This window comes from Heptranchias perlo, chromosome 16, assembly GCF_035084215.1.
Source record: "Heptranchias perlo isolate sHepPer1 chromosome 16, sHepPer1.hap1, whole genome shotgun sequence".
Classification (NCBI taxonomy): Eukaryota; Metazoa; Chordata; class Chondrichthyes; order Hexanchiformes; family Hexanchidae; genus Heptranchias; species Heptranchias perlo.
Genome location: NC_090340.1, coordinates 16,363,963 through 16,940,678, shown reverse-complemented (window position 1 = coordinate 16,940,678; position 576,716 = coordinate 16,363,963). Strand labels below are relative to the sequence as shown.

The following is a 576,716-nucleotide window of genomic DNA, read 5'->3' as shown; positions in this document are numbered from 1 at the left end:
GTGTGGGCACTGCTCTATCCAGGTGGTGTGAGGACTGGACTCTTCACATTTTCTGATGTTAGGAGAACCGTTCACATATCAGTGACTCCCTGGCCTCATAAGCAGCCAGGTGAGCTGCTGCTCTGCCCATGGGTTGCTCCTGCTCCTCCTCTTCCTCTGCCTCCTCCTCCTCCTCCACGTCCTCCTCCTCCATGTGAGTGGCAGATGTGGATGGGGCCTCCTCAAGCAGCAACCCTCTCTGTTGTTGCCCTCTGTGCTCTTGTGCAGGTGCTTGTGGCGCAGCACTGTGTTGTGGAGCTCCAAGTGGCGGAGGTGGACGCCATGCCTGGCGAGGTTGGTGATGTTGCTCGTCCTCGGATGTAGTGGTGAATGCAGCCATGGCGCCCCCCCATCTTGACAGTGTGAGTTTGAGGGGGTCCGCAAAGTAGTTAAATATGTTTGAACAGAAGAATTTTGAGTGGAAAGTAAGAATTTTCATTGAAAACACAAAGATGTTGCAGCCAAATTTTGTCTGAAAGAACTGAGTGCTCTGCTGCAATAACTGACCTTTTCTCCCCCTCTGTCAAATAAAGATTTGAATCTCCCACTGGCTGCTGGCTGAAACATGTCTGTTGCAACATGGAGTGTTTCCCACAGCACCGGAAACACGCTGAGGGTGCTTCAAAATCTTACCCCGCCAAAATGTGGAGAAAATTAAGTAGTTCAACTACTTAAACGATCTCAACAACTGTGTAAAGTATCATCCTGCCGGCTTTAATTACCGGTGGGACTTCCGCATTCAGGAGGCGCGTATACACCCAGGCGTGTCAATGGGGAACCCGGAAGTCTGCGAGTTGGAGCCGGGCTCTGAACCCAAACAGGATTTCCCCGATTTTCGGAGTCCCCAATGCTACCACAATTTCTCGGGAAAATCGAGCCCATGAGATTTTGGAGCATTACTAGGCTGTCCAATGACTTATCAGCAGGTGTAGCTACGAGAGCAGGTCAGAGGCTGGGTATTCTGCAGCGAGTGACTCACCTCCTGACTCCCCAAAGCCTTTCCACCATCTACAAGGCACAAGTCAGGAGTGTGATGGAATACTCTCTGCTTGCTTGGATGAGCGTAGCTCCAACAACACTCAAGAAGCTCGACACCATCCAAGATAAAGCAGCCCGCTTGATTGGCACTCCATCCACCACCCTAAACATTCACTCCTTTCACCACCGGCGCACAGTGGCTGCAGTGTGTACCATCCACAGGATGCACTGCAGCAACTCGCCAAGGCTTCTTCAACAGCACCTCCCAAACCCGCGACCTCTACCACCTAGAAGGACAAGAGCAGCAGGTACATGGGAACAACACCACCTGCACGTTCCCTCCAAGTCACACACCATCCCGACTTGGAAATATATCGCCGTTCCTTCATTGTCGCTGGGTCAAAATCCTGGAACTCTCTTCCTAACAGCACTGTGGGAGAACCGTCACCACACGGACTGCAGCAGTTCAAGAAGGTGGCTCACCACCACCGCCTCAAGGGCAATTAGGGATGGGCAATAAATGCTGGCCTTGCCAGCGACGCCCACATCCCATGAACGAATAAAAAAAAAGGTGTCAAGGCAAAGTGCCAGACAGGTGCAGTCCCATGTAGGGTCCAGGTAAGTTCCAATATAAACATGTCAATTAGGCATGATCAGAGACCATATAAATCTTGATAGCATTAAGAAGGTACTAAGTATTAGTTCTGCTCAAAAGATTTACTACTTGTATTTTTAAAAAATATATAAACTCATGGTGGAGGGGTGGGGGAGGGGTGAAACTGGGTAGTGCAGTACTTCAGATACTGGGCTTTCACCTCTGAGAGTTGGGTTCAAATCTAATCAAGACTGTAAGGGTCCTAATAGAAATTACTTTGGGCGATTTCAATCCTGTCCCTACTGCCTGTAGCACAACATTGTCCCTCACTCAGACGGGCCTGAGGATGGTTGGCGTGGGAAATGGAAGTAATACCACACTTGTGAGTAGGGGATGCTCTTCTTCGGATGGGGCTGAGGCATATTGTTACGTCCAGGGGTGGATTAATGCATGGGCCTATGGGACCGGTGCCCAGGGGCCCCTGTCAAATATGGGGCCCCCTTTAAAATTTACCATAACACAGTAAAACTGCATAAAACCACTGGATCAGTTGAACATAGTATATTGTAATATGATTTGCTTTATTATTAATGCTATGTAGAAACATTCTATGGACTTATTTCTTCGTGCATTTTACTCCATGTTTGTGTTTTAATGGATTGGGGGAGAGGGGTGGTTGTGCGAGGGCCCCCGAATGTTCTTGGGACAGAGTAGAGGGAGCATTACTTTGCATTCTGTTGGGCTATACCTGATCTGGGAATGCTTGATTGTTGACTCCTGAAATTGAAAGTACTCTACCCCCCCAGCAATAACATTCCTTAATGTGCGTATCATCCTGCGCAAAATTGTAGGAAGAATTCACTCAGTTCTTGGGAGCAGCATCGTGCAGTTTTATTACAAGCATTGACCGTATACTTTTGGCAGAAAGGTCTGTGTCCATTCCATTATGATGTCCATTTTCAGCCGGTTGTAAGGTCTTAATTAAAATATGTATGGGTAGTATCAACCCAATTCTTAGTTCAATGCTGTGGGCCCAGGTTCACTATTAGTACTTCAACATAATTTGGCAATCTCAGTTAAGGGACACCATTTGGGTGTTTGATGGGAAATGGAAGAATTTACATTGGCGCAGTAGCAGGTTGTGCTCAGATGCTGTGGTTAAGGTACATTGTAGGGTATAATAGATGGAATTTGTCTATATCTAACCCATGCTGTGTAGACACTGGATGCCTAAGGCGGAGAAGTCCTCTATTCTCTGACAGTAACAATCCTCATTTTAATAAGCACAGTCCAAAACAAAAAACAGAGTAATTCCGGACTCCTCCTACTCACTTAGTTTTGTTTCTTAAATCAAAGAAAATTTTAGTCATAAGATGATCATATGGTTTGATTTGCATATCCTTCTCAGTTCAACAGCAACCACAGATAAAATTACTCAAGTACCACGCAATAACTCAGTCTTTCCACTCAACCTTTCACCCAGAGGCATGACTCAGTGTATATATCTGTACAGGTGCACATCCACGCTTGTATTGCAGATGCAGCAACCTCTGTACTAAATTTGAAAAAGCCAGATTTTAATAGAAAATATTCAATATCTTCCTTCTTACCTCTATGCCCCTTATCACATTTTCACCTCACCATTTTTCTCCACATAACTTCTTCGTATTTTATTGTGGTGATTTACTAACTTTGTGCTTCTGGTGGAGTGTCTTACCTGCTACCAGCACAAATTGGAAATTTGGGGGCACACCGTGCATGATTTTCTGCCCATTTAAGTACATTTTTAGGAAACTGTGCTTGAATTTCCAATATACACTCTCAGTAGGAAAGTAAAGTTGGAAAATCACTTTCTTTCTGTCTGCCTGTGATTTTTTTTTCCTGTCTTTTCCCACTTTTTCTACCTATCTGATGTAAAATCACAGATGTACCAGAACTTTCTCCGATTCAACATTGGGAAAACCAAAGCCGTCTTAGTCATCTCTTGTCAGAAACTATACCCTTGCATCAAACCCAGCACACACCAGTTCACCCGGATATTTTTAATTTGCAGATATCCCAAGTCCTCCCTCCATCCTGCAGATCTTGGATCATATGTCCATTTCTTCAGAAATAGATTAACAAACATTAACAAAAAGTGAAGAAAGAAAACAACGTTGCTTAAGACCTTGTTAAAATCAGTTATGAGGAACTTGCGCAGCATTTCGTAAGTGCGCAGTCAAATCGAAAAGTACGTAGGAATTTTTTCTCCTATAAGAAAAATGTGGTTGCCACTTGCAGGTGTATTAGAGTAGATCAGGAGCATAGTGTAGCCTGGGAATGCAAAAGGCATAGTCCTAATGATTACCAATTCTCCTTCCTGAAAAACCCAACTATTGATTCTTTGCAAATGGTTGGGGAAGTTCATTCGGCTCATCTTAATCATCCATCCAGAAAGATCCTAAATCCCCCATTTCAACATCTAATTGTTTTCTCAAAAGATTCCAGGGTTTTTGCCACCATTACCCTTCTTGGAAGTCTGCTCCATATTGTTCAAAATTTGGGGTCTGTACAGCATCACCGATTTCCCCCATAAGTGGACCTCACATCCCCTATGATCAGAAGTTTACCTTTATTGCCCAATATCTAGTCACAGCATGACCCGGGGTCGTAATAATGAATTCCCTTGTTATCTGAACTGGATATCGTAATCTTGCACCTGCCACTGTGTGTGTTTCTCCTATGTTCTGAAAGGCAGACTGATTAATACTTCTGAGACAAATATAAATCAACAAACAGATTTACTTTACAAACAATAAGTGGACAAAAAGTGTAACAACTATCAGTGAATTACAATTTACATAGAATTACATAGAATGTACGGCACAAAATAGGCCATTCGTCCCAACAGGTCCATGCCAGTGTTGATGCTCCACACGAGCCTCCTCCCTCCCTGCTTCATCTAACCCTATCATCTAACCCTATCCTTCTTTTATTCCATAACACTCCTTGTAACATACAAAAATAACAAAAGCATGCCATATTGTCCCTGTTTGCAGGCAAAATACCGCCTATCTGACAGTAATTTCTCTGAACCTGATCAGCACTAAGCTTAAGAGCACTCTGACCTCCTGTGTCTGTCTTAGGCTGTGTGTTTCTTTCTTTTATTCCTAGCTGCAGGAGTTCCTCAGGGCAGTGTCCTAGGCCAACCATCTTCAGCTGCTTCATCAATGACCTTCCCTTTATCATAAGGTCAGAAATGGGGATGTTCGCTGATGACTGCACAGTGTTCAGTTCCATTCCCCACCCCTCAGATAATGAAGCAGTCCGTGCCCGCATGCAGCAAGACCTGAATAACATCCAGGCTTGGGCTCATAAGTGGCAAGTAAAATTTGCGCCAGACAAGTGCCAGGCAATGACCATCTCTAACAAGAGAGAGTCTAACCACCTCCCCTTGACATTCAACGTCATTGCCATCGCCGAATCCCCCACCATCAACATCCTGGGGGTCACCATTGACCAGAAACTTAACTGGACCAGCCATATAAATACTGTGGCTACAAGAGCAGGTCAGAGGCTGGGTATTCTGCGGCGAGTGACTCACCTCCTGACTCCCCAAAGCCTTTCCACCATCGACAAGGCACAAGTTAGGAGTGCGATGGAATACTCTCCACTTGCCTGGATGAGTGCAGTTCCAACAACACTCAAGAAGCTCGACACCATCCAGAACAAAGCTGCCTGCTTGACTGGCACCCCCTCCACCACCCTAAATATTCACTCCCTTCACCACCGGCTCACTGTGGCTGCAGTTTGTACCCTCCACAGGATGCACTGCATCAACTCGCCAAGGCTTCTTCGACAGCACCTCCCAAACCCGCGATCTCTACCACCTGGAAGGACAAGGGCAGCAGGCACATGGGAACAACATCACCTGCACATTCCTCTCCAAGTCACACACCATCCCGACTTGGAAATATATGTTAAAAACAGTGGATGTCCAAAAGGACCTAGGGGTTCAGGTACATAGATCATTGAAGTGTCATGAACAGGTGCAGAAAGTAATCAATAAGGCTAATGGAATGCTGGCCTTTATATCTAGAGGACTAGAGTACAAGGGGGCAGAAGTTATGCTGCAGCTATACAAAACCCTGGTTAGACCGCACCTGGAGTACTGTGAGCAGTTCTGGGCACCGCACCTTCGGAAGGACATATTGGCCTTGGAGGGAGTAAAGCGTAGGTTTACTAGAATGATACCCAGACTTCAAGGGTTAAGTTACACAAATTGGGGTTGCATTCTCTGGAGTTTTGAAGGTTAAGGGGTGATCTGATCGAAGTTTATAAGATATTAAGGGGAACGGATAGGGTGGATAGAGAGAAACTATTTCCGCTGGTTGGGGATTCGAGGAGTAGGGGTCACAGTCTAAAAATTAGAGCCAGACCTTTCAGGAGCGAGATTAGAAAACATTTCTACACACAAAGGGTGGTAGAAGTTTGGAACTCTCTTCCACAAATGGCAATTGATACTAGCTCAATTGCTAAATTTAAATCTGAGATAGATAGCTTTTTGGCAATCAAAGTTATTAAGGGATATGGGCCAAAGGCAGGTATATGGAGTTAGATCACAGATCAGCCATGATCTTATTAAATGGCGGAGCAGGCACGAGGGACTGAATGGCCTACTCCTGTACCTATGTTCCTTCATCGTTGTTGGGTCAAAATCCTGGAACTCCCTTCCTAACAGCACTGTAGGAGAACCTTCACCACATGGACTGCAAGAAGGCGGCTCACCACCACCTTCTCAAGGGCAATTAGGGATGGGCAATAAATGCTGGCCTCGCCAGCGACGCCCACATCCCATGAACGAATGAAAAAAAAACACAGGACTGATCTTTGACCCTCTATCAGCTCTCCAGCCCTGGGGATTGGCCAGCTGAGCCAACGGTCAAACCTGCTACTGCCTTCCCAGCTGAACGTTCTTAGAAACCAGCTCCTACTGAGCTCTGGTGAATGGAGTATTCCAAAACCTTGTGTGAATGTTTACTAAGATGTTTTTAATGAATCTCCATTATCTCAAGCACTCTGGATAGATGCAATGTCTGAATTCCAGTCCACATTCCCAGCACGTGGCTGTTATGAACTTAACCTCTTGTATGCTGAATTTAACTTAATATAATTTTAATATAAAACATTTCTGTGGCCAGATAGTCAGAGATCCTGAAACATGACATGTACATTGATTACTCTTTGTGTGGAGAACTTCCTGACGTCAGTCCTAAATATTCCTTTTACTAGTTTGAACTTTTGCTCTACTCAGAATTCAATTAAAAATAATATTCTGTTCCCTTAACTATGTTATATACCTCTGTAAAGATCACCTCTCAGATGTTTTCTTTCCAGGCTGAGAACCCCAAGTTCTCCAGTCTTTCTCATAACTCAGACTTTTCACACTAGGAATCAGCCTTGTGGCTCTTCTCTACACTGTCATTAATGCTTGAATGTTTCCCTTGTGTTTCGGTGACCAGAACTAGACACAGTATTCATGGTTTGGTCTGACCAGAGCACTATACATTTTGGTCACGATTTCTTCTACTGTTTGGGTATCTAGTTCAATATTCTAATTACTCTGTTCATCGGTGCTCTGAATTGGTTGGACATGCTGAGCATTGAGTCAACCAAGACTCCTAGGTCTCTTTCAACCTCATTCATGGGGTACGTGTGTCGCTTATCTTTTCTTCCCATGTGTAGTATTTTATACTTGTCTGCATTAAATTTCATTTGCTATTGCTCTGCACACATATATATTTTATCCTACTTATTCTGTAAATTCTGAGTTGCCTTCTCCAATTGCACTACTCCTCCTAACTTGCTAACATCCGCAAATTTGTCCAATTTGCACTGAGTTTCTGAATCCAAGTCATTTATGTAAAGCAGAAATAGTAGTGATCCCAACTCTGAGCCCTGGGGCACCCAACTCAGTACCTCCGCCACCCCAACATCACTCCTCTAATAAGTACTCATTGTTTTCTACCCTTCAGCCAATGTATTTTCCATTCTCAGGGTTCACCCCGGATCCCTACAGCTTTGAGTATAATTAATAGCTTTTCGTGTGGAACTTTGTCAAAAGTCTTCTGGAAGTCGAGGTACACCACGTCGTAGGGATTTCCACCGTCCATTTGGGTTGTCACTTCCTCAAAGAACAAAGAAGTCAAGGATGTTGGTCAGGCAGGATCTTCCCTTTCTGATTCTGTGTTGACTGTTGTTTATTAGGTTGCTATTGTAGAGATGATATTCAAGGTTACTTTTGATAATCAATTCCATTATTTTACACAGAATGGAAATAAGATTAATGGGTCTGTAGTTGCCTGAGTCTGTTTTGCTCCAGCCACATTAGCCTATTTCTAAACTCTAATATCTCCCATGTGTTCAATGATTCCCTCATAATGATTGTCAGTGATTCACAAATTCCTAATGTTTGACTTTGTAAGAATTAGCCTTGAATTTCTTGCTATCCTGTCCATGTTTTGTTGATCTCATTCTTACAGGGATGTACGTGTGTGTGAGAGTCTTGTGATAAGCTCAACACTGTGTGAAATTATTAGGCTGATGCAAGACTGAGTCAAGGGTGAAGTCCTGGACTTCCCCCTTTCTGCACCACTTCTATATATAGTAATACACCAGCAATAGCACTTTAGCAACAGTTACACTTCCTGCTTACATCATTGTGGATTGGGACAGGGCAGAGTTCTGTTTATGCACAAATACTTGGATTGAGCACAACTTGATGGCTTCAGGGCTCTTTTTCTTTTGAGTCAGAAAATAATGAAAGGTCACATGCTGCATTACAAGAAATTTTTTAAACTTTCAAAAAGGGAAATTAAAAAGTGGCATTTGCACTGGTGGCAATTATGCTGCCACTAATGTAAAAAGAAAGAAAGAAAACACTTGCATTTATATAGCACCGCTCACAACCTCAGGACATCCCAAAGCGCTTTGCAGCCAATGAAGTACTTTTGAAGTGTAGCCACTGTTGCAATGTAGGAAACGCGGCAGCCAATTTGCGCGCAGCAAGCTCCCACAAACAGCAATACGGTAATGACCAGATAATCTGTTTTAATGATGTTGGTTGAGGCATAAACATTGGCCAGTACTCAGGGGAGAGCTCCCCTGCTCTTCGAAATAGTGCCAGGTGATCTTTTACATCCATCTGAGAGGGCAGATGGTTTAATGTTTCATCTGAAGGCAAGAAGCAAAATTGGATCAATATTGGCTCATCCTCACAATTTTATACTGGCCCTTGGCACCACTTTTCCAAAAATGTAGACACGCACCAGTGCTCATGGTGCAACACAAAGACTAGACACACAATTTGGCTTAGTGCCAGGCAAAACAAGTATGTGTTTGTAGCACACCTAAAGTGATTGGCAGCTTTTGTTTTAGAACTGTTTTTAAGAAGTACTTGTTCTCTGTTTCAACTAAGAAATGATCAAAACGACATCAGTCTGTATCAGGCTTACAATCTAGAGGTCTTGTCTGAGGCCATGCAGGTAGTTAGGTGCCATTGATGCAAAACTGTACATAAGTTAGAAATGGGAAATGTTATATATAACAATAATTATAATATATTCAAAATCCACGCTAAGAATTTCCTCTGGGCTTCTCCTGCTCTGCCGCCATAACATCGGCGGAAACCAGAACCATGGGCCGCTGCCGTCCTTCGCTCACCACCTTGACCTCTCTCCCGGTCACCCCTCCCTCCCAATCGTCCCCCATACCTGATCGAATTCTTACCGATCGCCCATACTCCCAGTCATCTTCCCTTCCCCTTTAAACATCTACCCGAGGCCACTGCTGGCAATGCAGCGGTCTGAAATTCCAAACTTCTTCATTGTAGAGCTACTTGTGGATGCTCAACAGGTGTCCGAGGTCCAATATCGGTTGCACCTCGGGCCTCCCTGTTCAAGCACAGGAATCGTTGCCTGCACCCAGTTTGGGCCAGCCTACAAATCAAATTTCTAGGCCATTGTTTTTGTTGACAATTAGAAAAGGTTAATGCCAGTTGTTTACATCTATGAGACAGAGCTTCTAATTCCTAACACCAATAGGACAGAACGAGAGTGATAGAGAAAAAGACACAAATAGAGAGAAAGGCAGACAGGCAGTTTCCTTCCTCATTCTAATTTGATTTCTTCTTAGAAAAAAAGACAGGTACAATTTTGAAAGCAAACAAAGCCAGTCTGAGGGAAACAGATAAGAAGGGAGGGTAGGAGGAGGAAAACTGGTTAAGGCTGTCTAGCGTTTCACCACTGTCTCCACCTCTTGGGAGGTGGGAGTGGGGAAGTGGATGGATAAAGATGACGTGAGTAACAATGGAGTAATGGGCTGGGGCGGACACCCCTGAATGTTTACTTAAAAGTGGAAGAGGTAGGGGTGGTGTTGGCAATTAAGAGGTAGTAGAAAGAGGAATGGGTAGTGAGAAGGTGAAGGGGTAAGGGATGTGACAGGAGAGAGGGATGGATGGAAATGGAGCTGCTAAGGGCTACATTTTCCCTGCAATATTTACCCCAAATACAGCCTGCAGTGATTGGTAGCTCTTTTTCCTGCTACACCGTGCAATACCATCCACTACCACCACCAGAAAGGAAAGAAGAAAAAGACTGAGAAAAATGCAGAAGAGGACAAAGAGAGTGGCCACAAGAAGAGTTATGGAAAAGACACAGGTGAAATAGAGAGAAACAGGAACTAGAAAACATCAGAGACAGGTAAAAGATTGGCTATATTATCTGCCACAGGAGATCAACTAGTATTATTAAACATTTTCCCCATGCAGTTCATTTCCGGTGCCACAATCTTGAATTGCACTTTTTATGGCAACATTTATCATTTAAATGCCTATGTAAACATTTATAATGGGAATCTGTATGTAAAAATAATGAGATTTCCTATGTAACCTTGTCACCATATAGTCTCAGGCTCCGGCCACTAGGCAGCGGTGTTACACAAGTCTCCCACCTGTATCTCCAGCTCTGTCTGTACAGCATTTTCCTTTTCATTCCATGTTCATGGTAAGTTTTGCTTTCAGTTTTATATTTTCATTTTTTATTTTAGAAATCCCAGTCTTGCCTCACCATCCTTGTCTCTATCACTCCCAGTGCCCAACATTCCTCCTCGCTCTTCTTTTGCTAGCTTCTTCTCTCCGCTCCTGTGATTGAAACCCCCTCTTGTCTTTTCTTTGTAGGCCTGCCATTCAGCATTCACCCCACCCCACTCCTCTTGCTGCCAAACTTGCACCCCATCCCACTACTTCCTCATCTCTTTCAAGATCCCTGCCTGACATCACTCTTGCTGCCTGCTTTTTTCTGCTCTACTGACAATTAACATTTTTTTCTTGCCAGCCTCTCTTCAAAGCCCTGCCACTAAACCTACACCCACATCTACACACTGTTGATTCTACCTGTGCAAATTGTGTTCATCAGCCAGACTTCAAGCCTAGGCTAATCCCCCTTCTTAGCTGGCCTTCCAGTCTAGCACCACCGTAAGCTCTGATCCCGGACCCAGCTCCCCAGCTCTTCCCTGCTTCCTAGCACTATGTTAACAGAAGCATTTGTTTTTCAAGGGCTTCTACTACTGTTATTTATTTATAGTGGTATAACTGTAGGGGCTGTATGTTGATGATTCAACAGTATTCCGATCCATTCACAACTCCCCTGATAATGAAACAGCCCATTCCAGCCTACAGCAGGACTTGGACAACATCCAGGCCTGAGCTGACAAGTCGCACCGCTTATGTGTCAGGTAGCGACAATCTTGAACAAAAAAGAAGTCCTGCTTTCTCCCCCTGACCTTCAACAGCACCACCATTACTGAGTCCCCCACCATCAGGATCTTGGGAGTCACTGTTTGACCAGAAAATTAACTGGACCAGCCATTTGAACACCGTGGCTACAAGAGTAGGGCAGAGTCTGGATACTCTGCAACAAGCAAATCACCTCCTGACCCCTCAACGCCTCTCTGCTTTCTACGAGGCTCTCTCAAGTCAGGAGTGTGATGGAGTACACAGCACTCACCTGAATGGGTACAGCCTTAACAACACTCAAGAAGCTCAATACCTTTTAGGACAGAGCAGGTCACTTGATTGGCACCCCTGCCATTGAACTCAATATCCAGCCCCTTCATTACTGCTGCACTGTGACTGCAGTATGTACTATCCACAGGATACACTGCAGCAACTCACCAAGGTAACTTTAGCAGCATCTCCCTCTCCTATGATCTCCAGCACCAAGAAGCCGCATCCATGGGAACACAATCGCATCCAAGTTCCCCTCCAAGTCACACACCACCCTGCCTTGGACATGTATTGCTATTCCTTCATCGTTGCTGGTTCAATATCCTGGAGTTACCGACTGTTGAAAGGATAGAGGAAACAGAATTGTTTTATTTTATCAATGTTAACTGTATTTAATGTTAACCATATTTAAGACTTAACAGACATGTATACTTAGCATCAGTAGCTTACAGAGCTCTATATGCTGTTTCTCATCATGCAAACACTTGGCTGTGCATTGGTCAGTTGTGCTCTCCTTTCTTCAAACCTACTTTTTCTTCTTCTCAGCTGAGGTGTGATGCTTGACTATTCTCTTGTTGCTGGCTATTGTTAAAACCAAATATTAAATTTTAAGATACATGATATTATAAATGAGCAAATCCAGTAAGTTGACAGGGAATGCATGTAAAATCCAAAATATTACAACAGTGGTCTGCGTACTGCAGCTCGATGACAGAAGTTGGGGTGGTCTTGTTTCTGGCCTGGAGGCGTCGAAGGTTGAACGGTTTCCCGCTTGTCCTGTAGGTTAGCTCCACTCCGGCGGGGAGCTGCATGGTGATGGGGTGGAGTGTTGCAGCGAGGAAGATGGAGAAGAGCGTTGATGCGATGACGCAGCCCTGGTTGACCCCAGTTTGCACTCGTATGGGGTCTATGGTGGATCCATTGGTGAGGATCATGGCTTGCATGTCATCGTGGAGCAGGCAGAGAATGGTGACGAATTTCTGCGCGCAGCCGAACTTGAGGAGGATGCTCCACAATCCCTCAGGGTTGACAGAGTCGAAGGCCTTTGTGAGATCGAAGAAGGCCACGTACAGAGGTTGATGCTGCTCCCTGCACTTTTCCGGGACTTGTCGTGCGCTAAAGATCATATCCATTGTGCCTCTTGATTGGCGGAAGCCTCAGGGAGGAGCTCTTCGGCCACTGAAGCGAATGAGAGAATGGGCCTCAGGCTAAACATCCGGAAAACAAAGGTCCTCTACCAGCCCGCTCCTGGCACACAACACTGCCCCCCGACCATCAAGATCCACAGTGAGCCTCTGGACAGCGCGGATCATTTCCCATACCTCGGGAGCCTCCTCTTGGCGCCGCGAGCAGACATCACCTACGAAATTCAACATTGATTCCAATGCGCCAGTGTAGCCTTTGGACGCCTGAGGAACAGTGTGTTCGAAGACCGAGACCTCAAATCCAGCACCAAGCTCATGGTCTACAAAGCAGCTGTGGTCCCCGCCCTCCTGTATGTATCAGAAACATGGACAATGTACAGCAGACACCTCAAATCCCTGGAGAGATATCATCAACGTTGCCTCCGCAAAATCCTGCAAATCCACTGGCAGGATAGGCATACCAACGTGAGCGTTCTCTCTCAGGCTAACATCCCCAGTATTGAGGCACTGGTCACGCTCAACCAGCTGCGATGGGCGGGCCACATTGTCCGCATGCCCGACACAAGATTCCCTAAACAAATGCTCTACTCTGAGCTCCGCAATGGCAGGCGATCACTAGGAGGGCAGAGGAAACACTATAAGGACACACTCAAAACCTCCCTAAAAAAATGCAACATCTCCATCGACTCGTGGGAATCGCTCACCCTAGAACGCCCAAACTGGAGAAGAAGCATCCGCGAAGGCGCCAATCACCTCGAGCGTCACCGAGTGGAGCACGTGGAGGCCAAGCGTAAGCAGCGGAAAGAGCGCGCAGAATCCAGAGCGTCTCACCCGCCCGCCTTATTAAACACTACCTGCCCCACCTGTGGCAGAGTCTCCGGCTCCTGGATTGGACTATTCAGCCACTGCAGAACCCACCCTCCCGGAGTGGAAGCAAGTCATCCTCGACCCTGAGGGACTGCCAACGAAGAAGAAGATTACAACAGTGATACTGCTTTTCTTCCTGTTAGTGACTATCTCAGGTTATATTCCTTTCCACATACTCTCCATTTCTATACATAAAAGCCTGCCTCATACTAACATGGATGTTTTCACTAATATTAGCGAACAGCGAAAAACATACTTCACATCTTTATTCTTTCTTGTATTTGTTACGGAAGTCTCTTTTGCTCAACGCGGCCTTCTGTCCTTTCTATTTTTTCTGCATTTATTCTGCTTTGTAGTGTTGGTGTGATACAGACACCGGGCTTCTAGTTTGTTATATTGTGTGGTCTAGAGGGCTACTTTCTCATTTGTGTTATATTGATGTGGTATAGACACTTGCTTTCCCATTCGTTATTATTCCATGTGGTATAGAAGAATGTCTTCTTTTTTATATCCCATAATACAGGCACATCCCTTGCTATATTTGGCAGTTAGCTTGGCTCAGTTTAGCACTCGCACCTCTGGGTCAGAAAATTCTGGGTTCGAACCCCACTCTTGAAGGGGCAAATTTTCAACTTACTGCCCAGGTGTCAAACTGGCATTGCGGATTGGCTGCCCATCATAAAAGCCACCTGATTTCATTTCCACCGATTTCAATGGAAATTAAAATCGGACACTTTCTATAACAGACGGCCAATCCAAAATGTCAATTATACTCCCGGTTGGCAAGATGAAAATCCACCCCTTGATATATATATTCCATGGGCTCATGACTTGTGGAGCCTTGCTAGATGGGAGCACGGGTCACAAAATTGACACAATAGTATTACAGCCCTATCTCCAAACTGCACTTTTGTCACCGAAGCTTCATGCAAAATTACCCCTATAATCTAAACTGGCAGTCCAATGCAGTACTGCGAGAGTGCTGCGGTGTTAGAGGTGCCATCCTTCAGATGAGATGTTAAACTGAGGAACTTCTACCTGAACTGGTGGACATGAAAGATCCTTTGAAACTATTTGAAGAAGAGCAGGGAATTCTGGTGTCCTGAGCAACATTGCTCCCTCAAACAAGACCACCAAAAGTTGATTGATTAATTAATCCTTTTTCTCATTGCTGTTTGTAAGATCTTGTTGTGTACAAAATGACTGACACATTTACCTATATAACAGTTATTGCAGTGCTGTGGGATCTTTCAGATAGACATGATGGTACTTTGCCCAAGTGGCTTCACGTGTGAACCATGGAAGGCTATTCCACCACAGTGAAACCTTTTCCTTTCTTCACCGTATATCCATAGCTCAGAATCGTAGAAAGTTACGGCACAGAAGGAGGCCATTCGGCCCATCATGTCCATGCCGGCCAAAAAAGAGCTATCCAGCTAAACCCCACTTTTCAGTACTTGGTCTGTAGCCCTGTAGATTACGGCACTTCAAGTGCACATCCAAGTACTTTTTAAATGAGTTGAGGGTTTCTGCCTCTCCCGCCCTTTCAGGCAGTGAGTTCCAGACCCCCACCACCCTCTGGGTGAAAAAAATTCTACTCAGCTCCCGTCTAATCCTTCTACCAATTACTTTAAATCTATGCCCCCGGTCACTGACCCCTCTGCTAAGGGAAATAGGTCCTCCCTATCCACTCTATCTCGTCCCGTCATAATTTTATATACCTCAATTAAATCTCCCCTCATCCTCCTTTGTTCCAAAGAAAACAACCTCAGCCTATCCAATCTTTTCTCATAGCTAAAATTCTCCAGCCCTGGCACCGTCCTCGTAAATCTCCTCTGTACCCTCTCTAGTGCAATCACATCTTTCCTGTAATGTGGTGACCAGAACTGTACACAGTATTCAAACTGTAGCCTAATGTGAAGTTCCAGAAGCGTTGATAGGAACTGGAACCTGGTTAATTTTCTCCTCCTTAACCCAGGAGTTGCTGAGACCAATTGTACTGTCCTTTCTACCACCTTAGCTGAGATGAGTGCAGACTGGAAATTGAAATGGGAACATTCCTAGTTTGTATAGCTCTGCTATTCACTAGCTAAACCTGTTGAGCATCTATGGGAGCAACAGCAGCATTCATAGTTTTAGTAGGGACTATTCACTATTGCTGTAAATAGTTAGATAGCTGTGTCTCAAATATTTTGTACCTGTCTTCACAGTAGAAGACACAAAAAGCATACCAGAAATAGTGAGGAACCAAGGGGCTAATCAGAGTGAAGAACTTAAAGTAATTATTATCAGTAGAGAAAAAGTACTTGAGAAACTAATGGAACTAAAAACCAATAAATCCCCTGGACCTAATGGCCCATATCCGAGGGTTCTAAAAGAGGTGGCTGCAGAGATAGTGGATGTATTGGTTATGATCTTCCAAAATTCCCTAGATTCTAGAATGGTCCCAGCGGATTGGAAGGTAGCAAATGTAACCCTGCTATTCAAGAAAGGAGGGAGAGAGAAAACAGGGAACTATAGGCCAGTTATCCTGATATCAGTCATCGGGAAAATCCTGGAATCCATTATTAAGGACGTGGTAACAGGTCACTTAGAACATCATAATATGATTAGGCAGAGTCAACATGGTTTTATGAAAGTGCGGTGCCCAGAACTGGACACAGTACTCCAGTTGTGGCCGAACCAGTGTTTTATAAAGGTTCATCATGACTTCCATACTTTTGTACTCTAGGCCTCTATTTATAAAGCCCAGGATCCCCTATGCTTTTTTAACCGCTTTCTCAACCTGCCCTGCCACCTTCAACGATCTGTACACATATACCCCCAGATATCTCTGTTCCTGTACCCCTTTTAGAGCTGTGCCCTCTAGTTTATATTGCTGCTCCTCGTTCTTCCTACCGAAATGTATCACTTCGTATTTTTCTGCATTAAATTTCATCTGCCACGTGTCCGCCCATGCCACCAGCCTGTCTATATCCTCTTGAAGTCTATCACTATCTTCCTCACTGTTTACTACCCTTCCAAGTTTTGTGTCATCTGCAAATTTTGAAATTGTGCCCTGTACACCCAAGTCCAAGTCATTAATATATATCAAGAAAAGCAGTGGTCCCAGCACTGACCCCTGAGGAACACCACTGTACACCTCCTTCCAGTCTGAGAAACAACTGTTCACCACTTCTCTCTGATTCCTGTCCCTTAGCCAGTTCTGTATCCATGTTGCTAGTGCCCCTTTTATTCTACGGGACGCAATCTTGATGATAAGCCTCCAATGTGGCACTTTATCAAATGCCTTATGAAAGTCCATATATACCACATCAACTGCATTGCCCTCATCTACCCTCTCTGTTACCTCATCAAAAAACTCTATCAGGTTAGTTAAACACGATTTGCTTTTAACAAATCCATGCTGGCTTTCGCTAATCAATCCACCCTCATCCAAGTGACTGTTAATTCTGTCCCGGATTATCGTTTCTAAAAGTTTCCCCACCACTGAGATTAAACTCACTGGCCTATAGTTGCAGGGTGTATCCTTACACCCTTTTTTGAAGGTGTGTAACATTTGCAATTCTCCAATCCTCTGGCACCACCCCTGTATCTATGGATGTTTGGAAGATTATGGCCAGTACCTCCGCAATTTCCACCCTTACTTCCGTCAGCAACCTGGGATGCATCCCATCCGGACTGGGCGACTTATCTACTTTAAGTACAGCTAGCCTTTCAAGTACCTCTTCTTTATCAATTTTTAGCCCATCCAATCTCTCAACTATACCTTCCTTTACTGAGACTCTGGCAGCATTACAGATCAAGTGAAAGCGAAAAAAACAGCTTTGGAGACATAAGAACATAAGAAATAGGAGCAGGAGTAGGCCATATGGCCCCTCTAGCCTGCTGCGCCTTTCAATCAGATCATGGCTGATCTTCAAACTCAACTCCACTTTCCTGCCCGATTCCCATATCCCTTGATTCCTCTAGAGTCCAAAATCTATCTATCTCAGCCTTGAATTTACTCAATGACTCAGCAGCCCTCGGGGGGAGAGAATTCCAAAGATTCACAACCCTCTGAGTGAAGAAATTCCTCCTCATCTCAGTCTTAAATGGCCGACCCCTTATCCTGCGACTATGCCCTCTAGTTCTAGACTCTCCAGCCGGGGGAAACAACCTCTCAGCATCTACCCTGTCAAGCTCCCTCAGAATCTTATATGTTTCAATGAGATCACCTCTCATTCTTCTAAACTCCAGAGAGTATAGGCCCGTTCTGCTCAACCTCTCCTCATAGGACAACCCTCTCATTCCAGGAATTAATCTAGTGAACCTTCGTTGCACCGCCTCTAAGAGAAGTATATCCATCCTTAGATAAAGAGATCAAAACTGTACGCAGTACTCCAGGTGAGGTCTCACCAAAGCCCTGTCCAACTGTAGTAAGACTTCCTTACTCTTGTACTCCAACCCCCTTCCAATAAAGTCCAACATGTCATTTGCCTTACTAATTGCCTGCTGTACCTGCATGCTAACCTTTTGTGTTTCTTGCACCAAGACACCCAAGTCTCCTTGAACACCAACATTTAATAGTTCCTCACCATTTAAAAAATATTCAGTTTTTCTATTCTTCCTACCAAAGTGAATGACCTCACATTTCCTCACATTATACTCCATCTGCCACCTTCTTACCCACTCACTTAATCTGTCTATATCCCTTTGCAGACTCTTTGTGTTCTCCTTACAGCTTAAAATAGTGCTGGAGAAATTAATGGGACTGAAAGCCGTTAAATCCCCAGGGCCTGATAATCTGCATCCCAAAGTACTAAAAGAGGTAGTCATGGAAATAGTGGATGCATTAGTTGTCATCTTCCAAAATTCTATAGATTATGGAACAGTTCCTGCAGATTGGAGGGTGGCAAATGTAACCCCACTATTTAAAAAAGGAGGGAGAGAGAAAACAGGGAACTACAGACCGGTTCGCCTAACATCAGTAGTAGGGAAAATGCTAGAGTCTATTATGAAGGTTGTGATAACAGGACACTTAGAAAATATCAACGGGATTAGACAAAGTTAACATGGATTTATGAAAGGGAAATCATGTTTGACAAACCTACTGGAGTTTTTTGAGGATGTAACTGGTAGAATAGATAAAGGAGAACCAGTGGATGTGGTTTATTTGGATTTTCAGAAGGTCTTTGATAAAGTCCCACATAAGAGGTTAGTGTGCAAAATTAAAGCACATGGGATTGGGGGTAATATACTGGCATGGATTCAAAATTGGTTAACAGACAGGAAACAGGGAGTAGGAATAAATGGGTCTTTTTCGGGGTGGCAGGCAGTGACTAGTGGGATACTGCAGGGATCAGTGCTTGGGCCCCAGCTAGTCACAATATATATCAACGATTTGGATGAGGGAACCAAATGTAATATTTCCAAGTTTGCCGACCACACAAAACTAGGTGGGATCGTGAGTTGTGAGGAGGGTGCAGAGAGGCTTCAAGGCGATTTGGACAAATTGAGTGAGTGGGCAAATACATGGCAGATGCAGTATAATGTGGATAAATGTTAAATTATCCACTTCGGAAGGAAAAACAGAAAGGCAGAGTATTATTTAAATGGTGATAAATTGGGGAATGTTGATGTACAGAGGGACCTGGGTGTCCTTGTACACCAGTCACTGAAAGCAAACATGCAGGTGCAGCAAGCAGTTAGGAAGGCAGATGGTATGTTGGCCTTCATTGCAAGAGGATTTGAGTACAGGAGCAAGGATGTCTTACTGCAGTTATACAGGGCCTTGGTGAGACCACACCTGGAGTATTGTGTGCAGTTTTGATCTCCTTACCTATGCTCCTTACCTAAGAAAGGATATACTTGCCATAGAGCGAAGGTTCACCAGACTGATCCCTGGGATGGCAGGACTGTCATATGAGGAGAGATTGGGTCGACTTGACCTGTATTCACTCGAGTTTAGAAGAATGAGAGGGGATCTCATTGAAACATATAACATTCTGACAGGGCTAGACAGACTGAATGCAGGGAGGATGTTTCCCCTGGCTGGGGGGGTTCAGAATGAGGGGTCACAGTCTCAGGATACGGGATAGGACATTTAGGACTGAGATGAGGAGAAATTTCTTCACTCAGAGGGTGGTGAACCTGTGGAATTCTCTACCACAGAAGGCTGTGGAGGCCAAGTCACTGAATATATTTGAGAAGGTGCTAGATAGATTTCTAGACACAAAAGGCATCAAGGGGTACGGGGAGAGAGTGGGAACACGGTATTGAGATGGAGGATCAGTCATGATCGTATTGAATGGCAGAGCAAGCTCAAAGGGCCGAATAGCCTACTCCTGCTCCTATTTTCTATGTTTCTATGCTTCTACTTTCCCACCTAGCTTTGTATCGTCAGCAAACTTGGATACATTACATTCGCCCCCTCTGTCCAAGTCACTGATACAGATTGTAAATAGCTGAGGTACAAGCACTGATCATTGCAGTACCCCACTAGTTACAACTGGCCTACCTGAAAACGACCCGTTTATCCCTACTCCCTGCTTTCTGTCCATTAACCAATCCTCTATCCATGCTAATATGTTGCCTCCAACCTGATGAGCTCTTATCATGCATAACAACCTTTATGTGGCCTTTTGAAAATCCAAATATACTACATCCACTGGTTCCCCTTTATCTATCCTGCTAGTTACAGCCTCAAAAAACTCTAATAAATTTGTCAAACTCTTTGCCTCATGGAGTCAGAGGGGATGGCTCAGGTATTAAATGAGTACTTTGCATCTGTCTTTACCAAGGAAGAAGATGCTGCTAGAGCCTCAGTAAAGGAAAATATAGTTGAGATACTGGATGGATTAAAGATTGATAAAGAAGAGGTACCTAAAAGGCTAGCTGTACTTAAAGTAGATGTCATCCAGTTGGGATGGGATGCATCCTAAGTTGCTGAGGGAAGTAAGGATGGAAATTGTGGAGGTGCTGGCCATAATCTTCCAAACATCCTTAGATACGAGGATGGTGCCAGAGGACTGGAGAATTGCAAATGTTACACCCTGGTTCAAAAAAGGATGTAAGGATAAACCCAGCAACTATAGGCCAGTCAGTCTAATCTCAATGGTGGGGAAACTTTTAGAAACGATAATCTGGGACAGAATTGACAGTAACTTGAATGAGGGTGGATTGATTAGGGAAAGCCAGCATGGATTTGTTAAAGGCAAATCATGTTTAACTAACCTGATAGAGTTTTTTGATGAGGTAACAGAGAGGGCAGATGAGGGCAATGCAGTTGATGTGGTGTATATGGACTTTCAAAAGGCGTTTGATAAAGTGCCGCACGGTAGACCTATCATCAAGATTGCGGCCCATAGAATAAAGGGGGCAGTAGCAACATGGATACAGAATTGGCTAAGGGACAGGAAACAGAGAGTAGTGGTTAACAGTTGTTTTTCGGACTGGAAAGAGGTGCACAGTGGTGTTCCCCAGGGGTTGGTGCTGGGACTACTGCTTTTCTTGATATATTTCAAAATTTACAGATGACACAAAACTTGGAAGTGTAGTTAACAGTGAGGAGGATAGTGATAGACTTCAAGAGGATATAGACAGGCTGGTGGCATGGGTGGACACGTGGCAGATGAAATTTAATGCAGAAAAATACGAAGTGATACATTTCGGTAGGAAGAATGAGGCGAGGCAATATAAACTAGAGGGCACAACTCTAAAAGGGGTACAGGAACAGGGAAATCTGGGGGTATATGTGCACAAATCGTTGAAGATGACAGGGCAGGTTGAGAAAGCAGTTAGAAAAGCATAGGGGATCCTGGGCTTTATAAATAGAGGCATAGGGTACAAAAGTAAGGAAGTTATGTTGAACCTTTATAAAACACTGGTTCGGCCACAACTAGAGTATTGTGTCCCGTTCTCGGCACCCCACTTTAGGAAAGATGTGAAGGCATTAGAGAGGGTGCAGAAGAGATTTACTAGAATGATTCCAGGGATGAGGGGCTTTAGTTACGTGGATAGACTGGAGAAGCTGGGGTTGTACTCCTTGGAACAGAGAAGGTTCAGAAGAAATTTGATAGAGATATTCAAAATCATGAAGGGTCTAGACAGAGTAGATAGAGAGAAACTGTTCCCATTGGCAAAGGGTCAAGAAGCAGAGGATATAGATTTGAGGTGATTGGCAAAAGAACCAAAGGTGACATGGCAAAAAATTTTTTACACAGTGAGTAGTTAGGATCTGGAATGCACTGCCCGAGGGGGTGGTGGAGGCAGATTCAATCATGGCCTTGAAAAGGGAACTGGATAAGTACTTGAAAGGAAAAAATTTGCAGGGCAACGGGGAAAGGTCGGGGGAGTGCGACTAGCTGGATTGCTCTTGCATAGAGCTGGTGCGGACTCGATGGGCCGAATGGCCTCCTTCCGTGCTGTAACCTTTCTATGATTCTATGTAATGAGACAAAGCAAGAAAAAACATTACAAACACCACAGTGAGGTGGACTGTAAAAAGAGAAAGAAGGGAGTACTATACATTAGTGTCATTTGGCTGTGTTTGTGGCCTTCGTGAAAGATGCTTTCAACCATATTTATGTTGTAGCATGAGAGGATACCTGAAGTATACGGCTTGCAACTGAAAATCAAACACCTAGGATTTGTGCAATGTTGACTGCTCTGTTTATTGTACGTTCTGTGGATCACAGATACAGTGCAGTTGCTATGTCACTGGTTCTCCTGCAGGTGGCGCTGCAGGATACCCTAATGGGACAGGTGGGAGCAGTTGGAAGCTGAACCCCTGTTTACTCTGCCAAGTTCCCTTCTTATTTATTACCCATTAGTAATATTGAACATCTGCAAGTTCCTGGGAACTTCACACTGCTGGATCCAGCGCGGCAGCTGCACATTCTTTAACATCATCGTTAGTAATTCTGCCCTTATCTGTGTGCTTGCATGTGTTTAATATGCTGAGGCTGACCAACTCTTCCACATTTGGTGGGGCACTTGATGTTGAGATTGTGATCTCTCCCCACTCCCATCTCAGGATTAATAATCTCGCATGTGCATGGACCATGCCAGTAATCCCTGGTACTTCTTATTTCACTAGGAAACAAGAAAAAGTAAGATGCTGCAGTGTGCACCATCTACAGGATGCATTGCAGCAACTCGCCAAGGCTTCTTCGACAGCATCTCCCAAACCCACGACCTCTACCACCTAGAAGGACAAGGGCAGCAGGCGCATGGGAACAACACCACCTGCATGTTCCCCTCCAAGTCACACACCTTCTTGACTTGGAAATATATCGCCGTTCTTTCATCGTCGCTCGGTCAAAATCCTGGAACTCCCTTCCTAACAGCACTGTGGGAGAACCTTCACCACACGGACTGCAGCGGTTCAAGAAGGCGGCTCACCACCACCTTCTCGAGGGCAATTAGGGATAGGCAATAAATGCTGGCCTTGCCAGTGATGTCCACATCCCATGAATGAAAAAAAATGCTATGGATATGGGTCATCCCAGCATTCATAGTTGAAGTGAAAAGACTTCTATTAAAATTTTAGAATTCATCAACGCTGCAAGAGAAAACACTCCAAAAGCCCATAGCCAGGCATGATGAGAAGAGATTAAAAAAAGAGAAAAGAAAGACAGAAAGGAGAATAAGAAAAAGGAGATAACAAGAATACATTGATGCCATTTGGCTGTGCCATGCGGCCCACGTGACAAGTGCAGGTTACCATTTTCACCATGTTTATTTTCTTGATGTGAGGTGATGCCTTCAAATATATGGTTGGTCACACCCAGGATTCTTTCCATGTTGACAGCTGTGTGTACATGTCATCATATGTCTTTGTGACTGTGTTTGTATGTGTGTAGGTATATATATATGTATGTGTATGTATCTGTTCTGTATACGTAATACTATAGTCCTTCCATGCATATTAATACTGTACAAAATACTGCAAAATGTTTATACATGTATGTGTTTGTATATGAATGTGTATAGGTATCAATATGATTTTATTTATGTGTTCTTATCTATATACGAAAACTGTAGCATACAGGGAAACGTTTCGGTAAATTTTTGATCGTGATCTGCGAGTATTCAAGAGACTAAGAAAAAAACAATTAAAGAAAGCAAAAAGGAGACTAGTAGTTGCCCTTTTAAACAGTGTGAGAATGAAGGATACAGGGAGGCGGGTCTGCAGGTGGCGCAGAATATAGACATAGGATAGCGGCCTACTTTAATTGCAGATGGGAGAGGAAGTGGGGTAATGAAGACTGATAATTAGACTTTGGGAAAAAGAGACAACTTTCAGACAGTCCCTCGGCTGTAAGCAATTATGGTCTCGTTGCTGTTAGACTGTAGAGGGCGCTGACTTTCTCGTTCAGTACAGTTTGATCATAGAAGGAGAGAGAGGGAGAGGGAGGGAGGGCAGAAGGGATCACCCGGGCTCGGGGCAGCAGAGCCAAAGCACATCGCTAGGAAATGGCCGGGAAGGTGTGCTGGAGCCGGGGCTGGACAGTGCCCATTCTCACTCTCGGGCTTTGCGCCATGCTTAGCCGGGCTGAGCAGGACAACTTTAGCGCAGAGGTAAAGAAGACATCCAGACTCCGATTGGAGTCAATCTGCAAGTCGCGTCGATGCATGTACAGCTGCTACAGTACTCATACAGACCGATGCACCTTCATATGAGCTGTTACTGATCTCACTGTACGGTGTTAAAACGCACCGGAAAATATAGTATTGATATACACTGACAACATTTCTATACAGTATTAATATGCATGGTTGGACTCATTGGCCAGTATTAAAGCGTGCTAATAAATTGTACAGTATTAATATGCATGATTTAGTGGTTGTTCAGTATTAATATAAATGGTTTGACTAATTGTACAGCATTAATATGCATGCATAGGCTTATTGTCCAGTATTAGTGTGGTAAGTAACTCTGTACAGTATTAATATGCATGGTTTACTCACTGTCCAGTGTTGATATGAATGGTTCGACTCATTGTACAGAATTAATATACGTACCTAGACTCATTGCTGAGTATTAAAATATGCCAATAAACTGTATTGTATTAATGTGCATGGATTTACTCATTCTACAATACTGATATGTATGAATAGTTTAATATGAATGATACTCTCATTGTATTTCATTAATATACATGCATTGTCTCATTGTTCAATATTAAAGTGTGCTAATACATTTACAGTATTAAGTTGCTTGGATATACTGTCCAGTAATAAAGTGTGCAAATAAATTTGTACTCAATGTCCAGTATTAATATGCATGGATAGACCTCATATCAATATGCATGGATAGACCTCATATCAATATGTATGGATTGACCTCATATCAATATGTATGGATAGACCTCATATCAATATGCATGGATAGACCTCATATCAATATGCATGGATAGACCTCATATCAATATGCATGGATAGACCTCATCAATATGCATGGATAGACCTCATATCAATATGCATGGATAGACCTCATATCAATATGTATGGATTGACCTCATATCAATATGCATGGATATACCTCATATCAATATGCATGGATAGACCTCATATCAATATGTATGGATTGACCTCATATCAATATGCATGGATAGACCTCATATCAATATGCATGGATAGACCTCATATCAATATGTATGGATTGACCTCATATCAATATGCATGGATAGACCTCATATCAATATGCATGGATAGACCTCATATCAATATGTATGGATTGACCTCATATCAATATGCATGGATAGACCTCATATCAATATGTATGGATAGACCTCATATCAATATGTATGGATTGACCTCATCAATATGCATGGATAGACCTCATATCAATATGCATGGATAGACCTCATATCAATATGCATGGATAGACTGTATATCAATATGCATGCATTGACCGTATATCAATATGTATGGATTGATCTTGTGTCAATATGCATGTCTTGACCGTATATCAATATGTATGGATAGACCTCATATCAATATGCATGTCTTGACCGTATATCAATATGTATGGATAGACCTCATATCAATATGTATGGATTGACCTCATATCAATATGTATGGATTGATCTTGTGTCAATATGCATGTCTTGACCATATATCAATATGTATGGATAGACCTCATATCAATATGCATGTCTTGACCGTATATCAATATGCATGGATATACCTCATATCAATATGCATGGATTGACCTCATGTCAATATGCATGGATTGACCGTATATCAATATGTATAGATTGACCTCATATCAATATGCACAGATTGACTTGAGCATGAGAATATAAAGCTTTGGAAGGGAAAAGGCTATTTAACTTATTGAGTCCATTCATTTAAGGTCACTAATACTGTACATTGTTAATATGCACAATTAGATCTGTGCATGTGCCTATTTAGTCTGTTCAGTGTTACTAAGCATAATTAGACTGCACCTTATTATGCACTGATGCTCACTGTATGCTAATATACACTGGTTTTAACTGAACAGTATTACCGACATCCATTGACACTCTACTGTTTAATGCACTGAGACTGACTGTAGGGTGTGATTAATGTGCAGTAATAGGCTTTGTAAAGTATTATACTCTATACAATAGTAACATTAACTGATAGACTAGACTGTTGCTATGCAAGGAACCACTATACACTATTAATGAACACTGATAAAGTCCGTACTGTAGTTATATACAGAGAGACTCATTATTCAGTATAAATATTCAGGTAGTAATGTATTCCAAGAATGTATGTACATTAAGTATTTTATAAAAGTAGATTTGGTGCTGCTGAGTGCTATGGTTATAACCTCAGGTAACTCACAATCATTGTCATCAGATTCCTTCCTATGTTTGATATGGTTTAAAGATTTTTGCTGGCAATGGACTTCAATGCTGTGCATGAAGCCTGTGGTATCCATTCAAGCTAACTATGGGGAAGAATTACTTTGCTTGATATATGTAGTGACACCATACTTAAAGTCAAACCGAACATGTTTATAATGTCAGTAAGTCTTCCATCAAGGGGTTTTACCATGCTACTAATGTTCTGTTATGAGGAACTCCCAAGTGGTAAGGAATATGCACAACAAAATACAGCGATGATACAGTACATAAGCACGGAAAGAGATTGAGCTGTGCGTATACACAAATATGTTGTGTAGCATACTGAGGGGTTTGCTGTAGAGTGCTTTTTTAATTAACATTTGTTCTGAACTGAATGACTTCCTATACAACATCATCATACAGTGTGTATATTGTAGTGAATTTTGTAATGGATATTAATGCTGGGACATATTACCTTTCAGGCACCCAGTATTAGGATGAAGCATTTCCATGTCAGGAACAGTTTTGTGCCCCTAACATTTCACATAGGAAACTTACAGCTAGCAGACATAGATGTTCGTCCGATCAGACTGGGCAGCATTTGAACTCAGGTCCCAGAGGCGGAAGGGGAACTTGCCACCCAGTCCCATACGTCTTTGAATTTGTTCTTGCTGTGGAGTTTACCCTCCCCCATCAGAGCAGCGGGAGAGCCAGTAGAAGTGTGAGAAATACAACAGCTTCAAAAGTAAATTTCTTAGTTAATACAGCAATCTCTTGGGGCAGTTGCAACAACATGAGACTTTTGTATCAACTAAGTTTACTGTAAATATTGATTGTATCTCCCCCCCTCTTCTGATCCTGACTCTCACGCCTCTCCAGCTTTCTAATTTTGCTGCTGCTGATCCCACTGATAATTCTGGTTTGGATAATATTCCCACTGCTCCTGCTCCCATAGCCTGGGAGGTCTCAGTCCCTCCTCTTACTGCTGGTGGCTGGATGCTCTAAGTCTCTATTCCCTGTTTTGTTGGTGGTTGACCCAGGTCTCTGCTCCAGCCTCTGGACTGCTGTTCTGATCTACTGTCCTCTCCTTCCCATCATAAATTTATATTTCAACTGCCTCTCTTTAAACTTGTGCTGTTTATCTATAATCTAAAAATTGATGTTGTTACATTTTAGTTAAGGCACAAATATGTGTAGACCAAATAGTAATTGCTACAGAAACTGGATAGACCACCTGCAAAATCTGCATTCTCTTGCAGAATGTTGTTGAGCTTACTTCGGAAATTGAGCTTGAGTGCTGCGTAATTCTAGGGGCCCTGAGTGACTTGAAAAATTGAGGCTGTTTAACATTAGAAAGAAAGAACTTACATTTATATAGTGCATTTCGTGATCTCAGGACTTCCCAAAGTTCTTCACGAACAATGAATGATTTTTGAAGTGTAGTCACTGTTATAATGTGTTGTCCAATTTGTACACAGAAAGGTCCCACAAACAGCAATGAGATAAATGACCAGATAATCTGTTTTAGTGATGTTGGTTGAGAGGTAAATGTTGGCCAGGACACCAGGAGATTTCGGATAATATGTTGTTGTATGAGGAGAGGAGTCTTAAAGCATGTGATAGAGAATTCATTATTCTGTTAAGGCGGAGCTGTGATTCTTTAAGGCCACGAAGTCTAATTGTTGTTTATTAAATGGAACCTAGCGCTATTCAGAGTTTAGTTGTTGTTTAGTCAGGGAACTTTGAATTGAGATCGATGGATATTTGAACACTTAGGGGAATCAAGGGATATGGGGATTGGGCGGGAAAGTGGAGTTGAGGTAGAAGATCAGCCATGATCTTATTGAATGGCGGAGCAGGCTCGAGGGGCCGTATAGCCTACTCCTGCTTCTATTTCTTATGTTCTTATGAAGTTGATTTAGAAGACTATGCATTTAAGGTACTGCGAAAAAATGCCGGCTGAAAGGATTTTGAAATAAGTATTTGAAGTGATTTTCCTTCAGTTTTCTTTTAAGAACTATTATTGGCCTATAGTATGTCGATAAGTGCAATGGGTTGAATGCCTCTGCTGCCGACACACAGTATGATGTAATTATTTTCGGAATCAAATGCCGGGTACGTGCCTGACCCTGGATTTTGTGAAACTGACACAAAGGGCATGATTTTAGCCTGGAAAAATGGGTGGATTGGGGGCGGGGGCGCAGTAAAAATTGCAAAAATCTAAAACCCGCCCCCAACCTGCCCATTTCTGGTTTTCACGGGGGCAGGACGAGAGGTGGGCAACCAGCCTGCCCTCAGGAGGCGGGTTGGGCATTAAAAGCTTTAAAGGAGGCAGCGGGCCTCCATTTTCAAAGCTTTTTTATTTAGCCCCTGAGGGCCAGGATTCCCGGGCCTTCTCCTTCACGCCACCTGAGAGGAGGTGAGAAAGACCGAAACTGCAGGTAAGTGCCTTTATTGCACTGCTTGTGGGCCCGGAGGAGCAGGAGTACTTCCCCCCCGATGACTGACCCACGATCCCCCCAATTCCGCCCCCCACAACCCCCTATCTCCCCCCGACGACTGATCCCTTTCCCCGGTGACCCCCATGCCTGCTGATGCCCCTCCAATGCCCCCCATGTAATATTTTGGAGATGCTACAAATCATGAATGAGGAATTGAATTCTGAGCCCACCAGCAGCATTGTGTAATCCACCAGCGTCATTCTGTAACGGTCTAAGTGGCAGCGGTGATCAAAGTTGCGTTATTTCAGCAAACCCGCGATCGTCATTGATTCTGACGGTGGCAGAGCAATGTTTTAAATGGCTCTCGGCGGAGCGGCGCAAATGTCCCACGAAATTATGATGTGGCGTAAATTCCTGGAATTACTGCACCACAATAATAGCGTACACTGTAGATGGGACATTATTATGGCACAAGACTTCAGCAAATTCAGGTCCTTATTTTATGTTCCTTTTTTCTCGGTACATTGGAAACGATTACCTTTATTCCATTATACTTTTCTAAAAATTTGGATTAGCCAGAGTGCGATATCTGAAGTGTGACAGACAGAAAGTGCGTGCTAGAATTACCATTTTTATAATATAACGGATCTCCTGTGGCATTGCGCACCGTGAGTGAGGCATTACGCTGTTTTATGAGGTATTATCAGAGCCGTTGATTTATGGTGACTGAAGAAATCAAATTATGTTTATATTAGATGCTATTCCAGGAGTTAGAACACTCTTTAAGGGATCGAATTCAGTGATTCTGTGAAAACTGTAAATCAATGGCCTTGATTGTTCCTATATGTTGCTTTAACTATGGATTTAATTTTTTTACCTCCCAGGACAAAGCTCTTCAGGTGTCAGGAAGATGTTAGGAAACATTTAGCATTTTGGAGGTAGGTGTGTGGGGTTTAGGCATAGTGGGGAGGGGTGCTGGGCTTTGTTAGTGTGGGGGCAGCTCTGTGGCGTGGCAGTACTATGGAGGGCGAGCCTGGAGTTTTTTTTTATTCGTTCATGGGACGTGGGGGTCGCTGGCAAGGCCAGCATTTATTGCCCATCCCTAATTGCCCTTGTGAAGGTGGTGGTGAGCCGCCTTCTTGTATTGGAGGTGGAATGTGTGGTTTGGTCTACGAGGTGATTCCTGTGGTTGGCAGCCTATGGGGTTTGGGAACATTGGAGAGATTATGTGCGTAAATACATTCACGTGATTGTAAAATATGTAATATTTGATTTAATTTAGTTTAATTTTATTTTGGACATAAAAATTGCAGAATAAATTGGCGTACTAAAGTACTTGGAATTTTTTGTCGAGTGACTTGTTTGGTTCGCTTAGCTCATCCTCTCCTTTCCAGTTGTGGCAGAGAGGATTTCAACTGAGTATTTATTTTCAATAATACAGCGGGGAAACCTTTTCAACAAATTACATCCCCCGCCCCCCCCAGCTATGAAGGAAGACTGCACCCAAACCCTAACTTTGAGACCCAAGTTTCTGCCCACCCCTCACCCTGTAGTGTCAAAGTAAGGGAGCCTTCCAGACTCGAGGCCAAGCTTGGGATCTAGTTGCAATGGGATCCATCTGTGGTGGTGGGCCAGTTACGGTGGTGAGGAACAGAACTCTGGTCACGACAAAGGTGGGAACATAGGAACAGGAGTAGCACATTCAGCCCTTCGAGCCTGTTCCACCATCCAGTTAGACCATGGTTAATTTGTACTTCAACTCCATCGGGTGATGCCAGCCATGAGAAGGAGTAGTTAGGAAGGAGTAATCAACATGGTGCCACAGGCCTGATTTTAGCTACTCCAAAATGGTCACACCACCACCTATCTTGGGAACACAGCTGTGATGTCTCGAGGTAAGTAAGAAACAGCACCACTTGTCTCAGAGACATTACTTGGAGGGCGCAATTATTAGAGGTAAGTAATAAGAGTAGGTAAGTTTAATTGTGATGGAAATAAACATGACAGGAACATGTGACATTTACAGGAAGTGTACTTGAATATAAGGCTTTTAATACATTACTAACAGAATCCCCATGACGTTGTTCACAGTGATTTGGAGGTCATGTTGTTTTTGCCATCTCTGTGACTACATAAACGGTCTCCCTGTGGTGCACTTCATAGCGCCACATGCAGCAACATGAGAGATAAGGATAAAAAAACTAAAAGCATCTTTCAAATTACTGAGATAAAGAGATAGGCTATTAGATTGCCAAGGCACTTAAGGGGTTAATACTATATATTTGTATGGTGTTATCACTTTAACTGCTAGTAAAAGAGTCAACTGAAAATGGATTCAGTGCTGGGTTAGTCTGGGGGAGGGTGAAGGGGTCAAAATGCAAGCTCATGCCTAACTGAAGGGTTAGGGGTCATGAGTTTACAGGTCATGATGTAGGTGGGCGCAAGGTTCGAGATGGTAGGATGGAGACCCGACCACTACTGCCGAGAATATAAAATGGGGATTGGGGGTGACCCCAATGCCAGTCTGGTGGGAGCAAACAGGTTGGGTGGGTAAATCCAAGTGCAAGGCTAGACTACATGGGGCAGGTGTAAAGCAGGTAGGCTGCCTCCCAAGGCCTGTATTTGAACAGCTACAAATGGATCGGTAAATCTGGTGAAAAACCCGAAAATCCGGTGTAAATTGAGCAGAAAGTTTTAAAACAACCCCAAAACTGGGCAGGCCTGGACAATTCATGTCACAGCGCCGCTTAGTGTCTGAAGGCCTGAAACTAAAGCATCATGGCATAGGTGTAACCTAGTGTCCAAAGGCTGGCAACTGCAGCATGACAGCAAATGTAATCATATAATTTTGCCAGTATAAAATGTTGATATAATGTTTTGCCATTATCAATGTTAACATAGGAAGCACAACTCAAAAATTGTGATAAAGGAAGTAAGCTCAACGTGCACAGGAAGTGTGTGTCATTTGCAAGATGTTTAATATATTACAAATAGATAGATCATAGAAATTACAGCATAGAGGGAGGCTATTCACCCCATTGTGCCTGTGCTGGGTTTGGTCTTCGTCAGGGGCTATCTACTTTAATCTTATTTCCTTACTCTTTGCTCATATCCTTTTATATTGTTTGAAGTGTCCGCCTTGATAGCCACTTGTAGTAAAGTATTCCATGTGTTAATGACCCTGTGTGAAAAAAATTCTTCTAACTTCTGCTTTATTCTTCTAATGATAATCCTGAGTCTGTGACACTTTCTGTCGATTCACAAACCAATGAAAACATCGTTCACTGTTTACTCTCTCAAGACCTTTCATAACTTCGGAAACCTCTATTAGATTCTTTTATATCCCTCTCTGTTCTAATGTGAAAAGTGAATCTTTGCTGTCGCTATGGTTCTGATATCCTCTTTATAATGTGATGCACAGAACTGAATGCAGTACTTCAACTGTTGCCATACAATGTCATGTACAAAATCAACATAATTTCCTTTCTTTAATGCTCCATGCTCTTTCATGTAATACTCAGAAACCCATTTGCCTCTTGGATAGTATTTTCCATCTATACTCCGTCCTTTAAATATTTATGTATCTTCACCTCTCGAATTCTGTTCCTCCCTCTATTAAGAATCTTAACAATTGCACTGTTCTTTTTCTAAAATGTGCTGCTTCATATTTCTCTGCATCTGCCACCAATCTTCCCCCTTAACTAACCTGTCTATGCCCTCCTACAGCCTTCTGCATTCTTCTTCATAGTTTGCCATGTCCCCTAATTCAATAAACTTTGATATCATTCTTCTTGTGCCCATGTTCCAATCATTTGTATATAAGAAAAACAAAAGAGGTCCCAGCACATATCCCTGAAACACATTCCACCAATCCGAAAACATCCCTTTACCAATATTCTTTGCTTTATGACCCTAGCCACCAGAGTCTTTGTCCATATGGTCCATGTGCCTTAGTTTTTATAATAGGCCTCTTCTGTGGCACCTTTTCCAGCACGGATGGACATGGATATATATATTCAGACAACCTGCAGTATTGCTCACAGTGATTTAGAGGTCATGCTGTTGTGGGAGGGGGGAGTAGGTTACTGGGGTGTAGAAGTGGGTGATGCACATCGCCAATGAGAAAATTTGAAAGAAATTTATACGAGGTCTCCCTGGGGAGAGTGAAGTGTTTTTCAACTGTTTCCTGGAAAATAAATAAATAAATAAGCCCCAAATGTACTCGTGAGATCCGTCAGACTCCTCCCATAGTTCCAGCGGAACCCTTTGGAAAAAGACAGGGACCTAGTTATGCCAGGTACCCGCTGACTGAGGGAGTTCCCAGTTGGCCTTGTAAAAGGTAGAACCTCTGCTCACCCCTTACAAGGCAATGATGCCAAGGGGATGGGGATTCCCTACACCGGGAGTTCCCATTTCCTCATCTCAGAAGGAACCCAGCATATTAATTGAGGCCGATGCGCACAGAGGGATGAGGTATACCGGCCTCCAGATGCACGCAGGTGGGCCCCAGCCTAAGGGTTCCAGGTGCAGGGAGTTGCCTCAACCGCCAAAGAAAAATAAACATTTGAAAAGAAATCTATGTTGGTCCCTTTACACAGGGGACCGAAAGGGAGGTGGATGGTGTCTTGGGAGGAGATTGGGAAGTCCTCTCCATGTCAGGCAGCTGCCAGATTTTCTGACCTCATGGGGCAGGTAGATGCCAGAAATGCACATGTAATTGTGCGGGTGCTTATCCTGCAAATACCGGCAGGGTTAGTGCTGGAGAGCACTGGCAGACATGATCCCGATGATTACACCGGGATTGCAGCCCGTGGATTTTTGGGACCATAATGTTTTCCATACCCTTTGCCAGTAGATAAATAAGTACCATAGTTACTGTTTAGCGATTGCCAAGAAATAAACGTGAGTGTAATCTTTTCTTATTTTTACTTCTGCAACAGTTCTTAAGCAGAATATTTTGGTAAAATATTTGAATTTCAGGACCTTTATTGAAAATATCCCTCCAAAATTGACTGATGGAATAGTGCTTTCTGTTTATATGAAAAAGTATTGTTTTTAAGTCCAGCTGCTGTAACCATACATGACTAAATATAAAAATTCCACTTTGAAATTTGGCATTATTTAAAGTTTTATTTGTCACATATGTAACAGGCTGTAGACAATCCTTAAACATCGTAACGTAAATTGTTTTTTCAAGAAAATTAGTTCAGCTGAAGTTGAAAAGTTCATGCTTTACTTTGTCTCTGATGTTTTATACAACAACTTATATTTCCATAGTAACTTTAACGCAGAAAAATATCCCAGGGTGCTTAACAGAGATGTAAGGAAATTAGACACCGAGCAAAGAAGAATAAATTAGAAAGGCTTGGTCAAAGAAGTGAGTTTTAAGAAGGACCTTAAAAGACAAGTAGGAGATGGAGAAGCAGAGGGGCTTGGCGAGGGGATTGTAGAGCATTGGGCCTGGGCAGTAGAAACATGAGGAAAAAAGATGCCGATCCAAAGAAGTGATTAGGAATGGTGACCAATAGCTTGGTCAAAGAAATGGTTTTAAGGAAGGTCTTAAAGCAAGAAAGGGGGTTTAGAGAGGGAATTCCAGAGAGTGAAACCTAGACGGCTGAAAGCATTGTTGCCAATGGTAGGGTGAAGGGATGGGAGATCATTAGAGATCGGATTCAGATGTCCGAGAGTTCGGTGGGGAGGGCAGGTTATAGGACTGGAGAAGGTTACAGAGATAAGGAGGGGCGAGGGAGTTGTTGGGGGAACGGGAGCCAGTTTAGGTCAGTGAGACAAGGTGATGGGCAAGCATGACTTGGTGCGGGAAAAGATACGGGCAGCAGAGTTTTGGGTGAGTTAAAGTTTATGGAGGATGAGAGCAGGTCAGAAGACCATTGGAATAATTGAGTCTGGAAGTGACAAAGGCACATGGATGAGAGTTTCAGTAGCAGATGGGCTGAGGTAAGGGTGGAGGTGGAAATAGGTGTTCTTTGTGATGGATAGGATTTGGGGTTGGAGGCTTAGCTTGAGATCAAACTGGATGACAAGATTGCATGGTCTGGTTCAGTCTGAAACAGTGGCCAAGGGAGAGGATGGAGTCAGTAGTGAAAGTACAGCATTTATAATGCTGGCTGAAGATGATGGCTTTGGTCTTCCCACTGTTTAGCCGGGGTAGGTTACAGCTCATGCGAGGTTTGATGTAGGAGAAGTAGTCTTGATGACCCTTGTATGAAAATGAAATTTGAGCCAGTTTGTTGCTGTGACACAAAATGTGATGTGATGGACAAAACGCATGCTGGATGTATTGTGTTTATACTCTTTTTACAGCGTGTATATGTGCTGAGCATCTCCTACACACACTAAGAGACTTTGCAGAGTGCCAGTGTGGAAGCTGAAAGCCAGGTTTCTCTTTAGGGGTATGAACAGATAAGCAGACTGTTCTCATAAGATCAGAAGTTTAAGAAGGTTTGGACATCCTTGTAGAAAACCAACTCTCATTTTCTCATTACAGCAATTAGGTGTTTGTTAAATAAGTCTAGCATACTGGCCACAACCACTCTTCCTGGCAACCCATTCAATCATCCTCTATATAAAGAAATATTTTGTGCTGTGTGTCCTTAACTTGCTCTCTTGCACTGCTAGCTTGGCACATCTGAAAGTATTGTTCCAGGTTTATCCTTTCTATCTCATTAAGTATCTTATATACCTCTATAAGGGCACTTCTAAGAAGCTGCAGCGCCCTAGCTTTGCAGGTCATTTCTCATGGTTCTTTGCTCTGGCACCAGCGATCAGCTTGTTGCTGTTCTCTGCACTACCTTTAGGCACTGCGTGGATCTTTTATGTTGCGATGACCAGATTTGCACATAGAATCATAGAATTGTTTAGCACAGAACAAGGTCATTCAACATATTTTGCCAGCTCTATGAAAGATCTATTGGCTTAGTCCCATTTTCCTTCCCTTTCCCCATACCCTTTTAAGTAGTTCAGGCGTGGCCTGACCAGTTACTGTACAGCTTTAGTGTGATTTCTGGAGATTTGAACTCAGTCAGTTTGGCAATATAACCCAGCATCCTGTTCACTTTGTTTATTGGTTTCTCACAGTGTTTGGACACAATACAGCTTCCTCTTTGGCAGGTTTTATCCCACGCTTGAAGTAGGTGTGCCCTTGTTTTTACTTCCAGTATGGAGTACCTTGCATTTTTGTAATTGAACTTAATTTGCCACTGATCAGCTAAGGTCCACATCCTGTTGCAGTCTTTTTATAAGATCTTGGCTGCCTCCTTTAAGTCCACACTCCTCTCTGGCTCCAAATCATAGTAAGTACAGCACAGGAGAAGGCCATTCGACCTATTGTGCCCGTGCCAGCTCTTTGAAAGGACTATCAAATTAGTCCCATTCTTCTACTCTTTCCCCATAACCCTGTAAATTTTTTCCCTTCAAATATTTATCCAATTCCCTTTTGAAAGTTACTATTGAATCTGCTTTCACCACCCTTTCAGGCAGTGCATTCCAGATCATTACAACTTGCTGCGTAAAAAAATGTTTCCTCATGTCACCTCTGGCTCTTTTGCTGACCACCTTAAATCTGTGTCCTCTGGTTACTGACCCTTCCGCCACAGGAATCAGTTTCTCCTTATTTACTTTATCAAAAGTGTTCATGATTTTGAACACATCTATCAAATCTCCCTTTAATCTTCTCTGTTCTAAGGAAAACAACTCCAGCTTCTCCAATCTCTCCACATAACTGAAGTCCCTCATCCCTGGTACTATTCTAGTAAATCCTAGACCTTTTCTAAGGCCTTGACATCCTTCCTAAAGTGTGGTACCCAGAATTGAACACAATACTCCAGCTGAGGCCTAACCAGTGTTTTAAAAAGGTTTAGCATAGCTTCTTTGCTTTTGTACTCTATGCCTCTATTAATAAAGCCCAGGATCCCATATGCTTTTTAACAGCCTTTTCAACTTGTCCTGCCATCTTCAAAGATTTGTGTATATGCACCCCCAGGTCTCTCTGTTCCTGCACCCCCTTTAAAATTGTACCATTTAGTTTGTATTGCCTCTCCTCATTCTTCCGATCAAAATGCATCACTTCATACTTCTCTGCATTAAATTTAATCTGCCATGTGTCTGTCCCTTTCACCAGTCTGTCTATGTCCTCCTGAAATCTGTTACTATCCTCCACATTGTTTACTACATTTCCGAGTTTCGTGTCAGCTGCAAACTTTGAAATTGTACCCTGTACACCCAAGAACAGGTCATTAATATATATCAAAAAGAGCAGTTCCCTGGGGAACACCACTGTATACTTCCCTCTAGTCTGAAGAACAACCGTTCACCACTACTCTCTGCTTTCTGTCCCCCAGCCAATTTTGTATCCACATTGCCACTGTCCCTTTAATCCTATGGGCTTTAATTTTGCTAACAAATCTATTATGTGGTACTTTATCAAATGTCTTTTGAAAGTCCATATACACATCATCAACTGCACTACCCTCATCAACCCTCTCCATTACTTTATCAGACAACTCAATCAAGTTAGTCAAACACGATTTTCCTTTAACAAATCCGTGCTGACTTTCATTTATTAGCTCATACTTTTCCAAGTGCCAATTTATTTTGTGTCTGAAAGTTTCCCCACCATCGACGTTAGGCTGACTAGCCTGTAATTGCCAGGCTTATCCCTCCCCTCTTTTTTGAACAGGGGTATGACATTTGCAATCCTCCAGTCCTCTGGCACCATCCCCATAGCTAAGGAGGATTGGAAGATTGTGGCCAGAGCCTCCACAATTTCCACCCTTACTTCCTTTAGGATGCATCCCATCTGGACCGAGTGACTTTTCTACTTTGAGTACTGCCAATCTTTTAAGTACCTCCTCTTTATTTATTTTTATCTTATCCAATATCACTACTACCTCCTCCTTTACTGATACAATGGCAGCATCCTATTTTCTTGTGAAGACGGATGCAAAGTATTCATTTAGTGCCTCAGCCAAGCCCTCTGCCTCCACAAGACAATCTCCTTTTTTGTCCCTAATCGATCCTACGCTTCCTTTGACTACCCTTTTACTATTTACATGTTTATAAAAGACTTTTGGGTTCCCTTTTATGTTAGCTGCTAATCCATTCTCATACTCTCTTTGCCCCTCTTATTCCCTTTCTTAGATCTCCTCTGTACTTTCTGTAAGTGAGTGGGTGAGAAGGTGGCAGATGCAGTATAATGTGGGGAAATGTGAAATTATCCACTTTGGTAGGAAGAGTAGAAAAGTAGAATATTTTTTAAAAGGTGAGAGACTAAGAAATGTTGGTATTCGGAGGGATTTGGGTGTCCTTGTACATGAATCACAGAAAGTTAACATGCAGGTACAGCAAGCAATTAGGAAGGCAAATGATATGTTAGCCTTTATTGCAAGGGGGTTGGAGTATAAGAGCAAGGAGGTCTTGCTGCAAATATATAGGGCTCTGGTGAGACCACTATGGACTACTGTGTATAGTTTTGATCCTTACCTAAGGAAAGTTATACTTGCTTTAGAGGGGGTGCAACAAAGGTTCACTAGATTGATTCCTGGGATGAGAGGGCTGTCCTATGAGGAGAGATTGAATAAAATGGGCCTATATTTTCTGGAGTTTAGAAGAATGAGAGGTTATCTCGTTGAAACATATAAAATTCTTAGAGGGCTTGACAGGGTAGATGCTAAGAGGCTGTTTCCCCTAGCTGAAGAGACTGGAACCAGGGGTCAGAGTCTCAAAATAAGGGGTCGGCCATTTAGAACCAAGTTGAGGAAAAATTTCTTCACTCAGAGAGTATTGAATCTTTGGGATCCTCTACCCCAGAGGGCTGTGGATGCTCAGTCGTTGAGTTTATTCAAGATTGAGATCGATACATTTTTGGACACTAAGGGAATCAAGGGATATGGGGATAGGGTGGGAAAGTGGAGGGGACCAAGTGTAACATATCAAAGTTTGCAGATGATACAAAGATGGGAGGGAAAGTAGAGAGTGAGGAGGACATAAAAAACCTACAAGGGGATATAGACAGGCTGGGTGAGTGGGCCGAGATTTGGCAGATGCAATACAATATTGGAAAATGTGAGGTTATGCACTTTGACAGGAAAAATCGGAGAGCAAGTTATTATCTTAATGGCGAGAAACTGGAAAGTACTGCAGTACAAAGGGATCTGGGGGTCCTAGTGCAAGAAAATCAAAAGGTTAGTATGCAGGTGCAGCAGGTGATCAAGAAGGCCAACGGAATGTTGGCTTTTATTGCTCGGGGGATAGAATATAAAAACAGGGAGGTATTGCTGCAGTTATATAAGGTATTGATGAGACCGCACCTGGAATACTGCATACAGTCTTGGTGTCCATACTTAAGAAAAGACATACTTGCTCTCGAGGCAGTACAAAGAAGGTTCACTCGGTTAATCCCGGGGATGAGGGGGCGGACATATGAGGAGAGGTTGAGTAGATTGGGATTCTACTCATTGGAGTTCAGAAGAATGAGAGGCGATCTTATTGAAACATATAAGATTGTGAAGGGGCTTGATCGGGTGGATGCAGTAAGGATGTTCCCAAGGATGGGTGAAACTAGAACGAGGGGGCATAATCTTAGAATAAGGGGCTGCTCTTTCAAAACTGAGATGAGGAGAAACTTCTTCACTCAGAGGGTAGTAGGTCTGTGGAATTTGCTGCCCCAGGAAGCTGTGGAAGCTACATCATTAAATAAATTTAAAACAGAAATAGACAGTTTCCTAGAAGTAAAGGGAATTAGGGGTTACGGGGAGCGGGCAGGAAATTGGACATGAATTTAGATTTGAGGTTAGGATCAGATCAGCCATGATCTTATTGAATGGCGGAGCAGGCTCGAGGGGCCGATTGGCCTACTCCTGCTCCTATTTCTTATATTCTTATGTTCTTATGTATTTAGCCTGGTTCTCTTCTGTATTATGAACCTTACATCAGCCTCCTTTTTCTATTTCATTTCAATCTCTATATCTTTAGTCATCCAGGGAGCTCTAGCTTTTGATGCTTCTCCTTTCCCCCTCGTAGGGATGTGTCTACTCTGTACCCGATCCAACTCCTCCTTGAAGCCTCCCATTGTTCAATTACTGTTTTGCCTACCAATTTTTGATTCCATTCCACCTGGACAAGATCCCTTTTTAACTCACTGAAATTTGCTTTCCTCCAGTTAAGCATTTTCACATTTGATTTTCCTTGTCCTTTTTCATAGCTAGTCTAAATGTAATGATATTGTAGTCACTGTTCCCCAAATGCTCCACCTGTCCCACTTCATTCCCCAGAACTAGATTCAGGATTGTTTCCTTCTTGGTTGGGCTGGAAACACTGTTCTAGAAAGTTCTCTTGGACACATTTCAGGAATTCCTCCCCACTTTGCCCTTTACACTGTTGCTGTCGCAGTCTGTATTGGGATAATTGAAGTCCCCCATTATCACTGCTCTATCGTTCTTGCATTTTTCTCTAATTTGCCTGCAAATTTGCTCCTCTATCTCCTTCCCACTATTTGGTGGCCTACAGTATACACCCGGTAGTGTACTAGCTCCTCTATTGTTCCTAAATTCTAACCAAATAGATTCTGTCTTTGACCCCAAAACTACATCATCCCTTTCCAGTGCTATAATAGTTTCTTTGATTGATACTGCCACCCCCTCTTCCTTTCCTTCCCTATCTTTCCTGAATACCTTGCAACCAATCCTCCCCTTCTTTGAGCCAGGTCTCTGTTATTGCCACTATATCATAGTCCCATGTGGTGACTTGAGCCTGTAGCTCACCAACCTTATTTACCATACTATGTGCATTTACGTTTATGCACTCCAATCTTACCTTAGACTGGCTTGAATTTGCCCCCTGTCTGATCCCTCCTATTTGAGTCACCCAGTCCTCTATGCACCTTGTTTCTCCTCTCTGATGTTTCCTCCTGGTGCCCATCCCCCTGCCAAATTAGTTTAAACCCTCCCCCACGGCACCAGTTAACCTCCCCGCGAGGACATTGGTCTCAACTCTGTCGAGGTGCAACCCGTCCATTTTGAACAGATCCCTCCTACCCCAGAACTGGTCCCAATGCCCCAGGAATCTGAAGCCATCCCTCCTGCACCATTGCTCCAGCCTCGCATTAACTGTCTTATCCTACCATTCCCATACTCACTAGTGCATGGCACTGGGAGTAACCCAGCGATTACTACTTTTGAGGTCCTGCTTTTTAACCTCCTCCTTAGCTCCTGAAACTCTGACTGCTGGACCTCAAGCCTTTTCCTTCGTATGTCATTGGTTCCCACATGGATCATGATTTCTGGCTTTTCCCCTTCCCCCCTCAAAATGTTCTGCACCCTCTCAGTGATGTCCTTTATCCTGGAACCAGGGAGGCAACATACCTTGCAGGACTCATGTCAGCAGTTGCAGAAATGCTTGTCTATCCCCCTGACTATCGAATCCTCTATAACAACCGCATTTCCTTTGCCCCCTGTGCAGTCGAGTCTCCCACGGTGCTGTGGATTTGCTCCTGACTGCACTCCCCCGAGGTGTCAACGCCCTCATTGGTATTCAACACTGAAAACCGGTTTGTGAGTGCCACACTCCCAGCGGACTCCTGCACACCTGCCTGATCCTGTCTGGCGGTCACCCACTCCCTCTCTGCCTGAACTCTCTGTAGCTGCGGGATGACCACAACCTGAAATGTGCTATCCATGAAACTCCCCGCTTCCCGTATGCACTGTAGTGATGCCAGCCACCCTTCAAGCTCAGAAACTCTGAGCTCGAGCTTGAGCAGTTGGCGGCACTTCCTGCACATGTGGTTTTCCAGGACACACAAAGTGTCCTGGAGTTCCCACATGGCACAGGATGTGCGTGGGACGGGCCCCAGCTGTCTTGTCATGTTAGCAAACAGTTATTTAAACTGTTTGTTTAGCTTTAAGACAATTTACTGTTTATCTGATACTAAAACACTAACAACTAAAAAAACTAAGCAACCTCTAAAAAACACTAGCCAATGAACTAAATACTCACTGACTTACCCTCGGCACTCCTCCTTGCCGTGTTTTGATTCCTTGTGCAGCTCACTTTATGCTCCGCTCAGTCTTAGTCTATAGTTCTTTGGGTTAAATTACTTAGCACATCCTTCATCCTCTGCACCTAATTCTAACACTCACCAAATTCCCAGTTCAAAGTTTTGACGTAAATACCTTTCACTGAGACTATGAATCCAGGTCATTTAAGTATTACCGGGGACTGGAGGTGCCCCAGCATGGAACCCTGAGGCATATCACTTAATGGCTCTCAATCTAGCTTCACTTGTGACTACCCTCTGCTTCTTTCCCTCTAGCTAGTTACTAATTCATGTCTGGGACTTAGCTTGATATATACTGACTTTAGTTTTTAAAATGTCTCTCATGCAGTAGATTATCAAAGGCCTTTTGGTAGTCAAGGTACACAATGTTATTTGGCTTCCCGCAGGCCCGTCACCATCTCAAAAAAGTCTATGATGTTGGGCTGGCAAACCGTATGCTGCAGTGAAGCCTCTCACTCACTTACTAGGCAAGCCTGATGACCTAATATAATCTTTGGTTTCACTCAGTCAGTGAACGTCATGTCCCAGTGGAATCTGTCTGGAGCACATCCAGTGCTGACATGAAAAGCCTTCTAGATGGGAAGAGATAGCAGAAGCAACAATAACACAAGAGTCCCAAATGAGGATGTACACTGCAAGGTGAAATCCTTCTGATTGGGTTGTCCAATGGTCCGGAAACTGATGAAGGGCTCCTGGTACAAGTCTAGTATTTTGATGGGTTTATATATTGCCATGATATATAAGAACTTTATTAAGTCAGTATCCATCTCCCTATTCCATAAGCAATTTCAAACACTTTGGCTGAGAATTTCTTCTTCAGTGGCTGTGCAAGTAGGAGATTATCTTCTGATATTGGGATTCAGGAACAGTGGTGGACTATAACCTGGTGTTGTAAGATTCCTTACATTTGTCCATCCCAGTCCATCACCGGCATCTCCACATCATGGACAGATTAGAGGGAGCTTTACTCAACATCTAACCCATGCTGCACCTGAGCCGGGACAGTTTGATGCTGACACTAGACCAATAAAGTGGAAAAATGTTCCTTTCTCTAAGCCTGATATCCTCATCTTGATGACCATGAAAGTGCACCAAAAGTATCAGCAAGACATCTGGTCACAAATGACAAACTGATCTGGCCTTAAAACTTTTAAGTGCAGAGAGATTAGTCTGGACACTGGCCTAGATTTTGCGATCGGTGTTACTTTAATGCCAACATTTACCCGCTTAAAATAAATGGGTTAACGTTGGTAAGAAAATAACACTGATCAGAAAATCTACGGTTAATAGAGTGCATGTTTAGCAAATTAATGACCTGTATTTGTGTTTATCACTATTTTGTATTGGGGAAGTGTTTCTATCTTAATGGGGGGAGTTTTAACCTCGCAGAGTGGGCGGGAAAGGGGGGTTTAAAAATGCAAAAATGGGAAACCCGACCCCAACATGCCTCCAACTTCCAGTTTTAATGGAGGCGGCTTGGGGGGGCGGGCGACTAATCTGCTCTTTGGAGGTGAGCTGGTCATTTAAATATTTTAATGAAGCCCAGGGCTTGGGAAACCCAGCAGCTGAAGGGATCTGTGAACGGCTGGGTCCAACAGGGAGGTGCCTTCCCAACGCTGCTGGTGGGCCAGGAGGAGCAGGAGTGCTTCCCGCCAGCCCCTCAAGCAAACCTGTTTACCTCCCTGCGATTGGACCCCTGCGATCAGCCAACACCCCCCCCCCCCCCGTGACCGGACCCCCACGGCTCCCCTCGGTGTCTCTGTCCTCATAAATGTCTCCCCCCCACCCATGTCTCCACCCCCCCATCCATGTCTCCACCCCCCACAATGTCTCCCCCCCCGCCCCCGCTGCCTCCGACCGCCCGATGTCTCCGCCCCCCCCCCCCCAACCCCGATGTCACCAGCCCCCCTGATGTCCCCCCAACCCACAATCTCTCCGTCCCTCCCTCCATCCTCTCTGCTCCCTGGCTGTGGCCTGATGTCGTAGGCCTTCCTGCCCGACAGCCAGCCAGCCTCTCAATCTGACTGGCTGCTACCGGGAAACTGAGTCCAAAAATTTAAACCAGGTCCTGCCGTTAAATTTGGCAGGACCTCCGGGAAACCCATACTTCCGGGTTTCCCATCCGCTACATCCCCCCCCCCCCCGCTCCCTCCCTGCCTCCCTGTAAATATCGGGGCCAATGTGTCTGGGCAGTGGTGGCTTCAGTCTAGCTCTGTTCTGTATATTTGCACGAAAAGACGCAAGGAGAATATTACTTTCGAACTATTGAGTAACAAACTATGGTCTCCATTGTTCAGATGAATTTGCAGTGATGCATTGTGAGTGAGAGTTTACTGACAAAGCTCAATGCTTCACTTCCTGTCGAGTGGCTTATCTTTGCTAGTCTTTGCAGCTCTTTGTGAAGGTTCTGGACAGTGAGCATCTTTGAAGTGGAAATCCTATGGCAAGTTGCCACCCAGGAAACTGGCTGCTAATTCCAAGCCCACAGCCAGTTTCTACACAAGAGGTGTCTGTGGAAAGACCTCAGCATTGTGAGTCTTTGCAAAATAATGGAATTCTGGATTTTCCACAACACATTGACATCCGCAATGAGGGGAGAATTCCCAATCTGGGAAAGGTATTCTGGGGTCCGCGCAGCAAAGATGGCAGTACCAGATCCTGGATTAGCAAGTGACTGCAACAATAGTGTAGCTATGAGTAAATGATCAATATGTGCTCGTTGGGTGCACATTTTTTCAGCTGGATTGACTGCTCTGATGCTGGATGTGGGCAGTTATTCCAGGTTTTAGTGAGAATGTGGATGACAAAGAGTTCTACATATTTATAGCTTCAGCGTTATGATTGGGGATGGCGAACACCCTCAGCGCAAAGTGCTGCTGATTAGAAAAGCTGCTGTTGTGTAAAGATTTCTTTATGCTTCCGTGTAACCCTGTCAGGAGCTGAGACACTGCACAGACTCGGTTTTGACAGGAAAAGCAAAAAGTGAGTGAAACAATACAACGGAGGGAATTCAGTCAGAGAGGTTATATTTAATCAGCTATACACAGAGCCACTGTATTAGAAAACCATTAGCTGATTCAAGTTAGCTAATCAGGTTATCTCACGAAGAGAAACAAAAACAGAAAACGCTGGAAACACTCAGCAGGTCAAGCAGCAACTGTGGAGAGAACGGATAAGACATTTTGCATATGTAGAGTCCCATTTTGAGTCCCATGGCTGTTGCATCTGTGATGAAAGAATCCAGCCCAAAATGGTTTGGCATTCAATTGTCTGAATCCCTGTATGTTTGCAGCCAGATGTACCACTGCATGGAATGTCATCACGCAGATGAAATGATGACTGTCATGCAACCTTTCCTTCCTACAATCTACAAGCTTTTAAAACTCAAGCTTGACATCATCTAATCACTACTTCCTGATTTATCTCATCTTTGTTTCTTTTTCAGCCATGGTGGTGTTCTACGTTGGAGGTCTTATTCCTTATCCTAACTTTCTCAATATAAAAATGGCTGGATGGATCACCATTTCACCACAGTCCTTTCAGGTCCACTAAAAAATTAGATTATGGAAATGCAGCTCAAGGCTGAGAGTAATGCATTCTTTTCTTATTTCATGATCAAATAAATGTTACAAAAATAGTAGCAAAGCAACTACATGCGCAATAAGATTTAGAGACAGAATGGCCTTCGCTCCCAGAACCCTCAACCAATCATTGCCTTCAATGCTCCTGGTACCTTTAGGCTGAGCAAAGAAAGATCAGAGCTGATTCTGCAATCCCACACTCCCAGTGAGGAGCTATACACACAAGGATCGTGATTCGGAGAATTGTAGCTACAGTTTTGTAGCACTATCTCTGACCCATGCTTCTGGCTGAGAGTGTGGAATACCCCTTCTCAGGTTTCAGGTCTCAGCCTTGGAAATACCATCAAGGTGGTGCACTGCTCAGGAGATCAGCAAGTGAGTTTTTAATTCCTTTTAATACTTAAAATAGATGCCCTCTGTCTCCTATATTTCCCATGAACATTCAGAAAAGGGTCATTGGAGGGATCTAGAAGTATTCCTCCAAAGTGACAAGAACCTACAATTTTCATTCCCGCACATGAGTTTTGTATGGAATTGAACTGTGTGTTACCAGGTCTTATACCAATTGGGATTATGTCATTTGAATGACTTTTCCTTTGTTCTTGCTTGAAACAGTCTCCTCATACTAAACCCACATCCCATAATCATGCAGTCATCTGTCCATGGTGTACTCGAACTGAACCACAAAGGAATAGAACAAACCATTAAACGCCTCTCTATTACCTCTTTACTTTATTAGTGTTTTAACTTCTGATACAAACAGGATGTTGAATGAAGATTTGTGGGTTATAACTCATATCTCACTTTTAGTGCTCACCGTAACTCATATATGATTTTGTTTGAGTTATCAGATGAACCGACTCACAGGATATAACTCATATCTTATAGCCCCTCTCCTATATCTTTCATTTACTATCACTATAGAACTGGTAAATACTATTCTGGTAAAGTCTGCTTTTAGCTGTTTACTTCAGTCGTAGAATATTATAGAACAGTGTTCTTCAATAGAAATTGCCAACTAGCCATAGGTGGGTCATTGTTTTAGCTACATGCACTAATTTTAGTAGGAAACACCTTACATACACTCACACATACAGTTAACTGCACTTCACGTGTGTATATTTACTTAACAAACATCCACCACCATTCAGTAACCAGGGAAGTAAAGCACTCACAACGATAAAAAATCTCACACACTCTTACCATTTTGCCAACAAACTCACAAAAACGCCATGTGAATATGAGTATTGAAATCACATGCCCAACGGCAGTGTCTATTATTCCTTTTTTACTTGCTAATCAGAAATGCATTTATCCACATCTGGATTCCCAATTAGCCACATGTAACTAATGGCTAACGTATTGGACATGAACTGTTATAGAAGGTATTTCTAGGACTTGAGGCCCATCACATTCAGATTCTAGTCAGCTTGGGCATTCCCAAATTATTTTAGAATGTTTAAAGTTCCTCATAATATGGCCTTCCTGTGTGCACACACTTTGCTTATCTCTTTATAGGCTAACCTGTTTTGACCTATAGTCTATAGAAAATTCCAAAAATCACCTTTGCATCCTTTGCAGTACATACTTCCAGCCAAACTATCCCGCTGGAAAACTTATCCTGTACTTCCTTTACTTTCCAAGTGTGCCTGACATATAGACCTACTCCACCTCCTTTCCGATCTAGTCTGTCCTTCCTGAACACTCTAAAGCCTTGTCTGTTGTACTCTTCTCCATCACTAGGTGTTTAACCCATTTTTCTGAGATTCTTATTACATCATAGTTCCCAATTACCACACCAGCCTCGTGCTCAATCAAATTGTTGCAAATGCTTTTAGCATTCATAAATAGACACTTCAAAAGGCTCTTCTCTGTGCTTCATGTAGTAATTAGCGATCTCTCTTCTCTCCCTTCCTAATAACTGCTGAATGCTTCATTCATGGTGATTGCTGATCCATCTCTGCTCTCCTTGTGATTACTGACCACCCTCCTCTGCTCTGTTCCCCTGATGCTGACTGCTGCAATTTTTTTTTGTTGCAAAATGGGACATGGAAGGAAATAATGGAGAGGTTGGCACCCATGACATCATCTGAGACAAAACATTTGAGAATTCGACATTCTAATCAGTTGGAATAGCTCTAAAATGGCATCAAATAAAAACTATGAGTTTTTCTGATATATATATTTGGCCGATTTTCTACAGAGAAAGATCTCAGTTCAGTTGTTACAAGTTCTCAGATTTGGGAGGAAAAGCAAGCAAATTGACTTTCTTAACTTTTTTTTGATGCAGCTTTCTGGTGCTCCTCAATATTGTGGTTGTAGACAATTATGTGTGGGGTTTATATCCATGCATCATTATTTTGGCACGGAATAATGGCCAAAAGCCAGCCCTTCAATAAGTTAGTGTGAGAAGGATTTGATCTCTTTGATGGGCTGTATTTGGGGTGGGGAGGGCTGTTGAAGGTTGCGAATGATCTCAGAATTTGGCTGAGATGAACTGGGGACTAAAATTTTAATCTGCAACAATAATAAATTCTGAGCTAGTTGGAGACCATAGAACAAAAACAATCCAACAGGCACCAACCCCTCCAAAAGGAGCACAGCTGGCTGTTTCTATTGCCCAGTAATTGTATTAGATGATCTCAGAAATTGTGTGAAAGGAATAAAAATTATTTATGCTAAATACATAAAAAAGAAAACAAATAAATACTTATTCCAAAAAGTCCAGACTTTAGATACGTGTAGATAAATCCTATCTGGGGGCATCCCTGATGTTTGAAAATGTTTCTGTTCTGAAGACCAGAATAGACTTGTTGATGCCCGATATTTTACTTTCCAGATTTAAGTTAATCCAAAAAGCCCCTTGTTTTACATTTACCACTTTTTAAATTAATTTGTTAAAGTATTTTTACCAAGCAGATCTGCTATTTTACTCCCTCAAATTCCAATGAGTTTGATATTTTATTGAAGAAATTTTAGTGACCCAAGGTTTCATGGGGGAGCCATTAGTGATAAAGATGGGGACGTGTGACTTAACACAAAAATCCTAACACCGCACTATAGAAAGTGATGCGGTTCATCCTAATAGAGTGGTGGATAGGGTTGCTGGAAGTTTTGAGGATGTGATTGCCTTGGCCTTCAGTTTGCAGTAGTTTTTAACAGAAGAAGGTAACGTCACGTGTAAGTACTTTCCCCTGTGTTTTCTTGTCACTTAGACTTTTCCCCACACGGAGGTGACCTACAGGAAGGTAGTTCCCATTCATAGCTCTGACCCCAGGATTGCTGTCTCCTTTAAGAGCCACTTGCAACGAAATGTGGGCTCAACCAAAAAAGGAAACAGGCTGTGAAATTTGGGCAAAGGCCCTGTCAGGAGCAGTCGTTGTTTCTCAAGTGCTATAATGGCAGAGAATGAATCCGAGAGTTTTCAGCTCAAAGAGATGGACAGACCTATAGGCCACAGTTGCCACCTTTGGTGGAGGATCTTCTCCCTCTCAAAGTATCTCTGTCAGTAGATAACCACAGCAACCACTGTTGTGCCCAAATGACCCCTTTTTCTCCTTCCTTCCTCTCCCACACACCTGGTAGTTTTCAGTTGAGATCATATTTGTTTTTCCTGCAGTGTTGCTCTAATGTTATCTAGCCCTTTCCAGGATATTATGATTTTACTCTGAAATGTTTTTTTTTGCGGAGATTTGCTGATATCTATGGTCTGTGAATGCACAGTGACTGTGAGAGACACAGGCAGACCTGAGCTATGGCATCAGCAGCTGGACTTATTTTTGTGAGACGTGATTGACACGGATCATGATGGTATCGGTGGAGACACTGCTGCAAGGCTCACAATTGGCACAGCTATTGTGTAGAGATGTTAGTAGGGCTTGTTTGTGATCAGTTCACCAGACTAACTTGGCAAAGTGTTTTTTATTGCTGGTTGTGTTACAAATACATGCATAACTGAATAATTGGATGGCCTCTCTCGGTCTTTGTTTATGTTTCAGTCCTGGCTTCAGTCATATGGATACATCCCTCAAGGTGGCTTACGAATGTCCACGATGAGATCAGCGCAAACACTCTCCAACGCCATCGCTAACATGCAGAGGTTCTATGGAATTCAAGTAACTGGGGAACTTGATGAAAACACAAAAATGTAAGAGCTTGTTTGAAAATGATTCAGTCTCAGAGCAGTTTCCGCACAACACTCATGCACATCAGTCTCAACCAAAACACAACAGCACAAGAGATTTGATCAGTGATAAAGAATTGACAAGTACCTCAGTACAACACCCTCACCATATTATGCTTTCACACACTTAACATTCTCCAGTTCTACAGTACATCAGTAAGGTAAGAACATTTGATCCATCAAGCCAACTCCTTCAACAGGTTATGTACAATTTACCCTAACATTGACCCTCCACCACCCATTCAGGCTCCTCAAGGAAAATTCTGGGTAAATACTTCCTGATTCAAGCAAAATTCCAGGACCCAAAACTCCTGGAGTTGGAGAGGGCATGTCACAGTTACACGGGAGGGGGAAGGAGGGCAGAACGTGGGTTAGATCCCAGATCTGCCAGGGTTCTGCCCCTTTTGGACCGGACCCCTGCCCCCCTACGTCGAGAGGGTGTGTTGTAGGGAGGTCCTGGGTTCCCAGGAAATTCCACCCTTTACGTCCTTGAAATGTCTCAGTGGAATTGCAGCCAGTTGAGACCTTGCATGAGTCCCTTTGAGACTTTCTAAAGGCCCAAAACCTTCACTAGTATAAGGAAGTTGATCCCGGAGATGATCGGTTACCTTCTGTAGTTGGAGTGGCTCCAGTGGGAGCTGAGGAGTTTTTAAAAAACAAAACATTCTTCGGCCCATTTGGGTCTCAGGAGAGCTCTCCTCTGCCTAACAAGGACAGATCAACTTGTGCTGGGGTGGCCGCTGCTGGTGTATCCTTGCGGGCGCTGCTGGTCCATCCCGGCTAAGCACATGACATTGCTTCTGTAATTTGGGACGGGGGCTTTGGGTGGGGTCTTGCTCCACTGCACTTATGCTGAGCAAGCCGAACCTAAGGAATCTTCCAGACCCAAATATTCATCGACTTTCATGTTTCCACTATTCAAACCTGGCCTTCTGTTTTACAGATAACATTGCTTCCCCTTACCCCATGAGCACAGGAACCATTGTGTCCCATGAAGTATTTGATCACCTGTAGCTTTCCCTATAACTTCCAATCCCATTATCAACCTGATAGTTTTCTAGCTTAGTTTTAAATTAATTCATTGTCATAGCCTCAACTTCCTGTTGCACATGTGCACTATTCTGTGGGGCAAGTTTCTTCTAATCTTACTTGAACTTTGTTTATTTTAAACCTGTGTCCTTTAGTTCTGGACTTACAGCCCAAGTCAAATAGCCTGCTTGTACCTACAATGCCTCTCAGCATTTTAAAAACTTAGATTGTATCCCCCTCAATCTTTTCTCCAGTGAATATGTTAAAATTCTTTATGTCACTCCTTATAAGTTACAGCCTTAAGTCCTGGAATCATCCTAGTTACTCTTTGAACCATCTCCAATGCATCATTGCCCTTTTGAAGCAGGATGCACTGCGTGTTGACCATCCTTGCTGTATTCAGCATTTCCTGCCCCTTCTGTACGCTAGTATGACAAAATCAATGTCGTCTGCCCTTGCAACCTTTTTATAGCATATTGTTGGTGTTACTATCTTATTGGGTGTTGTAGCTCACTTACTGAAGATGTTCCCTGATCCAACAGTGACTAAATGAGATGGACTGGGATGGGATGGCTGAATGGCCTTATAGTTATTTTGCTCAGATGGTATGGGCGACATTTACTGATGACAGACTGCAGTGGAGGGTGGCCGAAATGTGCATTGCTGCTCCAGTTGCGGTGATATGATGTGTTGCTGTGGTAACACAGAGCATTTGTGTGAAATGTCATCACAAAGGGCTAATTGCTACACAGGAATAGAAGCACCTGGAGATGCTTCTGGATGTTGTCTTGGTGATTGAAACTCAAACTAACTTTGGTAGAATTCTTGGCATCTTCCAGTAGTCCTGTTCTCCAAGCATGCTCTGAAGTAATTTGGTTGCTAACCTTTACTTGCTGTGCATGGACGTGTCACAAGTGTTTTATCAGAACAATTTATTGTTGAAATGTCTGCTTTGACCGTATATATTTAGCATGAAAGTCTGCAGACAGTGCAATTATTTGCTGCATTATTATGAGTAATGGAGACCCTTGATGATTCTGTTCATATCAGTCTAAAACTAGTTAGTTGCTGAGTTTTTATTTTAAACTTTAAATTTTTAGTTGAATTTTTGAGCTCGTCAACACAAGAAATGTCAACACTGAGGAATAGAACACTTTCCTATTTCACGCACCCAACATTAGCATCAAGCACTCCTAGGTCAAAGCGTAACATGGCTTAGGTGCAGTGTAAAATGTTTTCTGTTTCCAGCCTCAAAAGATCACCACTACTGAACCAGTGTGGATTTTTTCTTTTCCTCTGATAAATGTCATTATGGCCTGTTTGAATGTGATTGTCAATTCATGTTGAATTTAGGGAAGTTTTGTGCTGTGTCAACACATACTCTAGAAACAGCCTGGATTCATTTCACAGAGGACAACTGCCACCAGCAGACAGAGAAAAATTTCATCTCATCAGTCCAGCTATATACAAAATCAGGCACTTAAGGTGCAAGGGTAGTGTGCTAACCACAATATCACCTAGTTCCCTCAGTCAATAATTTAAACATTTCTTTTGAGAGCAGCCGGCCTACTCTGTGCAGGCTGTGGGATAAAGTTTCCAGCAGAATCAGGCACTACCATGGCAAAAAATTAAGGGAAGTTGGGCAGGAAGGCTTATCACTGCATCCCCACCCCTGTCAGCACCGCCATGGATTTTCCTGCACTCCCCCCTCACCGCAGGGATCTTGACTGCCTAATCCTTGCCTGCTTCACCACATTTAAATGACAGCAGGAGGACAGGCCTTGGGGCAGCAGAAGCCAGCCTTCTCAGGAGAATATTGGAAGGGGAGGGCTTAGTATTGCAATTACCTCCCTCTATTTAGGCCCCCTTAACTCTTGTCAGAAGTCCCTTGGCTCTTGGAGAGTCTGTCGTGAATTTGGTGAAAGCTTCCTCGCGGCTTTTCCCCGCTCCCTTTAAGGTCCCTCCTCCCTAGGGCTGCATCAGGTGTCCCGTGCAGCATCACTGACTTTTGCACCCATGCAGTGCGGGCTTTGTGGTAGGGATCCTGCCGGAACACCGCTCTGCATATTTTATGAGGCCCTACCCAGGCAAATGGGTCAGGGCATCGGAGATCCCATCCCGACCCTTCTCCGGCGGTGAATCCAGCCCAGAGAGAAATCCAGCCTGGTGTGTTTAGCCCAGAGAGAAATCCAGTCCATGAGTTTAGCCCAGAGAGAAATCCAGTCCATGTGTTTAGCCCAGAGAGAAATCCAGTCCATGTGTTTAGCCCAGAGAGAAATCCAGTCCATGTGTTTAGCCCAGAGAGAAATCCAGCCTGGTGTGTTTAGCCCAGAGAGAAATCCAGTCCACGAGTTTAGCCCAGAGAGAAATCCAGTCCATGAGTTTAGCCCAGAGAGAAATCCAGTCCATGTGTTTAGCCCAGAGAGAAATCCAGTCCATGTGTTTAGCCCAGAGAGAAATCCAGTCCATGTGTTTAGCCCAGAGAGAAATCCAGTCCATGTGTTTAGCCCAGAGAGAAATCCAGTCCATGTGTTTAGCCCAGAGAGAAATCCAGTCCACGAGTTTAGCCCAGAGAGAAATCCAGTCCATGAGTTTAGCCCAGAGAGAAATCCAGTCCATGTGTTTAGCCCAGAGAGAAATCCAGTCCATGTGTTTAGCCCAGAGAGAAATCCAGTCCATGTATTTAGCCCAGAGAGAAATCCAGTCCATGTGTTTAGCCCAGAGAGAAATCCAGTCCATGTGTTTAGCCCAGAGAGAAATCCAGTCCATGTGTTTAAGCACCAACTGGCAGCAGAGCCAGCTGCTGTCAGCCCTCCTAACAGTGTGAGCAAACCCAGACCAGGCTCTGGAGCAAGGAAAGGAAGAAGTGTTCAGGGTGACCTGAGCAAACAAGCAGCAGTGTGGATAATGAAAGCAGGATGGAGGTTTCACTTCAGCTCTTTGTTTGTTAACCCTTTACCAGGTGGATGAAGAAACCACGCTGCGGTGTTCCTGACAACTTTGGTACAGAATTCAAGACAAACCTGCGCCGTAAGCGATATGCCCTCACAGGACAAAAGTGGAATCGGGAACATATCACATACAGGTGAGGAACTCAGACCAAACCTTCAAACCTCATTCAAATGTTATAATCCTCTGTGTGCTTGTATATTGCTATGTCTGTATGTATGCGTATGTGTATGTGTGTCTGTGTTGTATTTTTGTGTGTATGTGTGTGTGTTTGTATATATGTATATGTGTGTCTGTGTTTATGTGTATGTGTGTGTCTGTATTTTTGTGTGTATGTGTATGTGTGTGTGTGTTTGTATTTTTCTGTGTGTGTCTGTATTTTTGTGTGTATGTGTCTGTGTCTGTATGTGTCTGTGTGTATATGTGTGTGTGTATATGTGTATGTGTGTCTGTATTTTTGTGTGTATGTGTATGTCTGTATGTATGTGTGTGTGCGTCTGTATTTTTGTGTGTGTGTATGTATGTGTGTATGTGTGTATGTGTCTGTATGTGTGTGTGTGTATATGTGTATGTGTGTCTGTATTTTTGTGTGTATGTGTATGTGTGTGTCTGTATGTATGTGTGTGTGTGTATATGCTCATCCTTTCCCTGTCTAAAAACTCATGTGCTTACTCTGAATAGGAAGCACACATTATAAAGTTTGTTTACCCTGAGTACAATAACCTTCTCCAAAATTTATGCTCAGATTTGAGGAGCCTGACTAATGCTGTCACTATTTCTTTTTGCAGCATCCAGAACTATACTCCCAAAGTGGGGGAATATCGATCACTCCAGGCCATTCGTCAGGCTTTTGCAGTCTGGCAGAAAGCTACACCGTTAATCTTTGAGGAGATTCCTTATTATGATATTCGATATGGCCGCAGGAAGAATGCAGACATCATGGTCTTCTTTGCCTCGGGTTTCCATGGAGACAGTTCCCCATTTGATGGAGAGGGTGGCTTCCTGGCTCATGCTTACTTCCCTGGCCCTGGGATGGGCGGAGACACGCATTTTGATTCAGATGAGCCATGGACACTGGAAAACATTGATCTTCAGGGTAAGAAGTGGAAAGTTTTGTTTGTTTCTCTCTGGAGTGCGAAAGGAAAGAGTGAGCAGTACTCCAGCCTGTGTACGGGTTTACGTCGTCCTTTCTTCCCTCAGCCTTTGCACTGAGCGACTCCTCATCCCCGGTGATTTCAATCTCCAGAACAGTTCTCATTGCCCTCCCTCCTCTGAATTAACTGCCCTCTTGTCCTCCCTAAATCTCTCCCTCCGTATAAACTCTCCTACCCTTATTCATGGCCACCCCCTTGACATTGCAATCTCCCGCGTCCTTCCCTGGAAAAAACTCTCCCCCGCGTCATTTACAAATTCACTTTAAAACTTTCAACTACCTGATTGCTCACCCTCCATTCGCCACAATATTTCTGCAACCATTAATTTGCTCAACCACTCCCTCACCTCTACCTTTGATGCACTTGTCCCCAGATTTACTCTGTCCCATCCTGGTCGTTCCCCTTGGTATGCCCCCTATCTTTACTCCCTCAAGTCCAAGGGTTGCAGACTTGAGTATATCTGGCACACAACTGGTTTAGCCATCCATCACCACATCTGGCTGGAGCATATTAAGCACTATCAGGCCTCATTCTCCTCTGCTAGAACTGGCCATTACTCTAGAGTGCAAAGCTGGCTTCTTCTCCCTACTACCAACTGTCTCCTTAAAGCCCCCTCCACCCTCACATAACAAATGCGAGGAGCTCATGGACTTCTTTGTTCTTCACTAAGATTGATATGCTCCATTCAGTTGCCTCTGCTGTTTCCCCCCTTCCACTTACCCAGCAAGCCAAACCGACCTCAGATTCCCCCCTGCCCTAGCCCTGAATGCGCATCTCTCACCACTTTCTCTCCCATCTCTTCTCACACCATCTCCAAACTCACCTCATCCATGAGACCCACCTTTTGCTCCCTTATCCCCATTCCACTAAACTACTGACCACCCAACTTTCCTTCCTAGTCCCCATGCAAGCTGACATTGTAAATGGTTCTCTCTTCTCAGGTACTGTCCCCCTCCCTTTCAAATCTGCCTCTGGGGTCCCCCAGGGACCTATCCTTCGCCCTCTCCTCTTCTTCATCTACTCGTCCCTTGACAACATCATCTGCAGACATGGGGCCAGTTTCCACATGCACGCTGATGACACCCAACTCTACTTCTCTATCACTTCTCTTGACCCCCTCCACTCCCTCTCTGTTGTCAGACTGTTTTTCCGACATTCGGTCTTGGATGAGCTGCAATTTCCTCCTGTTGAACACTGGGAAGGCAAAAGCCATCATCTTTGGCCCCCACCAAAAACTCCATCCCCTTGCCACTGATTCGATTTCCCTCCCCAGCCACTGTCTGAGGTTGAACCAGACTGTTCACAATCTTGGTGTTCTATTTGAGCTTCCAAACCCCGCTGAAATCTTCATCCAGACTCTATATTACAATGTTCTCCTGAATGATCCCCCTGTCTACTACCCTCTGTAAACTTCAGCTAATCTAAAACTCTGCTGCTTGGATCCTATACCACATCGATTCCTCTCACCCATCGCCCACATTGACTTCAGTCCCTCAACGCCTCAAATTTAATATTCTTATCCTGGTGTTTTAATCCTTTTATGGTCTCACCCCTCCCTATCTTTGTAACCTCCTCCAGCCTACAACCACGCTCCCCTGAAGTCTCCATTCTTCTGACTGGTTTCTTGTGCACCCCCAACTCCCTTAGCCCCATCATTGGCAGCCGTGCCTTCACCCACCTAGATCGCATGCTCTGGAACTCTCTCCCTAAATCCCTCTGCCTCTACACCTCCCTCTCTTCCTTTAAGACCCTCATTAAAACCCACTTCTTTGACCAAGCTTTGGTCCACCCCTCCTAATATCTCCTTCTTTGGCTCACTGTCCATTTTTTTGAATAAAGGCTGTGACCGTGCCTTAGGATGTTTTTCTACATTAAATGTGCTGTATAAATGCAAGTTGTTGTTGTTATGTATTCTGTAGGTGTAAGATGGGCAATTGCAGTCCATTCCAATATTGAGCTTTGGTGGTTTTAGTCAATATAAAATTGTAACAAAAAACAATATACTTAATGGATTGTGGGTTGAATGACCTGAGAATGGAAGAGATTTTGAATTTGCTAAGTATCCTAAATTATCTGGAATTAATGCCCAACTCATAAAATCATTCTAAACTTGCAAGATCCTTCTCTTCATATTATCTGATGTGGAGATGCCTGTGATGGACTGGGGTTGACAATTGTAAACAATTTTACAACACCAAGTTATAGTCCAACAATTTTTATTTGAAATCTACAAGCTTTCGGAGGCTTCCTCCTTCCTCAGGTAAATGTCAAGAGCTCCTTGAAGCCTACGCATTTATACATATAGAACAATACATGGTGTTTACAGACTGCCCCTGCAACTGCCCGTTGCCAAGGCAATCACTGTGTTCAGACAGAGAGGTGTCACCTACAGAACCCCCGAATACACATTCAACAAAAAAACAAACAGGAAAAAAAACAGAGAAGCAGAAACATCCGGAAGGCAGAGAAAGCCCGCAAATGACCCATTATATCATTATATTGAAAACAGATAGCTTTTGTTCGCTGGTGGGGTAACGTGTAGCGTGACATGAACCCAAGATCCCGGTTGCGGCCGTCCTCATGGGTGCGGAACTTGGCTATCAATTTCTGCTCGACGATTTTGCGTTGTCGTGTGTCTCGAAGGCCGCCTTGGAGAACGCTTACCCGAAGGTCGGTGGCTGAATGTCCCTGACTGCTGAAGTGTTCCCCGACTGGGAGGGAACCCTCCTGTCTGGTGATTGTTGCGCGGTGTCCGTTCATCCGTTGTCGCAGTGTCTGCATGGTCTCGCCAATGTACCATGCTCCGGGGCATCCTTTTCTGCAGCGTATGAGGTAGACAACGTTGGCCGAGTCACAGGAGTATGAACCATGCACCTGGTGGGTGGTGTCCTCTCGTGTGATGGTGGTATCTGTGTCGATGATCTGGCATGTCTTGCAGCGGTTACCGTGGCAGGGTTGTGTGGTGTCGTGGACGCTGTTCTCCTGAAAGCTGGGTAATTTGCTGCGAACGATAGTCTGTTTGAGGTTGGGTGGCTGTTTAAAGGCGAGTAGTGGAGGTGTGGGGAAGGCCATAGCGAGGTGTTCGTCTTCATTGATGACATGTTGAAGGCTGCGGAGAACATGGCGTAGTTTCTCCGCTCCGGGGAAGTACTGGACGACGAAGGGTACTCTGTTGGTTGCGTCCCGTGTTAGTCTTCTGAGGAGGTCTATGCGATTTTTCGTTGTGGCCCGTCGGAACTGTCGATCGATGAGTCGAGCGTCATATCCCGTTCTTACCAGGGCGTCTTTCAGAGTCTGTAGGTGTCCATCCCGTTCCTCCTCGTCTGAGCAGACCCTGTGTATTCGCAGGGCCTGTCCATAGGGGATGGCCTCTTTGACGTGGTTAGGGTGGAAGCTGGAAAAGTGGAGCATTGTGAGATTGTCCGTGGGCTTGCGGTAGAGTGAGGTGCATATTATCTGTGGTAGATATAACCAAGACTTGAGCCCTGAATTTTCATGGGCCTTCCAGCTGTCTCACATCATGGGGGGAGTTTTAACTCCCAAGAACAGGTCAGTTGGAGTCAGGTGGGAGGTGAAAATAGTAGTTTTTTGGGTCGCGACTGCAACCCAGCTCCAAGGCGCCCACTTCCGGGTTTAATATGGGTGCGTTTGGATGTGTGCACGGACGCACTGGCCAAGGCCACATCCCCAATTAGGGCCGGCATCATTAAGAGATTGAATTTAACTAAGCTTTAAATTTAACGCGTCCTGGATGGCTTTCCTGGGGCTCGTGAATCCCGCCAAGTGAAAGGAGGCGGGAAGGGCCGGATCATGAGGTGAGTGCCTTTATTGCACCGCTTGTGCGCCTGGAGGAACGAGAGTGTTTCCTCCAGGCCCAACGAACGTACCTGCCGCAATCGGACCCCTGCAATCAGCTGACCCCCCCACCGATGGTCATAAGAACATAAGAAATAGGAGCAGGAGTAGGCCAATCGGCCCCTCGAGCCTGCTCCGCCATTTAATAAGATCATGGCTGATCTGATCCTAACCTCAAATCTAAATTCATGTCCAATTTCCTGCCCGCTCCCCGTAACCCCTAATTCCCTTTACTTCTAGGAAACTGTCTATTTCTGTTTTAAATTTATTTAATGATGTAGCTTCCACAGCTTCCTGGGGCAGCAAATTCCACAGACCTACCACCCTCTGAGTGAAGAAGTTTATCCTCATCTCAGTTTTGAAAGAGCAGCCCCTTATTCTAAGATTATGCCCCCTCGTTCTAGTTTCACCCATCCTTGGGAACATCCTTACCGCATCCACCCGATCAAGCCCCTTCACAATCTTATATGTTTCAATAAGATCGCCTCTCATTCTTCTGAACTCCAATGAGTAGAGTCCCAATCTACTCAACCTCTCCTCATATGTCCGCCCCCTCATCCCCGGGATTAACCGAGTGAACCTTCTTTGTACTGCCTTGAGAGCAAGTATGTCTTTTCTTAAGTATGGACACCAAGACTGTATGCAGTATTCCAGGTGCAGTCTCACCAATACCTTATATAACTGCAGCAATACCTCCCTGTTTTTATATTCTATCCCCCGAGCAATAAACGCCAACATTCCGTTGGCCTTCTTGATCACCTGCTGCACCTGCATACTAACTTTTTGATTTTCTTGCACTAGGACCCCCAGATCCCTTTGTACTGCAGTACTTTCCAGTTTCTCGCCATCAAGATAATAACTTGCTCTCTGGTTTTTCCTGCCAAAGTGCATAACCTCACATTTTCCAATATTGTATTGTATCTGCCAAATCTCCGCCCACTCACCCAGCCTGTCTATATCACCCTGCAGATTTTTTATGACCTCCTCACTCTCTACTTCCCCTCCCATCTTTGTATCATCTGCAAACTTTGATATGTTACACTCGGTCCCCTCCTCCAAATGGTCGAGACCATCCCCCCACTCCCGTTGGCCGACCCCCCCCCCACCCCCGCGATGTGTCCGACCCTCCTAATGTTTCCAGCCCTGATCCCTCCAGCCCCCCGATGTCCGACCCCCACCCCCCCTCCCCCAGCGATGTCAGATTTACCTGTCATCCACTCCCCGGCTGCTTTCCCGCCTGACAGGCAGCCAGCCTGTCAATCTGGCTGGCTGTCGCACAGGAAATCCGGAAGTAAAAGTGTAATCTTTCAATTGGGTCGCGAGCGCACATTCCGAGCTGCCAACTTTACTTCCGTGTTTCGCGCCCAAAAACCTTCCCCCCTCTCTCTTCCCGGCTCCAGGTAAAAATCATGCCCCATAATCCGACAGGACTGCAGCAGAAAGCCCAGCACTGAGCCAGGACCTGGATGCTTTGTGTTCCAGGTTTCACTGGGAGTTTCCAGGGGCCTCGTCTGGGACAGAACCTCAAACTGCCACAAACATGGTGCCATCTGCCAGAGGGAGAGGGGGCCAGGGGCAGGGTGTTATTACTTCACCAGCCTCATTGTAACTAGTACCCCCAGTGAGATGAGGCATCCCAGACTTCAAAAAGGTGCCTGGACCCACTTGGGATCCCAAAGAGCTAGTAAATTAATAAAAATGTCAGCCCCCTCTTTGAGAGGGCAGGATCTACTTACCCTAGTAGGATCAGGGCTGCAGAGCATTGGCGGCTGCAATCCAGGTGTAACTGCTGGGATCGCTGCTGGTGCACATTCAGGGCCGAGATATCCGACCCGAAGACACTTTCATTATCCTATTGAATAGCCCATGTCTGACAATGTATAAATCGCACAAGTAGCTAAAGAGCATCTGCTCGGACATGTCCCAGTGCAGCTGAGAATAGGAACTCACCATGTGGAAGATCATGGATGCAAACCCACATCTCATCTCTCCATAGCACAGCATCTTTGACTCCCAAAGTGTGCCATCTCTAGTGCTTGTGACAGGGTTGGGGGCACCGAATTTTGTTAGAGCAAAATCCTGAAGCTCTGGCAGAAAAATGATATTTTATTTCCATATTTTTCAAGCTTGCCATTGGCCACAGTTTGCTAAGGTGGCATAGAATCGTAGGATCTTACAGCATAGAAGGAAACCATTGGGCCCATCTTGGAACGAGCTATCCAATTAGTCCCACTCCCCTGCTCTTTTTCCATATCCGTGCAAATTTTTCCTTTTCAAGTATATATCCAGTTCCTTTTTGAAAGTTACTATTGAATCTGCTTCCACCACACTTTCAGGCAGTGCATTCCCGATCATTACAACTTGCTGTATAAAATTTTTCTCCTCATCTCCCTTTGGTTCTTTTGCCTTTTTCATCCTTGAGAATAAATATAACTCAATTCTAAGTAAATTTGCATGTTCTGCGTCAATTGATGCTCATCAAGAACCTAACAAGCAAAAAAAACATGAAAACCTGTTTTTGTGCTAGAAATATATATCAATATATTTATAGAAGATAAATGACCTTAACGCAAAATTAGCACATGCGCAAGCTCTAACGCACAGAGGAAATTAAATCTTGTGATGCGAGACATTAATTTAAAATAGAACCACTTTCATTCAGATGACAATCACTGTCTGCTTTGTCATTATCCCTTCAAAGGAGAGTGATTTTATCAGAGAGCATTGTAAAGTATGTCCAGCATTGATTAGATTCATTTTAAGAAGTTCTTGAGTGGGAGATAAATGAATTAACTTTGACAAATGGTCTCTTTTTGAGTGTATGTAAAGCTGCCCCAATTCTCCTGCAAACTGGCAATTTTCTGAATTATCAGTCGTATGTTTATTTTGTTACGTATTTAGAAGAGGCCAGTAATATCAGTGCATTGCTCTAACTGCGACTTTGGAGCACAAATTATGCTGATCCCAACGCCCAGAATTGGTACTGTGCCACTTGGTATAACACCATGTTACTTTCTGGTTTCCCCTGAGCCTCCTATTCTTCAACCATGTACCTCTACCTGACATGAAGTGAAAGGTCTATTTTACTTTGGTTTTAGGGATTACTATGGTAGGTTATCATTTAACTAGTTTTAATTCCTCTCTATTGCTTTTGTCCAAAGGGAATGACCTGTTTCTGGTGGCAGTACATGAACTGGGCCACGCTCTGGGCCTGGAACATTCCAACAATCCAAGTGCCATCATGGCACCGTTTTACCAGTGGATGGATACAGAGAAGTTTGAGCTTCCGGAAGATGACTTAAAGGGGATCCAGCAGATTTATGGTGAGCCAGCTTAAGGGATATTACTTTATTTATTCTGCTTTTTATATTTTAAAGTGAGGTCCATTTGTAATTCCAAACTCTGTTCTTGTGCTTCCGAAGGGTTTCCACAGGAGGTACAAGATGTCCCTAACACATAATCTAGGCCCACACTTCAGTTCAGTACTGAGGGAGTGCTGCACTGTCAGAGGTGCCGTCTTTCGGATGAGACGTTAAACCGAGGCCCCGTCTGCCCTCTCAGGTAGACGTAAAAGATCCCATGGCATTATTCAAAGAATAGCAAGGGAGTTCTAACGGAGTCCTGGCCAATATTTATCCTTCAACCAACATTACTAAAACAGGTTATCAAGCCATTATCCAGGTTTGTGTGATCTTGCTGTGCGCAAATCGGCTGCCGCATTTCTTACATTACAACAGTGACTTCAATTCAAAAGCACTTAATTGGCTGTAAATCGCTTTGGGACATCCTGAGGTCGTGAAAGGCGCTATATCAATGCAAGTTCTTTTTTTCTTTCTAATTGTAATGTATTGTGGGTCAGTAGGAGTGTTGACAGCTACACAGGAGTTGCTGCATATATAGGACACATTCCTAATACAGTATAGAGCAAGGACGAATACAGGGCATAAAACTAGAAGTATTTCTAGTTTGTGCTTGGTATATGCTTTCATTAAGTATGACACTGAATGACTTCTGATTCAGACAGAGGTGTCACACACTTCCCTGAAAGCTTAGCTGATGTTGGAGTGTGTTTCCATGGTTGCTGACATCCTCATGGGCTCACCCAAATGATTGCTCTGCACATGTGGTGGACATCATTGCCAACCCTGACCTTCTCCTGACATTTACACCAAGGAATTTTTCCACCAGGAATCTATGGATAGCAATCGGAAGCGGGAACCTTGGTTAATTTTTGTTTTTTCCCTCTTCCAGTTTGGAAGCACAGAGGCCAATTGTAGTGGTCTCACAGCTACTCTAGGTGAGATTAGCTGGCTCAGTACAGAGCAGTGATTGAACCTGGGACTTTGCAGGTCTTAATGACTGAATACCATACCGTAACATCTATTTAACCATTGAGCCATCAAGTGACCCCCATCAGAACTGGTAGAAGAAATAGATTTGTGCCACACCTGCAGTGTGTGAGCTTGAGTGCTTGTATCTTCCCCTCAGGGTAAGTGTCCATCCCTCCCTCCCTTTTTCCCTATGTAATGTGATGACTGCTGCTTTTTTCTGATTGTTCCTGGCTTTGTTTCTAGGTCCACCAGACAGCAAACCTAAACCCACAAATTCACTGCCAACTGTGACACCGCGGAGACCAAAGAAACCAGAACGGGTGCCCCCCAAAACACCTACGGAGAGAAAACCAGCTCCCAGGGACCCTGATCCAGAAAATCCCAGGACTACAGATGGACCAACCCAATACGGTCCTAATATATGTGATGGGAACTTCGATTGTGTGGCTATGTTGCGGGGAGAAATGTTTGTGTTTAAGGTAAGTTGAGTTACTGGGTTCTGTTATTTAATTATCAGTCAAGCATTCCTCAGTAGGTCTGTGTAGCAATATTGTAAAGGACTTGAGATCGAATGTGTGATTGAGAATATCAAGTAACCTGAAGCCGTCTTAACAATGGAGAGTTTGGCACTACCCTTATTGCAGTACACAGTAGATAGCGGCAAAATCATTTAATTTGTGTTCCACAGACTTGGTCTGTCAGTGTTTCCTATAGTGATAGGAAGGCAGAGCGGAACAATTATTTACAAAGCTGTTTTCCTTAGCAATGCGCCAAAGAAGCAGTAACTCCAGCAGCAGGGATGGGATTGCCTTTTACTACACTAACCCACAGCCCCCTGTAATAGCACCAGCAACTGGATCAGCAATAAGGGACTCATAAGCCAGCTCAGTGACAGTAATCCAGCAGCACAGGTGACATCACTAGCTCAATGCGGTACCCAAAGTGTACTGATCTGTAAGACTACGGTAATACTATAAATTTTAGGCTTGTTTGTTCCTTACAACTAGGGATAGTTTTGATAATCAGACCGGGTCAAATAGAGGATCTAAAAATTAAATATTAATGAGGGGTTTTGTCTTTGTGCAGATCCACAATTCTCTGGGGTCAATATTTAACCACTCCCACAATAAAAAATTGGGGAACGAGTCCCCAACCTGCCACTTATGCTCCTGCCAGCATTTTTAAGGTGGCGGTTTCGAGCCGTCCGAGTATCCTGTCTTGGAGAGGCGGGACACTTCATTATAATATTCAAATCAGGCTCCCACCGTACAGTTCCCCTGATCTCGAGTCTCACTATCGGCCAACCACCCCCCCCCACCCACCAACCCCCGATCTCGAGCCTCCTGCCCCACGATCGGCCAACCCCCCCCCTCCCCATCAACCCCCGATCTCGAGCCTCCTGCCCCACGATCGACCAACCCCCCCCACCCACCAACCCCTGATCTCGAGCCTCCTGCCCCACGATCGGCCAACCCCCCCGCCCCCCCCACCAACCCCCGATCTCGAGCCTCCTGCCCCACGATCGACCGACCCCCCCGCCCCCCCCACCAACCCCTGATCTCGAGCCTCCTGCCCCACGATCGACCGACCCCCCCCTCCCACCAACCCCCGATCTCGAGCCTCCTGCCCCACGATCGGCCAACCCCCCCTCCCACCAACCCCCGATCTCGAGCCTCCTTCCCTACGATCGGCCGACCCCCCCCTCCCACCAACCCCCGATCTCGAGCCTCCTGCCCCACGATCGACCAACCCCCCCCCTCCCCACCAACCCCCGATCTCGAGCCTCCTGCCCCACGATCGGCCAACCCCCCCTCCCACCAACCCCCGATCTCGAGCCTCCTGCCCCACGATCGGCCAACCCCCCCCACCCACCAACCCCTGATCTCGAGCCTCCTGCCCCACGATCGACCAACCCCCCCCACCCACCAACCCCTGATCTCGAGCCTCCTGCCCCACGATCGACCGACCCCCCCGCCCCCCCCACCAACCCCCGATCTCGAGCCTCCTGCCCCACGATCGACCAACCCCCCCCTCCCCACCAACCCCTGATCTTGAGCCTCCTGCCCTACGATCGGCCGACCTTGTCCCCGGCTGTGGCTTCCTGCCGCTGGCTTTCCGCCCGGCCAACCTGTCAATCTGGCCAGTCGCGGGGCGGGAAACAGAAGAAAAATATTATAATTAAATTCGGCAGGTCCTCTGCGTCCCCGGAATTTCCGGGTTCCCCCTCCGCTACTGCTCTGCCCCGCTCTCTCCCCACCTCCACGTAAATATCGGGGCCTCTCTGTCTGTGTGATCTGAGCTTGCTCTCCTGCCTATACAGGGACTCTGGTTCTGGAGGGTTCGAAATAACCGAGTACTGGACAATTACCCAATGCCTATCGGTCATTTCTGGAGAGGACTGCCAACCAATATTGATGCAGCCTATGAACGGCATGATGGAAAGTTTGTGTTTTTTAAAGGTAAGGGCAGGGTACATTTATCCATTCAGACTGATTGTTACTGCCAGGGAAGCAGGAATCCTCCGGCTGACGTATTCGGTGTGTAGTTCTACGTGGGACCACCATCGCTTGATGTGCAGACTAATTTCCTATTTATATTAGGAGTTTGCTGCTTCCAGTTGTGCAGCCATCAGTGTAAATACAAGGTGCTGCTATTGTTGGAGGTGGTGCACTCCATTAAAAAAGGCGGTATTTAATGTACCTTCAATGATGGCACTGCCTCAGCCTCCAGCATAAACAACAAGTGATGGACCATCAGTCACAGAAGTGGCCAAAAAACTTTACCAGCAGTGAGCTGAGTAGCTAAAGCACTCTCATACGCTCCATTTTGACAATGAATTTTCTACAATTGTCTATACTAGCTTCCACCTGTCATTGAAGGAAGTACTGGGACTAAGGGGTCGGTACTGGGACCACTGCTTTTCTTGATATATATCTTGGACTTGGACTTGGGTGTACAGGGCACAATTTCCAAATTTGCAGATGACACAAAACTTGTAAGTGTAGTGAACAGTGAGGAGGATAGTGATAGACTTCAAGAGGATATAAACAGGCCGGTGGAATGGGCGGACACCTGGCAGATGAAATTTAATGCAGAAAAATGCGAAATGATACATTTCGGTAGGAAGAACGAGGAGAGGCAATATAAACTAGAGGGCATAATTCTAAAAGGGGTACAGGAACAGAGAGATCAAGGGGTATACGCACACAAATCATTGAAAGTGCAGGGCAGGTTGAGAAAGCGGCTAAAAAAGCATACGGGATCCTCGGCTTTATAAATAGAGGCTTAGAGTACAAAAGCAAGGAAGTCATGATGAACTTTTATAAAACACTGGTTCGGCCACAACTGGAGTATTGTGTCCAGTTCTGGGCACCGCACTTTGGGAAAGATGCCTTCGAGAGGGTGCAGAATAGATTTACTAGAATGATTCCAGGGATGAGGGACTTTAGTTACATGGATAGACTGGAGAAGCTGGGGTTGTTCCCTCTGGAGCAGAGAAGGTTCAGAGGAGATTTGATAGAGGTATTCAAAATTATGAAGGGTCGAGACAGATTAGATAGAGAGAAACTGTTCCCATTGGCGGAAGAGTCAAGAACCAGAGGACATAGATTGAAGGTGATTGGAAAATCTTTTTTACGCAGCGAGTGGTTAGGATCTGGAATGCACTGCCAGCGGGGGTGGTGGAGGCAGATTCAATCATGGCTTTCAAAAGGGAACTGGATAAGTAATTGAAAGCAAAAAATTTGCAGGGGTACAGGGATGGGGTGGGGGAGTGGGACTAGATGGATTGCTCTTGCATAGAGCCGGCACAGACTTGATGGACCGAATGGCCTTCTTCTGTGCTGTAACCTTTCTATTATTCTATGATAAAGCAAATAGCAACCTTAAGATAATTGCACATACAACAAGCTTGTACATGAGTTTAAAGTTGATTTGACTGCAATGAAACTGTTCTACAATATAAATGGGGTGTTTTGGTTTGAGCAGTAGCAGGGCTGAGAATTGATATCACAGGAAATTTGCCCATGTGATATATTTGCATATATTTCCCAGAGTTGGGGCCTTTAGATGGACAGATGGAGTAAGTGCCCGCCTGTTCCATGCGGGAGGCCACTTTAAATATGCAAATAGGGCTGCTATGATATACGATTGAAATTTTGAGTTACAAATGGGTGGAGCGTGGGCAGCGCATGTTACTCCAATTTGTACAGGCGTTGAGCGGCCTAACCAGGGACCCATGGAGGCCACTCAAAGAACAGCCCAAGACCATTTTCATCTTCTATTTTAGTGGTGCCAGGAGGAGCAGGAATGGTGTTCCTGGCCCCACAAAAATACTCCAGCCAATGCGCAGCTCCCCACCCCCTGGTAACGCTCCACCCCCAGGGCGAGGCTGTCACCTGGCTCCGACACAGCTGATTTCCCGCTCTTCCCAAAGAAGCAAGCTCCATCAGAGCACTGGTTTGGCACACGCAGCTCACCGGATCCATGTAAATGAGTCCCAGGCCTCAAAATGACTCAGGCCTCACGACAGCAACAACAGGTGGGTGGGGATCGCCCGCCAACTCCTGGTTTTGCACCAAATGTTAAAATCGGCCCCAGTATGTTTATTACTCTAAGAGGTGTGGCAGGAAGGGTTTATTACTCAGCAGATCTGATAGGCTGGGTTTATTTCTGGTGTGGTAGAATGTGTTTAATACTCCAGAGTTGTGGTCAGTGTGGGTTTATTACTCGGGAGATGCTGTTGGCTTGTATTGATTGCTGTGACGGTTACTGTGGCAGGGTAGGTTTATTGCCTTTGAGGTGTGTCAGGCTGGATTTACTGCTCTGGAGGTGTTGCAAAGTGTATTTTTTACTCTGGAGGTATGGCAGGATGGTTTTGATAATCTGGAGGTGTGACAGTTTTTGTTTATTACTCAAGCTATGGCAGAGTGGTGTTATTTCAAGGTGTGACAAGCTGGTTTGAATTCTGGAAATGTGAAAGAGTGATATTGATACTCAAAAGTGTGGCAGGGTGGGTTAATTACTCTGGAGGTGTGGCAGTGTTGTACTGATGCTCTGGAGGTGTAAAGGGATGTGTTTATATCTGGCAATGTGGCAGGTTGTGTTTCTTAGCTTGGAGGTGTGGTAGAGTTTGTTTATTATTCTGGAGGTGTGCAGTAAGGTGGCTTTATTATTCTGGATTTGTGACTGTGTGTGTGATACCTTGGAAGAATGACATGGTGGTTTTATTATCTGAAGGAGTATCTGGTGATCTCATTACTCAGGAAATGCAGGATTGAAGATTTATTACCCCGGAGGTGTGAAGAGTAGGTTTGTTATGCTGAAGGGTGCAGCAGGGTGATCGCCGATAACTCTATATCCCAACACTTCTTCTATCCCCTCACCACCCACATTCCCTACTCTGCTTGAACCTCACTTACAAATGCACTTTCAAACTCCCAACAGCCTTGCCTTTGGCCCTCCATTTGTCACAATACTTCTGCAGCTGTTAATGTGGTCAACATTCCCTCAGCTCTATTTTCAATGCCCTCATCACCAGAAAAATCTTCACTGTCTCCTATCGACGCCGCTCCCCATGGTACGGTCCACATCTTCGCTCTCTCAAGTCCAAGGGGCACAAAATTTGAATACACTACTGGCTTATTCATCCATCGCCAGATCTGGTTCAACCAAGTCAAGTTCTACTGGGCCTTGGCGGCCTCTGCCAAAATTGCACGCTACTGTGGGATCATTCCGGAAGGCAAAGATAATCCTAGGCTCCTTTTATCTATTACCAACCGCCTGCTTAAACCCCATTCCCCTGCCCTTTCCTCCCTCACTTCCAACGAGTGCAAGGAGTTACTGGATTTCTTTGTCACCAAGATTGAGACCATCCATTTAGATACCTGCCCCTTTCTCTTTATTCCCTAAGCCAACACCCCCCCGCCTCCCCATTCTAGCCCAGAGGCTGCCTGCCAGGCCCAAGGTAAATGCAGGGATGGGGTGGGTGGGAGGAAACCTGGGATCCGGGGTGGTCAGCGGTTTGTGAGGGGCAGGTTGTTCAGGGCAGGAGAGGCCCACCTGGACGTATCTCTATGATCGCCACACCTGGTTGTCACTGTTGGGACAACTGCTGCGTGTACCCCACTCTCTTCCAGGTTAAGATGGTGTTGGGGGTCTGATTACGTCAATAGGACCCTGATTTGCATAAATGTATGAGGCTCCTGTTGGACTCAGGCGGGCGCCTGATACACCTGAAAAATCAGAACAGAGTGAGAACGGAGTGCCTATTTCACCCGCTACATTTGAACTGCCCGGTTTGCACCTGGCGGGGGTGTTAAAATTCACCTCTATTTGTTTGCATTCCCTTGCCTCTTTGCACCCCGCAGGGGCAGCTGAGAGGACAGTGATGGAAGTAACCAATAATACAAACTATAAAAAAACTTTTAAAAAAACCTTAAGGTCACCTTAACCTTTGACCTCCAACCTTTTTCTGTTTTCTGTATTTGTCCATCAACAGATTGTTCCACAGGTGGGGCGTGGAAGGGCTCCTTATCTGGTATTTCAAAAGATTTTGGTGCAAAATGCAGGAAAATACGTGTTTGTTATATAATTTACCATTGTTTCCTGGGCGGGATGAGACGCCATCATTTTGCAAAGAGGCTGAGGATTGAACGTACAGACTTCCCAGACATAAGCACAGAGCAGCTGTGGGTGATGCAGCCTGTGCATCACATGAGCACTCCCAGAAGGCTGCTTACAGATTCCATTTCCTTACAAGCACACACACTGTGTGAGTGAAACTACACAGCATATGGATAGGGCTGTTGCCCTTTGCCAGATCCAAAATTGGACAGAGGCAAGCTGTGGAGAGGGAACAGGGCGTAGCAGTTTGTAAGGTACAGAAGTAATCTCTTAGCCAAGTCTCTATTACCGAAAATGTTCAACAATAAAGGTTTTCATTTAAAGAATAGCCGTGAGATACTATTTTGGGATTGTATATAAACTCAGCAAACAATACTGTGTGTCTTAGCTTGGGAAAGTCTTAAGCAACATACTGACTGGATGGGATTCAGTTTCTTTTCACGCCTTTTAAAGAGTTCACACTGCATGTGTGGAAGACTCTGCCTTTGCAGCAAAACTAAATTTTGCCTGAAAATCTGTCCCCATTCTCCAAAACCAAACTTTTAATATCCAGTTTTAAAATGAACTTTTTGGGCCTGAAATTACTGGTGCCTTGCGCTGGTGACAGAGGTCCAGCAGAGCAGAACTTCCAGCCGGTCTGCTCTGGTCATGACCCCATCTCCAATCATTCAGCCATCTTGTGTCACCTACCTGGCAGGGGACAGGAATTATACTGTTAGCTGCATTTGGTGTTTGTGATCATTCAATCTGTGTGCTAACAACAAAATGGACATTTAGCCATGACAAGTGCACTGCATCGCCAATCCATCTGTCTGATATGGTTTGTCTGGCTACAAAGTGCTTGGAAGGGGACAGGCTCAAATACTCGCAAATGATAGCAACCGCTCTGTGCTTATGTCTGGGAAGTCTGTACGTCCCAATACTCGGAACAGTATTCACTATAGAGACAATCATAGCATTAACTTTTCAGCAGAAAATATAGTTACCTTGTTTGACTTACCTGGCGGACTCATTCCATCTGTGAATTGGTTTACTTAAACAAAGTTTGAGTAGTAGAGTCAACATGAAGGGGTAGATTTTAACGCGGAGCAGGTTTCCAGCAGGAATCCGCTCTGACGAGTTAATTTCCCGCCCACCAGAGGCAGCAAGAGTCCACAGTGATTTTAATCGCGGGCCTCATTTAAATGCTGCCAGTCCACTGCCCGCCTGGAATGGGCGGAAAGAAGGTGCAGAGCGGCTGCCGGCAGGAGAAGCCCTTGGCCGCCTGTCAGCGTTCAGGTAAGTGGCAGGGAGGGGGGATTCGGGAGGGTACGCCTACGCCTCCTGGCCCCACAAAGGACATTTTTTGACTTACCTGGAGGGCCTCTTCGTCCTGCCCACTAGTTGTCGACCTGTTTCAGCCTGGGGGGAAAGCCCTACTCTGGCCCCGGTTAAATTGTCATCAGGTTCCTACTGATGTAATAAGACTCTGATTTGCATAAATTCATGAGGTTTCCGCTTGCTTTAAGTGGATGCCTCGACCACCTCCAAAATCCTGCATGTTAATATCTGGGAGACGGGAAAGAGACGAGTTCCAAGTGAGTAAGTAACCTGCTCGTTTTTAATAGCTCACCTGGCTGGTTTCTGCCGGGCGGGTAGGGTTAAAATTGACCTTGAGGTGTTTGACTGGACAATTACAGATTTGTCTCTGGACACAATGGTGCTTGGCTTTACCTTCACGTTTGTCCTTTGCACAGGAACCACTGGAACCAGTGCTTGTAGCGTGGAGGTATTCAGCACACAGGGCATTACGGACACAAAATCACCCCCAATGCAATTGATTTTCTGAATTTATAAATAGATTATTTTTTGGCGTCAGCAAAAGAAACAAAAAGCAATATCTTTGGGATTTTGATTTGGGTTCAAAGGTGAATAGAATTCTTCCATCTTTTCCAGGTGATAAATTCTGGCTGTTCCAGGAAGCGATGTTGGAGTCAGGGTACCCTCGTCACCTGATGGAGCTTGGTGCTGGAATGCCTCATGACAGGATTGATGCAGCTATCTGGTGGGAAATCACCGGTCAGACCTACTTCTTCAAGGGGGACAGGTCTGCTTTGAGTTATGTTGCCATCTTCACTTTAAGCATTGTGGGACAGCTTCGATTCCTACTGATTTAGAAACAGCGTACCAGAGGAAAAAAACCCGGCTTCCTGATCAGTAAGGCTCAGTCTTACGCATGTCCCTTGAAAAACTGCAGCCAGGGTTAGATGGATCTTTGTATTTGATGGACATTGCTAGATGGAGCTCTCAACAGATGGTACATATTCAAATTAGATACTCCAGCTAGTCAGCCTTTCATGCAGCAAAAATAAAGAGGGAGCCTCCCAGTGCGAGGGTGGAAAATTCCAATCGTCCTGCAGTGGAGATGCCGCTGCAGCACCAGAAGAAGTGGCGAGGGACCATTGTGGGATCTTTACCGCTGCTTCCTGGCACTAAAGCCACCTTCTATGTATCAGCCTGGGAAGGGGGTGATAAGTGGAGTGGATGGGAGGGAAAATCTTCCAGAGACCGGGGACCCGCTCCCTCTTCCTTTCACCGCCGTTTGCATGCGGCGGGCAATGAAGGAGCAGCCGGTGGCCGTCCTGGCGGGGGAAGAAAATCCTGGTAATGGTGGTGAGTGTGGCAGTAGGACTCACCACCTGAATTTTCCCTCATTCTCCGCCGCAATCCCATGATATTTCATGTGGGATCGTGAAGGAGATTCCTGGCCCTTGGGTCAGAAATGCATGACTGCAACAACCTTTAGTTCTCTGTGACTATTCTGGAGGAATCCTTGTTTTTAAGGTACTAGTTAAAACTCTGCTTACAGCTGTAACTGTGAACTGAACTGAGGGCAGCATCACAGAGCACATATAGAGGGTCTGCCCTATGTAGCTTATGAATTGAGAGGCATTCAGTTATCTGCCCCTGCACAGTACATTTCAAATAGTGCTTTGTATAGATTTACCTACTTACGTTTCATTTGGTACTGCTTTGCATTGATTTATCTGACCTGGTTCCATTCCCCTTGTGTGGTTGGATATAGATTTACCTACCCTGACTTGATTCCCCTTATGTAGAGAATAGTGTGAGGTTGGGAGGGCTGGTTTGCAAAGCACTTACTGTGATACTGTAATAACACTGAATACTGAACAGACTTTCTGATGATTTCAGCTACTGGCGCTTCAGTGAAGAGAGGAGAGCAGTAGATAGTGGCTATCCAAAGCCAATCAGCATTTGGAAAGGAATCCCACCTTCACCGAAGGGGGCCTTCCTCACTGATGATGGAGGTAAGCAAGGGTCCATATAGGGAATTATGTCAAAATAGCGAGTCAGGTTTGGTGGTTGGGGAAACTGTTGGGCACTTGCTATTAAACGTGGGAACCTGCTTCTGTTTGTTAAATGACAAGAAACTGAATTTAACTTTGGGTAATGGAGATATCATTGTATGCTGTGAGCATGATGACGTCATATTTTAAAGCCTAGAGTGTGAAGGTGTTGCAGTTCAACAATATCACAACACGCAGTGATGTTACTACAGTAATAATTGGTACCTAGTTACTGCTTTACAGTAACAGTTATGTTTCAGATCCATGACCAAGTACAGACAAATATGGCCTAAATTTTAACCCCACGAACAGGAGGGTTGAGGGCAGGTGGAAAGGTAAAAATTGTAAAAAACTAAAACCTGACCCCAACTCGCCTCCAACCTGCCCACTTCCGGTTTTAACGGAGGCGGGATGAGGAACGGGTGACCAACCTGCTCTTAAGAGGCAGGTTGGTCAGGGAATGCTTTCAAGGAGGCTGCGGGCCTCCATTTTTACAGCTTTTTTATTTTTAACTTCTGGGGGCCGGGATTCCCGGGCCTTCTGCTTCACGCCTCGTGAGAGGAGGCAAGAAGGCCTGAAACTGCAGGTAAGTGCCTTTATTGCACTGCTTGTGGGCTCGGAGAAGCAGGAGTGCTTCCCCCTAGCCCAACAAGCCTACCTGCAGCAACCTCCCTGCAACGATCTCTGACCCTCCTCCTGATCTCCACACCCCCCCCCACGATCTCCAATCCCATAACTCCGACTCCCGCCGATGACCGACCCCCCGATGACTCCCGACCCCCTCCTGATGACTCCCGACCCCCTGCCGATGACCCCCGACCCTGACCCCCCTCCCCCATGACTGACTCCCCCCCTCCCCATCTAAGACTTACCTGCTTGCATCCGTTTCCTGGCTCTTCTACCATCCGACTGACGGCCAGCCTGTCAATCAGGCCGGCCTGTCGGGCGGGAAACCAACAAAAAATAATTAAAAGACATCCTTACGCCAAAATTGTAAGGATGGACGGGAAACCTGTACTTCCGGGTTTCCCATCAGGAATCCCACCCGCCCTCTTCCCTGCTCCGGGTTGAAATTTATCCCCAAGTAACGGTGAGCATAGTATGTTTCAGGGACCAGCTGAACCCCAGTTTCGCATATAGATCAATGTACAAAACAATTCTGTCCAATAAAAGCGCTGAAGGAATTAATTGTGCAGCATTTCTGACGACTGTTGTCTAACATTCAAATCTTTGAGATGCCATCTCTAAACTGATTCTATTTTGATTGGCAGCTTTCACACATTTTTACAAAGGTACCAAATACTGGAAGTTTAACAACCAGTTGCTGAGAACGGAGCCTGGTTATCCAAAATCCATCCTCCGTGACTGGATGGGATGCCGTCTGGAAGTTGAACCTGATTTAGATGAAAAGGAGCCTGATTTGGATGTTGACGATTTTGATGATGCTAATGATATTGATGGTGATAATGATGATGAAGAAGGTGGGACAAAGGAAGAGAGGGAAAAAGAGGTGGACATCCATATTAACATCCCTGTAGATGACTATACCAGAGCCATGAATATAATAATGGTCATAGTCCCACTAATTCTGCTGCTCTGCATTCTGGGACTGATTTATGCCATCCTCCAACTGCAGAAGAAAGGAACACCCAAGCTCCTGCTGTACTGTAAACGCTCCATGCAGGAATGGGTTTGACAATCACGTTGGTGCTATTACTAGGTGGCTCACCATTGGATCACAGACATTGAGTCCAGGTGACACTGCTTCTCAATTTTGTTTGTTTTGCTTTGTACGGTCCTGCTCAACGTGTTAAGTGAGGCATTGACCGTAAGAAACATAGAGAATTTTGGGTATTTTGAGTTGGTCCCAGTGTAATCGGGCTGAACGAATTTGTGATGTGGTTCCAAGGAATGCTTCTGTTCCTCTTTACCTCCCTCCCCTTAACTGTGCTGAATGGGAGTGAAGCCTGGCCTGAGGAATGATTCCTACTGGGCTTCCAAAGGGAGTTTTGTTGGCTAGAGATGATGAACCACGATGTACAAAACACTTGAAATCATTAATGTTGTTTGAGCACATCATTCAATGGGATTAATCCATAAATAATTTCTATCCAACCGCACTGCCTTTAGGTCCACTGAAAGATTTCAACTCCCGAGCTGAAGATTTTCTGAATGTTGGCTAGGACCAGCATGTAATGGAGTTAGAACAACTGCTGACAGCTACACTAAGTCATAGAAGAATTGGACACTCATTGGAGCAGCCACAAAAGATAAACTTGTTTCTTTATACTTTAGAATTATTGCAGTTATACCAATTACACCCAGAGAGCTTTAATAAAATCACTGTATCATTGGGAGATAGCTGCTATTCCGTTGTATCACTGAGAGATAATTACTGTAACTTACTACAAGCACTGGGAGATTGTCATTTGCTCTCCTGTAACTCTGGGAGTTAGCTGACTCTGTGAAATGTCCTTATCAACATTATGATTCTGTTGTGGTTAGACCTGTTCTACTGAAAGGAAATCATTCCATTTCACCAGATTTTAGTGGAGGACCAAAGAACTTTGTTCATTGATTGTTGATTTCTTTCTTAAAGCTTTGCATTCGTGCCTTTCCTACAGATTGGGTTGTTGCTGCCGTAAAGCATCACAACAATAATTTAACAGGAGTCCTGGCTTACCTCCTCAGGCTGAAAGCAGGGACTCCTTGACTGTAGGCCTAACTCTGGGCTGCAAGCTGGAGGCTGATGCCTGCTGATTGCAGACTTGTCTCTCCAGGCTGAAGGCTTACTGCAGGTCTCATCAAGCTAGAGGCAGAGTTCTAACTGAATGGAGGGATTCCCTTTGTGGATAGTTTACATTCTGATTGCTTTGTCTTCAGAAGAATATATTGGATATAAAGAGTGGAGATGTCCTTGTTAGCACTGTGACCCTGTTAACATCATAGGCCTGTCTCCATATTGGAGGCAGAGGTCTAATGATATGGAGATAATCAATTAATAGAGGGATTTCCCATGGGGATATTCTGTAGTTTGGCTGTTTTGACTTCGAAAGAATATTGGATGTAAAAAAAGTGTAAAGGATGCATCAGGAATAGGGTTGTCACTTTTTGCCAAGTTCAAAACTCAACTTTGACAGAATCTGCATTTGCAGCCTCTCTTTTATCACATGCTTCAGCGAGGTCATCCAGGATGCCATAAAATTCAGCAAAGATCAACCTCCACCTTGAATTTTTTATGAACTGTAGAAAGTCTTATGATGTGTTGTACCTTCATCATTTATACACAGTTCCCTCAATGATATTATGCCGAAGCATAGGGGTCAGGTTCCACACATTCACCAACAACACTGAACTCTACCTCTTCATCTCCTCCAAAGGCTAGTGATACACTTTCCAACTGCCTGTCCAACATTAAGACTTGGATGACCCAAAATTTCCTTCACTTTTTTTCAGCAAAACTGAAATCTTCCTCTTCAGCTGTTGTCAGCATCTTCATGCCTCCATCAGCCTCTCTGGTTGAACTTCAGGCTAAGTCGAGCTATGTAGAGCCTTGGCGTATTGCTCAACCTCCAATTAAACAACTTCGCCCACTTCTGTTTCATTCCTAAGATCACCTTCACATCTGCAACATTGCCCACCTCTGTCCCACCTCTCCCGAAACCCTAGTCCATGAATTTATCACCTGTAATGCTCTTTTAGCCAGTCTCCCTGCTTCCATCTTCTACAAAGTACCACTCATTTAGAACTCTACGGTTTGCATTGTCACCCATGCACAAGTTCTGCATTCCCATTACCCCAGTCTTTTCCAAGCTCCACTGGCTCGCCATACCCCAAGGAAATTGACGTCAAGATTCTAATCCTTGTTTTCAAATCCATGGCCTCAACCCACATTTCCTCCATCCATTCATCTCCAAGCACACTCTCCACTCCCCTGGGCTACTCCTTGTTCCCTGTGCCTTCTAGTTCATCATTGGTGGCCGCACTTTCAGCCGCTATGCTCCCTCCCTGCTTTCTTGCCACCTCCCTTCTCTTTGACCGTGCAATTTCCCCCCAATACTTGTGTTTTTCCTTCTTCTCACTATTCATCATTTTTCTTTCCAATGTAAAGTGCTTTGGGACATCTTCCTGTTCATAAGAAGTGTTATGGAAATGGAAATGATTGTTGATGTGTACCTAGATCTAGAAAGCCTTTGGCAAAGTGCTGCACAAAAAATATAAAACCTGGAAATGGATAAGAAATTGGTTGAAGGGTAGGAAGCAATGGGCACTTGTGAGGGGATTGGTATTGGGTGCAGGGTGGGGGAAGAATTACTGTGTGGGATGGCCCAAGGATCAGCATTGGAATCCCTTCTGTTTCTAGTACACCTCAGCCTTTTGGTTCAAAATCTAAATGCTAATTAGTCGAATTGGCAGAAAATGCTGAATCGGGCAGTGCAATCAAGTCTGGTGAGCAGCCAAGGAACTACAAAATGAGCTAGATAAAATCTGTAAGTGACAGTCGTAGATGAAACTCTACGTGGATAAGTGTAAAGTATTGCACATCGGAAGGAAAATGGATGATATACTATGAATAGTGTTGAAATAGCTAGAGGTGAAGTTGGAAGTGATCTAGGGTTGTTAGTAGACTCGGCACGTAACAAGTCCAGTCATTGTAAAGCAAATATAGCTGAATATATAGATATAGCTATATAGCTTGAGCCATATAGCCCAAACAATAGAGTATAAGTCAGAAAAAGTCATCTTAAAACTGTACAGCACTCTGGTCAGACTCCAGTTTCGGCCAAAGAGACATTCAAACCCCGCAGGTGGTGCAGGAAAGAGCCATGAGGCTGATCCCTAATGCCAGAGAACGGCGATATAAGGAAAGCCTCAAGGAACTTGAGTTCTTCAGCCTTGAAAGGAGATGACTGAGAGGTGAGCTTATGGAGAATATAAAATGATTAACTTGGAACCTCACTTCAAGTTAAACTGACAATAGGAAAAGGGAACATGGGTTCAATCTGGTGAAAGGTGAATTTAAGAGTATTGACTGGAAGTTCTTTTTTAGAATAAGCGATACTTGGAATCGACTTCCAGACAAGGTAGGCAAAACTTTGGAATCATTTAGGAGACAGTTGGAAGCTGTGATTGGGGACAGTAGGTTTTTCTAGATGGATGAGCTAGATCGAAGAAACGGCCTTCCTCATCTATAATGCCTTTGTAATCTCAGAAAAGCTCATACATTTCAATTCTAGGGCAGCCAGTCACATGTTTCACCACCATAGGGTGTAGGGAGATCAAAAGGAGCTTCATTATCTCCTGGTGGTGACCAGATGCCATGATAGTCCCAGGATTACAGATACATTACAGAAACATTACAGTTCCACAAAAGAAGATAAAAAGGCAGGCTTAAATTTAAGCAACAGCCTTTTCATGTCCAGTTAACATTTTTGAATTGCCCAGACAGTCCACTCGAAAACTGGACTGTCTGATCCAAAACAGGATGGGTGGCAATTCTGATCAGGAATCTCCACCAGTCACTCAGAGAGGACACTGGGTCCATATCTCACACTGCATGTGCCTTTATATTAAGCATTTATCAAAACTGGGAGCATCTAACAGCCTTTCCTAGTAATGATCTTCATTCTAACCTAACTGTTACAGGGTGCAGATGCTACCCCAATATTATAAGCTTTCAGAATTGCAATTCCAATTGGAATTGATTAGAATTATTTCACTGTAGCATAGCTCTGTCATCAGTCCATGATGATGCGGTGATTTCAAGGTACCTTTTACATTTGGTGCTAACTTGTAGTAAGAGGAAGGTATCGAACAGTGACTTCACCAGGGTATTACAATGTGATCGAGGCAGCTAACAGTCTGTATTATACATTGCACAGCCAGGAGATCACACATAATAGATTTGTGTTGCGGGTATTTACAAAACAAATTCAAATAACTAAGTCTTGGAGCCTCTGAGCTCATCACCTCTGAGCGCTTTTGCTGTCTGATACCGGTTCCTGTGCCAAACGACAGCACCTCATGTCTAAATCACCCACATTAATGATATTCAAACATTGCTAAGCTGTGTTAATCACTGTCACTCAACGTTCCTAGAAATCATGCAATTTGGAAACAAATGTTAGAAGTATGGTTTTGTTTTTAAAATAACTTTTTTTTGTGTATGTAGATTTTCTGATGTTCTTTTTTTAAATTGGTTCATGCTGGGCGTGTGTTACAATTAAATACCACAAATGAAACTCCCTGCTTCTGCAGTGACTGGTCAGTGGCTTCTTTCATGCTATGTGAGGATGCACATAGATGCAACATGTATGTGCACATTTATGACACCAGGATGAGAAATCAGTTTCATAGAATCATAGAAAGGTTACAGCATGGAAGGAGGCCATTCGGCCCATCGAATCTGCGCCGGCTGTATGTACGAGCAATCCAGCCAGTCCCACTCCCCTGCCCTATACCCGTAGCCCTGCAAATTTTTTCCTTTCAAGTACTTATCCAGTTCCCTTTTGAAGGCCATGATTGAATCTGCCTCCACTACCCCATCGGGCAGTGCATTCCAGATCCTAACCACTCGCTGTGTAAAAAAGCTTTTCCTCATGTCACCTTTGGTTCTTTTGCCAATCACCTTAAATCTATGTCCTCTGGTTCTTGACCCTTCCGCCAATGGGAACAGTTTCTCTCTATCTACTCTGTCTAGACCCTTTATGATTTTGAATACTTCTATCAAATCTCCTCGCAAACGTCTCTATTCCAAGGAGAGCAACCCCAGCTTCTCCAATCTATCCACGTAACTAAAGACCCTCATCCCTGGAATCATTCTAGTAAATCACTTCTGCACCCTTTCTAAGGCCTTCACATCTTTCCTGAAGTGCAGTGCCCAGAACTGGACACAATACTCCAATTGTGGCTGAAACAGTGTTTTATAAAGTTTCATCATGAGTTCCAAACTTTTGTACTCAGGATCCCGTATGCTTTTTTAACCACTTTCTCAACCTGCCATGCCACCTTCAACGATTTGTGCACATATACCCCCAGATCTCTCTGTTCTGTACCCCTTTTAGAGTTGTGCCCTCTAGTTTATATTGCCTCTCCTCATTGTTCCTACTGAAATGTATCGCTTCGCATTTTTCTGCGTTAAATTTCATCTGCCACGTGTCCGCCCATGCCACCAGCCTGTCTATATCCTCTTGAAATCTATTACTATCCTCCCCACTGTTTATTACCCTTCCAGGTTTTGTGTCATCTGCAAAATTTGAAATTGTGCCCTGTACACCCAAGTCCAAGTCATTAATATGCATCAAGAAAAGCAGTGGTCCTGGTACTGACCCCTGGGGAACACCACTCCCTCCAGTCCGAAAAGCAACCATTCACCACTACTCTCTCTTTCCTGTCCCTTAACCAATTCTGTATCCATGTTGCTACTGCTCCCTTTATTCCATGGGCCACAATCTTGATGATAAGTCTATGGTGCGGCACTTTATCAAATGCCTTTTGAAAGTCCATATACACCACATCAACTGCATTGCCCTGATCTACCCTCTCTGTTACCTCATCAAAAAATTATCAGGTTAGTTAAACACGATTTGCTTTTAACAAATCCATGCTGGCTTTCCCTAATCAATCCATCCTCGTCCAAGTGACTGTTAATTCTGTCCTGGATTATTGTTTCTAAAAGTTTCCCCAACACTGAGGTTAAACTGACTGGCCTATAGTTGCTGGGTTTATCCTTGCACCCTTTTATGAACAAGGGTGTAACATTTGCAATTCTCCAGTCCTCTGGCACCACCCCCGTATCTATGGATGTTTGGAAGATTATGGCCAGTACCTCCACAATTTCCACCCTTACTTCCCTCAGCAACTTAGGATGCATCCCATCCGGACCGGGTGACTTATCTACTTTAAGTACAGCTAGCCTTTCAAGTACCTCTTCTTTATCAATTTTTAGCCCATCCAGTATCTCAACTATACCTTCCTTTACTGAGACTCTGGCAGCATCTTCTTCCTTGGTAAAGACAGACGCTAAGTACTCATTTAGTACCTCAGCCATCCCCTCTGCCTCCAAGAGTAGATCTCCTTTATGGTCCCTAATCAGCCCCACCCCTCCTCTCTGAAAGGCAGAAAATACCATACTCACACTATATTGTTCAGGCTAAAACTAGTAGAAGAAATATAACAACTCAGAAGCAAAACAATACAGTAAATAAATAGCAATACAATGCTTGACTTGCACAATATGTTAAACTGTCCCAAAAATAATAACTCCAAAATCTCTGTGTTCTCTTCAGAATCTTTTAATTGAGTTTTTGATAAATGTCACATGTGTACTTCATCTCCCACCACTGCAATATGGAAATTAGTAGATGAACAGGCCCCACACCTACCATACCATTCTTCTGGGACACCAGGGCATCACATAAGATCAAAGAGATTCTTTCCCACTAGGCAGGCAATCATGTCAATGAATTTCAGATAGATAGAATGTGGACCGCAGATAACCCAGACAATTAGGTGGGTCTCTATTGCATTTGACACCTGACTAGCATATCAATTATAGCTTGAATCCAAGAGCAACCCTTGGTATCGGAGAAGTGTCTGCAAGTTTTGTTTGCATTTAATATTTCAAAGCCATGAAGGAATTTTTTTATTATTGTTCATTCTTGGGATGTGAGTGTCGCTGCCAAGGCCGGCATTTATTGCCCATCCCGAGTTACCCTGAGATGGTGGTAGTGGGCTTTCTTCTTGAACCGCTGATAGTGGTTTGCTGCAACTGAGTGGCCCTATAGGCCACTTGAGAGATTAGTTACGAGTCAACCACTTTGGTATGGGACTGGAGTCATATATAGGCCAGACCGGGTAAGGATGGGAGGTTTACTTCCCAAAAGGACATTAGTGAACCATTTGGGTTTTTATCACAACCGGACAGTTTTACGGTCACTTTTACTGGTACCAGTCTTTTTGTTTATATTTCCAGATTTTTTTTTAAACTGAATTCAAATTCTCAAACCGCCATGGTGGGATTTGAACTCACGTTCATTGGATCCTTAGTCAAGACCTCTGGATTACTAGTCCAGTAACAATCAATTCTGTTGCAGTTAACTTATAGATAGATACATGTTACGTCTAGTCCCTGGGAAACGGGTTGGTAAAGATAGCCTCTCATAGAAATGTAAGTATCCCTAAGATGTTATTAGTACATTGTCTTTTCCTCACAAATACAAGGAACTCTTGTAGGAATACAGTAATTAAAGCCACTTTTATAATTCACAATATTTCTGTCATTTACACTATTTCTCTGTGGTTTTCATCGGTCTCCCACAGAAGTTATAGTGGGAGATCTCTGGTAGTCCTGCAGAATTTCAGAGCCATATACAAAAACTTGGTGGAGCTCTGTTTCCCCCTCCCCCCAATATGTAACTCACTTAAAAACACTTACATGGTGCTTGCACAAATGAACTGCCGTTGAGAGGCAAACATGGCCATGGTGGAGGGTGGCATAAAAGATTGATGTTGCCAGGCTGGGAGGTTGGTGAGAGAGCGACATGGTCAAAATGGGGAAGAGAGGGGGGGAGTTGACTGGTCTGATTCTACCAGGTGGTGGGCTGATACTGCCAGTCAAGAGTGGGGGGTGGGTGGAGTAAGTGTTCTCTCTCTATCTTATTGTACAATAAAAAAAATCTCACCCCTCACATCAAAGAGTCCACACCCAAAATGTTCATGTTTTTTTTCTTTACATGCAGCTGATGGAGTTGCTGTGTCTTTCCAGCATGTTCTGTTTTTATTTCTTACTCCTTAAATTCTATTTAGACTTTGCTGTAGATCGTATATATGTGTGTGTGTGTGTGCGTAAGGGGGTGATTATGAAGAGCGTAATGGAACTTTATTGAATCAGAGCAATACACAAATCAATGACTTCCTAACACATGATGGGAAAGCAATCAGACTGAACACAGGCTCACTGAGCTGTGGACAAGGAGACTACTTATATGGAGAGGGGCTGGATCAGGAAGTGTCTCGACTTCCTGAACGTATTACCTATCTTTAGCACTTGAAGGGGGAAGGGAGGACTGAACAGCCTGAATGTGGACGTGCTTGTTCACATATATTGCCCGAGGAAGTGCCTGTATTTCCATTCATTTAGAGCAAGGAAAATAGACTGAGTTCCCAGTTACATTTTCAATATTTAAAACAGCGAAGCAAATATAAGAATTATAAATTCAGAGATTTGCCTGCAACACCCTCGGACAGTGAAAACTGATGAAGATAACATACTCTCCAACCCACATAATGGGGTCTAAAGAGAGGGCTGATCAGTGAATTACAGGTGTTGATAAACCCTCCGCTTCACCTACAGGGGTCTTAAGGGGAAGGCAGGTTTTTCAGTTAACCGTTATTAACAGACCCTCCTACTCAGCAACAGGGTCTAAAAAAGAAGGCAAGGAGTGAGTTTCGATCATTGGTTAATGATTACTTTTAAAACATTGATGCTGATTTGATTTTTACAAGATTCAGTACATTTACCGTAACAAGCCGATTTATGACTCACTCTTCATTTGCCTTTCAAATGATTTGTTCTGGAGTCTTACTTTCTTGGTAGAGCTCCAAGATCATTCTCCTTCATCTCAGGGTCTATTTGACTTGGAATTGCACGCACAAAGAAACATTGAGTGGAGCCACACACTTAATTTTATTCTTTTATCTCAGAGTTGTCCTTCATCATAGTGCATATTTAACACAGCAAATAAACACGTTAATGTCAGAAGGTAATGCACCAGAGAAGTTGCATTTACAATCATAGGATGTATTAGCTGCATTTTCCTTAACTCTTGGCCGTCCTTCAGGTTGGGACCTGGATGGATTGGTCTGTGTTGTCATTTACTACTTGAGCATCAGCCTATTGTGGCCCAGAGCCTCTTTTAATTTGTAGTCTCTTCACCTAATCCTTTCTTGGGCTCTCATGATCCTTTACCACATGGGTTACAGCTGTTGCTTTCTACTGCCTTAATCCTGCCTGAATTCTGACTGGTGCTTATCAAACCTTGGCTCCTAGGGTTAACTTGGCTCCATACACCTTGGTGCAATCCTCCTAGTCACCTTCCCTTCCATGCCTAGGACAATTAACTTACCTCAGGGCTTATAATACCCATTTGATCTCCTGTCATGCCTTAGAACATAAGAACGTAAGAAATAGGAGCAGGAGTAGGCCATACACCCCCTCGAGCCTTCAATCAGATCATGGCTGATCTTTGACCTCAACTCCACTTTCCTGCCTGATCCCCATAGCCCTTGATTCCCCTAGAGTCCAAAAATCTATCGATCTCAGCCTTGAATATACTCAATGACTGGGCATCCACAGCCACCCGGGGTAGAGAACTCCAAAGATTCACAACCCTCTGAATGAAGAAATTCCTCCTCATCTCAGTCTTAAATGGCCAACCCTTTATCCTGCGACTATGCCCCCTAGTTCTAGACTCTCCAGCCAGGGGAAACAACCTCTCAGCATCTACCCTGTCAAACCCCCTCAGAAACTTATATGTTTCAATGAGATCACCTCATTCTTCTAAATTCCAGAGAATATAGGCCCGTTCTACTCAACCTCTCCTTATAGGACAACCCTCTCATCCGTTGCACCGCCTCTAAGGTAAGTATATCCTTCCTTAGATAAGGAGACCAAAACTGTACACAGTACTCCAGGTGTGATCTCACCAAAGACCTGTAGAATTGTAGTAAGACTTCCTTACTCTTGTACTCCAACCCCTTTGCAATAAAGGCCAACATGCCATTTGCATTCCTAATTGCTTGCTGTACCCTGCCTTGGTACTTAGCAGTGCTTGATTCAAATGTTTATCCTGGGCTTAACACTCTAGCTTAGTCTGGATAAAATAAATTCTGCAGGGTTTCTCCCAGGCTCCTGCGACAACTGATCGGCAGAAAAACCAGAGAAATGGCATAAATGACTGAAAATGGCCATTTATCTGGGGCTTCTGTTGGAAGGCTGAGAGAAACCCTGGGGAATTTCAGGGCCAATCAGTCTAAAAGCAGCTGTTCATCAAACATGAAGAGTTATGTCCCTCAGTACAAACTTCAATACAATTTTAGAGAATATTTGCTGATGTTAGATTTTCAGGGGTCTCCCTATTAGCATTGGGCTGAGGACAAATTACCTGGTTTCTCTTCCTAAACCCAGTCTTCTATTACCTTGGAATTTACTGGTCTCTATCTTTATCTGGCTGACACACTTTCAGTAAAAAAAATTAATCCGTACAATCTTTTCATAGACTTTAATAAATCACAGTAATTTATTTCCCCTGGGCCACACCACGACCTTCAATAATTACAATGACGAGTTTGCTGCATTGGGCCAGAGGTGATTCAATCAATTTCGTAAATAACTTGTTCAATAAGTCGTGCACAATCTAGTTTCCTTCAGGCCTTCTAACATAATTTGATACACTGATATATTACTTAGTTGTCTTAAATTCTTCCTGAGGCTACACTTGTGCGTCTGTTATACTCTGTACATCTGTTCTGGAGTGTGCCTCACCATTACACCAGACTACTTAAGGACTAATAATCCTCCTATTTTTCATACTTTTATTCAGGCTGTGGAACCTCCTCTTTTTATGATCTGTGCATGGACTGATAGCAATCCCAGATGTTGCACTTTTGGTGGCATTGCCCATTCTGCTATTGGCCTCATAGACACACCTGCTGGCTACCTCCTCCTTCGGGTTTATGTCAGTCTGCACTTGTATGAGACACGTACTTCCCCCATTTCCCACGAGAACTCATCCTGGTCTGTGTTTCTGTCTCATTGCACTGGGTTTGCTTTCAGAATGCCTATCATGGGTAGCTCCAGAACTGAGAGGATATACTCCAGAACTGAGAGAGTATACTCCAAAACTGAGAGGATATACTCCGAAACTGAGAGGATATACTTTTCGGGAAAGACTAAACAGGCTGGGGCTCTTTCATCTAGAAAAGAGAAGGCTGAGAGGTGACCTGATAGAAGTCTTTAAGATAATGAAAGGATTTTTATAGGGTAGACGTAGAGAAAATGGGCTATAAATTGGGCCGCGTAGTGCCCGTTTTGTAGGCGCCACGCGGCCTCCTAAGTACCCAAAATGGCGTCCGGAATGCATGTGCACACTTCTAGCGTGACAGTCACCGGACACCATCTTGGTAAAGGCATTCACGCATGCGCAGATAACGAATGCCAGCAGCATATAAAGTAGGGAGAATATGCGGTAATTTAAAGGGACAGATGCGAGTTTGGAACTCCACCCTCCAGCCAACGCTCTATCTTAACCTCGCACAGATGAACAGGTCTTAAACAGCATGGAGGACCCCCCACACACCTCCACCAGCGCTATTTAAAGGGACCACGCAGGAGTTATAGGTTAGTTGCTGGAATATTGCTTCTGGCTGCTGATTCATTTGTACCTGTTTTTGGAGATCTCCTATACTTGAATACTAGGACACGGGGACATAGCCTAAAAATTAGAGCCAAGACTTGCAGAAGTGAAGTTAGGAAACACTGCTACACGCAAAGGGTGGTAAAAATTTGGAACTCTCTTCTGCAAACGGCAGTTGATGCTAGCTCAATTATTAATTTTTAACCTGAGATTGATAGATTTTTGTTAACCAAAGGTATTAAGGGATATGGAGCTGAGGCGCATATATGGAGTTAGGTCACAGATAAACCATGATCTCATTGAATGGTGGAACAGGCTCGAGGAGCTAAATGGCCTACTCCTGTTCTATCTTCCTATGTTCCTATAATAAAGTTTCAATACTCTACAGGGAGTGGGTTGGCTCGCTGACAGGCAACAGCAAGGGCACAGGCAGAGTGGCAGGGGTGGGACAGGAATGCTGTCATCCTGAGAGAGGACAGCAGGTTCATGTTCCATGGAGCCACTGCCGCTTGCTGCCTCCTGCTCCTTCACCACCTTCTCCTGCAAGAAAGTGGGACATGTGTTGGTGAGTGCCCTGCAGGATGTTAGGATGATGTGCCTGTCATGGTTGAATAACTGCCAGTGTGTGACCTGTGAGTTGTGGGTGTGCGGCTTACAACAGTGGTAATGTGTGAGGGTGAGAGGAAGCATCTGATTGGAAGAGTTGAGTACTGATTGAAAGAGTTTGTTGGTAGGTGGGTGATGGGGGGTGCAATGTGTGGAGCAGTGGATGTGGCTAGTGGTGCAGTTGGTAGGAGATGCCCCTTGACAGCTGACCTCACTCACCTTGATCACTCGTGTCAGAGCATTGAACTTCTTCCTACACTGCATCCATGTTCATGGTGCTATGTGCCTGGCCCTTATTGTCTCCCACTGCCTCTTGAGCATATGTCTGGAGGACCTCTTTCCCCCCTGCGGATATAGGACGCCCCTCCTTCTGTCCACCTCTTGCACCAAGGCCTCTAATGCATCATCAGAGAACCTTGGAGCACGCTCTCTCACAGACCTGGTACAAACTCAGATCGGCAGATTGGTGAGGTCTGGTGTGCAGATTGGAGGATGTGGGATTTAGTAATGTGCAACTTTTATTCAATGTTTTAACATAACGACGGTCTGTAAACATAGGGACGGGACCCGCATCTGTGTTTTAGATGTGCGATGTCTGATCTCCATTCAAACTCCGTACAGACCCGTATCTTATATTTTGCAAGAGGTGCAGGCTGCCTTTAAGTAGTGCCAGCCACTCGCATTATATCTGGGCCCCCTACTGGTGAGCAGCCACTCAACAACGCAGCTCGGCCTGGCTGCTCGCAGAGATCAGATAAATCACCAGGCAGCACGAATGTTACGTGCTGCCTACATCTTAATAACCGGGCGCACCGTGACCCCCGCACCCATTTTCAGGGGTTATCCAATATAACCTAGAGTTTCCACTTATGCAGGAGTCCAAAACTAGAGGTCATCAATATAACATCGTCACTAATAAATCCAATAGGGAATTCAGGAGAAACATCTTTACCGAAAGAGTGGTTAGAATGTGGAACTCACTACCACAAGGAGTAGTTGAGGCAAATAGCACAGATGCATTTAAGGGGTAGCCAGATAAACACACAAGGGAGAAAGGAATAGAAGGATATCCTGATAGGATGAGATGAAGTAAGGAGGGAAGAGGCTTGTGTGGAGCTAAACGCCGGCATGGACCAGTTGGGCCGAATGGCCTTTTCTGTGCTCCATGTAACTCCCTTCTGGAGCTTCAGTTTTAGCACTGTTATAAATTTTTTCCTCTGCTTCTTTGGTTTTATTGAATCTACTCAAGCTGGTATTATTTATATATCATAGAATCGTACAGTGCAGAAGGAGACCATTTAGCTTATCATGCCTGTGCCAGCTCTTTGAAAGAACTATCCAATTCCCCTGCCCTTTCCCCATAGCCCTGCAAATTTTTCCTTTTCAAATATTTATCCAATTTCCTTTTGAAAGTTATTATTGAATCTGCACCACCACCCTTTCAGGCAGTGCATTCCAGATCATAACAACTGGCTGCATAAAAAAAATTCTCCTCATCTCTTCTCTGGCTCTTTTGCCAATTACCTTAAATCTGTGTCCTCTGGATATCAACCCTCCTGCCAGTGGGAACAGTTTCTCCCTATGTACTCTATCAAAACGTAAGAACATAAGTAATAGGAGCAGGAGTAGGCCATACGGCCCCTCGAGCCTGCTCCACCATTTAATAAGATCATGGCTGATCTTCGACCTCAACTCCACTTTCTTGCCCGATCCCCATATCCCTTGATTCCCCTCATAATTTTGAACACCTCTATTATATTTCCCCTTAACCTTCTTTGCTCTAAAGAGAACAACCCCAACTTCTCCAGTCTGTCCACATAACTTAAGTCCCTCATCCGTGGTACCATTCTGGTAAATCTCCTCTGCACCCTCTCTAAGGCTTTGACGTCCTTCCTAAAGTGCGGTGCCCAGAATTGGACACAATATTCTAGCTGAGGCCTAACCAGTGATTTATAAAAGTTCAGCATAACTTCCTTGCTTTTGTACTCTGTGCCTCTATTTATAAAGCCAAGGACCCCGTAAGCTTTTTTAACAGCCTTCTCAACTTATCCTGCCACCTTCAAAAATTTGTGTATGTAAACTTCCTGGTCTCTCTGTTCCTGCACCCGCTATAAAATTGTACCATTTTGTTTATATTGCCTCTCCTCATTCTTCCTACCAAAATCTATCACTTCACACTTCTCTGCGTTAAATGTCATCTGTCATGTGTCTGTCCATTTCACCAGTCTGCCTATGACTAGTGCATTGTGCAAGGTAAGTCAGGCGATGCACTGTTTTATGAAGACGGGTGCATTATACAATGTAAAGCACGATGGATTATTCTGCTGCTAAGATGGACCTGTGTAAACTGGTGCATCCACTGAAATGCATTAGGCCTAATTGGTGTATAGATACACCTTGAAATCAATTCTATGCTAACTCTTCTTAGTCATACTTTCTGTTGCTGGGGAGATTTTGCTGTAGATTGGCAGGTGATTGTAAATCCATGGCTCCTCCCTTAGCTCAGAAGAATCCAGCAGGAAATGACTGGGTATCTTTTTAAAAAAAATGTTTGTAAATGAAATGGTCCATCAATCACTGTGGCACTCATGCTGTCCCTAAAATCTCGCTAGGCTGGCTGACAGACAAATTTAAGAGATTCTGATTCACCTACAATAGGTGGATGCATCTATATTGGGAATTATTGTCAATCTGAGCAATTGTGGTGTTTGATGAACCGAGTCAAAGTTTTAATGAATTCCAAAACCCTCATCTGAAAGGAGTCCAGTTATGGATACATCCAACAGTGTTGCTGTGGCATTCTTGCAATTTAAGGTATTTTAAGAATAAAGCAGCATTCTGGACTCACCCAAGGATCCACCCTGACCTTGTATCTAGTTGCTGTTGTCTCAGGAGCTGGTGTTCCATCTTCCATATACCTTTGGAGGAAGCACCTCTTCTCTTAGTGTACATTTCATCTATTATTATATTAAATATCTTGTATATGTGCGCACTTCCTGTCCACAAACATCGCTTCCTATTGTCATGATTTTTGGTTACGCTTTTTATGTCACCAATTACCATTCAAAATGCCATTGTAATCAGTTATAATGGGAATTCCCTATGTAAACATATTCTGGTGCTAATGTAGTTGCAGGCTGCAGCCTCTGTATCCTCTGACGTACTGTGAGCAATGTCATGGGAGATCAACTAAAACAACAACAACTTGCATTTATATAGCGCCTTTAACGTAGTAAAATGAACTTCATAGGAGTATTATCAAACAAAATATGACACCGAACCACATAAGGAGACATTAGGATAGATCACCCAAAAGCTTGGTCAAAGAGGTAGGTTTTAAGGAGCTTCTTAAAGGAGGAGAGAGAGGTGGAGAGTTTTAGGGAGGGAATTCCAGAGTTTAGGGCCTAGGCAGCTGAAGGCATGGCCGCTAATGGTGGAGCAATTAAAATCAGGGATGCGCAAGAGGCAAGAATTGGAGGCGCACAGAGATCTCGGAGGGTTGTAGGGCTGGAGGAGGTTACAGAGATAGGGAGGGGCGAGGCCATGGAGGGATTTGAAAACAAGGATGAGAATTTTAAAATCGAGGCGTTCCCAGATCGGGAGTCAATGTAGGTCAGCGAGCACAGGGGTGATGGGTGAACGGCACTTGGTGTGAGTTAGGATACAGGCAGCAGAGTTTTAGATGAGCTCAAGTTTATGGAGGGTGGAAGATGGGAAGCCGGCCAAGAAATCATTGGAATAGTCGAGTCTAGAGGTAACAAAAGGAGGTGGGAGAGCACATTAGTCCAGTTCCAGACTGATCTTTGACAATGCCATAGGATGAATGCATTAGCTCTGGCCAATTGAAACCATAAGCTTTCTATTGTTCTGGCTACTGTGTTCTTCATAATTACAAATTGATGAGGCTGGGGAAATGAAAAAGAAAGACTTGCATTTACATAGCACTTTTCATGATCTCAGGATGTCCCGAAGTGCTTTACAGTCAATGAAGTACTTTTTGAAGTGGTCACTGTTGTAATGTAGGAAATGCAGCAGCCAATTTGTGCAGAGCAAGGTCCCACAAATAGCAATGAGACAATGACCAGATAATATGTTTTAGTGATATTGATTGAGGGATAAATGTTGGCCAGGACACCATGGAGAACTCCCCTGCTCCTCTTTGAAATAGTGCCTTGGGATTTTTTACGCCCATCTCAGAGGGTAGACGGGGCCTCGATTTAACGTCTCATCCGAAAGACAGCGCCTCTGACATGCAACACTCCCTCAGTGCTGCACTGAAGTGTCAGCCTAGATTTTGTGCTCAAGTTTCTGGAGTGGGGTTTGAACCTACAACCTTCTAACTCAGAGGCAAGAGATCAACTGAGCCTCGGCTAACACCGTGGAACAATAGGAAGCTTATGGTTTCAATTGGCCAGAGCTAATGCATTCATCCTATGGCATTGTCAAAGATCAGTTATGCATTTAATATTGGTGAATGGCTATGTGTTCCAATGTATTTATGAGAAATGAAGCTGTCTGCTGCCTTTGTGTCAGGACACCTACGGGGACCAACACAAGACACCTGGTCACAGATCAAAGGATAGGCCCCACCTGTATTCAAATCCCTCCATGGCCTTATGCATCCCTATCTCTGCAACCTCCTCCAGCCCGACAACCCTCCGAGATCTCTGCGCTCCTCCAATTCTGGCCTCTTGCGCATCCCTGATTTCCTTCGCTCAACCACTGGCGGCCGTGCCTTCAGCCGTCCAGACTCTAAGCTCCAGAATCCCCTCCCTAAACCTCATTGCCTCTCTACCTCTCTCTTAAGTCGCTTCTTAAAACTTACCTCTCTGACCAAGCTTTTGGTCACCTGTCCTAATAACTCTTTATGTGGCTCGGTGTCAAATTTTGTCCATTAACGCTCCTGTGAAGCGCCTTGGGACGTTTTACTACATTAAAGGCGCTATATAAATGCAAGTTGTTGTTGTAGTGACTTTGATTGACAGCTTCTTCTGAGACCTTTTGAGAAGAGGATGGGTCACTGATTGTCTGGAGTCTCCTGTGATTGACAGCTTGTGGCGAGTGACTTCCTCTTACAGAATTATATTGGCAGTCCATTGCCAGCATCATTCAGCAATCAATGAGTGATTCCTACCAAAGGGTAACTGGACTAGATGTGGCCAGTGCAAGTAAACCTCCGTTTACCATGGCTCCAAAATTCCTGGGGGTCCTCTCCACTGATGCAAGTGTGGTGGAATGGAACCCCCCAGCCTAAAGCTGGATACCCTGTCCCCTGGGTATGGGGTGATTTGCATAACCAGTGCAGCTATATTACGCCTGCAAGGATGCTTGTCCTGTCCTGATATTTGCAACAGAGAATTGTGTGGAGAACTCAGGCTTCTCTGCCTGAGTGCTCCAAGGTTCCTCTGGACTGAAGAAAAAGAATTCTTCACTTCCAGCGGATCCTTTGTGCATCAGAGTAAGGTCAGAGTTGCATCAGAGTTGCGTCATTGCTTTTTTTATTGTGTGCATTGAAGAGCGTAAAAAAAAATATATTTCACTGGTCGATGTTTAATCATCACATTATGTAAGTAAAACCACTTTTTCAAAACTTATGTCTCAATTTGGTAAGACTGTACATTTAGTCCACTTTTCTAGCTCATCCTATAGCTAGCCTAGTGATACTCTTTCAATATCAGGTATAAAATGGATTTGATGCAGGATAAAGCTGCTTTAATTCTGACACAGCAAAGTTAATTAACTCTGCTACTCACCAGTGTGACATTTCATTTCCCACAAAGCCACCTTTATGGCTTCCCTTGCGAAGAGAATGCAAATATAGTTACATCCATCAGAGAGAGACTTTTATCTTCTAATATTTCATCTCGTCACCTCTAACTTGCCCATATTTATTTAATATCTAGAAATGACACTTTATGAAGAGCAAATTTATGATTTTGCTACACCCATCTGCTTCAACTAAATACTAAAACATTAATATCACAAATAAAAGGCATGCAATTATTTTTCAAAAGGCACGTGGTTCCCAAAGGGACCAGAATCTTACCTGAGATTAAAAAGGTTAAAAAAACAAACATGGGAGCTTCCCATCATGCAAAATGTCAGCTCTTGCAACTGTTAGTGCATAAAATTAGCATCAGTGCTGCAGCACAACTAAATCTGTCTGGCAAAACTCCAAATCTACGTGTCTGGTTCAGAATGTTCGTCCAGCCCACTGTCATCTTGCCAGGGTAATGTAAGAAGCCAACCAATACAACAGATGGACAGTTTACATCAGTCCAGCTGGCACTTTCTCACTACCAGATTTAACAACAGTAGAAAGCCTCGGCAGGATATTCCCACTCGCGATCGAGCAAATCTCATGAGAGGTTTCACAGAGGTCGTCAGTGAGTTTGAAAGTGTTAAAAGATCATTGCACCACTAAACAGAGCTGTTTCATTCTGAGAGCAGAGGGAGTCTCGGAGCTGGAATAGTTAATGACATCTGAGATTGTGGCTGCTTCCCAAATCAAGATCTCTTTGTTAAGTTTGTGAATCCACAGAATGAATTGCATCATGGGACACCTATTATCACAAGTGGTTACGGAGCAGGCAGCAGATTGGTTTGTGAGGGTCTGCCAAGAGTTGACCTACTTTGAAAGGCTAACAACAGTCTCCAAACACATGGACACTATATCATTGTTCTCAAGGAGCCACAGTTTAGGACTTTAAATAAGGATCTTTGTGGTTTGCTACACTGAAAGTCTTTGTGCTCACTGTCGTTATTCCAGATGCCCTCAGTAATCATTAACCATTCAGGGCCACAATTGAGCGGCAGTGCTGAACAGTCTCACCACATCACAGCGTCTGTCAAGGAAAGGCTATCAGTACAAATATTACAAGCATTTGTCACTGAAACTTAAGGCTGCATTTGTGTATTGTGTGTGGGAATTTACTAGATTGCAGAACCGAGAATTCTACAGTTACAATTAATAGAGTGGGAGAGTAGCAGCTCAGGGGCACACCACTGTGATTATAGGCAGAGTCTCATCCATTCTCAGCAAGGTTGCTAGGAAGATGATTGCTCGGCAACAAAGGAGCTAAAGGTAGTTTAAAATAAAATTCTCCTTCCAGGTGAAACAGTGATTTACTTGTACTTTATCCAATTTAGTGTATACTGTATTCGCTGCTCACGATGCAGTGTCCTCTACATTGGGGAGGTCAAACGTAGATTGGACATCACTTTGCTGGACAGCTCCGTTCACGTCTGCAAGCCTGACCCTGAGCTTCCGGTTGCTTGCCACTTTAATTGCCCGCCCCACTCTTATACACTGACCTCTCTGTCCTTGGCCTCCTACACCGTTCCTATGAAGCTCAGCGTAAGCTCAAGGAACAGCACCTCATCTTTCTACTAGGCACTTTACAGCCTTCCGGCCTTAACATTGAGTTTAACAATTTAGACCTTAACCACTGCTCCCATTTTCTCGGACAGCAGGTGCTGGTAGCAGAGGACGGCTGCACCAGAGCCACTGGGAGTGGAGCAGGCGTGTGTTGGAGATCCCCGATTGATACATGCTTTCCCATGCTTCTCTCCTCCTCTGCTATCCTGCTGTGACCATTTGCACCTCCTCTGAACCCATCTTTTGTTTTTATACTTGTCTCATTATCACCTCCTTTTGCCTTGCGTCATCATCCTTTTTGTCATTTAATCACTCCCGCCCTATCATCGATCTTCCCGTTTGTTCTTTCCCGCCCCTCTTTCCCCTGGCCCTCTGCTATTGCTTAAAAACTGTTCATCTCGAACATCTTCCAGTTTTGATGAAAGGTCGTCGACCTGAAACGTTAACTCTGTTTCTCTCTCCACGGATGCTGCCTGGCCGTTTTCGAGGATTTTCTTTTTTTTTTATATTTCAGATTTCCAGTATCAGCAGTATTTTGCTTTTGTTTTCAAAATAAAATTAGTCAGCGTGCGACCGGCTGGCTGAGGTTGCATTGGTGGCAGGTGGTCTCGAGAAATCTTGTGGGTATGAAACTGTTGACCTAATCCTGGGCAAGGGTCTGGAAATGAGCCATGGTGCCAGCGGATGCAACAGAAAGAAAAATTGTAGTTGGGTATAAAGGGCTTATTCCACAATAGTGCACTCATGGAGCACGTCCACACATCAATCACAAAGGTGGGTAGCTAGGCCCGAGCACCGACATCTCTGCACTCCCAATTACCAGATCCTGAAATGTTTAAGTTTCTTGGATATTGCACTGAGAGTGTGCGCAGGCCTCGTTACATCCCTGAATTGTATGCAAATGAAGCAAAATTGGTCGCACGATGAATTCCACGTGTTTTCTGGCCTCTTCACCCTTTGAACACCGCTCGTCAATACAAAACGGGTGCTTCTCAGCTTCCAGGATGCTCACCACCGAAGTGGAACAGACTGTTTTTTTGGCATGATGGATTTCACTGCTTTGTGACTTGCATGACCTTTCATGCTGTGTTTTTGCATTATTACCCGTGTATTGTTTCTTCTGCTGTTTGCTGCTCAATTTTGCAATTCAGAACTCCTTTTGCACAGACCTGTATCAATAGCAATGTTGCTGTCAGGAGCTGCACATCCGAGCTCAAAATACATTGCTCAGCATAGGCATTTGATTAGGATTGCCAATGGCTGTAATGGATTTGGAGGAGGACGAGGAGTCCAGGCAGAGGGAAGAAAGGCAGGTGCACTTCCACCTCAGGCATGTGTTAGAGAATCATTCCTGTTCTCTAAGTGGAACTGTAGCCTTTTGATGCTGAACTGATATTTGAACCTGTTAATTGGTATAGTGCCACTATTGGCAATCTGGATCATCAAGCAGGCATATCTAGAGCGATGCACAAGAAAGTGACATCTCCTAAAAGGTGAAGGGGTAGAAATCGGTCGGAGTGGTGAACAAACACTACTCGTCGCTCCGTAGATTTATACCAACCAACAAAATTACCGCGGTCTTTTCTTCCGGCACTTCTTCGAATAGGAAGCGGAGAAGAGCCCAGCGTCAATTTAGGCGAAGCTAGGACCCTGGGAGAAGTGAGAGGATCGATCTCTCCCCTCGACTAAATGGATTGCAGCATTTTCGGCAGCTGCGTTCACTGTCTCTGCAGGCTTGGAGCGTTAAACCAGGAAGTGAAAGGTACAACATTTTACATCAATGTAAAAACAGTTATAGACAGCGAAAAAAAGAGAGGGTACGAAATAATTGAATTACATAAAAGAGACAGAAGGGAAAAGGTAAAAATAAATTACATTTTTAAATTTAAATTTTTTTTTTAAAGACCAAAAACTATTAAAATAAAGAGTAATGAAACGCCACATTTTTAAAACTTAATTTTTAGTTGATTGGCCATCATTAAGACTTACCGTGCTGCTAAAACTTAGTTTAGATCTGTATTTTTAAGCGTACCTGTTGGTTGGTAAAATTAGTTACTTTCTAGCTGGGCAGATAAGCAAGTTGGTGCTTTTCCAATGGTTTTCTCTGATTGCAATGTTTGATGTCCCTTTAATTCGAAGCTGTCATATTGCCAACAAACCACTACGAGCAAGTTCCGGATTTCTACATTTCGCTATGCAAGTGCGAACACTGGAACTTCACCACAATCAACGGAGAGCGCTGTTGAGCTCTCCGTTATTTCGGAAGCGATTTCTGCCCCAGTGTGTTGGTAATTAATAGAAGTCTCAAAGCTTTGGCTTATTGGCTTTTGAACAGAAAGTAACAGCTTTTAGTTTTGATTATCTTTCAGAAAAACATAAGAACATAAGAAATAGGAGCAGGAGTAGGCCATGCAGCCCCTCGAGCCTGCTCCACCATTCAATAAGATCATGGCTGATCTTCAACCTCAACTCCACTTTCCCACCCAATCCCCATATCCCTTGATTCCCCTAGAGTCCAGAAATCTATCTATCTCAGCCTTGAATATACTCAATGACTGAGCATCCACAGCCCTCTGGGGTAGAGAATTCCAAAGATTTACGACTCTGAGTGAAGAAATTCCTCCTCATCTCAGTCTTAAATGGCCGACCCCTTATCCTGAGACTATGCCCCCTAGTTCTAGACTCTGTAGGAGGGTAAATAACCCCTCAGCATCTACCCTGTCAAGCCCCCTCAGAAACTTATATGATTTCAATGAGATCACCTCTCATTCTTCTAAACTCCAGAGAATATAGGCCCATTCTACTCAACCTCCCTTCCCAGGAATTAATCTAGTGAACCTTCGCTGCACCGCCTCTAAGGCAAGTATATCCTTCCTTAGATAAGGAGACCAAAACTATACACAGTACTCCAGGTGTGGTCTCACCAAAGCCCTGTACAATTGTAGTAAGACTTCCTTACTCTTGAACTCAAATCCCGTTGCAATACAGGCCAACATTCCATTTGCCTTCCTAATTGCTTGCTGTACCTGCATGCCAACTTTCTGTGTTTCTTGTACAAGGTCACCCAGATCTCTCTGAACACCAACATTTAATAGTTTCTCACCATTTAAAAAATATTCTGTTTTTCTATTCTTCCTACCAAAGTGAATAACATCACATTTCCCCACATTATACTCCATCTGCTACCTTCTTGCCCACTCACTTAATCTGTCTACATCCCTTTGCAGACTCTTTGGGCTCAATTTTCAAACGGAGCAGGGAAGTGGGCGGGGAGGTCAATTTGAGGTCAGGAAACCCATCAGTACTGGATTCCCAGACGTCTTTATGATTTTGACATAAGGACGACTTTTATTTTTTTTGTTGGTTTCCTGTCCGACTGACTGGCTGATTGACAGGCTGGAGTCAGTCGGACTGGAGACCAGCCAGGGAGAGGATGTCTGCAGGTAAGGCCTTGTTTGCATGGAGTGGGGGATGGTGGGCATGGGTGAGCAAAGGGGCATAGGTGGGCAAGGGGCACAGGTAGGCAAGGGACACAGGTGGGCAAAGAGCACGGGTGGGCAAGGGGCACGGGTGGGCATAGGTAGGCACGGGGGTCACGAGTCATGGGGATGGGATCGGGGGTCAGTCACGGAGGGGCGGGATTGGGGGTCATCACAAGGGTCCATGATTGTTGAGGGGGAAGGTCGGGGGATCGGGGTCGGGGGTCGGGGTTGGGGTCGGGGTCGGAGGATCGGGGGTCAGAGGATCGGGGTCGGGGTTGGAGGGTCGGGGTCGGAGGGGGAGGATCGGGGTCGGATGATCGAGATCGGGGTCAGAGGGGGAGGATCGAGTTTGGATGATCAGGGTCGGGGGGTCAGGGTCGGGGGTCCGCGATCGGGGGGTCCGCGATTGGGGTGGGGGGTTTGCGATCGGTGGAGAGGATCAGTGCAGGTAGGCTTGTTGGGCCTAGGGGAAGCACTTCTGCTCCTCCGAGCCCACAAACTGTGCCTTTCTAGGCACTTACCTGCAGTCTCAGGCCTTCTTGCCTTCTTTCACGAGGCATAAAACAGAAGGCCCGGGAATCCCAGCCCCCTGGGGTTGAAATTGGGAATTAGTTAAAAATGGAGGCCTGACGCCTTCTTGAAAGATTTTAAGGCCTGACACGCCTCCTGGGAGCGGGTTGGCCGCCCGTCCATCATCCCGCCCCTGAGAAAACTGGAAACGGGCGGTTTGGAGGCAGGTTGGGGGCGGGTCTGAAATGGTGGCAATTTTCAAAGCACCTGTTTTTTACTTTTAATATCGAGCCCTTTGTGCCCTCCTCACAGCTTGCTTTCCCACCCACCTTTGTATCGTCAGCAAACTTGGATACATTACACTCGGTCCCTTGATCTAAGTCATTGATATATATTGTAAACTGTTGAGACCCCAGCACTGATCCTCGTGGCGACCCATTAGTTGCAGCCTGCTAGCCTGAAAACGACCCATTTATCCCTTCTCTCTGTTTTCTGCCTATTAACTAATCCTCAATCCATACCAATATATTAACCTAAACCCCATGAGCCCTTATCTTGCATAACCTTTGATGTGGCACCTTATCGAATGCCTTTTGAAAATCCAAATAATCTACATCCACTGGTTCCCCTTTATCTACCCTGCTAGTTACGTCCTCAAAGAACTCTAATAAATTTGTTAAACACGATTTCCCTTTCATAAAACCATGTTGACTCTGCCTAATCATTTTATGATTTTCTAAGTGCCCCGTTAACAATTCCTTAATAATGGATTCCAGCATTTTCCCAATGACTGATGTCAGGCTAACTGGCCTGTAGTTCCCTGTTTTCTCTCTCCCTCCTTTCTTGAATAACAGTGTTATATTTGCTATCTTCCAATCCGTTGGGACCTTTCTAGAATCTAGGGATTTTCAGAAGGTCACAACCAATGCATCCACTATCTCTTCAGCCACCTCTTTTAGAATCCTAGGATGTAGGTCATCTGGTCCAGGGGATTTGTCAGCTTTTAGTCCTGTTAGTCTCTCTAGTACTTTTTCTCTACTCATATTAATTGCTTTAAGTTCATCACTCTCATTAGATCCTTGGTTCCCCATTATTTCTGATATGCTTTTTGTATCTTCTACTGTGAAGACAGATACAAAATATTTGTTTAACATCTCTGCCATTTCCTTATTCCCCATTATAATTTCTCCTGTCTCAGCCTCTAAGGGATCAAAGTTTACTTTTGCTACTCTCTTCCTTTTTACATACCCGTCGAAGCTCTCACAATTTGTTTTTATATTTCTTGCTAGTTTACTTTCATATTCTATTTTCTCCCTTTTTATCAATTTTTTGGTCATCCTTTGCTGGTTTCTAAAACTCTCCCAATCCTCGGGCTTACTACTATTCTTCACAAAATTATAGCCTTTTCTTTTAATCTAATACTATCCTTAACTTCTTTAGTTAGCCACGGATGGATCACTTTTCCCACGGAGTTTTTATTTCTCAATGGAATATATATTTGTTGAGAATTCTGAAATATTTCTTTAAATGTCTGCCACTGTTTATCTACCATCATACCTTTTAATATAATTTCCCAATCTACCATAGACAACTCGCCCCTCATACCTATGCAATTGGCTTTATTTAAGTTTAAGACTCTAGTTTTGGATTTAAGTATGTCACTCAGAGGATCCTTTACTATGAGATGACTAATTAATGCAGTCTCATTACACATTACAAGATCTAAAATAGCCTGTTGCCTGGTTGGTTCCATGATGTATTGTTCCAGGAAACTGTCTCAAATATATTCCATGAACTCATCCTTAAGACTACCTATGTCAATTTAATTTACCCAGTCTATAAGAAGATTAAAGTCCCCCACGATTATTGCATTACCTTTGTTACAAGTTCCTATTATTTCTTGATTAGTACAAACACTACCACATTCAAAATAATGTTTTTCTTCTTTGTCTATGTCCCTCAAGCCACACAACATGTCCTAGGCCTCTGCAATCAGATACTGAAAAATGCATAAGAGTGATATGGAATAATGTATTTTCTGATTCTTCTTTATTTCCCTGTAGGGAAGGACTCCAGGAGACCTCCATCTGTGGGATGAAAGCTGGCACAGGCAGTTGCAACACAGATACTTTTACCATTAGGCTATCATCAGAATTAACTCGCGGGGGAACTCTTATTGATATAAATCTGAAAGCAATGCAAACAATGATTTAATGTAAATTCACTGTGGGTAACATAAAAATGTACTCAAAATTATATTATCTGTGAAAATGGCAATTTCTTCACAATATTCTTTGCAAAGTTCCTGCATTGCTGGTCCAGAGGTGGTGGGGGGCGTGTCAGTTGTGTCGGCTAGTTGACCATGGTTAACAGTGAAGATGGATAGATATTTAGTAGTTTCATTTAATTGCAGTGATTATTAGTACAGTATTTAAGTAGAACATTCCGTTGGCAGATTAAATAAGAGAAGTAGAGTCTCTGATAAGGTAGATTGTCTGTGTAGAAGGAACAGTCTTGCTGGGCTGAATGGCATTCTCTTTTTCATGTCCCTTTATGTTTCTTCTAAGGTAACAGAGAGAATAACATTGGGTATTGAACACTATAACATGAAGCAATGGGTCACTATAACAGGAGGAATGGGACAGTATAAAGTGGGATAGTAAGTCACGATAACATGTGTAAAGAGGACAGTATAATATTGAGTAATGGGATAGTCTAACATTGAGTAATGGGACATTGTGATATGGGGGGGATGGGATTCTATAACATGGCACAATAGGTCACAATAATGAGAAAATGGGACAGTATACGATACAGTAATAGGCCAGTATAATATTGGGTAATGGGACAGTATAACATGAGATAACAGGACTGTATAATATGGGCACTATATTGGGTAATGGGACACTAAGGTGGAGTAGTGGGTCACTATAACATTGGGTAATAGGGCAGTAAAGCATGAGATAATTAAACAGTATAAATGAATGGACTGAAACAGCATAACATGCCAAGAGACATAGGTAACACTCAGCACTGCACAATGATGCCAAAGAGACATGGGTGCCCACTCTGCAATTGCACAGCCTTTCCAACAGTTCGTGATGAACAGCACAGTAGCTTCAGTTTTTTTTTTATTCGTTCATGGAACGTGGGCGTTGCTGGCGAGGCCGGCATTTATTGCCCATCCCTAATTGCCCTTGAGAAGGTGGTGGTGAGCCGCCTTCTTGAACCACTGCAGTCCGTGTGGTGAAGGTTCTCCCACAGTGCTGTTAGGGAGATCCAGGATTTTGACCCAGCGACAATGAAGGAACGGCGATATATTTCCAAGTCGGGATGGTGTGTGACTTGGAGGGGAACGTGCAGGTGGTGTTGTTCCCATGCGCCTGCTGCCCTTGTCCTTCTAGGTGGTAGAGATCGCGGGTTTGGGAGGTGCTGTCGAAGAAGCCTTGGCGAGTTGCTGCAGTGCATCCTGTGGATGGTGCACACTGCAGCCACAGTGTGCCGGTGGTGAAGGGAGTGAATGTTTAGGGTGGTGGATGGGGTGCCAATCAAGCGGGCTGCTTTGTTCTGGATGGTGTCGAGCTTCTTGAGTGTTGTTGGAGCTGCACTCATCCAGGCAAGTGGAGAGTATTCCATCACACTCCTGACTTGTGCCTTGTTGATGGTGGAAAGGCTTTGGGGAGTCAGGTGGTGAGTCACTCGCCACAGAATACCCAGCCTCTGACCTGCTCTCGTAGCCACAGTATTTATATGGCTGGTCCAGTTAAGTTTCTGGTCAATGGTGACCCCCAGGATGTTGATGGTGGGGAATTCGGCGATGTTAATGCCGTTGAATGTCAAGGGGAGGTGGTCAGACTCTCTCTTGTTGGAGATGGTCATTGCCTGGCACTTATCTGACGCGAATGTTACTTGCCAGTTATCAGCCCAAGCCTGGATGTTGTCCAGGTCTTGTTGCATGCGGGCTCGGACTGCTTCATTATCTGAGGGGTTGCGAATGGAACTGAACACTGTGCAATCGTCAGATAACATCCCCATTTCTGACCTTATGATGGAGGGAAGGTCATTGATGAAGATGGTTGGGCCTAGGACTCTGCCCTGAGGAACTCCTGCAGCAATGTCCTGGGGCTGAGGTGATTGGCCTCCAACAACCACTACAATCTTCCTTTGTACTAGGTATGACTCCAGCCACTGGAGAGTTTTCCCCCTCATTCCCATTGACTTCAATTTTACTAGGGCTCCTTGGTGCCACACTCGGTCAAATGCTGCCTTGATGTCAAGGGCAGTCACTCTCACCTCACCTCTGGAATTCAGCTCTTTTGTCCATGTTTGGACCAAGGCTGTAATGAGGTCTGGAGCCGAGTGGTCCTGGCGGAACCCAAACTGAGCATCGGTGAGCAGGTTATTGGTGAGTAAGTGCCGCTTGATAGCACTGTCGACGACACCTTCCATCGCCTTGCTGATGATTGAGAGTAGACTGATGGGGTGGTAATTGGCCGGACTGGATTTGTCTTGCTTTTTGTGGACAGGACATACCTGGGCAATTTTCCACATTGTCGGGATGCCAGTATTAACTGGAACAGTTTGGCTAGAGGCGCGGCTAGTTCTGGAGCACAAGTCTTCAGCACTACAGCTGGGATGTTGTCGGGGCCCATAGCCTTTGCTGTATCCAGTGCACTCAGCCGTTTCTTGATATCACGTGGAGTGAATCGAATTGGTTGCAGACTGGCTTCTGTGATGGTGGGGATATCGGGAGGAGGCCGAGATGGATCATCCACTCGGCATTTCTGGCTGAAGATGGTTGCAAACACTTCAGCCTTGTCTTTTGCACTCACTTGCTGGACTCCGCCATCATCGAGGATGGGGATGTTTACAGAGCCTCCTCCTCCCGTTAGTTGTTTAATTGTCCACCATCATTCACGACAGGATGTGGCAGGACTGCAGAGCTTTGATCTGATCCATTGGTTGTGGAATCACTTAGCTCTGTCTATAACATGTTGCTTCTGCTGTTTAGCATGTATGTAGTCCTGTGTTGTAGCTTCACCAGGTTGGCACCTCATTTATAGGGATACCTGGTGCTGCTCCTGGCATGCTCGTCTACATTTCTCATCGAACCAGGGTTGATCCCCTGGCTTGTTGGTAATGGTAGAGTGAGGAATATGCTGGGCCATGAGGTTACAGATTGTGGTGGAATACAATTCTGCTGCTGCTGATGGCCCACAGTGCCTCATGGATGCCCAGTTTTGAGCTGCTAGATCTGTTCTGAATCTATCCCAGTTAGCACGGTGGTAGTGCCACACAACACGTTGGATGGTTTCCTCAGTGTGAAGACGGGACTTCATCTCCATGAGGACTGTGCGGTGGTCACTCCTACCAATACTGTCATGGACAGATGCATCTGTGACAGGTAGATTGGTGAGGACGAGGTCAAGTAGGTTTTTCCCTCGTGTTGGTTCTCTCACCACCTGCCCCAGGCCCAGTCTGGCAGCTATGTCCTTCAGGACTCGGCCAGCTCGGTCAGTAGTGGTACTACCGAGCCACTCTTGGTGATGGACATTGAAGTCCCCCACCCAGAGTACATTCTTTGTCCTTGCTACCCTCAGTAATTCCTCCAAGTGATGCTCAACGTGGAGGAGGACTGATTCATCAGCTGAGGGAGGACGGTAGGTAGTAATCAGCAGGAGGTTTCCTTGCCCATGTTTGACCTGATGCCATGAGATTTCATGGGGTCCGGAGTCAATGTTGAGGACTCCCAGGGCCACTCCCTGCTGATTGTATATCACTGTACCGCCACCTCTGGTGGGTCTGTCCTGCCAGTGGGACAGGACATACCCAGGGATGGTGATGGAAGAGTCTGGGACATTGGCTGAAAGGTATGATTCTGTGAGTATGGCTATGTCAGGCTGTTGCTTGACTAGTCTGTGGGACAGCTCTCCCAATTTTGGCACAAGTCCCCAGATGTTAGTGAGGAGGACTTTGCAGTTTCCAAACTGGGCACAAGTCCCCAGATGTTAGTGAGGAGGACTTTGCGATTTCCAAACAAACTCTACTGAACTTCTGACTGTTGCTCTCAAAAGTGCCTCTGGATGTTTTTACTGCAGCCATGATGTGGACATACTGCTGCCTCCTGCCAGCACTGAGCTAAGAGCACTTAAAGCTTTCCCTGATGCAAAGGGAAAAACATTTTATTTTATTTGCAACTGTTACCTCTCATGTTGAAGGGGAAACCAATCTTCAGGAAAAATGACAGTGTAAGGGCCAATTAAAGAAGAGTTTATTACAACGCAGAATAAGAACTGCTTCATATAGCACTAGGCCCATACATGCTGTTATTTGAAATAATTCTGCTGTGCTAAGCAAAAGCTGAAATGCTCCTACTCCCGAGGGAAATTTGATGTTGCCATGGAATCCAATCAAAGATATTCTGGAGTGAGGGAGGAAGTGAGGTCAGGGGCCATGTCCTGCCGGTGTCCACATTTTCTGACAAAAACATGCTTGTTTTGGATTGTGTCTCAATTGTGAATTAGAAAATGATGTAAAGTAAATCTTGGCATCCTGATGAAGATATCATTGGCGTTCTTCATCAAGGATAAGTGATGTTATACAAAGTCAATCATTGTTCACAAAGAAACTGTACACCTTTTTAGTGATGCACATAAATGATTATATTTCTGCTGAGTTGGTGTTCTCTTCATTATCGTAAACAAGATTTAAAAGTTACCAGCCTAACTTTAACAACTTCAAAGCTTCTTGTACACCTCACAAAAGTGCATATTTGATGTTGCCCAGTGCTGACAGTGCTGAAGTGTCAGACTCATAACTAGGAGACCAGGGACTGGATTCTTCTCCCATTGGTGGGTTAGCGGTCAGGTGGGACCTCCGCCTGTCTATGTGGCATAACAAATGTCCTCTTTTATACTTCATTCTAAGAGCCTCCAATCCAGCCCTTTCCGATTCCTCCTCCTCCTCCTCTTCAACTTATAGGGATAGAGGAATTCCCATTGGGAAGTCCATTTCCCCAGTCTAAAACTGTACTTGCTGCATAGCTGACTAAACAGGGGAAAAGTCTTGACAGAGCCCCCTGTGTACCAAACAGCTAAGATCGACATACAGGCAAAGTAAGACAAACGTCCTGCAAACGAAATGTCCTCCTCAATGCGGTATTCTCCTCAGAGATGCTTGTATGGCCACTTATATAGGGTGGTAGTAATTTGGGTCTGGTTCTGGGGGAAAGTTGGCGTAAATGGGGTGAGAAGATTAGCCGCGTCCACTTCACCCCATTTAAAAGTGGCAGGCAGGGTCCTGCTGGGAGTTAAAGGGGAATGATATTTTTCTTTCGGAGGACAATTTGGATTCAATTCATTTTAATGGCGGATTTAAGATGGTAGGCCTTACCGCCACATTTTTACAGTTTTGCACCCCAACAATGCCCGGAAACAGGCAGTAAATCAAAGAAAATCAGCTCGAGACATCAAATTCTGATTGATCTCAATTGATACCAGATATTAAATTTCCCTTGTACAGTGTAAGTATGATAAAAAGGAAACAATTTTGCCTATGATGTGTCAATTTATTGGCTTCTTTCTTCCTTTCGTGGTACATATTAAGCAGAAAATTAGAATCATCTCTCAGTTGAGAGGGAAAATCAATCTTCCAGATAACTGACCCTGAACAAGCTAATTTAACAAGAATTTATTACAATGCAGAAAATGGCTCAGAGCAGATGATGGCTACGTTTCTTGCTCCCGATCCATACTGATTTTCTGGCGGATCTAGGGTGGGTGGAGCTGGAAAATTGCTCTGGGGTGAGGCTGCCATGTCTCCACCTCCTCCAGCACATCCCATTTCCTGCTCTATGAATGTATTTCCTGTGAGTCCCCCGGTTTAAACACTGGATGCAAGGGAGTCTTGATAGGCCAGGCGTCCAGCGTTCTCCTGGCAGTGCTGGGGGCTCTGAAATCTTTTGTTCCAGGGCCCGTGCAGGTATACACAGGGTGCGGCCTGGCACTGCCCAAAGAGGAGGGCACAGAAGTACTGCCTGCATCTCTTCTGAGGCGGGCTGCAGCAAAGCTCCACCCCAGTCTGGCACAACTCCCTGACAAAGGCGACAGGTTACTTAGGGAGGGAGCAAGTCATTCAGTGGGGTTTATCTGAATATCTGTTTAATTGATAGCTCTAATGGAGTCTCCCGTCGAGTCGATGGAGGAGTCTCAGTGGTTATGTGTACACTGTTTGGAGAAGAGCCCAATCCTGGACGTACACATACGGCGGCATATATCGCATTGAAAGCCAGATGAGGAGGATGGGTGAGTTGCCAGGTGCTCGTCAGCCTTGGATTTAAGAGACGCATGTTTAAATTTCATTTGTCCTGGGCAACTTTTGAAAATATATGGCAGCTTGTCTTGTTCCAGTTGAGGAGCTTGCCTTAAGCCATCAGAGAGATATTGATAAACCAGAGAGATCCTGTGGAAGGTCAGCAATGAACATTCCAGAAAATGTTAAATCGGAGACCTTGCAATTCACACTAAACATAACACAGCAGATGTGATCGTTTGTTATTTTCCGATCTTCTGAGGAGGGATAGCTAAATCTGTAACCATTGTGAATTTATGATGTGTCGGTACTGATATTTTAGGAATTTTTGACCATTCTTCCATAAAAAAGATTTGGAAAAAGAGTTACTTTTAAATGTTTTTTAAGCAAAGCGTATTCACACAGTTTAAAAAGGCACTGAGATGATAAATGGTTAAAATGCTAATGAGCTAAGTTTTAATGTTATTTCCCCTTTGATTGTAAATTATAAGCAATTTATTAGCCTGTCTTGGCAATCAGTAAACACTTCACACCCATTGTATTGGGAAGTCTCTGGTCTTTTCCAGCTGTGAACAGAGGAAGATAAAAACAAGAACAGGCATAGATACAGGCAGTCAACTAGGTTTTGAAAACCGAAATTTGCATGGGCAAGCTTTGACAACACAAATATTTAGCACGTAGGAGGGTGGTTAGGAATTATTTTGTTTAAGTCAAGTAAGATGACTCACTGATGAGGGGACGAATATGTGTTCATTATTTTGTATTATTACATAATGACAATTATACTGATTAAGCAAAGTGAATCTGCTCATAACTGTCGCTCTGTACGTTTGCTCACTGAATCAGCTTAATGATATGTATTTGGCCTCCTCTCATCAAAGGATTGAAGAAGCATAGGTGTGAAAGACAGAAATATCCAGTTCAGAATACAAGGATTACTATTGTTACACCTGTGGGTTACACTATCATGTAGTTAGATGTTGGGCAGTAAGGCCACACCTTTAAACACAAGATACTCAGAGCATTTACCGAGTGACTAGTGCCCGTGTACTTGAGACAATATCTAAGGCAGGACCCTAAGCAAGTAACACAGCAATTCACCTATCCATTTACTGTTTAATAAATCTGTTTGACACTTTATGTTATTAGTCACAGTCTACAGGATTGTTTATTCCACCACTTTCCCAAGTGTGAAAGATCTCATGAGGCCACGTGATATAACCAGTAAAGTAAGTCAAAATATTGTGACAAGGGTTTTCTCTTCGACCCCATGGCTTGTTAAATTATCTAGATAGTGGGGAGGTTAAGGCACATTGAGTCGTAGGGAGTGAGGGCAAGCCTATGGGAGTGGTCTGAGATACTGAACCTAAGAACGTGGCTTGCAGGAAGACAGAGGGAACATTGAAAAGAACGTACCTTCCCAGAGTGCTTAAGTAAACCTCCTGGTGGGCTAATCAACAAACCAATTGCTGGCATCTGTGGAGATGTTTACGAGCCGGACAGCCCTACCTTCCTTACCAGTCGTGAGCTTCTGGCTTCCTCCAATTTAATCACCTGTTCCCCAGTGTGCAATCACTGTGTCTGTGTAACCTCCATGTCTGCTCTCAGCTTTGTGCCCGTACACAGGCCCTGTGTGTAGGCTGACTGTGCGGAGATTACCAGAGCTTGGAGGTTTCAGGCTGAACGCACAGTGGATTCTGTAGGACTCCCACAGCTGCAGGTTTTCAGGTGATTCCAGCAGTTGGGGATTTTTAAGGCTGATTGTGCCGTGATTCCTGAAGATAATGCGTTCCTGAAGATAGAGCATTCCTGAAGCTGGGAATGGAGTGTGGTAGAACAAAAAAATGCAACTATAATGAGATTAAATGACATTTAATGGCCTGCAGTGGAGCCTTTGGGATCAGGCTGCAGAACCATTGCATCTCTGTCATTATTATGGGTCTTCTATGCATTTTCTAATAACGCTAATTCTATTGCTGGCTGGGTATGGGCGTTGCAAGAGCTGTTGGATTAATCCTGAAGAATTTAGTGACATCTCAGTGACACACATGCTTGAGCTGTGAGAATGCATCTGCCTTCTTTCTCTCTTCTGACAAGAACATGAGGTCTTGGCACTGAAGCAATGTCTGTATTACTGTGCATTTGGTTTCCTTTTTAGGTAACCACTCCAACCCTAATGTAACATGCTGACCATCAGGATATATAACGTGCAGAACAGTACTGTCTCAGATCATGAATTAAAATTGGAATCAGCAATGCTAGCCTAATGGCCAGCAGGTTAAGACAGTGAGTATCTGAACAAGAAAGGCTGGGGTGGGGCGGGGGGGTGGTAATTTTGACTTTGTGCGTTTGAGTAAAATGGGTGATAGTGAATCGGGAGCCTGTTTTATATCTCTCCCCATTTTTATTTCCATTCAACTCAGGTCCATTGAAGAAAATCGGGAGAGATGCAAAACAGGCTATCAATTTGCTATCGCCCGTTTTACACTATCGCACAGAGTGAAAATTTACCCACTACCCCCCCTCCCCCCCCCGAAGGTGTGATCCCAGTCAATGCACAATTAACTGATCTCAGGGTGGGAGCAGCGATCGCTATAATTGGGGAGTTGCCTGAGTTAGGGAAGGTAAAATCGGTGACACTAGTTACCACCATTAATTACTATCCATGACAGACTACCTAATCTCAGTCCTTGTAATACTGCCTGCACGAGTCAGAGGGGTTAATTCCCAGTTTAGCTGCTCAACAGGCCGGTTCTGACCCCATGTTGTAAACCCCATGAGGCTTGAGGCACCAATGAGCTGCAACTACCTGACCAGTACGCTGAGGCGACTCACTGAATGGGCAAAATTGCAAATTGCCGAGCTACACAATCGGAACCTGAGGAAGGAGGAGGGGGTGGAGGAGGGGGTGATCTAGGGGGCCGGGAGAAGGGTGGGGACAGTGACAGCGTGCTGAGGTATTTTTGTTGGCCAGGGAGGAGTTCACCTGCTCCTCCCTGCCCCACAAAAATAAAAATTCAAAATATCTTCGGCTGTTTTTTGTCCTTCAGCGAACCCTTTAGATGCTAATAGTTAGGTCACTGAATCATCCATGTGCAGCACAAAATTGCAATAGGGATCTAGAACATTCTCACTGTCCTCGTCCCAGAGTCTAGAACATTCTCACTGTCCCGGTCCCAGAGTCTAGAACATTCTCACTGTCCCAGTCCCAGAGTCTGTAACATTCTCACTGTCCCAGCCCCAGAGTCTAGAACATTCTCACTGTCCCAGTCCAAGAGTCTAGAACATTCTCACTGTCCCAGTCCCAGAGTCTAGAACATTCTCACTGTCCCAGCCCCAGAGTCTAGAACATTCTCACTGTCCCAGTCCCAGAGTCTAGAACATTCTCACTGTCCCAGTCCCAGAGTCTAGAACATTCTCACTGTCCCAGTCCCAGAGTCTAGAACATTCTCACTGTCCCAGTCCCAGAGTCTAGAACATTCTCACTGTCCCAGTCCCAGAGTCTAGAACATACTCACTGTCCCAGTCCCAGAGTCTAGAACATTCTCACTGTCCCAGTCCCAGAGTCTGTAACATTCTCACTGTCCCAGTCCCAGAGTCTAGAACATTCTCACTGTCCCAGTCCCAGAGTCTGTAACATTCTCACTGTCCCAGTCCCAGAGTCTAGAACATTCTCACTGTCCCAGTCCCTGAGTCTAGAACATTCTCACTGTCCCAGTCCCTGAGTCTAGAACATTCTCACTGTCCCAGTCCCAGAGTCTAGAACATTCTCAATGTCCCAGTCCCAGAGTCTAGAACATTCTCACTGTCCCAGTCCCAGAGTCTAGAACATTCTCACTGTCCCAGTCCCAGAGTCTAGAACATTCTCAATGTCATACTCCAAGGGTCTATAACATTCAGGAAAGATGTGATTGCACTACAGAGGGTACAGAGGAGATTTACGAGGACGTTGCCAGGACTGGAGAATTTTAGCTATCAGGAAAGACTGGATAGGCTGAGGTTGTTTTCATTGGAACAAAGGAGACTGAGGGGAGATTTAATTGAGGTGTATAAAATTATGACGGGACGAGATAGAGTGGATAGGGAGGACCTATTTCCCTCAGCAGAGGGGTCAGTGACCGGGGGCATAGATTTAAAGTAATTGGTCGAAGGATTAGAGCGGAGCTGAGGAGAACTTTTTTCACCCAGAGGGTGGTGGGGTCTGGAACTCACTGTCTGACAGGGTGGTAGAGGCAGAAACCCTCAACTCATTTCAAAAATACTTTGATGTGCACTTGAAGTGCCGTAGCTACGTACGAAGTGCTGAAAAGCGGGATTAAGCTGGATAGCTCTTTTTCGGTCGGCACGGACACGATGGATCGAATGGCCTCCTTCATTGCCATAGCGTTCTACGGTTCGATGATTCTCACTGTCCCAGTCCCAGAGTCTAGAACATTCTCACTGTCCCAGTCCCAGAGTCTAGAACATTCTCACTGTCCCAGTCCCAGAGTCTAGAACATTCTCACTGTCCCAGTCCCAGAGTCTAGAACATTCTCACTGTCCCAGTCCCAGAGTCTAGAACATTCTCACTGTCCCAGTCCCAGAGTCTAGAACATTCTCACTATCCCAGTCCCAGAGTCTGTAACATTCTCACCGTCCCAGTCCCAGAGTCTAGAACATTCTCACTGTCCCAGTCCCAGAGTCTAGAACATTCTCACTGTCCCAGTCCCAGAGTCTAGAACATTCTCACTGTCCCAGCCCCAGAGTCTAGAACATTCTCACTGTCCCAGTCCCAGAGTCTAGAACATTCTCACTGTATCTATCCCAGAATCTAGAACATTCTCACTGTCCCAGTCCCAGAGTCTAGAACATTCTCACTGTCCCAGTCCCAGAGTCTGTAACATTCTCACCGTCCCAGTCCCAGAGTCTAGAACATTCTCACTGTCCCAGTCCCAGAGTCTAGAACATTCTCACTGTCCCAGTCCCAGAGTCTAGAACATTCTCACTGTCCCAGTCCCAGAGTCTAGAACATTCTCACTGTCCCAGTCCCAGAGTCTAGAACATTCTCACTGTCCCAGTCCCAGAGTCTAGAACATTCTCACTGTCCCTATCCCAGAGTCTAGAATATTCTCACTGTCCCTATCCCAGAATCTAGAACATTCTCACTGTCCCAGTCCCAGAGTCTAGAACATTCTCACTGTCCCAGTCCCAGAGTCTAGAACATTCTCACTGTCCCAGTCCCTGAGTCTAGAACATTCTCACTGTCCCAGTCCCAGAGTCTAGAACATTCTCAATGTCATACTCCAAGGGTCTATAACATTCAGGAAAGATGTGATTGCACTACAGAGGGTACAGAGGAGATTTACGAGGACGTTGCCAGGACTGGAGAATTTTAGCTATCAGGAAAGACTGGATAGGCTGAGGTTGTTTTCATTGGAACAAAGGAGACTGAGTGGAGATTTAATTGAGGTGTATAAAATTATGACGGGACGAGATAGAGTGGATAGGGAGGACCTATTTCCCTCAGCAGAGGGGTCAGTGACCGGGGGCATAGATTTAAAGTAATTGGTCGAAGGATTAGAGCGGAGCTGAGGAGAACTTTTTTCACCCAGAGGGTGGTGGGGTCTGGAACTCACTGTCTGACAGGGTGGTAGAGGCAGAAACCCTCAACTCATTTCAAAAATACTTTGATGTGCACTTGAAGTGCCGTAGCTACGGACGAAGTGCTGAAAAGCGGGATTAAGCTGGATAGCTCTTTTTCGGTCGGCACGGACACGATGGATCGAATGGCCTCCTTCATTGCCATAGCGTTCTACGATTCGATGATTCTCACAGCCCCAGTCCCAGAGTCTAGAACATTCTCACTGTCCCAGTCCCAGAGTCTAGAACATTCTCACTGTCCCAGTCCCAGAGTCTAGAACATTCTCACTGTCCCAGTCCCCGAGTCTAGAACATTCTCACTGTCCCAGTCCCCGAGTCTAGAACATTCTCACTATCCCAGTCCCAGAGTCCAGAACATTCTCACTGTCCCAGTCCCAGAGTCTAGAACATTCTCACTGTCCCAGTCCCAGAGTCTAGAACATTCTCACTGTCCCAGTCCCCGAGTCTAGAACATTCTCACTGTCCCAGTCCCCGAGTCTAGAACATTCTCACTATCCCAGTCCCAGAGTCCAGAACATTCTCACTGTCCCAGTCCCAGAGTCTAGAACATTCTCACTGTCCCAGTCCCAGAGTCTAGAACATTCTCACTGTCCCAGTCCCAGAGTCTAGAACATTCTCAGTGTCCCAGTCCCAGAGTCTAGAACATTCTCACTGTCCCAGTCCCAGAGTCTAGAACATTCTCACTGTCCCAGTCCCAGAGTCTAGAACATTCTCACTGTCCCGGTCCCAGAGTCTAGAACATTCTCACTGTCCCGGTCCCAGAGTCTAGAACATTCTCACTGTCCCAGCCCCAGAGTCTAGAACATTCTCACTGTCCCAGTCCCAGAGTCTAGAACATTCTCACTGTCCCAGTCCCAGAGTCTAGAACATTCTCACTGTCCCAGTCCCAGAGTCTAGAACATTCTCACTGTCCCAGTCCCAGAGTCTAGAACATTCTCACTGTCCCGGTCCCAGAGTCTAGAACATTCTCACTGTCCCAGTCCCAGAGTCTAGAACATTCTCACTGTCCCAGTCCCAGAGTCTACGGGCGTGATTTTAACATGACGGCAGGAATTCAGTGAGTGGTTCAGTAGCCGCTCAGAAACCCGGAAAACCTCTCTGTGCATCGGCTCGAGCGATCGCGACTACATTAAGGGCCTTCCCGTTACTTTCGTTTATTGCGTCTCCAGGCTGCGCAGTGGGCCTACTGCGCACCCGAATGATGTGCTGGGAACTGGGATATTTCAAGGGCCAATGCAACCATGGATTTTGAGGGGGAAAGGAGGAAAATTGAAAAATGCAGCATCATTGGTCGAAGGCAGCACCCCGTCTTAGCGACTCTTCTCTTCAGTTGTTACCGGCAGGAGCAGGAGGGATTTACTGTACCTGGCTGATCTGAGGAAACATCCTGAAGGCATGACTGGAGGTGGCAGGTGAGCTGAGCAGCAGGAGCACAGTGACAAGGTCATGGGTGCAGTGCAGAACGCGCTTTAATGGCCTAATCAGGTCAGGAAAAGTGAGTACAGTTACTGATTCACCTACATCCTGTGGTGTTCAACACCCCCTCCACCCCTCACTCTGTCTTGCCAAGCCCACTCCATCACATCACTCCTCACACCCACTTAAGTTTCATCATCAACTTACCTTCACTTTCCGTGCACTTCCTCACCTCCGCTTGTGACCCCACCACTCCCACTCACCCCAATCCTGATGTAATGTGGTGAATCTGTCTGATACTCACCCTCTGATGCATCTGCTTCATTGGCAGCCTCGCCCAAAGCAATGCCTCCATTGGGAGAACACGCCACCCTCACTCGCCCACACGTCTGTTCTTTCTCCCCTTGCAGGGGAAGAGAGCGCAAAATGCACGGGAGAGGAGTAGGACTGGAGGGGGGGTCACCACAAATAGGGCCGCTGAGAGAGGCGAAAGAGGAGGCGTTGGATATCAGTGGCACGGTTGAATGCCTATCCGTCGGAGATGGTGAGACTGGCAACCTGCAAACAGCTGGTGACAGAACTTTAATATCCTTCACAATCATGATGAATTGATGTTATCAATGATTGACCCTGTTGCACATCTCAGTACGTTTGTTGGAAAATAACCTCTGCACTGATTTTTTAACATTGCTTTATGTTCTCTTCCGGGGCCTTCACGGATTGATGAGGAGGCATGCACCATGGAAGAGGGAGATTCCTCAGAGGAGCTTCATTCCTTCGAGGGGCACACGGTCACATCACATCCAGCCATGCTCCAGTGCAGATACTGGCACTTCGTTGGATCCTGTTAGACAGTTAGTTGGGTTGTCACCTGGTGATTCACCACTCACAAGTGAGCACGAGCAGACAGTGGTGGCAGGAGCAGCTGTGGGGAGTCGGTGTCGGTGGGCGCACTCCTCTCCAGCACTGCTCAGCTGAACCCAGATGATGAACCGCGGGGGATATCGTTGAGTGAGAATGATTGAGGTGCAGTTCCACCTTTGCAAGGTTATTGGAAAGGTGTCATGCACACTCTCCTCCGGAACCTTCCAGGGTGCCACCGGTGACATCTCCAGCGTCTCTCAGTCGTCTGCACATACGACAGATGACGGATGGCTTCTTTCTCATTGCATCTGACTACATCAACTTCCCCCGCGGCAACATCAGCCAGACTGAGAGGGCAGTGGGTTTCCGCTCTCTGGCTGGCTTCCCAGGGGTGCAGGGTGCTATTGATTGCACGCACGTTGCAATCCGAGGACCTGCACACGAGCCAGGACTGTTCATCAACCGAAAGGGATATCACTGCATCAAGGTGCAGCCAGTTTGCGACTACCGGAAGAGGTTTCTGCAGGTTTGTGACAAATTCCCTGGCAGCTGCCATGATTCCTTCATTTTGCACAAGTTCAGCATCCGGGCCCTCTTCCACAAAACAGACTTAAGGGCTGGCTCCTTGGAGACGGGATTCCCCCTGCATTCGTGGCTCATGACATCTATGAGAAACCCCATCAACGAGGCACAGCAGTGGTAACAGTCACATCACTACCAGGTCCTGGTGAAGCACCTCTGACTTGTGCAGAACTGCAGGCCGTGCCTGCCGGGGATGGTGACGTGCCTCCTCCTCAGATGTACTGTGGAATAGAACCCTTGTGGCCCCCCCCACCTCCATCCTGATGTTGTCAGTTTGAGGGGGTCCAAAATGTAGGTAAATTTGTCTCGACTCAAGAATTCACAGAGTGAACAAAGAAACCTTAGTCTAAACACTGAGAACTTCCAGCCAGAGGTTTGTCTCAGAGAAACGATTGCCCTGCTGCAAAAACTCGCCTTTTATACACGTGTCAATTACTGGCTTAAAGGTTCAAACGAGGGTCGGCTACAAGTTGCTTCAGTTTTGATGGAATGTTTCAGAGGCCACGGAAGGCACGTTCAGGGAAAGTTAAAATGGTTTGTGTGGCTCAATGCACAATCATTTCATCACTTTAAGTAGTTTAACAATGTTAATTTGCACTTTAAATATCACCCCCTTGGGTTGAAGTGCGGGCGGGAGTTCCAGGTGTCAGTAGTGCGCGCAGCCAAACACATCTGGGTCGTACCCGGAGGGGTGCGTTGGCGCCGGGATTTGGTCCCGCTCCAAACTCTTGTTATTTGCACCACCCCTCGACCCCAAACCAACCATTCTTGGGGGTTAAAATCACCCGCAATAACATTCTCACTGTCCCAGTCCCAGAGTCTAGAACATTCTCACTGTCCCAGTCCCAGAGTCTAGAACATTCTCACTGTCCCAGTCCCAGAGTCTAGAACATTCTCACTGTCCCAGTCCCAGAGTCTAGAACATTCTCACTGTCCCAGTCCCAGAGTCTAGAACATTCTCACTGTCCCAGTCCCAGAGTCTAGAACATTCTCACTGTCCCAGTCCCAGAGTCTGTAACATTCTCACTGTCCCAGTCCCAGAGTCTAGAACATTCTCACTGTCCCAGTCCCAGAGTCTAGAACATTCTCACTGTCCCAGTCCCAGAGTCTAGAACATTCTCACTGTCCCAGTCCCAGAGTCTAGAACATTCTCACTGTCCCAGTCCCAGAATCTAGAACATTCTCACTGTCCCAGTCCCAGAGTCTAGAACATTCTCACTGTATCTATCCCAGAATCTAGAACATTCTCACTGTATCTATCCCAGAGTCTGGAACATTCTCACTGTCCCAGTCCCAATATTTATAACAGTCTCACTGTTCCAGTTTCAGTGCCTGCACTATTGTTCTTTTGAGTCTCTTCTAGCTGCCATGAATCTCTGCCAGCGTTGTGTGCTGTTTGATTGATTATTAAATGCTCCATGAATGGTAAATTAAAGCGGGCACAATTTGATCATTTTGTATTGAGGTGTGGTCTTAGATCTGGCATCGGTTCCCCTCAGGAAGCACAAAGCAAGGTTCCATCGTGAAATGAATAGTTTTATACTGTGGAAAATCTCACTGCTCAACTTGTGAACAGGACTGGGCTGACAGGAAACTCACCAATAAGGGGAGTCTTTTTCAACAGGAAGGTGAAGGTTCATAAAATCATATTCTCTCACAGCAAGCTGATGAGAATCTCATACTCCATTCATATATTCAATTACACTATTATACTCAGCACACACCCAGCTGGAACTCAGCCATTTTGGATGACTATAACCGTGGTTACTATATTTAACATGGCTTTTACGACATTTAAACTTGCGACATTCTTGATTCCCAAATCTAACAGGGAAAAGAAAGACAAAGTGTTATGGAAATCTAATTGAAAGATGCTTCAAATGTAATTGTGCAATTAGCTCATTGAACCCTGACTCTGCCTTGTCTCCTCATCACCTTTAGCTTTGTATCTCACACAAGTCCTCAGGCCGTGTCAGGTATGAATGCATCGTCAAATCGGAAAACATACGCTGCCCAACATTGAGGTGAAATTTGTTATATCGTTTCCTACTATTCACTGGGCAAGCAAGCTTATCTCGAAGGGTATATGTGTATATGTGGGATATCCCCTTACACCAACTCAGTCAACAAATACAAGTTTTCTTAAATGGACAATTACTTAATAATGGCACTTTTCACCATAACGGTCAGTGTGAAGCACTTGGAACACAAGGATCCGATTTTAACCTAATCTGCCCGTCGGGAATGGGACGTGTTCGGGTCGGGCACTCGTTTTACACCCTGTCCAGTTTTACGCTCCATTGAAGTCATTACAGTGGGAGTCCGGTGGAATTGTTGAGTAAATTTGCCACCATGCTGCTTATAATTAGTGACATAGTCGAGGACATACTGCCAGTATTCAATGGGTACAGTCTTTACTGGGTAAGAAAGAAGAAAGAACTTGCATTTATACAGTGCGTTTCACGTCCTAGGGACGTTCCTCTGAGCTAAGAGAGATCGGAGGGGGATAAAGGAGGGCCCGAGAGCGGGAGAGCTGAGCTAAGGGAGATCGGAGGGGGATAAAGGAGGGCCCGAGAGCGGGAGAGCTGAGCTAAGGGAGATCGGAGGGAGGGGGATAAACTGAGACCAGTGACGGTGTTCCAGAGGTGACGTCACCAGTGAAAAAGTGACACGGTGCAGATTGGTGAGTAGGTTCAGGTGAGTATTTTTACTAGTCTACAGTGCAGTAACTAAAGTAAAAAGAAAGGGAAGGTCTGCAGGTCTTAAAGCAAGTAGCATTTTTTAGTGAAGGTCCCTAGTGTAGATAACATTCTCTAATTAAGAGTAATTTAAAGGAGTAAACTCCTTAAGGGAGTAACTAACGAGCTTAATCTGCGGCAAGTTATGACAGCACAGCTCGCACCCGTGATATGCTCCGCCTGCGCAATTTGGGAAGTCATGGACACTACCGGGTGTCCCTGGCGACCATGTGTGCAGGAAGTGTGTCCAGCTGCAGCTACTGGCTAACCGTATTTCGGAGCTGGAGCTGCAGGTGGATTCACTGTGGAGCATCCGCGATGCTGAGATTATCGTGGATAGAACGTTCAGTGAGGTGGTCACACCGCAGGTAAAGATTACGCAGGCAGAAAGGAAATGGGTGACCGCCAGGCAGAGTAAAAGGACTAGGCAGGTAGAGCAGGAGTCCCCTGGGGCCATCTCCCTCTCAAACAGATATTCCGCTTTGGATACTGATGGGGGAGATGGCTTATCAGGGGAATGCAGCAAGAGCCAGGTTCAGGGCACCACGGGTGGCTCTGCTGCACAGGAGGGGAGGAATAAGAGTGGCAGGGCTATAGTGACAGGGGATTCAATTGTAAGGGGAACTGATAGGCGTTTCTGCGGCCGCAAACGTGACTCCAGGATGGTATGTTGCCTCCCTGGTGCTAGGGTCAAGGATGTCATGGAGCGGCTGCAGGACATTCTGAAGGAGGAGGGTGAACAGCTAGAGGTCGTGGTCCATATTGGTACCAACGACATCAGTAAAAAAAAGGATGAGGTCCTGCAAGGTGAATATAGGGAGTTAGGAAATAAATTAAAAAGCAGGACCTCTGAGGTAGTAATCTCAGGATTACTCCCAGTGCCACGTGCTAGAGAGAGCAGAAATAGGAGAATAGACCAGATGAATGCGTGGCTTGAGAGATGGTGTAGGAGGGAGGGGTTTAAATTCCTGAGGCATTGGGACCGATTCTGGGAAAGGCAGGACCTGTACAAGCTGGACGGGTTGCACCCAAGCAGAACCAGGACCAATATCCTCGTGGGGGCATTTGCTCGTTCTGTTGGGGAGGGTTTAAACTAGTATTACAGTGGGATGGGAACCAAAGGGCAGGTACAGATAGGACAAATTCAGACCAGGAAACAGGAAATAGAAAAGCAGTTAGTGACGTCGTTAGCGACTCAGAAAGGCAAAAGAAGCAAAGGTTAAATAGTGTTCAGCACAGGAAGTTGATGGGGTTAAAGGATATATACTTCAATGTAAGGAGTATTACAAACAAAGCAGATGAGCTGAGGGCACAGATAGACACATGGCAGCATGATATCATTGCTATAACGGAAACCTGGCTTAAAGAGGGGGATAATTGGCAGCTCAATATCCCTGGATATAGAGTTTTCAGGCAGGATAGAGTGGGTGATAAAAAATGAGGAGGGGTAGCATTATTGGTTAAAGAATCAATTACAATTGTGAGAAGGGATGATATGCTTAATGGATCATCAATCGAGGCCATATGGGTTGAGCTAAGAAATAAAAAAGGGGCAGTCAGACTACTGGGAGTGTACTATAGACTCCCGATTAGCAAAAGGGAGATAGAAGAACAAATATGTAGACAAATTTCTGAGTGCAAAAATAAGAGGGCAATTATCGTAGGGCACTTCAACTATCCTAACATCAACTGGGATTCAAACAGTGTGAGGGGCACAGAGGGCGCAAAATTCTTCATTGGTGTCCAGGAGAACTTTTTTAGCCAGTACGTGACAAGCCCAACAAGAGGGGATGCAATTCTAGATTTAGTCCTGGGAAATGAAGATGGGCAAGTGGGTGAAGTGACAGTGGGTGACCATATTGGAGATAGTGACCACAATTCGGTTAATTTTAGCATTATTATGGAAAAGGACAGAGTTAAATCAGGAGTAAACGTTTTAAATTGGGGGAAGGCAAATTTTACAGAACTAAGAGGTGATTTGGCAGAAGTGGACTGGACATAACTACTTGAGGAGAAATCAGTGGCAAGCCAGTGGGAGGCACTAAAAAGTGAAAGACACCAAGCTGTGCGACGTCTTCAGCAACCCTGCAGACGGAGCGGTGCGTCAATACACCTGGTCCAGTCCAGACGGGTCCGTCCGTTCCAGGATAGACTTCCTGTTTGTGTCCCTGAAGCTCAAGGTCAGATCCACCAAGGTCACACCGGTGTTCTTCTCTGACCACTGCCTCCTCCTGGCCGACTGTCACCTACAGGACGATCAGAGAATGGGCAGGGGGACATGTAAGCTGAATGTGAAACTGTTGACCTCGGGAAATATTGAGGAACTGAAGAGGGATTACAAAGGTTGGAGAACTGTAAATCTCCTCTTTGATTCCTCAATGCGCTGGTGGGAAGCCATCAAGGCGAACATCAAGAGGTTCTTCATCCTCAAAGGTGTTCAGAAGGTGAGAGAGAGAGGCAGAGGGAAATGTCCCGACTCCAGAAAATCATGCAGAATCTTCTCCTGCTGCAGTCGATGGGGATCGATGTCGGGGAGGAACTCAGAGAGGTGAAGGACCAGCAAGCCTCGCTCTTTGCCTCCGAGGCCTCCAAGATCATCTTCCGGTCCAGAGTCCGCTCCGTGGAGCAGGACGAGACTTGCTCGCGTTTCTTCTTCCAAAAGGTGCACAGAGCGAGCTCTGTGATCAGCAGCCTGAAGGAAGAGGACGGCTCGGTCACGTCCTCGCAGCCCGACATACTGAGGATCTGCAAATCCTTTTATGCCGGACTGTACGACGTGAAGCCCACAGACAGCGCGGCCTCCCAGTCCTTCTTGTCGTCTATCACGGAGGTTCTAGACGACAGCAAGCGGGAGAGTCTGGATCACCCGCTAACTCTGGACGAACTGACACAGGCCGTCCGTTCCTTCGAGAAGAGTAAGACTCCCGGAAGCGACGGCTTACCGGTGGAGTTGTACTCGGCTCTGTGGGACTGGATAGGCCCAGACCTACTGGAAGTGTATGGGAGTATGCTTCTGGCAGGCAGCATGTCAGACTCCATGAGGAAAGGCATCATCACCCTCATCTACAAACGGAAGGGGGAGAGGGAAGAAATCACAAATTGACGACCCATCTCACTACTTAACGTGGACTACAAAATTCTGTCCAAGGTCATCGCCAATCGGGTCAAGTCAGCCCTGGAGGTGGTGATCCACCCCGATCAGACCTGCACCGTACCCGGCAGGAAGATCTCTGATAGCCTGGCGCTACTCAGGGATACGATCGCCTACGTACAGGACAGGGGGGTGAATACCTGCCTGATCAGCCTGGACCAGGAGAAGGCCTTTGACAGAATATCCCACACGTACATGATGGACGTGCTCTCCAAAATGGGGTTAGGGGAGGGAATCCGCAATTGGATCCAACTGCTCTACACAAACATCAGTAGTGCCGTTTCAATCAACAGGTGGGAATCAGAAAGCTTCCCGATCAAATCTGGAGTCAGGCAGGCCTGTCCTCTCTCCTCCATCTAGTTCGTGTGCTGCATCGAACCCTTTGCCGAGTCCATCAGGAGGGATGCGGGCATAAGAGGGGTGACGATCCCAGGCAGCGGAGGCACTCAGGTCAAGGCCTCCCTGTACATGGATGACGTCGCCGTCTTTTGCTCGGATCAGCTGTCGGTCCGCAGATTGATGAGCATCTGCGACCAGTTCGAACTGGCCTCGGGGGCCAGGGTAAATCGTACCAAGAGCGAGGCCATGTTCTTTGGGAACTGGACCGACCGATCCTTTGTCCCCTTTACCGTCAGGTCGGATTACCTGAAGGTGCTGGGGATCTGGTTCGGGGGGGCCGGGACGTATTTCCAAGGTGAAGCAGAAACTGGGACTGTGGGATCGATGATCCCTCTCGATCGTGGGCAAGAACCTGGTCATCAGGTGCGAGGTGCTCTCGGTGTTGCTGTACGTGGCGCAGGTCTGGCCCATACCTCGCTCCTACGCCGTGACAGTCACCCGAGCCATCTTCTGCTTTATCTGGAGATCAAAAATGGACCGTGTCCGCAGGGACACGATGTACAAATCTCTGGAGAAAGGGGGAAAAGGTGTGCCCAACGTGGCTCTCATCCTGATGGCCACTTTCGTGTGCAGCTGCATCAAGCTTTGCGTGGACCCTTGGTACGCAAACACAAAATGTCACTATGTGCTGAGGTTCTACCTGTCCCCGGTGTTGCGAAGGATGGGCCTGGCCACGCTGCCATGGAACACTCCGTCCAGTTGGACCGTTCCGCCCCACCTGTCCTTCGTCGAAAAGTTCATGCAAAAAAACACTTTCGACCACAAGGCGATCAGTAAGTGGTTCGCACATAACGTCCTCGAGACCCTGTGGGAAAAGGAGATGGTGGATCCTGTCGGTTGGTTCCCCGAGCAGACTGTCAATGTCATTTGGCAGAACGCCTCATCGCCAGAACTTTCAAACAAGCACCAAGACATAGCTTGGCTGGTGGTGAGAAGGGCCCTTCCTGTCAGATCCTTCATGCACTCCCGGGCTCTCAGCGCCACCGCGCGCTGTCCCAGAGGAGGCTGCGGTGGAGACGAGACCGTCACCCATCTCCTTCTGGAATGCGCCTTTGCAAGGAAGGTCTGGAGAGAGATGCAGTGGTATCTGTCCAGGTTCGTCCCGAGCAGTTCTGTAACACAGGACTCTGTGCTCTACGGGTTGTTCCCGGGGACGCACACCAAGACGGACATCAACTGCTGCTGGAAGACCATTAACTCGGTGAGAGACGCCCTTTGGTCTGCCCGAAACCTGCTGGTCTTCCAGTGCACGGAGCTGTCCTCGACTGAGTGTTGCAGACTGGCACATTCCAAGGTCCAGGACTACGTGCTCAGGGACGCACTGAAGCTAGGTGCGGCCGCCGCAAGGGCTCTGTGGGGAAAGGCAACCATTTAGAGCCTTCCCACCATTGTATACCGAGGGGCTGCAATCAGGGAAAACCCCCCCCAGGCAGAATGTAAAATTCAAATTGCTGTAATGTACCTGTAATGAATCTGTAATCAATAATCCGTATTGAGTATAATGCAATGAGACACCCCAGAGTGTCATGAACTGTAATTATGTACAATGTGTTCATTGAACTGTACTTGATGTAACCTGCAAATCTGTATTGTGTACGTTTGGAATGTGATGACAACTGTACTGTATGTTTTGCTGCAAATTTTATGAATAAAGTATATTTTTTGATAAAACAAATTCTACGGGTACAATGCAGACACTCCCCTCAAAGAAAAAGGGTGGCACTGCCAAATTTAGAGCCCCCTGGTTGTCTAGAAGTATACGGGGCAAGATAAAGCAGAAAAAGAAAGCTTATGACTGTCACAGAAAACTAAATACTGCAGAAAGCCTAGAGGAGTATAGAAAGTACAGGGATGACGTAAAAAAGGAAATAAGGAAAGCAAAGAGAGGGCATGAAAAAATATTAGCTGGTAAGATTAAAGAAAAGCCAAAGATGTTTTATCAGTACATTAAGAACAAGAGGCTAGCTAAGAAAAAGATGGGACCTATCAGGGATGATAAGGGTAACTTGTGTGTAGAAGCAGAGGATGTGGGTAGGGTTTTAAATGAATATTTTGTCTCCGTATTCACAAAGGAAATGGATGATCCGGACGTAGTAGTTAAAGAGGAGAGGTGTGAAATATTGGAATAAGGTAAATATAACGAGAGAGGAAGTACTATAGGGACTGGAATCCTTGAAAGTTGATAAGTCACCAGGGCCGGGTGGATTGTTTCCTAGGCTATTGAAGGAAGCCAGGGAGGAAATAGCAGATGCTCTAAGGATCATTTTCCAATCCTCACTAGATACAGGGGAGGTACCGGAGAACTGGAAGACTGCAAACGTAGTACCATTGTTTAAAAAGGGTACGAGGGAAAGGCCGAACAATTATAGGCCGGTCAGTCTTACCTCGGTGGTGGGCAAACTATTAGAATAAATACTGAGAGATAGGATAAACTGTCACTTGGAAAGGCATGGTTTAATCAGGGATAGTCAGCATGGATTTGTTCAGGGAAGGTCATGCCTTACAAATCTGATTAAATTCTTTGAGGAAGTGACAAGGAGGATTGATGAGGGTAGTGCAGTGGATGTTGTCTACATGGATTTTAGTAAGGCATTTGACAAGGTCCCACATGGCAGACTGGTTAAAAAGGTAAAAGCCCATGGGATACAGGGAAATGTGGCGAATTGAATCCAAAATTGGCTCAGTAACAGGAAACAAAGGGTAAAAGTTGATGGATGTCTTTGTGAATGGAAATCTGTTTCCAGTGGTGTGCCACAGGGCTCAGTGTTGGGTCCCTTGCTGTTTGTGGTATATATTAATGATTTGGACTTGAATGTAGGGGGCATGATTGGCAAATTTGCAGATGACACAAAAATTGGCCGTGTAGTTGATAGTGAAGAGGATAGCTGTAGACTCCAAGAAGATATCAATGGGTTGGTGGAGTGGGCGGAAAAGTGGCAAATGGAGTTCAACCCGGAGAAGTGTGAGGTAATGCACCTAGGGAGGGCAAACAGTAAAAGGGAATACGCAGTAAACGGGAATATATTGAGAGGGGTAGAGGAAGTGAGAGACCTTGGAGTGCATGTGCACAGGTCCCTGAAGGCGGCAGTACAGGTAGATAAGGTTGTGAAGAAGGCATACGGAATGCTCTCCGTTATTAGCCGAGGCATAGAATACAAAAGCAGGGATGTAATGATGGAACTGTATAAAACACTGGTAAGGCCACAGCCGCAGTATTGTGCGCAGTTCTGGTCACCACATTACAGGAAGGACGTAATTGCTCTGGAGAGAGTGCAGAGAAGATTTACAAGAATGTTGCCAGGGCTTGAAAATTGCAGCTACGAGGAGAGATTGGATAGGCTGGGGTTGTTTTCCTTGGAGCAGAGGAGGCTGAGGGGAGACTTGATTGAGGTGTACAAAATTACGAGGGACCCAGATAGAGTAGACAGGAAGTACCTGTTTCCCCTAGCGGAGAGTTCAAGAACTAGAGGACATAGATATAAGCTGATTGGCGGAAGGATTAGAGGGGACATGAGGAAAAACTTTTTTATCCAGAGGGTGGTGGGTGTATGGAATTTGCTGCCCAAATTGGTGGTAGAGGCAGGGACCCTCAACTCTTTTAAAAAGTACCTGAACCTGCACCTAAAGTGCTGTGAGCTGCAGGACTACGAACCGGGTGCTGGAAGGTGGGATTAGAATGGGCACCTGGTTGTTCTACGAGCCGGCGCGGACATGATGGGCCAAATGGCCCCCTTCTGTGCTGTATCTTTTCTATGGTTCTATGGTTCCAAAGTATTTTACAACCAATGGATCACTTGAAGTGCAGTCACAGTTGTTGTCAAACATGGCAGCTAATTTATGAAACGCCAAGGTCGCACAAAAAAGCAAATGAATGACCAGATAATCATTTTTGGTGGTGTTGGTCAAAGGAGAAACATTGGTCTGGACACTGGGAGAACTCTCTGCTTTTCTTCAAAAATGCTGTCATGAAATTTTTTACATCCACCTGAGCAGAAGGGGCCTTAACATTGTTTCCAAAAGACAGCACTCCCTCAGTTCTGTACTGAATTATGTACTCAAGTCTAAAGTGGTGTTTGAACCCACAACCTCTGACTCAGAGGAAAGAGTGCTGACACTGCCTTTAATATATTCAGTGAGCACAGTTGAACCAGAATTGTCTGAATCATGCCATTAATATTCAATGGGTACATTTTAACGGAATAGTTGGTTACACTTTATTAAAATTTAGTGGCTGTATAGTTTGAATGGAATTGTCTTAGTTGGTTCGAGACACACTCAGTACTGAATATCTGCATACTGAGAGCTATTTAAATTGTCAATTATTTTAGTTTAATTTTTAAATGATTCTATGTAAATCTCACAGCTATTGTATTCATTACTTTGCATCATCAGCCAATCATAGAATCATAGAAAGGTTACAGCACGGAAGGAGGCCATTTGGCCCATTGAGTCCGTGCCGGCTCTGTGCAAGAGCAATCCAGCTAGTTCCACTCCCCCGCCCTATCCCTGTAGCCCCGCAAATGTTTTCCTTCCAAGTACTTATCCAGTTCCCTTTTGAAAGCCACGATTGAATCTGCCTCCACCACCCCCTCGGGCAGTGCATTCCAGATCCTAACCACTCGCTGCGTAAAAAAGTTTTTCCTCATGTCACCTTTGGTTCTTTTGCCAATTACCTTAAATCTATGTCCTCTGGTTCTTGACCCTTCCGCCAATGGGAACAATCAACTTGGCATCATCATCTGCTTATCTTACCTCAGGGGACACTTGTCCTTACACCTCATGAAAGAAAACCAGGGAACGGCATCAATCTCAATCACTAGCTGTGGTATTAACGAGGAGGATGATATGCAGAATACAGTAAATCCTTTCAGAAAACTGCTTAAACTGGCTGCCAGTGTGGCTAACACAGGGCATGCTGTGACTTAGGGGCAGATTCCAATCCAATCGGATCAGGAGACTGAAGGAGCCAGGCCACCCCCGGGCTATCGGAAATCAGACACATTTTTTACCATGAGACAAAGTGAAGACAGACAGATAGCTCTTGTTTATAATTGTCAGCGACATAAAGAATGTACTCAGTGCAGCAACGCACCAAATAGGAAAACATAGGCTCTTACTGCAAGTCACACCTCATTCAATATTCCTCATAGCAAGGAGGAAAAGCAGCCAATGACTATCACTGTGACAAGCAAGTACCATTTCAGTCTTGCAAGGCAATGTTTTTGCTGTTAAAACGTATTTGAAAAATAATTGAGATCTTTATCCTCTCCTTTGATGGCTCAGTAAATCAATACACCACATGGTGTGGCCTGACCCATAACAGACTCTTGGTCTGTGTTGAGTTAGCCACTCTCACTCATTGTGCAGTCCTCTCCTACAAATTGTCTGGTCCTCACACAGTTTGATATTTGTTTCATTTTTGATTCTGTTCTGCATTACCACCCCACAAACTTTCCCCAGGATAGATGGCCTGTCTGTACTTCTGTGGTTCCAGCAATCTAGATGAATTTGACTATTGTATAGTGGGAAGTTTATAATCCATCGTTCCTGATGGAAGCTACTACTACATTGTAAGGCCTCGGAGACCCAACGATCCATGAATCAATTGAAACTGTTTCATTTATTGGTCATGATGTGGAGATGCCGGTGATGGACTGGGGTTGACAAATGTAAGGAATCTTACAACACCAGGTTATAGTCCAACTGTTTTATTTGAAAATCACAAGCTTTCGGAGGCTTTCTCCTTCGTCAGGTGAGCTTGTGATTTTCAAATAAAACAGTTGGACTATAACCTGGTGTTGTAAGATTCCTTACATTTATTGGTGACATGGCAATGGATGGAATGTTAATGCAAGTGATGGGATTGGCAATGCTGAACTATTTAGGAATTACTGGATGGAATAACTGTTCTAAGTTTGTTATAAAATGTAAAGTTTTATAAGTTGTATGAAAGGAATATTGCACTGGTATGGGTTTTTTTTTTGGTTGTAGCCAGATGGTGAGTACATTTAGGGGCTTTATTTAGGAAAACAGTTAGCACTGGCGATGGTGAACCCAGACAGGACTGCTGTGTTATTCATCTATAATGGAGAGCAGGGGAAAGTTTTCTTTATGTAATTGTGATGAAGTAGAATTATGATGATTGATGAGCAAAGTTTTTTTTTTCCCTCTTGGAGACAGTCAAATATTTGCTCTTTTTAACTTTTGAGAAAAAAACCTGAGAATTGAGCTGGGGACACTTGTAATCGCTCAGATGCGAATATAGCCATCAGTTTCTTAGGCTTATCTATTCCGGGTTTTTTGGAGGGCCTGTATGAGGCACAGACGAACCCAAGTGATTCTTATATTAACAGTTCCTGATGGTGTTGTGTTAATTAGTCTAAAAGGCTGGGCAAGAAGCACTTAGGTCAGCAATAAAAACTAATGGGCAGGAAGTCAGTAAGGATGTTAAAATGAAGGAAATAATTGGAAAAAGGAGTGGTTGAACAGATGAAAATTCAATTGGCAGAAGTGAAGTTTAAGTCTAGAGAAACCTTGTAGGGGGGGCTTTCTGATCAGCCAGAAATTAAATCCAGTTGCAACTAAGACTATTGAGCTTTGAATTTCAGGAGAAAGAGTAGCAAAAATTTTGGTACAAACTTTCGTTTGTAGTTTGGAAGTTAAATCTTCTGTCCTCTAGAATATCACTGAAAATGCAGCTGTGAATTCCCCAATAAATCTTCAAACTGCTTTGAACTTTTTAACTGATAAAATTCCACATGTACTGGAGTGTAGTCCCACCACATAACCACCTCGTTCCCAGATTGGGAAACTGCAGGGGACAAGTAATCCCATTTCTGGTACTAAACCAGTGGGTTAGTTAACCCTTTATCCACTAACTGATAATGGCCACACTAAACCATGCAATGTGTAAGAAAGGGAGAGGTGGGATAAAGCTAGTAAATCCATCCATTCTCAGCAGGGCTCAAAGAACAGTTTCGCCAACATTCCCCCCTGAGGGCTATCCTGATGAGTTCTACAAAGGTTAAAGAACTAAAGGCAGCTAGATTTGTGTTTCTAATATATTTTTTAAGTCGATCCAGCAATGCAGAGGTTAAGAGTAAACATGGGCATCTACAGGTTGATTCATTTGTTTAGTGCAACTTTGATTAAATTGGTAACATTGGGTAAGTATTGAGGTGGCTGGTAATGTGGTCCGGGTGCAGAAGGAAGGGAGCCTCTGCTTTTCAGGTGTGCGCCTGCACTCCACCGAGCTGGCATTGCGTCAAGATGTGAGGTCGGCTCATTTAAATAAATTCCTTGGAGGTTCCGCTGGTCTCCTGCCGAGACACTGGTGAGAGACTGGTGGAAAGTCCTCAGAAATGACATAGACCTGTTTGAGTCTCCACATTCGAGTCTATGGCGGGTATCCAGCATGTTATTGTTTAACATTGTTCTATTTTTATTTGTTAAAAGGACTTCCTTTAGCCTAAGAGAAAACTACAAGCATCAGAAAACTATTGCTTAGGCATTTGATTTACATCCTCCACAAGCTTATGGGCCTTGAAATTCTATGGGCAGCGATCCCAAAGGTTATCCCAAGAATTGTGATGGCCAGTGTCCACCAACACTGACCCCCACCGGAGGTACCAAGATTTCTACCAGTATTTCTGGGAGTTTCCTGGTTGCCTCATAAAAGGCACAACTTCTGTCTGCCATTTACAAGGTAAATGATGGGCCAGTTGCGGAGCTAGAGCTGGGGACTCCCTAAGCCAGTGTTCCTGCTCCCGAGTTTCAGTTCGGACCCGATGTAGTCGTGGCGGAAAATACACCGAGAATGAGGAGGCGTATCGCCCTCCTCAGGGGTGCATGTGGGCCCCACCAGTGGTCTCCAGGCTTGACACAGGGGCAGGCGGGCGCCAAAGATGAGCCCAAAGTGGCGCTTGCACCTTCCAAATAAGGTGCCCTCCCATTGACCCTATCGCCTCCGGTGGGGGTCAGTGTTGGTGGACACTGGCCATCACAATTCTTGGGATAACCTTTGGGATCGCTGCCCATAGAATTTCAAGGCCCATAAGCTTGTGAGGATGTAAATCAAATGCCTAAGCAATAGTTTTCTGATGCTTGTAGTTTTCTCTTAGGCTAGAGGAAATACTTTTAACAAATAAAAATAGAACCAAGCTAAACAATAACATGCTGGATACCTGCCATAGACTCGAATGTAGTTGAGAGCATGCTCCTTTCCTGTCATTGGAAAATATTTTATTACCAAATTAGTTCCAAATTGCATCAGGCCTTTTGTAAATTTAAATTTGTCAAATCATAAAATTGAGGAAGTTATCAGATGCTGGTACAGCATCCGTTTTAATGCTCTAGCAACCCAACATTGTTGACCATAATATATTAGGCCCACAATATCTTTGAGACTTTATTTACGAGTGCTCAGATAATGAGCTTCTGGGCCTTTGGAAGACTCTTTAAGAGGCCAATCATGTGGAAAAGCGGTTATAAAAATATTATTCAGACCCAATTTGTTTGTGTTATGTATATTTACTTTGAGTTGGAGGGAGAGAAGGAATCAAGGGTTAAAGTTGGATTCTGGTTTGTCGGGATCACTGGGAGGTATCTTGCTCTGGTTTCAGCTAGCTGTTAGCCACACTTCAGCTAGTATCTTCAGACTTGTGTTGTAAAGGGCTGAGGTACATTTTTTCCAGATCCGTTGCCAGAGCTACTTTGCCATGCAACCCAAATGGATCAAATCTTTCCTGTCAGCATAGTGCGGAGACGGCCAGGGCGATGGGTTGTGACTGCCATTGATGACTATCTTGTAGGAAAACTCTTTCAAGGTGTTATATTGGAGCGCAGTAACAGCAAGCGGTGGACTGTTAGTCGTGTTCTCAAACCGATGTGAACATCCTAATAAGTGTTTCACTAATAAAAAGTATATATAATTAACACTTTTGAGCATAATTATCTTTGGGGTTGAGTTATCTGGGGCAGAAGTAACCTGCTGTTGAATGAAATGTCCCTGACAATATTGAGACTGGAGTTTCCAGATAGCACAGTCATTCTGACCAAAAGCTGTTGTTCCAGTTGTACAGTAATGGTCCATAATCCTGAGATTGAGGCTGTTGTGCTTGTATTGGTATTTGACTGGCCTTCTTGCTATTAAACATCATTCAATGAGTTACCTACTTTGTATTCTGCATAGAATGTCATGACTGGCTCTGCTTTCCTCTTGGTCAGGGCACTAGGAAACACTATTGCTACTCCGACACTTTCTTCACACACTTTGTTTTATTTTTTTCACAAATCAAGGTTGGGATTAGTATGATATCTGCACTGAGAAAGCTCATGCAGCTTGCCCTGTTTAGATCATGTACATATTTTCATCTCCCTCTTAGCTTGGTGCCAAGCCAATATACCTCTGTTACCCTTGGGATCTGCTCACTTATATTTCAACTGCTGCAACCAAGCTTAAACTCAATGTGTTAAAGTATTTATCTTGCAAAGTGATAGCTACCTAAGTATAAAGTAACTATTCCTTAAGTTGCGTTTAACACAAGGTTTCTTATGCTCGGCCATACCATATCCAGCTTGCTGCTTTCCTTTGTGACCATAAAAATCTGTTCTTTCTAAGTTTCCTTCATTTTTTGTTCTGATGCGGACGCATTTATCTCTGTATGCTTCTTAGTTCATTGACTTGAGATCCATTACCATTCTTGCTGTCCTCCTTTCAATCTCTCCAATGTCTGTGTCTGTGATCTTTGGAAGTACAGTGACCAAAACTGGACAAAACACTGTATGGTCTGCCAGTATTCTTAGTAGAGAGTTAAGATTTCTTCATTCATTCTCGGGATATGGAGGTCGTTGGCAAGGCCAACATTTATTGCCCATCCCTGGTTGCCCTTGAGAAGGTGGTGGTGAGCCGCCTTCTTGAACCGCTGCAGTCCGTGTGGTGACGGTTCTCCCACAGTGCTGTTAGGAAGGGAGTTCCAGGATTTTGACCCAACGACGATGATTACCCTGTAAACTTTTGGATTTGGGATTTTGATCACTCCTGTGCTTGCTAATCTTAGATGTGGAGGAGAAGTAGATGACTGAAGAGTAATGGAATGACAGAATAAAGTGTCAGTGTATAACTTTTCCATGCTTATTACTGTTCTGAGCATTCCAACCCCTCCAGAAAACTGCTAGCAAAAAAAAATGAAAAAAACAGCAATTTAGCTTGTTAATTAATGTACTAATGTGATGTTCTGCAGCTGCAATCACAACAAAGAGTGGACATTTTACTCCTGAACACACGTGAGAAAGGGGCAACTTGCAAAGTATCACCACAGTAATGAGAGAAGTGACAATTACAAACGAGTTTTCTGCCCCACAGTATGGGTACATTGTATTACAGTGGAGCAGGAGGACGTTAAGTTAATTGGCTCGTTAGCTGCTTCAGAAATGTTAAAGGATGATTATTACAAGGGGCTTTGCTCCTAAAAGGTGCATTCTCACAAATCCCACGTTCCAGCAGTTACTAACGACTTTGTTTGTATTGCAGAAAAACATGCTTTTCTTCAACTTTAGCAAAAAGGAAAGCTTGGCCCCTCATCTAATAATTTAATCGTTTAGAAATTACCACCGTACAATGTGACATTGAACATTTAGTTTTTCCTGCTAATTTAACAATACACCTCTGTAGTATAATTATATTTGCTTTATTTAAGCAGTGATGTACATTTTTTTTAATTATTCGTTCACGGGATGTGGGCGTCGCTGGCAAGGCCGGCATTTATTGCCCATCCCTAATTGCCCTCGAGAAGGTGGTGGTGAGCCGCCTTCTTGAACCGCTGCAGTCCGTGTGGTGACGGTTCTCCCACAGTGCTGTTAGGAAGGGAGTTCCAGGATTTTGACCCAGCGACAATGAAGGAACGGCGATATATTTCCAAGTCGGGATGGTGTGTGACTTGGAGGGGAACGTGCAGGTGGTGTTGTTCCCATGCGCCTGCTGCCCTTGTCCTTCTAGGTGGTAGAGGTCGCGGGTTTGGGAGGTGCTGTCGAAGAAGCCTTGGCGAGTTGCTGCAGTGCATCCTGTGGATGGTGCACACTGCAGCCACAGTGCGCCGGTGGTGAAGGGAGTGAATGTTTAGGGTGGTGGATGGGGTGCCAATCAAGCGGGCTGCTTTATCTTGGATGGTGTCGAGCTTCTTGAGTGTTGTTGGAGCTGCACTCATCCAGGCAAGTGGAGAGTATTCCATCACACTCCTGACTTGTGCCTTGTAGATGGTGGAAAGGCTTTGGGGAGTCAGGAGGTGAGTCACTCGCCGCAGAATACCCAGCCTCTGACCTGCTCTCGTAGCCACGGTATTTATATGGCTGGTCCAGTTAAGTTTCTGGTCAATGGTGACCCCCAGGATGTTGATGGTGGGGGATTCGGCGATGGTAATGCCGTTGAATGTCAAGGGGAGGTGGTTAGACTCTCTCTTGTTGGAGATGGTCATTGCCTGGCACTTATCTGGCGCGAATGTTACTTGCCACTTATGAGCCCAAGCCTGGATGTTGTCCAGGTCTTGCTGCATGCAGGCTCGGACTGTGTCATTATCTGAGGGGTTGCGAATGGAACTGAACACTGTGCAGTCATCAGCGAACATCCCCATTTCTGACCTTATGATGGAGGGAAGGTCATTGATGAAGCAGCTGAAGATGGTTGGGCCTAGGACACTGCCCTGAGGAACTCCTGCAGCAATGCCCTGGGGCTGAGATGATTGGCCTCCAACAACCACTACCATCTTCCTTTGTGCTAGGTATGACTCCAGCCACTGGAGAGTTTTCCCCCTGATTCCCATTGACTTCAATTTTACAAGGGCTCCTTGGTGCCACACTCGGTCAAATGCTGCCTTGATGTCAAGGGCAGTCACTCTCACCTCACCTCTGGAATTCAGCTCTTTTGTCCATGTTTGGACCAAGGCTGTAATGAGGTCTGGAGCCGAGTGGTCCTGGCGGAACCCAAACTGAGCATCGGTGAGCAGGTTATTGGTGAGTAAGTGCCGCTTGATAGCACTGTCGACGACACCTTCCATCACTTTGCTGATGATTGAGAGTAGACTGATGGGGCGGTAATTGGCCGGATTGGATTTGTCCTGCTTTTTGTGGACAGGACATACCTGGGCAATTTTCCACATTGTCGGGTGGATGCCACTGTTGTAGCTGTACTGGAACAGCTTGGCGAGAGGCGCAGCTAGTTCTGGAGCACAAGTCTTCAGCACTACAGCTGGGATGTTGTCGGGGCCCATAGCCTTTGCTGTATCCAGTGCACTCAGCCGTTTCTTGATATCACGTGGAGTGAATCGAATTGGCCGAAGACTGGCTTCCGTGATGGTGGGGATATCGGGAGGAGGCTGAGATGGATTATCCACTCGGCACTTCTGGCTGAAGATGGTTGCAAATGCTTCAGCCTTGTCTTTTGCACTCACGTGCTGGACTCCGCCATCATTGAGAATGGGGATGTTTGCAGAGCCTCCTCCTCCCGTTAGTTGTTTAATTGTCCACCACCATTCACGACTGGATGTGGCAGGACTGCAGAGCTTTGATCTGATCCGTTGGTTAGCTCTGTCTGTAGCATGTTGCTTCCGCTGTTTAGCATGCATGTCGTCCTGAGTTGTAGCTTCACCAGGTTGGCACCTCATTTTTAGGTACACCTGGTGCTGCTCCTGGCATGCTCTTCTGCACTCCTCATTGAACCAGGGTTGATCCCCTGGCTTGTTGGTAATGGTAGAGTGAGGAATATGCCGGGCCATGAGGTTACAGATTGTGCTGGAATACAATTCTGCTGCTGCTGATGGCCCACAGCGCCTCATGGATGCCCAGTTTTGAGCTGCTAGATCTGTTCTGAATCTATCCCAGTTAGCACGGTGGTAGTGCCACACAACACGTTGGATGGTGTCCTCAGTGCGAAGACGGGATTTCATCTCCACGAGGACTGTGCGGTGGTCACTCCTACCAATACTGTCATGGACAGATGCATTTGCGACAGGTAGATTGGTGAGGACGAGGTCAAGTAAGTTTTTCCCTCGTGTTGGTTCGCTCACCACCTGCCGCAGGCCCAGTCTAGCAGCTATGTCCTTCAGGACTCGGCCAGCAGTGGTGCTACCGAGCCACTCTTGGTGATGGACATTGAAGTCCCCCACCCAGAGTACATTTTGTGCCCTTGCTACCCTCAGTGCTTCCTCTCAAGGAGTGTTCAACATGGAGGAGGACTGATTCATCAGCTGAGGGAGGGCGGTTGATGGTAATCAGCAGGAGGTTTCCTTGCCTATGTTTGACCTGATGCCATGAGATTTCATGGGGTCCAGAGTCAATGTTGAGGACTCCCAGGGCCACTCCCTCCTGACTGTATATCACTGTACCGCCACCTCTGGTGGGTCTGTCCTGCCGGTGGGACAGGACATACCCAGGGATGGTGATGGAAGAGTCTGGGACGTTGGCTGAAAGATATGATTCTGTGAGTATGGCTATGTCAGGCTGTTGCTTGACTGGTCTGTGGGACAGCTCTCCCAATTTTGGCACAAGTCCCCAGATGTTAGTAAGGAGGACCTTGCAGGGTCGACTGCGGCTTGGTGTTTTGCCGTTGTCGTGTCCGGTGCCTAGTGGTCCGATGCCGGGTGGTCCGTCCGGTTTTATTCTTATTATGACTTTTCATAGCGAGATTTTACAACTGAGTGGCTTGCTCGGCCATTTCAGAGGGCAATTAAGAATCAACCACATTGCTGTGGGTCTGGAGTCACATATAGGCCAGACTGGGTAAGGGCGGCAGGCTTCCTTCCCTAAAGGGCATTAGTGAACCAGATGGGTTTTTACGACAATCCGGTAGTTTCACGGCCATCATTACTGATACTAGTATTTTAATTCCAGATTTTTATTTAATTAATTAATTGAATTTAAATTCGCCAGCTGCCGTGACAGGATTTGAACTCATGACTCTGGATTTTAGTCCAGGCCTCTGGATTACTAGCCCAGTAACATAACCACTATGCTACCGTACCCATTGTTTTACATTCACTGGGGGGAAATTTGGATCCACTGACTATTGCTTCCTAAGTAGAGCTATTACCATTGCTAACTACCCTGTTTCCTATTGCGTCCATTAATAGTCTAATGTAGAACTTCATATTGGATCTCATGAACTTTCACTTTAGCTATACCTCCTGTGAGGAACGTTATTAAAATTCTTTTTGAAAATCAAAATATGATATCCAGCAACTCTTACATCCTCAAAGAATTCTGGTAAATTTATCAAGCATGACCTGCCTTTCATATAACCATCTTGGCTGGGATTTATTGCCTCTACTCTCTTGATGCTCTTGAATTACTTCCTCTGTAATAGACTCCACTATTTTTCCCACTGTAAATGTCAGGCCTATAATTCTCAAGTTCATGTTCCTGAGCTTTTATAAAAATGGAAGTCACATCTGGAATGTTACAGTCCACTCGTAGTATCCCTGTCTCTATAAGCAGTCAGGACCTCAATGTGTACTTTGTCTCTATAAGCCGTCAGGACCTCAATGTGCACTATCATTAGCCGACTAATCTGCACCCAGCTAAGTCTCCGAGCTTGCTCTTTTCCAGCACCTCAAAACTATAGCTCCTTATCTTACTCAGTCTTGATTTCTCCTACAATCGGCAGGCTTTTAATCACCGAGCTTAGTATCGCCTAACCATAGAATCATAATTATGGAAAGGTTATAGCATGGAAGGAGGCCATTCGGCCCATCGAGTCCACGCCGGCTCTATGCAAGAGCAATCCAGCTAGTCCCACACCACTGCCTTATTCTTGTAGCCCTGTAAATTTTTTCCTTTCAAGTACTTATCCAGTTCCCTTTTGAAGGTCATGATTGAATCTGCCTCCACCACCCCCTCGGGCAGTGCGTTCCAGATCCTAACCACTCGCTGTGTAAAAAGTTTTTCCTCATCTCACCTTTGGTTCTTTTGCCAATCACCTTAAATCTATGTCCCCTGGTTCTTGACTCTTCCGCCAATGGGAACAGTTTCTCTCTATCTACTCTGTCTAGACCCTTCATGATTTTGAATGCCTCTATCAAATCTCCTCGCAACTGTCTCTGTTCCAAGGAGAACAACCCCAGCTTCTCCAGTCTATCCACGTAACTAAAGTCCCTCATCCCTGGAATCATTCTAGTATATCTCTTCTGCACCCTCTCTAAGGCCTTCACGTCTTTCCTAAAGTGCGGTGCCCAGAACTGGACACAACACTCCAGTTGTGGCCGAACCAGTGTTTTATAAAGGTTCATCATGACTTCCTTACTTTTGAACTCTATGCCTCTATTTATAAAGCCCAGGATCCCGTATGCTTTTTTAACCACTTTCTCAACCTACCCTGCCACCTTCAACAATTTGTGCACATATACCCCCAGATCTCTCTGTTCCTGTCCTCCTTTTAGAATTGTGCCCTCTGGTTTATATTGCCTCTCCTCATTCTTCCTACCGAAATGTATCACTTCGCATTTTTCTGCGTTAAATTTCACCTGCCATGTGTCCGCCCATTCCACCAGCCTGTCTATGTCCTCTTGAAGTCTATCACTATCCTCCTCACTGTTCACTACCCTTCCAAGTTTTGAGTCATCTGCAAATTTGGAAATTGTGCCCTGTACACCCAAGTCCAAGTCATTAATATGTATCAAGAAAGGCAGTGATCCTAGTACTGACCCCTGGGGAACACCACTGTACACCTCCCTCCAGTCCGAAAAACAACCGTCCACCACTACTCTCGTTTCCTGTCCCTTAGCCAATTCTGTATCCATGTTGCTACTGACCCCTTGACCTTTTGATTTACTGTGTCTTCTTTCCTACTTTCTTCAACCTTGGTGGTGTCAGGCATCGTGAGCTCTGGCCCTTCAGCTAGGTTTCCTAGTTTTAAAAAATGACTTCCTGTTGCTGCGTTTCCTGGAAACGGGAGGCTGATGTCATTGGGCTCTTGAGCATCTCATCTCGTGTACACATCATTGATTGTCTAGGGCCCCTCTTATTGAGTGGGACTATTGTGCCAAACTGCTCAGGTAGGGCATGAATCCAAAACCTTCCAGTCAAAGGGGACAGATGTAGCTTGTTTAGCAAATGATTGTCTAGTATAGTTGGTGCAACTATCACTAACGTAAAAAACCAAAGCTTGACTTTATCGGTTTTGAAGCTGGGTGTTCTTCAATGTAAGTCCTCTACATTTCACCCACCAGTTACATGCAGGCGCTGTACTATATGCACTAAGTAAGTTGCAAGTGTACGTGTATTTGACAAGACAACTGGATAGCATTTTGCACAGACTGGAACGCAGATCTACCAGAGAGATGCATCTTAACGTAAACCTGAGTTCAGATGTTTAACTTTGAATTTTCAACCAGTCTTTGCCGTCGCAAGAAGCAAAGCCCATTAAAAATCTCACTGTCCCTCTGCAAGCAGAAGTATCATTTAGCTACAGACAGGAAAAGAGCCCAGTGTGGTGATGTCAGGCAGAACCAGGCAGCTTTTAATCAGGATAATTACAAAAGCAGCTGAGCTGGATGTTAAAAGCTCATGGGCGGCGCTCCCCGTCTCCCGAGGCTTTTTCTGTTTCAATCTCCTGAAAAATCTTTTACATCCCCCTCCCCCTCCCAGTGATGGGTGACCACATTTTCTTTAATGTGGTGAACAGACGTGTACACAGGACTGAGGCACAAACTCAAGGTTCAGTCTGGGCCCAAGCTGTCCTGTGCACATATGTTGAGTGTCTTTGGGTGGTAGCTGTACATAGCCACTGTCAAACCATTAGAATTGCCTGCAGTGTTTTCGGTGTGGTATCTTGCTGCCGATAAAAGGGACTGCCTCAAGAAAACGGCCACTTGAAGGTATAAATATACAACCTCAGCATGGTCAGAGGAACAGGGCTAGTCACACCCTTATAGGTGTGGGGATAATCACTCCGGCCTATCAGGCTCTTGCTCCTCCACCCCCTTATTATTTAACACTTTTTGCGGTGTGGCACATTCCCTTGGACCCTCCGGTCATTGTTCAACATCTCGGTGATCCTGCACATTTCCCATCTCAGCTTCTGATCTGAGTGCTGGCATTTTGCTGACTCTGTTTTATTGCCCTCGTGCTACAGTTTCTATCCTAAAGGAAAAGGACCTGCCTGCTTCCTCAGTGCTTGAGGTGCGGCCCGAGCCCTGGATGTGACCCAGGCCTGGGCCCCACTGGGACAGGAAAGCCCGTATCCATGGCAGCAGCTTGAGATTTTTTTTTTAAAAATGCTGCTGTGTCTTCCAGCTGCACGGTCAGCTCTTCCACTGCAGCTGAATCTCAGCAGTCGTACAGAGCAGACAGGTCAAGGAAATGACTACTGGACAACAGAAGTGATAGTTACACTGAGCGGACGGGCCCGTTCAGAGCCTAACTGAACGTCGGGGCTGATGCACAATACACAATCCTTATGGATACGCAAGAGGTTATCTGTCTTGCAAATTGTTCAATGTTTTGACACACATTTGTCTGATGTTTAAAGCGGGAGCTACCAAGTGAATAAACCTATAAATAAAAGGTGTTCTGCAGGAAGCTCTGGGTGCCTAATCTCTAGTGATCTTGCATTCGTATGGCTTTGGCCTTTACAAAGACAGGGCCTTCAGAAGCTTAGACTAATAGGAAACAAACATTCATCCCACTGGGACTTGTACAGGTGCTGCCTGTCTTCCTTTGTGTTTCTTTCTTTGAGTGAAACGTGTATCTTGGTTCCCTGGGGGAGGGAGGGAGGGAGGGGGGGGAATGAGATTCTAATATTTGATATAAATGACACAATTGTTGTGGAACTCTGTTCACGCTGTTATTTTCCACAGCTCTGCTTTCTTTTCCCACTCACAGCTCAGACTTGCACCTCTCGGAGATTTGTGAGGGTGGGACGGACGGCACAGCATTCCTGTAAGTCATTTGTTCTGGTGGTTTTCATTTCAAGGGATTTCATTTCCCCGAGAGGCTGTTTTTGATCTGGTAAATGCACAGCACATGCGTGGGACGTTGGTGCAGCTGTCCGTCTGTGGGTGTCCTCTGAATGGGCAGTATGTACAGCTCTGCTTCCCCCTACTGGTTGCATCTGGTACATCGCCACATTCAGAAAATGCCACCAATGACCCATGGCCGATGACGCCTGTGATGTGAGAAATACAAAATCTGTTCACAATCTGGGTAATGCAGCTCTTACTTTATTCCCTACCTAATCGAGTGACGGTCAATTGCGAAAATGGCCAACATTGCATAAAACAAACCAATACCCTGGCATCGTATGTTGTGTCACTCATTGATATTCTGGTACTATGGGGATGAAATCGGTCTTCGGTGAGAGCGCGAAACAGGCAATAGCGAATTGACAGCCCATTTTACAGCGCACCTGACTTTCTTGTCCATTTCAAACTCATCTTCGAGTACCGAGACACAGTTCCAGGCTCTATGGGAGAGGCACCTGCTGTCCTCTCTCGGAAGGACAGCACGCCTGCCCCCCTCCTGGCCACCCACTCTGCCCTTGTTAGTGCCACACAGCCAGCTGGGCCAGACTGTCCCGACCCATGCCGAGGTGCTGCAGTCTGCAGCCGGGCCCTCAAGGCCCAGAGCTGCTCCAGGTTGCCCAGCGCGGCCACTTGAAGGTCATGCTGGGAAAGCTCGCTCAGCAGCCTGGCACCTCACAAGCTGCAGCCACTAGCAAAACACTTTGTAGGAGCATTGGATAGGCAAACGAGCACACAAGGCAGGCAGGAGGGATTTCACAAGGGTGATTCTTGATCATTCCTGTTAAATATTATACACAAATGGAATTGAGTTGTTGGCTAATTTTTTGTTCTACATTTGGTGTTGGTGTTAATATTTGTAGTGAAGTGAGGACAAGCCCATGAGACTGGGATAAGGGACTCATTCGGACGGTGGTAGTAAGGATGGTGATGATAAGGATTGCTGGACTGTTGGTGTATTGGGAATGGGAGGGATGGTTCACGTGAAGCACTCTTGGATGAGCTGCATTGAGAGCTCTGGCAGCTGGGGTGGTCCATGCTTCTCATGCTCTTCCTCCTCTTCCTGTTGAACTGCCTTCTCCTCCTCCTGCTGCTCCTCCTCCTGCACTTCTTCCAGGTGAGGGCTGGTCCCTCATGATGGCAACGTCATGCAGCAGACGACCGCAGATCTGGATACCTATTCAGGGCTGTACGGCACAGCTCCTCCCAAATGGTCCAGGCAGTGGAAGCATTGCTTGAGCACGCCGACTGTCTGCTCCATGACGTTTCTGGTGGCAGCATGGCTCTCGTTGTGCGCCAGCTCTGCAGCTGTGCCCGTGTTCCTGACAGGATTCATGAGCCAAGTCGCCCAGTAGCCAGTCGGTGACCTGACCCTGATTGAAATAAAGGCGACACGATGGGCTGGTGCAGGATGAATGAATCATGACTGCTGCCAGGAAACTGGGCACAAACATCGAGTTACATCGAAACTACAGCACAGAAACAGGCCATTCGGCCCAATTGCTCCACATGAGCCTCCTCCCTTCCTACTTCATCTAACCCTATCAGGATGAACGAATCATGACTGCTGCCAGGAAAGTGGGCACAGAACTGAATGATGCACTGTCTGTAGTCGCAAACAAGCTGGACGCTGAGGGAATGATATCCCTTTTGATTGATAAAGATGCCAGGCTGGTGATGGGGAGCATGAGTGACAATGGTGGTGATTTGAAAGCAGAGCCGGGAAGGGGGCGGGGGGGTCAATTTGAGGTCGGGAAACCCATTAGTACGGGTTTCCTGGACGTCCTTACGATTTTGACTTAAGGACGCCTTTTTTTCTGTCAGTTTCCCATCCGACTGACCGGCTGATTGGCAGGCTGGTCTCAGTCGGACGGGAGACCAGCCAGGGAGAGGACTTGTTCAGGTAAGTCTGCAGGTAAGTCTTTGTTTGCATGGATGGGGGTGAGGCACGGTGGGGTATGGGTGGGCAAGGGGCATGGGTGGGCATAGGTGGGCATGGGCCTCGAGTCATGGGGAATGGGAAAGGGGGTCAGTCATGGGGGGGGTGCCAGGATCGGGGGTCATTGCAGGGATCCGCGATCATTGAGGGGGAGGGTTGGGGGTTGGAGAATTGGGGTCGGGGTCAGAGTGGGAGGATCGGGGTCAGAGGATCGGGGTCGGAGTTGGAGGATCGGGGTCAGAGGATTGGCGTCCAGGGACGGAGGGGGAGGATCGGGGGATCGGGGTCGGAGGGGGAGAAATCGGGGTGGGTGTCAGGGGTCCGCGATCGGTGGTCGGCGGTCCGTGATCCAGGGGTTCCGCGATCGGGGCGGGGCGGGGGGGGATCAGTGCAGGTAGCCTTGTTGGGCCTGGGGGAAGCGCTCGTGCTCCTCTGGGCCCACAAGCTGTACCTTTCTAGGCACCTACCTGCAGTCTCAGGCCTTCTCGCCTCCTTTCACAAGGCATAAAACAGAAGGCCCGGGAATCCCGGCCCCCCCCCAGGGTTGAAATCGGGAATTAGTGAAAAATGGAGGCATGAAGCCTCCTCAAAAGGTTTAAAGGCCCGACCCACCTCCTGGGAGCGGGTTGGCTGCCCGCCCCTCGTCCTGCCCCGGTGAAAACCGGAAATGGGCGGGTTGGAGGCGGTTTGGGGGCGGGTCTGAAATGGTGGCAACTTTCAATGCCCCCCCACCCCCAACCCACCCGTTTTTTATTTTTAAAATCGAGTCCAATTGTGTGCATTCTGGGGAAGCCTGCAATGCGGGCAAAGCCCTGAGCTCTCTCTGCTTCGCTCTATCCCTGGGGAAAGAGATGTAGGTGTTGCTCCTGGTGTAGAGAGATTCGGTGTCCTCCCTGAAACTGGGAGACGTCACTGATGTCACCTGCTGTAGCCTGGAAGAAGCCCATTGCATAAAAGCTAAGGGCCGCGGTGACCTCGACAGCCACTGGCAGTGCTGCCCATGCCCTGGTGTGAGGTTCAAGTTGTGGCTACAGCAGGTGACATAGCTGGGTGTTGCCTCCTTGGTGAAGTGAAGGAGTCAGAGACATTGCTGCTCAGTGAAGTTCAGGTAGGAGAAGTGCTCCCTGAAGACCCGCTGGGGGTATGGCCTCCTGCACAGGGCCCTCCTCCTCCCTCTTCTCCCAGCTACACCTACTCTTTCTGTCTTCTTGCTGCTCTCCTTTATCCTTCAGCCCCAAAGGCAGACAAAATCAATCCAGCACCCAGCAATAACTTACTAACATAAGTCAGAAATCAGTTGTAGAAGTCAGAAATAAGCTAATAATGTCCAGAAGTTAACCAGCAACTTAAAAGGACAAACTAGCAATTAACCTGAATGTATTGGATGAGCCCTTTAAGTAGCACAGCCGAAGGGTCCTCGTTGCCTGTTATTGCCACGAGTTGCTGAGCGAGTTTATCACGAGTGAGTCAGACGCTGGGGCAGCCCAATCTCACCAAAGGATCCTACAACAAAGGTAGGATCCATATTTACTTTTTTTCTGAGTGCTTTAAATTCCTGTGGCGTGCACCCTGGGCACCTACGGAAGAGCCCAATCCAATATGGCGGGTGGCGCGCTTCTGGTGCGGAATGAGCGTGTGCTCAGCCTGCCTTATGGGATGCTTAGGCGCCTGTAAAATGGGCCAACAGATTTCTGGGCCATTGAGTGTGACCCTGAAGAATATGAAGAAGTCAAGAGATGGGATCTATCTATTTGTTGTTAAACCAAATGGAACATCTATTCTTTGTGGCACGATGCCGAGAACCTTTTCCATTTGCTATTGGAAGAGTGTTTGCTGGAAGCTCAGTACAACAAAGGATTACTACCGGTGCCATGTGCTAGTGAGTATAGGAACAGGAGAATAGACAGGATGAATGCGTGGCTGCAGGGATGGTGTAGGAGGGAGGGATTTAGATTCCTGGGACATTGGGACCGGTTCTGGGGAAGGTGGGACCTGTACAAGCGTGACGGGTTACACCCGAGCAGGACCGGGACCAATGTCCTCGCGGGGGTGTTTGCTGGTGCTGTTGGGGAAGGTTTAAACTAGAGTGGCAGGGGGATGGGAACCTGAGCGGGAAGTCAGAAGAGAATAAAGTTGAGAGCAGCAAGAGAGGGGAAGGCCCAAGGGAAATCTACAATACAAATAGTACAAACAGTCGTTCAAGAACAAGTGAAAGGGAAAAGCGTAGAGCAGCAGAAAGAAAGTGTACTTTAAGCACGACAGATAAAATAAAAACTAGAAGGCGCAAGGCGATTAACCCAGCATCAAAGCTGTGGCAGGGGGTTGGGAACCTGAGCAGGGAGACAGAGGAAAGCGTATCAGGAAGGGACAGAAGGTATGGAGTAAAAGGTAAAGTGTTAAAAAAGGAAAAAGCAGGAACTAAGTGTCACAAAACATATTTGAAAGTTCTTTATCTGAATGCACGTAGCATTCGTAACAAAATGGACGAGTTAACGGCACAAATAACAACGTATGGGTATGATCTTGTGGCCATTACAGAAACATGGCTGCAGGGTGACAATGACTGGGAATTAAATATGCCAGGGTATTTAACAATCAGGAAGGACAGGAAGGAAGGAAGGGGAGGTGGGGTGGCTATGTTAATAAAGGAAGGAATCACTGTAATACAGAGAAATGATATTGGGACAAAGGATCAGGATAATGAAACAGTTTGGGTAGAGATAAGGAATAATAAGCGGAAAAAAACACCGGTGGGCGTAGTATATAGGCCTCCTAATAGTTGCAACTCTGCTGGAAGAAGTATTAATCAGGAAATAGTCGGGGCATGTAATAAGGGAACAGCTATAATTATGGGGGATTTTAACTATCATATTAACTGGACAAATCAAATTGGGCAGGGCAGCCTTGAGGAAGAGTTTATTGAGTGTATTAGGGATGGATTTCTTGAGCAGTATGTAACTGATCCTACAAGGGGGCAAGCAACCTTGGACCTGGTCCTGTGTAATGAGCCAGTATTAATTAATAATGTCCTAGTTAAGGATCCCCTTGGAATGAGTGACCATAACATGGTTACATTCCATATCCAATTAGAGGGTGAGAAGGTTGGTTCTCAAACATGCGTACTGAGCTTGAATAAAGGAGACTATGATGGTATGAGAGCGGAATTGATCAAAGTGGACTGGGAAAATAGATTAAAGGGTAAGACGGTACATGAGCAGTGGTGTTCATTTAAAGAGTTATTTTACAACTTTCAAAAAAAATATATTCCACTGAGGAAAAAAGGGTGTAAAAGAAATGACAGCCATCCATGGCTAAGTAAAGAAATTAAGGATAGTATCCGACTAAAAACAAGGACATATAAGGTAGCCAAACTTAGTGGGAGGATAGAAGATTGGAAAGTCTTCAAAAGACAGCAAAAAGTAACGAAAGGATTGATTAAGAAAGGGAAGATAGATTATGAAAATAAATTAGCAAAAAATATAAAAACAAATAGCAAGAGTTTCTAGTTATATAAAAAGAAAAAGGGTGGCTAAGGCAAACGTAGGTCCTTTAGAGGATGAGACCGGGAAATGAATGGTGGGAAACATGGAGATGGCAAAAATGCTGAACAAATATTTTGTTTCAGTCTTTACAGTAGAGGGCACTAAGAATATCCCAACACTGGACAAACAGGGGGCTCTGGGGGGGATTAAAATCACTAAGGAATTGGTACTCAGTAAATTAATGGGACTCAAGGCGGATAAATCCCCGGGACCTGATGGCTTACATCCTAGGGTCTTGAGGGAAGTGGCAGTAGGGATTGCGGATGCTTTGGTAATAATTTTCCAAAATTCTCTGGACTCGGCAAAGGTCCCGGCAGATTGGAAAACTGCTAATGTAACACCCTTATTTAAAAAGGGTAGTAGGCAGAAGGCTGGAAATTATAGACCAGTTAGCCTAACATCTGTGGTGGGTAAAATTTTGGAGTCTATTATTAAGGAGACAGTAGTGGAACATTTGGATAAACATAATTTAATAGGACAAAGTCAGCATGGCTTTACGAAGGGGAAGTCATGTTTGACAAATTTGCTGGAGTTCTTTGAGGACATAATGTACAGGGTGGATAAACGGGAACCAGTGGACGTAGTGTATTTAGACTTCCAGAAGGCATTCGACAAGGTGCCACATAAAAGATTATTGCTCAAGATAAAGAATCACTGGATTGGGGGTAATATTCTGGCATGGGTGGAGGATTGGTTATCTAACAGGAAGCAGAGAGTTGGGATAAATGGTTCATTCTCGGACTGGCAACCAGTAGCCAGTGGTGTTCTGCAGGGGTCGGTGCTGGGTCCCCAACTCTTTACAATCTATATTAACGATTTGGAGGAGGGGACCAAGTGTAACATATCAAAGTTTGCAGATGATACAAAGATGGGAGGGAAAGTAGAGAGTGAGGAGGACATAAAAAACCTACAAGGGGATATAGACAGGCTGGGTGAGTGGGCGGAGATTTGGCAGATGCAATACAATATTGGAAAATGTGAGGTTATGCACTTTGGCAGGAAAAATCAGAGAGCAAGTTATTATCTTAAAGGTGAGAAACTGGAAAGTACTGCAGTACAAAGGGATCTGGGGGTCCGAGTGCAAGAAAATCAAAAAGTTAGTATGCAGGTGCAGCAGGTGATCAAGAAGGCCAACAGAATGTTGGCTTTTATTGCTCGGGGGATAGAATATAAAAACAGGGAGGTATTGCTGCAGTTATATAAGGTATTGGTGAGACCGCACCTGGAATACTGCATACAGTTTTGGTCTCCATACTTAAGAAAAGACATACTTGCTCTCGAGGCAGTACAAAGAAGGTTCACTCGGTTAATCCCGGGAAAGAGGGGGCGGACATATGAGGAGAGGTTGAGTAGATTGGGACTCTACTCATTGGAGTTCAGAAGAATGAGAGGCGATCTTATTGAAACATTTCAGATTGTGAAGGGGCTTGATCGGGTGGATGCGGTAAGGATGTTCCCAAGGATGGGTGAAACTAGAACTAGGGGGCATAATCTTAGAATAAGGGGCTCCTCTTTCAAAACTGAGATGAGGAGAAACTTCTTCACTCAGAGGGCAGTAGGTCTGTGGAATTTGCTGCCCCAGGAAGCTGTGGAAGCTACATCATTAAATAAATTTAAAAAAGAAATAGACAGATTCCTTGAAGTGAAGGGAATTAGGGGTTACGGGGAGCGGGCAGGAAATTGGACATGAATTTAGATTTGAGGTTAGGATCAGATCAGCCATGATCTTATTGAATGGCGGAGCAGGCTCGAGGGGCTGATTGGACTACTCCTGCTCCTATTTCTTATGTTCTTATGTTCAAATGTTCTCTTTTGGGGGAACAAGAAAAAGATTGGATGGTCAGCTGAAGGAGATCTGGAAACCACTGCTGTCCGGGTCAATATGATACAATGAGTATAATTAAAGCTCCTTCTTTTCTGATGTTGAGGATCCTTGGGATCAGAGGATAAGACAAAAGCAAAGAGATAATTCGTTCTCCTGGGTGTGGAGCACCTCCCTTCAACTGTATTACTGGAGTGGAACAACACTTTATACTGCTGTTGGAGTCTTCCAGTTAATCGCAATGCTTGTCAGCATTTTCTTCAAAACATGTAATGTTGCTGTTACACACTGTGGAATTGAGAAACGAAACTTTCACCAGAACTGTGGAGGAATAACTGACCTGCACCTCCATGTGCACCCAATTATTGTTAATTGTATCCATATGATTTATATCAATTAGTGTTAATCGTATTCAGATGGTGCGTATCAATTGGGAATGCTCTTGTATCCATTTATGAGAGAGCTGATCTAGGGTGTGGTGGTGTAATGTGGAGCTCTGTGAATAAAGACTCGGAAGCGACTGAAGACCAGGCTCTAGTATTCTATCTTTCACCACCTGGCCATCCAGTTTCTAACAGTTATGAGGGTTCGACCGAGCTTTTGGTCACCTGTCCTAACATCTCCCTATGTGGCTCGCTGTCAATTTTTTGTTTGATAACACTCCTATGATGCACCTTGGGACGTTTTACCATGTTAAAAGCGATGTATAAATGGAAGTTGTTGATGTTGGCTGTCGCCATAGTTTCATGGCATTCTTCTCATTGTTCCTCTTGCTGCAGTACGTCTCATTGACATCCACTTAAATGTGCATGTACTAAATAAAAGATGGGGATGAGATTGGGCTGCGCAGGGCTTAATAGTCTTGCTGATTTTCATTGCTGTGTAACTTTCTGCATGGAAAATCAATGACTTGCTCACTGCTACTCAGTACAATTTCTCCTGCGCTTTACGTGGCGCCAGGAACCTCCAGGGTCAAAGTTGTCAGATATTCAGTCTCAAAACAGTGACCTCTAGCTGTAGGTTTTTTACATCACCTGGGAGAAGATTTCATTTCAAAAGCAAAATACTGCGGATGCTGGAAATCTGAAATAAAAACAGAAAACACTGGAGAAGCTCAGCAAGTCAGGCATATCTGTGGAGAAAGAAACAGAGTTAACGTTTCAGGTCGATGACCTTTCATCAGAACTTTCATCCAGTTCTGACGAGAAGCCTTCGACCTGAAACGAAGGGTCTTCGACCTGAAACGTTAACTCTGTTTCTTTCTCCACAGGTGCTGCCTGACTTGCTGAGCTTCTCCAGCATTTTCTGAATATATTATAGAAGATTTCATTTGTTCACTCTTTGTTGCAAAATTGTTAATATGTTTTGTGTAATCAGAGTCTCTCTACAAATAATGAATCACTGCCTTGTAATATCCCAATGATAAATGAAAATCCTTGCCCTGGCCCAGTTCTTCAAGGTTACCAACTCCTGTTAACAGGATAGGACTGGATCGAGAGCAGTAATCTGTGATAATGAGATGCAATGAGTTCGGTTGCCAGTAAGAGGCTGGATATTATCAGCTGTCCTCGTTGAAAAGAGCAGCCCCTCATCCACTCTCAATGAGTGATAAATAGAACAAACTTCCATTCAGTCCCACCAGCATTAATGGGAAAGATTGACCTTCCATATCATTGGGATAAGGACGGTTGATAAATATCCATTTCGGATTGCATAAATTGGAAGGATTCAAATATATTTGTACTGGGAGAACTATAGATGAAAGAAAACACAATGTCAATATCTTTACAACACGGGCACTGAGTCCTGTCCTCTTTTTTGATAATGTGAGAAATCAGAATGTTTCTCTGCCACAGCATGAATGAAACTCAAATCATTTACTGTGCGAAATAATTGATAATTAGTCACTGATGTATAGTTGGTGAGTAATGAATTAAAATCAATTCTGTAATTACTTCATTCTTTATTAGGTGACTCCGCTAATTGTAACAATGTTATGTGAATATTTTAGTTTGTTGCTATGTTTAAATAAAGATTTTCATTAAAAAAAAATCTTTTCCCCCTCCTCCAATATCTTTTGTCAGATTGCCACAGTTAATTTGTGTCTGAATTATAATCAGCTCGATAATCTACTGGCCTGTCAGCAAAAACCTGGATCATTCTCGTGACATCTCTTCCATTGGCAGGAGATTTGTTTTTTTTGCATTTGTATGTCTGGTTTAAAGCTCACTGTTGTGAATATGTAAAGGAGTGTGTGTCTTTTTACCTGTCTGTAGCCCTCTGAGGATTACTAGTGTCTCATCACTGGCTACATGTTTAATAGAATACATTTATCTGGAATACACTGAGAAAGCCTATCTCTGATCAAACACATGCACAGATGCCAGCGTTTGACCAGGGATACACTTCACTCACTCATGCAATAGCTAGCGTCATGTGCCTTTCCCTTGTGCAGCACACTGCTCTCTGTCTGTCTATGTGACTCTATGAGCAGAGTAGCACAATTTGGTGGTAGTCATTAAAATTGTCCATCACCCTGGATGCCTTCGAGGCTCATAGTTCCAGATGTTTTCATCTGGTTTCTTATCTGTCATATTTTTGCAGTTCCATTTCTGACAGCAGGGCCAGCTATTCCTCAACTACGTTAAGTAGAAGAAATAGACTTGTATAATTAATATAAGTTTCTGAAAACCGTCAAGGATTCAACCCTTTATGTAAACAGGCAGGGAGAGGCTGTGTCTTCTGTAGTAACGTCTCACCAAACCTCTTTCCTTAGTTTCCAACTTTGTCTTTTGTCTTCCCCGCACTCATTTTTTTTCATTATCTGTTTCTCTACACTTTCTGTTTCTGTTTTCCCCTTCCCTCATGCTCTGGTTATTCTTCTTTCCACCTTTTTCTTTTTTACCTTCTTCCTCTCTCACGCCTCTCTCAGTGACTTTGCTGTGGAGAAATGTCCTTTGTAGCTTTAATCTTCTCCCTGCAGGGTGGCTGCTTAATCTCCCCATAGGTCCCAGAGTGCCTGGGGGCAGTAATTCACATGCACAAGCTTATACACATCAGGCTGGGACTTTCAGGAATGGACCCCACTCACTAACCTCTGCAACACCACAGGTAAATCTTCGGTTGTTTAGATTTTGATGCTTGTAGGCACACAATCTGTCTTGTAATCTTCTAGGGGGAAAGAAACAATAAGCACATGGCAAAGCTGAGAACTGTATCTGCATATTTGAAATCTGGCCTTTACTGACCTCTTGTAATTGGATAAGGATTTGTCTGTGCTTTACAAGAACAGCAACAACTTGCATTTATGTAGCGCCTTTAATGTAGTAAAACGTCCCAAAGCGCTTCACAGGAGCGATTTTCAAACAAAATTTGCGCCGAGCCACATAGGGGGATATTAGGACAGTTGACCGAAAGCTTGCTGGGTTTTAAGGAGCATCTTAAAGGGAGAGAGGTAGAGAGGCGGAGGGGCTTAGGGATGGAACTCCAGAGCTTAGGGCCTAGACAGCTGAAGGTACGGCTGCCAATGGTGGAGCGATTAAAATCGGGATGTGCAAGAGGCCAGAATTGGAGGAGCGAGGAGATTTCAGAGGGTTGTCGGGCTGGAGGAGGTTACAGAGATAGGGAGGGGTGAGGACATGGAGGGATTTGAAAACAAGGATGAGAATTTTGAAATCAATGGGTTCCCGGACCGGGCGCCAATGTAGGTCAGCAAGCACAGGGGTGAAGGGTGAACGGGACTTGGTGCAAGTTAGGATACGGGCAGCAGAGTTTTGGATGAGCTCAAGTTTATGGAGGGCAGACGATCGGAGTCTGGCCAGGAGAGCATTGGAATAGTCCAGTCTGGAGGTAACAAAAGCATTGATGAGGGTTTCAGCAGCAGATGAGCTGAGGCAGGGGCGGAGACGTGCGATGTTACAGAGGTGGAAGTAGGCGGTCTTGATGATGGAGCGAATATGTGGTCAGAAGCTCATCTCAGGGTCAAATAGGACACCAAGGTTGTGAACGGTCTGGTTCAGCCTCAGACTGTGGCCAGGGAGAGAGATGGAGTCGGTGGCTAGGGAACGGAGTTTGTGGTGGGGACCAAAGACAATGGTTTTGGTCTTCCCAATATTAAGCTGGAGGAAATTTTTGCTCATTCAGTAATGGATGTCGGACAAACAGTGTGACAAAAGAGAGACAGTGGAGGGGTCGAGAGAGGTGTTGATGAGGTAGAACTGGGTGTCGTCAGTGTACATGTGGAACCCGACGTTGTGTTTTCGGATGATGTCGCTGAGGGGCAGCATGTAGATGAGAAATATGAGGGGTCGAAGGATAGATCCTTGGGGGACTCCAGAAGTAACGGTGTGGGAGTGGGAAGAAAAGCCATTGCAGGAGATTTTCTGGCTATGACTGGATAGATAAGGACAGAACCGGACGAGTGCAGTCCCACCCAGCTGGACAATAGAGGAGAGGCATTGGAGGAGGATGGTGCGGTCAACTGTGTCAAAGGTTGCAGACTGGTTGAGAAGGATGAGGAGGGATAGTTTACCATGGTCACAGTCACACAGGATGCCATTTGTGACTTTGATAAGGGCTGTTTCAGTACTGTGGCAGGAACGGAAACCTGATTGGAGGGATTCAAACATAGAGTTGTGGGGATGATGGGCACGGATTTAGTAGGCGACAAAGCAGTTGACGAGAGGCAAATGAGCTGCAGGCCACCATACTCTGCAAATTACACCAAACATAAGGCAATAAACAATGCCAATGAAGATTCTGTAACTCAGTCATACTAACTTGCTTATAGATCGAGTGGTCCCTGGAGTGATTGCAGTATATCCCAAAGCCATTAATGGCTCTGTATTATAGTCTTAAAGCAGATAATCAGTGTAAAGTGAGTGCAATCTTGGTCACCCACTGAACAACATTTTCAATTAGGTTTTCTGAAAGATTATCATATTCAGTCGCATCACATGAACAAAACCACACAGATTTCAGTCAAGAATCTGCTCAAACCAGTAAGGTTTGATACTTGTTATACAATCAGCATCTGTATTGTTGTACAATGTGCTCAGTTCTTTGCTGTTTCTATTATTCTACAGCGTTATATTGGTGCTGGTATTATTTTGTGATTAAAATATTATTTTCCAGTTCATCAGTCAGTATTCATCATTCTACTGTTATACAGTCAGTGCTTGTATTATTTACAGTGTGCTCAGCCCTATACAGTCAGTGCTTGTATTATTTACAGTGTGCTCAGTCCTATACAGGCAGTGCTTGTATTATTTACAGTGTGCTCAGTCCTATACAGGCAGTGCTTGTATTATTTACAGTGTGCTCAGTCCTATACAGGCAGTGCTTGTATTATTTACAGTGTGCTCAGTCCTACACAGGCAGTGCTTGTATTATTTACAGTGTGCTCAGTCCTATACAGGCAGTGCTTGTATTATTTACAGTGTGCTCAGTCCTATACAGTCAGTGCTTGTATTATTTACAGTGTGCTCAGTCCTATACAGGCAGTGCTTGTATTATTTATGGTGTGCTCAGTCCTATACAGTCAGTGCTTGTATTATTTACAGTGTGCTCAGTCCTATACAGTCAATGCTTGTATTATTTACAGTGTGCTCAGTCCTATACAGTCAATGCTTGTATTATTTACAATGTGCTCCATCCTATACAGGCAGTGCTGTTATATAACACTCACTGTTATATAATCAGTGTCTATTACGCATTGCACTCACTGTTATATAATCAGTGTCTATTATACATTGCAATCACTGTTATATAATCAGTGTCTATTATACATCGCACTCACTGTTATATAATCAGTGTCTATTATACATTGCAATCACTGTTATATAATCAGTGTCTATTATACATTGCACTCACTGTTATATAATCAGTGTCTATTATACATTGCACTCACTGTTAAACAGTCAGTGTCTATTATACATTGCACTCACTGTTATATAATCAGTATCTATTATACATTGCAATCACTGTTATACACTCAGTGTCTATTATACATTGCACTCACTGTTAAACAGTCAGTGTCTATTATACATTGCACTCACTGTTATATAATCAGTGTCTCTTACACATTGCACTCACTGTTATATAATCAGTGTCTATTATTCATTGCACTCACTGTTATATAATCAGTGTCTCTTGCACATTGCACTCACTGTTATGTAATCAGTGTCTATTATACATTGCACTCACTGTTATATAATCTGTGTCTCTTACACATCGCACTCACTGTTATATAATCAGTGTCTATTATACATTGCACTCACTGTTATATAATCAGTGTCTATTATACATTGCACTCACTGATATATAATCAGTGTCTATTATACATTGCAATCACTGTTATATAATCAGTGTCTATTATACATTGCACTCACTGTTATATAATCAGTGTCTCTTGCACATTGCACTCACTGTTATGTAATCAGTGTCTATTGTACATTGCACTCACTGTTATATAATCAGTGTCTATTATACATTGCACTCACTGTTATATAATCAGTGTCTATTATACATTGCACTCACTGTTATATAATCAGTATCTATTATACATTGCACTCACTGATATATAATCAGTGTCTATTATATATTGCACTCACTGTTATATAATCAGTGTCTCTTACACATTGCACTCACTGTTATATAATCAGTGTCTATTATACATTGCACTCACTGTTATATAATCAGTGTCTCTTGCACATTGCACTCACTGTTATGTAATCAGTGTCTATTATACATTGCACTCACTGTTATATAATCTGTGTCTCTTACACATCGCACTCACTGTTATATAATCAGTGTCTATTATACATTGCACTCACTGTTATATAATCAGTGTCTATTATACATTGCACTCACTGTAATATAATCAGTGTCTATTATACATTGCACTCACTGATATATAATCAGTGTCTATTATACATTGCACTCACTGTTATATAATCAGTGTCTATTATACATTGCACTCACTGATATATAATCAGTGTCGATTATACTTTGCACTCACTGTTATATAATCAGTGTCTATTATACATTGCACTCACTGATATATAATCAGTGTCTATTATACATTGCACTCACTGTTATATAATCAGTGTCTATTATACATTGCACTCACTGTTATATAATCTGTGTCTCTTACACATCGCACTCACTGTTATATAATCAGTGTCTATTATACATTGCACTCACTGTTATATAATCAGTGTCTATTATACATCGCACTCACTGTAATATAATCAGTGTCTATTATACATTGCACTCACTGATATATAATCAGTGTCTATTATACATTGCACTCACTGTTATATAATCAGTGTCTATTATACATTGCACTCACTGATATATAATCAGTGTCGATTATACTTTGCACTCACTGTTATATAATCAGTGTCTATTATACATTGCACTCACTGATATATAATCAGTGTCTATTATACATTGCACTCACTGTTATATAATCAGTGTCTATTATACATTGCACTCACTGTTATATAATCAGTGTCTATTATACATTGCACTCACTGTTATATAATCAGTGTCTATTATACATTGCACTCACTGTTATATAATCAGTGTCTATTATACATTCCCCTCACTGTTATATAATCAGTGTCTATTATACATTGCACTCACTGTTATATAATCAGTGTCTATTATACATTGCACTCACTGTTATATAATCAGTGTCTATTATACATTCCCCTCACTGTTATATAATCAGTGTCTATTATACATTGCACTCACTGTTATATAATCAGTGTCTATTATATATTGCAATCACTGTTATATAATCAGTGTCTCTTATACATTCCCCTCACTGATATATAATCAGTGTCTATTATACATTCCCCTCACTGTTATATAATTAGTGTCTATTATATATTGCAATCACTGTTATATAATCAGTGTCTATTATACATTGCACTCACTGATATATAATCAGTGTCTATTATACATTGCACTCACTGTTATATAATCAGTGTCTATTATACATTGCACTCACTGTTATATAATTGGTGTCTATTATACATTGCACTCACTGTTATATAATCAGTGTCTATTATACATTCCCCTCACTGTTATATAATCAGTGTCTATTATACATTCCCCTCACTGTTATATAATTAGTGTCTATTATATATTGCAATCACTGTTATATAATCAGTGTCTATTATACATTGCACTCACTGTTATATAATCAGTGTCTATTATACATTGCACTCACTGTTATATAATCAGTGTCTATTATACATTGCACTCACTGTTATATAATTGGTGTCTATTATACATTGCACTCACTGTTAAACAGTCAGTGTCTATTATACATTGCACTCACTGTTATATAATCAGTGTCTATTATACATTGCACTCACTGTTATATAATTGGTGTCTATTATACATCGCACTCACTGTTATATAATCAGTGTCTATTATACATTCCCCTCACTGTTATATAATCAGTGTCTATTATACATTGCACTCACTGTTATATAATCAGTGTCTATTATACATTGCACTCACTGTTATGTAATCAGTGTCTATTATACATTGCACTCACTGTTATATAATCAGTGTCTATTATACATTCCCCTCACTGTTATATAATCAGTGTCTATTATACATTGCACTCACTGTTATATAATCAGTGTCTATTATACATTGCACTCACTGTTATATAATCAGTGTCTATTATACATTGCACTCACTGTTATATAATCAGTGTCTATTATACATTCCCCTCACTGTTATATAATCAGTGTCTATTATACATTGCACTCACTGTTATATAATCAGTGTCTATTATACATTGCACTCACTGTTATATAATCAGTGTCTATTATACATTGCACTCACTGATATATAATCAGTGTCTATTATACATTGCACTCACTGTTATATAATCAGTGTCTATTATACATTGCAATCACTGTTATATAATCAGTGTCTATTATACATTGCAATCACTGTTATATAATCAGTGTCTATTATACATTGCACTCACTGTTATATAATCAGTGTCTATTATACATCGCACTCACTGTTATATAATCAGTGTCTATTATACATTCCCCTCACTGTTATATAATCAGTGTCTATTATACATTGCACTCACTGATATATAATCAGTGTCTATTATACATTGCACTCACTGTTATATAATCAGTGTCTATTATACATTGCACTCACTGATATATAATCAGTGTCTATTATACATTGCACTCACTGTTATATAATCAGTGTCTATTATACATTGCACTCACTGTTATATAATCTGTGTCTCTTACACATCGCACTCACTGTTATATAATCAGTGTCTATTATACATTGCACTCACTGTTATATAATCAGTGTCTATTATACATCGCACTCACTGTAATATAATCAGTGTCTATTATACATTGCACTCACTTATATATAATCAGTGTCTATTATACATTGCACTCACTGTTATATAATCAGTGTCTATTATACATTGCACTCACTGATATATAATCAGTGTCGATTATACTTTGCACTCACTGTTATATAATCAGTGTCTATTATACATTGCACTCACTGTTATATAATCAGTGTCTATTATACATTGCACTCACTGTTATATAATCAGTGTCTATTATACATCGCACTCACTGTTATGTAATCAGTGTCTATTATACATTGCACTCACTGTTATATAATCTGTGTCTCTTACACATCGCACTCACTGTTATATAATCAGTGTCTATTATACATTGCACTCACTGTTATATAATCAGTGTCTATTATACATTGCACTCACTGATATATAATCAGTGTCTATTATACATTGCAATCACTGTTATATAATCAGTGTCTATTATACATTGCACTCACTGTTATATAATCAGTGTCTCTTGCACATTGCACTCACTGTTATGTAATCAGTGTCTATTGTACATTGCACTCACTGTTATATAATCAGTGTCTATTATACATTGCACTCACTGTTATATAATCAGTGTCTATTATACATTGCACTCACTGTTATATAATCAGTATCTATTATACATTGCACTCACTGATATATAATCAGTGTCTATTATATATTGCACTCACTGTTATATAATCAGTGTCTCTTACACATTGCACTCACTGTTATATAATCAGTGTCTATTATACATTGCACTCACTGTTATATAATCAGTGTCTCTTGCACATTGCACTCACTGTTATGTAATCAGTGTCTATTATACATTGCACTCACTGTTATATAATCTGTGTCTCTTACACATCGCACTCACTGTTATATAATCAGTGTCTATTATACATTGCACTCACTGTTATATAATCAGTGTCTATTATACATTGCACTCACTGTAATATAATCAGTGTCTATTATACATTGCACTCACTGATATATAATCAGTGTCTATTATACATTGCACTCACTGTTATATAATCAGTGTCTATTATACATTGCACTCACTGATATATAATCAGTGTCGATTATACTTTGCACTCACTGTTATATAATCAGTGTCTATTATACATTGCACTCACTGATATATAATCAGTGTCTATTATACATTGCACTCACTGTTATATAATCAGTGTCTATTATACATTGCACTCACTGTTATATAATCTGTGTCTCTTACACATCGCACTCACTGTTATATAATCAGTGTCTATTATACATTGCACTCACTGTTATATAATCAGTGTCTATTATACATCGCACTCACTGTAATATAATCAGTGTCTATTATACATTGCACTCACTGATATATAATCAGTGTCTATTATACATTGCACTCACTGTTATATAATCAGTGTCTATTATACATTGCACTCACTGATATATAATCAGTGTCGATTATACTTTGCACTCACTGTTATATAATCAGTGTCTATTATACATTGCACTCACTGATATATAATCAGTGTCTATTATACATTGCACTCACTGTTATATAATCAGTGTCTATTATACATTGCACTCACTGTTATATAATCAGTGTCTATTATACATTGCACTCACTGTTATATAATCAGTGTCTATTATACATTGCACTCACTGTTATATAATCAGTGTCTATTATACATTCCCCTCACTGTTATATAATCAGTGTCTATTATACATTGCACTCACTGTTATATAATCAGTGTCTATTATACATTGCACTCACTGTTATATAATCAGTGTCTATTATACATTCCCCTCACTGTTATATAATCAGTGTCTATTATACATTGCACTCACTGTTATATAATCAGTGTCTATTATATATTGCAATCACTGTTATATAATCAGTGTCTCTTATACATTCCCCTCACTGATATATAATCAGTGTCTATTATACATTCCCCTCACTGTTATATAATTAGTGTCTATTATATATTGCAATCACTGTTATATAATCAGTGTCTATTATACATTGCACTCACTGATATATAATCAGTGTCTATTATACATTGCACTCACTGTTATATAATCAGTGTCTATTATACATTGCACTCACTGTTATATAATTGGTGTCTATTATACATTGCACTCACTGTTATATAATCAGTGTCTATTATACATTCCCCTCACTGTTATATAATCAGTGTCTATTATACATTCCCCTCACTGTTATATAATTAGTGTCTATTATATATTGCAATCACTGTTATATAATCAGTGTCTATTATACATTGCACTCACTGTTATATAATCAGTGTCTATTATACATTGCACTCACTGTTATATAATCAGTGTCTATTATACATTGCACTCACTGTTATATAATTGGTGTCTATTATACATTGCACTCACTGTTAAACAGTCAGTGTCTATTATACATTGCACTCACTGTTATATAATCAGTGTCTATTATACATTGCACTCACTGTTATATAATTGGTGTCTATTATACATCGCACTCACTGTTATATAATCAGTGTCTATTATACATTCCCCTCACTGTTATATAATCAGTGTCTATTATACATTGCACTCACTGTTATATAATCAGTGTCTATTATACATTGCACTCACTGTTATGTAATCAGTGTCTATTATACATTGCACTCACTGTTATATAATCAGTGTCTATTATACATTCCCCTCACTGTTATATAATCAGTGTCTATTATACATTGCACTCACTGTTATATAATCAGTGTCTATTATACATTGCACTCACTGTTATATAATCAGTGTCTATTATACATTGCACTCACTGTTATATAATCAGTGTCTATTATACATTCCCCTCACTGTTATATAATCAGTGTCTATTATACATTGCACTCACTGTTATATAATCAGTGTCTATTATACATTGCACTCACTGTTATATAATCAGTGTCTATTATACATTGCACTCACTGATATATAATCAGTGTCTATTATACATTGCACTCACTGTTATATAATCAGTGTCTATTATACATTGCAATCACTGTTATATAATCAGTGTCTATTATACATTGCAATCACTGTTATATAATCAGTGTCTATTATACATTGCACTCACTGTTATATAATCAGTGTCTATTATACATCGCACTCACTGTTATATAATCAGTGTCTATTATACATTCCCCTCACTGTTATATAATCAGTGTCTATTATACATTGCACTCACTGATATATAATCAGTGTCTATTATACATTGCACTCACTGTTATATAATCAGTGTCTATTATACATTGCACTCACTGATATATAATCAGTGTCTATTATACATTGCACTCACTGTTATATAATCAGTGTCTATTATACATTGCACTCACTGTTATATAATCTGTGTCTCTTACACATCGCACTCACTGTTATATAATCAGTGTCTATTATACATTGCACTCACTGTTATATAATCAGTGTCTATTATACATCGCACTCACTGTAATATAATCAGTGTCTATTATACATTGCACTCACTTATATATAATCAGTGTCTATTATACATTGCACTCACTGTTATATAATCAGTGTCTATTATACATTGCACTCACTGATATATAATCAGTGTCGATTATACTTTGCACTCACTGTTATATAATCAGTGTCTATTATACATTGCACTCACTGATATATAATCAGTGTCTATTATACATTGCACTCACTGTTATATAATCAGTGTCTATTATACATTGCACTCACTGTTATATAATCAGTGTCTATTATACATTGCACTCACTGTTATATAATCAGTGTCTATTATACATTGCACTCACTGTTATATAATCAGTGTCTATTATACATTCCCCTCACTGTTATATAATCAGTGTCTATTATACATTGCACTCACTGTTATATAATCAGTGTCTATTATACATTGCACTCACTGTTATATAATCAGTGTCTATTATACATTCCCCTCACTGTTATATAATCAGTGTCTATTATACATTGCACTCACTGTTATATAATCAGTGTCTATTATATATTGCAATCACTGTTATATAATCAGTGTCTCTTATACATTCCCCTCACTGATATATAATCAGTGTCTATTATACATTCCCCTCACTGTTATATAATTAGTGTCTATTATATATTGCAATCACTGTTATATAATCAGTGTCTATTATACATTGCACTCACTGATATATAATCAGTGTCTATTATACATTGCACTCACTGTTATATAATCAGTGTCTATTATACATTGCACTCACTGTTATATAATTGGTGTCTATTATACATTGCACTCACTGTTATATAATCAGTGTCTATTATACATTCCCCTCACTGTTATATAATCAGTGTCTATTATACATTCCCCTCACTGTTATATAATTAGTGTCTATTATATATTGCAATCACTGTTATATAATCAGTGTCTATTATACATTGCACTCACTGCTATATAATCAGTGTCTATTATACATTGCACTCACTGTTATATAATCAGTGTCTATTATACATTGCACTCACTGTTATATAATTGGTGTCTATTATACATTGCACTCACTGTTAAACAGTCAGTGTCTATTATACATTGCACTCACTGTTATATAATCAGTGTCTATTATACATTGCACTCACTGTTATATAATTGGTGTCTATTATACATCGCACTCACTGTTATATAATCAGTGTCTATTATACATTCCCCTCACTGTTATATAATCAGTGTCTATTATACATTGCACTCACTGTTATATAATCAGTGTCTATTATACATTGCACTCACTGTTATGTAATCAGTGTCTATTATACATTGCACTCACTGTTATATAATCAGTGTCTATTATACATTCCCCTCACTGTTATATAATCAGTGTCTATTATACATTGCACTCACTGTTATATAATCAGTGTCTATTATACATTGCACTCACTGTTATATAATCAGTGTCTATTATACATTGCACTCACTGTTATATAATCAGTGTCTATTATACATTCCCCTCACTGTTATATAATCAGTGTCTATTATACATTGCACTCACTGTTATATAATCAGTGTCTATTATACATTGCACTCACTGTTATATAATCAGTGTCTATTATACATTGCACTCACTGATATATAATCAGTGTCTATTATACATTGCACTCACTGTTATATAATCAGTGTCTATTATACATTGCAATCACTGTTATATAATCAGTGTCTATTATACATTCCCCTCACTGTTATATAATCAGTGTCTATTATACATTGCACTCACTGTTATATAATCAGTGTCTATTATACATTGCACTCACTGTTATATAATCAGTGTCTATTATACATTGCACTCACTGTTATATAATCAGTGTCTATTATACATTCCCCTCACTGTTATATAATCAGTGTCTATTATACATTGCACTCACTGTTATATAATCAGTGTCTATTATACATTGCACTCACTGTTATATAATCAGTGTCTATTATACATTGCACTCACTGATATATAATCAGTGTCTATTATACATTGCACTCACTGTTATATAATCAGTGTCTATTATACATTGCAATCACTGTTATATAATCAGTGTCTATTATACATTGCAATCACTGTTATATAATCAGTGTCTATTATACATTGCACTCACTGTTATATAATCAGTGTCTATTATACATCGCACTCACTGTTATATAATCAGTGTCTATTATACATTCCCCTCACTGTTATATAATCAGTGTCTATTATACATTGCACTCACTGATATATAATCAGTGTCTATTATACATTGCACTCACTGTTATATAATCAGTGTCTATTATACATTGCACTCACTGATATATAATCAGTGTCTATTATACATTGCACTCACTGTTATATAATCAGTGTCTATTATACATTGCACTCACTGTTATATAATCTGTGTCTCTTACACATCGCACTCACTGTTATATAATCAGTGTCTATTATACATTGCACTCACTGTTATATAATCAGTGTCTATTATACATCGCACTCACTGTAATATAATCAGTGTCTATTATACATTGCACTCACTTATATATAATCAGTGTCTATTATACATTGCACTCACTGTTATATAATCAGTGTCTATTATACATTGCACTCACTGTTATATAATTGGTGTCTATTATACATTGCACTCACTGTTATATAATCAGTGTCTATTATACATTCCCCTCACTGTTATATAATCAGTGTCTATTATACATTCCCCTCACTGTTATATAATTAGTGTCTATTATATATTGCAATCACTGTTATATAATCAGTGTCTATTATACATTGCACTCACTGTTATATAATCAGTGTCTATTATACATTGCACTCACTGTTATATAATCAGTGTCTATTATACATTGCACTCACTGTTATATAATTGGTGTCTATTATACATTGCACTCACTGTTAAACAGTCAGTGTCTATTATACATTGCACTCACTGTTATATAATCAGTGTCTATTATACATTGCACTCACTGTTATATAATTGGTGTCTATTATACATCGCACTCACTGTTATATAATCAGTGTCTATTATACATTCCCCTCACTGTTATATAATCAGTGTCTATTATACATTGCACTCACTGTTATATAATCAGTGTCTATTATACATTGCACTCACTGTTATGTAATCAGTGTCTATTATACATTGCACTCACTGTTATATAATCAGTGTCTATTATACATTCCCCTCACTGTTATATAATCAGTGTCTATTATACATTGCACTCACTGTTATATAATCAGTGTCTATTATACATTGCACTCACTGTTATATAATCAGTGTCTATTATACATTGCACTCACTGTTATATAATCAGTGTCTATTATACATTCCCCTCACTGTTATATAATCAGTGTCTATTATACATTGCACTCACTGTTATATAATCAGTGTCTATTATACATTGCACTCACTGTTATATAATCAGTGTCTATTATACATTGCACTCACTGATATATAATCAGTGTCTATTATACATTGCACTCACTGTTATATAATCAGTGTCTATTATACATTGCAATCACTGTTATATAATCAGTGTCTATTATACATTGCAATCACTGTTATATAATCAGTGTCTATTATACATTGCACTCACTGTTATATAATCAGTGTCTATTATACATCGCACTCACTGTTATATAATCAGTGTCTATTATACATTCCCCTCACTGTTATATAATCAGTGTCTATTATACATTGCACTCACTGATATATAATCAGTGTCTATTATACATTGCACTCACTGTTATATAATCAGTGTCTATTATACATTGCACTCACTGATATATAATCAGTGTCTATTATACATTGCACTCACTGTTATATAATCAGTGTCTATTATACATTGCACTCACTGTTATATAATCTGTGTCTCTTACACATCGCACTCACTGTTATATAATCAGTGTCTATTATACATTGCACTCACTGTTATATAATCAGTGTCTATTATACATCGCACTCACTGTAATATAATCAGTGTCTATTATACATTGCACTCACTTATATATAATCAGTGTCTATTATACATTGCACTCACTGTTATATAATCAGTGTCTATTATACATTGCACTCACTGATATATAATCAGTGTCGATTATACTTTGCACTCACTGTTATATAATCAGTGTCTATTATACATTGCACTCACTGATATATAATCAGTGTCTATTATACATTGCACTCACTGTTATATAATCAGTGTCTATTATACATTGCACTCACTGTTATATAATCAGTGTCTATTATACATTGCACTCACTGTTATATAATCAGTGTCTATTATACATTGCACTCACTGTTATATAATCACTGTCTATTATACATTCCCCTCACTGTTATATAATCAGTGTCTATTATACATTGCACTCACTGTTATATAATCAGTGTCTATTATACATTGCACTCACTGTTATATAATCAGTGTCTATTATACATTCCCCTCACTGTTATATAATCAGTGTCTATTATACATTGCACTCACTGTTATATAATCAGTGTCTATTATATATTGCAATCACTGTTATATAATCAGTGTCTCTTATACATTCCCCTCACTGATATATAATCAGTGTCTATTATACATTCCCCTCACTGTTATATAATTAGTGTCTATTATATATTGCAATCACTGTTATATAATCAGTGTCTATTATACATTGCACTCACTGATATATAATCAGTGTCTATTATACATTGCACTCACTGTTATATAATCAGTGTCTATTATACATTGCACTCACTGTTATATAATTGGTGTCTATTATACATTGCACTCACTGTTATATAATCAGTGTCTATTATACATTCCCCTCACTGTTATATAATCAGTGTCTATTATACATTCCCCTCACTGTTATATAATTAGTGTCTATTATATATTGCAATCACTGTTATATAATCAGTGTCTATTATACATTGCACTCACTGCTATATAATCAGTGTCTATTATACATTGCACTCACTGTTATATAATCAGTGTCTATTATACATTGCACTCACTGTTATATAATTGGTGTCTATTATACATTGCACTCACTGTTAAACAGTCAGTGTCTATTATACATTGCACTCACTGTTATATAATCAGTGTCTATTATACATTGCACTCACTGTTATATAATTGGTGTCTATTATACATCGCACTCACTGTTATATAATCAGTGTCTATTATACATTCCCCTCACTGTTATATAATCAGTGTCTATTATACATTGCACTCACTGTTATATAATCAGTGTCTATTATACATTGCACTCACTGTTATGTAATCAGTGTCTATTATACATTGCACTCACTGTTATATAATCAGTGTCTATTATACATTCCCCTCACTGTTATATAATCAGTGTCTATTATACATTGCACTCACTGTTATATAATCAGTGTCTATTATACATTGCACTCACTGTTATATAATCAGTGTCTATTATACATTGCACTCACTGTTATATAATCAGTGTCTATTATACATTCCCCTCACTGTTATATAATCAGTGTCTATTATACATTGCACTCACTGTTATATAATCAGTGTCTATTATACATTGCACTCACTGTTATATAATCAGTGTCTATTATACATTGCACTCACTGATATATAATCAGTGTCTATTATACATTGCACTCACTGTTATATAATCAGTGTCTATTATACATTGCAATCACTGTTATATAATCAGTGTCTATTATACATTGCAATCACTGTTATATAATCAGTGTCTATTATACATTGCACTCACTGTTATATAATCAGTGTCTATTATACATCGCACTCACTGTTATATAATCAGTGTCTATTATACATTCCCCTCACTGTTATATAATCAGTGTCTATTATACATTGCACTCACTGATATATAATCAGTGTCTATTATACATTGCACTCACTGTTATATAATCAGTGTCTATTATACATTGCAATCACTGTTATATAATCAGTGTCTATTATACATCGCACTCACTGTTATATAATCAGTGTCTATTATACATTCCCCTCACTGTTATATAATCAGTGTCTATTATACATTCCCCTCACTGTTATATAATCAGTGTCTATTATACATCGCACTCACTGTTATATAATCAGTGTCTATTATACATTCCCCTCACTGTTATGTATCAGGCCTTGAAAAATCATTGTCTCTCGCTGTAATTCTGTCGGGAGATCGGCGGAACCCTCTGATAAACAGTATACAGTTATACAATAACAACTTGCTTTTATTTTGCATCTTTAACATAGTAAAACATCCCAAGGCACTTCACAGCCGCATTATCAAACAAAATTTGACACCAAGCTACATTAGGAGATGTTAGGACAGGTGGCCAAAAGCTTGGTCAATGAGGTAGGTTTTAAGGAGCTTCTTATAGGAGGAGAGAGAGGTCGAGAAACAGAGAGGTTTTGGGAGGGATTTCCAGAGCTTCGGGCCTCGGCAGCTGAAGGCATGGCTGCCAATGGTGGAGCGATTAAAATCGAGGATGCGAAAGAGGCAAGAACTGGAGGAACGCAGAGATCTCGGCAGGTTGTAGGGCTGAGATTGGGAGAGGCGAGGCCATGGAGAGATTTGAAAACAAGGATGTGAATTTTTACATCGAAGCGTTCCTGGACCGGGAGCCAATGTCGTACATCAAGCACAGGGGTGATGGGAGAACGGGACCCGGCATAAGGCAGGACATGGGCAGCAGAGTTTTGGATGAGCTCAAGTTTATGGAGGGTAGAAGATGGGAGGCCAGCCAGGAGAGCACCAGAACAGTCCAGTCTGGAGTTAACAAAGTCATGGATGCGGGTTTCTGCAGCAGATGAGCTGAGGCAGGGGCAGAGACGGGCGATGTTACGGAGGTGGAAGTAGGTGGTTTTGGTGATGGAGCGGATATGGGGTTGGAAGTTCAACTCAGGGCCAAATTGGACGCCAAAGTTGCAAACGGTCTGGTTCAGCCTCAGACAGTGGTCAGGGAGAGGGATGGAGTCGGTGGCTGTGGAACGGAGTTTGCGACGGAGATCAAAGACGATGGCTTCGGTCTTCCCAATATTTAGTTGGAGGAAATTTTTGCTCATCCAGTGATGGATGTCGGACAAGCAGTGTGATAAATCAGAGACAGTGGAGGGGTCGAGGGAGGTGGTGGTGAAGTAGAGTTGGGTGCCCTCAGTGTACATGTAGAATCTGACGTTGTGTTTTCAGATGATGTCGCTGAGGGGCAGCATGTAGATGAGAAATAGGAGGCGGCCAATGATAGATCCTTGTGGGACTCCAGAGGTAACAGTGCGGGAGTGGGAAGAGAAACCATTGCAGGAGATTCTCTGCCTACGACTGGGTGGATAAGAATGGAACCAGGTGAGCACAGTCTCACCTTGCTGGAGGACAGAGGAGCGGCATGAGAGGAGGATGTTGTGGTCAACCGCGTCAAAGGCGATAGACAGGTTGAGAAGGATGAGAAGGGATAGTTTATCATCGCTGCAGTCACATACGATGCTATTATAGTGAGAGATTGAGAGAACGTCCATTGATTTTCAGGGCCTTGGTGTTCATTTCTGTACAATTTGCTCACTGTTACACGGTCAGAGTCTATTATTGTACAGTGCGTTCACTGTTACACAGTCAGAGTCTATTATTGTACAGTACGTTCACTGTTACACGGTCAGAGTCCATTATTGTACAGTACGTTCACTGTTACATGGTCAGAGTCTATTATTGTACAGTACGTTCACTGTTACACGGTCAGAGTCCATTATTGTACAGTGCGTTCACTGTTACATGGTCAGAGTCTACTATTGTACAGTACGTTCACTGTTACACGGTCAGAGTCCATTATTGTACAGTGCGTTCACTGTTACACGGTCAGAGTCTATTATTGTACAGTGCGTTCACTGTTACACAGTCAGAGTCTATTATTGTACAGTACGTTCACTGTTACACGGTCAGAGTCCATTATTGTACAGTGCGTTCACTGTTACACGGTCAGAGTCTACTATTGTACAGTACGTTCAGTTACATAGTCAGAGTCTATTATTGTACAGTACGTTCACTGTTACACGGTCAGAGTCTACTATTGTACAGTACGTTCACTGTTACACGGTCAGAGTCTAATATTGTACAGTACGTTCACTGTTACAGGGTCAGAGTCTACTATTGTACAGTACGTTCACTGTCACAGGGTCAGAGTCTACTATTGTACAGTATGTTCACTGTTGCACGGTCAGAGTTTATTATTGTACGGTACATTCACTGTTACAGGGTCAGAGTCTACCATTGTACAGTACGTTCACTGTTACACGGTCAGAGTCTATTATTGTACAGTACATTCACTGTTACAGGGTGAGTCTATTATTGTACAGGCCATTCACTGTTACACGGTCAGAGTCTATTATTGTACAGTACGTTCACTGTTACACGGTCAGTCTGTTATTGTACAGGACATTCACTGTTACACGGTCAGTCTATTATTGTACAGTACATTCACTGTTACAGGGTCAGAGTCTATTATTGTACAGTACGTTCACTGTTACATGGTCAGAGTCTATTATTGTACAGTATGTTCACTGTTACATGGTCAGAGTCTATTATTGTACAGTACGTTCACTGTTACACGGTCAGAGTCTTTTATTGTACAGTATGTTCACTGTTACACAGTCAGTCTATTATTGTACAGTACATTCACTGTTACATTGTCAGAGTCTATTATTGTACAGTACGTTCACTGTTACACGGTCAGTCTATTATTGTACAGTACGTTCACTGTTACACGGTCAGAGTCTATTATTGCACAGTACGTTCACTGTTACACGGTCAGAGTCTATTATTGTACAGGACATTCACTGTTACACGGTCAGTCTATTATTGTACAGTACATTCACTGTTACACGGTCAGTCTATTATTGTACAGTACGTTCACTGTTACACGGTCAGTCTATTATTGTACAGTATGTTCACTGTTACAGGGTCAGAGTCTATTATTGTACAGTATGTTCACTATTACAGGGTCAGAGTCTACTATTGTACAGTATGTTCACTGTTACGTGGTCAGAGTCTATTATTCTACAGTACGTTCACTGTTACAGGGTCAGAGTCTACTATTGTACAGTACGTTCACTGTTACACGGTCAGAGTCCATTATTGTACAGTGCGTTCACTGTTACACGGTCAGAGTCTATTATTGTACAGTGCGTTCACTGTTACACAGTCAGAGTCTATTATTGTACAGTACGTTCACTGTTACACGGTCAGAGTCCATTATTGTACAGTGCGTTCACTGTTACACGGTCAGAGTCTACTATTGTACAGTACGTTCAGTTACATAGTCAGAGTCTATTATTGTACAGTACGTTCACTGTTACACGGTCAGAGTCTACTATTGTACAGTACGTTCACTGTTACACGGTCAGAGTCTAATAATGTACAGTACGTTCACTGTTACATGGTCAGAGTCTACTATTGTACAGTACGTTCACTGTCACAGGGTCAGAGTCTACTATTGTACAGTATGTTCACTGTTGCACGGTCAGAGTCTATTATTGTACGGTACATTCACTGTTACAGGGTCAGAGTCTACCATTGTACAGTACGTTCACTGTTACACGGTCAGAGTCTATTATTGTACAGGCCATTCACTGTTACACGGTCAGAGTCTATTATTGTACAGTACGTTCACTGTTACACGGTCAGTCTGTTATTGTACAGGACATTCACTGTTACACGGTCAGTCTATTATTGTACAGTACGTTCACTGTTACAGGGTCAGAGTCTATTATTGTACAGTACGTTCACTGTTACATGGTCAGAGTCTATTATTGTACAGTATGTTCACTGTTACATGGTCAGAGTCTATTATTGTACAGTACGTTCACTGTTACACGGTCAGAGTCTTTTATTGTACAGTCTGTTCACTGTTACACAGTCAGTCTATTATTGTACAGTACATTCACTGTTACATTGTCAGAGTCTATTATTGTACAGTACGTTCACTGTTACACGGTCAGTCTATTATTGTACAGTACGTTCACTGTTACACGGTCAGAGTCTATTATTGCACAGTACATTCACTGTTACACGGTCAGAGTCTATTATTGTACAGTACGTTCACTTTTACACGGTCAGAGTCTATTATTGTACAGTACGTTCACTGTTACACGGTCAGTCTATTATTGTACAGGACATTCACTGTTACACGGTCAGTCTATTATTGTACAGTACGTTCACTGTTACACGGTCAGTCTATTATTGTACAGTACGTTCACTTTTACACGGTCAGAGTCTATTATTGTACAGTACGTTCACTGTTACACGGTCAGTCTATTATTGTACAGGACATTCACTGTTACACGGTCAGTCTATTATTGTACAGTACGTTCACTGTTACACGGTCAGTCTATCATTGTACAGTATGTTCACTGTTACAGGGTCAGAGTCTATTATTGTACAGTATGTTCACTGTTACAGGGTCAGAGTCTACTATTGTACAGTATGTTCACTGTTACGTGGTCAGAGTCTATTATTGTACAGTACGTTCACTGTTACAGGGTCAGAGTCTACTATTGTACAGTATGTTCACTGTTACGTGGTCAGAGTCTATTATTGTACAGTACGTTCACTGTTACAGGGTCAGAGTCTACTATTGTACAGTATGTTCACTGTTACGTGGTCAGAGTCTATTATTGTACAGTATGTTCACTGTTACACGGTCAGTCTATTATTGTACAGTACGTTCACTGTTACAGGGTCAGAGTCTAATATTGTACAGTACGTTCACTGTTACAGGGTCAGAGTCTACTATTGCACAGTACGTTCACTGTTACACGGTCAGAGTCTAATATTGTACAGTACGTTCACTGTTACAGGGTCAGAGTCTACTATTGCACAGTACGTTCACTGTTACATGGTTAGAGTCTATTATTGTACGGTACGTTCACTGTTACAGGGTCAGAGTCTACTATTGCACAGTACGTTCACTGTTACATGGTTAGAGCCTATTATTGTACAGTAAGTTCACTGTTACAGGGTCAGAGTCTATTATTGTACAGTACGTTCAGTTATATGGTCAGAGTCTATTATTGTACAGTACGTTCACTGTTACACGGTCAGTCTATTATTGTACAGTACGTTCACTTTTACACGGTCAGAGTCTATTATTGTACAGTACGTTCACTGTTACACGGTCAGTCTATTATTGTACAGTACGTTCACTGTTACACGGTCAGACTATCATTGTACAGTATGTTCACTGTTACAGGGTCAGAGTCTATTATTGTACAGTATGTTCACTGTTACAGGGTCAGAGTCTACTATTGTACAGTATGTTCACTGTTACGTGGTCAGAGTCTATTATTGTACAGTACGTTCACTGTTACAGGGTCAGAGTCTACTATTGTACAGTATGTTCACTGTTACGTGGTCAGAGTCTATTATTGTACAGTATGTTCACTGTTACACGGTCAGTCTATTATTGTACAGTACGTTCACTGTTACAGGGTCAGAGTCTAATATTGTACAGTACGTTCACTGTTACAGGGTCAGAGTCTACTATTGCACAGTACGTTCACTGTTACACGGTCAGAGTCTAATATTGTACAGTACGTTCACTGTTACAGGGTCAGAGTCTACTATTGCACAGTACGTTCACTGTTACATGGTTAGAGTCTATTATTGTACGGTACGTTCACTGTTACAGGGTCAGAGTCTATTATTGTACAGTACGTTCACTGTTACATGGTTAGAGCCTATTATTGTACAGTAAGTTCACTGTTACAGGGTCAGAGTCTATTATTGTACAGTACGTTCAGTTATATGGTCAGAGTCTATTATTGTACAGTACGTTCACTGTTACACGGTCAGTCTATTATTGTGCAGTATGTTCACTGTTACACGGTCAGTCTATTACTGTACAGTACATTCACTGTTACACGGTCAGTCTATTACTGTACAGTACGTTCACTGTTACACGGTCAGAGTCTATTATTGTACAGTACATTCACTGTTACACGGTCAGTCTATTATTGTACAGTACGTTCACTGTTACACGGTCAGTCTGTTATTGTACAGTACGTTCACTGTTACAGGGTCAGATTCTACTATTGCACAGTACGTTCACTGTTACACGGTCAGAGTCTATTATTGTACAGTACGTTCACCGTTATACGGTCAGAGTCTATTATTGCGCAGTACGTTTGCTGTTAAAGGGTCAAAGTCTATTATTGTACAGTACATTCTCTGTTACAGGGTCAGAGTTTATTATTGTACAGTACGTTCACTGTTACACGGTCAGAGTCCATTATTGTACAGTGCGTTCACTGTTACATGGTCAGAGTCTACTATTGTACAGTACGTTCACTGTTACACGGTCAGTCTATTATTGTACAGTACGTTCACTGTTACACGGTCAGAGTCTATTATTGTACAGTACGTTCACTGTTACACGGTCAGAGTCCATTATTGTACAGTGCGTTCACTGTTACATGGTCAGAGTCTACTATTGTACAGTACGTTCACTGTTACACGGTCAGAGTCCATTATTGTACAGTGCGTTCACTGTTACACGGTCAGAGTCTATTATTGTACAGTACGTTCACTGTTACACAGTCAGAGTCTATTATTGTACAGTACGTTCACTGTTACACGGTCAGAGTCCATTATTGTACAGTGCGTTCACTGTTACACGGTCAGAGTCTACTATTGTACAGTACGTTCAGTTACATAGTCAGAGTCTATTATTGTACAGTACGTTCACTGTTACACGGTCAGAGTCTACTATTGTACAGTACGTTCACTGTTACACGGTCAGAGTCTAATATTGTACAGTACGTTCACTGTTTCACTGTTACAGGGTCAGAGTCTACTATTGTACAGTACATTCACTGTCACAGGGTCAGAGTCTACTATTGTACAGTATGTTCACTGTTGCACGGTCAGAGTTTATTATTGTACGGTACATTCACTGTTACAGGGTCAGAGTCTACCATTGTACAGTACGTTCACTGTTACACGGTCAGAGTCCATTATTGTACAGTACATTCACTGTTACAGGGTGAGTCTATTATTGTACAGGCCATTCACTGTTACACGGTCAGAGTCTATTATTGTCCAGTACGTTCACTGTTACACGGTCAGTCTGTTATTGTACAGGACATTCACTGTTACACGGTCAGTCTATTATTGTACAGTACATTCACTGTTACAGGGTCAGAGTCTATTATTGTACAGTACGTTCACTGTTACATGGTCAGAGTCTATTATTGTACAGTATGTTCACTGTTACATGGTCAGAGTCTATTATTGTACAGTACGTTCACTGTTACACGGTCAGAGTCTTTTATTGTACAGTATGTTCACTGTTACACAGTCAGTCTATTATTGTACAGTACATTCACTGTTACATTGTCAGAGTCTATTATTGTACAGTACGTTCACTGTTACACGGTCAGTCTATTATTGTACAGTACGTTCACTGTTACACGGTCAGAGTCTATTATTGCACAGTACGTTCACTGTTACACGGTCAGAGTCTATTATTGTACAGGACATTCACTGTTACACGGTCAGTCTATTATTGTACAGTACATTCACTGTTACACGGTCAGTCTATTATTGTACAGTACGTTCACTGTTACACGGTCAGTCTATTATTGTACAGTATGTTCACTGTTACAGGGTCAGAGTCTATTATTGTACAGTATGTTCACTATTACAGGGTCAGAGTCTACTATTGTACAGTATGTTCACTGTTACGTGGTCAGAGTCTATTATTCTACAGTACGTTCACTGTTACAGGGTCAGAGTCTACTATTGTACAGTACGTTCACTGTTACACGGTCAGAGTTCATTATTGTACAGTGCGTTCACTGTTACACGGTCAGAGTCTATTATTGTACAGTGCGTTCACTGTTACACAGTCAGAGTCTATTATTGTACAGTACGTTCACTGTTACACGGTCAGAGTCCATTATTGTACAGTGCGTTCACTGTTACACGGTCAGAGTCTACTATTGTACAGTACGTTCAGTTACATAGTCAGAGTCTATTATTGTACAGTACGTTCACTGTTACACGGTCAGAGTCTACTATTGTACAGTACGTTCACTGTTACACGGTCAGAGTCTAATAATGTACAGTACGTTCACTGTTACATGGTCAGAGTCTACTATTGTACAGTACGTTCACTGTCACAGGGTCAGAGTCTACTATTGTACAGTATGTTCACTGTTGCACGGTCAGAGTCTATTATTGTACGGTACATTCACTGTTACAGGGTCAGAGTCTACCATTGTACAGTACGTTCACTGTTACACGGTCAGAGTCTATTATTGTACAGGCCATTCACTGTTACACGGTCAGAGTCTATTATTGTACAGTACGTTCACTGTTACACGGTCAGTCTGTTATTGTACAGGACATTCACTGTTACACGGTCAGTCTATTATTGTACAGTACGTTCACTGTTACAGGGTCAGAGTCTATTATTGTACAGTACGTTCACTGTTACATGGTCAGAGTCTATTATTGTACAGTATGTTCACTGTTACATGGTCAGAGTCTATTATTGTACAGTACGTTCACTGTTACACGGTCAGAGTCTTTTATTGTACAGTCTGTTCACTGTTACACAGTCAGTCTATTATTGTACAGTACATTCACTGTTACATTGTCAGAGTCTATTATTGTACAGTACGTTCACTGTTACACGGTCAGTCTATTATTGTACAGTACGTTAACTGTTACACGGTCAGAGTCTATTATTGCACAGTACATTCACTGTTACACCGTCAGAGTCTATTATTGTACAGTACGTTCACTTTTACACGGTCAGAGTCTATTATTGTACAGTACGTTCACTGTTACACGGTCAGTCTATTATTGTACAGGACATTCACTGTTACACGGTCAGTCTATTATTGTACAGTACGTTCACTGTTACACGGTCAGTCTATTATTGTACAGTACGTTCACTTTTACACGGTCAGAGTCTATTATTGTACAGTACGTTCACTGTTACACGGTCAGTCTATTATTGTACAGGACATTCACTGTTACACGGTCAGTCTATTATTGTACAGTACGTTCACTGTTACACGGTCAGTCTATCATTGTACAGTATGTTCACTGTTACAGGGTCAGAGTCTATTATTGTACAGTATGTTCACTGTTACAGGGTCAGAGTCTACTATTGTACAGTATGTTCACTGTTACGTGGTCAGAGTCTATTATTGTACAGTACGTTCACTGTTACAGGGTCAGAGTCTACTATTGTACAGTATGTTCACTGTTACATGGTCAGAGTCTATTATTGTACAGTATGTTCACTGTTACACGGTCAGTCTATTATTGTACAGTACGTTCACTGTTACAGGGTCAGAGTCTAATATTGTACAGTACGTTCACTGTTACAGGGTCAGAGTCTACTATTGCACAGTACGTTCACTGTTACACGGTCAGAGTCTAATATTGTACAGTACGTTCACTGTTACAGGGTCAGAGTCTACTATTGCACAGTACGTTCACTGTTACATGGTTAGAGTCTATTATTGTACGGTACGTTCACTGTTACAGGGTCAGAGTCTACTATTGCACAGTACGTTCACTGTTACATGGTTAGAGCCTATTATTGTACAGTAAGTTCACTGTTACAGGGTCAGAGTCCATTATTGTACAGTACGTTCAGTTATATGGTCAGAGTCTATTATTGTACAGTACGTTCACTGTTACACGGTCAGTCTATTATTGTACAGTACGTTCACTTTTACACGGTCAGAGTCTCTTATTGTACAGTACGTTCACTGTTACACGGTCAGTCTATTATTGTACAGGACATTCACTGTTACACGGTCAGTCTATTATTGTACAGTACGTTCACTGTTACACGGTCAGTCTATCATTGTACAGTATGTTCACTGTTACAGGGTCAGAGTCTATTATTGTACAGTATGTTCACTGTTACAGGGTCAGAGTCTACTATTGTACAGTATGTTCACTGTTACGTGGTCAGAGTCTATTATTGTACAGTACGTTCACTGTTACAGGGTCAGAGTCTACTGTTGTACAGTATGTTCACTGTTACGTGGTCAGAGTCTATTATTGTACAGTATGTTCACTGTTACACGGTCAGTCTATTATTGTACAGTACGTTCACTGTTACAGGGTCAGAGTCTAATATTGTACAGTACGTTCACTGTTATAGGGTCAGAGTCTACTATTGCACAGTACGTTCACTGTTACACGGTCAGAGTCTAATATTGTACAGTACGTTCACTGTTACAGGGTCAGAGTCTATTATTGTACAGTACGTTCACTGTTACATGGTCAGAGTCTATTATTGTACAGTATGTTCACTGTTACATGGTCAGAGTCTATTATTGTACAGTACGTTCACTGTTACACGGTCAGAGTCTTTTATTGTACAGTCTGTTCACTGTTACACAGTCAGTCTATTATTGTACAGTACATTCACTGTTACATTGTCAGAGTCTATTATTGTACAGTACGTTAACTGTTACACGGTCAGAGTCTATTATTGCACAGTACATTCACTGTTACACGGTCAGAGTCTATTATTGTACAGTACGTTCACTTTTACACGGTCAGAGTCTATTATTGTACAGTACGTTCACTGTTACACGGTCAGTCTATTATTGTACAGGACATTCACTGTTACACGGTCAGTCTATTATTGTACAGTACGTTCACTGTTACACGGTCAGTCTATTATTGTACAGTACGTTCACTTTTACACGGTCAGAGTCTATTATTGTACAGTACGTTCACTGTTACACGGTCAGTCTATTATTGTACAGGACATTCACTGTTACACGGTCAGTCTATTATTGTACAGTACGTTCACTGTTACACGGTCAGTCTATCATTGTACAGTATGTTCACTGTTACAGGGTCAGAGTCTATTATTGTACAGTATGTTCACTGTTACAGGGTCAGAGTCTACTATTGTACAGTATGTTCACTGTTACGTGGTCAGAGTCTATTATTGTACAGTACGTTCACTGTTACAGGGTCAGAGTCTACTATTGTACAGTATGTTCACTGTTACGTGGTCAGAGTCTATTATTGTACAGTATGTTCACTGTTACACGGTCAGTCTATTATTGTACAGTACATTCACTGTTACAGGGTCAGAGTCTAATATTGTACAGTACGTTCACTGTTACAGGGTCAGAGTCTACTATTGCACAGTACGTTCACTGTTACACGGTCAGAGTCTAATATTGTACAGTACGTTCACTGTTACAGGGTCAGAGTCTACTATTGCACAGTACGTTCACTGTTACATGGTTAGAGTCTATTATTGTACGGTACGTTCACTGTTACAGGGTCAGAGTCTACTATTGCACAGTACGTTCACTGTTACATGGTTAGAGCCTATTATTGTACAGTAAGTTCACTGTTACAGGGTCAGAGTCTATTATTGTACAGTACGTTCAGTTATATGGTCAGAGTCTATTATTGTACAGTACGTTCACTGTTACACGGTCAGTCTATTATTGTACAGTACGTTCACTTTTACACGGTCAGAGTCTATTATTGTACAGTACGTTCACTGTTACACGGTCAGTCTATTATTGTACAGGACATTCACTGTTACACGGTCAGTCTATTATTGTACAGTACGTTCACTGTTACACGGTCAGTCTATCATTGTACAGTATGTTCACTGTTACAGGGTCAGAGTCTATTATTGTACAGTATGTTCACTGTTACAGGGTCAGAGTCTACTATTGTACAGTATGTTCACTGTTACGTGGTCAGAGTCTATTATTGTACAGTACGTTCACTGTTACAGGGTCAGAGTCTACTATTGTACAGTATGTTCACTGTTACGTGGTCAGAGTCTATTATTGTACAGTATGTTCACTGTTACACGGTCAGTCTATTATTGTACAGTACGTTCACTGTTACAGGGTCAGAGTCTAATATTGTACAGTACGTTCACTGTTACAGGGTCAGAGTCTACTATTGCACAGTACGTTCACTGTTACACGGTCAGAGTCTAATATTGTACAGTACGTTCACTGTTACAGGGTCAGAGTCTACTATTGCACAGTACGTTCACTGTTACATGGTTAGAGTCTATTATTGTACGGTACGTTCACTGTTACAGGGTCAGAGTCTACTATTGCACAGTACGTTCACTGTTACATGGTTAGAGCCTATTATTGTACAGTAAGTTCACTGTTACAGGGTCAGAGTCTATTATTGTACAGTACGTTCAGTTATATGGTCAGAGTCTATTATTGTACAGTACGTTCACTGTTACACGGTCAGTCTATTATTGTGCAGTATGTTCACTGTTACACGGTCAGTCTATTACTGTACAGTACATTCACTGTTACACGGTCAGTCTATTACTGTACAGTACGTTCACTGTTACACGGTCAGAGTCTATTATTGTACAGTACATTCACTGTTACACGGTCAGTCTATTATTGTACAGTACGTTCACTGTTACACGGTCAGTCTGTTATTGTACAGTACGTTCACTGTTACAGGGTCAGATTCTACTATTGCACAGTACGTTCACTGTTACACGGTCAGAGTCTATTATTGTACAGTACGTTCACCGTTATACGGTCAGAGTCTATTATTGCGCAGTACGTTTGCTGTTAAAGGGTCAAAGTCTATTATTGTACAGTACATTCTCTGTTACAGGGTCAGAGTTTATTATTGTACAGTACGTTCACTGTTACAGGGTCAGTCTATTATTGCACAGTACATTAACTGTTACAGGGTCAGAGTCTATTATTGTACAGTACGTTCACTGTTCCACAGTCAGTCTATTATTGTACAGTACATTCACTGTTACAGGGTCAGAGACTATTATTGTACAGTACGTTCACTGTTACAGGGTCAGTCTATTATTGCACAGTACATTCACTGTTACAGCGTCAGTCTATTATTGTACAGTACGTACTGTGTTACACTGTCAGAGTCCATTATTTTCCAGTACGTTCACTGTTACTGGGTCAGAGTCTATTGTTGTACAGTATATACACTGTTACAGGGTCAGAATCTATTGTTGTACAGTACGTTCACTGTTACACGGTCAGAGTCTCTTCTTGTACAGTACCTTCACTGTTACAGGGTCAGTCTGTTATTGTGCAGTACGTTCACTGAAATACGGTCAGTCTATTATTGTGCAGTACGTTCACTGTTACAGAGTCAGAGTCTATTATTGTACAGTACGTTCACTGTTACACGATCAGAGTCTCTTCTTGTACAGTACCTTCACTGTTACAGGGTCAGTCTGTTATTGTACAGTACGTTCACGGTTATACGGTTAGAGTCTATTATTGTACAGTACCTTCACTGTTACAGGGTCAGTCTGTTATTGTGCAGTACGTTCACTGAAATACGGTCAGAGTCTATTATTGTGCAGTACGTTCACTGTTACACGGTCAGAGTCTTTTATTTTACAGTATGTTCACTGTTACACAGTCAGTCTATTATTGTACAGTACATTCACTGTTACATTGTCAGAGTCTATTATTGTACAGTACGTTCACTGTTACACGGTCAGTCTATTATTGTACAGTACGTTCACTGTTACACGGTCAGAGTCTATTATTGCACAGTACGTTCACTGTTACACGGTCAGAGTCTATTATTGTACAGTACGTTCACTTTTACACGGTCAGAGTCTATTATTGTACAGTACGTTCACTGTTACACGGTCAGTCTATTATTGTACAGGACATTCACTGTTACACGGTCAGTCTATTATTGTACAGTACGTTCACTGTTACACGGTCAGTCTATTATTCTACAGTACGTTCACTGTTACACGGTCAGTCTATCATTGTACAGTATGTTCACTGTTACAGGGTCAGAGTCTATTATTGTACAGTATGCTCACTGTTACAGGGTCAGAGTCTACTATTGTACAGTATGTTCACTGTTACGTGGTCAGAGTCTATTATTGTACAGTACGTTCACTGTTACAGGGTCAGAGTCTACTATTGTACAGTATGTTCACTGTTACGTGGTCAGAGTCTATTATTGTACAGTATGTTCACTGTTACACGGTCAGTCTATTATTGTACAGTACGTTCAATGTTACAGGGTCAGAGTCTAATATTGTACAGTACGTTCACTGTTACAGGGTCAGAGTCTACTATTGCACAGTACGTTCACTGTTACACGGTCATAGTCTAATATTGTACAGTACGTTCACTGTTACAGGGTCAGAGTCTACTATTGCACAGTACGTTCACTGTTACATGGTTAGAGTCTATTATTGTACGGTACGTTCACTGTTACAGGGTCAGAGTCTACTATTGCACAGTACGTTCACTGTTACATGGTTAGAGCCTATTATTGTACAGTAAGTTCACTGTTACAGGGTCAGAGACTATTATTGTAAAGTACGTTCAGTTACATGGTCAGAGTCTATTATTGTACAGTACGTTCACTGTTACACGGTCAGTCTATTATTGTGCAGTATGTTAACTGTTACACGGTCAGTCTATTACTGTACAGTACATTCACTGTTACACGGTCAGTCTATTACTGTACAGTACATTCACTGTTACAGGGTCAGAGACTATTATTGTACAGTACGTTCACTGTTACAGGGTCAGTCTATTATTGCACAGTACATTCACTGTTACAGCGTTCGTCTATTATTGTACAGTACGTACTGTGTTACACTGTCAGAGTCCATTATTTTCCAGTACGTTCACTGTTACTGGGTCAGAGTCTATTGTTGTACAGTATATACACTGTTACAGGGTCAGAATCTATTGTTGTACAGTACGTTCACTGTTACACGGTCAGAGTCTCTTCTTGTACAGTACCTTCACTGTTACAGGGTCAGTCTGTTATTGTGCAGTACGTTCACTGAAATACGGTCAGTCTATTATTGTGCAGTACGTTCACTGTTACAGAGTCAGAGTCTATTATTGTACAGTACGTTCACTGTTACACGATCAGAGTCTCTTCTTGTACAGTACCTTCACTGTAACAGGGTCTGTCTGTTATTGTACAGTACGTTCACGGTTATACGGTCAGAGTCTATTATTGTACAGTACCTTCACTGTTACAGGGTCAGTCTGTTATTGTGCAGTACGTTCACTGAAATACGGTCAGAGTCTATTATTGTGCAGTACGTTCACTGTTACAGAGTCAGAGTCTATTATTGTACAGTACGTTCACTGTTACACGGTCAGAGTTGATTATTGTACAGTACGTTCACGGTTATAGGGTCAGTCTATTATTGTACAGTACGTACACTGTTACACAGTCAGAGTCCATTATTTTACAGTACGTTCACTGTTACAGGGTCAGAGTCTACTATTGCACAGTAAGTTCACTGTTACAGGGTCAGATTCTATTATTGTAAACTACGTTCACTGTTATACGGTCAGAGTCTATTATTGTACAGGACATTCACTGTTACACGGTCAGTCTATTATTGTACAGTACGTTCACTGTTACACGGTCAGTCTATTATTGTACAGTACGTTCACTGTTACACGGTCAGTCTATTATTGTACAGGACATTCACTGTTACACGGTCAGTCTATTATTGTACAGTACGTTCACTGTTACGTGGTCAGAGTCTATTATTGTGCAGTATGTTCACTGTTACATGGTCAGAGTCCATTATTGTACAGTACGTTCACTTTTACACGGTCAGAGTCTATTATTGTACAGTATGTTCACTGTTACACGGTCAGTCTATTATTGTACATTATGTTCACTGTTACACGGTCAGTCTATTATTGTACAGTACGTTCACTTTTACACGGTCAGAGTCTATTATTGTACAGTACGTTCACTGTTACACGGTCAGTCCATTATTGTACAGTACGTTCACTGTTACACGTTCAGTCTATTACTGTACAGTACATTCAATGTTACACGGTCAGTCTATTACTGTACAGTACGCTCACTGTTACACGGTCAGAGTCTATTATTGTACAGTACATTCACTGTTACACGGTCAGTCTATTATTGTACAATACGTTCACTGTTACACGGTCAGAGTCTATTATTGTACAGTACGTTCACTGTTACAGGGTCAGAGTCTACTATTGTAAAGTACGTTCACTGTTACACGGTCAGAGTCTATTATTGTACAGTACATTCACTGTTACACGGTCAGTCTATTATTGTACAGTACGTTCAGTTACATGGTCAGAGTCTATTATTGTACAGTACGTTCACTGTTACACGGTCAGTCTATTATTGTGCACTATGTTCACTGTTACACGGTCAGTCTATTACTGTACAGTACATTCACTGTTGCACGGACAGTCTATTACTGTACAGTACGTTCACTGTTACACGGTCAGAGTCTATTATTGTACAGTACATTCACTGTTACACGGTCAGTCTATTATTGTACAGTATGTTCACTGTTACACAGTCAGTCTGTTATTGTACAGTATGTTCACTGTTACAGGGTCAGAGTCTACTATTGCACAGTACGTTCACTGTTACACGGTCAGTCTATTACAGTACAGTATGTTCACTGTTACACGGTCAGTCTATTATTGTACAGTACGTTCATGTTACAGGGTCAGAGTCTATTATTGTACAGTACGTTCACTGTTCCACAGTCAGTCTATTATTGTACAGTACATTCACTGTTACAGGGTCAGAGTCTATTATTGTACAGTACATACTGTGTTACACTATCAGAGTCCATTATTTTCCAGTACGTTCACTGTTACACGGTCAGAGACTCTTCTTGTACAGTACCTTCACTGTTACAGGGTCAGTCTGTTATTGTACAGTACGTTCACGGTTATACGGTCAGAGTCTATTATTGTGCAGTGCGTTCACTTTTACAGGGACAGAGTCTAGTATTGTGCAGTACGTTCACTGAAATACGGTCAGAGTCTATTATTGTGCAGTACGTTCACTGTTACAGAGTCAGAGTCTATTATTGTGCAGTACATTCACTGTTGTACGGTCAGAGTCTATTATTGTGCAGTACGTTCACCGTTCCACGGTCAGAGTTGATTATTGTACAGTACATTCACTGTTACGGGATCAGTCTATTATTGTACAATACGTTCACTGTTACATTGTCAGAGTCTATTATTGTACAGTACGTTCACTGTTACAGGGTCAGTCTATTATTGCACAATACATTCACTGTTACAGCGTCAGTCTATTATTGTACAGTACATACTGTGTTACACTGTCAGAGTCCATTATTTTCCAGTACGTTCACTGTTACACGGTCAGAGTCTCTTCTTGTACAGTACCTTCACTGTTACAGGGTCAGTCTGTTATTGTGCAGTACGTTCACTGAAATACGGTCAGTCTATTATTGTGCAGTACGTTCACTGTTACAGAGTCAGAGTCGATTATTGTACAGTACGTTCACTGTTACACGATCAGAGTCTCTTCTTGTACAGTACCTTCACTGTTACAGGGTCAGTCTGTTATTGTACAGTACGTTCACGGTTATACGGTCAGAGTCTATTATTGTACAGTACCTTCACTGTTACAGGGTCAGTCTGTTATTGTGCAGTACGTTCACTGAAATACGGTCAGAGTCTATTATTGTGCAGTACGTTCACTGTTACACGGTCAGAGTCTTTTATTGTACAGTATGTTCACTGTTACACAGTCAGTCTATTATTGTACAGTACATTCACTGTTACATTGTCAGAGTCTATTATTGTACAGTACATTCACTGTTACACGGTCAGTCTATTATTGTACAGTACGTTCACTGTTACACGGTCAGAGTCTATTATTGCACAGTACGTTCACTGTTACACGGTCAGAGTCCATTATTGTACAGTACATTCACTTTTACACGGTCAGAGTCTATTATTGTACAGTACGTTCACTGTTACACGGTCAGTCTATTATTGTACAGGACATTCACTGTTACACGGTCAGTCTATTATTGTACAGTACGTTCACTGTTACACGGTCAGTCTATTATTGTACAGTACGTTCACTGTTACACGGTCAGTCTATCATTGTACAGTATGTTCACTGTTACAGGGTCAGAGTCTATTATTGTACAGTATGCTCACTGTTACAGGGTCAGAGTCTACTATTGCACAGTATGTTCACTGTTACGTGGTCAGAGTCTATTATTGTACAGTATGTTCACTGTTACACGGTCAGTCTATTATTGTACAGTACGTTCACTGTTACAGGGTCAGAGTCTAATATTGTACAGTACGTTCACTGTTACAGGGTCAGAGTCTACTATTGCACAGTACGTTCACTGTTACACGGTCATAGTCTAATATTGTATAGTACGTTCACTGTTACAGGGTCAGAGTCTACTATTGCACAGTACGTTCACTGTTACATGGTTAGAGTCTATTATTGTACGGTACGTTCACTGTTACAGGGTCAGAGTCTACTATTGCACAGTACGTTCACTGTTACATGGTAAGAGCCTATTATTGTACAGTAAGTTCACTGTTACAGGGTCAGAGACTATTATTGTAAAGTACGTTCAGTTACATGGTCAGAGTCTATTATTGTACAGTACGTTCACTGTTACACGGTCAGTCTATTATTGTGCAGTATGTTCACTGTTACACGGTCAGTCTATTACTGTACAGTACATTCACTGTTACACGGTCAGTCTATTACTATACAGTACGTTCACTGTTACACGGTCAGAGTCTATTATTGTACAGTACATTGACTGTTGCACGGTCAGTCTATTATTGTACAGTACGTTCACTGTTACACGGTCAGTCTGTTATTGTACAGTACGTTCACTGTTACAGGGTCAGATTCTACTATTGCACAGTACGTTCACTGTTACACGGTCAGAGTCTATTATTGTACAGTACGTTCACCGTTATACGGTCAGAGTCTATTATTGCGCAGTACGTTTGCTGTTAAAGGGTCAAAGTCTATTATTGTACAGTACATTCTCTATTACAGGGTCAGAGTTTATTATTGTACAGTACGTTCACTGTTACAGGGTCAGTCTATTATTGCACAGTACATTAACTGTTACAGGGTCAGAGTCTATTATTGTACAGTACATTCACTGTTCCACAGTCAGTCTATTATTGTACAGTACATTCACTGTTACAGGGTCAGAGACTATTATTGTACAGTACGTTCACTGTTACAGGGTCAGTCTATTATTGCACAGTACATTCACTGTTACAGCGTCAGTCTATTATTGTACAGTACGTACTGTGTTACACTGTCAGAGTCCATTATTTTCCAGTACGTTCACTGTTACTGGGTCAGAGTCTATTGTTGTACAGTATATACACTGTTACAGGGTCAGAATCTATTGTTGTACAGTACGTTCACTGTTACACGGTCAGAGTCTCTTCTTGTACAGTACCTTCACTGTTACAGGGTCAGTCTGTTATAGTGCAGTACGTTCACTGAAATACGGTCAGTCTTTTTGTGCAGTACGTTCACTGTTACAGAGTCAGAGTCTATTATTGTACAGTACGTTCACTGTTACACGATCAGAGTCTCTTCTTGTACAGTACCTTCACTGTTACAGGGTCAGTCTGTTATTGTACAGTACGTTCACGGTTATACGGTCAGAGTCTATTATTGTACAGTACCTTCACTGTTACAGGGTCAGTCTGTTATTGTGCAGTACGTTCACTGAAATACGGTCAGAGTCTATTATTGTGCAGTACGTTCACTGTTACAGAGTCAGAGTCTATTATTGTACAGTACGTTCACTGTTACACGGTCAGAGTTGATTATTGTACAGTACGTACACTGTTACACAGTCAGAGTCCATTATTTTACAGTACGTTCACAGTTACAGGGTCAGATTCTATTATTGTAAACTACGTTCACTGTTATACGGTCAGAGTCTATTATTGTACAGGACATTCACTGTTACACGGTCAGTCTATTATTGTACAGTACGTTCACTGTAACACGGTCAGTCTATTATTGTACAGTACGTTCACTGTTACACGGTCAGTCTATTATTGTACAGGACATTCACTGTTACACGGTCAGTCTATTATTGTACAGTACGTTCACTGTTACACGGTCAGTCTATTATTGTACAGTACGTTCACTGTTACACGGTCAGTCTATTATTGTACAGTATGTTCACTTTTACACGGTCAGAGTCTATTATTGTACAGTATGTTCACTGTTACATGGTCAGAGTCCATTATTGTACAGTACGTTCACTTTTACACGGTCAGAGTCTATTATTGTACAGTATGTTCACTGTTACACGGTCAGTCTATTATTGTACAATATGTTCACTGTTACACGGTCAGTCTATTATTGTACAGTACGTTCACTTTTACACGGTCAGAGTCTATTATTGTACAGTACGTTCACTGTTACACGGTCAGTCCATTATTGTACAGTACGTTCACTGTTACACGTTCAGTCTATTACTGTACAGTACATTCACTGTTACACGGTCAGTCTATTACTGTACAGTACGCTCACTGTTACACGGTCAGAGTCTATTATTGTACAGTACATTCACTGTTACACGGTCAGAGTCTATTATTGTACAGTACGTTCACTGTTACACGGTCAGAGTCTATTATTGTACAGTACGTTCACTGTTACAGGGTCAGAGTCTACTATTGTAAAGTACGTTCACTGTTACACGGTCAGAGTCTATTATTGTACAGTACGTTCACTGTTACACGGTCAGAGTCTATTATTGTACAGTACGTTCACTGTTACAGGGTCAGAGTCTACTATTGTAAAGTAGGTTCACTGTTACACGGTCAGAGTCTATTATTGTACAGTACATTCACTGTTACACGGTCAGTCTATTATTGTACAGTACGTTCAGTTACATGGTCAGAGTCTATTATTGTACAGTACGTTCACTGTTACACGGTCAGTCTATTATTGTGCAGTATGTTCACTGTTACACGGTCAGTCTATTACTGTACAGTACATTCACTGTTACACGGTCAGTCTATTACTGTACAGTACGTTCACTGTTACACGGTCAGAGTCTATTATTGTACAGTACATTCACTGTTACACGGTCAGTCTATTATTGTACAGTATGTTCACTGTTACACAGTCAGTCTGTTATTGTACAGTATGTTCACTGTTACAGGGTCAGAGTCTACTATTGCACAGTACGTTCACTGTTACACGGTCAGTCTATTACTGTACAGTATGTTCACTGTTACACGGTCAGTCTATTATTGTACAGTACGTTCACTGTTACAGGGTCAGAGTCTATTATTGTACAGTACGTTCACCGTTATACGGTCAGAGTCTATTATTGTGCAGTACGTTCGCTGTTAAAGGGTCAAAGTCTATTATTTTACAACACATTAACTGTTACAGGGTCAGAGTCTATTATTGTACAGTACGTTCACTGTTCCACAGTCAGTCTATTATTGTACAGTAGATTCACTGTTACAGGGTCAGAGTCTATTATTGTACAGTACGTTCACTGTTACAGCGTCAGTCTACTTTTGTACAGTACATACTGTGTTACACTATCAGAGTCCATTATTTTCCAGTACGTTCACTGTTACACGGTCAGAGACTCTTCTTGTACAGTACCTTCACTGTTACAGGGTCAGTCTGTTATTGTACAGTACGTTCACGGTTACAGGGTCAGAGTCCATTATTGTACAGTACGTTCACTGTTACACGGTCAGAGTCTATTATTGTACAGTACGTTCACTGTTATACGGTCAGAGTCTATCATTGTACAATACGTTCACTGTTATACGGTCAGTCTATTATTGTACAGTACGTTCACTGTTACAGGGTCAGAGTCTATTATTGTACAGTACGTTCACTGTTACACGGTCAGAGTCTATCATTGTACAATACGTTCACTGTTATACGGTCAGAGTCTCTCATTGTACAGTACGCTCACTGTTACAGGGTCAGAGTCTATTATTGTACAGTATGTTCACTGTTATACGGTCAGAGTCTATTATTGTACAATACGCTCACTGTTACATGGTCAGAGTCCATTATTGTGCAGTACATTCACCGTTTCACGGTCAGAGTCTATTATTGTACAATACGTTCACTGTTCCACGGTCAGAGTTGATTATTGTACAGTACATTCTCTGTTACGGGATCAGTCTATTATTGTACAATACGTTCACTGTTATATGGTCAGAGTCCATTATTGTACAGTACGTTCAGTGTTATAGGGTCAGAGTCTATTATTGTACAGTACGTTCACTGTTACACAGTCAGAGTCCATTATTTTACAGTACATTCACTGTTACAGGGTCAGAGTCTATTTTTGTACAGTATATACACTGTTACACAGTCAGAGTCTATTATTGTACAGTACGTTCACTGTGACAGGGTCAGTCTATTATTGTACAGTACGTTCACTGTTACACGGTCAGTCTATTATTGTACAGTACGTTCACTGTTACACGGTCAGAGTCTATTATTGTACAGTACGTTCACTGGTACATGGTCAGAGTCTATTATTGTACAGTATGTTCACTGTTACACCGTCAGTCTATTATTGTACAGTCTGTTCACTGATACAGGGTCAGAGTCTATTATGTACAGTATGTTCACTGTTACAGGGTCAGTCTATTATTGTACAGTACGTTCACTGTTATACGGTCAGAGTCTATCATTGTACAGTATGTTCACTGTTACATGGTCAGAGTCTATTATTGTACAGTACATTCACTGTTACACGGTCAGAGTCTATCATTGTACAGTACGTTCACTGTTACACGGTCAGTCTATTATTGTACAGTCTGTTCACTGATACAGGGTCAGAGTCTATTATGTACAGTATGTTCACTGTTACAGGGTCAGTCTATTATTGAACAGTACGTTCACTGTTATACGGTCAGAGTCTATTATTGTACAGTACATTCACTGTTACACAGTCAGAGTCCATTATTTTACAGTACGTTCACTGTTACAGGGTCAGAGTCTATTGTTGTACAGTACATTCACTACTACATGGTCAGAGTCTATTATTGTGCAGTACGTTCACTGTTACACAGTCAGAGTTCATTATTTTACAGTACGTTCACTGTTACAGGGTCAGAGTCTATTATTGTGCAGCACGTTCACTGTTACACAGTCAGAGTCCATTATTTTACAGTACGTTCACTGTTACAGGGTCAGAGTCTATTGTTGTACAGTACGTTCACTGTTACAGGGTCAGTCTATTGTTGTACAGTACGTTCACTGTTGCACGATCAGCCTATTATTGTACAGTACGTTCACTGTTACACGTTCTGTCTATTATTGTACAGTACGTTCACTGTTACACGGTCAGAGTCCATTATTGTACAGTATGTTCACTGTTACATGGTCAGTCTATTATTGTACAGTCTGTTCACTGTTACAGGGTCAGAGTCTATTATGTACAGTATGTTCACTGTTACAGGGTCAGTCTATTATTGTACAGTCTGTTCACTGTTACTGGGTCAGAGTCTATTATTGTACAGTACGTTCACTGTTATACGGTCAGAGTCTATTATTGTACAGTATGTTCACTGTTACAGGGTCAGTCTATTATTGTACAGTCTGTTCACTGTTACAGGGTCAGAGTCTATTATTGTACAGTACGTTCACTGTTACACGGTCAGAGTCTATTATTGTACAGTACGTTCACTGTTATACGGTCAGAGTCTATTATTGTGCAGTCCGTTCACTGTTACACGGTCAGTCTATTATTGTACAGTACGTTCACTGTTACACGGTCAGAGTCTATTATTGTACAGTACGTTCACTGTTACACGGTCAGAGTCTATTATTGTACAGTACGTTCACTGTTATACGGTCAGAGTCTATTATTGTACAGTACGTTCACTGTTATACGGTCAGAGTCTATTATTGTGCAGTCCGTTCACTGTTACAGGGTCAGAGTCTATTATTGTACAGTACGTTCACTGTTACACGGTCAGAGTCTATTATTGTACAGTACGTTCACTGTTATACGGTCAGAGTCTATTATTGTGCAGTCCGTTCACTGTTACACGGTCAGAGTCTATTATTGTACAGTCCGTTCACTGTTACACGGTCAGAGTCTATTATTGTACAGTACGTTCACTGTTATCCGGTCAGAGTCTATTATTGTGCAGTCCGTTCACTGTTACACGGTCAGTCTATTATTGTACAGTACGTTCACTGTTACACGGTCAGTCTAATATTGTACAGTACGTTCACTGTTATGCGGTCAGAGTCTATTATTGTGCAGTCCGTTCACTGTTACACGGTCAGTCTATTATTGTACAGTACGTTTACTGTTACACGGTCAGTCTATTATTGTACAGTACGTTCACTGTTACACGGTCAGTCTAATATTGTACAGTACGTTCACTGTTATATGGTCAGAGTCTATTATTGTGCAGTACGTTCACTGTTACATGGTCAGAGTCTATTATTGTGCAGTACGTTCACTTTTACACGGTCAGAGTCTATTATTGTACAGTACGCTCACTGTTACATGGTCAGAGTCTATCATTGTACAGTACGCTCACTGTTACATGGTCAGAGTCTATTATTGTACAGTACGTTCAATGTTCCACGGTCAGAGTTGATTATTGTACAGTACATTCTCTGTTACGGGATCAGTCTATTATTGTACAATACGTTCACTGTTATATGGTCAGAGTCCATTATTGTACAGTACGTTCAGTGTTATAGGGTCAGAGTCTATTATTGTGCAGTACGTTCACTGTTACACGGTCAGTCTATTATTGTACAGTACGTTCACTGTTACACAGTCAGAGTCCATTATTTTACAGTACGTTCACTGTTACAGGGTCAGTCTGTTGTTGTACAGTACGTTCACCGTTATACGGTCAGAGTTTATTATTGTACAGTACATTCACTGTTACACGGTCAGAGTCTATTATTGTACAGTACGTTCACTGTTACACCGTCGGTCTATTATTGTACAGTCTGTTCACTGATACAGGGTCAGAGTCTATTATGTACAGTATGTTCACTGTTACAGGGTCAGTCTATTATTGTACAGTACGTTCACTGTTATACGGTCAGAGTCTATCATTGTGCAGTATGTTCACTGTTACATGGTCAGAGTCTATTATTGTACAGTACATTCACTCTTACACGGTCAGTCTATTATTGTACAGTCTGTTCACTGATACAGGATCAGAGTCTATTATGTACAGTATGTTCACTGTTACAGGGTCAGTCTATTATTGTACAGTACGTTCACTGTTATACGGTCAGAGTCTATTATTGTACAGTACGTTCACTGTTACACGGTCAGAGTCTATTGTTGTACAGTAGGTTCACTGTTACAATGTCAGTCTATTATTGTACAGTACGTTCACTGTTACACAGTCAGAGTCCATTATTTTACAGTACGTTCACTGTTACACAGTCAGAGTCCATTATTTTACAGTACGTTCACTGTTACACAGTCAGTCTATTATTGCACAGTACGTTCACTGTTACACGGTCAGCCTATTATTGCACAGTACGTTCACTGTTATATGGTCAGAGTCTATTATTGTGCAGTACATTCACTGTTTCACGGTCAGAGTTGATTATTGTACAGTACATTCACTGTTACGGGATCAGTCTATTATTGTACAATACGTTCACTGTTATATGGTCAGAGTCCATTATTGTACAGTACGTACACTGTTACAGGGTCAGAGTCTATTGTTGTACAGTACGTTCACTGTTACAGGGTCAGTCTATTGTTGTACAGTACATTCACTACTACATGGTCAGAGTCTATTATTGTGCAGTACGTTCACTGTTACACGTTCAGTCTATTATTGTGCAGTATGTTCACTGTTACACGGTCAGTCTATTATTGTACAGTACGTTCAATGTTACACGGTCAGAGTCTAATATTGTGCAGTATGTTCACTGTTACACGGTCAGTCTATTATTGTACAGTACGTTCACTGTTACACGATCAGCCTATTATTGTACAGTACGTTCACTGTTACACGTTCTGTCTATTATTGTACAGTACGTTCACTGTTACACGGTCAGAGTCTATTATTGTACAGTATGTTCACTGTTACAGGGTCAGTCTATTATTGTACAGTCTGTTCACTGTTACAGGGTCAGAGTCTATTGTTGTACAGTATGTTCACTGTTACAGGTTCAGTCTATTATTGTACAGTACGTTCACTGTTATACGGTCAGAGTCTATTATTGTGCAGTCCGTTCACTGTTACACGGTCAGTCTAATATTGTACAGTACGTTCACTGTTATACGGTTAGAGTCTATCATTGTACAGTACATTCACTGTTACATGGTCAGAGTCTATTATTGTGCAGTACCTTCACTGTTACATGGTCCGAGTCTATAATTGTGCAGTACGTTCACTTTTACACGGTCAGAGTCTATTATTGTACAGTACGTTCACTGTTACACAGTCAGTGTCCATTATTTTACAGTACAATCACTGTTACACGGTCAGTCTATTATTGTACAGTACGTTCACTGTTATATGGTCAGAGTCTATTATTGTGCTGTACATTCACTGTTACACGGTCAGAGTCCATTATTTTACAGTACGTTCACTGTTATACGGTCAGAGTCTATTATTGTACAGTACGTTCACTGTTACACAGTCAGAGTCCATTATTTTACAGTACGTTCACTGTGATATGGTCAGAGTCTATTATTGTGCTGTACATTCACTGTTACGGTGTCAGTCTATTATTGTACAGTACATTCACTGTTACACGGTCAGTCTATTATCGTACAGTACGTTCACTGTTATACGGACAGAGTCTATTATTGTGCAGTCCGTTCACTGTTGCACGGTCAGTCTATGATTGTACAATACGTTCACTGTTATACGGTCAGAGTCTATCATTGAACAGTACGCTCACTGTTACATGGTCAGAGTCTATTATTGTACAGTACGTTTACTGTTGCATTGTCAGAGTCTATTATTGTGCAGTACGTTCACTGTTACATGGTCAGAGTCTATTATTGTACAGTACGTTTACTGTTACATTGTCAGAGTCTATTATTGTGCGGTACGTTCACTGTTACATTGTCAGAGTCTATTATTGTGCAGTACGTTCACTGTTACATTGTCAGAGTCTATTATTGTACAGTATGTTCACTGTTACTGGATCAGTCTATTATTGTACAGTACGTTCACTGTTATACGGTCAGAGTCTATTATTGTACAGTACGTTCACTGTTACACAGTCAGAGTCCATTATTTTACAGTACATTCACTGTTATATGGTCAGAGTCTATTATTGTGCTGTACATTCACTGTTACGGTGTCAGTCTATTATTGTACAGTACATTCACTGTTACACGGTCAGTCTATTATTGTACAGTACGTTCACTGTTATACGGACAGAGTCTATTATTGTGCAGTCCGTTCACTGTTACACGGTCAGTCGATGATTGTACAATACGTTCCCTGTTATACGGTCAGAGTCTATCATTGAACAGTACGCTCACTGTTACATGGTCAGAGTCTATTATTGTACAGTACGTTTACTGTTACATTGTCAGAGTCTATTATTGTGCAGTACGTTCACTGTTACATGGTCAGAGTCTATTATTGTACAGTACGTTTACTGTTACATTGTCAGAGTCTATTATTGTGCGGTACGTTCACTGTTACATTGTCAGAGTCTATTATTGTACAGTATGTTCACTGTTACTGGATCAGTCTATTATTGTGCAGTACGTTCACTGTTACATTGTCAGAGTCTATTATTGTGCAGTACGTTCACTGTTACATTGTCAGAGTCTATTATTGTACAGTATGTTCACTGTTACTGGATCAGTCTATTATTGTGCAGTACGTTCACTGTTACATTGTCAGAGTCTATTATTGTACAGTATGTTCACTGTTACTGGGTCAGTCTATTATTTTACAGTACGTTCACTGTTACAGGGTCAGAGTCTATTGTTGTACAGTAAGTTCCCTGTTCCACGGTCAGAGTCTCTTCTTGTATAGTACGTTCACTGTTACAGGGTCAGTCTGTTATTTTTCAGTACGTTCACTGTTATACGGTCAGAGTCTATGATTGTGCAGTTCGTTCACTGTTACACGGTCACAGTCTATTATTGTACAGTACGTTCACTGTTTCACGGTCAGAGTCTGTTATTGTATAATACGTTCACTGTTATACGGTCAGAGTCTATCATTGTACAGTACGCTCACTGTTACATGGTCAGAGTCGATCATTGTACACTACGCTCACTGTTACATGGTCAGAGTCTGTTATTGTACAGTACGTTCACTGTTACAGGGTCAGTCTGTTATTGTTCAGTACGTTCACTGTTATACGGTCAGAGTCTATGATTGTGCAGTACGTTAACTGTTACACGGTCACAGTCTATTATTGTACAGTACATTCACTGTTTCACGGTCAGAGTCTGTTATTGTACAATACGTTCACTGTTATACGGTCAGAGTCTATCATTGTACAGTACGCTCACTGTTACATGGTCAGAGTCGATCATTGTACACTACGCTCACTGTTACATGGTCAGTGTCTGTTATTGTACAGTACGTTCACTGTTCCACGGTCAGAGTTGATTATTGTACAGTACATTCACTGTTACGGGATCAGTCTATTATTGTACAATACGTTCACTGTTGTATGGTCAGAGTCTATTATTGTACCGTATGTTCACTGTTATAGGGTCAGAGTCTATTATTGTACAGTACGTTCACTGTTACATTGTCAGAGTCTATTATTGTGCAGTACGTTCACTGTTACACAGTCAGAGTCCATTATTTTACAGTACATTCACTGTTACACAGTCAGAGTCTATTATTGTACAGTATGTTCACTGTTACACGGTCAGTCTATTATTGTACAGTACGTACACGGTTACACAGTCAGAGTCTATTATTGTACAGTACGTTCACTGTTACACGGTCAGTCTATTATTGTACAGTACGTACACGGTTACACAGTCAGAGTCTATTATTGTACAGTACGCTCACTGTTACACAGTCAGAGTCCATTATTTTACAGTACGTTCACTGTTACACAGTCAGAGTCTATTATTGTACAGTACGTTCACTGTTACACGGTCAGTCTATTATTGTACAGTACGTACACGGTTACACAGTCAGAGTCTATTATTGTACAGTACGTTCACTGTTACATTGTCAGAGTCTATTATTGTGCAGTACGTTCACTGTTACACAGTCAGAGTCCATTATTTTACAGTACATTCACTGTTACACAGTCAGAGTCTATTATTGTACAGTATGTTCACTGTTACACGGTCAGTCTATTATTGTACAGTACGTACACGGTTACACAGTCAGAGTCTATTATTGTACAGTACGTTCACTGTTACACGGTCAGTCTATTATTGTACAGTACGTACACGGTTACACAGTCAGAGTCTATTATTGTACAGTACGCTCACTGTTACACAGTCAGAGTCCATTATTTTACAGTACGTTCACTGTTACACAGTCAGAGTCTATTATTGTACAGTACGCTCACTGTTACACAGTCAGAGTCCATTATTTTACAGTACGCTCACTGTTACACAGTCAGAGTCCATTATTTTACAGTACGTTCACTGTTAAAGGGTCAGTCTATTGTTGTACAGTACATTCACTATCACATGGTCAGAGTCTATTATTGTACAGTACGTTCACTTTTACACGGTCAGAGTCTATTATTGTGCAGTACGTTCACTATCACATGGTCAGAGTCTATTATTGTACAGTACGTTCACCGTTACACGGTCAATCTATTATTGTGCAGTACGTTCACTGTTACTGGGTCAGTCTATTATTGTACAGTACGTACAATGTTACACAGTCAGAGTCTATTATTGTACAGTACGTTCACTGTTACACGGTCAGTCTATTATTGTACAGTACGCTCACTGTTACACGGTCAGTCTATTATTGTACAGTACGTTCACTGTTACACGGTCAGTCTATTATTGTACAGTACATTCACTGTTACACAGTCAGAGTCCATTATTTTACAGTACGTTCACTGTTACACGGTCAGTCTATTATTGTACAGTACGTTCACTGTTACACGGTCAGTCTATTATTCTACAGTACGTTCACTGTTACACGGTCAGAGTCTATCATTGTGCAGTACGTTCACTGTTACACGGTCAGTCTATTATTGTGCAGTATATTCACTGTTACACGTTCAGTCTATTTTTGTACAGTACATTCACTGTTACATGGTCAGTCTATTATTGTACAATACGCTCACTGTTACAGGGTCAGAGTCAATTATTGTGCAGTCCGTTCACTGTTACACGGTCAGTCTATTATTGTACAGTCCGTTCACTGTTATACGGTTAGAGTCTATCATTGTACAGTACGTTCACTGTTACACGGTCAGAGTCTATTATTGTACAGTACGTTCACTGTTATACGGTCAGAGTCTATTATTGTACAGTACATTCACTGTTACACGGTCAGAGTCTATTATTGTACAGTACGTTCACTGTTATACGGTCAGAGTCTATTATTGTACAGTACATTCACTGTTATACCGTCAAAGTCTATTATTGTGCAGTCCGTTCACTGTTACACGGTCACAGTCTATTATTGTACAGTACATTCACTGTTACACGGTCAGAGTCTATTATTGTACAGTACGTTCACTGTGACACGGTCAGAGTCTATTATTGTACAGTATGTTCACAGTTACACGGTCAGTCTATTATTGTACAGTATGTTCACTCTTGCACGGTCAGTCTCTTATTGTACAGTACGTTCACTGTTACATGGTCAGTCTATTATTGTACAGTATGTTCACTGTTACACGGTCAGTCTATTATTGTACAGTACATTCACTGTTACACGGTCATTCTATTATTGTACAGTACGTTCACTGTTACATGGTCAGTCAATTATTGTACAGTATGTTCACTGTTATATGGTCAGAGTCTATTATTGTGCTGTACATTCACTGTTACGGTGTCAGTCTATTATTGTACAGTACCTTCACTGTTATACGGTCAGAGTCTATTATTGTACAGTACGTTCACTGTTACACAGTCAGAGTCCATTATTTTACAGTACGTTCACTGTGATATGGTCAGAGTCTATTATTGTGCTGTACATTCACTGTTACGGTGTCAGTCTATTATTGTACAGTACATTCACTGTTACACGGTCAGTCTATTATTGTACAGTACGTTCACTGTTATACGGACAGAGTCTATTATTGTGCAGTCCGTTCACTGTTACACGGTCAGTCTATGATTGTACAATACGTTCACTGTTATACGGTCAGAGTCTATCATTGAACAGTACGCTCACTGTTACATGGTCAGAGTCTATTATTGTACAGTACGTTTACTGTTACATTGTCAGATTCTATTATTGTGCAGTATGTTCACTGTTACATGGTCAGAGTCTATTATTGTACAGTACGTTTACTGTTACATTGTCAGAGTCTATTATTGTGCGGTACGTTCACTGTTACATTGTCAGAGTCTATTATTGTGCAGTACGTTCACTGTTACACTGAGTCTATTATTGTACAGTACATTCACTGTTACACGGTCATTCTATTATTGTACAGTACGTTCACTGTTACATGGTCAGAGTATATTATTGTACAGTATGTTAACTGTTACACGGTCAGAGTCTATTATTGCACAGTATGTTCACTGTTACTGGGTGAGTCTATTATTGTGCAGTACGTTCACTGTTACATTGTCAGAGTCTATTATTGTACAGTATGTTCACTGTTACTGGGTCAGTCTATTATTTTACAGTACGTTCACTGTTACAGGGTCAGAGTCCATTGTTGTACAGTAAGTTCCCTGTTCCACGGTCAGAGTCTCTTCTTGTACAGTACGTTCACTGTTCCAGGGTCAGTCTGTTATTGTTCAGTACGTTCACTGTTATACGGTCAGAGTCTATTATTGTGCAGTACGTTCACTGTTATACGGTCACAGTCTATTATTTTGCAGTACATTCACTGTTACAGGGTCAGACTCTATTATTGTGCAGTACGTTCACTGTTATACGGTCACAGTCTATCATTGTTCAGTACGCTCACTGTTACATGGTCAGAGTCTGTTATTGTACAGTGCATTCACTGTTCCACGGTCAGAGTTGATTATTGTACAGTACATTCACTGTTACGGGATCAGTCTATTATTGTACAATACGTTCACTGTTGCATGGTCAGTGTCTATTATTGTACAGTACGTTCACTGTTATAGGGTCAGAGTCTATTATTGTACAGTACGTTCACTGTTACACGGTCAGAGTCTATTATTGTGCAGTACATTTACTGTTACACGGTCAGATTCTGTTATTGTCCAGCACGTTCACTGTTCCACAGTTGGATTTAATTATTGTGCAGTACGTTCACTGTTACACGGTCAGATTCTATCATTGTACAGTACGTTCACTGTTGCACGATCAGAGTCAATTATTGTGCAGTACCTTCACTGTTACACGGTCAGATTCTATCATTGTACAGTACGTTCACTGTTGAACGGTCAGAGTCAATTATTGTGCAGTACGTTCACTGTTACACGGTCAGATTCTATTATTGTACAGTATGTTCACTGTTACTGGGTCAGTCTATTATTGTGCAGTCCGTTCACTGTTACATTGTCAGAGTCTATTATTGTACAGTATGTTCACTGTTACTGGGTCAGTCGATTATTTTACAGTACGTTCACTGTTACAGGGTCAGAGTCTATTATTGTGCAGTACGTTCACTGTTATACGGTCAGAGTCTATCATTGTACAGTACGCTCACTGTTACATGGTCAGAGTCTGTTATTGTACAGTACATTCACTGTTCCACGGTCAGAGTTGATTATTGTACAGTACATTCACTGTTACGGGATCAGACTATTATTGTACAATACGTTCACTGTTGTATGGTCAGAGTCTATTATTGTGCAGTACGTTCACTGTTACATTGTCAGAGTCTATTATTGCACAGTATGTTCACTGTTATAGGGTCAGAGTCTATTATTGTGCAGTACGTTCACTGTTACATTGTCAGAGTCTATTATTGTACAGTATGTTCACTGTTATATGGTCAGAGTCTATTATTGTGCAGTACGTTCACTGTTACATTGTCAGAGTCTATTATTGTGCAGTACGTTCACTGTTACATTGTCAGAGTCTATTATTGTACAGTACGTTCACTGTTACACAGTCAGAGTCCATTATTTTACAGTACGTTCACTGTTGCAGTGTCAGAGTCTATTGTTGTGCAGTACGTTCACTGTTACACGGTCACAGTCTATTATTGTACAGTATGTTCACTGTTACACGGTCAGAGTCTATCATTGTACAGTACGCTCACTGTTACATGGTCAGAGTCTGTTATTGTACAGCACGTTCACTGTTACGGGATCAGTCTATTATTGTACAATACTTTCACTGTTGTATGGTCAGAGTCTATTATTGTACAGTACGTTCACTGTTACATTGTCAGAGTCTATTATTGTGCAGTACGTTCACTGTTACATTGTCAGAGTCCATTATTGTACAGTATGTTCACTGTTACTGGGTCAGTCTATTATTGTACAGTACGTTCACGGTTACAGGGTCAGGGTCCATTATTGTACAGTATGTTCACTGTTGCTGGGTCAGTCTATTATTGTACAGTACTTACACTGTTACACAGTCAGAGTCTATTATTGTACAGTACATTCACTGTTACACGGTCAGTCTATTATTGTACAGTACGCTCACTGTTACACAGTCAGAGTCTATTATTGTACAGTACGTTCACTGTTACTGGGTCAGTCCATTATTTTACAGTACGTTCACTGTTACAGGGTCAATCTATTATTGTACAGTACGTTCACTGTTACAGGGTCAGTCTATTGTTGTACAGTACATTCACTATCACATGGTCAGAGTCTATTATTGTACAGTACGTTCACTGTTGTATGGTCAGAGTCTATTATTGTACAGTACGTTCACTGTTACATTGTCAGAGTCCATTATTGTACAGTATGTTCACTGTTACTGGGTCAGTCTATTATTGTACAGTACGTACACTGTTACACAGTCAGAGTCCATTATTTTACAGTACGTTCACTGTTACACGGTCAGTCTATTGTTGTACAGTACATTCACTGTCACACGGTCAGAGTATTATTGTACAGTACGTTCACTGTTACACGGTCAGAGTCTATTATTGTACAGTACGTTCACCGTTACACGGTCAATCTATTATTGTACAGTACATTCACTGTTACACAGTCAGAGTCCATTATTTTACAGTACGTTCACTGTTACACAGTCAGAGTCTATTATTGTACAGTACATTCACTGGTACACGGTCAGAGTCTATTATTGTACAATACGTTCACTGTTATACGGTCAGAGTCTATTATTGTGCAGTCCGTTCACTGTTACACGGTCAGTCTAATATTGTACAGTACGTTCACTGTTTTACGGTTAGAGTCTATCATTGTACAGTACGTTCACTGTTACATGGTCAGAGTCTATTATTGTACAGTACGTTCACTGTTACACGGTCAGTCTATTATTGTACAGTACGTTCACTGTTACACAGTCAGAGTCCATTATTTTACAGTACGTTCACTGTTACACGGTCAGTCTATTATTGTACAGTACGTTCACTGTTATACGGTCAGAATCTATTATTGTACGGTACATTCACTGTTACACGGTCAGTCTATTATTGTACAGTACGTTCACTGTTATACGGTCAGAGTCTATTATTGTGCAGTACGTTCACTGTGACACGGTCAGAGTCTATTATTGTACAGTACGATCACAGTTACACGGTCAGTCTATTATTGTACAGTATGTTCACTCTTGCACGGTCAGTCTCTTGTTGTGCAGTACGTTCACTGTTACACGGTCAGTCTATTATTGTACAGTATGTTCACTGTTACAGGGTCCGTGTCTATTATTGTGCAGTATGTTCACTGTTACACGGTCAGTCTATTATTTTACAGTACGTTCACTGTTACACAGAGTCTATTATTGTACAGCACGTTTATTGTTACACGGTCAGTCTTTTATTGTACAGTACGTTCACTGTTACACGGTCAGTCTATTATTGTACAGTACGTTTACTGTTACACGGTCAGTCTATTATTGTGCAGTACGTTCACTGTTACACAGAGTCTATTATTGTAAAGTACATTCACTGTTACACGGTCATTCTATTATTGTACAGTACGTTCACTGTTACATGGTCAGTCAATTATTGTACAGTATGTTCACTGTTACACAGAGTCTATTATTGTCCAGTACGTTCACTGTTCCACGGTCAGATTCAATTATTGTGCAGTACGTTCACTGTTACACGGTCAGATTCTATCATTGTACAGTACGTTCACTGTTGCACGGACAGATTCAATTATTGTGCAGTACGTTCACGGTTCCACGGTCAGATTCTATTATTGTACAGTACGTTCACTGGAACAGGTCAGAGTCTATTATTGTGCAGTATGTTCACTGTTACACGGTCAGTCTATTATTGTACAGTATGTTCACTGTTACACGGTCAGTCTATTATTGTACAGTATGTTCACTGTTACAGGCTCAGAGTCTATTATGTACAATATGTTTACTGTTACAGTGTCAGTCAATTATTGTTCAGTACGTTCACTGTTACATGGTCAGATTCTATCATTGTACAGTACGTTCACTGTTACACGGTCAGAGTCTATCATTGTGCAGTACGTTCACTGTTACACGGTCAGAGTCTATTATTGTCCAGTACGTTCACTGTTACACGTTCAGTCTATTATTGTACAGTACATTCACTGTTACACGGTCAGAGTCTATTATTGTACAGTATGTTCACTCTTGCACGGTCAGTCTCTTATTGTGCAGTACGTTCACTGTTACACGGTCAGTCTATTATTGTACAGTATGTTCACTCTTGCACGGTCAGTCTCTTATTGTGCAGTACGTTCACTGTTACATGGTCAGTCTATTATTGTACAGTATGTTCACTGTTACACGGTCAGTCTATTATTGTACAGTATGTTCACTGTTACAGGGTCAGATTCTATTATTGTGCAGTATGTTCACTGTTACACGGTCAGTCTATTATTTTACAGTACGTTCACTGTTACACGGTCAGTCTATTATTGTACAGTACGTTCAGTGTTACACAGATTCTATTATTGTACAGTACGTTCACTGTTACACAGAGTCTATTATTGTGCAGTACGTTCACTGTTACACAGAGTCTATTATTGTACAGTACATTCACTGTTACACGGTCATTCTATTATTGTACAGTACATTCACTGTTACATGGTCAGTCAATTATTGTACAGTATGTTCACTGTTACACAGAGTCTATTATTGTCCAGTACGTTCACTGTTCCACGGTCAGATTCAATTATTGTGCAGTACGTTCACTGTTACATGGTCAGATTCTATCATTGTACAGTACGTTCACTGTTGCACGGTCAGATTCAATTATTGTGCAGTACGTTCACTGTTCCACGGTCAGATTCTATTATTGTACAGTACGTTCACTGGAACAGGTCAGAGTCTATTATTGTACAGTATGTTCACTGTTACACGGTCAGTCTATTATTGTACAGTATGTTCACTGTTACACGGTCAGTCTATTATTGTACAGTATGTTCACTGTTACAGGCTCAGAGTCTATTATGTACAATATGTTTACTGTTACAGTGTCAGTCAATTATTGTTCAGTACGTTCACTGTTACATGGTCAGCCTATTTTTGTACAGTACGTTCACTGTTACACGGTCAGAGTCTATCATTGTGCAGTACGTTCACTGTTACACGGTCAGTCTATTATTGTACAGTACATTCACTGTTACACGGTCAGTCTATTATTGTACAGTACATTCACTGTTACACGGTCAGAGTCTCTTCTTGTACAGTACGTTCACTGTTACAGGGTCAGTCTGTTATTGTTCAGTACGTTCACTGTTATACGGTCAGAGTCTATCATTGTGCAGTACGTTCACTGTTATACGGTCACAGTCTATTATTTTGCAGTACATTCACTGTTACAGGGTCAGAGTCTATTATTGTGCAGTACGTTCACTGTTATACGGTCACAGTCTATCATTGTTCAGTACGCTCACTGTTACATGGTCAGAGTCTGTTATTGTACAGTGCATTCACTGTTCCACGGTCAGAGTTGATTATTGTACAGTACATTCACTGTTACGGGATCAGTCTATTATTGTACAATACGTTCACTGTTGCATGGTCAGTGTCTATTATTGTACAGTACGTTCACTGTTATAGGGTCAGAGTCTATTATTGTACAGTACGTTCACTGTTACACGGTCAGAGTCTATTATTGTGCAGTACATTTACTGTTACACGGTCAGATTCTGTTATTGTCCAGCACGTTCACTGTTCCACAGTTGGATTTAATTATTGTGCAGTACGTTCACTGTTACACGGTCAGATTCTATCATTGTACAGTACGTTCACTGTTGCACGATCAGAGTCAATTATTGTGCAGTACCTTCACTGTTACACGGTCAGATTCTATCATTGTACAGTACGTTCACTGTTGCACGGTCAGAGTCAATTACTGTGCAGTACGTTCACTGTTACATTGTCAGAGTCTATTATTGTACAGTATGTTCACTGTTACTGGGTCAGTCGATTATTTTACAGTACGTTCACTGTTACAGGGTCAGAGTCTATTATTGTGCAGTACGTTCACTGTTATACGGTCAGAGTCTATCATTGTACAGTACGCTCACTGTTACATGGTCAGAGTCTGTTATTGTACAGTACATTCACTGTTCCACGGTCAGAGTTGATTATTGTACAGTACATTCACTGTTACGGGATCAGACTATTATTGTACAATACGTTCACTGTTGTATGGTCAGAGTCTATTATTGTGCAGTACGTTCACTGTTACATTGTCAGAGTCTATTATTGCACAGTATGTTCACTGTTATAGGGTCAGAGTCTATTATTGTGCAGTACGTTCACTGTTACATTGTCAGAGTCTATTATTGCACAGTATGTTCACTGTTATATGGTCAGAGTCTATTATTGTGCAGTACGTTCACTGTTACATTGTCAGAGTCTATTATTGTACAGTACGTTCACTGTTACACAGTCAGAGTCCATTATTTTACAGTACGTTCACTGTTGCAGTGTCAGAGTCTATTGTTGTGCAGTACGTTCACTGTTACACGGTCACAGTCTATTATTGTACAGTATGTTCACTGTTACACGGTCAGAGTCTATCATTGTACAGTACGCTCACTGTTACATGGTCAGAGTCTGTTATTGTACAGCACGTTCACTGTTACGGGATCAGTCTATTATTGTACAATACGTTCACTGTTGTATGGTCAGAGTCTATTATTGTACAGTACGTTCACTGTTACATTGTCAGAGTCTATTATTGTGCAGTACGTTCACTGTTACATTGTCAGAGTCCATTATTGTACAGTATGTTCACTGTTACTGGGTCAGTCTATTATTGTACAGTACGTTCACGGTTACAGGGTCAGGGTCCATTATTGTACAGTATGTTCACTGTTGCTGGGTCAGTCTATTATTGTACAGTACTTACACTGTTACACAGTCAGAGTCTATTATTGTACAGTACATTCACTGTTACACGGTCAGTCTATTATTGTACAGTACGCTCACTGTTACTGGGTCAGTCCATTATTTTACAGTACGTTCACTGTTACAGGGTCAATCTATTATTGTACAGTACGTTCACTGTTACAGGGTCAGTCTATTGTTGTACAGTACATTCACTATCACATGGTCAGAGTCTATTATTGTACAGTACGTTCACTGTTCCACGGTCAGAGTTGATTATTGCACAGTACATTCACTGTTACGGGATCAGTCTATTATTGTACAATACGTTCACTGTTGTATGGTCAGAGTCTATTATTGTACAGTACGTTCACTGTTACATTGTCAGAGTCCATTATTGTACAGTATGTTCACTGTTACTGGGTCAGTCTATTATTGTACAGTACGTACACTGTTACACAGTCAGAGTCTATTATTGTACAGGACATTCACTGTTACACGGTCAGTCTATTATTGTACAGTACGCTCACTGTTACACAGTCAGAGTCCATTATTTTACAGTACGTTCACTGTTACACGGTCAGTCTATTGTTGTACAGTACATTCACTGTCACATGGTCAGAGTCTATTATTGTACAGTACGTTCACTGTTACACAGTCAGAGTCTATTATTGTACAGTACATTCACTGGTACACGGTCAGAGTCTATTATTGTACAATACGTTCACTGTTATACGGTCAGAGTCTATTATTGTGCAGTCCGTTCACTGTTACACGGTCAGTCTAATATTGTACAGTACGTTCACTGTTTTACGGTTAGAGTCTATCATTGTACAGTACGTTCACTGTTACATGGTCAGAGTCTATTATTGTACAGTACGTTCACTGTTACACGGTCAGTCTATTATTGTACAGTACGTTCACTGTTACACAGTCAGAGTCCATTATTTTACAGTACGTTCACTGTTACACGGTCAGTCTATTATTGTACAGTACGTTCACTGTTATACGGTCAGAATCTATTATTGTACGGTACGTTCACTGTTACACGGTCAGTCTATTATTGTACAGTACGTTCACTGTTATACGGTCAGAGTCTATTATTGTGCAGTACGTTCACTGTGACACGGTCAGAGTCTATTATTGTACAGTACGATCACAGTTACACGGTCAGTCTATTATTGTACAGTATGTTCACTCTTGCACGGTCAGTCTCTTGTTGTGCAGTACGTTCACTGTTACACGGTCAGTCTATTATTGTACAGTATGTTCACTGTTACAGGGTCCGTGTCTATTATTGTGCAGTGTGTTCACTGTTACACGGTCAGTCTATTATTTTACAGTACGTTCACTGTTACACAGAGTCTATTATTGTACAGCACGTTTATTGTTACACGGTCAGTCTTTTATTGTACAGTACGTTCACTGTTACACGGTCAGTCTATTATTGTACAGTACGTTTATTGTTACACGGTCAGTCTTTTATTGTACAGTACGTTCACTGTTACACGGTCAGTCTATTATTGTACAGTACGTTTACTGTTACACGGTCAGTCTATTATTGTGCAGTACGTTCACTGTTGCACAGAGTCTATTATTGTACAGTACATTCACTGTTACACGGTCATTCTATTATTGTACAGTACGTTCACTGTTACATGGTCAGTCAATTATTGTACAGTATGTTCACTGTTACACAGAGTCTATTATTGTCCAGTACGTTCACTGTTCCACGGTCAGATTCAATTATTGTGCAGTACGTTCACTGTTACACGGTCAGATTCTATCATTGTACAGTACGTTCACTGTTGCACGGTCAGATTCAATTATTGTGCAGTACGTTCACGGTTCCACGGTCAGATTCTATTATTGTACAGTACGTTCACTGGAACAGGTCAGAGTCTATTATTGTGCAGTATGTTCACTGTTACACGGTCAGTCTATTATTGTACAGTATGTTCACTGTTACACGGTCAGTCTATTATTGTACAGTATGTTCACTGTTACAGGCTCAGAGTCTATTATGTACAATATGTTTACTGTTACAGTGTCAGTCAATTATTGTTCAGTACGTTCACTGTTACATGGTCAGATTCTATCATTGTACAGTACGTTCACTGTTACACGGTCAGAGTCTATCATTGTGCAGTACGTTCACTGTTACACGGTCAGAGTCTATTATTGTCCAGTACGTTCACTGTTACACGTTCAGTCTATTATTGTACAGTACATTCACTGTTACACGGTCAGAGTCTATTATTGTACAGTATGTTCACTCTTGCACGGTCAGTCTCTTATTGTGCAGTACGTTCACTGTTACACGGTCAGTCTATTATTGTACAGTATGTTCACTCTTGCACGGTCAGTCTCTTATTGTGCAGTACGTTCACTGTTACATGGTCAGTCTATTATTGTACAGTATGTTCACTGTTACACGGTCAGTCTATTATTGTACAGTATGTTCACTGTTACAGGGTCAGATTCTATTATTGTGCAGTATGTTCACTGTTACACGGTCAGTCTATTATTTTACAGTACGTTCACTGTTACACGGTCAGTCTATTATTGTACAGTACGTTCAGTGTTACACAGATTCTATTATTGTACAGTACGTTCACTGTTACACAGAGTCTATTATTGTGCAGTACGTTCACTGTTACACAGAGTCTATTATTGTACAGTACATTCACTGTTACACGGTCATTCTATTATTGTACAGTACATTCACTGTTACATGGTCAGTCAATTATTGTACAGTATGTTCACTGTTACACAGAGTCTATTATTGTCCAGTACGTTCACTGTTCCACGGTCAGATTCAATTATTGTGCAGTACGTTCACTGTTACATGGTCAGATTCTATCATTGTACAGTACGTTCACTGTTGCACGGTCAGATTCAATTATTGTGCAGTACGTTCACTGTTCCACGGTCAGATTCTATTATTGTACAGTACGTTCACTGGAACAGGTCAGAGTCTATTATTGTACAGTATGTTCACTGTTACACGGTCAGTCTATTATTGTACAGTATGTTCACTGTTACACGGTCAGTCTATTATTGTACAGTATGTTCACTGTTACAGGCTCAGAGTCTATTATGTACAATATGTTTACTGTTACAGTGTCAGTCAATTATTGTTCAGTACGTTCACTGTTACATGGTCAGCCTATTTTTGTACAGTACGTTCACTGTTACACGGTCAGAGTCTATCATTGTGCAGTACGTTCACTGTTACACGGTCAGTCTATTATTGTACAGTACGTTCACTGTTACACGGTCAGTCTATTATTGTACAGTACATTCACTGTTACACGGTCAGAGTCTATTATTGTACAGTACATTCACTGTGACACGGTCAGTCTATTATTGTACAGTATGTTCACTCTTGCACGGTCAGTCTCTTATTGTGCAGTACGTTCACTGTTACACGGTCAGTCTATTATTGTACAGTATGTTCACTCTTGCACGGTCAGTCTCTTATTGTGCAGTACGTGCACTGTTACATGGTCAGTCTATTATTGTACAGTACGTTCACTGTTATATGGTCAGAGTCTATTATTGTGCAGTACGTTCACTGTTACATTGTCAGAGTCTATTATTGCACAGTATGTTCACTGTTATATGGTCAGAGTCTATTATTGTGCAGTACGTTCACTGTTACATTGTCAGAGTCTATTATTGTGCAGTACGTTCACTGTTACATTGTCAGAGTCTATTATTGTACAGTACGTTCACTGTTACACAGTCAGAGTCCATTATTTTACAGTACGTTCACTGTTGCAGTGTCAGAGTCTATTGTTGTGCAGTACGTTCACTGTTACACGGTCACAGTCTATTATTGTACAGTATGTTCACTGTTACACGGTCAGAGTCTATCATTGTACAGTACGCTCACTGTTACATGGTCAGAGTCTGTTATTGTACAGCACGTTCACTGTTACGGGATCAGTCTATTATTGTACAATACGTTCACTGTTGTATGGTCAGAGTCTATTATTGTACAGTACGTTCACTGTTACATTGTCAGAGTCTATTATTGTGCAGTACGTTCACTGTTACATTGTCAGAGTCCATTATTGTACAGTATGTTCACTGTTACTGGGTCAGTCTATTATTGTACAGTACGTTCACGGTTACAGGGTCAGGGTCCATTATTGTACAGTATGTTCACTGTTGCTGGGTCAGTCTATTATTGTACAGTACTTACACTGTTACACAGTCAGAGTCTATTATTGTACAGTACATTCACTGTTACACGGTCAGTCTATTATTGTACAGTACGCTCACTGTTACTGGGTCAGTCCATTATTTTACAGTACGTTCACTGTTACAGGGTCAATCTATTATTGTACAGTACGTTCACTGTTACAGGGTCAGTCTATTGTTGTACAGTACATTCACTATCACATGGTCAGAGTCTATTATTGTACAGTACGTTCACTGTTCCACGGTCAGAGTTGATTATTGCACAGTACATTCACTGTTACGGGATCAGTCTATTATTGTACAATACGTTCACTGTTGTATGGTCAGAGTCTATTATTGTACAGTACGTTCACTGTTACATTGTCAGAGTCCATTATTGTACAGTATGTTCACTGTTACTGGGTCAGTCTATTATTGTACAGTACGTACACTGTTACACAGTCAGAGTCTATTATTGTACAGGACATTCACTGTTACACGGTCAGTCTATTATTGTACAGTACGCTCACTGTTACACAGTCAGAGTCCATTATTTTACAGTACGTTCACTGTTACACGGTCAGTCTATTGTTGTACAGTACATTCACTGTCACATGGTCAGAGTCTATTATTGTACAGTACGTTCACTGTTACACAGTCAGAGTCTATTATTGTACAGTACATTCACTGGTACACGGTCAGAGTCTATTATTGTACAATACGTTCACTGTTATACGGTCAGAGTCTATTATTGTGCAGTCCGTTCACTGTTACACGGTCAGTCTAATATTGTACAGTACGTTCACTGTTTTACGGTTAGAGTCTATCATTGTACAGTACGTTCACTGTTACATGGTCAGAGTCTATTATTGTACAGTACGTTCACTGTTACACGGTCAGTCTATTATTGTACAGTACGTTCACTGTTACACAGTCAGAGTCCATTATTTTACAGTACGTTCACTGTTACACGGTCAGTCTATTATTGTACAGTACGTTCACTGTTATACGGTCAGAATCTATTATTGTACGGTACGTTCACTGTTACACGGTCAGTCTATTATTGTACAGTACGTTCACTGTTATACGGTCAGAGTCTATTATTGTGCAGTACGTTCACTGTGACACGGTCAGAGTCTATTATTGTACAGTACGATCACAGTTACACGGTCAGTCTATTATTGTACAGTATGTTCACTCTTGCACGGTCAGTCTCTTGTTGTGCAGTACGTTCACTGTTACACGGTCAGTCTATTATTGTACAGTATGTTCACTGTTACAGGGTCCGTGTCTATTATTGTGCAGTGTGTTCACTGTTACACGGTCAGTCTATTATTTTACAGTACGTTCACTGTTACACAGAGTCTATTATTGTACAGCACGTTTATTGTTACACGGTCAGTCTTTTATTGTACAGTACGTTCACTGTTACACGGTCAGTCTATTATTGTACAGTACGTTTATTGTTACACGGTCAGTCTTTTATTGTACAGTACGTTCACTGTTACACGGTCAGTCTATTATTGTACAGTACGTTTACTGTTACACGGTCAGTCTATTATTGTGCAGTACGTTCACTGTTGCACAGAGTCTATTATTGTACAGTACATTCACTGTTACACGGTCATTCTATTATTGTACAGTACGTTCACTGTTACATGGTCAGTCAATTATTGTACAGTATGTTCACTGTTACACAGAGTCTATTATTGTCCAGTACGTTCACTGTTCCACGGTCAGATTCAATTATTGTGCAGTACGTTCACTGTTACACGGTCAGATTCTATCATTGTACAGTACGTTCACTGTTGCACGGTCAGATTCAATTATTGTGCAGTACGTTCACGGTTCCACGGTCAGATTCTATTATTGTACAGTACGTTCACTGGAACAGGTCAGAGTCTATTATTGTGCAGTATGTTCACTGTTACACGGTCAGTCTATTATTGTACAGTATGTTCACTGTTACACGGTCAGTCTATTATTGTACAGTATGTTCACTGTTACAGGCTCAGAGTCTATTATGTACAATATGTTTACTGTTACAGTGTCAGTCAATTATTGTTCAGTACGTTCACTGTTACATGGTCAGATTCTATCATTGTACAGTACGTTCACTGTTACACGGTCAGAGTCTATCATTGTGCAGTACGTTCACTGTTACACGGTCAGAGTCTATTATTGTCCAGTACGTTCACTGTTACACGTTCAGTCTATTATTGTACAGTACATTCACTGTTACACGGTCAGAGTCTATTATTGTACAGTATGTTCACTCTTGCACGGTCAGTCTCTTATTGTGCAGTACGTTCACTGTTACACGGTCAGTCTATTATTGTACAGTATGTTCACTCTTGCACGGTCAGTCTCTTATTGTGCAGTACGTTCACTGTTACATGGTCAGTCTATTATTGTACAGTATGTTCACTGTTACACGGTCAGTCTATTATTGTACAGTATGTTCACTGTTACAGGGTCAGATTCTATTATTGTGCAGTATGTTCACTGTTACACGGTCAGTCTATTATTTTACAGTACGTTCACTGTTACACGGTCAGTCTATTATTGTACAGTACGTTCAGTGTTACACAGATTCTATTATTGTACAGTACGTTCACTGTTACACAGAGTCTATTATTGTGCAGTACGTTCACTGTTACACAGAGTCTATTATTGTACAGTACATTCACTGTTACACGGTCATTCTATTATTGTACAGTACATTCACTGTTACATGGTCAGTCAATTATTGTACAGTATGTTCACTGTTACACAGAGTCTATTATTGTCCAGTACGTTCACTGTTCCACGGTCAGATTCAATTATTGTGCAGTACGTTCACTGTTACATGGTCAGATTCTATCATTGTACAGTACGTTCACTGTTGCACGGTCAGATTCAATTATTGTGCAGTACGTTCACTGTTCCACGGTCAGATTCTATTATTGTACAGTACGTTCACTGGAACAGGTCAGAGTCTATTATTGTACAGTATGTTCACTGTTACACGGTCAGTCTATTATTGTACAGTATGTTCACTGTTACACGGTCAGTCTATTATTGTACAGTATGTTCACTGTTACAGGCTCAGAGTCTATTATGTACAATATGTTTACTGTTACAGTGTCAGTCAATTATTGTTCAGTACGTTCACTGTTACATGGTCAGCCTATTTTTGTACAGTACGTTCACTGTTACACGGTCAGAGTCTATCATTGTGCAGTACGTTCACTGTTACACGGTCAGTCTATTATTGTACAGTACGTTCACTGTTACACGGTCAGTCTATTATTGTACAGTACATTCACTGTTACACGGTCAGAGTCTATTATTGTACAGTACATTCACTGTGACACGGTCAGTCTATTATTGTACAGTATGTTCACTCTTGCACGGTCAGTCTCTTATTGTGCAGTACGTTCACTGTTACACGGTCAGTCTATTATTGTACAGTATGTTCACTCTTGCACGGTCAGTCTCTTATTGTGCAGTACGTGCACTGTTACATGGTCAGTCTATTATTGTACAGTACGTTCACTGTTATATGGTCAGAGTCTATTATTGTGCAGTACGTTCACTGTTACATTGTCAGAGTCTATTATTGCACAGTATGTTCACTGTTATATGGTCAGAGTCTATTATTGTGCAGTACGTTCACTGTTACATTGTCAGAGTCTATTATTGTGCAGTACGTTCACTGTTACATTGTCAGAGTCTATTATTGTACAGTACGTTCACTGTTACACAGTCAGAGTCCATTATTTTACAGTACGTTCACTGTTGCAGTGTCAGAGTCTATTGTTGTGCAGTACGTTCACTGTTACACGGTCACAGTCTATTATTGTACAGTATGTTCACTGTTACACGGTCAGAGTCTATCATTGTACAGTACGCTCACTGTTACATGGTCAGAGTCTGTTATTGTACAGCACGTTCACTGTTACGGGATCAGTCTATTATTGTACAATACGTTCACTGTTGTATGGTCAGAGTCTATTATTGTACAGTACGTTCACTGTTACATTGTCAGAGTCTATTATTGTGCAGTACGTTCACTGTTACATTGTCAGAGTCCATTATTGTACAGTATGTTCACTGTTACTGGGTCAGTCTATTATTGTACAGTACGTTCACGGTTACAGGGTCAGGGTCCATTATTGTACAGTATGTTCACTGTTGCTGGGTCAGTCTATTATTGTACAGTACTTACACTGTTACACAGTCAGAGTCTATTATTGTACAGTACATTCACTGTTACACGGTCAGTCTATTATTGTACAGTACGCTCACTGTTACTGGGTCAGTCCATTATTTTACAGTACGTTCACTGTTACAGGGTCAATCTATTATTGTACAGTACGTTCACTGTTACAGGGTCAGTCTATTGTTGTACAGTACATTCACTATCACATGGTCAGAGTCTATTATTGTACAGTACGTTCACTGTTCCACGGTCAGAGTTGATTATTGCACAGTACATTCACTGTTACGGGATCAGTCTATTATTGTACAATACGTTCACTGTTGTATGGTCAGAGTCTATTATTGTACAGTACGTTCACTGTTACATTGTCAGAGTCCATTATTGTACAGTATGTTCACTGTTACTGGGTCAGTCTATTATTGTACAGTACGTACACTGTTACACAGTCAGAGTCTATTATTGTACAGGACATTCACTGTTACACGGTCAGTCTATTATTGTACAGTACGCTCACTGTTACACAGTCAGAGTCCATTATTTTACAGTACGTTCACTGTTACACGGTCAGTCTATTGTTGTACAGTACATTCACTGTCACATGGTCAGAGTCTATTATTGTACAGTACGTTCACTGTTACACAGTCAGAGTCTATTATTGTACAGTACATTCACTGGTACACGGTCAGAGTCTATTATTGTACAATACGTTCACTGTTATACGGTCAGAGTCTATTATTGTGCAGTCCGTTCACTGTTACACGGTCAGTCTAATATTGTACAGTACGTTCACTGTTTTACGGTTAGAGTCTATCATTGTACAGTACGTTCACTGTTACATGGTCAGAGTCTATTATTGTACAGTACGTTCACTGTTACACGGTCAGTCTATTATTGTACAGTACGTTCACTGTTACACAGTCAGAGTCCATTATTTTACAGTACGTTCACTGTTACACGGTCAGTCTATTATTGTACAGTACGTTCACTGTTATACGGTCAGAATCTATTATTGTACGGTACGTTCACTGTTACACGGTCAGTCTATTATTGTACAGTACGTTCACTGTTATACGGTCAGAGTCTATTATTGTGCAGTACGTTCACTGTGACACGGTCAGAGTCTATTATTGTACAGTACGATCACAGTTACACGGTCAGTCTATTATTGTACAGTATGTTCACTCTTGCACGGTCAGTCTCTTGTTGTGCAGTACGTTCACTGTTACACGGTCAGTCTATTATTGTACAGTATGTTCACTGTTACAGGGTCCGTGTCTATTATTGTGCAGTGTGTTCACTGTTACACGGTCAGTCTATTATTTTACAGTACGTTCACTGTTACACAGAGTCTATTATTGTACAGCACGTTTATTGTTACACGGTCAGTCTTTTATTGTACAGTACGTTCACTGTTACACGGTCAGTCTATTATTGTACAGTACGTTTATTGTTACACGGTCAGTCTTTTATTGTACAGTACGTTCACTGTTACACGGTCAGTCTATTATTGTACAGTACGTTTACTGTTACACGGTCAGTCTATTATTGTGCAGTACGTTCACTGTTGCACAGAGTCTATTATTGTACAGTACATTCACTGTTACACGGTCATTCTATTATTGTACAGTACGTTCACTGTTACATGGTCAGTCAATTATTGTACAGTATGTTCACTGTTACACAGAGTCTATTATTGTCCAGTACGTTCACTGTTCCACGGTCAGATTCAATTATTGTGCAGTACGTTCACTGTTACACGGTCAGATTCTATCATTGTACAGTACGTTCACTGTTGCACGGTCAGATTCAATTATTGTGCAGTACGTTCACGGTTCCACGGTCAGATTCTATTATTGTACAGTACGTTCACTGGAACAGGTCAGAGTCTATTATTGTGCAGTATGTTCACTGTTACACGGTCAGTCTATTATTGTACAGTATGTTCACTGTTACACGGTCAGTCTATTATTGTACAGTATGTTCACTGTTACAGGCTCAGAGTCTATTATGTACAATATGTTTACTGTTACAGTGTCAGTCAATTATTGTTCAGTACGTTCACTGTTACATGGTCAGATTCTATCATTGTACAGTACGTTCACTGTTACACGGTCAGAGTCTATCATTGTGCAGTACGTTCACTGTTACACGGTCAGAGTCTATTATTGTCCAGTACGTTCACTGTTACACGTTCAGTCTATTATTGTACAGTACATTCACTGTTACACGGTCAGAGTCTATTATTGTACAGTATGTTCACTCTTGCACGGTCAGTCTCTTATTGTGCAGTACGTTCACTGTTACACGGTCAGTCTATTATTGTACAGTATGTTCACTCTTGCACGGTCAGTCTCTTATTGTGCAGTACGTTCACTGTTACATGGTCAGTCTATTATTGTACAGTATGTTCACTGTTACACGGTCAGTCTATTATTGTACAGTATGTTCACTGTTACAGGGTCAGATTCTATTATTGTGCAGTATGTTCACTGTTACACGGTCAGTCTATTATTTTACAGTACGTTCACTGTTACACGGTCAGTCTATTATTGTACAGTACGTTCAGTGTTACACAGATTCTATTATTGTACAGTACGTTCACTGTTACACAGAGTCTATTATTGTGCAGTACGTTCACTGTTACACAGAGTCTATTATTGTACAGTACATTCACTGTTACACGGTCATTCTATTATTGTACAGTACATTCACTGTTACATGGTCAGTCAATTATTGTACAGTATGTTCACTGTTACACAGAGTCTATTATTGTCCAGTACGTTCACTGTTCCACGGTCAGATTCAATTATTGTGCAGTACGTTCACTGTTACATGGTCAGATTCTATCATTGTACAGTACGTTCACTGTTGCACGGTCAGATTCAATTATTGTGCAGTACGTTCACTGTTCCACGGTCAGATTCTATTATTGTACAGTACGTTCACTGGAACAGGTCAGAGTCTATTATTGTACAGTATGTTCACTGTTACACGGTCAGTCTATTATTGTACAGTATGTTCACTGTTACACGGTCAGTCTATTATTGTACAGTATGTTCACTGTTACAGGCTCAGAGTCTATTATGTACAATATGTTTACTGTTACAGTGTCAGTCAATTATTGTTCAGTACGTTCACTGTTACATGGTCAGCCTATTTTTGTACAGTACGTTCACTGTTACACGGTCAGAGTCTATCATTGTGCAGTACGTTCACTGTTACACGGTCAGTCTATTATTGTACAGTACGTTCACTGTTACACGGTCAGTCTATTATTGTACAGTACATTCACTGTTACACGGTCAGAGTCTATTATTGTACAGTACATTCACTGTGACACGGTCAGTCTATTATTGTACAGTATGTTCACTCTTGCACGGTCAGTCTCTTATTGTGCAGTACGTTCACTGTTACACGGTCAGTCTATTATTGTACAGTATGTTCACTCTTGCACGGTCAGTCTCTTATTGTGCAGTACGTGCACTGTTACATGGTCAGTCTATTATTGTACAGTACGTTCACTGTTACACGGTCAGATTCTATCATTGTACAGTACGTTCACTGTTGCACGGTCAGAGTCAATTGTTGTGCAGTACGTTCACTGTTACACGGTCAGATTCTATTATTGTACAGTGCGTTCACTGTTACAGGGTCAGAGTCCATCATTGTGCAGTACGTTCACTGGAACAGGTCAGAGTCTATTATTGTCCAGTATGTTCACTGTTACACGGTCAGTCTATTATTGTACAGTATGTTCACTGTTACACGGTCAGTCTATTATTGTACAGTATATTCACTGTTACACGGTCAAAGTCTGTCATTGTACAGTACGTTCACTGTTATACAGTCATAGTCCATTATTGTACAGTACTTTCACTGTTGCAGGGCAGAGTCTATTATTCTACAGTACGTTCTCTGTTACACGGTCAGAGTCTGTTCTTGTGCAGTACGTTCACTGTTACACGGTCACAGTTTATTATTGTACAGTACGTTCACTGTTACACGGTCAGTCTATTATTGTACAGTACGTTCACTGTTATACGGTCAGAGTCTATTATTGTGCATTTTGTTCACTGTTACACGGTCAGAGTCTATTGTTGTACAGTACGTTCACTGTCACACGGTCAGAGTCTGTTATTGTCCAGAACGTTCACTATTACATTGTCAGTCTATTATTGCACAGTATGTTCACTGTTACTGGGTCAGTCTATTATTGTGCAGTACGTTCACTGTTACATTGTCAGAGTCTATTATTGTACAGTATTTTCACTGTTACTGCATCAGTCTATTATTTTACAGTACGTTCACTGTTACACAATCAGAGTCCATTATTTTACAGTACGTTCACTGTTACACGGTCAGTCTATTATTGTACAGTACGTTCACTGGTACACGGTCAGAGTCTATTATTGTACAGTACGTTCACTGGTACATGGTCAGAGTCTATTATTGTACAGTATGTTCACTGTTACACGGTCAGAGTCTATTATTGGACAATACGTTCACCGTTACACGGTCAATCAATTATTGTACAGTACGTTCACTGTTACACGGTCAGTCTATTATTGTACAGTACGTTCACTGTTACACAGTCAGAGTCCATTATTTTACAGTACGTTCACTGTTACACGGTCAGTCTATTATTGTACAGTACGTTCACTGTTATACGGTCAGAATCTATTATTGTACGGTACGTTCACTGTTACACGGTCAGTCTATTATTGTACAGTACGTTCACTGTTATACGGTCAGAGTCTATTATTGTGCAGTACGTTCACTGTGACACGGTCAGAGTCTATTATTGTACAGTACGATCACAGTTACACGGTCAGTCTATTATTGTACAGTATGTTCACTCTTGCACGGTCAGTCTCTTGTTGTGCAGTACGTTCACTGTTACACGGTCAGTCTATTATTGTACAGTATGTTCACTGTTACAGGGTCCGTGTCTATTATTGTGCAGTGTGTTCACTGTTACACGGTCAGTCTATTATTTTACAGTACGTTCACTGTTACACAGAGTCTATTATTGTACAGCACGTTTATTGTTACACGGTCAGTCTTTTATTGTACAGTACGTTCACTGTTACACGGTCAGTCTATTATTGTACAGTACGTTTATTGTTACACGGTCAGTCTTTTATTGTACAGTACGTTCACTGTTACACGGTCAGTCTATTATTGTACAGTACGTTTACTGTTACACGGTCAGTCTATTATTGTGCAGTACGTTCACTGTTGCACAGAGTCTATTATTGTACAGTACATTCACTGTTACACGGTCATTCTATTATTGTACAGTACGTTCACTGTTACATGGTCAGTCAATTATTGTACAGTATGTTCACTGTTACACAGAGTCTATTATTGTCCAGTACGTTCACTGTTCCACGGTCAGATTCAATTATTGTGCAGTACGTTCACTGTTACACGGTCAGATTCTATCATTGTACAGTACGTTCACTGTTGCACGGTCAGATTCAATTATTGTGCAGTACGTTCACGGTTCCACGGTCAGATTCTATTATTGTACAGTACGTTCACTGGAACAGGTCAGAGTCTATTATTGTGCAGTATGTTCACTGTTACACGGTCAGTCTATTATTGTACAGTATGTTCACTGTTACACGGTCAGTCTATTATTGTACAGTATGTTCACTGTTACAGGCTCAGAGTCTATTATGTACAATATGTTTACTGTTACAGTGTCAGTCAATTATTGTTCAGTACGTTCACTGTTACATGGTCAGATTCTATCATTGTACAGTACGTTCACTGTTACACGGTCAGAGTCTATCATTGTGCAGTACGTTCACTGTTACACGGTCAGAGTCTATTATTGTCCAGTACGTTCACTGTTACACGTTCAGTCTATTATTGTACAGTACATTCACTGTTACACGGTCAGAGTCTATTATTGTACAGTATGTTCACTCTTGCACGGTCAGTCTCTTATTGTGCAGTACGTTCACTGTTACACGGTCAGTCTATTATTGTACAGTATGTTCACTCTTGCACGGTCAGTCTCTTATTGTGCAGTACGTTCACTGTTACATGGTCAGTCTATTATTGTACAGTATGTTCACTGTTACACGGTCAGTCTATTATTGTACAGTATGTTCACTGTTACAGGGTCAGATTCTATTATTGTGCAGTATGTTCACTGTTACACGGTCAGTCTATTATTTTACAGTACGTTCACTGTTACACGGTCAGTCTATTATTGTACAGTACGTTCAGTGTTACACAGATTCTATTATTGTACAGTACGTTCACTGTTACACAGAGTCTATTATTGTGCAGTACGTTCACTGTTACACAGAGTCTATTATTGTACAGTACATTCACTGTTACACGGTCATTCTATTATTGTACAGTACATTCACTGTTACATGGTCAGTCAATTATTGTACAGTATGTTCACTGTTACACAGAGTCTATTATTGTCCAGTACGTTCACTGTTCCACGGTCAGATTCAATTATTGTGCAGTACGTTCACTGTTACATGGTCAGATTCTATCATTGTACAGTACGTTCACTGTTGCACGGTCAGATTCAATTATTGTGCAGTACGTTCACTGTTCCACGGTCAGATTCTATTATTGTACAGTACGTTCACTGGAACAGGTCAGAGTCTATTATTGTACAGTATGTTCACTGTTACACGGTCAGTCTATTATTGTACAGTATGTTCACTGTTACACGGTCAGTCTATTATTGTACAGTATGTTCACTGTTACAGGCTCAGAGTCTATTATGTACAATATGTTTACTGTTACAGTGTCAGTCAATTATTGTTCAGTACGTTCACTGTTACATGGTCAGCCTATTTTTGTACAGTACGTTCACTGTTACACGGTCAGAGTCTATCATTGTGCAGTACGTTCACTGTTACACGGTCAGTCTATTATTGTACAGTACGTTCACTGTTACACGGTCAGTCTATTATTGTACAGTACATTCACTGTTACACGGTCAGAGTCTATTATTGTACAGTACATTCACTGTGACACGGTCAGTCTATTATTGTACAGTATGTTCACTCTTGCACGGTCAGTCTCTTATTGTGCAGTACGTTCACTGTTACACGGTCAGTCTATTATTGTACAGTATGTTCACTCTTGCACGGTCAGTCTCTTATTGTGCAGTACGTGCACTGTTACATGGTCAGTCTATTATTGTACAGTACGTTCACTGTTACACGGTCAGATTCTATCATTGTACAGTACGTTCACTGTTGCACGGTCAGAGTCAATTGTTGTGCAGTACGTTCACTGTTACACGGTCAGATTCTATTATTGTACAGTGCGTTCACTGTTACAGGGTCAGAGTCCATCATTGTGCAGTACGTTCACTGGAACAGGTCAGAGTCTATTATTGTCCAGTATGTTCACTGTTACACGGTCAGTCTATTATTGTACAGTATGTTCACTGTTACACGGTCAGTCTATTATTGTACAGTATATTCACTGTTACACGGTCAAAGTCTGTCATTGTACAGTACGTTCACTGTTATACAGTCATAGTCCATTATTGTACAGTACTTTCACTGTTGCAGGGCAGAGTCTATTATTCTACAGTACGTTCTCTGTTACACGGTCAGAGTCTGTTCTTGTGCAGTACGTTCACTGTTACACGGTCACAGTTTATTATTGTACAGTACGTTCACTGTTACACGGTCAGTCTATTATTGTACAGTACGTTCACTGTTATACGGTCAGAGTCTATTATTGTGCATTTTGTTCACTGTTACACGGTCAGAGTCTATTGTTGTACAGTACGTTCACTGTCACACGGTCAGAGTCTGTTATTGTCCAGAACGTTCACTATTACATTGTCAGTCTATTATTGCACAGTATGTTCACTGTTACTGGGTCAGTCTATTATTGTGCAGTACGTTCACTGTTACATTGTCAGAGTCTATTATTGTACAGTATTTTCACTGTTACTGCATCAGTCTATTATTTTACAGTACGTTCACTGTTACACAATCAGAGTCCATTATTTTACAGTACGTTCACTGTTACACGGTCAGTCTATTATTGTACAGTACGTTCACTGGTACACGGTCAGAGTCTATTATTGTACAGTACGTTCACTGGTACATGGTCAGAGTCTATTATTGTACAGTATGTTCACTGTTACACGGTCAGAGTCTATTATTGGACAATACGTTCACCGTTACACGGTCAATCAATTATTGTACAGTACGTTCACTGTTACACAGTCAGTCTATTATTGTACAGTACGTTCACTGGTACACGGTCAGAGTCTATTATTGTGCAGTACGTTCACTGTTACATGGTCAGAGTCTATTATTGTACAGTATGTTCACTGTTACATGGTCAGAGTCTATTATTGTACAGTACGTTCACTGTTATATGGTCAGAGTCTATTATTGTACAGTACATTCACTGTTACACGGTCAGAGTCTATTATTGTACAGTACGTTCACTGTTACACGGTCAGAGTCTATTATTGTACAGTTCGTTCACTGTTATACGGTCAGAGTCTATTATTGTACAGTACGTTCACTGTTATACGGTCAGAGTCTATTATTGTACAGTACGTTCGCTGGTACACGGTCAGAGTCTATTATTGTACAGTACGTTCACTGTTACACGGTCAGTCTATTATTGTACAGTACGTTCACTGTTATACGGTCAGAGTCTATTATTGTACAGTATGTTCACTGTTACAGGCTCAGAGTCCATCATTGTGCAGTACGTTCACTGTTACAGGCTCAGAGTCTATTATGTACAATATGTTCACTGTTACAGTGTCAGTCCATTATTGTACAGTACGTTCACTGTTACATGGTCAGTCTATTATTGTACAGTACATTCACTGTTACATGGTCAAAGTCTGTTATTGTACAGTATGTTCTCTGTTATACAGTCATAGTCCATTATTGTACAGTACTTTCACTGTTGCAGGGCAGAGTCTATTATTCTACAGTACGTTCACTGTTACACAGTCAGAGTCCATTATTGTACAGTACGTTCACTGTTACACGGTCAGTCTAATATTGTACAGTACGTTCACTGTTATACGGTTAGAGTCTATTATTGTACAGTACGTTCACTGTTACATGGTCAGAGTCTATTATTGTGCAGTCCGTTCACTGTTACACGGTCAGTCTAATATTGTACAGTACGTTCACTGTTATACGGTTAGAGTCTATTATTGTACAGTACGTTCACTGTTACATGGTCAGAGTCTATTATTGTGCAGTACGTTCACTGTTACACGGTCAGAGTCTATTATTGTACAGTATGTGCACTGTTACACGGTCAGTCTATTATTGTACAGTACGTTCACTGTTACACGGTCAGAGTCTATTATTGTGCAGTACATTCACTGGTTCACGGTCAGAGTCTATTATTGTACAGTACGTTCACTGGTACATGGTCAGAGTCTATTGTTGTACAGTACGTTCACTGTTACATGGTCAGAGTCTATTATGGTGCAGTACGTTCACTGTGACACGGTCAGAGTCTATTATTGTTCAGTACGTTCACTGTTACATGGTCAGAGTCTATTATTGTGCAGTACGTTCACTGTTACATGGTCAGAGTCTATTATTGTACAGTACGTTCACTGTTACACGGTCAGTCTATTATTGTACAGTACGTTCACTGTTACACGGTCAGAGTCTATTATTGTACAGGACGTTCACTGTGACACGGTCAGTCTATTATTGTACAGTACGTTCACTGTTACACGGTCGGTCTATTATTGTGCAGTACGTTCACTGTTACACAGTCAGTCTATTATTGTACAGTATGTTCACTGTTACACGGTCAGTCTATTATTGTACAGTATGTTCACAGTTACACGGTCACAGTCTATTATTGTGCAGTACGTTCACTGTTACATGGTCAGTCTATTATTGTACAGTATGTTCACTGTTACACAGTCAGTCTATTATTGTACAGTACGTTCACAGTTACACGGTCAGTCTATTATTGTACAGTATGTTCACTCTTGCACGGTCAGTCTCTTATTGTGCAGTACGTTCACTGTTACATGGTCATTCTATTATTGTACAGTATGTTCACTGTTACACGGTCAGTCTATTATTGTACAGTATGTTCACTGTTACAGGGTCAGATTCTATTATTGTGCAGTATGTTCACTGTTACACGGTCAGTCTATTATTTTACAGTACGTTCACTGTTACACAGAGTCTATTATTGTACAGTATGTTTATTGTTACACGGTCAGTCTTTTATTGTACAGTACGTTCACTGTTACACGGTCAGTCTATTATTGTGCAGTACGTTCACTGTTACACAGAGTCTATTATTGTACAGTACATTCACTGTTACACGGTCAGAGTCTATTATTGTACAGTACGTTCACTGTTACACGGTCAGAGTCTATTATTGTCCAGTACGTTCACTGTTCCACGGTCAGATTCAATTATTGTGCAGTACGTTCACTGTTCCACGGTCAGATTCTATTATTGTACAGTACATTCACTGTTGCACGGTCAGAGTCTATTATTGTACAGTACGTTCACTGTTGCACGGTCAGAGTCTATTATTGTACAGTACGTTCACTGTTGCACGGTCAGAGTCTATTATTGTACAGTACGTTCACTGTTGCACGGTCAGAGTCTATTATTGTACAGTACGTTCACTGTTGCACGGTCAGAGTCTATTATTGTACAGTGCGTTCACTATTACAGGGTCAGATTCTATTATTGTGCAGTACGTTCACTGGAACAGGTCAGAGTCTATTATTGTACAGTACGTTCACTGTTACACGGTCAGTCTATTATTGTACAGTACGTTCAGTGTTACACAGATTCTATTATTGTACAGTACGTTCACTGTTACACAGAGTCTATTATTGTGCAGTACGTTCACAGTTACACAGAGTCTATTATTGTACAGTACATTCACTGTTACACGGTCATTCTATTATTGTACAGTACGTTCACTGTTACATGGTCAGTCAATTATTGTACAGTATGTTCACTGTTACACAGAGTCTATTATTGTCCAGTACGTTCACTGTTCCACGGTCAGATTCAATTATTGTGCAGTACGTTCACTGTTACACGGTCAGATTCTATCATTGTACAGTACGTTCACTGTTGCACGGTCAGATTCAATTATTGTGCAGTACGTTCACTGTTCCACGGTCAGATTCTATTATTGTACAGTACGTTCACTGGAACAGGTCAGAGTCTATTATTGTACAGTATGTTCACTGTTACACTGTCAGTCTATTATTGTACAGTATGTTTACTGTTACACGGTCAGTCTATTATTGTACAGTATGTTCACTGTTACAGGCTCAGAGTCTATTATGTACAATATGTTTACTGTTACAGTGTCAGTCAATTATTGTTCAGTACGTTCACTGTTACATGGTCAGCCTATTTTTGTACAGTACGTTCACTGTTACACGGTCAGAGTCTATCATTGTGCAGTACGTTCACTGTTACACGGTCATTCTATTATTGTACAGTACGTTCACTGTTACACGGTCAGTCTATTATTGTACAGTACATTCACTGTTACACGGTCAGAGTCTATTATTGTACAGTACATTCACTGTGACACGGTCAGTCTATTATTGTACAGTATGTTCACTCTTGCACGGTCAGTCTCTTATTGTGCAGTACGTTCACTGTTACATGGTCAGTCTATTATTGTATAGTATGTTCACTCTTGCACGGTCAGTCTCTTATTGTGCAGTACGTTCACTGTTACATGGTCAGTCTATTATTGTACAGTACGTTCACTGTTACACGGTCAGATTCTATCATTGTACAGTACGTTCACTGTTGCACGGTCAGAGTCAGTTGTTGTGCAGTACGTTCACTGTTACACGGTCAGATTCTATTATTGTACAGTGCGTTCACTGTTACAGGGTCAGAGTCCATCATTGTGCAGTACGTTCACTGGAACAGGTCAGAGTCTATTATTGTCCAGTATGTTCACTGTTACACGGTCAGTCTATTATTGTACAGTATGTTCACTGTTACACGGTCAGTCTATTATTGTACAGTACATTCACTTTTACACGGTCAAAGTCTGTCATTGTACAGTACGTTCACTGTTATACAGTCATAGTCCATTATTGTACAGTACTTTCACTGTTGCAGGGCAGAGTCTATTATTCTACAGTACGTTCTCTGTTACACGGTCAGAGTCTGTTCTTGTGCAGTACGTTCACTGTTACACGGTCACAGTTTATTATTGTACAGTACGTTCACTGTTACACGGTCAGTCTATTATTGTACAGTACGTTCACTGTTATACGGTCAGAGTCTATTATTGTGCATTTTGTTCACTGTTACACGGTCAGAGTCTATTGTTGTACAGTACGTTCACTGTCACACGGTCAGAGTCTGTTATTGTCCAGAACGTTCACTATTACATTGTCAGTCTATTATTGCACAGTATGTTCACTGTTACTGGGTCAGTCTATTATTGTGCAGTACGTTCACTGTTCCATTGTCAGAGTCTATTATTGTACAGTATTTTCACTGTTACTGCATCAGTCTATTATTTTACAGTACGTTCACTGTTACACAATCAGAGTCCATTATTTTACAGTACGTTCACTGTTACACGGTCAGTCTATTATTGTACAGTACGTTCACTGGTACACGGTCAGAGTCTATTATTGTACAGTACATTCACTGGTACATGGTCAGAGTCTATTATTGTACAGTATGTTCACTGTTACACGGTCAGAGTCTATTATTGGACAATACGTTCACCGTTACACGGTCAATCAATTATTGTACAGTACGTTCACTGTTACACAGTCAGTCTATTATTGTACAGTACGTTCACTGGTACACGGTCAGAGTCTATTATTGTACAGTACGTTCACTGTTACATGGTCAGAGTCTATTATTGTACAGTATGTTCACTGTTACATGGTCAGAGTCTATTATTGTACAGTACGTTCACTGTTATACGGTCAGAGTCTATTATTGTACAGTACATTCACTGTTACACGGTCAGAGTCTATTATTGTACAGTACGTTCTCTGTTATACGGTTAGAGTCTATCATTGTACAGTATGTTCACTGTTACATGGTCAGAGTCTATTATTGTGCAGTACGTTCACTGTTATACGGTCAGAGTCGATTATTGTGCAGTCCGTTCACTGTTAGACGGTCAGTCTAATATTGTACAGTACGTTCAGTGTTATACGGTTAGAGTCTATCATTGTACAGTACGTTCACTGTTACATGGTCAGAGTCTATTATTGTGCAGTACGTTCACTGTTACACGGTCAGTCTATTATTGTACAGTACGTTCACTGTTACACGGTCAGAGTCTATTATTGTACAGTTCGTTCACTGTTATACGGTCAGAGTCTATTATTGTACAGTACGTTCACTGTTATACGGTCAGAGTCTATTATTGTACAGTACGTTCGCTGGTACACGGTCAGAGTCTATTATTGTACAGTACGTTCACTGTTACACGGTCAGTCTATTATTGTACAGTACGTTCAGTGTTATACGGTCAGAGTCTATTATTGTACAGTATGTTCACTGTTACAGGCTCAGAGTCCATCATTGTGCAGTACGTTCACTGGAACAGGTCAGAGTCTATTATTGTACAGTATGTTCACTGTTACAGGCTCAGAGTCTATTATGTACAATATGTTCACTGTTACAGTGTCAGTCCATTATTGTACAGTACGTTCACTGTTACATGGTCAGTCTATTATTGTACAATACATTCACTGTTACATGGTCAAAGTCTGTTATTGTACAGTACGTTCTCTGTTATACAGTCATAGTCCATTATTGTACAGTACTTTCACTGTTGCAGGGCAGAGTCTATTATTCTACAGTACGTTCACTGTTACACAGTCAGAGTCCATTATTGTACAGTACGTTCACTGTTACACGGTCAGTCTAATATTGTACAGTATGTTCACTGTTATACGGTTAGAGTCTATTATTGTACAGTACGTTCACTGTTACATGGTCAGAGTCTATTATTGTGCAGTACGTTCACTGTTACACGGTCAGAGTCTATTATTGTACAGTATGTGCACTGTTACACGGTCAGTCTATTATTGTACAGTACGTTCACTGTTACATGGTCAGAGTCTATTATTGTGCAGTCCGTTCACTGTTACACGGTCAGTCTAATATTGTACAGTATGTTCACTGTTATACGGTTAGAGTCTATTATTGTACAGTACGTTCACTGTTACATGGTCAGAGTCTATTATTGTGCAGTACGTTCACTGTTACACGGTCAGAGTCTATTATTGTACAGTATGTGCACTGTTACACGGTCAGTCTATTATTGTACAGTACGTTCACTGTTACACGGTCAGAGTCTATTATTGTGCAGTACATTCACTGGTTCACGGTCAGAGTCTATTATTGTACAGTACGTTCACTGGTACATGGTCAGAGTCTATTGTTGTACAGTACGTTCACTGTTACATGGTCAGAGTCTATTATGGTGCAGTACGTTCACTGTGACACGGTCAGAGTCTATTATTGTTCAGTACGTTCACTGTTGCATGGTCAGAGTCTATTATTGTGCAGTACGTTCACTGTTACATGGTCAGAGTCTATTATTGTACAGTACGTTCACTGTTACACGGTCAGTCTATTATTGTACAGTACGTTCACTGTTACACGGTCAGAGTCTATTATTGTACAGGACGTTCACTGTGACACGGTCAGTCTATTATTGTACAGTACGTTCACTGTTACACGGTCGGTCTATTATTGTGCAGTACGTTCACTGTTACACAGTCAGTCTATTATTGTACAGTACGTTCACTGTTACATGGTCAGTCTATTATTGTACAGTATGTTCACTGTTACACGGTCAGTCTATTATTGTACAGTATGTTCACTGTTACAGGGTCAGATTCTATTATTGTGTAGTATGTTCACTGTTACACGGTCAGTCTATTATTTTACAGTACATTCACTGTTACACAGAGTCTATTATTGTACAGTACGTTTATTGTTACACGGTCAGTCTTTTATTGTACAGTACGTTCACTGTTACACGGTCAGTCTATTATTGTACAGTACGTTCAGTGTTACACAGATTCTATTATTGTACAGTACGTTTACTGTTACACGGTCAGTCTATTATTGTGCAGTACGTTCACTGTTACACAGAGTCTATTACTGTACAGTACATTCACTGTTACACGGTCAGAGTCTATTATTGTACAGTACGTTCACTGTTACACGGTCAGAGTCTATTATTGTCCAGTACGTTCACTGTTCCACGGTCAGGTTCAATTATTGTGCAGTACGTTCACTGTTCCACGGTCAGATTCTATTATTGTACAGTACATTCACTGTTGCACGGTCAGAGTCTATTATTGTACAGTACGTTCACTGTTGCACGGTCAGAGTCTATTATTGTACAGTACGTTCACTGTTGCACGGTCAGAGTCTATTATTGTACAGTGCGTTCACTATTACAGGGTCAGATTCTATTATTGTGCAGTACGTTCACTGGAACAGGTCAGAGTCTATTATTGTACAGTACGTTCACTGGAACAGGTCAGTCTATTATTGTACAGTATGTTCACTGTTAAACGGTCAGTCTAGTATTGTACAGTATGTTCACTGTTACAGGCTCAGAGTCCATCATTGTGCAGTACGTTCACTGGAACAGGTCAGAGTCTATTATTGTACAGTATGTTCACTGTTACAGGCTCAGAGCCTATTATGTACAATATGTTCACTGTTACAGTGTCAGTCCATTATTGTACAGTACGTTCACTGTTACATGGTCAGTCTATTTTTGTACAGTACGTTCACTGTTACACGGTCAGAGTCTATTATTGTACAGTACGTTCACTGTTACAGGGTCAGAGTCTATTATTATAAAGTACGTTCACTGTTCTACGGTCAGAGTCTATTATTGTGCAGTACATTCTCTGTTACAGGGTCAGAGTCTATTATTGTACAGTACGTTAACTGTTACAGGGTCAGAGTCTATTATTGTACAGTACATTCACTGTTACACGGTCAAAGTCTGTTATTGTACAGTACTTTCACTGTTGCAGGACAGAGTCTATTGTTCTACAGTACGTTCTCTGTTACACCATCAGAGTCTGTTCTTGTGCAGTACGTTCACTGTTACACAGTCACAGTTTATAATTGTACAGTACGTTCACTGTTACAAGGTCAGTCTATTATTGTACAGTACGTTCACTGTTATACGGTCAGAGTCTATTGTTGTACAGTACGTTCACTGTTACACGGTCAGAGTCTATTATTGTGCAGTACGTTCACTGTTACATTGTCAGAGTCTATTATTGTACAGTATGTTCACTGTTACTGGGTCAGTCTATTATTTTACAGTACGTTCACTGTTACAGGGTCAGAGTCTATTGTTGTACAATAAGTTCCCTGTTCCACGGTCAGAGTCTCTTCTTGTACAGTACGTTCACTGTTACAGGGTCAGTCTGTTATTGTTCAGTACGTTCACTGTTATACGGTCAGAGTCTATTATTGTGCAGTACGTTCACTGTTATACGGTCACAGTCTATTATTTTGCAGTACATTCACTGTTACAGGGTCAGAGTCTATTATTGTGCAGTACGTTCACTGTTATACGGTCAGAGTCTATCATTGTACAGTACGCTCACTGTTACATGGTCAGAGTCTATTATTGTACAGTACGTTCACTGTTCCACGGTCAGAGTTGATTATTGTACAGTACATTCACTGTTACGGGATCAGTCCATTATTGTACAATACGTTCACTGTTGTATGGTCAGAGTCTATTATTGTACAGTACGTTCACTGTTATAGGGTCAGAGTCTATTATTGTACAGTACGTTCACTGTTACATTGTCAGAGTCTATTATTGTGCAGTACGTTCACTGTTACATTGTCAGAGTCTATTATTGTACAGTATGTTCACTGTTACTGGGTCAGTCTATTATTGTACAGTACGTACACTGTTACACAGTCAGAGTCTATTATTGCACAGTACATTCACTGTTACACAGTCAGAGTCCATTATTTTACAGTACGTTCACTGTTACACGGTCAGTCTATTATTGTACAGTACGTTCACTGTTATATGGTCAGAGTCTATTATTGTACAGTACGTTCATTGTTACACGGTCAGTCTATTATTGTACAGTACGTTCACTGTTATATGGTCAGAGTCTATTATTGTACAGTACGTTCACTGTTACACAGTCAGAGTCCATTATTTTACAGTACGTTCACTGTTACACGGTCAGTCTATTATCGTACAGTACGTTCACTGTTATATGGTCAGAGTCTATTATTGTACAGTACGTTCACTGTTACACGGTCAGTCTATTATTGTACAGTACGTTCACTGTTATACGGTCAGAGTCTATTATTGTGCAGTTCGTTCACTGTTATACGGTCACAGTCTATTATTGTGCAGCACATTCACTGTTTCACGGTCAGAGTCTATCATTGTACAGTACGCTCACTGTTACATGGTCAGAGTCTGTTATTGTACAGTACGTTCACTGCTCCACGGTCAGAGTTGATTATTGTACAGTTCATTCACTGTTACGGGATCAGTCTATTATTGTACAATACGTTCACTGTTGTATGGTCAGAGTCTATTATTGTACAGTACGTTCACTGTTACATTGTCAGAGTCTATTATTGTACAGTATGTTCACTGTTACTGGGTCAGTCTATTATTGTACAGTACGTTCACTGTTACACGATCAGTCTATTATTGTACAGTACGTTCACTGTTACACAGTCAGAGTCCATTATTGTGCAGTATGTTCACTGTTACTGGGTCAGTCTATTATTGTACAATACATACACTGTTACACAGTCAGAGTCTATTATTGTACAGTACGTTCACTGTGACACGGTCAGTCTATTATTGTACAGTACGCTCACTGTTACACAGTCAGAGTCCATTATTTTACAGTACGTTCACTGTTACAGGGTCAGAGTCTATTGTTGTACAGCATTTACACTGTTACACAGTCAGAGTCTATTATTGTACAGTACATTCACTGTTACACAGTCAGAGTCTATTATTGTGCAGTACGTTCACTGTTATACGGTCACAGTCTATTATTTTGCAGTACATTCACTGTTAAAGGGTCAGAGTCTATTATTGTGCAGTACGTTCACTGTTATACGGTCAGAGTCTATCATTGTACAGTACGCTCACTGTTACATGGTCAGAGTCTATTATTGTACAGTACGTTCACTGTTCCACGGTCAGAGTTGATTATTGTACAGTACATTCACTGTTACGGGATCAGTCTATTATTGTACAATACGTTCACTGTTGTATGGTCAGAGTCTATTATTGTACAGTACGTTCACTGTTATAGGGTCAGAGTCTATTATTGTACAGTACGTTCACTGTTACATTGTCAGAGTCTATTATTGTACAGTATGTTCACTGTTACTGGGTCAGTCTATTATTGTACAGTACGTTCACTGTTACACGATCAGTCTATTATTGTACAGTACGTTCACTGTTACACAGTCAGAGTCTATTATTGTACAGTACGTTCACTGTTACATTGTCAGAGTCTATTATTGTACAGTATGTTCACTGTTACTGGGTCAGTCTATTATTGTACAGTACGTTCACTGTTACACGGTCAGTCTATTATTGTACAATACGTACACTGTTACACAGTCAGAGTCTATTATTGTACAGTACGTTCACTGTGACACGGTCAGTCTATTATTGTACAGTACGCTCACTGTTACACAGTCAGAGTCCATTATTTTACAGTACGTTCACTGTTACAGGGTCAGAGTCTATTGTTGTACAGCATATACACTGTTACACAGTCAGAGTCTATTATTGTACAGTACGTTCACTGTTCCACGGTCAGAGTCAATTATTGTGCAGTATGTTCACTGTTACACGGTCAGTCTATTATTGTATAGTACGTTCACTGTTACACTGTTACACAGAGTCTATTATTGTACAGTATGTTTACTGTTACAGGGTCAGTTTATTATTGTACAGTACGTTTACTGTTACACAGAGTCTCTTATTGTACAGTACGTTCACTGTTACACGGTCAGTCTATTATTGTGCAGTTCGTTCACTGTTACACAGAGTCTATTATTGTACAGTACGTTCACTATTACACGGTCAGACTCTATTATTGTACAGTACGTTCACTGTTTCACGGTCAGTCTATTATTGTACAGTACATTCACTGTTACACGGTCAGAGTCTATTATTGTACAGTACGTTCACTGTTACACGGTCAGACTCTATTATTGTACAGTACGTTCAGTGTTACACGGTCAGACTCTATTATTGTACAGTACGTTCACTGTTACACGGTCAGACTCTATTATTGTACAGTACGTTCACTGTTACACGGTCAGACTCTATTATTGTACAGTACGTTCACTGTTTCACGGTCAGTCTATTATTGTACAGTACATTCACTGTTACACGGTCAGAGTCTATTATTGCACAGTACGTTCACTGTTACACGGTCAGAGTCTATTATTGCACAGTACGTACACTGTTACACAGTCAGAGTCTATTATTGTACAGTACATTCACTGTTACACGGTCAGTCTATTATTGTACAGTACATTCACTGTTACACGGTCAGAGTCTATTATTGCACAGTACGTTCACTGTTACACGGTCAGAGTCTATTATTGCACAGTACGTACACTGTTGCACAGTCAGAGTCCATTATTTTACAGTACGTTCACTGTTACACGGTCAGTCTATTATTGCACAGTACGTTCACTGTTACACGGTCAGAGTCTATTATTGCACAGTACGTACACTGTTACACAGTCAGAGTCCATTATTTTACAGTACGTTCACTGTTGCACGGTCAGAGTCAATTATTGCACAGTACGTTCACTGTTACACGGTCAGTCTATTATTGTACAGTACGTTCACTGTTACACGGTCAGAGTCTATTATTGCACAGTACGTACACTGTTACACGGTCAGAGTCTATTATTGCACAGTACGTACACTGTTACACAGTCAGAGTCTATTATTGTACAGTACATTCACTGTTGCACAGTCAGAGTCTATTATTGTACAGTACGTTCACTGTTACACGGTCAGTCTATTATTGTGCAGTACGTTCACTGTTACACGGTCAGAGTCTATTATTGCACAGTACGTACACTGTTACACAGTCAGAGTCTATTATTGTACAGTACGTTCACTGTTACACGGTCAGTCTATTATTGTGCAGTACGTTCACTGTTACAGCCCATTCGATCTGATCCTTGCAAAACACCATCTTGTCCTAAATTGTCCGTTCAGAAACCTCCATTTATGTCCTGTTGTACTGGAATATCTTCAGCTATTTTCCCGGGTTTTGATTCTCAATGCTTTTATAAGGTAGCTTCTCAGACGTATTCCTTCTGGAGTTCAGAGTGCTTCTCCTGCTTGTGCCGCCCCATTGGAGCCCGCCTGTGCCCATCTGGAGGATAGTACGCCTCATCTGTCTCAGTGTAACAGCCTCCAATAATATGCCAGTTCTCTTCTGAGCTGGGGAAGTAGGAACTCCTGGCCTGGGGATTCCCAGTCCTCAGCTCTGCTCCCTTGGTGTCATTGGCCTTGTTTGCGGCAAGCAGATTAATTAAATAAAATCTGAAATTAAAAGAACTAGTATCAGTAATGGTGGCCATGAAACTACTGGATTGTCGTAAAAACCGATCTGGTTCACTAATGCCCTATAGGGAAGGAAGCCTGCCGCCCTTACCCAGTCTGGTCTATATCGGACCACTTGGCACCGGACACGACAAAGGCAAACCAAGCCCAGTCAACCCTGCAAGGTCCTCCTCACTAACATCTGGGGACTTGTGCCAAAATTGGGAAATCTGTCCCACAGACGAGTCAAGCAACAGCCTGACATAGCCATACTCACAGAATCATACCTTTCAGCCAATGTCCCAGACTGTTCCATCACCATCCCTGGGTGTGTCCTGTCCCACCGGCAGGACAGACCCACCAGAGGTGGCGGTACAGTGATATACAGTCAGGAGGGAGTGGCCCTGGGAGTCCTCAACATTGACTCTGGACCCCATGAAATCTCATGGCATCAGGTCAAACATGGGCAAGGAAACCTCCTGCTGATTACCACCTACCGCCCTCCCTCAGCTGATGAATCAGTCCTCCTCCATGTTGAGTACCACTTGGAGGAAGCACTGAGGGTAGCAAGGGCACAAAATGTACTCTGGGTGGGGGACTTCAATGTCCATCACCAAGAGTGGCTCGGTAGCACCACTACTGACCGAGCTGGCCGAGTCCTGAAGGATATAGCTGCCAGACTGGGCCTGCAGCAGGTAGTGAGCGAACCAACATGAGGGAAAAACCTACTTGACAGCGTCCTCACCAATCTACCTGTCGCAGATGCATCTGTCCATGACAGTATTGGTAGGAGTGACCACCACACAGTCCTCGTGGAGATGAAATCCCGTCTTCGCACTGAGGACACCATCCAACGTGTTGTGTGGCACTACCACCGTGCTAACTGGGATAGATTCAGAACAGATCTAGCAGCTCAAAACTGGGCATCCATGAGGCGCTGTGGGCCATCAGCAGCAGCAGAATTGTATTCCAGCACAATCTGTAACCTCATGGCCCGGCATATTCCTCACTCTACCATTACAAACAAGCCAGGGGATCAACCCTGGTTCAATGAGGAGTGTAGAAGAGCATGCCAGGAGCAGCACCAGGTGTACTAAAAATGAGATGCCAACCCGGTGAAGCTGCAACTCAGGACTACATGCATGCTAAACAGAAGAAGCAACATGCTGTAGAGAGAGCTAAGCGATTCCACAACCAACGGATCAGATCAAAGCTCTGCGGCCTGTCACATCCAGTCGTGAATGGTGGTGGACAATTAAACAACTAACAGGAGGAGGAGGCTCTGTAAACATCCCCATCCTCCATGATGGCGGAGTCCAGCATGTGAGTGCAAAAGACAAGGCTGAAGCGTTTGCAACCATCTTCAGCCAGAAGTGCCGAGTGGATGATCCAGCTCGGCCTCCTCCCGATATACCCACCATCACGGAAGCCAGTCTTCAGCCAATTCGATTCACTCCACGTGATATCAAGAAACGGCTGAGTGCACTGGATACAGCAAAGGCTATGGGCCCCGACAACATCCCGGCTGTAGTGCTGAAGACTTGTGCTCTAGACTAGCTGCGCCTCTATCCAAACTGTTCCAGTACAGCTACAACACTGGCATCTACCCGACAATGTGGAAAATTGCCCAGGTATGTCCTGTCCACAAAAAGCAGGACAAATCCAATCCGGCCAATTACCGCCCCATCAGTCTACTCTCAATCATCAGCAAAGTGATGGAAGGTGTCGTCGACAGTGCTATCAAGCGGCACTTACTCACCAATAACCTGCTCACCGATGCTCAGTTTGGGTTCTGCCAGGACCACTCGGCTCCAGACCTCATTACAGCCTTGGTCCAAACATGGACAAAAGAGCTGAATTCCAGAGGTGAGGTGAGAGTGACTGCCCTTGACATCAAGGCAGCATTTGACCGAGTGTGGCACCAAGGAGCCCTAGTAAAATTGAAGTCAATGGGAATCAGGGGGAAAACTCTCCAGTGGCTGGAGTCATACCTGGCACAAAGGAAGATGGTAGTGGTTGTTGGAGGCCAATCATCTCAGCCCCAGGACATTGCTGCAGGAGTTCCTCAGGGCAGTGTCCTAGGCCCAACCATCTTCAGCTGCTTCATCAATGACCTTCCCTCCATCATAAGGTCAGAAATGGGGATGTTCGCTGATGATTGCACAGTATTCAGTTCCATTTGCAACCCTTCAGATAATGAAGCAGTCCGAGCCCGCATGCAGCAAGACCTGGACAACATCCAGGCTTGGGCTGATATGTGGCAAGTAACATTCGCGCCAGACAAGTGCCAGGCAATGACCATCTCCAACAAGAGAGAGTCGAACCACCTCCCCTTGACATTCAACGGCATTACCATCGCCAAAGCCCCCACCATCAACATCCTGGGGGTCACCATTGACCAGAAACTTAACTGGACCAGCCATATAAATACAGTGGCTACAAGAGCAGGTCAGAGGCTGGGTATTCTGCGGCGAGTGACTCACCTCCTGACTCCCCAAAGCCTTTCCACCATCTACAAGGCACAAGTCAGGAGTGTGATGGAATACTTTCCACTTGCCTGGATGAGTGCAGCTCCAACAACACTCAAGAAGCTTGACACCATCCAGGACAAAGCAGCCCGCTTGATTGGCACCCCATCCACCACCCTAAACATTCACTCCCTTCACCACCGGCGCACTGTGGCTGCAGTGTGTACCATCCACAGGATGCACTGCAGCAACTCGCCAAGGCTTCTTTGACAGCACCTCCCAAACCCGCGACCTCTACCACCTAGAAGGACAAGAGCAGCAGGCACATGGGAACAACACCACCTGCACGTTCCCCTCCAAGTCACACACCATCCTGACTTGGAAATATATCGCAGTTCCTTCATTGTCGCTGGGTCAAAATCCTGGAACTCCCTTCGTAACAGCACTGTGGGAGAACCTTCAACACACGGACTGCAGCGGTTCAAGAAGGCGGCTCACCACCACCTTCTCAAGGGCAATTCGGGATGGGCAATAAATGCCGGCCTCGCCAGTGATGCCCAAATCCCATGAATGAATAAAAAAAAGCAGAGGCTCCATCCCTTACGAGGCTGAACAGGATCTCCCAGATTTGACAGGGACCCAGTGTAACCAGGTCCCTAACTTCTTCATGTGGTTTCTACTGGGCCCTCTGCTGTATGCACATTTTTGCACAATTACTTTAAATTTTTCAGCTCCTTTGGCCTAGAGAAGAATTTCTCTAAAAGCTTTTTATTTGTTTAAAAAATTAACACTTTGGCCCTCGAGCCATCCTGTTGCACCTCCATGGCGTTTGATGCCCTACCATGTAGCCAATCTTCAAGATGCCGGCTGTGCGCCTATAGCCCTTGATGGTGGGGGATTTATTCACATTATAGTACTTCTCCATCCTGCTGCCTCCATGACCTCCGTTGTTGTCCCAATTCCGGATCTCCCTCAATTTTTTTTTATTCGTTCATGGGATGTGGGCGTCGCTGGCGAGGCCGACATTTATTGCCCATCCCTAATTGCCCTTGAGAAGCTGCAGCTGCCATTCCGCACTAAAGCAGGGAAAGTAACGTTGTATTTCTTTGCAGAACCCAGTGGCTAAAAATATGTCTCGTTCACATCTTAACATTTATGTGATCATATTCCAGTGTTTCAGTGTGGTTACAATATCATCCCTACTTACAACCTATCATATTAACTTACAACCTATCATATTAAAATCATTATTTTGGCTTTCTGATTTATCTCTTTCTCCATCTTCGAAACAGGATGTTTACCTGGATAGCAAAAGTTGGCCCGCAAGCCCCTCAGCCAGTCGGTCATCTGGAGACCAGGCCTGAGGAGAAGGCTGGCTCTCAACCTGCAGAGGAACTGCCAGAGGGGGTAAGAGACAGAATTGTATTCTGATCACTGTTTGGCAACCTTTGATAGGCAAGACAAGGGATCACAAACCTTTTGAGTCCTTTTGACTGAAGTGTATGAAATAAGGAAGGTCTTCAACTCAACGATTGGCTGTCACAGAGCATTGATGGATTTCAATCACCCATCACTAGATGCACCATGCCTGTACCCCATAAACTGACAGAATTGTTTTACATCGCATGTACAGCACAGAAACAGGCCATTCGGCCCAACTGGCCCATGCCGGTGTTTATGCTCCACACGAGCCTCCTCCCACCCCTCTTCATCTAACCCTATCAGCATATCCTTCTATTCCTTTCTCCCTCATGTGTTTATCTAGCTTCCCCTTAAATGCGTCTATGCTGTTCACCTCAACGACTCCTTGTAGTAGTGAGTTTCACATTCAGTTTGTGTCAGTAAAAGGCACATTGGACAGAATCTTTATTTTTGGGGATTACGGTGTTGGCAGCTTCTCTGGATGTTGCTATTTCATTAGCGGCTACTCGGTCTAGAGTCACTACCAGGAGAAGAGTCAATTTGGGATGTAATTTCTTATAAAAAATGTCTCTGGAATGCCCTTCAGATCTCAGATCCATCATCGGGCTATGTAGACCATCTCCTCCAATGGGATTGAGGGATAACTCAATTCAGATGGGATTATGAACCATATGAACTATTTTCAGCTGGGATTAAATATTGTCTCGTCTACCTCTTCTGCTGGGATTGGGGGCGTGTCGGCCATCTCCTCAGTTAGGATTGAAGAATGCCTGTATTCTTTATGTTTTCTAACTGTCTGTTGTATTGCAATGTCTATTTTTCTTTTAGCAGTTTTTATAGAGTGTGCATAACGCTGATTTAGTAATTTGATATTAAAATACCAGTCAATGATTGGTGTGGGTTTCAATTCTCACTTTCCCAACTAGTCGTCTGTTTTTACTTCCAACATAGAAAACGGTGAAAGCTGAAAGTACAGAACAAGTACCTAAAAATGAAACAGGTGAGTTTAAATATATTTATTATATAATAAAAACAGTGAATAAGCTGCAGCATTCTATTGATTCTGTGCTTTTAGGTGATTCTATGAGGGTCATATTCTGTGATCCATTAAGTACAGTAAGGCTCACCTAATATTACATGACAGCCCACTGTACAAAGCCCGAACTCCCCCATCACAGCAGTAAGAGTAATCCTCCATGTGTGTACCTGACTTATTTTCAAACTAAATGTTGATGTCCATTGCACTCCTGTTGTGTTCACGATGAAGTTAAAGCTGAACTTGTTTAATTAAAAATCTTTCTTCCGGGCCCGTTATATAGTTAATCCTGATTCTTCATGTTGCCAACCATGTTCAGTAATGCAGCTGATCGCAGCACATATCAATCCTGATTTATTGAAAATTCTTGTTCAAAATGAAAGATGCAGGGTTTAGAAAGTGAACACATCATGATTAGAAACAAATCTGTACCATCTGTATTCCCCACATCCCTCATAGAGAAGTATAAATATCACTGTGATAATATACTTCACTGGGTCTCACCACATGCCTTAGGTCACTGAGTGCCCTGTCCTCCCCTCACACCTGCACCATTATGGAAGACTGCGAAGAATCCCGCACCAGACCAGGCCCTGCTGCAGCCCTGTCCATCCCACTCTTAGCGAGGCTCACACTGGAGGCTCTGCTCTGCCTTCCCCTTGTGACTCTGTTCTACCTTCCTCCCTCTGTTCCTTGGTCATGAACTTGTTCTAGGCTGCTCTCCTTGCCAGCACTTTGTCCAGCTGTCTGATCTGCAGCCTGTTATGCCCCATCATTTTCTGATCCATGTCCAGTGGCCACTTCTCTCCACACTTCTGGCCACTCAGGCCTCGTCTCCTGCTTTTCGTCAAGTCCGTCAACTCGTTCCACTGTTCCCCAACTGATCAATTTTGCTCCTCTAAAATTTAGGGCTTGTTCCATTTTGCAATTGCCCCACAGCCTGCTCTTTGCTGGCCAGCTTGAAGCAATAAAGAATACTGGGCTCAAGGCAGCATATCAGCAGGTAAGAGGGGAGGTATTAGGGATTGATGGTGAGGGGGATGTTAGTGAGCGAAGGGGGAGATACATGTGGGGGGGCATAGGGTAGAGAACTCACAGTAGCAAAAAATTTAAAATATTGATTTAAAAATATTCCCACCCAGCACCAGCCCCATCTGCAACTCAAATAGTAATTTTAAAAAATATTCCTGGGCTACTCTTGGCACCCTCATAATGGTGAGAAACTATTAAATGTTGGTGTTCAGAGAGACTTGGGTGTCCTTGTACAAGGAACACAAAACGTTAGTATTCAGGTACAGCAGGCAATTAGGAAAGCAAATGGCATGTTGGCCTTTATTGCAAGGGGGTTGGAGTACAAGAGTAAGGAAGTCTTACTACTGTTGTACAGGGCTTTAATGAGATCTCACCTGGAGTACTGCATCCAGTTTTGGTTACCTTATCTAAGAAAGGATATACTTGGTCTCCTTATCTAAGGAAGGATATACTTGCCTTGGAGACGGTGCAACAAAGGTTCACTAGATTAATTCCTGGGATGAGAGGGTTGTCCTATGAGGAAAGATTGAGTAGAATGGGCCTATACTCTCTGGAGTTTAGAAGAATGAGAGGTGATCTCATTGAAACATAAAAGATTATGAGGGGGGTTGACAGGGTAGATGCTTAGAGATTGTTTCCCCTGGCTAGAGAGTCTAGAACTAGGGGGCATAGTCGCAGGATAAGGGGTCGGCCATTCAAGACTGAGATGAGGAAGAATTTTTTCACGCAGAGGGTTGTGAATCTTTGGAATTCTCTGGCCCAGAGGGCTGTGGATGCTCAGTCATTGAATATATTCAAGGCTGAGATCGATAGATTTTTGGACCCTAGGGGAATCAAGGGATATGGGGATCGGGCAGGAAAGTGGAGTTGAGGTCGAAGATCAGCCATGATCTTATTGAATGGCAGAGCAGGCTCGAGGGGCCGTGTGGCCTACTCCTGCTCCTATTTCTTATGTTCTTATAATGAATTACTTTTTGTTTCATTAATGCATTTTCAGTAGCCCTATTCTATTTGTTCCTTCTATATATTTCATTAACAAATTTTAATGCAATCCTTTTGATTAAATCTCTGGTCCTTTTATTCCAGAAATTTTGGATCAACTGTATTTTATTTCTTCCTTTTATTTAATTCATAAATCCATGACAAACTTCTTGAAGTAGATAGGTGCTGCTTTTATATAAGTAAGTATTTGCATATGCAAACTGCATTAAATGCCTAACCCTATTACTGTCAAATTATTACCATTTTTATTTAATGTTATTTTTTTCTCACTGAACCCATTCCATTAAATAACCACTCCTTCTATTTAAATTATAAATGTTGGCAGAAGCCCCCATTGCAGGAAAAGCCCACTATTTTTAATCAGTGATTCTCTCAATTCCTCCAACTTTCCATCAGCAATGTGATGGGAGAGCCACTAGTTATATATTAAAACGAATATCTGATTTTCTTGATAATATAAAGGGATAATATTTGTGTATCTTGTTTTCTTGGTTTTTTGTATCAATCATAAGGACAACCTGGCAAAGTATCTATTGTAGAGAGGCATCAGAGACAGAGCAAAGTGCAATCCCTGTTCTCATCCTAATCTTACTGAAAATCTCTGGAATATGCTAAATTTGAGGTGTTTCCATTGCAGGAAGCTGTTCTGACACAGAAGTAGCACATCCTGAACCTGGCCAGATTCCAGCGCCCAGTGCAGTGACCAGGTACGAGGCACAGCTTGCCTCAGCTTATACTTTGATATGCGAAGACATTTGAGACAAGGTTTTATTTTTGTAAAATTTCACAGGTTTTTAATGTTGTCCTTGGGATACATTTTGTAACGAGCATTGTCCGATAAGATTTAGATAACTGATCAAAGAGGCTGCGTTCTGGCACAAGATAATCATTTGCCACAGTCTTGTACTCTGTGGCAGTAAGACTTCTCTTATGTGTGAGTGTTCCCATCTCAGAACTATGAGCTGTTTATACGTAGTACAGTTTAAGACTGATCCTGTCTGCTATATCCTGTTTGAACCTGGCTTAACCAAAGACCTCGTTCGCCTTGCTCTCAGTGTTCCCACTAGGGCCAGTGACCACATTCTCCCTCTCTCTCACTTTGCAGGATTGTTCCCGCTAGGGTCTCGAACACATCTTCCTTTTATTTAGGTTCTCCTGGATGCCTCGTTGACCTCATTCTTCTCTCTTTGGCCTGCCTCCATTAGCACCTGTGATTTTATTCTATTCTATATGAATGGTACCTAGGGATATTTGTCTCTCTGGTCTGGGTGATTTGGGTTCAAATGAGAGTGAGAGTGATATTTTATAGAAAGGGATTTGCTTTTTGTACCCCAAAGTATCTGATATTTTTTGACTGATGCCATTATTTTGTTTCAAATACTTCTATACAGTCCTGTTGGGGGTGTCCTGGTGTGGATTGCACAAAATCTGAGCAGAGTTATTCCAGTTAGCCCCCCACTGCCGAGAGCTGCCCTTGCTGCACCTGATTCTGGAAAGGATATAGAGGTAATTGTCTCCACTTCGATAATTGCAGCACCACCTTTAAAAAAGCCGCCTCTAAGTTAACAATATATTTCATGTTTTTATGTAACTGTTCTATACAATGAGAAGAAGAATCATACATTGGAATGGTGTGTAATAGGAATATAACATGGCATGGTATTTAATAGGGGGATGGAATAGTACACTGGAATTCTGTACAACAGGGGAGGTGAATGGTACACTGGAATTCTGTACAACAGCGGAGGTGAATGGCACACTGGAATTCTGTACCGGGGAGGTGAATGGTACACTGGAATTCTGTACAGGGGAGGTGAATGGTACACTGGAATTCTGTACAGGGGAGGTGAATGGTACACTGGAATTCTGTACAACAGCGGAGGTGAAAGGTACACTGGAATTCTGTACAGGGGAGGTGAATGGTACACTGGAATTCTGTACAGGGGAGGTGAATGGTACACTGGAATTCTGTACAGGGGAGGTGAATGGTACACTGGAATTCTGTACAACAGCGGAGGTGAAAGGTACACTGGAATTCTGTACCGGGGAGGTGAATGGTACACTGGAATTCTGTACAACAGGGGAGGTGAATGGTACACTGGAATTCTGTACAACAGCGGAGGTGAAAGGTACACTGGAATTCTGTACCGGGGAGGTGAATGGTACACTGGAATTCTGTACAGGGGAGGTGAATGGTACACTGGAATTCTGTACAGGGGAGGTGAATGGTACACTGGAATTCTGTACAACAGCGGAGGTGAAAGGTACACTGGAATTCTGTACAGGGGAGGTGAATGGTACACTGGAATTCTGTACAGGGGAGGTGAATGGTACACTGGAATTCTGTACAGGGGAGGTGAATGGTACACTGGAATTCTGTACAACAGCGGAGGTGAAAGGTACACTGGAATTCTGTACCGGGGAGGTGAATGGTACACTGGAATTCTGTACAACAGGGGAGGTGAATGGTACACTGGAATTCTGTACAACAGGGGAGGTGAATGGTACACGGGAATTCTGTACAACAGCGGAGGTGAATGATACACTGGAATTCTGTACAACAGCGGAGGTGAATGGCACACTGGAATTCTGTACCGGGGAGGTGAATGGTACACTGGAATTCTGTACAGGGGAGGTGAATGGTACACTGGAATTCTGTACAGGGGAGGTGAATGGTACACTGGAATTCTGTACAACAGCGGAGGTGAAAGGTACACTGGAATTCTGTACAGGGGAGGTGAATGGTACACTGGAATTCTGTACAGGGGAGGTGAATGGTACACTGGAATTCTGTACAACAGCGGAGGTGAATGGTACACTGGAATCCTGTACAACAGGGCAGGTGAATGGTACACTGGAATTCTGTACAACAGGGGAGGTGAATGGTACACTGGAATTCTGTACAGGGGAGGTGAATGGTACACTGGAATTCTGTACAACAGCGGAGGTGAATGGTACACTGGAATTCTGTACAACAGGGGAGGTGAATGGTACACTGGAATTCTGTACAGGGGAGGTGAATGGTACACTGGAATTCTGTACAGGGGAGGTGAATGGTACACTGGAATTCTGTACAGGGGAGGTGAATGGCACACTGGAATTCTGTACAACAGCGGAGGTGAATGGTACACTGGAATTCTGTACAGGGGAGGTGAATAGTACACTGGAATTCTGTACAGGGGAGGTGAATAGTACACTGGAATTCTGTACAGGGGAGGTGAATAGTACACTGGAATTCTGTACAGGGGAGGTGAATAGTACACTGGAATTCTGTATAACAGGGGAGGTGAATGGTACACTGGAATTCTGTACAACAGGGGAGGTGAATGGCACACTGGAATTCTGTACAACAGGGGAGGTGAATGGTACACTGGAATTCTGTACAACAGGGGAGGTGAATGGCACACTGGAATTCTGTACAACAGGGGAGGTGAATGGCACACTGGAATTCTGTACGGGGAGGTGAATGGTACACTGGAATTCTGTACAGGGGAGGTGAATGGTACACTGGAATTCTGTACAACAGGGGAGGTGAATGGCACACTGGAATTCTGTACGGGGAGGTGAATGGTACACTGGAATTCTGTACAGGGGAGGTGAATGGTACACTGGAATTCTGTACAGGGGAGGTGAATGGTACACTGGAATTCTGTACAGGGGAGGTGAATGGTACACTGGAATTTTGTACAGGGGAGGTGAATAGTACACTGGAATTCTGTACAGGGGAGGTGAATGGTACACTGGAATTCTGTACAACAGGGGAGGTGAATGGTACACTGGAATTCTGTACAACAGGGGAGGTGAATAGTACACTGGAATTCTGTACAACAGGGGAGGTGAATGGTACACTGGAATTCTGTACAACAGGGGAGGTGAATGGTACACTGGAATTCTGTACAACAGGGGAGGTGAATGGTACACTGGAATTCTGTACAACAGGGGAGGTGAATGGTACACTGGAATTCTGTACAACAGGGGAGGTGAATGGTACACTGGAATTCTGTACAACAGGGGAGGTGAATGGTACACTGGAATTCTGTACAGGGGAGGTGAATAGTACACTGGAATTCTGTACAACAGGGGAGGTGAATGGTACACTGGAATTCTGTACAACAGGGGAGGTGAATAGTACACTGGAATTCTGTACAACAGGGGAGGTGAATGGTACACTGGAATTCTGTACAGGGGAGGTGAATGGTACACTGGAATTCTGTACAGGGGAGGTGAATGGTACACTGGAATTCTGTACAACAGGGGAGGTGAATGGTACACTGGAATTCTGTACAACAGGGGAGGTGAATGGTACACTGGAATTCTGTACAGGGGAGGTGAATAGTACACTGGAATTCTGTACAGGGGAGGTGAATGGTACACTGGAATTCTGTACAACAGGGGAGGTGAATAGTACACTGGAATTCTGTACAGGGGAGGTGAATGGTACACTGGAATTCTGTACAACAGGGGAGGTGAATGGCACACTGGAATTCTGTACAACAGGGGAGGTGAATAGTACACTGGAATTCTGTACAACAGAGGAGGTGAATGGCACACTGGAATTCTGTACAACAGCGGAGGTGAATAGTACACTGGAATTCTGTACGGGGAGGTGAATGGTACACTGGAATTCTGTACAACAGGGGAGGTGAATGGTACACTGGAATTCTGTACAACAGGGAAGGTGAATAGTACACTGTAATTCTGTACAGGGGAGGTGAATGGTACACTGGAATTCTATACAGGGGAGGTGAATAGTACACTGGAATTCTGTACAGGGGAGGTGAATAGTACACTGGAATTCTGTACAGGGGAGGTGAATGGTACACTGGAATTCTGTACAACAGGGGAGGTGAATAGTACACTGGAATTCTGTACAGGGGAGGTGAATGGTTCACTGGTTGAGGTGAATAGTACACTGGAATTCTGTACAGGGGAGGTGAATAGTACACTGGAATTCTGTACAACAGGGAAGGTGAATGGTACACTGGAATTCTGTACAGGGGAGGTGAATGGTACACTGGAATTCTGTACAGGGGAGGTGAATAGTACACTTGAATTCTGTACGGGGAGGTGAATGGTACACTGGAATTCTGTACAACAGGGAAGGTGAATGGTACACTGGAATTCTGTACAGGGGAGGTGAATAGTACACTTGAATTCTGTACAGTGGAGGTGAATGGTACACTAGAATTCTGTACAACAGGGGAGGTGAATGGTACACTGGAATTCTGTACAGGGGAGGTGAATAGTACACTGGAATTCTGTACAGGGGAGGTGAATAGTACACTGGAATTCTGTACAACAGGGGAGGTGAATGGTACACTGGAATTCTGTACAGGGGAGGTGAATAGTACACTGGAATTCTGTACAACAGGGGAGGTGAATGGTACACTGGAATTCTGTACAGGGGTGGTGAATAGTACACTGGAATTCTGTACAGGGGAGGTGAATACTACACTGGAATTCTGTACAACAGGGGAGGTGAATAGTACACTGGAATTCTGTACGGGGAGGTGAATGGTACACTGGAATTCTGTACAACAGGGGAGGTGAATGGTACACTGGAATTCTGTACAGGGGAGGTGAATGGTACACTGGAATTCTGTACAACAGCGGAGGTGAATGGTACACTGGAATTCTGTACAGGGGAGGTGAATGGTACACTGGAATTCTGTACAGGGGAGGTGAATGGTACACTGGAATTCTGTACAGGGGAGGTGAATAGTACACTGGAATTCTGTACAGGGGAGGTGAATAGTACACTGGAATTCTGTACAGGGGAGGTGAATAGTACACTGGAATTCTGTACAACAGGGGAGGTGAATGGTACACTGGAATTCTGTACAACAGGGGAGGTGAATGGTACACTGGAATTCTGTACAACAGGGGAGGTGAATAGTACACTGGAATTCTGTACAGGGGAGGTGAATAGTACACTGGAATTCTGTACAGGGGAGGTGAATAGTACACTGGAATTCTGTACAACAGGGGAGGTGAATGGCACACTGGAATTCTGTACAACAGGGGAGGTGAATGGTACACTGGAATTCTGTACAACAGGGGAGGTGAATGGTACACTGGAATGTTAAAACAGTGGAAGTGAGGAATGATACTCTGGAATTCTATACAATAAGGTGATTCATGGTATATTGGAATTTAATATGAAGGCAACATGATCAGTTTTGTTGGAATTTGATACAATAGGGAGGTGAATGGTATGTTGAAAATGTATACAATAGAGAGGTGAATGATTTATTGAAAATATATACAATAGGACAGTGAATTATATATTGAAAATGTATACAATACAGATATGAATAATATTTTGAAAATGTATACAATAGTAAGGTGAATGGTATATTGAAAATGTCTCCAGTGTGATGAGTGTTATATTGAAATGTATACAATAGAGAGGTGAATGGTATATTTAAAACGTATACAACAGGAAGGTGAATGGTATTTGGGACTTCATACAATGGAGGTGGGTTATTTTTGCATTGTATCCTGTCCACCTCAGCTCTGCCTTTGTTCATATTCCACTTTGCTTGTAATTCCATGAGTCACCAACATTTGTCTATTTTCTTATTTTTTATTCAACACCTAAATATGGATTCACTGATGCAGATTAAGAAAGAAGAGCCAAGAGAAGGTAAATATTTATCACAAATTAGGCCAAAATGAGCAATAGCAGACATTTGATTTGCTCAGATTGCACCATCGGAAACCTAGGCAGAAAGTTTAGTTATTGGTGATGTCCAAAGTAGAACAGATGGATTTCTGAATGTGACTACCTGCTTGGATTAAAGTCCACAATGTGGTAGAAAGCAGTTTTATATTGAGTTGCATGCTATGTTACATTGTGGTGATGGTAACTGTTGGCTGAGTATACCATTATTCCCTTTTCCTTGTTAAGTCATAGATTTACCATTATTAAACATTATACAATGGTTCAAATCCTGCTGGGTCAATGGGAGTGTTTATGGGAATATTAACTATTTCCTAGAATATTCATTTCTTTATGTATTTATAAATCCAGCAGCCACATCTAGTGACAGAGAATGAGTGCTGCACATACTTTGTTAAAATTAAGTCCTGTCTGAACCTTTTCTTTTGGAGAAAACAGTGCTGCATTTAATTCAGTGATTTATGCAATGGTTCCCAAATGTGTTCTCACAATATATATTTGAACAGATTAGGAATTTAGATAAACTGTTGTTTGCTGTTTTTTACATCCTTTCCTCAATTTTCTCCCCCTCCTATTCAAGGCAGTGACTTCTGCGGTACATTTCCACAGGCACTGGTTGCCTTTCAGTACCTACCCCACAAAGCCATTCGTCTTGTGTGATCCTAGATTGGTAGACTATTTGACTGTGGGGGCACCACATACTGAGCAGAGTAAGGCCAATTATCTCAGCACAGACTGGGGAATGAACCTTGACCTTTCTGGTGGGCATGGCTCAGCTACCCACTGCCTCAACCATCTGAACTACCAGGGAAGCTCCTAGAATTATATGCAGTCTGAGGAAAGATGACCATTGCATAAACTTTTTGATATAATTTAATCCTCTTTAGGAAGTCATGTAGCACAATATAGCTGGGTCTTCTTTTGTGAGATTAAGAATTCTTCAGTGTGTTTATTTTTATTGACAGAGACTAAGGCACCTCCACCAGGACCAGATCCAACTCCAGCACCTCCAGGACCACCAGCAGCTCCAGAGTGTGCTCCAGCTCCAACTTCAGAGAGTGTTATTGTTCCAGCTCCAGCTCCAGCTCCGGCTCCAGCTCCAGCTCCAGCTCCGGCTCCAGCGAGTGTTCCAGCTCCAGCTCCAGCTCCGGCTCCAGCGAGTGTCCCAGCTCCAGCTCCGGCTCCAGCGAGTGTTCCAGCTCCAGCTCCAGCTCCAGCGAGTGTCCCAGCTCCAGCTCCGGCTCCAGCGAGTGTCCCAGCTCCAGAGACCCAACCACTAAGTCAACCACCACCTGTTGCAGAAACCCCATCTGTCCAGGACCAATGGTAAGCTGGATGTAATCAAAGGAAATGGCTTCTTTTTTTTAGACAATTCAAACTGTGTTTGGAATGTAATTCTTCATTCATTATGACCCACTTATCACGACTAAAGTTTCTAATCACCTGGGAACCAGCCTTAGAGGCTAACCTTGGCTCAAACCAGGTAACAATGTTTCTGTGAAATGCTGTGAAATCTTGGGTCTGATGGCTGCAGTCATCTTTGACGTCTCAATGCACTTTTTCATCAAAGCGTTATCCATTTTGGACCAAAACAGGATAGATCTGATCTGTTTTTAAACAGTGAAAAGCTAGGAACAGTGGCGATCCAAAGAGATTTAGGGGTCCATGTACACAGATCACTAAATGTAGTGGTCAGGTACTAAAAATAATCAAAAAGACTAATAGAATGTTAGCCTTTATATCTAGAGGGCTAGAATATAAAAGGGAGGAAGTTTTGTTGCAGCTATACAAAGCCCTGGAGAGATTACATAAACTAGGCTTGTATTCCCTGAAATATAGAAGGTTAAAGGGTGATTTAATTGAGGTTTTTAGGATGGTAGGAGTGTGGAACTCTCCCACAAAAAGCAGTAGATGTTAGCTCAATTAATAATTCTAAATCTGAGATCGATAGATTTTTGCTAACCAAGGGTATTAAGGGATATGGAGCCAAGGTGGGTAAATGGAGTTAGGTCACAGATCAGCCATGACTTCAATGAATGAAGAAACAGGCTCGAGGGGCTGAATGGCCTACTCCTTTTCCTATGTTCCTACGTACTCATCTTTTGTGTCGATAATAATTCTTCCAGTGAAGATACAAACATATGATAATTCAATCTTTCTCCTCTCAGGACCACCGAAACAGGTGGTGGTCAGTTAATGTTGACTTTTGTCAGTTCTAAGTTGCTTCACTGAAGCTAAGGCCTCCTCTATAGTAAGGTAGTGTAATCAGCAACTGTATCACACCAAAATAGTGTAGACCTGTGCAAAAATATATACAGTGACTTGAAATATTTATAAAACTAAAAAATCTATTTTATATGTCTTCAGGGAGAATTATTGAGTGTGATGGACTGAAGATCTCATTAATAGCTTTGTTAAGCTCCTGTGGTTAAATTATTTTTCAATTGTTTTTTCTCTATTTATCCCATTTCGCAACAGTGCCACAGACACTCAGTAAGTTTTGGAATCTATTGGTGCTCACTAATCTCTCCTGCTGCATCCTGGCCCACCGCTCTCTCTCTCTGATTGCATCACTTTCTCCTCTATGACCTCTTGCTCTGTGTTCTCTGGTGTGTCCTCTTCTGCTGCCTGTGGTGCCTTCTCCTCTCAGCCCCGTTTTGTTGTGCTGTCTGTGCTGCACTGCTCCTGGCTGATACTGTCTGTGCTACACTGCTCCTGGCTGATACTGTCTGTGCTACACTGCTCCTGGCTAATACTGTCTGTGCTGCACTGCTCCTGGCTGATACTGTCTGTGCTACACTGCTCCTGGCTAATACTGTCTGTGTTGCACTCTCTATTCTCCTGGCTGATACTGTCTGTGCTGCACTGCTCCTGGCTGATACTGTCTGTGCTGCACTCTCTATTCTCCTGGCTGATACTGTCTGTGCTGCACTCTCTATTCTCCTGGCTGATACTGTCTGTGCTGCACTCTCTATTCTCCTGGCTGATACTGTCTGTGCTACACTCTCTATTCTCCTGGCTGATACTGTCTGTGCTGCACTCTCTATTCTCCTGGCTGATACTGTCTGTGCTGCACTGCTCCTGGCTGATACTGTCTGTGCTACACTCTCTATGCTCCTGGCTGATACTGTCTGTGCTGCACTGCTCCTGGCTGATACTGTCTGTGCTACACTCTCTATTCTCCTGGCTGATACTGTCTGTGCTGCACTGCTCCTGGCTGATACTGTCTGTGCTGCACTCTCTATTCTCCTGGCTGATACTGTCTGTGCTGCACTCTCTATTCTCCTGGCTGATACTGTCTGTGCTGCACTCTCTATTCTCCTGGCTGATACTGTCTGTGCTACACTCTCTATTCTCCTGGCTGATACTGTCTGTGCTGCACTCTCTATTCTCCTGGCTGATACTGTCTGTGCTGCACTGCTCCTGGCTGATACTGTCTGTGCTACACTCTCTATGCTCCTGGCTGATACTGTCTGTGCTGCACTGCTCCTGGCTGATACTGTCTGTGCTACACTCTCTATTCTCCTGGCTGATACTGTCTGTGCTGCACTCTCTATTCTCCTGGCTGATACTGTCTGTGCTACACTCTCTATTCTCCTGGCTGATACTGTCTGTGCTGCACTCTCTATTCTCCTGGCTGATACTGTCTGTGCTACACTCTCTATTCTCCTGGCTGATACTGTCTGTGCTGCACTCTCTATTCTCCTGGCTGATACTGTCTGTGCTACACTCTCTATTCTCCTGGCTGATACTGTCTGTGCTGCACTCTCTATTCTCCTGGCTGATACTGTCTGTGCTACACTCTCTATTCTCCTGGCTGATACTGTCTGTGCTACACTCTCTATTCTCCTGGCTGATACTGTCTGTGCTGCACTCTCTATTCTCCTGGCTGATACTGTCTGTGCTACACTCTCTATTCTCCTGGCTGATACTGTCTGTGCTACACTCTCTATTCTCCTGGCTGATACTGTCTGTGCTACACTCTCTATTCTCCTGGCTGATACTGTCTGTGCTACACTCTCTATTCTCCTGGCTGATACTGTCTGTGCTGCACTCTCTATTCTCCTGGCTGATACTGTCTGTGCTGCACTCTCTATTCTCCTGGCTGATACTGTCTGTGCTACACTCTCTATTCTCCTGGCTGATACTGTCTGTGCTACACTCTCCATGCTCCATGGGGAGACATAAAATTGTTTTAAAACAGCAGAGTGCTTTTTGCAGGGATGGAGGTGGAGGCGGAGGTGGAGGTGGAGGCGGAGGCGGAGGCGGAGGCGGTGGAGTGCTCAGGTGGTTTGTGCAAGAGCTCGGAAAGGTGTTACCACAACCTGAAGAAAGACCTAAACCAACCAGTCTCACTGTGGCAGCAGCTGAGGTGATCACCATTCCCCAGGAGGAGAAGGAGGTGTGTACATCCACAGACCTTTTGGCTGGTTGTGTGTCAGGAAGAGAGCTGAGTGGGACCCTGCACTGAATGGAAAGCATGGTGCTAAGAACATAAGAACTCGGAGCAAGAGTAGGCCATACAGTGGCTGGAGTGGGACAGCAATGCTGTCATCCTGAGAGAGGACAGCGGGTTCATGTTCCATGGAGCCACTACCACTTGCTGCCTCCTGTTATGTGCCACCTTCTCCTGCAAGAAAGCGGGAAGTGTGTCTGTGAGTGTCCTGCAGGATGCTTGGGTGATGTAACTATCATGGTGTGTGTGACCTGTGAATTGTGGGTGGGTGGTAATGTGTGAGGGTGAGAGGAAGCATCTGATTGGAAGAGTTGAGTACTGATTGAAAGAGTTTGTTGGTAGGTGGGTGATGGGGGGTGTAGTACGTGGTGCAGTGGATGCGGCTAGTGGTGCAGTTGGTAGGAGATGACAGTTGACCTCACACACCTTGACCACTCGTGTCAAAGCATTGAACTTCTTCCTGCACTGCATCCATGTTCATGGTGCTATGTGCCTGGCATTGACCTCGTTCCCTACTGTCTCCCACTGCCTCTTGAACATATGTCTGGGGGGGCCTCTTTCCCCCCTGCGGATATAGGATGCCCCTCCTTCTGTCCACCTCTTGCACCAAGGCCTCTAGTGCATCATCAGAGAACCTTGGTACATGCTGTCTCACAGACCTGGTACAAATTCCAATCGGCAGATTGGTGGGGTCTGGTGTGCAGATTGGATGATGTGGGATTTAGTAGTGTGCAACCTTTATTCAATGTTTTAAAATAACTCAACAGTTTGTAAACATAGGGACAGGACCTGCATCTGTGTTTTACGTGTGCGATGTCTGATCTCTGATTGGACTCCGTGCGGACCCGTATCTTATATTTTGCAAATAAGAGGTGCAGGCTGCCTTTAAGTGGTGCCAGCCACTCGCGATATTGGTGCCCCCTCACTGGTGAGCAGCCACTCAACAACACAGGTAGCGCTGGTTGGACGCAGCAATCAGGTAAATCACCAGGCAGCACGAGCGTTACGTGTTGCCTGCATCTCAACGACCGAGCGTGGGTTAATCGCGCACCGTGACCCCCACGCCCAGTTTCGGGGGTTATCCGATAATAACTCCCAACATCTTCTGCTAATGTATCGGGTGGATCGTATGTACCGCAGGAACTCTCCACAATAAAGTCACCGGCTTCACATCCCAGACCAGCCGTGTGGTATTCTCCATCTATCATTAAAAAGTGGTAAAACTTTCTTGTAATTATTAACCCCAAAATTTTATTTTTTGATACAGGAACCTAAAATACCACCGAAAGAGGAGCCTCCCACTGAAACGAGTGAGTCTGTGGAGCTGAATGATGATTATTAAGAATTTTAATGTCGCTCATTGTTACAGTAGTTTATTTGGCAAAGGCTCTGAAATTCCACAGGGATTCTCCCATCAATCGCTATAACTCCAGCGGGTGATTATGTAGAAATTACAATAGGGAAACAGACCATTCCCCCAATCAGACCTTGTTAGTTCTTATCTTCCACATGAGCAGTAGTCCTAATCCTATGTGCCTGCTCTATTTCCATATCCCTTTATTCCCCCTTTCCTTTAACAACCTATCTAACCTATTCTCATAAGGTGACGGTGGGGGTGATTTTAAACCCCAAGAACGGGTGGGTTGGGGGCGGGTGGGGGTTGAAAATAGTTGTTTTTTGGGTCGCGATTACAACCTGGCTTCATTTCCGGGTTTAACGTCGGTGTGTAAAAGTACAGGCTTACCAAAGATTTTGCGGTCGCGACCCAAAAAAACCAACTATTTTTAACTCCCCAACCCACCCGTTCTTGGGGTTTAAAATCACCCCCATTGTCTCTGCTTCGATCACTAACTAAACAGGCTTGCAGCCTTCTTTGTAAAATAGGTCCTTCTTATTCTCTGTCCTAAAGCTCTTACGTTTAATCTTAAACCTATGTCCCTTCATTTTAGACCCTTCAACCACTGGAAACAGTCTGTTTCCTTTCATTCATTCTCAGGATGTGGGTGTCGCTGGTAAGGCTGGCATTTATTGCCCATCCCTAGTTCCCTTGTACAGCTGAGTGGCTTGCCAGGCCATTTAAGAGGCAGTGAAGAATCAACCACATTGCTGTGGGTCTGGAGTCACATATGGGCCAGACCGGGTAAGGACGGCAGGTTTCCTTCCCTAAAGGACATTAGTGAAGCAGTTGGGTTTTTACGACAATCCGACAGCTTCACGGTCACATTTTTACAGAACCTTTCAAGTCTTTCTTTGTATTTGTATTTTCTCATACCAGGCAACATCCTAGTGCACCTGTACTGTATCTCAACATCCTTCCCATAGAGTGGAGCCCAAAACTGCACACAGCTCTCCAACTGTGGTCTTACTAAGGAGGTGGTAAAATGGCCGTCAGACGCTTCCTGCTGCGCTCCTGCTTACTGCCATTTTAACCGCGCTGTTCTTGGTCTCGGGAAAGGCACCTGGCAGGACAGGCGAGGACCTCATTAATATGTAAGAGTCGGGGTCCTATGACACAATTTGGACCCTGATGTGATTTTAGCTTCCGATCGCGGCCATGGCGCACTGTGCCAGGCCCGTCAGTGAAGCCTGACGGCTAGCACCAGAGTGGGCAGAACAGCCCCAGGAAGCTCTGTATATTCAATTTTTTTGTGGACCAGGAGGAGCAGTGGTTCTCCTCCAGGCACCACATGGCAACCTCGGACTTCCCCTGCCCCAGGCTTCCCTCCCCGAGCACGATCCTCCCTGGACCTCCCTCCCCTCCCCCTCCACCGACCACTTAGTGCTGGGGATCGTTACTTCGGGTTGCCAGCAGTGGGCACCTGCCGCCCAAAATCCCACTCCCGCCCGCAGGCCAGGTAATGTTTCCTGCTATTATCGACTGAGAGTCCAACATCGAACATGGAAGCAAGACCTGCTAGTTAAAATCTCTCTGTGCTTCACGCGTTGCCGTCATCGGGCCTTCCCACCCACCTCGTCCCCGCACTCGCGCCCCGAGTTACAATTAGGGCTATAAATTCACCATTGAATCTTGACTTTTATATTCTATACCTCTTGCCATAAAACCCAGCATTCCATTTGCTTTTTCTTATGGCCTTATCTACTTGAGGTGCTGCTTTTAATGTCCTGTGTACCTGAACTCCCAAATCCCTCTGCTCTCACACATCACCTAAGCTTCCCCCATTCAAAGTGTTCAGAGGGATTTGGATGTCCTTGTACAAGAAACACAAAAAGTTAGCATGCAGGTACAGCAAGCAATTAGGAAAGCAAATGGCATGTTAGCCTTTATTGCAAGGGGGTTGGAGTGCAAGAGTAAGGAAGTCTTACAACAATTGTACAGGGCTTTGGTGAAACCTCATCTGGAGTACTGTATACAGTTTTGGTCTCCTTATCTAAGGAAGGATCTACTTGCCTTAGAGGCGGTGCAACCAAGGTTCACCAGATTAAATCTTGGGATGAGAGGGTTGTCCTATGAGGAGAGGTTGAGTAGAATAGAGTCATAGTCATAGAGTCATGGAGTCATACAGCACGGATAGAGGCCCTTCGGCCCATCGTGTCCGCGCCGGCCATCAGCCCTGTCTACTCTAATCCCATATTCCAGCATTTGGTCCGTAGCCTTGTATGCTATGGCATTTCAAGTGCTCATCCAAATGCTTCTTGAATGTTGTGAGGGTTCCTGCCTCCACAACCCTTTCAGGCAGTGAGTTCCAGACTCCAACCACCCTCTGGGTGAAAAAGTTCTTTCTCAAATCCCCTCTAAACCTCCCGCCTTTTACCTTGAATCTATGGCCCCTTGTTATAGAACCCTCAACGAAGGGAAAAAGCTCCTTAGTATCCATCCTATCTGTGCCCCTCATAATTTTGTACACCTCAATCATGTCCCCCCTCAGCCTCCTCTGCTCCAAGGAAAACAAACCCAATCTTCCCAGTCTCTCTTCATAGCTGAAGCGCTCCAGCCCTGGTAACATCCTGGTGAATCTCCTCTGCACCCTCTCCAAAGCGATCACATCCTTCCTGTAGTGTATAGAATGGGCCTATACTCTCTGGAGTTTAGAAGAATGAGAGGTGATCTCATTGAAACATACAAGATTCTGAGGGGGCTTGACAGGGTAAATGCTGAGAGGTTGTTTCCCCTGGCTGGAGAGTTTAGAAATAGGGGGCATAGTCTCAAGATATGGGGTCGACCCATTTAAGACTGAGATAAGGAGGAATTTCTTCACGCAGAGGGTTATGAATCTTTGGAATTCCCCACCCCAGAGGGCTGTGGATGCTGAGTCGTTGAGTATATTCAAGACTGAGATCAATAGATTTTTGGACTCTAGGGGAATCAAGTGATATGGGGATCAGGCAGGAAAATGGAGTTGAGTTTGAGATCAGCCATGATCTGATTGAATGGCGGAGCAGGCTCGAGGGGCTGTATTGCCTAATCCTGCTCCTATTTCTTATGTTATGTTCTTAAAGTATAATGATTACTTTTCCCTAGGGACCATGACATGGGTTTGGATAAAGGGAACTTAGAAACATGGATGGAGAAGAGTCAAATCCCAGCAGCACAGAGGGGGATTCTTGGACATTGGGATTGGGGGGATGTCGAGAGGTTGGGATGAAATCTCAGAGCCATAAAGCTATTGGATGGAAGAAATCTACTGAATTGAAGTCCTTTTTAAAATTGTCCACTGTGTCTTATTGGTAGTTGACGACTTGCTCATCTCCATCAGGTTTAATATTATCCTAGAAAAAGCAATGTGCCATGAGCAAGATTACTTGATGCCAACAATATTGTCGTGAATTTTTCTACATCTCTTCATCTGTAGTTTGCATATTAGTGCAGAAGAGACAGAGATGGGGAGAGCGGAGGAGATGGAATGAGGAGGATGAAAAGACAAAGAGGTACAGGTGGAGAGAAAGTCAGAGAAAGAGAGAGAGAGAGACGATCAGAAGGATGATGGAGATACATCCTGAATTGATGAGGGCTAGCTGTTCATATCATTTTCACAATATCCTGACCTTATTCAGCTGGTTTGGGAGAGAATTGATGGTCTTCAGGCACAATTAAGTTTGACCAACGAGCTCCAGTTGTGAAATAGTCTCCAGTAAAATTTCTACAGGGCAATGACAATGCTCCTCAGTAACGAAGCTTTGTCCTCTGGTTAAGAGTTTGAACAATGAATTAGGACCGTTGATTGTTCTTAGAATCTGAATTTTTAATGATTTTTTTCCTTATTTGTCAGAGCCTGAGCCTCAGCCTGAGCCCGAGCCTGAGCCTAAACCTGAACCTGAGCCTCAGCCTGAGCCTAAACCTGAACCTGAGCCTCAGCCTGAGCCTAAACCTGAACCTGAGCCTGAGCCTCAGCCTGAGCCTCAGCCTGAAGTGAAGGTGGAAATCGTTGTGGTAACTGAGACTTCTAAAGAGACCACTGATCAACGGGCAGAACCCCCTGCAGACACTGCACCCACAGTCAAGGCCGTCGAAATGCCCCACTCTTCTGGTGGTGGCAGCAGGTAAAAAAAAAATACCCAACACTGAAAAGTAGACCCTTGGAATGAATTTACGTGTTGTCGTTTGTAAAGCTGGCGTAGTCAAAGTCACTTTGCAGCTTTACTATTCCCACTAAAATGCCAGGTTAGCTTCAGCCTGCAGGCCTGTTTCTTCTCACAGCTCTCAGCTTTCGCATTACTCTTGTTAAAGACATTACCGAAACTTCACAATCCTAATAACCAGCACTGCCACCGTTGCTATACAAACAGGCGACACATCATTGTCACAGCCTTCCCCAAATAAAAGTCAACCAAGCAAATCTTACAGCATGGCTATATCCTAAGAACCCTGACACTCACTTCCCATCACTGAATCTTCTTTCTAATAGCCAGTTCATACACACATATATATATATATATATATATGTTTCATCAGTGCATCTGCTGCCAAATAATCAACAGTACATGCACTCCATTACTGTATCCTCTTCCTAGTAACACACACACATTCCATCACTGTATCCTCAACAACAACTTGGACTGCAGGACCTGAGCACATGATCTAAGCTGACAATTCAGCTCATTACTGAGGGAGTGCTACATTGTTGGAGATGCAGTCTTTTGGATGAGATGTTAATTCGAGGCCCCATCTGTCTATTCAGGTGGACGCAAAGGATCCCACTGTACTTTTTTAAAGCAGATCAGAGAATTCTTCTGGTGTCCAGGCCAGCATTCATCCCTCAATCATCTCCACCAAAACAGATTAACTGGTCATTCATCTCACTGCTATTTGTGGAAGCTTACTGTATGCAAATTAGCTGATGTGATTGCCCACAAAAACAACAGATACTACATTTCAAAAGTAATTAATTGACTGTGAAGCGCTTTGGGACGTCCCGAGAATGTGAAAGGTGCTGTGTAAATGCAAATGATTTTCTTCTTTATATACCAACTTTTGCTGTAGCAAAACATGGAAGGCACTTCACCAGAGAGGCAGAAAATTGGGCAGTGTGTAGAAATTGAGAGAAGTTAGAGGAGGTGGCCGAACGTGAGGTCAAAGAGATAGATTTTGAGGATGGGACAAGATGTAGCAAGGTGGAGAGTTTAGGGAGAGAATTCTAGGAGGCAGATGACTGAAGGCTTTACCACCAATGGTGGAACAGAGCAAGGAAACTCAGAAGAACACAAGAACATAAGAAATAGGAGCAGGAGTAGGCCATACAGCCCCTCGAGCCTGCTCCGCCATTCAATCAGATCATGGCTGATCTTCAACCTCAACTCCACTTTCCTGCCCGATCCCCAAATCGCTTGATTCCCCTCAAGTCCAAAAATCTATCGATCTCAGTCTTGAATATACTCAACAACTCAGCATCCACAGCCCTCTGGGGTAGAGAATTCCAAAGATTCACAACCCTCTGAGTGAAGAAATTCCTCTTCATCTCAGTCTTGAATGGCCGACTCCTTATCCTGAGACTATGCCCCCTAGTTCTAAACTCTCTAGCCAGGGGAAACAATGTCTCACCATCTACCCTGTCAAGTCCCCTCATAATTTTATATGATTCAATGAGATCACCTCTCATTCTTCTAAACTCCAGAGTATAGGCCTATTCTACTCAACCTCTCTTCATAGGACAACTCTCTCATCCCAGGAATTAATCTGGAGAACCTTGTTTGCACTGCCTCGAAGGCAAGTATATCCTTCCTTAGATAAGGAGACCAAAACTGTACGCAGTACTCCAGGTGAGGTCTCACTAAAGCTCTGCACAAATGTAGTAAGACTTCCTTACTCTTGCACTCCAACCTCCTTGCAATAAAAGCCAACATGCCATTTGCTTTCCTAATTTCCTAATTGCCTTCTGTACCTGCATACTAACTTTTTGTGTTTTTTGTACGAGGACGCTCAAGTCTCTCTGTACGAGGACGCTCCAGTCTCTCTGTACGAGGACGCTCAAGTCTCTCTGTACGAGGACGCTCCAGTCTCTATGTACGAGGACGCTCAAGTCTCTCTGTACGAGGACGCTCAAGTCTCTCTGTACGAGGACGCTCCAGTCTCTCTGTACGAGGACGCTCAAGTCTCTCTGTACGAGGACGCCCAAGTCTCTCTGTACGAGGACGCTCCAGTCTCTCTGTACGAGGACGCCTGAGTCTCTCTGTACGAGGGCGCTCCAGTCTCTCTGTACGAGGACGCCTGAGTCTCTCTGTACGAGGACGCTCGAGTCTCTCTGTACGAGGACGCTCCAGTCTCTCTGTACGAGGACACCCAAGTCTCTCTGTACGAGGACGCTCAAGTCTCTCTGTACGAGGACGCTCAAGTCTCTCTGTACGAGGACGCCCAAGTCTCTCTGTACGAGGACGCCCAAGTCTCTCTGTACGAGGACGCCCAAGTCTCTCTGTACGAGGACGCCCAAGAGCAGAGAGTATGGTGGAGCAAGGTCATGAAGAGATTTCTAGATGAGGGCAAGGATTTTGAAATTGATGTGTTGGGGGATGGGGAGCCAGTAGAAGTCATCGAGGACAGGTGAGCGAGCCTTGTTACAGATAGAAAGCGGCAACAGATTTCTGGATGAGCTGAAATTAACGTAGTTGGATTTCAGGAGGCCGGTGAGGAGGATATTGGGAGAAGTTGAGTCCGGAGATCAGGAAGGTGTGAATTAAGATTTCAACAGTGGGGCTGAGTTAGGGAAGGAGGTGGGATACCGGGGAGGTGGAAATAGCTGGTCTTGATAATGATCTGGATGTAGGGTTCGAAGTTCAACTCAGGACCCAACTGGACTTGGGGTTACTCTGGAAAATCAGCTTATTCCTTTCATCTCATTCCTTGCAAAAATTATAGCAAGCCTTCGGTCTACAAAATAAACTTTAGGAACTAAATCAATTTTATGCTATTTTACCTCGTAATAATTTTACCAAATGATTTGCAGTTTGCTTGATTGGCTGAAACAAAATCTTGGGAAAGTGGTCCCGCAGCCTGTCGGGAGCTCTGTGCCTTCAGCTGGAGTGGAACCAGGAACTCCAGAGAACAAGGTGCGTTCTGATAGCTCCTGACTGCATTAAAACTTTTCCAATCGTTTAGAATTTATTGATAAGTAATTATTTGATAATTGTTCTGATGGTTTGTATTTCATGATGGATATAATCTTTTGGATGAGTGGTATGGTCATTACTTTGGATTGTGTCAGGTGCTTCTTCTGAAGATATAGGGAATGGGGTAAAACCCATACCACAGTGTGTTTCACATTCTGCATTGGACAACTTTGTCCAAACCGGGCGGCTTTTTTGGTGAAAGTTTGAGCTCCACAAGGTGAGAGATATCAGTGTTGGGAAACAGTATATTCTTACACTTTTGTCACTAACTGTCAGTCTCAAGCTCTGCCAGGTCAAGTTGGCAACATACAATTTGGTTGTTTGGTAAGGCTCCCTTTACACTGCCCTACTAAAACACCTTGAGCGCTAAATTGGGCCGTGTAGTGCCCGTTGTTTCGGCGCTACACGGCCTCTCCGACATCCAAGATGGTGGCTTGAATGCGTACACACATTTCCAGCGTGACATGCGCCGGACGCCATCTTGTTATAGGAGTTAGCACAAGTGCAGATAACAAACGCTGGAATCATGTAAAGTAGGGAGAAAATGGCTTCAATCAGTGTGCAACCCTGATTTAAAGAGATAGACACCATTTTGGGACTTAACGCTCAACTCAACGCACAGTCTTAACCCCGACTATCTGAACGTGTCTTAGAGTGCCTGGAGGACCCCCCACCAGCGCTATTTAAAGGGACCATGCAGGATGTACAGGTTAGTGGCTGGATTATTGCTTCTGGCTGCCGAGATATTTGTAACTGTTTCTAGAGGTCTCCTAGACTTCAATACTAGGACCCGAGGATATCACCTAAAATTTAGAGCCAGCTCGTGCAGGAGTGAAGTTAGGAAATGCTTCTACACGCAAAGGGTGGGAGATGTTTGGAACGCTCTTCTGCAGACGGCAGTTGATGCTAGCTCAATTATGAATGTTAAATCGATTGATAGATTTCTGTGAACCAAGGGTATTAAGGGATATGGGGCTAAGGTGGGTATATGGAGTTAGATCACAGGTCCACCATGATCTCATTGAATGGTGGAACAGGCTCGAGGGGCTAAACGCCACTGCTGCTTGCTGCCTCCTGATATATGCCACCTTCTCCTGCAAGAAAGCAGGATGTGTGTCTGGGTGATGTGCCTGTCATGGTTGAATAGCTAGTGTGTGTGGCCTGTGAGTTGTGGGTGGCTTGAAACAGTGGTAATGTGTAAGGGTGAGAGGAAGTATCTGGTTGTAAGAGTTGAGTGCTGATGGAAAGAGTTTGTTGGTATGTGGGGATGGGGGGTATAGTGTGTGGTGCAGTTGGTAGGAGACGCCACTTGACAGTTGACCTCACTCACCTTCACCACTCATGTCAAAGCATTGAACTTCTTCCTGCACTGCATCCATGCTCATGATGCTGTGCGCCTGGCATTGACTTCATCCCCCGCTGCCTCCGACTGCTTCCCTCTGTCCACCTCTTGCACCAAGGTCTCTGGTGCATGCACTCTCGCAGACCTGATGCCAACTCAGATCGGCAGATTGGTGAGGTCTGGTGTGCAGATTGGAGGATGTGGGATTTAGCAGTGCACAACCTTTATTCAATGTTTTAACATAACTCATCAGCGTGTAAACATAGGGATGGGATCTGCATCTGCGTTTTACGTGTGCGATGTCTGATCTCCATTCCAACTCCATGCAGGCAGTAGACTGTTATTTTCAGCAAATAACAGGTACCAAGCTACCTTTAAGAGATTTCTAAGAAACATCATCCCTTTAAGAGATTGAGCACCACACCCCACACCCCCCCCCCCGGTGGTGGAAAGTGCGAATTGCATTGAGTCCACGTGCAAGGTCCGGAATGGAACGCTCATTGCAGGTGAGTCCTCGGGTGGGCCGGAACTTGGGTCCTGCCTGCATAGGGGTCACTGGCAGCGGGGTAATAGCGCATCACGCTCCCTGCACCCAAAAACGGCACGTATCGAATTTTATCCCCCCCTTACGTCCAATCTCAGATGAGCATTCCACACTGGAGCAATGTGGCATGACCATTTCCTCCATCAGCCACCCTTGCACCCTCTGTAAGTTTGGCAATTCAGGGAGAATCAGTTTTGTGTTGTAGATCTGACACCACTTAGAGATGGTTTGAGACAGTCAGAGTGCAATGCTGGCTGTAAGGGTCCTCACTAAATCTCATCTCAACATTCTGGGCTAAATCTGATTCCAGATGTGAAAGGACAGTGTGTTGTGCTTTATACCTTCCAGTCCCTTTAGTTGCTGTGTGTTCCATATTTGGTCTGTGCACTGACACCTTTTTCTCAGATTTAAATGAGGACCTTTGACACGGTATGTGACCCTACCCATCAAAAATAGTTTTCAAGGTTTCCCATTTCTGTGGTAGTCTTCACTCCACTTTCTAATGGGTGGTGCACAGTATAAAGCAACATGCTGTTGATTAAGCGATGACCTTTGGGATGAGTTGCAGCAGGATATGGGATCTGGGTAACAATATTTATTGCCTGCCATTGAAGGTGACCTTTGGCACCTTTTGGACCAGAGCAACAGTAAGCATCAGTTAAACAGGAATGTGGAAATGAATTCCTCCGGTGATTGCCATTTTGGTGCGGAAAACTTGTCATTGTGCATAAGATACCAAACCGGCAGTTTATTACACGGTGGTGATTAGATAACGTCACTCACACTCATGGTTTATCGCATGTGTGGCTTCACACACCTGTCCCCGCAGGTTACTGTGCTCAAATCAACACTTATCGCCCAACTCAATCTTTCCGAAGACCGTAAACCTGTGAACCTTCTTACCTCCCTCAGTCTTACTTTCCTCTAGTAATCTGCAGGCTTTTGAAACACAAACTTGGTGCCAGCTGACAAACAAATCATGATTTTTGATTCTGTCTTCTTTCTGACTGTTTTCAATGTTGGTGATGTCACCAAGAGGCCTTGGGCCTTCGCCCAAGGTTACTGACCTTTGGGGTGTTGTGCACCTCAAACCAAGTACACTCTGACCTGGGCTAGTGTTTATATTATGTACAAGTTGAGCTCATACATTTTGATCTGTTTTAAGTGAGTTTGTGGTTGTTGCAGGTAGTGGATTTGATGCTGAACACCAATAAACCTGTTCCCAGAGTTGAATTGCAGTGATATTGGTTGTTAATTATGGATACAGTAAAGCAGCCGCTCACCATCTTTGCCGCAGCGACAGAGAACCGGAGAGGTTGTTCTCATTATTATTGTTTGACCTAGTCGTGTGCGTCTCATTCATCTCTTCGAACCCCTGTACTATTTCTGTCTTGTCCCTTTTAAAGGTCCCATTGGAAAAGAAGGAGCCAGAGCCGAAGGTGACTGAGGTTAAAGTGGGAGTGCCCAAAGCTGTCACCATCATAGAAGGTATTACAGGGATCGGCAAATACATCTATTTTATTAAAGAACGAGATTTATTGTAAACCCACCCGAGGTCAGATGCAATCTCATGTGCTACAATCTTAGATAAGATCTGTACCTCTTGTCATAAGTTCTGATCCCATCTTATTTATTATATCCCATCTCCTCAGCCCCTCCACCTATCTAGGTTAAGTCATGGGGCTGTGTAGATTAACGGGTTACTCATCGCATTATACAGATTGCAGGGCTGTGTGAGGGTGGGGTACAGATTTCAGGACCATATTATGGTGAGGTACTGGGCTAGTCTACAGTGTCTGTATCTGTATGATGATGGTTTGTGTGCTGATTCCTTGCATCGCTGGCACTGGTTCAACCAGTCTTGCTGTATTTCCCCAGTTGCTCCAGCAGTCCCCGTCCCGGATCCTGTTGTGAAGGAAGAGAAGCAGTCGGTGTCCAATCCAATCTCTAAGACCAGGTATGAATGTTGGGTACTAAGCAGCTGCATGGAGGTTTATAGAGCCCTGCCCTTGGCTCTAAAGGCACTGAACAGAGTGTTCTCACTCACTGACCGATGGGGGAGCTTTCACTCATTGAATGATCAGGGGTTTCCCTTTCAGGTATGATGACTGGGTTTTTCTCTCCAACAGCCTTTTAAGGACACTGTGGGGCTGATTTTATTGTTCAGGAACACAAAATCCAGCGGAGGTTCCTGTCCACAGCTGGTGGATGGGAGTTGGGGTGGGGGTGGGGGTGGGGGAGTGAGGGATGGGAGGGGTGTGGGGGATGGGGGTAGGGGGGTGGCTTCATTAAGTGTGAAAGTGGACTGCCCCATTTCCTGACCCACAGGCAGGTTAGACACCAGGTCCACTGCACACCCAGGAAACCTGTTGGGAAGAGTGTCTTGGGTGGAGCCTCAGGTGGGAGGTCTGCAGGTTTTAAAGGTAAATGTGTTTCGGCCTTTTCTAAGCCCTTCTTGTTACTTTCTTGCCCCTTCTCCCCCCACTAACATTTAAACTTTCCTGAGTCTTTGCCGATTGAGCAATTGCTGTTAATTACTTTTGCCTCCAGCTCCCTTTCCTGGCACCTATGAGTTTGCCAGTGGTAATCCTCCAAGCTGCTGTGTTTGGAAGAACAGAAGAATTCGTGTTGGGATGCTAGGCAGCTCAGGCTGTCTGAGGGGTGCTTGTGTCCCTTCGCCTGCACCTGCAGAGAGAGGTGAACCAATGGGGGTGGAGGCTCCTCTTTCCAAAGAAAACTACAACAGAAAACCCCACGAGGCATCACTACATGATGTGACTGTCTGATTAATGTGATGTGACTGTCTGATTAATGTGATGTGACTGTCTGATTAATGTGATGTGACTGTCTGATTAACGTTATGTGACTGTCTGATTAATGTGATGTGACTGTCTGATTAATGTGATGTGACTGTCTGACTAATGTGATGTGACTGTCTGATTAATGTGATGTGACTGTCTGATTAATGTGATGTGACTGTCTGATTAATGTGATGTGACTGTCTGATTAATGTGATGTGACTGTCTGATTAATGTGATGTGACTGTCTGATTAATGTGATGTGACTGTCTGATTAATGTGATGTGACTGTCTGATTAATGTGATGTGACTGTCTGATTAATGTGATGTGACTGTCTGACTAATGTGATATGACTGTCTGATTAATGTGATGTGACTGTCTGACTAACGTTATGTTTCGGGAGCACCCCTATTACAGCCTGCCTTGCTTTATATGAAAGAAGGCATCCCAGGGTGATCAGGAGTCAGTGGTACCTGATTGGCTACAACTGCCAAGATTCCACCAATCATTTTTGCAGGTCCTGGCACCCCTATGTGGGAATGATGTGGGGACCTTTCTTCTCAGGGTCTGAGGATCAGCAAAGAAGCAGATGCAGAGTGGTGCCACCTGCTGCAAGGACATCTGCAGATGGCAGTGACTGAAACTTGTCTGTAGTTCCTAGCAGGTGAGCTGCAGGAATAACCAATGGGGATGGTGCAGCGGAGAGACACAGAGGGTAACCCTCCTCGCAAGCATCTCACGCAGCATCACCTTGATTTCATTGGCCATCAAACAGGGATGGGCGCTTGGCGGCTCCGTCGTTTGTCTGCAGACTCATGTCTGCATCTAGGGTTCACTTCATTGCTGCCTGTCACTTCTCAATCCCCCATCTCTACAGCCTTGGCAAAGGCTGCTGATGGGTTGAGATACCTTATAAAGGCTGTCAAAGAGATTGCAGAATTTTTGTTCCCTCATTGCGATGTCTCCCTATTGTCACATTAATTTAAATTTAATTTCCACATAATTTTCCTCTTTCTCACCACTACTGTCTTCCCTAAATGTGGAAATGCCGGTGATGGACTGGGGTTGACAATTGTAAACAATTTTACAACACCAAGTTATAGTCCAACAAATTTATTTTAAATTCCACAAGCTTTCGGAGGCTTCCTCCTTCCTCCTTCCTCAGGTGAACCGTTCACCTGAGGAAGGAGGAAGCCTCCGAAAGCTTGTGGAATTTAAAATAAATTTGTTGGACTATAACTTGGTGTTGTAAAATTGTTTACAATTGTCTTCCCTAAACACATTTAAGTTTTCAACTGGTGTTCTGAATAATTATTCAAATTACCCTAGACCAATGAATTGAGTGCTACTTTGCATTTGGCTTTGTGGGTAGGATTAGCACAGTTCTAAACCAGTTAGAACAGACTTAGATGTGCTCTGTGTATCAGCTATTGTGATATAATGCGCTTGTTGGGAAATATTAGCAAATATCTCAAAGTTTTATTCTTTTTCCTTTGGTTTGCATCAGTGAGGAGGAGAAAAGGTAACACTGTGTTCAGCGTACAGAGCTAACTGCTTGCTATTTGCTTATTTTAGTGCTCATTAGTGTGTGGTTGACTAGTGCTGATAAGTTTTGCCAGGTTATCGCCTGATGCAAATTGGACATTAAGCAGACAATGTAACTCGACGCCAACTCTCAAAGAGAAGCCATCAAGGCTACATGTGTTTTTTCTTCACTTTACTTCGCTTTCTTCCTCTGCCTGTCAGAGTCGAGTCTTTTGAACCAGTGGTTCTTTGGGTTAGGATTGTGCCGGAGACCGATCATAACTGTGGGCTATGCCGAACTATACATGCCAATCTTCCATCTTTGATGCAGATACTCGATGTTTTAGGGGCAGTATCTGCGTATCCACATTTGCGGATGAAATTCCCTCGGCCCCCGCCTCAGCTCTTCCCCAGGCCTCCTACCTCCTGTTGTTGTTATCATTGCTCTGATTTCGGATACTGATGCACACTATGACGGGAACACTCGGGAGACCAGGAGGTCCTGTCGCATTGTGCAGTGCAATTCAAAATCAGAGCCGTACAGAGACAAAAATCAGCACCGTTCCACGGCCTCCCTCTTTAGCACTGCCATGGGGTTCCCACTTCCTGTTTTTACCGCTCTGATTTTGAATGTTGCTGCACACTGTGTTCGGAACTATTACGAGATCAAGAGATCCCACCACAGTTCACAGTGCCATTCGAGACTGGAGCAGCAGTGGTGAGGAGGAGGAGGAGGAGGAGGCCCGAGAGTGCCAATTGTGGAGGAAAGCTGGGGTGGGGGGAGGAAAGTGTTTGTGGGGGGGAGGAGGAAGTCCTGAGAGTGGTACTTAGGCAAGGGGGAGAAAGTGAGTAAGCATCCAGTAATGGCCCACCGTGGAATAGCCGCTGACACTCTGGTCCCGAAACTGTCCCGCATAACCACTGGGATCGCACCTGCTCGTGACCGTGTCGGATTTAGTGGGGTCTATGGGAGGGCACCTAATTAGCATGCGGTCAGTGGGTACCTGCATCGCTATGGGTGTATCTTCAGTGCCTGTATGCCCCATGCTGCCAGGAAATCCAGTCCCTGGCTATCATTGGTGGAGGTGGTGGGGGCGGGGGGGGGGGGGGGGTAAAGGCCAGTGTTTTGGAAAAATATATCTACCTTATCTTTGGGAGTCCAGCCTACTTCACTGGTCTATACCTCCTAATGAGCCTATTGCACCCTCCTGGAGGCCAATATGCCTCATCTTTCTTGGTGTACGAGCCTCCAGTGTTACTCCTGATCTCTCCAGTGTAACCCCCACCCCCAGCTCTGCCCTGTTGGTATCATTAGTTTTGTAATGTGGTGGGGTAGGTTGGGGGGAGGGGGTTCTACCCCTTACAAGGCCAACCGGGAACTCGCAGAGTCAGCGGAAACTTGGTGTATCTGACTTCATGTCTGCTTCCAGGATGCTCCGTCAGATTCCCTCTGGAGTTAAGATAGGAGTTCGGCTGAACTCACGAGAACATTCACAGCCTCACTATCCAAGGTGGCATATGAAGAATTGGCACGTGGGCAAATTACTAGAAGGCTGCTGGTCCATAGTGACTGGTCCTTTGAACAATTCACTGCATTCAGAAATTGGGGGAAAATGTAGAATCTTAAACATTACTGCCTAAGCAATTCACAATTAATCACTCTGCTGGCTCACTGTTCAACACTTGCTTGATGGAGATACACAGGAGCACGATCTGAGTCAATTTGTATCTATTTTTTGCAAGATTGCTATTTGATCAAATCGTTGTCAAGTTTCTAACTTATTTTATTGTTCTGTTCCTCAGTGTGTTCAGCCGGCTCATACAAAGTCTTGGGAAAGTTGTGCCACAGCCGCCCGTGAAATCCCAGTTACTAAAGGAGGTACGTTCAGAATTAAAACTTTGGTTAGGAGGAGTGACAGGATGCTGAGCTGGAATTAGTGATTTCAAACTTACGATGTTGTTATTTAGAGATCAGGACTGAGACCACAACAAAAGAAATGATCAGCATTTTGTCTTGGAGGAACGAAGTGGTTAACATGAGCTCCAGACCTCATTACAGCCTTGGTCCGAACATGGACATAAGAGCTGAATTTCAGAGATGAGGTGAGAGTGACTGCCCTAGACATCAAGGGGCAGCATTTGACCGAGTGTGGCCCAAGGAACCCTATTAAAACTGAAGCCAATGGGGATAAGGGTGGAAAGTCTTCAGTGGCTGGAGTCAAAGCTTGTACAAAGGAAGATGGTGGTGGTTATTGGAGACCAATCATCTCAGCCCCAGGACATCGCTGCAGGAGTTCCTCTGGGCAGCATCCTAGGCCCAACCATCTTCAGCTGTTGCATCAATGACCTTCCCTCCATCATAAAGTCAGAAGTGGGGCCTTAAACATCCACTGAAAGTGAAAAACTTTCCTTTGTGGGGCCAGGAGGAGCAGGAGTACTCCTCTGAGCCCCTCAAGGCAAGTCACAGCCTCCTCTGTCCCAGAATCCTAACCCCATTCCCCTCTTCGAGACCCTCCCGAAACACACTTCCCGCAACTTGCCTGCTTGCTGGTGAACCTTCCTTCGGTGCCAGCCGGTGACCTGTGGCTGCCTGAACTTCCATTCCCACCCTCCGGCCAGCTATTGCTTTCACCCATTGTGAATGGGCAGCTGACCAGCAGCATGTAGATGAGGCCCAGGAGGTAAAATGCCCCGGCCTTCAAACTTAGATCAGCAAGTGCGTTTTGAACTCGGCCCGCTCCCTGCCCACCCAAAACCCGCTGGAGATTAAAGCCAACTCCAATATAAGCCAAATCTATCAGTAGAAAGATGACTTGGAGTTCATGCTGTAAACACTTCTCTAAAGTGAGTGTGTCTTCTCTCTGTGCTATCTAGGATGATGGGACTACAACTGCATGCCCAGTGGAAGAAAGTGAGTACAATGTTTCCTGAAACTTTTTTGTTGATTTATAAATGGCCAAATAATTTCAGGAAGAATTTGGTGCAAGAAACATGGGGCAGGTCACTGGGCAATAGAGCTTTAACTAGGGGCAGCAGGACACTGAACTGTGGAATCCTACCAGGGCACAGAGCGGGTCACCGAGCTGTAGGGCAGTAACAGGGACATGGAGCAAGGAGAGGGTCACTGTAGGTCATTGAGGTATAGGGCAGTAACAGGGACATGGAGCAAGGAGAGGGTCACTGTAGGTCACCGAGCTGTAGGGCAGTAACAGGGACATGGAGCAAGGAGAGGGTCACTGTAGGTCGCCGAGCTGTAGGGCAGTAACAGAGACATGGAGCAAGGAGAGGGTCACTGTAGGTCGCCGAGCTGTAGGGCAGTAACAGGGACATGGAGCAAGGAGAGGGTCACTGTAGGTCGTTGAGGTGTAGGGCTCTACCAGGGATAAGGAGCCGGTCACTGAGTTGGTTCTTCACCATCCTCTCCAACAGAAGGAGATACTAAACAATACCAATTGGACACTTACTAACATTCACAGGAACAATTTCAGTCCTTTAATAGAACGAGCCATTTATCTTGTTAACTAATCAGGATTGACAAACTACGAACCGTTCTATCCATGCAGTGTCATCATGTTGAAGGAGGGGAGTTCGAACATAACCTATCATGGTGCATGTTTCCATGTTCGTGCAATAGGGCAGGACCCCAACACAAAAGGATGAATGTAACTGTAATGGTTATTATTCCCACTGTGTATGTGTTACATTCCTTATTATGCATAGCACTTCAAGCTACAATGGCCTGTGGACTTATTGGCAGTCAGAAGCTTTAAAAGTACAAGTCTGTCATGGACTCGTAAATCTTGATATTTTTAAGTACTGTATTTCAAATATCCAGAACATTTTTACCATATAATTTTTTAATGTTATCACTTTCCTACTCCAGGCAATCAATGTTAGTGGCCAAGACTCCAAGGTCAGGTATAGACTAAAGCACTCTCCCCCAGAAGAGTTGCCCATACTGCACCAGTATGACATTTCCATTTTTTCTTCCACAACAGCTACCCTTGTTGTTATGCTGAATGAGAATGCCTATTTAATGGCAAATTTGGGTAGTTCTATGCTGCAGGCCCATATCTACTAGGAACTGACTAAGGCCATTCCAGATATGACTCCTACAGCCAAGAGGGAGAGGAAACTCTTGTTCCACTAGTTTGGGCTGGATTCAAACCCAGGTCCTGGAGGTGATGTTTCAATCCACAGCACCACATCATTTCCTACTGTAAAAGTTTCTCTGGTTTGGCTTTTATTCAAATAGGGAGACTGAAAGGCACTCTCATTGAACCCGAAGGACCTGCAAATCATGTATCTGAACAACTAATAGAATTACATAGCAAAACTGTAAATGGAATTAACCTACAGTAGTAATATCAGTTTAATGAAGATGTTATAATTCCAGTCTGTCCACTAGATGGTGTGCTAGCCAGCCTGATGGTGTTCTACTCTGACTAGAATTGATATTGACTGAGTCCTCACAGCCTGGTTTATTTTCCACTGGATATGCATAATGCCAACTGGAAACTGAGTCAGAGAAACTTGAAATGGAATATTTGAATGATACCGAGTTGAACTGTAGTGTTTTGTATAGATTGTGTGAGGATTCCACAACCTAAGAGGGGTCAGAACCTCAGGCACTGGTTCTTAATGGGTCGCTATTCTGCATGTTCATTTCACTGTATATAACATGCAAACTAGTCTCTGGAGTTAATGATATCCGGAGAATTAGACAAGCTGATATGTAGCGGTCTCAAAAGGATATAGGCACATTGAAGACTCTAGTTATTTGTAACTGTACCTAGTACTGTGTTAATATCACAAATTGTAACCAAAGTTGTGTGACTTTGCCAGCCTGTGACTGGTTCAGTGGGGGTTTGCTGCCTTTGTATCTCTGGGCACTGGGTTCAGTTTTAACTGATGTGTTGAAATCTTCTTTCTCTGCTAACGTCAACTTGTAGGCTCAAAGTTTTCACATGAAATGAGTTTGAGCCAATCTCATCTCAGTTCCTGGTGGGTATGTGTCCACAATGCAAAACAGACCATAATTTTTGCCACAAATTGGAAGTTCAAAGAAGCTGTGAGGGTGACTACTGTGGGAAGTGGAAAAATGCACACTGGTGGAAGGGTTGTAGTTTTGTGAGACTGGGTGATGGTGAAGAATCCTTAAGCTGACCTGGGTTGGTGGCCCAGTATAGAGGGAGATTTATTCTGCATCTAACACTGGGGAGTGTTTGACGGAACACTGTAGAGGATTTATACCCTGCACCCAGCTTGTGCTGCCCTTTACTGGGAGCACTTGATTCTGAACTAGGAAGCAAACTGAATAATTGTACAGTTACATCATATTGACATCTTTCCAACTATATCTAATATTAAATATTCTACTCATGAATGTAGCCATTAATATTAATATTTGGTTGGTAGGAGCAGAGAGTCATTAAGGAGCAGCTTGGAGGCAGGGAGATGAAGTGTGGGGCAGAGATGAGCACCAGTAACAGAGTATCGTTATTTTCCCTAATCCATGTCATCTTCTCCTTTGTTTCAGGAGGGAAGCTGGTTCCAGTCTCTGAAACAAATGGAAAATGAAGACTTTGGAAAGGTGTCAGTGTATAGAGAGCGAGTCCTGCCTGTAATTGCTCTGACTATCACTGGGGACACGAAACATAGATTCATCTGAAAATGAGCTGCTTCCTGTAGGGCAGTTACTCACTCAGTCTGTGGGCCACACAAGGCGGCCGCAGGAGTAACACGGACCAGTGGAGGGCAGGTCGCCAGTAACAGCTCCTAGTCTCCAAGTGTGCACTGACTCAGTTACTTAGGCTACTTCTAACTATACATCAAATTCTGTAAACATTTAGCTGAGTTTTACTGAAAAAGTAATCAAAAACCCAGATGTAAATCATCCAATTTACACAAGTGAATGTGAAATCTGTACCTAGTTTTCATTGATGGGGCAAGCTTTTCAAATGTAACATGTGTCTTCTCCATTCTGCACTTCTTCACTCTGAGAGGCTTCTGTAATCGTGCATTTCCCTCTGTCCCTCAATGTAAGAGGCCTCTGTTTACTAATGCCACATCCTCCATCAGTCTGATAGGTCTCTGTCCATCAGTGTGGCTCCCTCAGTCTGAGAGATGTCTGTCTGACAGTGGGCTCCCTCAGTCTGAGAGATGTCTGTCTGACAGTGTGGCTCCCTCAGTCTGAGAGGTGTCTGTCCGACAGTATGGCTCCCTCAGTCTGAGAGATACCTGTCTGACAGTGTGGCTCCCTCAGTATGAGAGATGTCTGTCCGACAGTATGGCTCCCTCAGTCTGAGAGATACCTGTCTGACAGTGTGGCTCCCTCAGTATGAGAGATGTCTGTCTGACAGTATGGCTCCCTCAGTCTGAGAGATGTCTGTCCGACAGTATGGCTCCCTCAGTCTGAGAGGTGTCTGTCCGACAGTATGGCTCCCTCAGTCTGAGAGGTGTCTGTCCGACAGTATGGCTCCCTCAGTCTGAGAGATACCTGTCTGACAGTGTGGCTCCCTCAGTATGAGAGATGTCTGTCTGACAGTATGGCTCCCTCAGTCTGAGAGATACCTGTCTGACAGTGGGCTCCCTCAGTCTGAGAGGTGTCTGTCCGACAGTATGGCTCCCTCAGTCTGAGAGATGTCTGTCTGACAGTGTGGCTCCCTCAGTATGAGAGATGTCTGTCTGTCAGTATGGCTCCCTCAGTCTGAGAGATACCTGTCTGACAGTGGGCTCCCTCAGTCTGAGAGGTGTCTGTCCGACAGTATGGCTCCCTCAGTATGAGAGATGTCTGTCTGACAGTATGGCTCCCTCAGTCTGAGAGATACCTGTCTGACAGTGGGCTCCCTCAGTCTGAGAGATGCCTGTCTGACAGTATGGCTCCCTCAGTCTGAGAGATGTCTATCTGACAGTGTGGCTCCCTCAGTCTGAGAGATATCTGTCTGACAGTATGGCTCCCTCAGTCTGAGAGGTGTCTGTCTGAAAGTGTGGCTCCCTCACTCTGAGAGACGTCTGTCTGACTGTGGCTCCCTCAGTCTGAGAAATACCTGTCTGACAGTGGGCTCCCTCAGTCTGAGAGATGTCTATCTGACAGTATGGCTCCCTCAGTCTGAGAGATGTCTGTCTGACAGTGTGACTTCCTCAGTCTGAGAGGCATCTATCAGACAGTGTGACTCCCTCAGTCTGAGAGGCATCTATCAGACAGTGTGAATTCCTCAGTCTGTGAGACATCTATCAGACAGTGTGACTCCCTCAGTCTATGAGGCGTCTATCAGACAGTGTGACTTCCTCAGTCTGTGAGGCACCTATCAGACAGTGTGACTCCCTCAGTCTGTGAAGCGTCTATCAGACAGTGTGACTCCCTCAGTCTGTGAGGCGTCTATCAGACAGTGTGACTCCCTCAGCCTGTGAGGCGTCTATCAGACAGTGTGACTCCCTCAGCCTGTGAGGCGTCTATCAGACAGTGTGACTCCCTCAGTCTGTGAGGCGTCTATCAGACAGTGTGACTCCCTCAGTCTGTGAGGCGTCTATCAGACAGTGTGACTCCCTCAGCCTGTGAGGCGTCTATCTAAGAGTAGAAATGATTCAACAAATGTATTTTAATTAATTAAAACCTGTAATTTGTGAAATTAACTTTCTGGTGATTATTAATATTTCATATCATCATACAACACAGTTGCAAAGCAAACATTTATAATAGACATCAGAAAATAATTTACATTGTATTAAAAGTACAAAATAAAATATGAACAAAATGAGCTTACAGTTTAAAGTCTTAACCATCAGTTTTGTCCGGTGATAGTCACTGAGAGTTTAAGATATGAAATTCATCATATTGTGGAAAATAAACACAAACCTTCAGCCACTCCCGGGTCCAGTGTCTTATTCTCGGTTTATTCAGCAATGCCCAAAGGCTGCTCCAGACTCTTAAACAGTTCATTCCTTCTGTGGTAAACTCAGGAATAAGCAGTTGGAAGTTGCTGCTTTTATTTATTTATTTTTTTATTCGTTCATGGGATGTGGGCGTCGCTGGCGAGGCCGGCATTTATTGCCCATCCCTAATTGCCCTTGAGAAGGTGGTGGTGAGCCGCCTTCTTCAACCGCTTTTTGTAGCGGGTTAGTACAACTGAGTGGCTTGCTAGGCCATTTCAGAGGGCAGTCAAGAATCAACCATATTGCTGTGGGTCTGGAGTCACATATAGGCCAGACCGGGTAAGGACAGCAGGTTTCCTTCCCTAAAGGACAGCAGTGAACCATTTTATGTTCAGGACTGTCCATTGATGCAACAGGTCGGTTTGGTGGGGAGGAAGAGGGGGAGGGAGTGGGAGGAGGTGTGGGGGAGTGGTGAAGGAGAGGGGGTTGGGGAGTGGACCTTAAACTCCCTCCTGGGAAGGTCTTGCTTTTTTTCAATTTTCTCCCCATCCCCTATGCTGAAAGTGCTGACTCCCCCTGGGATATGGTTCCATGGGTGCAGCCAATTCCTCAATCACACGTCCATTCTTCATATGATTCTGGAATCTGAGTTTTGACAACTTATTCCCACCCTTACCTGACATCTGAGTTACCCAATCATTTCACAGTGTCGGATCCCACCCCTCGTTACCGACAGGGTTACCAGCTGATCAAAACAGGGGAGGGGATAATCACCTCTTCATGTACTTTTATTACACTTCATTACAGTGGGGTGAAGAAGAAGACATGTATTTACCTTGTATTCCCCAGTCTACTCTCAGTACAGGGGATTTAAATACACCATATCCCTCAGTCTACTCTCTGTACAGGGGATTTAAATACACCATATCCCTCAGTCTACTCTCTGTACGGGGGATTTAAATACACCATATCCCTCAGTCTACTCTCTGTACAGGGGATTTAAATACACCATATCCCTCAGTCTACTCTCTGTACAGGGGATTTAAATACACCATATCCCTCAGTCTACTCTCTGTACAGGGGATTTAAATACACCATATCCCTCAGTCTACTCTCTGTAAAGGGGATTTAAATACACCATATCCCTCAGTCTACTCTCTGTACGGGGGATTTAAATACACCATATCCCTCAGTCTACTCTCTGTACGGGGGATTTAAATACACCATATCCCTCAGTCTACTCTCTGTACGGGGGATTTAAATACACCATATCCCTCAGTCTACTCTCTGTACAGGGGATTTAAATACACCATATCCCTCAGTCTACTCTCAGTACAGGGGATTTAAATACACCATATCCCTCAGTCTACTCTCAGTACAGGGGATTTAAATACACCATATCCCTCAGTCTACTCTCTGTACAGGGGATTTAAATACACCATATCCCTCAGTCTACTCTCAGTACAGGGGATTTAAATACACCATATCCCTCAGTCTACTCTCTGTACGGGGAATGTAATTACCCCGTATCCTAGGAACAGAGGAACAGGAGTAGGCTATTCAGCCCCTCAAGCCTGTTCCGCCATTCAGTGAGATCATGGCTGACTGGTACCTTAACTCCATTTACCCTTGGCTAGTATAACTCTATCAATCTCAGTTTTAAAATTATTAATTGAGCTAGCATCTTCCGCTTTTTGTGAGAGAGTTCCACACTTCTACCACCCTTTGCCTGAAGAAGTGTTTGCTAACTTCTCTCCCGAATGGCCTGGCTCTGATTTTAATGTTATGTCCCCTTGTAATTACGGTGGTGTAATTACCCCGTGTCCCTCAGTATACTATCAGTACAGGGGATGTAATTACCCCGTGTCCCTCAGTATACTATCAGTACAGGGGATGTAATTACCCCGTGTCCCTCAGTATACTGTCAGTACAGGGGATGTAAATACCCCGTGTCCCTCAGTATACTGTCAGTACAGGGTATGTAAATACCCCGTGTCCCTCAGTATACTATCAGTACAGGGTATGTAATTACCCCGTATCTCTCAGTATACTGTCAGTACAGGGTATGTAAATACCCCGTGTCCCTCAGTATACTATCAGTACAGGGTATGTAAATACCCCGTGTCCCTCAGTATACTATCAGTACAGGGGATGTAATTACCCCGTGTCCCTCAGTATACTATCAGTACAGGGGATGTAATTACCCCGTGTCTCTCAGTATACTATCAGTACAGGGTATGTAATTACCCCGTGTCCCTCAGTATACTATCAGTACAGGGGATGTAATAACCTCCATATCCCTCAGTATACTATCAGTACAAGGGATGTAATTACCCCGTGTCTCTCAGTATACTATCAGTACAGGGTATGTAATTACCCTGTGTCCCTCAGTATACTATCAGTACAGGGGATGTAATAACCTCCATATCCCTCAGTATACTATCAGTACAAGGGATGTAATTACCCCGTGTCTCTCAGTATACTATCAGTACAGGGTATGTAATTACCCTGTGTCTCTCAGTATACTGTCAGTACAGGGTATGTAATTACCCCGTGTCCCTCAGTATACTATCAGTACAGAGTATGTAATTACCCCGTGTCTCTCAGTATACTGTCAGTACAGGGGATGTAAATACCCCGTGTCCCTCAGTATACTATCAGTACAGGGTATGTAATTACCCCGTGTCCCTCAGTATACTATCAGTACAGGGGATGTAATTACCCCGTGTCCCTCAGTATACTATCAGTACAGAGTATGTAATTACCCCGTGTCCCTCAGTATACTATCAGTACAGGGTATGTAATTACCCCGTGTCCCTCAGTATACTATCAGTACAGAGTATGTAATTACCCCGTGTCCCTCAGTATACTATCAGTACAGGGGATGTAATTCCTCCGTATCTTTCAGTATACTTTCAGTACTGAGTATGTAATTACCCCGTATCTCTCAGTATACTGTCAGTACAGGGGATGTAATTACCCCGTATCTCTGAGTATACTGTCAGTACAGAGTATGTAATTACCCCGTGTCCCTCAGTATACTATCAGTACAGGGGATGTAATTACCCCGTATCTCTGAGTATACTGTCAGTACTGAGTATGTAATTACCCCGTGTCTCTCAGTATACTATCAGTGCAGGGGATGTAATTACCCCGTGTCCCTCAGTATACTATCAGTACAGGGGATGTAATTACCCCGTATCTCTCAGTATACTGTCAGTACAGGGGATGTAATAACCTCCATATCCCTCAGTATACTATCAGTACAGGGGATGTAATAACCTCCATATCCCTCAGTATACTATCAGTACAAGGGATGTAATTACCCCGTGTCTCTCAGTATACTATCAGTACAGGGTATGTAATTACCCTGTGTCCCTCAGTATACTATCAGTACAGGGGATGTAATAACCTCCATATCCCTCAGTATACTATCAGTACAAGGGATGTAATTACCCCGTGTCTCTCAGTATACTATCAGTACAGGGTATGTAATTACCCTGTGTCTCTCAGTATACTGTCAGTACAGGGTATGTAATTACCCCGTGTCCCTCAGTATACTATCAGTACAGAGTATGTAATTACCCCGTGTCTCTCAGTATACTGTCAGTACAGGGGATGTAAATACCCCGTGTCCCTCAGTATACTATCAGTACAGGGTATGTAATTACCCCGTGTCCCTCAGTATACTATCAGTACAGGGGATGTAATTACCCCGTGTCCCTCAGTATACTATCAGTACAGAGTATGTAATTACCCCGTGTCCCTCAGTATACTATCAGTACAGGGTATGTAATTACCCCGTGTCCCTCAGTATACTATCAGTACAGAGTATGTAATTACCCCGTGTCCCTCAGTATACTATCAGTACAGGGGATGTAATTCCTCCGTATCTTTCAGTATACTTTCAGTACTGAGTATGTAATTACCCCGTATCTCTCAGTATACTGTCAGTACAGGGGATGTAATTACCCCGTATCTCTGAGTATACTGTCAGTACAGAGTATGTAATTACCCCGTGTCCCTCAGTATACTATCAGTACAGGGGATGTAATTACCCCGTATCTCTGAGTATACTGTCAGTACTGAGTATGTAATTACCCCGTGTCTCTCAGTATACTATCAGTGCAGGGGATGTAATTACCCCGTGTCCCTCAGTATACTATCAGTACAGGGGATGTAATTACCCCGTATCTCTCAGTATACTGTCAGTACAGGGGATGTAATAACCTCCATATCCCTCAGTATACTATCAGTACAGGGGATGTAATTACCCCGTATCTCTCAGTATACTGTCAGTACAGGGGATGTAATTACCCCGTATCTCTCAGTATACTATCAGTACAGGGGATGTAATTACCCCGTATCTCTCAGTATACTGTCAGTACAGGGGATGTAATAACCTCCATATCCCTCAGTATACTATCAGTACAGGGGATGTAATTACCCCGTATCTCTCAGTATACTGTCAGTACAGGGGATGTAATTACCCTGTGTCCCTCAGTATACTGTCAGTACAGGGTATGTAATTACCCTGTGTCTCTCAGTATACTGTCAGTACAGGGTATGTAATTACCCCGTGTCCCTCAGTATACTATCAGTACAGAGTATGTAATTACCCCGTGTCTCTCAGTATACTGTCAGTACAGGGGATGTAAATACCCCGTGTCCCTCAGTATACTATCAGTACAGGGTATGTAATTACCCCGTGTCCCTCAGTATACTATCAGTACAGGGGATGTAATTACCCCGTGTCCCTCAGTATACTATCAGTACAGAGTATGTAATTACCCCGTGTCCCTCAGTATACTATCAGTACAGGGTATGTAATTACCCCGTGTCCCTCAGTATACTATCAGTACAGAGTATGTAATTACCCCGTGTCCCTCAGTATACTATCAGTACAGGGGATGTAATTCCTCCGTATCTTTCAGTATACTTTCAGTACTGAGTATGTAATTACCCCGTATCTCTCAGTATACTGTCAGTACAGGGGATGTAATTACCCCGTATCTCTGAGTATACTGTCAGTACAGAGTATGTAATTACCCCGTGTCCCTCAGTATACTATCAGTACAGGGGATGTAATTACCCCGTATCTCTGAGTATACTGTCAGTACTGAGTATGTAATTACCCCGTGTCTCTCAGTATACTATCAGTGCAGGGGATGTAATTACCCCGTGTCCCTCAGTATACTATCAGTACAGGGGATGTAATTACCCCGTATCTCTCAGTATACTGTCAGTACAGGGGATGTAATAACCTCCATATCCCTCAGTATACTATCAGTACAGGGGATGTAATTACCCCGTATCTCTCAGTATACTGTCAGTACAGGGGATGTAATTACCCCGTATCTCTCAGTATACTATCAGTACAGGGGATGTAATTACCCCGTATTTCTGAGTATACTGTCAGTACTGAGTATGTAATTACCCCGTGTCTCTCAGTATACTATCAGTGCAGGGGATGTAATTACCCCGTGTCCCTCAGTATACTATCAGTACAGGGGATGTAATTACCCCGTATCTCTCAGTATACTGTCAGTACAGGGGATGTAATAACCTCCATATCCCTCAGTATACTATCAGTACAGGGGATGTAATTACCCCGTATCTCTCAGTATACTGTCAGTACAGGGGATGTAATAACCTCCATATCCCTCAGTATACTATCAGTACAGGGGATGTAATTACCCCGTATCTCTCAGTATACTGTCAGTACAGGGGATGTAATAACCTCCATATCCCTCAGTATACTATCAGTACAGGGGATGTAATTACCCCGTATCTCTCAGTATACTGTCAGTACAGGGGATGTAATTACCCTGTGTCCCTCAGTATACTGTCAGTACAGGGTATGTAATTACCTCCATATCCCTCAGTATACTGTAGTAACTGGTACTCTGAGTGAGTGGCAGCATTCTGGCCTCCACAAGGGTATATATGGGCCCCATAGGTGGGGTCCACGCCAGGCAAGTGACCTGGACCCCTAAACACCACTTGAATTTTTCTTTTTCCAAAATTTCTGGAGATCAGCCCTCTTGCTCTGGTTGGCTCTGGATATCCCTCCCTGCCCCTACGTATGGAACAAGACTGGGCTTTCCATGGTCATGAGGGTAGAGGGGTGTCAGAGATGTGCCCGCAGTGGCCCCATACTAATGAGGTTCCATGCTGCTGACCCCGCAAATTCTGGTGAGGTCAGTGCTGGAGGGCACATTTAGGTGTGATCCCACCATAACTGTTGGGATCACGACCTGAGGAATTTCAGGGCCATTCAATGTTACTCTATTCTCCCTTCAGAATGAGTCGGTGTTCAAGCTGGAGATAAATAACTCTGGAGGGGTACGAGAGGCTAGGTCCTGTTCCAGCAGGGTGGTTGAGGCTCTGACGACAGCACGATTCAGTCAAATATCATCCAAGGAAGGCAAGGTGACAAAGACATATAAATTGCCAGACTGTCTTGATCAAATGCAGAACATAAGCATTATAAGGATTATTGAAGAAGTTTTGTATCCTGTACATGCAAAGTTAGTGGACTGCCTGACCTTTTAAAGCAAAAGGGGTCTCTAAGGGAACTGTGCTGACCATATGATCAACTTGGGAGGCTCCTGATGTCTTTTCTTGAGGTTATGAAGTTGATAAATCCCTTCCGCTCCATCAAAGTCCTTCTCTGCATTACGAGGTTGGGATGTCGCTGAGACCCGTGGAACAGACTCTGATACCCCGAGAATGCTCAGCTTACTTTGAGCCCAGGATGTACCCTGTGTAATGGGTGATTTCTGCAATAGGTTGCTGTCCCCACACCTTTGGTTCTTGATAATGTTTTATTTTTAAAACTCCTTTAAAGAGGAACTGAGATTGAAGTTTGCAATGAGTGTAGATCCAGATCACCACACTATCTTATGAAAACATTGGGAGAGGAAATAAAGAAACTAGTTCTAAACTTGCAAATGGTTATGAAGTAGGAGTCAAGATAGGTTAGATTGTAAGAGGTTGACCTTCCCCCGGGAGATACTCCTACTCGTCCGCTATAACCTCGTCGCAAGAGCTGGGGAAAACCCTGCAAAAATGGCGTTTGTGCCGTTTTCCCGGGGTTTCTGCGGCTCTTTTGCTGAAGGTACGGCAAGCGAGCGGGCAAACACTTGTGGAAATTCACCCCCTGCTTGTTGGCATGCTATTCCAGCACAGAGGGACATCACAGCAGAGCTTGATCCCAACATCTACACACTTTCACCAGATTGTGATCAACATTTTTCCACACTAACCCAGGGGAGCTGAGGCTGTTACACCCAACACCCCCCTCCCCCTGCCACCCCACCTCTGCCAGATACAAGCTAACTCAGTGAAGAGCTCAGAAACTCCTTTTGTGTGTGGTTCCCAGTTTATAATTATATAGAAGGACTTTTACGTTGGGAATTGGAAAGGTCCACATGAGGAACAAGGAGCAAGAAATGCAATTATAAAATTTAAAAACCAGGTGCTACTTGGGAGATGAAGATGAATTGCTTCACTCTTGTGATCGCAACTGAAAAGCAATTCAATAGAGTCCCAACTCCTTTAATATAATCCTGGAGGATTAGGAGACCCTCTCAGGTACCAGGAAGAAGGAAAGTCTGAATACATGCCTTTAAGATGAGGTATCCTGGTCTGCTCCCTGTTAGTCCCCGTAATGTGATTTACATTACCCTGTATTGACTATCCCCCTCAGCACCCTGGAATTGTGTTCCCCCTATTAGTCCCTGTAATGTGGAACCTCTGTTAGTGCCTGTAATGTGGAACCTCTATTAGTGCCTGTAATGTGTAGCCCCTATTAGTGCCTGTAATGTGTAGCCCCTATTAGTGCCTGTAATGTGTGACCGGTATTAGTCCTTGTAATGTGTAGCCCCCATTAGTGCCTGTAATGTGTAGCCTCAATTAGTGCCTGTAATGTGTAGCCCCTATTAATCCCTGTAATGTTTAACCCCTATTAGTCCCTGTTATTTGTAGCCCCTGATGATCCCTGTAATATGTTTCCCCATTGGTCCCTGCAATGTGTAGCCCCTGTTAGTCTTTGTAATGTGTAACCCCTATCAGTGTCTGTAATATTCAAGCCTCAGAGAGTCCCTGTTACGTGTTCACACATTAGTCCCTGTAATGTACAGCCCCTGTCAGTGCCTGCAATGTGTTCACATATAAGTCCCTGTAATGTATAGCCCCTGTTAGTGCTGATAATGTGTAGCCTCAATTAGTGTCTATAATGTGCAGCGTGCTTTGGTGCCTGTAATGTGTAGACTCTGTTAGTCCCTGTGATGTGTATCTTCTATTAGTGCTTGTAATGTGAAGCCCCTGTTAGTGCCTGTAATGTGTAGCCTCTATTATTGCCTGTAATATGCAACCTCTATTAGTGCCTGTGATGTGTAGCCCCTATTAGTGCCTATAATGTGTAGCGTGTTTTGGTGCCTGTAATGTTCAAGTCTCTGAGAGTCGCTGTAATGAGATTTACATTTCCAGTTCCAGTTAGCGTTCCGAAGGAGATGGTGTTGGAAGATGTTGACTTCGACTGGGACAAAGATGATCAATACCAAGATGCTGAAACACAAACAAGCGAGTGTGAAGCTGAGGCAGAGTTCAAAAAACGAGCCATAGTAACTGAAGTAACACGGGTGGAGCAGAGGTATTACATTCATCGAATCTACCTCTTCTTCCATTTGCGTGATTGTTCAATGCTAACCGTACAACAAAAAATGCGACCTGTTAAACATTGTAATGAACTGAAAGCAAGCATAGTGTTACAAAACACACACCACACCGAGACTTTGGACAGATACCATCAGAGGCAACCTTAGTTAGTGAGGGCTGGTGTTTCATTAAAAATACTTTTGATTCACAAGCCAAACTAAGGGGACCTCAAGAGCTGGTTAAAGGACCAGATTCTCTCCCTCAAGCCCCAAGACTCTTCATTGTTTAAATCATCAGTGATCAAGCCCATGACAAAAACGTAAGCGCTCTGGAGGCTCCCTGAGCTTATGGTCGATGCTGGTTCCCTGGGGACAAGTATAGGATACTGTGATGTGCTGGACGACAGTTCCAGTCTCCTTGGAATGTCCCATTCTGCCTGTGCTTGATGTGCAGACCTCTCCCTACTTGGGCAGGTGGAACATTGACTCTGTCCTCGTGTTCCTTGACCAGTTGCCAAATAAACCGATCCCTATTTGTATCCGTAGCGAGTGAGTGCCTTTTAGTACCTGAGCTGTAAAAACCTGCAATCGCACTCTGCAGCCATAACAATGGTGGAACGGGGCATTTAGATGCCCGGCCCCGCTACAGCGTCAGAGTGTGTAAGTGGGGTCAGGGTGTGCAATTGGTGCCAGAGCTCGGCTATGGTGTCAGGGTGTGTAAGTCGTGCCAGGCTCCACTAATGTGACTGCCTGGATGTAGTTACTGTTATGGCAGCTATCAATGGATTAAGACTGTTTCCTGTTTTTTCACCTGGTGATTGAGTTTTCTGTCCCATTGCTGCCTCTCTGTGGAAACCAAAGTGAGGAGGTACCGGAAAAGGATGAAGAAATGTAAGTAATTCACTGTGACTGCACAGAATACAGTGAGTGACAGCTGGGCATGGCCGACAGTGAGAATGTGCCCTGTGTTTGGCATTAAGACATATAACCAGTTACTCCAGATAATTCAAACTCACTGATAGAAATTGTTTTGTATGCAGATGACTATCAGGCAGCAAATGTTTCCTATGGGTGGTAGGCAGAGTCTGTTCAGCGCAGGTGCCAGGCACTGCGTGTGTGCCCTGTGCATGTGCAAGGCAGCAACTTGTATGTAAGTCAGGGACTCTGTGCAGACAGTGAGTCTGTGCTTTGCAGGAACCAGGCAGCCTGTCTCAGCCCTGTGCATGTGCCAGCCAGTGAGTCAGTGCAGGCAGTCATATGTCCTGCAGGTGCCACACACTGAGTCTGTGTCTCTGTGCATGTGCCAGGCAGTGTGTCTTTACCCCCTGTAGGTGCCAAGCAATGAGCTTGTGCCCTGTGCATGTGCCAGGAATTCAGACTGTGCCTTGCAGGTGCCAGGCAATGAATTTGTGCCTAGGCAATATCACTTGGCCCATGTGTGGGAGGCAATACCACTGTACCCATGTATGAGAGGCAATAACACTGTACCCATAGATGAGCGGCAATAACACTGTACCAATGTATGAGAGGCAATAACACTGTACCCATATATGAGAGGCAGTAACACTGTACCAATGTAGGAGAGGCAATAACACTGTACCCATATATGAGCGGCAATAACACTGTACCCATATATGAGAGGCAATAACACTGTACCCATAGATGAGCGGCAATAACACTGTACCAATGTATGAGAGGCAATAACACTGTACCCATATATGAGAGGCAGTAACACTGTACCAATGTAGGAGAGGCAATAACACTGTACCCATATATGAGCGGCAATAACACTGTACCCATATATGAGAGGCAATAACACTGTACCAATGTATGAGAGGCAATAACACTGTACCCATAGATGAGAGGCAATAACACTGTATTCATGTATGAGAGGCAATAACACTGTATTCATGTGTGGGAGTCAATAACACTGTACCCATGTATGAGAGGCAACAACACTGTACCCATGTATGAGAGGCAATAACACTGTACCCATATATGAGAGGCAATAACACTGTACCAATGTATGAGAGGCAATAACACTGTACCCATATATGAGAGGCAATAACACTGTACCCATATATGAGAGGCAATAACACTGTACCCATATATGAGAGGCAATAACACTGTACCAATGTATGAGAGGCAATAACACTGTACCCATATATGAGAGGCAATAACACTGTACCCATATATGAGAGGCAATAACACTGTACCCATGTATGAGAGGCAATAACACTCTACCCATGTATGAGAGGCAATAACACTGTACCCATATATGAGAGGCAATAACACTCTACCCATATATGAGAGGCAATAACACTGTACCAATGTATGAGAGGCAATAACACTGTACCCATGTGTGAGAGGCAATAACACTCTACCCATGTATGAGAGGCAATAACACTGTACCCATATATGAGAGGCAATAACACTGTACCCATATATGAGAGGCAATAACACTGTACCCATATATGAGAGGCAATAACACTGTACCAATGTATGAGAGGCAATAACACTCTACCAATATATGAGAGGCAATAACACTGTACCCATATATGGGTACGGTAGCATAGTGGTTATGTTACTGGGCTAGTAATCCAGAGGCCTGGACTAAAATCCAGAGTCATGAGTTCAAATCCTGCCACGGCAGCTGGCGAATTTAAATTCAATTAATTAATTAAAATTCAATTAATTAAATAAAAATCTGGAATTAAAATACTAGTATCAGTAATGAGGGCCATGAAACTACCGGATTGTCGTAAAAACCCATCTGGTTCACTAATGTCCTTTAGGGAAGAAAACCTGCCGTCCTTACCCGGTCTGGCCTATATGTGACTCCAGACCCACAGCAATGTGGTTGATTCTTAATTGCCCTCTGAAATGGCCTAGCAAGTCACTCAGTTGTAAAATCTTGCTACAAAAAAGTCATGATAAGAATAAAACCGGAATGGACCACAAGGCACCGGACACGACAACGGCAAAACACCAAGCCCAGTTGACCCTGCAAGGTCCTCCTTACTAACATCTGGGGACTTGTGCCAAAACTGGGAGAGCTGTCCCACAGACGAGTCAAGCAACAGCCTGACATAGCCATACTCACAGAATCATATCTTTCAGCCAACGTCCCAGACTCTTCCATCACCATCCCTGGGTATGTCCTGTCCCACCGGCAGGACGGACCCACCAAAGGTGGCGGTACAGTGATATGCAGTCAGGAGGGAGAGGCCCTGGGAGTCCTCAACATTGACTCTGGACCCCATGAAATCTCATGGCATCAGGTCAAACATGGGCAAGGAAACCTCCTGCTGATTACCACCTACCGTCCTCCCTCAGCTGATGAATCAGTCCTCCTCCATGTTGAGCACCACTTGGAGGAAGCACTGAGGGCAGCAAGGGCACAAAATGTACTCTGGGTGGGGGACTTCAATGTCCATCACCAAGAGTGGCTCGGTAGCACCACTACTGACCGAGCTGGCCGAGTCCTGAAGGACACAGCTGCTAGACTGGGCCTGCGGCAGGTGGTGAGCGAACGAACACGAGGGAAAAACTTACTTGACCTCGTCCTCACCAATCTACCTGTCGCAGATGCATCTGTCCATGACAGTATTGGTAGGAGTGACCACCGCACAGTCCTCGTGGAGATGAAGTCCCATCTTTGCACTGAGGACACCATCCAACGTGTTGTGTGGCACGACCACCGTGCTAAATGGGATAGATTCAGAACAGATCTAGCAGCTCAAAACTGGGCATCCATGAGGCGCTGTGGGCTATCAGCAGCAGCAGAATTGTATTCCAGCACAAATCTGTAACCTCATGGCCCGGCATATTCCTCACTCTACCATTACCAACAAGCCAGGGGATCAACCCAGTTCAATGAGGAGTGTAGAAGAGCATGCCAGGAGCAGCACCAGGCGTACCTAAAAATGAGGTGCCAACCTGGTGAAGCTACAACTCAGGACTACATGCATGCTAAACAGCGGAAGCAACATGCTATAGACAGAGCTAAGCGATTCCACAACCAACGGATCAGATCAAAGCTCTGCAGTCCTGCCACATCCAGTCGTGAATGGTGGTGGACAATTAAACAACTAACGGGAGGAGGAGGCTCTGCAAACATCCCCATTCTCAATGATGGCGGAGTCCAGCACATGAGTGCAAAAGACAAGGCTGAAGCGTTCGCAACCATCTTCAGCCAGAAGTGCCGAGTGGATGATCCATCTCAGCCTCCTCCCGATATCCCCACCATCACGGAAGCCAGTCTTCGGCCAATTCGATTCACTCCACGTGATATCAAGAAACGGCTGAGTGCACTGGATACAGCAAAGGCTATGGGCCCCAACAACATCCCAGCTGTAGTGCTGAAGACTTGTGCTCCAGAACTAGCTGCGCCTCTAGCCAAGCTGTTCCAGTACAGCTACAACACTGGCATCTACCCGACAATGTGGAAAATTGCCCAGGTATGTCCTGTCCACAAAAAGCAGGACAAATCCAATCCGGCCAATTACCGCCCCATCAGTCTACTCTCAATCATCAGCAAAGTGATGGAAGGTGTCATCGACAGTGCTATCAAGCGGCACTTACCAATAACCTGCTCACCGATGCTCAGTTTGGGTTCCGCCAGGACCACTCGGCTCCAGACCTCATTACAGCCTTGGTCCAAACATGGACAAAAGAGCTGAATTCCAGAGGTGAGGTGAGAGTGACTGCCCTTGACATCAAGGCAGCATTTGACCGAGTGTGGCACCAAGGAGCCTTAGTAAAATTGAAGTCAATGGGAATCAGGGGGAAAACTCTCCAGTGGCTGGAGTCATACCTAGCACAAAGGAAGATGGTAGTGGTTGTTGGAGGCCAATCATCTCAGCCCCAGGGCATTGCTGCAGGAGTTCCTCAGGGCAGTGTCCTAGGCCCAACCATCTTCAGCTGCTTCATCAATGACCTTCCCTCCGTCATAAGGTCAGAAATGGGGATGTTCGCTGATGACTGCACACTGTTCAGTTCCATTCGCAACCCCTCAGATAATGAAGCAGTCCGAGCCCGCATGCAGCAAGATCTGGACAACATCCAGGCTTGGGCTCATAAGTGGCAAGTAACATTCGCGCCAGATAAGTGCCAGGCAATGACCATCTCCAACAAGAGAGAGTCTAACCACCTCCCCTTGACATTCAACAGCATTACCATCGCCGAATCCCCCACCATCAACATCCTGGGGGTCACCATTGACCAGAAACTGAACTGGACCAGCCATATAAATACTGTGGCTACGAGAGCAGGTCAGAGGCTGGGTATTCTGCGGCGAGTGACTCACCTCCTGACTCCCCAAAGCCTTTCCACCATCTACAAGGCACAAGTCAGGAGTGTGATGGAATACTCTCCACTTGCCTGGATGAGTGCAGCTCCAACAACACTCAAGAAGCTCGACACCATCCAGGACAAAGCAGCCCGCTTGATTGGCACCCCACCCACCACCCTAAACATTCACTCCCTTCACCACCGGCGCACAGTGGCTGCAGTGTGCACCATCCACAGGATGCACTGCAGCAACTCGCCAAGGCTTCTTCGACAGCACCTCCCAAACCCGCGACCTCTACCACCTAGAAGGACAAGAGCAGCAGGCGCATGGGAACAACACCACCTGCATGTTCCCCTCCAAGTCACACACCATCCCGACTTGGAAATATATCGCTGTTCCTTCATTGTTGCTGGGTCAAAATCCTGGAACTCCCTAACAGCACTGTGGGAGAACCGTCACCACACGGACTGCAGCGGTTCAAGAAGGCGGCTCACCACCACCTTCTCAAGGGCAACTAGGGATGGGCAATAAATGCTGGCCTCGCCAGCGACACCCACATCCCGTGAACGAATAAAAAAATATATATATATGAGAGGCAATAAAACTGTACCAATGTATGAGAGGCAACAACACTCTACCCATGTATGAGAGGCAATAACACTGTACCCATATATGAGAGGCAATAACACTGTACCAATGTAGGGGAGGCAACAACACTGTACCCATAGATGAGAGGCAATAACACTATATTCATGTACGAGAGGCAATAACACTCTACCCATATATGAGAGGCAATAACACTGTACCCATGTATGAGAGGCAATAACACTGTACCCATATATGAGAGGCAATAACACTGTACCCATGTATGAGAGGCAATAACACTGTACCCATATATGAGAGGCAATAACACTGTACCCATAGATGAGAGGCAATAACACTGTATTCATGTATGAGAGGCAATAACACTGTACCCATGTATGAGAGGCAACAACACTGTACCCATATATGAGAGGCAATAACACTGTACCCATGTATGAGAGGCAATAACACTGTACCCATATATGAGAGGCAACAACACTGTACCCATATATGAGAGGCAATAACACTGTACCCATATATGAGAGGCAACAACACTGTACCCATATATGAGAGGCAATAACACTGTACCCATATATGAGAGGCAATAACACGGTATTCATGTATGAGAGGCAATAACACGGTATTCATGTATGAGAGGCAATAACACTGTACCCATGTATGAGAGGCAACAACACTCTACCCATATATGAGAGGCAATAACACGGTATTCATGTATGAGAGGCAATAACACTGTACCCATATATGAGAGGCAATAACACTGTACCCATATATGAGAGGCAATAACACTGTACCCATATATGAGAGGCAACAACACTCTACCCATGTATGAGAGGCAACAACACTCTACCCATATATGAGAGGCAATAACACTGTACCCATATATGAGAGGCAATAACACTGTACCCATGTATGAGAGGCAGTAACACTGTACCCATGTGGGAGGCAATAGAGCTCTATCCATTTTTGAGAGGCAATATTGCTGTACCCATGTATGAGAGGCAATAGCGCTGTACCCGTGCATGGCAGTAAGAAGTGCAGGCAATTGTGTGTGGCAGGCATTGCGATGCTACCCTTTCCCCGGCCTGGAGTCAGGCTGTGCCTTTGGTATGTCAACCAGTGTGACTGTACCTTCTGCATGGCTGGTGCTGAGATCATGGTCTGTATGTGAAAGGCACTGATCCAATGCCCTCTGCCTGCCAAGCAACAGAAGCTGCGTATGGTTAACAATCAGCTTAGTAATGAATTATGACTCTTCTCCCTGATCACCAGTACGGATTAAAACTCTACATCATATACACTTGAAGTCCAACCACTCGAGGAACTCTGGCGCCTGTGAAATAGGAGAGTGCGGAGCTTTATTTGCTGATTAAGCTGCGTTTTGAAAAACCTAAAACAGTGTTTATTCTCTGAACAATTGTATTATATTGTGGTGTGGAGATACTCATTCAATTCTCAGACTAATGTGACTTGTAATTCATACAGGCAGCTGTGGAGTATCACGGAGGATCAGGAGGTGGATACAGAGTAAGTGCATCTGATGTGGTGGCTGCACAGGGAGATGTCGAGTTTGGCAGCTTCCCCTTTACAGGCCAGTTGCACAGGAACCTAGGAGCAGGATTAGGCCATTCAGCCCCTCGAGCCTGTTGCATACAAACAGGAGTAGACCATTCAGCCCCTGGAGCCTGCTCCGCCATTCAGTCACATCGTGGCTGATCTGTACCTCAACTACATTTACCCACTTTTGCTCCATATCCCTTCATACCTTTACAGAACAACAAAATCTATCGATCTCAGACTTAAAAATTTCAATTGACCCCACAGCATCCACAGCCTTTTGGGAGGATGGAGTTCCAGATTTGTGTGAAAAAGTGCTTCCTGATTTCATTCACTGGCTAAATGAGGGTGTGGCTGGAATGACAATACAAAAGTAATTAGGTCCCCAAGTGAAGGCCCCAAATCTATTCTAGTTCAGTGTGATACAAGGTAAAGGCGGGGCACCTATCAATTTAAGAGTCAGTGTCGCAGTGTTGGCACTGAGCCTGGAAACTAACTGCTCCCTGACCAACACATTCACTAAATAGCCCTCATATAAAAACAGAAAATGCTGGAAATACTCAGCAAGTCAGGCGGCATCTGTGGAGAAAGAAACAGAGTTAACGTTTCAGGTCGATGACCCATCGTCAGAACTGGAAGAAGTTGAAGATTAAACAGTTTTTAAGCAAATACAGAGCCGGGGAAAGGGGAGGAGGAAGGGGAAGGGAGGAAAAAACAAAAGGGAAGGTCACTGATAGTGTGTCAGAGCTCGGCTGTGGTGTCAGGGTGTGTAAGTAGTGCCAGGCTCCACTAATGTGACTGCCTGGATGTAGTTACTATTATGGCAGCTATCAATGGATTAAGATTGTTTCCTGTTTTTTCACCTGGTGATTGAGTTTTCTGTCCCATTGCTGCCTCTCTGTGGAAACCAAAGTGAGGAGGTACTGGAAAAGGATGAAGAAAAGTAAGTAATTCACTGTGACTGCACAGAATACAGTGAGTGACAGCTGGGCATGGCTGAGAGTGAGAAGGTGCCCTGTGTTTGGCATTCTCAAACACAGAATTACTTGAGTGATTAAATAACAAAAGGGATGATGGTGCAAGACAAGGAGGGTGGTAATGGGACAAGTAAAGAAACAAAAGATGGGTCTAGAGGAGCTGTAAATGGCAACAGCAGAACCATTACCAGCACCTGCTGTCTGAAAAATGGGAGCAGTGGTTATAATCTGAAGTTATTGACATCAGTGATCCACAAACAGGACTGCCCAGGTAGACCCATCGTTTCAGCCTGTTCTTGCCCCATGGAACTTATTTCTTCCTATCTTGACTCTATTTTTTCTCCCCTTGACCAGTCTCTTCCACCTACATCCACGACTCTTCCGACACCCTCCGCCACTTTATCAGTTTCCAGTTCCTCGGTCCTAACCATCTCCTTTTCACCATAGACATCCTCTACACCCCCATCTCCCACCAGGACAGCCTGTGGGCCCTCCGCTTCTTCCTAGAATGGAGGCCCAACTAGTTCCCATCCACCACCACCCTCCTCCGCCTGGCTGAACTTGTTCTTACCTTGAACAACTTCTCCTTTGACTCCACTCACTTCCTCCAAATAAAATGTGTCACTGTGGGAACCCGTATGGGTCCCAGCTATGCCTGCCTTTTTGTGGGATACGTGGAACATTCTTTGTTCCAATCCTACTCAGGACCCCTCCCTCACTTCTTTTTCCAGTATATTGATGACTGTATCGGTGCTGTTTCCTGTTCTGAACTGGAAAATTTCATCATCTTTGCTTCCAATTTCCACCCTTCCCTCACCTTCACATGGTTCATCTCCAACTCTTCCCTTCCCGTCCTCGACCTCTCTATCTCCATTTCTGGGGTTAGGCTGTCAACCAATATCTATTATAAGCCCACCGACTCCCACAGCTACCTTGATTACACTTCCTCTCATCCCGCTTCCTGTAAGGACTCTATTCCAGTCTCTCAGTTTCTCTGTTTCCGTCACATCTGTTCCAACAATGCCACCTTCCACACCAGTACTTCCGATATGTCTTCCTTTTTCCTCAACCAAGGATTCCCCTCCACTGTAGTTGACAGGGCCCTTGACCATGTCCATCCCATTTCCCGCACTTCTGTCCTCACCTCTTCCCCTCCCTCCCAGAACCATGATAGGGTCCCCCTTGTCCTCATCTTCCGCCTCACCAGCCTCCACATTCAATGTATCATCCTCTGCCATAACCGCCACCTCCAGCATGATGTTACCACCAGACACATCTTCCCCTCCCCTTTCAGCATTCCGAGGGACCGTTCCCTCCGCGACACCCTGGTCCACTCTTCCATCACCCCCAATACTCGCTCTCCTCCCCACAGCACCTCCCCGTGCGAACGCAGGAGATGCAACACCTGCCCTTTCACCTCCTCCCTTCCCACCGTCCAGGGCCCCAAACACTCCTTCCAGGTGAAACAGTGATTTACTTGTACTTCTTTCAATTTAGTATACTGTATTTGCCGCTCACAATGCGGCCTCCTCTACACTCGGGAGACCAAACGCAGATTGGGTGATCGCTTTGCTGAACACCTCCGCTCAGTCTGCAAGCGTGACCCTGACCCGCCGGTCGCTTGCCATTTTAATTCCCCGTCCCACTCTTACACAGACCTCTCTCAGCCTCTTACACTGTTCCAATGAAGCTCAACGGAAGCTCGAGGAACAACACCTCATCTTTCGATTAGGCATTTTACAACATTCTGGACTCAATATTGACTTCAATAACTTCAGATCATAACCACTGCTCCCATTTTCTTGATCACCAGATGCTAGTAATGGTTCTGCTGTTGCCATTTACAGCTCCTCTAGACCCATCTCTTGTTTCTTTACTTGTCCCATTACCACCCTTCTTGTCTTGCACCATCATCACTTTTGTCACTTAATCACTCCTGCCCTCCATCCTATCAGAGACCTTCTCTTTTGTTCTTTCCTCCACCCCCTCCTTTCCCTGGCTCTGTATTTGCTTAAAAACTGTTTAATCTTCAACTTCTTCCAGTTCTGACGATGGGTCATCGACCTGAAACGTTAGCTCTGTTTCTTTCTCCACAGATGTTGCCTGACTTGCTGAGTATTTCCAGCATGTTTTGTTTTTATTTCAGATTTCCAGCATCCACGGTATTTTGCTTTTCACTAAATAGCCCTAACTGACTTGTGGAAATAAGGCTGGCAGTGACCGTTTGTGATATTAATGGGCAAATAGCGTTCCACTGCCCATGTCTTTAACAGAGGTGTTAACCCATTTATTTTAATGAAAGTGTTAAGCATCCGTCAGCAGATATTGCAGTCATTTCTGGCCTACAGTGTCTGTACGTGAGTGTGCTAATCGATGCATGTTTTTTTGTATACAGGTTGTGGCCCTGAAAGTTCGGGTGAGGGGATTCTGTCAATTTCCTGCCATTACTCCAGAGGGAGACCAGCAGACCCCCCCCCCCCCCCTAGAAAAACCCAGCAGAAATCCAGTCTAACCTGCTTACAGATTTCTGTGGGTTTTTTTGAAGGTCTCCTGCTGGAGTTCCAATGAGAGATTGGGAGGATGCCCATGGAGTTTCAGTGCCTGTGTGTTTTTGTGTTCGCAGAACTGAATAGTGTGACTGTGCATGTGTTTAAAATACAGGTCATAATTTTTGGGTCGCTGCTAATTTGCTGTATACTTACTGCTGACGGCACAGTATTATTTTCAGCAGCAGTAATGTTGTGTGTTATTAAACAGAGTATCTAGAATTCTTTTCTATGATTCTCACACTTGCTAAAAGGGTGGCAGCTTGGTGGAGCTCTAACCTCTGAGTCGGAAGGTCACGGGTTCAAGCGCCACTCCAGCACTTGAGCACATAATCTAGGCTGACATTCGAGTCCTGCATCATCAGAGGTGCTGGGAGTAAAATCACCTGACCCACCCGGCGGGAAACTGATGTGATCGTATTGGATGCCCCGTTTTACACCCACCCCATTTACACCACACCTGATCTTACTTTCCACTGAAGTCAAGTGAATTTCCTGTTGGTCGGTTATGTTAAAATTACCCTTGCTGTCTTTCAGAAGATATGGTAAACTGAGGCCCATCTGTTCTTGCAGGTGTAAAAGATCCCATGACACAATTTGAAGAAGAATAGGGGAGTTCTCCTGGTGTCCTGGCCATTATTTATCCATCAACCAACACTACCAAAATCAGATTATCTGGTCATTTATCCCATTTTCTTTTTGTGGGACCTTGCTGTGCATAAATCAGCTGCCACATTTCCGACATTACAAAAGTGACTGCATTTTTAAAAGTAATTCATTGGCTGTGAAATGCTCTGTGATGCCCCAAGGGCATGGACGATGTTTTATAAATGCAAGTTCTTTAAAAACATTAGTTAAGCCAGGCTGCCATTTTCTAATTTATTCAAACCTTCCACTTAATACATTTATAAGTCCTTTTGAACTAAGTTTAAATATCATGATAAAGAAAGAAGTTGTACTTGTGTAGTGTCTCATCATGTATCTCAGCACTTCATCTAATGAATTATCTTCTGAAGTGCCATCACTACAGACTGCATCCATGCGTAGTTACAGATTGTATCCGTGCGTAGTTACAGACTGTATCCGTGCGTAGTTACAGATTGTATCCGTGTGTAGTTACAGATTGTATCCGTGTGTAGTTACAGACTATCCGTGTGTAGTTACAGACTGTATCCGTGTGTAGTTACAGATTGTATCCATGTGTAGTTACAGATTGTATCCGTGTGTAGTTACAGACTGTATCCGTGTGTAGTTACAGATTGCATCCATGTGTAGTTACAGATTGTATCCGTGTGTAGTTGCAGACTGTATCCGTGTGTAGATAGACTGTATCCATATATAGATATAGAATGAGTCAGGGTGTAGATATTGACTGTATTCATGTAGATAAATAAAGCAAACAAATTTGGGACTAACAATGAGACATAGGATGAAGACCAATAAATCTGATTTTGATGCTGTTGGTTGAGGGAGGACTGTTGATGTGGACAACGCCCTACTCTTGTTCAAATAGCATTGTGAGACCTATTACATCCACCTGAGCAGGTAGACTGTGCCTCGGTTCAACGTCTCATCTGAAGGACGGCAACTCCAACAAGCCAGCACTCCTTCAATATTGAACGAGAGTGTCAGCCTAGATTATGTGTTCTTTGTCTGACAGACTGATGCATGGGTAAGTCCTTAACCTCCAATGTAGCAGAACAAAAGTGCATGGGCAGGTCTCACGCTGAGGTGACACACATTCTAAACTTCAATTAGTTGCCCTGAAGGTGGATGCAAAGCATTTTAGAGAGAACGCCATCGGGGCACCAACACAGGGATATATACAGACCGTATCCGTGTGTAGATACAGACCGAATTCGTGTGTAGATACAGACTGTATTCGTGTGTAGATACAGACCCTATCTGTGTGTAGATACAGACCCTATCTGTGTGTTGATACAAACTGTGTCAAGGTGTAGATACAGATTATGTCCGTGTATAGATACAGAATGTGTCAGGGTATAGATATTGACTGTGTCCATGTATAGATACAGAGGGGTCGATATTAACCCCCCACAACAGGTGGGAGAGGGTCGGGTGGGGTTAAACATTAAAAATGAAGAATGCGACCCCAATGTAGAGGCGGGACTCTTCATTATAATATTTGAATCAGGCTCCCGTAGTGCAGTTGGGAGCGTGATTTCAATTTAAGGCTGGCTCGCCGGATTTCCCAGGGCTCGGGAAACTCAGCAATTAAATGGAGACAGATGCAGCGGATCCAGCAGATAAGTGCTTTTCCAGCACTGCTTGTGGGCCAGGAGTAGCAGGAATGCTCCCCCCGTACCCCTCAAGCAAAACTTCTGCCAATCGCGGCCTCTCCTCACTGCCGCAATCAGCCGACCCCCACCCCGTCCCCAGCAAACCCGCGACCCCAAGCCTTCAACCGCAACTGGCCGACCCACCCACTTCGTGCCCTGCAATCCCTCCCTCCCTCCCGATTACCAATCCAATTCCCCCCCTCCCCACCTTATGCCCCGTGATCCCTCCCTCCCAAATGCCGGTCCGACCACCCCTCCCTCATGTCCCTCGATCTTTGCCGATTGCCAGGAACTGCCCCCAACGATCCCCGGTTGCAGCCTTCTACCGCAGACATTCCCACCCGGCAGCTGGCCAGCCTTCGCTCTGGCTGGTTGCCGGGCGGGAAACGGAATAACAAAACGATAATGATGTCCTGCTGTTAAATTCAGCAGGACCTCCGCCATCCCGGGTTTTCCGGGTTGCCCCTCCGCAAACATTCTCCCCCATTCCCTCCCCGCCTCCCCATAAATATTGGGGCCAGAATGTGTCCGTGTATAGATACAGAATGTGCCCATGTACAGATACAGACTGTATCTGTATATAGATACAGAATAAATGCATATAAATGTATGTTCGTTCTTTCTTTCTTTCCTATTCTAATCTATTCTTTTCTTTCTTCTAAATTTTTGTCTTCACCACCTGGGCAGTAATCTGGTGGAGCAAAATGCCTGCCCTTTGTAGAATCCACCCGATTTTCATTCCGTTTAAATCAATCCACCCCTCCAGATTACCAGCCAAGTGTGGGTGTTTAAGTGTATGTGTGCGTATGGATGTGTAGTGATCTCCTTAAATGTGGTGATGACATTTGCCAGCAGAGTCTGGGTCTATTGACTCTGTGTGCACTTGTGTAGGTTTGTAGAGACAGATTGTGTGCTGCTGCTAATGTCTCTTTGTTTTGCCTGTCAGGCTGATGCAGCTGTGCGAAGAAGCTGAGAGCGACGGTGATCTACTGGCAGAGTGAGTCCTTCACTTACCTTCCTGAGAGAGGGGATGGCGGAGAGAGGAAATGAGAGAGTGTGTGGGTGAAAGTGACAGTGCAAGGGGGAGAGAGTGAGTGTTGAGAGAGTAAGAACCTAAGTAAATCTGGAGCAAGAAAAGGAAATTCAGCCCAGTCAGAACCCACTCCTTCCAGAGACCTCGTGTAATTATTCCATCATAGACATCCCCACCAACACCTCCTGTTGATCTCCTACTCTAAGGAACACTAGATTCCTAATCCTGCCTCCTTTGAAATAAAAGTCAAGCAGTTCTATAATATCTCTATTACTCTCAGACCCTCCCCTCAATAGATATTGATCCTACCCCCTCTTAAAGATGAAATTGACCCTAGATGAGTTACAGGCAGGATTTTCCAGCTGGATTTTCTAGCATTACTCAGGCAGGCAGAGTGGGTAATTGGACGGGGAGCCGTACGGCTGGGCCCAGCAGTGTCTGTGCCAATAGCAATCTTCCCAGTGTCACCTCCGACACATTCTGGAGGTACCTGTCCATATATGGACGGGCGTACTCTAATACGGAGGTAATGATGGAGTGATGTAATGGGTCAGCCATTATCACCTTAGCAACTCTGGATGTAAAGAATGCCTGTTTATATCAGGTGTCCAGTGCTACTCAGATCATCAGAACACCTCTTTAACCACACATGGAGTGCAATGCAATGAGTGGGGTCAATAGAGGGGCCATTGGCGAAGTGATCCATTTGGGTAGATTGCGGGCACGTTCTCGGAGCAGACTTTTTGTATTAGTTAGGACTGTCGGCCTTTTTAAGCTGCTGCAGCTGTTTGATTCCTACAGCAGCGAGCTCCCCATGCAAGTGGAAATACAGCCAGAAGTCCACCAAAATAATATTCACATGAGGCTGATCCCGGAAGATTCCCCAGGATTAGCAACTTGGCAGACGGACGGATGGAAGTCCCACCCTGCCACACTTCTGCCAGTGTTGCGGTCGGAGCAGAAAGTCTCACCTGCCAGTACCCTGTGGAATTATTTTCTAATCTCGAGCCTTGCCCGAGGCTTGTGAATTTTCTATTTGAGTCATCTAGTCTCTATGCTCATTGTTCAACTAACTAGCTTGCTTACTTCAACTGTAGCTATATTATTTTAAAGACTTGTGTAAAAATAAGTTCGCTTAAGTCTTTCTTCATAATTTAGATCCTGGTCACTCTTGGAAACATTTCTAATGATTGTATATCCATCTTGAGGTAGGGTGACAAAACTGCGCACTATTCTCCCCGTCATTTATCTGTGCAATGTTCTGACTTGTAATCCAATACTCTTTAGATGTACCTCAGTACCCACTTTGCCTTATTGATAACTGTTTTATGTTGACCAGGGTATGGTCAGTAATCACTTCCAAATCCTTTCCCCTCTTGGTGCGGGCACCCACTATTGACATACGAATTAGGGAAACTTCCCCCACCTCCAGAAAGTTCACCGGGATCAGCGGCTGAGGTTCCCAGCAAGCAGGTCCTGACATTAATGCCAGAATGTGTCCCCCCACCCTGTCCCATGGATTTTCTGCCCCAAGCAGCTGTTTATTCTTCTTTGCTTGGTCCATCAGACTGGTGCAGGTGTACGAAGAAGCCACGAGCAGCCAGGATCTACTAGCAGCAAAGTAAGTCCTTCACTTTCCTTCCTTAGAGAGGGGATGAGGGAGAGAGGGGTCTGCAAGGTGGTATAGAGAGTGCATATTGGGAAGTGAGGGAATAAAAATATAAGTAAGTCTGGAGTGAGTAAAGAAGGGACATGTGAATGTTCCATGGGAGGGGAAAAGAGGGAGAGAAACAGAGCGTGAGAGATGAACAAATGTAAGAGAGGGGTGAAATGAGGAAGTGTGTCAGTGAAAAGTGAGTGATTTTTTGAGTGCACGTGAGGATGTTAAGTGAGACAATCTAACTGTGAAGAGGCGAGTGAGATGTTTAGAGCATACTTTATGGTAGATTTTCCAAGTCCTCACCCATTGCAAGGCCCCTGGCCCACTGCGAGCATGAATTGAGAAACTGCAATTTTCTGGTCTCTGCTCACAGTAGGAAGTGCAGCTAGAATGAGGAAAATGTACCCTTTTGTGTACTTGTCCATTGGAAATGAAAATCAGGCAATTTCTATAACAAGCAGCCGATTGCAACACCAGTTTTTATGCCTGGACAACAAATTGAAAATCTACTCCAATGTCACCATATGAGAAAGAGTTTATTTACAGATACCAATTCTTTGTGTGTGTTTATAGATATAGGCCTTGTGTTTATATGTGCCTGTGTATTTGTGCATACATGTGTGTATCCATGTTCAGAGAGGTAGATCATGTACTGCTGTTTATTTCCAGATGTTGAGAACCTTGTTGTCAACACTACGCCTGTAAAACAGGCAGTTTCAAAGCTATGTCTCCTAATGTCTGCAGTGGTTTGTTTATGTCTTATTATTCCCCTGAAGAATATGCTTTGTTTTGTCTGTCAGACCAGTGCAGGTGTGAAGAAGACAAGATGAGGATTTACCTCCTGCAGAACCTTCCAATTCTTTGCTGAGAGAAGAGAGGGAGAGAGAGTGAAAGAATGAGAAACTGAGTGAACATTTGAGAGAGAGCGTGTGGTAGTGCAGGGCATGCAAGCGAGAGTTTGAGGGGATGGTGAGTGAGACGGATTAGAGGCTGAGGGGAAAGTGGGTCTTTGTTGGAGATAGAATGGCAGAGACTGACAGCAAGTGAGATTGAGAGGAGATCCTAAGTGATTAAGGGAGTGAAGGTGTGAGGAGGAAGCGAGTGATGATGATAAAGGAGTGAGTGTGGGCAAAGGGTGATTGGTAGATCGACACATGCCCAGTGTAAGATGATTTGTATTTCATTTTCTGCTTGTATTTTCCTGCGCAAGTTAGCTTTGAAATTTAATTTCAATGGATTGCATCTGCGAATATTAAATAAAGTTAGGGAGGAAATAGCAGAGGCACTATTACATATGTATAAAAATTCATTTGAAATGGGAATAGCGCCAGAGGACTGGCGGACAGCTAATGTTATTCCTATATTTAAAAAGGGAGATAGAACAAGTCCAGGGAGCTATAGATCAGTTAGCTTGACGTCAGTGATAGGAAAGATAATGGAATCTTTACTCATAGATGTAATGGAAAAACATCTAGAGAATGAAAAATAATAGAGTAGTCAGCACGGATTTCAGAAGGGAAAGTCATGCTTGACCAACCTTATTGAATTCTTTGAAGAAGTAACAGAAAGAGTAGACAAGGGTAATGTAGTAGATGTAATATATTTGGATTTTCAAAAGGCCTTCGATAAGGTACCACATTGTAGACTCGTGATTAAGGTCAGAGCATATGGATTTAGGGGACAAGTAGCAGAATGGATAGTAAGTTGGCTACAAAACAGGAACCAGAGCGTAGGGGTTAAAGGTAGTTACTCAGACTGGCAAAAGGTAGGAAGTGGTGTTCCACAGGGATCGGCACTAGGATCACTGTTGTTCACAATTTATATAAACTATTTGGATTTGGGAATCGGAAGTACAATTTCAAAATTTGTGGACGACACCAAATTGGGTGGGGGGGGGGTAGTTAATACAAAGGAAGAATGCATCAAAATGCAAGAGGACATTAATAAACTTGCAGAATTGGTGTGTAATTGGCAAATGAATTTCAATATAGATAAGTGTGAGGTGATGCATTTTGGTAGGAAGAATAAAGAGGCCACATACTGCTTGGATAATAAGAGTCTAAATGGGATAGCGGAGCAAATGTATCTAGGAGTACAGATACACAAATCACTAAAAGTATACAAATATAATGCAGGTTAATAAGGCCATAAAAAAGGCAAATCAAGCACTGAGGTTCATTTCTAGAGGGATAGAATCGAAAAGCAGAGAAGTTGTGTTAAACTTGTACAGAACCTTGGTTAGACCACACTTGGCATACTGTGAACTGTTCTGGTCTCCATATTATAGAAAGGATATAGATGCATTGCAGCGGGTGCAAAAAAGATTCACAAGGATGATACCAGAACTGAGAGGATATACTTATCAGGAAAGGCTGAACAGAATGGGGTCTTCTCTGTAGAAAATAGAAGGCTGAGGGGGTGACCTGATGGAGGTCTTTAAAATAATGAAAGGGTTTGATAGGGTAGACATAGAGGAAATGTTTCCACTTCTGGGGGAGTCCAAAACTAAAGGTCATAAGTATAATAGTGACTAATAAATCCTTAGGGAATTCAGGAGAAACTCCCTTTACCCAAAGAATGGTAAGAGTATGGAACACGCTACCACAAGGAGTAGTTGTGGCAAATAGCATAGATGCATTTAAAGGGAAACTAGATAAGCACACCAGGGAGAAATGAATAGAAGGGTATGCTGAAAGGGTTAGATGAAGTAGAGAGGAGCATAAATGCCGGCATAGATAAGTTGGGCTGAATGGCCTGTTTCTGTGCTATAGTTTAAATGTAACTTGATGTAATGAACATTTCCTGAAGGCTATTTTTTGTCTAATACGCAATAGATTGCTTTAAGTGATATGTTTTGCTGTCCAAAATGCTCAATAATTGCCCGATTTGTATCTCCATGTTGATAATATGTGGTGAGGCTGAAAAGTCAATGCATCGTGTGTTGGAAGCAGTAATGGATGCAGAGTTACAATGTGCTTTTTGCGCAAAAACCTGATGCGATGGGATTGTCCGGATCTCTGCATTCCCTCTCCGGGGCAGGTTAACTCCCTGGCGTCGATTATCCCGTCTTTTTCTCGAGCCTCGTGCAGTCACCTAGCAACCCCCGCCGCTCGCGTTCGGTCTCCTAGCAACCGGAGCCGGGCTGGAGCTGCCCTGAGGCGCTGGTGCTGATGCGACGGGGCTCAGGGCGAATGGGCTGCGCCAACCCTGCAAAATCCGCTTAACACACACACACACACACGACGGGGATATCCGCATCTCTTCGGCAGAGCACCGAGGTACAGCAGACACCGGGGGCCTCAGCAACCGAGCATCGAAGGGAGCAGAGCATTCAAAAAAAAAATAATAATAATAATATTTGCATTAAGGAGAGATCTCATCCGGAGGACGGTAATGCAGATCAAGCATCTTTTCAGCTGAGGTGATGGTTTTCAAAGAGCAGCCGTTGGGGTATTTTCGGTTTATCTGGTCGGGGTAGATTTTTCGACTTTGACCGTCTGGGCGGAGCGCAGAAAGAAAAGTCCCGATTTTAACCCCCACCCCGTGGCCCGACAAGAATTTGAGGCGGGGGGGGGGGGAGGGGGAGGGGGGGGCGTTAAAATAGGAGCTGGCCTCCCCGTTACTATTAAATTCAATGGGAATGAATATAGGCAAGTTTCTAAAACAGGTGGCTGATCCGCCACTCCAGTTTAAAGGGGGGAGGGGGGGGGGGTGGAACCAACAATGGGACAAATCTGGAACATTCCTCTCCGACCCCCCTCCTCCCCGTGCGATCGAAAGCGGTCCAGGTGATCACATTGACCATATACCCCAGGTTTCAGGAGGCATCTGAGGCCTTCGTATCAGGCAAACAATATCCAAAAGTCGGGGTCCGATGACGCAAATTAGACCTCAACGCGATTTTAACCTTCAGTCACGTGAGTCTCGACCAGTGACAGAGCTGCCAGAGAAATGTCCGGGCCCCACGATGAAACCTTGGGCCTTCCCCGCCCTGGGCTTCCCCCCAAACGATCAACTCTCAATCAGCTCTAGTGCTGGGGACATTCCCTCCTTCTACGTGAAACCCTGCTCCCGCCCACCAACCACCTAGCAATTCCCACCGGGTTCGGGCGGGAGTCCAACCTCAAACATGAAGATGTGGCACAGGAGTTAAAAATCTCTCTGGGCCTCACGCGGCGCTGTAATGCGAGCTTGCCACTCGGCCTAGCCCCCACATGCCGCACACGCACCCAGAATAAAAACAGGGACTGAAAATTTGGCAGAGATGCTCCCGTCTGATTTTCCTTCAGTTGAACTTAATGGGAGAAAGATCTATGAACTTACGGAAGTGACGGGCAGGGAAAGACCAGCTGGCCCATCAAGCCACTTTCGATGCCTGAAGTATCATCTCTAGACACTTCCAGCGCTCCCCCCACCCCCCCAACCCAGCAACCATGTAATCTCCTCGGAGAGGAAAAAAAACAGAAAAAAGAACAGGACCATTAAGGCAACAAATCGGGAAAATTCCTCTCCGACCTGTTCAGGCGATCGAAACCAGTCCAGGGGATCACATTGTCCTGGCGTACATTAACTGTTAAATCACTTACTTTTTCTGGGTTCTGTCAGGAGTGTGTGAATCTCCCGGCGAGATTTTCCTGCGCTTTGTCTGGATGATGCTTAACACGCAGACGGTAAGGTTGGAGAACCTACGTCATTGCCTTTTGTGTTTTGCAGTGACCTGGCCAGCATCTGCCCAGGGGGCTACGACCAGACTGTGCACCCAAGCCCCGGTGAAGAGGCTGCTGAAGATCAAGTGACGGGAGCCGTTGAGACCAATCCCCATCAGCAGGTAAGGGGACCCCAGGGCAAACACCGCCAGGGCGCACCACCTGTTGGATCATAACATTACTTTTAAAGAGGCAGTCCCTTCTTGAAAAGAAGGGTTTGGTAAATCTTTTTATTAAATTTACTAGTGGATCTCCAGTGATGTATCTTACAGTAAATTGGAGGATATTCTCTTTTATTAGAGCAGGAGAATTATACCATGTAACACAAAATGGCCAAGAAATTCAAATTGCATCCAAAATGGGCACAAAGTTGTTGGAGTGATGGATCTGCCCGCTGGTCCGATACAAGACACACACACACAAACCAGAGAGGGTGCTCAAAAATGCATATATCATTCCATATCAAACAAACAAAAGAAATTCGCCAAACACTTCTTTGTGAAGATAGTGCACCTTTAATAACACAAATATTTCATCGTTCGTGATGATTGTTTCTCATTTTTATTTTTCAAATAAGGAGGAGGAGAGTCTGAAGATTGAGTTGGACCAAGGAGGTAAGTGCCGTTAGTGCATCTGTACTTAGTGGGACAGGGTCTGTGGGGTTATTATTTATACATGGTTACATGGGCTTTTGGACACGCTGAGGGAAGATTCCCTCTGAATGAAAATGGGTAGTGTTCTTTATAAACGGACTTTTAATTTTTCTGCAGCTGACGCACAAAAGAAATCGTCCCCTCTGTTATCTCACCTTGATGTTTACAACTGATATTCAAACTGGACACCTTCCAATTTTAGAGATAGATGGCAAAATTCAGTGCCTGTCTGCTCCCGGGACAGAGCGCCTATCTCTGATGGGGGCACCAGTCAGAGTTAGGGCTATAACACCACAGGCCCAAATCTCCGACCCACACTTCTGCTGAATGAGGCTCTGCTCATGGAGTGTAGCCTCACTAAATTTTCTCTAAAAAGAAATTAAGAAGTTGGAAAATCTGAATTAGAAACAGGAAATGCTGAAAGTGCATAACAGGTCAATCAATGCCTGAAAAATAAAGGTAGGTTAATGTTTTGGTGTAACCCTACAGCCAAACTCTGTGCATTTTCAGTATCCACTGTTTTTATTTCATCTTCCAGTTTTATATATACCTCATTTATTTTGTGTTAATATTTTCAGTTCTGCTGTCTTACCCAAATCAAATAAATGAAAAGTCTGTAAAGTGCAATCCAAGAGATCTGATCTGCAATATTTCATTTAAAATAAAATTGGCTTTGATTATTTTATGTAGTACCAGGCTAGCACCTTCCTCACATCATAACATCATAGTATCATTATAGGTACAGCACAGGAGGAGGCCCCTCATGCCTGTGCCGACTCTTTGGAAGAGCTATCCAATTAGTCCCATTCCCCTGCTCTTTCCCCATAGCCCTGTAAATGTTCTCCTTTCAATTTTTTAACCAATTCCCTTTTGGAAGTTACTATTGAATCTGCTTCCACCACCCTTTCAGGCAGTGCATTCCAGATCATTACAACTTACTACATAAAAAAATGTTTCCTCATGTTGCCTCTGGCTCTTTAGCCGATCACCTTAAATCTGTGTCCTCTGGTTACTGACCCTTCTGCCACTGGAAACAGTTTCTCATTTACTCTGTCAAAGCCGTTCATGATTTTTAACACCTCTATCAAATCTCCCCTTAACTTTCTCTGTTCTAAAGAGAACAACCCCAGCTTCTCCAGTCCCTCCATATAACTGAAGTCCCTCATCCCTGGCACCATTCTAGTAAATCTCTCCTGCACCCTCTCTGAGGCCTTGACATCCTTCCTAAAGTGCGGTGCCCAGAATTGAACACAATACTCCAGTTGAGGCCTAACCAGTGTTTTATAAATGTTTAGCATAACTTCCTTGCTTTTATACTCTATGCCTCTATTAATAAAGCCCAGGATCCCATATGCTTTTTTAACAGCCTTCTCAACTTGTCCTGCCACCTTCAAAGATTTGTGTATGTGCACCCCCAGGTCTCTCTGTTCCTGCACCCACTTTAAAATTGTACCGTTTTGGTTATATTGCCTCTCCTCATTCTTCCTACCAAAACGCATCACTCCACACTTCTCTGCGTTAAATTTCATCTGCCCTGTGTCTGCCCATTTCACCAGTCTGTCTATATCCTCCTGAAGTCTGTTCCTATCTTCCACATTGTTTACTACATTTCCGAGTTTCGTGTCATCTGTAAATTTTGAAATTATACCCTCTATACCCAAGTCCAGGTCATCAATACATATCAAAAAGAGCAGTGGTCCTAATACTGATACCTGGGAACACCACTGTATACTTCCCTCCAGTCCGAAAAACAACTGTTTACCACTACTCTCTGCTTTCTGTCCCCTAGCTAATTTTGTATCCATGCTGTCACTGTCCCTTTAATCCTATGGGCTTTAATTTTGCTAAATAGTCTATTATGTGGTCATTTTTCAAATGCCTTTTGAAAGTCCATATACTCAACACGAATCACACTACCCTCATCAACCCTCTCCGTTACTTCGTCAAAGAACTCAATCAAGTTAGTCAAACATGATTTTCCTCTAACAAATCCATGCTGACCTTCATTTATTAGCCCATATTTTTCCAAGTGCCAATTTATTTTGTCCCGGATTATTGTCTCTAAAAGTTTCCCCACCACTGACGTTAGGCTGACTGGCCTGTAATTGTCGGGTTTATCCCTCTCCCCTTTTTTGAACAGGGGTGTAACATTTGCAATCCTTCAGTCCTCTGACACACCCCCATATCTAAGGAGGATTGGAAGATTGTGGCCAGAGCCGCCTTGATTTCCACCCTTACTTCCCTCAGTAACCTAGGATGCATCCCATCTGGACCGGGTGACTTTTCTACTTTGAGTACTGCCAATCTTTTAAGTACCTCCTCTTTATCTATTTTTATCCTATCCAGTATCACTACCACCTCCTCCTTTACTGCTACAATGGCAGAATCCTCTTCTCTAGTGAAGACGGATGTGAAGTATTCATTTAGTGCCTCAGCTATGCCCTCTGACTCCACAAGATGATCTTTTTTGTCCCTAATCAGCCCCACCCTTCCTTTGACTACCTTTTTACCATTTATATGTTTATAAAAGACTTTTGGGTTTGTTGGCTAGGGGCTGCAGAAAGTAACCTAAGATTCCCCAGCTGCTGATACACAGACAGGAACAACATTTGAACTGAAGTAACCTGAGTTCAGTCGCTGGCCTTAGTTGGCTGGAACCAGTTTGAATTAGCTAAGTTTTGTGAAAGACAAAGGAAATGTGATAAGACACAAGTCCTTATTTAGAAAAGGAGTAATGAGGTAATGCTACCTAAGTCCTTGGGACAGAGCCAATGAGGAGAAGACACAGGGTAACCGAGAAAGCCTAAACCAATGAAAGAGAACGACAGCACAGCTTGAAGAGATAAGATTCGAAATAAGAATGAAGGATCTGAGGCGTGGAGCCAGAGCGAAGACTCCGGAGACCAACCATCGCGGAAGTGGAAGACCCTACGTCAGGGACATAGAGACGACGTCGAAAGAGAGAGAGAACGGAACGCCTGGCCAGCGTCAGCTCTCCTTTTCGGGTATTATCCTTTATATTCTGTGACCACTCAGGGAGTGTCAGAGAAACCTAGTGGGTGTGCGTTTAGATCTTAGTTTGGGTATAAAACTGTATAGCCTGGGGTAAACTGCATGCCTATATCTAACCAGACGTATAAGATATATGTATATGATCGAATAAAGTGAATTGAGAGTTAAGAGAGAATTGACTCTTCTCCTCTTTGTACTAAGCCAGTAACCGTAACCGGTGACCTCCGGTCAACAGGTTCCTTTTATGTTAGCTGCTAATCTGTTCTCACATTCTCTCTTTGTCCCTCTTATTTGCTTTTTTAGATCTCCTCTGTACTTTCTGCATTTAGCTTGGTTCTCTACTGTATTATGAACCTTACATTTGTCATAAGCCTCCTTTTTATGTTTCATTTTAATCTCTATATCTTTAGTCATCCAGGGAGCTCTAGCTTTGGATACCCTTCCTTTCCCCCTCGATCAGCCATATTCATGTTTATCTGTTTGAATTACTATTACAGCATAAATGTAACTGCTTAAACTGTTACTACATGTGTATGAAAGTGTGTTTAAATCACTGCAATAGGTCTGTGAGTATATTTAACTCATTTCTATAGGATATAGTTAGGTGAAGGGGATGTTAGTATTCCCTCAGGTGTAAATTTTATAAACATTCATAGTGTATAAACTGCTGAAGAAGATATAAATTGCATAACATGAATATGAGCCACACAGCATGTGTGAGCAGTATGTGTATCAACTTTATAGTGATATATAAACTGTAACAAGTACAAATCATATGGAGATTTTGTAAAGTGTATCCAGTGTGTAGGCACAATAATGAGTGTATGAAACAGCAGTATGTGTGAGCATGTGGTGCAGTGCGTGGTACAGTCTGAGACGAGGTGTGTGGTACAGTCTGAGATGAGGTGTGTGGTACAGTCGGAGATGAAGTGTGTGGTACAGTCTGAGATGAAGTGTGCGGTACAGTCCGAGATGAGGTGTGTGGTACAGTCTGAGTTGAGGTGTTTGGTACAGTCTGTGATGGGATGTGCGGTATAGTCTGAGACGAGGTGTGTGGTACAGTCTGAGATGAGGTGTGTGGTACAGTCTGAGATGAGGTGTGCAGTACAGTCTGAGATGAGGTGTGTGGTATAATCTGAGACGAGGTGTGTGGTACAGTCGGCGATGAAGTGTGTGGTACAGTCTGAGATGAGGTGTGTGGTACAGTCTGAGATGAGGTGTGCGGTACAGTCTGAGATGAAGTGTGTGGTATAATCTGAGACGAGGTGTGTGGTACAGTCTGAGTTGAGGTGTGTGGTACAGTCGGCGATGAAGTGTGTGGTACAGTTGGAGATGAAGTGTGTGGTACAGTCTGAGATGAGGTGTGTGGTACAGTCTGAGATGAGGTGTGTGGTACAGTCTGAGATGAGGTGTGCGGTACAGTCTGAGATGAGGTGTGTGGTACAGTCTGAGATGAGGTGTGCGGTACAGTCTGAGATGAGGTGTGTGGTACATTCCGAGATGAGGTGTGCGGTACAGTCTGAGATGAGGTGTGTGGTATAATCTGAGACGAGGTGTGTGGTACAGTCTGAGTTGAGGTGTGTGGTACAGTCTGAGTTGAGGTGTGTGGTACAGTCTGAGTTGAGGTGTGTGGTACATTCCGAGATGAGGTGTGTGGTACAGCCTGAGATGAGTTTCATAGCTTGTGTGACAGTCTGTAAGAATTATATATTGTAGTACAGTTTGTACTAAACTGTATGCTGTTTTGTACAGTCTAGGATGCACTATAAAGTCTCCTTGAACGCAATACTTAAACCTGCTTTTGCTTTTTAGTTACAGATGCTCAGTGCTGAGCCAGTCTGCTTACTTCTCGAGCCACATACCTAGAAGTGCCTAGTAACTTCAATCATGCCTAAACGAAGTAAAGACGTAGAGTTAGTCCATCTCGTCCGTGATGTGCCACTAACTCCCAGAAGCCCTACCCCTACTTCCCAGTATGCTTTAGATTTACCCAATGTGCCCAGCTACCGCCCTGCCAGCTCTCGGCTGCCTCCACTTAGCCCTAAGAAGCAAACATCAGGGGTCATAAATCCCAACTTCTTGACCGAGGAATGGTCTCCATTACGTCATATAGGTGAACACTGTGTTTGGTGATTGCTTTATGTTCTGTATTTTGCATGTCAACTTGTTGCTTGTGTAGTCTGTGACCGTCTATTTTGAGTCCTATGTGTGTATAACTTCAATCTTGTGTTACGCAGCTATGGTCAATGTCTTAGATGCATTCACAAAACAATCTTTGGACTTTCTGGATCCAGCCAGTGACCCCTTACTGACCTCCTTAGATTTCCCAGCACAAGATTCATATAAGCAGATTTAAATCTCAAAAAAATTGCTGAACCCATTTAGATAACTGCCTATACACCATGGGTTTACTATGATTTTATGACATCACAAATATAAGCACAGTAATAAATGAGAAGCAAACTTGGATATTAAAATTAAAATAATGAGCTATCATGTAAAACTACAAAAAGTGTAAGGTGTGTTTTTGTGGAGTTCTTAAAGTAAATAGTAGTCAAAGAGAGAATATCACAGGAACATCCCAGATGTCTTCTGAAGTGGAGAGGTCTGTCCATGAGTAAATACTGGTTTAGAAAACCACCAGAGGTTTGTATTGTAATGGGGATATGTTGATTATAATACGGTTCATTCAGTTCTCCAATGTCATGCTCCCAGGATAAATTATCCTTGCTGGCGTATTTGCTTTGTATAACCATCTGAAGCAATGTTTTGTATATGGTGACATTTAATAAACATTTAGAGCTCTGGGAGGGGAGTGAATATTCATAAGTGGAGTGGAGTGAGAATCTGACTGGTATTTTGGGCGAGGGCTCTGTTCAATGCTTTCACCTCCGTTTTATCCACCTCTCTACTTTGTTAGATCCTCATACCACCTCATGGCCCTCAGTCAACATCGAAGATGTGGATTCTGAAGGGGATTCTTTAATATCCGGGCATAGCAGGTTGCCACCAATTCAGTCAGCCTTTTCACCATACAAGAGCCGGACACTTACTGTACCCAATGTCTCCAAGTCAACACGAAGGTATGATCACAAACTAAGGTCAGTGAGTTTTAGGAAATGGATGCAGCAGTTGTAAAGTTAGCTGGGAGCATTGAGTTGAGTGCTGGAGAGGTCTGTGCAGGAACTCCTGTTCCTCCAGGATCTGGATTTACAGTCTCAATGCAGATGACACCAAGCTAGGGGGCCAGATTATGCAGCCAAGATTTTACAAATAGAGCTTGACAGGGTTTGCAGATGAGCTGAGAAGTGACAAATAAAATTCAATAAGGGCCAATGCTGCATATTGGAAATAAAAATGGGAGGCACGTGTGCTCCATAGGCGAGCTAGAACTTGCGAAGGGAAAGAGACTCAGGGGTGTTAATTTGTTCATCATGTACAAACAGAAGCAGCCATACATAAAACAAACAGTATGCTGGGTTATATTGCTAAATCAGTTGAATTCAATTCGCCAGAGTCGTGCTAAAGCTGTAAAATAGGGAGATCAGTCAGTATGGAGGAAAGAGCTAGGTTTTTGCAAAAGGATTTAGATCTGTTATGCAATTAAGCAGACAAATGAAATAAAATATTAATATCAAGGAATACAAAGTATTGCACATTGGGAGAATGATTGAGCAATATAGGTTTACAATGAAGGAAATAGAAGAAAGAGATTTTGAAAAGAACCTGGGAGTTACAGTGGACTCATCACTTTCAATGTTGAGGTAAGGGGGTGATTTTCTAACTTGACACTGCCGATTCTGCATCGAATTCCCAATTTCTATGTATAGAAGCCTTAGAGATGGCGCAGAAGAGAGCAACAAGGTTGATCCCTGGTTTTAAAGAGCTACAAGGAATGATAGGTTAGGGCTCTCCAGCCTCAGAGAGATGTCTCAGAGGCATCCTTATATATAAGATACTTAAAGAATGTAACCCCAGATATTGTAGATACACCTGGACGAGTGGGTACGGATTCAGGGCTGGGAAGTGTAACTACAGGACAGACATCAGAAAGTACTTCTTTACACTGAGGCTGATCAACAGCTGGAACTAGTTCCCAGGGAGGGAGTTTGAAGGAAACACACTGAGGAATGGATGTCTGGGGATCTTCGCATAATATTATTTTAACCCACCCTGGTCAATTTCTTTAGCAAATGGTCCCAAAAATAAAATCAAAAGCAACTCAGAGAAGGGTTGTCCACGTCTTTATTTTTTTTTTGGTTAGTTGATTGACTGACGTATGGAAAACCATCGTGCTTAAGTCTCCAAAAAAAACTATTGAGACATATACACATGCAGAATTTCTGATTGTCCCTGTAGGTACACACTCCACTTACCTAAGTCCAGAGAGGTTTGGCACAAGTTGGCAGAACTACAGCTTAGGGACCCCAGGAGTACACAGTGATAGTGCTGAAGCTTAACTGGTTAAAACTGCACAGCTTGCCAACATAGACCACAGATAGGCTTCCCACTGCTTGTCCTGCCAGCACCACTTTACCCACTGGGGCACTTCTTAGTTCCCTGTGTTATTAGAAATCTGAAACCGTTCCATTTTTATTAAGTTTTGGTGTGTGCTGGTGTTCTTCTTCATTGAGTTATGTACCCCAGTGGTAATGCCACCTCTTCATGCCACTACTGATTGGCATTGTTAATATCATGGTAACCTACCCACCCCCTACATGCCACTTCCTCATGCCACTATTCATAGCCACCCATCCAGTTATTGCTTAACTTCACACCGGCAATACTTTTGTGGCCGTTTGTATTTCCGACTAACTCAGTTTGTATTACTCAGTGTTTTATCTTTTCCTTTGTTCTTTGTTATGCATTCAGTTCTGCTAAAGATCTAGAGTAAGTAACCAACTGTTAGTGCCACACTAGTGTTACAGATCAGTGCTGTACAGTAGTGCATACTAGTATTACAGACCAGTATTGTGCAGAAATGCCATGGTAGTGTTACAAACCAATGCTAAGCAGTATTGTTATTGTTGGAACCACATGCAATGCAGTAGTGCCAAGCTAGCATTAGACACACAACAGCACACACCGTGTAGCAATGAAATAGTGTTTGTTTCCTTTTATTGCTCAAATGAGGCTGAACTTAAAAAGAAATGAAAATGGAAGCTCTACAGTAACTCTTTTATCGATCTTTGCCCTCTCATATCAACAAGTCCCATTGCGATTATATGGAGGTATCTAATCCTTTTACTGTGTTATTGTCACATTACATTAATGCTACTGAAATGTGTGCCAGCCACATGATGGGTTGTGTCAACATTTCAGATCACAGAGAATCTACTGACTGACCACTCGAAATATCAACATGTGTGGAATTAGGATTTGTGATCATAAAGAAATACCCCAAAGGATTGCCCCCATGTGCTTCATGTAAATACACAGGTTACACCCCGCTACAAGATTTGTATACGCAGATGCTTCATGTGCCCTTCATGTGCTTTATATAAATATGATGTGGAGTTGGTGTCTCCATGTCTCAACAGAAACAGCAACGGGCAGTTGAAAAAACTGTCTGTAATCACCAAGCATTGTCCTGTGATTTATAAATGCGATTTCATTTCGAGGATTTCATTTCCAACAACGTTCACCTGAGGAAGGAGGAAGCCTCCGAAAGCTTGTGAATTTAAAATAAAATTGCTGGACTATAACTTGGTGTTGTAAAATTGTTTACAATTATATAAATATATAATGGGTCTGATCTTGCAGTGCCAACACAGCGCAGCTGGGACTGCTCAGGTGCTGTGTGTGCCTGTACCTCACATAGCTGACTTCACACTAGGAGTGGAATACCTAGAGGTAGACATTGACATCCAGCAGCTATCCATCTCACTTTCTCCTCCCATTGGGGAGCCATTTAGAAGAGCACAACATGCACTTTAAAAAGTGGTAAAACACACAAGCCCTGAAATTTCACAAATCTTCCACAGTTCTCCAGCCATAATTTTGGTGGTGTACCGCTAGAAACCCATGATAAATGGCATAAAGAGCCAAGATGCCTTGAATTCAGATGCTTTGAGAGGCCTTCAGCTGTGCTCAGTTTTCCTGCCTTTCAGGAATGGCACACCTGAGGTGAAAATCTACCCTATTTTGTCCTTTGAGAGGAACCCAATTCACCAATGCAAAAGTAAGAAGACATGGAGTGAAAATGTTATTGCATGGCATGGGTCTCACTATATCTCTAACCCTTAGGTCACAAATTGGACAGAACATGCTGGAAATACACAGCAGGTCAATCGTCATCTTAAAAAGACAGGCTAAAATTTCAGCTCTAAGACCCTTTGGTATATATAGGTGCTGTGTATTTTCAGCACTTCGAAGTGTTTGTTCCTTTTATTTGAATATATCTCGATACTGGCAATATGAATATAATTACCAGCTGAAGATATTTGGGCCGAGTGACCAGCTGCTGAGGGCAAACCATTAAACTTGGTCCAACCTGGTTTTCAGTTCCTTTTTGAGAAGGATAGAAACTCTCACTGATTGTCAATCTCTTTCCCACCTCTGGTGTGAAGATGCTGTAGTTCAAGTAGATACCATGTTGATGATAAGGATGTCACCTTTGGTCCTTGCCACGACTAATCTTGCTGGCTCATGGCAGAGCTGGGAGTCCCTCTGTGATGGCTGTTGATTGGCTTTGAACAATGACCTGCCGATTCATTTTCTTTATTGAATAGAAATAAGCCCATCTCCTGTGAAGACAGTGTGGATGAACCATCCCAGGAGTTACCTGTGCAAGCTTGGCACAGCCAAACCAACCTCGAGGCTGATGATAGGTCAGTAAGACTAGATTTACATTGTTTCTTGACTAACAGGTGTTTATAGTAGTTTTAATGGTTGATTTTTTACTAAGTCCTCCCTACAGCTACAGATGCCATTATTTCTGATGCAGCCCCTTCCCCCCATTGTTCAAGGAAGATGTCAAATGGTGCTGGCTGCAAATGACATCAAAAGGTCAGGTTTTCTATTACAGCTGCCCCAGGGTGGGGACAGTGTGCAGGAAGACATGCAATCAACTGCATCTGAGTGGCTGGTCCCACCTGAACACCTGGGTTTGGCCCCTTATGTAAGGGTTGTAGTTTAGAATAAGTATAAATTGGGAGAAGTAGACTTGAAGGGAGGAATGGAGACGGAGAAGTGGAGAGAGAGAGCAGGCAGTAAGGGGAACCTGGGAGCCACAGGAGCGGAGAGAGAGTGGGGTGCAACCGGACAACTGGGTTGGGCTTTGTTTCACTTATGGCCCATTTACCCCACATTTTGCCTGAAGACCTATTGTGTTTATTCAGGGCACATATACAGTATTTATTTAATCAATTTTAGAATCTGGACTCCCTGTTTATTAAATTAATTTCCATCTTTCCCCCTACCCCAGAAGCTGAACACCAGGCTGCATATATTTATTTATTTCATTAATTCCCAGCTGCCCTGCTGCTCAATTCCATGAATAGAGGCCATACAGGAGCAGAGACAGACTCTGGACCAGAAGCGGCAGTAGATACATGTTGTCATCAGGGCTGAGTGGGGCTGGGATGGCAAGTAGGGAGCAGCAACAGGGTCAGGCAGCTATGGGCATTCCCCAGATCAGAGCTCAGAAGTAAAGCAGCAGGGACGGGTGGTGAGCAGGGCATGTCAGCAGGGCCGGGTGGTGAGCAAAGTGTGCCGGGTGGGGCGGGTGGTGAGCAGGGCATGTCGGCAGGGCCAGGTGGTGAGCAAAGTGTGCCGGCAGGGGCGGGTGGTGAGCAGGGCGTGTCAGCAGGGCCGAGTGGTGAGCAAAGTGTGCCAGCAGGGCCGGGTGGTGAGCAGGGCATGTCAGCAGGGCCAGGTAGTGAGCAAAGTGTGCCAGCAGGGGCGGTTGGTGAGCAGGGCGTGTCAGCAGGGCTGAGTCGTGAGCAAAGTGTGCCGGCAGGGCCGAGTGGTGAGCAAAGTGTGCCAATATTTACAAAGAAGGTTTTAATGGAGTGCATGCCCTACACAAGAGATATATATATATATATATATATATTTGTGAATGGACGAGGTTACTAGAATTGCAATGATACTATTCTACAATAGGTTGTATTTAGTACTGTCGTGCAGAGCAGCATTGCCCTTGGGCTAAATGTTAATATAGATGCTTACGGCACTAGTGCCCTCAGGCTACATTTTTAACACTGGCACCAGTCACATCTTGTATTGAAATCCTAAGTGCCTAAATTCAGCTATTCTGTTCAGTTGCCGTGATCAACAGGGCTCGACATCAAGTATTACCAGTGTTATTATTAATGAGCGTCTCCAGGAGCTGGTGAAACTCTTTAAGGAACGAACAGAACGGGTCAAGGATAAACTTGTTGACCCTGACGCATCTGAAGATGAAGAAAGTCCATCTGCATGTAAGTAAAGGGATTGGAGAATTGGGGTCAGGACATGGCGATTGGGATTGGTATGGGGTTGGTAAACAGTATGCAGTGAATGATGATGTGAGATCATAGACTGGCATAACAAGACAGTTTGTCTGAACTACTGATCTTATCAAATGGCAGAGCAGGAACGAGGGGCTGAATGGCCTACTCCTGTTCCTATGTTCCTATGAATTTGCCTCATTAAAGATTTCACAGAACGTAATACCATGGGACTAGGTTACAATGAGTGTGGAGGAACACAGGAAAATGCAGACAGAACAGTAGGGATTGGATGGCTCAATGGGTTAATGTACTCTCCTCTCATTTCTGTTCCTTGGGTTCCAAACCTGGCCAGACTGGTGGGATGAAAGTCTCCTATCTGAGGCCTGCTATTGGCCTAGAAATTCCTGAATTATCCTGCTAGGAATTTTTGTCTGCCCCATGAATGTGCCCTTGGATCTGTCCCAAATCTTGTGGTCAGGGACACTACCCACAACAGCGGCGCCTTGCTGTCGTGTTTCCTGCATTACAACAGTGACTACACTTCAAAAGTAATTCATTGGCTGTAAAGTGCTTTGGGCCGTCCTGAAGTGGTGAAAGGTGCTGTTTAAATGAAAGTCTTTCTTTTTATTAATTTGCTCCATTGGGGAGCTCAAATGTTTCTCACATACTCACAAATAAATCTGACTTTGTTTACTTTATACTACAGCACCAACGAAGAAGGCCCCGGAAGCCCCTCCCCCACCCCCATTGGAGAAAAAGGAAGAAGAGGAGGAAAAGGAGGAGCACTACTGTGAAATGCTGTGCTGCCGGTTTAAAACTACACCTTGGCTCAAACGGATTAAAGCAGTGGGGTTTCCATCCAGCGTTGATCCCTTCAGCAGTAGGTTTAATTGTCTTTGAAAGTGATCTTTGAAACTGTGGTCGTCTGAGCAGTAACTAGCCTGAGCACCAACCAATCTAGTCTGAAAGCTAACTTGTCGACAGGAAACAATCTGAGCAGTAACTGGCCTGAGCCAAATCTAATCAAAGCAACAACTAGATGAACAGGAACTAGCCTGAGCAGTAACTAGTCAAAAGTTTATAGTCTCAGTGATAGCTAGTGAACAGGAGCTAATCTGAGCAGGAGCTAGTCCACAGGATTTCATCTGAGCAGTAACTAGTCAACAAGATATGGTCCAAGTAGTGCTAGTAGTAACTAATTCATAGTATCACTCAAAGTAGGAAATAGTCAACAATAACTAGTCTAGGCAACAACTAATCTGAGCAATAACTAATTGACTGGATCTTATCACATCAGTGTAACAGACAGTAAAAGAACAATGTTTACTAGAACAACCAGTCTGCGAGATGTTAGGTGTGACTTCCATTCATATACAGTTTCAGTTTTGACCATATTGCCATTTATATAATTGTATTAAGTGTGATTCTGTGATGCGATGAGGCAAAAAAAGTGACATTCTCTTGCGACTTGGTTCAAATAAACGCATCTTCTTGTCTTTGCGGTAGTTTCAGCAGATTCCAATATCACTACCAAGTATCAAGAAGATTTTGAATTGGTGACTGTGTGGTGCAGTGGATGGGTACACTGTACTTTGTTTCTGTGACTTGCATTTGAAACCAGCTCAGACTAATAGGAGGAAAATCTCCTTTCTCTGCAGGCTATATGGGCCATAAGTGAAACAAAGTCCAACCCAGTTGTGAGTGAACATAAGTCCATGACACAGAACTCCCCACAATTGGCACTAAACCAGAAAGCAACAAGGATGGCCGGTGTAGAGATACAAATAGCACATTGGTGCAATAGAAGATGCCCTTCTAAGATTAGGATTAAGACTTATTATTGAGGCAGTTCAGAAAAAGCTTTACTCCTCCTCTAACCTTTGCTCCACCCATATGGAAGTGTAGAGGGAGCTTTACTCTGTACCTAACCTGTGCTGTACCAAATTGGGAATGTTTGTCATGGCAGTGGAGAAGGAACTTTACACTGCATGTAACTCATATTATACTTACATGGGAATGCTTGACAGGGCAGGTTGTAGAGAGCATTAATCTGCATCTAGCTTATGTTATTGCTAATCTGAGAGTGCTTGGTGTAGACACTAGATGCAAAAAGTGGAAAAATGCTTAATTCCAATCACTGCTATCTCACACCTTGTTGCACAAAAAAATCCCAGTTCCCCGCCCCCCCCATAATAAGTAGAATTTTTTTTTTAAAAGTAGCACGCGATGAACAAACTCCATCTGAGGAGTGGAGGAATTTTAATGAAGACTGAACATTAGAATGGAGAGTATGTCTAGACAACCTGGGCAAACCTTAGTGCATCAATCTGCCATTTTACATTTTACAACTCTGCATTGTCACTTCACCCTTGCCGCAGTCATTTACCATAAAAAAACATCATTATACCATTTCCTGGGCTCTCACTGTCAGGATATATATATCTGGCCTGTAGTTATGTGGATACATCCACTGCACACATCTGAACTGCTCACACTCAGTTTTCTTCCTACTTTTTTATGCTGAGATTGTGTTTCAATCGGTAGTTTATTTCCAGGAACAAACCTTTCATTTACAGTTATGGTTTAATGCAGGTGCAGAATCTTTGGTTTACATCTATTGGCCACTTGCAAAGCCACAATGCTAGTGTGACCTACGTAACATTCATGCATCATGTGAGAAGAGGTCTGACCCTAGGTCTCTAGCAATGTTACTCTGTAACCAGCTCCATGGAGTTGAACACACTGGCTCACCTGTGATGTACTCTCCATCTCCCTCCTGTGGGGAACTAACTGCCCTTCCCTCTGACTGCTTGGCTGAGATCAGGGAATGCCTGTATGGGGAAACCATGGTGGCTAGGGTACTCACTGATAAGCTTTACCAAAGAAAGAAGATATTCTTTCCCAGTCCAAACCAGGTTAGATGATGTTATGTATTAAATTATGTCTTCTACACAGCATTTGGAAAAAGAGACCTACTCTGGGGGCAGGGAGTTAGTGGAGCTGAACCATTTTACAGTGCTGGGTCTCTCCAGTGCTGCAGTACAATCTCCTGCGTATCCTCGATTTTCTTCGCTCCACCATTGGCAGCATTCCCTCCCTAAACCTCTCCGCCTCTCTACCTCTCTCTTCTCCTTTAAGACACTCCTTAAAACCTACTTCTTTGACCAAGGTTTTGGTCACCTGTCCTAATATCTTCTTTCGTGGCTCGGTGTCAAATTTTGTTTGATAACGCTCCTGTGAAGCGCCTTGGGATGTTTTACTATGTTAAAGGCGCTATATAAATGCAAGTAATTGTTACAGTGTTTTGGCCCCAGTATTGATATTGAAATTTTAGTGCCTGTGTAAACATACTCGGTACACAGATCATCTGCTGTCTGCAGATTCAACAGGCGATATCCACTGACAGGTCGTGCTGGCATGAGTCCGAGACAGTGCTGGTATGTAGCCTGCCCTTAAGGTGCTGATTGTACATGTATAATTCTGAGCACATGTATTGCCCAAGATTCATTGCATAGTGGACCTCAGATTTCACCCTTTATTACATACAATCTGATTTCTAGCACATTTTCCATTATTTTGTTAATTACCAGCAATGAGAACATCAGCTAATTTTTATTATACTTCCTAGCCTATGGACACTGGGGCCAGTTGTAGCAAACCCAACTGTTGACCTGCCTAACTCAGCACAGACTGGGAACCTGACCTGGGACTTTCCTTGCCTATATGGCTATGTTCCACCCAGGGCGGTACATTTACCAATTGAGCCACCGGGAGAGCAACAATATAGTTAACTGAAGGCAACTACTTAACCAAAACAAGTCTGAATGCCATCCCTAAATTCTGCCCCCTTCCCCTGTCCCATACACCCTGCACAGCTGCTTGGAGAGTTGACCTTATGTTTCATTCAGATTCCAATCTTGCCTCTATTTTGATAGCTAAACAAGTCGCGACAGCTCATTCTATTCCAGCAACATTATTCGATAAACTGTAAAATCAAATTTCCACTCTTGAGGATTCTGCAGTCTGTCTACTGAATACTGTAAACTTTCAGTTAAAACTTGCACGGCCTGCTATTGCACCAGCGTCGTTGCCTTGAAGTTCTGGTTACCCCCTCGTCTTCTTGAGGCTGAGGCCTGTGACCTGAAATCTGTCCGGCGAACGGGCATTCCTCCATTGGCACTGTTGGCTCCTGCCTGCCAGGTGATGCTCATCTGCTGGTGATGTGTTAGGTTGTGTTTATGTAAATGTCACATCTCCTGTGTTGATGGTTGTAGTGGTGCTTGCTTTAGTGTTAATGGTGGTGGTGCTCACACTAGTGTTGCTGATGTTTGATGCTATGGTGGTGATGGTGTTGGTGCTTGCAGGTACTGTTTTGTAGACCAATTAATCCAGGTTCATCTGCAAAGAGAAGGAAGATATTATCACGTCTTCATAACCATTAAATATCACAGCCAGAGATGTTTATTGACATGTTGCTGTATCAAATAATGAATGGCATGTACATTCTGTACTGTATTAACTTTATTTCCAAAGCACTCAGCAGAATCAGTTTGACATGTGCTAAAGGCAGCCTACTTCCACTTCTGTAATATCACCCATCTCTGCCCCTGTACCACACACACATGCTAATTGTAGTAGAGTCCTCCTCACTGTGGTGGTTACTGCATAACACTGCATACTGCTAATGTGCTGTGTGCTGTGATTTAAAAAAAATTAATTCATGGGATGTGGGTGTCGCTGGCGAGGCCAGCATTAATTGCCCACCCCTAATTGCCCTTAAGAAGGTGGTGGTGAGCCGCCTTCTTGAACCGCTGCAGTCTGCGTGGTGAAGGTTCCCCCACAATGCTGTTAGGTAGGGAGTTCCAGGATTTTGACCCAGGAACGATGAAGGAACGGCGATATATTTCCAAGTTAGGATTGTGTGTGACTTGGAGGGAAATGTGCAGGTGGTGTTGTTCCCATGTGCCTGCTGCCCTTGTCCTTCTAGGTGGTAGAGGTCGCGGGTTTGGGAGGTGCTGTCGAATGCATTATATTACTGCTGCTGGTAAATTAAAATGCACCTTGTCAGAAAATGCCAATCTTTGTTGGTTCAGTGCTAACTGAGCAGGGTGACTGAGATTACTCTGTTACATTGTATTATCAAGTAATAGGTTATGATTGGGTTTCACTGCTAGTTATACTGTATTCTACAATATTGAGTCTGCATGTAACGCAGTTATTGTTGTCTCCTATAATAGATCCATCGTATGTGCTGTGGTTATTCATCGTGGTGTCAGCCTGGAATTGGAACCTTTGGCTAATCCCTGTGCGTTGTACCTTTCCCTATCAAACACCTGATAATGTCCACCTATGGCTGTTGATGGATTATTTATGTGATCTGATTTACCTATTGGACATGGCTGTTTTCCAGTCCCGTCTCGAGTTCGTAGAAGGAGGAGACATTATAGTGAGTAATCATTTCAATTTCTTCTCTGCCATGTGTCACCCGTTTACAGCTCTTAGCTTCTCCCATCAATGGCATCGGCCCAATCTATACCAAGGCTGGCCATCAGTTCCATATCATCCTTCGTCGTATCCGACACTTTAGCAAAAAGCAATTTTTCTTCCTTTCAGGTAGCGAGGACCAGAAGCAACTCCTTAACATAGATTCCAATTGCATGATCAATTCATTCATTCCAGACCACGGGTGAATATTCACTTTAACGCTGGACGGACAACTGGCGGTAGCAGATCGTCCACCCCTCCTGATATTCATTCCCATTGAGTTCAGTTGGGCGAGGTGTAAAACAGGGGATTGAACCGCTACAGCCCATTTTCTGCCTAGCATTAAAGTGAAAATTCACCCTGATGTGTTTCAAAGGTGAATATTATCCACACATATATTAAAACTCCTTTGAAATACAATAATCAGATGCAAAGTCAGTGTTAATGCATAGTGTAAGTTGTCCTTTATTAAGTACTGTATCTGGCCACTTTCAGGAAATGTTCATGTTTTTAATCATATTGTGCTTTGGAAACAATTAATTCTTTTAAGGTCGAGGCCCCTCTGCATTTCAGATGTGAGTTTTGCGGTTGCCCAAATCTGGCTCTGTTCTTCTGGTGGAGTCATAGAGCTCCCGAATCAGGGAATTATGAATTAAAATTCAACCTAACCAGCCCTAAACGTAGAACTGAGAGCCACACCTCAGCTGCTCCATGGAATTCCACCTTCTGACCCAGATAGATTTGAATGTACTTCACACATGCCTGTCCCTTAATAAATTGGCAGCATGAGGAAATGAGTAACTGTAACTGCACAATTGCCCTTCAGTTGATAAGGTCATGAGGCAGATATCTCCAACTTGGGCAGCACCCACTTCGGAGGGTCAATGGGGCCTGTGAGGAGGCATTTCAAGAAACTTATGGGTAAAAACCATATAACAACCCAGAAGTTCATGGTGAGTTGTTCGAGATATGACATTGAGTGGGACCTAGGCACCAGGCAACATTGAGCTGCCCTCACACAGCATTGTGCATGGCATGCTGGGGAGAGGCAGGGCAACAATGTCAGGCACCAGCAGATATGAAGGGCTTGTGCCTGCCCAAACGTTGCCACCGTTTTGTTAATGTAACAGAGACTTAAATCCATTTTAGAAACCACTGACAGCCAAGAAAACTGAGAGTGCGACGGGGGACGGCGGGGGTGGGATTGCTGCAGGGGGGATGGAGAACCTGCCTCTAAACTTAACATCTTTTATTTGGACCACTCCTTCAGTGCCTGGGCTCCACTAGACTCCATGCAACTGAAGGGAAGTCCAATTTTTTGGTACACTGATGGTTGCTGGTGTAATTGTGCGCTTCTGTATTCCAGACAGTTAAGAAGCTTATGAGAGAAAACTACATGACTACTCCGAAATTCAAGGTGAGTCGTTCCACTCGTGAGGCTGAATGGGCTTCACCGTGCAGTCTTTGAATCAGTCGCCACGGATACTGCAGCTAATCCCGTCAGAGATTAGAGCTGCTGACAAGCTCGCTGTGATCACGTGGAGAATTTCCCACCGCCTCCCCGCCAGTTTCTTGGCCGTATTGGTGCGGGCAGATGTGGGAAATGCGTCTGGGGCCCGTCAGGCCTGACTCCCTGCCCGTTTCTGCACTCAACGTATCTTCCAGTGTCACTTCTGCTGGGTGCCAGGAGTCCCTCCCCCGACCAAATACAGGCAGGGACATTTAAATAAAGCAATAATGACAGAGTGACGCTTTCTGTTGTTGTCATCTCAGTAATGTGGATTCTAGTCACATCAACATTCAATGAGTGTCCACTGTTACTGGACAATGGGAAATGAAGATAAAGCTTTAAATCTCAATGCAGACATGATAACTGAATGAAGCACTTATTGTTGGAATTTGGCAGCAGCGGAGGAGCCAGTAACATTAGCTTAGCCATCTGGCCCTTTAAACTGCTGCAGGCATCTAATTCCTGCAGCAGCAGCTAATTCCCACCCCGTTTCCACCCTCCCCACCACGGGTGGTGAGCTGCCAAGCACCGAGGGATGTGGAAATACTGGAAGGAGCCTGCCAAAAACACTTTTTATGTGTTGGTCCCAGGAAATTCACATGGGGCAGCGCCATCTCAATTGCCAGGTGTAAGTCCTGCCCTGCCACACTTCTAGGAACATAGGGACAGGAGTAGGCCATTCAACCCCTCAAGCCTGTACTGCCATTCAATTAGATCATGGCTGATCCATATCCTAACTCCATTTACCCGCCATTGATCTATATGCCTTGATACCTTTACGTATCAAAAAAAATCTATCGTTCTCAGTCCCGAAAATGTCAGTTGATCCAGCATCCACAGCCTCTATGGAGAGAGAGATTTCCACTACCCATTGTGCAGAAATGTGCTTCCTGATTTCACTCCTGAATGGCCTGGCTCTAATTTTAAGGTTGTGTCCCTTGTTCTTTCGGTGCTTCCGGCATGAGTTGGTGGCCTTGTGCTATCATCTGTCGACAGCTGGTGCAAACACAATGAGGAGGAATAAAGTTCAGAAGATGAACTGAAATATCTGGTGAGAAAATACTAACTGAAGTGTGTAATCTTATGTTTATTGCTTCACTATTCTTTGTGTGTGCGATGGTAAAATCTCTCGCTCCTTGGAAATGACTGCTGTTAACTAACAGAATCATACAGTATCTGTTGACTGAATCAATAGCACAGGCTCTTCAGCAGTGTCAAACTGGACCTCCATCTCCTATTCAGTGTCCAGCTGAACAGCCAGCTCACTGGCAGTCGTTCCTTCGATCCATTCTAGAAACAGTTCTTCATACAAAAATTCTTAAAAAAGATTAGTGAGAGATGTGAAAGGTTGTGTACCTCAGTGTATTCTTCACCCTCATGTTAACCCCCCCCCCCACCAATAATCTTACTAATTAAATGATTTTGCCTCTTCTGACATTCCTCACCTGATCATGAGAGAGGTATGAGTTGTTCATCACTACAGCATGCTCCCATTCATTCAGTGAGTTGGATCAGTCCTCAGCTGGTTTATAGTTGGGTGGAGAATGACCTTACCCCCTCTTTATGTGTCACTAGCTGGGTGAGCAAACCACATTGAATTATACATCCAGAACAAGCCACATCCCTGAATAAGTTTGATGTGTGAGAGGGAAAGTGAAATCTTCAAAATCAGGAAGGAGAAAACAAAGGAGAAAAAATTAATCTAAATGTAAGCTTTCTGATTCTGTTTCTAGATGGACTTAGTGTCTCTTTGTCCCCTGGATGTTTTGTACGTTATACTAGGTTTCAATCCACTATTGAGGTTTCCACGCCTCATGAAGGTGAGTTTGCTTGGTGTTTTCTCCCCTCATTGAAGCTTATCCTTTACTAGTTATTGAACTGCACCAAATGGCTTGTTGCTGAATTAATACTACACTAATTTCAGCATTGCATTTAATAGGAGTTTAGTAGAGGGAGACGTTTATTCAGATTTTATAACCACGAGTTCCAATGTCTCCAGAGGCACAGGTTTAAAACGACAATAACTCATAGAAGATGATACGGACCTTGAGATGGTATCAAGAGTATCGTCCGTGCTTCAATACAAGGAGGAGTCATTCAAAAATAAATAATTAGAAAGAAAGAAAGAAAGTCCTGCATTTATATAGCGCCTTTCACGACCTCAGGATGCCCCAAAGTTCTTTACAGCCAGTGAAGTACTTTTGACGTGTAGTCACTTTTGGAATGTAGCCAGTTTGCATACAGCAAGCTCCCACAAACAGCAATATCATAATGACCAGATCATCTATTTTTAGTGATGTTGGTTGAGGGATAAATATTGGGCCAGGACACCGGGGAGAAGTCCCATGCTCTTCTTCGAAATAGTGGCCGTGAGATCTTTTACATCCCCCTTAGTGGGCAGGTGCGGCCTTGGTTTAACGTCTCATCCGAAAGACGGCGCCTCCAAACGATTTTCCAGAAGTGACAACAAACATTGAATGAATTTAATCCACATGTGGTGGGCATATTCACACTGATGGAGTGACGATACAAGTCGCATTTTCCGTCATTGCCGCCTCAGTCAGATGCAAGGAAGACCACCAAGCATCCAGCGTTTGCTACAGGGGATTTAAAAATTAAAAGGCCCTGTGAAGGATTTCAATGAATCTCAGGAAGATCGATCACACACCCAACCCGTGCACATTTTAACATCATTTTTAAAACTGGCCCGCCTCTTCCACTGCCCTGGAGACAGCTGGACCTGTTCCACTTCTGCAGGTGCCCAAGACCAACTTCTTCCCATGGAACCTTACAGCACAGAAGGAGGTCATTCGGCCCATCGTGCCTGGACCTACTCTTTGAAAGAGTAATCCGATTAGTCCCACTCCCCTGCTCTAAACCCATAGCTCTGCGATTTTCCCCCTTCAATTATTTATCCAATTCCCTTTTGAAAGTTACTATTGAATATGCTTCCACCGTCCTTTCAGGCAGTACATTCCAAGTCAGAACAACTTGATAACAATTCGGGTGACCCAGGAAGATTCGCCAACAATAGTGGTGGTTAAGTTGGGTGATTATGAAGTCTGCCACACTGACTTTGTGTCAGTTTTTGCAAGAATCTGAATTGTATTTTCTTGAATGCGTTAAATAGACATCATCATGGTAGTTACGGTCTGGAATGTTACTGAGTTAGTATTGTAATTACACTTTGTTACTGTTTTTGAGTTAATACCATACTAGATACAGTATGGAGTTCACAATGATATTACATGAATTAATGTTTCATTAATCTTTTATAACAGTACGGGAGCTTTCTTGAATTTAGCGACAGACTGGAAGCAATTATGAGCAGGGCCTATATCTACAGGTACGTAGCACTGATTATAGTGTTCAGGCAGATGTTTTGTTCCAGGTCTCTGTAATATAATTATATCTTGGGATTGTATCCTGTATGACACATGATACTAAAATACTGCACCTCATGTGACACAGAGGTACGTGATAATGGCTTCTGTGAAACAGGGGTACCCAAGTACTGACCCCTATAACACAGAGCGACACGGACACTGTCCTTTGTAACACAGGGATAACCAGGTACTGTCCCCTATAACACAGTGACACCCAGGTACCGTCCCCTGTAACACAGGGTTATCCAGATACTGTCCCCTGTAACACAGTGATACCCAGGTACTGTTCCCTGTAACACAGTGATAACAAGTTACTATCCTCTGTAACACAGGGATATACAGGAACTGTCCCCTGTAACACAGTGATACCCAGGTACCCTCCCCTGTAACACAGGGATACCCAGGTATATCCCCTGTAACACAGTGATACCCAGGTACTGTCCCCTGTAACACAGTGATACCCAGGAACTGTCCCCTGTAACATAGGGATTCCCTGGTCCTGTGCTGTATGATAGTGATATGCTGGTATTATGCCATAAAGTACAGGGATATTCAGGTGCTGTCCCCTGTATCACAGCAATACCCAGGTACTGTCCCATGTAACAAAGGGATACACAGGTACTGTTCTCTGTAACACAGTGATACGTAGGTACCGTCCCCTTTAGCACATGCACACCCAGGTAATGTCCCCTGTAACACAATGATACCCAGGTACTGTCCCCTGTGACACAGGGATATACAGGTACTGTCGCCTGAAATACAGTGATACCCAGGTACTGTCCCCTGTGACACAGGGATATACAGGTACTGTCGCCTGAAATACAGTGATACCCAGGTACTGTCCCCTGTAACACAGTGATACACAGGAACTGTCCCCTGTAACATAAGGATTCCCTGGTCCTGTGCTGTATGATAGTGATATTCTGGTATAATGCCGTAAAGTTCAGGGATACTCAGGTGCTGTCCCCTGTAGCACAGCAATACCCAGGTACTGTCCCGTGTAACAAAGGGATACCCAGGTACTGTCTCCTTTAAAACAATGATACCCGGGTACGTCGTCTGTAACACAGGGATGTACAGGTACTGTCCCCTGTAACACATGAATACCCAGGTACTGTCCCCTGTAACACATGAATAACCAGGTAACACAATGGTATCCAAGTACTGTCCCGTGTAACACAGGGATATACAGGTACAGTCCCCTGTACACAATGGTACCCAGGTACCGTCCTGTGTAACATAGGGATTCCCTGGTCCTGTGCTGTATGATAGTGATATTCTGGTATTATGCCGTAAAGTAAAGGGATATTCAGGTGCTGTCCCCTGTAGCACAGCAATACCCAGGTACTGTCCCGTGTAACACAATGATATATAGGTATTGTCCCCCATAACACTGTGGTGCCCAGGTACTGTCCCGTGTAACACAGTGACACCCAGATACTGTCCCCTGTAACACAGTAATACCTAGGTACCGTCCCCTGTAACACATTGATACACAGGTACTGACCCCTGTAACACAGTGACACCCAGATACTGTCCCCTATAACACAGTGATACCCAGTCACTGTCCCCTGTAACACATTGATACACAGGTACTGACCCCTGTAACACAGTGACACCCAGATACTGTCCCCTATAACACAGTGATACCCAGTCACTGTCCCCTGTAACACATTGATACACAGGTACTGACCCCTGTAACACAGTGACACCCAGATACTGACCCCTATAACACAGTGACACCCAGATACTGTCCCCTGTAACACAGGGATACCCAGATACAGTCCCCTGTAACACAGTGAAACCCAGGTACTGTTCCCTCTAACAGTGTGATACCCAGGTACTGTCGCCTGTAGCACGGGGATATACAGGTACTGTCCCCTGTAACACAATGATACCCAGACACTGTCCCCTGTAACACAGTGATACCAGGTACTGTGCCCTGTAACACAGGGATACCCAGACACTGTCCCCTGTAACACAGCGATACCCAAGTACTGTCCCCTGTAACAATATGACACCCAGATACTGTCCCCTGTAACACAGTGATATCCAGATACTGTCCTCTGTAACACAGGGATATACGGGAATGGTCCCTTTTAACGCAGGGATACCCAGGTACTGTTCCCTGTAACACAGTGATACCTAGATACTATCCACTGTAACACAGTGATACCTAGATACTATCCACTGTAACACAGTGATACCCAGATACTGTCCTCTGTAACACGGGGTTATATGGGAAAGGTCCCCTGTAACACAGTGATATCCTGGTAATGTTGCCTGCAACACAGTGATACCCAGGTACTGTTCCCTGCAACACAGGGTTAGCCAAGTACTGGCCACTGCAACACAGGGATACCCAGTTACTGTCGCCTGTAGCACAGGGATATACAGGTACTGTCCCCTCTAACACAGGGATACCCAGTCACTGTCCCCTGTAACACAGTGATACCCAGGTACTGTCTCTCGTAACACAGTGATACCAAGAGTCCCTGCCCTGTAGCATTGCAATACCCAGGTACTGTCCCCTGTTACACAGTGATACCCAGGTACTGTCCCCTGTAACACATTGAGACCCAGGTACTGTTCCCTGTAGCTCAGGAATACTCAGGTACTGTCCCCTGTAACACAAAGATATCCTGGTAATGTTGCCTGCAACACAGTGATAGCCAGGTACTGTTCCCTGTAACAGGGATACTCAGACACTGGCCCCTGGAACACAGTGATACCCAGAAACTCCCTTGTAACACAGTGATACCCAGGTTCTAAATCCTGTATCATCGGGATACTGAGTCACTGTCCACTGTAGAACAGGGATACCAGGTACTGTCCCCTGTAACACAGTGATACCCAGGCACTGTCCCCTGTAACACAGTGATACCTAGGAACCGTCCCCTGTAGCACAGGGATACCCAGGTACATCCTCATTAACACAGTGATACCCAGAAACTCTCTTGTAACAAAGTGATACCCAGGTTCTAAACCCTGTAGCACCTAGATACCCAGTCACTGTCCCCTGTAGAATAGGGATATCCAGATACTGTCCCCTGTAACACAGGGATACCCAGTCACTGTCCCCTGTAGAACAGGGATAGCCAGATACTGTCCCCTGTAACACAGGGATACCCAGTCACTGTCCCCTGTAGAACAGGGATAGCCAGATACTGTCCCCTGTAACACAGTGATCTCCAGGTACATCCCCTGTAACACAGTGATACCCAGGTACATCCCCTGTAACACAGTGATCTCCAGGTACATCCCCTGTAACAAAGTGATACCCAGGTTCTAAACCCTGTAACACAGGGATACCCAGTCACTGTCCCCTGTAGAATAGGGATATCCAGATACTGTCCCCTGTAACACAGGGATACCCAGTCACTGTCCCCTGTAGAACAGGGATAGCCAGATACTGTCCCCTGTAACACAGTGATCTCCAGGTACATCCCCTGTAACACAGTGATACCCAGGTACTGTCTTTCGTAACACAGTGATACCAAGAGTCCCTGCCCTGTAGCATTGCAATACCCGGGTACTGTCCCCTATAACTCAGTGATACCCATGTACTGTCCCCTGTAACACATTGAGACCCAGGTACTGTTCCCTGTAGCTCAGGAATACTCAGGTACTGTTCCCGGTAACACATTGATAACCTGGTACTGTCCGCTGTAACACAGGGATACCGAGGTACTGTCCACTGTTACACATTGATACGCAGATACAGTCCCCTGTAACACAGTGATACCCAGGTACTGTCCCCTATAACATGGACATATCCTTGTAATGTTGCCTGCAACACAGTGATACCCAGGCACTGTCCCCTGTTACACAGTGATACCCAGGTACTGTTCCCGTTAACACAGTGATAACCTGGTACTGTCCCCTGTAACACGAAGATATCCTGGTAATGTTGCCTGCAACACAGTGATACCCAGGTACTGTTCCCTGTAACAGTGATACTCAGACACTGTCCCCATTAACACAGTGATACCTAGGAACCGTCCCCTGTAGCACAGGGATACACAGGTACATCCTCATTAACACAGTGATACCCAGAAACTCTCTTGTAACACAGTGATACCCAGGTTCTAAACCCTGTAGCACCAAGATACCCAGTCACTGTCCCCAGCAGAACAGGGATACCCAGATACAGTCCCCTGTAACACAGTTATACCCAGGTACTGTCCCCTATAACACAGGGATATACAGGTACCGTCCCCTGTAGCACAGTGATATCCAGGCACTGTCCCCTGTAACACAGTGATACCCAGGAACTCTCTTGTAACACAGTGATACCCAGGCACTGTCCCCTGTAACACAGTGATACCCAGGAACTCTCTTGTAACACAGTGATACCCAGGTTCTAAACTCTGTAACACAGGGATACCCAGTCACTGTCCCCTGTAGAACAGGGATACCCAGTTACTGTCCCCTGTAACACAGTGAAACCCAGGTATTGTTTCCTGTAACATTGTGATACACAGGTACTGTACTGTAACACAATGATACCCAGGTACTCCCACCTGTAGCACAGGGATATACAGGCACTGTACCCTGGAGCTCAGGGATACCTAGATACTGTCCCTTTTAACACAGTGACACCCAGATACTGTCCCCTCTAACACAGTGATATCCAGATACTGTCCCCTGTAACACAGTGATACCCTGATACGTCCCCTGTAACACAGGGATATACAGGTACTGCCCGTGTAACATAGGGTACTGTCCCTGTAACACACTGATACCGAGGCACTGTCCCTGTAACACAGTGATACCCAGGCACTGTCCCCTGTAACACAGTGATACCCAGGAACTCTCTTGTTACACAGTGATACCCAGGTTCTAAACCCTGTAGCACCAGGATACCCAGTCACTGTCCCCTATAGAACAGAGATACCAGATACAGTCCCCTGTAACACAGTGAAACCCAGGTACTGTCACCTGTAGCACGGGGATATACAGGTACTGTGCCCTGTAACACAATGATACCCAGGTACTGTCCCCTGTAAAACAACAATACGCAGATACTGTCCCCTGTAACACAGGAATATACAGGTACAATATACAGGTACTGTCCCCTGTAGCTCAGGGATACCCAGGCACTGTCCCCTGTAACACAGTGATACCAAGGTACCGTCTCTCGTAACACAGTGATATCAAGGGTTAGTCCCCTGTAGCACAGCAATACGCAGGTACTGCCCCCTGTTACACATTGATACCCAGGTACTGTCCCCTGCAACACAATGATACCCAAGTACTGTCCCCTGTAACACAGTGATCCCCAGGTATTGTCCCTTGTCACACTGTGATACCCAGGTACCGTCCCCTATAGCACAGAGATACCCAAGTACTGTCCCCTTTAACACAGTAATACCCAGGTACATCCCCTTTAATGCAGTGTTACCCAGGTATTTTCCCCATAACACAATGATACCCCGGTACCGTCACGGTAGCACTGTGATACCCTGGTACTATCCCCTGTTATACATTGATACCTAGATACTGTCCCCTGTTACACAGTGATACCCAGGTACTGTCCCCTGTAACACAGGGATATACAAGTACCATTCCCTGTAGCACAGTGATACCCAGGTACGTCCCCTGTTACACAGGGATATACAGGTACCATTCCCTGTAGCACAGTGATACCCAGGTACGTCCCATGTTACACAGGGATATACAGGTGCTGTTCCCATTAACACAGTGATACTCAGGTATTGTCCCCTGTAACACAATGATACCTAGGAACCGTCCACTGTATCACAGGGATACCCAGATACATCCCCATTAACACAGGGATACCCAGGCATTGTCCCCTGTAACACATGGACACCCAGGTATTATCCCTTGTAACACAGGGATACCAAGGTATGTCCACTGCAACAGAGAGATACCCTGGTACTGTCCCCTGTTACACATGGATATCCAGGTACTGTCCCCTGTAACACAGTGATACCCAGGAACTCTCTTGTAACACAGTGATACCCAGGTTCTAAACCCTGTAACACCGGGATACCCAGTCACTGTCCCGAGTAGAACAGGGATATACAGGTACTGTCCCCTGTAACACAGGGATACACAGGTATTGTCTCCTTTAACACAGTGATACTCAGGTACTGTCCCCTGTAACACAGGGATACTCAGGTACTGTCCCCTGTAAAACAGGGATATACAGGTACTGTCCCCTGTAACACTGTGATACCCAGGTACTGTCTCCTGTAACACAGTGATACCCAGATACTGTCCCCTGTAACACAGGGATACCCAGGTACTGTCCCCTGTAACACAGGGATACCCAGGTACTGTCCCCTGTAACACAGTCATACCCAGTTACTGCCTCTTGTATCACAGTGATACCCAGGCTCTGTCCCCTGTAGCACAGCAATAACTAGGTACTGTCCCCTGTAACACTGCGATACCCAGGTACTGTCCCCTGTAACACAGGGATACACAGGTACTGTCCCCTGTAACACAGGGATACACAGGTACTGTCCCCTGTAACACAGGGATACACAGGTACTGTCCCCTGTAACACAGTGATACCCAGGTACTGTCCCCTGTACAACAGGGATACAATGGTACTGTCCCCTGTAACAGAGGGATACCCAGGTATTGTCTCCTTTAACACAGTGATACTCAGGTAGTGTCCCCTGTAACATAGGGATACACAAGTACTGTCCCCTGTAACACAGTCATACCCAATTACTGCCTCTTGTATCACAGTGATACCCAGGCTCTGTCCCCTGTAGCACAGCAATAACCAGGTACTGTCCCCTGTAACACAGTGATACACAGGTACTGTCCCTTGTAACACAGGGATACACAGGTACTGTCCCCTGTAACACTGCGATACCCAGGTACTGTCCCCTGTAACACACGGATACGTAGGTACTGTCCCCTGTAACACAGTGATACCCAAGTACTATCCCCTGTAACACAGTGATACCCAGGTACTGTCCCCTATAACACAGGGATACAATGGTACTGTCCCCTGTAACACAGGGATACCCAGGTATTGTCTCCTGTAACACAGTGATACTCAGGTACTGTCCCCTGTAACACAGTGATACCCAGATACTTTGCCGTATCAGGGAACTTTGTTCCAGAGACACAATTAAAGCTCCCTCATACTGATGGTCAGTGAAACCCAGAGACACAGTTGAAGCTCCCTCATACTGAGGGTCAGTGACACCCAGAGACACAGTCATAGCTCCTGCAAACCAAGTGCTTAATGTGCCCCAGGGACATCGTCAAAGATGCCTCATACTTCAATATACCAAGTGTCAGTGAGATCAGAAACAGTCACAGCTCCCAAGGATGGTGTCCCCTGAAACACACCTCAGCTCCCACACACCAAGGTACAGTGTGTCCCGGAAATACAGTTAAGCTCCCTCATTCTGAGGGTCAGTGAGATCAAGAACAGCCACAGCATCTACACATCAAGGGTTAGTGAGTTGTTATGGATACATACAACAATCTTCATCCACCAAATAAAACAATAGAGAGTTTTCCAATTATGTTTCAAGAAATTATGGTGTTATATTTATAGTGTTGAATATAAAAGAAAACCTTGTGTTTTACAGAGTGATAAGGACCACAATGTACTTACTGTACTGCCTCCATATAAATACCTGTCTGTACTACTGGGCTTCTGACTTTGAGGGAATTGGAAGCACTGAGTGGGTCTATGACGGTGAGGGGAACAGGTAGGGATCTCTCTGTGCTTCTGTGTGTTGCCGATTTGTCAGATCAGATTTGTTGCTTTTTCTGAGATTTAATTGTTATAAGTTTTCTACTTGACATGTTTATGGCTATAGTTATGGGCAGGATGCTCCACTGGAGTTTTGCCACGGGTCAGGGCAGGGAGCCAGCCGAGGAGATGTTTGAAATGGAAAGTATGCACAGAAATCAGAGCAATAGTGAGAAAGGATATTGGCTCAGAAAATCAAGATGTAGAATCAGTCTGGGTGGAGTTAAGAAGCACCAAGGGGCAGAAAACACTGGTGGGAGTTGTCTATAGGACTCCAAACAGTAGTGGTAATGTAGGGGACAGCATCTAACAGGAAATTAGAGGTGCATGTAACAAGGGTACTACAGTAATCAGGGGTGACTTTAATCTACATATAGACTGGCCAAACCAAATTAGTAATAATTTGTTGAGGATGGGTTAATTCATAATCTTGTTGTGCAGGGTCCTTTAGGGAAGAGTGACCATAACATGATAGAATTCTTCATTAAGATGGAAAGTGAAGTAGTCCAGTCCGAAACTAGGGTCCTAAATCTAAGCAAAGGAAACTACGAAGGTATGAGGAGTGAGTTGACAATGATAGATTGGGGAGCTTCATTAAAAGGCATGATGGTGGAAAGGCAATGGCTAACATTTAAGGAACGAATGCATGAATTGCAACAATTATACATTCCTTTCTGCTGCAAAAACACAAAAGGAAAAGCGGCCCAACCATGGCTAACAAAAGAAATTAAGGATAGTATTAGATCCAAAGAGGAGTCATATAAAGTTGCCAGAAAAAGTAGCAAGCCTGAAGATTGGGAGCAGTTTAGAATTCAGCAAAAAAGGACCAAGAGATTGATTAAGAGGGGAAAAATAGGGTATGAGAGTAAACTTGCAAGGAACATAAAAGTGGACTGTAAAAGCTTCTACAAGTATGTAAAAAGAAAAAGATTAGTGAAGACAAATGTAGGTCCCTTACAGTCAGAAATGGGAGAATTTATAATGGGGAACAGGGAAATGGCAGAGCAATTAAACAAATACTTTGGTTCTGCCTTCACGGAAGAGAAAACAGTGAACTACAGACCGGTTAGCTTAACATCAGCAATGGGGAAATTGCTAGAATCTATAATGAAGGATGTGATAACAGGACACTTAGAAAATATCAACGGGATTAGACAAAGCCAACATGGATTTATGAAAGGGAAATCATGTTTGACAAACCTACTGGGTACAGTAGCGTAGTGGTTATGTTACTGGGCTAGTAATCCAGAGACCTGGACTAAAATCCAGAGTCACGAGTTCAAATCCCGCCACGGCGGCTGGCGAATTTAAAATTCAATTAATTAAATAAAAATCTGGAATTAAAATACTAGTATCAGTAATGATAGCCATGAAACTACCGGATTGTTGTAAAAACCCATCTGGTTCACTAATGTCCTTTAGGGAAGGAAACCTGCCGTCCTTACCTGGTCTGGCCTATATGTGACTCCAGACCCACAGCAATGTGGTTGATTCTTAATTGCCCTCTTAGGGATGGGCAATAAATGCCGGCCTTGCCAGCGACGCCCACATCCTGTGAACGAATAAAAAAAAAATGTAACTGGTAGAATAGATAAGGCAGAACTAGTCGATGTGGTTTATTTGGATTTTTAGAAGGCCTTTGATAAAGTCCCACATAAGAGGTTAGTGTGCAAAATTAAAGCACATGGGATTGGGGGTAATATACTGGCATGGATTCAAAATTGGTTAACAGACAGGAAACAGAGAGTAGGAATAAATGGTTCTTTTTCGGGGTGGCAGGCAGTGACTAGTGGGGTACCGCAGGGATCAGTGCTTGGGCCCCAGCTATTCACAATATATATCAACGATTTGGATGAGGGAACAAAATGTAATATTTCCAAGTTTGCCGACCACACAAAACTAGGTGGGATCGTGAGTTGTGAGGAGGATACAAAGAGGCTTCAAGGCAATTTAGACAAGTTGAGTGAGTGGGCAAATACATGGCAGATGCAGTATAACGTGGATAAATGTGAAGTTATCCACTTCGGAAGGAAAAGCAGAAAGGCAGAGTATTATTTAAATGGTGATAGATTGAGGAATGTTGATGTACAAAGGGACCTGGGTGTCCTTGTACACCAGTCACTGAAAGCAAACATGCAGGTGCAGCAAGCAGTTGTGAAGGCAAATGGTATGTTGGCCTTCATTGCAAGAGGATTTGAGTATAGGAGCAAGGATATCTTACTGAAGTTATACAGGGCCTTGGTGAGACCACACCTGGAGTATTGTGTGCAGTTTTGGTCTCCTTACCTAAGAAAGGATATACTTGCCATAGAGGGAGTGCAGCGAAGGTTCACCAGACTGATTCCTGGGATGGCAGGACTGTCGTATGAGGAGAGATTGGGTCGACTCGGCCTGTATTCACTCGAGTTTAGAAGAATGAGAGGGGATCTCATTGAAACATATAAAATTCTGACAGGGCTAGACAGACTGGATGCAGGGAGGATGTTTCCCCTGGCTGGGGGGTCCAGAACGAGGGGTCACAGTCTCAGGATACGGGGTAGGACATTTAGGACTGAGATGAGGAGAAATTTCTTCACTCAGATTGTGGTGAACCTGTGGAATTCTCTACCACAGAAGGCTGCGGAGGCTAAGTCACTGAATATATTTAAGAAGGAGCTAGATAGATTTCTAGACACAGAAGGTATCAAGGGGTATGGAGAGAGAGCAGGAATATGATATTGAGATAAAGGATCAGCCATGATCATTTCGAATGGCGGAGCAGGCTCAAAGGACCGAATGGCCTACTCCTGCTCCTATTTTCTATGTTTCTATGTTTCTGTACTCAAGGGAAATGATTTAGTACAATAACCTGAGGTTTCACGTGCTCTGCTTTTTCCTCTCCTGCAGTTATATGAGGTGCTATTACTGGGCGGTGAAGACCCTGATAACAATCGGAGGGCTACCTGAACCAGAGACACTGTTCGAAATTATTTTTCAACTTATCAACTACTTCACGGGAGTCTTCATCTTCTCCATCATGATTGGTCAGGTATGGAAGAAAAGGAAACTACGAGTGCTGGATGTCCAAACACAAAACAGAAAGGCAGGACAGGTTCATCAGCATCTGAGAAGAGAAAAGATAGGCTAATGTTTCGGTTGTAACCCTTCATTAGAACTGGAATGTACCATCTTTATTTAATGGCTGGTTAACCATGGCTGGGATATTCCACTTTTCAGACCATAGGTCATCCTACCCAAGAATACAAGATGCTGTGGCTTGATGGGAAGAATTGGCCTAAGACAGTGAATGGTACAAGGTACTTGTGTGTTAAACCCTGCCTCCTGCTACTGAGAGCCAGGTGGTGGGGCTGGTTCTCTAAGGAATGGGAAAAAGAGTAAATCAGTAAACAAGTGACCCTGCCCCCCACAACACCCCTCCCACTTGGCTACAGAATGTCGCGGGAGAGGGGCCTAATTGAGAGAAGAAAACAACTAAAAAGTGGGGACTTTCATTTCAGACAGACCAATTTGACCACAGCCCTCTGAGAGGTGACGGGGTTTCAATTCTCTCTTCATGAGATAGAGAGTAAGATGAAGCAGAAAAAAGGGGCATATGACAGATGTCAGGTTGATAACACAAGTGAGAACCAGGCTGAATATAGAAAGTTCAGAGGGGAAGTGAAAAAGGAAATAAGAGGGGCAAAGAGAGTATGAGAATAGACTGGTGGCAAACATAAAAGGGAATCCAAAAGTCTTCTACAGGCATGTAAACAGTAAACGGGTAGTAAGAGGAGGGGTGGGGCTGATTAGGGACCAGAAAGGAGATCTAGTCATGCAGGCAGAGGGGATGGCCGAGGTACTAAATGAGTACTTTGCATCTGTCTTTTCCAATGAAGAAGATGCTGCCAGAGTCTCAGTAAAGGAAGATGTAGTTGAGATACTAGATGGGCTAAAAATTGGTAAAAAGGAGGTACTAGAAAGGCTAGCTGTACTTAAAGTAGAGAAGTTACCCGGTCTGGATGGGATGCATCCTCGGTTGCTGAGGGAAGTATGGGTGGAAATTGCAGAGGTACTGGCCGTAATCTTCCAAACATCCATAGGTACAGGGGTGGTGCCAGAGGAGTGGAGAATTGCACATGTTACACCCTTGTTCAATAAAAGGGTGTAAAGATAAACCCAGCAACTATAGGCCAGTCAGTTTAACCTCGGTGGTGGGGAAACTTTTAGAAACGATAATTCAGGACAGAATTAACAGTCGCTTGAACAAGTTTGGATTAATAAAGGAAAGCCAGCATGGATGTGTTAAAGGTAAATCTAACTAACTTGATAGAGTTTTTTGACGAGGTAACAGAGAGGGTAGATGAGGTCAACGCAGTTGATGTAGGAACATAGGAACAGGAGTAGGCCATTCAGCCCCTCGTGCCTGCTCCGCCATTTGATAAGATCATGGCTGATCTGTGATCTAACTCCATATACCCGCCTTTGGCCCATATCCCTTAATACCTTTGGTTGCCAAAAAGCTATCTATCTCAGATTTAAATTTAGCAATTGAGCTAGTATCAATTGCCGTTTGCGGAAGAGAGTTCCAAACTTCTACAACCCTTTGTGTGTAGAAATGTTTTCTAATCTTGCTCCTGAAAGGTCTGGCTCTAATTTTTAGACTGTGCCCCCTACTCCTAAAATCCCCAACCAGCAGAAATAGTTTCTCTCTATCCACCCTATCTGTTCCCCTTAATATCTTGTAAACTTCGATCAGATCACCCCTTAACCTTCGAAACTCTAGAGAATACAACCCCAATTTGTGTAATCTCTCCTCGTAACTTAACCCTTGAAGTCCGGGTATCAAACCTACGCTGCACTCCCTCCAAGGCCAATATGTCCTTCCGAAGGTGCGGTGCCCAGAACTGCTCACAGTACTCCAGGTGCGGTCTAACCAGGGTTTTGTATAGCTGCAGCATAACTTCTGCCCCCTTGTACTCTAGTCCTCGAGATATAAAGGCCAACATTCCATTTGCCTTCTTGATTATTTTCTGCACCTGTTCATGACACTTCAATGATCTATGTACCTGAACCCCGAAGTCCCTTTGGACATCCACTGTTTTTAACTTTTTACCATTTAGAAAGTACCCTGTTCTATTCTTTTTTTATCCAAAGTGGATGACCTCACATTTATCTACATTGAATTCCATTTGCCACAGTTTTGCCCATTCACCTAATCTATCAATATCGCTTTGTAATTTTATGTTTTCATCTACACTGCTTACAATGCCACCAATCTTTGTGTCATCGGCAAACTTAGATATGAGACTTTCTATGCCTTCATCTAAGTCGTTAATAAATATTGTGAATAATTGAGGCCCCAAGACAGATCCCTGCGGGACTCCACTAGTCACATCCTGCCAATGTGAGTACCTTCCCATTATCCCTACTCTCTGTCGCCTTTCGCTCAGCCAACTTCCTAACCAAGTCCGTACTTTTCCCTCGATTCCATGGGCTTCTATCTTAGCTAACAGTCTCTTATGTGGGACCTTATCAAATGCCTTCTGGTAGTCCATATAAATAACATCCATTGACATTCCCCTGTCCACTACTTTAGTCACCTCTTCAAAAAATTCAATCAGGTTTGTCAGGCACAACCTACCTTTCACAAATCCATGCTGGCTCTCTCTCATTAACTGAAAATTCTCGAGGTGTTCAGTCACCCTATCCTTAATTATAGACTCCAGCATTTTCCCCACAACAGATGTTAGGCTAACTGGTCTATAATTCCCCAGTTTCCCTCTCTCTCCTTTCTTAAAAAGTGGAGTGATATGTGCAATTTTCCAATCAAGAGGGACAGTTCCTGAATCTAGGGTACTTTGAAAGATTAGAGTTAGGGCATCCGCAATGTGCTCACCTACTTCCTTTAAAACCCTGGGATGGAAACCATCTGGTCCTGGGGATTTGTCACTCTTTAGTGCTATTATTTTCTTCATTACTGTTGCTTTACTTATGTTAATTTTATCGAGTCCCTGTCCCCGATTCAATATAAGTTTTCTTGGGATTTCCAGCATGCTATCCTCTTTTTCTACTGTAAATATTGACGCAAAGTAATCGTTCAACATGTCCGCCATTTCCCCATTGTCAATGACAATATCCCCACTTGCAGTTTTTAAGGGGCCAACACTGCTCCTGACCACCCTCTTTTTCCTAATATAACTATAAAAGTTCTTTGTATTGGTTTTGATATCCCTTGCGAGTTTCTTTTCATACTCTCTTTTTGTAGCCCTTACTATCTGTTTTGTGACCCTTTGTTGATCTTTGTATCTTTCCCATTCGTCAGGATCTGTGCCATTTTTTGCCTTTTTGTATGCCCTTTCCTTATGTCTTATACTGTCCCTTACCTCTTTAGTTGTCCATGGCTGTTTTTTTTGGCAAGTAGAGTTCTTGCCCCTCAGGGGTATAAACCGATTCTGTATCACGTTAAATGTTTCTTTAAACATTTCCCACTGATCATCAGTCGTTTTACCCATTAACAGATTTGCCCAGTTTACTGTGGACAGTCTCTGTCTCATCCCATTGAAGTCGGCCTTGCCCAAGTCTAGAATCTTAGCAGTTGATTCACTTTTTTCCCTTTCAAACACTACATTGGACTCGATCATGTTATGATCACTATTGGATAGATGTTCACGCACAGTTAAGCCGTCAACAAAATCTGGTTCATTACTCATTACTAAATCTAGTATGGTTTGCCCCCTTGTTGCCTCTAGGACATACTGCTGTAGAAAACTATCCCGGACACACTCAAGAAATTCACTACCTTTCCGACAGTTGCTAGTCTACTTTTCCCAATCTATGTGAAAGTTAAAGTCCCCCATTAAGACCACTATGCCTTTCTTACATGCTTGTATAATCTCTGCATTTATACAATCTAGCACTTCAGAGCTGCTGCCAGAGCTCCTATATACAACTCCCACTATAGTCTTAGATCCTTTCCTATTTCTCAATTCAACCCATAAGGTCTCTGTTGGCTGCTTACCTCTCGTTATATCCCCCTTTATCATTGAAGTGATTTCATCTCTAATCATTAAGGCTACTCCTCCCCCTCTTCCATTTTCCCTATCCCTCCCTTAGACCTCATAACCCGGTATGTTTAGTTCCCAATCCTAACCATCCTGCAGCCAAGTCTCAGTAATAGCTATCATGTCATACCCTCCAATTTGAATTTGAACCTGTGTTGTATATGGACTTTCAAAAGGCATTTGATAAAGTATTACGTAATAGGCTTGTCATCAAGATGAAGCCCATGGAATAAAAGGGGCAGTAGCAGCATAGATACAGAATTGGCTTAGGGACAGGAAACAGAGAGTAGTGGTGAACAGTTGTGTTTCGGACTGGAGGGAGGTGTACATTGTTCCCCAGGGGTCAGTGCTGGGACCACTGCTTTTCTTGATATATATTAATGACTTGGACTTGGGTGTACAGGGCACAATTTCAAAATTTGCAGATGACACAAAACTTGGAAGTGTAGTTAACAGTGAGGAGGATAGTGATAGGCTTCAAGAGGATATAGACAGGCTGGTGGCTTGGGCGGACACGTGGCAGATGAAATTTAACACAGGAAAATGTGAAGTGATACATTTCGGTAGGAACAATGAGGAGAGGCAACATTAACTAAAGGGCACAATTCTAAATGGGTTGCAGGAACAGAGAGATCTGGAGGTATATGTGCACAAATCATTGTAGGTGGCAGAAAGCGGTTAAAAAAGCATACGGGATCCTGGGCATTATAAATAGAGGCCTAGAGTACAAAAGCAAGGAAGTCATGACGAACCTTTATAAAACACTGGTTCAGCCACAACTGGAATATTGTGTCCAGATCTGGGCACCGCATTTCAGGAAAGATGTGAAGGCCTTAGAGAGGGTACAGAAGAGATTTACTAGAATGATGCCAGGGATGAAGGACTTTAGTCACATGGATAGACTGGAGAAGCTGGGATTGTTCTCCTTGGAACAGAGAAGGTTGAGAGGAGATTTGATAGAGGTATTCAAAATCACGGTGCGTCTAGACGGAGTAGATAGAGAGAAACTGTTCACATTGGCGCAAGGGTCAAGAACCAGAGGATATAGATTTAAGGTGATTGGCAAAAGAACCAAAGGTGACATGAGGAAAAGCTTATTTACACAGGGAGGTTAGGGTCTGAAATGCGCTGCCTGAGGGGGTGATGGAGGCAGATTCAATTGTGGCATTCAAAAGGGAACTGGACAAGTATTTGAAAGGAAAAAATTTGCAGGGCTATGGGGTTAGTGCGGGGGAGTGGGACTAGCTGGATTGCTTTTGCATAGAGCAGGTGTGGACTCGAATGGCCTCCTTCCGTGCTCCAATGACTGCAGGTTATCGATTGTTGGGGTGGGGGAGAACATTATTTTGCTGAGTATGTTGCAACATTACTGCATTTGTAAGCCAAACATTTTGCAAAAGTCACAGCATACTTTGACACTTCCCAACATCATCTGCACTAACCTCTTAGCACACTGACATGATTCTGTGATCTACTCTTTCCATTTGATCTTTGTGCCACTGACAGACATCCATAATTGGGCATTTGACTTGTAGGGCTCAATTTTAAAATCAAATTGCGGGTGATTTGCAGGCGGGGGGGGGCTGTGAAAATGGCGAAAATCCCGAGCGAGTTCGGAAGCCGGGTCCAACCCGCCGACTTCCGGGGTTGCCACAGACGCACCTGTGTGTGCGCACACTTCATGTATCCTGAAGTCCCGCTGGCAATTAAAGCCGGCAGGACGATAGTTAAACCACTTATTGACATCGTTGATGTTGTTTAAGTTGTTAATTTTGTGGAGATTGAAGCAGGGGGGCGATTTTAATTCAACCTCAGCGCGTTTCCCGTGCTGTGGGTAAACACTCCATGTTCAAGGAGACGTGTTTCAGGCAGCAGCCAGTTGGATACTTAATTGCCTGTGTGACAGTTGGGGATAAAAGGTGAGTTATTGCAACAGGGCACTCAGGTGTCTCAGACAAACTTTTGGCTGGGAGATCTTTGTGTTTAGACTGAAAATCCTCGGTTTACACTCAGAATTCTTCCGTTTACGCATATTTACCAAGTTTTTGGACCCCCTCAAACTGACACCATCAGGATGGGGGGCGCCATGGCTGCATTCACCACTACATCCGAGGACGAGCAACATCACCATCCTCGCCAGGCACGGCGTGCACTTCCCCCACTTGGAGCTCCGCAACACAGTGCTGCGCCACAAGACCATAGAGGGCAACAACAGAGGGAGCGTCATCACAGGAGGCACTACCCTCGCCAGAGGGCCTACACACCGAGGCTCAGCTTCCTGGACCTCTCTGAGGAGCAGTGCATATGGAGGCTGAGAGTGAGTCACCAGGTGGTCAAAGACATCTGCAGCCTCCTTCATGCTGAGCTGCTCCCGGATGGGCCTGGCGGCATCTCATTACCCGTCGCTGTTAAATTCACCACTGCCCTCAACGCTTTCACCTCCGGATCATTCCAGGGTGCCACCAGTGACATCACTGGGGTCTTTCCAGTTGTCTGCACACAAGTGCATAAGGCAGGTCACCGACGACTTCTCTCGCAGAGCCTCGCAGTATGTCAACTTCCCCATGGGCGACCTCGGCCAGATGGAGAGGGCAGTGGGATTCCGCTCTGTGGCTGGCTTCCCACGGGTACAGGGTGCAATCGATTGCACCCATATAGCAATACAAGCACTTCCACATGAACCAGGACTGTTCATCAACAGGAAGGGTATCACTCCATCAACACTCAGCTCATTTATGACCACCGTGAAAGATTCCCTCACGTGTGAGCCAGATTCCCTGGCAGCTGCCACGATTCCTTCATTCTGGGGGAATCCAACATCCCAGGCCTCTTCCACGCATCGAACACCCTTAAGGGCTGGCTCCTCGGGGGACAGGGATACCCCCTGCACACGTGGCGCATGACACCTCTGAGGAACCCCATCACCGAGCAACAGCGTCAATACAACACCACCACCAGGTCTACAATTGAGCATGCTATAGGGCTGCTCAAGATGCGATTTAGGTGCCTTGATCGTTCTGGGGGAGCGCTTCAATACACACCAGACAGAGTGGGACGCATTATAGTCATGTGTTGTGTCCTGCACAACATGGCACAACAGAGAGAGGTGCCGCTTGAGGAGGCCCTATCCACATCTGCCATTCACATTGAGGAGGAAGAGGAGGAGGCAGAGGAGGAGGAGGAGGAGGAGGAGGCGGAGGCGGAGGAGGAGGACGAACCCATGGTCAGAGCAGCGGCTCACCTGGCTGCTCGTGAGGCCAGGGAGTCACTCATGTGAACGGTTCTCCTAACATCAGAAAGTGTGAAGAGTCCAGTCCTCAGACCACCTGGAAAGACCGGTGCCAACACCAGCCCCCTCCCCCACTCCCTGCACAAAACAGTCCTGCAACTACACATACACCCACTGTAAAGTGACCCATTGGGTGGCATCAAGTGTCGTCGTTCATGGTGAAGCTCATGAAAGGGCCCTATTACAAAAGCCAGTCAAGAAAGGGCAAGACGTGGCAGTAATGGTGGAAATGATAACATTTAATGAGAATATAACAAAAACCAAATATAAATGAAAAACATGACCAACCGTCAAACACGCAAACCCTTTGAGATCACAAAACCTCAGCCTTTCTCTTCCTACCACTTCTACCTGGTGCATCCCCTGTGGCTGCAGCAGAGGTGGTGGCAGGTTGCTCATGTCCATGCCCGGACTGCTTAGATGCTTTCGACCTACACCCTTTGCGTTTTGGAGCCCATGAGGGCCCCTCCAAAGACTGCTCCACCTGCACCTGTGCAGGGGCTGACTAGGCCACCTGGAAAGGAGGCAGCATTGCGGGTACTGGTTGAGAGGGGGACAACAGGTGAGACGTGGGAGCGCTCTGAGTGGCGTCCTCACTTCCATGTCCCCTTTCACGATCATCCCTGTCCTAGGCCAGGCCCACATCACTCCTATCACCCTGCTGGACAACAGTTTGGAGGACATGTGTGATGCCTTGTAAGGCCACTTCTAAAGTATCTGTCAGCCTGTTTAAGGCGGCAGAATGTTGTTCACCCTGAGTCCGAATGACCGTTGTCAGGGCCTGAATGGACTCATTTGTGAGCAGTGCTTGAAGCTTAACGGAGGCTAGCCTTCTCTCCATCGCAGACATTCCCACACGTACCTGCGACACTATCTCAGACATTTCAGCAGTTATGGCGACACTATCTCAGACAGTTGCTCACGCCCCTGCGACACCATCTCAGAGATTCCCTCCTGTACCTGTGCCACCATTCAACTCATGCAGGAGTTGGACTCCCCCATCCTCTGCGCTATTGTGGAGAGTGTGCGTAGCACCTGTTCCAGTACCTCGCAAATGTGCTGCTGTCCCTCGATCATTCTCCTTTTAAAGGATGGCCCCAGGGGTTCAGCATCTGTGTCCAGCTGAGCAAAGCCCAGAGAGGAGTGCTCTCACCAACGCGGACTCTCCACAGCTGCCCCTGCCACCAGTGTCTGCTCGTGCTCACTTGTGTGTGGAGACTCACCGGATGCCAACTGACTACTTCGACCCACTGAGGCGTGAGTATTTGCGCTGGTGGATGGCTCACTAAGATGTGATGATGCGCCCTCAGAGGCTGGGAGCTCCTCTGAGGAATCGCCCTCTCCCATCACTGCGGTTGTTCAAGGGCCTGTAAGAGAACAGAAGACAATATTAAGCATCATCACAGATGTGTCATGTTGTGATGAGCATACTGAGGTGTTCAACATGCCAAGTATTGCTAACCTCAATTCATGTTGTGTGTGATGAATGTTAAAGTTGTGTCACCAGACGTTTGTGGGATGCCAGTCTCGGCGTACCCGACAGACAGGCACTCGAGGGTGCGGCTGATCTGCAGGGCCTCCTACTATGCGTCTGTGAGGACCACTATTTGCTGTGGCCCCCCCCCCCCTCCAGTCCTTGCCCTCTCCTCTGCATTTTGCGCTCTCTTCTAGAAGGGGAGAAAGAACAGACGTGTGAGTGAGTGTTGGTGAAGTGGTCAGCTGATGAATGCATTGCTTTGGATGAGGCTGACCATGAAAGAGGTGCATTAGAGGGGTGAGTATGAGATAGAGCCATGACATTGGATGAGGATTGAGGTGAGTGGTAGTGGTGGTGTGACTAATGGGGAGGTGAGGAAGTGCTCAGAAAGTGCAGGTAAGTTGAGGATGAGCCTTAAGTGGGTGTGAGGAGTGATGTGATAGAGTAGTCTTGGCAGTGCAGAATGAGTTGTGAGGGGTGGGGGAAGTGATGTGCAACACAGAATGCAGGAGAATCAATAAGTATACTCACTTTTGCTGACCTAGTTAGGTCATTGAAACGCTTCATGCACTGGATCCAGGTGTGGGATATGTTGCTGCTGCTGCAGACCAGGACCTGCTCCGTTAATGGTAGGGCGTTGGGGAGAGTTATAGAACAAAGAGATCTAGGAGTACAGGTTCATAGCTCCTTGAAAGTGGAGTCACAGGTGGATAGGGTGGTGAAGAAGGCATTCGGCATGCTTGGTTTCATTGGTCAGAACATTGAATACAGGAGTTGGGATGTCTTGTTGAAGTTGTACAAGACATTAGTAAGGCCACACTTGGAATACTGTGTACAGTTCTGGTCACCCTATTATAGAAAGGATATTATTAAACTAGAAAGAGTGCAGAAAAAATTTACTAGGATGCTACCGGGACTTGATGGTTTGACTTATAGGGAGAGGTTAGATAGACTGGGACTTTTTTCCCTGGAGAGTAGGAGGTTTCGGGGTGATCTTATAGAAGTCTATAAAATAATGAGGGGCATAGATAAGGTAGATAGTCAAAATCTTTTCCCAAAGGTAGGGGAGTCTATAACGAGGGGGCATAGATTTAAGGTGAGAGGGGAGAGATACAAAAGGGTCCAGAGGGGCAATTTTTTCACTCAAAGGGTGGTGAGTGTCTGGAACGAGCTGCCAGAGGCAGTAGTAGAGGCGGGTGCAATTTTGTCTTTTAAAAAGCATTTGGACAGTTACATGGGTAAGATGGGTATAGAGGGATATGGGCCAAGTGCAGGCAATTGGGACTAGCTTAGTGGTATAAACTGGGCGACATGGACATGTTGGGCCGAAGGGCCTGTTTCCATGTTGTAAACTTCTATGATTCTATGGTGACCTCCTCTGCCACCTTGAGCCAGGCCTTCTTGGTGGCAGAGACAGGGCATTTCCTTCCGTTCGCAGGGTAAAACACTTCCCTCCTCCCCCTCACTCCGTTCAGTAGCTGCTGCAGAGAGGCATCATTGAACCTTGGTGCAGCCTTGTCCCTGTGCTGCTCTATTGTGTTTTTTGGTGTTTGCTCCAGCAAAAGCCTTTGGAGCAATGGCCCTTTAAATAGAGCTGCTCCAGCTGACAGCCTGTGATGTGGGTGAGCTGTCCGCCCGCTGCGCAGCTTTCGGACGGCAAACCCGGAAGCCACGTAAAGGGCCACCAATTAACATGCGATCGCGTGGGAAACGGTAAGATTTTCGTAGTTGGGTTACCCGCGTGCCCATTGATTTCCCCCCCCCGCTGCCATCCCGCCGCCCTTTCAAAATCGAGCCTGTACTGACTGGAATCCACTTTTATTTTCTTCCCCAGATGAAAGATGTGGTGGGCGCAGCCACCGCTGGGCAGACGTATTACCGAAACTGCATGGATAACACCGTGAGTTATATGAACTCCTACACAATTCCTCGAGGAGTCCAGAAACGGGTGCGGAAGTGGTATGAGTTCACTTGGCAGTCACAAGGAATGCTGGGTACGTCTGTCACTTTTTGCTCTGGTGGTGGAAGTGCTATCTCATCATTAGCCAGTGGGATTGACCATTGATATGGTCCCTGCTTGGGGTCAAGGTCTAGTTTTCCTGTGCTTTGTAACTGTAAAGAACCAGGGCTGGATTGACCAGAGTGTGATTGTTTATGATTATTTGGACCAATAATTGCACCAAGCACGGACAGCCACGAAGAACTGAAATGTCACATCACAGTCTTAACTATATGGGCCCTGAAATTCTACAGGGATTCTGTTGGTCTCAAGGGTAACCCCAGCAGGAGACCAGCAGAACCCCGAGAAAAACGGCAGAGACCTGGTTATGTTGGGTCTCCACCATTTCCAGGAGTTTCCTTAATGCCTTGCAGAGGGCATAACTTAGATGGGCTGGAGGTGCAGACAAGGGTGGGGGCTTCCTAAGCTGGGAGTTCTGGCTCGTGGTCCTCAGTCGGGACCTGGCGATTGTGTGGTGGCCGGTGAGTCCAGGCCTGACAGGCAGCCCCCAAAGACACCACTGGAGGGGGATGGGGGTGGGGCGGGGGTGGGCGGTGGGCAGGAAATAGCGGCTGCTGCTGCAGGTTTTAAATGCATGCAGTCATTGACAGGGCATCTCCCACACAGGCGTTCTATGGGGAAGTAGTGGAGAGCCACTGCCAATAATGTCGGTGAGTGGAAGCAGATGGAATTGATGAAGAGAGTCCATACGGCTACATGGGTGCACTCTATGTCAGGTGTCAGCCATGGCTTACTGGTAGCACTCTTACCTCTGAGTCAGGAGGTTGTGGGTTCAAATCCCACTCCAGAGACTTGAGCACAAAATCTAAGCTGATACTCCAATCACAAGATGCAGTCTTTCAGCTGTCTCAGATGGATGTAAAAAATCCTATGGCACTATTTGAAGAAGAGCAGAGGAGTTCTCCCTGGTGTCCTGGCCAATATTTATCCCTCAACCAACATCACTAAAAAAAACAGATGATCTGGTCATTTATTTAATTGCTATTTATGGAACCTTGTTGTGCACAAATTGGATGCTGCATTTCCTACAATACAACAGTGACTACACTTCAAAAGTACTTCATTGGCTGTAAACCACTTTGGGCCTCCTTGAAGTTGTGAAAGGCGTGATATAAATGGAAGTTCTTTCTCTTCTTAGTTTGGGGAATCTTGCACTCTGTACCAGTCCAGTGCCCTGGCATTCTGGTGGTCAGTGCTCATGAAGAAGGTCTGATTCTAGCAAACAATGCACCTGTGACTTGCTTGGTGCACCTGTGCCCAGCTGATCGACTAATAGTACTGCTGCCCCCAGAAGCAACCTGAAATGACCCCGTGGCATAAACATTCAGGGAGGTCACGACCTTTACAACTGCTGGCTCTGTGGTACCAATTGTAGAGATGGGCTGCAGCCCAGGTTCCAGCATGTGGATTAACTTGAGTTCCTGGAGTAGGTGCAGGTAGGAGCATCAGGTGGGTAGCACACACCACCCGTGGTGCCTGACAAGCCTGGGCTCCCTGCATTCCTCCTCTTCCTCCTTCTTTCTCCTCCTCTTCCTCCAAGCAAGATGTAGGCGTACTCTCAAAGGAAATCCCCATTGTGGCCAAAAAAAATGGAAGCCCCCACAGGAATAGGTAGAAAGCTAAATGTTCTAGCAGCATTAGAAGTAGTAGAAAAATTAGAAGAAACATTTCAGAGGCTATGGTTTTAAGGCATTTTTCCGTTGCACCATTACATCGCTGCAGCTTGTGGATGCCTGTTTGGTGCCGGAGTTCTTAGCGTTAGGCAGAAATAAGGCACTAAAGTTGGAAAATTTGACATCGCAACTTAATTCTAAGGTAATTTCCCTTTGTCTGCCCATATTTTGACAGCTGCTACCTGCTATCACTGTCATTTCCAGCAGCAAGGTTATAGGGAGATTTAATAGAGATGTTCAAAATTATTAAGGGTTTTGATAAGAGTAGATGGGGAGAAAGTATTTCCACTGGTAGGAGGGTCGATAACCAGAGGACACAGATTTAAGATAATTGCCAAAAGAACCAGAAGGGAGATGAGGAGAATTGTTTTTTACGCAGCAAGTTGTTATCATCTGGAATGCACTGCTCTAAAAGGGTGGTGGAAGCAAATTCAATAGTAACTTTCAAAATGGAATGAGATGTATAATTGAAAAAGAAACATTTGCAGAGCTCTGGGGAAAGAGTGGGGGGAGTGGGACTAATTGGCTAGCTCTTTCAAAGAGCCAGCACAGGCATGATGGGCCGAATGGACTCCTGTGCTGTAACATTCTTATAAATTACTGCAGGTGGTCTTATGGGCGGGCGATGCAGTGTTACACGGCCCCGCCCGATCTAACACTGCCGCCCACCCCAGAAACATCCAAACACCGGCAAAAAAGCACCACCGAAAATCAAGACCACATTGCGTTAAGTAGGGATGTAAAATTAGAAGTTTTGGGAACACAGCCCTGATTATTTTAGGGATTTGCACCAGAAGGTTGATTAAAGTTTCTTCTTGCCAGCTGAATTCTAATTCCCACTCTCTTCCTTGCTGTATTTTCAGATGAGACGGAGCTATTAGTGCAGCTTCCAGATAAGATGAGATTGGACATCGCCGTTGATGTTAACTACAACATCATCAGTAAAGTGGCACTCTTTCAGGTACGGAGACAGCCAACAGGAACTGATGTAAGGGGGACAGAGTGAGGCGGACTCACATTCATATAGTCTTGATAAAGGTTTGATCTAACTCCAATCGGATATGGTGATATTTTATTAACTTTACACAAGGATCAACAGTTGCAAGTGTCTAAGCAGTAGTTATCAGTACAAAACAAGAATTATATTACCCGTCCCGTTCTGGGTAGAGAGTGTGTCTGCTTCTCACAACCTCTTGCTTCTACTTTCTTTCTCTTCTACTTTGAGTTGATTTGGAGTTGCCCCCTTATACCCTGAACAGTCATGATCCCTTTGTTATCTCACATCCACTTCCTACCCCCGTTTCCTTGGTTCGTGATGAATATTTTACAACACTACCCCAGTACACACGTCTCTGATTAATAAAACAGCTTTGTTGACAGCTTTTTTTTTTTTTTTTTTTTTTTTGACAGCTTCATGTCTCAGCATGTTTCTCTTTGTGACCAACAAGATCTGATAACAGGTTGCACCTCAGCTCTGCTTCCAGAGAGTTTCCCTAATTCTGGGGAGTTTGTGCTTTATAGACCTATTCAGGCTTGTCTGTTTAGATAGGCTTATCTGTGGGTCTCGTTTGCTTGACCTCGGACACTCATGTTTAGGGTATCTTTCTTTATCACTGTTAACCCCAGCTATCCTGCACACAGCAGTATATTTTACAGGACAGGAGATCCAACAGAAATTTTAGCTATTTAATTCTTTTAAGTCTAACCCTTCTAAGTTCCCTCTAAACCTATGTTTCCTCACAATAGTAGGGAATAAGGAGCTGGAACATGCAAGAGCGAGTGAGCGAGTCCTATAGGGTAATGTTAAAAGCTGTGCAAATGTCCTGAAGTCCCATTTCCCCCACTGTAAAAAGACAACAGCGACGTTTGAAGATCAAACAGTCACAATACCGTTCAGATGAGCTAAAAATGATGTGACTGCTTTGTAGCTAAGATTCCCTTGGCAGCAAATGTTCCCCAGTCTCTACTCCAGATCTTCCACGCTGTTTAGTTCAGTGACACAGTTCTAATGTATAGAATAGAATCATAGCTTAGAAGGAGGCTATTCAGCCCATCTTGCCTGTGCCGGCTCTTTGAAAGAGCTATCCAATTAGTCCCACTTTCCTGCTCTTTCCCCATAGCCCTGCAAATTTTTCCTTTTCAAGTATTTATCCAATTCCCTTTTGAAAGTTGCTATTGAATCTGCTTCCGCCACCCCTTCAGGCAGTGCATTCCAGATCATAACAACTCGCTACATAAAAAAATGTCTCCTCATCCCCTCCTGGTTCTTAGCCGATTATCTTAAATCTATTTCCACTGGTTACCAACCATCCTGCCGGTGGAAACAATTTCTCCTTATTTACTCTATCAAAACCATTCATAATTTTGAGTAACTCTATTAAATCTCCCCTTAACCTTGCCTTAATGACTCACAGAAATTACAATGCTCCCTCCCCGCCTCCCTGCCCCCCCCCTCTTTCTGAGCTAACCCTCTCTCTACCTGATGAAATGGCAGATTAAAAAAAAGCAGACTGTACAGGAGCTGGAAGTTCAGTCCTCATTCCATTTGCGTCTCCTCTCCCCAGGGCTGTGACACACAGATGGTTTACGACATGCTGAAGCGTCTCAAGTCAGTGGTGTACCTGCCTGGAGATTACGTGTGTAAGAAGGTAACCGCAAAACCCCAAAGCAGGTCTGTTAAGAAAGAAAGATCTGCATTTAAATAGCGCCTTTCAAGACCTAAGGGTGTCCCAAAACACTTTACAGCCAATTAAGTACTTTTGACGTGTAGTCGCTATTGTAATGTAGGCAACACGGCAGCCAATTTGCACACAGCAAGCTCCCACAAACAGCAATGTGATAATGACCAGATCAGCTGTTTTTAGTGATGTTGGATGGGGATAAATATTGGCCACGGGGAGAACTCACCTGCTCTTCGAAATAGTGCTGTGGGATCTTTTGCATCCACCTGAGACCGCAGGTGGGACGTCAGTTTAACATCTCATCCAAAAGGCGGCACTTCCGACAGTGCAGCACTGGAGTGGCAGCCAAGATTATGCGCTCAAGTCCCTGGAGTGGGTCTTGAGTCCACAACCTTTTGCATCAGAAGCAAGAGTACGACCAACTGAGCCACAGCTGACATGTCAACTTCAAGCTTGTGCTGAGACAAATGGCGCTGAAGATGACTAACCAAATTAGTTCAGCTGAGGTTGCACAGAAATTAGTGATTTTAATTGACCATCGGGGCTTTCTAGTAAACCTGCTCAGTTGTTCCCACCATCTCCGTGTGTGCACAGAAAGACTGGGAATTGCAGTCTTGATCTGTTTGCGCCATGATGCCAGTACAGAATCTGCACATGCAGAACTCTGCTGGCTGTACTTTGGATTAGAATCAGCAGCACGTTTTACATCACTCCTGATTTTTGTTTACGTTAAAGTCATTGGGAGAGAGGTAAAACAGGCTGCCGACTCGCTATCACCCATTTTACACTATCGCACAAAATCAATATTATAATGTTGGTTATAAATTTTTTCAATAAATCCACAACCTCCACCACAAGCATTATTCAATCAGCTTCTGCTCATTATTTCAACCTTTAATCCTTTGAGGTCTGTGTCAGCATTTCAAAAACAAAATTGAAGGTTGAATAAAATTGAATTTTGTTTCATTAATGCTGGAATATTATGAATTAAGAAATGCGGTTTTTTGGCTGGAAATGATCTTTAGCCACTGTTTGTGTGCACTGAGCTGGGCGTCCTTCATTACTAAGGGGGTTAACAATCAACAAAATGGTGCAATTGTGATTTGTAATCTCACCCCTGGCTCCGATGTGTATGTACGAAGGCATTGATTTGAAGCTAACCCGCCTGGCGGGAACGGAGCAGGTTCTGGACGGACGCCTGATTCACACCCCTCCTGATTCACAACCCTCCTGATTCACAACCCTCCTGATTCACAACCCTCCTGATTCACAACCCTCCTGATTCACAACCCTCCTGATTTACACCCCTCCTGATTCACAACCCTCCTGATTTACACCCCTCCTGATTCACAACCCTCCTGATTCACAACCCTCCTGATTCACAACCCTCCTGATTCACAACCCTCCTGATTCACAACCCTCCTGATTCACAACCCTCCTGATTCACAACCCTCCTGATTCACAACCCTCCTGATTCACAACCCTCCTGATTTACACCCCTCCCATTTTTACTCTCCATTGACTTCTAACCAAGTTTAAATCGGGGCTAAAATGGCTACAATGGAAATAAATAGGAAATAGCCTTGTGGTTATGTGTATGCATATGTTTATGTATTTTTTCATGTTAATGTATATGTCCACATGCACACATTAGCTGCATCATATTCTCGGACAATTACCTCCAGTTCTTGATCCATGTTGTCAGTCCGTCTGCTGAATGGAAGCTGATTGCTTATTGTTTCAGGGAGAGATTGGGAGAGAAATGTACATCATTAAAGCTGGAGAGGTCCAGGTTGTTGGCGGTCCCGATGATAAGACTGTGTTTGTGACTCTGCGAGCAGGCTCTGTGTTTGGTGAGATCAGGTGAGGCTCCATCAATTGCTTCTCTTAGACCAGCTCCAGTTCAGAATCAAAGTTTCTCTTCACTCAACCCAGTTTTAAAATCCCTGTAAAAAAAGTATTTAAATGAAATCAATATTGATTTGTAGAGGTACTGGCTTTGAGGATAAAAGTTTAGCAAACTGTTCTTTGTTTTCTTCAGGACGTGCATCATTCTAAACACTATGACACCACAGGCAGGTGGCAGGTGCCCTCTGATACCTCACCCAGGTGGCCAATCTGTGTTCTAGACAGCAAGTGTTGGCAGGTTATTCAAATTTTGGGGGACATTTTGGCTGAGCCTAATCCTGTCTTCATTGCATGCCATTTATTCACTTCTAGCAGGAGTCAGTAGATTACAATAATAAAATTAATAGATTACAATCAGGAGTCGTTAGATTACAACCAGAAATCATTAGATTACAATCAGGAGTTATTAGATTACAATCAGAAATCAGTAGATTACAATTATTTACATAAACGATTTGGATTCGGGAATCGGAAGTACAATTTCAAAATTTGCGGATGACACCAAATGGGGGGGGGTGTAGTTAAAAGCAAGGAGGACTGCGACAAAATACAGGAAGACAGTAATAAACTTGCAGAACGGGTATGCTGATAGGGTTAGATGAAGGAGGGAGGAAGAAGGCTTGTGTGGACCATAAACACATGCAATGGCCTGTTTCTGTGCTGTACATTCTATGTAAGTCCATGTAATCAGAAATGGGCAGCCTGGCCAGTTTTCCCCTTCTCTAACCCGGGTGCTGAGGCCAACTACTGCTGCCACTAATTCACCACAGATCGGGCACTGAACCTGGCACTGTCCTGGTCTGTTGGGCGCAGCTATTCATGGACTAAGGTTGCTGAGCTCTCAGGGGATATGTGTGACATGTTCTATTAACCACGTTCACAGGACTCGTGTGTTGAATTTATTTTTTAAAAATCTGTTCTGTTTTTGAGCGATCGCGGTATCGGAACATTTGCTGTTCGGTGCTCCTCTCAATTCTTCCTATTTTAGACATTGTGATGGGTTTCAATGTGTGTCAGATGCTTGGGGAGGGGAGAAGGGAGAACTTCCATGGGAAAGATCGACCTAACCGGCAGGGAAACGGTGTGAGCGGCTAAAAACGACCGTTTCTCCAGGAGTTCCCCCGATGTTATGGCAGTAGATCAGGAGAACCAACCCCCCCACCCATGGAAATTCCAGGCGCCATCATTTACAACAACAGAGAATATCTTTCGAGAAAAGTTTTCTGACCCCATCTGTCCTCCTCTTCTCACCTGTGTTAATTTAACAGTTTGCTGTCAGTGGGAGGCGGGAATCGACGAACTGCAAACGTCGTTGCTCACGGATTTGCAAACCTCTTCATCCTCGACAAGAAAGACTTGAGTGACATTCTAACCCACTACCCGGACTCCCAGAAACTGCTGCGCAAGAAAGCTAAGTCAGTGCGATGGTTTTAATAATTCCTGATTTTATTAGTGGGGAAAAAATTACTTTTTTGAGTATGAGTCATTTTGCACAATTAAATAATTAGAGATTATTCCGAGTACAAGGTTTCAAGCGAGAGCTGGACCAATTTCTGGCTGGGGCGGAGATCACCTTGTACACAAAGTGGGGATTGCAGAGAATTATCAGGAACCATATCAGAGAGGAATCTCCCAAATTTTTTTCCCCCAAATTGGCCTGGGTTTTTATCTAGTTTTCCGCCTCTCCTGGGAGATCACATGGTTTTGGGTGGGGTAGGGAGTGTATATATTGTGATGCACAAGGTATCACAATTGTGTGGGACTGGCTGGATGGACTAGAAGGACTTTTCCGGTTCATCATTGTTCGTATGTTTGTAAATCCAAACCTCGATGCCAGATGTTTCCTGTACATGTAAACCCAGTCTAGACAGGTTAGAGAACGGTAAACAACCATTTTGCTGGGTGGCACTGTGAGCGGGCAATGGCGCAGGCTTTACTATTTGGCAGCTCTGCCACGGTAAATGTGGTGGAGTGGGAATTTCACCTGCCTGTCGGCTGTGCTGCTAATGTCAGCGAATCTTCCAGAGGCAGTGTAATTTGTGAACTTTTGGCGGGTTCCCGGCAGTATTCCTGCTTGTGTTGAGGAGACCCCATCGAGGGGATGCGGAAACTCCTGTCTGCTGCAGGTTTTGGATTACTGCAGCAGCTTAAAGGGAGGCCTGCCCTCTCCACCGAGGTAGAATCTTCGGATCGATAAAGGGGAAGAAATGGGCGGAGAACTGACGGATCAGGTCTTCATCCAATTTTCAATCCCCACCCACCAGAGTATAAACCGACATTACTCTACAGGAAAATCTTCCCTAGTGCCATTACTGGATGGCACTACTACTAAACACTGGTCTAGGCACTGTCCAAATACTGGGCAGCACTACTAGTGAACACTGGTCTAGGCACTGTCCAAATACTGGGCAGCACTACTAGTGAACACTGGTCTAGGCACTATCCAAATACTGGATGGCACTACTAGTGAACACTGGTCTAGGCACTGTCCAAATACTGGATGGCACTATCCAAATACTGGATGGCACTACTAGTGAACACTGGTCCAGGCACTATCCAAATACTGGATGGCACTACTAGTGAACACTGGTCTAAGCACTGTCCAAATACTGGGCAGCACTACGAGTGAACACTGGTCTAAGCACTGTCCAAATACTGGGCAGCACTACTAGTGAACACTGGTCGAGGCACTGTCCAAATACTAGGCAGCACTACTAGTGAACACTCATCTAGGCACTGTCCAAATACTGGATGGCACTACTAGTGAGCACTGGTCTAGGCACTGTCCAAATACTGGCCGGCACTACTAGCGAACACTGGTCTAGGCACTGTCCAAATACTAGGCAGCACTACTAGTGAATACTGGACTAGGCACTATCCTAATACGGGATGGCACTACTAGTGAACACTGGTCTAGGCAATATCCAAATACTGGATGGCACTACTAGTGAACACTGGTCTAGGCACTATCTAAATACTGGATGGCACTACTAGTGAACACTGGTCTAGGCACTGTCTAAATAGTGGGCAGCACTACTAGTGAACACTGGTCTAGGCAATGTCCAAATACTGGGCAGCACTACTAGTGAACACTGGTCTAGGCACTACCCAAATACTGGATGGCACTACTAGTGAACACTGGTCTAGGCACTGTCCAAATACTGGGCAGCACTACTAGTGAACACTGATCTAGACACTATCCAAATACTGAATGGAACTACTAGTGAACAGTGGTCTAGGCACTGTCCAAATACTGGACGGTACTACTAGTGAACACTGGTCTAGGTACTGTCCAAATACTGGATGGCACTACTAGTGAACACTGGTCTAGGCAATGTCCAAATACTGGGCAGCACTACTAGTGAACACTGATCTAGGCACTGTCCAAATACTGGATGGAACTACTAGTGAACACTGGTCTAGGCACTGTCCAAATACTGGATGGAACTACTAGTGAACACTAGTCCAGGCACTATCCAAATACTGGATGGCACTACTAGTGAACACTGGTCCAGGCACTATCCTAATACTGGATGGGACTACTAGTGAACACTGGTCTAGGCACTGTCTAAATACTGGGCAGCACTACTAGTGGACACTGGTCTAGGCACTGTCCAAATAATGGGCAGCACTACTAGTGAACACTGGTCTAGGCACTGTCCAAATACTGGATGGCACTACTAGTGAACACTGGTCTAGGCACTGTCCAAATACTGGATGGCACTACTAGTGAACACTGGTCTAGGCACTGTCCAAATAATGGGCAGCACTACTAGTGAACACTGGTCTAGGCACTGTCCAAATACTGGATGGCACTACTAGTGAACACTGGTCTAGGCACTGTCCAAATACTGGATGGCACTACTAGTGAACACTGGTCTAGGCACTGTCCAAATACTGGATGGCACTACTAGTGAACACTGGTCTAGGCACTATCCAAATACTGGATGGCACTACTGGTGAACACTGGTCTAGGCACTGTCCAAATACTGGATGGCACTACTAGTGAACACTGGTCTAGGCACTGTCCAAATAATGGGCAGCACTACTAGTGAACACTGGTCTAGGCACTGTCCAAATACTGGATGGCACTACTGGTGAACACTGGTCTAGGCACTGTCCAAATACTGGATGGCACTACTAGTGAACACTGGTCTAGGCACTATCCAAATACTGGATGGCACTACTAGTGAACACTGGTCTAGGCACTGTCCAAATACTGGGCAGCACTACTAGTGAACACTGATCTAGGCACTGTCCAAATACTGGATGGAACTACTAGTGAACACTGGTGTAGGCACTATCCAAATACTGGATGGGATTACTAGTGAACACTGGTCTAGGCACTGTCCAAATACTGGATGGGATTACTAGTGAACACTGGTCTAGGCACTGTCCTAATACTGGATGGCACTACTAGTGACCACTGGTCTAGGCACTGTCCAAATACTAGGCAGCACTACTAGTGAACACTGGTCTAGGCACTGTCCAAATACTGGATGGCACTACTAGTGACCACTGGTCTAGGCACTGTCCAAATACTAGGCAGCACTACTAGTGAACACTGGTCTAGGCACTGTCCAAATACTGGATGGCACTACTAGTGAACACTGGTCTAGGCACTGTCCAAATACTGGATGGCACTACTAGTGAACACTGGTCTAGGCACTGTCCAAATACTGGATGGCACTACTAGTGAACACTGGTCTAGGCACTATCCAAATACTGGATGGCACTACTGGTGAACACTGGTCTAGGCACTGTCCAAATACTGGATGGCACTACTAGTGAACACTGGTCTAGGCACTGTCCAAATAATGGGCAGCACTACTAGTGAACACTGGTCTAGGCACTGTCCAAATACTGGATGGCACTACTGGTGAACACTGGTCTAGGCACTGTCCAAATACTGGATGGCACTACTAGTGAACACTGGTCTAGGCACTATCCAAATACTGGATGGCACTACTAGTGAACACTGGTCTAGGCACTGTCCAAATACTGGGCAGCACTACTAGTGAACACTGATCTAGGCACTGTCCAAATACTGGATGGAACTACTAGTGAACACTGGTGTAGGCACTATCCAAATACTGGATGGGATTACTAGTGAACACTGGTCTAGGCACTGTCCAAATACTGGATGGGATTACTAGTGAACACTGGTCTAGGCACTGTCCTAATACTGGATGGCACTACTAGTGACCACTGGTCTAGGCACTGTCCAAATACTAGGCAGCACTACTAGTGAACACTGGTCTAGGCACTGTCCAAATACTGGATGGCACTACTAGTGACCACTGGTCTAGGCACTGTCCAAATACTAGGCAGCACTACTAGTGACCACTGGTCTAGGCACTGTCCAAATACAAGGCAGCACTACTAGTGAACACTGGTCTAGGCACTGTCCAAATACTGGATGACACTACTAGTGAACACTGATCTAGGCACTGTCCAAATACTGGGCAGCACTACTAGTGAACACTGATCTAGGCACTGACCAAATACTGGATGGAACGACTAGTGAACACTGGTCTAGGCACTGTCCAAATACTGGGCAGCACTACTAGTGAACACTGGTCTAGGCACTGACCAAATACTGAATGGAACGACTAGTGAACACTGGTCTAGGCACTATCCAAATACTGGATGACACTACTAGTGAACACTGGTCTAGGCACTGTCCAAATACTGGATGACACTACTAGTGAACACTGGTCTAGGCACTGTCCAAATACTGGATGACACTACTCGTGAACACTGGTCTAGGCACTGTCCAAATACTGGATGACACTACTAGTGAACACTGGTCTAGGCACTGTCCAAATACTGGATGACACTACTAGTGAACACTGGTCTAGGCACTGTCCAAATACTGGATGACACTACTCGTGAACACTGGTCAAGGCACTGTCCAAATACTGGATGGAACGACTAGTGAACACTGGTCAAGGCACTGTGCCTTTACTGCAAATAAACACTGGACTCACTGTTTTTTACTTGACTCTACTGTTTGTAGACAGCATCGATTGAATGAAATAATTGCTTTTGTAATACACTTGCAGAAAACTGCTTGGTAAAGATGATGAAAAACCAGTAAAGGACAGACTAATAGGATTCATGCACATCATCCCACCGAGACCAGACACTCCCAGATTATTCCACGCAGTCCTCTCAATGACAAGCAAAGTCGGAATCAAGGGAGCATTCTCTCTTCTTAAAGAGAAACTCGAGCAATCTGCCAGGATGCAGGTGAGATTATGAGAAAAGAGTCAAGGGAGCAAATGTTTGTGTTTTAAAATGTTACCAATATATATTAATAGGATTGGGTAGAACTGAACCAGTTCTTCACTGTTAAGGGTAAACCCCACAAAAAATGTGGCAGCTGTTAAACTATAAAAAAAATCGTATAAACAAAATAAAACAAGGGAATATCTGATATTTCAAATACAGGATGAACACAGAAGCACTGAAGTGCAGTTATTAAAACTCAGTGAAAAGCTCCTCCAGTGTCCTAAAGGGCAAAAGCAATGCCCAGTGCAGCACTGAAGCATACAAACCGTGTTCCTGAATGCTATCCAATGATCCCTGCTGGGAATTGCATTTGTGCAAGAGAATCAGGTTCAACTGCGATTCCAACCATGGTTGAATCACCTGGTGACAATTAGGGGCTGGAGCTGCCTCGTCGTTTCAGGGTGCACAGGAGCAGAAATTGTGGCAGGCAGATACTCACTCCCCAGTGCCTGCCTTCACCTTGGGATGTTTCACTGGAAGTGACAGCAGACTTTGATTACGCCTGCCCAAGTATAAAGGTTATAGGGTCATGATGGAGAACCTCCTCGGATGTACTTTCCATTATTGGTGCCTGAGCAACACTTGGGGTGGGGGGAGGGACAGTGAAACTCGTATACTGCAGTAGCACCTAACGGGCTCCTAACCAAACAGAGACCACTTTACTGCCGATTCACTGCAAGCCCATTTCACACTACTGTTATAGACCATTTTCACCCCCTGGATGTCAGGAATCCCTTGCGCTCCTGGTGTCAAGTATTGCTAAGGAAATGGCGGGGGCATGGTGTTACAAAATGCAAGGGCTGCCTCACCTAGACAACTGATTGCAAAGTGACGAATTCCATTAGGCAATGGAGGCAACTTAGAATAAGTGAGAAACACGTATCTTTACTTCAGCTGGCACTGCTGGTCACTCTACACTGAGGAACCTGCTAATAACACGGGGGGGGGGGGGAATTGGATAAGGGTCCGTTCTGGGCGGTGGTAGATGCGCTACCACCCTGTGACCGACCAATCCTGGGCAGGCAAGACCCAAGTTTGGACTGACCGAAGCACTTACCTGCAATCAGCGTTCCTTTCCAGGCCTTGCAAGGTGGAATCAATGCAATTTGCACTTTCCACCACCAGAGGGAGCTCAATCTCTTAAAGGGAGGATGTCTCTTAGAAATCTCTTAAAGGTAGCTGGTACCTGTTACTTGCTGAAAATAACAGTCTACCATCTGCATGGAGTCTGAACAGAGATCAGACATCACACACATAAAACACAGATGTAGATCCCATCCCTATGTTTACACACTGATGAGTTATGTTAAAACATTGAATAAATGTTGCGCACTACTAAACCCCACATCCCCCAGTCTGCACACCAGACCTCACCAATCTGCCGATCTGAGTTGGTACCAGGCCTGCAAGAGTGCATGCACCAAGGTTCTCTGCTTGGGTGCAAGAGGTGGACAGAAGGAGGCACATCCTATATCTGCAGGGGGCGGGGGGTGGGGGTGGGGGGGGGGGGCAAGAGACCCTCCAGACATATACCCAAAAGGCAGTGGGAGGCAGCGGGGTACAAAGTCAATGCCAGGCGCACAGCATCATGAGCATGGATGCAGTGCAGGAAGAAGTTCAAAGCTATGACATGAGTGGTCAAGGTGAGTGAGGTCAACTGTCAAGTGGTGTCTCCTACCAACTGCACCACGCACTACACCCCCCATCCCCACATACCAATAAACTCTTTACATCACGACTCAACTCTTCCAATCAGGTGCTTCCTCTCACCCTTACACATTACCACTGTTTCAAGCCGCCCACCCACAACTCACAGGCCACACACACTGACAGCTATTCAATCATGACAGGCACATCCCCCACGTACACATCCCGCTTTCTTGCAGGAGAAGGTGGTGCATATCAAAAGGCAGTAAGTGGCATTTAGCCCCTCGAGCCTGTTCCACCATTCAGTGAGATCGTGGTGGACCTGTGATCTAACTCCATTTACCCGCCTTAGCCCCATATCCCTTAATACTCTTGATTCACAGAAATCTATCAATCTCAGATTTAACATTCACAAGTGAGCTAGCATCAACTGCCGTCTGTAGAAGAGCGTTCCGAACGTCTCCCACCCTTTGCATGTAGAAGCATTTCCTAACTTCATTCCTGCACGAGCTGGCTCTAAATTTTAGGCTATGTCCCCACGTCCTAGTATTGAAGTCTAGGAAACCTCCAAAAACAGTTACAAATATCTCGGCAGCCGGAAGCAATAATCCAGCCACTAACCTGTAAATCCTGCATGGTCCCTTTAAATAGCGCTGGGTGGGGGGTCCTCCAGGCACTCTAAGACAGGTTCAGATGGTCGGGGTTAAGACTGTGCGTTGAGTTGAGCGTTAAGTCTCAAAATGGTGTCTATCACTTTAAATCAGGGTTGCGCACTGATTGAAGCCATTTTCTCCCTACTTTACATGATTCCAGCGTTCCTTATCTGCGCCTGCGCTAACTCCTATACCAAGATGGCATCTGGCGCACGTCACGCAGGAAACGTGTGTGCGCATCCAAGACACCATCTTGGATGTCGGAGAGGCCGCGTAGCACTGAAACAACCGGCACTACACGGCCCAATTTAGCGCCCGGGTACTCTACCCTCATTATCTTACTCTGCTTGATACGGTGGTGTAGCGCTTATGTTAGTGGACTAGTAATCTAGTGAAACATGAGTTCACAATCCCACCATGGCAGTTTGAGAATTTGAATTCAGATGTTAAAATAAAAAGCTGGTATCCATAAAAACTAGTTTACTAATGTCCTTTAGGGAAGGAAACCTGCCATCCATACCCGGCCTGGCCTATACCTAATTCCAGTCCCACACCAACGTGGTTGACTGTTAACTGCCTTCTGAAGTGACCTGGCAAGCCAGCCAGTTGCATCAAACTGCTGACAATCTTCTGCCCACCCAGCGCTGCCCCCTGTAATTAATTGCCTTCACTGAATCCATAGTTTCTTCGTTGATGTCGGCCTCATGAAAATGCTAGTAATATATTCTGGAAAATGGTCTTATATTGTGTAATTGAGCCGTCAACAGAATAAGAGGTACTGTAGGGTAACTTGACATACAGAAGTGACCCTTTCTCAAAACCTGTTCAGCAGTTTAATTTCTTTCTTTGTACTTTTGGACGATTTCCTTTCCTATTTACTCCTCTCTTCCTGTCAGCCCCAACGTAGTTACAATATCCTCCCAAACCAGGGAAAAAGAATGGGAGGGTCTTTGGATGAAGAAAGAAAGATGTCTATTTATATAGCACCTTACCACATCTCTCAGTAACATCCCAAAGCGTTTCACATACAATGAATCACTTTCAATGGCAGGAGCTGTTACTATGTTATGCACATCCGGCACCCATTTTGTGTGTGAGCTAGGACCCCTACAAATGGCAATAGAAAGAAGGAAAGGAGAACTTGCATGTACATAATATGTATGTCATCACTGTTGTATCACAGGGAAGTGCAGAAGCCAAAATGCAGAAATAGCAATGACCAGATAATCTGCTTTTTGGTGATGTTGGTTGCGGGATGAATATTGGCCAGGACATCTGAGATAGGTGTAGGAAATAATGTTGTCACACTTTTCCTGAGGTTGGGAAAAAGGCATATTTTTGGGGCAGTGTTGTGGGACCTTTACCCTGCAAATAACCTGTGCTGTCCCTGGCCACAATGCGTGGCGCTAACATTGGTACCCTAAGTGAAAAAGCATTCTACATCTGATGTACCTCATTGATGAACACAAAAATTTGCATCCTGCCCCAAAAACAAAAATATAAAAAATGAATAAAGCTGTCGTCAGTATCTGACGGTGTGTTCATTAAGGATAACATGTAAACAGTCATAGAGGAACAAGGTAAAGAATCATATAATTATGGAATTACAGCACATGAGGCCATTCAGCCCAATGAGCCTGTGCTAGATCTTTGACTGGAACTATTCTAATCCCATTTCCTTGCTGTTTCCTCAAATGTTTATATTTTTCCTTTTCAAATAGTCATCCAGTACGTTTCAATAAGATCTCCTCTCATTCTTCTAAACTCCAATGAGTATAGACCCAGCCTGTTCAATCTTTCCTCATAAGACAATCCTTCCATACCCGGAATCAACCTAGTGAACCTTCTCTGAACTGCCTCCAATGCAAGTATATCCTTCCTTAAATAAGGGCACCAAAACTGTACACAGTACTCTAGGTTTGGTCTCACCAGCACCCTGTACAGTTGTAGCATGACTTCCCTGCTTTTATACTCCAACCCCCTAGAAATAAAGGCCAATATTCCGTTTACCTTCCAGATTACCTGCTGCACCTGTATGTTGACTTTTTGTGTTTCATGTACGAGGACACCCAGATACCCCTGTACCGCAGCATTTTGTGGTATTTCTCCATTCAAATAATATTTTGCTTTTTTATTTCTCCTCCCTAAGTATTATAGGTTATTGTCATACATCCTTTAGCTCTTGTACAGGTTCGAGGACTGGGAAACATTGACACATACTTTTTATTAAATTAAGTCAATGACATAATAAAACACAACCCCTTACATAGAATGTGTTAAGTTCTGATTTCTAATTAATTCATGAGATGTCAATTCGACATATTACTTTATTAATCAAAGTCCATGCGAACTCAGTTAGACCCAACATTAGTAAACAGTTAACAAGAGTCTATCAGACCTATTTTAATACAAGCAGCAATTAAGTAGTTGACTACAGATTTACACTGTTGGGACTCTCAGCTGGGTTCGGATGTTGTCTCCCGTTCTCCCGAAATGACAAATAGCAAGAACTTTGTTGCCCTCTTTTATAAATTTTAGCAAATAAGCGTACATTGTCTAATTCTTGCTCAGTTTTAATGTTCTCTTCCTGCTCCAATGTCATCTCCCTATTCCAATATTATCTCAGCAACCTTTGCTTATTATCTTTGCTCTTCCTGAACCAGGACTGTACTCAGGAGTGTCATTGTGGTCAAAGCTAGGATCTGTAAGCAAACAGTTTAAACTGATACTACCTTCATTCGCTGTTTTGTCTTCATTCTGTATTAAAACAATGTAAAAACATATCTATACTCATCTCACAGTTGTGTGGTAGAAATCTGTGCTGTTTACTATTCCTGTTAGTTTTGTTCTATTGGATTTTTTTCTTTCTTTCTCACCCCCCTCGTCTAGTCTGTCCCAATGCCTCCTCCTTCCCCTGTCCATCGCCGGACACCTGTTCCAGTAGAAAAGATGGAGGAGGAGGGTGATGATGAAGAGGCTGTTTCAGAATCGTCCGATTTCTCCGTCCTGATCAGGATGAGTCCCTCTCATCATGGGGTGAAGGAACAAATCTTGTCCGTGGAAGTTCCAGTCGAAGAAGAAAAGGAACCGGACGAGTGATACTGCTTTGGATTTGCATTTTGTGCTGTTAATAGTAGCAGTTAAAAAGTGGGCTTGAGATGTCATGTTAAGATGGATTCGCTCATGGAGTTAGGCTCACAGTGCCGTTGCATCCTAAAGAAAGAAAGACTTGAATTTATATGGCGCCTTTCACGACCTCAGGGCATCCCAAAGCGCTTTCCAGCCAGTTAAGTACTTTTGAAGTGTAGTCACTGTTGTAATGTAGTAAACATGGCAGCCAATTTGCACTCAGCAAGCTCCCACAAACAGCAATGCAATAAATGACCAGCTAATCTGTTTTAGGTGTTGGTTAGTGTTACATGTGTTAGGAAAATCCAGAATAACAGTCTTGTGTGGTTGCTAAAATGGTTATATGTTTAACAAGGAAAATCAAACTGTTTGCGTAGGACAAGATCCAGGAAAGTAGTTACAGATTTTACTGAGGAGCACGGAATTCCAAACAGTGTAGGTATCAAGAAATCAGCATTCATTACGTACACAGCTAATCGTAAATACAGCTCACATATACATACAGTCACTCATAAATACAGCTCACATATACACAGTCACTCATAAATACAGCTCACATATACACAGTCACTCATAAATACAGCTCACATATACATAAACAGTCACTCATAAATACAGCTCACATATACACAGTCACTCATAAATACAGCTCACATATACATAGTCACTCATAAATACAGCTCACATATACATACAGTCACTCATAAATACAGCTCACATATACACAGTCACTCATAAATACAGCTCACATATACATAAACAGCTATTCATAAGTACAGCACACAAATACGTACACAGCCACTCATAAATACAGCTCACATATACATACTAGTCACTCATAAATACGGCTCAAATATACATAAACAGTCACTCATAAATACAGCACACATTTACATACACAGTCACTCGTAAATACGGCTCAAATATACATAAACAGTCACTCATAAATACAGCTCACATATACATACAGTCACTCATTAATACAGCTCACAGATACACAACTACTCATAAATACAGCTCACATACATGGAACTGCACCTAAAAACAGTGTACCCATACACAAGCATACATAAATATTGCACACTACACATAATAGACATGGCAGCCACATACACACATAAAACATATGGACTGCACATACTAACACACCTATACATATTAAGCATTGTGCACACTGATATAAATGTACACTCAGAACAGGTTACACTAACATACACACTTAATGCACAGGCATTAATGTTGATAATGTTTACATTATGCTAAGTGTGAACACTAATTATTCATATTCTCTCACTCACTAAGACTCCTTGGCTGTTTTTAGTTGCATAAATAAATAAAAATAACATTACAAGTCTGGAGATCCTTCACTTTTCTAGATGTCCTATGGTCAGCCTCTCTCTCTTCAGTAACAAGTTGCCATCCCGATGAGCCCCTGAATGGGGCAGTGTCACTGCGAAATGGAACTTTATGATATATCCCCTTGTACGTTCCCAATAACTACCTGGGGGAACCTCAATGAGGAAGGAAAGGGAATCCTGCCCCTAAAAGAATACCACTCATATCTGTGCTGTGATCTCATTGTTCTCGGTGGGCAACAGAGACCTCTCCACCATAAGGTCACCTGAAGGGGAAATTAAACAAATCAACTGAACAAGTCCCAATGTGCAACCACCACCCCCGCCCCCACAAAAAAAAGCACAGGATGGGTGGAATCATTACTGATGGAGTTTCATTATCTTGGGTTGATGATGGCAGGTCCAAGTGGCCCTCACACCAATGACCCGCCCACAAACTAACTCAGTCAACGGTCTGCCAGGTCCACAGCAAGGAGAGGACTTGTACAATACTGTGATAGATCAAGATAAAAATTAGGAAACATTACACAAACCAAACACAAGCAGCATAACAAGCCATTACACACTTGTTGATACACGTATGCACAATTTCACACACTCATTGTCACACACATATACTCACACGACTGATCCAAAGTATGTCATCAACAATCTGTATGAAAGATGCCTGAGAAATAGGCCTAGTGTGTGTGGAATTCTGCATTAGTCCAATGGGATTATTGGATCTCATCCAGTTCTTACTGCAATTACTGATTGAAGCTGAAATTGTGAGAGAGCCTTTTAGTGCGCTGTTGCTGTACTTTACTAAGTACATTCCTGTATTGTAACATGCTAACAATTAAACTGATTACACAAAGCACATGACTGTATGTTCTGGAAACCAATTTAATTGTAATGAAAGGAACGGTACATAGAGTTTGAGATGAATGGTTAAAAGAGCACTTTCTTCAAGAAAAAGTGTTTCCCCAACCTTTTTATTATTTGGGCCCAGCGAAGAGCTGTATATGTTTTATCTTTGTCCATGGTGCCATGTGGAAACAATGCCATTTACACCACCCTCTTATGTGCTCGTAAAATCAAGACAACTTTCTCTGAAGACCTTTTGTACTGAAGATGCTGCCCATTTAAGAAGAGTTGCTCTTTCCTATGGTCTACAGTTGTGAAGCTTGGCAGATACTGCTCACATGAATGGTGCTAGATCACCGTTCCGACAACAGATGCAGTAACCAGCATTCCGAGAAAGAGAAGCATCAGATGGATCCTAAAGAAGAACAAAGACAAAAATAATCTCTCCAGTTTTGATCCCAGCAAGTGGAGGGTTTCCATTTTGGTAAACCTGAAGAAGCAGGGTCTCCAGTGTGGCAGGCCTGCTCCCAGAAGGTACAGGGTCTCCAGTGTAGCAGGCCCTTCCCCAGAAGATGCAGGGTCTCCAGTGTGGGAGGCCCTTCCCCAGAAGAAGCAGGGTCTCCAGTGTGGGAGGCCCTTCCCCAGAAGATGGAGGGTCTCCAGTGTGCCAGGTCTTCTCCCAGAAGACGCAGGGCTTCCCAGCCTTACAAGCCCATTCCCAGCAGAGTATGCTGAGTTATCTCTCAGTAACTACTGTGGAATGTGAGAAAGGGAAGATCTTTGTCAGTAGCTGCCCGCCCCCCCTCCCCCCACCCAACCACCGGCCTGGGTGACCCTAATCTAAGAATATTCAAAACAGCTGAGTCTCCAGGGGACAATGCATCTGTTGCAAATATTGCATGGAACAGAAAGGATTCTTCAAACCAGGTCTCATTCATGTCAAATCCCTGCTTTGTATCAGATAACCAAAAGATAGTATCCTTGACAATTCCGACAGTAGCATTTTAGCAAAGTGGGATAAGTCTAGAAACTACCTAGGGGCTGCGTGGAAGCCGACCGACACTCTTTCCTGCATTTGGCAACTTTAATGGCTTGCCTATGAGGGTCCCTTTGAGAACAGATGAAATAAGATTAGGACAGCAAAGTCTAGATTTGCTGATTGATATTATTTTAATGCCAGTGGTATCCCTTTTAAAATTAGTTACTGCTGATGTTATAGAATCATAGAAAGGTTACAGCATGGAAGGAGGCCATTCGGCCCATCGAGTCCGCGCCAGCTCTATGCAAGATCAATCCAGCTAGTCGCACTCCCCCACCCTTTCCCCGTAGCCTTGCAATTTTTTTTCATTTCAAGTACTTATCCAGTTCCCTTTTCAAGGCCATGATTGAATCTGCCTCCACCACCCCCTCAGGCAGTGCATTCCAGATCCTAACCATTCGCTGTGTAAAAAAGTTTTTCCTCATCACCTTTGGTTCTTTTGCCAGTCACTTTAAATCTTTGTCCTCTGGTTCTTGACCCTTCCGTCAATGGGAACAGTTTCTCTTTAACTACTCTGACTAGACCTTTCATGATATTTAATGATGTTCAAATAATGCTGATCAGAAAATCTAGTCCCAAGTATCAGATCAACTCAACTCATAACCAAACTAATGTAGGGCTGGAGATGGAGGATGGAGTCAAATTGCTAATGGCAATCATCTGTTGCTTCAGTTTTAAAAACTAGATTGTAGGAGGACTGAGGCAGGGAAGGAATTTCACAGTGTTGAGATTCTGGGTAAGGATGAGTTAGAGAAGGAGACTGTGCGATGAGTCTTGACTTCAGTGAGAATGCGGGGAGTGGGGAGAGTTTGTAGGATGGTATATATCGAGCTTAAGAGGAACAAGAGAGGAAAGTGCCCTTTTATTTACCCTCTCCCGAGATTTATGGCTGTGCCCCATGTTCTCAGTCCTGTTGCATTAGCTGTGTCCCCTCTCCCAACTTTAGGCTAGAGGCTTGCTCTGCATCCCCATTCCAGCTACATTAATTCTGCACTTGAGTCCTGCTTCTTAAATCCTGTCCTTGTCTTTGTCATCATACTTGTTGTATCATACGTCCGTGTCTGTGCTCTTGTATTTGCCCTGTGCCTGGATCTTTGCCCTGTGCCCTTCTACTTGCCGTCGCACCCCTGTCTTTACAATAAGCCATTGTCTTTGTCCTTTCCTTCTGTCTTTTCCCTGTATCGTTGTCTTTCATGTGTGCCCAGATCTTGGTTCTGCATACTTGTATATGCCCTGCAACCTTGTTTTTGTCTGATGCCTGCATTTTTGTCCTGTGTTCTAGTTACCCCATTGTTTTATACGGTGCCCTTGTATTTGCCCTGTGCCCATGTCTTTGCCCTTGTATTTGCCCTGTGCCCATGTCTTTACCCATGTATTTGTCCTGTGCCCATGTTGTTACCCTTGTATTTGCTCTCGCCCATGTTTTTACCCATGTATTTGCCCTGTGCCCATGTTTTTACCCTTGTATTTGCCCTGTGCCCATGTCTTTACCCATGTATTTGTCCTGTGCCCATGTTGTTACCCTTGTATTTGCCCTGTGCCCATGTCTTTACCCATGTCTTTACCCATATATTTGTCCTGTGCCCATGTTGTTACCCTTGTATTTGCCCTGTGCCCATGTCTTTACCCATGTCTTTACCCATGTATTTGTCCTGTGCCCATGTTGTTACCATTGTATTTGCTCTCGCCCATGTTTTTACCTTTTTTTTGCCCTGTACCCATGTTTTTACCCTGGTATTTACCCTGTGGCTGTGTTTTCCCCTTATATTTGCACTGTTCCCATATTATACCCTTTTATTTGCCCTGTGTCCATGTCTTTACCCGTGTATTTGCCCTCTGCCCCTGTTCTAACCCTTGTATTTACCGTGTGCACATCTTTACCATTGTACCCACGTGTTTACCTTTGTGTTTGCCCTGTGCCCATGTTTTATCCTTGTATTTGCCCTGTGCCCATGCTTTTACCTTTGTATTTGCCCTGTCCCCTTGTTTTGCCCTTGCATTTGCCTTATGCCTATGTTTTTAGACTTGTATTTGCCGTGTGCCCATGTTTTTTGCCTTGTATTTGCCCTGTGTCCATGTTTTACCCGTGTATTTGCCCTGTGCCCATGTTTTACCCTTGTATTTGCCCTGTGCCCATGTTTTTACCCTTGTATTTGCCTTGTGCCCATGTTTTTACCCTTGTATTTGCCCTGTGCCCATGTCTTTACCCTTGTATTTGCCCTGTGCCTATGTCTTTACCCTAGTATTTGCCCTGTGCCCATGTTTTTACCCTTGTATTTGCCCTGTGCCCATGTCTTTACCCTTGTATTTGCCCTGTGCCTATGTCTTTACACTTGTATTTGCCCTGTGCCTATGTCTTTACCCTTGTATTTGCCCTGTGCCCATGTCTTTACCCTTGTATTTGCCCTGTGCCCATGTCTTTACCCTTGTATTTGCCCTGTGCCCATGTCTTTACACTTTTATTTGCCCTGTGCCCATGTCTTTACCCTTGTATTTGCCCTGTGCCCATGTCTTTACCCTTGTATTTGCCCTGTGCCTATGTCTTTACTCTTGTATTTGCCCTGTGTCCATGTTTTACCCGTGTATTTGCCCTGTGCCCATGTTTTACCCTTGAATTTGCCTTGTGCCCATGTCTTTACCCTTTTATTTGCCCTGTGTCCATGTCTTTACCCTTTTATTCGCCCTGCGCCCATGTTTTAAGCCTTGTATTTGCCCTGTGCCCATGTTTTTAGCCTGGTATTTGCCCTGTGCCCATGTTTTTAGCCCGGTATTTGCCCTGTGCCCATGTTTTTAGCCTGGTATTTGCCCTGTGCCCATGTTTTTAGCCTGGTATTTGCCCTGTGCCCATGTTTTCAGCCTGGTATTTGCCCCGTGCCCATGTTTTTAGCCTGGTATTCCCCCTGTGCCCATGTTTTTAGCCTGGTATTTGCCCTGTGCCCATGTTTTTAGCCTGGTATTTGCCCTGTGCCCATGTTTTTAGCCCAGTATTCCCCCTGTGCCCATGTTTTTAGCCTGGTATTTGCCCTGTGCCCATGTTTTTAGCCCGGTATTCCCTCTGTGCCCATGTTTTTAGCCTGGTATTTGCCCTGTGCCCATGTTTTTATCCCGGTATTCCCTCTGTGCCCATGTTTTTAGCCTGGTATTTGCCCTGTGCCCATGTTTTTAGCCCGGTATTCCCTCTGTGCCCATGTTTTTAGCCTGGTATTTGCCCTGTGCCCATGTTTTTAGCCTGGTATTTGCCCTGTGCCCATGTTTTTAGCCTGGTATTCCCCCTGTGCCCATGTTTTTAGCCTGGTATTAGCCCTGTGCCCATGTTTTTAGCCCGGTATTTGCCCTGTGCCCATGTTTAGCCCGGTATTTGCCCTGTGCCCATGTTTTTAGCCTGGTATTCCCCCTGTGCCCATGTTTTTAGCCCGGTATTTGCCCTGTGCCCATGTTTTTAGCCTGGTATTCCCCCTGTGCCCATGTTTTTAGCCCGGTATTTGCCCTGTGCCCATGTTTTTAGCCTGGTATTCACCCTGTGCCCATGTTTTTAGCCTGGTATTCCCCCTGTGCCCATGTTTTTAGCCTGGTATTTGCCTTGTGCCCATGTTTTTAGCCTGGTATTCCCCCTGTGCCCATGTTTTTAGCCCGGTATTTGCCCTGTGCCCATGTTTTTAGCCTGGTATTTGCCCTGTGCCCATGTTTTTAGCCCGGTATTTGCCCTGTGCCCATGTTTTTAGCCCAGTATTTGCCCTGTGCCCATGTTTTTAGCCCGGTATTCCCCCTGTGCCCATGTTTTTAGCCCGGTATTTGCCCTGTGCCCATGTTTTTAGCCTGGTATTCCCCCTGTGCCCACGTTTTTAGCCCGGTATTTGCCCTGTGCCCATGTTTTTAGCCTGGTATTTGCCCTGTGCCCATGTTTTAGCCCGGTATTTGCCCTGTGCCCATGTTTTTAGCCCGGTATTTGCCCTGTGCCCATGTTTTTAGCCCGGTATTTGCCCTGTGCCCATATTTTTAGCCCGGTATTTGCCCTGTGCCCATGTTTTTAGCCTGGTATTTGCCCTGTGCCCATGTTTTTAGCCTGGTATTTGCCCTGTGCCCATATTTTTAGCCCGGTATTTGCCCTGTGCCCATGTTTTTAGCCTGGTATTTGCCCTGTGCCCATGTTTTTAGCCTGGTATTTGCCCTGTGCCCATGTTTTTAGCCTGGTATTCCCCCTGTGCCCATGTTTTTAGCCTGGTATTTGCCCTGTGCCCATGTTTTTAGCCCGGTATTCCCCCTGTGCGCATGTTTTTAGCCCGGTATTCCCCCTGTGCCCATGTTTTTAGCCCGGTATTTGCCCTGTGCCCATGTTTTAGCCTGGTATTTGCCCTGTGCCCATGTTTTAGCCTGGTATCCCCCCTGTGCCCATGTTTTTAGCCCGGTATTCCCCCTGTGCCCATGTTTTTAGCCCGGTATTTGCCCTGTGCCCATGTTTTAGCCTGGTATTTGCCCTGTGCCCATGTTTTAGCCCGGTATTCCCCCTGTGCGCATGTTTTTAGCCTGGTATTCCCCCTGTGCCCATGTTTTTAGCCCAGTATTTGCCCTGTGCCCATGTTTTTAGCCTGGTATTCCCACTGTGCCCGTGTTTTTAGCCCGGTATTTGCCCTGTGCCCATGTTTTTAGCCTGGTATTCCCCCTGTGCCCGTGTTTTTAGCCCGGTATTCGCCCTGTGCCCATGTTTTTAGCCCGGTATCCCCCCTGTGCCCATGTTTTTAGCCTGGTATTTGCCCTGTGCCCATGTTTTAGCCTGGTATTCCCCCTCTGCCCATGTTTTTAGCCTGGTATTTGCCTTGTGCCCATGTTTTTAGCCTGGTATTCCCCCTGTGCCCATGTTTTTAGCCCGGTATTTGCCCTGTGCCCATGTTTTTAGCCTGGTATTCCCCCTGTGCCCATGTTTTTAGCCCGGTATTTGCCCTGTGCCCATGTTTTTAGCCTGGTATTTGCCCTGTGCCCATGTTTTTAGCCTGGTATTTGCCCTGTGCCCATATTTTTAGCCCAGTATTTGCCCTGTGCCCATGTTTTTAGCCCGTTATTCCCCCTGTGCCCATGTTTTTAGCCCGGTATTTGCCCTGTGCCCATGTTTTAGCCTGGTATTTGCCCTGTGCCCATGTTTTAGCCCGGTATTCCCCCTGTGCGCAAGTTTTTAGCCTGGTATTCCCCCTGTGCCCATGTTTTTAGCCCGGTATTTGCCCTGTGCCCATGTTTTTAGCCTGGTATTCCCCCTGTGCCCGTGTTTTTAGCCCGGTATTTGCCCTGTGCCCATGTTTTTAGCCTGGTATTCCCCCTGTGCCCGTGTTTTTAGCCCGGTATTCGCCCTGTGCCCATGTTTTTAGCCTGGTATTCCCCCTGTGCCCGTGTTTTTAGCCCGGTATTCGCCCTGTGCCCATGTTTTTAGCCCGGTATCCCCCCTGTGCCCATGTTTTTAGCCTGGTATTTGCCCTGTTCCCATGTTTTAGCCTGGTATTCCCCCTGTGCCCATGTTTTTAGCCTGGTATTTGCCTTGTGCCCATGTTTTTAGCCTGGTATTCCCCCTGTGCCCATGTTTTTAGCCCGGTATTTGCCCTGTGCCCATGTTTTTAGCCCGGTATTTGCCCTGTGCCCATGTTTAGCCCGGTATTTGCCCTGTGCCCATGTTTTTAGCCTGGTATTCCCCCTGTGCCCATGTTTTTAGCCCGGTATTTGCCCTGTGCCCATGTTTTTAGCCTGGTATTCCCCCTGTGCCCATGTTTTTAGCCCGGTATTTGCCCTGTGCCCATGTTTTTAGCCTGGTATTCCCCCTGTGCCCATGTTTTAGCCCGGTATTCCCCCTGTGCCCATGTTTTTAGCCTGGTATTTGCCTTGTGCCCATGTTTTTAGCCTGGTATTCCCCCTGTGCCCATGTTTTTAGCCCGGTATTTGCCCTGTGCCCATGTTTTTAGCCTGGTATTTGCCCTGTGCCCATGTTTTTAGCCCGGTATTTGCCCTGTGCCCATGTTTTTAGCCCGGTATTTGCCCTGTGCCCATGTTTTTAGCCCGGTATTCCCCCTGTGCCCATGTTTTTAGCCCGGTATTTGCCCTGTGCCCATGTTTTTAGCCTGGTATTCCCCCTGTGCCCACATTTTTAGCCCGGTATTTGCCCTGTGCCCATGTTTTTAGCCTGGTATTTGCCATCTGCCCATGTTTTAAGCCCGGTATTTGCCCTGTGCCCATGTTTTTAGCCCCGTATTTGCCCTGTGCCCATATTTTTAGCCCGGTATTTGCCCTGTGCCCATGTTTTTAGCCCGGTATTTGCCCTGTGCCCATGTTTTTAGCCCGGTATTCCCCCTGTGCCCATGTTTTTAGCCTGGTATTTGCCCTGTGCCCATGTTTTTAGCCCGGTATTCCCCCTGTGCGCATGTTTTTAGCCCGGTATTCCCCCTGTGCCCATGTTTTTAGCCTGGTATTTGCCCTGTGCCCATGTTTTTAGCCCGGTATTCCCCCTGTGCGCATGTTTTTAGCCCGGTATTCCCCCTGTGCCCATGTTTTTAGCCTGGTATTCCCCCTGTGCGCATGTTTTTAGCCCGGTATTTGCCCTGTGCCCATGTTTTTAGCCTGGTATTCGCCCTGTGCCCATGTTTTTAGCCTGGTATTTGCCCTGTGCCCATGTTTTTAGCCCGGTATTCCCTCTGTGCCCATGTTTTTAGCCTGGTATTTGCCCTGTGCCCATGTTTTTAGCCTGGTATTTGCCCTGTGCCCTTGTTTTAGCCCGGTATTCCCCCTGTGCCCATGTTTTTAGCCTGGTATTTGCCTTGTGCCCATGTTTTTAGCCTGGTATTCCCCCTGTGCCCATGTTTTTAGCCCGGTATTTGCCCTGTGCCCATGTTTTTAGCCTGGTATTTGCCCTGTGCCCATGTTTTTAGCCCGGTATTTGCCCTGTGCCCATGTTTTTAGCCCAGTATTTGCCCTGTGCCCATGTTTTTAGCCCGGTATTCCCCCTGTGCCCATGTTTTTAGCCCGGTATTTGCCCTGTGCCCATGTTTTTAGCCTGGTATTCCCCCTGTGCCCATGTTTTTAGCCCGGTATTTGCCCTGTGCCCATGTTTTTAGCCTGGTATTTGCCCTGTGCCCATGTTTTTAGCCCGGTATTTGCCCTGTGCCCATATTTTTAGCCCGGTATTTGCCCTGTGCCCATATTTTTAGCCCGGTATTTGCCCTGTGCCCATGTTTTTAGCCCGGTATTTGCCCTGTGCCCATGTTTTTAGCCTGGCTTTCCCCCTGTGCCCATGTTTTTAGCCTGGTATTTGCCCTGTGCCCATGTTTTTAGCCCGGTATTTGCCCTGTGCCCATGTTTTTAGCCCGGTGTTTGCCCTGTGCGCATGTTTTTAGCCCGGTATTCCCCCTGTGCCCATGTTTTTAGCCCGGTATTTGCCCTGTGCCCATGTTTTTAGCCTGGTATTCCCCCTGTGCCCATGTTTTTAGCCCGTTATTTGCCCTGTGCCCATGTTTTAGCCTGGTATTCGCCCTGTGCCCATGTTTTTAGCCTGGTATCCCCCCTGTGCCCATGTTTTTAGCCTGGTATTTGCCCTGTGCCCATGTTTTTAGCCTGGTATTTGCCCTGTGCCCATGTTTTTAGCCTGGTATTTGCCCTGTGCCCATGTTTTTAGCCTGGTATTCCCCCTGTGCCCATGTTTTTAGCCCGGTATTCCCCCTGTGCCCATGTCTTTACCCTTGTATTTGCCCTGTGCCCATGTTTTTAGCCTGGTATTCCCCCTGTGCCCATGTTTTTAGCCCGGTATTTGCCCTGTGCCCATGTTTTTAGCCCGGTATTTGCCCTGTGCCCATGTTTTTAGCCCGGTATTTGCCCTGTGCCCATGTTTTTAGCCAGGTATTTGCCCTGTGCCCATGTTTTTAGCCCGGTATTTGCCCTGTGCCCATGTTTTTAGCCCGGTATTCCCCCTGTGCCCATGTTTTTAGCCTGGTATCCCCCCTGTGCCCATGTTTTTAGCCTGGTATTCCCCTTGTGCCCATGTTTTTAGCCTGGTATTTGCCCTGTGCCCATGTTTTTAGCCAGTTATTTGCCCTGTGCCCATGTTTTTAGCCTGGTATCCCCCCTGTGCCCATGTTTTTAGCCCGGTATTCCCCCTGTGCCCATGTTTTTAGCCTGGTATTTGCCCTGTGCCCATGTTTTTAGCCTGGTATTCCCCCTGTGCCCATGTTTTAGCCTGGTATTTGCCCTGTGCCCGTGTTTTTAGCCTGGTATTTGCCCTGTGCCCATGTTTTAGCCTGGTATTCCCCCTGTGCCCATGTTTTTAGCCTGGTATTTGCCCTGTGCCCATGTTTTTAGCCTGGTATTTGCCCTGTGCCCATGTTTTTAGCCTGGTATTTGCCCTGTGCCCGTGTTTTTAGCCTGGTATTACCCCTGTGCCCATGTTTTTAGCCTGGTATTTGCCCTGTGCCCGTGTTTTTAGCCTGGTATTTGCCCTGTGCCCATGTTTTTAGCCTGTTATTTGCCCTGTGCCCATGTTTTTAGCCTGGTATTTGCCCTGTGCCCATGTTTTTAGCCCGGTATTTGCCCTGTGCCCATGTTTTTAGCCTGGTATTTGCCCTGTGCCCATGTTTTTAGCCCGGTATTTGCCCTGTGCCCATGTTTTTAGCCCGGTATTTGCCCTGTGCCCATGTTTTTAGCTCGGTATTCCCCCTGTGCCCATGTTTTTAGCCCGGTATTTGCCCTGTGCCCATGTTTTTAGCCTGGTATTCCCCCTGTGCCCACGTTTTTAGCCCGGTATTTGCCCTGTGCCCATGTTTTTAGCCTGGTATTTGCCCTGTGCCCATGTTTTTAGCCCGGTATTTGCCCTGTGCCCATGTTTTTAGCCCGGTATTCCCCCTGTGCCCATGTTTTTAGCCTGGTATTTGCCCTGTGCCCATGTTTTTAGCCCGGTATTCCCCCTGTGCCCATGTTTTTAGCCTGGTATTTGCCCTGTGCCCATGTTTTTAGCCCGGTATTTGCCCTGTGCCCATGTTTTTAGCCTGGTATTTGCCCTGTGCCCATGTTTTTAGCCCGGTATTTGCCCTGTGCCCATGTTTTTAGCCCGGTATTTGCCCTGTGCCCATGTTTTTAGCCTGGTATTCCCCCTGTGCCCATGTTTTTAGCCCGGTATTTGCCCTGTGCCCATGTTTTTAGCCTGGTATTCCCCCTGTGCCCACGTTTTTAGCCCGGTATTTGCCCTGTGCCCATGTTTTTAGCCTGGTATTTGCCCTGTGCCCATGTTTTAGCCCGGTATTTGCCCTGTGCCCATGTTTTTAGCCCGGTATTTGCCCTGTGCCCATGTTTTTAGCCCGGTATTTGCCCTGTGCCCATATTTTTAGCCCGGTATTTGCCCTGTGCCCATGTTTTTAGCCTGGTATTTGCCCTGTGCCCATGTTTTTAGCCTGGTATTTGCCCTGTGCCCATATTTTTAGCCCGGTATTTGCCCTGTGCCCATGTTTTTAGCCTGGTATTTGCCCTGTGCCCATGTTTCTAGCCTGGTATTTGCCCTGTGCCCATGTTTTTAGCCTGGTATTCCCCCTGTGCGCATGTTTTTAGCCCGGTATTCCCCCTGTGCCCATGTTTTTAGCCCGGTATTTGCCCTGTGCCCATGTTTTAGCCTGGTATTTGCCCTGTGCCCATGTTTTAGCCTGGTATCCCCCCTGTGCCCATGTTTTTAGCCCGTTATTCCCCCTGTGCCCATGTTTTTAGCCCGGTATTTGCCCTGTGCCCATGTTTTAGCCTGGTATTTGCCCTGTGCCCATGTTTTAGCCCGGTATTCCCCCTGTGCGCATGTTTTTAGCCTGGTATTCCCCCTGTGCCCATGTTTTTAGCCCGGTATTTGCCCTGTGCCCATGTTTTTAGCCTGGTATTCCCCCTGTGCCCGTGTTTTTAGCCCGGTATTTGCCCTGTGCCCATGTTTTTAGCCCGGTATTCCCCCTGTGCCCGTGTTTTTAGCCCGGTATTCGCCCTGTGCCCATGTTTTTAGCCCGGTATCCCCCCTGTGCCCATGTTTTTAGCCTGGTATTTGCCCTGTGCCCATGTTTTAGCCTGGTATTCCCCCTGTGCCCATGTTTTTAGCCTGGTATTTGCCTTGTGCCCATGTTTTTAGCCTGGTATTCCCCCTGTGCCCATGTTTTTAGCCCGGTATTTGCCCTGTGCCCATGTTTTTAGCCCGGTATTTGCCCTGTGCCCATATTTAGCCCGGTATTTGCCCTGTGCCCATGTTTTTAGCCTGGTATTCCCCCTGTGCCCATGTTTTTAGCCCGGTATTTGCCCTGTGCCCATGTTTTTAGCCTGGTATTCCCCCTGTGCCCATGTTTTTAGCCCGGTATTTGCCCTGTGCCCATGTTTTTAGCCTGGTATTCCCCCTGTGCCCATGTTTTAGCCTGGTATTCCCCCTGTGCCCATGTTTTTAGCCTGGTATTTGCCTTGTGCCCATGTTTTTAGCCTGGTATTCCCCCTGTGCCCATGTTTTTAGCCCGGTATTTGCCCTGTGCCCATGTTTTTAGCCTGGTATTTGCCCTGTGCCCATGTTTTTAGCCCGGTATTTGCCCTGTGCCCATGTTTTTAGCCCGGTATTTGCCCTGTGCCCATGTTTTTTAGCCCGGTATTCCCCCTGTGCCCATGTTTTTAGCCCGGTATTTGCCCTGTGCCCATGTTTTTAGCCTGGTATTTCCCCTGTGCCCACGTTTTTAGCCCGGTATTTGCCCTGTGCCCATGTTTTTAGCCTGGTATTTGCCCTCTGCCCATGTTTTTAGCCCGGTATTTGCCCTGTGCCCATGTTTTTAGCCCCGTATTTGCCCTGTGCCCATATTTTTAGCCCGGTATTTGCCCTGTGCCCATGTTTTTAGCCCGGTATTTGCCCTGTGCCCATGTTTTTAGCCCGGTATTCCCCCTGTGCCCATGTTTTTAGCCTGGTATTTGCCCTGTGCCCATGTTTTTAGCCCGGTATTCCCCCTGTGCGCATGTTTTTAGCCCGGTATTCCCCCTGTGCGCATGTTTTTAGCCCGGTATACCCCCTGTGCCCATGTTTTTAGCCTGGTATTCCCCCTGTGCGCATGTTTTTAGCCCGGTATTTGCCCTGTGCCCATGTTTTTAGCCTGGTATTCGCCCTGTGCCCATGTTTTTAGCCCGGTATCCCCCCTGTGCCCATGTTTTTAGCCTGGTATTTGCCCTGTGCCCATGTTTTTAGCCTGGTATTCCCTCTGTGCCCATGTTTTTAGCCTGGTATTTGCCCTGTGCCCATGTTTTTAGCCTGGTATTTGCCCTGTGCCCATGTTTTATCCCGGTATTCCCCCTGTGCCCATGTTTTTAGCCTGGTATTTGCCTTGTGCCCATGTTTTTAGCCTGGTATTCCCCCTGTGCCCATGTTTTTAGCCCGGTATTAGCCCTGTGCCCATGTTTTTAGCCTGGTATTTGCCCTGTGCCCATGTTTTTAGCCCGGTATTTGCCCTGTGCCCATGTTTTTAGCCCAGTATTTGCCCTGTGCCCATGTTTTTAGCCCGGTATTCCCCATGTGCCCATGTTTCTAGCCCGGTATTTGCCCTGTGCCCATGTCTTTAGCCTGGTATTCCCACTGTGCCCATGTTTTTAGCCTGGTATTTGCCCTGTGCCCATGTTTTTAGCCTGGTATTTGCCCTGTGCCCATGTTTTTAGCCCGGTATTTGCCCTGTGCCCATATTTTTAGCCCGGTATTTGCCCTGTGCCCATATTTTTAGCCCGGTATTTGCCCTGTGCCCATGTTTTTAGCCCGGTATTTGCCCTGTGCCCATGTTTTTAGCCTGGCTTTCCCAATGTGCCCATGTTTTTAGCCTGGTATTTGCCCTGTGCCCATGTTTTTAGCCCGGTATTTGCCCTGTGCCCATGTTTTTAGCCCGGTGTTTGCCCTGTGCGCATGTTTTTAGCCCGGTATTCCCCCTGTGCCCATGTTTTTAGCCCGGTATTTGCCCTGTGCCCATGTTTTTAGCCTGGTATTCCCCCTGTGCCCATGTTTTTAGCCCGTTATTTGCCCTGTGCCCATGTTTTAGCCTGGTATTCGCCCTGTGCCCATGTTTTTAGCCTGGTATCCCCCCTGTGCCCATGTTTTTAGCCTGGTATTTGCCCTGTGCCCATGTTTTTAGCCTGGTATTCGCCCTGTGCCCATGTTTTTAGCCTGGTATCCCCCCTGTGCCCATGTTTTTAGCCTGGTATTTGCCCTGTGCCCATGTTTTAGCCTGGTATTTGCCCTGTGCCCATGTTTTTAGCCTGGTATTCCCCCTGTGCCCATGTTTTTAGCCCGGTATTCCCCCTGTGCCCATGTTTTTAGCCTGGTATCCCCCCTGTGCCCATGTTTTTAGCCTGGTATTCCCCTTGTGCCCATGTTTTTAGCCTGGTATTTGCCCTGTGCCCATGTTTTTAGCCAGGTATTTGCCCTGTGCCCATGTTTTTAGCCCGGTATTTGCCCTGTGCCCATGTTTTTAGCCTGGTATCCCCCCTGTGCCCATGTTTTTAGCCCGGTATTCCCCCTGTGCCCATGTTTTTAGCCTGGTATTTGCCCTGTGCCCATGTTTTTAGCCTGGTATTCCCCCTGTGCCCATGTTTTAGCCTGGTATTTGCCCTGTGCCCGTGTTTTTAGCCTGGTATTTGCCCTGTGCCCATGTTTTAGCCTGGTATTCCCCCTGTGCCCATGTTTTTAGCCTGGTATTTGCCCTGTGCCCGTGTTTTTAGCCTGGTATTTGCCCTGTGCCCATGTTTTTAGCCTGGTATTTGGCCTGTGCCCATGTTTTTAGCCTGGTATTTGCCCTGTGCCCATGTTTTTAGCCCGGTATTTGCCCTGTGCCCATGTTTTTAGCCTGGTATTTGCCCTGTGCCCATGTTTTTAGCCCGGTATTTGCCCTGTGCCCATGTTTTTAGCCCGGTATTTGCCCTGTGCCCATGTTTTTAGCCCGGTATTCCCCCTGTGCCCATGTTTTTAGCCCGGTATTTGCCCTGTGCCCATGTTTTTAGCCTGGTATTCCCCCTGTGCCCACGTTTTTAGCCCGGTATTTGCCCTGTGCCCATGTTTTTAGCCTGGTATTTGCCCTGTGCCCATGTTTTTAGCCCGGTATTTGCCCTGTGCCCATGTTTTTAGCCCGGTATTCCCCCTGTGCCCATGTTTTTAGCCTGGTATTTGCCCTGTGCCCATGTTTTTAGCCCGGTATTCCCCCTGTGCCCATGTTTTTAGCCTGGTATTTGCCCTGTGCCCATGTTTTTAGCCCGGTATTTGCCCTGTGCCCATGTTTTTAGCCAGGTATTTGCCCTGTGCCCATGTTTTTAGCCCGGTATTTGCCCTGTGCCCATGTTTTTAGCCCGGAATTTGCCCTGTGCCCATGTTTATAGCCCGGTATTTGCCCTGTGCCCATGTTTTTAGCCAGGTATTTGCCCTGTGCCCATGTTTTTAGTCCGGTATTTGCCCTGTGCCCATGTTTTTAGCCCGGTATTCCCCCTGTGCCCATGTTTTTAGCCTGGTATCCCCCTGTGCCCATGTTTTTAGCCTGGTATTTGCCCTGTGCCCATGTTTTTAGCCTGGTATTCACCCTGTGCCCATGTTTTAGCCTGGTATTTGCCCTGTGCCCGTGTTTTTAACCTGGTATTTGCCCTGTGCCCATGTTTTAGCCTGGTATTCCCCCTGTGCCCATGTTTTAGCCTGGTATTTGCCCTGTGCCCATGTTTTTAGCCTGGTATTTGCCCTGTGCCCATGTTTTTAGCCTGGTATTTGCCCTGTGCCCGTGTTTTTAGCCTGGTATTCCCCCTGTGCCCATGTTTTTAGCCTGGTATTTGCCCTGTGCCCGTGTTTTTAGCCTGGTATTTGCCCTGTGCCCATGTTTTTAGCCTGGTATTTGCCCTGTGCCCATGTTTTTAGCCTGGTATTTGCCCTGTGACCATTTTTTTAGCCCGGTATTTGCCCTGTGCCCATGTTTTTAGCCTGGTATTTGCCCTGTGCCCATGTTTTTAGCCCGGTATTTGCCCTGTGCCCATGTTTTTAGCCCGGTATTTGCCCTGTGCCCATGTTTTTAGCCTGGTATTTGCCCTGTGCCCATGTTTTTAGCCCGGTATTTGCCCTGTGCCCATGTTTTTAGCCAGGTATTTGCCCTGTGCCCATGTTTTTAGCCCGGTATTTGCCCTGTGCCCATGTTTTTAGCCCGGTATTCCCCCTGTGCCCATGTTTTTAGCCTGGTATCCCCCCTGTGCCCATGTTTTTAGCCTGGTATTCCCCTTGTGCCCATGTTTTTAGCCTGGTATTTGCCCTGTGCCCATGTTTTTAGCCAGGTATTTGCCCTGTGCCCATGTTTTTAGCCCAGTATTTGCCCTGTGCCCATGTTTTTAGCCTGGTATCCCCCCTGTGCCCATGTTTTTAGCCCGGTATTCCCCCTGTGCCCATGTTTTTAGCCTGGTATTTGCCCTGTGCCCATGTTTTTAGCCTGGTATTCCCCCTGTGCCCATGCTTTAGCCTGGTATTTGCCCTGTGCCCGTGTTTTAGCCTGGTATTTGCCCTGTGCCCATGTTTTATCCTGGTATTCCCCCTGTGCCCATGTTTTAGCCTGGTATTTGCCCTGTGCCCATGTTTTTAGCCTGGTATTTGCCCTGTGCCCATGTTTTTAGCCTGGTATTTGCCCTGTGCCCGTGTTTTTAGCCTGGTATTCCCCCTGTGCCCATGTTTTTAGCCTGGTATTTGCCCTGTGCCCGTGTTTTTAGCCTGGTATTTGCCCTGTGCCCATGTTTTTAGCCTGGTATTTGCCCTGTGCCCATGTTTTTAGCCTGGTATTTGCCCTGTGCCCATGTTTTTAGCCCGATATTTGCCCTGTGCCCATGTTTTTAGCCTGGTATTTGCCCTGTGCCCATGTTTTTAGCCCGGTATTTGCCCTGTGCCCATGTTTTTAGCCCGGTATTTGCCCTGTGCCCATGTTTTTAGCCCGGTATTCCCCCTGTGCCCATGTTTTTAGCCCGGTATTTGCCCTGTGCCCATGTTTTTAGCCTGGTATTCCCCCTGTGCCCACGTTTTTAGCCCGGTATTTGCCCTGTGCCCATGTTTTTAGCCTGGTATTTGCCCTGTGCCCATGTTTTTAGCCCGGTATTTGCCCTGTGCCCATGTTTTTAGCCCGGTATTCCCCCTGTGCCCATGTTTTTAGCCTGGTATTTGCCCTGTGCCCATGTTTTTAGCCCGGTATTCCCCCTGTGCCCATGTTTTTAGCCTGGTATTTGCCCTGTGCCCATGTTTTTAGCCCGGTATTCCCCCTGTGCCCATGTTTTTAGCCTGGTATTTGCCCTGTGCCCATGTTTTTAGCCTGGTATTTGCCCTGTGCCCATGTTTTAGCCCGGTATTCCCCCTGTGCCCATGTTTTTAGCTCAGTATTTGCCCTGTGCCCATGTTTTTAGCCTGGTATTCCCCCTGTGCCCATGTTTTTAGCCCGGTATTTGCCCTGTGCCCATGTTTTTAGCCTGGTATTTGCCCTGTGCCCATGTTTTTAGCCCGGTATTTGCCCTGTGCCCATGTTTTTAGCCCGGTATTTGCCCTGTGCCCATATTTTTAGCCCGGTATTTGCCCTGTGCCCATGTTTTTAGCCCGGTATTTGCCCTGTGCCCATGTTTTTAGCCTGGCTTTCCCCCTGTGCCCATGTTTTTAGCCTGGTATTTGCCCTGTGCCCATGTTTTTAGCCCGGTATTTGCCCTGTGCCCATGTTTTTAGCCCGGTATTTGCCCTGTGCGCATGTTTTTAGCCCGGTATTCCCCCTGTCCCCATGTTTTTAGCCCGGTATTTGCCCTGTGCCCATGTTTTTAGCCTGGTATTCCCCCTGTGCCCATGTTTTTAGCCCGGTATTTGCCCTGTGCCCATGTTTTAGCCTGGTATTCGCCCTGTGCCCATGTTTTTAGCCTGGTATCCCCCCTGTGCCCATGTTTTTAGCCTGGTATTTGCCCTGTGCCCATGTTTTTAGTCTGGTATTCGCCCTGTGCCCATGTTTTTAGCCTGGTATCCCCCCTGTGCCCATGTCTTTACCCTTGTATTTGCCCTGTGCCCATGTTTTTAGCCTGGTATTCCCCCTGTGCCCATGTTTTTAGCCAGGTATTTGCCCTGTGCCCATGTTTTTAGCCCGGTATTTGCCCTGTGCCCATGTTTTTAGCCCGGTATTTGCCCTGTGCCCATGTTTTTAGCCCGGTATTTGCCCTGTGCCCATGTTTTTAGCCCGGTATTTGCCCTGTGCCCATGTTTTTAGCCCGGTATTCCCCCTGTGCCCATGTTTTTAGCCTGGTATCCCCCCTGTGCCCATGTTTTTAGCCTGGTATTCCCCTTGTGCCCATGTTTTTAGCCTGGTATTTGCCCTGTGCCCATGTTTTTAGCCAGGTATTTGCCCTGTGCCCATGTTTTTAGCCCGGTATTTGCCCTGTGCCCATGTTTTTAGCCTGGTATCCCCCCTGTGCCCATGTTTTTAGCCCGGTATTCCCCCTGTGCCCATGTTTTTAGCCTGGTATTTGCCCTGTGCCCATGTTTTTAGCCTGGTATTCCCCCTGTGCCCATGTTTTAGCCTGGTATTTGCCCTGTGCCCGTGTTTTTAGCCTGGTATTTGCCCTGTGCCCATGTTTTAGCCTGGTATTTGCCCTGTGCCCATGTTTTTAGCCTGGTATTTGCCCTGTGCCCGTGTTTTTAGCCTGGTATTCCTCCTGTGCCCATGTTTTAGCCTGGTATTTGCCCTGTGCCCGTGTTTTTAGCCTGGTATTTGCCCTGTGCCCATGTTTTTAGCCTGGTATTTGCCCTGTGCCCATGTTTTTAGCCTGGTATTTGCCCTGTGCCCATGTTTTTAGCCTGGTATTTGCCCTGTGCCCGTGTTTTTAGCCTGGTATTTGCCCTGTGCCCATGTTTTAGCCTGGTATTCCCCCTGTGCCCATGTTTTTAGCCTGGTATGTGCCCTGTGCCCGTGTTTTTAGCCTGGTATTTGCCCTGTGCCCATGTTTTTAGCCTGGTATTTGCCCTGTGCCCGTGTTTTTAGCCTGGTATTCCCCCTGTGCCCATGTTTTTAGCCTGGTATTTGCCCTGTGCCCATGTTTTTAGCCTGGTATTTGCCCTGTGCCCATGTTTTTAGCCCGGTATTCCCCCTGTGCCCATGTTTTTAGCCTGGTATTTGCCCTGTGCCCATGTTTTTAGCCCGGTATTCCCCCTGTGCCCATGTTTTTCGCCTGGTATTTGCCCTGTGCCCATGTTTTTAGCCTGGTATTTGCCCTGTGCCCATGTTTTTAGCCCGGTATTCCCCCTGTGCCCATGTTTTTAGCCTGGTATTTGCCCTGTGTCCATGTTTTTAGCCTGGTATTTGCCCTGTGCCCATGTTTTTAGCCCGGTATTCCCCCTGTGCCCATGTTTTTAGCCCGGTATTTGCCCTGTGCCCATGTTTTTAGCCCGGTATTCCCCCTGTGCCCATGTTTTTAGCCTGGTATTTGCCCTGTGCCCATGTTTTTAGCCTGGTATTTGCCCTGTGCCCATGTTTTTAGCCCGGTATTTGCCCTGTGCCCATGTTTTTAGCCCGGTATTCCCCCTGTGCCCATGTTTTTAGCCCGGTATTTGCCCTGTGCCCATGTTTTTAGCCCGGTATTCCCCCTGTGCCCATGTTTTTAGCCTGGTATTTGCCCTGTGCCCATGTTTTTAGCCTGGTATTTGCCCTGTGCCCATGTTTTTAGCCCGGTATTCCCCCTGTGCCCATGTTTTTAGCCTGGTATTTGCCCTGTGCCCATGTTTTTAGCCTGGTATTTGCCCTGTGCCCATGTTTTTAGCCCGGTATTCCCCCTGTGCCCATGTTTTTAGCCCGGTATTTACCCTGTGCCCATGTTTTTAGCCCGGTATTCCCCCTGTGCCCATGTTTTTAGCCTGGTATTTGCCCTGTGCCCATGTTTTTAGCCTGGTATTTGCCCTGTGCCCATGTTTTTAGCCTGGTATTTGCCCTGTGCCCATGTTTTTAGCCTGGTATTCCCCCTGTGCCCATGTTTTTAGCCTGGTATTTGCCCTGTGTCCATGTTTTTAGCCTGGTATTTGCCCTGTGCCCATGTTTTTAGCCTGGTATTTGCCCTGTGCCCATGTTTTTAGCCCGGTATTTGCCCTGTGCCCATGTTTTTAGCCTGGTATTTGCCCTGTGCCCATGTTTTTAGCCTGGTATTCCCCCTGTGCCCATGTTTTAGCCTGGTATTCCCCCTGTGCCCATGTTTTTAGCCTGGTATTTGCCCTGTGGCCATGTTTTTAGCCTGGTATTCCCCCTGTGCCCATGTTTTTAGCCCGGTATTTGCCCTGTGCCCATGTTTTTAGCCCGGTATTCCCCCTGTGCCCATGTTTTTAGCCCGGTATTTACCCTGTGCCCATGTTTTTAGCCCGGTATTCCCCCTGTGCCCATGTTTTTAGCCTGGTATTTGCCCTGTGCCCATGTTTTTAGCCTGGTATTTGCCCTGTGCCCATGTTTTTAGCCTGGTATTTGCCCTGTGCCCATGTTTTTAGCCTGGTATTCCCCCTGTGCCCATGTTTTTAGCCTGGTATTTGCCCTGTGCCCATGTTTTTAGCCTGGTATTTGCCCTGTGCCCATGTTTTTAGCCTGGTATTTGCCCTGTGCCCATGTTTTTAGCCCGGTATTTGCCCTGTGCCCATGTTTTTAGCCTGGTATTTGCCCTGTGCCCATGTTTTTAGCCTGGTATTCCCCCTGTGCCCATGTTTTTAGCCTGGTATTCCCCCTGTGCCCATGTTTTTAGCCTGGTATTTGCCCTGTGCCCATGTTTTTAGCCTGGTATTCCCCCTGTGCCCATGTTTTTAGCCCGGTATTTGCCCTGTGCCCATGTTTTTAGCCCGGTATTCCCCCTGTGCCCATGTTTTTAGCCCGGTATTTACCCTGTGCCCATGTTTTTAGCCCGGTATTCCCCCTGTGCCCATGTTTTTAGCCTGGTATTTGCCCTGTGCCCATGTTTTTAGCCTGGTATTTGCCCTGTGCCCATGTTTTTAGCCTGGTATTTGCCCTGTGCCCATGTTTTTAGCCTGGTATTCCCCCTGTGCCCATGTTTTTAGCCTGGTATTTGCCCTGTGCCCATGTTTTTAGCCTGGTATTTGCCCTGTGCCCATGTTTTTAGCCTGGTATTTGCCCTGTGCCCATGTTTTTAGCCCGGTATTTGCCCTGTGCCCATGTTTTTAGCCTGGTATTTGCCCTGTGCCCATGTTTTTAGCCTGGTATTCCCCCTGTGCCCATGTTTTTAGCCTGGTATTCCCCCTGTGCCCATGTTTTTAGCCTGGTATTTGCCCTGTGCCCATGTTTTTAGCCTGGTATTCCCCCTGTGCCCATGTTTTTAGCCTGGTATTCCCCCTGTGCCCATGTTTTTAGCCCGGTATTCCCCCTGTGCCCATGTTTTTAGCCTGGTATTCCCCCTGTGCCCATGTTTTTAGCCTGGTATTTGCCCTGTGCCCATGTTTTTAGCCTGGTATTTGCCCTGTGCCCATGTTTTTAGCCTGGTATTCCCCCTGTGCCCATGTTTTTAGCCTTCTATTCTCTTCCTGCTTCAATTTCTATCCATTAAACTTTTACCGTTTTATCAGCGTCCCTCCCTCTCAAGAACCCGCCACGATTGGTCGTTGGACCGCAGGCTGCCGAACGTGACTGGCGGAGGTTCGCTCTCGGTGACGAGAATGAATTGACCGGGGACCGGGACTGGGAGCGGCGGGGACCGGGGACCGGGACTGGGAGATTGCGGACTGGGAGGAGCGGGGACCGGGAGAGGGAGCTACCGGGACCGGCACCGCGGACCAGAGGAGGCGACGGCTCCATGCTGGTGAGTAGGATCCTGTCCCCGAATAGGAGGCAGAGCGAAGCCGGGCGGGTATGAGGCGCCTGTTTTCCGGACTGTCGCGGGGTTGTTGCACCTTCTCTCGGTCTCAGCACTGAGCATCACCCCCCTCCCCCAATGTCCCCCTCTCCCTCTCCCTCTCCTCCCCTCTCCCTCTCCTCCCCTCTCCCTCTCCTCCCCTCTCCCTCTCCCTCTCCCCTCTCCCTCTCCCTCTCCTCCCCTCTCCCTCTCCCTCTCCCTCTCCTCCCCTCTCCCTCTCCTCCCTCTCCCTCTCCTCCCTCTCACATTGAATGTGGGCTGTGCACGATCGCTCCCTGGTCTCCGGCTGGGCACTGGGTCAGTTTACACTGGGAATGTGAGGCAGACCCTGTGCACCTTTTTTCCTTGTTTTATTACAGGGGTGTTTCCATGTGAGAGGTCCGAGAGAAGGTGCTGTTTTTGTATTCAAGAGCCCTGCAGTGGCCTCCAGGTGCCAAAAATGACAACAAGGCACCAGAGAAAGCAGCTGCATAAGCAAAAAAAATGTATTGTCAGCAGAGAGATTTAAACAGGAGCACCTGCCGAAAGCACAAAGTCATCTTGACCAAAAATGCCTTGTTTCAACATGCCCTGTTAATTGAAGTTGCCAACTCTACCTGTATTTTGGCCCAAGGCGAGTGTGTGGGGATGACTTGGTGATTTGTTAAAGGCAAATCGTGTTTAACTATCCTGATAGAGTCTTTTGATGAGATAGCGGAGAGGGTAGATGAGGGCAATGCAGTTGATGTGAATATGGACTTTCAAAAGGCATTTACTGATAAGCCTACCGTGCGGCACTTTATCAAGATTGCGGCCCATGGAATAAAGGGGGCAGTAGCAACGTGGATACAGAATTGGCTAAGAGACAGGAAACAGAGTAGTGGTGAACGGTTGTTTTTCGGACTGGAGGGAGGTATACAGTGGTGTTCCCCAGGGGTCAGTGCTGGGAGCACTGTTTTTCTTGATATATATGAATGACTTGGACTTGGGTGTACAGGGCACAATTTCAAAATTTACAGATGACACAAAACTTGGAAGTATAGTAAACAGTGAGGAGGATAGTGATAGACTTCAAGAGGATATAGACAGGCTGGTGGCATGGGCGGACACGTGGCAGATGAAATTTAATGCAGAAAAATGCGAAGTGATACATTTCGGTAGGAAGAACGAGGAAAGGCAATACAAAATAGAGGGCACAACTCTAAAAGGGGTATAGGAACAGAGAGATCTGTGTATATTTGTGCACAAATCATTGAAGGTGGCAGGACAGGTTAAGAAAGCGTTTAAAAAAGCATACAGGATCCTGGGCTTTATAAATAGAGGCATAGAGTGCAATATCATGGAAGTCATGATGAACCTTTATAAAACACTGGTTCGGCCACAACTGGAGTATTGTGTCCAGTTCTCGGCACTGCAATTTAGGAAAGATGTGAAGGCCTTAGAGAGGGTGCAGAAGAGATTTACTAGAATGGTTCCAGCGATGAGGGACTTTAGTTACGTGGATAGACTGGAGAAGCTGGGGTTGTTCTCCTTGGAACAGAGACAGTTGCGAGGAAATTTGATAGAGGTATTCAAAATCTTGAAGGGTCGAGACAGATTAGATAGAGAGAAACTGTTCCCATTGGCGGAAGGGTCAAGAACCAGAGGACATAGATTTAAGGTGATTGGCAAAAGAACTAGAGGTGTCATGAGGAAAAACTATTTTTACATAGCGAATGGTTAGGATCTGGAATGCAGTGCCCGAGGAGGTGATGGAGGCAGATTCAATCATGGCCTTCAAAAGGGAACTGGATAAGTACTTGAAAGGAAAAAAATTGCAGGGCTACGGGAAAAGGACAAGGGAGTGGGACTAGCTGGATTGCTCTTGCATAGAGTCGGCGCGGACTCGGACTCGATGGGCCGAATGGCCTCCTTCTGTGGCTTGCTGTGACCTTTCTATGATTCTTTGTCAGTGCTCTGATTTCCCTCTTTTTACGCTGCAGTGTGAGAGACTTTCTGCCATCTGCTTAGTAACTTCGCCCAGCAGAGTGGCAGAGAAGTGGGGAACAAACCCGTGTCTTGCCAACTGCAAGCAAAGCCTGCACTGGAGCTCTGTGGAATTGCACTGCCTTGTATGGTTATATTTTAAATGAAGTATATTTTTCTAATTGGTCTGAAGCCTGTGCATAATTTCATTCATTTTGCACCTGGTTTGGAGTGTTTTTGGTGCTGAGTGAAGGTATTTGTCCTGTTTCCCATGTTTTTGGGGTTGTAATGGCTGCTGCCAGGGTCAGCTATCTTTAGATTGTGTGCATGGCTTTTATTTTGTACTTCAGTGTTTTGCACTTACAGGCTACTGTAATGCTTGTTTCCCTAGCAACAGCATTTTGCCAGTGTCATTCTGCACACCTGTAAAATTCCAGTGCGCTGCAGTGTGACCCTTTCAGCACAGCTGTATGCCTGGGATGAATTTGAGCTTGGAATGCAGGGTTTAAGTGGCTGCTTTGTTCCCTGGCTCTTGGAAATTTGACATTTCTTTGTCTGTGATGGCCTGCAATGGAAAGTCACAGCAGATATCTCTGGTTCTATTTCATCACGGGATGTGGGTAAATGGAGTTGAGATCCAGCTCAGTGGTGATCTGATCTGGAACAGGCTCAAGGAGGTGAATTTATGTTCACCCATCTATTTTATTGTACATATTTTGGGGGTGGGGAGGGAGGGAGGGAGGGAGAGAGGCGTCTCTTGCTGCATTAAAAGGTTTCTTCCTACGGTTGGAGTTGCAGTCGGGGCAATGTGAGTTTAAAGGTTTAAGCAGTTTAATTTTGAGCTTGGGTGGATTGTGAAGGGGTGTGGCCGCTGTCCACTAGTGACCTTGTTGGTCGGGGTGTTTGTGCTTGCCTGTGTGTGGGCGAGGCGGGCGCTCCACCTCTGGGGTGGTGTAGAGGTTTTGATGGATTGGCAGTCGGGTGAGAGTGTTTGTCGAGGGGCCCTCCCAGGATCAGCAGACCCCCAGAGGGTCAGAACAGACAGGTCAGCGGACGTAGTACAAGCTGCCTGTGTTCCCCTGTGCCAAGGAAAAGGTGGATTGTGCAGCCAGGAAAATTGGAGGGATGCTGGTTACATTCTGTCCGACACTCCCTTTGCACAACCGACACAACCATGTGTAATCCATAGCCAGCTTCAGAGAGAACTGCATTTGACCCAAGTCATCGTGCCCTCTGCAGTGGGTACTTTCAACCAGATGTTTCTGTGGTCACTGCTCCTCTGCACTTGCCTCTCATTCCCCCTAAGCCTCAAACGTGACATCCTTCACAATTATTCTTCTCTGCATTCACTGTGTTCAAGCTAAAACCCATCGCACAGTCTGAGTTCCAACTCATTCTTTTTCCAGGACTTCAAAACTCTGCCATCCCTTACATTGCCATGCGCGTACTTTGTTCAGAAGTCAGCTCCTCTTCAAGTATGTAGGTAGGTGGAGGCGTCCCATCCACCCTCCTGGAGGCTGGAGTCACTGTGGGGCTCAGCTTCTGGGAATTCTTTGATGGCTTGAGGTCATGTGGACCAAGTTAGACCTCCCCCCAGTTGCTTAAGAAAATATCACTGACCCAAAGCGATGCATTGGTGAAGGGAAGAGGAGAAGAATCTGTGTGCTCTCTGTTCCATTGTTGTAACTGAGAGAGATTAAACCTAGATTATAACGGTCATTTTATAGCACAGAGTTACTGGAGCATGTACTGGGTTGTAGGAAATCTGACACATAGAAACATAGAAAATAGGAGTAAGAGTAGGCCATTCAGTCCTTCGGGCCTGCTCTGCCATTCAAAATGATCAAGGCTGATCGTCTAATTCAGTACCCTGTTCCCGCTTTTTCCCCATATTCCTTGATCCCTTTAGCATTAAGAAATATATCTATCTCCTTCTTGAATACATCTAATGACTTGGCCTCCACTGCCTTCTGTGGTAGAGAATTCCACAGGTTCACCACCCTCTGAGTGAAGAAATTTCTCCTCACCTTGGTAATCCTGGTACAATTTATGAGTCTTCATGTGTGCCTCAAGCAGCGTCCTGCCATAGTTGACATCTTCTACACACTCTAATACCACCTAATAAAATAACCACCAATTGTTGTCCTTTCCTTCCCTTCCCGCCAAACAAACCAGCCGTGTAAATCTTCAACATTTGTTCTGTGTCAGGAGCCAGAGCCAACTTGTTTTGGGTTTGGGTGCACGAGATGATCCAAAAGATTCAGATGAGGAAACACATTCAACCCAGCACAGTTCATCCATCCAGAACGACCCTACAGTCACCACGTCAGGGCTCCCAAACGTTTCTTAAATTATTCCCAGGCTTTCGCCTCCAGTCCATCTTGATCACTGTGTAAGAGCTTCCTGACAATTTGCCTTTTACTAGTTTGAACCTGCACCTCCTTGAATCATGATTTAATTTGAAGCAGTGTCCCCAATTTACCTTTTCATTCTGGCTAGTGTCTTCTTTACACCTATAAGGTCACCTCTCAATCGCCTCCTTTCATGACTGAAAAGCCCAAGTTTCTTCCGTCCTTCCTTGTTAATCATGTTTCATTAGAGTAGTGTTGCAGGCACTGAGGCACATAGAGACTGATCATACAGCAGGGATGGTCTGAGTGTCAGTGAGGTGCAGAGTGGGTGGGACTAGGGATTCTTAAACACTCCATTGAGAAAGAGTGACGTGCCTTTGCTGTTCGAGGTGAGTACTGCGATAACTGCAGCATTACTGATGTTGCTGCTGGGCTTGTGCTCTGAGCTGCACCAATAGGGCTGCCAGTCTGGGATCAATCTGGTCGAGTAATGCTTTGCTGCTGTGGATAAACCGCCTGAAGAGATGGGAGCAGACATTCTGGCTGTGTGTAAACCGACTGTGTGTTTCTGGCCGTGTGTGTAAACCGGCCGTGTGTGTAAACCGGCTGTGTGTTTCTGGCCGTGTGTGTAAACCGGCCGTGTGTGTAAACCGGCTGTGTGTTTCTGGCCGTGTGTGTAAACCGGCCGTGTGTGTAAACCGGCTGTGGAGACGGGAAGCAGACATTACGGCCGTGTACCCGAGGTCTCGCTCTGCCTATTGGTTACTAAGTCCGCACTGGACAGCACTGTCCACTCGTGTGCTGCACATTACAGAATGTATGATGAAGCCTGCTGGCTATTATAAATCACTGGAAATTGTATAGTCTGGAATCCAAGCACAGAAGAAGTGAGATTAACTAATATCAGTCCACTCTCTGCGTGGTTTACCTGTCTTCCAGTATTCCTGGTTTTCCCTTTATCCCACTGGATCCTTTGAATGTGAAATGGCCGAGGAAATGTCTGTTACAGCTGCTGGAATGCAACAGAATTAAGGTGCCCTACAAGCCAGTCGATGCTAATCCTGCGGGAGATTATCTTGTAAATGGGCTAATGATTAAGACTGGTGCCCTCGGTGCAAACAGTGGGGGAGGATCGCACAAGATAAACGGGTATACATTCTGTTATGCTTAGTTTCCTGACCTCTGACGAGCTTTGGGTCAGGCCATTGGGAGGTGAGGGGTTAAGTGCTGCCTCGTGTACTGTGCCAATAAGGGGACATTCCCCACAGGTCTGATGCAGTCACGTTCAGCCACGGAGGTTGAGAAGTGGGCACCAGTTGTAAATTTTAACTGTCCCTTCGGGGAGGTATGAAGATGTAAGATTCTGAACTTTTAAATGAGAGGAGCCCCTCTGCCTTTTGGATCTTGGTTTTCCAGGATTGCTTTCTGGAATTTCTGCTGCATTCCTGCAGCTTGTCATTGAAACCAGGGAGTTCAGTTTGTGTTAGCTTTTACTACTTGGCACCAAGTGCACTAATCATACACTACAGGAAAATAGCTCCTTTGTTGCTGGTGTATTTGGTGCTGAGGGGATAGATGGGAGTGTGCACAGTGGTGATGGAGATGGTGTCTGGGATGGGGGTTACAGGAGGGATCATTTACGCCTGGGATGGGGGTTAGGGCAGGATTGTCAGCGGTTGTGATGGGGGGATTCTCCGCGGCTGTGACGGGGGGGCTGGAGAGAGGGGGGATTCTCCGCGGCTGTGACGGGGGGGCTGGAGAGAGGGGGGATTCTCCGCGGCTGTGACGGGGGGGCTGGAGAGAGGGGGGATTCTCCGCGACTGTGACGGGGGGGCTGGAGAGAGAGGGGATTCTCCGCGGCTGTGACGGGGGGGCTGGAGAGAGGGGGGATTCTCCGCGACTGTGACGGGGGGGCTGGAGAGAGGGGGGATTCTCCGTGGCTGTGATGGGGGGGCTGGAGAGAGGGGGGATTCTCCGTGGCTGTGATGGGGGGGCTGGAGAGAGGGGGGATTCTCCGCGGCTGTGATGGGGGGACTGGAGAGAAGGGGGATTCTCTGTGGCTGTGATGGGGGGGCTGGAGAGAGGGGGGATTCTCCGCGGCTGTGATGGGGGGGCTGGAGAGAGGGGGGATTCTCCGTGGCTGTGACGGGGGGGCTGGAGAGAGGGGGGATTCTCCGTGGCTGTGACGGGGGGGCTGGAGAGAGGGGGGATTCTCCATGGCTGTGATGGGGGGGCTGGAGAGAGGGGGGATTCTCCGTGGCTGTGACGGGGGGGCTGGAGAGAGGGGGGATTCTCCGTGGCTGTGACGGGGGGGCTGGAGAGAGGGGGGATTCTCCGTGGCTGTGATTGGGGGCTGGAGAGAGGGGGGATTCTCCGCCGCTGTGACGGGGGGGCTGGAGAGAGGGGGGATTCTCCGCCGCTGTGATGGCAGTTGGAGGGAGGGGCATTTGGAGGGCGAGATTATCTGCGAATGGTTGTCCAGTTCCTGTGTTGCAGGACTACCCCAGAGCCATCTGTGTTTGTAAAGAGTTTTGGGATTGGCATTTGATTGTCGGATGGGGCACCAGGCTGAAGAGGCCATTTCGGGATCATTTTGTCTGTCCATGACCTCTCGCTTTTATAAAGTTAGATGTCTCTTGTATCTTTGAAGAAATTCCAGTCCGGAAACGTGTGAAATACAGGGTGTTCTGGAGTGCGTTAAACTGAGCGGTTGGGGCTTGGGCTGTTGGACGTTTTCTAAAGACTGGTCTGGGACTGGCTCCCATCGCTGCACCCCAGTAGTTCAATAGTGTGTTTAGAAACTGTGGATAACTGTTCAATTGGAGCGTGCTGGCTCACAGCAGCCTGTGAGGGAAATGTCTGTTTCCTTTATAACCATCATCTCCTTCGATGTAACATGGCCGTGTACCTCGATGGTTAGTGTATGTGTGACTGGACGCAGGATACGCTGCGCCTGCTGATTTACATCTGAGTCCGATGGGGATTTGCTTCACGTGACTTCTTATTTTTCTTGATACGTTTGAAAATTTATCTTGAAATGTTTGTTTCCGAGCTGAGGGTTTTTGTACAGCATACATTAAAGCTCCCTCATCTGATGCACCACCGTTGTCACCTCTGCTTACCTCAGTAGAGCAGCACCTGCTAGTACTTTCATACTGACTGTCCTTGTGGCCTCTGAGTGAGGGAAACAATTTAGTGTCGATCTGCAATTACAGGGAACTTGGTTGGAACTCCCCCTCCTGGGGGTCTTTCAAGCAGCAGAGAGAGGCGACTTTGCTCTCATCATTTTCATAGAATGATACCGCATAGAAGGAGGCCATTCGGCCCATTGTGTCTGTGCCTGCGCTTTGAAAGAGCTATCCAATTAGTCCCATTCCCCAGCTCTTTCCCCATAACCCTGTAAATTTTTCCCCTTCAAGTATTTATCCAATTCCCTTTTGAAAGTTACTATTGAATCTGCTTCCACCACCCTTTCAGGGAGTGCATTCCAGATCATAACAACTCGCTGCTTAAAAAAATTTCTCCTAATCTTGCCTCTGGTTCTTTTGCCGACCACCTTAAATCTGTGTCCTCTGGTTACCGACCCTCTGCCACTGGAAATAGTTTCTCCTTCTTCACTCAAAACCGTTTGATTTTGAACACCTCAATCAAATCTCCCCTTAATCATCTTTGTTCTAAGAAGAACAGTCCCAGTTTCTCCAGTCTGTCCACATAACTGAAGTCCCTCATCCCTGGTACCATTCTAGTAAATCTCCTCTGCACCCTCTCTAAGGCCTTGACATCCTTCCTACTGTGTGGTGCCCAGAATTGAACAGCTAAGGCCTAACCAGTGTTTTATAAAGGTTTAGCATAACTTCCTTGCTTTTGTACTCTACGCCTTTTATTTATAAAGCCCAGGATCCCATATGCTTTTTTAACAGCCTTCCTAACTTGTCCTGCCACCTTCGAAGACTTGTGTACATATATCCCCAGGTCTCTTTGTTCCTGCACCCCCTTTAAAATTGTACCATTTAGTTTATATTGCCTCTCCTCATTCTCCCTATCAAAATGTATCACTTCATACTTCTCTGCATTAAATTTAATTTGCCATGTGTCTGCCCATTTCACCAGTCTGTCTATGTCCTCCTGAAGTCTGTTACTGTCCTCCACATTGTTTACTACATTTCCGAGTTCCGCGTCATCTGCAAACTTTGAAATTATACCCTGTACACCCAAGACCAGGTCATTTTAATATATATCAAAAAGAGCAGTGGTCCTAACGCTGACCCCTGGGGAACACCACTGTATACTTCCCTCCAGTCTGAAAAACAACCGTTCACCACTACTCTCTGCTTTCTGTCCCTTGGCCAATTTCGTGTCCACGCTGCCACTGTTCCTTTAATCCCATGGGCATCAATTTTGAGGCTGGATTTGAACCCAGGTCCTAGAGGTGGATAAACCACTACACCAGTTGGCCCTCACTTCAAATTGTCTTATTCCAGGGGCTTTTGTGATCGTGCTGATATTTTAACTTGTTCTGGATCCACACTGATGTTGCAGGTTCCTATACCTCTCCGCCTCTCTACACCTCTCTCCTTCTTGAAGACATTCCTTAAAATCTACCGCTTTGACCAAGCTTTTGGTCACCTGTCCTAATATCTCGGTGTCAAATCCTGTTTGATAATCGCTCCTGTGAAGCATCTTAGGATGTTTCACTACATTAAAGGTGTTGTATAAATGGAAGTAGTTGTTGTTCACCTTTCAGGGAGGAGATACATATTACATATATATAAAAATTCATTAGAAAAGGGAATAGTGCCAGAGGACTGGCTGACAGCTAATGTTATTCCCATATTTAAAAAGAGAGGAAGAACAAGTCCAGGGAACAATAGATCAGTTAGCTTAACGTTGGTGGTAGGAAAGATAATGGAATCTTTACTCAAGATGTAATAGAAAAACATCTAGAGAACGAAAATATAATAAAGAATAGTCAGTGCAGATTTCAGAAGGGAAAGTCATGCTTGACCAACCTTATTGAATTCTTTGAAGAAGAAACAGAAAGAGTAGACAAGGGTAATACAGTAGATGTAACATATTTGGTTTTTCAAAAGGTCTTCGATAAGTTACCACGTTGTAGACTCATCACTAAGGTCTGAACATGTAGAGTCTGGGGACAGGTAACAGAATGGATAGCAAGTTGGCTACAAAACAGAAAACAGAAAGTAGGGGTGAGTGTAGCTCCTCAGACTGGCAAAAGTTAGGAAGTGGTGTTCCACAGGGATCTGTGGTGGGATCACTGTTGTTCACAATTTACATTAACGATTTGGATTCGGGAATCAGAAGTACAATTTCAAAATTTGTGGGCGACACCAAATCAGGAGGTGTAGTTAATAGAAAGGAAGAGTGAGTCAAAATACAAGAGGACATTAGTAAACTTGTAGAATGGGCGTGTAATTGGCAAATGAATTTCAATAGAGACAAGTGTGAGGTGGTACATTTTGGTAGGAAGGATAAGGAGGCCACATACTGGTTGGATAATAAGAGTCTAAACCGGATAGAGGAACAAAGGGATCTAGGGATACAGATACACAAATCACCAAAAGTAGCAACACAGGTTAACAAGACCATAAAAAAGGCAAATCAAGCTCTAGGGTTCATTTCTAGAGGGATAGAATTGAAAAGCAAAAAAGTTATGTTAAACTTGTACAGAACCTTGGTTAGACCATGCTTGGTGTGTTGTGCACAGTTCTGGCCTCCATATTATAGAAAGTGCAAAAAAGATTCACAAGGATGATACCAGAACTAAGAGGACAAACTTATTAGGAAATGCTGAACAGGCTGGGGCTTCTTTCTGTTGAAAAGAGAAGGCTGAGGGGTGACCTGATGGAGGTCTTTAAGGTAATACGGTTCGATAGGGTAAATGGAGAGAAAATGTTTCCACTAGTGAGGGAGTCCTAAACTAGAGGGCATAAATACAAGATAGTCACTAATAAATTCTATTACATAGAAACATAGAAAATAGGAGCAAGAGTAGGCCGTTCGGCCCTTCGGGCCTGCTCCGCCATTCAAAATGATCATGGCCGATCGTCTAACTCAGTACCCTGTTCCTGCTTTTTCCCCCGTATCCCTTGATCCCTTTAGCATTAAGAAATATATTGGGAATTCAGGAGAAACTTCTTTACCCAAAGAGTAATAAGAATGTGGAACGTGCTACCACAAGGAGTAGTTGAGGCGACTAGCATAGATGCATTTAAGGGGAAGCTAGATAAGAGAGAAAGGAATAGAAGAGTGTCCTGATGGGATTAGATGAAGCTGGGAGCAACATAGACCAGTTGGGCCGGTTTCTGTGCTGTAGTTTCGATGTAACACCCACTTCCTGTCCCGTTTTGTGCCTCACTACCAGATCCTGGTTCTCTGGTGGGTTGAGTGGGCACCAGTGACTCAAGTAGACAAAGCTCACATTGCAGAAATGAAGGAACTCTGCACCAACAGATTTAAAGACTGGTTTGTGCTATTTGTGTTCTCCCAAGTCGGGGCCTGGTGCCTTTAAGACGTTTGGAGTGTTGATTTACTGGCTGCCTTCCTGTACCAGCCAATGTAGTCAGACGGCAGGCTGTAACCTTGAGACCCATGGTAACCATGTAAACAAGGCGCACGGCAGCAGTGGCAGGACTGCTGCTTCAATGAGAGCGCCTCCTGATAGTTCCCTTCATCTCTTTTCATCGGAGGAAATTAATCGTTTTGATCTTTGCTTCATTGTAATTCACCCAAGGTACTTTGGGCTTTGTCCTCTGACTTTTAGTTCTGGGAGTGAGGCTGAAGGCACTGTTGAATTATTAGGCCCTCCCTATTTGCTGTATCCAAAGCTTTCTCTTCCTTTTTAACTGGGATAAAAATCTGCTAAAACATTTCATTTTTGAATCTTTCTGCATCTCCCCCCTCCCCCCAGCTGCCCCCCACCGCAAAATCCCAAACACAATCTTCAATTACTAAATGAAGAACCTTTCCAAGTCACACACAGTTCCTTAAAAGCAGTGTTTAAATTTAAATTCTTAACAAATTGCGCTTTACAAATTCTTGGCAAGAGGGGCCTAATTATTCACCATGTTTTGGTTCAACCCTCCCTATTATTGTTTCCTTCTTGCAGGAAGAACTGTTGAGCTCGAGATTTAAGCTTGATAGTAATAATTTGCAGCTGGGAATCTCAGGGCTTCTGGTTTGATTTTTTTTTAAAATAGAAAGGTTTTGCTCCTGTAGTCTCTGACCCACAGACGACCTCTGACCCACTGTGGTTTGGAATGAAGTTAGTTGCAATTTGCATTTGGCACTTAAAACTCCAATGAGCTGGAGTGGTTTGTATCCGGAGAGGAGCTCGTTTCTGGAGTGTTGTGGATTTGGCAGACGTGTCCAGCAGGTGCTGTTCACACGTCACCAGGCCCCACACCATTTGGTGGGAAGCAGTCAGCTGGGTATGTTTGGACTGGTTGTGGCAGTGAATGGTTATGGTGGGGTGGGAGGCGAGTCAGATGGTGAGGATGCCAGGCTGGTAGTGCATTAGTCAGATGGTGAGGATGCCAGGCTGGTAGTGCATTAGTCAGATGGTGAGGATGCCAGGCTGGTAGTGCATTAGTCAGATGGTGAGGATGCCAGGCTGGTAGTGTATTAGTCAGATGGTGAGGGTGCCAGGCTGGTAGTGTATTAGTCAGATGGTGAGGATGCCAGGCTGGTAGTGTATTAGTCAGATGGTGAGGATGCCAGGCTGGTAGTGCATTAGTCAGATGGTGAGGATGCCAGGCTGGTAGTGTATTAGTCAGATGGTGAGGATGCCAGGCTGGTAGTGCATTAGTCAGATGGTGAGGATGCCAGGCTGGTAGTGTATTAGTCAGATGGTGAGGATGCCAGGCTGGTAGTGTATTAGTCAGATGGTGAGGATGCCAGGCTGGTAGTGCATTAGTCAGATGGTGAGGATGCCAGGCTGGTAGTGCATTAGTCAGATGGTGAGGATGCCAGGCTGGTAGTGCATTAGTCAGATGGTGAGGATGCCAGGCTGGTAGTGTATTAGTCAGATGGTGAGGGTGCCAGGCTGGTAGTGTATTAGTCAGATGGTGAGGATGCCAGGCTGGTAGTGTATTAGTCAGATGGTGAGGATGCCAGGCTGGTAGTGCATTAGTCAGATGGTGAGGATGCCAGGCTGGTAGTGTATTAGTCAGATGGTGAGGATGCCAGGCTGGTAGTGCATTAGTCAGATGGTGAGGATGCCAGGCTGGTAGTGTATTAGTCAGATGGTGAGGATGCCAGGCTGGTAGTGTATTAGTCAGATGGTGAGGATGCCAGGCTGGTAGTGCATTAGTCAGATGGTGAGGATGCCAGGCTGGTAGTGCATTAGTCAGATGGTGAGGATGCCAGGCTGGTAGTGTATTAGTCAGATGGTGAGGGTGCCAGGCTGGTAGTGTATTAGTCAGATGGTGAGGATGCCGGGCTGGTAGTGCATTAGTCAGATGGTGAGGATGCCAGGCTGGTAGTGCATTAGTCAGATGGTGAGGATGCCAGGCTGGTAGTGCATTAGTCAGATGGTGAGGATGCCAGGCTGGTAGTGCATTAGTCAGATGGTGAGGATGCCAGGCTGGTAGTGTATTAGTCAGTGGGTACAGCTGTGCTGGAGTACCCTTTGCACTCATTTTCCTGCTCGTCATTAGTAAGCCCAAAGAAACCCAATACCTCTCCTTTTTGAAGAAAGGAGGCAACTTGATTGATGGTCCGTGAAGTCTTTTGCTTGGAAAGTTATCGTAGACTCACATTGTGCTGATGCCTCTGGATGTTGGGAAGAGGCCAATGTCCTTGTTGAGCTCACACCAGCACCAGCTTGGTGTGCAGTGTGGTGACCTGTCAATGATGCTGTTGCTGCCCTGTCCTTATAGATCTGCATTGATAGATTTCCTCAGGTTGCCTGGGGACAGTACCACTACCACCGAACCGCTACTGTGAGGCCCAGGTCCCAGGGTAGTGGCCAAACCCTACTGTTTTATGAAAACCCTTTCCCCTCTGTCCAGCTCCCTTACCCTCAGTCTGTCCTTTCTTCTGCAGTCTTCAGGCTTTTAAAAGCCAAGGTTGGGGGGTGACTGTGTTGGGGGTTTGGCTGTGTGTTGTAAGTGATTGGCTTGGGAGGGTGGTTATCTGTGTGTTGTATGTGGCTCTGACTGACTGACCGACTGGGTCTGTGGCACTGACTGACTGACCGACTGGGTCTGTGGCACTGACTGACTGACCGACTGGGTCTGTGGCACTGACTGACTGACCGACTGGGTCTGTGGCACTGACTGACTGACCGACTGGGTCTGTGGCACTGACTGACTGACCGACTGGGTCTGTGGCACTGACTGACTGACCGACTGGGTCTGTGGCACTGACTGGCTGACCGACTGGGTCTGTGGCACTGACTGGCTGACCGACTGGGTCTGTGGCACTGACTGACTGACCGACTGGGTCTGTGGCACTGACTGACTGACCGACTGGGTCTGTGGCACTGACTGACTGACCGATTGGGTTTGTGGCACTGACTGACTGACCGATTGGGTCTGTGGCACTGACTGACTGACCGACTGGGTCTGTGGCACAGACTGACTGACCGACTGGGTCTGTGGCACAGACTGACTGACCGACTGGGTCTGTGGCACTGACTGACTGACTGACCGACTGGGTCTGTGGCACTGACTGACTGACCGACTGGGTCTGTGGCACTGACTGACTGACCGACTGGGTCTGTGGCACTGACTGACTGACCGACTGGGTCTGTGGCACTGACTGACTGACTGACCGACTGGGTCTGTGGCACTGACTGACTGACTGACCGACTGGGTCTGTGGCACTGACTGACTGACTGACCGACTGGGTCTGTGGCACTGACTGACTGACTGACCGACTGGGTCTGTGGCACTGACTGACTGACTGACCGACTGGGTCTGTGGCACTGACTGACTGACCGACTGGGTCTGTGGCACTGACTGACTGACTGACCGACTGGGTCTGTGGCACTGACTGACTGACTGACCGACTGGGTCTGTGGCACTGACTGACTGACTGACCGACTGGGTCTGTGGCACTGACTGACTGACTGACCGACTGGGTTTGTGGCACTGACTGACTGACTGACCGACTGGGTTTGTGGCACTGACTGACTGACTGACCGATTGGGTTCAATGAGCTGTGGTGCAAAGTGCTGGTTTTGAGGGGTGAGATGACTGTGTGTGAACGACCACTAATGCTCATCTTTCACTTCAGAGTTCAGGGCGAGGACCGAAGCTCCTGGTGATCAGTTCTTACCAAAACATGATGTGGAGATGCCGGTGATGGACTGGGGTTGACAATTGTAAACAGTTTTACAACACCAAGTTATAGTCCAGCAATTTTATTTTAAATTCACAAGCTTTCGGAGGCTACCTCCTTCCTCAGGTGAACGATGTGAAAATGAAATCCTCGAAATGAAATCGCATTTATAATTCACAGAACAATGCTTGGTGAGTACAGACAGTTTTTTCAACTGCCCGTTGCCAAGGCAATCAGTGTGCAGACAGACAGGTGTTACCTGCCAGGTCTCACAGAATATACAAATCACCAAAAAAAACAACAAACAAAAAAAAACAGAGATAGAGAGGTAGAAACATAGAAAAGACAGCAACTGACCCGTTATATTAAAAACAGATAACATTTGTTCGCTGGTGGGGTAACGTGTAGCGTGACATGAACCCAAGATCCCGGTTGAGGCCGTCCTCATGGGTGCGGAACTTGGCTATCAATTTCTGCTCGACAATTTTGCGTTGTCGTGTGTCTCGAAGGCCGCCTTGGAGTACGCTTACCCGAAGGTCAGTGGCTGAATGTCCTTGACTGCTGAAGTGTTCCCCGACTGGGAGGGAACCCTCCTGTTTGGCGATTGTTGCGCGGTGTCCGTTCATCCGTTGTCGCAGTGTCTGCATGGTCTCGCCAATGTACCATGCTCTGGGGCATCCTTTCCTGCAACGTATGAGGTAGACAACGTTGGCCGAGTCACAGGAGTATGAACCATGCACCTGGTGGGTGGTGTCCTCTCGTGTGATGGTGGTATCTGTGTCGATGATCTGGCATGTCTTGCAGAGGTTACCGTGGCAGGGTTGTGTGGTGTCGTGGACGCTGTTCTCTTGAAAGCTAGGTAATTTGCTGCGAACGATGGTCTGTTTGAGGTTGGGTGGCTGTTTAAAGGCGAGTAGTGGAGGTGTGGGGATGGCCATAGCGAGGTGTTCGTCGTCATTGATGACATGTTGAAGGCTGCGGAGAACATGGCGTAGTTTCTCCGCTCCGGGGAAGTACTGGACGACAAAGGGTACTCTGTTGGTTGCGTCCCGTGTTAGTCTCCTGAGGAGGTCTATGCGATTTTTTGCTGTGGCCCGTCGGAACTGTCGATCGATGAGTCGAGCGTCATATCCCGTTCTTACTAGGGCGTCTTTCAGCGTCTGTAGGTGTCCATCGCGTTCCTCCTCGTCTGAGCAGACCCTGTGTATTCGCAGGGCCTGTCCATAGGGGATGGCCTCTTTGACGTGGTTAGGGTGGAAGCTGGAAAAGTGGAGCATCGTGAGGTTGTCCGTGGGCTTGCGGTAGAGTGAGGTGCTGAGGTGCCCGTCTTTGATGGAGATTCGTGTGTCCAAGAAAGAAACTGATTCTGAGGAGTAGTCCATGGTGAGCTTGATGGTGGGATGGAACTTGTTGATGTTATCGTGTAGTCTCTTCAGTGATTCTTCGCCGTGGGTCCATAGAAAGAAAATGTCGTCGATGTATCTGGTGTATAGTGTTGGTTGGAGGTCTTGTGCAGTGAAGAAGTCCTGCTCGAACTTGTGCATGAAAATGTTGGCGTATTGGGGTGCGAATTTGGTCCCCATGGCTGTTCCAGCAAATTACCTAGCTTTCAAGAGAACAGCGTCCACGACACCACACAACCCTGCCGCGGTAACCTCTGCAAGACATGCCAGATCATCGACACAGATACCACCATCACACGAGAGGACACCACCCACCAGGTGCATGGTTCATACTCCTGTGACTCGGCCAACGTTGTCTACCTCATACGTTGCAGGAAAGGATGCCCCAGAGCATGGTACATTGGCGAGACCATGCAGACACTGCGACAACGGATGAACGGACACCGCGCAACAATCGCCAAACAGGAGGGTTCCCTCCCAGTCGGGGAACACTTCAGCAGTCAAGGACATTCAGCCACCGACCTTCGGGTAAGCGTACTCCAAGGCGGCCTTCGAGACACACGACAACGCAAAATCGTCGAGCAGAAATTGATAGCCAAGTTCCGCACCCATGAGGACGGCCTCAACCGGGATCTTGGGTTCATGTCACGCTACACGTTACCCCACCAGCGAACAAATGTTATCTGTTTTTAATATAACAGGTCAGTTGCTGTCTTTTCTATGTTTCTACCACTCTATCTCTTTTTTTTGTTTGTTGTTTTTTTTGGTGATTTGTATATTCTGAGACCTTGCAGGTAACACCTGTCTGTCTGCACACTGATTGCCTTGGCAACGGGCAGTTGAAAAAACTGTCTGTACTCACCAAGCATTGTTCTGTGAATTATAAATGCGACTTCATTTCGAGGATTTCATTTCCACATCGTTCACCTGACGAAGGAGGAAGCCTCCGAAAGCTTGTGAATTTAAAATAAAATTGCTGGACTATAACTTGGTGTTGTAAAATTGTTTACACTTACCAAAACAGGGGATCAAAGCTCCATCTCATCCCTTCAGGCTCTGTGGGAGCAGGAACTCTCATTGGACAGTGTGTGTCAGGTGGGAGTGGAAGAAACTGGTGGAGTTACATTGTTGAGATAGCTGACAGGCAGCAGTGATGGGCGTGTCAAGTAAACTTGATTCAGAGGGGAGAGTGTTCAAGTTCTGTTAGTCGATCAGAGCCTGGCATGCGATCCTGCACTTCGATGTTGGCTGCGATACTTGGGTTTCTTGAACAATATCAGAAAGGAACCGAGAGACTGGGAGGTAAGATCCCTGTGGGCTGATGGGTGAGGCATCGTAGGCTGCCCTGGGCTGAGGAGTTTGAAATGAATTGAAATACAGATTAGAGAGTAAAAGTTACTTCAGAAAAGGGAAACGCTGTGAGAGGTTAAACTCCCAGCCTTGGGGCAGGCGTTCTTTTTTGTTACCACAGAATCCAAAGCTTGTGGCTCTCTTTTTTTCCAGGCATGTTACAAAAAATGATTTTGAATTGCTTGCCGGGCACTCCTATAAACTCAGCAACACTTTGTGGGGGGGGCGGGGGTGGGTGCTTCCTGTTGAGTGAGTCACCGGTTGGGAGAATTCTTCTTCTTAGATCCGTCTGGACTTGGTTTTGGAAAATTTCCATCCCTCTCCCTCCTTGAACAATAAGAGGAGGGGGAGAGCCGCTCATCGCACTGATGTCTCGTACCAGTAACATGACTCGTTTTGACATGAATTGTGCCACTTGAAGCGAGTGATTGGCAAGAGCTTTGCCGAGTATTTGAAATCTGGTCCCCGTGTAGGACGAGGCAGATTGTTACTTGGAGGTCGGATGTTACACTTGACGGGCACCGAGCCGTTAACCTTTTAGTTGGTGCTGCATGTTGGGGGAGGGGTTGATGGGTCAGGCTGCAGGGTGTCTGGTTGTGAGATCAATTTTGTATTGGAGCTGGGATAGATTATTGCCCATAGAAAGATTTGGACTGGGGTATGGCCTGTCATTGCCATTTTGTCCCACCAATGAGTCAGACTCCCTCCCCCAGAGTAGAGTTCGGGGTGATTGGATCATATGGAGAGACTCTAAGGGACCATCAGGTTACCTGGCACGTCTCCAGCTACAGGCAGAGGCTGTTCATTACCTGATCAGTTTGGGTTTGGGCGAATGTATCTGGCCTCACTTGTGATGGTGAGACTTATCCCAGCCTGTCTGTTGTGATGACCAATTGTCCAGGCAACAGAAGCAGGACTCGTGGGATTGGAGTGGGGGAGGGTTAGGCCACTGTTGGTCTTTTATGGTTCATGAAGGGTCCATGTGTGTGACTGTGACCTTATCAGTCCTATAATATGTCCCCTTGGTTATTCTTTTCCCTTTCTATCGGGGTGTTTTCCCCTACACTCTCGGGTCATTATCGCGAACATTTCCCTTGCGGTGAGCAGCTGGTGCCCGTATCCCCATCCCCATCCCCTCCCCCCCTCCCCCTCCCCCTCCCCCCTATCAGGTTTATGTTCTGAAGTTCCAAAGCTTCAGTGACTGAGCAGAGTCTGGAACGGTCCGTGTTTCTGGATCTGTTGGTGATTCCCAAATGGAGGAGGGCTGTGGGAAAGAATTTCAGCTAAAGAGTTGAGGCCGAGATGGTTAAGTGTTTTCAACGGGAGCTGGATAAATATCAAGTTGGGATTAGAGGTTATGGGGACGGTCTGGAGGGTCGAATCTTCCTGCCTTGGCGGGGGGGGGGGGGGGGGAGGAGAGAGGGGGGAGGGGGGAGGGGGGGGAGGGGGGAGGGGGGAGGGGGGGAGGGGGGGAGGGGGGAGGAGCAGGAGGCGAGGATTGAGTTGAGATGGGCTAACATTCTAGAATTTTGATGACCTTTAGGGATCAGTGAATATTTATGCAAAACTTTCCCTCAGGAGATTGTGAGGAGGGGGTAGAGCCATTGATAGGGTTATTTGTTTAAAGTTTGTGGAAGGAGAGTGGCGTTTTATTTGCGATCCATGGTTTCAGTGTGTATATTTTTAACCACAATTCAATTAACGTCAAGCAGATAGCCTCTTTGAGCTGGAGTGATGCACCCTGGTCTTGGAGTTGAAGAAGGAGATTAGTTGTTTGCTCCTGTTGGGTTTGATTGGGGGGGTCAGGTGAGACGAGAGAAGGTTTCACTTGTGATACATTTACAGAAGTCACTCTTCTTTTTGCACGTTAGGTGATCTAAGCACCAGGTACAGTTGGAAGGAACTCACGAGGACAAACATCCTGCAGATTTAACCCTCCTGGCCCCTGAGCACAAGACATACGTTGGCGACATTGTCCTGAGCGATTTTACGAGGGGCAGTGCATCATTTGAACTGTGCATCTTGGAGGTTTGTTCCTGGGCCCGGGGGAGTTCCAAAGACCTGCGAATGAGCAAGGCTGATGAACACGGGCCCCTCCCCTCCACGCCTTCTGAACCGATCCACGCCAGGGCGAGTAAACTGGATGGAAAGGAAGATCAGCCCCGCACTGTGAAGGTGAGCAGCGTGCGACAGGCGAGCTTGTTAACTGTGTCTCCTCGCACGTGTAATGGGACTAAGCAGGGGAGGGTTGTGTCACGATCCCCCTGCCTGTTGGGAACGGGTGGTGCTGACAGAGGGGGTGCGGAGTGCCACATGCTGGTGGGGGTGTTGACGACAGTGCGCGAGGAGATGGGGACACTGGGAGCTACGTTCAATCAAGTGGATTGGGTTCTGGTGAACTTTGTGTGTGCCCCCCTGCCCCCCAACTAGAAACCGGTTTAAATTTCAGCTTTGATCCCACTGCCTGTGCCCCGTTGGGTCTGGTTTGTTTTCACTTTCTGGTGAAGATGCGCAATGTTCTGCCCAGCCCCGTAACACCGTAACCGAGGGTAACTTCCACCAGCAGGTCACCAGGGCTCTGTTTGGTACAGAGTGTAAAACGAGTGGAGGGATTCATTGGTTGTGAGTTGGCTGTGTTTAAGCTGAGGCTCAGGAGGTACAGAGTGAGAAATGATCTCCTTTAGTGTCTTTGCTGGGCATCTGCTGCATGTTAAAACATCAATGTCAGGTGTGAGGGGACGTGAACCGCAGCCGATACACACCCTCGTACAGCGGCTGGGTGGTTCTGGGATGGGGCTGGTGCAACTGTCAAATTGGCCTCCCCAGACATTGTAATTATCCCTATTTCACCACCTTACCTGAGCAACAGAACCCGGTGAAGACTAGGTATCCTGGCACTAATTCCTGCCTTCAGTTTGAGGGCTGCGTCCACAGTATGTTTTCTACAAGACCACCTAGTGTTGACCTTTGACCGTTGGCGTGTAGATCTAGATATGATCCTGCAATGTCTCTCTGACGTCCCTCTGACTCAACAGATTGCTTGTGAACCAGTTCAGACTTGATCACAGGGGTGGCTTTGCCCAGTGCGGAATTTCTGAAACTGGGACTGGAGGAAGGGAATTTAGACAGAGAGAGAATAAAGCAGAGTTGAATGAACAGAGAGGAAAACAAATGAAGGAGTAGATAGAGAGGTAGAAACAGACGTGAAGGAGAGGGAGATGAGCAAAAGAGGGCAGAAGAAACAGACAACAGTGAAGGTGAGGGAAAGAGGGAGGTCAAACAAAACGGAGGGGACGGTCTAGACGTAAAGGAGCACACAGAAAAACAAGTGAAGGAGTGGCTAGAGAGAAAAACAGAAGTGAAGGGAATCAAGATAGACAAACTAAAGTGAAGGAAAGGATAGAGAGAAATAAATGTGAACCAAGGGATAGAAAGAGGCAGAAGCCGAAGTGGAGACACAAGTAAAGGAGGCAAATAGCAGGTAAAGGAGAGGGTAGTGAGAGATAGTCAGTGCAGAAGTAAAAGAGGAGCATTTGGAGGAAACAAGTGGAGGGGGAAGCGAGAAAAAGAAACAAAAGTGAAAGAGGGGATAGGGACACACAGAAGTGGTAAAAGGAAATGAAAAGGAGGGGGAGAAATGTTGAGCGTGAGACAGACTTTTCCCTCTGCTGACACTGGTACCAATACCCGTGGGTGGCTGGGCGCAAGAGTTCTCCATGATTTCTTTTAGTGGGGCCCGCCCAAGAGCTGGTGGACAAAGGCACTGCCTGGTGTAGTGCTAAACGTCAAGACGAGAAGACCCCAGGGTCGACCAGGGGGCCTACACTGGCCTGGAGTTTCCTGCGTATTTGTGCCGAGACCCCCACCTAGGCGGGACGCAAATCAAATACACGGCCTAAAAGATTGTGGAAATCTGAGTGTAAGTACAATGCACTCAAATCTGGATCTTTTACGGCCATCTATTGATCCCTCCGTCCAAATGCATCACCCCTCGTAAAACTGTCCCTGTCCCCAAGTTGCAGAGTTTTATATAAGAGTTTCCTGTAATTGCACTAGTTCAGAGACTCTTGTCAAATTACAACCAGATTTTCAGGCGCAGCAGGAAACATTTTTCTGGGTTTTTCTTGTAGCAATTTTTTGAGTTTTTTTATCCTCACTCGAGGCCTGCTCTGTATTTTTGTTTCTTTTAATGGCATCAGTACAAGTCACATTAAAAATTGAAACTCTTCCACAAATGCAGGTTCTTAAACATCCCTTTTCTGATGGTTGCACGAACAGCAGTTGAACGAGTTGAAACGTTAATTTTCCCACTTGAAGAAGGAATGTAGGTGTGAGTTCGGCATTTTCTTTTGGCCCCGACTGTTTACACTTATTTATGTCCATTTTACATTCAGGCATATTCTGATGAGATTGGCATGAAATTTGAGTGTAACTTGACGTCGGTGGAATGGGCGTGGGATTGGCCGCATTTTCGGATTTAACCTATGGGTTGTGCCCACGCAGGAAGTTCCAGTCCACTGAGTTAGTTGCAGAGTAGTGACAGGCTGGTATCTTTTTATAGATATCTAATGAATCTTGGCACACAATGTTCTACTGCAGCTGAGGCTGAGGTGTTCCGGGATTTTTTTTGTTGATTTTTACATTTTGGATTTTTTTGAAATGAAGAGACCAATTTCTGGAGTTTTGCAATTTGCCCGTTTCACCTGCAGCGTTGATCTGAGGCAAGATTCAGGTTGCAGCAAGTGTGTGATTGGGCAAGTTATTTCATGGTCTGTAGAAAGGAGCATTGCTTTGACTAAAGAACACTTCTTATTCCGTGCTTCGTGTTCTTATAAAATTTCCTGTCCGCTCTTTTTGGTTTGTGTGTGCTTGTGACGCTCTGATGTTTGGTTTGTAATAATTCAGCATGTGTTCCTTAGCCTGACCAGATGCTTTCTTTGTCTCTTGTCTCGATCCTGTTGTGTCTCCGGGTGCCAAGGCTCCCCCCCAACTCACTCTTGGCTGCCAGTAGATCATTTAAACCTTCTGAACTGCTGTGACGGGGGGGCTGGAGAGAGGGGGGATTCTCCGCGGCTGTGACGGGGGGGCTGGAGAGAGGGGGGATTCTCCGCGACTGTGACGGGGGGGCTGGAGAGAGAGGGGATTCTCCGCGGCTGTGACGGGGGGGCTGGAGAGAGGGGGGATTCTCCGCGACTGTGACGGGGGGGCTGGAGAGAGGGGGGATTCTCCGTGGCTGTGATGGGGGGGCTGGAGAGAGGGGGGATTCTCCGTGGCTGTGACGGGGGGGCTGGAGAGAGGGGGGATTCTCCGTGGCTGTGATGGGGGGGCTGGAGAGAAGGGGGGATTCTCCGTGGCTGTGATGGGGGGGCTGGAGAGAGGGGGGATTCTCCGCGGCTGTGATGGGGGGGCTGGAGAGAGGGGGGATTCTCCGTGGCTGTGACGGGGGGGCTGGAGAGAGGGGGGATTCTCCATGGCTGTGACGGGGGGGCTGGAGAGAGGGGGGATTCTCCATGGCTGTGATGGGGGGGCTGGAGAGAGGGGGGATTCTCCGTGGCTGTGACGGGGGGGCTGGAGAGAGGGGGGATTCTCCGTGGCTGTGACGGGGGGGCTGGAGAGAGGGGGGATTCTCCGTGGCTGTGATTGGGGGCTGGAGAGAGGGGGGATTCTCCGCCGCTGTGACGGGGGGGCTGGAGAGAGGGGGGATTCTCCGCCGCTGTGATGGCAGTTGGAGGGAGGGGCATTTGGAGGGCGAGATTATCTGCGAATGGTTGTCCAGTTCCTGTGTTGCAGGACTACCCCAGAGCCATCTGTGTTTGTAAAGAGTTTTGGGATTGGCATTTGATTGTCGGATGGGGCACCAGGCTGAAGAGGCCATTTCGGGATCATTTTGTCTGTCCATGACCTCTCGCTTTTATAAAGTTAGATGTCTCTTGTATCTTTGAAGAAATTCCAGTCCGGAAACGTGTGAAATACAGGGTGTTCTGGAGTGCGTTAAACTGAGCGGTTGGGGCTTGGGCTGTTGGACGTTTTCTAAAGACTGGTCTGGGACTGGCTCCCATCGCTGCACCCCAGTAGTTCAATAGTGTGTTTAGAAACTGTGGATAACTGTTCAATTGGAGCGTGCTGGCTCACAGCAGCCTGTGAGGGAAATGTCTGTTTCCTTTATAACCATCATCTCCTTCGATGTAACATGGCCGTGTACCTCGATGGTTAGTGTATGTGTGACTGGACGCAGGATACGCTGCGCCTGCTGATTTACATCTGAGTCCGATGGGGATTTGCTTCACGTGACTTCTTATTTTTCTTGATACGTTTGAAAATTTATCTTGAAATGTTTGTTTCCGAGCTGAGGGTTTTTGTGCAGCATACATTAAAGCTCCCTCATCTGATGCACCACCGTTGTCACCTCTGCTTACCTCAGTAGAGCAGCACCTGCTAGTACTTTCATACTGACTGTCCTTGTGGCCTCTGAGTGAGGGAAACAATTTAGTGTCGATCTGCAATTACAGGGAACTTGGTTGGAACTCCCCCTCCTGGGGGTCTTTCAAGCAGCAGAGAGAGGCGACTTTGCTCTCATCATTTTCATAGAATGATACCGCATAGAAGGAGGCCATTCGGCCCATTGTGTCTGTGCCTGCGCTTTGAAAGAGCTATCCAATTAGTCCCATTCCCCAGCTCTTTCCCCATAACCCTGTAAATTTTTCCCCTTCAAGTATTTATCCAATTCCCTTTTGAAAGTTACTATTGAATCTGCTTCCACCACTCTTTCAGGGAGTGCATTCCAGATCATAACAACTCGCTGCTTAAAAAAATTTCTCCTAATCTTGCCTCTGGTTCTTTTGCCGACCACCTTAAATCTGTGTCCTCTGGTTACCGACCCTTCTGCCACTGGAAACAGTTTCTCCTTCTTCACTCAAAACCGTTTGATTTTGAACACCTCAATCAAATCTCCCCTTAATCATCTTTGTTCTAAGAAGAACAGTCCCAGTTTCTCCAGTCTGTCCACATAACTGAAGTCCCTCATCCCTGGTACCATTCTAGTAAATCTCCTCTGCACCCTCTCTAAGGCCTTGACATCCTTCCTACTGTGTGGTGCCCAGAATTGAACAGCTAAGGCCTAACCAGTGTTTTATAAAGGTTTAGCATAACTTCCTTGCTTTTGTACTCTACGCCTTTTATTTATAAAGCCCAGGATCCCATATGCTTTTTTAACAGCCTTCCTAACTTGTCCTGCCACCTTCGAAGACTTGTGTACATATATCCCCAGGTCTCTTTGTTCCTGCACCCCCTTTAAAATTGTACCATTTAGTTTATATTGCCTCTCCTCATTCTCCCTATCAAAATGTATCACTTCATACTTCTCTGCATTAAATTTAATTTGCCATGTGTCTGCCCATTTCACCAGTCTGTCTATGTCCTCCTGAAGTCTGTTACTATCCTCCACATTGTTTACTACATTTCCGAGTTCCGCGTCATCTGCAAACTTTGAAATTATACCCTGTACACCCAAGACCAGGTCATTTTAATATATATCAAAAAGAGCAGTGGTCCTAACGCTGACCCCTGGGGAACACCACTGTATACTTCCCTCCAGTCTGAAAAACAACCGTTCACCACTATTCTCTGCTTTCTGTCCCTTGGCCAATTTCGTGTCCACGCTGCCACTGTTCCTTTAATCCCATGGGCATCAATTTTGAGGCTGGATTTGAACCCAGGTCCTAGAGGTGGATAAACCACTACACCAGTTGGCCCTCACTTCAAATTGTCTTATTCCAGGGGCTTTTGTGATCGTGCTGATATTTTAACTTGTTCTGGATCCACACTGATGTTGCAGGTTCCTATACCTCTCCGCCTCTCTACACCTCTCTCCTTCTTGAAGACATTCCTTAAAATCTACCGCTTTGACCAAGCTTTTGGTCACCTGTCCTAATATCTCGGTGTCAAATCCTGTTTGATAATCGCTCCTGTGAAGCATCTTAGGATGTTTCACTACATTAAAGGTGTTGTATAAATGGAAGTAGTTGTTGTTCACCTTTCAGGGAGGAGATACATATTACATATATATAAAAATTCATTAGAAAAGGGAATAGTGCCAGAGGACTGGCTGACAGCTAATGTTATTCCCATATTTAAAAAGAGAGGAAGAACAAGTCCAGGGAACAATAGATCAGTTAGCTTAACGTTGGTGGTAGGAAAGATAATGGAATCTTTACTCAAGATGTAATAGAAAAACATCTAGAGAACGAAAATATAATAAAGAATAGTCAGTGCAGATTTCAGAAGGGAAAGTCATGCTTGACCAACCTTATTGAATTCTTTGAAGAAGAAACAGAAAGAGTAGACAAGGGTAATACAGTAGATGTAACATATTTGGTTTTTCAAAAGGTCTTCGATAAGTTACCACGTTGTAGACTCATCACTAAGGTCTGAACATGTAGAGTCTGGGGACAGGTAACAGAATGGATAGCAAGTTGGCTACAAAACAGAAAACAGAAAGTAGGGGTGAGTGTAGCTCCTCAGACTGGCAAAAGTTAGGAAGTGGTGTTCCACAGGGATCTGTGGTGGGATCACTGTTGTTCACAATTTACATTAACGATTTGGATTCGGGAATCAGAAGTACAATTTCAAAATTTGTGGGCGACACCAAATCAGGAGGTGTAGTTAATAGAAAGGAAGAGTGAGTCAAAATACAAGAGGACATTAGTAAACTTGTAGAATGGGCGTGTAATTGGCAAATGAATTTCAATAGAGACAAGTGTGAGGTGGTACATTTTGGTAGGAAGGATAAGGAGGCCACATACTGGTTGGATAATAAGAGTCTAAACCGGATAGAGGAACAAAGGGATCTAGGGATACAGATACACAAATCACCAAAAGTAGCAACACAGGTTAACAAGACCATAAAAAAGGCAAATCAAGCTCTAGGGTTCATTTCTAGAGGGATAGAATTGAAAAGCAAAAAAGTTATGTTAAACTTGTACAGAACCTTGGTTAGACCATGCTTGGTGTGTTGTGCACAGTTCTGGCCTCCATATTATAGAAAGTGCAAAAAAGATTCACAAGGATGATACCAGAACTAAGAGGACAAACTTATTAGGAAATGCTGAACAGGCTGGGGCTTCTTTCTGTTGAAAAGAGAAGGCTGAGGGGTGACCTGATGGAGGTCTTTAAGGTAATACGGTTCGATAGGGTAAATGGAGAGAAAATGTTTCCACTAGTGAGGGAGTCCTAAACTAGAGGGCATAAATACAAGATAGTCACTAATAAATTCTATTACATAGAAACATAGAAAATAGGAGCAAGAGTAGGCCGTTCGGCCCTTCGGGCCTGCTCCGCCATTCAAAATGATCATGGCCGATCGTCTAACTCAGTACCCTGTTCCTGCTTTTTCCCCCGTATCCCTTGATCCCTTTAGCATTAAGAAATATATTGGGAATTCAGGAGAAACTTCTTTACCCAAAGAGTAATAAGAATGTGGAACGTGCTACCACAAGGAGTAGTTGAGGCGACTAGCATAGATGCATTTAAGGGGAAGCTAGATAAGAGAGAAAGGAATAGAAGAGTGTCCTGATGGGATTAGATGAAGCTGGGAGCAACATAGACCAGTTGGGCCGGTTTCTGTGCTGTAGTTTCGATGTAACACCCACTTCCTGTCCCGTTTTGTGCCTCACTACCAGATCCTGGTTCTCTGGTGGGTTGAGTGGGCACCAGTGACTCAAGTAGACAAAGCTCACATTGCAGAAATGAAGGAACTCTGCACCAACAGATTTAAAGACTGGTTTGTGCTATTTGTGTTCTCCCAAGTCGGGGCCTGGTGCCTTTAAGACGTTTGGAGTGTTGATTTACTGGCTGCCTTCCTGTACCAGCCAATGTAGTCAGACGGCAGGCTGTAACCTTGAGACCCATGGTAACCATGTAAACAAGGCGCACGGCAGCAGTGGCAGGACTGCTGCTTCAATGAGAGCGCCTCCTGATAGTTCCCTTCATCTCTTTTCATCGGAGGAAATTAATCGTTTTGATCTTTGCTTCATTGTAATTCACCCAAGGTACTTTGGGCTTTGTCCTCTGACTTTTAGTTCTGGGAGTGAGGCTGAAGGCACTGTTGAATTATTAGGCCCTCCCTATTTGCTGTATCCAAAGCTTTCTCTTCCTTTTTAACTGGGATAAAAATCTGCTAAAACATTTCATTTTTGAATCTTTCTGCATCTCCCCCCTCCCCCCAGCTGCCCCCCACCGCAAAATCCCAAACACAATCTTCAATTACTAAATGAAGAACCTTTCCAAGTCTCACACAGTTCCTTAAAAGCAGTGTTTAAATTTAAATTCTTAACAAATTGCGCTTTACAAATTCTTGGCAAGAGGGGCCTAATTATTCACCATGTTTTGGTTCAACCCTCCCTATTATTGTTTCCTTCTTGCAGGAAGAACTGTTGAGCTCGAGATTTAAGCTTGATAGTAATAATTTGCAGCTGGGAATCTCAGGGCTTCTGGTTTGATTTTTTTTTTAAATAGAAAGGTTTTGCTCCTGTAGTCTCTGACCCACAGACGACCTCTGACCCACTGTGGTTTGGAATGAAGTTAGTTGCAATTTGCATTTGGCACTTAAAACTCCAATGAGCTGGAGTGGTTTGTATCCGGAGAGGAGCTCGTTTCTGGAGTGTTGTGGATTTGGCAGACGTGTCCAGCAGGTGCTGTTCACACGTCACCAGGCCCCACACCATTTGGTGGGAAGCAGTCAGCTGGGTATGTTTGGACTGATTGTGGCAGTGAATGGTTATGGTGGGGTGGGAGGCGAGTCAGATGGTGAGGATGCCAGGCTGGTAGTGCATTAGTCAGATGGTGAGGATGCCAGGCTGGTAGTGCATTAGTCAGATGGTGAGGATGCCAGGCTGGTAGTGCATTAGTCAGATGGTGAGGATGCCAGGCTGGTAGTGCATTAGTCAGATGGTGAGGATGCCAGGCTGGTAGTGTATTAGTCAGATGGTGAGGATGCCAGGCTGGTAGTGCATTAGTCAGATGGTGAGGATGCCAGGCTGGTAGTGTATTAGTCAGATGGTGAGGATGCCAGGCTGGTAGTGCATTAGTCAGATGGTGAGGATGCCAGGCTGGTAGTGCATTAGTCAGATGGTGAGGGTGCCAGGCTGGTAGTGTATTAGTCAGATGGTGAGGATGCCAGGCTGGTAGTGTATTAGTCAGATGGTGAGGATGCCAGGCTGGTAGTGTATTAGTCAGATGGTGAGGGTGCCAGGCTGGTAGTGTATTAGTCAGATGGTGAGGGTGCCAGGCTGGTAGTGTATTAGTCAGATGGTGAGGGTGCCAGGCTGGTAGTGTATTAGTCAGATGGTGAGGATGCCAGGCTGGTAGTGCATTAGTCAGATGGTGAGGATGCCAGGCTGGTAGTGCATTAGTCAGATGGTGAGGATGCCAGGCTGGTAGTGCATTAGTCAGATGGTGAGGATGCCAGGCTGGTAGTGTATTAGTCAGTGGGTACAGCTGTGCTGGAGTACCCTTTGCACTCATTTTCCTGCTCGTCATTAGTAAGCCCAAAGAAACTCAATACCTCTCCTTTTTGAAGAAAGGAGGCAACTTGATTGATGGTCCGTGAAGTCTTTTGCTTGGAAAGTTATCGTAGACTCACATTGTGCTGATGCCTCTGGATGTTGGGAAGAGGCCAATGTCCTTGTTGAGCTCACACCAGCACCAGCTTGGTGTGCAGTGTGGTGACCTGTCAATGATGCTGTTGCTGCCCTGTCCTTATAGATCTGCATTGATAGATTTCCTCAGGTTGCCTGGGGACAGTACCACTACCACCGAACCGCTACTGTGAGGCCCAGGTCCCAGGGTAGTGGCCAAACCCTACTGTTTTATGAAAACCCTTTCCCCTCTGTCCAGCTCCCTTACCCTCAGTCTGTCCTTTCTTCTGCAGTCTTCAGGCTTTTAAAAGCCAAGGTTGGGGGGTGACTGTGTTGGGGGTTTGGCTGTGTGTTGTAAGTGATTGGCTTGGGAGGGTGGTTATCTGTGTGTTGTATGTGGCACTGACTGACTGACCGACTGGGTCTGTGGCACTGACTGACTGACCGACTGGGTCTGTGGCACTGACTGACTGACCGACTGGGTCTGTGGCACTGACTGACTGACCGACTGGGTCTGTGGCACTGACTGACTGACCGACTGGGTCTGTGGCACAGACTGACTGACCGACTGGGTCTGTGGCACTGACTGACTGACCGATTGGGTTTGTGGCACTGACTGACCGATTGGGTTTGTGGCACTGACTGACTGACCGACTGGGTCTGTGGCACAGACTGACTGACCGACTGGGTCTGTGGCACTGACTGACTGACTGACCGACTGGGTCTGTGGCACTGACTGACTGACCGACTGGGTCTGTGGCACTGACTGACTGACCGACTGGGTCTGTGGCACTGACTGACTGACTGACCGACTGGGTCTGTGGCACTGACTGACTGACTGACCGACTGGGTCTGTGGCACTGACTGACTGACTGACCGACTGGGTCTGTGGCACTGACTGACTGACCGACTGGGTCTGTGGCACTGACTGACTGACCGACTGGGTCTGTGGCACTGACTGACTGACTGACCGACTGGGTCTGTGGCACTGACTGACTGACTGACCGACTGGGTCTGTGGCACTGACTGACTGACTGACCGACTGGGTTTGTGGCACTGACTGACTGACTGACCGATTGGGTTCAATGAGCTGTGGTGCAAAGTGCTGGTTTTGAGGGGTGAGATGACTGTGTGTGAACGACCACTAATGCTCATCTTTCACTTCAGAGTTCAGGGCGAGGACCGAAGCTCCTGGTGATCAGTTCTTACCAAAACATGATGTGGAGATGCCGGTGATGGACTGGGGTTGACAATTGTAAACAGTTTTACAACACCAAGTTATAGTCCAGCAATTTTATTTTAAATTCACAAGCTTTCGGAGGCTACCTCCTTCCTCAGGTGAACGATGTGAAAATGAAATCCTCGAAATGAAATCGCATTTATAATTCACAGAACAATGCTTGGTGAGTACAGACAGTTTTTTCAACTGCCCGTTGCCAAGGCAATCAGTGTGCAGACAGACAGGTGTTACCTGCCAGGTCTCACAGAATATACAAATCACCAAAAAAAACAACAAACAAAAAAAAACAGAGATAGAGAGGTAGAAACATAGAAAAGACAGCAACTGACCCGTTATATTAAAAACAGATAACATTTGTTCGCTGGTGGGGTAACGTGTAGCGTGACATGAACCCAAGATCCCGGTTGAGGCCGTCCTCATGGGTGCGGAACTTGGCTATCAATTTCTGCTCGACAATTTTGCGTTGTCGTGTGTCTCGAAGGCCGCCTTGGAGTACGCTTACCCGAAGGTCAGTGGCTGAATGTCCATGACTGCTGAAGTGTTCCCCGACTGGGAGGGAACCCTCCTGTTTGGCGATTGTTGCGCGGTGTCCGTTCATCCATTGTCACAGGGTCTGCATGGTCTCGCCAATGTACCATGCTCTGGGGCATCCTTTCCTGCAACGTATGAGGTAGACAACGTTGGCCGAGTCACAGGAGTATGAACCATGCACCTGGTGGGTGGTGTCCTCTCGTGTGATGGTGGTATCTGTGTCGATGATCTGGCATGTCTTGCAGAGGTTACCGTGGCAGGGTTGTGTGGTGTCGTGGACGCTGTTCTCTTGAAAGCTAGGTAATTTGCTGCGAACGATGGTCTGTTTGAGGTTGGGTGGCTGTTTAAAGGCGAGTAGTGGAGGTGTGGGGATGGCCATAGCGAGGTGTTCGTCGTCATTGATGACATGTTGAAGGCTGCGGAGAACATGGCGTAGTTTCTCCGCTCCGGGGAAGTACTGGACGACAAAGGGTACTCTGTTGGTTGCGTCCCGTGTTAGTCTCCTGAGGAGGTCTATGCGATTTTTTGCTGTGGCCCGTCGGAACTGTCGATCGATGAGTCGAGCGTCATATCCCGTTCTTACTAGGGCGTCGTTCAGCGTCTGTAGGTGTCCATCGCGTTCCTCCTCGTCTGAGCAGACCCTGTGTATTCGCAGGGCCTGTCCATAGGGGATGGCCTCTTTGACGTGGTTAGGGTGGAAGCTGGAAAAGTGGAGCATCGTGAGGTTGTCCGTGGGCTTGCGGTAGAGTGAGGTGCTGAGGTGCCCGTCTTTGATGGAGATTCGTGTGTCCAAGAAAGAAACTGATTCTGAGGAGTAGTCCATGGTGAGCTTGATGGTGGGATGGAACTTGTTGATGTTATCGTGTAGTCTCTTCAGTGATTCTTCGCCGTGGGTCCATAGAAAGAAAATGTCGTCGATGTATCTGGTGTATAGTGTTGGTTGGAGGTCTTGTGCAGTGAAGAAGTCCTGCTCGAACTTGTGCATGAAAATGTTGGCGTATTGGGGTGCGAATTTGGTCCCCATGGCTGTTCCAGCAAATTACCTAGCTTTCAAGAGAACAGCGTCCACGACACCACACAACCCTGCCGCGGTAACCTCTGCAAGACATGCCAGATCATCGACACAGATACCACCATCACACGAGAGGACACCACCCACCAGGTGCATGGTTCATACTCCTGTGACTCGGCCAACGTTGTCTACCTCATACGTTGCAGGAAAGGATGCCCCAGAGCATGGTACATTGGCGAGACCATGCAGACACTGCGACAACGGATGAACGGACACCGCGCAACAATCGCCAAACAGGAGGGTTCCCTCCCAGTCGGGGAACACTTCAGCAGTCAAGGACATTCAGCCACCGACCTTCGGGTAAGCGTACTCCAAGGCGGCCTTCGAGACACACGACAACGCAAAATCGTCGAGCAGAAATTGATAGCCAAGTTCCGCACCCATGAGGACGGCCTCAACCGGGATCTTGGGTTCATGTCACGCTACACGTTACCCCACCAGCGAACAAATGTTATCTGTTTTTAATATAACAGGTCAGTTGCTGTCTTTTCTATGTTTCTACCACTCTATCTCTTTTTTTTGTTTGTTGTTTTTTTTGGTGATTTGTATATTCTGAGACCTTGCAGGTAACACCTGTCTGTCTGCACACTGATTGCCTTGGCAACGGGCAGTTGAAAAAACTGTCTGTACTCACCAAGCATTGTTCTGTGAATTATAAATGCGACTTCATTTCGAGGATTTCATTTCCACATCGTTCACCTGACGAAGGAGGAAGCCTCCGAAAGCTTGTGAATTTAAAATAAAATTGCTGGACTATAACTTGGTGTTGTAAAATTGTTTACACTTACCAAAACAGGGGATCAAAGCTCCATCTCATCCCTTCAGGCTCTGTGGGAGCAGGAACTCTCATTGGACAGTGTGTGTCAGGTGGGAGTGGAAGAAACTGGTGGAGTTACATTGTTGAGATAGCTGACAGGCAGCAGTGATGGGCGTGTCAAGTAAACTTGATTCAGAGGGGAGAGTGTTCAAGTTCTGTTAGTCGATCAGAGCCTGGCATGCGATCCTGCACTTCGATGTTGGCTGCGATACTTGGGTTTCTTGAACAATATCAGAAAGGAACCGAGAGACTGGGAGGTAAGATTCCTGTTGGCTGATGGGTGAGGCATCGTAGGCTGCCCTGGGCTGAGGAGTTTGAAATGAATTGAAATACAGATTAGAGAGTAAAAGTTACTTCAGAAAAGGGAAACGCTGTGAGAGGTTAAACTCCCAGCCTTGGGGCAGGCGTTCTTTTTTGTTACCACAAAATCCAAAGCTTGTGGCGCTCTTTTTTTCCAGGCATGTTACAAAAAATGATTTTGAATTGCTTGCCGGGCACTCCTATAAACTCAGCAACACTTTGTGGGGGGGGCGGGGGTGGGTGCTTCCTGTTGAGTGAGTCACCGGTTGGGAGAATTCTTCTTCTTAGATCCGTCTGGACTTGGTTTTGGAAAATTTCCATCCCTCTCCCTCCTTGAACAATAAGAGGAGGGGGAGAGCCGCTCATCGCACTGATGTCTCGTACCAGTAACATGACTCGTTTTGACATGAATTGTGCCACTTGAAGCGAGTGATTGGCAAGAGCTTTGCCGAGTATTTGAAATCTGGTCCCCGTGTAGGACGAGGCAGATTGTTACTTGGAGGTCGGATGTTACACTTGACGGGCACCGAGCCGTTAACCTTTTAGTTGGTGCTGCATGTTGGGGGAGGGGTTGATGGGTCAGGCTGCAGGGTGTCTGGTTGTGAGATCAATTTTGTATTGGAGCTGGGATAGATTATTGCCCATAGAAAGATTTGGACTGGGGTATGGCCTGTCATTGCCATTTTGTCCCACCAATGAGTCAGACTCCCTCCCCCAGAGTAGAGTTCGGGGTGATTGGATCATATGGAGAGACTCTAAGGGACCATCAGGTTACCTGGCACGTCTCCAGCTACAGGCAGAGGCTGTTCATTACCTGATCAGTTTGGGTTTGGGCGAATGTATCTGGCCTCACTTGTGATGGTGAGACTTATCCCAGCCTGTCTGTTGTGATGACCAATTGTCCAGGCAACAGAAGCAGGACTCGTGGGATTGGAGTGGGGGAGGGTTAGGCCACTGTTGGTCTTTTATGGTTCATGAAGGGTCCATGTGTGTGACTGTGACCTTATCAGTCCTATAATATGTCCCCTTGGTTATTCTTTTCCCTTTCTATCGGGGTGTTTTCCCCTACACTCTCGGGTCATTATCGCGAACATTTCCCTTGCGGTGAGCAGCTGGTGCCCGTATCCCCATCCCCATCCCCTCCCCCCTCCCCCTCCCCCTCCCCCCTATCAGGTTTATGTTCTGAAGTTCCAAAGCTTCAGTGACTGAGCAGAGTCTGGAACGGTCCGTGTTTCTGGATCTGTTGGTGATTCCCAAATGGAGGAGGGCTGTGGGAAAGAATTTCAGCTAAAGAGTTGAGGCCGAGATGGTTAAGTGTTTTCAACGGGAGCTGGATAAATATCAAGTTGGGATTAGAGGTTACGGGGACGGTCTGGAGGGTCGAATCTTCCTGCCTTGGCGGGGGGGGGGGGGGGGGGGGAGGAGAGAGGGGAGAGGGGGGAGGGGGGGGGAGGGGGGGAGGGGGGAGGAGCAGGAGGCGAGGATTGAGTTGAGATGGGCTAACATTCTAGAATTTTGATGACCTTTAGGGATCAGTGAATATTTATGCAAAACTTTCCCTCAGGAGATTGTGAGGAGGGGGTAGAGCCATTGATAGGGTTATTTGTTTAAAGTTTGTGGAAGGAGAGTGGCGTTTTATTTGCGATCCATGGTTTCAGTGTGCATATTTTTAACCACAATTCAATTAACGTCAAGCAGATAGCCTCTTTGAGCTGGAGTGATGCACCCTGGTCTTGGAGTTGAAGAAGGAGATTAGTTGTTTGCTCCTGTTGGGTTTGATTGGGGGGGTCAGGTGAGACGAGAGAAGGTTTCACTTGTGATACATTTACAGAAGTCACTCTTCTTTTTGCACGTTAGGTGATCTAAGCACCAGGTACAGTTGGAAGGAACTCACGAGGACAAACATCCTGCAGATTTAACCCTCCTGGCCCCTGAGCACAAGACATACGTTGGCAACATTGTCCTGAGCGATTTTACGAGGGGCAGTGCATCATTTGAACTGTGCATCTTGGAGGTTTGTTCCTGGGCCCGGGGGAGTTCCAAAGACCTGCGAATGAGCAAGGCTGATGAACACGGGCCCCTCCCCTCCACGCTTTCTGAACCGATCCACGCCAGGGCGAGTAAACTGGATGGAAAGGAAGATCAGCCCCGCACTGTGAAGGTGAGCAGCGTGCGACAGGCGAGCTTGTTAACTGTGTCTCCTCGCACGTGTAATGGGACTAAGCGGGGGAGGGGTTGTGTCACGATCCCCCTGCCTGTCGGGAACGGGTGGTGCTGACAGAGGGGGTGCGGAGTGCCACATGCTGGTGGGGGTGTTGACGACAGTGCGCGAGGAGATGGGGACACTGGGAGCTACGTTCAATCAAGTGGTTTGGGTTCTGGTGAACTTTGTGTGTGCCCCCCGCCCCCCAACTAGAAACCGGTTTAAATTTCAGCTTTGATCCCACTGCCTGTGCCCCGTTGGGTCTGGTTTGTTTTCGCTTTCTGGTGAAGATGCGCAATGTTCTGCCCAGCCCCGTAACACCGTAACCGAGGGTAACTTCCACCAGCAGGTCACCAGGGCTCTGTTTGGTACAGAGTGTAAAACGAGTGGAGGGATTCATTGGTTGTGAGTTGGCTGTGTTTAAGCTGAGGCTCAGGAGGTACAGAGTGAGAAACGATCTCCTTTAGTGTCTTTGCTGGGCATCTGCTGCATGTTAAAACATCCATGTCAGGTGTGAGGGGACGTGAACCGCAGCCGATACACACCCTCGTACAGCGGCTGGGTGGTTCTGGGATGGGGCTGGTGCAACTGTCAAATTGGCCTCCCCAGACATTGTAATTATCCCTATTTCACAACCTTACCTGAGCAACAGAACCCGGTGAAGACTAGGTATCCTGGCACTAATTCCTGCCTTCAGTTTGAGGGCTGCGTCCACAGTATGTTTTCTACAAGACCACCTAGTGTTGACCTTTGACCGTTGGCGTGTAGATCTAGATATGATCCTGCAATGTCTCTCTGACGTCCCTCTGACTCAACAGATTGCTTGTGAACCAGTTCAGACTTGATCACAGGGGTGGCTTTGCCCAGTGCGGAATTTCTGAAACTGGGACTGGAGGAAGGGAATTTAGACAGAGAGAGAATAAAGCAGAGTTGAATGAACAGAGAGGAAAACAAATGAAGGAGTAGATAGAGAGGTAGAAACAGACGTGAAGGAGAGGGAGATGAGCAAAAGAGGGCAGAAGAAACAGACAACAGTGAAGGTGAGGGAAAGAGGGAGGTCAAACAAAACGGAGGGGACGGTCTAGACGTAAAGGAGCACACAGAAAAACAAGTGAAGGAGTGGCTAGAGAGAAAAACAGAAGTGAAGGGAATCAAGATAGACAAACTAAAGTGAAGGAAAGGATAGAGAGAAATAAATGTGAACCAAGGGATAGAAAGAGGCAGAAGCCGAAGTGGAGACACAAGTAAAGGAGGCAAATAGCAGGTAAAGGAGAGGGTAGTGAGAGATAGTCAGTGCAGAAGTAAAAGAGGAGCATTTGGAGGAAACAAGTGGAGGGGGAAGCGAGAAAAAGAAACAAAAGTGAAAGAGGGGATAGGGACACACAGAAGTGGTAAAAGGAAATGAAAAGGAGGGGGAGAAATGTTGAGCGTGAGACAGACTTTTCCCTCTGCTGACACTGGTACCAATACCCGTGGGTGGCTGGGCGCAAGAGTTCTCCATGATTTCTTTTAGTGGGGCCCGCCCAAGAGCTGGTGGACAAAGGCACTGCCTGGTGTAGTGCTAAACGTCAAGACGAGAAGACCCCAGGGTCGACCAGGGGGCCTACACTGGCCTGGAGTTTCCTGCGTATTTGTGCCGAGACCCCCACCTAGGCGGGACGCAAATCAAATACACGGCCTAAAAGATTGTGGAAATCTGAGTGTAAGTACAATGCACTCAAATCTGGATCTTTTACGGCCATCTATTGATCCCTCCGTCCAAATGCATCACCCCTCGTAAAACTGTCCCTGTCCCCAAGTTGCAGAGTTTTATATAAGAGTTTCCTGTAATTGCACTAGTTCAGAGACTCTTGTCAAATTACAACCAGATTTTCAGGCGCAGCAGGAAACATTTTTCTGGGTTTTTCTTGTAGCAATTTTTTGAGTTTTTTTATCCTCACTCGAGGCCTGCTCTGTATTTTTGTTTCTTTTAATGGCATCAGTACAAGTCACATTAAAAATTGAAACTCTTCCACAAATGCAGGTTCTTAAACATCCCTTTTCTGATGGTTGCACGAACAGCAGTTGAACGAGTTGAAACGTTAATTTTCCCACTTGAAGAAGGAATGTAGGTGTGAGTTCGGCATTTTCTTTTGGCCCCGACTGTTTACACTTATTTATGTCCATTTTACATTCAGGCATATTCTGATGAGATTGGCATGAAATTTGAGTGTAACTTGACGTCGGTGGAATGGGCGTGGGATTGGCCGCATTTTCGGATTTAACCTATGGGTTGTGCCCACGCAGGAAGTTCCAGTCCACTGAGTTAGTTGCAGAGTAGTGACAGGCTGGTATCTTTTTATAGATATCTAATGAATCTTGGCACACAATGTTCTACTGCAGCTGAGGCTGAGGTGTTCCGGGATTTTTTTTGTTGATTTTTACATTTTGGATTTTTTTGAAATGAAGAGACCAATTTCTGGAGTTTTGCAATTTGCCCGTTTCACCTGCAGCGTTGATCTGAGGCAAGATTCAGGTTGCAGCAAGTGTGTGATTGGGCAAGTTATTTCATGGTCTGTAGAAAGGAGCATTGCTTTGACTAAAGAACACTTCTTATTCCGTGCTTCGTGTTCTTATAAAATTTCCTGTCCGCTCTTTTTGGTTTGTGTGTGCTTGTGACGCTCTGATGTTTGGTTTGTAATAATTCAGCATGTGTTCCTTAGCCTGACCAGATGCTTTCTTTGTCTCTTGTCTCGATCCTGTTGTGTCTCCGGGTGCCAAGGCTCCCCCCCAACTCACTCTTGGCTGCCAGTAGATCATTTAAACCTTCTGAACTTTTCGGTAAGTGCACCAGGCAACTGGGGGTGCGGATTGGCTGGGAGGGTAGAGAGTGTGTGAGGGAGCTGGGTACAGATTTCCTGAGGGAGGGAGGGGGGAGGATCCCGGGAAAGGGAGAACCTGGGTCTGGAACAGCCGGGAGGGAGAAGGGTATATCGGGGGATCCTGGGTATAGGTTGGCTGGCGGGGAGGGGATACACGAGGGGACCCAAGTATGTGGTCGGCTCTCGCCCAGTTCAAGAGAGTTTTGACTGGGTTTCGGATGTTGTAGGAGCAGGTCAGTGAGTGCAAGCACCAGCTACAGGATGAGGAAGCTAATCGGAAGCTGCAGATAGGGTTTCAGTAACAGGCTCACGAAGACAGCATCGACAATAAGCTTACCCTGATCAAGACCTTGCAGGGCGTGGTGCCTGAGCAAGAGGCACCACTCAAGGTAGAAGAGCCAGGTAAGAGCAGGGCAAGTTCCCCTGCATGTGACTCCCAACGGCATCCCTGCATCATCTGGTCTTTGACCATGTAGTGCAGTTGGAAATGAGAAATGCTGAGATTTAGGAAGAGAAACGGCACAACTTTCAATTGCATTACAGGCCGCTAAACAGCTGAGGTGCGAGAGCAAGATGGGGAGACATTCGCAGATAGGCCAGAGAGATAAGACCCAGAGAGGTCAGGGCAATAATATTTTAACTATACCAAAATAGATTGGAATAAAGGCCTTGTATGTGGTCAAAGTGGGGAACCCTTTCTGGAATGCATCCAGAATTGCTTCCTAGATCACTCTGTTTCTAGTCCAACAAAGAAATAAGCATTGCTTGATTTAGATCTGGGAAATAAAGTGGAGCAAATAACTGATGAGGGTAGGAGAACAATTGGGAAATAGCGACAATATAATTGACTTCAATGTCAGAAAAGAAAAGGGTAATGAAGAGTCAAAGATAAGGGCGGTGGATTGAGAAAAGGCAAAGTTTAGAAGGGACCTGACCTGAATTAACTGAGTAGAAATCAGGTCAAGGGGTCAGCAGTGGGAAATATTCAAATGAGAGGGATAGAGTACAAGACAAGTACATTCCTAAATAACAAAAAGAGGGCACGTCAATAAATAGAGTTCCATGGATAAATAAAGATTAAAACTAAACGGAAACTTAAAAGGGAGGAATGTGTTAAAATTAGAGCTGATATTACTGAAGAAAATAGTTAGGAATGGAGAGAGTGTGTAGGGGGGAGGTGAAAAGGGAGATTAAAGGCAATATGTAAAAAAAGAAGTTAATAGCCAGTATAAAAGGAAAAGTAAGTGCTTTTGCAAGCATATAAAAATTAAAAGAATAGTTAGTGTAGGCCCCATCAGGGATGGAAGATGGAGTCTAATTGTGGAGGATAAAGGAATGGCAGAGATCTTAAATATTTTGCATTGATTTTTACAAATGGTGGAAGTGAGAATGCAGGTGGATGTGGAATAATTGTTGAAGAGAACTGTAGAAAAGGAATTGGCGCTTATATTAAAAAAAAATAGTGAAATCTCAGGTGGATAAGTCACAGGACCCTGACGGCTGTTCCCAGGCCGTTGAAAGAATTCAGGGAGGAGGATCAGAGGCTCTGGTCATAATTTTTCAATCGCCAAATATGGAAATTGTGCTGGGGCTGTTGTAATATCTTTGTTCAAAAAGAAGGGAGAGACGGATAAATCAGGTAACTACAGACCATTTAGTCTAACGTCAACTGTAGGCAAACTCTTAGAATCCATAATTTGAGTTAAAGTTACTGAGCATTGAGAAATGCTGGGGTTAATCAAGGACCCTCAGCATGGATTTGTTAAAGGCAAGTTACGTTTGACAAATTTTGAGTATTTTTTGAAGAGGAAACCGATTTAGACAGATAATGGGAGTGCAGTAGATGTCAGGTATGTGGATTTTCAGAAGATGTTCACTAAAGCTTGTTTACAGAAAAATTCAGAGGAAATCTAGCAGCATGACTAGTACTAGACAGGAAGTAGAGTTTGTGTAAAGAGCTGTTTGAATTGGAGAAGGCTGGAATTGATGTACCCCCGGTGTCTGTGCTGGGTCCACTTTTGTTTCCCCCACCCAGTCCCTTCCCCCATGATTTGGACTTGGGAACAAGGAACACCTTTTCAATTTGCTGACAACACAAAAGTAGGTGGTTTAGCAAACCGTGAGAACAGCTGTAAAAGACTTTATGAAGATGGGTGGAAGATGCAATTTAATGTGGATTAAGTGTGAGGTAATGCCTTTTGGCATGAAAACCAAGGAATGGGTGTATACCCTTCAATGGAAATGATGCGGATGAACAGAGAGCCTTAGGGGTTGGAATGTGTAATTCCCTGAAAGTGCAAGTACAGGTAAATTAAACCATAACAAAAGCCAGCAGAATTTTAGGTTTTATAAATAGAGTAAAGAAGTAATGATAAATTTGTACAAAACTTTGGTTAGGCCACAGTTCAAGTCCTGTGTGCAGTTTTGGGTACTCCATTACAGAAAGGATATTAAACCTACAGAGTGTACAGTAAATTCACCAGGATAGCGCAGGCTTGAGATACTGGGACTATTTCCACTGGAGCAGAGAAGGCTAAGAGAAGATTTAATAGAGCTTCTTGAAATGATTAAGGGTTTTAATAGTGACCATTGGATCTTTTAAGGGAAAATTGGCTAAATGTTTGAAGCAGAGGAAGATACCAGGCTATGGGGAGAGAACAGGACAGTGGGATTAGCTTTGCATTGTTGTAGCAAAGAACTGACACAGACATGATGGGCCAAATGGCCTCCCTCTATGCTGCCGACCTCTATGGTTCTCCCATACCTTCTCCAAAACCTTCAGTCGATAGAAATGCACTCCATTGTGCTCTACCTATGCTGTTTCACAGGTTTGAGTATTGATTCAGGTTTCTGGTGTTGAATCGGTTTGGCAGCAGCCCGACTACCTGCACCGCTTCGGTTTTGAGATTCTGCGTTGTCAGTAACGGGCCCTGCTTTAGGTTGGCATCACCTCATTTAGCACAGAGGCTGCAGTTTGACTGGAAGAGCTCTGAAGGATAGTTGCATGGACCTCCTTGTACATACCCTACAGCCTTAACGGGGATATTACCAACTCAGTAAGGAGTTTGTAGGCATGTTGGGTGCAGTCTATGCCGAATGCTTTGCCCGGATTAAAACGAAGAGCAGATCTGATTAGTGATGCGAGTTCTTCTGTGATCCAGTAGTGGTGACCTCTATTTATAAACTAATTACTCTCTGCAGTGTTATCATCTGCAGTCACCTGCCTCTCGCTGCAGTTTCTGTTTGGTAGTTGTACTTCAGGCCTGGACCTGAACTCTGTGGGAGACTCCATCTGGAGGAGAGGGGGAGGTTACCATAGTAACTCCAGTTTCTTCACATGGCAGGTTAGGTGACTTCTAAAGACCATGAACAGTTCAAATCTAGTCTCGTGCAGTTCTGAGGAAGGGTTTATAACCAAAACAGTGACTTTTCTTCTCTCTGCAGATGCTGTCTGACCCGCTCTGTTTCCAGCGTTTTCTGGTTTTGTTTCAGATTTCCACCATTTGCAGTACTTTTGATTTTTGCTGGTGGTTTTTGTTGTAACTTGTTGACATTTGGAACTGATGGCCGTACTAGTTCTGGGGGTTATGGTGGGAGGTGATGTACAAGTGATGCGTGCAGGGGTTGTACTGGGAGTGTGTGCACATGCTTCACAGCTGTACACACATTAAAGCCATGCCCTGGTGTCTGGAAGATACTTCCTTCACCAAGTTCTCAAACATGAGGAGATGTTTGGAAACCCATGTAAGTATTTATTCAGTTGAAAGACTTAAGCCTGAACAGGGTCTGTTCAAACTAACACGTGTCATCTTACCCCCCCCCCTCTCTCTCTCTCATGTCCTCTCCTATCTCCAGGTGAGAAAGTTCCCCGTTTTTAAAGACCAGCGGGGCGATTGCTCAGAGCCGTTCAAAAACTCATCGAGATGATCAACTGTCTGCAGGAGAACAAAGTGAGGCTACAGGAGGAGCTGAACACGACCGACACCAAGAGGCAGGCACTGGGCAGCCCTCTGCAGTCTCAGGTATGCCGGCTCTGTGTGCAGGTGGTGAGAGGGGTGCGATTGAGGACAGGGCTGCAGCAATCAGGCTGGGCCAAACCAGGGGAAGTTTAACTGTTCGGTTGTCTTTACTGTGCCGGGAACTGAGGTAATGGCTCTTGGGGTTTCAGCCATGGGATGGGTTTCAGCTTCGGAGAGCATTCACGTTGCACCTCACTCGTGTTTGGATTGCCTCGGTGATGGGCAGTGCTGCCTGGACGTCAGGTGCCACTGCTCAGGACCTCAGCACTGGGCACAGCCTGTATTTCTCACTGACTCAGTGTTATCCATCTGTTTGCCTCTTGTAAGTAACAGGCGATGCGTGAAGTGGTGTGATGGGTGCGTGCGTCTAACCCCTGGCGTTGTGCCTGCAGATCGAAGACGTGGAGGTGAAGCTGTCGGACCAGACGCAGGAACTGAACAGACTGTGCTCCGAGCTGGTGAGACTCCTGCATTGTTTCCGCGAGAAGGCACTTGTTAAAATCTTGTATTGTTCCTGAGCTCACCGCACCTGGATAATTGGGATTAACTGTCTGTCTCTGTTCTCGTCTCGTCTCGTCTCTTCAACAGGGCACGACCGACCTGGAGAAACATTTAGAAATACTGGTCTTGGAGAATGATCGACTGAAGCAGGAGTTAAACAGCTGCCAGCTCCAGCTGCAGCAGCTCCGGGTCTCTCTGTCTGGGTGCACCGACTGTGAACACAGCAAGGTACGAAAGACCCTGCATTTATATAGCGCCTTTTGACATCAGGACGTCCCAAAGTGCTTTACAGCCAATGGAGTACTTTTGAAGGGTAGTCACTGTTGTAATATAGGAAACGCAGCAGCCAATTTGTACAGAGCAAGATCCCACAAACAGCAATGTGATAATGTCGAGATCATCTGTTTTTTGAGTGATGTTGGTCGAGGGATAAATATTGGCCGGGACACCGGGGAGAACTCCCCTGCTCTTCTTTAAATAATGCCGCGTGATCTTTTACATCTACCTGAGAGGGCAGATAGGGCCTCGGTTTAACGTCACATCCAAAAGACGGCACCTCCAACAGTGCAGCACTCCCTCAGTACAGCACTGGAGTGTCAGCCTGGATTTTGTGCTCCAGTCTCTGGAGTGGGGCTCAAACCCACACCCTGTTGACTCTGAGATGAGAGTGCTAACACTGAGACACGGCTCATACCTCAGGTACGGGGTGAGCACCAGGCTGTGCACCAGGCATCTCTTTGCCACTTAGCCTTTACTGCTTACGTGCTGCGAAAGCCTTTAGAACATCAACAACAACTTGCATTTATATAGCGCCTTTAACGTATTAAAATGTCCCAAGGCACTTTGCAGGAGTGTTAGCAGACAAAATTTGACTCCAAGCCACATGAGATATTCGGACAGGTGACCAAAAGCTTGGTCAAAGAGGTAGGTTTTAAGGAGCGTCTTAAAGGAGGAAAGAGAGGTAGAGAGGCGGAGAGGTTTAGGGAGGGAATGACAGAGTTTAGGGTCGAGGCAGCTGAAGGCACGTCCGCCAATGGTGGAGCGATTAGAATCGGGGATGTGCAAGAGCCAAGAACTGGAGGAGCGCAGAGATCTGGGAGGGTTGTCGGGCTGGAGGAGGTTACAGAGATAGGGAGGGGCGAGGCCATGGAGGGATTTGAAAACAAGGATGAGAATTTTAAAATTGAGGTGTTGCCGGACTGGGAGCCAATGTAGGTCAGCGAGCACAGGGGTGATGGGTGAACAGGACTTGGTGCGAGTTAGGATACGGACAGCAGAGTTGTGGATGGGCTGAAGTTGGGATGCCGGGCAGGAGAGCATTGGAATAGTCCAGTCTAGAGGTAACAAAGGCAACGATGACTGTTTCAGCAGCAGATGAGCTGAGGCAGGGGACCATTTACCTAAATGGGAGTGAAGGGGATCAGGATAATACCAACACTTGGGACGATGATTGAGTGAGTATAGTTACAGAATGATCTCGATTTGATCTGGGAGATTTATGGATTGCTGGAGCGTGAAGATGGGCAGTAACTCAAATGGCCCCCGTCGGGCGCGCCCCACGGCCCCCCCGTCGGGCGCGCCCCACGGCCCCCCGTCGGGCACGCTTCACAAGTTCATTAACTGGAGCACTTGAGACTTGCTAAATGCAACAGGGCCTGTTTTTTTTTGTTCTCAAAATGTGGGCGACACTGGCATTTATTGCCCTTCCCTAGTTGGCTTGGGACGGTGGTGGTGGTGAGCCACCTTCTTCAACCACTGCAGTCCTTGTGGTGTGGGTACTCCCACAGTGGGGTTAGGGAAGTGATGGAGAGAATGATGAGGAAATAGTCCCGCCCTGCTCTCGTAACCCGGTATATCGCACGAGTCTACTGGAGAAATGTAGTGTTTTCTAAAAATGTGTTCTCGAGGTGTAGGCAGCGCCTCTGTTGCCCTGAGAAGATGGTGGTGGGCCGTCTCCTTGACTCGCTGCAGTCCTTGGGGTGAAGATGCTCCCACAGTGACATTAAGTAGGGAATTCCAGGATTTTGACCCAGGAACGGTGATCTATGTTCAAGCCAGGATGATGTACACTTAGCGGGGAACTTGGTGGTGATGGTGATCTTGTGTGATTTTTGTAATGCGTTGGGGACTCTCCTGAGTCAGCACGAGAACAGAAGGAGAAGCCGTGGGCAGCTACAGAATCGCTCTTGGTGTCGGGGCAATGAGTGTGTTTAAGAATTGGAGCAGGTTAAAAGAATTTTGGGAGATTCAAAATACATGGGTACAGCTTGAGAAGAAAGGGAGAGCGAGCCATGTAGTTTATCGGAATAAAATAATTCAAGAAATCTCACAGGTGCCCCACACCGCAGAACTCGAAATCCGCAACCCTGAATAACTGAGTCTCATCCAGCTCCTGTATCTCGCGTTCAAAGCCATTGGTTTATTCCCCAGGAATGTTGAACACTGATTAAAGCCTGATTCCAAGCCCCTCTCATGGATCAACTTTCTTCTCTGGCTGAGCACCTGATCGATTAATGCAGGACGTGGCTTCTAGGAGAGATCTGTTCACCAAGACGGGGTGGGGGGGGCAGAGGGGAAATTGGAAGGGAAGGAGTTTTTTCCCCCTCACTCCTCCTGCCGATGCTGATTCTCACTGGGCTACAGCTCATGGGTGCCCGTATCCCTCTGGTGTGGCTCTGGAGATGGGGAGGAGTGTAATTGGATCCTGTCATCGCCCAGTAGCTGCACTCTTGCACTTCCCAGCAGGAGTCCCCGGCGAGCAGAAACCCTGGCTGGCAATTGTTTGTTTCTTTTCTCTCGTACCCGTCCTCAGCCAAAGCCTGGGTGTAGAGGCCAGTCGTAGCATCCCTACGGTCATCCAAAATGGGATCAGCTAACTCTCGGCAGAGCAGGGACCCAACCCGGGGGGGGGGACCTGTGCGATCTGCGGTAAGTCAGCAGCAGGTCGGTCATTGGGCCAATTCAACAATGAGGGCCTCGGAGTGAATCTCACCCCAGGTTGTTCTTGCCCATGCCTCGTAGCAGCTAATCACAGAGAGCCTGGAGGACAGGTTGGCTGGCTGGCTGTTGTCCTGGGAGAAGGAGGCAGGAGAGCTGGTGCTAGCCCCTGGTCTGTGTTGGCCATGGGAAGCTGGCTCAATGTGGAGCCTGGGCACGTGTGCAGGACATGCCTCCATGCAGCAACTGAGATGGGAAGCGACTGCATTTTTTGAAGTGGGGCAGCTGACTAAGGAGCTCGAGATGTAAACTAGCTGTGTGACAATTAGTTAAACATTATGTTGGGAAAGCAGAGGTGAGGATCGGTGCAGCAGAGACTGAGACTAGTCAAACATTTATCCGTCCTGGCAGGCGCACTTAGGTAAAATATAACCAGTATTTTCCCACACTTTGTGCAAACAGTGAAACGACTGTGCTTCAAACTATTGCTCTGACACATCCTGCCCTTTCTGTCTGGTTACTGGCGACTGCTGGGACCGTAAGTAGCAGTGCATTTGTTTTAAACAGATATAAAATCAGAAAATATAGGAATGTCCCACAGGTCCATCAGCATCTGAAGAGAGAAAAAAGTCAACCTAACGTTTCGGAGAGTCCCGTCGGCAGGTCGCGTTATTTCTTTTGATCCCTGGCGTTTTAACCAGATCTCGTGTTCTAATCCCCGTCATAGGAAACCTCTCGGTTGCGAGAGCGAACAACTGGCTTGCAGCTGGAGCTGGAAGAGAAGACTCGGCTCCTGTCCGAGCTGGAACAGCACCTCAAAGATGTCCTGCAGGAGAAGACTGAAAGGGAGGAGAGGCTGAATAAACGGATCAGAGACTGCCATCTAGCCCTGGCCAAGCAGTCCGCACCATCGGTTAAGGTAAAAGAAATTGCACTTCCAAAACAACGTACGTAAGCAGCACAGGAAGGATGTGGAGCCATCCGGTTGGAGAGTTAGACTTTATACTGTGGGTATGGAATACGCTGGGTTGGATATTGCTAGTCTTTAATAATAAAAAAAAAGAGGTACTCCAATATCCTTAGCCAAAGCCACATTTAATGGGCGTGTCTGTCCGTCCGTCCGTGCGTGTCCGTCCGTGCGTGTCCGTCCGTGCGTGTCCGTCCGTGCGTGTCCGTCCGTGCGTGTCCGTCCGTGCGTGTCCGTCCGTCCGTCCGTCCGTCCGTCCGTCCGTGCGTCCCTCCGTGTGCGTCCCTCCGTGTGCGTCCCTCCGTGTGTGTCCCTCCGTGTGTGCCCCTCCGTGTGTGCGTGCGTGCGTTAAGAAATGGTGTTTGTGTTCACATCTCGCTGGACCTTGATATCCACAGATGACCTGATGTCTGCTTCACACTTGTCTCCATATTTCTTCCTGATTTCAAAAAAATTATTCTGCCTAGGTTTTGCAGGGAGAGATCTGATAAGAAAGAAAAAACTTGCATTTATATAATGTCTTTCACAGTTTTGGGATGTCCCGAAGCTCTTTACAACCAATTAAGTACTTTTTGAAGTGTAGTCACTGTTGTAATGTAGTTAATGCAGCAGCCAATGAGATAAATGACCAGATAATCTGTTTCGTAAATATTGGCCAGACACCGAGGAGAACTCCCCTACTTTTCTTCGATCTTTTACGTTCATCTGAAAGGGCAGACATTTAACGTCTCATTCGAAAGACGGCACCTCCGACAGTGCAGCACTCCCTCAGTACTGCACTGAAGTGCCAGCCTAGAGTATGTGCTCAAGTCTCTGTAGTTGGACTTGAACCCACGACCTTCTGACTCAGAGGCAAGAGTGCCACCCAGTGAGCCACGGCTGACACCTCACCAAGGTGCCTGTACCCCTCACCAAGGTGCCTGTACCCCTCACCAAGGTGCCTGTACCCCTCACCAAGGTGCCTGTACCCCTCACCAAGGTGCCTGTACCCCTCACCAAGGTGCCTGTACCCCTCACCAAGGTGCCTGTACCCCTCACCAAGGTGCCTGTACCCCTCACCAAGGTGCCTGTACCCCTCACCAAGGTGCCTGTACCCCTAAGCTTCCCACCACCATTGTGGACATTGAGGCCTCTCTCTTGTTCTCAAGAGATTTGCACCACCTTAAGTGGGCAATGAACTCTGTCAACAGGCCTTTCAATAAGGAGAAATGGGAGGGACTAGAGAAAGATGAGCTCCAGTACTTTGTCTGGACTTGGATTGAGGTATGGGAGGTGTCTGATTTACAGAATAATACATTAACTTGGAACAACCCCTTGTGGCTATGGGCTGCGTTCTTTTCAGCCCAATATCCATCATTAGTTTTGACAGTTAATTCTTTGTTTAAATGTTACTCCTGGGGGTGTTACCACACTCTTTGTTACCATCTTGCCACCGCCTCCCTGCCCCACCCCCCCCAATTACAGTTCATCCCTTCAAATTAATCACTGGCTTGCTCCAACAGCCCAACCCCCTGCTGTTGCTTTAAGCTAATACGATCACTGTGTGATCAGGCCAAACTCTGACCAGTTATTTATGGATGTGAACCAATAGGGCATCCAATCAATCGTTTACAATACTTTCTTTCCTCCTCCTTTCTCTTCTCCGCCCTCTCTCATTAATCTCTCTTACCATTATTCCCATACTGTCAAGCAAGGAGAGCTTTGTGCTTTTTTAGATCTTTATAATTTCAGCAATATCCAAGATCTATTTGTGGCTGAAATTCTCAGCACCCACCTAGAGCTTGGCAATGCTCTGTACTCTGCTCTGGGCATCCAAGTCTCTGTTGGCTGGGTGAGTGGGAGAGAAGGGATGGGGAGACGTAACTGTTTTGGACCTGGCATTGATTCTGGGTTTGGTGAACATATTCCATTAACCTTGTTTTTAAACCATGTGTAGTTTATTACCAAAATAGTGGAAGTTGAGTCATCCAGGACAAAGCAGGATTTAGAAGAAGCCCAGGCCAGGAATGGGTACCTTCAGGAGCAGATTGGAATCCAGAGGCAACTACTGACTGAGCAGGAACAACAGCTTCAGGACTCCTGGCAAGCGTCAGCCCAGCTCCGAGCTCAGGTAAGTCCATGGCATCTTCTGTTCCCTTCCACTAATAATAATGGAACTCCAGTCTGGCTAACTTATAGATACTTCAGACACTCATGTGGCTAATCTGTAACTTTAGCCAAGAATATGCAAAGTTCCTTTTTAATCCCTCTAGTAGGGTGAAGTCTAACTCAGTTATACTATGTATTAACTTGGAATTGGCGAGCTGGTTCAATGCCCCCTGTGTACTTTTGCGTTGTGTAGAAGGTTCTAGGCCTACTAACTGGCAATGATACTTACTCTACACTTCAGATCATGATGTACGAAGCAGAACTTGAGCGGTCACGCGGGGAGATGCTGGCGGAGCTTCGGTCATTGGAAGATGAGAAGAATCAGGCAATTGAGGAGGTCTTTCTGCATGCCCGATCTGAAATGAAGACAGTGCACGAGAATCTGAATGGTAGGTGATGCAGAAGGGGCAATGAATGGGGTTCACGTAAAGAACGGGCATTTAATGAGTAATGAGTGTGACGCACTCCAGCCCGACTGATGGTGTCTGTATACGGTGAAGAGTCTTGTAGCACTTTGAGACAAACTGGGACAGATTGGTGTTGAGTCCAGGTCTTCGCTGAAGCACATTAGGGAGGTGCTGAGTGAAGACCCAAAGTGAGGACAAGTGGTCAACCTTTCACCTAACGTGTGTCGATACCAGAGTGTGGGGCAAGCTGAAGGATTTTCCACAGTGCTGATTTTCTCGCCTTTCCCTGCAGGCGTTCGAATGAACCTCCTCTCCATCCAGCCGGCCCTAAAGACACTGACCGGTGATTACAACAGCCTGAAGAATCACGTCCGGGATTTTCCGTGTCTCCTCCAGGATGCCGTCAGCCAGACGAAGAAGGAGGTGAGATGAAAACACTTGGCCACAAAGTATTGCAAAATACGGCAGGGGATCGGTGGGTGAGGGGTACACGACTGAGGTCACCACAGTGCGAGTAAACGGGAGACTCGTGGCTGACGGGTCAGCACGGTGTTAGCGTGATTTGGTAACTGATCATCTTTATACTCCGCCTGCGGCAGTGGTGGATCAACCAGACTACTTCTTGACAAAGGAGTGGCCGTTAAAGCATCTCCTGCCTTTTGTGCACTGCCGAGTTTCCTACATCGCAACAGTGACTGGACTTCAAAAGCTCTTCATTGGCTGCGAAGTGCTTTGGGACGTCCTGAGGTCGTGAGAGGCGTTGTGTGAATGTAAATCTTGCTTTCTTTCCTTTCTAGATCTACCAGGCCGTGGAGGAAGCGAAGGCAACGAACCAGGAGCTGCTGCGCAAGTACAAGCGAGAGATGCAGCTACGCAAGAAGTGTCACAACGAGCTGGTACGGCTCCGAGGTGAGTCTCCCTCAACCTGCTCGGAGAGACCTTCGTTCAGAGGCTCTTGTGTACAGTTACCGCGCGGAGGAGACATTGGTCTGAGACTAGACGCACACGGCAGCTTGAAACCTGCTACCAGGGCAAAGGAGGGGAGATGGTCGTCAAGAGCTGACTTTATGGAATGCAGCAAAAACAAAAAGGGAAGATCGCATCATTTCAGCGCTCAAAATTCCACTTCTTTGACACTTCCTTTTCTGCCATTTCTTCAGGGAACATCCGTGTGTTGTGCAGAGTCCGTCCTATAACCAGGGAGGACGGTGCTGGCCCCGACACCAGAAATATCGTCTCCTTCGACCACGACGATGATGCGATTCTGTACGTCTCGCACCGAGGGAAAGCGTCCATATTTGAGCTGGATAAGGTCTTTCGACCGCATGCACTGCAGGCAGATGTAAGTGATCGTATCGTGAGGGCTGATCTGTGATCCAGTTGATCACTGGGATCTCGTGCAAGTCTGTAAACACTATGGTTGGGTTAAAGAACTAAGATGTAAAAAGTGGCCATTTCATAGGAACGTAGAAACTGGGACAATAAAAGACGAGGGTCCATCTAGTTCTGGTCATCACACTGATACGACTGTAATGGAGTTGTTGACTAATCATCGCAATCAATCTCTGTGAATTAGTCGACAACAGAGCCAGAAATGGCACAAGGAAAACCGCAATTAATAAACACACTTAAAAGAATTTTTTTTTTGACTAAGCTCTTTAGCTAAAATCCACCATCAGGTATGAATTTATCTTCATTTGTTTTTCTCCTGAGAATCAAGGGGCCATGTAGTGATTTCCTACACACTGTGAGACTTTCTTTCCATTCTGTGCTCCTTTGGGTCACTCCCTATTTCTTGTCACCCCTTCGTGGGGAAAATAGTTCAAATTTCTCAAGTGTTCGGTATATGTGATCTGTGTATTTATTTATTTATTTCACCAGTTGTGTGTGTTTTTTTGTGTTACATCTTCGCTCCCTAAAAGTCAGTTTTGTCACTGAAACTGTACTTCCTTCATTTAAGTGTGTATTTTCTGAAGGGTGTCCTGATCGACATTCCTCCATCAACACCACCAAAAGTCGAACAACTGGTCGTTCACCTCATGGCTGTTTGTGGGATCTTGCTGTGTGTAAAATGGCTACCCCATTTGTGTACACAACAGTGATTACACTTCAAAGTAATTAATCGTCAGCAAAGCCCTTTAATATTTCTGACAGAGGTTGTTATGTAAATGCAAGTCTTTGATTTAGGGAACTAATTTTGAGCAGTAGTAAGACTGTAAATGGCTGGGTACAGGGTACACTGGGTGAAATGACCGCACCTGCACCAGCCAAAAATCCCATCTGTTCCCAGCACAGCTGGGGCCTCTGCTGGGTGCGTGGCATTCGAGCCGGTTCAGTTTGTGGTTCTAGGATCAGCTGACCCTCGCTTCAGATTAGTTCCCTTCCGGACGAGCTGTCGATATCGTCCTACAAATTGAAGTTGTTCCTCCTTGTCTTGTTTCTTTGCGGATTGGCGTCTGTAGACGGGGGCAGGCCAGGTGGGGAAGACCCTAATCATTCCAATAACTTTCTTAAACATTTCTCAACATTAAAGACATTTACACATATTAAAACTAAGAATCTGCAACATAAGCAGGTTCTAAGAGGCCACATTCAGGACAAGATTAGAACCTGTGAACAGACATTAATGGACTAATAATCTGCAGGGACGGACGTGGTGTGTTCTAGGCACCGAGCCAGGCAGTCGGAAGATGATCAGAATACAATAGACTAATAGAGACAGGTGCGTGAGAATGAGACAGTAAGGTACAAAACTGTAATGTGTGTCGTGCAGGCGCACTGAAGGGGATGACATAATTTAAAAGATAACTTAATGGGTTAACATATTAATTCAAAATAACCAGTACGTGTTGACATGTTATCAGGTTAGCACGACATTACTAAGACCATAAATGGTACAACACACAAAAGCACTGGAGGATTTGTACCGCTAGCTTCGACCAGCGTAAGCAGATTAGAGCCACGGGCTTAGGACTCTTCCTGATGAGTCCTCCTGTGAGTATCTGTCTGTACCAGTAATCTCATGGTCTTTGTATGTAGTAGGTTGTGTAATATGAATAAGAAAACATTAAACTGACATCTCATTTTTTCCTAGTTTTTGAACTTGATTAAAGGGGCCTGGATACAGATTATCCTGTAAAAACCCAATGTATATTTAGCCTATTAGGGGACAGCGTTCAACTCCACAAAGAAAGAAAGAACGTGCATTTATGTAGCACTTTTCACAGCCTCAGGACGTCTCGATGCTCTTTACAGCCATTGAGTTACATAGAATTTATTGCACAGAAACAGGCCATTCAGCCCAACTAGTCTATCCTGGGGTTTATGCTCCACACGAGCCGCCTCCCTCCCTACTTCATCTAACCCTATCAACACATCCTTCTATTCCTCTCTCCTGTCTACCTCCCCCTATCTATGCTATTCGCCTTAACCACTCCATTCTCACCACCCGAGTAAAGAAGTTTCTCCTGAATTCCTTATTGGATTTATTAGTGAGTGTCTTATTTATGGCCAGTAGTTTTGAACTCTCCCCACAAGGGAAACATTCTCTGTACATTTACCCTATTGAACCCCATCATCATTTTGAAGAGGTCTATCAGGTGACTTCTAGAGAAAAGAGCCCCAGCCTGTTCAGTATCCAATAGTTGTGCCCTCTCAGTTCTAGTAGCGTCCCTGTAACTCATTTTTACACTTTTTCCAGTGCTTTTGAAGTGTAGTCACTGTTGTAATGTAGGAAACATGGCAGCCAATTTGCGCACAGCAAGCTCCCACAAACAGCAACGTGGTGATGATCAGATTTTTTAGTGATGTTGATTGAGGTATAAATATTGGTTATGACACTGGGGAGAACTCCCCTGCTCTCCTTCACAATAGTGACATGGGATCTTTTGTGTCCACCTGAGAGGGCAGCACTCCCTCAGTACGGCACTGAATGTTAGCCTAGATTATACGCTCACGTCTCTGGAATAGTATTTGAACCCGCAATCTTCTGATTCAGAGGCGAGAATGCTATCACTGAAGAGGCTCCTTTTATTACCCCCAAATGTAGGTTCCAGTGGCCCGGGCAGCCTGGCAGCTGAGCTTTGCTGTGGAGGATGGGTAGTTTAACATCCAAACTTCCGTGTCTTGTCAAAATTTGACGCTATTGTCAGATTCTAAATGTTCCTTTGTCCTGTTTTTTCCCCTCAGATATTCCAGGAGGTCCAGGCCCTCGTCACATCCTGTATTGATGGATACAACGTCTGTATATTCGCCTATGGGCAAACTGGCTCCGGCAAGACGTACACTATGGAGGTAGGGTATTTAATGGCAGTCTTGTGGATTCTTTTTAAATGGATAAACCCCTCTCATAGTGTCAGCAAACTCGAGAGTTTATAGATATTTTACAGGTAAAGCAGTTTGAAGGGTATGTGGAATGTGTGGTACTTTTTCTTTTGAACTGCTGAAATGAACCACATTGGCCCCTTCAGTCCAGTTCACAAAACTCTTTCCTTCCAAACTATTGAGAGGCAGAAATGCCCCTTTAGCTGGTGAGTGTAAAGGACAAGAAAAGGACATCTCGCTGCTCCATTTGCAGCTCTGTCACTCTGGCTATAACAAAATGGCTCCTCCTTAAGGAACGACTCCTGGGTATCATCGGCACAGAATCTGAAAGTTTTAAGGGCTCGCTGATGGGCTCCTGCAGTCGCAGTTATACTTCTGACAAAACACAGCAAATTTCCAAGAGCTTTCACCTACACCTGCTTCTCAAATTCTGGCAACGGTATCTGCAAAGACTCGTGTCCAATTGCTGGGAGAAAGTGTTTGTGTGGCCTTGTGATCCTGACTAATCCGCACTAGCCCTTATTTACAGGTCTGTTTTGACGATTTTTAAAAATTAATTCTTGGGATGTAGACGTCGCTGGCGAGGCCGGCATTTATTGCCATTCCCTAGTTGCCCTTGAGAATTTGGTGGTGAGCCTTACCGCTGCAGTCCATGTGGTGAAGGTACTCTCTCAGTGCCGTTAAATAGGGAGTTCCAGGATTTTGTCCCAGTGACGGGGAAGGAACAGCGATCTATGTCCAAGTCGGGATGGTGTGTGACTTGGAGGGGAACGTGCAGGTGGTGTTGTTCCCATGCGCCTGCTGTCGTCCTCCTCCTTCTAGGTTGGGAAGATCGTGGGTTTGGGAAGTGCTGTCCGAGAAGCCTTGGTGAGTTCTAGCACTGGGTTCCTGGTTGATGGGAGGAGAAAGATGTTTGGAGTAATGTTTAGTTCTTTAAAAGGCCCTTTCATCAACGGGAGCGCTAGAATAATTTTTGAGATTCCTGAATAGCAGTCTTGTTTGCTGCAGGATGTCGAACATTCTCCTCAGCAGCGTCCATGTTTCGTAACGGAGGGTAAGGTAATGTGTAAAATCTAGGTTTACTATTTGATCACACGGTTGGTTTCTTTCTGTACTTCCTTCTTGCCGTTTTACCTGTAAATTCCACCCGATCTGTGAGGAGCAGAAAGCTGCCTTTTCTTCCCTCAGCCAAGTCCGCACAGGCGTGTAACAGTGACCAGCGGTCTTTGTTTCTCTAGGGTTCGCCCGAAGACCCTGGGATTAACCAGCGGGCTCTCAGGCTCCTGTTCGGTGAAGTGGCTGAGCGGTCAGCGGACTGGGACCTGACCATCACTGTCAGCATGGCCGAGATCTACAACGAAACGCTCAGGTACGTGCGCGTTAACGGCAGTGTCAGCGACTAACGAGCGGTGGAGGACTGCTTTCCACGTGGTGACGCATTAAAAGTATGGGGGTAATCGATGAATGTGGTTGCTAATGGTATTTTCTCTTTTTATAGAGACCTGCTGGGGTCTGACCCCCAGAAGATTGAGGATCTAACTATGAGGTTACTAATACTTGCACTCTGGGTGGTGCATGGATGGTGATTGGTACAATGCTTTGGCATGGCTGTAGAGCTGACTGTTTTTGATATTAAAAAAAAAACTGTGGGCCTATTTAATTCAGATTTTTCTAAGTGGTTCAGTTGTGTCCTCCTTGCTTTCCTTGGTAGGTCTACTTTAACCCCCATTTCCTTCCCTGCTGCAGTGATTGGGGACTTGGGTCACCAATTCCCTTGGTTGTCCTCATTACATCGTCCCCCATCGTTTTGAAAGTTCAGTACGCAGAGGAGATCTGGTGTGATGCTCCTCGAGGGAGGGGAGGGGAATGTAAGGTGCAATTTTGAGCCTGATCTGCAAACGGTGAGTTTCTGATCCCCGCCGTGTGCTCGGTTGGAGTTTGTGTAGCCCATGGGGAGCGCCACTGGAGTGACTTGTCCCAGATCAAGCCAGTGCCCAGCTGTCTCAGGGATGCAGAGGAAACATATCTTCGGTGAAATGACAATGCTCAAACTCTGGTGTCCGTAGACATTACAACAACAACTTGCATTTATTTTAGCGTCTTTAATGTAGTAAAACGTCCCAAGGCGCTTCACAGGAGCAATTATCAAACAAAATTTGACACCGGGCCAAAAAAAGGAGACATTATGACAGGTGACCAAATGTTTGGCCAAGGTTTTAAGCAGCGTCTTAAAGGAGGAGAGAGAGGTTGGGAGGTTTAGGGAGAGAATCCCAGAGTTTAGGGCCGAGGTAGCTGAAGGCACGGCCACCAATGGTGGAGTGAAGGAAGCGGGGGATGGACAAGAGGCCAGAGTTGGAGCAACGCAGAGTTCTCGGAGGGTTGTAGGGCTGCAGGAGGTTACAGAGAGAGGGAAGGGCGAGGCCATGAAGGGATTTGAACACTAAATGGGGGTTCATGCCTAGAAATTCTGGCCGGGCATTTTTTATAAACGCTACAGGATCTGTGCCTACTGAATCCGTTAGGGACCCCTGAAGAGAAATTCTTCTCCCTTCCCCCTTCTTTTCTGCTCCCCACAAGAGATTGACGGCCTTTCTTCATGTGGGATCCTAAATAGTTGGTGCGAGAGATTTATTCACCATGGGAGGTCCAGTGCTGTGTATACAAACCTCCACTTTCCAGTAGATGTCAGTGGATATCCGTAAGGAGCAGAAACCCTGGCTTCCACGGCCCCTCCCCCAGACCCATAGCTGTAGCTCCCCCCATTACTGCCGTGACTGAGATCAGCAGATACAGCACAGAGCAAGCCTCACACCTGGTGGGACCTTCCTGGGCTCTATGGCTTCATACCGTTACTGAATGGTGCCTTTCCCCCACTGGTCTGAGGGAATCCCAATCCCAACAGTTGCTCTTCCCTTGGAGCTCGTCCAGCTCTCTTGCTGTTTTCTTCAACCAGCTCCAACTGAAAGGTGAGAGTTTGATAAACGTCCGTTCTCTCATCTCCCCTCATTCTTTCTGCTTCAGCAAACTTCTTCACTCTCGATACCTGCAGGTGTCAATTACGGGAACGAATCATTCTGGGGCTTTGGATGTTGTGGGCGTGATCTGATCGTGGGACTAACAAGGATCGGTTGTAGCCGATACCCGTGGTGCTTCTGTAATTACTTTGCTCGTTGGCAGATACCTTCGATGTACATAACCAGTCATTTCCCCTAGTAACGGGATCTGTTTCCATGCTGATCTGGTTGGGTGCCCATTCTGTTGGAGACGTGGTTGTTACTCTCTGAAATACGACATTGACAGAGTGAGATAATAACCGAATGTGTTCAATTCTCAAAAGCAACGGTTGGGGATGCAACAAAATTATCCATTTTTTTTTAAAAAAGGACCCAGGTAGTGTATGGGTTAGATGCAGAGTGAAGCTCCCTCTACACTGCCCCTTCAAACACTCTCCTGTAAGGTACAGCATGAGATGCAAAGCTTCCTGGGGTGCTAGAATTGGCAGAGCACGATTTTATTGTGGGCAAATATTCCAGCATTCTGTTTGATCACCGTTGACAATAAAGGAATACTTATTCCATGTTTTTTCCTGTGTTTTTATGTTCATATACAGCAGATCTCAGATGATTCAGGTCAGGTACAGCATGTGTTACGTGCAGAGTGAAGCTCCCTCTGCATTGCCCCGTCGAATTCAAGGAGTATGGGGCTGCAAACATCTTCACCTTACAGAATATTTTGAGCCTATAATGGCAGCTGACAGCCATTGTCAACCTGTCCATTCCTCACTAACTCATTGCAAGTGAGGTTGGGGACTCCATAGGAGCTAACACAAACCTATCGCCTTACCAACGAGTTCTAAATAAAGTAACCTGCATTCGTTTTATAATAAAATGAACCTTTCTCGCTCTCTCGGGCGCTCCCTCCCTCTCGGGCGCTCCCTGCCCCTTTGTTTCTTTGTATTATCCTGGAACAGAATTAAGTAAGTAATGTGTTGATATAAGGAAAGCTATTATTATTATTATTATTACCAAAGAGAGTGATTCTAACATCTTCACCAGAATTGATCTAGTGCAATAATTAGAAGGAAATTTTATTTTTCACAATTTCTTAACAGAAAGAACAGAAAGCTGTAAAAGTAGGTTTGATTTTCTTATTATGAAACAAAAATCTCAGTTGAATTTCGGTACAAAGGAGTGGAGCAGTTAAAATCAAAATGATCAATTAAATGCAGTCTGAACTTCTGAAAGCAAAAGAAAATTAAATGGATCCCTTCCAGAATATAACCTGAACCAAATTCTTGACCAGTTTGTTTAACTTGCTGAAGCCTCCGTAATGGCACCTCCTGGATCTTTGTGTAAGTTGTAGATTCCTGAGCTGCACCTACCCTGGTATTTGATGGTAGACTCTTCACCCTCCCCTACTGGTCCCACATGAATGTGATCAAATCAGAGCTCAGGTCACAGCTGTAGAAGTTGATTCATGCCTCCCCCCCCCCACAAATACCCCTTTCTTTCCCAGTCATTTTATTTCCAAATAAAGTTTTAGATTCTTAACAAGATTTACATTTTTTTTTCCTCTGTTGTTAAATTCCACTTCTCTGAGCACAGAATTCCACGTAACTACTGTACCCACAGTCTGCCTGCTGTCTGGTGCTTTCTGCTGTTCTGTGGCTGTTGTCTTTTCCTTCTTGTGGTTGTACGTCTGGTGGTGAGGCAGTCGGCAGGTGGGCACTGATGACGTTGGGCCTGTTGAGGCCCCAAGATCTGACTTCTCGTTTACTTTGCAGGAACCTGTTGGCCAAGGACCCGAGCGAGAAGCTGGAGATAAAGCTGAGTCCCGATGGCAGTGGCCAGCTCTATGTCCCGGGCCTGACTCAGGTCAGGGTACAGAGCGTGGAGGACATCAATAAGGTGAGATGTGTGTGTTTTTTTTTATTATTATTATTATTATTTGTTCTCATGATGTGTAGGAAGAGGGGCTGAGCAGGCTGGCAGTGTGAGATTAGAATGGGGGATAAGAGGGTTGGGACATTTATCTTGACCCTGTCAATCTTTGCGGGCAATATTTCTGCTCTTTCCCAGGAAATGCGCCTTCCACGCAAGGCCCTGATAGAGAGGAAGACTTGTGTTTATAAAGCACCTTTCACAACCTCAGGACATCCCAAGTCACTTTACAGCCAATGAAGTAGTTTTTGAAGTGTGTCACTGTTATAGTGTAGGGGAAACGGCAGCTAATTTGCTCACAACAGGCAACCACAAACAGTAATGAGATAATGACCAGATAACCTGTTCAGACCATAAGAGATGGGAGCAGGAGTAGGCCATTCGGCCCCTCGAGCCTGCACCGCCATTTAATGAGATCATGGCTGATCTGATTTTTACCTCAACTCCACTTTCCCGCCTTTTCCCCATATCCTTTGACTCCCTTGCTGATCAAAAATTTGTCTAACTCAGCCTTGAATGTATTCAATGACTCAGCCTCCACAGCTTTTTGGGGTAAAGAATTCCAAAGATTCACGACCCTCTGGGAGAAGAAATTCCTCCTCATTTCCGTCTTATACGGGCGACCTGTTTTAATAGTGTCGTTTGAGGGATAAACACTGGTCAGGTCACCGGGGAGCACTCTCATGCTTTTCTTCGAAATAGTGGCCGTGGGATCTTTTACGTCCACCTGAGAGGGCAGACGTGGTCTCAGTTTAATATTTCATCCGAAAGACGGCACCTCCGACAGTGCAGCATTCCCTCAGTACTACACTGGAATGTCAGCCCAGATTATATGTCCGTCACTAAGCAGCTCCCTCAGCCGTACTTTAGGTCTGCAGTAAACCTGCTAATCTTGTGCTCATGTTGCTGCCTGTTTCAGCCTGGAACTATGAGGAGCATATTATGGTTTGGATGTTAAAAACTGAATTCCTTTTTTGAATTGAAAATACTAAAGCAACGGACATGCTCATAATAAATGTACCTCCTGAAGTCTGACTTTCGGGGAAAGCAGGATCTTCACAGAACGGACATGGTTTGAGTTCTAGCATTTCTATTCCACCAGGTTTTCGAACTTGGACGTTTGAATCGGGCAACGGATTTCACCAATGTGAACGAGCGCAGCTCGCGGTCTCACGCTCTGCTCATAGTCTCCGTTACTGGGACAAACCTCACCTCTGGAGTCAGAACAACAGGTAGGATCTGGGAGTAGCAAAGAGAGTGAGTGAGTGTGCAAGTACTTTATACGTTACTGGCTTTGATCTGCCTATTTCGTTAAAAGAAAGGCTTAACGTTGGCCATAGATTTAAACGGTCAGAGCTCCAGGCCCTGCTTCTCAGATTTCTGCCCACGCATCGAGTTTTGTTCATTTTAAAGTAACTTTCAATTTGTGTAATGGATGCAGTTAGGAACATAGGCGTTGCTAGATGATAAAAAGCCCACGGTCCATCTAATTCGCCTTCCACCATCCTGGTAGTCGCATGATACAAAGATAATGCAGTTATTGACTGATCATTGCAATCAATCTCTATCAAATAGTCTACAACAGACCCAGACATGAGGCAAGGAAAACCCCAGTGATGGAGAGCTTTGGGAATCGTAGGTCCAAAGTCACCTGTTCCTCCCAAGCTTGCTACACTTACCTCATGTCTTGTCTCAAATTGCTCATATACTGTATCCCAAAATGTTATTTTCTGATAGACATTGATCCTTTGTCTAATTTGCCTTTGTAAATGGAGCAGCTCCAACCCTATCATAGCATTTACCTCAAATCCATACCAAATTCATTCAATGTGTCCAGCGCCTGTTAGTACTTTGCCCACCTAAGAGTGTTCATCACAAATTCAGGCACAAGCTGCCCGTGATTTTTCACCCGTTAAAATGGACAGAGAATTATGGGCACCTCCAGTTCAGATTTGCGATGAGAACTCTAGGAGGCTGAAGCCTGAGCTTTAAAGAGGAATATCTGGGGTGGTGTTTGAGGTGGAGGATACGGAGAGGGGACCGTGGTCCTCCAGGTCACTGCCTGTGTGTGGTATTGGGAAGAATGGTAGAGCTTTATAGTTAGGGTGGGATGTAATGGGAATAGTACAACTGGGAGCCTTATAATGAGGGTAGAGTATAGTCTAAGTGTTAGTACTGAGTGTCTGATACTGAGGGTAGAGCAAAGTCTAACAGTGTTAGTACTGAGTGTCTGATACTGAGGGTAGAGAATAGTCCAACAGTGTTAGTACTGAGTGTCTGATACGAGGGTAGAGAATAGTCTAACAGTGTTAGTACTGAGTGTCTGATACTGAGGGTAGAGAATAGTCTAACAGTGTTAGTACTGAGTGTCCGATACTGAAGGTAGAGCATAGTCTAACAGTGTTAGTACTGAGTGCCTGATACTGAGGGTAGAGAATAGTCTAACAGTGTTAGTACTGAGTGTTAGACTATGCTCTACCCTCGTATCAGGCAGTGTTAGTACTGAGTGCCTGATACTGAGGGTAGAGCAAAGTCTAACATTGCTGAAACTGGGAGACTCATAATGAGGGTAGAGTTTCAGCATTAGAACTGAGCGTCTGATAACTGGGCCACTTACTGTTTGGAGATGCGACTTGTAGGATTTTCATTGTTTTGCAACTCACTGCTTTGCTTTCTTTCAGGTAAATTAAACCTGGTGGACTTGGCTGGGTCTGAGCGTGTTGGTAAGTCGGGTGCGGAGGGGCATCGGCTGAGAGAAGCCCAGAACATTAACAAGTCCCTGTTGGCCCTCGGTGATGTCATCTGCGCACTGCGCTCCAAGCAGCCGTATATTCCTTTCCGTAATTCCAAACTGACCTATCTGCTACAAGATTCCCTCAGTGGGGACAGCAAGACCCTCATGATGGTCCAGGTGAGGCTCCTTTCTCTTTATCAAAGTATTCCCAGGGTACGGACTTACTGAAGCTCCAACTGCCCTGTGTATCTGATACCTGCGGAAATGGGGGTGGGGAGGGGGGGCGGTGATGGTGGCCCTTGTGGCTTTGATGTATTTTAATGGTTGAAGGTGGTGGGGTGGAGATGGGAGTCATATAGAATAGAAAGAAGCTCACTGGACAGCTCTGGTGTTCTAATTATTGTTGGAATTAGGTGCGTGTGGAAGAGATAGGAACTGCACTCGTAACAATTTAATTTTAAGGCAACCAGTGGTTGTGAAGCTGGTGTTGGTTCTCTGGTAGATGATTGTGTAACGTTGATGTTGATGGTTGTTATTTTTGTATCTTCACACTCTTTTCCCGCCCCCCCCTCTTGGAGAATAGTGAAATAGTGGAAGGATTTATAGAATTACATAAATTCGCAGGCTGATTAACAGTCTGACCGGCTGCGAGTTAAACGTTTCTTTCCTGGCCGAAACCATCCTTGTGCCAGCTGGTAGGGTGGGTGGTCCTATAGGACGGGAGGGTTTCACTGGTTCCCACAACCCATACAATGAGGGGAGACCACCCACACCCACCGGACCCGAGTATCCCGCTGGATGTCAACCCAGAGTTCAGAGCCGAAGCTTCAGTCTCCACTCGGTGTCACAGTAGGAGAGCAAGAACTTGCCTCGTCACGTCTGTCAGAAACATTTCCAGGTACTTCACATAGAATTCTGTTGTGTAGATACCGTTAGCTAGGCAATTGCAGGAGCCATTCTGCACACCTCAATATCCCATAATCAGCAGTTAGATGAATGACTAGTTAACCTGTTTCTCCTGGTTGTGGTTGAGGGACACCAGGAGAATTTCCTGCTCTTCTAGCAGTTTCATGGGATTTTTTTTACTCCTTCAATGCTGCATTAGAGCTTCAGCCTAGTTTGTGTTGAAGTTCTACAGTGAGGCCTGAACCCACGATCTTCTGACTCTGTAAGAGTGCTAGCGACTGGCCAGAGCCAGCAGAAAGAATGGGATCACTGTGGGAGTTGGTAAATGTGTGCATGGATTTCCTACTGCGACGAGCTCTTATCCAGCCTTTTGATTTCCTCAGGTGTCTCCGATGGAGAAGAACGTCAATGAGACGGTTTGTTCACTCAAGTTCGCCCAGAGGGTGCGCTCGGTGGAACTGGGGGCCGTGGGACGAAGGACCGAAAACCAGCACTTTTCCAGCCGCCAAGACTGTGAGGTGACAAACATTTCACTGCCTAACGCTCCCCGGAGACTGGGTGTGTAAGCAGGTGTGACTGAAACGGTTTGTTGTGGAAGAGAGATCACAGGATTGGAGTCTCGAATGGAAAGGGAAAATTATGCTGAAAATAACTTGGATTTAGGGAATTTAAAATTAGTACGAGAAATCTTTCCTGAGGAGCCGCTTCTCTCCGTTACTCCTCTCTGGAATTCCATTCCGTGTGCTGATCACTCCGTGTGAAAAAGAACTTCCTGATATCAGTCCTATATTTTCCTTTTTACTAGTTTGAGCCTGTGGCCGCTTGTCCTACTGTCACATTTCAATTTAAAGTAATATTCCAGGTTTACCTTTTCCCGTTCCCTTAACTATCCTGTACACCTCTACAAGATCATCTCTCAAACGCCTCCTTTTTGATCGTGACCTCCCCTGACTTGTGTCCCACTGTTTTGAGAGTATAGTTCAGCACTCTGATGACTGCTCTACATTAGTTGGACACTTTGAGCATCGAGTCTACTAAGATTCCTAAGTTTCTTTTGATTTCATCCTTTGCTATTTCAGCACCATTCATAGAGTACACACGTCACTCAATTTTCCTTCCTAAGGAACACTTTACATTTCTTCTCCCGTCCGTCTGCTCACATGTCTGTTTTGTTCAGCTCACTATGTATTTTCTGAGCAGCCCCCTCCAATTGCACTGCCCCTCCTGGTTAGGTATCATCTGCAAATTTGACTGATTTGCATTGATGTCCTGAATCTGTGTCACTGCCGTAAATTGGAAACATTAGTGGTCCCAACACTGAACCCTGGTGCGTGCATCGTTTATGATTCTCGCCTCTTCTGTGAATGCCCTCTTACTATTTTAGTACTGAAATTTTTTTCTACTGTTTTACTTCCGCAGTATGCTTTTCTTCTAGGTCTCTCTTGCTCCTCTTATTGACGTTTTCGCACGTTTCTGCATGTTCTTGTATGAATCCCAACCCCATTTCTCCCTGCAGGATTTGTAGAGGACATTTTCCTCTTTATTTCCCTTTTAATCTGTTAATCCATTTTAGGGTCACATTTGTTTTAGTCTGAGCTCGCTAATTTCTAGGTGTGTCTTCAGCCTGTATGTTCACCATTATTCCTTTAAAGGTGTTCCACCTGTCCTCTGCTGAAATGTTGAACCACCTTCAATCCATTTCCTTTATTTCCCTCAATTCTTTTGAAGTTAGCTCTTTTTAAAGTTTCTTTTATATGAATATCTCAATCACAGATTGTATTAAATTTAATCATTCTGTAGTTGCTGTCCCCCAGCCTACGACTTCAGTTAACAAATGCCAGGTCAAGATGAGACACTGTAACTTGTGGCTTCCTTGACAGAGTCACAAAGCAGTCGTACAATACGTTTACCGCCTGTTTCCATTCAGTGTCATGTAAAATATCGCACAGAGTATGTCGTGCAGCACACTGACGCGTTTGCAGTGACACAGTCTCCGTCACACAGTGCACTGGCTGGGGGCAACTGAGCTGCTTGAGGTCCCCTAATGGGACTGAAGCTCTGTTAGGGGCCCCAGACTCTGGCTGACGTGTGTATTTTCTTTTACAGTTAGAGTCCCCACCTGCCGTTGCCCAACAGGGACGGCTCAACCCCAGCCATCCAGGAGGGAGCGCTGTGGGGAAAAGCACGGCAGGAAAAAGAAGACTAATGGCGTCTGGTATGGAAATCCTGCACATTTTTTTTTGGGGGGTGGGGGAAATGGCTGGATTAGCCCGATCGCATCGATTCAACCAATTACATCCAGCCGTTAACGCCATAGATGTTAAGGGTCGCTTTTGTTGGGTGCGTTGATTGGGAGTTTTGGTACCGGCTTCAAACTCTGCGGAGGTCACGTGGAGCATTGCTTCATTCAGGGGGCGTGTCGGTACAAGAGGCCATGCTGCTGACCACACCTGCTCCCTCCACAATCTGTTCCAGGCCCCTGGCCCAACTCTCAGCCACATCTCCAACACTCTGGCTAATCTCAGCCAGCCAGTTGCCTCAAGGAATCTGGGAAACCCACCAGGACTTCTGACCCATTACTGTCCCCCTCTTGCATTGTCTCTCCTTCAACATGGGATCGGAATAGACCATTTGACTCATTCCGTTTCATATGTTGTGGATGTATTATTCTCCCTAATGCCTTACTGTCTGACCTATATCTCCTCATTGAGGGAAATAAGGAACAGATTCACTTTAATATAGAATCAGCTGTTCCATAAGTTCAGTTTTCTGGAAAAACATGAAAAGATTAGAATTTTTTTTAAATGAAGTGATTTACTTTTTGTAAATGATGATTGAAATTTGATGCAGTTTTTCTCTAGCTATAAAGTGCCCCTTTCACCTCCCCTCACAATCTAGATCTCACTTGCCACAGAGCTGCTCTGTTGACTACATTATGAAGTAGTTCCATAGGATCCAACACAGATGCAGATTCTGACCTATTATCCTGATTGAGGGGGATGTGAGTCCTAAACTTCAGTACTGGCGGACTAGTACTACAGGGGTCAGATCAGAGGAAGGAGAAAAGCTGTCTTGGAGCAAGCTGCAGATTGATGCTAAACCTCCAGATGACAAACTAAATACTTGGGTGTGTCAGCTTCCCACAGGGATCAATAGGCTCGATCCCATCCCAACCTTGCTCTCCAGTATTTCCCTGACCTTTCCAGTGACTCTAAACTCAAATCCATAAAACAGCTTGGTAAATGTCCAGTGCCCCAATAAAGACCACTAGGCCGGAGAAAGGTCCTCAGTCTCTCCTCCTAACCAGCCGTAGCTTCCCCATTATTGATTCCAGTTCTCAAGAAAAGAATGAGTGTCTGGACTCATGGAGAGAGAAGGTGCCTGCCTGCCTGGGGGACCTTTCATATGGAGCCTGGAAGGTCAGATTTGCCCAAGTCTCTATCGCATACAATTGATAGCACAAACTGCAGCTGCTTTTGCTACAGACCCATCCAAACTTTTATGGGCAACATCTACAAATAACACAGCTGCCACAGCAATGAGCAGTGGTTGGATCTGATGTATGTACTGGCTGTACTGCCCATGGTGTCTTGCTTTGCCAGCTATTCTTGGCGCGGGATGTCCGGTCTCCCTACAGGCTAAATTCCCATCACTGGGAAAGGTTTCTTGGAATTTGTGGAGACACAGGTGTACAATTTGTAAGATAGTAAACACTTAAAGCCATCCTGTGTGTGACTCTGTGTCACTGCTTTATTCACTAACACTTGCATTATTACTAAGGTTAAGTCTGGTTTAATTTTAAAATTCCTTGATAAATAGCTTAAAGTTCTGTGTCTGTTGGATGTGGCTCAGCTGATCTGTGCACATTTCCCCTGCAGGTGAAGTAAACCATCGACAAGGCCCGGCAGCGCTGCCTGCTCTCTGAGGTTGCCTGGAGCGGGAGATCGGGGAGCGGTGCCCTCTCCAGTGTCCAAAAGTTCAGCACTTTTACACAGCCCAATCACAGACCATAGGCCAATCTCTGTACATTTATACACTTAACCTGTACACGTATACAGACCGTTTTAAAAAGTTGATGCACAGAGTAGAGCTCCTTACTTATTTTTTATATATATATAAACAGATTTTTATATTGTCTACTTTTTTTAATCTGTCATTTGATATCCAAAGGTTGATGTTCAATGAGCTCCCGTACAAATACTTTGTCATTTTTATTTTATGTTATGATCCATACACTGACTTTACTCTTCACACTGCAATTCTCAGGCTGCTTCCTGTCGCTATGGGTATTGAATTTGGTGAGGTCGCACTGTGAGGAGTTTAGCGCAGTAAGGTCGTATGGAGTAATCGGAGAGACTGACATACAGTCAGGAACACCCTCAAAGAGCCCCTGCCTCAGGCACTGACTGTTGTCGCCATGATGCCACTTTTAAAGACTTTGTCGCCTTTACCTTCTCCCCTATCCCAGCACCACACGGGCAAGGCCGTTCTAGTTCATGAGTGAATGCACAGTGTTGCAGTGCTGAGCCACACAGGCCTGCGAGATCCCTGTACGACCTCTGGACTGTGATGAGTTGTTTTTTGGGCCAGGGTCTCCGGGTTAGAGGGAGAAAATTGGCAAGAATTCCTGCTGTCGATTTCAAGCATGTCCTTGTTTTTCAGAGTGTGTGGAGATCATCATCCTGTACCTGTGGTCAAACGGACTACACTTGCTGCCCAGAGTGGCAGCTGGAGGGTAGGAACCGGAGAGTGACCCCCCGCCCCCCCCAGCAAGGGTTGCCAGGCTCAGAAGAGGGGTAAGGGGGACGGGGGGGAAAGTAAAGCCATCAAAGTACCAATTTAACCTTTGGAACATTGTCACAACTTTTTTTCCATTTCCCTATGATTTTTGATAGTGGCGGCTGCTCAAAATAAGCCTGGGTGGGATCAGTGGAGGGTTCATATTTGGCCCTTTAAAGCAGCTGCCTCTCACTCCTGAGTCAGTGAATGCAGCACACTACATTCTTTATTTAAAAATGAAGAGACAAAAGGACGTTGATAAACCAAAGGAAATTAATGACTTTTTCTGTAACTTGTTTTTTGGAGGCTACTGTGTTACTGTTCCTCAAACAAAGAGCTCCCCCTGTGCACTTGGCTAAAAACTGGGTTCCCCTTTGTTCGTCTAGCACAGCACCTTAATTGCACATCACCCTATAGTATCCAAACTCTGTATATCAGTGCCAAACAGACCGAGGGGGCACTGGAACTGACTTCACTGTCTTGCCAAGTCCATTGTGCCTCGCTGCCACCCCACTTGCTTCAGGGACTTTTAAAATCTGCGCTAGAAGCAAAATGTCACCAAGAGCTGTTGTAAGAGTATTTGTCTTGGTGTAAAGCCAATCTGCTAATAGCCAACCTTTCCTGTCTAGCTGTCTGTCTGATGTTAAGAGAGCTTTTAAATTTAATGATGTATATAATTTTTCAAACCACCCTTCAATTTTCAGTTGGGAGGTCAGACTTTTACTGTCCAAGGCAGCTTGTTCCTCTCTTATACTTAGCATGAAATGTCTTATTTTTAAAGAGTTGAACTCTTTTGATGTTCCTCCTAGATGTTGGCATTCAGAGTTGGAAAACAAGCAAGGTTTCTCCCCCATTGCCCCTGTGGTTGAGGGTGAGAAGCCCAGAACTATAGTGACACCACCTCTTGGGGAGAAGGTGTCCAGCAATGGAGCACTCACAGGAGGGTCAGTCTGTTTCAATAATGGATGGTCAACATTGCTCAGAAATTGAGTGGTGACTTAAATCTATTTTTTTGGGTGGGGTTTTGGTTTCTCTGGCACCTTAGAGCTTGCCACTAAACCAAACTTCTCTGTAAAACTTAGTTTGGTCCTTCACAGGATTCTGAGAATCTCGAGCACTGCTCAATGCAAATATAACCTGTTTGTCAAAAGTTTCAAAGTATGTTGCTGCTGATCAAATTTCAAATAAAGTCCAGTATTCTTTATTTATTCAACAGCAGTAATGTTTTGATTTTGTTTTTGAAGCAATTTTTCCAAGGCCAGTCACTTTTTTTTAAAAAGGTGATCTTTGGAAACTGGACAGATAAGCTGTCCTTCCTACTGTGCATGAGAATGTGTACTTACTGGTCTGATGGTCAGTGGCATGGCTCCTGACCGATGCTCCCTGGGGAATACCTAATTCCCTGGGCAAAAAGGTTGGATCTGGGTTTCTGCCCCTTTTTGTGTTGCCTGGGGAGTAAATCTTAGCCTGCACCTGCAGTAGATACAGATAATCAGAGTTGTGATGCCTGATCAGAGTGGGAGCCACTGGGGGGCTAGGAATAGGTAGCTGAGTGAGGGACCAGGAGGTGTGCCTCATGGAAAAAATGAGCTTGGAGAGAGGGCAGTGATGGAAAGAAACTGCAGCGTGACAGGTGGAGCGGGTGGGAGGTTGAGAGCAAGAGATACAGTAGTTTGATCGAGCCCTTCATTATTTTCAAAAGTTTAATGCGAAGGCTAAAAAAATTCATATATACATATAGAAAATAACTTTCTAAAATCACAGTATCTATACATAGCAAGGACACTGAAGTACAACTTGACATTTAAATATACAACAGGGCAGAATTTGGTAAAATGCTGGATGTCAAATGGAATGTGATACATCATCCTGTTCAGACTCCAGCCCTGGTGTGTGGAGCATGCTCCTTGTTCAGGGCCACACTGTTCTCAGGGAAGCTACAATCCAGCTTATCACAGAATGCACTGTTGAGATTTCAAAAGGGCTTTGTACACCTTTAATGTAAGTCAAACACTACCAATTACCGGTGAGTAATCAAATATTCAGCTAGAAGGCATGTTGGTTAAACATTCACACAAGTAGGGCTAATTTAAGTGACTTTAGTGCCTTCCCATCAAAGCGACTTGCTGCAGCACGCCTGCTCCCTGGGCACGGACACATCAGTGCGTCAGTCAGGGCTCCAATCAGCCCCAAAACAACGTTGGACAGGATCATTCAACCAGCTCACACTGTAATGTCAGGCTCCTGACTGGAAACCAGGCCTAGAGCAATTGGTTTTCCAACCAATCAGGGGCCAAGTTTTACTTGTGTGGATTGCTGTTGCAAAATGGGTAGCAGAAACAGGCAGGACTTGTTTTTGAGGTGGGGACTGTTTTTCAGATAATCAAGAAATGAGGTCAAGTAAAGTTAAAATAGGGAAGAATGGGAAGAGGTAAATCAAAAGGTTTTTAATATTGAGACAAAGAAATGTCAGTGTTACAATAAATCACCTGTAATGATGTCAGCTTTACAGCAGAGAGTTAGAAATCTCAGGTGAGAGAAATGAGCAACTCCTGGAATATACAGAACTCACTGGGTAAAAGGCGATCGTTCCAAGTCACAGAAACAACATACTCTAATATATGTTCCACAGCAATTTCAAAGCTTGGGGAGGGGGGAGGAGAGAGAAAGAGGGAGGCTGCTGGCCCTATACATGTGCTACAGTGTTAGGTTTGCAATGACCCGAGTGTGATTTAAGCTGCATTGTCACAGAGCAATTCTGCTTTGCTCCAAACAGTTAATCTGACATCACTCTGCAGACAACAGCAAATGAAAATGGATGGTTCACAAGCAGCATTTACAAAGTAACTTCAATACCCTGTAACAGCTGATGATCTGTTGCACTGCGATCCGCTCGATGGCATCCAAAGGACCAAAGTCTCTTGCAACTTTGGTAGATCCTGCTTGACGCTCAATATTGTAGGAATCAGAGACATTCTTTGAGGCTAAAGGAGACTATCCCATGTAATAATACACTTTAAATAAACCTAACTTGTTCTGATTGGCATATACCTTGTGGTTTAAATATGCAGTTACCCAGGTAACAAGCTACAGCCCATAATACTATGAATGTCACCATTTACCTGCAGACGAGGTTAGAATGACAGTCACAAAGATGAGCAGGCCTGGGCCATACACATGGTGAGTGGCTTCACGGAAGTCAGTTTTGTTCAATGAAATGCTAACTGAGTAATTAGGATCAGAGATTTCAACCTCAAACATACAAATGGCAAACAGAAAAGGACTTAAAACAAGTCAACAGGTTAACAAATATGCAAAACACATCACTAGAATCTTTATCACTGACAGCCATCACACAGCTAATTAAGATGTGGAGATGCCGGTGATGGACTGGGGTTGACAATTGTAAACAATTTTACAACACCAAGTTATAGTCCAGCAATTTTATTTTAAATTAAATTTAAAATAAAATTGCTGGACTATAACTTGGTGTTGTAAAATTGTTTACAACAGCTAATTAAGAGGGACTCAAACCAATAGGAGGCAGATTAACTAAGGAATCATTAGCAGTTTCACCGGCTCTCCCCTCATTGTAAATACTGAGAGAAACTTTGTTCTCTGCAGGGTTACAAAAAACTCTCAAGGCGCAACTTCGCCAACGCATGTTTGAAATTCTAAATTTTGGTAAACTTTAAAAACGAACTGATTTGAAGTGAACAATTTGGGCTTTGGACCATTCATTCATCGGCAGTGTCTGCAACAGGATATCAATTCAACAGATGGGGGGGGGGGGAGAATCTCCGAGGCCCCAGAGGGAGTGTTCAATAATGGATCCAGGGAGATCGTGGTCATTCAAAAGCTGCCATCAGAAGCTGTAATTCACGAAAGGCACTGCCTTGACGTCCAGACAGTCCTGCTTTACTCTGAAGAATCGGGAGCAGGTTTTTTAACTGCTTGTAACAGAGTTTACATTTCTGGTGTCTAAGAAAGGATGAGGAAAAAAAAAATCACAGAAGCACTAAGGCATTTAAAGTTAAAGGAGAACTTACATCCACATTGCAATTTCAGTTTTCCCCAACTTTTCCCCATTGCCCGATAATTAGTCTCTTCTCTCCCCATTCTTATGCGTGGGGAAGTTACAACTGGATAGTCAGCAAACTCCCCTACTCTCAATGGGACATGCAAAAATAGTGTATCATAGTAAATGTAACATTTCTGTCAACTGATTTTTGGACATCTCTGTTGTTTTAGAATTTTGCATAGGGCCTTTCAACTCTGCAACATGGGTTGCAGGCCAGGTCACATGGGTTCAGAGTTCTTCCTGTCTATAAGATTAGATTTTGGCAGCCTCAATCCAGTACAACAGTGCCCTGATTTTAACACTAATTTGCTTTGAGATGGCAAGGAATCCAGTTATTTTAATCCCTTATCGAAGGAAGTTGGATCTTTGTCCTACAAGGGAGGGATTTTCCTAATTTCCTTTGAACCTGGCTAATCATGAAAAATCTGTCACAAACAGCATATGACTTCCATTTAGAATACAGTAGTTGGAGTACATGCATTGAGAGAGACAGGACAACCACTCTGAATGGCCTGGCTGTCACAGGCAGATAAAGCCCAATGACACTCTTAGTACAGTCTTGAACCTGTCCAATGGTGGGGGGCGGGGGGGCTGGGGGAAGAGGGAGACAAATACCGACGGTAATTGATGTCCAGGCCAGAAGGCTCGGGACATACTTGTCCAAAGTCAACATCTAACGTGACCTTCTTGTGGAACTCTATAGCAGTGACTGAGAATTTCTACAGGACATTAGCCAGATGTGATAAAATATGACAGACTTGCATGTATTTGGTGCCTTATCAATAGGAATATTGTGCCAGAGACCTTGAGCGTGGCAAATGTGACATCTCTCTTCAAAAAGACAAGATACGCCATTTAAGTATATAAGTATCTTACTTGAGTTGGTAAATTAGTTTATAAAATCACATTAAATTACTGAGCACTGGAGAAAGAAGTTAAATCAAGTCCAGGCAGCACAGATTTCTAAAGACAGGTCATGTTTGACTTACATTACAGAATTCTTTGAAGAAATAATGAGAGGATAGATCAAGGAAATGCAGCAGATATGGTTTATAGAGACTTCCAATAAAGCTTTTGATAAGGTACCAAATACAAAACTAATGGTAAAGATAATGCCACATGGAGCAAGAAAAGGGTCCTGGTAAAAGAAACTCTCTCAGCCTGGAATAATGTGACGATTGGTGTTCCACAAGGACCTGTGCTGTGGCTCCTCTTATTTATTATGTCCATTAATGATCCAGACTTAGGAATTGAGGATTCAATATCGAAAAGTGCTGACGACACCAAATAAGAGAGTATGGGAAATTGTAACAAGGATTGTGAAAAATGGTAGGATATGGATAGGCTAGTCGGGTAGGCAGAAGATGGACTTCAATGTAGAATATAAAATAATGGCCCAGAATTTCCTCAAAAAAATAACGGCGTGAAAGATGCACATCATTAACGTGCAAATCAGCCAGCAGCTTGTGGCGAATCATGAACACAGCATTTCGCCCTTAACATCCCCGTGATTTTCATGAAGTTGCTACATTTGCACATTAATTAACCATTAAGCTCGCCACAGAAAGTTAAGTCTAGTAATTAACAGCATAAGTACCCTTTTAACAATGTAATAATTGTTAATGACTGCCACTCAACCTCTGGCCCAGAAAGTGAACAATTAAACATGTGGAGTCTCATTCCTTCAGATTGTGAATTCTTGCAGATTTTAAAAATGGCAAATTTTTTTTTAAAATGTTCTTTTCCTTTCTGTCACATTTTTCTTTGTTTCCCTCTCTATCTCTATCTCTCTTTCGGTACCTGATGTGACATTGAATTCACCCTCCTTCTCAGTCCTGATTATTTCTCAATCATTTAATCTCACTGATTAATGAGGTACACTGTTTGTCCCGTTGTTCACCAGATGCCGATGCCCTCGCTGAGCCATTATCAGCTTGCATTCCAGTAACTGGGCAAAATTTTTAAAACCTAACCGTACACAAATAACTAACAGGGCACACCACGAGATGCCCCATTCCAGCAAAATCGGGGCCAATATATTTTGGAAGTAATAGGCAAAGGAACTGCATCTTAACTGGTCAGATTTTAGATTAAGAGCTTGTGCAGAAACAGGCCAAAGGTGGCAGCACAAGTAGCTAAGTGAGGACATTCAACTGGGAATTTGGTGAGTGTGGGAATTAGCTGCGGTGCCGGGGAGGGGGGAGGTGCCAAGAGATTTAAACCAAAGAACTATAGACTAAGATTGAGCGTAGCATAAAGGGAGCCGCAGGAGGAATCAAAACAAGGCAAGGAGGAGCGTCGAGGGTAAGTCAGTAAGTATTTAGTTCATTGGTTAGTGTTCTTAGTTTTTAAGAGGTTATTGGGGATATAAAGGTGCAGGACCAGTGACCGAGAGCAGGCAGGGGATATAAAGGAGAGGGAGCAGTGTCCGAGAGCAGGGCGGGGATATAAAGGAGAGGAGCAGTGACCGAGAGCAGGGCGGGGATATAAAGGAGAGGGACCAGTGACCGAGAGCAGGGCGGGGATATAAAGGAGAGGGACCAGGCAACCACATCTACAGTAAGTGTCTACAACTCAAGGAACTTCGGCTCAGAGTTGTTGAGCTGGAGTCCGAGGTACAGACATTGGGATGAATAAGTGGAGGGGGGGGGGAGGGGGAGAGGGGAGGGGGGGGGGGAGGGGGAGAGGGGAGGGGGGGGGGAGGGGGAGAGGGAGGGGGGGGGAGGGGAGGGGAGGGGGGGGGGAGAGGGGGGGGGGAGGGGGGGGGGAAGAGGGGGGGGAGGAAAAAGGAGGAGGAGGGGGGGGAGGAAAGAGGAGGAGGAGGGGGGGGGGGAGGAAAGAGGAGGAGGAGGGGGAGGAAAGAGGAGGGGGGGGGGAGGAAAGAGGAGGGGGGGGGGAGGAAAGAGGAGGGGGGGGGGGAGGAAAGAGGAGGGGGGGGGGAGGAAAGAGGAGGGGGGGGGGGAGGAAAGAGGAGGGGGGGGGGAGGAAAGAAAGAGGAGGGGGAGGAAAGAAAGAGGAGGGGGAGGAAAGAGGAGGAGGGGGAGGAAAGAGGAGGAGGGGCGGGGAAGAGGAGGAGGGGGGGGGAAGAGGAGGAGGGGGGGGAAGAGGAGGAGGGGGGGGAAGAGGAGGAGGGGGGGAAGAGGAGGAGGGGGGGAAAGAGGAGGAGGGGGGGAAAGAGGAGGAGGGGGGGAAAGAGGAGGAGGGGGGGAAAGAGGAGGAGGGGGGAAAGAGGAGGAGGGGGGAAAGAGGAGGAGGGGGGAGGGAGGAAAGAGGAGGAGGGGGGAAAGAGGAGGAGGGGGGAAAGAGGAGGAGGGGGGAAAGAGGAGGAGGGGGGAAAGAGGAGGGGGGGGAGAAAGAGGAGGGGGGGAGAAAGAGGAGGGGGGGAGAAAGAGGAGGGGGGGGAGAAAGAGGAGGGGGGGAGAAAGAGGAGGGGGGGAGAAAGAGGAGGGGGGGAGAAAGAGGAGGGGGGGGGGGGAAGAGGAGGGGGGGAGGGGGGGGGAAGAGGAGGAGGGGAGGCAGTCACACTTCTTATGTTGGGTAGTGGTCAGGGACAGGAGGATGTGACTGTAAGTCAGGCAGGTAAAGGGACCCAGATGCAGTGGCCGTAGAGCTTCAGCTTTTGCCCTTGTCCAACAGGTACGAGGTACTTGCTACCTGTGTGGATGAGAACATAGACTGCAGGGAGGGTGGGCAAATTGACCACGACACCGTGGTACAGGTGGTCATTCAAGTGGGGGAAGTAAAAAGGAATGTGGTAGTGGTAGGGGATAGTTTAGTTAGGAGGATAGACACTGCTCTCTGGAGTCACGACCGGGAGCCCCAAAGGCTGTGTTGCCTGCCTGGTGCTAGGGTTAAGGACATCTCCTCGTGGCCGGAGAAGAATTTGAAGCAGGAGAGGGAGGATCCAGTTGTTGTGGTCCATGTAGGAACCAATAACATAGGTAGAACTAGGAACGAGGATCTGTTGAGGGAGTTTGAGGAGCTACGGTCGAAATTAAAAAGCAGAACTTCAATCGTATTTATCTCTGGATTGCTACCTGATCCATGCACAAATTGGGATGGGGACAAACAGATTAGATGGTTAAATGCGTGGCTGAAAGGGTGATGTGGGAAGCAGGGGTTTCAATTCATGGGGCACTGGCACCAGTACTGGGGAAAAGAGGGAGCTGTTCCATTGGGACAGGCTCCATTTAAACCAGGCTGGGACCAGTGTCCTGGCAAATCGAATAACTAGGGCAGTAGAAAGGGGGGGGGGGGGGGGGGGGGTCAGGTAAGGGTAAACTTATAAGTCTAAAGAGAAAAGTCAAGGCTGTAGAGCAGAGTAGCGATTTGGGTAAAAACAAGCAGATTGTATCAGGAAGGGACAGAGTTTAACAAACGTAATAGGGCATTAGTGACAAAGGTCACATCAGGGAAAGAAAATGGTAAAATGTTAAAATTATAGGCACTATATCTGAATGCACGAAGCACTCGTAACAAGGTAGACGAATTAGTGGCACAAATAGAGATAAATGGGTTTGATCTAGTAGCCATTACTGAGACGGGGTTGCCGAGTGACCAAGGTTGGGAACTAAATATTCCAGGGTACTTGACTTTTACAAAAGATACGCAAAATGGAAACGGGCGTTGGGGGGGAGGGGGTAGCCCTGATAATAGAGGATGAAATAAAGACAGTAGTGAGTAAGGATCTTAGCTTAGAAAATCAGGATGTAGAATCAGTATGGATGGAGCTAAGAAGTTGCAAGGGGCAGAAAACACTGGTGGGAGTAGTTTACAGGCCCCCAGACAGTAGTTATAGTGTTGGACAGAGTATAAATCAGGAAATACAGAGAAGCATGTAACAGGGATAATGCAATAATCATGAGGGACTTTAATCTTCTTATAGACTGGGCAAATCAAATTGGCAGAAGTAGTTTAGAGGACGAGTTCATGGAATGCATTCGAGACAGTTTTCTAGAACAATATGTCGAGGGACCAACTAGGGAACAGGCTATTTTAGATCTAGTATTGTGTAATGAGATAGGGTTAATTAGTAATCTTATAGTTAAGGATCCTCTGGGGAGAGTGATAATTTAAATTGAGTTCGAGAGTGATGTAGTTAAGTCCGAAACTTGTGTCTTAAATTTAAACAAAGCCAATTACATAGGTATGAGGGACGAGTTCGCTAAGATAGATTGGGAAATTAGATTAAAAGATATGACTGTAGATAAGCAATGGCAAACATTTAAAGAAATAATTCATAATTCTCAACAAATATACTTACCCTTGAGGAATAAAAACTCCATGGGAAAAGTGATCCAACTGTGGCTAACTAGAGAAGTTAAGGATAGTATTAGATTAAAAGAACAGGCTTACAATGTTGCCAAAAAGAGTAGTAAGCCTGAGGATTGGGAGGGTTTTTTAAAAAATCGTTCATGGGATGTGGGCGTCGCTGGCGAGGCCAGCATTTATTGCCCATCCCTAATTGCCCTCGAGAAGGTGGTGGTGAGCCGCCTTCTTGAACCGCTGCAGTCCATGTGGTGAAGGTTCTCCCACAGTACTGTTAGGAAGGGAGTTCCAGGATTTTGACCCAGCGACGATGAAGGAACGGCGATATATTTCCAAGTCGGGATGGTATGTGACTTGGAGGGGAACGTACAGTTGTTGTTGTTCCCATGTACCTGCTGCTCTTGTCCTTCTAAGTGGCAGAGGTCGCGGGTTTGGGAGGTGCTGTCGAAGAAGCCTTGGCGTGTTGCTGCAGTGCATCCTGTGGATGGTACACACTGCAGCCACTGTGCAGTGGTGGAGATGGGAGTGAATGTTTAGGGTGGTGGATGGAGTGCCAATCAAGCAGGCCGCTTTCTCCTGGATGGTGTCGCACTTCTTGAGTGTTGTTGGAGCTTCACTCATCCAGGCAAGTGGAGAGTATTCCATCACACTCCTGACTTGTGCCTTGTAAATGGTGGAAAGGTTTTGGGAGTCAGGTGAGTCACTCGCCACAGAATACCCAGCCTCTGACCTGCTCTTGTAGCCACAGTATTTATATGGCTGGTCCAGTTAAGTTTCTGGTCAATGGTGACCCCCAGGATGTTGATGCTGGGGGATTCAGCAATGGTAATGCCGTTGAATGTCAAGGGGAGGTGGTTCGACTTTCTCTTGTTGGAGATGGTCATTGCCTGGCACGAATGTTACTTGCCACTTATGAGCCCAAGCCTGGATGTTGTCCAGGTCTTACTGCATGCAGGCTCAGACTGCTTCATTATTTGAGGGGCTGCGAATGGAACTGAACACTGTGCAATCATCAGCGAACATCCCCATTTCTGACCTTATGATGGTGGGAAGGTCATTGATGAAGCAGCTGAAGATGGTTGAGCCTAGGACACTGCCCTGAGGAACTCCTGCAGCAATGCCCTGGGGCTGAGATGATTGGCCTCCAACAACCACTACCATCTTCCTTTGTGCTAGGTATGACTCCAGCCACTGGTGAGTTTTCCCCGATTCCCATTTACTTCAATTTTACTAGGGCTCCATGGTGCCACACTCGGTCAAATGCTGCCTTGATGTCAAGGGCAGTCACTTTCACCTCACCTCTGGAATTCAGCTCTTTTGTCCATGTTTGGACCAAGGCTGTAATAAGGTCTGGAGCCGAGTTGTCCTGGCAGAACCCAAACTGAGCATCGGTGAGCAGGTTATTGGTGAATAAATACCGCTTGATAGCACTGTCGACGACACCTTCCATCACTTTGCTGATGATTGAGAGTAGACTGATGGGGCGATAATTGGCCGGATTGGATTTGTCCTGCTTTTTGTGGACAGGACATACCTGGGCAATTTTCCACATTGTCGGGTAGATGCCAGTGTTGTAGCTGTACTGGAACAGCTTGGCTAGAGGCGCAGCTAGTTCTGGAGCACAAGTCTTCAGCACTACAGCTGGGATGTTGTCGGGGCCCATAGCCTTTGCTGTATCCAGTGCACTCAGCTGTTTCTTCATATCACGGAGTGAATCAAATTGGCTGAAGACTGGCTTCCGTGATGGTGGGGATATCGGGAGGAGGCCGAGATGGATCATCCACTCGGCACTTCTGGCTGAAGATGGTTGCAAACGCTTCAGCCTTGTCTTTTGCACTCACGTGCTGGACTCCGTCATCATTGAGGATGGGGTTGTTTGCAGAGCCTTCTCCTCCCGTTAGTTGTTTAATTGTCCACCACCATTCACGACGAAATGTGGCAGGACTGCAGAGCTTTGATCTGATCCGTTGGTTGTCGAATCACTTAGCTCTATCTATAGCATGTTGCTTCTGCTGTTTAGCATGCATGTAGCTTCACCAGGTTGGCACCTCATTTTTCGGTACGCCTGGTGCTGCTCCTGGCATGCTCCTCTACACTCACTGAACCAGGGTTGATCCCCTGGCTTGTTGGTAATGGTAGAGTGAGGACTATGCCGGGCCATGAGGTTACAGATTGTGCTGGAAGACAATTCTGCTGCTGCTGATGGCCCACAGCGACTAATGGATGCCCAGTTTTGAGCTGCTAGATCTGTTCTGAATCTATCCCATATAGCAAGGTGGTAGTGCCACACAACACGTTGGATGGTGTCCTCAGTGCAAAGACGGGACTTCGTCTCCACGAGGACTGTGCGGTGGTCACTCCTACCAACGCGGTCAAGGACAGATGCATTTGCGACAGGTAGGTTGGTGAGGACTAGGTCAAGTAAGTTTTTCCCTCACCACCTGCCTCAGGCCCAGTCTGGCAGCTATGTCCTTCAGGACTCGGCCGGCTCGATCAGTAGTGGTGCTACTGAGCCACTCTTGATGATGGACATTGAAGTCCCCCACCCAGAGTACATTCTGTGCCCTTGCTATCCTCAGTGCTTCCTCCAAGTGGTGCTCAACATGGAGGAGGACTGATTCATCAGCTGAGGGAGGACGGTAGATGGTAATCAGCAGGAGGTTTCCTTGCCCATGTTTGACCTGATGCCATGAGATTTCATGGGGTCCAGAGCCAATGTTGAGGACTCCCAGGGCCACTCCCTCTTGACTGTATATCACTGTACCGCCACCTCTGGTCGGTCTGTCCTGCCGGTGGGATAGGACATACCCATGGATGATGATGGAAGAGTCTTGGACGTTGGCTGAAAGGTATGATTCTGAGAGTATGGCTATGTCAGGCTGTTGCTTGACTAGTCTGTGGGACAGCTCTCCCAATTTTGACACAAGTCCCCAGATGTTAGTGAGGATGACCAAGAAATTGATAATGAAGGAGAAAATAGAATGAGTAAACTAGCAAGAAATATAAAAACAGATTGTAAGAGCTTCTACAAGTATGTAACAAGGAAGACAGTAGCAAAGGTAAACACGGGCCCCTTAGAGGTAGAAACAGAAGAAATTATAATGGGGAGTAAGGAAATGGCAGAGACATTAAACAAATATTTTGTATCTGTCTTCACAGTAGAAAACACAAATAACACACCGGAAATAGTGGGGCACCAAGGGTGTAATGAGAGTGAGGAACTTAAAGTAATTAAAATTAGTAAAGAAAAAGTACTGGAGAAATTAATGGGACTAAAAGCCGACAAATCCCCTGGACCTGATGGCCTACATCCTAGGGTTTTAAACGAGGTGGCTACAGAGATAGTGGATGCATTGGTTTTGATCTTCCAGAATGCCCTAGAATGGACGCCATGGATTGGAAGATAGCAAATGTAACCCCGCTATTCAAGAAAGGAGGGAGAGAGAAAACGGAACTATAGGCCAGTTAGCCTGACATCAGTAGTAGGGAAAATGCTAGAATCTATCATTAAGGATGTATTAATAGGGCACTTAGAAAAATCATAATATGATTAGGCAGAGTCAACGCGGTTTTATGAAAGGGAAATCGTGTTTGACAAATCTATTAGAATTTTTTTTTTGAGCGTGTAACTAGCAGGGTAGATAAGCAGGAACCAGTGGATGTAGCGTATTTGGATTTTCAAAAGGCATTCGATAAGGTGCCACACAAGAGGTTGGTACACAAGATTAGGGCTCATGGGATTGGGGATAATATTAGCATAGATTGAGGATTGGTTAACAGACAGAAAACAGAGAGTAGGAATAAACGGGTCATTTTCGGGTTAGTAGGTTGATGCAAGGATCGGTGCTTGGACCTCAGCTGTTTACAATCTATCAATGACTTAGATAAGGGGACCACGTGTAATGTATCCAAGTTTACTGATGATACAAAGCTAGCTGGGAAAGTAAGCTGTGAGGAGGACGCAAAGAGGCTGCAAAGGGATATAGACAGGTTAATTTAGTGGGCGAGAAAGTGGCAGATGGAGTGTAACGTGGGGAAGTGTGAAATTATCCACTTTGGTAGAAGCAGAATATTTTTTTTAAAAAGGTGAGAGACTAAGAAATGTTGGTAGTCAGAGGGATTTGGATATCCTTGTATATGGATCACGGAAAGTTAACATGCAGGTACAGCAAGCAATTAGGAAAGCAAATGGTATGTTATACTCCAACCCTCTTGCAATAAAGGCTAAGAGTAAGGAGGTCTTGCTGCAATTGTACAGGGCTTTGGTGAGACCACACCTGAAGTTCTGTGTACAGTTTTGGTCTCCTTACCTAAGGAAGGATATACTTTTCTTAGAAGGGGTGCAACGAAAGTTCACTAGATTGACTCCTGGGATAAGAGGGTTCACCGATGAGGAGACATTGAGTAGAATGGGCCTATATTTTCTAGAATTTAGAAGAATGAGAGGTAATCTCATTGAAACGTATAAAATTCTTAGAGAGCTTGACAGGGTAGATGCTGAGAGAGGCTGTTTCCCAAGGCTGGAGAGTGTAGAACTAGAGGTTATTACTCTCAAGGTAAGGGGTGGGCCATTTAGGACCTAGATGAGGAAAAGGTTCTTCTCAGAAGGTGGTGAATCCTTGTAATTCTCTACCCCAGAGGGCTGTGGATGCTCAGTCGTTGAATATATTCAAGACTGAGATCAATGGATATTTGGACACTAAGGGAATCAATGGATCTGGGGATAGGGAGGGAAAGTGGAGTTGAGGTCGAAGATCAGCCATGATCTTATTCAATGGCAGAGCAGGCTCGAGCGGCCTATGGCCTACTCCCGCTCCTATTTCCTATATTCTTATGTAAGGCCACAATAAACAGCAAACAGAATCATCGGTTTTGTATCTGGAGGTTGGAATACAAAAGCAAAGCGGCATTGTTGAACTTTTACCAGGGCTGCAGTTGGAATATTGTGCGCAGCTCTGGGCACCCTATTATAGCACGGGTATAAAAACAATGGAAAAGATGCAGTATAGATTCAGTGAGACGCGACCCAGGGATGAAAGGTTACAATTGTAGAAAGGCGAGAGAAATTCGGGTTTTTTCCTCATTAGAGTTGAGAAGGCAAAGGGGTCACTGTTCGTGATCTTCAAGATTACGAAGGATGATGCGGTAATAAACAGAACAAGCCGCGCCTCTAGCCAAACTGTTGCAGTACAGTTACAACACTGGCATCTACCCGACAATGTGGAAAATTATCCAGGTATGTCCTGACAACAAAAAGCAGGACAAATCCAATCCAGCCAATTACCGCTCCATTAGTTTACTCTCGATCATCAGCACAGTGATGGAAAGTGTCGTCGACAGTGCTATCAAGTGGCATTTACTCACCAATAACCCGCTCACCAATGCTCAGGTTGGGTTCCGCCGGGACCACTCAGCTCCAGACCTCATTACAGCATTGGTCCAAACATGGACAAAAGAGCTGAATTCCAGAGATGAGGTGAGAGTAACTGCACTTGACATCAAGGCAGCATTTGACCGAGTGTGGTACCAAGAAGCCCTCGTAAAATTGAAGTCAATGGGAATCAGGGGGAAAACTCTCCAGTGGCTGGAGTCATACCTAGCACTAAGGAAGATGGTAGTGGTTGTTGGAGGCCGATCATCTCAGCCCCAGGACATTGCTGCAGGAGTTCCTCAGGGCAGGGTCCTATGCCCAACCATCTTCAGCTGCTTCATCAATGACCTTCCCTACATCATAAGGTCAGAAATGGGGATGTTCGCTGATGACTGCACAGTGTTCAATTCAATTCGCAACCCCTCAGATAATGAAGCAGTCCGAGCCCGCATGCACCAAGACCTGGACAACATCCAGGCTTGGGCTCATAAGTGGCAAGTAACATTCGTGCCAGGCAATGACCATCTCCAACAAGAGAAAGTCGAACCACCTCCCCTTGACATTCAACGGCAATACCATCGCCGAATCCCCAATCAACATGCTGGGGGTCACCATTGACCAGAAACTTAACTGGACCAGCCACATAAATACTGTGGCTACAAAAGCAGGTAAAAGGCTGGATTTTCTGCGGTGAGTGACTCACCTCCTGACTCCCCAGAGCCTTTCCACATCTACAAGGCACAAGTCAGGAGTGTGATGGAATACTCTCCACTGGCTTGGATGAGTGCTGCTCCAACAACACTCAAGAAGCTCGACACCATCCAGGGCAAAGCAGCCCGCTTAATTGGCACCCCATCCACCACCCTAAACATTCACTCCCTTCACCACCAGCGTACCATAGCTGCAGTGCGTACCATCCACAGGATGCATTGCAGCAACTCGCCAAGGCTTCTTCGACAGCACCTCCCAAACCCGCGACCTCTACCACCTAGAAGGACAAGGGCATCTGGCACAAGGGAACACCACCAACTGTACGTTCCCCTCCAAGTCACACACCAGGCCGACTTGGAAATATATCGCCGTTCCTTCACGTTGCTGGGTCAAAATCCTGGAACTCCCTTCCTAACAGCATTGTGAGAGAACCTTCACCACACGGACTGCAGCGGTTCAAGAAGGCGGCTCACCACCACCTTCTCAAGGGCAATTAGGGATGGGCAATAAATGCTGGCCTTGCCAACGACGCCCACATCCCATGAATGAATAAAAAAAAAGTTTGTACAGGCTGGCAACATGTTACCAAAAGAGCACAAATTTATGATCAAAAAATTGAGATATTAGAAGAAATTTCTTGACAGAGGGTAGTTAGAATATGAGTATGTGAATTCTGTGCCACAAACTGTTGTTGAATCAGAGTCCATGAATTCTTTTAAAAAGGGAATTTAATAGCTGCTTGAAAAAGAAGAGTATTAGTGGGTATGGGGAGCAAGGAGAGGGGGATTAGGCCAGGTAGTTCATGGAGAAAAACAGACCATCAAGTCTGTGGGGCTATTTCTATACTATCACATTCTATGATTATATGAATAGCAAATTTAGGAAAGTCTTCACTCAAAGGGTTGTGTGAATGTGGAACACCGCTCTAGAGGAAGGTGAAGTGGGGACACCAAATGTTCCAAGACCAGCAGAGAAGGCCATAGATGCAAAATCAATCGAGATGTTTGAAAGGAAGTTCAACTACTACTGACAACCACGGTATTAAGGGGTATGGAGAAAAGGCAGATTAAATAATGCTGCCACGGCTAACAAAATGGTGGAAGAAGTTTGATGGAGTGATCAGCCAACTCCTTTCCCTTTTCTAACCAATGTGGACTGATGGCTTAGCATTGAGACTGGGCCCGTTGATGGGGTGTAAAGGGAGGGGAGGCCCACTATTCCCAAATGGAAAAGCAAAAAATTGTTACTCAGTGTACCACACGAGTGGGATGAATAAAGATACTCTAACAATATCGCTGTTCATTAAAGTGGCACAGTGATCAGAAGTTGCCTAAGACTACAGGAGTCATACTGTGTGTGGCAGTCACTGACCTTTCTTCCCGTGTTATGTCCACCCCAATCGAGGGTGGTGTAACCAGGTTGTCTGCTATTAAGGGTCCAAATCGCTGCAGGATCAGCTTCAGGGAAGTACAGCCTGTCTGTATATAACTGCAGGGAGAGAAAAGTCATCAGAGCTTGTAATATACATCAAGTAATGCGAGTTCAATTCATTTCTCTGCTCTTTGGGGTGCCAAAACATATCAAAAAAGAAAAGAAATCCCACATGTGAATTCTTTTACTTCTCAAGGCAAGGGATACCCGTGCACAGAAATGGAACACTTCCCCACACCCCAGTCTCCGCATCAAGCATTCCAGGTCAGCTGTAAAAAGCGGGACAGAATAGAGGGATCTTTACTCTCCATCTATTAACGTGCCTCACACCCAATCTTAGATGAGCAGCCCCTGTTGCACCAGTGACATTTGTCCATTCCCCCACAACATCCTACAGCTTCCCAGAGCGCAAATTGCCAGTTCAGCACCAATTTATGGGTAGTTGTGTAGTGGACCATGTGGGATTGAGACTGTCCAAACTCACGTAACGAAAGGAATTTAAGGGAAGATTCTCAATTCAAATCATCAGACTGAAAATGTTGCAAATCCCTGAGACACGATCAGTGCAGTTCAAATCAATTCCAAAACAAGGTGTCGAATTCATTTACTGAAAATGGGAGCGAGGAATGGACAATCTGGCTTTTAAAATATCCAATCCAACAGCTGAGCTTTTGGTTCCAACTGTGGGATTAAATATGCAAATCTGAACTTTCCAAATGGGATGATCAGATGAAGTTGGAACAAGGTATAACTAACATGCACCTGTTTGCTCCCCATTTACCTCCATCAGCTAGGAAGCAAATGCTCAAATTTGGTTTCTAATTGAGAGTGAAATGCTGCCCAGTTGCTCTATAGCGTTGACAGGCGATCTGCTGGCTGGCTATAGTGAAACTGCTGGCTGGTTTCTGCACACTCTTCACAACTGTAGTTTAAAAACAAGCACCAAGACCCAGCGAGAGAAGCTACAGCATCAGTTGGAGGCAGCAGATCAACACTCTAAGTCAGCAATGTTTGGCATAAAGTCTCCCCATATCTTTGTTTAGCTACAATAAACAAATCCTCTCATTTGCTGAAGAGAGCAATCAGTGGGTAACTTCATCACCATTTATAACCCATAAGTGAAACAGGCTGCACAACTTCAGTTATTGATGATGTGTTTACCATGACGTGAAAGAATGGTAAACAAGAGTCACAATATGCCAGTAAACTGTTTCATCAGACTAGCAGATGTGCAGCAACCCCCATTTCATGCTTTATTTTTGATTTAAGAGTGCAGGATTAACAAAAAAATGAACCACCACCCTGTACTTGTGCAATACACCAATTCCCCCATCACAACACTCCAACCCCCACTTGATAAAGGAACAAAGCAGGAGATGACAACTGACCTCTCATACTTGCTCTGCAACAGTTTGTCAATCTGAGGAATTATCGAAGGGCACAGGTCCAATTTCCACAAGGCCCTGAAACAAAGACATACGATCATTGGCTGCTGGTGGAAGATTTAGCAGATGGAACATTGGTAGCAATTAATCCTTTAAATACTGAGAGCAAAATGTCATTTCATTTGATAAAATACTCAGCTAGCAACCTTCAACCTCGGAGGAACAGACTCTCCTCGCAAACTCCACCATTTGTACAGCCACTACTAGCCAATACAGCCAATGTTAGAGGATATCCCCATCCTCACTGCTCTGATCCCCTCAGTACGTTTTTCAGGACGGTCCTACCCAGTCGAGAAACAGGGGCCAGGGAGGTAAGGGAAGACAAAAGCTTGCGGTGTCACCGAACTTTGGGGGTGGACTTGGTCCTCGGGCGGTAGCAACAAATGGGTGATAGCGAACCAGCCGCCCGACTCACTATTGCCCGAGACCAATTTCATTCCCTGCTTTTCTCTGTTGGACTTGGACCATTTGGTTTCCTTACTTAAACATTCCTCACAAACACATGAGGGAGAAATGAATAGCAGGATAAGGTGATAGGGTTAGATGAAGTAGGGAGGGAGGAGGCTCGTGTGGAGCATAAACATCGGCATGGACCTGTTGGGCCGAATGGCCTGTTTCTGTGCTGTACATTCTATGTAATTCTATGTAAATCGGGCAGAATTTGTCAGATGACTCCACGGATCGTCTTGTCGTGTGCAGCTTCTGCGACTCACGAATGGCTTTGAGCTTTTCGCACAAAGTGGAGTTTGATGCCAGCAGATTCTGAAATTTACTGAGAGAGGAGAAAGGAACAGAATCCAGGCTGTAAGTGCTGGAAACAGACACATGATGTGGCACCAGCCGAGAATAAAACTTTTCAGCCAATAGAACAATTGATGTCGATGAGAGGAGAGAAAGAATTAAAAAGACAGCCAACCAGGGAGGCCCTTGTACACGGCACAAGGATCAAGTCACTTCAGCCTGAGCATCTCCACTGGTTTGGCCATCTTATTTGGAGCACAAGTGAAGTATCGGAGAGACCAGAGAAAATATTAAATCAGCAGGGTTAGACGGTGGGGGGTGAATCATGTGAAGTTAGAGGGTGGTTGGACATATCAATAGTCAATTCATTTAATAAGTAAAATTAAGTGGCAATCTATTATTTATGGTCTAGGAGTAGGAGGAGGTCATTCAGCTGCTCGAGCTGAATTAGATCATGGCTGATCTCAATCTCAATTCCATTTACCCGCCTTTGCTCCATATCCCTTGATACCCTTATCTAACAAAAATCTATCGATCTGTCTTGAAAGCTTCAATTGACCCAGCAGCCACGGCCTTTTGGAGGGGGGGGGGGAAAAAGAGTTTTCTAGATTTCCACTACCCTTTGTGTGAAAAAATGCTTACTGATTTCACTCCTGAATGGGCCTGGCTTTACTTTAAGGATTATGTCTCCTTGTTCTTGATTCCCTCACCAGAAGAATTAGTTTTTTTGTATTTACCCCATCAAATCCTTTTAACATTTCAAACACATTGGTATAAAATATTACATCACTGAAGATTTGTAGACTGTGCATTTTTTCCCCTCAACAACATGGAAGGAATGGATAGCCTTCTAAGCAGATACGTACGGTTTGAGATTAATAATGTTCAGGATGTCCACGATGACTGCCAAGTCATTCATGGTCACTGCCGAGTCTATGGAGGTCTGCAATGAAGAGATCAGTGTTAAAGCGTGCATTGAATCCAGGTCAAAACATGCGGTTCCTCAGAATACATCACGCCAATGAGATCATATTGCTGTCAGCTAGGACAAAGGTGGCTTTGTCCAGACTGAGGCAGAGAGCAATAAGCCTGCGGCAGTCTAATGGACATTATGAGCTCCTCTGAGTCAGTTTTACCCAGCCAAATTTCAGTATTCAAATAAGGTGGAGCTGAATTATAAGATAACCTTTAAAACTGCAGGAAACCAAGCTCTGCAGCTTCTCAAAGTTTCACATCTTGTTTTGGACAACAATGGAGACCAGGGAGTTGCAACAGTATTAGGATTATGATACTAATTGTGCAGGGACAGTGTCACCCAGAATTTCTGGCTTGCAAACTCAGGAAGCAAACCAGCCTAGCCTTTCAAGGTAGTGACTTGATTTTTTTACAAATAATGAAGATTCACAGAAAGTTGTGGTTTTTACACACGTGGCTCCCTCTGAGGACTGCATGTAGCAGACTCATGTTGTGCCATCATCTTCATTTGCTGAATGTGCCGACTCTCACTGGGGTATGAATCCATATCCTTTCTAGAAATTAGCTAATAGGTGGAATCTCACACCACACCTGGTACTGGTTAATACCACCCCCGTGGACCAACATACCCATCTCTTGCACCTTATCAAAAATACTTCCCAAAGCCCTTTGCATGTGCCAATGACAGGAACTTACTGAAATTTGCGTAACTCATTGTATCAGTATGTGTGTGAAAATTTCCCATTTATTCTAAGTCTTTAAATCACAGTAGCAATTCCCATGAAAAAAGCAACTGCACAAGTCGGTTGCGCACTTTAATCACAAAGATAAGCTTACTGTTTTACTGCTGGTGTTTTTTTTCCAAGGCAAGCCCTTTTGTGCTATCAAGTATTTGTCCTTGTTTATGATTAGGTTTGTAATTGCAACTTCTTGGAGTTTTTTTTTTAAATCAAGTGTTTGCCAAGAAGAATCTGATATAGGTTTTGTTCAAATCAAATAAACTGCAACTCATCAAAGGTCAGAAACCAACGTTTATGGCACTTCAACAGGTAGAGTATCAAATATCCAAAAGAAACAGAGTCCAATAAAACAAACAAAAAACCCAGGTCAAATCTGGTGAAATGAGAAGTAAAGAAAGGTTATGGACACATGCCCAATATATAGATGGCATTTGGGCTGCAACTGCACAATAGAGGACCCAGATATGAATCAGTTGCCAACCTTGAAAACTCAGAAAATTAAATGTCGATCGTTAGCCACTGAACTATAACCAATCCCACCAGCTGGGGAAAAGAAGGGGGTGGGGGGAAACAGATAGCAGACTTTTCATTCCTCCAGTTTGCATGTGAATGTTATGAGTATTCACTTAGAAGGTAAATGGTTTTACAGATAACAGATCTCTAAGAGTCACTGCACTGACCTTAACGTCTCCAGTGGTCCATACAGCTCTCACAGTGTCTAGATTCTTGAACCGACTTGTTAATACCACACACATGGTGTCATGTCCTTTCCGGATCTGGCTCACAGCATCCTCGTCACTCAAATCTGCCAATTTATTATTCTGAGGCTGGAGAAATATGCAGTATAAATCAAAACAAGTTAATGCAACAAAAAAAAAGCCACACAGTTTGCCAAACTGACAAACCTCTGCCACTGGCTTCCTCATTCACAATTTACAGCAACTGCCAGATAAGAAAATTATCCTACGCAGAGTAGGAAAGAGAAAACCAACTGGGGGAATAGCCCTTTTAAAATTTTGCACTGCTTAGTCATATGAACCTTGCTCCCTGAGCTACTTCTCAGAGATTGGTAGCCTCCTTCCCTACATAACAGTTGCGGCACTTCAAAAGCAATTGTGCATGTGAAGTGCTTTGAGATGTTTCAATGCGATAAGGCACTATATAATTATACACTTTTATATCATTTAAAGCTATTGATAGATACGTATTCTTAAAGTTTATCAGTGCAAATATGCTCTCGGAAAGAGATGGGAGATTACTTATGCATAGGATAAGATTTGGAGAACAAAGATCTATTAGAGGTCTCTTTCATCATTTGTTATTGTCCATGCACTAAAGGTCTCAGCCCAGACACCCTTGATGGGGTCTTAATGCTGATCTCACATCTATATCCAGAACCAAATTAGCCAACATACGCAAGCTGCCTGTAATGTACAGGTCCAAACAGTAAGGGTGGGCAGTACCAGCTGAGCTGAATTCTGTCCTCATTTGACCTCCACAAAAGGTGCCATTTCCAACAAGCGTTATTGAATATTGATCGGCAGCAGGAACTCTGGCTCATTTTCCACTCCCTAGCCCAGGGCGGTGAAGTCAACTGCAGCATCCCTACTGCCAGTCAGAAAGCAAGTGCATGCACGGAACAAAAGCAGAAACAATAAGAATTCAAACACCCCATTCCCTCAGAGTCCATTGCTGTGGAGAAAATAAAACTGCAAAAAAAAATTAAATTGAATTACCTGATGGGCAAATAAATCAGTAAATACCACTTACTGGGAGAAAGTCCGCCACCTTCAACCCAATGGGTTCATTTTTAGCAATCGGGATTATCGGTGCTTCAGGCCGGTTGATGGGAGTGGAAGCTGCTGCTGGAGGAAAGTTCAGCTCATCCGGCTGAAAGAGAACACAGTTTCAACACACTGGTACAATGTACTTGTACTATGCTGAACGCATCAATCAAACTGATAATAGAAATCGGATGAAGGGTAGCAGTCCGGAAGTTTAGATAATTCTCACATAGCATTGCCCTGAAAATTCATTATTCATTCTTTTAGAATTGGTTTCAACCGTCTCAGCCCCAACATTTACTCGGAGCCGGGAAGAGAGCAGGGGGAAGGGGAGAATTTACGGACTGGAACCACTCCACCCCGCCCACTCCACCCCGCCAAAACCGGAAGTGGGCGGGTTGGAGTTGGGTTTGAGAATTTTAAAATTTTTTACCTTCCCACCCATCCTTGGGGGTTCAAATTCCCTCCCTTAATGCAGTTCAATCATTTCCAACTAAGATGTATCCAAGGGGAATTTCATGCCATCTGTCTCAGCAGTTAGTGGGTTGCCCAGAAATCTGACCCACGGTCTTTTCAGTTCTAAATCTTTAAATTGTTGAACTAAAACATCTTGAAGACCCAGGACTAGGGTTGTGTAATGTTTGAGGCTCTGTGGGTCTTCTGCTGCATCACCATTTCGACAGGCCTCAATCGCGAATGGGAAGTGTGCCAGTTCACCTCACTGCAGCCGAGTCTGAAATAGCTTCAGTTTCTTTCGAACAAACACATGTTGCCCAAGTTCAGGTAAAAACTTTATCTTTCCTCGCAATTCCAGATTTCATTTGCCAATACAGCAACATGTCTGCTAGAAAGGCCAAATCCAAAACCCACCAAGTGTCTGTCAATTCGGGCTATGGTCTGCCTTCTTTTCTCATGAACACTTAGAGGATTGAGCAATTCGAAAAACAACAAGCAATCCCTTTTCCTCCAGAGAACAGTGGATTGCACAGTGAAGGACCAGGTCTGAAGAGAGATGTATCATTGAATTCACCAATCTGATTTTTGAATTGCTGATTAGGTGCCTGGGTTTCAATGTAGTTCACAGTTTCCAAAACAATCTTCACAACGTGCTTCAAATTGAGGTGCTTTGACTTACTGATCCTAATATTGATGTCACCCCACCTGCAGCAGGTTTCTGTGATGGTATCTCGAATAATAGACATCAGGAACTCCTTGATATCCAAAACCTATGCACAAATCTTAGGCAACACAATGTCAAGCGGCTCTCCCTTCATAGTATGGTCAGACACAATGCGAATAAACACTGCTAGCAGAGGCTTGCCCTGAACATGACAAGATTCATCCTACGTGGGACTTAAATATGCTACTTCTGGATGTCTGATGTGTGATTCAACCTCACTACTTAGATCCGAAACACCATCTGTGCGTGACGGAATCCTCAAGAAAGCTTGGATCCATTTATCATTGCCTTCTTCAGTATTTTACCGAGCCTGTGCATACCCAGTGATGAAATATTGCAGCCCTCTTTGGCAGGCTGAGGAATACAGCCCTCCCTCTTGTTGCTGGTTTGATGCATGTTCATGTAAGCTTGTAACGAAGGAGATAAAGACATGGCTGTTGGCACTCTACAGCAGGCAAACAACCCCAAAAATGAAGTTACCTGCACTTAAGGAAATCCTCAACGTTTTCCAGGGACACAAACACTGCTGCTGCTGCAATATCCTGTGGCTGAGCTTGGGGAGAACCCTGGGTCCTCAGACCAGAGGTAGGTGGGGTGACAAATCCTAATCCTCAGACTGCAAGACCCTAAATTGATGGCTCTGCTCCAACTGCACAAGAAAATGACTGTTCAGCATGCTGGCATTTCAATGGTATCCAAAGCAGCCACAGGCCATGGTGTGACTATGATATGCTTTCTTATTTAATGATATGCTTTCTTATTTAAAGATTGCTTTAAATAAGAAAGCATATCATTCAGTCAATATCTGATATTACATGCACAGCTTAGACTTCTAGCAGAGACTAGGAATGGGGGCTCCCCCACTAGCTCAGTGGATAAATATATCATGTGGTGCAGTACTAACCCAAACAGACAAAAAGGTCCCAGATTTGATTCTGAGTTAGCCAATCTCATTTGGGGTAACAGTTGGGGTGTTACAGTTGGCCTCTGTGCCCCTGGGCTGGGGGTGGGGGGGAATAAAGAGAATCAGCCACGGTTTAACTCCTGCTACTCAATGACCCCTGTGCTGGACTCATTACATGTAGCCAAATAGCATGACCAACACTCGCTCTCTAGGTTCACGCATTAAGAAAGGTCGCTTATGCAATATATTGGCAGCTGTTGGCACCCATGGGACCACACCTCAGTAAGATTCAGAGCCCTTGGGGAACAGAGGGAAACAAAAGAAAAAAAGCAAGATTATATATTTCTGGGATCATAGATTTTGCACACGTACTGTGTGTACCAACCCCTGGAACCATTAAATGACTAATTTGGTAGAACTGGTTTTCATGATATAATTAATGATAAAGGTCTTTCACAAATTGCATTACTAACCTGTAATCTTTTCACTACAGGAGAATGCATCTCTGTTGGAGGAGTCACTTTCTCAGCTTCCTTCACCGTAACGGTATCTACGCAAAATCCATTGTGCAACATTAACACAAATATACAAAGTCCAACACTAAACAGAAGACACAATCCACTGAGCACAAACACTCCATGCATCTGTACACAGGATACTAACAGAAGCTCAGCTTGACATTTGCAATTCTTTGGTTATTTAGCATCTGCCCAGAGTGAGAAGGTAGGGAAGTAAAGAGTTCAAAGACTATATGGAAAAGGAAGTTCATTCTTCTCAGTGGAACAGACAAGTGGAGGTGGGAGAAATATGATTATTTTTAAATTTTGGAATCAATCAGGTTCACATGGAAAAACATCTCTGCTAAACTTTGTCAACAGATCATGACTGTAAACAAAGGAGAGTTTGAATTGAAACAGAATTTGAGTAACAATTTCATGTAGTAAACTGCCATCTAGTGTAGTGAATGGAAATGTACTCAATGCTTTTCATAAAGAAATCGATGAACTTCCTAATTTAAGTGCAAGTAAAAATGATGTGGCTTAGCCCAAAGGCAGCAGGGAGATGAAAATGGCCTGATCAAATTGATCTGAAACAGCAGAACAAAGTTGTGATGTGTACAGCTGATGACCTACCAACCATGTGCAGCTAAAGGCTAGATCAATACAGCCAGAGACTGGAACAGCCACATCCTCTTAACAAGGAGGTTGGATGCGGTGAACTGGACATCTGCACTAAAGTTCAACACAGATATAAATCATACAAACACACAAAGAAAAAGATGTTCCAAAAGAGGCCTACCATCTTCTGGGGGAGCAGGGAAGGGATCGGTCCTGCGAGGTGGAGTCCGAGCTGCCACAGAAACACACCAGTGAGAGGAGGCAACAAAATTTCAGATTAGATTTCCAAATACTTTGCCCTCAACTTAATAAGCCAACTGCTTATATACAATAGAGGCACTCAAATTTCACTTTTTAAAAAAAAAACTTTCACAATTAACATTGAAGAGCTTTTAATATTCATTTAATATGCCCCTAAAACAACTGTTCCTGCTACCAGGACTACACAACATTTGCATCATGGCAACCGTATGGCAGAAACTCAGACAGGATTGTGGCATTTCCCTACTCTCTGCCCGTCAATGTCAACTGCAGTGCACTACAGAGGATTTAAAAAAAACTTCCCGAATATGTTCCCAGTGAGATACTCCATAGGTTAAAAAAAACTAAAAGCTTCAGAAATGAGGGTGCATATTTTCATGGGATGTGAACTTTAAAGAGTTTATCACCAACATGCCCATTTCCAAACACCCCAATGAATCAAAGATTGATCTGTGACCTTTAGAAATTAAAAAGAAATATATTTAGCTATAAAATACCACTTGACTTTTACTTGGATCATAAAACCAATAAACTAATTTGCAGGGGATGTTTCAGCAACTATTGTTTCCCAGAAATGTCAGCCTTTCCAAAATGGAGAGATTACACAAATCTTCACATCCTGAAAATGTTTATTCACTGAAGTGATTTAATAAATCCATAAACTCCTTTGCATCCTAAATATGATCAATACAGGCAGAAATACAGAGAAAGGCATCTTACTGACCAATGGCATTTTGTGGCTGAAAGATCTCCTTGTATTCCTCTGGGTTTCGAATTTCTGCGGTTGACTCCTTGTCGTCCTTCTCCTCCTCCCCGCTCGGGATGCGCCCTTCACTCTCAGGCTCCTCTTTCACTTTACTACTAAGACATAACAGTTTTCATTTGTTTATCTGGGTGGGAGGGAAATAGCTACAATAGATCAACTAGAGAAAGTTCCTAAAACAGTTAGAGATGGTCACATTCCAAAGCACTGGGGTCCATTGTCCACATGTACCTGACACCGAGGGGCCTGAAATCCTAGCACTTTGATAAGATGACAAAATCTCTGTGTTTCAAGTAGGATTTCAATAAAGTACGAAATATGAGCTCGCTAAAATGTTTATGTAATTGCACTGTAGATGTTTTTCCCCCACTAGCATTTCAGTAAAATGCTACAGCAGCTATATGAAACTTTTGTATTGTGCCAACTTGAATTGTGAAAAACACCCAACAGCTTGTAGAGAGGATCTTGAGGTACTTAATACCAAGGTGGTTACATGTCTGTCACTGGTGATAGTGGTGGCAGCAAGATGAGGTGCTGAATGGGGAGCATCACTGTAGCAGACTACTGGCACATTGAATACTTTCTCCTGTAGTGTATTGGTATCAATATGCTCAAATCAGATGACCTATATTCACATTTCACGTTGGGGCAATGGATTCCCCCATAACAATGGAGTAGATAGACTCAGGTAGGCTACTTTTTCTTTGGGTGGGGAGGGAGAGGAGGGCAAAAGACAACCCTGGACATATATTGTCATTTCATGCTGCACAATATGTATATAACAGTCAAACAATTAAAATTAAGTTAATAAAGTATACCTGATTAGAATCCATTACAGTAAGACATAGATACAAGATTAAATGATCAAATGATCCTAAGATTTAGGATAGGGAGAATTTTTTTTAACAAAAAAGTTTAAGAGGCTGTGGAATGCACCATTAGAGTTAATGATTGAAGCAGGGACCATGGGGGTGACTTATAAGTCCCCAAGACAGGCCCGATGGGAGGGTTAAAAATGTGAAAATGAGAAACCCGACCCCAACCCGCCTATCACGCACCCACTTACACTTTCAATGGAGGCAGGTTTTGGGGGCAGGCGACTAACCTGCTCTCCAGGGACAGGTCAGTAATTTAAATATGTTAATAAGGCTTCGTGTCTCACATTTTATCTCTGTTCCTAAATTAACGCTGGCCGGCTGGTCTCAGGAAACCCGGCAGCTGAAGGGAGGCAAGAACGGCTGGATGGAACAGGTAAGTGGCCTTTCCAGCACTGCTTGTGGGCCAGGAGGAGCAAGAGTGCTTCCCCCCAACCTCCAAGCAAACCTGCTTCCATCATCGCGATCGGACCGCTGCGATCAGCCAAATCCACGAAGCCCCCTCGCGCAATCAGAACCCCCCCATGCGATCGCCAACCCCCCACCTCCACCCTGCGCGCTAAGAAGCCCCCTCCCCACCTCGCCAGACCCCCAATGTTCGACTCACCTCCCTCCAATATCCGACCCCCCCCACAACCGCCGATGTTCGCTGTCCGACCCTCCGGCTGGGGCCTGTGCCGCAGGCCTATCCGCCAGACAGCCATCCAGCCTCTCGCTCTGGCTGGCTGCGGACAGGAAACCGATTCAAAAAAACTTAAATTAAGTCCAACCATTAAATTTGGCAGGACCTCCGGGAAACCTGTATATCCTAGCCACTAAATCTCCCCACTGCTCCCTTCCCACCTCCCCGTTATCATCAGGGCCCATGTCAGCATTTAAGAATAAGTTAGATAAGTGGTTGAAGGCAAAGAGAATAAAGGGGTAAGGGAACAGGGTAGACACAAGGCATTAAGACTACTGCTCATGTGGGGGGTAAACATCAACATTGACTGGTTGGGCCCAATTGCCTTTTCTGTGTTGTAATTTCTATCTAAAAAGCAAGTGCTTACCTTGGCACATCACTTCTGTATGTAGCAATTTCAGGGCAATTATAAACAAGCTGACAGAGGGGATACTCCAAGTGACACAGCGAGAGGATCAGCGAGTGGTACAAAGGTGCCATGGGATGCTGGAGAAATGCTGAACTTAATTCCAAATGAACCGGGTTTGTAATCTGGTTCAGACACTGTTCTTTGTCCCGACCTCAGGACAAAAGAGAAGGTTGTGACAATAGAAATCTCGCTGGACACAAGACTATTTCTGAAATGGTCAAGATTCCCTACTTGGGGAGGGGGCATGTGAGGAGTGCAAAAAGAAATATTCAAAGTATCTCCCCCTCTTCCCCGGTACCATGAAAGTGCTCCTTTTGGTCCTCGAGGAGCTTGGACAAACCCAGCCATCGTCTGGTAAATCACAATTGTACAGGAACTGCAAATAAAGCATTGAAAAGAAAGGAATTGCCTATAGTCGAACAACATGGAGTTGAAAGGATCAGGGGTTCTCTTTGCTGGAATCAACTGCTGTACCTTTGTGGCCTGCTGCAGGTGGTTAGTGGCCGCTCATAGTTACGTCGGAGTGCAGCTCCTTTAGTCACAGGCAGATTGAACAGCTTTTCATCCTCAACCACACCCTGGACAATAGAACCTGTCTTCTTCACACGATTCAGATCCACCACAAATGTCGAGACTGTCACCTGACTGAACGAAGCTCCGATCTATACATAAATAAAGCACCAACAAGTGATTTGAAATCGCACTTTTGTGGTGAACAGTAAAGGATTTCTACACCCCTCGTGCTAACCAGGCAATGCATTTGTTCAAACAGAGCAAAGCTGTGTACGGTGTCAAGTCTGGCACATGCAATCTAGTAAGGAAATAACATTCCAATCATCATAGAAAATTAAATGTTACCTACTAGCCATTTATTTAATTCTATGGCCCACAAATAACTTTGTTTATCAGAAATATGATAATTTAGGGCACTCAGTTGACAGAGGTCAGGCCAATCCACAATTCTGAGCTTTAAACCTGGACAAATCACTCACAAAATACTGCACCATCGATCAACTTCACCAGTGGGAACACGCAGGACAGTAAACAGCAGCAGGAAGTTGAAGACAGTAATTTAATTGAACAATTCCGATATTTCAACGGTCTGGATGTCAGCAGACACCTGGTAAATTACCGCTTTATTCTCAGGTCCAGTACATACTCGTGATTTACATTTCCAGTGCCACCTCTTGAATTCTCCCCCCAAATCATTAAGACACAAGTAGATCCCATTTCTGGAAATCACACATTCCTGACGTGCCCTTTTTTATTGGATTTACTATGAAGTTACAATCGACACAAGGCCAATTCACATGATAGACCATCACTCTCACTTTGCAGCCTATTTCTAAATCCCCACTGACAAGTTCACTCAAATCAGCAGGGTAAATAAAGCTTTCTTGTTAATCACATATACTGTGAAACAGATGTTGGTGCCAGTAATTCACCACCAAATATGTTGGACATTTTGTTGCAATTATGTGCAGCCTCAGGCAGAAAATGGCCCTGTACAGCACAGGATGTGGAAGCTCAACTTTCCCCAACAAAACTGACTGTGCCCCTCAGGTGGTGTAACACTGCAACAGACGTGCTGATATGAAAATATCTCAACCAAGGTGAAATGATTTCCAAGGCAAATGGGGAACAGGGACGAAAAGGAGAATCAATGCTTCAAAAAGCAATGGGAAAACAGTTGCAGCAATATGAGCAATTTCTGCCAGAGATGACCAGTTACTCATTACAGTACACATACCCTGCGTTCCTCCTCACAATTACATCTCTGGTTCTACAAAAACTCGCTCTCTACATTCATTCAACCAACGTGCTTTAGAATTTTAGAAATTCAGATCACATTACAAAATTAATTTCTAATAAGATTAGATTTAGCTTCTTTAGCCTCCACTCCCAGCTCATTTGATTCATATCTAATTCTTCTTTGAACTCTTTCCACTGCCTTCATCTCCTTTAAAAGCATAGCAACCACAAAAAGTTGCTTTTATAAAGCACCATATCATGTGCCTCAGAAATGTCTCAGTGCTTCGCATACAATGAATTACTTTGAAACTCAGTGACTGTTGTTACATGGGTGACTGCAGTACCCATGATCTTATAAGGAGTAAGATGAGCAGTGGTGCTGGTCAAGGGGGGAATTTCACCAGAACACAAGGGGAATTCCCAAAAAGACCACAAATGGACACACACTCCATGGCCTGATAAACTTGGAATCTACAGATAAGCTTATGCATCTTTATGTTAATGTTTTCATTCAACTATTACTTTCATATTTATTTGGTTATCTATTCAATTTCCTCTTGGCATCATAATTCCTATGAACACCAATGTGCATTGCTTTTTATTTCTCACAATAAATTTCACTACTTAAAGACGAGGCTTCTCTGAGCAGTTTCTGCAGCTCTATACCCAATGCGAGTGCAATACATACCAACTGATTGGAACAGATGGCAAGGTCCGCTGCTCTACCCCAGTTAACTGGCAGTACATCAAAACAGCGGGGAGGTTCCCAGCCGTAAACATGCAATGAATCCTGAGAACCACTGTAGAGACAACAGCCATCTGGGTTGAACAAAATACACCTAAAACAAGAGAGTGAGAAAAGGAAGGCATTAGCTGAACAGCCAGTTTCCTTAGTTGAAACTTATTTCACTCCTGCCAATCATTGTAAAGCTGAATCCGTTTCATGGCATCTCATTGGACTACGTGGCAAATGTAGAGAATTATTCAGCTCCCCCAACTAATCTGGAAGGACACGGTGTTGAGAATTTGTACTCAACCAACAGAACAGGGCACCCTAGATCAAAGTATACTCTCAGCCAACAGAACGTGGTACTGGGCCACACAGATTAGGAAGGACCCCAGCTGACTGCCCGGCCTGGACCGAGTTACCTGTTCTCAGCTGGTGCAGTGGCCCTGGGCTAAGGATGGGGAGGGGGGAAATCAGCAGGATTCCCACTCATGACCATGAAACCTTGCTGGAAAATCCATGTGTGCGGATGTCAGGTGAGGACACGGTCAGTCTTGACTGATGCCATTCCCCGAAGAATAGCTTGCCAATACATGTGCACTTTCCAGTAGGGGTGACAGGTAACGATCAAGGGCACTTTTTCCTCTTCCTAACCTAATTAAGCTAATTCTACCGATGTCCTGGCTGAGATCAGTGAATACTACACCTCCTCCACCCCCCACCCCACCAACCCAAATCAAAATGAAAATCGGGCGGTTTCTCTACCAGCCGGCGGCCGATCTACAACGTCAGTCTCACGCCCGAGCGATCATTGACTGGACTGCTGGCAAAGAAAAGTCTGATCTCAGCCTCCTTACTACCCAAGGAGTTGGTGTTCCGGATGGAAAAACAGGCCAGACATTTGATAGGATTCTTATGCTTCGATGGAGTGTCTCAGACAGATCAAGATGTTGGCTCATATATTGTTTCGCTAAATGCATTAGTGGGGCAGGCTTAATGGACCAGCTGGTCTTTTCCTGCCCATCAATTTTGTATGTTTGTATGTACCCTTGTTCATGGCTAATAGTTTTAATTGCAATGAGCACAGGTTTCCATCCCAGATCTCAAACCAAACCCTTCGATGGTCTGGTGCTAGAGGTCCTCATCATGATGCGTCTCGAAGACCCCCACGATCAGGTCCCTCATCTTTGACCCAGTCACAGCTACTTGCCCACTCAGAAGAACCTGGGCAGGGCCGGGACCGCTGTCCTAGGGGGAGTGTTTGCTAGTGCTGTTGGGGAGGGTTTAAACTAAAGTGGCAGGGGGTTGGGAACCTGAGCAGGGAGACAGAGGAAAGCGTGTCAGGAGGGGACAGAAGGTATGGAGTAAAAGGTAAAGTGTTAAAAAAGGAAAAAGCAGGAACTAAGTGTCACCAAACATATTCGAAAGTTCTTTATCTGAATGCACGTAGCATTCGTAACAAAATGGATGAGTTAACGGCACAAATAACTATGCACTTGTGGCCATTACAGAAACATGGCTGCAGGGTGACAACGACTGGGAATTAAATATGCCAGGGTATTTAACAATCAGGAAGGACAGGCAGGAAGGACGGGGAGGTGGGGTGGCTATGTTAATAAAGGAAGGAATCACTGTAATACAGAGAAATGATATTGGGACAAAGGATCAGGATAATGAAACAGTTTGGGTAGAGATAAGGAATAATAAGGGGAAGAAAACACTAGTGGGCGTAGTATATAGGCCTCCTAATAGTTGCAACTCTGCTGGAAGAAGTATTAATCAGGAAATAGTCGGGGCATGTAATAAGGGAACAGCTATAATTATGGGGGATTTTAACTATCATATTAACTGGACAAATCAAATTGGGCAGGGCAGCCTTGAGGAAGAGTTTATTGAGTGTATTAGAGATGGATTTCTTGAGCAGTATGTAACTGATCCTACAAGGGGGCAAGCAACCTTGGACCTGGTCCTGTGTAATGAGCCAGGATTAATTAATAATGTCCTAGTTAATGATCCCCTTGGAATGAGTGACCATAACATGGTTACATTCCATATCCAATTAGAGGGTGAGGAGGTTGGTTCTCAAACAAGCGTACTGAGCTTGAATAAAGGAGACTATGATGGTATGAGAGCGGAATTGATTAAAGTGGACTGGGAAAATAGATTAAAGGGTAAGACGGTACATGAGCAGTGGTGTTCATTTAAGGAGTTATTTTACAACTTTCAAAAAATATATATTCCACTGAGGAAAAAAGGGTGGAAAAGAAATGACAGCCATCCATGGCTAAGTAAAGAAATTAAGGATAGTATCCAACTAAAAACAAGGACATATAAGGTAGCCAAACTTAGTGGAAGGATAGACGATTGGGAAGTCTTCAAAAGACAGCAAAAAGTAACTAAAGGATTGATTAAGAAAGGGAAGATAGATTATGAAAATAAATTAGCAAAAAATATAAAAACAGATAGCAAGAGTTTCTACAGTTATATAAAAAGAAAAAGGGTGGCTAAGGCAAACGTAGGTCCTTTAGAGGATGAGACCGGGAAATTAATGGTGGGAAACATGGAGATGGCAAAAATGCTGAACAAATATTTTGTTTCAGTCTTTACGGTAGAGGACACTAAGAATATCCCAACACTGGACAAACAGGGGGCTCTGGGGGGAGGAGCTAAATACGATTAAAATCACTAAGGAATTGGTACTCAGTAAAATAATGGGACGCAAGGCGGATAAATCCCCTGGACCTGATTGCTTACATCCTAGGGTCTTGAGGGAAGTGGCAGTAGGGATTGTGGATGCTTTGGTAATAATTTTCCAAAATTCTCTGGACTCAGCAAAGGTCCCGGCAGATTGGAAAACTGCTAATGTAACACCCTTGTTTAAAAAGGTTTAGTCGGCAGAAGGCTGGAAATTGTAGACCAGTTAGCCTAACATCTGTGTGGGTAAAATTTTGGAGTCTATTATTAAGGAGACAGTAACGGAACATTTGGATAAACATAATTTAATAGGACAAAGTCAGCATGGCTTTATGAAGGGGAAGTCATGTCTGACAAATTTGCTGGAGTTCTTTGAGGACATAACGTACAGGGTGGATAAAGGGGAACCAGTGGACGTAGTGTATTTAGACTTCCAGAAGGCATTCGACAAGATGCCACATAAAAGATTATTGCTCAAGATAAAGAATCACTGGATTGGGGGTAATATTCTGGCATGGGTGGAGGATTAGTTATCTAACAGGAAGCAGAGAGTTGCGATAAATGGTTCATTCTCGGACTGGCAACCAGTAGCCAGTGATGTTCCGCAGGGGTCGGTGCTGGGTCCCCAACTCTTTACAATCTATATTAACGATTTGGAGGAGGGGACCGAGTGTAACATATCAAAGTTTGCAGATGATACAAAGATGGGAGGGAAAGTAGAGAGTGAGGAGGACATAAAAAACCTACAAGGGGATATAGACAGGCTGGATGAGTGGGCGGAGGTTTGGCAGATGCAATACAATATTGGAAAATGTGAGGTTATGCACTTTGGCAGGAATGATCAGAGAGAAAGTTATTATCTTAATGACGAGAAACTGGAAAGTACTGCAGTACAAAGGGATCTGGGAGTCCGAGTGCAAGAAAATCAAAAAGTTAGTATGCAGATGCAGCAGGTGATCAAGAAGGCCAACGGAATGTTGGCTTTTATTGCTCGGGGGATAGAATATAAAAACAGGGAGGTATTGCTGCAGTTATATAAGGTATTGGTGAGACCGCACCTGGAATACTGCATACAGTTTTGGTGTCCATACTTAAGAAGACATACTTGCTCTCAAGGCAGTACAAAGAAGGTTCACTCGGTTAATCCCGGGGATGAGGGGACGGACATATGAGGAGAGGTTGAGTAGATTGGGACTCTACTCATTGGAGTTCAGAAGAATGAGAGACGATCTTATTGAAACATATAAGATTGTGAAGGGGCTTGATCGGGTGGATGCGGTAAGGATGTTCCCAAGGATGGGTGAAACTAGAACGAGGGGGCATAATCTTAGAATAAGGGGCTGCTCTTTCAAAACTGAGATGAGGAGAAACTTCTTCACTCAGAGGGTAGTAGGTCTGTGGAATTTGCTGCCCCAGGAAGCTGTGGAAGCTACATCATGAAATAAATTTAAAACAGAAATAGACAGTTTCCTAGAAGTAAAGGGAATTAGGGGTTACGGGGAGCGGGCAGGAAATTGGACATGAAGCTGAGTTCGGATCGGTCAAGGCCCTGTGGGTGGCGGAGCGGGCCCAGGGGCTGAGTGGCCGGGTCCTGCTCCTACTTCTTGTGTTCTTTAGATTTGAGGTTAGGATCAGATCAGCCATGATCTTATTGAATGGCGGAGCAGGCTCGAGGGGCCGATTGGCCTACTCCTGCTCCTATTTCTTATGTTCTTATGCCGGGCATTGTTATCCAAGGCAAACCAGCCTTCCACTGTGAGCTCGGGCCTCTCTCAGGCCGGCTCCAATTGGGGTCGGAGAGAGGTTTTATTAAATGAAATGAAAGAAGTTGGAATATCCTCATAAAAATGGTGGAGCTTGGGTCTGCTAAAGATATAAATACAAGTACGGCTCACTGATCCCCACTGACAGCACCAAGATCCACAAAGGACAGTGTCCGACAGAAGTGACTGATAGCAAGTTCTACACTGCAACCACATTTTAAAAGCTTCTAAATGTAAAAGCACAACTTCCATGCAGGTGTAAGTAATATCCAGGGCCAGTGTCCGAATCACAACCAGAAAATTGCCAAGCGCCTGGCACATGAACTTTCTTCTACAAAATCCATTTAGCCAACTTCCTTAATAGATAAGTATATGAAAGAGAAAGGAATAGAAGGATATGTTGATAGGGTTAGATGAAGAAGGGTGGGAGGAGGATCATTTGGAACATAAACACATGCACAGACCAGTTGGGCCGAATGACCCGTTTCTGTGCTGTAAAATCTATGTAACTATGTAATACTAAGCAGTCTAGGCTCAGAGTAGCCACTTGAACAAGGTATTGGAAAGCTGCTGGAATCCATGGAGCATACCACTGCGTGAAGCACCGCCGTCAGAGGAGGGGAGAAAATGGGGAGCAATAAAAAGGGATGGTGCCCAGTATCGGACACATTTTTAAGCTCTCAGTCAACAGAACAGGACATCCTGTACCAGAGGAAAACAGCAGGATGAAATTGCCATTGTTGGTATGTATGTAGTATGGGTGCATCACCAACAATCTAACACACAAAATTTCCCAAGCTCAGCAGCGCTGCCACTTACAAAAAACGTGTGGGGGTGACTCGCGCTTGCACCCACTACCCGACTCCCCCAAGCAATCAAGCTGAAAACATACACACAATCACGGTCCCCCGAAAAATCGCTGGGCTGCAATGCTGTTTATTCCACACCAACCCTCTCAACATGGCCCCTCATACCTGACAGGAGTGCTCTCTACCTCCGTGCAGCTCACCATCTTAAACTTTTCTAGATCCCAAAACTTGATCGTTCTGAAAGGAGCGGGGGAAAAAAAAGGGAAATTATTTCTAGTGGAACATCAATGCAAAGTAGTGTCTATACTACTGTATAATGGTCATTACTGTATCCATATGCAAAGGGCCTTTACACGTGATGGTCAGGAAAATTATTTTTAAATGATAAATTTTCAAGTTAAAACAAAAATGTTATATCTAAAAACACAATTAGAAAGGAGAGGCCAATAGGGCCCTTTGGCTCCAACGATTTGTCTTGTTTTCCTTCACCCTCCCCCATCACAATAAGGGATGGTTATTTCACGATATATTAATAAATTCTATTGTGTGATGAGTGAATTAATAGTCAAAACCTACTGCCTAACACATTAACTCACGGCCCTACAGTGACTCCACCTAAAATGCACTGGTGCAGCAGACTTTGCACCCAAGTCCATTTCTGCTGCTACTGTAATGTCTGCATAGGGCCTTGACCCACTTTAAGCTGAATGCACCACCCAGACCACAGACCAATCTGGGCCAGTCTATTGTTAACAGGCCATTTATAACCAGAGGGTGAAATATCTCCTTTCCCACAAGTTCACACAGAAAGTGGGGTACCATGACTGGGAAGGCTGTTGCAATGCTTATCCCAATGAAATGCAAGGATTAAAGAGCTGCTGGTAGTGAGAGGGTTTCTCAAGGATGTTCAAATTTAAGGCAATATAGAGTGCAGCTAAGAGAGGAAAAAATAACTAAAGTCAAGCAATTAATGGGAGAGAAATGGAATTGGGGAAGGGCCTCTAGAGGCCTGAATTCAGTCATTTGCGCAATTACAACTTTGTATCTTTTATATCTTCCACCTTTAAAGCATTTAGGGCGCTAAATTGGGGCGTGTAGCGCCCGTTGTTTCTGCGCTACACGGCCTCTCTGACATCCAAGGTGGCGTCTTAGATGCGCACGCACATTTCCAGCATGACGTGCACCAGACGCCATCTTGGTATAGGAATTCGCACAGGCGCAGATAAGGAACGCTGGAATCACGTAAAGTAGGGAGAAAATGGCTTCAATCAGTGTGCAACGCTGATTTAAAGTGATGGACACCATTTTGGGACTTGATGCTCAACTCAACGCACAGTCTTAACTCCGACCATCTGAACATGTCTTAGAGTGCCTGGAGCACCCCCCACCCAGTGCTATTTAAAGGGACCTTGCAGGATTTACAGATCAGTAGCTGGATTATTGCTTCTGCCTGCCGAGACATTTGTAACTGTTTTTAGAGGTCTCCTGGACTTCAATACTAGGACGTGGGGACATAGCCTAACATTTAGAGCCAGGACGTGCATGAGTGAAATTAGGAAATGCTTCTACACGCAAAGGGTGGGAGACATTTGGAACGCTCTTCTGCAGATGGCAGTTGATGTTAGCTCACTTGTGAAAGTTAAATCTGAGATTGATAGATTTCTGTGAACCAAGGGTATTAAAGGATATGGGGCTAAGGAGTTAGATCACAGGTCCACCATGATCTCAATGAATGGTGGAACAGGCTCGACGGGCTAAATGCCACTGCCACTTGCTGCCTCTTGATATGCGCCACCTTCTCCTGCAAAAAAGCGGGACCTGTGTCTGGGTGATGTGCCTGTCATGGTTGAATAGCTACCACTGTGTGTGGCCTGTGAGTTTTTTTTTTATTCGTTCACGGGATGTGGGCGTCGCTGGTGAGGCCAGCATTTATTGCCCATCCCTAATTGCCCTTGAGAAGGTGGTGGTGAGCTGCCTTCTTGAACCGCTGCAGTCCGTGTGGTGAAGGTTCTCCCACCGTGCTGTTAGGAAGGGAGTTCCAGGATTTTGACCCAGCGATGATGAAGGAACGGCGATATATTTCCAAGTCGGGATGGTGTGTGACTTGGAGGGGAACGTGCAGGTGGTGTTGTTCCCATGTACCTGCTGCTCTTGTCCTTCTAGGTGGTAGAGGTCGCGGGTTTGGGAGGTGCTGTCGAAGAAGCCTTGGTGAGTTGCTGCAGTGCATCCTGTGGATGGTGCACACTGCAGCCGCTGTGCGCCAGTGGTGAAGGGAGGGAATGTTTAGGGTGGTGGATGGGGTGCCAATCAAGCGGGCTGCTTTATCTTGAATGGTGTCGAGCTTCTTGAGTGTTGTTGGAGCTGCACTCATCCAGGCAAGTGGAGAATATTCCATCACACTCCTGACTTGTGCCTTGCAGATGGTGGAAAGGCTTTGGGGAGTCAGGAGGTGAGTCACTCGCCGCAGAATACCCAGCCTCTGACCTGCTCTCGTAGCCACGGTATTTATATGGCTGGTCCAGTTAAGTTTCTGGTCAATGGTGACCCCCAGGATGTTGATTGTGGGGGATTCGGCGATGGTAATGCCATTGAATGTCAAGGGGAGGTGGTTAGACTCTCTCTTGTTGGAGATGGTCATTGCCTGGCACTTTTCTGGCGCGAATGTTACTTGCCACTTATGAGCCCAAGCCTGGATGTTGTCCAGGTCTTGCTGCATGCGGGCTCGGACTGCTTTATTATCTGAGGGGTTGCGAATGGAACTGAACACTGTGCAGTCATCAGCGAACATCCCCATTTCTGACCTTATGATGGAGGGAAGGTCATTGATGAAGCAGCTGAAGATGGTTGGGCCTTGGACACTGTTGTGGGTGGACAGCTTGAAACAGTGGTAATGTGTAAGGATAAGAGGAAGCATGTGGTTGGAAGAGTTGAGTACTGATAGAAAGAGTTTGTTGGTATGTGGGTGATGGGGGGGTGTAGTGTATGGTGTAGTTGGTAGGAGACGCCACTTGACAGTTGACCTCACTCACCTTGACCATTCACGTCAAAGCATTGAACTTCTTCCTGCACTGCATCCATGTTCATGATGCTGTGCGCCTAGAATGGACCCCTCGCTGCCTCTTGGATATATGTCTGGAGGGCCTCTTGTCCCCCCCACCACAGATATAGGATGTCCCTCCTTCTGTCCACTTCTGGCGTGCATATTGGAGGATGTGGGGTTTAGTAGTACGCAATCTTTATTCAATGTTTTAACATAACTCAGTGTGTAAACATAGGGATGGAACCTGCATCTGTGTTTTACATGTGCTATGTCTGGTCTCAGCAAATTTTCAGCAATAACAGGCACCAGCTACCTTTAAAAGATTTCTAAGAAACATCCTCCCTTTAAGAGATTGAGCTCCCTCTGGTGGTGGAAAGTGCAAATTGCACTGATTCCACCTTGCAAGGCCTCGAATGGAACGCTGATTGCAGGTTAAGTCCTCGGGTGGGCCGAAACTTGCGTCCTGCCTGCGCAGGGGCCACTGGGCGCGGGGTAATAGCACATCACGCTACCTGTGCCCAAAAACGGCCCCTATCGAACTTTTCTTCCCCCCCCCCCCCCCCCCATCAAGTATAGGCAAGATACATTTTAAATTCAGCATGTTTGTAACCATATTGGAGCTAAGGTTTATTTTGATTTTGGCTGCAATTATAGCCATTTTTATATTTTAAAGGCTGTGTTCAAAATAAATTGAACACGGAGAAGCACGTTTTAAAAACTCAGAAGCTGAAAGGACTGAAAATTAAGTTCCAACGCTGTTGGTCCAAACTGTGGGCACGAGTGACTAATCCCAAAACAGCACCAATTCTGACCTGTCAGAACTGCCAGAAGCTAGCAGATACTCGTTGGGGTGGAACTCCACAATGTTTACAGGTCCAGTGTGATCCGTGAATTCCGTTAGAATTTTTGCCGCCGACAAATCCCACAGCTGAATATTTTTAAAAGAAACACGGTGAAAATAAATCACATGCACTAAAAATAGCAAATCCTTCCATCTTTGTGGATTTTTCAATGACAGGTAACAAACCAGGTAGAAGTTAGGAATTAAAGCATATAGACCTATTGCTAGCTTTGATTTCAATTGACTCACTTACTGTAAAAACCAGACACATCTTCATATGTGTATTTATTATTTTCTAAACGTACAGAGCATGACTTTAGTGTTTGCTAATTTTTTGTATTTGTTAGACAAGGGATTTCCACTTTGGCATCCAGCCTCAGCAGCAAGCACTCCCAGGTCACATACATTGGCTGAATGCAGAATAAAGTCTCCCTCTACACTGCCAGGCAATATACATTGAAATGGGGAACGAAAGCTCAGGGGAATAATTGTTCTTAAAGATCCTCATCACTGCCTACTGAAAAAAAGGTTAATTTTTTACTAAATGGTTTGATTTTTTTTATTACCATAACTCACCAGAAATCCAGCATCCAGATCAATTAGTCAGCTGATAAGTTACAACACTGACTTACAATATCTGAAGTCTTGAAGTAACCAGAATATTTTGAATGGATTTTAATGTATTTGGAGGGTACATTTGTGAATCCAGAGGTGCCCAGCCCTGGAAAAATATGCTGCTGGCAATAGAAGTACCAGATTTTTAAAATGTATTCTCGGGATGTGGACGTCGCTGGTAAGGCCGGCATTTATTGCCCATTCCTAGGTGCCCTTGAGAAAGTGGTGGTGAGCCACCATGGGGTGATGGTGTTCTCACAACACTGTTAGGTAGGGTGTTCCCAGATTTTGACCCAGCTGACATTGCAATCAACATCGTAATCAACAGAGCCATTCTAGCATGCGAGTGGCTCATTTTAGTCAGTAACAGGACTCCGGTGGGTCTCGAGTTTAAAAAAAAATTAAACTAAGTGATGTTTAATCAGTATCCAACTATATCAGAAAACTGAGCCGCCTCAGACATCAGACTAAAACATTACATGGTAAAATGTTCCTGTCCTTACAAAGCTGCATTTTCTTAACTTACTGCGAGCAGTGTAATGGTAAATCTGTTTCTTTTTAAAACAGACTGCAGGTGAGCTCTATGAATGAAAGTACTGCCCTTCAGTTTCCTTCATCTTTCCCCAATTCCATGTTTGAATCCCTCCAATCAGATTTCCGCCCCTGCCACAGTACTGAAACAGCCCTTATCAAAAAGTCACAAATGGCATCCTGTGTGACTGTGACCATGGTAAACTATCCCTCCTCATCCTTCTCAACCTGTCTGCAACCTTTGACACAGTTGACCACACCATCCTCCTCCAATGCCTCTCCTCTGTCGTCCAGCTGGGTGGGACTGCGGCGCCTGGTTCCATTCTTCTCTATCCAGTTGTAGCCAGAGAATCACCTGCAATGACTTCTCTTCCCACTCATGCACTATTACCTCTGGAATCCCCCAAGGATCTATCCTTGGCCCCCTCCTATTTCTCATCTCGGCGACATCATCCGAAAACACGTCAGGTTCCATGTGTACACTGCTGACACCCAGTTCTACCTCACCACCACCTCCTTCGACCCCTCCACTGTCTCTCATTTGTCACACTGCTTGTCCGACATCCAGTACTTGATGAGCAAAAATTTCCTCCAACTAAACTATTCGCAATCTTAGCGACCTATTTAACCCTGAGATGAGCTACTAATCCAATATCCACTCCATCACCAAGATGGCCTACTTCCACCTCTGTAACATCGCCCGTCTCCACCCCTGCCTCAGCTCATCTGCTGCTGAAACCCTCATCCATGCCTTTGTTACCTCTAGACTTGACTATTTCAATGCTCTCCTGGCCGGCCTCCCATCTTCTACCCTCCATAAGCTTGAGCTCATCCAAAACTCTGCTGCCCGTATCCTAATTCACACCAAGTCCCGGCGTCAAATTTTGTTTGAAAGGCGTTATATAAATGCAAGTTGTTGTTGTTTAATCTCATGAAGAGCCTCCCATTACTGCACTAGTGAAATATCTCCCTCCATTCCAACCAACAGTACAGCCTCTCTGGTGCAACAGTTAATGTATTTCAAATTACAGGCCATTTGGTGCATTTACTATTTTATGCTATACTCATCAATTGTAAATAATAAAATTTCCAATTTCCATTCCTTATCTTTCCCTTTCAATTGAAAAAAATGGAACATGAAAATAAGTTTGCTGCTATTTTTTTTGAACAAAAAGGCCAATGATCAAGATTCTCCACATTCCTGCTTGGAATTCTTGTCTCAATACATCTATCATTTAGGTTTACAATTTGCTGTGGAAAACAGCTGACACTGAGAAACCATTCAATCTGCATCGAATCCATTTTAAACAAAGAAAATCTCTTAATTAAGCAACAGGAGGGTAATTTAACAGAAAAATCTCAACGAATTTTACGCATGGAGCAGCTTAGAAGTCGATACATAAATTTTTCAGCTTAATGCAGTAAGTCAATTGCTTATTGGTGTTGTCCTATGTTTGTGTAAAGCTCTCTGTGTAAATACCTTCACCGTGCTATCATCCCCAGCAGCAGCAATCCACCGCCCATCAGGACTGAACCTTAAACACCGCACAGCATTTGTGTGACCCTGCAGAGAGTGGAGACAGGTTTAAGTACAGTATAAACAATGCCATCCTGCAGTCTGTCCCAATTGAAGTACCGACTGTACAATAGTTTACAGCAGTCCAATGTTATTGCATTTTTATTACCAGCCTCATTACACAATGTAGATAAGCACGCAGTTATGCACATGGGTGTGCAGAATTCAGATACAGAGTATAAGAGGTTAAAGGTGACAGGAGGGACGGTGACTTGGGGGTGGTTATTGACGGCTCCCAATGTCAGGCATCTACAACCGAAGCAAACGAGGTTCTGGGCTGGACTGTTCGGTACAATAACCAAAGCCATGAAAATAGGGTCAGATAAGGGTTTGGTGAAGCCTCGTCAGTAGTAATGCGCACCCTTTTGGTCCCCTCACCTCAAGAACGATATTACGGCTCTAGAGAAGGTTCAGCAAAGGGCAACAAGGATGATCTCCAGCCTACGTGCACCGATAGACTTTGTGCATTGGGTTTAGATTTATTGGAGGGGCGTGGACTTAAGGAGGGATCTAATTCAGGTATGAAAATTATTCAGGGTATATAACATACAAGTGGATGAATTGCTTGAGGTGGTGTGACCGGGTAGACTAGGGGCCACCCATTTAAATTCAGAGAGCTGAGAATGGTAGGATGTGCAGAAGTTTTATTTTTCCTCAGGTGGCAGTGAAGGCCGACTCCTAGAAGACATTAGGCACATTTTTGGAAAACTATGAGATTATGACAGAAGGAAAGCAAGATTCTGGTTAATAACCAATGGATTGAAGCTTTCTGGTCCTTGTCTGATCACCTTTATGGTGCCAGAGGTTTCCTCAATTAGTTATGGGTCACTTTTTTTTGCCTCTCTCAGAAGGTGGAGGAGGGGAAAAAGGGTGGGGATATAGGGATGAGTCCAGCAAAAATGAAGCAAGGGCGTATGGTCCTTTTCTCGTCCCAAGTACATAACCAACCTTATGGCCTTGAGCCCTGTCCAAGGTAAGCAGCAATAAGCCTTTTAACATGACAAACCCAACTGCCGCACCCAGCAGCAGAAAATGTTACATTATGGCCATCTGTATGGTCCTTTTCATTCTTAAAATGCAATTCATCTCCACACAAACAAATAGAACATTATACAAAGGCAGGGGATCACAGGACACTATGGGGGGAAAAAAATTCGATAGGGGCCGTTTTTGGGTGTAGGTAGCGTGATGCGCTATTACCCCGCACCCAATGACCCCTGCGCAGGCAGGATGTAAGTTTGGACCCACCCGAGGACTTAACCTGCAATCAGCGTTCCTTTCCAGGCCTTGCACGTGGAATCAATGTAATTCGCACTTTCCACCACCAGATGGAGCTCAATCTCTTAAAGGGAGGATGTTACTTAGAAATCTCTTAAAAAGGTGACTGGTACCTGTTATTTGCTGAAAATAACAGTCTACTGTCTGCCCGGAGTCTGCACACGTAAAACACAGATGCAGGTCCCATCCCTATGTTAACACACTGATGAGTTATGTTAAAACATTGAATAAAGGTTGCGCACTACTAAATCCCACATCCTCCAATCTGCACACAGACCTCACCAATCTGCCGATCTGAGTTGGTACCAGGCCTACAAGAGTGCATGCACCAAGGTTCTCTGCTGATGCACTAGAAACCTTGGGTGCAAGAGGTGCATAGAAGGAGGGACATCCTTTATCTGCATTCGGGGGGGGGGGGGGCAAGAGGCCCTCCAGACATATTCTCAAAAGGCAGTGGGGGACGAAGTCAATGCCAGGCGCACAGCATCATGAACTTGGATGCAGTGCAGGAAGAAGTTCAATGCTTTGACATGAGTGGTCAAGGTGAGGTCAACTGTCAAATGGCGTCTCCTACCAACTGCACCATATCCCCCATTACCAACATACCAACAAACTCTTTCCATCAGTAGTCAACTCTGCCAATCAGATGCTTCCTCCCATCCTTACACATTACCACTGTTTCAAACCGCCCACCCACAACTTACAGGTCACACACACTGGCAGCTATTCAACCATGACAGGCACATCACCCAGGTACACGTCCCGCTTTCTTGCAGGAGAAGGTGGTGCATATCAAGAGGCAGCAAGTGGCATTTAGCCCATCGAGCCTGTTCCACCATTCAGTGAGATCACGCTGGACCTGTGACCTAACTCCATATACCCGCCTTAGCTCCATATCCCTTAATACCCTTGGTTCACAGAAATCTATCAATCTCAGATTTAACTTTCATCTACCGTCTGCAGAAGAGCATTCCAAACGTCTCCCACCCTTTGCATGTAGAAGCATTTCCTAACTTCACTCCTGCACGACCTGGCTCTAAATGTTAGGCTATGTCCCCGCGTCCTAGTATTGAAGTCTAGGAAACCTCCAAAAACAGTTACAAATGTCTCAGCAGCCAGAAGCAATAATCCAACCTGTAAATCCTGCATGGCCCCTTTAAATAGCGCTGGTGGGTGGGGGGAGGGGGGGTACCTCCAGGCACTTTAAGACACGCTCAGGTGGTCGGGGTTAAGACTGTGCGTTGAGTTCAGTGTTAGACACCATTTTTGGACTTATCACTTTAAATCAGCATTGCGCACTGGTTGAAGCCATTTTCTGCCTACTTTACATGATTCCAGCATTCCTTATCTGCGCCTTCTATACCAAGGAGGCATCTGGCGCATGTCACGCAGGAAACGTGCGTGTGCATCCAAGACGCCATTGTGGATGTCGAAGAGGCCGTGTAGCGCCAAAACAACGGGCGCTACACGGCCCAATTTAGCGCCCTATGCCTTTAAGCCTTTTCTCCTCATGCTAGCCATGTGTGACTTCACTGGCCCAAAATATATAGTTCCTCACTCTAGATTGCTTCTTCAGTTGAAAATTGCCATATGGTTGATTTCCAGATAATCTATCTGCCATCATCTGAAAGAAAACTGCTTTGCCATTGATTTAATGAGACTGGTCATTTTACTCACCTTGTAGGTCATTACACAACCTTTCCTTCGAATGTCCCACAACTGGAAATGGAAACACATCAGAATTAATAATACACACCCATTTCAGTGCAGTTATTTTGTATTTTGTTTTACAAAATTTAAATACAGCAAGAAATACTGAATCCATCTGAAGATCTTTATGTGCTAGAGGCTGATTGCTTCATTCCTCAGGATTTTATTTTCTGCACTGAGACCAGCTTTTAAAGGCAGCTGACAGAGGAACAGGGGTGACTGGGAATTTGCTACATTACCCACCTGAAGTCTTTAAGATTAGGAAGGATTGACGCTGTTTTTACAGAACGGTGAGAGGCTTGTAAAATACATTACCTGGGAAGGCAATGAAAGCTAAAAATACAAATAAATTCAAGAGACAATTAGATGGGTTTCTGGAGAGAGATGTTGAGAAGGCAGATAGGGGCTGTTTAGATACATCAGAAAAAGAGACAATTTTGCTGCGCCAAATGGTCTTTTCCTCTTCCTAAAATGTATGTTCTTACGTATTTATCTGCAATAACTGGTTAATGTTCTGCTGGACTGTACTGTACCTTTACATTAGTGTCCATAGAACCAGAGGCCACAAACTCCCCAAAAGGATGGAAGTCTAAACTGCAGATGTTGGCTTTGTGTCCCGACAGCGTTCGAAGAACTTCAAAAAAACAAAATTAGCATTGCGTTAATACATTCCAACCTTACACATTACTGATTTATGAATTATCCATGTCCACGATCTACGTAGAAAGAAAGACTTGCATTTATATAGCACCTTTCACAACCTCAAGACATCCCAAAGCACTATACAGCTAATTAAGTCCTTTAAGTGTAGTCACTGTTGTAATGTAGGAAACCTAATAACTTCAACATGATGTCCCAGTTACAATTGTGGCCTTTTTCCATCCTTCCTACTGTAGACTTTTCAGTTTCTGAATGTTAGATCACAACTCCATATGCCTTTGAGAGCATCTTTACTAGCATCGATATCCAGCTAAGCTTTCGATAATGCACACAGGGTAACAAACGGAACAGCCTCTCTGTTAATAGTTTTTAAGCTGCTGGAATTATCCCATGCCTCCATGGGTAGAGAGCTTTAGTGAGATCACACCTGGAGTACTGTGTACAGTTCTGGTCTCCTTAGCTAAGGAAGGATATACTTGCCTCAGAGGCGGTACAACGAAGGTTCATTAGATTGATTCCTGGGATGAGAGGATTGTCCTATGAGGAGAGATTGAGTAAAACGGGCTTATATTCTCTAGAGTTTAGAAGAATGAGAGGTGATCTCATTGAAACAAACAAGATTCTGAGGGGGATTGACAAGGAAGATGCTGAGAGGTTGTTTCCCTGGCTGGAGTGTCTAGAACTAGGAGGACACAGTCACAGGATAAGGGGTCGGCCATTTAAGACTGAGATGAAGAGGAATTTCTTCACTCAGAAGGTTGTGAGTCTTTGGAATTCTCTACCCCAGAGGGCTGTGGATGCTGAGGTGTTGAATATGTTCAAGGCTGAGATAGAGAGAGATTTTTGGACTCTAGGGGAATCAAGGGATTTGGGGATTGGGCGGGAAAGTGAGTTGAGGTCGAAGATCAGCCATAATCTTATTGAATGACGAAGCAGGCTTAAGGGGCCATATGGCCTACTCCTGCTCCTATTTCTAACGTTCTAATGGTTCTTTCTCCCCTCTTCAATAAGAGATAGGGTATCGCAACTTCAGACCTTATTTTAAGTTTAAATTATTAAGCAAAATTGTTTCTCAAAAGATGAGCAAGCAAGTAAGCAATAATACATCTACAATAGAAAACCTATCTAGCACCTCAAAAAGTCACAATTTAACATTAAGACATTACACAGCATTTCTTTTTTCCTTGTACTTCTTACCACTGTGGAAATTGATGCTGAAAAACTATTCTCTTGAGAATTCCAAACCGACTTACTTGAATAGCTACAGCGCCATAAAATAGCCCCAAAAAGTCTTCCTGGATTTGAATAACTGAATACATAAATAATATTTGAATACATATAATTGAACAAGTATCACTGTTCGGTTCAAAAGTAAAGTAGCTCTTTCCTAACCTTTTCAGGCAACTGACCAAAGCTTGAAACATTCGCATTGAGTTTACCTTAGTACTGGTTTTTTAGACCAGTACGTTGAGGAGCCAACCAGGGAACAGGCTTTCCTAGTTTGGGTACTGTGCAATGAGAAGCGGCTAATTAATAATCTTGTTTTGCGGGGTCCTTTAGGGAAGAGTGACCATAACATGATAGAATTCTTCATTAAGATGGAAAGTGAACTAGTCCAATCCGAAACTAGGGTCCTAAATCTAAACAAAGAAAACTACGAAGGTACGAGGAGTGATAGATTGGCTATGATAGATTGGGAAGCTTCATTAAAAGGCATGATGGTGGAAAGGCAATGGCTAACATTTAAGGAGCGAATGCATGAATTGCAACAATTATACATTCCTTTCTGGTGCAAAAACACAAAAGGAAATGCGGCCCAACCATGGCTAACAAAACAAATTAAGGATAGTATCAGATCCAAAGAGGAGTCATATAAAGTTGCCAGAAAAGTAGCAAGCCTGAAGATTGGGAGCAGTTTAGAATTCAGCAAAAAAGGGCCAAGAGATTGATTAAGAGGGGAAAAAAATAGAGCATGAGAGTAAACTTGCAAGGAACATAAAAGTGGACTGTAAATGCTTCTACAAGTATGTAAAAAGAAAAAGATTAGTGAAGACAAATGTAGGTCCCTTACAGTCAGAAATGGGAGAATTTATAATGGGGAACAGGGAAATGGCAGAGCAATTAAACAAATACTTTGGTTCTGTCTTCACGGAAGAGGACACAAATAACTTCCCAGAAATGCTAGGAGACCAAGGGACCAGTGAGAAAGAGGAATTAAAGGAAATTAGTATTAGTAAAAAAAAAGTGCTGCAGAAATTATTGGGACTGAAAGCCGATAAATCCCCAGGGCCTGATAATCTGCATCCGAGAGTACTAAAAGAGGTAGTCATGGAAATAGTGGATGCATTAGTTGTCATCTTCCAAAATTCTAGATTATGGAACAGTTCCTGCAGATTGGAGGGTGGCAAATGTAACCCCACTATTTAAAAAAGGAGAGAGAAAACAAGGAACTACAAACCAGTTAGCCTAACATCAGTAGTAGGGAAAATGCTAGTCTATTATAAAGGATGTGATAACAGGACACTTAGAAAATATCAACGGGATTAGACAAAGTCAACATGGATTTATGAAAGGGAAATCATGTTTGACAAACCTACTGGAGTTTTTTGAGGTAGAATAGAAAAGGGAGAACCAGTGGATGTGGTTTATTTGGATTTTCAGAAGGCCTTTGATAAAGTCCCGCATAAAAGGTTAGTGTGCAAAATTAAAGCACATGGGATTGGTGATAATATACTGGCATGGATTGAAAATTGGTTAACAGACAAGAAACAGAGAGCAGGAATAAATGGGTCTTTTTCAGGGTGGCAGGCTGTGACTAGTGGGGTACCGCAGGGATCAGTGCTTGGGCCCCAGCTAGTCACAATATATATCAATGATTTGGATGAGGGAACCAAATGTAATATTTCCAAGTTTGCTGACAACACAAAACTAAGTGGGATCGTGAGTTGTAAGGAGGATGCAAAGAGGCTTCAAGGCGATTTAGACAAGTTGAGTGAGTGGGCAAACACATGGCAGATGCAGTATAATGTGGATCAATGTGAAATTATCCACTTGGAAGGAAAAACAGAAAGGCAGAGTATTATTTAAATGGTGATAGATCGGGGAATGTTGTTGTACAAAGGGACCCGAGTGTCCTTGTACACCACTGAAAGCAAACATGCAGGTGCAGCAAGCAGTTAAGGAAGGCAAATGGTATGTTGGCCTTCATTGCAAGAGGATTTGAGTATAGGAGCAAGGATGTCTTACTGCAGTTATACAGAGCCTTGGTGAGGTCATACCTGGAGTATTGTGTGCAGTTTTGGTCTCCTTACCTAAGAGAGGATATACTTGCCATAGAGGGAGTGCAGCAAAGGTTCATGAGACTGATTCTTGGGATGGCAGGACTGTCATATGAGGAGAGGTTGGGTCGACTCAACCTGTATTCACTTGAGTTTAGAAGAATGAGAGGGGATCTCATTGAAACATATAAAATTCTGACAGGGCTGGACAGACTGGATGCAGGGAGGATGTTTCCCCTGGCTGGAGGGTCCAGAACGAGGGGTCACAGTCTCAGGATACGGGGTAGGACATTTAGGACTGAGATGAGGAGAAATTTCTTCACTCAGAGGGTGGTGAACCTGTGGAATTCTCTACCATGGAAGGCTGTGGAGGCCAAGTCACTGAATATATTTAAGAAGGAGCTAGATAAATTTCTAGACACAAAAGGCATCAAGGGGTACGGGGAGAGAATGGAAATATGGTATCGAGATTGAGGATCAGCCATGATCATACTGATTGCGAAGTAGGCTTGAAGGGCCGAATGGCCTATTCCTGCTCTTATTTTCTATGTTTCTATGTCTATAAGAATCTGCCTGCACTGGCTTTTATTCCTCTTATATACTGTTACTGGATTTAAAAACAGCCACTAAACTAAAACTAGACCAACGGTACCATCTAAGGTAGTAGTAGAATTAAATAAAACACATAGGTCTTCCCAATCGCTCACTGTGTAAATGTACAATGTGATATGCTATTGAATCATTAAAAAAACAGTTCAATGTTCCCTGAATTGTGCTGAGTCAAATAGGCCAGTTTTGGGATATCAAAGCTGCAGAATCCTTGAGGAAAGGGGAAGACAGAAGAAAAAAAACTGACCCCTGCCTAAAAGGGTTGGGGGGGGGAAGAGGAGAAATTGATGTGAATGTCAAAGAAGAACAGAATTTGGCTTAGTTAGGAGGTAAAACAGTTGAACAGCTTGATAAATATTCACTCCTCAGATTCATGCCTGAAGAATAACTACTTGGACAAGGTATCAGAAGGCTGAATGCACCCATAGAATCATACCCCAGGAGGAAGGTGGGAAGAGGCATTCGGCTTACCGGTGAATTCATTATTTGATGCAGAGCAATCCCCATACTGAAACCATACATGAATAAAAAATGAGAATCAATTAGTAAAAGCCACTTCCTCCCTTCTGCACTGGGGAGGAGAGAGAGTACAGTCTGCGGTGGGTAGCTGGCCAGGTTTAATAAAAATGCAAAGACATATAATCTGGAACTTTATTTGATTACCTTTGGAGACTAGGGAGTATTTAAGCAGAGCTTTCAAGAGATTGCAAGGCAGGAGGTTAAAATGGTCATTCAATTATACAAGAATAATGAGTACTTACTCTTGGCTGCTTCCAAATCCCATATTCTTAGTGATCCAGACTGCGAGCCTGCAACAACCAACTCCTCAGAGTCTTTGAACTGAATACACTCAACTGGTGTGTTGTGGCCTGTAAGACTCTACACATAGTAAAATATATATATTTTTTAAATTGATGCTTCAATTAATTTGTTATGCTGTAGAAAATACAAGGCTAAATGCATGCACGCAAAGTACAAACAGGAATAAAAACAGATATAAAATTGAAACATTCTGACCCAGATTTTGCTGAAAAAATAACGGTGTGCGTTGTATTAATGCACAAACCAGGCAGCAACTTGTGGCAAGGAAGAGACACTCAGTGAATCGCAAACTGCCACAAGTGGGAGTTTGTGGACAGTGAGACTGTCCCGGATTGCCACATCTGCAGGAAATTTATCTGCCTTAAGACACTCCAGCTCAGGGTCCTTGAGCTGGAATGTGAGTTAGAGACACTCCGACATATAAGGAAGGAGGAGGAATTTTTGGATAGTTTTCTCCAGAGTACAGTCACACCTTGGAGGAAAACACAGGTACAGGAAGGAGTGTGACTATTAGTCAGCAGGGTAAGAAGAATCAAGGAGAGGTAGAGGAGGTCGTTCCACAGACACTGGTCTTATCCAACAGGTACAATGTACTTGTTATCTGAGAGGGTAAGGATGTAGGCTGTGGGGTGGACAGCTAGAATGCTAACCATGACACCATGGAGCAGGAGGCAGTCCGGGGTGGGGGGGCAGTGGAACAGAAAGGTTGTAGTCATAGGGGATTCGATAATCATGGGGATAGATAGCGTCCTCTGCAGTTGCGGCTAAGTCCAGGAGGGTGCGTTGAGCTACCTGGTGCAGGAGTAAAGGATATCTCTGAGCAACCGGAGAGGAACTTGGAAAGGGAGGGGGGGGGGGGAAGATCCAGTTGTCCAACAACATAGCAGGACCTTCTCCCTTTTCTTCCCTAAGAGAATATCAGAAGGTAGGAACTAAATTAAAAAACAGGAACCTCACAGGTGGCAATCTCAGGATTATTACCTGAGCCACATGCTAACTGGCATAGGGATAGACAGATCAGGAAGGTGAATGCGTGGCTGAAAGAGGGGTGTGGGAAGGAGGGGTTCCATTTCATGGGACACTGGCACTAGTACTGGGCAGGAAGGAGCTGTACCCCTGGGATGGGCTCCACCTAAACTGGAATGGTACCAGTGTCTTAGCAGAAAGTATACATAGGGCTGACGAAAGGATTTTAAACTAGTAAGATGTGAGGAGGGATCTGGCAAAAATAACATAAGTGTGAAGATAAAAGAAATAGGAGACGAGAGTAGATGTCAGACCAAAGTTAAGAATAAGGGTAGCATAAACGGTCAGGGTTCAAATACAGTTACAGAACAAGAATATAAAATGACTTAAAAATAAAGTGAGGGGAATAATTATTAAAAACAAATTAAATTGCCTGCACAGCATCTGAAACAAAATGGGGGAACTGGAGGCAATATGTCATAGGGATAACTGAAACATGACTACATAAAGAACAGGACTGGTAGTTAAATATTGCAGGATATAACATATTTAGAAAGGATAGGCTGGCAAGGGGGAGGGGGGGCTAGTTGTACTAATTAGACACAACATAATGGCAATAGAAAAAAAAGGGACATCAGTAATAAGAAACAGGAGCAAGAGTAGGCCATACGGCCCCTCAAGCCTGCTCCGCCATTCAATAAGATCAATTTTAAGATAGAAACCGAATCCATATGGATTGAGGCAAAGGATAAGAAGGGATCGATCACATTAATAGGGATATTCTACAGGCCACCTAATAGTCAAAGGGAAGTGGAGGAAGAAATATGTAGGCAAATCCATGAAATGAGTGAAAAAACATCAAATAATAATCATGGGAGATTTCAACTACCCCCAAATAAACTGGCAAGAGATAGGGAAAGGAGAAACGGGAATGGAGTTTTTACAGTGTGTACAGGAATCCTTTTGTACCCTGTGTGTGAGAAGCCCAACAAGAGAGGAATCACTAGTAATGGGAAATGAACCAGAGCAGGTATGAGATGATGATTTGGGGAACATCTAGGCAATAGCGAGCATAACATAATACATTAAAAATAATGATTGAGAAAGACATAAGTAAGACAAGGGCCAAAGTAATAGATTGGAAAAAAGCTAATTTTGAGCAGATGAGAACGGAACTAGGAAAGATAAACTGGAAAAAAAAAGTTGACAGACAAAGAGATAGAACAGCAGTGGGAAATATTTAAAACGGTGATTAAGAGAGTTCAGGAGAAATATATTCCTCTAATAAACAAGAACAAACTAGCCAATAATGAAACACCATGGATGAACAGAGAGATGGGTAAAATTGAAACTAAAGAAAAAGACATACACTAAGTACCTAGACAATAAAGAAGAGGATGACAAAAGGAATTTAAAAAGTTTAGGAAAGAAGTAAAACAAAATTAGGAAAGCAAAGAGAAACTACGAAATTAAATTATCAAGGAATGTAAAAGTAATAGTAAAATATTCTACGGGCACATCAATAACAAAAGAAAAATCAGGATAAGGATAGGGCCACTAAGGGCTGCACAACATAAATTCACAGGTAATGACAGTGAAATGGCAGAAATATTGAATAATTACTTAGCCTCAGTATTTACCAGGGAGACTAACAAGATGGGCATGACATTAGAAGAGATGATCGAAAAAGATATAAAGACATTTAAGATAGAGGTGGGGGGGGGGGGGGGGGGGGGAAGTGCTGTAGTCTCGATGAGAGCTACTGGCCAATTTGAGCCGCTCTGCCGATAGTTGCATGAAAACGGCATCTCACCCTTAACCTCCCCATGGTTTTCATGAAGTTGCTGCATTTGCACATTAATTAACCATTAAATTTGCCACAGAAAGTTAAGTCTAGTAATTAACAGCGTAAGTACCCTTTTAACAATGTAATAATTGTTAATGACTGCGGCCCAACCTCTCTGGCCCAGAAAGTGAACAATTAAAAGTATGGAGTCTCATTCCTTCAGGTTGCGAATTATTTTGAGATTTTAAAAATATCATATTTTACATTTTAATTGTTTGTTTCTTACTTTTCCTTTCTGTCTCTTTTTTCTCTCTCTTAATCCAATCTTTCTTTCCCTGATTTAACATTGAATTCACCCTCCTTCTTAGTCCTTGCTCTGTTTATTTTCCAATTCTTTAATCTCATTGGCTAAGGAGATATCTTGTTTGTTTTGTTGTTCACTAAGCTCCCAGATACCCTGTTGCCCCCGCCGTTATCAGCTCATACTTCCAGCAGCTTTGTGGGCAAAAAATGTTAAAACCTAAACGTGCACAAACACGTCTAACTTATAGGGTAAGCCGCGAGATGTCCCTCTCCAGCAAAATCCGGGCCGGGGTAAAAGCACTCTATTCTGAGTGAGAGGGGCATAGTTTAAATCTCAACTGCATCGGGCATTTAAACTCAGTTTGTGAGTTTAACCAGGTTTAACAAGGTTACCAAACTGATCACTACTGTTCTTGGCACCAGGTAGATAACTGTCAGCAAGCGTGGTATCGAAAATCATATTCCATGGAACCTCCCAACATATCCACTCCTATTTGGTGGTGTAAATATTTGCTAGCAGGCCCGGTTAATGATACATCGGTTTACAAGCTGACTTGTTTTAACAGTTGCTCATTCAAATCCTTAGAATCCCATGGCCACATTCCACAAAGAACTACCCTGTTTAGTGAGTGGTTGGAGCACAAACACCCCTGTAAAGATTCCCAACTTTATCTAGTCACCCAATCTTTGCTGTTAAATCTGTCAATCTCGTGATTATGCACATCCTTTTCCGTAAAATTAGGATGACGTTTATCCCAGAATTCAATGATTTAAGTTAAGGGCTGTCTTTTGCTAGTAGAATCATAAAAACAAGGTTGCTGGAAGCTGAGAAGCCGTCATGCAAAATTCATTTTCAACGCAAATTGAGACAAAAATAAGTTATATTAAAAAAGATTGGGACGTGTCCAATTTGGGTACTCAGGAACCTTCAAGAACTCATAGGTTACATGTAGCACAGGTTAGATGCAGAGTACAAGCTCTCTTTAATACAGCAATGTAACCACAATCTCAGGGGCATTCTCAATGGTACAGTAGAAATATTTTCAAATCCTAGCCAGCTATCTTCATGGCCTGAGATATTGTGCAATTTTCATCCTAATTTGAGGGCCGGGTTGTGCTCGTAGACCCCAAGCTCAATTCACAGACCCTTACAGTTGGAGAAAGGGTAATACACTCTGCTTCAGTGGCCATCAACTTACCATAATACAGTTGGGTTTGCTGACTGACCACAAGTTGACCCGACAGTCCTCTCCACCAGTGGCCAATAGTCTGCCCGAGTTCTTCCCCAGCACCAGACAGGTTACATTTCCGGCATGAGCAACAAACTCCTCTGTAAGGGAGATGCAAAAGGAAGAGAATCTAGGTAGCACATTCAAAACTTATTTATGCAGCACCTTTAACATTGAAGAAAAAGGCCCAAGGTGTTTCAAAGAAGCAGAAAGAAAAACAGATGCTAAGCCAAAGACGATAAGTTTATGAGGGGTGGCCAAAATGCAAAAGGTTTGTATTTCACAAGCTTGTCATTCATATAGTTATCCTTTCGTAATTTTTTTAAAAATTAAACTGCTCAACCACAGATGCTCTCAAATCTAAACATGTCAAATGTCCTTATAGCTAACCCTTATAACATCATCCACCACTAATCCCAGCACAAGCTACACTTAATACAAAGGAACTCAAACCTCAGTAAGATCTTCCCTTATGGCAGACAGAGGTATGTCTCCCAGACTCTACCATTTTGATATCTCTCCTTCCCTTTGCCATTCATTTTTTTTCTATCCCACTCCTCACGCCCTTTCATTTGTTCTTTTCTTGCTCTCTGCTTTCCTCTTTTCCATTGTTTTACTTTCTCTCCCATGTTTACCTCCATCTCCATAACTGGGCATCCATGAGGCGGTGTGGGTATTCAGCAGAATTGTATTCCACTACAATAAGCAAACTCATGGCCCTGTATATACCTCACTCCTCCATCACCATCAAGCGAGGTGACCAACCCTAGTTCAATTTGGAGTGTAGAATAGCATGCCAGGAGCAGCACCAGGCGCTCCTGAAAATGAGGTACTAATCTGGTGAAGCTACAACACAGGACCACATGCTAAACTGTGGAAGCAGCATGTGGCAGACACAGCTTTCTGATCTCACAACCAACAAGGAAAGTTAAAGCTCTGCAGTCCTGACACATCCAGTCGCGAGTGGTGGTGGTATTAAGCAACTAATGGGGGGGGGGGGGGGGGGAAAAAGAGAGGAGGTGGAGACTCCATGAACATCCCCATCCTCAATGATGGGAAAATTCAGCACGATCACAAAAGGCAAGGCTGAAGCATTCCAACCATATTCATCCAGAAGTGCCGAATGGGTGATCCTTCTTGGCCTCCTCCTCGGCCTCATCACTGATGCAAGTCTTCAGCCAATTCTATTCTCTGCCTCTCCAATTTCATTCTTTTCCTTCCCTTCCCCCAGTTTGTGTTTCTGTCTCTCTCTCTCCCCTTCCCCCAGTTTGTGTTTCTCTCTCGCTCCTTCCCTTCCCCCAGTTTGTGTTTCTCTCTCGCTCCTTCCCTTCCCCCAGTTTGTGTTTCTCTCTTTTTATTACTTCATGGGACGTGGGTGTCGCTGGCGAGGCCGGCATTTATTGCCCATCCCTATTGCCCTTGAGAAGGTGGTGGTGAGCCGCCTTCTTGAACTGCTGCTGTCCGTGTGGTGAAGGTTCTCCCACAGTGCTGTTAGGAAGGGAGTTCCAGGATTTTGATCCAGCGACCATGAAGGTACGGCAATATATTTCCAAGTCGGGATGGTGTGTGACTTGGAGGGGAACGTGCAGGTGGTGTTGTTCCCATGTGCCTGCTGCTCTTGTCCTTCTAGGTGGTAGAGATCGCGGGTTTGGGAGGTGCCGTCGAAGAAGCCTTGGGCGAATTGCTGCAGTGCATCCTGTGGATGGTACACACTGCAGCCACTGTGCGCCGGTAGTGAAGGGAGTGAATGTTTAGGGTGGTGGATGGGGTGCCAATCAAGCAGGCTGCTTTGTCCTGGATGGTGTCGAGCTTCTAAAGTGTTGTTGGAGCTGCACTCATCCAGGCAAGTGGAGAGTATTCCATCACACTCCTGACTTGTGCCTTGTAGATGGTGGAAAGGCTTTGGGGAGTCAGGAGTGAGTCACTCGCTGCGGAATACCCAGCCTCTAACCTGCTCTTGTAGCCACAGTATTTATATGGCTGGTCCAGTTAAGTTTCTGGTCAATGGTGACCCCCAGGATGTTGATGGTGGGGGATTCGGCGATGGTAATGCATTTGAATGTCACGGGGAGGTGGTTAGACTCTCTCTTCTTGGAGATGGTCATTGCCTGGCACTTGTCTGGTGCAAATGTTACTTGCCACTTATGAGCCCAAGCCTGGATGTTGTCCAGGTCTTGCTGCACGCGGGCTCGGACTGCTTCATTATTTGAGGGGTTGCGAATGGAGCTGAACACCGTGCAATCATCAGCGAACATCCCCATTTCTGACCATATGATGGAGGGAAGGTCATTGGTGAAGCAGCTGAAGATGGTTGGGCCTAGGACACTGTCCTGAGGAACTCCTGCAGCAATGCCCTGGGGCTGAGATGATTGGCCTCAAAACAACCACTACCATCTTCCTTTGTGCTAGGTATGACTCCAGCCACTGAAGAGTTTTCCCCGATTCCCATTTACTTTAATTTTACTAGGGCTCCTTAGTGCCACACTCGGTCAAATGCTGCCTTGATGTCAAGGGCAGTCACTCTCACCTCACCTCTGGAATTCAGCTCTTTTGTCCATGTTTGGACCAAGGATGTAATGAGGTCTGGAGCCGAGCGGTCCTGGCGGAACCCAAACCGAGCATCGGTGAGCAGGTTATTGGTGAGTAAGTGCCGCTTGATAGCACTGTTGATGACAACTTCCATCACTTTGCTGATGATTGAGAGTAGACTGATGGGGCGGTAATTGGCCGGATTGGATTTGTCTTGCTTTTTGTGGACAGGACATACCTGGGCAATTTTCCACATTGTCGGGTAGATGCCAGTGTTGTAGCTATACTGGAAAAGCTTGGCTAGAGGCGCAGCTAGTTCTGGAGCACAAGTCTTCACCACTACAGCCGAGATGTTGTTAGGGCCCATAGCCTTTGCTGTATCCAGAACACTCAGCTGTTTCTTGATATCACGTGGAGTGAATTGAATTGGCTGAAGACTAGCTTCTGTGATGGTGGGGATATCGGGAGGAGGCAGAGATGGATCATCCAGTCGGCACTTCTGGCTGAAGATGGTTGCAAACGCTTCAGCCTTGTCTTTTGCACTCACGTGCTGGACTCCGCCATCATTGAGGATGGGGATGTTTGCAGAGCCTCCTCCTCCCGTTAGTTGTTTAATTCTCCACCACCATTCACGACTGGATGTGGCAGGACTGCAGAGATTTGATCTGATCCGTTGGTTGTGGAATCACTTAGCTCTATCTATAGCATGTTGCTTCTGCTGTTTAGCATGTATGTAGTCCTGAGTTGTAGCTTCACCAGGTTGGCACCTCATTTTTAGGTACGCCTGGTGTTGCTCCTGGCATGCTCTTCTACACTCCTCATTGAACTGGGTTGATCCCCTGGCTTGTTGGTAATGGTAGAGTGAGGAATATGCCAGGCCATGAGGTTACAGATTGTGCTGGAATTCAATTATACTGCTGCTGATGGCCCACAGCGCCTCATGGATGCCCAGTTTTGAGCTGCTAGATCTGTTCTGAATCTATTCTATTTAGCACGGTGGTAGTGCCACACAACACGTTGGATGGTGTCCTCAGTCCAAAGACGGGACTTCATCTCCACAAGGTCTGTGCGGTGGTCACTCCTACCGATACTGTCGTGGACAGATGCATTTGCGACAGGTAGATTGGTGAGGACTACGTCAACTAAGTTTTTCCCTCACCACCTGCCGCAGGCCCAGTCTGGCAGCTATGTCCTTCAGGACTCAGCCAGCTTGGTCAGTAGTGGTGCTACTGAGCCATTGATGGACATTGAAGTCCCTCACCCAGAGTACATTCTGTGCCCGTGCTGCCCTCAGTGCTTCCTCCAAGTGACGTTCAACATGGAGGAGGACTGATTCATCAGCTGAGGGAGGGCGGTAGGTGGTAATCAGCAGGAGGTTTCCTTGCCCATGTTTGATCTGATGCCATGAGATTTCATGGGGTCCAGAGTCAATGTTGAGGACTCCCAGGGCCACTCCCTCCTGACTGTATATCACTGTACCACCACCTCTGGTGGGTCAGGACATACCCAGGGATGGTGATGGAAGAGTTTGGGATATTGGCTGAAAGGTCTGCTTCTTCCCTTCCACCGGTTTGTCTCTCTCTCTCTCTCCCCTTCCCCTATTTGTTTGTGTTTCACTCTCTCTCGCCCCTTCCCCTAGTTTGCGCTTCTTTCTCTCTTTCCCTTCCCCTAGTTAGTGTTTCTCTCTCCCTCCCCTTCCCCCAGTTTGTCTCTCTCTCTCTCTCTCTCTCCCCCCATTTGTTTGTGTTTCTCTCTCTCTCCCTCCCCTTCCCCCAGTTTGTCTCTCTCTCCCCCCCCCCATTTGTTTGTGTTTCTCTCTCCCTCCCCTTCCCCCAGTTTGTCTCTCTCTCTCCTCTCCCCCCCATTTGTTTGTGTTTCTCTCTCCCTCCCCTTCCCCCAGTTTGTCTCTCTCTCTCCTCTCCCCCCCATTTGTTTGTGTTTCTCTCTCCCTCCCCTTCCCCCAGTTTGTCTCTCTCTCTCTCCCCCCCCCCCATTTGTTTGTGTTTCTCTCTCCCTCCCCTTCCCCCAGTTTGTCTCTCTCTCTCCTCTCCCCCCCATTTGTTTGTGTTTCTCTCTCCCTCACTCTCGCCCCTTCCCCCATTTTGCGCTTTTCTCTCTCTCTCTCTCTCCCCTTTCCCCACTTTATTTTTCCCTCTCTGTGTAATCAGCACTCACGGAGTTTCCAGGTGATTTTCGTGGGCCCCGAAGCCGCCATCCTCACAACCGGTAAGGAAGCGGTGTGTTCCGAATAACCTGCCCAGCTCACGGTAAGGACGGTTGCCCGGGTTACAACGCTAGGCCCAAATTCTGCGCCGCTCAACCGCTTTTTCGCCCATTTCTGCCACTGCGCATGCGCACGCAACCGCTATCAGACGGCATGCTGGGAACTGAATCGCTGCGCATGCCCGGCACTCCCCGCCGCAGCGCGCATGCGCATTCTCGGGGAGGCCCACGAACCGCCTCTGTCAGCGCCTTGCTGATTGGCTGCGTTGTCCCAAACCAGCCGAACCAGAATATCATATTAACACACGTCCGTTCCACCGCGTTGTCGCCCTGATAGATTTATTTTTGTTGTATTCTAATTATTATTGAATGTGAAGCTAACTTGCTATTCATGTACGATTAAATAAAGCGTGGTTTATGATAGTTTACGTCCTCAAGGTAACAAGGCAGCCAATAGGATTCGTCGTTACGGAAAACGCCCCTCTTGAACAGCGACGAGAATGCGCATGTGCGGCCCTGGCAGGCTGAGTCCCAGCGTCAGAAGCGGCGGGAGGTTCGAGCTCCCGACACCTGGATTTGTTTCACATCCACATTATGGAGGTTGGGTCCCCTGGAGTTGAGTATCTTTGATCTTGAGTTCCCAGAATCAGGATTCCAGCGACAGGCCGTAGAAGAAGGGAAACTGAGAGTTGGGAAGAGGGGAAACCAAAGCTGGGGGAGGGATTCGAAGGGGGAAAGAATTCTGATTCTGCCCATAACTAATAGTAACTCACTGAAATTGCACCAATAACTAATAGTAACTCACTGAAATTGCACCAATAACTAATAGTAACTCACTGAAATTGCACCAATAACTAATAGTAACTCACTGAAATTGCACCAATAACTCATTGTAACTCACTGAAATTGCACCAATAACTCATTGTAACTCACTGAAATTGCACCAATAACTCATAGTAACTCACTGAAATTGCACCAATAACTAATAGTAACTCACTGAAATTGCACCAATAACTCATTGTAACTCACTGAAATTGCACCAATAACTCATTGTAACTCACTGAAATTACACCAATAACTAATAGTAACTCACTGAAATTGCACCAATAACTCATTGTAACTCACTGAAATTACACCAATAACTAATAGTAACTCACTGAAATTGCACCAATAACTCATTGTAACTCACTGAAATTACACCAATAACTAATAGTAACTCCTTGAAATTACACCAATAACTAATAGTAACTCATTGAAATTACACCAATAACTCATTGTAACTCACTGAAATTGCACCAATAACTCATTGAAATTGCACGAATAACTCATTGTAACTCACTGAAATTGCACCAATAACTAATAGTAACTCACTGAAATTGCACCAATAACTCATTGTAACTCACTGAAATTGCACCAATAACTAATAGTAACGCACCGAAATTGCACCAATAACTAATAGTAACTCACCAAAATTGCACCAATAACTAATAGTAACTCACTGAAATTGCACCAATAACTCATTGTAACTCACTGAAATTGCACCAATAACTTGTAACTCACTGAAATTGCACCGATAACTAATAGTAACTCATTGAAATTGCACCAATAACTCATAGTAACTCACTGAAATTGCACCAATAACTAATAGTAACTCACTGAAATTGCACCAATAACTAATAGTAACTCACTGAAATTGCACCAATAACTCATTGTAACTCACTGAAATTGCACCAATAACTCATTGTAACTCACTGAAATTGCACCAATAACTCATTGTAACTCACTGAAATTGCACCAATAACTAATAGTAACTCACTGAAATTGCACCAATAACTCATTGTAACTCACTGAAATTGCACCAATAACTAATAGTAACTCACTGAAATTGCACCAATAACTCATTGTAACTCACTGAAATTGCACCAATAACTCATTGTAACTCACTGAAATTGCACCAATAACTCATTGTAACTCACTGAAATTGCACCAATAACTCATTGTAACTCACTGAAATTGCACCAATAACTAATAGTAACTCACTGAAATTGCACCAATAACTCATTGTAACTCACTGAAATTGCACCAATAACTCATTGTAACTCACTGAAATTGCACCAATAACTCATTGTAACTCACTGAAATTACACCAATAACTAATAGTAACTCACTGAAATTGCACCAATAACTCATTGTAACTCACTGAAATTACACCAATAACTAATAGTAACTCACTGAAATTGCACCAATAACTCATTGTAACTCACTGAAATTACACCAATAACTAATAGTAACTCCTTGAAATTACACCAATAACTAATAGTAACTCATTGAAATTACACCAATAACTCATTGTAACTCACTGAAATTGCACCAATAACTCATTGAAATTGCACCAATAACTCATTGTAACTCACTGAAATTGCACCAATAACTAATAGTAACTCACCAAAATTGCACCAATAACTCATTGTAACTCACTGAAATTGCACCAATAACTAATAGTAACGCACTGAAATTGCACCAATAACTAATAGTAACTCACCAAAATTGCACAAATAACTAATAGTAACTCACTGAAATTGCACCAATAACTCATTGTAACTCACTGAAATTGCACCAATAACTAATAGTAACTCACTGAAATTGCACCAATAACTAATAGTAACTCACTGAAATTGCACCAATAACTCATTGTAACTCACTGAAATTGCACCAATAACTCATTGTAACTCACTGAAATTGCACCAATAACTCATTGTAACTCACTGAAATTGCACCAATAACTAATAGTAACTCACTGAAATTGCACCAATAACTCATTGTAACTCACTGAAATTGCACCAATAACTCATTGTAACTCACTGAAATTGCACCAATAACTCATTGTAACTCACTGAAATTACACCAATAACTAATAGTAACTCACTGAAATTGCACCAATAACTCATTGTAACTCACTGAAATTACACCAATAACTAATAGTAACTCACTGAAATTGCACCAATAACTCATTGTAACTCACTGAAATTACACCAATAACTAATAGTAACTCCTTGAAATTACACCAATAACTAATAGTAACTCATTGAAATTACACCAATAACTCATTGTAACTCACTGAAATTGCACCAATAACTCATTGAAATTGCACCAATAACTCATTGTAACTCACTGAAATTGCACCAATAACTAATAGTAACTCACCAAAATTGCACCAATAACTCATTGTAACTCACTGAAATTGCACCAATAACTAATAGTAACGCACTGAAATTGCACCAATAACTAATAGTAACTCACCAAAATTGCACAAATAACTAATAGTAACTCACTGAAATTGCACCAATAACTCATTGTAACTCACTGAAATTGCACCAATAACTCATAGTAACTCACTGAAATTGCACCAATAACTCATAGTAACTCACTGAAATTGCACCAATAACTAATAGTAACTCACTGAAATTGCACCAATAACTAATAGTAACTCACTGAAATTGCACCAATAACTAATAGTAACTCACTGAAATTGCACCAATAACTCATTGTAACTCACTGAAATTGCACCAATAACTAATAGTAACTCACTGAAATTGCACCAATAACTAATAGTAACTCACTGAAATTGCACCAATAACTCATTGTAACTCACTGAAATTGCACCAATAACTCATTGTAACTCACTGAAATTACACCAATAACTAATAGTAACTCACTGAAATTGCACCAATAACTCATTGTAACTCACTGAAATTACACCAATAACTAATAGTAACTCACTGAAATTGCACCAATAACTCATTGTAACTCACTGAAATTACACCAATAACTAATAGTAACTCACTGAAATTGCACCAATAACTAATAGCAACTCATTGAAATTACACCAATAACTCATTGTAACTCACTGAAATTGCACCAATAACTCATTGAAATTGCACCAATAACTCATTGTAACTCACTGAAATTGCACCAATAACTAATAGTAACTCACCGAAATTGCACCAATAACTAATAGTAACTCACCAAAATTGCACCAATAACTAATAGTAACTCACTGAAATTGCACCAATAACTCATTGTAACTCACTGAAATTGCACCAATAACTCATAGTAACTCACTGAAATTGCACCAATAACTTGTTGTAACTCACTGAAATTGCACCGATAACTAATAGTAACTCACTGAAATTGCACCAATAACTCATAGTAACTCACTGAAATTGCACCAATAACTAATAGTAACACACTGAAATTGCACCAATAACTCATTGTAACTCACTGAAATTGCACCAATAACTCATTGTAACTCACTGAAATTGCACCAATAACTCATTGTAACTCACTGAAATTGCACCAATAACTAATAGTAACTCACTGAAATTGCACCAATAACTCATTGTAACTCACTGAAATTGCACCAATAACTAATAGTAACTCACTGAAATTGCACCAATAACTAATAGTAACTCACTGAAATTGCACCAATAACTAATAGTAACTCACTGAAATTGCACCAATAACTAATAGTAACTCACTGAAATTGCACCAATAACTCATTGTAACTCACTGAAATTGCACCAATAACTCATTGTAACTCACTGAAATTGCACCAATAACTCATTGTAACTCACTGAAATTGCACCAATAACTAATAGTAACTCACTGAAATTGCACCAATAACTAATAGTAACTCACTGAAATTGCACCAATAACTAATAGTAACTCACTGAAATTGCACCAATAACTCATTGTAACTCACTGAAATTGCACCAATAACTCATTGTAACTCACTGAAATTGCACCAATAACTCATTGTAACTCACTGAAATTACACCAATAACTAATAGTAACTCACTGAAATTGCACCAATAACTCATTGTAACTCACTGAAATTACACCAATAACTAATAGTAACTCACTGAAATTGCACCAATAACTCATTGTAACTCACTGAAATTACACCAATAACTAATAGTAACTCCTTGAAATTACACCAATAACTAATAGTAACTCATTGAAATTACACCAATAACTCATTGTAACTCACTGAAATTGCACCAATAACTCATTGAAATTGCACCAATAACTCATTGTAACTCACTGAAATTGCACCAATAACTAATAGTAACTCACCAAAATTGCACCAATAACTCATTGTAACTCACTGAAATTGCACCAATAACTAATAGTAACGCACCGAAATTGCACCAATAACTAATAGTAACTCACCAAAATTGCACCAATAACTCATTGTAACTCACTGAAATTGCACCAATAACTCATTGTAACTCACTGAAATTGCACCAATAACTCATAGTAACTCACTGAAATTGCACCAATAACTCATAGTAACTCACTGAAATTGCACCAATAACTAATAGTAACTCACTGAAATTGCACCAATAACTAATAGTAACTCACTGAAATTGCACCAATAACTCATTGTAACTCACTGAAATTGCACCAATAACTCATTGTAACTCACTGAAATTGCACCAATAACTCATTGTAACTCACTGAAATTGCACCAATAACTAATAGTAACTCACTGAAATTGCACCAATAACTCATTGTAACTCACTGAAATTGCACCAATAACTAATAGTAACTCACTGAAATTGCACCAATAACTAATAGTAACTCACTGAAATTGCACCAATAACTCAATGTAACTCACTGAATTTGCACCAATAACTCATTGTAACTCACTGAAATTGCACCAATAACTCATTGTAACTCACTGAAATTGCACCAATAACTAATAGTAACTCACTGAAATTGCACCAATAACTAATAGTAACTCACTGAAATTGCACCAATAACTCATTGTAACTCACTGAAATTGCACCAATAACTCATTGTAACTCACTGAAATTGCACCAATAACTCATTGTAACTCACTGAAATTACACCAATAACTAATAGTAACTCACTGAAATTGCACCAATAACTAATAGTAACTCATTGAAATTACACCAATAACTCATTGTAACTCACTGAAATTGCACCAATAACTCATTGAAATTGCACCAATAACTCATTGTAACTCACTGAAATTGCACCAATAACTAATAGTAACTCACCAAAATTGCACCAATAACTCATTGTAACTCACTGAAATTGCACCAATAACTAATAGTAACGCACCGAAATTGCACCAATAACTAATAGTAACTCACCAAAATTGCACCAATAACTAATAGTAACTCACTGAAATTGCACCAATAACTCATTGTAACTCACTGAAATTGCACCAATAACTCATAGTAACTCACTGAAATTGCACCAATAACTTGTTGTAACTCACTGAAATTGCACCGATAACTAATAGTAACTCACTGAAATTGCACCAATAACTCATAGTAACTCACTGAAATTGCACCAATAACTAATAGTAACTCACTGAAATTGCACCAATAACTAATAGTAACTCACTGAAATTGCACCAATAACTCATTGTAACTCACTGAAATTGCACCAATAACTCATTGTAACTCACTGAAATTGCACCAATAACTCATAGTAACTCACTGAAATTGCACCAATAACTAATAGTAACTCACTGAAATTGCACCAATAACTAATAGTAACTCACTGAAATTGCACCAATAACTAATAGTAACTCACTGAAATTGCACCAATAACTCATTGTAACTCACTGAAATTGCACCAATAACTCATTGTAACTCACTGAAATTGCACCAATAACTCATTGTAACTCACTGAAATTGCACCAATAACTAATAGTAACTCACTGAAATTGCACCAATAACTCATTGTAACTCACTGAAATTGCACCAATAACTCATTGTAACTCACCGAAATTGCACCAATAACTAATAGTAACTCACTGAAATTGCACCAATAACTAATAGTAACTCAATGAAATTACACCAATGACTAATAGTAATACTGGTGATTTGCCTCATACAATACAGTAATACAATAATTCACTGTTAGTCTATGTGTAACTGGTAGTAATAGGTGTAGCGCCTCAATATCCTACTTATAACTAGTAATCCTATTACCTACTGATATTCACCCTGTAATTACAGCCAGTATCCGTCTGCACTGCACAAGGTGCAGTCAGGCTCCCCAGTTGATGCCACTTTTGATAGGCCCCATCTCTCTCCCTATGTCCTTTGACTCCGGTTCTGTGTGAAGGCGACAACTCTGAACTGGGAGCCTCAGTCAAAAGCGATCTGTACTTAGACTTCACACCTTAAAATCGGCTAGCACAGACCGACCTAAACCAAACAAAGATCGCATGAAGGGCAGTGGGCTCCATGTTTGAGGCACTACTCACAGGGCACCACATCGTCTTAAACTCTGCTCAGCTCCAACATTTCTAAACCACTCCCTGGGCTCAGCCTTAATAAAGAGTTTTCATAGAATAATAGAACTTCTGCCTCCGGTGCTGGCACTCTCATAATCCCATTTCCCCCCGGATCCTTTTATATTCCTCCTTTTCAATTACTTATCCTATTCCCTTTTAAATGATATTCTCCCCTGTGCCTCAATAGCCACTTGTGGCGAAGCATTCCATGGTCTAATAACCTTCAGTTCATGAACCTTCCTTCTCCCCTCTTTGTTTCATCCAGTGAGGATCCTTGGTCTCCGTTCCCTTGTTCCCCATTCGCCCACCAGCAGAAACAATCTTTCACTATTTACCCTTTTCCAACTCAGCCCCGCACCTCTCCCTGCTCTGTTTCCGCCTCCTCTCCCAAACTCCTGGCTGTTTCTCCACCAGCCAGTCCGGTTTATAGGCCACCAAACAGTAGTGGTAATGTAGGGCACGGTATAAAGCAGGAAATTAGAAGTGCATGTAGCAAGGGTAATACAGTCATCATGGGGGACTTTAATCTACATATTGATTGGGAAAACCAAATTAGCACTAATACTGTGGAGGACGAATTCCTGGAACGTATACGAGATGGTTTTCTGGATCAGTATGTTGAGGAACCAACTAGGGAACAGGCTATTTTAGATCTAGTGAGAAAGGGTTAATTAATAATCTAGTTGTAAAGGAGCCCTTAGGGAAGAGTGACCATAATATGATAGAATTCTTCATTAAGTTTGAAAATGATATACTTCAATCCAAAACTAGAGTCTTAAATCTAAACAAAGGAAACTACGAAGGTATGAGGCGCAAGTTGGCTGATTGGGGATTATATGATGGTAGCCAGGCAATGGCCAGCATTTAAAGAATTAATACATAATATATATTCCTTTAAGGCACAAAAACCCAACAGGAAAAGTGGTCCAACCGTGGCTAACAAGAGAAATTAAAGATAGTATTAAATCAAAGGAAGAGGCATATAGAGTTGCCAGAAAAAGCTGTAAGCCTGAGGATTGGGAGCATTTTAGAATTCAGCAAAGGAGGACCAAGAAATTGATAAAGAAAGGGAAAATAGAATGAGAGTTAACTAGCGAGAAACATAAAAATGCTGTAAAAACTTCTATAGGTATGTAAAAAGGAAAAGACTGGCGAAGGCAAACATGGGTCCCTTACAGACAGAGACGGGAGAATTTATAACAGGGAATAAGGAAATGGCAGAGAAATTAAACAAATACTTTGTGTCTGTCTTCACGGAAGAAGACACAAAAAACCTCCCAGAAATACGAGAGAACCAAGGGTCTGGCGAGAATGAGGAACTGAAAGAAATTAGTATTAGTAAAAAAATAGTACTAGAGAAATTAATGAGACTAAAAGTCAATAAATCCCATGGACCTGATGATCTACATCCCAGGGTTTTGAAAGAGGTGGCTATAGAGATAGTGGATGCATTGGTTGTCATCTTCCAAAATTCTACAGATTTTTGAATGGTTCCTGCAGATTGGAGGGTAGCAAATGTAACCCCACTATTTAAGAAAGGAGGGAGAGAGAAAACAGGGAACTACAGACCTGTTAGCCTGACATCAATAGTAGGGAAAATGCTAGAATCTATTATAAAGGATGTGATAACAGGACACTTAGAAAATAATAATAGGATTTGGCAGAGTCAACATGGATTTATGAAAGGGAAATCATGATTGACAAACCTATTGGAGTTCTTTGAGGATGTAACTAATAGAATGGATAAGGGGGAACCAGTGGATGTGGTGTATTTGGATTTTCAGAAGGCTTTCAATAAGGTCCCACACAGGAGGTTGGTGAACAAAGTTAGAGCACATGGAATTAGGGGTAATATATTGGCATGGATTGAGAATTGGTTAACAGACAGAAAACAGAGAGTAGGAATAAACAGATCTTTTTCAGGTTGGCAGACTGTGACTAGTGGGGTACTGCAGGGATCGGTGCTTGGGCCCCAGCTATTCACAATCTATATCAATGATTTGGATGAGGGGATCAAATGAAATGTTTCCAAGTTTGCTGATGACACAAAACTGGTTGGGAATGTGAGTTGTGAGGAAGATGCAAAGATGCTTCAAGGGCATATAGACAGGCTAAGTGAGTGGGCAAGAACATGGCAGATGGAATATAATGTGGAAAAATATGAAGTTCTCCACTTTGGTAGGAAAAACAGAAATACAGAGTATTTTTTAAATGGTGAGAGATTGGGAAATGTTGATGTTCAAAGGGACCTGGGTGTCCTTGTACATGAATCACTGAAAGCTAACATGCAGATGCAGCAAGCAATTAGGAAGGCAAATGGTATGTTGGCCTTTATTACAAGAGGATTTGAGTACAGGAGTAAAGATGTCTTACTGTAATTATACAGGGCCTTGGTGAGACCGCACCTGGAGTATTGTGTACAATTTTGGTCTCCTTACCTAAGAAAGGATATACTTGCCATAGAGGGAGTGCAACGAAGGCTCACCAGACTGATTCCTGGGATGGCGGAATTGTCATATGAGGAGAGATTGAGTAGACTAGGCCTGTATTCTCTAGAGTTTAGAAGAATGAGAGGGGATCTCATTGAAACATACAAAATTCTTACAGATTAGAATCAGGGAGGATGTTTCCCTGGCTGGGGAGTCTAGAACCAGGGGTCACAGTCTCAGAATAAGGGGTAGGTCATTTCGGACTGAGATGAGGAGAAATTTCTTCACTCAGAGGGTGGTGAATCTTTGGAATTCTCTACCCCAGAGGGCTGTGGAGGTTCAGTCATTGAGTACATTCAAAACAGAGATTGATAGATTTCTAGATATTAAAGGCATCAAGGGAAATGGAGATAGTGCAGGAAAATGACATTGAGGTAGAAGATCAGCCATTATCTTGTTGAATGGTGGAGCAAGCTCGGGGGGCCAGGTGGCCTACTCCTGCTCCTCCTATTTCTTATGTTCTTATGTTTCCGGTCGCCCATAAGCGGGTGCCAGCTCTCTGTGGCAACGGAGGGTGACGTCACTGGGCAGAGGCTTCCCTGCGGCGGCCGCCAGTGATGCCACGGAGGGGCGGGGGGATGGGTGCACCCCTGCAGCAAGAAATTTAAAGGGCAAAGTTCTCCTGCGCTGCTAGCAGCAGTGCCCGGGAGATCCCGGGAGACTCTCGGGCATTCCGGAAGGGTATAGCTAAGGTTGCTGGGTTTTTTGCCAAGCCCAAAATAGGATCAGGGCTTGAGTTCTAAGGTTTGCTTTGCTGTTCATTAAAATTCATTGGAAATCTTTTATAACTAAACTTATTTTAAGAGTTGAATTTTTGAACTTCCTCCAAAACGTGGCAGGTGACAACTCTCTCTGCACGCCGTATCAGTGTACAAGGTGTGCTCCATCACCCTGTAGTAAACACATGCCCTCCCTGTGGCTTGTCTCTGTAATATACACCTCTCGACAATTTTTCAATGGAATTGGAGCATCCATTAAGCCAGGAATGGGTCTCCCAGTGCTGACCCCACTGGAGTTTGCAGGGTCAGAGGAAGAACACCTTATTTGCATATGAGCCAAGTGGGCACAAGCACCACTTTGGGAGCATCTCTGGCACCTGCCCATGGAGGGGAATGCCCAAACCTCGCACTGCCTCGATTCTGGCCATGATCCCATTGGATCTCTGAGAAAGGAGGCTGATCTACAGAAGGAATCATGACCTTTGGGGGTTTGGGCCACTTGCTTGGACCCTATCGGTGGGGACCACTAAAGCCCTTGTAGAAGTCAGTAGGCACCACTCACTCGGTGTACCAGCCTCCAGGTCCCACTCCCCCAGCTTACAGAGTTCCTGCTTGTGGTTCTGCCTCGGCCATCATCTGCCTTGTAAAAGGTGGACGGAGATTCTGTCCCTTACAAGGCAATGAGGAAACTTCCGGAAATGGCAAGGGACTGAGCACAGCCAGTTTCTCAGGAGCTCCGCCAGTCTCTCACCAGAGTTACAGCGGGAGAGCGATGGAACCCCCAAAGACTTGTTTTCTATAAATTATTCTCCCACAAATCATCTGCGACCGCTTACATTAATATTACGCAAAGGGCAGGGCAGTAGCTTATAGAAGGGTTGTATTTCTGTTCCTCGTTAGGTATTAGCCGTGGCTCAGTGGCAGCACTCTCGCCTCTCGAGTCAGAAGGTCGTGGTTCAAGTCCCAATCCAGAGACTTGAGCACAAAATCTAGGTCGACGCTCCAGTGCAGTACCGAGGGAGTGCCGCATTGTCGGAGGTGCTGTCCATTGGATGAGCCGTTAAACCGAGGCCCCGCATGCCCTCTCAGGTGGACGTAAAAGAACCTATGGAATTATTTCGAAGAAGAGCAGGGGAGTTCTCCCCAGTGCCATGCCCAATATTTATCCCTGAACTAACATCACTATCGCTGTCATTTTCACATTGCTGTTTGTGGGATCTTGCTGTGTGCAAATTGGCTGCCGTGTTTCCTACATTACAACAGTAACGACACTTCAAAGGTATTTCATTGGCCGTAAAACACTTAGGGACATCCTGAGGTCGTAAAAAGAGCAATATAAATGCAAGTCTTTTTTCTTCTTCCTACCAGCATCTACCAGGGGATGGACTTACTCGTTTGTTGTGGAGTTTGACTAGAGTGGCAGTTGCAGTCAGATATAACAAAGGCAGTTTATTCAGGCACAAAAGAGCAGGTTATTCAAAGAGGTACAGGCCAGGCCATGTGACATGCAGATCATTCCGATAGATCATGCTGGACACCATCTCATTAACATACATAATCAGGCCTGCTTCACCAGGCCTCATTTCAGATACAGTTAACCGAGGCAACAGGTCAATGTTTCGCTCTCATGCACTACCTCACAAATTGCTGACTTGTGTGCTACTTCACATCGCTGAACACTGCATCAAATCGTATCTCGTGAACAAAACCGTACATCAAGCCTTAAACTATCACATTCTCCTAACACCTGGTACCAGCAGAGTGAGTGAAATGGTGGATAAACTTGAGTCTGAAGGAAAGACAGATTAGATTTCAGAATATAATAAAATTACGCCCGGACCTCAAGAAGGATATATTGGCCTTGTAGAGGGTGCAGTGCAGATTCACCAGAATGATACCCGGTCCAAAAGGGTTCAATTATGAGGACAGGTTGCATAGACTAGACTTGTATTCCCTTGAATATAGAAGATTGAGGGGTGATCTAATTGAGATGTTTAAGATGATTAAAGGATTTGATAGGGTAGATTGAAACTATTTCCTCCGGTGGGAGAGTAGAGAACAAGGGGGGATAACTTCAAAATTAGAACTAGGCCATTCTAAAAGGACTTCTTCACACAAAGGGTAGTGGAATTCTGGAAAACTCTCCCCCAAAAACTGTTGAGGCTGGGGGTCAATTGAAAATTTCAAAACTGAGATTAATAGATTTTTGTTATGCAAAGGTATTAAGGGTTACGGAACCAAGGCGGGTAGATGGAGTTAAGATACAGATCAGCCGTGATCTAATTGAATGGCGGAACAGGCTCGAGGGGCTGAATGGCCTACTCCTATTCCAATGTTCCTATATAGCACTCTTGCCTTTGAGTCAGAAGGTCGTGGGTTCAAGTCCCACTCTAGCGACTTGAGCACAAAATCTAGGCTGACACTCCAGCGCAGTACTGAGGGAGTGCTGCACTGAGGTGCAGGTGGATGTAAAATATCACAAAGAAGAGCAGTGGAGTTCTCTACAGTGTCCTGGCAAATATTTATCCCTCAACCAACCAGATTATCTGGTCATTATCTCACTGCTGTTTGTGGGACCTTGCTGTGCACAAATTGACTGCCCTATTTCTTGCATTACAACAGTGACTACACTTCAAAAGTACTTCATTGGCCGTAAAGCACTTTGGGACATCCTGAGGTCATAAACATAAGAACATAAGAAATAGCAGCAAGAGTAGGCCATACGTCCCCTCGAGCCTGCTCCACCATTCAATAAGATCATGGCTGATCTTCGACCTCAAATCCACTTTCCCGCCCGATCCCCATATCCCTTGATTCCCTTAGAGTCCAGAAATCTATCGATCTCAGCAATGAAAGGCGTTCTATCAATGCAAGTTCTTTCTTTCAGAGTCCACCGTTGTGATATTGAGGACATTAATCCGGGACAAAATTAATGGCACCTAGAAAAATATGGGTTAATAAATGAAAGCCAGCATGGATTTGTTAAAGGAAAATCGTGTTTGACTAACTTGATTGAGTTTTTTGATGAAGTAACGGAGAGGGTTGATGAAGGTAGTGCGATTGATGTGTATATGAACTTTCAAAATGCGTTTGCTAAAGTACCACATAATAGACTTGTTAACAAAATTAAAGCCCATGGGATTAAAGGGATAGTGCCTGCATAGTTACAAAATTGGCTACGGTACAGAAAGCAGAGAGTAGTGGTGAACGGTTGTTTTGTAGACTGGAGGGAAGTATGCAGTGGTGTCCCCTAGAGGTCAGTATTAGGACCACTGCTCTTTTTGATATATATTAATGACCTGGTCTTGGGTGTACAGGGCATAATTTCAAAGTCTGCAGATGACAGGAAACTCGAAAATGTAGTAAACAGTGAGGAGGATGGTAACAGACTTCAGGAGGACATAGACAAATTGGTGAAATGGGCAGAAACATGGCAGATGAAATTTAACACAGAGAAGTGAGAAGTGATTCATTTTGGTAGGAAGAATGAGGAGAGGCAATATAAATTAAATGGTACAATTTTAAAGGAGGTGAAGGAACAGAGACACTTAGGGGTGTATGTACACAAGTCTTCGAAGGTGGCAGGACAAGTTGAGAAGGCTGTTAAAAAGGCATATGGGATCCTGGGCTTTATAAACAGAGGCATAGAGTACAAAAACAAGGAAGTTATGCTAAATGTTTACAAAACACTGGTTATGCCTCAGCTGGAGTATTGTGGCCAATGCTGGGCACCACACTTTACGAAGGATGTCAAGGCCTTAGAGAGGAGCAGAGGAGATTTACTAGAACGGTACCAGGGATGAGGGACTTCAGTTACATGGAGAGACTGGAGAAACTAGGATTGTTCTCCTTAGAGCAGAGAAGTTTAAGAGGAGATTTGATAGAGGCGTTAAAAATCATGAAGGGCTTTGATAGAGTAAATAAGGAGAAACTGTTGCCAGTGGCAGAAAGGTCAGTAACCAGAGGACACAGATTTAAGGTAATTGGCAAAAGAACAAGAGGCGACATGAGGAAAAAAACTTTTACGCAGTGAGATTTTATGATCTGGAATGCACTGCCTGAAAGGGCGGTGGAAGCAGATTCAATAATAACTTTGAAAAGGGAATTGGATAAATACTTGAAGTGGAAAAATTTGCAGGGCTATGGGGAAAGAGCAGGGGGGTGGGTCTAATTGGATAGCTCTTTCAAAGAGCCGACACAATCACAATGGATCTGTGCTGTATCATTCTATGATTCTATAATACATCAGATCTAGAGGTGGCTTTGTGAATTTGAGGCCCTTCAATTCTCTCTTTCTCTCATTTTCACCTCGATTGTGCACATTATGCAGACTATAAAGTCTTAACATCAATACTTGTTTTTCCAAGACTCTTCCTCTTCGACTTTTAATGTTTGATAATAAACCATTCCTTGTACTCTCGGTGTGCCTAGAACATTATAAAATTGTTAGGTGTAGTTATGGTAAACTTATTTTAATTGCACAAAATCCTTATTTTGGTAAATATAGTGGGAGAGAAATGATTACCCTGCATCCTTTAGTAAAAGAAGAGCTCATAGGCTATCATGTAGCCGTCATTGAAAAGGTAGAGCCTCCTATCTACTGGGTTGTAATGGAGGTTCTCCACATTTGGAGAGTATTTAACAAATCGGATTTTGAGATTGTTGGCCTCTTGGTTAGTGATTGTGTCGTACATATAAAATATCTCCTCTTCATTAGTACTGACATAGCGTGTGGCATAAAGCACTCCACAGACCACAAAGGCATTGGTTACAGCTTTCTTAAAGAGCTTGGTTCTCCAGGTCTGCAGCACGGCCAAACTATTGCTGTGTATTTTACTCAGTACAATATTGCCATAATTCTCTTCAGTGGCATAAATAACCCACATCCCATTTTCGTCCACTGAGAAATCTATATCTGTGTAACCATAGCAGCTATAATAACAGTAAGGGAACTTATCTCCAAAACCAGCATTGGGAAGGAGTGCATTTGTGATTTGTTTTGTCTTTATCTCGAACCTGCACATTTTCCCAGAATTATAACAGTTATAATACAGAGAGCCATTGTGAACCACAACCCCCGGGCCCTGTATCGAATTGGTGGCGGTGAATGATGATGTCACCTTATGGTCAATGTTGGACTTTGCCGTGAGGAAGTTTTTGTAAGATGTGTAGGTTCGGATCGAATTTCCATAAATATTGGAAGACTGCAGCGCCATAATCCAGTAGAATTCCGGGTTTCCAGGCATTGAGTCCATGCCCCAGGCTCCGTAAGGGTATGAGGTACCATACGAATTGACTTGTGCCACTACTGGCTCACTGATATTGCGTAAAATTCCTCCAGTACAATTTCCTACAAGGAACACAATTAATGACAGTTTAATTCTTTTCAAACTCTTTTGACGGATGTTTCTTCAATTAGAGTCAATAAACCCCTTCCTGTTATTCCCATCAGACTCAACCCACACTCTCATCATTCCCATCAGACTCAACCCACACTATCATCATTCCCATCAGACTCAACCCACACTCTCATCATTCCCATCAGACTCAACCCACACTCTCATCATTCCCATCAGACTCAACCCACACTCTCATCATTCCCATCAGACTCAACCCACACTATCATCATTCCCATCAGATCAACCCACACTCTCATCATTCCCATCAGACTCAACCCACACTCTCATCATTCCCATCAGACTCAACCCACACTCTCATCATTCCCATCAGACTCAACCCACACCCCATCATTCCCATCAGACTCAACCTACACCCCATCATTCCCATCAGCCTCAACCCACACCCCATCATTCCCATCAATCTCAACCCACACCCCATCATTCCCATCAATCTCAACCCATCAATCCCAGCAGTTTCAAGCCACTCCTATCCTAATGATCAGAGTTAGTTTTTGTTGAATAAGAGCTGAAAAATGCATTAATGTTTGAGTGCCTCCCTCATTATCCTGTGAAAAACCTTGCAATACATTTGTGTTCTTGAATGACTCTCCATTATAATGATCCAGGGATTACATCTCTCGGTCTCTATTTACAGCTCTTCAGAAATTACATTTTTCCAACTTTCTCCCCTCCTCCTCTCCTGAAGGCATTGGTTCCTGCTGGTGTACAACTTCACAGGAACCAACAGTCTTCTGATACCTCATCCAAGTGGCCATTCTTGACACGTGATCCTAGACAGTGAGCTTTGGCAGGCCGTTAAACTGTGGGAGCACCACAGCTGAACCCAGCTCTCTCCTCGCTTGTTGTACACACACATATACTTTCAAGTGTAGATGACTGGATAGCAATCAGGAGTGAGAAGCTCGACTGATGTGCCTCCCTAGTCCAGGCCGCTGAGGCCAGTTGTATGACCGTACTGCCATTTCAGTGAGCTCTGGAATTTCCTCCCTAAACCGCTCTGCCTCTCCACCTCTCTCTCCACCTTTAAAATCCACCCCTTAAAACCTACCTCTTTGACCAAGCTTCTGGTCACCTGTGCTAATGTCTCCTTCTTTGGCTTGGTGTTCATTTTTATCCGATTACGTTCCTATGAAGCGCCTTGGGAACGTTTTCCTTCATTAAAGCGCTATATAAATGCAAGTTGTTGTTGACCAGTTAACTTGGAATAGACTGGGAACTGAATCTTGGTTCTCCTGGTCAGTGAGGCTCAGTTGCACATTGCCTTTACTGACTGAACCAATGGCAAAACCATTACACTTTCATGTCTCCTTGTATTCATCATTGACATGGCATCTGCAGTGATTTATCTGACTAGTGAGTTGCTGCATTTTATTCTCTCTTGCTGAAATAGCTACATGAACAATATACATTGTCTAAATGGGTTTCTAAGTATATTGGGAGAGGGTAACAATTGAGGAATCAAAAAATGTCCTCCTAATGTGCAGTGTGAAAGAATATTTTGCATAAAACATTAAGTGAGGAGTCTCCTGATCTTGAGTGTGTAGCCGTATCAGTCGAACTGAAACCTCATGTGCCCTGTAGGTGTGCCTCGCACTTTGGGGTTTGCACATTGTTCCCTCACAACCTGTCTTCAGTCCCATCATTGGATCCCAGTCACCAAGAGCATTCATTGTAATTTAATTTTTTTAAAACCCGTAAGTGACTTTTTTCCCTCCTCCAATTTTCCCTCGTTTCAGCTGCTTTTATGCTGTTCTTTTACTTTGGATTCTGGAAGCCTAGCAACCAGGTAAAACTGTCACCAGGCTACGACTTAACAGCATAAGCCCTAGGAGTCGGTTCATTGATTCTGGCCACTTGAAATTCGGAGTAAAAGAATATAAAAGCAGCTTTCCCGAAGCTGATGACTCGCACTGGGGTACTGATGTCAGCAGTCCTCCAGTATCATTCCCAAGTGGCCGTTGTTCATGTGTGAACATAGACTTCAGGTGATGACAGGTTCTATGGGGAGCCACACGCCACCACCAACAACAACAACAACAACTTGCATTTATATAGCGCCTTTATCTTAGTAAAACGTCCCATGGTGCTTCACAGGAGCATAATCAGACAGAAATTGACACTGAGCCAAATTAGGACAGGTGACCAAAAGCTTGGTCAAAGAGTTGGGTTTTAATGAGCACCTTAAAGGGGGAGAGAGAGCCGGAGAGGTTTAGGGAGAGAATTCCAGTGCCTAGGGCCTAGACAGTTGAAGGCACGGCAGCATATGATGGGGCGAAGGAAGTCGGGGTTGCACAAGAGGCCATAATTGGAGGAATGCAGAGTTTTCGGAGGGTTGTAGGGCTGGGGATGGTTACAGAGATAGGGAGGGGCGAGCCCAATCTTAACACCATCCAACATCTACACACTCATACACTCTGCATCAGGATAATCAGGAGTAGGAATCCTGGCCAATTCTTCTCTCCCAACCCTGAATATTTCAACACAACTGTAGCTTCTTCACTGCAACCCGGGCTGGGTTCAGCAAACTCAATAAAGACAAGTGGTTGGGCCTGGTCTGTATTGGTCAGTAACACTCCCCGCATTGCATTTAGCAATTACTGAGGAATTTTATAAAGTGCGAGTGCTCTATCATTCCTGCAAACCTTTGTGTAAAAGAATAAAATGTTGTTCAATCTGGTTAAATTGAAATGAAGATGGCTGGTATTAAAGGTCGCTGTTGTTAGGGTAACAGGGTGAAGGTGTGGCCTTGGTAACTAGTACTTGAAACTGATTTACGTAACCTCACCAATGTTTGACATGCCGTAGACAGAGAAGCTCTCCAGACGGTTCTTCAGTTTCCTCAGGTGGTCTTTAATCGACAGTAGGTTGTGTTTGTCAAACTGCTGCAAGTTCATCACAGTGAGGCGGGCATCGAGCAGCTGTCACAAACGGAATTCATTAGACAGCCTGTTTATTATTGGGGTAATGGGCAGCTTGTTTAATATTAGGGGTAAAGGGCAGCTTGTTTAATATTAGGGGTAATAGGCAACCTGTTTATTATTGGGGGTAATAGGCAACCTGTTTATTATTGGGGGTAATAGGCAACCTGTTTATTATTGGGGGTAATAGGCAACCTGTTTATTATTGGGGGTAATAGGCAACCTGTTTATTATTAGGGGTAATAGGCAACCTGTTTATTATTAGGGGTAATGGGCAGCTTGTTTATTATTAGGGGTAATGGGCAGCTTGTTTATTATTAGGGGTAATGGGCAGCTTGTATATTATTAGGGGTAATGGGCAGCTTGTTTATTATTAGGGGTAATGGGCAGCTTGTTTATTATTAGGGGTAATGGGCAGCTTGTTTATTATTAGGGGTAATGGGCAGCTTGTTTATTATTAGGGGTAATGGGCAGCCTGTTTATTATTAGGGGTAAGGGGCAGCTTGTTTAATATTAGGGGTAATGGGCAGCCTGTTTATTATTAGGGGTAATGGGCAGCCTGTTTATTATTAGGGGTAAGGGGCAGCTTGTTTAATATTAGGGGTAATGGGCAGCCTGTTTATTATTAGAGGTAAGGGGCAGCTTGTTTAATATTAGGGGTAATGGGCAGCTTGTTTATTATTAGGGGTAATGGGCAGCTTGTTTATTATTAGGGGTAATGGGCAACCTGTTTATTATTGGGGTAATGGGCAACCTGTTTATTATTAGCGGTAATGGGCAGCCTGTTTAATATTAGGGGTAAGGGGCAGCTTGTTTAATATTAGGGGTAATGGGCAGCCTGTTTATTATTAGGGGTAATGGGCAGCTTGTTTAATATTAGGGGTAATGGGCAGCCTGTTTATTATTAGCGGTAATGGGCAGCCTGTTTATTATTAGGGGTAAGGGGCAGCTTGTTTAATATTAGGGGTAATAGGCAACCTGTTTATTATTGGGGTAATGGGCAACCTGTTTATTATTAGGGGTAATGGGCAGCCTGTTTATTATTAGGGGTAAGGGGCAGCTTGTTTAATATTAGGGGTAATGGGCAGCCTGTTTATTATTAGGGGTAAGGGGCAGCTTGTTTATTATTAGCGGTAATGGGCAGCCTGTTTATTATTAGGGGTAATGGGCAGCTTGTTTAATATTAGGGGTAATGGGCAGCCTGTTTATTATTAGGGGTAATGGGCAGCCTGTTTATTATTAGGGGTAATGGGCAGCCTGTTTATTATTAGGGGTAATGGGCAGCCTGTTTATTATTGGGGGTATTGGGCAGCCTGTTTATTATTAGGGGTAATGGGCAGCCTGTTTATTATTAGGGGTAATGGGCAGCTTGTTTATTATTAGGGGTAATGGGCAGCTTGTTTATTATTAGGGGTAATGGGCAGCTTGTTTATTATTAGGGGTAAGGGGCAGCTTGTTTATTATTAGGGGTAAGGGGCAGCTTGTTTATTATTAGGGGTAATGGGCAGCTTGTTTATTATTAGGGGTGAGGGGCAGCTTGTTTATTATTAGCGGTAATGGGCAGCCTGTTTATTATTAGGGGTAATGGGCAGCTTGTTTATTATTAGGGGTAAGGGGCAACCTGTTTATTATTAGGGGTAATGGGCAGCTTGTTTAATATTAGGGGTAATGGGCAGCTTGTTTATTATTAGGGGTAATGGGCAGCTTGTTTAATATTAGGGGTAATGGGCAGCTTGTTTAATATTAGGGGTAATGGGCAGCTTGTTTAATATTAGGGGTAATGGGCAGCCTGTTTATTATTAGGGGTAAGGGGCAGCTTGTTTAATATTAGGGGTAATGGGCAGCTTGTTTATTATTAGGGGTAATGGGCAGCTTGTTTAATATTAGGGGTAATGGGCAGCCTGTTTATTATTAGGGGTAATGGGCAGCCTGTTTATTATTAGGGGTAATGGGCAGCCTGTTTATTATTAGGGGTAATGGGCAGCCTGTTTATTATTAGGGGTAATGGGCAGCCTGTTTATTATTAGGGGTAAGGGGCAGCTTGTTTATTATTAGGGGTAATGGGCAGCTTGTTTATTATTAGGGGTAAGGGGCAACCTGTTTATTATTAGGGGTAATGGGCAGCTTGTTTAATATTAGGGGTAAGGGGCAGCTTGTTTAATATTAGGGGTAAGGGGCAGCTTGTTTAATATTAGGGGTAAGGGGCAGCTTGTTTATTATTAGCGGTAATGGGCAGCCTGTTTATTATTAGGGGTAATGGGCAGCTTGTTTATTATTAGGGGTGAGGGGCAGCTTGTTTATTATTAGCGGTAATGGGCAGCCTGTTTATTATTAGGGGTAATGGGCAGCTTGTTTATTATTAGGGGTAAGGGGCAACCTGTTTATTATTAGGGGTAATGGGCAGCTTGTTTAATATTAGGGGTAAGGGGCAGCTTGTTTAATATTAGGGGTAAGGGGCAGCTTGTTTAATATTAGGGGTGAGGGGCAGCTTGTTTAATATTAGCGGTAATGGGCAGCCTGTTTATTATTAGGGGTAATGGGCAGCTTGTTTATTATTAGGGGTGAGGGGCAGCTTGTTTATTATTAGCGGTAATGGGCAGCCTGTTTATTATTAGGGGTAATGGGCAGCTTGTTTATTATTAGGGGTAAGGGGCAACCTGTTTATTATTAGGGGTAATGGGCAGCTTGTTTAATATTAGGGGTAAGGGGCAGCTTGTTTAATATTAGGGGTAAGGGGCAGCTTGTTTAATATTAGGGGTGAGGGGCAGCTTGTTTAATATTAGGGGTGAGGGGCAGCCTGTTTATTATTAGGGGTAATGGGCAGCTTGTTTAATATTAGGGGTAAGGGGCAGCCTGTTTATTATTAGGGGTAATGGGCAGCCTGTTTATTATTAGGGGTAAGGGGCAACCTGTTTATTATTAGGGGTAATGGGCAGCTTGTTTAATATTAGGGGTAATGGGCAGCTTGTTTAATATTAGGGGTGAGGGGCAGCTTGTTTATTATTAGCGGTAATGGGCAGCCTGTTTATTATTAGCGGTAATGGGCAGCCTGTTTATTATTAGGGGTAATGGGCAGCTTGTTTATTATTAGGGGTAAGGGGCAACCTGTTTATTATTAGGGGTAATGGGCAGCTTGTTTAATATTAGGGGTAAGGGGCAGCTTGTTTAATATTAGGGGTAAGGGGCAGCTTGTTTAATATTAGGGGTAAGGGGCAGCTTGTTTATTATTAGCGGTAATGGGCAGCCTGTTTATTATTAGGGGTAATGGGCAGCTTGTTTAATATTAGGGGTGAGGGGCAGCTTGTTTAATATTAGGGGTAAGGGGCAGCTTGTTTAATATTAGGGGTAAGGGGCAGCTTGTTTATTATTGGGAGTAATGGGCAGCTTGTTTATTATTAGGGGTAAGGGGCAGCTTGTTTATTATTAGGGATAATGGGCAGCTTGTTTATGAGATGGAAACAAAGAGGAGAGAAGACAGACAAGTACAAAAAGGAGGACAGATCTGAGAAGTCAGAAGAGGATGAGAACACAGGAGGATGATAAAGAGAGTGGACCAGAAGCACAAGAGGAGGAGAAGAAAAATCTTTAGACTTGGAAATATATCGCCGTTCCTTCATCGTCGCTGGGTCAAAATCCTGGAACTCCCTTCCTAACAGCACTGTGAGAGAACCTTCACCACACGGACTGCAGCGGTTCAAAAAGGCGGCTCACCACCACTTTCTCAAGGGCGATTAGGGATGGGCAATAAATACTGGCCTCACCAGCGATGCCCACATCCCATGAACAAATTTTTAAAAATTCATACAATGGCCTGCAATCCAAAACTGATTCCTGAGAAGCAGGCAGCAGCTCATTTTTGAGAAGCTGGCTGGGAAATGTCAGTTCTCCCCCTCTAAGAAAGAGGCTCATTGAGACCCCTCACCAGGTGACACTGGACAAACAAGAAACTCACAGCTATGATAGATGGATTGCAGAGATGGGGACCATGACATCCCAGCCTGGCATCCAGTTAGCCCCATTGGGATAACTGATATCTTTTAATATCACAACATTTTTTTAAAAACTTATTTTTTACATCTTCCCCTTTTGACTTTTTGTTTGTTTTACTGCAGTAATGCAAGATGCGAATGGAACACCCAACACGGGAGCAATTTGCCAGTGAAAAATAATTCATGACACGAAATCAGGAAGTCTGTAATTCATTCCTGCGGGATCAAAGGAGAGGTGACAACCTGTTGACCTCACATGATGAATTATTTCATTTTAACCGTGTTATGGGGTTGTTGCGATGCTAGTGGTTGAGCCAGGCCAGAAGTGACTAAAACTCTAACTCTGGTCTGCCTGGCATCGGGTTCAAGGTTTTTAAAAAAATATTATTTGAACAATATTACATCATGTAAACTAAATGGATACTTGCTAGAAATGACTTCCTCGTCTCACCTATCAGTTAGCTCACAGGCTTTGACCACACCAGGTGTTTGGACCGGGAGCAGCAGAAAGGAACATGGAGTGTTTCTGTAAGCCACTCAGCCACGGCGTTATAGAGAGGGGAGGGGTTAGCCTAATGAATACCGAGAAGGCCTATTATATGCCTGCTTTCCCATAAAAAGTCATAGGCCTCAATCATTACAGGGGGGCACGTTCGGGACGGACGGGTGGGAAACGGCAATGGAGATCTCAGCGTGAGGCCCAGGATGTTTTAACTCCTCGGCCCCATTTAAATATTCCAGAACTGCCTCCTGCCCGAAACTGGCAGGACTGATGTCGGGGCCAGCAGGAAACCGGGGCAGGAGCCTTAGCACGCTGGGGACCCAAAGGAACGGTCCTAGGCATGGCGCCAGCACTGGGCAAGGGCTTTGGCATCTGATGCCAGCGCAGAGTGGGAGAGGCAAGGCCGAGACTGGGGAGTCCCAAGGACTTCTTGCGGGGCTTGAGGGGAGGGAGCACTTCTGCTCCTCCTGGCCCACAGGGAGTTCTCACAAAAATAATTCTGCAAAACTTGGCCTCTTCTGGCCAGTCGGCGCCTCCTGCCATGGTTCGACTGTCGTGTTTTACACCGGGCGGGCCACCCCTGACTCCACCCAGTGACTTGAAAGTCGGCAAAGATGAATTGGCACTGGGCGGGAATGTAGCCTGTAAGTGGACTTGGCCTAATCTTAACTGCTCTCACACACCATTCTCACAGGGCGAGGGTGGTGGGATGGGGGAGGGGGTTAAAATCGAGGCCATAGTGTCAACCATCTCATAAGAACATAAGAAATAGGAGCAGGAGTAGGCCAATCGGCCCCTCGAGCCTGCTCCGCCATTCAATAAGATCATGGCTCATCTGATCCCAACCACAAATCTAAAGAACACAAGAAGTAGGAGCAGGACCCGGCCACTCAGCCCCTGGGCCCGCTCCGCCACCCACAGGGCCTTGACCGATCCGAACTCAGCTTCATGTCCAATTTCCTGCCCGCTCCCCATAACCCCTAATTCCCTTTACTTCTAGAAAACTGTCTATTTCTGTTTTAAATTTATTCAATGATGTAGCTTCCACAGCTTCCTGGGGCAGCAAATTCCACAGACCTACTACCCTCTGAGTGAAGAAGTTTCTCCTCATCTCAGTTTTGAAAGAGCAGCCCCTTATTCTAAGATTATGCCCCCTAGTTCTAGTTTCACCCATCCTTGGGAACATCCTTACCGCATCCACCCGATCAAGCCCCTTCACAATCTTATATGTTTCAATAAGATCGCCTCTCATTCTTCTGAACTCCAATGAGTAGAGTTCCAATCTACTCAACCTCTCCTCATATGTCCGTCCCCTCATCCCCGGGATTAACCGAGTGAACCTTCTTTGTACTGCCTCAAGAGCAAGTATGTCTTTTCTTAAGTGTGGACACCAAAACTGTATGTAGTATTCCAAGTTCAGTGATCAACAGTACTTACGTGGCAATTGTACTGCCAATATGTAAATAAATCTAGTTTATCTCACCTCGGTAGAGATCTTGTGAAGTAAGTTGGTGTTTGATGAAGGAATTCTCTGTGCCTTTGCAAACTGTGAGTTCAGCTGCTTCAGCTCCCAACGGAGGGTCCAGAAGTTGAGTGGATGGTACAGTTTCTGTTTGTACATTGCCTCAAACTGTTGCAGATGAGAGGACAGGTTCTGCACCTCTGCCATGAACATGGGGATCTTGAACTCAGCGAAAGTCACCTTGAAATTTACAACATCATTTTAGAAAAGGACCGAGCCAAAGAAACTACGAAGAGTGCAAGTGATACGGGGAAGGCAGGTGCAGGCGGATGGAAACACTACAGCATCTGTGGGTATAGGCAAGACTCAAAGTGTGGATCTCAAACTACAAGGACCAGGAATGGGAAAGAGGGAGAAACCTCTCTATGGGGGAGAGTGGTGTAAATGGGACAAGACTTGTAACTGTGAGAGTGACATGCTCTTGCTTCCTCTTCCAACAACTGGCTTTTCTTCCACCTAGTTTTCCCCCATCCTCTCCTGAAGATGATGACTCATACAATTCGCCAGGCATCGGTGACCTTCTGGTACCCCTCTCCTCCCCCCCCACCCCACTCCCATGTATCAGCCCAGACTGTGAGTGTTAGTCTGTTTGACTGTGGTGAACATCACAATTGAGCCTAATCCTGTCCTCACCTCATGCCTACGTACACGTGCTCCCTACAGAAGAGAGGTCAATGTATAGCAATCTGACTTATGTTTGTCCTCCGGCTAACCTAATGTCATCAAGGCCAATTGTAGCATCCCAACTGCTGCCAGGACTCAGATCAGCTAACCTGACGCAGAGCAGGAATCAAAGCTGGATCATTATGGTCTGTTTGGCTCAGTATCACACCAGCTGGTGGATTTGCCCACTTGGTCACAGCCTCATTCAGTTTAGAAGTAGCTAAAGAGGGGGGCGCAATCTGCTATCAATAGAAAGAAAGTATGAAAATTACCCCACAAAAACAACAACCAAACAATAAATAGAGCAACTAGCTTATAATTAAGTATACCTGAAGTACTGCATGAAAAGTAACAAATATCCAGTACAGTGGTGAGGGAGTGCTGCACTGTTAGAGGTGCTGACATTAAACAGAGGCCCCTGCTGCTCTCTCAGATGGACGTAAAAGATCCCATAACCTATTTGAAGAAAAGCAGGGTTGTGCTCCCGATGTTGTGTCCTGGACAATACTTATTCCTCAGCCAACATCACAAAAACAGATTATCTGGTTATTTATCACATTGCTATGCATAAAATGGCTGCCACATTTCCCTACATTACAACACTTCAAAAGTACTTCATTGGTTGTGATGCGCTTTGGGATGTCCTGAAGTTGTGAAAGCAAGTTCCTTCTTTCTTTTCTTTACATAACGATCTGTTGTGCCCTGTTTGGGTGAATGTGAGTAGATTGCGAACAGAGTGGGAACTTGAGAATTTGGTGCGAGGGGGAATTAGGTGTAGAGGGGGAAGGACAGTGAACAGAGAGGAAGAGCTCTGAGAGACCCGGAATAAAAGGGTAGGTTAATCGGGATAAGTAAACAGTAAGTAAATTAATAATCGAGTATCTAAAGGGAGCTTAGAAAAAAAGGTTTCTAAATATAACGGACGGGCAGCTGAGACCCATTGCCTGCAATTCCTGTCCCATGTGGGAACTTCAGGAGCTTCACATGTCCTGGAGGGCCACATGTGCAGGAAATGCCTCCAACTGCTCGAGCTCAAGCTGAGGGTTTCTGAGCTTCAATCATAGAATCATAGAAAGGGTACAGCACGGAAGGTGGCCATTCGGCCCATTGAGTCCGCGCCGGCTCTATGCAAAAGCAATCCAGCTGGTCCCACTCCCCTGCCCTTTCCCCGTAGCCCTGCAAATCTTTTACTTTCAAGTACTTATCCAGTTCCCTTTTGAAGGCCATGATTGAATCTGCCTCCACCACCCCCTTGGGCAATGTATTCCAGATCCTAACCACTCGCTGTGTAAAAAAGTTTTTCCTCATGTCAACTTTGGTTCTTTTGCCAATCACCTTAAATCTAAGTGCTCTCTGGTTCTTGACCCTTCTGCCAATGGGAACAGTTTATCTCGATCTACTCTGTCTAGACCCTTCATGATTTTGAATACCTCTATCAAATCTCCTCGCAACCATCTGTGTTCCAAGGAGAACAACCCCAGCTTCTCCAGTCTATCCACATAAATAAAGTCTCTCATCGCTGGAATCGTTCTAGTAAATCTCTTCTGCACCCTCTCTAAGGCCTTCACATCTTTCCTAAAGTGCAGTGCCCAGAACTGGACACAATACTCTATGTGGCTGAACCAGTGTTTTATAAAGGTTCATCATGACTTCCATACGTTTGTACTCTATGCCTCTATTTATAAAGCCCAGGATCCCGTATGCTTTTTTAACCACTTTCTCAACCTGCCCTGCCACCTTCAAAGATTTGTGCACATATACCCCTAGATCTCTCTGTTCCTGTACCCCTTTTAGAGCTGTGCCCTCTAGTTTATATTGCCTCTCCTCGTTCTTATTATCGAAATGTATCACTTCGCATTTTTCTGCGTTAAATTTCATCTGCCATGTGTCCGCCCATGCCACCAGCCAGTCTATATCTTCTTGAAGTTTATCACTATCCTCCTCACTGTTCACTACACTGCCAAGTTTCTTAACATTTGCAAATTTTGAAATTGTGCCCTGTACACCAAAGTCCAAGTCATTAATATATATCAAGAAAAGCAGTGGTCCCAGCACCAACCCCTGGGGAACACCACTGTACACCTCCCTCCAGTCTGAAAAACAACCGTTCACCACTACTCTCTCTTTCCTGTCCCTTAGCCAATTCTGTTGCTACTGCCCCCTTTATTCCATGGGCTGCAATCTTGATGACAAGCCTAACATGCAGTACTTTATCAAATGCCTTTTGAAAGTCCATATACACCACATCAACTGCATTGCCCTCATCTACCTTCTCTGTTACCTCATCAAAAAACTCTAACAGGTTAGTTACACACAATTTGCCTGGCTTTCCCTAATCAATCTACACTCATCCAAGCGACCACTAATTCTATCCTGGATTATCATTTCTAAAAGTTTCCCCACCACCGAGGTTAAGCTGACTGGCCTATAGTTGCTGGGTTTATCCTTACACCCTTTTTTGAACAAGGGTGTAACATTTGCAATTCTCCAGTCCTCTGGCACCACCCCCATATCTAAGGATGTTTGGAAGATTATGGCCAGTACCTCCGCAATTTCCACCCTTACTTCCCTCAGCAACCTAGGATACATCCCATCCAGACCGGGTGACTTACCTACTTTAAGTACAGCTAGCCTTTCAAGTACCTCTTCTTTATCAATTGTTAGCCCATCCAGTATCTCAACTATATCTTCCTTTACCGAGGCTCTGGCAGCATCTTCTTCCTTGGTAATGACCGATGCAAAGTACTCATTTAGTACCTCGGCCATTCCCTCTGCCTCCATGCGTAGATCTCCTTTATGGTCCCTAATTGGCCCAGCCCCTCCTCTTACTACCCATTTACTATTTATATGCCTGTAGAAGACTTTTGGATTCCCTCTTATGTTAGCCGCCAGTCTATTCTCATACTCTCTTTGCCCCTCTTATTTCCTTTTTCACTTCCCCTCTGAACTTTCTATATTCTGCCTGGTTCTCACTTGTGTTATCAACCTGACATATGTTATAGGCCCCTTTTTTCTGCTTCATCTTACTCTCTATCTCTTTTGTCATCCAGGGAGCCCAGGCTTTGGTTGCCCTACCTTTCTCCCTTATGAGAATGTACCTAGACTGTACCCGAACCATCTCCTTTTTAAAGGCTGCCCTTTGTTCAATTACAGTTTTGCCTGCCAATCTTTGATTCTAATTTACCCGGGTCAGATCTGTTCTCATCCCATTGAAATTGACCCTCCTCCAATTGAGTATTTTTACTTTAGAGTGGTCCATGTCCTTTTCCATAGCTATTCTAAACCTTATGAGACGATGATCGCTGCTCCCTAAATGCTCTCCCACTGACACTTGGCCCACCTCATTCCCTAGAACCAAGTCCAGCAAGCCTCCTTCTTCGTTGGGCCAGAAACGTACTGGTCAAGAAAGTTCTCCTGAACACATTTCAAAAATTCCTCCCCCTCTTTGCCCCTTATATTATTACTATCCCAGTCTATATTAGGATAGTTGAAGTCCCCCGTTATCACTACTCTACAGCTTTTGCACCTCTCTGTAATTTCCCTGCAAATTTGCTCCTCTATATCCTTCCCACTAGTTGGTGGCCTATAGAATACACCCAGTAGTGTAATGGAACCTCTATTGTTTCTTAACTGTAACCAAATAGATTCTGTTCTTGTTCCTTCCAGGACATCCTCTCTCTCCAGCACCGCAATATTCTACTTAATCAATCTTAGTCAATACTGCCACTCCTTTCTTTCCTTCCCTATCTTTCCTGAACACCTTGTATCCAGGAATAATTAGTACCCAATCCTGCCTTTTTTTGAGCTAGGTCTCTGTTATCACCATGACATCGTATTCCCATGTGGCTATTTGCGCCTGCAGCTCACCAAACTTGTTTACCGTGCATTTACACACGTGCACTGCAAACCAGTCTTCGACTTTCTTGTACTCTCTCTTAGTCTGGTCCCACCTAATACTGTGCTATTTCTTGCTCCAGTGCTATCTTTCGCTCCCGATCCTTTGTTTCTCCTTTCCAATGCTACATCCTGGTGCCCATCCCCCTGTCAAATTAGTTTAAATCTCCCCCCACAGCACTAGCGAACCTCCCTGCGAGGACAGCTGGAGTCACTGCAGAGCATGAGGGAGGTTGAAAATTTCCTGGATTGTACATTCCAGGAGGTGGTCACCCCGCAGACACAGAGTTCAGGATAGCAAGTGGGTGGCCATCCGAAAGGCAGGAAGAGACAGGCAGTGGAGGAATCTTAGGGTGTGTGGCACTCTCAAACCGGTTTTCAGCATTGAATACCAGTGAGGGTGACGACACCTCGAAGGAGTGCAATCCTGAGCATGGGACCATGGGGAAAAGGACTGCACAGGGGGACACAGTGAAGTGTAGAAATGCAGTAGTTATAGGGGATTCGACAGTTAGGGGGACAGCCAGGTGTTTTGGTGACTGCCAATGTGAGCCCCACATAGTGTGTTGCCTCCCAGGTGCCAGGGTAAAGGACATCACGCAGAGGGTGCAGAACTTTCTGCGGGGGGGAGGGGAACAGCCAGAAGTCGTGGTCCATGTGGGTACCAACGACATGGGAATGGAAAGGGATGAGGTCCTGCGGTCCGAATTTCAGGAGCTGGGGAGGAAATTAAAAAGCAGGACCTCAAAGGCAGTAATCTCTGGATTACTCCCGGTGCCACACACTAGTGAGTACAGAAATAGGAAGATAAGGCAGGTTAATGCACGGCTAGAGACATGGTGCAGGGGGGAGGGCTTCAGATTCTTGGGGCATTGGGACCAGTTCTGGGGCAGGTCAGACCTGTTCCAGACGGACAGGTTGCACCTCAATAGAGCTGGGACTAATGTCCTCGCAGGGAGGTTCACTAGTGTTGTTGGAGGGAAGCGGGGGGTTAAATTAATTTGGCAGGGGGGTGGGCACCAGGATGTAGCATTGGAAAGGAGAAACAAGGTGCACAAAGGATTGGGAGAGACAGATAACACTAGTGTAAGAAATAGTACAGTATTAGGTGGGATTAGACTAAGAGAGAATACGAGAAAGTCTAAGATAGGTTTAGAGTTCATCTGTGTAAACACACGAAGCGTAGTAAACAAGGTCGGTGAGCTGCAGGTGCAAATAGCCGCATGGGAATATGATGTTGTGGTGATAACAGAGAGCTGGCTCAAAAAAGGGCACGATTGGGTACTAAATATTCCTGGATACAAGGTGTTCAGGAAAGATAGGGAAGGGAAGAAAGGAGGGTGGTGGCAGTATTGATTAAGGAGAATATTGCAGTGCTGGAGAGAGAGGATGTCCTTGAGGGATCAAGGACAGAGTCTATTTGGTTAGAGTTAAGAAACAATAGAGGTGCCATTACACTACTGGGTGTATTCTATAGGCCACCAACTAGTGGGAAGGATATAGAGGAGCAAGTTTGCAGGGAAATTACAGAGAGGTGCAAGAACGACAGAGTAGTAATAATGGGGGACTTCAACTATCCTAATATAGACTGGGATAGTAATAGTGTAAAGGGCAAAGAGGGGGAGGAATTTCTGAAGTGTGTTCAGGAGAACTTTCTTGATCAGTATGTTTCTGGCCCAACGAGGAAGGAGGCATTGCTGGATCTGGTTCTGGGGAATGAAGTGGGCCAAGTGGAGCATATGTCAGTGGGAGAGCATTTAGGGAGCAGCGATCATAGTATCATAAGGTTTAGAATAGTTATGGAAAAGGACAAGGAGCAATCTAGAGCAAAAATACTTAATTGGAGGAGGGCCAATTTCAATGGGATGAGAACAGATCTGGCCCGGGTAAATTGGAATCAAAGATTTGAAGGCAAAACTGTAATCGAACAATGAGCAGCCTTTAAAGAGAAGATGGTTCAGGTACAGTCTAGGTACATTCCCATGAGGGGGAAAGGTAGGGCAACTAAAGCCAGAACTCCCTGGATGATGAAAGAGATAGAGAGTAAGATGAAGCAGAAAAAGGGGGTGTATGACAGATGTCAGGTTGATAATACAAGTGAGAACCAGGCTGAATATAGAAAGTACAGAGGAGAAGTGAAAAAGGAAATAAGAGGGGCAGAGAGAGAGTATGAGAATAGACTGGCGGCTAACATAAAAGGGAATCCAAAAGTCTTCTAAAGACATATAAACAGTAAACGGGTAGTAAGAAGAGGGGTGGGTCCAATTAGGGACCAAAAAGGAGATCTACTCACGGAGGCAGAGGGGATGGCTGAGGTACTAAATGAATACTTTGCATCTGTCTTTACCAAGGAAGAAGATGCTCCCAAAGTAACAGTAACAGAAGAGGTTATTGAGATACTGGATGGGGTGTAAATTAATAAAGAGGAGGTATTAGAAAGGCTAGCTGTACTTAAAGTAGATAAGTCACCTGGTCTGGATGGGATGCATTCTAGGTTGCTGAGGGAAGTAAGGGTGGAAATTGCAGAGGTGCTGGCCATAATCTTCCAATCCTCCCCAGATATGGGGGTGGTGCCAGAGGACTGGAGAATTGCAAATGATAAACCCAGCAACTACAGGCCAGTCAGTTTAACCTCGGTGTTGGGGAAGCTTTTAGAAACGACAATCCGGGACAAAATTAATAGTCACTTGGATAAGTATGGATTAATAAAGGAACGCCAGCACAGATTAGTTAAAGGCAAATTGTGTTTAACTAACTTGATTGAGTTTTTTGATGAGGTAACAGAGAGGGTTGATGAGGGCAATGTGGTTGATGTTGTGTATATGGACTTTCAAAAGGTGTTTGATAAAGTGCCACATAATAGGCTTGTCAGTAAAATTGAAGCCGATGGAATAAAAGGGGCAGTGGTAGCATAGATATGAAATTGGCTAAGTGATAGGAAACAGAGAGTAGTGGTGAACGGTTGTTTTTCGGACTGGAGGAAGCTATACTGTGGTGTTCCCAGGGGTCGGTACTGGGACCACTGCTTTTTTTGATATATATTAATGACTTGGACTTGGGTGTACAGGGCATAATTTCAAAATTTGCAGATGACACAAAACTTGGAAGTGTAATAAACAGTGAGGAGGATAGTGATATTCTTCAAGAGGACATAGACAGGCTGGTGGAATGGGCGGACACATGGCAGATGAAATTTAATGCAGAGAAGTGCGAAGTGATACATTTTGGCAGGAAGAACGAGGAGAGGCAATATAAACCAAATGGTACAACTCTAAAAGGGGTGCAGAAACAGAGAGACCTGGGGGCATACATGCACAAATCTTTGAAGGTGCCAGGACAGGTTGAGAAAGCGGTTAAAACAGAATAAGGGATCCTGGGCTTTATAATAGAGGCATAGAGTACAAAAGCAAGGAGGTTATGATGAACATTTATAAAACACTGGTTCGGCCACAACTGGAGTATTGTGTCCAAGTCTGAGCACCGCACTTTAGGAAGGGTGTGAAGGCCTTAGAGAGGGTGCAGAAAAGATTTACTAGAATGGTTCCAGGGATGAGGGACTTCAGTTACGTTGGTAGACTAGAGAAGCTGGGGTTGTTCTTCTTAGCAGAGAAGGTTGAGAGGAGATTTAAAAGAAATGTTCAAAATCATGACGGGTTTAGATCGAATAGATAAAGAGAAACTATTCCCATTGGCAGAAGGATCGAGAACCAGAGGACACAGATTTAAGGTGATTGGCAAAAGAACCAAAGGCGACGTGAGGAAAAAGTTTTTTACACAGCGAGTGGTTATGACCTGGAATGCGCTGCCTGAAAGGGTGGTGGAAGCAGATTCAGTCATGGCTTTCAAAAGGGAACTGGATAAATATTTGAAGGGAAAAAATTTGCAGGGCTACGGGGAGAGAACAGGGGAATGGGACTAACTGGATTGCTGTTACAAAGAGCCAGCACAGGCTCGATGGACCGAATGGCCTCCTTCTGTGCTGTAACAATTCTATTATTGTATGTGTGTTGGTGTCTGTGTCGGCTGTCTGTGTGAGTGGGTGTTGATGTCTCTGTTGCCCTGTCTGGGTGAATGGGTGTTGGTGTCTGTGACTCCCTGTCTATGGGGAATAGGTATTGGTGCCTCTGTCTCCTTGTCTGGGGGGATGGGTGTTGGTGTCTGTGTTGCTTTGTCTATGTGGACAGGTATCAATGTTTGTGTTGCTCTATCCATGTGGACAGGTGTCAGTGTCTGTGTTCCTTGTCTGAGAGACATGATGTCTCTATGTTGTTCTGTGTGAGTCAATGGCTGCCAGTGTCTAGGTTGATATTTGCTCACCTCTGATATCCTCTTTTCCAGAGAGTTGGTGCAGCCCTGCGACAGATCTTGTAGGTGTACAAATCTTTCCACTGGAAATTCCCATTCTGTAAAATGTACTTTGCAGATGCATTGATTGCTGTTCTTGAGCACTCCATGAACTTGCTGGTATTGGTATTCAGCTTCCTGCAAAGCACAGCTGTCAGTTCCTAACAACGTGCTTGGGTTCCTCTTCACAGCATCACAGTGAATTCCTAAACTAATATTGTTAGACCTAAACCTAGACTTTTGATACAATATCCATTTCATACTGGTATTGATGAAAATTGGAGCAGCAAATTCAAAGCATGACATCAAATGATAAATCAGTTCCCTGCACCAACCAGCCCAATAGGTAGTAGCAGCCTGACCAAAGAGTCACATTGTGTCACCTAAGCATCTAAGAAAAGGTACAGTTTCAGTGCCTACAAATGATAACCCTCATAATCCCCTTGAAAAGTGGTTGACCTGCTTAGGAAAATGAGTCTGATACTCACCCCCATCCCCCCCTCAAGTTGGTGAACATCAGCTGATTGGAACTTGTGCAGCTGGAATGTAGGAACAGGAGGCCATTCAGCCTCTCAAGCCCCTTCTGCCATTCACTTAGATCAAGGCTGATCTGTACATAAATCCATTTACCCGCCTTTGATCCATATCCCTTGATACCCTTACCTAATAAAAATCTGACGATTTCAGTCTTGACTGGTTTCACCACAACTGAACTATTATGTCCAGTTCTGGGCACCACACTTTAGGAAAGATGTGAAGGCCTTAGAGAGGGTGCAGAAGAGATTTACTAGAATGATTCCAGGGATGAGGGACTTTAGCTACTTGGGTAGACCGGAGAAACTCGGGTTGTTCTCCTTGGAACAGAGAAGGTTGCAAGGAGATTTGATAGAGGTATTTAAAATCATGAAGGTCTAAGCAGAGCAGAGAGAATCTGTTCCCATTGGCAGAAGCGTCAAGAACCAGAGAGCATAGATTTAAGGTGATTGGCAAAAGAACCAAAGGTGACATGAGGAAAAATTTCTTTACGCAGCGAGTTGTTAGGATCTGGAATTCACTGCCCAAGGGGGTGGTGGAGGCAGATTCAATCATGGCCTTCAAAAGGGAACTGGATAAGTTCTTGAAGGGAAAAAATTTGCAGGGCTACGGTGATAGGGCAAGGGAGTGGAACTAGCTGGATTGCTTTTGCATAGAGCCAGCACATACTCGATGGGCCAAATGGCCTCCTTCCGTGCTGGAACCTTTCTATGATTCTATCTACAGCCTTTTGGGGGAAAGAGTTCCAGATTTCCACTACCCTTTGTGTAAAATGTGCTTCCTGATTTCACTCCTAAATGGCCTAGCTCTAATTTTAAGATTACGCCTTCTTGTTCTGAATTCCCCTACCAGAGGAAATGGTTTCTCTGAATCTACTCTATCGAATCCCTTAATCATTTTAAATAACCTCGATTATATCACCCCTCAACCATCTAAACTCAAGGGAATACAAGCCAAGTTTATTGAACCTGACCTCATAATTTAATGGTATAATTCTGGTGAATCTATGCTGCACCCCCGCCAAGGCCAATATATCCTTCCTGAAGTGTGGTGCCACAAACTGAACACAATACTCCAAATGGGGTCTGACCAAGGTTCTATACAAATGAAGCACAACTTCCTCCCCTTTGTATTCCAGCCCCTTTGAGATAAAGGCCAACATTCATGAGTCTTTCTGATTACTTTTTGTACCTGTGCACTAGCTTTTATTGATTTGTGTACATGGACACCCAAATCCCTTTGCTCCTCCACAGATCCTAGAGTCTCGCCATTAAGGAAATACTCCGATTTGTCTTTCTTGAATCCAAAGTGGATGACCTCACACTTCCCCACATTGAACTCCAGCTCCCACAGTTTTGTCCACTCACTTAGACCGTCTATGTCCCTTTGTAACATGCTGCTCCCACCTACACATCTTATTGTGCCTCCTAACTTAGCGTCATCTGCAAACTTGGATATACAACTCTCTATTCCTTCATCCAAGTCATTAATATATATGGTGAAAAGCTGAAGCCCCAGTACAGATCCCTGGGGATCACCCCAATCAGAGTACATTCCCTTTATGCCTCAATTTCCAACCTTCAATTCCGTGCGCTTTTATTTTTTGCTAATAATCTCTTGTGCTGAACTTTATCAAACGCAGGGTGATGTGTCAGTTTTCTCTGCTAGCTCGAGTCCTACCTGGAGCTCCAAGATTCCGAGTGGCAAAGCCAAAGGCAAATAGAACCCTGCCAGCACCGTACAACGCTCTCCCTCATCTCAAACACCATTATAAATATAAACCATCCCACGGCACTATTTTGAAGAAAAGCAGGGAGTTCTCCCCGGTGTCCTGGCCAATATTTATCCCTCAAACAACATCACTAAAACAGATGATCTGGCCATTATCTCATTGCTGTTTGTGGAATCTTGCTGTGCGAAATTCAGCTGCCGCGTTTCCTACATTACAACGGTGACTACAATTTAAAAATACTTCATTGGCTGTAAAGTGCTTTGGGGCGTCCTGAGGTGGTGCAAGGCGCTATATAAATGAAAGTTCTTTCTTTTAAAAGCAGCCGGATTAGACTCAAGACCACAGGAGTGCAGCAAGATCCCCGCCCTGGATTGCGGAGCAATTAGGCATTTGAGCTCATCGTGATGGACTGCTGTTAGATTGAAGATTCACTCCTGGATTGCAATCACACTGCCGATATCAGTAACAAACAGCTTTTACAGTGAAAAAAATGTGGTTAACCCCTTGAAGTCCATTACTAATTGAGGGGATATGTTTCCCCGGGTCACTCTGTGTTAGTAAGGTCAACTAGAACTTCCTATTTTCTTTATTTCCAGAGAAATCGTGTTTAAAAGAGCACGGAGGAGGGAGTCACCTCTTGTGCAGAAAATGGGAAACCCAGTCTATCCATTATTTGGTTTGGTACAACAATGGGAGGATATCTCCTCTAGTCTATGTTTATGAAGTCGCAAACCCATAATAACCAGAGGAATTCGCATCCCCATCCTTATTAATATTTCAGCGGGATTTCGACCCCCAGATGTGCAAACCTGTTTACACAGTTGTGGTACTGACCCTTGCTCTGCAAATGAATCTGCCCAGGGCAATAGTCTGTAACACTGTGAATCAGGCAACCAGACCGGACCGATGGGGTCAGGTCACTTAGAGCATCACCTGTGGGACCGGGTCAGATCAATCCGAGTCAGAGCAACCCCCAGGAGCAAGGACACGCCCTCCCCTCCACCACCCCTTCTCCCCTCCGGCAGCCCCCATCTATTATTCTGTCTCCATTTGATGGACTCTCAGGCACTGGAGTTTTTCCCTGTTTTAATGAATTATTTTTAAAACAGACTCTCCGGGACTGTCGCCACCTCTGTGACCCGGAATAGCGCTAACTAGGTCGGCCTGAGCCCAGGGAGGAGAGCGGGTCCGAGGGGTGAGGCTGGAAACCCGGACAGGTGAAATCAACCAAACTGTGTAACAGTAATTGTACCGGAGAGAGGGGAGGGAGGAGAAGTGGAGAGGGAGAGGAGAGAGAGAGAGAGGGGGGAGGGAAAGGAGAGAGAGAGAGGGGGGAGGGAAAGGAGAGAGAGAGAGGGGGGAGGGAAAGGAGAGAGAGAGAGGGGGGAGGGAAAGGAGAGGGGGAGAGGAGAGGACAGAAGGGAGAGAGGATGAGGGGATGGGAGGAGCAAGACAGGGGAGGGGGAGGACAGGAGTAAAGCGGGATAGCGCGCCTCCCAGGAGCTGAAAAGGTTGGTTTAGTTAATTGTCAGTTATTACGATTGTTGTAATAAATGAGTAAACCAGGACCTGTTACTTGCACAGTCGTACTCACAGCAGAAAGCAGAGTGCTGGCAGACACAAGGAACACAGCAAAACTCAGAGAGATCGTAGCCATCCTGGGAACTGCACAGCGGCCTGAGAGGAGATATTTATTTATACAGGAAGGGACAGAGGGGAGGGGCTAGAGCGCAGAAGAATCAGAAAAGGGAGGGGCGATAGAAGACACTACAGAGGTAATAAAGAAGGAGAAAGAGGAAGGGAGGAAAGATAGAGGAAGGACTGATAGAAAAGAGATGAGGAAGGGATACAGGAGATGAAAGATAGAAGCAAACAAAATGGATATGGGAAGGAGAGGATACAGGTTCTGAAGAAGACTGAATTTTCAAACAATATTATGTAGGTACATGTATGAAAAGACCATCATCATGACATTTCATTGTGTGGAGGAGGAGGCATGGCTATGGACAGGGGAGGGACAAACACCACAAGAAATGGAGGAGGATACAAGGAAGTGAAATAGAGGAGGAGATAGTTGAGGAAATCAAGGGGAGGAGACATAGGGGGAGAGATGGAAAATTAAGACAGAACTGTTGTAAATGAAAAGATAGAAAAGGATGGACACAGAAAAGGAGGAAGCATAAATGACTAGGCAATAGGGGAGAAGCAGAGTAATGGAACAGGAAGAATAGAGGGATGAAGAGAGGTAGAAGAGGAAACAGATCCACAGGAGGTATAGAAAGAAACGTGAAGATGTTGGGAAGAAGGGATACGTAGAGAAGGAGACAATGGAGAAAAGAGAGGAGATACAAAAAAGAGATACAAAAAAGATATAGAGGAGGAGGAAACATAGAGGGAAAAGGCATAGATCAGGAGATATGTAGGGAAAGTATTTAAAAAAGCCTTCACAGACTTTGACATAATTGTCCTCTCCATTCCGTTGTCTCCTCCATAATCATTCCCGTGGTATGGGTATTTCATGGTTGCACTCCCCTACAATGGATTCTGCATCCATGCCCACATGGTCACCTGCGGCATACCCCAATGTGCCATCTTTGGCCCATTCCTGTTCCTTATCTGTGCTGCCTTTCAGCAACATTATCCATTAGTATGAGGTCAGCTTCCACATTACGCTAACAACACCATCCTCAACTACACAACTGTTCCTGTGATGTCCAACAAGTCATGGCTGAATTAGAAGTTCCTTTAGCTCACCATTAGCAAAAGTGAAGCCATCCTGTTCAGCTCCTGCTAGAAACCTTGCACCCTAGCCATTGATTCCACCCACCTTTCCTGGCTCCTTGCTCAGGCTGAACCTGACAGTGTCCAATCTTGGTGTTTTGTTTCATCCTGAGCTGAGCTTCAAACTTACATCTGGCTCATCACCAAGCCCACCCATTTCCATCTCCATAATCATCATCACCGTTGTTGAAACTATCATATGTGCCTTCCTCACCTCCAGTGACCTCTTCAACAGCCTCCTGTGCTCCAACCTATACCAACTGAGCATGGATGCAGAATCCATTGCATTCGTCCAGAATCCCACCTCCTACATCCAATTCTGCATAAAGTTTTGTTCAACTATCATGCATGTCCTCAGCGACGGTCACCTACAGCTTGCCCATGGTTCCACCGCTCATTGCCTTCAGTGCATTGATTTAAAATTTTCATCTTCAATTACAATTCCCTCCATGTCCTCATTCCATCCTACCTATGTGATCACTTCCAGCCCCATGTCCCATCTCACACCCTGCACTATTCTGATTCTGGTGTACTGTGCATTCCCCTCCACTCCCCCATGAGTGGTAGAGCCTACAGTCATCATGCCTCTGCAATCTTAATCTCTTCTGAAATATTTCCATCCTTCATCACCTTCAAGAGCCTCCTCAAAACCTATCTCTTCAACCACACCTTCATTCACCTCCCCTAACTCTTCACCCAGCTGTAACAGGTTGTTCAATCCCCCTGGTGAAGCACTTTGGGACATTTTGCCCCATAAAGGGTGCTATGTAAGTGCAAGTTATTGTTGAGGCATAAAGAATGAGAGATATCAAGAATATGCAAGGGATGAATAGGTACAGAACAGAGCCTGAGATGTTGATGAGAAAATAATGAAGACATCTAGAGAAAGGGACTTAAAGGAAGGGAAAGAAGGTTTAAGCTTTTGCTATGGACATATTGAAATAAAGGGTGAGGGATGGAGGAAGAGAGATGGATGAGGGAAGAAAGGACAAAATTAATATAAAGTAGCATTAGAGCAGGAGATCCAGAGGAGGAAATATACAAGACAAGGGAAGACGCGTTGTGGTCAGAAGAGGACATAAGGAAAAGTGCATGGAAGAGGAAGGTACATTGAAGAGAAATGATGGAGAGGAGCTCATTACTTTAAATTTCAGAAAGTGCACGCATGCACAACAACAACCACTTGCACATGCATAGCCATTAATGAAATCCCAACATGCTTTACTGAAGGATGTTACTGAGCAAGGATTGGGAGAGTAGTTAGGGAAGTTAGCTGGTCAAAGAGGTAGGTTTGGAAGAGGCTATTGAAGATGGAGAGAAATGAAATAAGTCAGAAAGGTTTGGGAAGAGAATTACAGAGTCCAGGCCATGATGGTTGAAGACTCGACTAATGATGGTGGAGTGGAGAGAGGGGAGAACATACAGTAGGCCAGCGTCATAAGAGCAGAGAGTGTGAAGTGATACATAGAGCTGAACGAGGTTCCTGAGGTAAGTTGGAGCAAGACTATGGAAGGAATTGTAAAGGAGGAAGCAGGGAGCTTTTGGAGGCTGGGGAGGCTGATAGGAAGGCTAGCTGGACCTAGTACGAGATAGGTGGTGGAGTTCCAGATGAACTGGAGTTTATGTAGGAGTTCATGAAGGTGGCAAGGAGAGTATTAAACTCAAGCCACAATGGCTTTACCACTTGGACCACCAGTTAAAATTGCAGTAATAGGACCCTGATTTGAAGAAGGACCCCCCCCCGCCCGGCTTCAGGCGGGCATCCTTGCCGCCTGATCAGAAGAGTAGGTTAAAATAGAAGACAGTGGGAACGGTGCGGGACGTTGGCCGATTTTAATTGCTCGGTTTCTGCTCGGTGGGTTAGGTTAAATTTGCCCCTGTACAGACTTAGGCAGTTGGAGAAGTACATCTCCTAGAGTCACAAAGGGAAGCACAGTGATAGGCCACAGAAACACCTGCTTATGTAAATGTCACCTAATTCGCAGCACTTTATTTCTCCTTAGCATGAACAGATTTTGTCAGGAACGGCTGTGTTAAGGTCACAACTGATGTTGGGATGATATAATATGGCAGTAAGCTACAGTAGATGGGGATGTACAACACGCTGTTTATAGGCACAATGTGTACGTATGATTTCGTGCACCTGCAATAATTGTGCAAGGGCCCAGCCTTGGAATTACTATAATAAATTCTCAATGAATGATTGCCACATCAGTCTCTCTGGCCACATCCCTTGCTTCCTCATTTCATCCTCCTGTTCCTCTTCCTTCTTTACTACTGGGGTTCCTCTTTGTCCTGCTGCTTATTCCTCTTTTCAAAATCAACGTTATGTAATATGTGGCAGACTGTGATTATTTTAGATACTTTTGCTGAAAAATCCTGCCTGAGAGGTCCGCACAGTAGGACCTTTGATGCTTTACAAATATTCTGGTTGCGAGCAGGAGCCTCGTTGTAGATGTCAGCCATGGCTCAGTGGTAGTACTGTCGCCTCTGAGTCTGAAGGTTGTGGGCTCAAGTCCCATTCCAGGCCAGCATTCTAGTGCAGTACTGAGGGAGTGCTGCACTGTCAGAGGTGCCGTCTTTTGGATGAGATGTTAAACTGAGACTCTGTTTGCCCTCTCAAGTGGACGTTAAAGATCCCACGGCACTGTTTGAAAAAGAGTAGAGGAGTTCTCTTGGTGTCCTGGACAACATTTATCCCTCAACCAACATCACTAAAACAGATTATCTGGTCATTTATTTTATTACTGTTTGTGGGACCTTGCTGTGTGCAAATTGGCTGCCGTGTTTCCCTACATCACAACAGTGACTACGCTTCAAAAAGTATTTCATTGGTTGTAAAGCGCTTTGGGACGTCCCGAGTTCATGAAAGGCGCTATAGAAATGGAAGTTCTTTCTTTTTCTTTCTATTTACGCTCCTCTGCTCTTTCTCAATGGGGTCAGTAACCATGGCTACAGAGGATAGCCCTGGTATCCCAGCAGGCATCATTCATTCAATGTGAGTCTTCAAATAATGAGGGCACTGTGGACTGCCAGATAATGAAGGCATCATGGGTGTTTCCTGGATAATGGCATTCACTTTATTCTGATGTTTCTGCAGTTAGACACTTCCTGAACATTAATTGAACAGATGTCCTTTATGTTCATTTGGGCCACTGGGTGGATTTGAGCAGCCCAGATACCCACATGGGTGCCATCCACTATGCTCTGTACCCTTGTAAGGAAAGGGTTAATCAGACTGACTCGAAGTGTGCCGCTGTTATTCTGCTATTAATTTTTCTTTATACTGTAGTAATGTTAGCTTTTAGCCTTTGTTTGTTAATCAGGGTAGTATGATTCAATTTTAAAGTAGTGACCACTGGACCTTTGAACCGAGACTGACCCTTCAGCACTGGTTAGTTTCAGCATGAAGCAAGCACATTCTTAATGGGGGAACTTAATTAAAGACGTGCCATTGCAAACTGGTTCCTAAGTTTCAGGGAGATGTAATCTCTGATAATGGGTGCAAGGACAAAAGTTATTCCTACAAAAGGAAAACACCTGGATGAATATTATCTTTTTAATTAAAGTTCCTATAGAATGGGGAAATTAGCTGGTGCTGCATGGTACAGAATCAAAGATATACTTATAATTAAAGGTTTCACTTGGAGGAATAGCAATTATATGTAACAAGAACAAAATTATTGATAATGAAGTAGGAGAGTTATACCAATCTCATTAGCCCAACAGAAAAAGAGCCCGTTAGTAAAGGCACCAGCTTATTAACTGAAGTTTTTGTAAAAGTATAAGTCCAATTAAATTCTCCCTATCTGGAGTTTTATTTTAACTTTTTATGTGATCAAGTAATGCAGAAACATTGTGGTTATAAGTATTATCTTTTAAGTGTATGTTTAAGTGCTATTGCACGTATACGCTTAATAAATCTATGACTGCTTGACCTCAACATTTCAAGAACCTTACAGATTTTGAGGAATAGTTAGAACATCTAATCATAAATAAAAACCATCCTCTAACACCCTTCGGAACCTTGTCAGCATGTAAACGTTCTGTGCCCTGTCCAGCTGATGCCTCCCTTCCATGTGGAAAGTGATGAAGGTGTTGCCTCTTGAAAACATTGAGTCCGTGACTTGCTTGATTCATCTGTACACTGCAGAGTGGCTGATCTGACAGGTGTCTCCTGCAGTGACCTAGAAGGATCCAGTGGCATAAAAACCTTCACATGTACAAAAAGAGCCATCCTTGTTCTAGATGTTGTCTGCTGAGCCCAGAGCAGGTCGCATAGTTTTCAAGCAGCCTGTCTTGTGAAGCAATGGTGGCAAAGACCAGTCTTCTTTGATGCGCCCAGGTAGGAGATTGAGGGGCATTTAATGTTTCTTCACCAACTCATCTTCCTCATCAAAATTGGAACCCTCAAAGAAATTCCCGCCCGCAACATTTTGTTTGATTTTCATGAAGAACAATCTCCACATGCAAACAGGGAGCCCTCCACAAAGTCAGAAACTGATGCTTGGAGCAGAAGGCAACTGAATATCAATGTTTCTTCTTCAAAAAACGCTAAATCAACTTAGCTTTGAGAATGCAACTTCAGCAGGTGAGGCCAGTGGATACGGGTAAGCTGAGTACCAGGGGGGAGCAGGCAAGTAAAGCATGAATTTTGTCCTAGGACCAATTAACAGGGTTTTTGAAGTTGTAATAAGGATCGCTTTGCCAGCAACACAGGCTCCTGAAAGCTGGCCAGTTTCTTCACTCCAAGACATGGCTACACACCCAAATTCATCACCTCCTCTCGCCCAAAGTCAGGGCTTAAGGGAGGGGGAGGTGGTTGGGGTGAAATTGGTCTTCAGTGAAAGATTGAAATGGGCGATAGCGAATTGACAGCCCATTTTACACCCCGCCCAAGAAAAGAAAATCAGGCGCGGTGTAAAACAGGCTGCTGATTCGCTATCACTCCTTTCGTGCTTTCACCGAAGACCAATTTCAAAGAAAGAAAAAATAAAGACTTGCGTCTTTAATGCCCTCAGGATGTCCCAAAGCACTTTACAACCAATTAAGTACTTTTGAAGTGTAGTCACTGTTGTAATGTAGGACCCAAGATGCTTTCAATATGGTCTTATGTATGAGGTTTTGGGTTTTCTGACTTATTTGCAGTGTAGCTATTTTCTTGCTTGCATTAAATCTGGACCTTATCAATGCTTCCTGCTTTTCTTTAAAAAGCAAACAATATATTTTCTCTCTAGCCTGTCAAACACAGCTGCAATATTGCACAACAGACTGACCTGCCCAGAATTCAACACTAATTTGGCAATCACACTCAAAGAGGCCACATGCACAGCTGGTGCACGAAGTGGAAATGTTACTCTGGTGCAGTAAGGGATACCCTTTTGAGATTCGAATTTGGGGATGTTGCTGAGGCAAAGTATAAACCTTGTTTATAATCTGCACTGTACCTGACCTACAAGTGCTTGATGGGAGCGTAGAAAGTACAGTACTTTTATCTCCATTTAATCCATGTTATTTCTGATCTGAGAATGTTCTGGGAAATGGTTTCAGATCACTTGTACCAATCAGTTAGTTGTCACTTAATTACATCAGTCAGTGTCAAATACCACAGAGATCTAGTATTTCCTTCCAAAACTTTAAAAATTGCAGAATCATTTAATAGATGAAGTTAGCATGCCACAGTTAGAGGAAGTGCGGCTGAATGTGTTTTGCACAGTCTGCATTGAGGTTACCATTGATAATTGAGCGAATGCTACAAAAACCGCTGACTTTCAAACTTAAATCTTCCAAATTGTTATACTTTTTATAAATTTCTATTCTGCAATAATTTGTTCCTACATTTTATGCAGCAGTCAGCTTTAACTCTGGTGTCCCATGACTCGCATCTTAATCATAATGTCCTCAATTATATTATCTCATTAACTGGGCCTGCTCCTAACATGGAAATTCATACTGGATTAAAGTAGAGGGACTCGTCCCTAATATTTCAATAGTAAAGTTTGAGACCTGTAGAAAGTTCATTTAGGGATCTACACTAGAGAAGTGAATTTGTACAAATGTAGGGAAGTGCAAAGTCAAAGCAACTGATGTTAAAGGGAACGTTAACTGATTATAAAGAATATAGGACTCAGAGATTCACTGTAAATGTTGTGTTATATTTCTCCAATGAAACTACCCAAGACAACAGGGAAAGCTGAGCTTGCAAGGTCAGAGATTGGGCCATAACACTGCAATCCCAACCAACATCCCTGTAAAGGGATTCCGCAAGGGAGAGAGGAATATGGCTGAGGGTTTAAGCAAGTAGTGGAATATCACCTCGTTGTGAGATAGGATAGTGAACAGGGAAGATAAGGCAATCCCATCGATCCATTTACCGATAACTAAGGGAACTGTTATAATATTAATTGCCTTAATGATAGTAGAGAGAAAATGTGTGAAGAATTGGAAAGGAATGATTTTGGGATAGGCACAGCTTTATTCAAGTGAAGAATAGGATGTTGTACTTGGACCTTACTTGAGTCTGATATGTTCGGCCAGCCCCCACACTACCACCCACCCCCCCCCCACCACCCTCCTCCCATCATAAAGGGAAGGTGGGGCCCTTTAGCATTGGTTTCAGACCTCCAAAGATAAAAACCATGAAGAAGGCAACGAAACCACCTCAGCTACTCTTCCTTAGTATCAAGAATCTCATGAGTGTGAGATTTGAGTTAGGACCTGCCCAAGGGCGTAACACAATGGATTGACGGAATTGAACATACCATGACCTATAATCTAAGGGATGAAGACTTGCAGGGGAAGAGGAAACAAGAAAATTAATGCAGAAGATAGTGATATGTAGTAAGGGAGGAGAAGCAGTGGGGCCAATAACGCAGCCCCAATGCAGAGGCACTGGGAGCATTGCTCCTTTAGCACTGTGTGTATGTATCACAGTGAGCTGACCTTGCACCATAAGGTTAATTAGTTTAAATAAACTTGTGGCAATCTCAGCACACAGCACGTTACGCAGAGGGCACACCCCACAGTTAAAGGGTGCGTTCCAGCACCAGCAGCTCTTTTTTATGCTCATAGCATAAAAAAAGGGAGAATATCAGGGGGGAAAATTGAACCTCAAAAAACCCTGGTTAATTCAGAGAAAATCAGTTTTTAAAAAAATATATTTTGAGCATGATTAAAATTCAAGAAAACGAGCAAGGGACTTTAAAAAAGATACAGTTGAGCTAAATGACAACTCATAATTATTTACACAGTTTTACGAAGTTGCACTTCCAGCAACTCTCTGGCCCAGAAAGTGAACAATTATAAGTATGGAGTCTCATTCCTTCAGGTCATGAATTGTTATTGGGAGATTTTAAAAATGGCAAATTTTACATCTTAATTTTTTTTCCTACTTTTCCTTTCTGTCCTTTCTTTCTTTCTCTCTTGATCCAATCTTTCTTTCCCTCTCTTTATTTCTCTTTCTGTAGCTGATTTGACATTGACTTCACCCACTCTAATTCACACCCCTTTTCTGCTTATTTCTAAATCCTTTAATCTCTTTGATTAAGGAGATACACTGTTTGTCCCATTGTTCACCAAGGTCCCAGATGCCCTGTTGCCCTCGCTGAGCCATTACCAGCTTGCACTTCCAGCAACTCTGTGGGCAAAATTTTTTAAAACCTAAATGTGCACGAACATGTCAAACAGGGCACGCCGCGAGTTGCCCTGCCTCAGCAAAATCTGGGCACTGGTGTGGCTCCAGTCACTTACCTGCCACATTGATGGTGAGATAATAAAAATTGTTGGAGATTATGAATAGGGGAACAGTTGTGATCTTATGTTTAGTAAACAATACCTAAGCCAGCCTTTGATTAATGTCTTCAGTGTGGTAACTGTGTCAGTGCACTGGAGTCCTTGCTTGGTGCTCAGCTAGAAATGAAAGACTGGCATTTGTTGTAGCATAAAAAGAACACAGTTCTCACATAAAGATGATCCACATCCCTTGGAGAAAGAAGATCCAAATCGCACAAACCTGTTTCTTTTCCTGCCGAAAATCAGATCCAGAAATGTCCATGCATTGATCACATCCGTGACCTCAGCATGTTACTAACACATTGCAATATGTGAGCTGACAATCAAGGATGTGATGTTGCTGCATCTCTGGATCTTATTTTTAAAAAGGACTTCCATTTATATAGTGCCTTTCACAATCTCAGGATGTTCCAAAGCACATTACAGCCAAATAAGTACTTTTGAAGTGTAGTCACTATTGTAATGTAGGTAATGCAGCAGCCAATTTGTGCACAGCAAGGACCCACAAACAGCAATGAGATAATGATCAGATAATCTGTTTTACTGATGTTGGTTGAGGGATAGATATTGACCAGGACACGAGGGAGAACGCCACTGCTCTTCTTCAAAATAATGCCATGGGATCATTTACATCTACCTGAGAGGGCAGACGGGGCCTCGGTTTAACTCCTCATCCGAAAGACGGCACCTCCATCAGTATAGCATGCACTCAGCACTGCACCGGAGTGTCAGCCTAGATTTTGTGCTCAAGTCTCTAGAGTGGGGCTTGATCCCATGACCTTCTGATTAGGGCGAGAGTGCTCCCACTGAACCGCGGCTGACAAGAAAACAACGGTATATTTTGTGTAGAAGGGGTCTCAAACTGGGGAGGATATCAGTTTTTATTAATTCACCTTCCCCGAAAAAGCACACAGGAATTTATCGGTGGAAATGGGTAAAGCCCATCCTTACTGATCCAACCAGCGTGGCTGGTTACGGTGCTACATTTTCTAAAGAAGCAAGTGCAGAGACCCATCAGACTTACAGCATGGATCCCATTAAACTAATCAGGGTTAATCTCACATGAATCGGAATGGAATGAGATCAAAGTGATATGAAGCACAGAGGAAGCCTCCAACCCTTTCCGACCACACATCCTTGTTTTGAGTGTTGTATGTTGGGGTAAAGTCCCTGAGCTAACTGAGAACCAGCCCCTCCCTCTTCAGTTGACTGAGGCTTCCTCCTTTACCAACTCCAAGTCTCAAGAAGGTGTGTGCTTAGGGTGGGAGAGCTACTGAACTTTAGACCGACCCAATGTTGAATGGCAGATATTTGTTTTCCCGATTATCATTGAAGAGGGGCTCGTCCAGCGACGGGAGGGTTATTGTCCTGTCCCGGAGTCAATCGCACCTCCCCTGGTCCCCGCCCCTCCTCTCTGCGTAAATACTGGTGTCTCCGGGAGCGGAGCTCGGGTTCCGCAGCTACATCTGGGTGAAGGTTATGGCTCTGCTCGCTCTCATCCGGATATTCGGCTTCTTTTTATTCTGGACTCTTGCTTCTGTAAGTAAAGTGCGTCCGATCACACAGCATGAAATCCCTCCAGTAGTTCACTATAGTGAACATTACGGGGCAAAATCTATGGACTTACTCCTGATTCTAGTTTGATGTTCGATCGACCCCTTGATATTATGTATTGAATTTTCATTTGTCATCTTCCATTAGGCGGATGGTGATGTTCTGGGAGAGGCTCGGGTCGCGAAGAGATGTTACTGCGATCTCCAGATGTCGGATGGGCCATTCCCTCGTCTGCAATTTGAGCAACTGTATTCGGTCTCTGAGAACTGCAGCCACCGGCTGAAAGACCAACAGGTGAATGTGAAACAACAGCCAACTCCTACCGTCCGAGACCCGCAGCAACAGGGCTGTAGCGCCATTGCCCACTCCAACAGAGCCCGTCCGCACTCCCGTGTCTCAACTCTGTCCAGTATCCATTTGGAAACCAATTAATTATTGTAAGAGATAGGAGAAGGATTCAACGCCTGTAGTTCCCCGCAGCTATTGCCAGGTTGTGGGGTGCAAATTGGAGGCTTAACTGCCCTCTCTACATATACACACAGAGGGAGGGAGGAGGGTGGCAGAGGGTTTCTTCGTTTGGAACGAAAGACTTGCATTTATATAGAGTCTTTCATGACCCCAGGACGTTCCAAAGCGTTTTACAGCCAATGAAGTGTAGTCACTGTTGCAATGTAGGAAACGCAGCAGCCAATTTGCACACAGCAAGATCCCACAAACAGCAATGAATAAACAGAGATAATCTGTTTTAGATGTTAGTCGAGGGATAAATGTTGGCAGGGACACAGAGAGAACTCCCCTCCTCATCTTCCAATGGTGCTATGGGATCTTTAAGAACGGAAGGAGAGAGAAAACAGGGAAATATAGGCTAGTTAGTCTGACATCAGTAGTAGGGAAAATGCTGGAGTCTATTATTAAGAAAGTAGCAACAGGACACTTAGAAAATCATAATATGATTAGGCAGAGTCAACACAGTTTTATGAAAAGGAAATTGTGTTTGACAAATCTATTAGAGTTTTTTGAGGGTGTAACTAGTAGGGTAGATGAGGGGGAACCTGTGGATGTAGTATCATAGAATGGTTACAGCATAGAAGGTGGCCATTTGGCCCATTGAGTCTGTGCCAGCTCTCTGCAAGAGCAATCCAGCTAGTCCCACTTCCCTGCCCTTTCTCTGTAGCCCTGCAAATTTTTACCCTTCAAGTACTTATCCAATTCCCTTTTGAAGGCCATGATTGAATCTGCCTCCACCACCTCCTCAGGCAGGGCATTCCAGATCACAACCACTCGCTGCTTAAAAAAGTTTTTCCTCATGTCAACTTTGATTCTTTTGCCAATCACCTTAAATCTATGTCCTCTGGTTTCCAACTATTCCGCCAATGGGAACAGTTTCTCTCTATCTACTCTGTCTCGACCCTTCATGATTTTGACTACCTCTATCAAATCTCCTCTCAACCTTCTCTGCTCCAGGGAGAACAACCCCAGCTTCTCCAGTCTATCCATGTAACTGAAGTCTTTCATCGCTGGAATCATTCTAGTAAATCTCTTCTGCACCCTCTCTAAGGCCTTCACATCCTTCCTAAAGTACGGTGCCCAGAATTGGACACAACACTCCAGTTGTGGCCGAACCAGTGTTTTATAAAGGTTCATCATAACTTCCTTGCTTTTGTACTCTATGCCTCTATTTATAAAGCCTAGGATCCTGTATGCTTTTTTAACCACTTTCTCAACCTGCCCTGTCACTTTCAATGATTGGTGTACATATATCCCCAGATCTCTGTTTCTGCACCCCTTTTAAAATTGTACCCTTTAGTTTATATTATATTTGGATATAGTCTACTTGGATTTTCAAAAGGCATTCGATAAGGTGCCACACAAGAGGCTGTTACACAAGATTAGGACTCATGGGATTGGGGGTAATAAAGTAGCATGGATTGAGGATTGGTTAACAGAAAACAGAGAGTAGGAATAAATGGGTCATCTTCGGGTTGGTAGGTTGTAACTAGTGGGGTGCCGCAAGCATTAGTGCTTGGGCCTCAGCTATTTACAATCAATATTAATGACTTAGATTAAGGGGCCGAGTGTAATGTATCCAAGTTTGCTGACAATACAAAGCTGTAAGACAATACAATACAAAGTAAGCTGTGAGGAAGATGCAAAGAATCTGCAAAGGGATATAGACAGGTTAAATGAGTGGGCAAGAAGGTGTCAGATGGAGTATAATGTGGGGAAATGTGAAATTATCCACTTTAGTAGGAAGAATAGAAAAGCAGAATATTTTTTAAAAGGTGAGAGACTAAGAAATGTTGGTAGTCAGAGGGATTTGGATGTCCTTATACACGAATCACAGGAAGTTAATATGCAGGTACAGCAAGCAATTAGGAAGGCAAATGGTATTTGTTGGCCTTTATAAATGGCCTTTATTGCAAGGGGGTTGGATTTCAAGAGTAAGGAGGTCTTGCTGCAATTATATAGGGCTCTGGTGAGACCACACCTGGGTACTGTGTACAGTTTTGGTCTCCTTACCGAAGGAAGCATATACTTGCCTTAGAGGCTGTGCAACAAAGGTTCACTAGATTGATTCCTAGGATGAGAGAGTTGTCCTATGAGGAGTGATTAAGTATAATGGGCCTGTACTCTCTGAAGTTTAGAAGAATGAGAGGTGATCTCATTGAAACATATAAGATTCAAAGAGTACTTGACAGTTTAGATGCTGAGAGGATGATCCCCCTGGCTGGAGAGTCTAGACCAAGGGGACATAGTCTCAGGATAAGGGGTCGGCCATTTAGGACTGAGATGAGGAGGAATTTCTTCACTCAGAGGGTCATGAATATTTGGAATTCTCTATCCCAGATTGATGTGGATGCTCAATCGTCGAGTATATTCAAGACTGAGAGCGATAGGTTTTTAGACTTTAAGGGAATCAAGTGATATGGAGATCGGGTGAGAAAGTGGAGTTGAGGTCGAAGATCAGCCATGATCTTATTGAATGGCAGAGCAGGCTCGAGGGGCTGTGTGGCCTACTCCTGCTCCTATTTCTTATGTTCTTATGTCTCATCCGAAAGGTGGTACCTCCGACAGTGCAGCACTCCCTCAGCACTTCACTGGAGTGTCAGCCTAGATTATGCTCAAGTCTGAGGGTTTGCTGTTGACTTGATGAGTGAACAAACCCTTATGAGATTCATTTGACCCTATTTTGTACATTGACCTGTTGATACCTTGTCTCAATCTTTTTAACAGAAAACCATACTTTCTATTCAATTGACAGTTCAATGAACCTATTGATATTATTACCAACATGGAGCAGAGACTGAAGAGCCTTGTGCAGCGGGTTAATGAATTTGAAGAAGAATATGATGGCGAACTTTACAGTATCATTTCATTTCGGATAATAGAGATTGAAATCGCCGAGCTGACTGACTTGCTTAACCAACTTCAAGAAAAGTGTTCTAGGAACCAAAATGACATAACTGAGCTGGTTACGCAGGTAACTGGGATTGGGGGTTGGTTGGGATTGTTGCGTGTGGAGGGTATGTGTTGTATATTGTTTTCACCATCCAATTTATATAATGACTTTGTTTAAAAATTTGTAGTCTGAGTATATATGAGTATATACTGCCCTACTCTCAGATCACCGGTTAGAATGGCATTCTTGTGACCTCCTTACTGAGATTGTCAGTTAGCATATTTAGACCATACATGTTTCAGCATATATGATCCAAGCACCTCTCTTTTTTGGTTAAGTGAACATTATGTTGATTTAAACTCTTTCGGAAAATCATTCCTATCTGTATCTTCATCCCTCCTTCACCTCCCACTGTAAATATGACTCAGTCACCTTTGACAACATAATTTTTTTGTTCTCCTCTCCTTTCTGGTATATGGTCCCATGAGTGCCCTCACCCTCCCAGACTTTGCTCATGTGATTGTCAGAGTGAGTGTCGGAAGATTACTTGACTGCAGGTCGACAAACCGGTTTTGCCAAAACCCTAGGACCATGCGCATATTTTCAGCAAGGGGTCACTGGACAGCAATTAGAAGTGGGAACCCTGGCCTGTTTTTGTTTCCCTGATTGGGGTCACGTGAGGCCAGTTGCAGCTTCCCTGAACCTGCCCTGACTGAGAGAATCAAATTCACCAAAAATTGGCAATCAAATCTGGGACCTTTCCAGTCTGTGTAGGTAAACTAATCACTGGAGAAACTCAGCGAGGCATCAGGGATATCTGATCACGCCATTTATCCAACTAATACCCCTAAAACAGATTATCTGGTCATTTTCTCATTGCTATTTGTGGGAGCTTGCTGTGCGCAAATTGGCATCAGCGTTTCCTACACTACAACAGTGACTACACTGCAAAAGTACTTCATTGGCTGTAAAGCAGTTTGGGATGTCCTGAGTTGGTAAAAGGTGCTATATAAATGCAAGTTCTTTCTTTTATTCTTTCTTTATTCAACAGGTGCAAAATATTACCAGCCAAGTGGACGAATTAGAGGAATATGACCGACTTAAAGTAGTTCGAGAGCACAGAAAAAATATCATGCTGGAAAAGACTCTATCTTCTTGTCAGAATGCACTTTTAGTAACTCCAGCTCCATATGTCACTCCACAGATAGGTGAGTACAACTGGCAGGATGAACATCTGTTCTAATCACCTGTGACTACAAGGACAAGAGGAAGAACCTGTCCTGATGTTTTATATTCAGGTGATAAGAAATCTTGTTGCTGTGAATTGCCAGCTGCATTAATTCAGTTTTGTCGCTTTCAATTTTCATGCAGAAGAAACTCAGTAAGTTTAAAGGTAAACGGGCTGGAACAACCAAAAAAAAATGGATCAGTTTCAAAATCGGCCACGGTTAGTCTTCACATAATCAAAGAATGATTACAGCACAGAAGGAGGCCATTTGGCCCATTGAGCCCGTGATACTCTGGAACAAGAAGTCACCAGATGATATGATGCCTAGTGGCGGCCCCAGCCAGTCTCTGTTCCTGAAAATGCTGTCATCAGCCGTCTCAATACTTCACAGAATCATACAGTACAGAAGGAGGCCATTCAGCCCATCATGCCTGTGCTGGCTCTTTGAAAGAGCTATCCAATTAGTCTCACACCCCCGCTCTTACCTAATAGCCATGCTAATTTTTCCTTGACTTGGCTTGTCTGTCATCAATAGTTTTGTGACATTGTCATCTGGGCTGGTTGGAGATGCAGATCAACTACAAAGGAGATTTTGCCCCAAGTTGTGTAGTCACTCTTTTTATTAACTCCATTTTGGTTCCCTTCCTACTCACACAATCCTGCATTGAGAGTAGTGTGTGCAATTTCAGTCAGTCAACAAGCAAACAGCTGTAGTGGCAGATCTTACTAGGCAAGACACATGCCCTCACAGGTACGGTAGCCTAGTAGTTATTTTACTGGACTAGCAACCCAGAGGTCATGAGTTTAAATTCCAGCATGGCAAGTTGTGAAATTGAATTCAATAAATTAGTGGGCTGGCACCAGAAAAAAATGTCCTTCAGTGAAGGGAAGTTGCCACCATTGCCCAGTCTGGGCTACATGTGTCTCTAGTCCCACACTATGTATTTGAATCTTAACGTACTCAGGGCTGTTTGTCAGTGTTGCTCACATCAGAAGAACAGATAAAAACAAAATTAGTAGATCGTCACAGTAAATAAATCTCAGTAATTCAGGGTGACCACAGAGTAGTCATTTTAAATAACGTGCCGACTCTAAGTTGGGACTACAAAAGGGCTGACAGGGCTGCCTGTAGGCTGCATATTACAGAGAACATCGCCTACCCTGGTAATCTAAGAGCCTCCGACAACCTAGGGATGCTGTATAAGGAGTGAACTCATGCACTAATGGGAGCAGCAAAAGCAGCAATACAGATGAAGAAGGATCCTAGCGATAGGGCTGCAGTGATATCGCAACACATTACTAGGCTGATTCCGTTGAAAATAGTCTGAAGAGAGGTTCCATTACAACACAGCTCAGCGATCACAGTCCACCATCTGCAAACTAAGATCCAACAATTCCTCAAAGCCGACGCTGAAAAACAGTAGGATCTTTCGTGCAAAAGGGTTGAATGAGAGCAAGATTCTAAATAATTCTGGAATCAGTTCTACAGGGTTAAAAAGGCAGAACAAGAGAAATAGTATATGGATGCTGCAGACCCTGGGCAACAGTACAGAGACCAACTGAGAGAAAGCAGAATTCTTCGAAGATCACTTTTGCACTGTTCAACCCAATCATAAGGAATTTTGTAGTAACTGTGAAAAAGATGTGTACCATTATATCCAAGTGCAACCAGCACTATTCCAATCTCTGAGCACAGGCCTTACAAATAACAGAAAAGACAACGCACCAGCTAGCTATGCAACTGTCCTGGTCCAGACAATTACTGCTGCTGACTTGAGGTTGTGTAGGTGAGAGAAAGCCCCAGGAGAGGATGGTATCGTGAAATGCATGCTCGATGAGGCACTCGATGAACTGACGGGCGTGACTACTGAGCTACTTCCCCAGATGGTTGAAATCAACTGTCCACAAACCAGGCAAAGATCCTAGTGACCTCAGCAATCATCAGCCTATCAACCCGTTGAGCTGTCTGCGAAATCTGCTGGAGAATCATTGCGTACCACCTCCAACATTATTACCTCCAGAGCATTGGCTCTTTCATCTTAAACAATTATTCTAATTATGAATAATGAAATATAAATTAATACACAGTGAACAAGATGGAAAAAACAAAACAAATTGGGCATCAATACTTGCAGAACAAAATTATTACCAACAGGTACAGCTTGGCAACAGTAGCATCCTTCTTAAAACTGAAGCAGACAACCCCCTTACAGGATTGTCTGTATAGATAGAATCTCAGCGCACTTAAACCAAGAGGGGAATTGCACTCCCTAATCCAGGGCTGAAGACCCCAGGCCAAAGACCTGTCACTGGCAATAAGTAACAGAAGAAATAAATTGTACACAAATCTGGACAGGCAATGCGAACTACCCCCATATTGACCCATCCTCCCCTGAAAGTGATATCTTGTTCCCTATGAATAGGGTTGTCATTGTCAACATCTGCCTTTTCCAAAACTGGACAGGAAAACAGAATAGACGAAGTACAATGGGTGGGATCATGACTTGAGTTTTGCTGTTTGCTTTGTTGAAAATTTATTGAAAACATCAGTAACTTTAATAGGTAATGCCTCCACATTATGCGACACATGCACTACCTGAAAGGGCGGCGGAAGTAGATTCAATAGTAACTTTCAAAAAGGGAATTGGATACATACTTGAAAAGGAAAAATTTGCAGGGCTATGGGGAAAGGGCAGGGAGGTGGGACTAATTGGACAGCTCTTTCAAAGAGCCGGCCCAGACACGATGGGCCAAATAGCCTCCTTCTGTGTTGTAAGATTCTATGATAAACCACGAAGAATTATAAGGTTTGGCCCTGGATTAGTCCAGTGGACTCAGAACACCTCCTCTTCCTACTGATCGTAAGGGGAATGGGTGCTCATTGGCATCTCATGAGTTATCTTGGGAACCTCTGACTGTAAGAAATATAAAAGCTCCCTTGATGGTCTAATGGGTAAAGACTGCTTGGTGCTAGCTTCAATCTTTGGTTTGTGTTGAATTAGCTGTTCTCAGCCAGGTAGAAATTTTCTTCAACATCACTGGTATAAGAAGGAGGTAAAATCAGCCAGGATTGCTGTTCCTAATTCTATCCAGTGATTCGCTAGAAAGGGCCTGTGTGTGTGGATATTGGGTGAGGGCAGGATTGGGTTCAGCTGCATCACCATTAATGGTTGTAGAGCCCGCTTGGGCTTACACAGGAAGGTCCCCTTTTTCAGTAAGCTACTGTGGAACTATACCCCAGCAACTGCCAGCATTCAGCAAAAAAAATTACGGTATTATGGTGGGGTTCCTACCATAGGGAATGGCCTCACGTAATTGCTATAAGTCATGGGCTGGTTTGGTAAGGCTTGTATCTTTTTTAGAACCATTGGGTTGTGCTACTAGTTGCATAATGTTCACAGTTTGGGAAAGTAGAGCACCGCACCCACACATGTAGGGTCCAAATATGATAAAAATTGTAATATTAGTGAGCACCACCAGTCCTGACCATAATAGCACTCAAAAACAAGATTAAAGAGGAATAAAACTGAAAAGCAGAAAAGTTATGTTAAACTTATCTAGAACCTTGGTTAAACCACACTCAGAATACTGTGTACAGTTCTGGTCTCATAGAATCGTAGAAAGTTATGGCACAGAAGGAGGCCATTTGGCCCATCATGTCCATGCCAGCCGAAAAAGAGCTATCTAGCTTAATCCCACTTTCCAGCACTTGGTCCGTAGCCCTGTAGGTTACGGTACTTCAAGTGCTCATCCAAGTACTTTTTAAATGAGTTGAGGGTTTCTGCCTCTACTACTTTTTCAGGCAGTGAGTTCCAGACCCCCACCACCCTCTGGGTGAAAACATTTCTCCTCAGCTCCCCTCTAATTCTTCTACAAATTACTTTAAATCTATGCCCCCTGGTCACTGACTTCTCTGCTAAGGGAATATTACAAATATTAGAGGCACTGGAGAAGGTGCAAAAAAGATTTACAAGGATGATGCCAGAACTGAGAGGTTATAACTATCGGAAAAGACTGAACAGCCTGAGGCTCTTTTCTGCAGAAAAGGGAAGGTTGGGGAATGACCTAACAGAGGTCTTTAAAATTATGAAGGGGTTTGATAGGGTTGATGTAGAGAAGATGTTTCCACTTGTGGGAGGAGTTCAAAATGAAGGGTCATAAATATAAGATAGTCACTAAGAAATCCAATAGGGAATTCAGGAGAATCTTCTTTACCCAGAGAGCGGTAAGAATGTGGAACTCACTACTACATAGAAACATTGAAAAATTTACAGCACAGAAAGAGGCCATTCGGTCCATCGTGTCTTTGCCGGTCAAATGGAGCAGTTGAGGCAAATAGCATAGAAGCATTTAAGGGGAAGCTGGATAAGTACAAGAAGGTGAAAGGAATAGAAGGATATGTTGATAGGGTGAGACGAAGTAGAGTGGGAGGAGGCTTGTGTGGAGAATAAACTTGGGCATAGACCAGCTGGCCAAATGGCTTGTTTCTGTGCTATAATTGCTATGTAATTCTATGTGAAGGTGGTCTCTGGGAGTATCTCCTGCAGGCTGTGGAAAACCGTTCTGGTTCAGCTACTTTGTACATTCTGTGTCACTACAAAGGTGAAAGGATATGGTTAGAGAAGGTCAAATAGATTCTAGGCCTCGTTGTTGTGTTTTAAGTGTGTTGTGTATTATTATGCTGTACATATTGCTGTTTGCCCACTGTAACAGTAACAGGGCTTGTTGATATTTCTCTCAGGGTCCTGTTCATTCGGAAGTTTAAAAGCAGTCTCCTATCCCAAGAGTTCAATGCTCAATCATTTTGGGACATCCTACCCATATGGTTCCTGGGGGAAAGACCCGCTGCCAGCCGCTGGGAAAGAGGATCTATACTGGCTCGTAATTATGTCCAGTAGTAATAGATTTGGAACCAAGATTCGCCTTTTCAGCTCTCATGCTAAATTTCTCACCAAAGGTACTCATAATGATGTGACGTTTAAAACCTTTAATGCCCAAGGCTCTGGTGGAACTATGTTTAAAGATGCCTACTATTACAACTGCTATGACACGGGCCGGCTCTGCAGGTTTGACATGACGACACAGGAGGTCATACATGTCACCCTGCCATTTGCTGGTTATAATGACAAGTTTCCATACTGCACACTTTCTTCCTGTTACATGTACACGGACATGGACCTGGCAACAGACGAAAATGGGCTCTGGGTCCTCTACGCAACCGAGTTCAATTTCGGAAACCTGGTTGTCAGTCGACTCAATACCACTGACCTGTCGCTACTCGAAAGCTGGAACACCACCCTCTATAAGCGATCGGCAACCAACGCCTTTGTGATTTGCGGGGTTGTGTATGCCACCAGGTATTTGAGCTCTGAAACAGAAGAGATATTTTACATGTTTGACACAACCAGCGGAGTTGAGCGGAATGATTTAAGTATCCAGTTCCGAAAAGTCTTGCCTGGCATCCAGTATATGAACTATAACCCGCGGGATAGGAAGCTGTATGTCTACAGCGATGCCTATATTGTTAGTTACAGTTTAACCTTTGAATAAACTGAACTTAGGTTCCTGAGAATCATGCAACAAAAGGGAACTTGTTCTAGTCCAAACAGCAGGAAGCCATATGCACTAATATTTTTATATATATATATTAAAAAAATTAAAAATGAAATGTACTTTGCAATTCTTTGGAACGGGTTTGTGAAAAAACAGGCGATATAACCGCTGGTTGGTTGATTTATATTCTTTTTACCTTTTTTTACATTCTTTGTCACATTTTATGTTAAGTTTATATTTCAATTTTTGTATCTTGTAGTGTTTTTAGTTTGGTACTTGTACAAAAAAACCCAACAATGACAAAGCTCGGAGACTATTTAGGAAAATAATATTGGACAATGCAAACGATCCAACTATTGCTGCTTAGTATGTATATCCTACAGTGTTTAACTGATAATGTTATGACTATGTGGGAAAGGACTGGTGTTTACAGTAGCACACGCAAGGTAAACGCATGAACGGAGTTCATAACATCTGCAGCAACACTCATCTGTCTGGAGCAGATACATAGCATTTGCAGCAACTCACATCTGTGGAGCAGGTACATAGCATTTGCAGCAACTCATGTGTCTGGGATAAAAACACACAGTAGGTCAGGCAGCATTGTTGAGAGAGAAACAGAGCTAACATTTCAGATCAATGATCCTTTCATCAGAACACATCTGTCTGGACAGGGTACATAGCCTTTGCAGCAACTCACATCTGTCTGGGCTGAGTTCACAATATTTGCAGCAACTCACATCTGTTCAGATGCATAATATTTTACAATTGTGGCCTGAAAGAATCCAATGCAAATAAAGCATCAACAACAAGAACTTGCATTTATATCACTCTTTTAACATAGCAAAACGTCCCCACGCCCTTCTCAGGAGTGATTTTCAAAACAAATTTGACACTGAGCCACATAAAGAGATATTCAGATGGGTGACCAAAAGCTTGGTCAAAGAGGTAGGTTTTAAGGAGCATCTTAAAGGACAAGAGGCAGGGAGGTTGAGGGAAGGAATTCCAGAGCTTGGGGCTTAGACAGCTGAAGGCACGGCCGCCAATGGTGGAGCAATTAAAATCGGGGATGCACAAGAGGCAAGAATTGGAGGAGCGCAGAGATCTCGGAGAGTTGTAGAGCTGGAGGAGGTTACAGAGATAGGGAGGGGCGAGGCTATGGAGGGATTTGAAAACAAGGATGAGAATTTTAAAATTGAGGCATCCCTGGTCCAGGAGCCAATGTAGATCAGTGAGCACAGGGATGATGGGAAATGGGACTTGGTGCGAGTTAGGATACGAGCAGCAGAGTTTTCCTTTGAATGCAATATAAAATGCACCATGTAACAGGTACTTGGGTTAATGTGATAGCAAAGCAAAATGAGATTGAAACCATGGATTTCACTGCATGTGATGTAACTACTGGTAACTTGGCCTCTTTCTATTGTGAAGTTTAACATTTAGCAACTCCAATGAAATCTCGAGCACATTAAGAGCTTGCTGGCTCAATCACCATTATTCCGTAATATGGAGAATTGTACGAGTACCGTAACCTGTTAAACCAGTTTATAAAAAGCTTCTAAAAATAAAAATTAATTTCTAATATAAGTTTGGAAAAATATTATTGTAGAGAACTAATTCCTAGCTTTTTGTTTGTGCTGTAATTGAAGAGTTTATATCACCTTTTTGACAAATCTGCAATCAACATTCTCACAGAGGCCTTACCGCCCCAAGGTTTGCTGCTATTGTTGATTGATTCCTTACTTCTTCTCTCTCGCCTCTATTGGTAATTACAGTGTTATACAGATGAACTATTTTCTCATTTCTCTCCCCTTCACTGATTCTTGCTGGAGTACGTTCCATGGATGGCAGCAGCCCTGTGGTGTCAGTATGAGCCTCTAGGATGGAAGCATCTGCTTGTGCTGGGTCACAGGATGGTCCTGCCAACTACAGTCACCACAGCAACAGATGCAGTGCCTATCTGGCTCTATACATTTGGGCTCATCTCTGGAGCCACTGGAATGTGATGCCAGGCAAGTGCTAGCATGGTGACTCTCTGCAAGGCATCACCATCATCTGTGCCAGCTTCTTTCATTCCCCTACCACTGATAGTGATATGTATTACACATTGAAGAGCAGCTTGTAGCTGATCCTGATAGCTAGCAGTGGCTGGTCCTAGGAGTATTCCTACAATCACCCACAGTGTCAATATTTAATGTTCTTTTGGCTTAATTGCCATCACTTTACCCCCTCGGCACGGCTCAGACTGGGTACTGAATGGGATGTTATGAAGGTCTGTGAGCAAACCTTGTGGAGTCAACCTTAATGACTTTGTAAGAATAGTGCACAGAGGAACTAGGCACAAACACGTGAACAAGCACACAGAGGAATTTCAACCCACGATTATTTCCCATTATTACCTCAGTTAAAACCAAACCGACAGTAGGAACTAGAAAAAGAAAGAACTTACTTGGGTCTGTTGGCTTCCCACATGTTGCCAAAGATCCATTATCTGTGGACTGCTGTCAATCTCTAAACCAAGTTGCAATCCTCCTGGTTATAGTTTATTGCAGCCCCCTAGGTGCCTTTGCTTTCTACTTGGGGGGAGGATAAAGAGAGTGGAAGGAGTGGGTGGAGGGGCAGGAGAGGGTGGAGGGAGGAGTGTGGTTCCCAGTCTCTCCTGGCTGCTTTCACACTACTCTGCTAACTCTGACAAACTATAATGGAGGCCCGTGGCTTTGGTGCCTGACTGAGGAGGAGCAACTGTCAGACCCCTCTTTACAAGAGTCAGATTGAGCACTGGGTGTGATTGAGTGAAACAAAATCTGTTTATTGGAGTATATCAATACATTAGGAAAACAATACAGCAGGCTTCATTCTGTACATAGC

At 44.3% G+C, this 576,716-nt stretch overlaps 6 protein-coding genes across 14 annotated transcripts; 4 read left to right on the top strand and 2 right to left on the bottom strand.

Annotated features, from left to right (window-relative positions):
* Nucleotides 1-24,086: 24,086 nt before the first annotated feature.
* Nucleotides 24,087-79,295, top strand: mmp15b (matrix metallopeptidase 15b). The gene is made up of 10 exons (XM_067997702.1): nt 24,087-24,229; nt 49,580-49,728; nt 53,756-53,878; nt 54,531-54,838; nt 61,913-62,074; nt 63,326-63,561; nt 65,403-65,541; nt 71,642-71,792; nt 72,899-73,014; nt 74,325-79,295. Exons 1-10 carry the CDS (start codon nt 24,125-24,127, stop codon nt 74,747-74,749), a joined length of 1,914 nt encoding a protein of 637 aa, XP_067853803.1. The 5' UTR covers nt 24,087-24,124; the 3' UTR covers nt 74,750-79,295.
* A 157,577-nt stretch (nt 79,296-236,872) lies between these two features.
* LOC137333406 (cyclic nucleotide-gated channel beta-1-like) lies at nt 236,873-365,374 on the top strand. Its single transcript, XM_067997557.1, has 39 exons — nt 236,873-236,986; nt 237,953-238,001; nt 240,709-240,778; nt 241,463-241,577; nt 246,693-246,717; nt 247,719-248,079; nt 250,975-251,155; nt 252,477-252,519; nt 253,159-253,221; nt 256,438-256,708; nt 259,606-259,708; nt 263,061-263,142; nt 263,533-263,611; nt 267,781-267,856; nt 268,852-268,888; nt 282,346-282,508; nt 283,374-283,403; nt 289,891-289,932; nt 296,732-296,782; nt 298,386-298,439; nt 303,192-303,306; nt 303,762-303,798; nt 309,770-309,932; nt 313,581-313,679; nt 315,115-315,272; nt 315,991-316,164; nt 320,522-320,730; nt 322,135-322,185; nt 324,012-324,098; nt 325,560-325,624; nt 333,248-333,370; nt 336,301-336,442; nt 347,055-347,214; nt 349,777-349,874; nt 351,478-351,561; nt 353,339-353,457; nt 354,771-354,917; nt 359,568-359,754; nt 364,986-365,374. Exons 1-39 carry the CDS (start codon nt 236,873-236,875, stop codon nt 365,193-365,195), a joined length of 4,437 nt encoding a protein of 1,478 aa, XP_067853658.1. The 3' UTR covers nt 365,196-365,374.
* A 22,778-nt stretch (nt 365,375-388,152) lies between these two features.
* On the top strand, nt 388,153-456,209 carry kifc3 (kinesin family member C3). Of its 7 annotated transcripts, none has more exons than XM_067997692.1 (21): nt 388,153-388,274; nt 407,550-407,853; nt 423,129-423,432; nt 430,191-430,357; nt 430,747-430,812; nt 430,943-431,083; nt 434,520-434,711; nt 436,696-436,869; nt 437,149-437,296; nt 437,607-437,737; nt 438,112-438,223; nt 438,475-438,656; nt 441,503-441,607; nt 442,876-443,006; nt 443,136-443,183; nt 446,421-446,544; nt 447,680-447,809; nt 449,259-449,488; nt 450,601-450,735; nt 452,324-452,432; nt 454,096-456,209. In XM_067997692.1, the coding sequence occupies exons 4-21, from the start codon at nt 430,259-430,261 to the stop codon at nt 454,140-454,142; spliced, it is 2,304 nt and encodes a 767-aa protein (XP_067853793.1). In that variant the 5' UTR covers nt 388,153-388,274; nt 407,550-407,853; nt 423,129-423,432; nt 430,191-430,258; the 3' UTR covers nt 454,143-456,209. The 7 variants fall into 7 exon arrangements, with proteins under 7 accessions (XP_067853793.1, XP_067853799.1, XP_067853796.1 ...); XM_067997695.1 differs by lacking the exon at nt 388,153-388,274 and adding an exon at nt 393,939-393,978; XM_067997693.1 differs by lacking the exon at nt 388,153-388,274 and adding an exon at nt 405,517-405,630.
* katnb1 (katanin p80 (WD repeat containing) subunit B 1) lies at nt 443,825-515,642 on the bottom strand. 3 transcript variants are annotated; one of them, XM_067997701.1, is made up of 19 exons: nt 515,429-515,642; nt 510,695-510,825; nt 506,380-506,497; nt 501,605-501,705; nt 501,039-501,080; nt 497,988-498,071; nt 495,333-495,448; nt 491,646-491,717; nt 486,176-486,326; nt 484,210-484,397; nt 481,731-481,867; nt 480,927-480,977; nt 480,101-480,177; nt 477,530-477,649; nt 476,440-476,586; nt 474,911-474,987; nt 473,247-473,321; nt 471,799-471,915; nt 443,825-444,917 (listed from the first exon to the last, which is right to left on the bottom strand). In XM_067997701.1, exons 1-19 carry the CDS (start codon nt 515,466-515,468, stop codon nt 444,911-444,913), a joined length of 1,851 nt encoding a protein of 616 aa, XP_067853802.1. In that variant the 5' UTR covers nt 515,469-515,642; the 3' UTR covers nt 443,825-444,910. The 3 variants fall into 3 exon arrangements, with proteins under 3 accessions (XP_067853802.1, XP_067853800.1, XP_067853801.1); XM_067997699.1 differs by lacking the exon at nt 443,825-444,917 and adding an exon at nt 458,461-458,977 and having other exon boundaries at nt 515,429-515,640; XM_067997700.1 differs by lacking the exon at nt 443,825-444,917 and adding an exon at nt 458,461-458,977 and having other exon boundaries at nt 481,731-481,864; nt 515,429-515,640.
* Nucleotides 515,643-527,452: 11,810 nt separating this feature from the next.
* On the bottom strand, nt 527,453-553,214 carry LOC137333268 (olfactomedin-4-like). The gene is made up of 5 exons (XM_067997427.1): nt 553,136-553,214; nt 549,249-549,413; nt 540,336-540,554; nt 534,229-534,361; nt 527,453-531,373 (listed from the first exon to the last, which is right to left on the bottom strand). Exons 1-5 carry the CDS (start codon nt 553,196-553,198, stop codon nt 530,559-530,561), a joined length of 1,395 nt encoding a protein of 464 aa, XP_067853528.1. The 5' UTR covers nt 553,199-553,214; the 3' UTR covers nt 527,453-530,558.
* Nucleotides 553,215-563,354: 10,140 nt separating this feature from the next.
* LOC137333267 (olfactomedin-4-like) lies at nt 563,355-573,963 on the top strand. Its single transcript, XM_067997426.1, has 5 exons — nt 563,355-563,652; nt 563,815-563,961; nt 566,930-567,148; nt 568,119-568,275; nt 573,037-573,963. The coding sequence occupies exons 1-5, from the start codon at nt 563,593-563,595 to the stop codon at nt 573,843-573,845; spliced, it is 1,392 nt and encodes a 463-aa protein (XP_067853527.1). The 5' UTR covers nt 563,355-563,592; the 3' UTR covers nt 573,846-573,963.
* Nucleotides 573,964-576,716: the final 2,753 nt, after the last annotated feature.

Bases quoted from the DNA above. Each gene is read 5' to 3' on its own strand.
- LOC137333267 (XM_067997426.1), top strand. From the start codon at position 563,593: ATGGCTCTGCTCGCTCTCATCCGGATATTCGGCTTCTTTTTATTCTGG. The intron at 563,653-563,814 runs GTAAGTAAAGTG...ATCTTCCATTAG, and splicing joins TATTCTGGACTCTTGCTTCT to GCGGATGGTGATGTTCTGGG. The intron at 568,276-573,036 runs GTGAGTACAACT...TATTTCTCTCAG, and splicing joins ATATGTCACTCCACAGATAG to GGTCCTGTTCATTCGGAAGT.
- LOC137333268 (XM_067997427.1), bottom strand. From the start codon at position 553,198: ATGGCTACGATCTCTCTGAGTTTTGCTGTGTTCCTTGTGTCTGCCAGC. The intron at 549,414-553,135 runs GTGAGTACGACT...TGTGCTTTGCAG, and splicing joins CCAGCACTCTGCTTTCTGCT to GAAGCTGAATACCAATACCA. The intron at 540,555-549,248 runs GTGAGCAAATAT...GTAAATTTCAAG, and splicing joins TGGAAAAGAGGATATCAGAG to GTGACTTTCGCTGAGTTCAA.
- LOC137333406 (XM_067997557.1), top strand. From the start codon at position 236,873: ATGTTTACCTGGATAGCAAAAGTTGGCCCGCAAGCCCCTCAGCCAGTC. The intron at 315,273-315,990 runs GTAAGTAAAGGG...TTTATACTACAG, and splicing joins TGAAGAAAGTCCATCTGCAT to CACCAACGAAGAAGGCCCCG. The intron at 322,186-324,011 runs GTGAGTCGTTCC...TTCTGTTTCTAG, and splicing joins TGACTACTCCGAAATTCAAG to ATGGACTTAGTGTCTCTTTG.
- kifc3 (XM_067997692.1), top strand. From the start codon at position 430,259: ATGATCAACTGTCTGCAGGAGAACAAAGTGAGGCTACAGGAGGAGCTG. The intron at 430,813-430,942 runs GTGAGACTCCTG...TCTCTTCAACAG, and splicing joins ACAGACTGTGCTCCGAGCTG to GGCACGACCGACCTGGAGAA. The intron at 446,545-447,679 runs GTGAGATGTGTG...CTATTCCACCAG, and splicing joins GCGTGGAGGACATCAATAAG to GTTTTCGAACTTGGACGTTT.
- katnb1 (XM_067997699.1), bottom strand. From the start codon at position 515,468: ATGGCGGCTTCGGGGCCCACGAAAATCACCTGGAAACTCC. The intron at 477,650-480,100 runs GTTAGTAATGCA...GTTCTCTTTCAG, and splicing joins CTGTAGTGAAAAGATTACAG to CCGGATGAGCTGAACTTTCC. The intron at 471,916-473,246 runs GTCAGTTGTCAT...CTCTCCCTGCAG, and splicing joins TTGCAGAGCAAGTATGAGAG to TTATATACAGACAGGCTGTA.
- mmp15b (XM_067997702.1), top strand. From the start codon at position 24,125: ATGGCCGGGAAGGTGTGCTGGAGCCGGGGCTGGACAGTGCCCATTCTC. The intron at 54,839-61,912 runs GTAAGAAGTGGA...TTTTGTCCAAAG, and splicing joins GGAAAACATTGATCTTCAGG to GGAATGACCTGTTTCTGGTG. The intron at 73,015-74,324 runs GTAAGCAAGGGT...TTTGATTGGCAG, and splicing joins CTTCCTCACTGATGATGGAG to CTTTCACACATTTTTACAAA.